This window comes from Pangasianodon hypophthalmus, chromosome 6 (assembly GCF_027358585.1).
Source record: "Pangasianodon hypophthalmus isolate fPanHyp1 chromosome 6, fPanHyp1.pri, whole genome shotgun sequence".
Classification (NCBI taxonomy): Eukaryota; Metazoa; Chordata; class Actinopteri; order Siluriformes; family Pangasiidae; genus Pangasianodon; species Pangasianodon hypophthalmus.
In genome coordinates this window covers 12,638,781-13,215,496 of record NC_069715.1, presented here as the reverse complement: position 1 = coordinate 13,215,496, position 576,716 = coordinate 12,638,781, and the positions used below count along the sequence as shown (strand labels likewise).

Here is a 576,716-nt window from a genome sequence, read left to right as displayed (position 1 = left end):
AATGGGAAGGTGTACAGGTATTCCTAATAAAGTGGCTTGTAACTGCATGTTATTACAGCATACCATTTATGTTTAAGCTTTTTCCCTGGACTGTTGGTAGGACATTGCGAGTTCAAATCCCAGTAACATCAAGCTGCCACTGTGGGGTCCTCGAGCAAGACAGTTAACTGTCATCTGCTCAGATCAACTGTAAGTCACTTTGGACAAAAAAGCATCTGCCAAAAGAATAAATGATGCTGATGAATGAAGCTTGATGTAGACTTACAGCAAGCTTCTGCAGCTTGCAAAACACTAAAAGCATGATTACTGAATGACATTCGGTGTCCTGCATTCAATATTCATTCTGTGCTGAGTCAGGTGACATACTCTCCACATTCACGCTTTTAGAAAAAGGCAGTGTACCTTTAACTTCTTTAAGGTTCAGCCATGGTCTTACACCCATTTACATACCTTAAATAAGTGTTAAAACTACACTACATTTATTTACAAAGGTAAAAGACATCTATCTCCGAGGTTACATACTCAGAGATACTCTTAAGTGTCACCCCAGTGACCAGTTTAGTACTTGTTTGGGACATTCATACTAAAATACTTGAGTGGATTGGACTGGTAAAAGTAAAGTCCAATCCTATAATGATCCAGTGCTTCAGATCAGTGTAAACTTAGTATATGGAACACTCAGTATTGTATCAGTGCACTCCTATATTTGGGTTTGGCTTGGTGTGAGGTGCTGCAGAAGAACGTCTCTCACAATAAGAAGTTAGGTGTTGAGTGCCACCCAAACAAACACTCACTCACCTGCCCAGAGCTCATAGTTGTGGCCTGTGGCAGTGACGTTCATGCTCAATAAGTTTATTAAACAATAAACAGCCATTGTCTCTTAGGAAATCCCTCCACATAAACAAAGACAGGCTGGCGCGGTCTCAGACGAGGGGCTGTGAACAGTGAAGAAGTCTCCAAAGAAGTGTGATTGCAGTATTAATCTGTCCTCCAGCGATACAAGCAAGCCACAAAGCCTACACAGAAAGGGCCTGTGTTGTAATGCCTAATCAAGTCTGTATCAAACTAAATAATGCCTTAGCGTGAAATCGGAAGCCAAAGTCAAAAAGCACTCCCCAGCTTGTACTACAGGATAAAGCAATTAAATCTCTCTCTCTCTCTCTCTCTCTCTCTCTGTCTTCCTGCCTTCACTTTTCTCTCTACCACTCTTACGGCCTAGCTCTGCTCCCATGCCCTGGTGCGTACGTGTGTTTCTGTGTGCGTGAGAGAGACACAGAGAGGAAGAGAATGACTCTCTCCTTCTCCTTTTTCGTTGATGGTGGGTATTGTCAGTAGTGCTTGGAGCACATCTATTTCTGGATGCTCCCTGAAGATGCAGCACTCCTGAGAGGCCGTCTTCCTCCTAGGTCAGTGGCGTTAAGTTAAGCTCGCCTCTCGGCCTATGAGGGGGTGTGAATGGGGTTGGGGAGGATATGTTGTTTTTCCAGGCCGCTTTGAAGCCTGTGCCATCGCCATCCCCCTGTCCCCCGTTCTGTCCTCGTTTGATGGCATCATAGTGGAGAGAACGCGATTATGGAACGCTCCCCAGCGAGCAGCGCGTTCAGCCCGTGTCACGCTCAGTGACAGCCACACACAGCCGACGAGATTTAATCGAGCCTGTTCACACTCGCCACTTTCTCTTCCCCACTTTATATCACCCTACCTTTATATCACCCCACCACTGCCACTCATTCTTTGTTTTTGTATCACTCCGTCCCTCTCCAGCTCTCCCACTTCTCTTCCTTCCTCTCTTTCGCTCTCTCGTGCCTTCTCTAGTGTGTTTTACGTACAAGCCGCAAGTATATTGGAAACATTTTTCCTTTCGTGTTTGACAGGTGAGATGTGCGGAAAACAAATTTCAGATCTGAGACTATCTTGACTGTATTGGCTCCTTTTGAACACAGCAGATCGATTATTGTCTGCTCTGTGTGAGTGTTTGTGTTATTATGTTTATTTGTGTGTTGCTTGGTAGGTACGTGTGAGCGTTGTGAGGGTTAGGAAGATATTTTCAAAAAGGAACATTTCAGATCAGCTTCTGTTAATAACTTATGTCACTTACAGTCACAATACTTGGCTGGTTGTCATTGCTGTGTTTTTTTTATATTAATATATATTAATTTGGATGAATTTGCATTCAGATGCTGCAGTGTGACTGTATATACAGTATATTATTGAGACTACATATATATATATATATATATATATATATATATATATATGTATTGTATTTTTGTAAGCATACTAGAGGTGGGCTATGTGGCAAATATCACATCACGTTTCTTGAAGGCATTTTTACAATACACAATATGATATAGGTTTATAACTGTTAATAATATTAATAATAATAATAATAATAGCATGTTCACTATTAAACAAATGTATAATTAATTTATTTTATAAAAATAAATAAAATATAAATATGTTTAACACTGAAAAAGAGATTTTTTTATTTTACAGTTTTAAAGATTAAGTACAAAATTATATTACATCACCTCAGAAAAGTGTATTGTGACAATTTATCACATTATCGACATTATATTGTCATGTCACCCAAGAGCATATACACACACATGTATTTTGTGAGATCTGTACACTGATTTTAAATGTTTAATATTTAGTTTTTTATATTGTATATCTAGAAACAAATTTGATTCTAATTTTAACTCATTTATATTGTATGTCTAGAAACTAATTTCAAATTTTAATTCACCAAACACACACACATACACACACACACACACACATGGACTTAATAGCTATGTTTAAATGCATCCTAATAATCCATTAATACTCATAGCTCAATTAGAATAAAAGCCCTCATGTACAAACCTTAATCACAATGGAGTAAACAAGGAATAAAACATGAAGGGGCGTGCACTTATAGAAAAATAATCAATGACATGGTGGTGTGATGTGTGGTGGTGTGGCCTGGCAGGAAATATAAGAAGAGGGAACAAATACATTTTTTAATTAAAGAATGACCCATCATACTATTTATTAGTTTATAGTTATTATTATAGTAATTTAATGTTGTGAACATCTGAGAGAAAAGTCACCAGCCTCTTTTTTCTTAATAATTAAAAGTTAATAAAACAAACTTCTGACCATTACAAAGAGCTGACAGTGGAGACTCCTTCCATTAATGTAAAAATGCCTCCTTATAGAAAAAAAAAATCACTATATCAGCAATTATACATTTTTCTTTATTAAATAACAGCACATTTTTTTAATCCTTTTATTATTAATCTTAGATTATGTGAACTCATACAATTCCCTGTGAATTAACTGTTACTATAGAGACAGTCATGTATTAAAATGTGCACAAAAATATCAAAAGATATTAATAGATATTAATATTTCAAAGTGGAATGATGGTGGACATAAATTCTTTCATTTTTTGTTCAACGAGGACACTGGGTGCATGATTTACTGGCACTGACTTAATTTACGACTTGGCTAGCATTCTAGGCTGACATTAGCAACTTATTGTACTCCTTATTCCCATGTTAAGATGCTACTGAATTAACATGGGCTGATGAAATTGCAATAAGACAAACACTAAGACAAGGCTACTACTACTACCATTACTACTGTGCTATAACTGTTGACACACTCTGGATGTGGTGGCCTGAGAGTGTAAATGTTTGCCTTGGTGTATGTTTGTGTATGTATCTGTGTGTGAGAGAGAGAGAGTCAGAGGAAGAGGGAGAGGTGACACTGCTGCTAGGGCTTTCCTCAGGAAAGGCCTGTTGGAGGCAGGAGCCAGAGCTGCCTCGCTCCACACCGCCAGGAATGTGCCATGTGTGCACCACGGGGGAGGAAGTGTGAGAGACAGAGAATGTGTGTACGGGGTTTTTTGTGTGTGTGTGTGTGTGAATGTGCACTGTCCCCACAAGTCCATGCACAGTAGACTTTAAAATGAGCTAAGTGTAGGTCTTCATGATTCAGAGACAGACAGTGTTCTAGTTTAACCATTGATTTTAGTTTTTATGGCTGCATTGTTGCATTGTTTGATATGGTATGCACCCGTTTTGTTTTTTAGTACTTTTATATCGTTATATGTTGTGCACTTTTCAATTTTATGACGTCGTTTATTTTTACGGCTTTATTTGTCCTCGTCTTTCTCCATAAATCCTCTGTTTGTATCAGACACAGAGAGAGATAGAGAGAGAGACATAGAGAAAGAGACGGAGAGAAAGCTCCATCCTTTTCTTTGATCATCTGTGTCTTCCCAAGAGCATAAATCTCTCTCTCTTGCTTTCTTCATCCACTTTTCCCTTCTTGTCCTTCATTCCTGAGCTCTGTCCATTTCACTTGCCAGGCTGCAATGTGAATGTGTGTGTAGAGACAGCAGCTGGAAGGCTCTGCAGGCATTTTGGAGTGCTCTTGTCCTCAGAAAAAGCAGAACTAGTGTGGCTGCACGCCGGACCTCATCCTTCTTTATTGTTTGCTTTCACTGAGTAAGCCTTGAGCTGCCCTCTCTCCAGCTCACTACTGTTTCTGGCCGCCGGCACTGGTTTGCCTTTTTAAGGCTGTTATTGTGAGGCGCAGGGTTTTTCAGCACTGATAAAAGTATTTGGTTAATCAGCTTCCCTTGCTGTCCCCTGCTCCAGGCTTTGAGGACAGGCCATTGACGTTGATGGCACTCTTTGGGAAGGGGGAAGGCTCGGGTTGGAAGATTGGCGTCGTTTTTGGGCAAACGGGGCGTGCAAGACACATGGATTGGGAGGAGGGGCGGAGCCTGGCAGAAGAGTCTTGTCCAGCAGGAAATGCCAGCATCACACTCCAGGGCTGGGTTTTAGAGCCTGATTGGGCGATGTTGCCCGTTTCAGTGATAAGAGCGCCATTAGAGCTTCTGCATGAAGACTTATCTTCTGCCATACGTCATTCCAGCTGTTATAGTGGATGGAGGAAATACTGAGACTGCAAGGTCAACAACAGTCAAACTAGGAATGGGAGGTGTAAATGGGACTACCAAAGTACCATTTATGTTACGGTTAAGCAAAAATACAAAGAAACTGATATATAGGATTTGTCTTAGAACATTATTTCTTGTACAACATTTGCCTGTGGGATTGTGGAGACCGACATTCACACTGTTTTTATGCTATAGGCGTTATTCCCTTGTGGATCCATCAAGTGGAAATTAGGCATCATGTTCAGCTGCCACACAGTAGAACAGAGCAGCTGCCGGTCTCTCCACATGACAAACAAATTTAACAAGAGCCTGCTTATAAATAAATGGCTTGGTGTGATTTATATGGAGCTTTAATAGGATATTAAGAACATTAACGTAATTGAAAAATTTTAAAGACTTTGTTTCTAAAAAAAAAAAAACCTTCATTTAAATTTCAGTTGTCATTTTGACATCACCCTTTCATATGTGTATAGTGTGATATATAGGTTACCAGTACCATCCAAAAAAAAATATATATATATATATATATATATATATATATATATATATATATATATATATATATATATTCCATGTACACTTTTGGTTGTATCTCCCTTACATAGCAAAGGAGAGAGAAAGAAATGGAGAAAGAAAAGGTGTGGAAGAGGAAGAGACCCTGCGTGACTGTGACTAAGTGGAGTGCAGAATTATATCATGTTCTAGCCAGCGGTAGCTGATGGGAAATAGGTGTGTGACTCTGCTGACACGCATGATGCAGTTCAATGCTACTGTGTGTCTGTGTGTGTTGCTGTAGTGGTGTTGCTCATACTGAAATGATTAACTGCACTAATGCATTTTCTGCATACAGACATGTAAATGAGAAAATCAGAATATCAGTGTCATATGTTCTGTGTGATTTGTTGCTTGAGCTAATGGCTTGGACATTGTGTGTGTGTGTGTGTGTGTGTGGAGAAGTGTGAAAACTCTGGGGTGTCAATAAGGGGAGAAAGGGTACACTAATAACACAAAGGTACAAGAGCAGCTCGCCATGGCTCAACAACAAATGTGAAGCCAGGGCTATCCATATCCCAGCTGAGTGTCTGTCACTTTCCCATCACATAACTCTACCTGTGAAAGTAGGAGAAGTTGTTGAGGTGGTGACTTAATAGACTCAAATAGTAAAATGCTATTTACTATTTTACTATTTAATGTTTTCACTTTCACTTAATGGCTACCCACACGCCCAAACACAGCCAAACCTGTCAATAACTGTTAGTGAAAAATACAGAGAAGGTTTGTGCGCAAACCTTACCACATTAAAAATTATACACACGAGTAGTGCATTTCCTAGGGCTGAATCCAAATGTGTTTCTGCACTATTTATGAGGGCACTAGGTAGAGTGTTATAATCTATGTAGTGAGGAAATGAAGTGAATAGGAAGCCATAAGTAGAAGATGGTGGATTTTACTTGTATCCCATGGAAGAAGTATAAGATCAGGCTAAATAGTGATAAGAAAAGGTTACTGTTGGGTAAATAAAAATAAATCAGAATTTAAATTGCTGTTTACAATTATTGAATTTATTATTATTACTGAGTTTATTGAATATATGAAAATGATTATCCTACTCCAATCCACCAAAAAATGACTTTTGTGCCTAGCCTACTACTGAACTTTTGTGCTGGTAAAGAAGCAATTCCAGCCAGGGACATGCACAGTTTCTGTGCGATTGTGTTTGATCAATCGATGGTCTACACTACTTTTAACTCAACCTGTGTGTCATGGCGTGGTTTGCATGGTACCTGGGCAAGAAGGGTAACCAAATTCAGCATAGGTGCTTGTGTGGTGGCAGAAATAGTACCCTTGTAGTGGATTATGGGTTAGAGAGTGCAACCAAGCCATGCTGCACTCTCCGGGTAAAAATGCGTGTCACCCCAAATTAGCGCAGAATTATCATCCAAATAATGGCATTATGGTATTGGCTTTATACTTGATCTAAGACATTTAGTTGAAATACCTACAGTGGTACACTGATTTAAATAAATATGAGCTAGGTATAATTAATCAAGTCTGCCTGAATTGCATAGGACCTCTCAGAGATGAGATTTAGGTGTATTTTAAGAATGGCAGCTGCCTTTGTGGTGTTCTGCAGATGTGAAGAGAAATGAACAAGAGCGGCATGACAAATATTCTTGTTTTCTGTGTGTGTGTGTGTGTGTGTGTGTGTGTGTGTGTGAGGGAGAGAGAGAGCTCAGGTAAGCAGGGCCTCTCTGCTCTGCAGTAAGATGGCGGTGTCTCTGGAGGCATGTGAGCTCGAGCGCCTGGAGACCCAGCCGTGCATGTTTCCGTCACTCTCCCTGCTATTAAAAGCCATTAAGCCATGCAGGACAAGTCAGACTTTTATCTTTTATTAATTACCTGGAAACGAAAAAGACTTTCCCCATCTCTCTTCCTCTCTTTTCTCCTTCTCTCTTTCTCTCTCTCTCTCTCTCTCCTTGGCAGGGCATGCATCATAGTAGAGTATCCATTAAAGCATCATTAACCCAGAAAGATGGCAGTGATGGACAGCGTGCTCGATCACTTCATCCCTGTTTTCTGAACATGCGCCGTGGCCCGCTCATTAGCCCAGCTCTTTCACAGCAGCCGCGTTTCACTATACATTGCTGTGGTTAAATGATAATTGCCTTTCCTTGTGTTTTACCAAGGGGTTCAGTAGAAGCATCAATCCATCCCGGTTTGAGTTAGAAGGCGACAGAGAAGCAGAGAAGCCTACTCAAGCGAGGACGTAACATGCCTGCTAATGATGTGTTGCTCTTTTATGTATTTTTAAAGACAGGCAAACTAACTGGACAAAGCTATGTGTGAGGTCAGTAGTCTATGAAATTATTTCCGACCTCTTTTACAGAGGCAAAACAAATCCACATCCTAAAAGGTCAGAGTTTTATGCATGGTGTGTGTGTGTGTGTGTGCGTGTCTGTGTGTGTAAGCACATGTGTAGCTGCAGGATCCACCAGGGTCCGGTATCGTGGAAGTAGACAGGCCCCAGATTGGGAAAGTGGCCGCAAAACCAGCTTTTTTTTGGACCCAGTGTGATGCGTTGTGGTTTTGTACCGACAAAATACACACACATGCAAAGAGTTTTGAACACCTAGACCTATTCAAATGCATGGGCTCAAGCATGCACAGGACACACACACACACACACACACACACACACACACATACACTGCTGCTAATGGCTTCCAGTGGGAGAGAGGGAGAGCAGGGTTTTATCCCTTAAGTGTAGAAGACTTAATCAGACAGAATGGCCCGGGGCCAGTAGCAGGCCTGTGTAGCACGGCCCTCCACACACACATTAGGTATTCTGAGACTGTTTCTCCTGCAGACGGTCTGCAGTGGAGTGGGGCCCAGGTGAGACAACCCCACTGAGCTCTCTCTCTCTCTCTCTCTCTCTCTCTCTCTCTCTCTCTCTCTTTGTCTTGCACTTTTCCAATCCCTTTGTGTTTTGCACAATTCTGTTTTTCTCTTCTCCTTTTTGATTCTTTCTATTTTATGCCTCAAACCTGTCCACACGTCTCTCCTCCTTACACTCCTTACACTGTCACTCTTTCCTTCCTTTATTTCTCGCTCAGTGTGTTTCTGTTTCGCTCTCTCAGGCTCTCCTCCCTCTCTCTTTCTCTCTCTCCCTCTCTAATGTCTGTGTTCCTTCTGATTGCCTGTCCCTTCCCTCACCATTTTTTGTCTTTTCGTCAAAAGATAATACGTACATGCTGCTCGATCTGACCTTCCATTGTGTTGTCATTAGAATTATGTCTGTATAATGCTCTCTCTCAGCTCCATCAATTAGGGCTTTTGTTCATTCATTCAGATTCAGATTCAGCGATGCTACACTGACACGACTGTTTAAATAACAATCACTCCCCTCTCTGCTCGGTGGTAGGCAAAGCCTGCCTTTGAAGCCGTACCTGCTGTGGATGAGTGTGTGGGGTCTCACTGTGACAGGCAGGCGGCTCGAGTGTGTCTGTGTGTGTGTGTGTGTGTGTGTGTGTGTGTGTGTGTGTGTGTGTGTGGGTGTGTGTGTGTGTGTGCGTGTGCATGCTCAATAGAGGCTCTCACACTGTTATGCACTTATAATCAAGTGCTTCTTTTTTTTTGGTCAAGAAATAACATCCCTTCCTTTTTTTTTTATCAGTATTAAATATTAATTCTCACAAGGCCTGTCACAATTATTATATATTTGCTTGTCTTACAAACAACTGTGAGTATGGTTTAATTGTATTTTCTTTTGTTTTATGCCACTAGCCCAGGAGTAATGAAATAATGAACAGCTATTGACATTAAACATTAAAAAAGTACATTAAATTTCTGTCCGTCTTTTAGGAAAAACTCTAAATGGAAAGCATGAGACAAATGATAACTTAGTATCTCTGTAAACTACTGGCTTATTATTCAGTTATTTATCTAAAAGCGTATTATTTAATTATGTATAATTATAAAAACTAGACTAAAAGTAATATGGAAAGATATTTAGTTATAAAAGTAAAAAAATGTTCCTGAGATTTATTACCGAAACACACAAGTGGTATCTGAGCAATAAACAACATAAAAATAGATAATTTATTTATGGTAAAAACAAGCCATTTATAAAAGTTTGTTAGATGTATCTTACTGTGACAAATACATAGTTAGAAACAAACAGAACAAAGCCTTTTATTGAGCATTAGGACTAAAAATATAATTTAATGTATATCAATAAACTACATACATTTATTTGGAAATATGATTGGGTATTCCAAAAGTCAATCGTGGCCAGCTTAAATAACGAAGGAATAAAACACAATCAGTGTTGATTAGTCTGTTTCTCATTGAGCTGCTACCACAGTCAAGTTATTTTCTTATAACCGCACGTCCCTGAAGTGGTGTATTCTTCTTATACAGCAGCAATTTGTCAATGAATGGAATTTTTAATTTATGAAAGTATGACATGTCATACATTTATAGTTATGTTTAATGTTGTGGAAAGTCCATGAGACAGGATCGTTTTTGCTATCACTTATGTTATAGCAGCTGTAAACAGTAGTCCCCTCACCAGCCACTCTCATTTGTTGTCTCTTGAAGTTAAAAAAAAAACACACACCTTGTCATGTTACAGAGAAATCAGAAAGCACAAAGTCCTTTGTCCTGAAAACTTTCCTGTAGCGGAAAATGTACTGACCGTTACAAAGTGCTGATACCTGAGGTTTCTTCCATAAATGTTAAATGAACGTCTCCTTACAGAAAGCTTCTCGTTTTTTTTTAAAAAAATCCATTTATTAGCTTTAGATTAAGTAGAGTGTCTGCCATAAAAGTCGATCGATAATATAAACCTGTAGTTTGGCTTGCAGCTGGCACTGATGTCAGAGTTACTGTTATAGAAAATTAATTAACACCTTCTGACTGATTGGAATAGAGAATTCAACAGCATTGTGATAGAATTGTAATTATAAGTGTAATACCTGTGACAGGCTTCTAGATGTTTTATTCGTGTTTACGTGCACGTGTGTTTATGTGTGTGTGTGTGTGTGTTTGAGGATGCTTATTCATTTCCCCTGTAAGCGTGTTATTTTTCTCGATAACCATCAGCCACTGTTAAATTAAAAACTCTGCTCTCGTTTTTAAAACAATTAAAGCCTATGTCATTCTGCCGCCGGCCGCCTACTGCTCTTGGCGGTGAAATGTAAAAGCTGTGTTTGGCGTGCCGTTTTTGGCACGCTCCTTTGATCCCTGCCCTCCTGCCACTCTCGGTGTCGCAGCGCTGATTGCATTGTTGCCGTCAGCTACACTGTTATATATTAGCCTGTGTGTGTGTGTTTGTGTGTGTGTGTGTGTGTGTGTGTGTGTGGGGATGCTGTAAATGGTAATGTCAGTGTTTAACACTGCTTAACAGAAATGCAAATAACACGGTATGCTTACTCCAACACAGCAGTAATTAACTGAGGAGGAATTTCTAATAATATAGAAATAAATTATGTCAAGGATGTGTGTATCTGTGAAGAAGACAGCCCTTGGGAAGAGAGTGGGTTTTTATTCCTACTTCATTTTAAATAATAGTTTAAAGAGAGAAGGAATGAGCACTGCCCATGCCTGCAATATTGTTAAATGCATGCTTGTTCCAACACTGCAAACTCTTTTTTGTCTCAACTACAACAGAGACACAGATACAATTACAATGAACCTTATTGATGGTTTGCTCATTACCAAGTAATAATCAAGTTAACAGAAGACAACAAACAAGTTGTTGCCGCCATTGTATCTCGAACAGCCCATACAAAATTGTAATGCAAAATTCATATATATTAAAATATACCGTACAATTATCATCCACTTTATTAGGAACACATGTATACCTGCAAACAGCCAATCATGTGGCAGTATGACAATGCAAAAAAATCATACAGATACAGGTCAAGAGCTTCAGGTAATGTTCATATCAAACATCAAAATGGGCAAAAAATGTGATCTTGGTGCCTTTGAGTGTGGCTTGGTTGTTGGTGCCAGATAGGCTGGTTTGATATCCTGGGATATGCATGCACAACAGTCTCTAGAGTTACACAGAATGGTGTGAAAAACGAAAAAACATCCAGTGAGCAGCAGTTCTACAGGTGGAAATGCCTTGATGTCAGAGTGGTTTGAGCTGACAGGAAGGTTACTGTAACTCAAATAACTACTTTTTACAACCGAGGTGAAATGAAAAGCATCTCAGAACACACAACCTATCAAACTTTGAGGCCGATGGGCTACAACAACAGAAGACCACGTTGGCCACCACTCCAATCAGCCAGGAACAGAAATCTGAGGCTACAGTAGGCACAGGCTTCAACCCAAACTGGACCAGGCGATGTTGTTGTTATTATTATTATTATTATTATTATTATTATTATTATTATTGTTGTGCTCTCGTCTTTAACGTTAGTTTATCGGTGTCCGTGGAGGCGTGAAGAGAAGCACACAACAAAGATAATCCGTTGCAGGAACTTTATATGTAAAGCATAACTTTACATCAGCGGGGTTTATGCTCTTGCCCAGTGCTGATGGGTTTGACTACAACCATCTGCACCGGAGCCTGCGAGCATACTGACACTAACATAAACAAACAGTGAACTAGTCCCCGTGTAATGACGTAACAGCATCTAAAAGGACAATACAGAACTCATTATTAGCACATATAAAATAACTATAACTCAACTCATATTTAATTAACTAACATTATAACATTATTATTGCCATATTCAAATACCAGGTATGTAATGACTGTAATGGTCAGCATGGGTCACAAGTAGCCATTTTGGATCTTGAAATGGATGCAGATTGTCAGTTTCTCACACACACACTACAGCTTTTACCTCCAGGTGCAGAAGAGTGCATTAAGGTTATCCAAGGTAAAGCTTCAAAAACATGTCGTAATCATTAGACTATGCGCCCCACTGTATTAAGTATTTACAAGCTGATGCTGATGGAGGAAGGAAACAGGGCTCACAAGAAGTCTTCAACACTCCCACTTGTAACAGGTATATTTAAACACTGCTTAACACAACAGTGCCCACCTGTAGTCCTGCACACACACACACACACACACACACACACACCCCTGATTCAGATACTTCATTATCAGGTTTAGTAGCTGTGTTAGTAGGAAGATAGCCAAACTGTGTGGACCACCATGCCTCCAGGATGATGGAGGTGGATCATAGTATCCTTGACGTAGAGATCATTATTGACTGGTGGAGAGTCGAGGAAATAATTAGCATGCACACACACACTCACACACACACTCCAGAGGACATACCAGACAAACCATGACAACCTGACAAACCACGTGGCTGGTACTTTAAGTAGTTGGCAACAATCGGTAATGCAGTATGATGCATTTTCACTTAGGTTGAATAGCCAAATCTTAAGCTAGACATCAGTGCAAATGAATGTCATTAATAATTGTCAAATTGACAGGATTCCTGCTATGCCATAGCCCGACTTTTTATTAACAGGAAATTTTCAAATAGCCACCTCTTTCTTTAGATCACTTTGTAAGTGGCAATTTATACACAGTGAGCGTGATGGCTGGGTAGCACACACAACCCCCCAGCCTTTCACCCGCTTTCTGGTTCACATTAACCATGCTTTGAACACATAGGACATTTCAGGGAATAAACATGAGAAATAGATAAATATATTCCTCCCGCTAATGAAGGAGAGTGATTCCCCACAGGACCATCAGGAAAATGCTCTTATTAGAAGAGTGTTTTTATCTCTTTCTAATGATGTTTTTTTTCCTTTATCTCTCTATATTTATGCCTTTATCTCCCTCCATTTATTGCATGGCTCTTAGTTAGTTTAGATCATTGCGTGAGGTCTCGATATCCTCTACAGTAGTGGTTCCCAAAGTGGAGTCCAGGGACCCCAAGAAGTCCATGAAGCATAGCCAGGGGGTCGGTGATTTATTTATTTATTTATTTATTTTTGGTACAGTGGTGGAGATCACAACCAAACATTACCTATATTTATTACTGAGTTCCTATAAATAATATCAACTTCAATCTAATGTGTTCTGTCAATGGGAAAGTCAGGAATGGAATTTGCTATGGCACAATATTAGTGTACACATCTGAATAATGAGCCTCATACTGTATGTGAACAGTGGGTTCGTGTTCATGTAGAATTTATTTTACAGCTAAAGGACTTCCTGGCTACAAAAAGTTTGAGAACCACTGTTCTAGAGGATCATTTTACTCATTCTTATTTACATTTAATTATTATCATTACCATCAATCATTATCATTGATTTGTTGATTTACTGATTCATTGATTGATTCATGATACTTGATTGATTCATATGAGAGGGAGGGAGAGGGAGGAGGGAGGGAGAGGGAGGAGGGAGGGAGGGAGGGAGAGAGACCACTTTAAGAGCCATCTATAGTGCTGCACTTCACATAAGGATCCTGTCCTATCTTGCTCTTTCGGTGTGCGTGTCTCTGTGTGTATAGTTGTAAGAAAAATGTAAGCATCTGGAAATAAAAGCTTATGCAGAATTTCAGCTCCAAATGCCAGTATTTCACTTATAAATGCCACAGTGAATATTTTAAGTGCTGTGTGGTTTCTTACTAAATATGTATGCCTGTGTGTGTTTGTGTGTGGTTTCTTACTAAATATGTATGCCTGTGTGTGTTTGTGTGTGTGCGTGTGTTTTGCTTGGCCTGGTGTCCAGTCTTAGTAGTGTGTAGGAGGCCGGGGTCTGCCATGGCCGCTGGCTGCATTGTGTTTAGTCAGGGAGTCAGGCTCAACTGTGTGTGGTGCTGTTGTTCTGTAGCCTGCAGGTAAACAGAGCCATGAGTGTGTGTGCATGTGTGTGTTTGAGGTGCAGGGCATTTGTCTAGCGTAACCCCCTACCTCCTCCACACTCCCACACTCCCTCTCTCTGTCTCTCTCTCTCTCTCTCTGCCTGACTACACTCCAATATCTCTCTTCTAATGAAGCGGTAAATAGGGGATGAGCGGAGCTTTGATTGGGGGTAATTTACCGTTTTTCTCTTCCTCTAGGAAGACACGTCTTCAGGAATTTAACGTCCAACTTGTTAGACATGGTTAAGGCTAAAGTGACCTTTCAGGGAGATCAGAATACTTGGGTTATATGAGACTCGCTTTCTTGGGTATTGTATCACTCGGGTATGTTGCACTCTGGTTTTCAGGTTTCATACACGTGAGTTATTTTCTCCTAGGGAATCAAACAGCCGCGAAATGCAACTGACATGCATTGTAAAGTGGTTTCTCAAATTCATCTTATTATATTTTATTACATACTGTGTATTATATAAATAATATAGTAACACATAGAAATGCAGCTGCTTTGGTAAGTCCAGTGTTCTTTCTTCATTTAAAAAAGTTAGCTAAATCTGGGTGTTTTTTTTGTTTTTTTTTTTGAGAATTTCACAATTTTAAAATATTGAGGCCTGCCCTTTTGTGCTCTGTTCACACCCTCAAACCACATATACCACATTGTCTAGGCTAGAAAGGGGAGGAGCTTTCTAGATTGACAGCAAGTAGAGATGAAGTCCTTGTCTTGCTGTCAGGGTCCCTGTCATTTGTGGTTTTAGTCACATTAATAGTCTGGGGTTACACAAACCAAAGTTTTTTTCTTCCAAGCTGCTGGATTGTGAAGAGAAAATTGTAAATTAGGTATTTATTTAATATGTCCAGCTTTAAGAAATTGGATATAATGTCTCATTCACTTCTTTGAAAGTACACTGTAATGACACTATATGACAGGTGCTAAAATTTGTCCCTGCTCTATGTGTGTGGCATGTGTTTCATGGATTATTGTAAGATAACAGCAGTAGCTTTGTAACATCTTTAAAAGAAAGATGAGCTTTAGTTAAATTTGGAAAAAGTACTGAGTTGTTTTGTCTGACTGACCATTTGGTTAACATTAACTAAAATCAAATGTCACGCAAAAAAGGCTTGTTGATGCTTTATTAAATTTCATCAGCTGTAATAGCAAGTTGAGAATTCCACACTATGATTAAGTAAGATTGATTTTAGTTTCAACCAAATGTTGAAAATAATCCATAAAAAAAAACATATTTATCCTTCTACCAAAAAAAATTGTGTTACATAAGTAATTCTGATTTGTTCCTGATGTGTTTCACTATAAAAGCCATTATTTGTGTAGGTGTGCTTTTTGATAAGTTTAAATGTAATAATTTTGTGCAGGCTGAAAAATAAAACAGCACAAAATTGCTTTTGATGGATTATAGAGATGAAAAACCAAATTCTGTTTTTTACTTGGCATTTGTGTGTAGCATGACCAATCAGAAATGAATGGCCCCACTCGTAAGTACCTTTAGTACCTGTTCATACCAGTGTTAAACAGGTGGCAAACAGTACATAACTGGAATCTTTGGTATTCTGATGGAAAAGCCAAAATGGTGCCAAAAGTTCCAGCATTTTGTGCAGTGGAAAATGCCCACAGTGTGAGACTTTACAGACTAAAGGGAGCATACCACAAAGCCAGGGGGAGGAAGGCCTAACCCAGCACAGCAGAGAACAAGAGAGTGAGCGTTAACCAGAAGAGCCAGCATGGTGCCTTTCCCGAAAAATACTCCAGCAAGGCGTCTGAGTCAACCAGGCCAGCAGAGCAGCTAGAGAAATATGGACTGTGATGCTTTTTGGGAGTACTGTGTGAAACACACACACACGCACACACACACACACACACACACACACACACACACACACACTACAGGAACATGCAGCCACCAAAACCAAAAGGAAGACTGTGAGTGCAGGAACTGAGTGCAATTTTAACATCATTAACAGAGTAGAAAAAGGAGGAGAAATGAACCAGAAGGAACAGAAAGAGAGGGATTTAGGATGTATAGTGCCAGCTTTAATGAGCTCAGAGGAGGTGTGCTGTTATTTCTGGGCCGAGGAACCTTGTGTGCGGTAACTGGCTGGTCCTTTTGGCCATGTGCAGTGGATTGGGGGCTGCAGCCTTCTGACAGAGCAAACATGGAGACCTGTTAGCCTTGGCTTCACACACACACACACACACACACACACACACACAGAGTGCAAACTTGGAGCTGAATTTGCACCGGCCGCCCTGCTGAGCGCAGACTGGGAGGCAGCAATGTACAAAGTCCAAGAAATATCCTCGGTCCTGCTCTGTGTGTGTGTGTGTGTGTGTGTGTGTGTGTGTGTGTCTGTGTGTGTAAGAGAGAGAGAGAGAGCAAAAGAAAGGGAAAGAGAGGGTCGGTGTCTGTGTGTAATTAAGGCTATGATAATGTGGAAGGAATGCAGCATAGCTAGCAGAGACAGTGCAGTTCCTGCTTGTGTTCCCTCCTCCCTCGATTCAATCAGAGCAGGAAGTGGTTTGCCATGATGTCTTGTGCCAGGAGGAGTACATCTAACCACAGTCTCCAATCTCTCCTCTCTTCTCCTCTCTCAGTTGTTTGAAAAAGCTAAATATATTGTGTTACATTACTCTGGGCATTATATTAATTATAATATAGGAAAGACTTTTTTTGTCTCTTTGATAATAAGTATCAAAACTCAATATATATCTAACTTTCTCTACCTCTTTTAATCTGTCCAGTCCTTTTCCTCAATCTCTCCTGTGCAAACTCCTCTCTTCATTTCTAGTGGCTAGTTTGATCTCTTAATGACTGTCTTCACCCCCCTGTGAAGATCATTAGTGATAGTCATCTTTTCTGCTTTTGCCCATAATCCTCAAAGTGGATCTCAAACACTCAATTGTGTGCCGAAGCCACTTTGCTTCTGCTGCTTGTATAGGACCAGAAATGACCTCAACGCACGTGTGTGTGTGTGTGTGTGTGTGTGCACTATTAAAGAAATACTCTTAATCTCTATCTTTCACATCTGTAATGGAGGTACAGTTATAGCAGAATGTTGCTCCATTTCTCTGTACTGAGAGAAGAACAATAAACATGTTTAATCTAACTAACTTAAAATGGAAGTCTAAGGGCAGGTTTTGAATCTATGCCAAGGTGCACTGAAGCTATTCTGGTAGCTTGTGGTGGCTAAACATTTTATTAAAACACTTTATATTACTTTTTTACTTTCATTTACCCCCTGTCTCTATATAATTTATACTTTTAGAAAGGGGCTACTTGTTCAGAAGGAAGCATTTGTAATTATGTGTTACTAGTGTTTAGATCTGATGGTACATGGACACCAAACACCCTCAGAATTACTTTTTACTGTATTGCTCCAGTCTTTGCAAACCACATACAGCTTGGATAAGACATTCTCTTATGTTTTTCTTATCCAAAGATGCTATTATTATGTTCGTGACAGGTATAGTGTTCAATTTATGTTACGTAGTTGCAGATTTTAAATATTTATTGACAGAATTCAGCAACTGCCCTTAGAAAGTGAGTTTCAAGTAACCAGGTTTTCTGTTCTTTTTTCACTACAGGGAAGCGGGTTGAGTTTCTTGCTTGTGGTAATCACACATGTCCTACAAATGCCGTGGATAGAGATTAAGTTGAAAAATGTTGGAGTATTCCTTTTAATTGTTTAATGCCTAGAATTAGTCATAACCTGTGTGTGCGAGTGCGCTGCCGTGCTCAAGGGCTGTAGGGGGTTTTCAGAAGGGAAAGGGGGGGGCGAGGTGTAAGTGCTCATTGTGTGCTGAGTTCGCCTGTATCCTGTTTGTGTGCCAGTGGGGCTTCCTTCCCCCCGCTATGCCCAGGAAAGCCTTCATCATCACTTTCCTCCTCTCATCTCCCTGCCGCTGTTACCTGTTTTTGCACCTCTGAAATTAGTACAGAAGGAAACAAACAAAGAACGCACGCATGCACGCATGCAGGCATTCAGAGGCACTCAATAAAAGCGTTTGATGTACATGATGCATTTAGATGCAGCACATTATATTAGGCATTATATGGCACCATTAACACGGTGCTCTACTGTAAACAGTGCTCTTTATCAGTGCATTACTTGGAAGTATAGTATGTGGTTCAGTTACAAACACAAACAATACCTAATCTCTTGCTCTCTCTCTCTTGCTCTCTTGCTCCGTAGCAGTGGAGGAGGCAGACTCGGCCGAATGTGCAGGAAGTTGGGATTCCTCGGCTCCAGCAGGTATGTTCCCCCTACCTTTGTGACAAGTAGCATGGTGCCTTCCAGCCAGTGCTCACACAAACACCTGCAATATGTCTCCTCTGACTTCTCTGCAACTCCCACAGTCACTCCAATCTCTAATATCAATTCCACATGGCCTGTACACTCAGAGGGAGGGAGGGAAGGGGGGAAGGAGATCAGGATAGAGAGGTGGAGAGAAGGATTTTCATAAGACACAGGAGAACAGTGACCAGGTGCACACTAGAGTGGAGGTTTTGTGGCTGCTTCCTGTCTTAGAGGTTTGTGAGCAGAATATGGCGGACGTATACATTCGTGACTTATGGGTTCCCTTCAGCTCAGTCTGGCTCTTTGGCAAAATCTCAATAGCCTGGTTTGAATTGTGCGTCGGTCTGAAGCTCGCATTTCTGTCTTTATCCCCAAATGAAAATGGAGCATGCTGAAAATACATGGCAGTATATTCTGCGTTGGCTTGGCGTATACTGAAACCGCGTTGCCATATATTCGATTTTTGTATGGGCCCCATGAGTCATGTGCTGTCTCTCACAGAGCAATAGATCCAAATGTCTTATAACTCATAAGAATGATAATAGGAAATGTGATCACAGTTATCCGATCACAGCCTGATAAGACCGCTAAGGCTGTTTTTCCACTGCACATTCAGAAACCAAACATTAACCAAGGGAGCGTAGTTCATTTCCCAAGAACTTGAGAGATGACTGGAATGGTCACAGTGATTACAGTAAAAGTGACTGTTTTCTGATTATATAACATCAGCAAATCAGCTGCATATAAACTTGATTTATGGAATGCGTATGCATATAAACTTGATTTATGGAATATTCAATGGTAATTGAAACATAATTATTAGTATTAGTATTACTATTACTATTAGTTGTAGTAGTAGTATTAAAATTTCATTAGCATTCATTCACTTTGGAGGTCTTAAGCTCATTTTACACAAGACCGCAGGAGCAGCAGTGTGCCTGACATACTAGTAATTAACGTGGCCTTTACATCGAACACTGGCAGCGCACAGAATGGCTAATCAAAATAAAAACAAGCATATACTTTCATGGCGTATTCATGGTTTTTATTTAGAAAAGCTATAAAATACAATATACTAATGCTATATATTGCAGTTTATGCCAGCACATGGGCAACATTGCAGTTTCTAGCCTACTGAAGTACGGTGTGCTCTGGCATTGGTTAAAATCCAATCTTCGGGGAACTGCCATGTTAGCATAGAACTGAAAATCTCAGAAGAAATTTAAGCTTTTAAAATTGGGTCATTGGTCAAAGAAGGTTGAGTGCATGTGCTGTTACACCTTGTGGTATAGCATATGTAAGTAATCATCAGTGAACATTGCGTTTAGCCCTGCCCCTGAGTACCAAGAACTCTCAATCTTGAACAGGTACGAAAACCCACACAACTGGCACTGGCTAATGGCAAGTTCCAGTACTTTGTGCAGCTGAAGAAAGAATCCTAATGATCTGCCTTTTTTTAGACAAAGTCTACTTGCCTCATGCATTTCTTCAGCTCCAATCACTCCTGACTCCTGAGCGTGGTCGGTGAAAGAGTCTATGCTGCGATTGCATCATGATTACAAGGTTAGCTCATGCAGCATTGATGCTGTACACCACATCAAACTGGTCTACGTGTGAGCGATCTCTCTAAAGTTGAACTCTTTGTGTTGGAAGGCTGTATTTGGAAACCACCAGCCAGCTGGAGAGAAAGAGTGTGTGTGTTTGTAGGAGTGTTTCTGAGTTTGGGAGATAGGGTGATAGCATATGTGGCTGTGTGTGTGAGTTAGGAAGGGCTGGTGAGCTCAGCAGGGAGAATGGAGTAGGAAAGAGAGGGCCCAAGGGGGGTGACAGGATGACGTGGGCCTCTCCTAAGCGGCCCTGGGGGAGTGTGGGGGGGCGGTGGGAGGGGTGCTGACTGCGGTCCTGTGTGGCTACAAAGCGCTGCGTGTGTGAGATCCAGCAGGAAGGGGAGTCCCTGAGCTCTCACTAAACAACCCAACCAAACCCCCCCCCCCCTTTTTGCTGTTCCTCTCTTCCTCCTAGTCTTCCATCGCTCCCTTGTTTTTGTCCCTGTCGTGCTCAAACTAGCTGTGTTTGGGAGTTTTTATCACCCCTCTTCTCCCTGTATGCGGAGGCAGGTCCTCTATTCTACGCACATTTCTCCTCAAGGTTCTGTCTTGTTTCTTTTCTCTTATTTTCTCTTGCTGTCTCTCCTTCCTTTGCCCCACTTGCGTTCCTGCTCTCCTGTGTTTGTTGTGTTTGTTTGTGCTGCTGTGCCGGGGCTCTAGGGGGCTGCTCGCCATTTCTTATTTAAAAAGATGGGGGAAAACACAAAAAAAAGTTTTCCTTCCCTTTATTCCCTGGGAGATGATGTCGACAAGGACACTGGCAGGCTTTTCCTGGTATTAAATTCAGTTACCCTGCTCTCTTGGAAAATGTGTGTTGAGTTTAGAAAGAGCAGTAGGGGGGGCCTGCATGCCCCAGGGGACCTGACTGAGGCCTTTTCCCGATGGTGGAGAGGACCGGAGGTGCGCCCCTCCACCTCAACCCTCCATCTCTCTATCTATCTCTCTTTCTCTCTCCATTCCATGCTCCCCGAGACAGAAAAACAAGCGTCCCTCCCAAACCCAGAGGGGAAGAGAAGGGAAGGAGAAAAAGCAGAATGTGAGCCAGGTCTCACACTGGAGACTCAGATCGAGGGAGAGACAGAGACAGCAGGGGGGTTGGGGGTGGAATCCGAGAGAAGAAGGGAGAGTTGAAGAGAGACGCAGAATGTTGAAAGATGTAACTTTGTCATTTTTTTTCTAAGGAGAGGGAATTGTTTTTAATAGTGCAATCAGAGCTGTGAAGTTAAACATTGCATTTTTCTTGCTTCGTGATGAAGTGCTAATGATGTGTTTTTTTACATACACACAAGCACACACGTATGCGTGAATCCTGGAGACTGTAGTTTGAGAGATTTTAATTTGTAAAACAAACCAAATGATTCACAAATCTTTGAGAAGAAAACCTCACATACACATGAACCCTGTCCGAGCCTGTACGTGTCCCTGACTATGATTCATGGTGGAAAAAGGCTGCTCATATCCCCATGTGCAGGCCAATAGGGGCTGTAATGGATCTGAATTGAATTATTTTATTCACTTCCTCTCGTTGTGATTGGCTCGCCAACAGAACTTCTGACACATCAGCCCTGGATTTTGCCTGCCTCTTTCTAACTGGGCGAGACATTGTAACCTCAGACACATTGTGAGCTTTGGATCACCTGTGTATTGCACATATATGGGCGCTGTGCTGGCGGGGTTTTATTTGGCAGTGGGGGTGCAGAGCCAAGACTATTTATGAACCCCTTAATGGCTCATACTGTCAAATCTAGCACATAATATAATGAGGAAAGGTTGTATCCCGGTTGTGTGTGTGTGTGTGTTCAAGGGGTGAATGTATAAGTGAGATATCAGTGAGTCTCGTGGCCATACACGCGCAGCGACTCTCTGGAGTGTGTGCTGAGCCTGAGCCAGGCAGCATCTGGGGAAGCTGAGCTCTGTTTTTATTCCTCCGAATTGAGGGAGGAGAGCGGAGAAGAAGGAGAGGAGAAATGATGACCCTCCTCTCTGCTCCACTACCGATTCAGTAATGCCCGTCTGCTCCCGGTGATGCAGTGGACAGTTTAGAAAAGAGGACACAGCCAAGAACTCCATTTCCCTCTATCTCTCTTTCTCTTTCTCTCTTTCTCTCATTTATCTCCCTTTTTTTCTCTCCATCTCCTTGCATGAACCTCTGGAGGTCCATAATATATTTTTAATTTCCCCAAGGCAGCCACAGGAAAACAGTTCTAATGTGTGAAGGGGAGGTGTGTGTCTGGTGTGCGTGTCTGTATGTACGTATCAGCGCTTGTGTGTGTGTGTGTGTGTGTGTGTGTGTGTATATGTAAGCCCGTCTTGTGTGTCTCATAAAGCCTTGGCCCGAAACAGGTGACGGCGTTGGGGAGCAGCTGTCATCCCATTCGTGTTGTGGATGTGCACGTGTGATTTCTAATTCCCTTCCTTCCATGACGCTCTCTTTCATCATCCCTCCTTTCTTCGCTCGGTCCCTGCGGGTCTGAGGGCACTGGGTGCTGGACCCTCGAGGGGGAGAGGCTGGTACACTGTATTTTCGGGGAGGTGGTGGAGGAGGATGGTGAGGGTCCCCAGGGGGCTGCGTTGTATTGTGGAAACATAGCAAGCGTAGGCCAGTAGAGCCACAGTGAGGCCTGCTTTAAATAGGTCCCTATGTTTACTGTGTTAGGGCCTGCGCTCCCCAGAGACACCACTACACACACACACACACACACACACACACACTCACTCACTCACTCACTCACACACTCACACACACACAGTCTGCCTGCACCTGCTCAAGCACTGGGCCATCAGGGGCCCTGTCCCATCTTTCCCTAGTGTGTAAATACCAATCTGAGCTTAACGGGATCATCAGGACTTTTTAGGGATGAAATACATGTAAACTGAGTGATAGTGCGGTGATTTATATATGGCTTATTTACCAGCATTGCTGTCAAGACTGTCTCAGTGGAGACCAAAACCTGGCCTTTTACCGGTCAAGACAATCACACAGTCTTGTGCGTTTGCTTGATTGCATTCAAAAAATCTTGTATGTATTATAGACAAACAGTCAACGTGGCTTTCGTAAGCAGGCTGCAGTGAAGAAGCACTAGTGAAGTCTAGGCCTAAGTCGATTTTTCAGCACGAGCAAAGAGTAGTATTAAGTCCAGCACCACAGTCTGACTCCACTATCTGACAGTTTGTTGTAGGAACAGTATGTCACCCTGAAAGTTATGTTTCCAGGTCACTCAAAAACTGATGGAATGCCATTCAAGGGTCATATTAAATACATAAATATGATACTGTTAATTAAGTAATCATATTGCTGAAAAAGTTTTTTTGTATAGAGGAGATCAGGAGAGACAGCCTTTTAATCATTAACAAAATATCACAGAAATATCAGGTTTTTGGATATATTGTTATTGTGCGTCAGCAAAAATCAATGACTTAAAAAATAGAAAACAAATAGTTGGTACAAAATCATATTTTGTTATCCAGTTAGGTTTATGGAATCTATGTTTTAAAAGGATGAATAATGCCCGTGTCACATGTATCACAATATTAGTATTACATCATCATCATCATATGACCCAACCGTAATACACTGATCAACACATTCCTTAAAGATGTTCATCTGAAAGGAATATAAGTGAGCTAAAGACTGTTGTTCAGTAGGCAAAAAAGCTGTTTCAGAGACAGAACAGGTAATGGATTCAGACAGCTGGGCTGTAGTTAAGTGATGAGATCAGACATCCCTAATCGAGCACGGAGAACTGCATCCATCTGACTCGTGTCCTCAAGGAAGAGAGGAATTCTTTGTGTCTGTAGTGTGCTAACACACTCTTACCCCAGCTGATCCATTTCACACTTGGCTCATGACTGAGCGTATGTGTGTGTGTGTGTGTGTGTGTGTGTGTGTGTGTGTGTGTGTGTATGAGGTGGAGTGTGTGTGTGTGTGTGTGTATGAGGTGGAGTTGAAAGGCAGCCTTGTAGTGTAGATGTTTTTGTAAGAGAAAAAAGAGCAGAGGTCTTGTTGAAGTTGGAGCTGATAGTTTTTCCAGTGTAGAACAGCACATTGATGGCTCTTCTGTTCAGAGCAATGCGTATAGGTGTTGTGTGTACACAGAGGGGATGTGTGTATGAGCATGTGTCTCATTGAATGTATCCCTGTGGGTGAATGACTCAAATGCATTTTAGATACTGTATATAAAACACCTATATTATTTTCTCTCTGTCTGTTTTCTGGGTTTGCCCAATAGGATTTCTCCCTTTCACAATGCTTTATATAAGGAATAAAGTGCAACAGGGTAATGACTGGGTGATGTAATGAACCCCAAAGTTGATTAATTTGCAAGTTTTAAAGTGCTTTATTTCTCTTATACCACAGCAGTTTTTTCAATGCTAACAATTATTAATATCTATTAAAGAATGACACGTATTTGTTTATCTGTTTATTGTCATATTTAATGTTGTAGAATGTCTGTGAAACAAAATAATTCCACTTATCAGTTAAGTAGCTAAAAACCATTTTTCCCTCACCAGCCTCTCTTTTTTCTCTTGAACTTGATAAAACGCTAAATTGAAGCTCGTCATTTTACTTCTTGCTAGTGTGAGAAAACTTAAAAGCACTGTCTTATCTCTGACTGTTATAAAGCTCTGACACTGGAGACTCCTTCCAAAAATGCTAAAATAAATCTTCTCAGACAAAAAAAAAGAACTTCACCAGATCAATAATTACATGTCTTTGTTGAGAATCCACCATATAAATCCTTGTGAATGGGTTCTTACTATACAAATGATGATGTATTAGGACACGCACATTCATATACACCTTGCAGCCAGATCAGCTCTAACCTTCTTACCAGTTAGAATTGAGAATTCAGCAGCGCTGCAGTATAAATTTTCATATGTATTGTGACTCCCACAGTGACTGAGCGGGTCAGGAATCAGATCGGATTAGACATCCACTGATGTATTTTATGCCATGTACTTGTATTACGTTGACATGACACAGTTCATGAACATTAAAGACACCAACATAAAGCATGCCACCATTAAATATCTGACATTCTGCATAACTTAGCAAAACATGCTTACAGCGAGTCTCTCAGTTACTGTGATGATGTCAGCATCACATCTGTGTTACAGAGATCAGCCGCTATACACTGCTCTGATATCAGTATCAGTTTGAAATAGGAAAAGTGGGATAGGAGCATTCCAACTACCTGAACATTTTCCCTTTTGTGTCATGCAATTCTCGTTTATCGCAGTGATGAATGTGCCATGTGCTTGTACACTACTCCACCACCGATGTTCAGTCATGGTCCTCACATTATCATTTTTGGGGATTTCTTTTCGTCGTTCCTCCCCTCAGTGTGGAGGATGCCTCTCAGAGTCCGTAAAGCCCAGCGTCGATCCGACGCTAATTATTTTTCTCTCTCACTACGGTGGCAGCGCTGCACCGTTAAAAAAAGGGGGGGGGGACATATCAACCTAACGAGGGGTAATTAGCAGGTCCCTGCAAGGCGGGGCTGTGCTCAGCTACACGACTGCTCTGTGGATTCTACTAATTCACTTCTCCTCATCTAATTACCCCACACAAACATGGCTGTTTGTCTTCCCTAAGAGAGAGCGAGAGCGAAAGAGAGGTGGTGTGTGTGTGTGTGTGTGTGTGTGTGTGTGTGTGTGTGTGTGTGTGGGTGGGTGGGTTGGGGTAACATTGATATCTAAACAGTTCCCTCTACGTACTAACATGACTTTGTGTAATCCAGATATATAAAAGCTTCATTAATATTTTTTTTCTGATAATAGTAAGACTCTAAAATAAAAAACATTCAAAGTAGTATAATGGTAATATAATGGACCTCCATTAATAATAATAATAAGCTGACATGCTATTTTGCGTGTATGTACCAGTAATCTGGTATGCTTTATTAAAGTGCCTAATTTAAAGAGAAAGAAAGCCAGAATTTCCAAAGACAAGACCCAATATTAGTTTAATACAATACACTCTTGTCCATCTGTTTTGGAACAGATGCCTCATATTAGCATTGGCTTTGGGTCTTTAGCTTTGCGTAAATCTTGTACACTGTGTTAATATATTGCACATAATGAATGTGCCCTCTGTTCAGAAAGGCTATAGCTGTATTTGTCTAGTTTGAGAGTGTTTGAGTGTGTCTTTACGTGTCCTGGGGCTGAGATGTCCATGGAGCAGCTGTAGATGATTCAATTATACGCTTTATTCAAGTGTAATGCAGTCGTTTGAGGTAAATTGCTAAATGAGGTTTAGCCGCATGGAAGTCTTAGCATTAATTTAGTTTAGATTGTATGGAGAACACCAGATAAAACTGCAGATTAAATGTGTTTCCTGTTTATAACAGACAGTTATGAGGAGTGTTCTGATCTGATATTGAAATATTGGCTCAGTATTGGATCAAATTTGGCATTTTCTGATCCAATCATTTGGCAAATTTTATTGACAAGACACAATTTCTTCACATGAACATGTGATATAGATTGTTTTAAAGCAGAAGCTTACAGAGAGCTGGCTTCATGTTGGATAAGTAATGTATTGTATGTAAAACAAAGATCACTGCATCCCTAATAATTACATAAACAATCTTAAATTAAACGTAGTCTTAAATTTGTATTTTAAAAAGATGTAGATTAAATGCATTGGAAAGAGTTCAAAACACATTGACGAATAAAAGTACTGCTACTGTAGTCATAATTCACTTAAAAGTAATGATGAAGAAAAAGTAAGAGTAAATAAGTCGTCTGGTGAACTGCTTGAGTAATTACTTAACAAATGAGTTTTTTACCTGTCTACAATTGACACAATCTGAAAATGTTCTTTTTCTATTCTGTTCCAGCTATGCTGAATTGAACAGCACCTTGATTATCAACAGTGTATAAAGAAAGGTAACATTAGGTGGCTAGCTAACTTAGCCAAATGTTGTTGGGGTTTATTAACTAGCTGGCTCATGTTAATTCATACACGGTTCTAGCTACATAGTTAACTATCTATCTAGTGTTACCTAGGCTGTAGGAGACAGTGAGATATATTTAAAACAACAGGCAATCTCTGCAGAACATCAAAGTGATATCATACATTTAGTACATACCATAAACTAGCTAGTCTAGCTCACTCAGCTAGTTAATGGCTGCCTGTCCATGTTTTTACAGGTTAGATATTAAGCTGTGAACTGTCGATATCTTCACAGGTTTTGGCGTGTCAGCATTTGCAGTTAATTGTCATGCTCTTTCCTTTGAACAATTTAAAACTGATCAATTGGGCTGGGGATGCTCATCTGTCTCCACTGTCTCAGACATTGCTGCTGCTTACTAAGTATTTGGCTCCTGAAGTGTAGACTTTCTGTAGAAAACTTTATTTTGATTGCACCCCGTAATGGCCTTATTTAAAATTTGCACATACTGTCTTTTAATTGTCTTACAGTGTTAAATGCATTGTTTTTTACTCTGTAACATGTAAAAAATAAATAAATAAAACATTCTGTAAAAAAAATTTAAAAATAAATGTAGCAAAGTTGAATTCTTCTTTCCCACCCTGGTGCAGGGTCCACATGCTTGAATGCTGCTCTCCACTTCTTTTGGTCCAGGGCGTCATCAGGGGCAACAGTCAGCACTTTCATCTTCTTTGATGCAGTCCATCCAGTGCTTTTGGGTCTCTCCAGGGTAGAATCGGAGAGTGCTATTGGTGATAGAGTGTTCGTCACTACATGTAACATGAGCCTTGGTGGACACTAACGGTGATGCCAAAAGGTGGGAAAATTTCAGCTGGGCCTCGAACCGCTCTTGTGACGTTGCAGTAAAGAAGTTGGACCCAACTCAGGTACACCTCTAGGACGCTGTAGGATTGTAGCGATAGGTACCCAGTCAAATGCCTTTTCTAAATCCAGAAATGCCACATGCAATGTATTATTCTACTCCCTATGCTTGTCCATCAGCAGCTGGGCAGCGTGACTGGCGTCGGTGGTTTGAAGTCCCTTGATGAAGCTGCGTTGGTTAGGCGTTAGGGTGACAATGCTTCGGAGGCGCCGGTTCAGCAAACACTCGAATATCTTCATCGCATGACATGATAGCTGGATTGGCCAGTAGTTGGTGCACTCACTGACATCCCCCTTGCCTATCGAGATTGGCTTGTTCATGCTGGTCGTCCAAGCGCGGGGAGGTTTGTTCTCGGCTATGACGCGGTTGACGAGTGCAGTTAGGAATGCTGCTCCACATTCTCCGAGAGTCTTCCAGATATCGGCCGGTATGTTGTTGGGCCTGGTCACGTTTCCAGCAAAATCTTATCACCACTGCGCAGTGCCAGCTGGTAACAGGGTATCTTCATGAACCTTGGCGAGCAGTGAGGGTCTCGTATCGTTCCGCCGATACGAAGCTTAAAATGTAGCGAAGTTGAAAATTTTATTTAAAAAAAAAAAAACTCAAGTAAAAGTAAAAATACTACATGTAAAAATAATACAAGTAATACATGTACTCAGTAACTGTAACTAGAGAATATGTAGTTTGTTACTTTACACCCCTAGTTAAATGTTTACACATCCCCTTTCAATTAATTACATATAAGTGTAATATTAATATAAGAGATATTTAATATTTACAACATTTAGTATTTTCTTTAAACCAGTGCAGGAAAACATGCATGTTTGTGTGTTGACGAGAGAGAGAGAGAGTGTGTGTGTGTGTGTGTGTGTGTGTGAAGGCTCCTGGCGCTGGGACGGGCTGTGACTCAGAGATAATGGCCCACTGCTGAGATAGGGCCAGGGGCTCCAGCTGGCTGAGGGAACCATGAGGTGATCTGTGGTAGGGTAGAGGGGCTCCTATGGGACCCCCACACTCTCATTAACACACCTCTCTCACTCGGGACGGCCAGCAGCACACACCCCACTGTAAATTACTGATTAAAACACACACAGACACAGAAATGTGGAGGTATGAGAGTGAATGTGTGGGTGCATGTGTGTCATTGTTCTTTCTGTTCTCTCTGTGCCTCGGTGTGTCATGTCAAGGTCATTTAGCTTACATGCTGATGTGGGCGACTTTCAACAGCAGCTTTGATAAAGGATAGTGTCAATCAAGGGCTTGGCAGCATGGCACACTGAAACATATCTGCTAAGCTGAGCGTGCTCCTCCTCCTCCTCCTCACATACACCCTGACTCTGTGTTTATTCCAAATCCAGGTATGCGTAGTGTGTGAGACTGTGTGGGTCTTTCCTCTGCTGCCATATGACACAGTGATGGAAAGGAGCAATCAGAGAGAGCCCACCATCCATACATCTCCTTCCCTTTTGCTTAATTAGCATTAAGCAAAATAACACAAGATAAGATAAGATAAGACTTTATTATCCCAGATGGGAAATTCCAGTATTACAGCAGCAGATGAGAGACAATAGATAATATAAGACACAGACAATAGACAATATAGCAGCAGAAAGGTGTTAAAACATAAAAGTAAAAATCAACAACTAAACAATTAAGGCTTACTCAGGCAGTTGCGTATGTAGGGCGGAATTTGCCATGTTTCAGGTACGTGTGATTCTGACGTTGAACTTAAGGCTTAGTCCACACTGATGTTCTTCTTCTTTTGGTCTGCATATTTGATTTGGCATAGTTATTATGCTTGATGCCATACAACCCTCCCCAGTTTTATCCAGGCTTGGGACCAGCACTGGGAGTGTGCTGCCGTGTGCAACCTCTGTGGCTGTGTTTGGTTCCCTGGCCGAGAATCGAACCCAAGCTGCTGCAGTGAGAGTGCCATGGCCTAACCACTAGTCCTCCAGGGGCCCAATGCTTAGTCCACACTAACTTTTTAAATTTTAAAAAGCTATGTCCAGCCACAATAAAACAGCGCTTCCGACAGTAGAAAACATATTTTTGAATCACATCTCTTAAAGACAAGAGATCTGAAAACATTGTTGTCTCGTTGTAATGTGAATAAAAGAAACTGCTGACATATGATAGTTATCTCCACAATTCCAAAATGGTGGAACCAATTGGAATGCTGTTTTATTATAATAATAATTTTTGTGGCCTTTCCAGTCACTAGCTGCATCTCCGAACAGCAGATACAGCATTTCTCACCAACCTAAGCTTCACACTTTCTGTTGCTGTACCTCTAGCAAAAAAAAAAAAAGTACTGGATCAAGTGCTATTTTACTGAATAAAGTACTGAATAATGATGCTTAAAGCTATATTGCTAAATTAAACCAAATTTGCACTGATGATTACACCTAGGACTATTCATGTAACACTATATTAGCAACACACTAGACTCATTTTGGATGTTTATTAGAATGCTTGCCATCTTCTCCTTTCGACAATATTATTGTCTTAGTCTTTCTTTTAAATTTTTTTTTAAATTGTCTCCTGCTTTTATGTTACATCAAACACCAAAGAAAAAATATTTGACAGCAAAGAAAAAAATGTCATCTGTCATGTTTCAGTCCACATTTTCTATCCCATAATTTCTGGCGGTTAAAAGCCAAGTGCTTGTGTTTAAAGGCAATGGTCTAGACGCTACTGAAAAACCCCATCTCATACAATTCTACAGAAGAAAATGATAACCTCTGTCAGAGGCATGAACTACACACAGGCAATTTCAATACTCTGAATAGGCCACCCAGAAAATCAACATAAGCAGTTGTGTAAACCTGAATATGAAGAACTTTACCCGCATAAATATTGACTTCTACCTTTTAAACTTAAGCCACCAACTCTGAATAGAGCCCTTTCTTAGAAGCAGCACTTAAGATGGTACCTATGTGTGAGCTTTAGTTTACGTCTTCCTTTTTAGTAAAATAGTAAGTACACATTTCTATGATCAAAGCAGATTATAATGCTGGACAGTGAATTGTGTGTTAGAGGTAAACTATGTGTGCATGCATGTAGGCAGATAACACGATGATACATTCAACAGAACGGGTGAAATGTGGGCTCTAAGAATTTATCAGCAGACATAAAGAGGTCTTGTTTATCTGAATGGCTCTCTAGAAATCATTTGTCTCCTCATATGACTCTGTCCTTGCTGGGACCTGATTTCATCTGGCTCTTCTGTGTCACCTCTGAGTTATATCTGAAAACTTGAAACTCTGAAAAATCTTGGCGAACCATGCTTATTACAAGCACATGATATATAATACGTAGATACGCATTCATTTCCTTGTTTAAACTTACACGATACATTTTACTTTCACCTGGTCTCTATAAAGTCTTTCACACAGATCCACACCGATATCATTTCAGCAGTTTCCTCTCCCTCCCACAGACTGAGGGGCAAGATGGTGTGTGTGTGTGTGTGTGTGTATGTGTGTGTTCATATCAAGGCCGCGGCTGGAGCTAGCGAGTGTGCAGCTGGGGTGCACGACACATGTATATCAATCCAGTGCACGCAGGGAGAGATAGAGATAGAGACAGATAGAAAAAGAGAGGGAGAGAGAGAGAGAGGGAGAGAGAAAGCTGTAATGGCAGTCTAAATGGAGTGTGTTGTGGAGACCCCCTCATGAGACCACCTCCCCCTCCGGAGAGGAGGAATGCTTACTGGAGAGGATGGGGGGATGACGGCAGGCAGGAAAATGGAGGTAAACCGGAGAATAGAAGAAGAGAGAACAGAGAGCAAGTAAGCAAGTGTAGCATTTACTGGAGGTGTGTATGGTTCAGAGCGATGTGCCAGGAGCTTTTATATCCTGCCTGCTGTCCTGCGGTGTGGAAGTCGTACGAGCCAGGCTCATTTCGAACGAAAAAGATGGAGGGAGGAGAGGAGGAGAGGTAAAGAGGGCCAGAGCAAGGTCCCATCTGGCTCCTCCCTTGTTGCCATGGTAGCAGGTTGTGCTGGCATGTGCCTCGGTTGGCAGTGCCCATACCTCTGGCATCAGGGTACCTGGGGGAACGATGGTGTGTGTATGTGTATGTGTGTGTGTGTGTGCGTGATTGAACAAGAAGAGGGATGGAGTGAAAATGAATTACAATCTATTTTCACCGAGATTAGAACCTCTCTTGGATGAAATAGTACAGTTAATGCACCTTTGTGTGTGTGTGTGTGTGTGTAGAGTGTAGAACAGCAGCTCAGGACCACTATCAGTGTAGTGTCAGTCAGGGGCCTCTCTCCTCCCTGTCCAGACGGCATTCTCACGACTGGACAGATGGCCATTCCACATACCCCCACCCCAAACACACACACACACACACACACACACACACACACACACCAAACGTACCTTCACCCCCACCGGATGGATGGAGGGAGAGAAACTAGAGCACCTCAAAACTCCCCTCACTCATAACACCTCTCCAGACCCCCACTCCACCTCTCACTCCCCCTCCCCTAGCAAAAGCAGTCCAAACTGGGCTGGAGACCAAAGTGAGCCACTGGGTCTGGTCCCGAACTCCAGGCTCCATTAGCGATTAGCGCCGTAGTGTAGAGCCGTGCCCGGGCAAATTAGAGCTGCTGATCACAGTGTGGCAAAGAGCAGGAATGGCCACCTCCTGCTTTTCCTCTGATTGCACAAGTCCAGGATGATTAGACAGGATGTTAAGCCCAGGGGAGCCGGAGAGCTGCCCTCCTCCCTTTCTCCATTCCTCCCTCCCTCTGCTCTTCTTTTCCCTCTACCCTCATGTTCCCTCACTTTATTTCTCATGTTATTCTTTAGTGCTCTCTCTCTCTCTCTCTCTCTCTCTCTCCCTCTTTCTCCTTTGCTTATTTTGGTCCACGTTCTTTCACTCATTTGATCAGTCTCTTTTTTTTGTTTCCCCCTTTCTCCTCTTCTTTACATCTCTCTATCCTTTTTCTTTTTGTTTTGCTCCTGTCTCTTCATGGTCTCCTGTGCAGTCCTTTCAGAGTGCAGCGTTTAATGTGATAATAAGGTGTGAAAATAGAGCCACAATGGCGGAAGGAGGATTGGGCTGGTGGATATCAGTGCCGTGAGCAAGTGTGTGGCACACAGGCCTGAATCGAAACTAGGAGCTCTGCAGTCTTCACTATTGCCACAATGCCACGTGTGACGTTATGCCATGATGTAGGAATGGACGATATGACAAAAATATCATGTCATGATCTTTCAAGACATTTCTGCAGTGTGTAGTATGTATCACGATATGTAGGACAGGAGTGGTATGTTTAAAAATAAACCATTACAAATTTTTATTTAATGTGCACAAAAATAAAAGAGGAGAAACATGTATCCTGTAAAGCTAAAATTTGTAAAACGTCAAATCAGATCTGCCTCAAGAGTTTGTAATTGCTATTAAAACAATTATAAAAGGTTTTCACAATACCCACAATATCTCAGAAAAGTGTATCGTGACATATCGTGACAATATTATCATCACGACAATATCGCCACAACAATGTTGTCGTAATATTGATATTATATCATCATATCACCCAGCCTTACCATGATGTGCCATACATTAGTGTTATGTGATCAGTCGCTGCTGTCATTTTATTCTATATTGTGTACTGTACCAACCAAAGGGATTAGTGGTTGGTTTTTGGCACCTGCTCAAGATTGGTACTAACCTGAACTAATAGTATTCTGATGCAGAGCTAGATGTGTACTGTGGCACTACAAACTACAAACACACTACAACGCAGGATGAAAAAATAAAGCATAAAAAAAAAACCAGTCTAGTTTGTTGGTGCTGTGATTTTTCATTTTTCAACCTTCGCAAACATTTAATTTCTTAAAACCTCTAATGCAGCAAGAACAGACAGAAATGCTTTTATTCATTTGTCATCAATAACGTAAAACAGTTTTGGCGGATATTGGCGCTGTGAGCAAGTGTGTGCTTGTTTTTTTTATTTTTTTTTTTATTTAAATTCAAGCCTATTTCAAGTCTATTTTTGCTTTAATTCTTTTTGGCAAGGTTTCAGTGGGATATACCTTCTCACACACTTGGAGATTTTTACCAACAAGAATTAGTGGTATTTTGGGAGCAGAGTTAGCTGATTGGTTATACATACTGTGGCACACCATAAACATTAATGCAGAATGAAAAATGCAGCATAAAAAAGTGTTTCAACTGACAAATTCAGTTATTCGTTCATTTTTGTGATCATCTGGGACGTGTTAGATTTGTTTCAGAAATGGGTTGAAAGTAAAATTAATTTCATCACAGTGTGGATCTTATCACTGAAAACTGAAAAACGTTTAGCCAGCAAGCCTTTTTATTCCAAATAACCGAGTAGTTTTTTCAATGATGGATTCATTCCTAGTGTTGTCACTGTTCCAGTTGTCTCTGAAGTTGGTGGAAAATGAACTTGAACACTGCATTCTGTTGCAGACCCCAAAGTCAGTGGTGCTAATGCAGTTCTGTCTTTTTGCTGTGTATTTGTGTGTATAGGTGCAGATGCAGCCGTGCCTGAACGAGACTCTGACGGGAAAGAGCGGGCCGGTGGTGAAGACGGCGAGCACAGCGTGACCAGCCACGACGAGCGAGCAGGAGAGGAGGATCTGGACGACGAGTCCATCTTCACCTGTGATAACTGCCAACAGGACTTCGAGTGCCTGGCTGACCTGACGGAGCACCGCACTAACCACTGTCCTGCAGGTACACACACATCTCCTCAGGTCCCCTGTGACCTTTTCTGATATCTAAGTTCTTAAAAATATAAGCCTGAAAAATGTAGCTGTTCTATTTATATTATAGCGAAATTGTTTACTGAAGTGGGGTTTGTTACAAGATGATTGAGATCACCATCAACTACTGTTAAACTTGTTATGGCTATAATTATTTAATTGTAGCTCTAAGCCTAATTGATTAGTGATATGAATTCAATGGGTTTGAAATTAACAGCCTAACATGCTTCTTAAAGGATATGTCAATAATTTAAAACAAAGAAAAATAAGGTCAACTTTAATCAAACTGCAATTAGCAATTACTAGTTAAAGTGCTATTAATATGATGGAATTGTCTCAAATCTACATTTTAATATGGTGTAGCAGGTTTGGGTTTGGATTCAGGAATTAAACGTCCTAGTGACTAAGATAAATAAATATCTTTACTTAATATATAGATTGCTGGATTGTATTCATAAAATAAATCTTTGCTGGGATTGGAATTGTGACTGTGGATTTTTTTTCTACCCTGGAAAGCATCCCCGGCAGCAAAAAAATTTCAAAACCTTTGCTACACAGCTTAAATTGCACATTGTTTTTTAGTTCTCAGTTTGACAACAAGCCTTTCTAAATTTGAAAAATGATTTACATTTTAGAAGCTACACCACAAAACCATTCAATCCTGATGTCAGTCAGTCTGTCCGACTGAGTATGTGTTTCATGAACTGTTCAGAGAGCGTGCCTCTCTCACATACTCTCACTACAGGGGCTGCCATGTTCATCTTAAGCCATTACAGTCAGTGAATGTAGTTGGTGTGTGTCTGCGCTCGAGCCTGCCGTCTCAGTCAGACTGCGTCTCCTATTCCAGCCTGACTCTTATCTCTCTCCACCATTTGTGTCAACATGTCAGTGTAATAGTTTGCAGTGGCTTCTCCTGTGTGTGTATGTGTGTGTGTCGTGTGTGATGTGCATGTGTGGAGTGGCTGCTCTCGGCTGCTCTGGAGTCAGTGGTGTCCCACAGGAGAGTGGTGTTTTAAAGCTAACACGCTGTACACAAACACAATGCCCGTTATTACAATCGTGGTAATTAATGAAACGCTGAAAGCGGCCCTGCAGGGGCATCTGCTTCCTCACAGATTAATCAAGGGCCTCTCCTTAACGAGGAGAAAGCATGCATGGTGGGGGTAAAACAGAGAGATGCAGAAAGAGAGAGAGAAAGAGAGAGCAAAGAGTGCAATTTGATGGCCTAGCAGCAAGATTTTTAAAAAAGAATCTTTTTTACCTTTTATATAAAACATTCAATCAGGCTTTGATTGAAAAGCCATTTAGTCACGGACATGACGTGAAAGCAGTCGTGTGGAGCGTTAGCGGCCCTGGCGAAGCCGCCGAATAGCGGGAATGTGTTTCTGGTGGGAAATAATATGGCGTGACACAGGCCTCCTCTCTTCCCCACCCCGTTTGCCTGTCTGGCGGTGGCGTAATGAAATCAAGGCCCTGAATATGAGACAAGCCGCCTGCTCCCCAGCCGTCAGCGAGCTACGTGTTGCTTAGCAGAGGGGGAAAAAGAAGGAGAGAAACAAAATGAAATGATAAAACAGAGCTTCCCATGGGGGGGAGTGCTGGAGATTGCGGAATAATCCAGAGCAGTGGCTAGGGGATCACATCTCTGCCTGCGTCGTTCTCCCCCCTCTCCTCTTCCCAAACAGATACACATGCGCGCACACATACACACACACATACACACAAGATTCAGGCTTTATTATTATTATTGAAAAGAGCGGTAAATTAAAAAACACTCACTGGCGAATCCTTTTACATTCTCTGCATACCACAGGGAGGCTGCCTAGTGAGGGAGAGCCGCACACTGAACCGCAACCGCATCAGATAGGGGACAAACACGCCATTTTGTGAGCGAGTGTTTGTGCGGATGAGATTGGAGGCCATTTTTGTCATATTTTATGAGGAGGGTCATGTTTTTGGCTCCCTTGGCACTATGGTGAGCCTGGCCAATAACACGCCACCAACATAAACTCCCTTTTGCTTTAGAATTATTATTGTGATCACTTGGCAGTCAGTGTGGTCATAGTCTCCAAAAGCAAACACACCACAAAATGAAATAAAATTCCTACCAATATTACATGAGCTATAGGATTATAGCTTGAAATCCCATAATGTGTGGGATACGTGATCCGTTTCTTCTATAGCTTCTTTCGCTATCACTTTTGTCAGTCTTCTTCTAGTCCTACTTTAATGTCTGAAACTATTTTATGACCATTTGGGCTCCCACTGCACTGAGAGCTTTAACCCTGACTAGTGCTCAGTTACTGCTCTCCACCATTTGCGCATGTGAGTGTGCGAGAGAGAGAGAGAGAGAGAGAGAGAGAGATTTACTAGACGCATGGACTGAATGTGAAATTTGATAGTGTGTAACGAATGGGATTCTGTTTGCCTCATTGCTATCTATGTGTTTACATCTGATGGAATTTAGCGTCTTTTTGTACACGTGTATGTGTCTGTACTTATTAAGAGTGTATATTTGTGTGATATAGTTGTGTGGGTGGGTGTAATACACGCACACGATTGTGTGTGTGTGTGTGTGTGTGCGCGTGCGTGTGCGTGCGTGCAGTGTGGGCCGAGTCTGGGGGGAATCTCTACAGGAGGAGGAATCTGGAGCACTGGTTCCCCAAGGAGTGCTTGGAAAAAAAACTCAGATCAAATGGAGAACATTCGCTGCTCCGCTCCAGTGCCCCAAGACCGGCCATGGTTGGGCTCCGGCTGTTAACCGCCCACTCTCTCCCTCTCTTTCTCTATCTCCCCCTCTCAGCATCTCTCAATTCCTCTGTGGCCATGTGCAGCTGACCCCTCTCCCCATCTGCCCCCTGCCCCCACCCTGCAGGCTGCCCAGGGCAGGAACTCAGGCCCTGTTAACCCCCAGGGGTCTGGAAGAGAGAAGGTCCAAGGTTATGCCATAGCGGCTCTGCTTACAGCCTTCTAGCGCCTCAACACTCAGACTGACTGCCTGTGTAGCTCATGATGGTACATCGTGTACTACACTGCCAGCCAAATCTTTTTGAACAGTTAGAGTTTTTTTTTTTTTCAATTTAAGACAGTTTTCCCAATATTGCAATTTAATATGGAAAAAATTAAACAGGATTCATATTCTAATGGGTCTCATTCATCTTCAACTTATTTGGATCAGGGGTCGCAATGGATCCCGAATGCACCCTTGATAGAATATCAGTCCATTGCAGAGCATCAGCACTTACAAATTCACACATTCATTCACACCTAGAGGTAATATAGACAATATAACATAGCCATTCCACCTACATGCATGTTTTTGGTAGGTGGGAGGAAACCAGAGAACCCGGAAGAAACCGTGCAGACACAGAGAGAACACGTGAAACTCCACACAGAAGATAATCCAAGCTCAGGATCGAGGCAGGGATTTTGGAGCTGTGAGGTGGCAATGTGAATAAAAAGTGCCAAATATTTCTTAAGTCACTTATACCTGTTTCTTACTTTTTATAATTATAGAGCATTGAACTTTTCTTGAAGTTGAACCAAAAATATTCACTTTTCAAAATTTGACTGGCAGTGTAGGTAAAGCAAATGTTTGTACACCCCTGACACAAAATGAAGAAGACAAAGAAATTTAAATTATTCCAACAAGATATTTTGTATATTAGATTTCATAATTCCCTCACAAATATTGTCAAATAGTGTTAAGATATTAATAGTGGAAAAAAACCCTAAAATATCAGTTCAAAAGTTTACGTCTACTGAATGTGACATAAATATTTGCTAAGACTTCAAATTTTATGCTTAGTATTTGCCTTTTAACAAACTCTCTTGTATCCTCTCAGTTGCAGCATCCGCATTGTTAAAACTGCCAATAACTGACCAACATCAGAAACCCTATAACACTATGTTGGAGTGTAAAAAACAATGATGAGTCAGCGCTCACTAATTATCTCCATTTTTCTCCATTGACAGCAAATCCATGAGCAAATTTGTTTGTCCTCCCTGTCCCACTGCAACACTTTTCTAGATTTAATTTCTGTTTTACCAGACACACACTAACGTGTCTAACAAAGTTCATTGACCTGCTTTCTGAATCTTATGTTTCACACTCTCAGCAGACACAGCAATTGACAGGGTGTGAAATACGTAATTGTGAAAAATAAAAGCCAGCTAAGGGTTATCTCAAATTCACACCAGATGCACCATGTAAGCTTGTATCTGCATCGTGTTGTGAGTTCTGTCAGTGCTACCGATGATGCAACTATATGTGTGACAAAGTCAGTGAAACTTGGGAGAAGGACACTTAAAGTTGGGATGGCAGTAATAAGAACACAGTATACTTAAAAGCATGACAGGGAATACATTGCAATACGTGTGGGTTTTTTTTTTTGCTAGTTACTTGTGAGTGTTTGTTACCTTAAAGACTCTGCACGAATAGAATACAGAAAGTGTGATTTGAATGCATTTTTATGGATTTTTATGCTATTGAATGTTGTTGTTCCTCTTTCGGCTGCTCCCGTTAGGGGTCGCCACAGCGGATCATTGGTCCCCGTATTTGATTTGGCACAGTTTTTACGCCTGATGTCCTTCCTGACGCAACCTTCCCCAGTTTTATCCAGGCTTGGGACCAGCACTGAGAGCGCACTGTTGCATGCTGGGGTTGGTTCCCTAGCCGAGAATCGAACCCGTTCCGAGTACTGTGGCCTAACCACTAGTCCTCCTAGGACCCAATGCTGCTATTGAATAATAATTGAAAACATTAGAGATGGCAGGTTATGTTTAAAAAACAACAACGAAAGGACACGTAAGACTCATGTAAGCTTCAGTGTGGATTGACTCTAGTTAAAATGGAAGTGTAGTGTCCTGGGCGACAATATAAATAGTCTTTGGGCTTTTGCTCATGTTTGCAGTCGGTTATGTATTTTGGCCTTCCTCAGGCACTGTATGATGCTTTACCCCATAAAATGGGCCCACCAACTGAAGGTCAAACTATGACTGATTGATTACTTTAGGTTCCTAATCTTCTTGACAATTACTATAATGTGTAAAGCCTTCCTAACCAATGGATGGCCTATATCATAGCATCTGTGTAACAGCTGGACTGCTCTCTTGTCCCTTGGTTTATCAGCAAACAACCTTTGAACTTTGCCCCCTTTGACTGTTGTCACCAGGTGACATGGTAAAAAAGGTGTGTGTGTGTGTGTGTGTGTGTGTGTGTGTGTGTGTATGTGTGTATACACTAGTCTCCATGTGAAATAAAGGTCACAAGTGTTGAGAGACTGAGGGAGGAAGTGAGCGAGAGAGATGGTGTGTACAGAAAGGGGAGGAGGAGAGAGAGGTGGATGTGTGTAAACGGGAGAGCTGTCAGTCAGGTGGAAGGCGGGCACTCTGCCTGTCAGATACAAATAGGAGGCGAGTGCTAATTAACCCGCCTTCACAAGACTGAAGGGAACAGCCAGATCTCTAGAGAGGGAGGGGGAGAGAGAGAGTGAGAGAGTGAAGGGATGGCTCAGTCAGCAAGAATAGCTCTCCGGCACTCTCTCTCTCTCTCTCTCTCTCTCTTTCACCTCATACACTCAGAGAGAGAGAGAGAAGTGAGAAAGAGAAACTGGAGCTCTCCTCTGTGCTGAGTTGCCATTCAGAACCACACTTGTCATAGCACACACTTTCACACATATTTGTTAAACAATTTTACATCCTATTAAGCTGATGGCAACACAGTATTTCTGTTTATTTCCTTTCTTATGTGCTAATCACAAGCCCTCAGGTTTTACAGCTGTGTGCCTGCTCATGTTTGAATGCTGTGTGTGTGTTTGGGTATCTATAAGTAACAGAGGGGAGTGTATTCTTGGCTGGGTCACTGCATAGTTCTTTCTCCCTTGGGTGCTTCCTCAAACTCACACACACACACACACAAAAGGTGGGTGATATGGCAAAAATATCATATCGCGATACCTGAACAGAATTTATAGAATAAAGTGATCAACATTTCATGTAAAGATTGATCTACAACACTCCAGAAATATCATTCCTGCCCTATTCTAAATCTGCTCACACAGTGTTAGACAGAAAAAGCATTATGGAAATGTTTGTGCTAATGTTCCTACCAATTAAAAATGGTACAGCAAAGCTGTTTTGAAATAGTATGTAAAATGTTCTTAGAAAAAACCCAAAAGTTCCTAGATAATGTTCTGCTAACCTAAACATTCTGCAAACCTAAAACATTCTGATAAGCTAAAAAAAAATAATAAAAATCTGCTAAACTAAAATGTCATGCTAACCTCAAACATTCTGCTAAACTAAAACATTCTGCTAAGATAATAAATGTCCTGCTAACCTAACACATTCTGCTAAGCTGAACTATTCTGATAAGCTAAAACATTCTGCTAAGCTAAAATGTCCTGCTAACCTGTTCTGTAATGCTCAAACATTCTGCTAAGCTAAAATGTCCCACTAACCTAAAACTTTCTGGTAAGATAAAATGTTCTGATAAGCTAAAACATTTCTTCTAAGCTAAAATGTCCTGCTAACTTCAAACCTTCTGCTAAGCTAAAACATTCTGCTAAGCTAAAATGTAAAATTGCTAGCTAGGTTATTGCTTAACAAGTGCATTCAGCTGAAGTATGACACTGTTATTTGGATCAATGTGATGGCTGTCGAGGGAAATATTCTAGCTAGTGCTTAGAAATCTTGACTAAATTGTGAGAAAATAGAGATAAAAATGAAACATCTGGTACAGTAGTAGATTTTAGCATCTAATCTCTTATTTGTTAGTGGTAGCAATAATGCTTACTAGTAATGATTTGCTCACTGGTACTGATACAGTAGCTATGCGATATCTCGGAAACATTTTGTTATGATTATCAGTATCATATCGTCCTATTGCCCAGAGTTAACACACGGACACACACACACACGCATACACATTCTCTTTCTTTTCTACACCGGATTTGGCCTCCTCATCACACTTCTGTCTGTACTTCTAATCCTCCCCACAACCCCCCACTGCTCCAAGAGCTCGTGCCTGTCGTCAGAGTGGCAGCTGAATCCTGGGAGGCCACGACTCTTATTAAAGCCACAGATCACTTTTCCTCCCTTCATCCATCTAGAGACAGTGTGAGAGAGAGTGAGGGTGAGAGAAAGAGGAGGAGAGATGAGGAGAGGAGAAAGAGCTGCAACTTGATCTAGCATCACAGAGAAAGAGAGCGGGAACCCTGGACGTATTGTTTCTGCTCAGACATTAGTGCTTTCTGTTGTCCTTTATAATGTGTGTGTTTGTGTGTGTGTGTGTGTGAGGGAGAGAGATCTGTAATTGTCATGTGTTTGTGTTTTAAGCAATTCATTAGGAAGTGTTTGTTATAGTTCTGCATCATGCATCATGTGAATATATTCAGTGCTGTGATTATTGTGTTAATGTGTCTGTGTTCAGGACTCAAGGGGAGCTGTGTGTGTGTGTGTGTGTGTGTGTGTGTGTGTGTGTGTTGGGGGGGGGGGGGGGGGGGGGGAGCAAGAGTGCATGTGTTTGCAGAAATGAGACTAAGCACGCTCTCTGAATGTGTCTGCCGCTTTGTGTGTTGGTCCTCCCATACGTCTCCTTTCTTTCTTTCTTTCTTTCTTTCTTTTTCTCCCTCGCTCGTTTTTCTCTCCTCTCTTGGAGCCGGAGGGTGGCCTGAAGATTCCTCCACTAAGCCCTTGGCACAGATACAAATGCAGTCACAGCTGGTTGTAAACTCAGGTTTTCCAGGGAGAGCAAAGAGCCTTGCCTCTGTAGGAGAGAGAGGGAGAGGGAGAGAGATTGAGGGGAAGGGTGGGGGGTGGTGGTGTTGGTGGGGGCGCGCAGCACAGCATGGAGGGAGAGAGAGAGAGGGATAGAAAGGGAGGGGGGAGACAGAGGAGGGTTGTTTCGGAGCACACTGGAAGTCATTTTTCATCACAGGGTTCATTTTTCACGATGAAGTTCTCTCCTGTCTCTCTCACTCCCTCTCTTACTGTCTCTTTCTGTTGTGGTCTCTGTCTCTTTCTTTTTCTTCTTTTGCTTTTCTTTCACTCTCTATATGCACGGTGACTCCTCTTTTCCTCACTTTACGTCTCTCCTTGTTTTTCTTTACCTCTCTCTCTTTTCTTTCTCCTCTCCTTTCCTCTCCTCTCTCTCTCTCTCTCTCTCTCTCTCTCTCACACCCAGCCCTAGTTTCCTGCCTGCGCTCCCCTGTTATGAAATATGGATGGCACCAGTTTGGGAAGCGTTGAGAGTCTCTCTGCCAGGGAGCGGGGCTCTGTCTCTGCAGAGACCCGGCTTGTGCATGCACCTAAACACTTCACTGAGCAATCTGTCAACATGTCAGCAACACATGTTTTGTTAAAAAAAAAAGTGAGGAAAAAAAAAGCGCTTCCAGAGGGAGTAATGGTTCCCACCAGGACTGAGAAAATGCTTTGAATTCAGCAGATTTCTATTGCGGAGAGACTCCCCTGGGGTGACTTTTTTTTTTTTTTTACAATGCCTGCATTTCAGAAATTTGAGCCAAAGACCCCTGGGGGCGTCCTTTCATAATGCCTGAAAATGTAGGGTTATATTGTGTGCAGTTCCCCATGGGGGCTTTATTAATACCTGAATTCTGAGGCACTGCAAATTACACAGGGACTCGGCGGGGGCCGCGCTCGCACCAGGAAGGGAGAAAAACTCTGTGGGGACGTTTTCTCTTCTCTTCTCTTCCTCTTTCCTCCCCTCCTCTTCTCTTCACTTCTTTCCACTTTTCTCCCCTTCTCTCCTCTCCTCTCTCACTCGCTTTTTTTATGCTTCATGCAAGAGTGGAATAGAAGAATTTGCCAAAGGACACAAAAAAGGAGTGTGTCTACGTGAGAGTGTGTGTGTTGGCGGCAGACTCCTTGTATTCATCTTGCCTGCTCAGAGGGAAAAATCAGCCGATTAAAAATGTAATTCCCCCCTCCCCTTTCTCTCTCTCTCTCTCTCTCTCTCTCTCTCTCTCACTCACTCACTCACTCTCTCTCTCTCTCTCACTCTCTACCACATGTGCTCTTGTGTTGAGCTTGCAGTCGTAAGAAGGGAGAGTAAATATTTGGGCTGTCTGTGTATACCCAGGAAAAAGCCGAAATCTGTTGGAATATCCACACACACTTTTTTGCGTAGTCTTCGGGAGGGGGAAAGAAAGCTACCACACTCATTTGTATTCATTGCCTTGAAGAAGGCTATGTGTATCTATGAATAAATGCCCTGATAATAAAAGTACACAATTACACATTTACTTTCCTATCTATATCTATATGCATAATTCATGCATGGCACAAGCTTTGGTCATATATCTTTATATCTGAGCATGAAACACTAGCATCACTATGTTATTTAGATAACAAAATCTTTTACCATCCTATCCCCAATTCTTTGCCACATAAAGCTTTGTACCTAATTCACTCACACCTCTGCATCAGACTGTGGCTCAGATAGAGGCCTAATTTATTATAGAAATTTGTGTTTTGAAACTGTCTGCTAGGGTTAATGTCTCCAGTCAATAGGCTCATTAAGTGATTGTGTGGGTGCAATGTTGTGTGTTTGTCCACTATTAAAAAGCCACCATTTGTTAGTTTTTGGCCAGGGCGCTATCTTTTGTCCGCTGTGTGGGCGGAGGAGGTCAGGTGATTCAGCAGTTCAATGGTAGCACCAGTAACGATGTAAAACTCAGTGGAGGCAGTGGAGGCTGCTGGTCAAATATAATCCATCAGCTCAGGCCAAAAAGTCCAAGCACGGGCCAATTTAATCATCTGCTCAGCGAAATGAGTGTTGTGTGACTGCAACTTGGTAACAAGTGCGGCTGAGAGTTCCTGGCAAAGAATACTCTAATTAGCATTGTCTGTTTAAATAGGCAGATTTGAAGATTAATATGACAGGAACTTATTTTGGATTGAATTACTAACAATAAGTGGGGCTTGTTAGTGTTATTAATTGGTCTAACAGGATAGACATAAAAAGTAGCAGAAAGTGTGGTAACAAGTGTGAGTGTGACCCTCTATTAGTCTGAGTGCTGACTGGTATGTGAGAATGTGACCTGAACGCCCGACGTGACCCCGGTGACCCTGGGTGTTGCAGAATAGAGCTGTCACCAGTCCCTTTATGAAAAGCAGCAATAATGAGGAACAGCGTGTTCCCTTGGATTCCTGTGCCCCTCTGACAGCTTCCCTTGATGCTCTCCTTCTCTTTCTTCCTCTTTCTGTGTCCTTCAATCTTTCTCAAGCTCCTGGAAGAGCAGAAAATTATGTACATACTGAAAACAGTGCATTTTGCTTTATTACTTACGCACCATAATTAGCACACCATAATTTGTGCAGGTGAAGCAGTACATAGCCAATAAAGGTATGACAAGATATGAGCCAGCTACTGAAAATATGAAATGTTTCAAGGAATATTTGATTAAAACCCTTTTAATATGTAAAAATAATGCGTCAGAGTGAACTTTGTGGAGGATTTGAGTAAGTCAGGCAAAGAAAAAAGGAAATTCCTGACTGCTAGAAGCTGAGATGCTGTGAAAGGAGCTTCTCTTATCTGCTCTCTTCTGAAAGATTTCTACTCACAGTCCAATATTGTGACTTGTATTCCCGTAATAATACAACTTTCTTTTCAAGATCCTATTCTTTTTAATCAGTCGCACTAAAACTCATAAAAAGCATTCAGGCTACAGACACCAAGGAAGGACACAGATTCAAAGAAATGAAGAGGAAAAAGAAAATAAATTTCACTGAAGCGCATGTGTGTGTGTGTGTGTGTGTGTGTGTGTGTGTGTGTGTCCAACACTCAATATTCGTCCTTTATTTTTTTTTTCTTTTCATTTTTTGACACCAAAATTTATTACCAATGCTAGACTCAGTGACAAATCTGTGCTCACACTCTTTCTGACACAAAGATGGGGTTGTTATGAAGATCATCTGACACAGTTATAAAATGCAATAAGACATTATTACACATGCAGAAAGAAGGAAATAAAATGAAAAACCTCAATTGGAAATGCATGAATGAATGAGTGAATGAATGAAACAGAGAATGAGAGCAAGAAAGCATCTAAGTTTGATTCTGATGCTTATTTATTCATTTTACAGAATTCAAAATGAATTACTTACCAGCCTAGTGCTTATTATTACTGTTAGTGTTATTATTTACATTTTTATTGTTATTCCTGCTATCATTAACAATAATACGATTTGTTGTGGATTGTAGTGGATAATGTTCTGGTAAGATATACACTGTCTCCAAACAGTGATTTTAATCATATAGATACGCCAGTTATGGAACTGATCAATACAGTAAAATTTGTGGCTCCCCACTTTAAGCTCAGATTAGATTGTAGACATCTTTGATGAATAAGAGCCAATATTCCCTCTCTCTAGTACTGCCCTATAGAGCCATACTCCCCCCTTAACCTGTCCTCCTTCTCTCTCTCTGTCTCTCTCTCTCTCTCTCTCTCCAGCTCTCCTGTGGTTTCTTTTCTCCCTCCATTTCTTTCCTTTCACTCCCTCCTTCCCTCCTGTCGAGCTTGGCCCATGCCTCCTGCTCTCTTTCATTCTCCCTCTCTCTCTCTCTCTCCCTCTCTCTCTCTCTTGCTCTCTCTAGCCCCTGCATTATGTGCGTGGCTCCTTGGTGTGTCCCTTCATCCCTCACTGGCTCCCTATAGCAGGCTACAGAGTGGGTGAGGGTAGAGCTGGGAGTGTGCAGGGATCAAGAAGGCCTAGCCATCAATATGCACTCCTGCTTTAACTGCTACAGTCAAATCATAGCAATGAGGTGAGCAGATAGAAGTCTCATTAAGTAAAAGTGCTGATACTTATGACAGTTACGTAGCTAAAAGCAAAGGTAATCATCTAAACAACTACTTAATAGTAAGAATGAGGAAGCACGTAGAGAAAAAGTACTCATGTAGCATGTCAGTTAAATTCAAGAACATCCAAACCACTTAGTGTCAACAAATGGAGATTCAGACTCATGCATATATATATACATATATATATATATATATATATATATATATATATATATATATATATATATATATGTTAACAAAACAAGCTTAAAAAAAAGCTTGCTAACAAAAGACGAACATGGAGGCCTCCATGGTTTTTCCCACTTTGTCGCACAGAGGTCTACAATGACGTAATTCCGATTTCCCACTTCTGAGTTAAGTCGAATGCAGCATTAGTCACCCATCAGAAAAGTTCAAAGTCATGCCCCAAAACACAGCCACACTGCCTGATACTAGGCTTTCTGAACCGGCAGGTAACGTAACTGACAGGCACTTAAAGATGCCTCCTTGTCCTGATTGGTGGATATTGGTGATCTACATATTTGTTTTTGTTTTTCGGGCACTAGAGACACTGGCATTTTCTCCTGAGCTGATGTTTCATTGAAGTTGCCAAAAATTACAAAAACACTGACATCAAAATCCCTGACCATATCTTTAAAGAGCTGAGAGTAAAGAAAATCTGGCTTTTGGTCTTTACAAAAGTCAGTCTAGTAAGGAAAAATGTATCCCCATTAAAAAAGCTGTTTAAAGAACTGTACCAGAGAAAGTGTAGGCAGCGAATGTGGCAAGTGATCAGGTGTGTTAACAAAACTCCATTTTACTGAAACAGCAGATACACAAACGCACATACTGGAACCGGTAGCCACCTTACATTTCTACTTTTTCACACTCAAGAGGCCTAGATCTCTCTCTCTCTCTCTCTCTCTCTCTCTAACACACACACACTCACACACACACTGCAGCAGAGGCAAAGGGCAGAGTGCCAGGGGGAGAGCTGTTATAATAGTTTTAACCCTGCGCTCAGGTGTGGCTTGCCTTTGTCAAGTGAAATGTCAGGGAAAAGCACTGCCCCTGGGACGCACACGCCGAGAAAAAGCGCGCAAGGCTGTCTGCCTCCACACTCTTTTCAAAGAGCCCTGCCATGCCTCCTTTACGTACACACACCCTCACACGCATACACACACACACACATATACACACACATATGAACATGCACTCCAGAGTCCATTAACCACACAAAAAGACCTACACACATCACCGTAATCACACTTGCTCTTATGCACACACCAGATTCACGCCCATACGACACGCACACACACACACACACACACACACACACACACACACACAATCAGTCGCCCTCACATAAACACTCTTACGCCTGTAGTGTGAAGTAGTTTCTCTGAGGGAGCTTGAGTCCTTTTTGTGCTGTTTAAAGTGGGATGCTTTGTGCAAGTATGTGTGTGTGCATGTGTGTCTACGAAGCTTTAATTTTGTCTATGTTAGCTTTCATTTACAGTAGGCAGTAAATAAGAGTGTGTGTGTGTGAGAGAGAGAGAGAGAGAGAGAGAGTGTGTGTATGTGTGTGTGAATGTGAATTCAGTTGTGCCATGGCCTATTTATTGTGTGCATAAAGAGTGACTGAAGGGAGCAGTGGGAGGTGATAGAGCAGTGCCACTAGTGTGTTTGTGTATATGTGTGTGTGTGTCAGAGAGAGAGAGAGCGAGAGAGAGAGAGAGAAAGAGAGTGCATATAAGAGAGAGCCTCTATTCTGTTCTGCATCTTCCCATGTGGAGGGCTCCCCTCAGGGACCTGGACCAGCCTCAGGCAGGCTCTCATACACCCATTACAGGCCACTCTTGCGCACACACACACACACACACACACGCACACACATGCACACATGTACACACAGTCTGACGTCAGTGATGTGACTGGTTGCTCCCCTGGGTGTCAGGAGCAGTCTTTGTTCCCCTCTCCCACTTCCTCTGCCTGTCCTTTGTCCCTAGAAATAGCTGTCCAGTGTAACTGCCTGATCGGAATCCTCTGCATCCTGGACGGGTCATGAGAGAAACCCGCCGAGACCAAAAGTGAGAAAAGTGAGAGAGGATGGATGGATAGATAAAGAGAGGAAGGATGTGAAATGAGCGGCAATATGGAGGAGAGAACGATAACTGGGGAACGGAATGGGTGTAGGTGAATGTGCATTGATTCGTCTGAGGCTGTGACACAGGAGCCTCCCTGGAGAGAGAGAAAGAGAGAGAAAAAGAGTGTGTGATGGGGGGTTGAGTGTTCAAAGTGGAAGGCCTGTGTATTGGGGTTAAAGATCTGGAGCATCCTTCTGCTGTTCTTCCGAGCTCCGATGTGCCACCGTGCCACCAGCCGGTGTGAAATATTTAAACCTGCTTTTCATTTGGGTGCAGACTGGAAAACACACTGAATAAGTCAGTAGACCCTTTTTTTGGTGGGGTGGCGGGGAATGTCCGACGACCTCTTCTTTAAACTCGCCTGTTGGAACACCCTCACCAAGTCTTTCCTTTCTCTTTCTCTTCTCTTGCTTTTCTTTCACTTTTATCATTTTGCGCCCCTGTCTCTCGTTCCTTCTTTTTGTGGCATTTAATGAGAGCGTCTCCATTGGAGCGCAGCGGAGCCATGGCGGCCCTGCTCTCTGACTGGCTGGTGGGAGCGCCCTACTCGAGTAATGAACTCCCCCGGGACATGGCACAGCAATGCAGGCCGCTTTCCATGCTCCATTCCCAGGGCGGCCTGGAACTGCTGCTGATGGAGGAGGGACTGAACGAGAGCGAGCAAGAGAGAGAGAGAGAGAGAGAGAGAGAGAGAGGGAGGCTCACCCCGCCTTCTGCTGCCAAAGTGTGCGGCCTGTGAGTGGGTAGATAAAGTGGGAAGGGGGTGTGGAGGAGAGGGACCAGGGGAGAGTGTGCATTCGTGTGTGTGTGTGTGTGTGTGTGTGTGTGTGTGGACAGGACTCTGACAGCTGCAGGGGCTCAGGGCTGACTGGTGTGTGCCTGATAAGGGGTCGGTGTGGATCGCAGACTCAAGGAGAGGACTAATAATCCACCAGCACACACACTGGCACTGTGTGAGAAAGTTAAGGAGAGCTAAGAGCAGAGGCAAGAGAGGCTGTGTGTGTGTGTGTGTGTGTGTGGTGTGTGTGTGTGTGTGTGTGTGATTGATTGAGAGAAACATTAGAGGGGCACACATCACCTTAGGCAAAGGGTTTGTCATCCATCCTGTCTTCTGCTCTTTTTTGGACTGGACACTCATTTAACACAATATACTGCTCTTTTGCAGCTGCTATAGTCAGTTTACATGATGTCCACTTTTTATGTAGCACCACATGAGTTGAGCCCTGATTTTCCAACCATATACAGAGTTTTGGGATCTGTCTGAGCAATGCTATTTACCTGGTCTGGGAGCAGAAGAAGATGCTTGACAAATTCCACCACATCCAAAATTATTGCCAATATAATTTGTAGTTCAAGCAAGTAGTAAAAACAGGAAAGAAACGTGTGAGTGGAAATCTCAAGGAAGGAAGTGAGAACAGAGAAAAAATATTGACCATTTGTGTGCCAAAATATATGCATAATTATGCGGTGTCTATAAGAATACAATAATGATGTGTTAATATGATTGTTAGAAATAAACAAATAAATAAGAAATAAAACCCATTGGGGTAGTGTGATGTCTTTACCATTTTAAAGTTGATTACTTTGCTATAACATCATGACCTGAAGACTTTCATTCCTCTTACACCACAGCAATTGACCAATGCTGAATTTTGATAAGAATGACACAAATCATAGATTCTATTCATTTATAGTTATGTTTAACATTGTGGATTGTCCACAAAACAAGTTAGTTCCTCTTATCACTTACATTTTAAGAGCAATAAATCATTGTGACTTGGAAAACATAAAGGAACACCATTAAATCTGATTGTTTCAAGGTGCTGACACTGGAGACTCCTTCCATAAATTTTAAATGGACATCTTACAGATAGCATCACGATATCAAAACATTTCACACGTTTAATGCGTTTATGCGGCGTGTGCAATACAATAACATATTAGAATGAGTGCATTGTAGCTGAACTACTGTCAGAGCTTCTGTTATAGAAATCAGAATTGAGAATTCAACAGCACTGTGGTATAAATACAATTACTTGTTGTAGTCGTTCTTCTTCTTTCAGCTGCTCCCATTAGGGGTCGCCACAGTGGATCATTGGTCCGCATATTTGATTTGGCACAGTTTTTATGCCGGATACCCTTCCTGATGCAACCCTCCCCAATTTTATCCAGGCTTGGGACCAGCACTGGGAGTGCACTGTCCTGTACAACCCCAGTGGCTGGGGTCGGTTCCCTGGCCTGGAATCGAACCCGGGCCGCGCCGAGGCCTAACCACTAGTCCTCCAGGGACCCGATATAAATACAATTAGTAAATAAATTTAAAAAATATATCTGCAGAATATATAGTCCTTGCTATAAGAATTTAATATATTCTTTCAATATACTTTTACTTTGTAGTTGTATAAATGAGTGCAACTTCTATACATTGCTCAGACAAATTTTTTGGCCTTTTGGCCAAACTTAATGCATAAGGCTATAGTGTGATTCCAAGATATTTAAAAAAAATTAAAATCATATACTGTCCACTAGGTGTAACACCACTTAAAAACACGGCACACTTTCCAACTGTAAAAGAAAACAGTAACTGCAAATTAAATAAGATTGTAAGTCCTAAAGTAAGGGTTGTTTTTCCCCTATGTAATAACACTCCATTGTATGATCTTAATTATTAATTTTTAGTAATACAGCATATTTAATAGCTTGAAACACTAGTAAGTAATAAAACACTTGGGGGTTTGATTTAATTTAATTTTTTTCATATTAATTTAATTTTGGGGCATGTGAGTGAGTGTGTGCTGCTACAAAAGCACGCCCTTCTTCAGTGACTATCTACACTGCATGTGTGTGTGTATGTGTGTGTGAACATGTGTATGTGTGTGTGTGTGTCAGACAAAAGGAAATGGGCTCAGATATAGTTTAGAAAGAAAGACGAGACAGACAGGTGTGTGTGTGTGTGTGTGTGTGTGTTTAACAGTAAAGTTGCATGTTCATAACATAATATAGATTCTTCTACTTTTCTATTCATGTGTAACCCACATATTGATTTAGAGAAAAAAGTTCTCCACTGGTCATTCCTACACATGGAATATTTTGTGTGCTGGAAGTGCTTTGCTTGTTCTGTGATTGTTCGTGTCTAATGGGAGAGTTTGGCGGCTGCTCTGCCATTAGAGAAGGGGCCACGGCGCTCTTGCTGCTCAGGGGCTCGGCCAGGGGGAGGGAGGAGAGGAGAGGCTTGAAAGCCACTGCACGTCCATATTTGAAACCATTTCCATTTTTCAGTTCTCCTGTGTTATTAAAAAGTAGAGGTGGGGTGGCGTTTGAAGTCGGGATGGGGCTGTACTTTTAGGCCGGTCCCTCTGCAATCCTTTTTTCTGCCGCCGAGGCCGAGCAGCTAGCAGCCACCATTGATCTGCTGCTCCTGCCATGCTTGCCCTCCACCACACTCTGCAGGAGAGCCCGATTATGTGGTGCTGCGCATGCCTGTGTGTCCTGGCATTTGTATTTTTGGGTTACATTCATGTATGTGCATATGTGAAGGTCCATGTGTGCTCTTGTGCTCTCGGTTTGTGTAGTTTCTGTTCTGTGTGTGTGAAGGTCAGCTCAGTTTCTCCTTCCCAGAGAACAGCCCCTGGGGCGATGCCAGAAGTTCCCAACAAAAGTTTTTTTAATTTCTGTCGGGCAGTCACAGTGGACAGCCATCCCCCTTTGGGCCAGCGGGAGAGCTCCCTGCGTGGGCTGGGGCCTTGCTGGCGGAGGGGGAGGGCCAGAATGGGATCTGGCAATGTTTGTACGGCCCGGTGGGGGTTTGGGTTCTGTGTGTGTGTGTGTGGTGTGTGAGACTAGTGCAAAGGCAACCCCAGGAGCCAATGGATTGGAGAAGTTTTCCACAGAGGCCCCGTCCTCGCCCTCTTTCGCCCCATGCTTTGGCGGATGTGGGCCGTAATTACTGGACCCCCTGGCCTCTCTCTTTCTCGCAGCCCCAGCCTTTGATCTGTTTCATGTTGAGCACATTTTTCCCCTGCTCGTTCTACCTTTGTCTCGTCCTCTGGTTCTTTTCTCAGCCGCTCCTTTCTTTCCTGGATGACCCCCCCACCTCTTCTTTGAACACAGACACTGTGCTTTCTTTAATACACAAAGAGACTGTACTTTTTTTCCACCCCCTCCATCCTCATTTAGTCTTAAAGTTTTTAAGAAGTTAGCTCCTTTTGTTGACGGCCATGTAAACTTTATACTGATTTTTTTGTCTTTGTTTTCCTGCCGTGGCCTTGACCTTGCAAAGTGGCATGCTTCTTTATCACCGCTCCAGTGTGCATGAGAGTGAAGGAGAAGCGCACAAAGCTAATGGCCGGCCACTCCTCAGGTTGTGCTGTTGTTTAGGATTGCTTCCTGAGTTTCAAAAAGTCCTTCTCGTTTGAACAGCAAAAGAAAAGACAGGGGAAAGAAGCAGCGCTTGTGTGCGTGCGTGTAGCAGAGCGACTCAGGGTGAGCCTAGGTGTTTGCTACAAAATAATAACGCAATTATGAAAACAGACCAAAGTGAGTAAGCGGCCCCCACCTGTTGTCGGTGGCGCTGCGTGTTGTTTAGCGCGCGTCCTGCGGGGCATTGATCCGTAGCCTCCCGCATGTGTGGGGGATTGGGGCCGCTTTTTGTTTGCGAGGTAATGGCATTGTTAGCATAATGCTCTGTTGATTTGCTATTCACAGTGGTTTGATACAGCTATTCTTTTGGGCTAATTGCCACACCACATAGCGCTCGGCGCTGTCGAAAGCTCACATCTGATGGCGCTATCAGGGCATGGATGTGATTAGCTTTTGTTAACAGAGACCTGGTGGCATTTTGTGGCAGGAAAAAGAAAAAAACAGTTATTTAAAAGAAATCTATGTCTGTGACCCTTTCCGTTCTTGATTTGTCGCATGTCCAGGTTGTTAGAAGAGGGTATAGGTGGCAAGAGCACACTAAGCTAATTATATATAGGATATAGGTTTAGAATATCTGGTGCAAAAACGTCTGATTACATAATGACTTTTGTATTGGCTTCACAAGTTACTCTGTAGTTCCTAATTCTGTTTGGGAAAAATGCATACAACACTACAACACTATATATAATATAATAAAAGAACCTCTCAGAGATATGATCTGAGGTCAGAATTGGGATGACAATTGGGATGGCAAGGCTTATTTCAAGGATGGCAGAATCGTGAGACTGACAAGTGAGCGTGTGAGTGTGAAGAAGAGAGAGAGAGAGATACAAACACACACTGTGCTTCATTAATAACAGTGATTAGCTGGCACTCTCAGTGTATCAGGAGATAGAGGGAGACAGGAATGAACGCTTCTGTAATAACAGCATTGAGGTGGAGCTCTTTCCATGTCCTTGAACCTCGGCTGGGTGCTGTGGTGTCCCCCCTGGGGAGTGCACTGTTTAATACCACAGTAATTATCCTCTGCTTTCTCAATACTGCCATCCTGGTGTCTCCTCCACCCCATACTGTGTGTGTGTCTTTATAGTGCGCATATACAATATTTTACTTAATCTTCTTAATATACTGTATGTGTGTCTGTGTCTTCACTATTCATATGTCTATTCTTTTAAGTGTGATGTGTGTATGTGAATGTTAGTGTGTCTCTCAGTGTATGTGTGGTTAAGCCTGCCATCAGGGCTTGTGTGTGTGTGTGTGTGTGTGTATGTGTGTGTGTCACTAATGGCAGGTCCAGGTGTTCTTCACAGCTCTAGACTCCCATGAGATGGCAGGGGCTCCCGGGGTGCCAGTCTGGGCAGAAGCTTCACGCCTCTGTCTGCCTGTGTAGGTCCTCTCCAGGGGCCCTATGTCTCCTTTGGGAAACAGTTGCAAACCCCTCATTCTTAACCCTTACCTCCATCACCTCATACCAGCTTGATTTGTTCTCCACCTGCCTATGTGACTTATGACTTAGTTACAGTGACAGAGAGAGAAAGAAGAACGAAGATGTAGTTCTCCTGATCTTACTGTAGGGGGCGTCCCAGACGGGACTTAACTCAGGCACATAAGATATGATCTGTGAATGCACTCTTAATTAAACAGTCTATAAATCACATCACCGCACATGAGCACGTGTGTTTACTTTCTGCATGGCCTGCTTCAGTCATGTGGGTTACTGTAAACTGTACTGGAGAGTCAGCACATTGAAAGCAAATGTTTATTTGAGAGTTGGACATGGACTAAACACTTGCGTAGAATGAGATGCTTATCATTATATGAGATGCTTATCATCTTTACATATGCCAACCTGAATAGATGTACACCTGATTAAATCAGTCAGTTTTATATCAACCAGCAGAATTAGTTTTCATGATGAAGGAGTAGAACAATTCTAAGAGTATTTAGTTGGACATTTAGTATACACCCCCAAAGTGCACAATCAGTTATCAATATTACTAGGAAAGTACAAATATGCAATTAAAATAATAGTAACACCAAATCAATTTCCTGTATAATTTCTTCGTGTGTCCCTTACGCCAAGAGAGACATGCAAAAAGCTCTAAAACACCGGTTCTGACTTCATTGGTTTTGTTTAACTAAATGGGCCATGTTACACCATTAATTGGCTATTAATGTGGCCGTTGCAAAGCCATAATGCACCTTTGTGTTACAGCATGTTTGTGTGGAATCACACTACACGCACACACACACACACATTTGAGTCAGTATGACACATTCTCTATTAGCTTCCCCCTGTAGTGTGGCAGCCTGCAGGCACACAGACTATTTTTAACAATGAGGTTTGGCTGATTGAGTTCAGAAAAATGAGAGATGGTCAGAGACAAGCGTGGCCATCTACCAAGCGAGCCAGGCTACAGACCACACACACACACACACACACACACACACACACACACACACACTCACACACACACACACACACACTTACCACTCATCAAGCAGTGTCAATTGGGAGTTGTCTCTGTTTTAACTAATTTATTTCTACTGCTCTTACTGCTAAAATAGTCCAGTTGTGCTGCAGTCTTGGCTTTTTTGCTCCTTTTTTCCTCACTGATACGTGTGTAATATTTTAAGATAAGCTATCGTCTGCATTTTTCTGTTTCTGTCTTATCGTGTTATTCCTTTTGTGACTTCATGTTCTGATTCTGAATTTTTCAAAAGTCTCCTTTTAAAATGGGATTTTTAACGTCTTAAACAAAAGTTAAAGGAATACTCTAGTATTTTTCCGCCTGTCTGCCATATCTATTGCATATAATCTATTACCACAGCAGATAATGTCCATATGTTTCCCTGTACGGAGAAAAAACACAAAAAACTTGAACAGAAACTTACTTATAACAGAAGTCTATGGGCAATTGCTCAGTTCAAATGTTTATGAGACACATTTTTTGGAGACAAGATTAGTCTGTTTTTACAACAAACTGATAAATTAAAGCTGTGTTAGTCTTTTCAGAGAGTACACAATGATTTCAGAGGGAAGAATTTGCGGTTATGCGTTAAGAATGAAATGCCTCAGAGTACGCCCGATACTGGAAAAGCACAAATTTTTTAACTGCTATACAATTACAAAATGGATATGTAACAGAAACTTTATACATAGAAACTGAAGAACCATTTAGGGTGCTGTATGGAACTTTTTTTTTTGTACAAATACACGTGAATGAATAAAACTGCATAAGAAAGGATTTGGTAAGACATTCTGTCATGTTTGTTGCAGTAATAGGTGTAGTTTTGAGTTCAGTTGGGCAGTTGTAAAATAATGCAATGAACATCTAAAACATGAATATTTTAAACATTTTCTGACAAAGAGCCTTTTGACTTTCATTTTAAGTGAGTTTTGAGTCAGTACAGGGAACCATTGTGGCATTCTGTGTTAAACATACACAATCAACAGATCTTCTGAGCAGGTGAAAAATGGTGGATTATTTCCTTAAACAAATCTCACACTCAGTAATCCTAGCAGTTAACATCAGAACATATTAACAGTTGTTTCTGTGTAGTTAATGTTAATTAAATGATCTTTGTCAGTTTACATATAGGAGCATTTTCATGTAACACAATGAAACCACATCTCACGCTTCCTCTAGCCGGCTGTGATTTGGTGTAAACGCAGTGGCCGAGGCTGTAGCTCAGTGTTTCAGTGTGTTTATGTGTGTGCTAGGAGGCCAGTTCAGGAGCAGACAAGCAGTGAGTGTTAATAGGGGGAGCAGGTGAGCCTTAACCTGATGCTTTACAGCTTCTTTTTGATCAAAGAGGGCCAAGTGGCAGACAAGACTGTGTGATCTCGGCGAAGAGCTTTTGCTCCAGAGTACACATACATCAGAGAGACTAGTGTATGCTACTCCGAGACTGCACAAAGACATGTTCAGTGCTGCATGTTCGCTCATTTCAGGGGCATGCACTCAGGCTAAGAGAGGTGAGGGTGGGGGTAAGTGAGGTTGTTGCTGCCCTGATTTCCTGCAAGGCTGGTACACAGCTGTTTCCCATTGACTCCCAGAGCAAACTCATAGAGGCACTCTAGCTAGAGAGACAGAGGCTCTCCATGAGAGAGTCATCAAAGGAATATAAGATAAGGGCAAACAAAAGACGGAGGACAGTTTGTGTCAGAAGGAGGGGGGGGACAAGTGAGATAGAGCACAGAAAAATGAGAAACAGCATGATGGAGTGAGTGAAGGAGATGCTGAGAAAGATGTGTGGTGGAAAGCGGGAGCAGATGCCAGATGTCTTGGCCTGCTGACGCTGGAGCAGCGGAGAGACTTGTTTTGGTACACTTCACATGTAATTAATGTGCAGCTGTTTAACGGTGCAGGCCCCCGCCGCTAACACACACCGTGCTGCATTGGAGTCAAACGCCTCTTAACCACTGCCAGTGCCCCTGTCGTCACGCAACCTCACCTCCTCTCTTCTCTGTCCTTCAGATATTCACTGTTAACTTGTTTTACATCTGTATATTGCTAATGCAGGTTCAATGTTTTTGGGAAGGAACAAGGTCCTCAGGGATGCACAAGCATATTTTTGGGGAGAACCAATAGCAACAACGTGTTTTTGTGTGCATTTGAGAAACGTAATCAAGAAATCAAGTTCCTGCTAATGGTGGAGATTAAATCTTTATTAAGATGTACTGATGCTCTCTTAACATGCTCCTGGTGTGGTCCTGTTTCCTACTTGTGAGTTTGTAATTACTAATTCTGTGTATTAACTGCATTGCACAAGCTAATGTTAGCGTTTTGGCTTGATCTATTTTGATATCCTTCCTAAAAATGTGCATAAGACAGCTAGCAGAAAATATGAGCCAGTGTCTATTGCCTAATTGGCAACAACTAAAAGCAGCAACAGCTAAAAGCAGTAGGAATGACCTACCATTGTAGTAGTAGTAAAGCTATCAGTACAGATAAAAAGTCAGACATTGAAAATTGTTTCCAAAGCTCATAAGTACTTGTAAGTACAACTTGAGAGGATGTTTATTTGCAACTTTTTAAGTATGCATGTTTACAATATTTCCAATGACACTTAAAGGCAGTATAAACCATCATGATGGTACTGAATTCTGCTTAAGGAAACCATTACAAATCAAAAAGTGTACTAAGGTAGTCAACGTCATCCTATACCGTGTCCTGATTCTGACTGCACCCAGCTGGGGGGTCTGTGAAGGGGAGTTGGGGGATTGTGGGGCCGATTTGATGTTGGCCCCATGTCCCCAGCTTCAGGCCTCCGGCCCCCTGCCCTTCACCTTCTGCCCTGGGAATGAAGCCGGCTGCCTGGACACTTTTGGGCGCCAACTGCTCCATATGGGCTGTGGGCAGCGTGTGTGTGTTTGTGTCCTCCAGGACTCAGGCCCCTGACAGACCGCCTGTTCTGTTTGTGTCTGAGAGTGGGTCTGTAGCTGAATATCCTCCACAGTTCTGAACCTTGACTGATTTCCTGTCCACTGACAGGAGGAGCATGTGAGGATTTGTGTGTTTTCACTTGGGGTCCTCTGGGAGAAGCACCCAACTGAGTCCACTGGGCCTCCTGACTAGAGTGTGTCAGCTTTATCAAGCAGGGATCATCACTGGACAGTAGTGTGTGTATTAGCACTGCTCCACCAAACAGCACGGTTCACCACAGCTCGGCAACAGATTAGAAGCCAGGGTAATCCATATACCAAACAAGTGTGTGTCCTATCACATGTTAAATTAGGAGGAGTTTCTCTGTAGATTATCGGGTGATGACTTGATACTATATGAAATTCAAAAAAGAAAAAAATTGTAAATGAAACTAGGCATTTCTCTTTTGATTTTTCTCATTTGCTACATTTCTCTCAAGTGAACTACTAAGCACAAGACATAGCTAGTTTGCTTTACTGGAAGCAGCTAAACACATATGGGACAATACTTTAATATTTAGTGAACATACAGATGAGCAAACTTTCACTTAATGGCAGCCCAAGCACACAAACACAACTAAGCATGATAATACTTTAATCCTTAGTGAAAATACAGAATTTTTTTTAAAAAGCAAAAAAAAAAGATGCTATGCATGTATGGCTGAAACACAAATTTGTGAGGGCACTAGACAGGGCATTTAGCTTCATTATGTTATATGTAGGGCACAGAATTAGAGAATAGGAAACCATTTGAGATTTAAAATGGTGAAGTAAAATGGTGCAATGGTGAAGCAATTCCAGCCAGAGATATTTATAAAGATGATTCTGTGCAAATGTGTTTGATCAATAAATGATCTGCACTATTTCTAGTTCCACTCATATGTCCCTGCTCAGCTTGCATGGTGCCTGAACAATAAGGGTAACCAAATTCAGCATGGGTACTTAAGAACAGCACGGCTCACGTGGCAGTGGAGATAGCAGCAACACGGAAGATTATGGGTAATTTGCAGAGCTGGTAGAAATGCACTGTATGTGTGTGTGTTTGCCCATTGCAGACTGTCTCCCTTGAGAAGCAAAGGGGCGCAGAACAGCATGATTGTGTCAGCATGGTGTCACAAGGGGACTAAAAGACTAAAAGAATATGTAGAACAGCATGGAGGAGCAAAACTGGAGTGAGTGGATTTTTAAGTGTGTGTGTGTGTGTGTGTGTGTGTGTGTGTGTGTGTGTGTATGTGTGTGAGATTTTCCAGTATTTTCGTATTTCAGTATCCTAGAACAGGTGTTTGGTCTCAGAGACCGCTCTCAAAGGACTGTTGACCATGCGGCCAATACCTGTGTGATGCGCCCTCCTGTCTCTCTCTCTGGGTCTCTTTTTCTTTATATATCACAGTGTCTCTCTGACTTTCAGGCCAGTTTTGTCCTCTGTCATGTTTGTTTGTGACTGTTCTGTTGCCTAGAGAAAAAGGAAGGAAGAAAGGAAGGAACGAGTGAATAAGTGAGACTTGCCTAAGGAGAAAGTTGAGAAAGAGTCAGAATATGGAGGTGTGGTAACAAACCAATGGGGTAGCAGAGGTTAAAACATAAAGCACATATAGGGCTGAGGGAAAAAAGAGAGAGAGCCAGAGAGAGAGAAAAGAGCCTCTTGAAAGTTGCTTTCCCCTGGCCGTTGCTCCAGGCTTGTCTGACTGGCATGCTGGGCGACCATGTGGGAGCTTGGGGTGGAAGTTGTTTTTCTGCCCCCTACAGTGCAGCTCTCCAGCCCGGGGCAGTGGGCAGAGGGCCAGGGGGAAGGGGCTGAGAGCCGAGCAGAGGCCTGCTGGGAAAGGTGGAGGTCTGGGCAGGGGGCCAGGCTCAAAGGTGGGGGTGAGGAGGGGCATTAAGGAATGTGACTAGGTGAAAGGAAGAGATGCAGATATTGAGTTTCCTGTTCATATAAAAGGCTGTGTCCGCATGACTTTGGCGCACATGGCTGCATGGTACAAAAGCCAGCTCTTAATTAGTATTAATGTTTATGTATCTATTATAATCTATTAATATTTATGTTAAAGTCATTGTCATGTCTGTGCCCAGAAAATTTTGTATTATAATTGTACCTGTACCTGATAATTCAAACAACATTGTCTTTTTCAGTGCTTTTGGTTTTAAACAGCAAAATGTACATATGCGTTTGAGGTGATTTAGTTTCTCTTTTTGCAACAACACACAGCATTTGCGTGGAGCAATTATTATGTGCAGATTGTTTATCTTACCGTAATTTTACTTTGACTAATAGGGCAGCATGCTATTTTGTTTCCTGGCTGGCTCTTTCCAAATTTTCCCTCATTTAAGAATGATTCAGATGTTTGCCATGGCCAAGCTAGCTCAAACACATTGATGCCAGACTAGACACATGGAAAGGGGTTGGTGTGCTGAGAGTTTAATCAGTGTAAAGGTGAGAGAGAGTGCTTTTCATTAAACAAAATTGTTTAATGAAATAAACAATTTCAAATGGTTAGAAATGCAGTTGTTATAATTCTGATAGACACCACAGTGCACTACATATGTACAAAACAACATCCACAGATGCAGACCAGCATGAGTACTCATTTTAAAGACAAAGTGCAGTAAGTTTAAGTTGCTAAACTTTAGTATATGACTAAACACGAGCAACATTTGGAGGCAATTAAACAGTGCACAGCAGCAGAGATTTAAAAAGTCAGCATACCTTATGTAGAATGTAGCACTCCAAGGTTTGTTTTGTTTTTTTAAAGAGATTCTCTTTTTTCTCTCAATCTCTGTATGCCGTTAACACTCACAGGTGTCAACCATAAATGACAGCAAATGTGATTTTACAAACATAAATAAACCAAAAGTATAAATTAAGCTCTACAATGAATATACACATGTATATACACACTCAAAATAATTCCTCTATCCTCATTTTATCAGTTACAGTTACAATACTGAAAGTAGAGAGTGCTGCACTATCCTAAACATAATGATCTTCTGTCATTAATGGGCCAGATAACAGAACTGATCTGACTAGAAGTGGATGTTTGCCTGTACTTCTCTAGCTAAAAGACTGGGCTCTTTCTGTGGATTATGATGATATGGCAATGTTGGTGCAGCCCATTTTAAAGAAAAATACACTTTGAAATTGTGAGACTTTTGCAATGGCTTGTGTATGTCAAGATAGTTTCAAACAGTTCATTGTTCTATAAGGAAAGCTGTTTTGTTTTTTTATTTTTTGTCAAAGGGTACAACTTCTGATTGTGTAAAAGCTGTAATGAACACACCAGCCAGTCTGGTATGCTCCAGAATGGGTTCTCCAGACTGGTTCTCATATTGGGTGAAACAGAGGGGATCCCTGCATTACTTTAAATTTCTTGATCTCCCTCACTTTCTTTCACTTTTCCCCCTTCTATTTTCCTTGCTTCTGATAAGGAGGAGAGAACAGACATCAGACTGGGCACATCTTCATTATAGCTTTTCACCATGTTTCCAGCTCTGCATGCCAGCACATCGGCCAGCCCATTAGCTAGTCCCGCATGGTCTTCTCTGGCCTGGGCTGATGGCGGCGTGGGGGTGTACACGAGGAGGGGGCGGTGCTCTCAAACCTCCATTATTGAGTCGGCCACCAATCAGGTGCTGCTGGTGGCTTCTTCTGTTATCATGTCCCCCAATTACTGGCTCCGGCTCAAGGCAGGGTGGCGAGCCTACCTCTGGACATCAGAGTGTGCGTCTGCTAGTCGTGTTCCCCAATCTTTTTCATTCGCTCCACCCTTTTGTCCTACGCCCCTTCTCTCCACCTGGGACAGACCAGCCAGGCGAAGACCAGCACCACTGGAAATGACACCAAGCCAGCTAGATAATTCAGTAATGAGTCACAACATGAAAGACGGTTTGCAGACAGATAGACGGAACAAGAGAGAAGGACTGACAGAGGGAGACAGAGGGAGGGAAAAAGAAAGAAACAGACAGAGAAAGAGAGAAGGAGACCATCCAGGCTGCAAAAAGGAAAGAGAGTGAGAGAGGGAGCAATGGAGAAGATTGAGGTTCTGTGCTTGTTCTTGGCTTTGGCTGTCTCCCTCCCTTTGCTCTTTCTGTTTCTTTTTGAATTCAACTTTTTATTGAAATTTCTTACCCTGTTTAGTGCTCCTGCCAAGTCCCCCGGCGGACGGATGACAAAAGCCCTCTAAAAGCCATGTGATCTTCCATTTTCCGACAGCCACACTTCTGAGGATTAAGGCTATTTAATGACTATAATCTCCCTCTTTCTCAAAAGTGATTTCTCACATTCTCCCGCAGTCAGAGGGATTGCATTAGCATTAATAGATTTATAATTCACCAGAATGACCACATGTGCCAGGAGTTTGTTCCCCCATCCTCCTCAGTCTCTATTATTCCTTCCTCATCTTGTTTCTTTCCCTCTTTTGCTTTCTTTTCTCCAGCTCTGTGCTTGAGCAAGTGTTCCTTTGTATCTCTTGCCCCATGGTAACGTGTATCTGTGCCACAGCAGGAAGGCTTACCTGTCAGTCAGTATGAACCCCCTCTTTTCCCCTCCACTCTCCTTCCTTCACTTCCACAGTGTCCAGATCAGAGGCTGTTCTGTCAGGGGCCACAGGCTTATTGTGTAGCTAAAGAATTCACCACAGTTAAGTCCCTCGTGGGCTTTTATTCTGGGCTCTTTCATTGGGGCGCCAAGGCTCTCTCTCTCCCATGTCACTGTGGTTTTAGGTTGTTTTGGGATGGCTCTTATATTGACATGGACACCAAAGACTGTGGGGCAGGGGACCATAGTGACTGGAGAAGAAGGCACAAGGGGTGTTTTACAGTGTAATCTGAGAGTGTGACCAAAACTATAAGAGAAGAGCTGGAGCACAAGTCAAAAATCTATGCTGCAGCTCCCCCCCCCCCCCCCCCCCCCCGAATTTAATACTCTATCACTGGCATTTCTCCACATTTCAAAAACTAGGTTTGTATTTTTTTCCTACCTTCACTTTGTTGTTTTGTATGAGATTCTAACTGTATGATTTTATATATTGATTTTTATAATGGTGAATGTGTCTCATAGCTATAGTCTGATACTAATATCTCTATTTTTAAAAATTTATAATTCATGAGTTTACAAATTTCTACTCATAAATCCCCACAGAGATATATTTGTTCTGCACAGCACCTACATTTTAAAGTGAATCGATTCATCACATGAATTTATTTTTCACAAATTCTGCTGCGCTCACCTTTGTGTGCATGGGGAGAGTCAGAGGAAGTGAAATCCTACTACTGCCATATGGAGTTACAATTATTCGCAGTTTGTACAATACAAGCTGACGTGAAGCACTTTTCTTTGTACGGTTTTGCTTATTTTCATTTCAAAGCTTGGGCAAAACTTGCAACATTGTTTTAGTGGTCTTTGGGGTATTACTGAACTCAAAGTGGGGAGGATGATGGAAGGGTTTTTTGGAGTTTTATCACTGATGAAACACACACATATTTAATTACAGACCCTTTAAAAATAACAGCCCACTCATCCACAAATCTTTTTGCTTTGGCAGTGACAAAAAGTTATATAGTTTATAACACATGTCAAAAATATGCAACAATGTCTAAAGAACCTCTTCTTTCCTCTGTCCTATGTGAAAAAAAGAATTACAGAGTATGAGCTGAGTCAATCACTATGCTCTTTTAATAACTAAGAATTGGAATGTTTAAAAAAGCATCCATTGTACGGTATATAAACTTGCTTTGTTTTAAATTTAAATAAAAAAATTGAGAAGAATTGCAACAGAATGCACTATTATTATTCCTACTGTATTCTATTTGAGCTGCCTTTCAGCAAAAATGCTACATAATTTATGCAGGCACTCAGATGTTTTTAACTGTTGTTGATTGAATAAAATTTGTGGCAGTGAACAAACATTAAATATGTCAAATCCAACCCGCCACACCCCACCCCCATTTTTGACTTTGTTCCAGTGTCTATGACTACGTTTATAGCTTGCAAGTTGAATGCTACCCTAGATCATCTCTGGAAGCATCTGGGGTTATGAAATGCCGGAGGTTTTTAGCAGCACATTAAGAGTGCACATTTTGAGAGCAAAATAATCCAAACAAACAGTCAGTGATAGAAAATTCTGTGTTTGTCTTTGCCACAGTAGGACTCTGCACACGCATCATCCCTGCTCAATAAGTCATGAGCTCTGTCCCTTGCTTTCCTTTGAAGGTCGCTAGTTGAGATGCTAAATAGACATTTTGACTGGGTCAGGCCCCATCAAATTTCACAAAATGATATGCAGTATATCTTTGTTTGTAGACATTTATACAAAATAATTTAACTGCAAAAAGATGTATATGCTAGGCCCTTGAGCAAGGCCCTTAACCCTCAACTGCTCAGTTGTATAAAATGAGATAAATGTAAGTCACTCTGGATAAGGGCGTCTGTCAAATGCCATAAATGTAAATGTTTATATTCAATTGTTTTATTTTGTACTCTCTAAAATTACTTGAATCTGTCTCCTGTAATCACATTTGAGAAGATTTAACCCAACACATATTCAAATCTGAATCAGAGGGACGACTGTTTTTGCAAATGGAGTATAAGAAAATACAAACTAGATTTCTGTCCTTATTTATCCATACCTCTGGGATGTGATTTATTTACTTATTTACCTCTGTGTAGATAGTGTTTTCTCCCTCATAATTTTTATTCTGTCTGTGTTTTGCATTGCAGATGGTGACGATGACCCAGGGCTCTCCTGGGTGGCGTCCTCTCCCTCCAGCAAAGACGTGGCATCGCCATCACAGATGCTAGGGGATGGCTGCTGCGATCTGGGCATGGGGGAGGAAGAAGGAGGCTCCGGCCTTCCTTATCCCTGCCAGTTCTGCGATAAGTCCTTCAGCCGTCTCAGCTACCTGAAGCGCCACGAACAGATTCACAGCGACAAGCTGCCCTTTAAGTGCACCTTCTGCAGTCGGCTGTTCAAACACAAGCGCAGCCGTGACCGTCATGTCAAGCTGCACACCGGTGACAAGAAGTACAGCTGCCAGGAGTGTGAGGCTGCCTTCTCACGTAGTGATCACCTTAAGATCCACCTGAAGACACATAGTTCCAGCAAGCCCTTTAAGTGCAGCATTTGCAAGCGTGGCTTCTCCTCCACATCTTCACTACAGAGCCACATGCAGGCTCATAGGAAAAACAAGGAACACATGGCAAAAAAAGACCAGGTCAAGCGTGATGGATCCACGGGTGATGCAGCTGACCAAGACCAGGACCTATACATGTGTGATTACTGTGAGGAGACTTTCAGCCAAACAGATGAGTTAGAGAAGCATGTACTAACACGCCACCCTCAGCTTTCAGACCGTGCTGAACTGCAGTGCATCCATTGTCCAGAGATTTTTTGTGATGAAGGCACCTTGCTCACACACATTGATCGAATACATGCCAACAAGAAACATAAGTGCCCCATGTGTGCAGAGCAATTTACATCTGTAGAAGATGTCTACTGCCACCTGGACAGCCACCGGCAACCTGACTCCAGCAACCACAGTGCCAGTCCTGATCCGGTTCTGGGCAGTGTAGCATCCATGAGCAGTGCCACTCCTGACTCCAGTGCCTCGCTTGAAAGAGGATCCACTCCAGATTCAACCCTCAAGCCTGCACAGGGCAGACGCAAATTAGTCCCATCCTCTGACCATGATGAGGGAGGCTGGTCAGGAAAGGTGACATATAGTTGCCCTTATTGCTCCAAGAGAGATTTCAACAGCCTTGCTGTTCTGGAGATTCACCTGAAGACTATTCATGCAGACAAACCTCAGCAAAGCCACACCTGTCAACTGTGTCTCGACACCCTGCCAACTCTGTACAATCTGAACGAGCATGTACGGAAAGCACATCGATCCAGTGGGGGCTCTGCATCCAACTTTCCCCTTCTGCAATTTAGTAATGTTTCTGCCTTTCACTGCAACTACTGCCCAGACATGTTTGCTGATATCAATAGCCTGCAAGAGCACATCCGTGTTTCTCACTGCTTGCCTAGTGGTGTGGTTGCTGGCTCTACCACTCTAGAGGGCAACCATGCCTTCTTCTGTAATCAGTGCTCCATGGGGTTCCTTACAGAATCATCCCTCACTGAACACATCCAGCAGACCCACTGCAACAATGCAGGTGGTGTGACCAAGATGGAGTCTCCTGTACTGCAGCCTTCACAGTCTTTCATGGAAGTGTATTCTTGCCCCTATTGTACCAATTCTCCCATCTTTGGATCCCTACTTAAGCTCACTAAACACATCAAGGAGAACCACAAGAACATCCCACTGGCCAACAACAAGCGCAAAGTCAAAGTGGCAGACCTGAGTCCTGCTTCTTCTGATGTGGAAATCTCCTCCCCGAAACGCCACAGAGTGGCTGGTGATTCTGCTCCTGCAGGTGCTAATGGGGACTATCCCTGCAACCAGTGTGACCTTCGCTTTACTAGCTTTGAAAGCTTCCAGGCCCACCTTAAATCCCACCTGGAACTACTGCTGAGGAGGCAGTCCTGTCCTCAGTGCAACAAAGAGGACTTTGACTCTCAGGAGTCCCTGCTGCAGCACTTGACCATACACTACACCACCACCTCCACACAGTATGTCTGTGAGAGCTGTGATAAACAGTTCTCTTCTGTTGATGATTTGCAAAAGCACTTGCTGGACATGCACACCTTTGTGCTGTACCACTGCACATTGTGTCAGGAAGTATTTGACTCCAAGGTCTCCATCCAAGTCCACCTGGCTGTCAAACACAGCAATGAGAAGAAAATGTACCGCTGCACGGCATGTGCATGGGACTTCCGCAAGGAGAGTGATCTGCAGATGCATGTGAAGCACAGTCACCTAAGTCAACCCACTGGGCCAGGTGTTGCCAGCAAAGCTCGCAAGTGTATATTCTGTGGGGAGAGTTTTGGTACAGAGGTCGAGCTCCAGTGCCACATCACCACCCACAGTAAAAAATTTAACTGTCGCATCTGTGGGAAGGCCTTCCATGCTATTGTCCTGCTGGAGCGACATCTCAGAGAGAAGCACTGCATGTTTGATGGAGGAAATGGCAATGGAAATGGAGGAAGTCAGAATGGAACTCCAAATGGGGTGAGTCAGAGCTCTAAGCGTGGAGGGGGAGGTTCAACTGCAGCGGCAGAACAGGCTGACTTGCAAAACATGCTACTAAAGGGAGGGGCTCAGGAAACTGCAAACAGCCATGAAGCCAGTGGAGGAGAGGAAGAACTAGATGCCTCAGAGCCAATGTATGCCTGTGACATTTGTGGTGCAGCATACACTATGGAGTCACTACTCCAAAATCATCGACTGCGTGATCACAATATAAGGCCTGGGGAGGATGACGCAGGGTCCCGCAAAAAGAAGGCTGACTTCATCAAGGGTAATCACAAGTGTAACGTCTGCTCGAGAACCTTCTTTTCTGAGAATGGCTTGAGAGAACATGCCCAAACTCACCGTGGGCCGGCCAAGCACTACATGTGCCCCATCTGTGGAGAACGCTTTCCCTCTCTACTCACACTCACAGAGCACAAAGTCACCCACAGCAAGAGCCTGGACACAGGCACCTGCCGCATCTGCAAGATGCCCCTCCAAAGTGAGGAGGAGTTTATTGAACACTGTCAGATGCATCCTGACCTGAGGAACTCCCTGACAGGTTTCCGCTGTGTGGTCTGCATGCAGACTGTTACTTCCACTTTGGAGCTGAAGATTCATGGCACATTCCACATGCAGAAGCTCTCCTCATCAGGTGGTAGTGGTGGGGGAGGAGGTTCGGCCTCATCATCACCCAACGGCCAGCTGCAGGCCCACAAGTTATATAAGTGTGCCCTCTGTCTGAAGGAGTTCAAGAACAAGCAAGAGCTGGTCAAGCTCGATGTCAATGGCCTGCCTTTTGGGCTGTGTGCTGGCTGCATGAACCGAGGCACTAATGGTCAGTCACCCAGTGGCGTTGTAACCCCTCAAGAGCCAGGAGAGAAAGGTGCTTCTGGACTACGCTGTCCTGAGTGTGCTGTGAAGTTTGAGACCTTGGAGGATCTGGAAAGCCATGTTCAGGTAGACCATCCTGAGATGAGCCCAGAAACCAGTGCGGCTAAAAAAGCAACAGAGGCCTCACCTGTTCCTAAAGTAAGTTTTAAAAATTGCTAAGTAGTAATTCTAGAGAACTTTTAAGTGGGCTATTACTTGGTCTACTATGTCTAAAGAATGTTAGATCTTTGATTGGTGTGTAGTTTTAGAGTGCTAGCAAAGATGTGTGAATTCATGACCATGAGCCCAAGAGGGTTTTGCCATCATCCAGCCTTTTGTACGACCCTTTCATTCTGCTAGATATTGATGATGAATTTCCAGGGTAACTCAGTCTTTGTCTTGGATCAGTATAAGAGATAGGAAAATTTTGATAGGATGATACAGGGAAAAACTGTGTGAAATTTTAAGTGTGATATATAAAATAACCTGTTCTAAGTTCCAATATCCTGTGTGCTGTCTTGCAGAAGAAAACATATCAATGCATCAAATGCCAAATGACCTTTGAAACAGAACGTGAGATCCAGATCCACGTGGCCAATCACATGATTGGTGAGTGAACACCCTCGTTTTGTCTGTATGTGTGTGTGTGTGTGTGCGTGAGTGTGAATGTGCATGCCTTGTTGTGAGTGCATGACTGCTCGCCAGGCTCTCCTCCTTCTCCTTTTGTAGCCCTGCCTAGCCCTCTCACTCCCTGCACACAGGTGTGAGACAGACAGGTGAAATGAACAGCTCTATTTCTGGATCGCAGATGTCGCTCTCGACAGCTGTTCCATTGTTTAACACTTGAGTGCGCAGCTGAGGCTGCGGCTGCAGGTCTGAGTGCTGTGGTAACTCTTCACCACACAGCCAAGGCTGGGACTGCAGGTCTCACTCCTTCTGCAAAGGCCAAAAAATTAGGTCAGCTGTTGTTTTTTCTCCTTCACTTCATCCCAGATATTATCTTGGATAATTACCAACAGTGTGTTCTGTAGTTTTTTCTGTTTTAAAAAAACGTGGGCTACAAATATGCTTTATCTAATTGACTGTATTGGAAATTATGGTACATTGAGAGGATATTATTATTTGCAAATTGTGCTCTGAGGGATATTATTTATTAAAAGGTGTACATATTTTATTTCAGGGGTCATGATTTAGTATCTACACCTACTGAATTGTCTACTACAGCTTGGTGGTAACCAAAGACAAGATTTAATAGGATTAGACACATGGTTAGGATTAAACAAAAGACGTGACATCAAAGCCACAAATAGTCTCTTTGCCTGTTCTAATTATGTTTTTCGAATGGTCCAACTATGTTGATGAGACATTAGGGTCATAATGTGCTGCGTCAGATTGTAGTTATTTTTACCAGGTGGATGACGTTTTCAAAGCCATGGCCCAGAGTGTGGTGGTTTAGCAATGCAGTGTTCCTTAGCATTTGCTTCCTCTGTTGGTTCTTTTATTCTTTAAGTAATAGTTGCTGCAGCAGCAGACTGTAGTGTAGATTAACGAGCAGGGCCTTTGAGGAATTTTTCAGCACAAATGGTACAACACACTGAGCCTTAGCGACTTCTCAGTACATGACAGTTCATTCTAAAGTGGAGCAACTGCATATAGGACTGATTATGATACCTAATTTTTCAGCTATTCAGCTCCCTAGACATAACTTTCCAGAAGTGACACCCTCTTAAACGCCTGACCTTCTTCATGTTCAATCAGTTCAACCATATAATCCATTCATGTATTGCCTAAGACCCAGCACTCTCCCTCTAAACCCAGACAGTCCAATATGTACTACACTGTAAGCACTCCCACCTCATTTTACCCTCTTCCACTGATCATGGTAAAGATAGAGGCCTATGTGGTTAAGAGGCAGGAGAATCACCTGCCTCTCCACTGCCATGAAGGGAATTTTGGCTTAATTAACATCATAATTGTCAGAAAAGCTAGAGGAGATTAATTATGGAATTGAGGCAGATTATTCTGAGTGCTCTTTTTTATTTTATTATTTTTTTCACCCCCTTCAAAGATTGATGATGTCATAACATAATAAAAGAGAGAGCAGTGTATTAACCTTTATCAGACATCGCTTTAGCTGGCAGAAAATTGCAGCGAGATCACAGAGGAGCTCTAAGTGCGGCATGCTCTCACTCTGCCATTCTCCTTTTTGCCAGAGATTACAAAACAATCATTAAAAAGCTACACTATCTGTCAGCTTTGATATATGACTTCTAAGGCTATAATATGGCTTTGATATTCCAGGCCCTCTTTTTCTCATCGAAGTCGTTAACACAACTGTGTCTGTACTTTTTCTGTATATATATATATATATATATATATATATATATATATATATATATATATATATATATATAGAGAGAGAGAGAGAGAGAGAGAGAGAGAGAAAGAGAGAGTATATTGTACTATTGCAAACAACATGCCAGAAGACAGTTTTGATGAGCTGCTAAAGATTGCAGAATGTGAGGCACTTTTTTCTGGAAATAAATTACATTAATGAAATGCTATATATGGATCTTATATGAATTGTATGACTTGTCATGGCACTAACCATCAAACATTCAGTATGCAAGTATGGGTTTGTTTAATCCCGTGCCTTTAAAATTTAACATATCTGTTGTTAATCTGTATTTTAATGCATTGTTCATCAGTATTAATAATTGGATTTGGCCCATTTTTTTTAGTTATCCTGACAGCACATGTCTTTTTCTCTGCTCATGTGGGTTTAGGTGTGTATGCACCTCTTTCCCATTCTTTTTCTTTGCCATTTCATCCCTGCCCATTTACACATTCTCAGCCTAAAATATAATTGACGTACACTGATAACACCCACGCACTCACACACAGGCTTTTTTTTTACCTTTCTTTCTTTGCATGTTTGCTGATACACCTTCCTGTGTCGCTCCATCGCAACCCCCCTCCCAAAAGTGTAGGTGTGATCATACCTCACCACCCTCCCACCCCCTCTACTTCTCCCTCCCTCGCTTTTCTTCGTCTCTGAATGATCATTACCGCAGAGATGACACCTCATCTCAATCAGTTTAACCAGTCAAACCTGCAACATCTGCTCCTTCTCTCTTCTTCATTCTTCCACCTGCGATCTCCCCACTGCTGTGCAGTCACGCAGCCTGTGTCATTTCCTTTGCCGTCACTCTGCTCCACTGGCAGACCCCCTTGAGTTTGGGATTCAAATGTACCAATCTCACAGTACAGCCTCCTCCTCCTAAAAAAATAGCTCATACAGTCACAAGAACTGAATAAGGCCTATAATGTTGTCTATACTATTTCTGTCAGTTTCAGTTATCTTGACTGCATGCTGTTTGAATAGGAGTTAATTGACTGGATTGATTGGGCTCATGTTTAAGGCTACCATGGTCTACTGGAATGGAAGGACAGGAGCGTTGAAAAAATTTTTTGTAAATAATCTGACCAGTGCAGATGGCAGGCACGATCATAGCACAACCTGAATAGTGGGGCAACTTGAAGGAATGGGAGTTTTTATTCCTTATGCTTGTTGAATGAACCAGCATGATTATTCATTCATCTTCACTAAACACTGATCAGGGTTATGGTTGTCCCAGCGCTTATCCCAGTATCACTGGGTTTGAAGCACCCTAGATAAGACATCAGTCCATCCCCAGCCCCATGCACACCCACATACACTATTAACATATTCACACCTTGGGGCAATTAAACATAGCCAATCTACCCACAGACATGTTTTGGAAGGTGGGAGGAAACCAGTGATTCCAGAGAAAACCACATGGACACAGGGAGAACATGCATATTATATATATGATATATTTTTTACTCCTCTGACATCATATGACTGGCTCAAGTAGCTTTCACAAGCTAATTATAATATTTCTTAAAGAAGCTTAACTCACTGAATTGATTTGCTGTTTAGTGTATTGTATTTAATGGAATCTTCCTCAATTTACAAAAATCTCTTTTGAATTGATTAAAAAAATAAAAATTAAAAAAACAGTGAATCAGGAGTTAGGTTGTTTCACTGTCAGCTCAAGGATTCACACGACAGGTACACAGTATGACGCATGCACGATTAGATTTGTTTGTATTAATTAGAATACAGCTACTACAGTACAAAGTTGATCCCGTGTCTCATCTCATTAACTTGTTAATTATGTCTCAATGAAGTGGACGAGAGTATTGGTGTGTCAGGTGTTTACTGATATGAGGTCAGTATGGGATTGCATTACGGAGGGGGTTCACAGTAATTCTAGCCATGGCTGGAGTGCCTTAAGGGAGGGTTATTTGCTCAAAACTAGACACTTCCCACTGTATAATTTAATCCTGATAGATTTCTATTTCCTCTCAAACAAAAACAGAGATGTTTTAAATCCATCACACATGCTGAGGATGTTGATGACTAAAAAAGATGAAAATATTCATCTCCTCTCAAGTCCTATCTTTAGCTCTCTCTCTCGCTCTCTCTCGCTCTCTCATTTGCCTTTATTAGTGAATTGAGACAACCTTTTCACCTGTTCTTCCAATGTCTTACTTTTTTTTCTTTTTGTTATTCTGTCATAATCCTTGAGAGTCCGGTTTAGGGCTTGTGTCAAGAAGGCTGCTGGGGTTGGGGTTGATCACCCCCTCAGTGTCATGCCACAAAGCCAGTGCCACTTATTATGCCATCTTGGCAAGAGATGCATATAATCATAGTAATAAGACTGATAATATTCCATCCTGTCCACCATCTCGCCCTAAATTATGGAAGGATCGGTTTGGACCCTCTCATTTCCCCCGTGAGTGACAGCAAGGCACTGCTCTGTATTATGATACCTGCTTTACTGAGGACCTGCAAGCTCCAGGAGGACAGCACAGGAAAAGAAGGGAATGGAATTGTGGGTACAGGTTTAAACAGAGATGAAATGAAGAATGAATGCCACACAAAAAAGAGAGTTCAGCTATAAATTTTCATGACATGACTGTTTGAGTGCTTGTTAAATATGGATCATTGTTTATAGTTTAAGCGAGGTTCAGTTGGTTTATATTTATTTAAATATAGCAGATCCCCACTGAGCTTCAAGGTTCTCTGCTAGGCTACCCCCACAAGGCGCGTGTGTGTGTGTGTGTGTGTGTGTAGACATCACAGACATGCCAGTGCTCAGGTTTTAATTTTAGCTTCCATTTAACGCTGCCCCCCTTGGTGCCTCCCCAAGCATTGTGGCGCACCCTGCTGGTGGGGGGGAGAAGCGTGCATCCACCAGTACACACACATACACACACTCATAGCCAAAAACATACACCCGCACTCACATGCTCTCACACCTGCAGGGGGCATCCCGAGGGTCTGCAGCTGCACAGCGGAAAACAATAAAGCCCGCAGAAAAAGGAGCTGTGTTCCTGAGAGACCCCCACACACAAAGACAGGGAGAGAGAGAGTGAGAGAGAAAGAGAGAGAGAGAGATTTTAAGTCAAGCAGCAAACAAAGCAACAAACAACACAGAGCAACTAAAACAATTCATGGAGGATCGGGGCCTACGCTGCTTCCTGTGCTCCGAATTTGACATGCACTTGACATTCCTTGTGATAAGGCGAGATGTTCTGGAGCGTTTCCGTTTTGCTAGGCAGCGCAGCCTCACTGCCTCTGCTCTTTGGTATGTTTGTTCGAGCGTTATAGTCTCCTCAGGGCTCTGCTGTTTTTCTCTAGTTTTCTTATTCTTTGAATGTGTGGGCAGAATGCTGAAATGTGTATGTGTGTGTGTGTGTGTGTGTGTATGTGTGGACAGAAGGAGAGAGGTTGGAGCAGCGGAAAGGGACTTACTCATTTCACCTCCCTCCCCATTCGCGCCCTCTCTCTCTCTCTCACACACACACACACACACACACACACATGCTCGCTCCATACCGCTGTTCTGTACGTCATGAGGAAAAGCATGCAGACACTAATGCCGCACTAATCACCAGCGCCCAGAACTCACAGCACGCCCACTCGCCTCTCAATCGCCCTTAATCAGCCAACACATTTCAATTAGCATATTGTGTTTAACCTCACTTTCATCTGCCTTTATTAGTGAATTGAGCTGTAGTCAGCCTCTTCACCCCCCTCTGTCCGTCTCTCTCTCTCTCTCTCTCTCTCTGCCCCTCTCTGATAGTGATCATCGTCTAATAGTCATCATTATTCCTCTCATTTGCCACCACACATACACAGCACAACTTACTGTTCACAAGTCCAAAACTTTTGCCAGTGCTTAAGAACTAGTGGGAAATTAGCTATTTAGAATTTCCGTAAAACTGCTTTGTGGCAATATCAATTGTTCTATGCAAATAAAATTATGTTGTTGAAACTGATTTTATTGCAGCATGATATTCACTCCAGCCAGGAGCTGTATTAAGTCCAGCACCACTAACAATTGTTAGTAACCACTGTATTTATGATAATATAAGTCTGGCACAGAGATAAAACTGTTTTAAGAAATTAAAAGTATATGTGTGGCCTGGTGGAAGCCACTTATATGATGCTTTCATTTAATCTTACATCATATTTCATTATTTACAGCATAAAATAGTAGTTACTTAGGTCCAGTTTGCAAGTTAGACATGTAGGGAGGGATTAATCCTGAAATTATAGCCATGTGATTTTCACACTCTATAGATTTAAGGTAAAACAAAGAATTTTGTGCAGAGGATAGAGTTTGCCCAGAACAAGGTTTTGTCTCAGTTATTAACTGTTTAGACTGTGGAATTAAAAATTCACATCTCCTGTGTAGAAAAATTAATTGTTAAAACACTATACAAATAACATTGAATTGAAAGTAATTTTGGTAGAATGATATCCACTCCAGCCAGGAGCAGTATTAAGCCAAGCTGACTAACAACCACTGATTTTTTTTTTTGGTGGGGTGGGGGGGGGGGGGGGGGGATAATGTACAGTAACTACACACAAAAAGTTTGGAGTACCGTTTGAGAGCAGCAATATATAGGACATTAAATAAATAAATATGATATCTTTAAATTATATAAATTGTCCACACTTTTCCTGCAAATTCCATATTAAGCAAATATGAAAGTATTTTTAAAAAAATCTGTGAATCTTCCCTGCTGTTGCTGCCACTTGAGGCAGTAGCTGCAGTATTTTTCACCCCTCTCTAGGCATCACACTTTCAGGCACTGTGGTGTACTACTATAGTGGGAAGCGCTATTTCATAGGCGGGCAGCCAATTAATTGGGATTTCACTAAACTGACACAAATTTGTAGAGATAACAAATTAATTAATAATACAATTAGGACTATTCATGAGGAATAGTATACTATTCTACAATTAAATATTTGTTTAAAATTGGAGGGGGGTATTTTCATTTCATTGTGCAAGTTTTACATTTTTTTTATTTTTAATGTCACTTCCTTTTATGCTACCTCATATTCTAATTGACAACATTTTTCACTTATTGAATATGATAGGATTCTTTAGTCCATGTCTTCTCAGTATAAAAAGGTGGGAGGTGGGGGTTGGAGGGACTGGGGGCTCCATTCAAAAACACCTGCTCCAAGAGTGCTGCTCAATTTGCACCTAGCATCCAGGCGTGAACTATCACGAAGGTAATTTTAATAATCTAAATGGGCCTACAAGAAAACTAGTTAAGTATGTTGCAGGTCAAGTGAATATTTGGAGTAGCTATACATATATCACCATACTTGCATAATCCATATGACATACCTACATGTTTAAACAATACACAGCATAGAGAATCACATTGAATTGAAGTATGTACAGTATGAGATACATCACCACCCTTCCTCACTTTCACAGTGAATGATCCTTCCCACCCACCCCATAATAATCCCCATGTCTGTACCATGTCCCCCATCTAACCCCCATATGATCATGGAGCTGCTGACTAACTGTCACCCTGCCTTCTCTTTCCACCCCTCCCTGCCTGTCGGATGTGCCTCAGGAGAGCCCGCCCAGCTGCCATCAGGTTTGTCGCCCATCTCTCTCCATAATCCCCCTCACAAACACACACACACTGCACAGAGTGCAGAGGAAGAACGTTTAACTAGTGGGTATAGAGTACAGAAAGCGATGCATGTCCAGATCACTCATAATTTTAAGAGAATGGCTGAGAAGTACATGAGCATCTCATTTCATTCATCCATGCACCTCCCATTTTCCACTTTATGTAAACGTTCATTCACCTCCTACGTGGTTGTTTTTTGCATGAGGCGGGGCTAGGGGCATGAGGGAACGCGCACATGTGCGCGCACACACACACACACACACACACACACATACACACACACATGCACACCTGAACAGAAGAACTCTCCGGAGATTGCAGCTAATGGCACATCTCACTCCTGACTCTTACTTATTCATCCCAATGAGCCCGATGCCTGAAGCATGAAGTGCACCAGTCGCCATGGCAACATCACACACCAGACTGCCATTTGACCCCGCAGTGATGTCACAGTGTATTTGTTCCAATATTGGTTATACCTCAATGATTATATAAATAATGAGACAGTGTGTAGAAGCTAAAGACCATGTCATGCGAAATTAGGTGTCTGTAAAATGACGAATTTCGAGGATTTGAGTTTTGAATAAATATAACGGATGTCTGCATTCTGCTAGCAAGCAGAGTATACACGGAGAAATCACTGACTGCTCCATGTGTAGCTGTCATTCATGTTTCTATCTGTGCAGAGGGAAAGAGACAAAAAAAATCCTGCACACACACACACACACACACACACACAGTCACACGCACATGCACACACATGCACGGCAGGTGATACGGACCTGGTGTGTCCTCCCTGTGTCAGTGAAGATTTAATGAGGCAGCACTCAAGAAGCTTTAGAAGTCAATGGATGTGGATAATGCGGATGATAGCTCACTCCGCTAAGTGCCTGTGTGAGTATCAGGAGGGCGTATGAGTGTGCGCGTGTGTTTGCTTCTAGCCTAGGGCCATGTGCGTGTGGTTATGTGCGACACCAGCCCTTTCCACTCCACACACACATATGCACACACACCTTTATTGAGCATACAGTAGTCTTTCAAATGCCATTAATATCAGTCACTGATGTCTCTGTTGTGTGAAGTGACATGCAAGTGAAGAAGTTTAAATTGCCTCAAACTCTTCACACTAGAGGACTGTGGGAAACAAGCGACTTGTAAGCGACTGACAGTTGATAGATAAGAAAAAGTGTGATTGAATTTATACAGTTTACATTTAACTTCACAACCTGGTTGGAACAGAGCTGCTCAGCTTTGCCTCTTATTCTCAAAAAAAAAGGAGGAGGGGGGGGGATTAATTTTTTAAAAGAAACATTTGACAGAAATTATTAAAATTGACTAAGAAGACCACACCTGTTAGCACTGGTAACAGTGAATGGAAGCTAGTACTGAGAGTTAGAATAATCTTTTTAGCTGTCACTAGAAAGCCTAGTGCATTTCATCAAGAACCTTGCACAGAAAGAATTTGTTTGACTGACATAGCATCTGACCAACCACAGACTTCTTTCCTGTAGTATGTTTGCAAACATGCGAGGATGTCTTGGTTGTGTTCTTCAAATGTCAAAGAAATCTCTGGAATAATAGATGTAATGTCACAAGCATTTATTAATCTGTATCTCTGCTCTGAAACACTGGTTGTGTCACAGCGTTCAAGTGTTTTCAACTTTTCAAACATTATGAAATGGTAAACGTGTAAAAAAAAAAAAAAAATAGCGCATGCTCCATGGGAAGAATCTTAGCAACCAATCGCAGAGAATAATCTGGAGTAAATTCTCAGACTAAAGTGGTACTGGGTGACTTGAGTGAACTGAGGATGAAAGATGGGAGTGGTCGAGGACAGGTGCTTTGTTTACGAATACAAAAATGGTTTTATGGCATTTTCAGAGCAGAGCAGGTCTAGTGGCTTGCTGGTGGTGTAGTGGTTTCCTCCATGTGCTAAATGTGTGACTGTGGGAACAGATGAGGAGCCCCACATGCACATACCACAACACCTGGAACTAGCCAAGTGGAACTTCCAAGGGGCCAGGCGCGGTTGCACTGGGGGCTATCATAGAGGCGGCATGCGGCTAGAGTGGATGGATGGAGCAAAAGGAGGGATAAAGGGATGGAGAGCAAAGGCAGTGAAGAGGCCATGATTTAGAGGAAAGGTTGGCTGAAGTCAGTTTCTCTTAATTATCAGCGCCTGTCAATCATCTATGTGTATATACACGTGTATATACGTATGTCTGTTCTTTACTCCTATACTCTTCATCCGGTTTTTCAACTCTTTCTTCTTCCTTTCTCTGAGTAGCCCCCGCAAAGGATGTCACGTTGAAAAGGGAGAAAGAGAGAGAGGTAGAAATGTTTTGCCCAAATGTTTGTTTGCAAGGCTGAGTGGCGTCTGATCCCCCCGAGAGCTCATTTTGCCACGTTTGCGCTTGATTTGCTTCTTATGCTGTTTATTAAAAGTAATTACAAGCTGTTTGGAGATCTATAAGAGAACAGCTCAGGGGGAGCCTCCTCCAAAAGGTGTGGGAACAGAATGGAAAATCAGCCACACTAGTGGCCAGTGCCGCTGAGACAGTGCAGATCTGTGTACAGGTGTGTCTGAGTTTGTCTGTGTGTGTGTGTGTGCGTGTGTGTGTGATGTGCATGAAAGGAGAGACCCACTAGATTGTGCATGAGACACATGTTTCTGCACAAGTGTGTTATTCCTGGTGTGTTTTGATTTGAAAGTGGCTCATTTTGCAGTCAGAGGGGTCTTAGTGGGCCGTTGTGCTGGTGTCCTGGCGCGAGAGTGTGTGTGTGTGTGTGTGGGTGTGTGTGGAGAACTCAGGTAGCTTTGGTAGGGGTGCACCTGCCCCTCTCTGTTCCCCATCCCAGGTCCGTCCAGGTGTGTCTGATGCAGCTGCTGTGCAGGGGAGGGTGGGACAACTGCACTAGCTGCTCAGGCTCTCCTCCCTCTGCCGAGCTCTGCGAGTTAATTGTTAAAAAGACAAACAAGCCTCCCGCCTTTGTGCCCATAATGAACGCGGGCCAGCCGCAATTAGCTCCTCGCTTAATTCGTTAAGTATTCTGAATTTATTTTCTCAAGCGACGCCAGCATCTGTCGCAGCTGGTGGAAGGAACTTACACCCATGTGACACTGTGTTAAGGGAGTGTGCATGTTGGTTTGGCACGATGGGTGCGATCTGATTACTAACCAACTCTGAGTATGGAAGCAACAAGAGGAGACAAAAAAAAAAAAGGAAGAGCACAAGTGTATGATCATGAAGATGCGGTAGTGCATAGTGGTGCATGGTATAAATGTGACAGTGGTAGTAATTTGTCAATTAGTACAGATTTTAAAATACTATTTCTAATGAAGTTGAAAATGACAAAGGCAACTGAAGCATTTGCAAACACAGCCATGTGATCAAAATGTAGTTGCAAAAGTGATCATAAATTAAGCATGAGTTTCAGATACGATGCAGTAAAACTGAGTGCATCTGGGTCTCTAACATCCACACAAAAAGAATAAATTGAAAAAAGAAACAGCCTCGTTTCTTAAACTGGCTCCTGCAAACATGATATTTGCAGGAAGAAAAAAAAAAATTTTTATGTCATTTTTGGGGATATATATTTATGGCTTCCTAGAAAGAGAATAGTTTTATGTGATATCTTAAGTTTGTAAAAGAGTCCACTTGACTAAAATTACAGTAAAAGCATGAAGTACTGAAATAATTCTGAACTACTCAAAGCAGCCTATTTGGCACCAGCAACGATGCCATGGTCAAAGTCACTGAGAACACTTTTTTTTTTTTTTACCCATTCTGATGTTTGATGTGAACATTAACTGAAGCTTTTGACCTGTATCTGTATACATATATTTCTATGAAAGTGGCCAGTGAGTGTAAGTTACTGTTTTGCTATATCTCTCAGCCCTAGTGGGGAGTGATACAAAGAGGAAAGGTCACCTGCAGTACAGTTGTGAATAAATGGTGTGTTTCTCTCCGGTTCTGTCCTGCAAATAAAGACCTCTAAACCCTACCTGATAATTAACATCAGCTGTGTAATGTGATTGTGCCTCTATGTGCATGTGTGTACGCACGCAAGTGTGAGTAGGAGGAACCTTTGCATGTCACAGTTCATCAGGCTCTGAAAGATGAGCAGAGAAAGCAGAAAGCGCTGTTGATGGAGGGCGGGAGCACAAGGGTGAAGGCCTATCTGCGTGTGTGTGTGTGTGTGTGTGTGTGTGTGTGTGTGTGTGTGGGTAGAGGGGGCCACCTGGGGACGATGTCTTCAAAGGCAGCACTCTGAGGAGTAGAGTGAGGTGCCTCCTTGACAGGAGCTTCTAGCTTTGATCCAAGAGAGAGGGAGCGCTCAGGGGTTAAAAGAGAGAAAGATGGAGTGAAAGAAGAATGAAAAAGGAATATGCCTGCAAAAGGAGAGAGACAATACTCTATCTAACCTGAGTTACGGTTGATCTAAAACACAGTTTTGCCCTTAAGCTACACACTGTGACACACTGTGGTTCTCTCAGACTTTACATTTGCTATGTTTAAAATGAAACATTAGCTTTGTGTGTATTGTTCAGATCCAACCTGTAAAACAAAAGCAAGGCTCATTTATTTTATTTCCCTCTGTCTAAGCTGTAGAGGGAAGTTTTGAATGTCACGCTTTCTGCCTTTGAAAGTAATTGCACATCTCCAATGAAACCTCCACCTGGAATGTGTATTATAAGTTCCTTGTCATGGTATAATTGCAGCCTGATTTCTACAACTTTCTTCCTATCTTAGATTTGGATGCAAATACCACCTTCTGGATTCTGATTGGTCATCCAAGGTTTCCCTTTAAACTTCGCAAACACTTTGGGAACTGAAGACAGATAGCAAGATAGAGAGGCGCAAGAGATATCACAGGGCCTCATGGAGATGGAGAGAGATCAGTAGGACAGAGCGGAATAAGGGAGATTTGCCAGGGAGCGAGGGATGAGACAAAGGGAGAGGAAGGAGAGCAGGAATGCTGGATCAGTGTTTTAGCTGTGGTGTAGAGGGAAAGACTAGAGAGAGAGAGAGAGAGACTGGTTGGCTGGACGGGGCGGGCACTGATGGGGTACGCTGACCTTCGGAGAAGGATAGAGCGAGCGATGGAGAGAGCTGAAGAGAGATGGAGAGAGGAGGATGAGGCAGGCTGACAGGGGCTCTCCTGGTTTTTGGCAGGCTCTCAGTCTGCGCGGCGAGCAGCTGGACTTCATTAGGCGCTGGTGTTAATTACTGGGACCGGGCTGCAGCCGCCCGCCTGCTCACACAAAACACTTGCCGTAATTCAGCCAGGGGTCACCTTGAAATCGATCATTTACCATGATGGAGACAGAGACAGTGGATGAGTGCATGAGTGAAAGTGAGAGACACAGACATTAGTGTAATGTATGTTTGCGGAATCAAGAGCTTGGAATATGCTTGTAAATAAGAGCTCTTTTCTCTGTTTGTCGAGGATCTGCGTGTCCAAACTCTGTTCTCAGACCCTCTGTTTGAAAGAAAATGGCCAAGAATACGACACAGAATAGTTTTTATAGATCTAGAAAAACTCTGTAATACCTGAGAGGACGCATGCTCACACACGCACCCACACATTCATGGTCATACATTAACTGTAAGCTGCTGTCACACAGCGCAACATATGGGTTTGTCTTGGCAACACAAGGGTAATTACAAGATACTGTATGAGGACAAAGAGAGACAAATGGGAAAGGCGAGAGGGCATCAGAGACATGGAGGGGTAATAGTTTGCTTTTCTTGTACGCTCCCCGTATACCAGAGGTGTACAATACACGCCTTTATTCCACCTTCTCCCAAAACAAATGTCTGCCACTCTCTGCTCCCTATAATACAAAGGTCTAATGCAATCTCCTACTTAATTCTCAGCCATGTCAGTTTTCCAGCCCTTCTCTCTTTTTTTTTCTCGTCTCGCTCTACTCTTTTTTTTTTCCCTGCCTCCTCCCTGAAGAAAATCAATGCATTCTGATTTGGTAATTTCCCATGGTGCCGAGCTCTGCGTTCCCTGTGCTGAGAGAGGTGACAAATCCGGTCATGGCGGTGCAAACCTCTGTCCCCCGCCCCACCCCACCCCACCCCACTCTCTCTTTCTCTGTCTTTCTCTTGCTTTCTCATTTTTCTTCTCCTTCTGTCTTCCTCTGCTTTTGTTTTGATTTCTCTCTCTCTCTCTCTCTCTCTCTCTCTCTCTCTCTCTGGGCGGCTGCGGCACTCACTTGAATTTGTTGGAATTTCGCAGCCCTTCCCGGCGCTCTGGTGAAAAACACTCATTTGTGACGGTGCCAAGCTGCTAATGGCGGATGGCGGGGTCTGTGCCGAATCCCACCTCCGCTCCCCTGCGCTCGTTATGGCCGCCACGGCACGCAGCGCACCCCTCCCCTACATCTGCCAAACTCAGCTGCGAGGGAGCGGCGTAATTATCCCGCCGGAGCCGCAGACGCCTCCATGCCGTCACAACTGGGGCTTCATTAGAGACCCGCAAGAGTGCCCCCACGTGTGTGTGTGTGTATGTGTGTGTGTGTGAAAGAGAGAATGTTTATTTGAGTACGTTAGTGGATGTCCTTCGTGCGCTTGTGCACTGAGACTAGTGGAGCGTGGATAGTTTTTCGCAGAGTTTTGTGTTGATCTGTTGAAGTGGGCAGTTGTGGGTTTTTTCTGTTTGCGTGTGTGGGTGTGTGTTTGATCCCGGTCTTTGCTAATATGCTAGTGATACACAATTAATGAGTGTGCGGCATGTGGGTGTGCACAGAGCTGATCAGCGACTCTCAGAGGTAATTTAACTTCTTAGAGCTGTAGACCCCTGTGCCAACACCACAACCCCCAGCCTTAGCCGAGCTTTTCCCACAGAGAGACAGCTTTACAGGACCTACATTCCCTCACCATAACACAAACATACAGGCAAACAATTTAGAGACACACAATCCATGAGACTGGTGATAAAGAGAAATATATGTAATAATATGAAATACATAGATGAAGTATATGAAATATACATACATGTATGTACTGTAACTCTCGGGATGTTAAAAACACACAAGACAGGCCCAGACAGAAACCAACAAAAACTGGAGCGGTCCAATAAAACTGGAGTAAAAGTGACTGCTGTATGAATTTGGTGTGCAAAGAAACAGATGAAATAGATTAACATTAAATTAACATTGTTATTTTAATTGGCCATTTGGTTAAACAGCTTGCACTAACTGCAACAAAATTCCCAGAGAAAAGATGTGTGGGTTCAAGTCAAAACCAAAAACAGAATGAAAAACAAAAACAAAAAATCTGCATTGTGACTAAATTATAATTATTTTTGTTTCAAATTCAAAATCTGTAATTTCAGAAACTGTAAGGGCAATATTATCACACTAAACTCCTCAGTGATCAGAAAATAACAGTGTTTCTATTCCTTTGTGCTGCATTTGCTCCTTAGTAATTAGGTTATGCTGGTACTGTTTTTAAGAATTTAAAACATAAGATGATGGATGAAAAATATAGCAGAAAACTGTTTCTTTTTTATGGCACAAACAGCACTGAAAAAATGCAGACAGTATTTTTGTTCTTTTTTGGAATAATTTGCAAAACGATATGCGTAATAGCTCAAGTAGTCTTGCTGGTAACAGATACCAAAAACTACACAACTAAACTTTTACTGATTAAAAAGTTGCTGATAAAAGCAAAGTTGCGGTTTTTCAGTGCCAAAAGATTAGTACATTCTGCTGTAGACAAAGTTTTTTGATGTGTGTGTGTGTGTGTGTGTGTGTGTATCTAACCTTTGGAAATCAAAATAATCTTAATAAACCACATCTGTAGAGTTTAGAGATGCTGTGTTTTGGACCTCAGCTGTGGATCATCACTTGCATAGGGAAGAACATTTGCATTAATCTTATACTTTATCAACCTTCTGCTGTTGTTGATAAACTGGCTTAAAATTTGAAATCTCATTGGCCCTCGTTCACATCATATTTAAACTGAAGTGACCTGATTTGGATGGTATGCGGGAATTATTCTGACATTCGACCAAATCTTAGTGTTCTTTCCTTCACTGTCTAATTCTGTCCTATCTTTCTTTTATTTTCTTGCATTTCTCTCTCCCACCCTGGCTGATGATCTCTGAGACTCTAATTGTAGCGCCGGTCTTTTTTTGATCTACCTGACACACAGTGATGGGGTAATTGCGGGGGTATGTGTGTGTGTGTGTATGTTGGAGAGGTGAGGCATGTCTGTGTGATGGAAGGAAGAAGGTTGAGAGTGAGACAGAGTGAGAGGTTATTACTGTCTCCCGCTGGCTCACGGTGATGCGGCGCTGTAGCGGCTGCATGCTGCTCGTCGTCTCCTGTGACTTCACTGTGTCATAGGTGCCACTCTTCCATATTATATATACAGCAGTGTATATAATTTAACACTGCCATCAGTTAGTCCAGCCAGTGTTAATAAAGTAAAGGTATTTGAAAGGGTGAGTGGTAATGCTATATTAAATAGTTGAACTTGGCCAGAGTCCTTTGTACAGTATTCTGTCCTCTTCCCCAAGTGCTTAGCTGACTGAGTTTTTGTGTGAGTGCTCAGATTTTCCATTCCCAACACACCAGGGACATCAGACCACCTTGCTGGAACCGCAGGCCCCCTCGGCGGAGGCCTCCACCCGTAGGAAAGCCAGACTTCCTCAGGTCCAGGCCAAAGCAAGCATCCCGTGCTTTTCCAGGCCAGGCCTTTCAGAGTTTGGCGAACATGACAGATTAGCCAGTGTTCATCTGAGGACAGAAAAGGCAGCCCTCCTTCCCCTCTAACCCCTCCTACACACAGTACGGCTAATGTAGGACACGTTAACACGATGAAAGATTAGATCTGAAGAGTATCCTTTCCTAGTAATTTAGCTCCTTTAGCATGAGCTAAGGCAAGTTTGTATAATCTAATTTAGCAGGAAGTATGCGGTTGACATGTTTTCGCTTCACAGTGACCTTTCACCAAAGGTTAAGCTTTGTGCTGACTTGTCCTGTTTCCAGCAGCAATTAATTTACTCCGCAGGCTTATTGACGCCAGTCTTCTGCCTTCCTCCTACTTTCTCTTGCTTACTCACTCAGTCTTTTCTTTTTTTCTTCTTTCTACCAGAGAGACTAAAGCTATTTGGAAAAAACATGTAGGGAAACAGACAGACAGAGAGAGGAAAGGTGGGAGAGGGGGTGTGCCCTGAGATGTTTTTTTTCTACATAAGTGTCAGTCATATTAAAAGCCGCTGACAGCCTTCGGTTCCAGACTAAACTTTGGACAAATAGCTCTCCGATCGATAGTTTCCCAACAGCAATATTTGGTATCAATGCGTGTCCTTCTCATTACACGATGAAGCAAGAGCCTCCCCGGGCTCTGAATAATTTATCCCCTCGACGTGAAGAAAATACCAAAGAAAGGAAGGCCACTAGCAGTCTCTCTCACTCACTCTCTCACTTTCCCTTTGGCCCAAAAGCAGACCTAGCTCTCTCATCCCTCTCTCCATCATTCTCCTTCCAGAACATGCTAAACCTTCGAACACTTTTCTCTCGATTTCTCACCACTTCAGCCATGCCTTCAACTACTTTTGCCTCTTTATCAGCTTTCTGTCTATTTCTTCATCTTCTGAAGTGATCCCTCTCTTCAGTGTAATTAGATTGATGGAATGTTAAAATAATGATGCATATCATGAAACTCTGAAAAAAGAGTATCTAAAGTATATACTACACAATGAACCCATTTGCTATTGTGCAAGCAATATTGCTCTCTCAGCCCTGCAGCTGGGTGGAGGTCAGCCATCTTGAGTGAGTTGCGGTCTGCATTAGCAGATGAGAAGATAATGGAGATCGGGAAGGATGGCTAATGAGCACAAACCTCTCAGGAGTAGACTGTCATCCTTTCCTTTTCATTCCAAAGTGATTGCTGAGAAAAGCAGCATCCTCACTCCGTCTTCCCTCACGCACCCGCCTGTTTCCTCCCGATCGTTGCTAAGTATTATAAATGTTATCTTAAACCAGGCAATCATCGTTCCCCCATAATAATAAACTTTTATTGCCATGTTCCTATTAGCGAGTTAATGTTGTCTGCTGATGGCGTGTAATTGTGCTCCTTCTCGGCTTCGCGAGTCCCGCGTTCCCTCATGCCCAATCAGCTACGCACGGGGAGAGGAAATAAATAGCCTAATGCTGTTTTAATTACCGAAAACATAAAGCACCGGGCCCACGCCTTCTCTCTCACTCTCTACCTGCCTGTAACTCACTACAGCAACAACTCCCCTTCTTTCCCACTCCCACCACTGACAGAACCCACTCTGGCCCATAGAACACCAAAGCTATGTTCTAGATAAGACTATATTCTTTCTATACAGGAGATGGTGTTCATAGGCTTTTAGTGTTCACACAATTATTTCCCTCTTTTTAGACTGAGTGTCCTAATGGAACTGTCAGGTTACCAAATCAGATTTATTTGTTCATTCTAGTCACACTTCTATCATATCTAAGTTGGTTGCTATGGTAATAATGCAAAATGGTGTGTATGCTACATAGTTCAACAGGGGCAAAATTTAGCTAATTATCTAACTACCAATGTGTTTTTTTAATTGAGTTGTATTTGTATAGTGATTTTAACAATAGACAATAGTCACAAAGCAGCTGTACAGCTTTACAGATGTAGATTTTGATCCCTAATGAACAAATCAGAGGTGACAGTTGCAAGGCAAAACTCCCTGAGACAATATGAGGAAGAAACCCTGACTCATACGAGTCTCAAACCAGACTCAAAAGAGAATCCATCCTCTTCTGGATGACACCAGATAGTGGAATTGTAGATTTCTCTATGGAGAATGTGCAGAATGTGTGAACGTTGAGTTATGGTGGTATTGGATATGCCAGAAAATCTGATTTATGCTTCCTGCCTGAACAGAACCATATGCAATAGTCATATATTCTGAGAAAATGTTATTCGACTTGTAATCCTCTAAATAATGTACTTTCAATTCTAGATAATTGCAGAGAACACATTGTTCAGCATCTGGCACTTGCCACATACACACACATACACACACTCAAACACACAGTACCAATTGGCTCTCAGCTTGCAGCTCTTTCTGCTAGACAGCATTGAATAATAAAGACATGCCACCACTTGCTCTCTCTCTCTCTCTCTCTCTCTCTCTCACACACACACACACACACACACACACACACAGACACAGACACAGACACACACACACACACACACACACACACACCACTTACTGGTCCACCTACAGCAGGCAGCACACGCGACGCACACTCAGGAACTATACTTCTGCTGCTTACTCTCTTAATCACACACTCCATACACCCACAGAGCTGCAGTGTTAAGAGGGAACAGAGTGTATTTGTGGCTCCCTCTCAGCCGCTGGAACAGACGCCACTGTTCTTATTTTAACCCGCACCTTCACACCTCCACTAGGGCCAACACGCTCCCTCGCTCCCTCAATCCCTCAGTCCCTTCTTCCCTCTTTTGCTCTCTCCCTCACTCCCCCCGCTAGACCTGACATTCCAGCAGATGTTAAGAGAACTCCTGCAGTAATTAATCTGATAACTGGGCTGTTTTATGTGTGTGTGTATACTGTAAAGAGGAAGTGGAGTTTTTCTTCTTCACTGCTTTTTCTTCTTTTCTTCACTTTTCATTCCAGGGTCCTTCCCTGTAGTGAATGTGATCTGTTTAATTCTTGCCTCTACAACATATGTGTTCAGGGAGTGTATGGTGGAGAGGAAGAGAAAGTGAACAAGAAAGTGGCAAAGGCATAAAGTGTATTACATTTTCACATGTAATGGACTTTTTCACATGAACAGTTGCTGTAGCAGTGGATTGAAGATGTGGGGTTTGTGGCCTGGGGTGTTTGCTGTCTGATTATAGAGTTTGAGTTCCACTTCCTGTGTCAGGTCCATCATCATCGATCCACTCTGTGTGTATAAACACACATTTACCATTTGTTTATGCTGATGGAGAAAGCAAATATAAATGCAGATAAATGTCAAGTGCATACATATGCTCAAACATGGGATCTTTCTGCTTTTAATTAAAAGAGAGAAACTAGTTTTCTCTCTAGTCAAAACAGAGAATCTTTGTCATTGTAATTGAAAGGCACTATATAAATTAAATGTTTTATTATTATTCTCCATCCATGTAGGTTAGTAGTTCATGGTCAGTGGCTATAATTTGGAGCTGCAGATTCAGGTAAAATCATCCACTGTATTGTAGATTCAGTTCAGTTCTTACTAGAGCACAAGCCTTTATAAGATATCAGATGCTAATATGGTATGACTAGATAAGGGTTAGTTAGAGTAAGTTAGAGTAGTTGTCACTACTGACCAGTCATTATGGAGAAGGGCAGTACATACTTTCAATATAAAAATTATAATTAGGTCCTTCAGAGGCGAGCAAAGGGGGGCAAAGATTTGAATAGTTAGAAATGAAAGTGCACCTTTGATACCCAAAACCTGGAGACTGAAATCTCCTGTAAAGCCACACACAGCAAACAAAAGAAAGCTGAATTCACAGCATGTTGGGAGATTTGATTCTCTCTGTCTGTGTGAAGCCCCAAAAGTCTCATCAAGACTTTAGCACCTTTCTGAAAGTAGAGTCTCTGCGACTCACGACACACAAACTGGAGTATGTATATGTGTCTGTGTGGTCCCCCTAACTGAGCCGTTGAAGTGGATGGGTGTTGTGCTAAAAAAAAGCCATGGGTCCAGGGGTGTGAAAATCGGTCCATCTCACTGTCAAGGACACCTTTAATTACAACAGCAGGGGGTTTTGTGTGTGTGTGTGTGTGTGTGTGTGTGTGTGCAGGGAAATAGAATGGTTTGCAGGACAGAAAAGACACTAAAGGTAGATTTTTTTAGGATTCGTTTTGCCTACATTTTGCATGTTTTATGTAATTCAAATATGTTGGATTATTTTTGTATCACTGTCATCCAGTGAAAAATCTGAGTAAATAGTGAAAAAAATAAAGTATGCGAAGAGGATTAATGATTGAATGACTGAATATCTCTTGCTGCGTCTCTCTGCCCAGTTACATACACACAGTAAGTCAACCGTGTCAGGATGTGAACTTATCAGCGCTCCTCGTTGCAGCTCTGACGAGGTGCTGACACACTCTTGGCCTCCGTTCACAAATCTAATGCCAGCATTAAGATACCTAACTGCTAATTAGCTGGATAAATGTGTATGTGTGTGTGTGTGTGTGTGTATTTGTGTGTGAGACCCCCAGGTTATTTGAGTAGACCAAAATAAAGAGAATGAGTTATACAAAATAAAGCACAGACAGCAGAGCCCTTGTGGTGTTGGTCATAAGACTATAATTAATTTATTAAAGATCAGGAAAGAAAGTAAACGTACTGTTACTGAATATAATAGAGCTTTCTATTATCCACAAACTACCATAAAATAAAATACATAGAACAAAATACTGGTGAAAATACAATCTACTTCATGTTTCATAGACATTAGAGAAATAAACAATGTATAAATAAAAGATTTTTGTAAAACATGCATGCACGTGTTTTATCCTCATCCTCAAGTCTCATCCATATTCAGACGCACACAGATAGCTATAGCATTAACTACATCATGTAGCATGAGAAGGTCTCCATAGGTGGACTTGATTGGATGCTAAACTGAATTGATTGGATGTTAAACTCAGCCCAATCGATTGATATTTAGTGTACAGTCATTGGCTGGATGAGAGAAGAAGAAACCTTTGAGGTCTAAATAAAAACATAAGGAGTACAAAGTAACCCTGATGTTAATCTACTGCATGTGCATGTGTTCTGTTCTTAAGAAGATGGTTTGAATTAACTACCTCAAGAGACAAGCTTTTCTCCATTCTCTCTCCATTCGCTTTGCCGCGTCAGTTCTTTAAAAATGTGCAAATGTATGCAAAGTATCCGGCAGAAAATCTGCTCTTTAGTTCGTCATTAGCGGAGGGTGACGCTACAAACAGCCTCAACAATACGGTGAAGCTGGAGGAAGAGAGAATCAAAGGAGCACGCGGGCTGTTTGACAGAAATAAACAGATCCACTGCTTGCCTGCTGCCTTGTTTTCTCAGCAGAGCAGCCGAATTAGCATGATAATCATTCCCATCGTTTACAAGGGCGAAATGTTTCAATTTAATGCTTTGCTTATGTTACAAGCCATGCACTTAATTAGACAGTAATGACTCCAGTGAGGCAAGAAAAGCGAAGGACAGAGGCAAGGAAGAGAGGAGAGAAGAGGAGAGAGATGAGAACTGAGGGCACTTCACATCTAAAAGCCTATCCACACTTGTACACTTCACCTGTCACACACACAGTTAAACACACGCACACACACACCTCATCCTGTAGCCATGGCAAATGTGCGACAAGTCTGAGTGCGATTCTGTGATTTCATGTCATTCTGACCTCAGGGCACAAATATGTCTCCCCGTTCTTTCTTTTTTCTATGTAATTCTCTCACTCCATGCCTCAGTCATTCACACATGGTCAAAATGTAAGCTGTGAAGAGGGCATGTTGACCCAGCTGCTTCTTTCTTATATTCTCTCTCCCTCTGTATCTCGCTCTCTCTATTTCATAAGTGTATATTACTGGTAAATTCCCAAAGTGGACTGGGGTGGACGTTGCCAGAGAAACTGTAGCTCTTTATCCCAGACACAGCCCCCCAACCCGAACTCTCCTCCATGCTCTAGTCCCTGAGGAGCGCAGAGCCAGTGTGGAGGAGGAGTGGCCCTGCAACAGAAAGCACCACTGTTACTGACTCCAGGGAACACAGACCAGAGTTGGGCCAGCAGGCTGTATACACACTTGGTTAAAGGAATACTCCAGCAACCTAACTCAATCAAATATGAGTAATATACAGTATGCGCAATTACCATAGGCAAGAATTTAGAAATGTTACACTGTACTAAAAAAAAAATCTTATTAATCTGTATGTTATTTATAATGGAAATCTAAGGGCAGTTGTCTATTTGAAATTGAAAACTGTCTATTAATGTTTAAAATATTATTATGATTAAAAACTACAGACTCTTAACAATGAAGGATGATACAGATATGAGAGAACGTCTCTCAAAACTGTTCTTGTATAGTTTTATCTAATTTCCAACACTGAAATAATACACTATAAAGTAATTCTGGTTACTGACACTTGAATGTTTTGTGGTGTCTTTGTGTGATCCAGCATAAACTGAGAAACATCGCTCTAGTCTTCCCTCTAAAAGGCAGTCTCATTGCTGAAGGAACAAGCTATGCACATTTAGAGCTTAATTAGCAAATACCTTTGACTGAAGAATCTATAAATTTCCATTTCATCTAAATGTTTATTGCAGGAGTTCAGAAACTGACTCAGTAAAGAGAAATATGTAAAAATATTTCCTTGTGGTACTCCACATATTCTGCAGTACACAGATGTGGTAGATAAAGATTAATGTGATATAAGCGGGAGTATTCCTTTAAGCTTCGAGGAAGGGTTGTAGCAGTAGCTGAGTCTGAACAGCTGAAATAGTTCTACTGTTAATGTTATATGATAGATATTGATGACAATTAAATGCATATTTAATAAGTGGAGCTTTATCCTGGTCTGGGTCGCATCTCGAGAGCACTCGGTGTGAGATGGGACTACACCCTGGATGGGATACCAGCTCATCTCAGGGCACCATACACACACATCCACACCTAGCATAGTGATTCTAGCTACTGACATATTTTTAGGAGGTTGGAGGAAACCGGAGATCTCCACTCAGACAGTAACCCGAGTTCAGGATCGAACCATGAAGTTGCCTGTTTAGGTGGAGCTTCAAACCTACTACAAGACCTGTAAGACATTCTTTTAAAAGAGCAAGCCGTTGATGTTGCTCCAAGTTTGTCACTTGGAGCTGTTCACTTTTCTGCCTTATTAAGTTTCAATAAGAAGTGGTAGTAGCCAAATTGTATGCAATTGTATTATTTAGAGTAGAGAATTAGAGGGACGTTGGACAACCCATGCCATCAGATTGGTCTGAGGAATTTCCTGAAGTCATCTGGATTTGTCCACACTATGATCTGGTTAAGATGCTGATGTCATGACTCCTTCTGCGGTGTCTGTGCATTTTTGTTAGTCTGGATGAGAGGCTGAGTTTTAGTGTTACGTTGTGTGTGTGTGTTTGCGTCCAAGATAGTTTAAAAGCCTAGTTGGGAGCAGTGCTGTTTGTCTCGGCTGTTGATCCCTCTCACGCTGCTTTGTGCAATGGCAGATAAATGCAGATCTTCTGTCACACACTAATTACAGCAGCTTAAGTGCTTTAACCACTGTTATCACAAACTGTTCCATTCTCTCAAAAACCCTCCCTCCCAACCTTCATCCCAGTGTGTGCGTCTGTATTATTGTGTGTATGTGTTTGTGCATTTCTACAGACCACGTCAGGCCCACACTGCTACACCTTGTGTGTGTGTGTGTGTGTGTGTGTGTGTGTGCAGAGGACAGACTTGTCTCTCCATGTGTGAGAGGAGAAGTGGAATGTGATAGCACTTGATGTTCTGTCGAACACATTTCACGGCGCATAATTTAAAAGTTTCCTCCTGTTATTGTCTCCTACAGATTCTGTCATCTCCCCCCTTCTCTCGCTCGCTCTCTCGTTCTCTCTGTGACAGCCCCCCGCTCCCTCAGACTTCCTGTGGTCTGCCTATTAGCGGCAGCCTCCGACTCGTCCATAATGCTTCATTTGCAATATGGATTTAATGTGTGATACAGAGGAGGTGTTGGTGGCCTGATGTCTCATTTCTCCATCTTTTGTCTCGCACACACACATTCTCTCTCTCCCTGGAGTGTAATTGGTTTGAGATCAGGGCCGAGTTAGTAACTTGGAGAAGAAAACTCGGTGAAAGCAGACACGCTGACAGTGTACAGCATTAGGCCGCTGTTGGTAAAGATTTGTGTGTGAATGTGTGTGTTTTTTTTTGGGGGGGAGGGCTGTGTATCCTGAGTGGAGGTGATTCTTAATGGGGTGGGGAGCGTGTGTTTATCAGCTCTCAGATCGCTGTTTATTGCCCAGTCATGTGGAACTAATTTACTAATTGAGTCTGAAGCTGGGAGAGACGTGGCAGGAGATTTGGCCAGGAAAGACTCCGAATCACCAACTCCCTCTGCAGCCGAGTGCAAGACAGAAACATAGGAACAGTTGTCCAGTCATGTGAAACTGAACTCTACCTCTCATGGTGCTCCAATAGCCGCCATTTTGAGAAACACAAACGCGCTACAGTGTTTTTTGGCATTTTATGTTCAGTATATCAAAGTCTCCCATTCCTTATTTTTTTTCCTTCTCCTTGCCACTGTTAGTGAGAAACTGAACTTGGAGCACTAATAAGGGGGTGATGAGTGAAGTAGTCACCACAGCTTAAACTCTGTAATAAAAAACAGAGGTAAAAACAGCATAAATCCATGATACATTATTTAATATGTATACAGTATAAGAAAGATCCACTACTTTGTCTCTCTACATGTGCTAGTGTCAAAGTTTCATAGTATTCAAAGTTTTATTCACACATTTTATCTAAATGACTCAGCTTTCACTTCATCTATGAATGGTAGATAGATAGATAGATAGATAGATAGATAGATAGATAGATAGATAGATAGAGAAGCACACAAATCCTAAATCCCAATTACTGTTCTGTTGTGCATGTAGTGCGCTATGTACGGTATAGTAGGTGCTATGACACTTTGCACACACTATATTGTGTTTTATGTATATGTATATATATAGGTTAACTTGTATATACTCATATATAAGTTTATATTATATAAGTAATATAAAAGTGATTTTGCAATAGTGATACTTTCTTTACCTAAGAAAACATTAAAATTTTTACCATCCATGGTTTGCACAACACAAAGCAGCATAAATATATAGGCTCTTTAATATTCAAATGCATTCAAAAACCTAATTTTAAAGTAATTATAATGTAGCCTTGAGTAGAGCTTTTCAAGTAATTTGACAGGCATCACACAAATGGACCCAAGCAGCATTATGTACAGTATTTCTGATCTTAACCAGGCGTAGGAGGTCTGGCTCACCTTATGAAAGCGAAGTGAAAGACATTAAAGTGAAAGAAAGACTTAGAGAGAAATGAGGAAGGAGACATGGACAAACTGAGCTGAAAAGGGTTAAAGCACATAAAGGCTGAGTGTGGCTTTGGATGATTCTGGGCGAGCTTACAGCAGCTGCGGAGCCCCGCTGGTAGATTAAAAGAGGCTGACGGCCGCGGCCTGAAGTACAGCCGAGCCCCCAGCGGGTGGAGACAGGGAGGGGCTCACGCAGCTGTCGCCCTCCACGTACATTCTCACCCTGCATTCACCCCACACGTACACTCTGAGGCAACACAAGGCTCTAATGGTCGACAGTGTACTAAAGCAAGGGAGTGTGTCAGGTTAGGGGCTCCTGAGCGCGATGGAACGGCGTTCTTCCAGAGATGAGCTGCTGAGGCAACTGCTGGAGCATCAGGAGCTCTTTTACAGGCTGCCAGGGTCGCAAACAGATGGAACTTATTTTTAATGCTGGAGTGTTAACATTAGCTGACAGTGAGAGTACCAGTGGTGTGGGATACAGAGCTACTGTTAGTACAGTCAGAAGAACTTTTTTCTTTCTTTCTTCCTTCTTTCCTCGGTTTCTTTTGTTCACACACTCATATGAGCAATGGTAATGCCACTGAGTGATGCAGAAGTGGAAAATGACAGATGCTGAACGCATCACATTCTGTCATGCTTAGTCATTTCACTTGCTTTTATGAGTGGAACATAAACATGCTCAGAAAACAGTTTCACTCTCACTCACACATATACAGGCAGTCACTGGAGGACAGAGGCATGCTGAAAAGGCTCGGGGCTCTGTGGTGAAGCTCTTAGGGAGTCTCTGTCACGCAGATGCCCTCACCCATGAGCATGGAACGATGACAGAACACACATCCACTTACAAACAAACCACACACACACACGCACATTCCTACAGCCAAAAAACCACAAATTGCAGTTCCATTTCAGCACAGTCATGTTAGTCATATTAGTCATTGTGTTATTGTTAAGTGTGTATTGGCTTGTAAGAGGTCTATGACTGGGAAGTCTAAATTTGTGGTGGGTTGAAGCCAATGCGGGTGTGTTGGTGTGTATATTGCTGTCGCTCCTGCACGTAAGAGCTCCACTCTATGTCCTCCTATATAAGACTTTTTTCTTCGATTTGTCCAACTTTACATCTTAGAGAAAAAGGGGAGGGGCTTCATCTAAATATGATGCGTTTATTTTGCTAAGGGAAGTTAAACTTAATAGGGAAGGGAAATTCTCTAATGGTGGGGAGAAGAGCACAAAATACGGAGAAATGAGAGAGAACAGGACAGAATGAGATGAGTGGAGGCTGCACAGGTGTGGGATGAGAGACAGATTGGATTGATAGCACTGGTTGCAGGTGTATTGTGCCCCTGCGCATTGCCCTGTTAGTGAAACTCAGATATGCTTCTGAAAGTATCATTAGGGTTGGATAATGAAAAGAAGGGCTCAGTTATTCTTTCTGGGCAAGTGTTATAAGCTGGATAAGTGGGTTTAGATAAAACCCTAACCAAATGAATTTAACTGGATTTAAAGTAATATTACACTGAATCAGGATGTTTGTCAGCCAGAATGTTCATTCCACCATTGTACCTGCTGTATTTTCACTACTGCTGATTTATGGTTTGGTAGAAGAGCACTTTACATCACCTTGTCTGAGACAAATTAGCATCTAGCATAGAATCATCTAAATTTTGTATTTCACAATGATTGTAATGATCAGTACTGTATAAATATTCATTGCAGATGAGGAGCAGCAGATATACGGCAACGTGAGCCTGCGGCATTTTGCTGATGTTCTCATTCAGCCAATAGGATCTGCAAACAAACTACATTTTCTGTCAAAGTTCTCCAGTGTTTATTAATAAATTCCCAAAATCCCTGCAGAGATAAACTGTAATTTAACAATATATATGACTGGATACATACATATATATATATTTTTTTTTTCCTTGTTTTCTTGTATGTAGTATTACCAATCTACCTAAAATGCTATCTATATACATATATATATATATATATATATATATATATATATATATATATATATATATATATATACATATATATATATATGTATGTATGTATGTATGTATATAGATAGCATTTTAGGTAGATTGGTAATACTACATACAAGAAAACAAGGAAAAAAGATTTCCCTGATGCTTCATTGGCCGTTCTCTGTCTGTCCGTTCTACTCCGTTCTACTCCGTTCACAGTCTGTCTGTCTGTCTGTCTCTCCTGTGTGCTGTTCTCCCTTCTTTCTCATTCCATGCTCCCTCCTTACCTCAGTGGGAGTGCAAATCCCTCTCTTTGGAGCAGCATGTAGAAGAGTAGGGGGGCTTAGATCTGACATCCCGCCTGGATTCCCTGGTTCTCTTTGTCTCTCGTTTCTAATCCATGCAGTAGGGTCTTTTCCCTTGTTCCATCTCTTTCAGTGGGAAATGAAGTGAAGGAGGGGCTAATTATTAGGACTTAGTCCTTTTTCTTTTTCTCTATCCCTCTGTTAATTTGGGTTCTGCTCTTTATCAGTTCCCATGCTTATCCATGACAAGAGAGAGTGAGATGGACAGAGTCTTTTCCTGAGAGGTCTTTGACGTACTTTTCTTTTGCAGTGTTGAACAAACTTCCTGAGAAAGTAGGCGGTTCTTGACAGAAAGTATCAGACTCTCTGAGGAAAACTAGAGGTCTGGTTTGTGGGGTGTAATATGGCCCAGCATCTCACAATTCTGATTATGCTATGCTTACTTAGTGCTTGCCCAGAGAGCTTTAACACACCAATCAGACGCTGAAGAACTAGCACTAACCAAGACTTGCTTGCCATGTTGGCTCAGATCTTGTGTGAATAGTTGCACTTAAAATCTAGCAGCTGGTATGGATGTACATTCTAGGCCTGCATGAAAGGAAATAATACCAGTCTGGATTAATAAGTCTATATTATGGAATACACTGTCCTGAAAATATTTTCTATTAAAACAGGACAGCACATACCAATATTGGTGTGTACTATTTAAATAATCCAGCCCCGCTACTGTTTCCACACATCTCTGAATCTGTTTAAACAACATGCTTGGCCATTTTCGTTGCTAAAATACAGCTATCTACAGCAGATAGTCAGAAGCTGAGAAATAATGAGTGCTGTTTTCTTGCTTTGCTCACATCCATTTCTTTTCTTCAGTGGCCTGTAATGCAAAACACATTAACAAACTAAAAACACCACAACAAATATGAAAGCAAAATCTGAAACACATCAATAGTCATAGCTATAAATGAACAGGGAAGGTCTTTACATAATTTGAACAAATATTGATATGTTTCTGATTTGGTTGCTGTGTTTTTGGTTTTGCAGTTGTGTTTTTGCTTTATTGATGTGTATTGAACTTATGGGCCACCACACTTTTTTCTTTGACTGATTCATTCAGCTGAATAGCCAATCACATAACTCTTTCTCCCGCCTGTGTCCAACATCAATTCAACAAGCTCAGCTGGTTTGTGCCAGTGGTGCAGGACATACCTCAAAATGGTGGTCGGCCACACACACTTGACAGCATCCAATGGCCTACAGTCAGTGGTATGTCAGGCCATTAATATAAATAAAATATTGCACCTGTTTTTCTGCTCATAGCTTCTACTATGAGTGTGTATGTTTGTGTGTGGGTTATAGGTGTGCCTGTGGTTATGCATTTGGCTTTGTGTATGCATGTGTGTGTGCTGTAGGCCTCATCAGCATGCAATAGGAGGTGTGTTGTTTGTGAAGGGCTGGGGGGATTAGAGAGACTTTACTGTCACTGTCCCCAGGAGAGCCAGCTGAGAGCACACTCTGACATGAGCATACAGGAGCCAGATTAGAGCCTAAACACACACACACGCACATGCACACGCACACGCACACGCACAGGCACAAACATACAAATTGTAGAAGTTATTATGCCGTGCACACCCCAGTGCATAACTAACCCACTCATACCGTCTACCTCACTTGTTTTGGATGCTGTAGTTCCTGTTTCTTATCAGTGCAATACCTTTATATTTACCTGTCTACACACATAGAAGACAGTGCAATATAGCACTAACAACAATAGCCCTCGTTGAATCAGCATGTTCTCTACATGCATGCATACATACTAAACATGCTTCTCAAACAAAACAATGCACACAGGCGCCAGATTGGAGCTAACCGTTCCCAAACACAAAAGGATAAACAGAGTTGAACAAAAAAATCCAAAATCCCACTTGCATGCATTAACACTCCCTCGCTCACACACCCAGTCCTGCGCTTCTGAGATGCACAGATTCCGTGCTGCTGCATTCCCCCACCCTGAGTGTGGTCCCAGATGCCCTAGTGATTGGCCCAGCATTGCACAGCAGACTGTGGTATTAGGAAGGAGGGGGAGAGTGCCAAGGGAGTGAGAGAGAGAGACTAGGAAAGACAAAAAGAAAGACAGTGAGTGGGAGAGCATAAAGATGACCTTAAAGTATCCATCCCTTACTGTGAGGAGCGCTGTCTTGCCTCAGACCCCCAGCAGCCCTTCTTTCTATCTCACATTATCACTATCTCTTTCCTTCTCTTCTCTTCTTTCCTCTCTCTCTATCTTTCTCTCTCCTCTCCACCTCTTCCCCCAGTGTTTGGACAGCTGTGGGTAAGGATAAGGTTACGGGTGGCGCTGGCACTTCCTCTGTGGTGGCAGAACGGTGTGTGTGGGTTTATGTGTAAGTGTGTGTTTGGATGCCATTTCCATCACGCCTGTACACGATAAAGTAATAATTATATCAGCTACCATATTTACTGATATATACAGCCATATACCAGTAGCTAATAGAGTAAACTGACTGAGGCTAATTTGAAATTGAAATTTCTATCCAATCGACCAAAGTGGATGATCCAGTAGATAATCTGTTGAATAGAAGAATATTCACCGGATAAACCTTTGAATTGGATCATCTATACAATTGCATACATTCTGTGCATTTGCAGCTACAAAAAACTGGTCCTGTGAGGAAATGTTATTGAGAATGGAGATGTCCAATTCAGAGTAGACTGTAGAGTGATTTGCAATATGAATAGTTCTTCTTGTCTTAGTAAATAAGGAATAGCACACAATGGACCATGCTGTTACATGAAAATAATTACCACCCTGAAGTAGATTATTTTAACATAACAGCATGGCCTCATTTGAAAATGAGTACAATCTTTCATTTTTTAATGAAAAATCATGCATCATGCATTTTAATTGTTTATAGTTACATTTAATGTTGTCGAAGTACCTGTCACCAGTTACTTTATACAAGCTATAAACAGTCACTCCCATCACCTACCTCTCCTTTTTTTTCTCTTTGTTGAAGTTAATAAGACAAAAAACTCAACTAGTCATGTTACCGAGAAACTGCAAAGCATAAACTCCTCTGTCCTGAAGACTCTCCTGTGTCGGGAAACTGACTGTTACAAAGCGCTGACACTCAAGACTCCTTCCATAAATGTTTAATAAACATCTCCTTATGGAAAACTTCACCATATCAAGGATTATACATTTTTCTTTGTCAGATAATGGCTTTGTGGATCATCATCCACACAAGTCTGTGTGAATGAGTTGTAACTATAGAAACGATAACTTTATTAGTAGTATTTAGAACTAGCACATTAAACACCATTACGTTACAGCCGACACTATTGTCCAGATCCTCCATGACCTTGAAGCAATAAGCAACCTGTTACACTCTGACAAGACTTCCAAGCTTCTTGTAACAATGTCACTATATGTTATATGCTATGGTAACAATGTCACTATATGCCACTTTTCACATGCACATACATTTGGTTTAGTTTGCATGTACATGTACAGTATATGCATATATGTCTATACAAAGTGCTGAGTTTAGGGCACATAAACATTCGGGCTCTGCACTCAGAACGACTTCAGTTGGAAAGATGAAACTCTTACAAGTAACTATAGCCAGTGTATCTAAAACACACTTGTGTTGGTTAATGCTCAGTTTGAACTTGCTCTGCAACACTAGACATACACCAAACAAAACGGTTCTTTAGGCGCTAGTAAAGTATGGCAGTAAAACTCACACACACTTTCTTCTTTCTTTCACTATTACATTTTGCCTCAAGTGTTCATCTTCTGTTTCCTCTTTTTCTACCCTTTTTTAGACAGTATTCAGTACGGTATGTTACAGATACACTAATTTTTTTGTTGTTGATGAGGAAACAAATGTGTACAGTATGTTGGATTTTGTGGCCTGGTGGTTGCCACAGGGTGCTTGGAGGATATTTGGGGAATTCAAGGCAGGAAGTTCAAGGGAGATGTATTAAAGGCATCTTAAAAGTCAAAGTCTCCAAGTCTCTCTCTCTCTTTCTCTTTCTCTCTCTCTCTCTCTGGTTTATTAAATCATTCCCTGCTGTAATGGGTTGCAGCTGGGGAGAGAACGTGCATTGCTCTAACACACATGGAACATACTCCCACCATCTAATCACCCTGTTTGTACTCAACACTCCTAATAGGAGGAAGAGAATGTGGGGAGGGGGTGAGTGTTTTACCATCATTAAGAGGTGAACTGGTTAGAATTTATCTCATTAAGGTGTGTGTGTGTGTGTGTGTGTGTGTGTGTGTGTGCATAATATTGTCTCCTCCATTTGCTAGATTACACTGTGTGCAGATGGAAAGCTGTTCCTCAGACAGAGGACTCTGAGAGACTTTGTTTACTAAGTGGCACACAATGTTCATACACGCACACACACACACACACGCACACACACACACACACACACATGCGGAAAACAGGCAGCAGCAACAACACAAAAGTTTCAAGTTTGCACAAACCGCTAATGCATTACAACTCTAAACATTTGCAGCATATTCAGTATGCATCTCACACATACACAGACTCACACACTCTCTCACAATGGGACTACGAATGCCTTTGCCACCACAGACACATCAGTGTGAGGCAGGCGGGTCGGCAGGCCCCCGGGAAGCCGCAGCATTGCTGTTTGATGTTGGCAGCTGATTAATGAGATGTGAGGAGTGAGCATTTGACGGGTGCTCTCTGGGCGCCTGTTTGAGGACCCCTCTGTGTGGTGTGTATGTGTGTGTGTGTGTGTGAGTGCATGATGTGGGTGGATGTGTGGTGAGGATGGAGTTAGCCCCCACTGGTTACCCTTGAACACTCTGTGGAGGCAGCCCAAGCTCCAGCAGCTCATCGGGGTGCTGTCACAATTAAAGCAGCGCAGCAGAGCTACTGCAGGAGAGAGAGCCTCCTCACCACACGCTAGCTCCCTCCAGAGACAGAGAGAGAGAGAAAGAGAGAGAGAGGGAGAGAGAGAGAGAGATGGGAAGGATAAGAAAAGATTAGGGGGGGATGACAGAGCAATGACAGAGAGTCGTGGATGGATGGTGGACCAAGAAAGAATAAGAAACAAGTGAAAAGGCAAGAGAGAGTAAGTGATAAAGGAAGAGCAAAAGAGGTAACAACCTGTTAGTGCCCTGACACCCAAACTGAGTGTTGACCATCAGACACCATCAAGTGGCAGACCGCTGCCACACATACTTCTCGCGGTTAACTTAGTCAGCACTTTTCAATGCAATTCAATTCCATTATATTTGTGTGAGTGACACCAGATTTGGCTCTTTACAGCACTGATTAATGTCTCTGACTGGCTATTCAGCCAAGCAAATCAGTGCAGGAAAAGAGAAACGCATGAGAGCAAAGCAAGCAAACAACACAGAGAGTATCTGATTTTTCAACTTTTGTTGTGTATCTGCTCACTATTTCTCAGTTTCTGCTTATCTGCTTCAGTGCACCTTGGCATAGATACTACAAGTCACTGGAACTGTACTGGAGGGATGAACACCATTCTTTTAAAAGAGGTTCCCTCAATTGGTGTGTTGATGATTTGATCGGTATCTACCACATTGCTCAAATAGATGTTCATTTGGGTTGCAGGTTGGCCATAGCATATGATTTACATCATGTCGTACTCATCAAACCGTTCAGTGAGCTCTCGTGCCCTGTCGATGGGGGCGGAGTTATCCTGGACAACACCACTCCCATCAGGATCAGAATGTATCATTAAAATAAAGACAATCAGTCAGGATAACGTGGACATAAACCATGCCAGCAAAACACACTCCATAGCATAACAGATCCAGCACATTTTACTTTATTGTGTCAGTCTAAATTTCTACAGCAAATTGTCCAAGCAGAATGTTTAACTTCTGAGCACACACTTTCAGCAGATTCACAGCGTAGTGAAAAAGCACGCACCCAGGTCACACAGTCACATGCTACTGTTCTAAGTAGTATGTAAGTAAGTAGCACATAGCTATAGGTACTGATACAGGTAAGTGGCACACTTTTTTCACACACTGTTCAGTGTAAGTAGTGTGTGCTTTGGAACACATCCATGTTTCCATGATACTGGGATTTCCAGTTTTCCCTTTTGTTTATGAATACAGATTACTGCCACCTCCTGGTATGAAGAGTAGCTGGTGTGCAGGGCTCTTAGAGGAGACAAATGAAGGAGACAAGACTGCCAGGGATTAAAGCTGTGAGCTGAGAAGAGAGATGAGAGTGGGGAGGGCAGAGTGGTAGAGAAGGATGGAAAAGATAGAGGGAGGAGTGGAAGAGTGAGTCAGAGGTCAGGAGCAGGTGAGAAGGAAGAGAACGAGGCTTCCTAAGCAGAGCTTGCGTGTGTATGTGTGTGTGTGTGTGTGTGTGTTTGTGTGAGTTTACTCTGTCTTTACTGCAGTTGTTAGCTGTCTGACGTAGCAGTGGCAGGTCTCTCACTGGGAGCAGCTCTTTAATTAGCTCCTGATGAGGACCTTCAGGAAAAAGAAGCAGGTGATTGGACTTCTTATCCAAATAATTACCCCAATTAAGTCATTAAGACCTTGGGCATAGCCGAGCTCGGCACTGGCTCCCCTGTGCCACAGCATCCCTGATCTGCATTGCCCTGTGTGCATGAGTGTACGTACATCTAGGCTTTTTGTTGTTCTGCATAGATACAGTGCGTTTATGCCTGCAGTCTTTGTAATGTGCCTTTGCATTATATCTTATTAAATATAACAAAGCGTTTTATCTTTGGAGCTAACTCTGTATCCTTATTCTTTGCACACACTCTCAAACACAAACAACAAAGAGGCAGGTTAATTTCCCTTAGCGTCTGGATGGCCGTGTGTGTGTGTGTGTGTGTGTGTGTGTGTGTGTGTGTGTGCGCGCGCGCCAGTGGTTCTCAAAGTGCTTACGTATGGGCGGCTCTTGGGTTTTGTAGAGGCAGCCTCTCACAGTCACAACCTCTCTGCTCCTCATACACTGTAACATTGTAGTCCTGTGTGTGTGTGTGTGTGTGTGTGTGTGTGTGTGTGTAGACATGATACCAAAAGCTGCACTACTACAATTCCATTGCCAGTTTTTTTGTAACACTGTTTCGGAATGATGTGTACATGTATGAGAATGGGACTAACAAAAAGTGCGAAAGAATAGAGAAGGATCTTTGTTGTGTTTTTTTATTCTTCTTTGTTTGACTGCTGAGGGTGTCCAGGTGTGTTTTAGCTTGCTGAGCATGGAAGCCCACATCTGGATCAGGCCAACGGCTCTCCATCCAGATGTGCTCTCACTCTAAAGAAGACCTTTTTTTACAATGAAGCAAAGGGGGGCATCAGCTGCCTGTCAGGTGTTTGCATAGACACAAACAGATGTTATTTTGATGAGAGAGAGAGAGAAGACAAAGGGGAAAAAACAACAATAGTGTTAGACGAGTTGAGAACTCAGACGTGACGATCAGAGAGGAAACGAGGCATACGGACAAAGTGCACACGCGCTTGGCCCTGAATTGTCTCCTCCATCTGGCCTGTGTGTATGTGAGCATCTGGGCATGTGTGTGTTGGCATGTGTGCGTGTGTGTATCGTACGTGCTTTAGGCCAATTTATCGCATGGTTCAAATTGTGAAATTAGGCACACCACTGATCCTCAGCTTATTAAGCATGTCAGATATTTTCATGTATTTTCAACAAAAATCACGCTGTGAATAAATATGATCTCAGTCCATTTTCAGATACAGTGTGAGAGAGAAATAGAAATAAAGGGTGGTAATTATATTAAAGTATTGGCACCTTGTCTCTCCATTATCTCAGTGGTAAAGAGGTAAAACCCTGAGCTTGCGCTGTATCCTCTGCTCAAATCTTTCTTTCCTCCCTGTTATAATGCATCTTGTATCTAGATTGCATCCTTATAAGGTTTTGATGACATGCATTTATCCTTGCAGTAAAATGTGTCTCTAGTTAGCCAGATTGAAATCCAATTGCTGTATTGTACATAATATGCAAAGCAGCACATAACACTTGACCACCAGCTGTTTCCAGATGTTTTATGCACAAGATGGGTGCTGTATCGTGATTTTGCATGGTGTTAAGGAAATTAATTTCTTTAAAGGCTCCGTAATTTATGATGTAATGTTTTGTAGGGGGTTTTGGTTGCCATGTATGGCTGATTGAGACAGCTGCACTTATAGTCATAGACTCTGTGAAGAGATTTGAACAATCAGATTCACTGTATATTTATATTTTTATGCTAATACAGATCAGCTAATGTCTAACGCAGATCTAGTTCTCATTTCAGTGTCTAATAAAGAGATGAGTCATAGCCAGTGACTCAGATGTTTGGACAGCTCATCTGAGCATCTGAGTTCATTCCAGCACCTGTGTAAAGAGAATTGTTTCATGTCCTTGTCTTTTGAGAGATGCTATAAGATCTGCTTTAAAGTGCACCTGCAATCAAAATTGGTGTTTGAGAGTTTTGGTTTTTTTTTTTTTTTGTACCTGTCCCTTAGTGTTATGGAAACCAATACAATACTATATCTGAAATATAGGAAATATTCTCATTGTAATTTTATAGTTCATCACTTCTGGGAAAACGATCAAAAATGTTTGATGATTCATGTCTAGGCAAAACTTTGTCCAATTAAATGCTCGGTAGAATCATATAGGTCCAGCTCCCAGGACTGTCTTGCTCTACAGTAGTAGCTCATTAGCCGCAAACATAGTTCTTCAGTGTGTTTTGGCTGTGCGTCTTCCTGCACTCTATTCCCGTTTCCTTAATTCCCTTTTGAGTTTATTCATTTTGAAGAGGGAGGAAATTATATGAGGTTGCACTTATGTGACAGACACTTTTCAGAGGTGTTTTACAAACTTGGGGCTCTTCAGCGCTAGAATATATCACTTCCACAGACTGAGTGAAAATGTGATTTTGTTTTTATACACCTTCGGGGCTTCTCCATCAGTAAGAACAAGTAAAAGGCTCATGTTAATCTCTTCGCTGTTCTCCATATTTAGCTAGCTCCTCAAGCTACTGTCAGGTTTGTTTAGATTTGGTGGGGGGTGTCATGTATCTCAAATGCTATTGGCTGTTTTGTAAGTCAGTCAAGCACTGCAAGATGACGTCACACATACGGAATCAAATCACAATCACAGCTGTGAAGCCATTTCATGTGGACTTTAAATCTGTTTTAAATGCGTCTTGGCCACATTAACACCTAATGTATAATTCCCAGATATAATGCTAATTCTCAAGATGCATAACAGAATGTAACCAGGAACAGGCTTATTTTTCTCTTGAGTAACACACACATACACACACACATGTGGAATATGTGCAAGCAGGTGACATTAGGGTCTTCAGACTGCAGTGGGGCTTTTCACTCTGAAGGCTAAACATACCCCCTACACCCCTATCTTCATGGAGAGGGGACAAGCAATGATGAAGAGAGACGAAAAACTGAAACGAAAACAAAGTTAAAATAAAAAGCGTCCTCTAAACACGACCGCTGACAGGCTTCCTTTGTTGTGAATGCATGCGCATTAATATTGATTTTTGTAACTCGGGTATGGCTCCCTCAGGGGGAGGTTTAGTGTCACTCCCTCAGGGGGAAGCTTCTCTGAACATGCCAACTTTGTCATCTTTAATAATCCCAGTGTCTGACACACTGATGTTAAAATTAGTATGGATTTTTTTTGTTCCTAATCTTCAAGTAGCCCAATGTAGGTATAGCAGAGAGAGAGAGAGAGAGAGAGAGAGAGAGTAGTGATGTAGGAGGAGCTAAGGAGAGATGGAAATTGTCAGAATGAGAGGTACAGTTTGAATGGGTCACCTGTGTCTTCTCTTCATCATGTCCTTATATTAAGTGCACTTAGATCCGGCTGACAGACTCGAGTAGTCTTGAGTGCTTTTACTGCTCTCTGCTTCTCTTAGCCATCAGAAAAGAATTCAAGATCTGTTTCAATTTCAGGTCTGTCCACATTAGCAGTGAGTCACAGCCCATATACAGTACTTAAATATACTTGAAATCATAAAGCTATGTATATTTAGCTACGTGTCTTTGTATTTGAGCGTGGTGTAAAGCTTCTAAGGCCTTTGGGGTGGGCTTTAAATAACCACTGAACCATTGAAGAGACCTTTGCAGGGTAAGAAGCTGAAGTACACTGGGTGATATTGGCTCAGAAACCCCAGATATGTGGATCAAGGTATGATGAGAGATTTGTGTTCAGAGGAAGTGGAATGCAGGCAGGCAGTCTTCTCCATCATCCTACAGGAGGATGGGGTCTCTTCTTTCTCTCATTCCCTATTCCCTAATCTGCAGATAGAAACTCGTTCCATTAAGTGACATCAAAGGCAGCGCCCTACACAGGGAATAACAGAGACATCAGAGACAGAGGCCCAGCTCACTTGGTAAAGAGGCTTAGCAAATGACAGTTGTCTCCACAATGCAGAATGAACCGTAGTACTTATCAGAAGATTTGGCCTTTTTTTTTTCCTTGTATGAATATTGCATAATAATGTTTCTGAAATCTTCAAGTTCAAGAATGTACAAATTTTGTATACATACTTACAAGCCATTTTTATACCTACTAGTGATGTAACCAAATATAAGTATATTATCGAGATTGAACAGATAATGTGTTCTAAACGGATACAAATACAGATACGATACTGAGGGTTTTTTTGAAATCTTGTCAGAAAGGTTCACAGGGTATCTGGTTGAGACTAGAGGTGTGCATCAGGACTGGAATCCCACAGGACGCAACAAAAATGTCATGCAAGCTGGAGGATTTTACTTTCATGCAGGCGCAAGCAAAGGTCACATATAAGGCTTGCTGGACAAATGAGACCAACATGCAGTGGTCCTTAGTAACTGCCTGGGCTGGGTCTCAGTGGATTAAATCAGGCTAGTTGGTAAATAGAACCAACTAAATTTATTAGAAAATATTGCAGGCAGGTACAACCAAAAAATAATAACCCAGCGAGTGGGGTTAAAAGCAATCCCGTGCATTAAACGTTCACTAGTTGCGACCAATTTGCGAACTCGAGTGATGAGGAATTGTTAGAGCCAGAATTCACAGACCATGCTGACAGTGCTGGCATGTCTACCTGTGTTTATTTTTTATGGTCTCAAGTGTTTCCATATTTAATTCCAAAAAACTAACACAACAACACAAAGAGCAAAAAAAAAAAAAACTCTTTGAGTTTAAAGCAGAATTCAGATATGAATATTTGGAGTACAGATTTGGAGAACAGATACTCACATTGCGATACACCCCTAATACCTACCATATATCTCACTAAGTGACTGTGTCCTATCGGTTGCTACCAGCCAGCCTTCCTCTACTCAATCAGTGGAAAGGGACTACCTTAGGATAGCTACTAAGCAGATATTATTTGAGTAGTGGTTCATTCTGCGCAGGTAGTCACTGTGTGTGGGCCTGGTGTCAGTGTACCAGATGTGGCAGTGTTGTTGGGTCTTGGGTGAGAGTCCACTTACCAAATATTTTCAGTCAACAGGGGCCTTGTGGTTAGAATTTGACACTGATGAAAGCTAGAAGACGATCAATACAGATTGGTCATGGAAAAACAATAGCTATAGTGTACATTTATACAACTGTACATTTACAAGGTTGGCCATAAGGAATGTGTTGATGTAAAGAGTGTATGTAGTATTTTGTTTTGCATCATAGGTTAATTGAAGTCCTAACTGGATGTGTATATGCATACATATGTGTGTGTGTATGTAATGCTGTCCAGCATGGAGGTCCAGAGGCAGGGCACAGCTGCATGCAGGGCAGGGGCAGGGACAGTCCAAACCCAGCAAGGTCACTCCTACTGTTACACAGAGTCGCTTTACTGCCAGAACAACCCCAACACACACCACCCAATCACTCTCTCACGCTTTCTCTCTCATTCTTGTTTTCTTTCTTCCTTTTTATTCTCTATTAAATCTGCAACATTTTTGTGCTCTTCCACTGTTTACCTATTCAGATCTTTCTCTCTCTTTCTCCCTCTCTTTCTCCCTCTCTCTCTCTCTCTCTCTCTCTCTCTCTCTCTCTCTCTGGAGGTACAGATGGACACATTTGCAGGTTAACTTGAACAGCTGGAGGTGCATTATTAGCATCCTGCTGCTTCCTCATAATTCCTTGTTTTTTTCCAGGCTTCCTTTGCAGGCAGATAATTCACAACCATGACCAAAGACATAGTTGGTGTCCTGATAGAAAGGAGACACAGGGACCTAAAGGAAAAACAGGCAGCAGGCAGGCACAGTCGACCCTGGCTATCATACAGAACAAAGTGGACCAAGCTGCAGTTTGCATTTCTGTGCAAACACATGAAATATACAACAGATGTAATTATGTGGATTTGTGCATTGCATCTGTGTTTGCACCAAGGGGGAGGACCGAAATGAATTCCCACGACTCCAGCTTGTCCTCATGGGCTGAGGCGACAATGAACTATTGTTGTGGAATTGCTTTCGAGCTGCATTTGGGAGATTGCGCATGGATAAAAAAGCCATACAATGCACCCAGGGGCATAAGATTAGGCACATACAGTATGTGTGTACACATATATACAGTACAAATAACCTCACACACACATACAGTACATACTGTAAATGTTTGGCTGTTTTTAGGACTACGCTCTCACTTTTATAGTGCTTTTGAACATACTTGTGTGTTTTTGTCAGTTGTCGTTTTTACAGACTCTCACATTCTCTAAAGGTTGTGCATCAGATTGTAGTGTGTTCAGATAGTTTTTGTGTGTGTGTGTGTGTGTGTGTGAAGTTGAGAGCCGGTCCAGGAGACATGCTGCTAAGGCCACACTGAGCACCAGTCCTCAAATTTGATAAGACTCCGTACAGACCAGGCCTGGCCAACAACACTGGCCCAAACACAGCTGACCGCTGACTAGAGCCATAATTACCCTCTCTACTGCAATTAACAATCTGGGGTTGTGTGTGAGAGAGACAGATAGATTGCCAGCGTTAAAATTTTGAGGTTGGCAATGGACTATCATGGTGATGACGGAAAGTTAGAAGGAAACTAGCAGGGCATGTCCGCATGTTTAACATCTCCGTGCTGCTGTACAATGACAGGTATGTGCTCCAGAATGGTTAATTGCTAAAAGGTTGACATGGAAACCTTCCTGATATGGATGTGCCATCTAGTGGATATAACGTTTAAATCAGATGTACAAAAGGTTCGCAGGAGAGCATGTGAACTACACCGCCCATGCCGGCACACTTATGTGCCCTTAGAGGCGTTTCCACCAATCACAGTCACACTCCAAAACTCAAAACTGAGAAACCCAAGAAAACGAGGAACACTAGAGAAACCAAGGCACAACGGTACTTCACGAATACGATGTTAAACACAGAAGGTTTAAATACACAAGCTAATGGAGGGGAAAGTAGACACAATAATGGAGACAGGAACAAAACACAAACTCAAACACAAACAAAGAACACATGACACTGTTGCCATGGCAGCCAAGACGTGACACATATACCGGTGTGTGTTTACTGCTGATTTTCCACACAAAAACATATGGCCAGGAATGTAAATTGCTTGGAAACTGCTTAACATTCCAGTGTGTAACTCGACTTTATGGGAAGAGTGTGTGGGGCATGTGTGTGTGTGTGTGCATGTGTGCATGTGTGTGTGAGATAGAGAGAGACATACAGATGCTGTGAATGTCAGACAGGTGGCTGAACAGAGGTGTACAAAGAAGTATATAGCGCCCAGGGAGGAAGTGCTGTTTATAAAGACTTTATCACATGGATGCTTCATTGGTGCACTGATTGATTTTATTTTGGCACTAAAAATAACATCCAGATTACAAAATGGCAAGTGTATATTGGAAAGTAAGGTCTATAGGTGTACATACAGATAGAGTGCATGTGAGCGCATGCAAATAAGTGACCCAGTGACTGACATTTCACTGGCCATCAAAAAGAGCAGTAACACACTGCCCTGCTTTTTTGACCATCACTGTTTGCACGGTCGTGGCAAGGTCAGTGTGTTGTATCGATGCCCAGCACTGAGCCTTCCTGCTCTGCTCCAGCCCTGCCTTTGGCTGATTTCTCCACTGCTTTGATTGCAGTGGGCTGCAGGCCACTGCCCGCCTCACAGTGTGCCATCTCTTTATCAGCCCACTTATCTGTGTGTGTGTGTGTGTGTGTGTGTGTGTGCGTGTGTGTGAGTGTGAGTGTGTGTGAGTGGAAATGAGACTGCTTCTGCTAGCACTGGGTGGCCAGCAGGCAGCCGTAGCCAGACCAGGCCGACTTGCTGGAGACCAGGACCCATAGATGTGTGCTGATTGGTGAAATACTGAAAAATGGGGAGGAGTTAATAGTACTGAAGGGACCTGATTTGAAAAAAAAAAACACTCTGTAAGTGGCTTTTTATGGGCAGATGAATAAAAGTGTGAGGAGGATGAGTGTTATTTTGGTGGTGCATTTGTGCTGCAGGAGCTCCTGCAGTGCTTTATGGGTAATGAAGTTCCCTGGAGAAGAACACTATAGTGTAACAGGGTTTAAACAGAGAAGTGAAGAGTAATTGCTTTGTTAAAGCACTGAAGGTCTCACATGATTCAGGACGTCTAATAGATAACGATTCGCGTCTGTGTACATAAACAGCTGCAGATGGTGTGAATCTAGTTCTACAGTCAAAAATAGACATCCAAGAAATTTTCCGATGCATGAGGCTTGGGGAGGTCAGAATAGTTAAAGAGGAAAAGGGAAAAAAAGAGGCTTCAGCGTGTGCCTTGGAAGGAGACTTTGTTTGTTTGCTTGTTTGCATGAAGGTCGGTTTTCTGCATGTTGGAGGGATCCAGCATCCCACTGTTATGTAATCTGATAGGAGATTCCAAGCTGGTCAGCTCCATATGCCGTCCGCCACTGCCAAAACTACCCGAAGCCGGAGACTCCATCCCGTTTGGCAGCCAGAGAGAGAGCTTGAGGGAGCAAACAAGAGAGAGCATTTCGGAAATATTTGCTGCAGATAATGGGAAACGTGCGAATTAGACCCGCAGCCAGGAGGGATGGAGAGAAGGGGAGATAGTGTGAGACAGGGAGGGTGAGTTAGCAAATTTACCTCTCATGCTTAAAGGCAGTGTGTGTTTTGTATGTTTTGTTGAGTCACTGAGGGCACCATATGTGATATCCATGTATAATATGTAGAGGGACTGTAGCTGGGTCATGAGGGGGCATGAGGGAAACTTGTGTATTAAGGAGATGGTGTAGATTGATTCACATTGTGCCGTTTTTGTGTGTGTGTGTGTGTGTGTGTGTGTCTAGCTCTTGGGATTGTCTCAGCACTGCAGTACTCTGTGTATTTATGTGTAAGTGCTAAGAAAGACAGGAAGAGGGAGTGAGTAAGAATCAGTAGCTCCTGAGACCCTTCCAGTTCTGCAGCAGTGCGTGCGTATCTGTGTGTGTGTGTGTATACACTCCTGCTTTGGCCCATATTGCCACCCCCACCGGCATGGGTCAAGCTCAGCACGCCGCCGCTTCTCCCTGCTCTCCCTCTCCGAGTTACCATGGCAACACACCTTGAGCTCGCCCCCTAGAGAAGCCCGGTTGCCTCCACCCCTTATTTCGCCCTGGCCCCCATCTCTCCTTTCTCCCCCCCTCCCGCTCGTTGCTCTCCCGCTCTCTCGCTCGCCATCCGGTCCATCAATCTGGGGCCGGAGCTGCAGGCCTTAGGGCCGGGGCGAGAGGGGCCGAACCCAGCGGGAACCACTGCTCCCATCCGCACAGCTCATTTATGTGCCAGAGCATGCTACAGGGGGTGGTGGGAGGAGAGAAAGAAACAGGGAGAGGGAGAGGGAGCAGGAAAGGAAGTGGAGGGAGATGGACAGGAAGAGGAACATAGTGTAGAGGAAGAGGAGAGTAAAGGACAATAGGCAGGAGATGAGGATGGGAGCTCAGTACAGACGTGTCCGTCTCGGGGGAAGAGTGCAGGCCAGAGCTCCACCTGGCTCCCTCTGGTCAATTAGCTGGAAGCACATTGGCCAAGGTTTAGCGGCAGCCACTGCAGTGTTTGTGCATGATGGAGGCATGCTTAGTTGGTGGAATAATTCACAAATACTGCCTTTTTTCACATCGCTACTGCACTCCTCTTCATGTTACTCCATAATAATCTGTCCATTGTGAGTGTGTTTACATACATTACTAATAATACAGTCATTATCCGAATTAATGTGATATTAAAGACATTATAACATTTCAAGAAAATCTGGATTTAACATTTTTTTTCTACCTAGATGCATGTGTTTGTGTGTGTGTATGCATGCATAACTAGGTAGAGCTCCAAAAAGGAAAGCAGCATGCATATTTCTACCATAAAAGACTCCCAACTAAATATTTGCCACTAAAGCAATGCTACGGAAAATTACAATTTTATGTCATGTCCTTTTTTTATGGTGAGTTTATTGGCAGGTTGCAATGCAACTGTAGGGCAAAGTGCACTTCAATAAATCATTTTAACAAATCAAGTACTCGACACAGAAAATGAGTGGGCACTCAAATTCCTGAGAAGGGGAGTATAATTAAAAAGAAATTCAATTATTGATAGAATCATGTGGATTTAGAGTTTGCCTGTTATCCGATTATTGAAGTGTATGTAAATGTCTTGAACAAATTCTTACCATGTACATATAAACATCACTGATATCATTTACATATATATATATATATATATATATATATATATAAAAGCATGGTGACCTCTATAAGTTATTTTTTGTCTTCTCTCTATGTCATCTTTAACAGAGCAGTCAGGGTCTCTTCTGTCTTGCTCTCCGTAATAATGCTGGGAGATTAAAGACGGCTTTAAAGGGTGTTTAAGGCGTTTAACATTTTCCTGCTGTTTCCTCAATCGAGCTGTGCCGTCTGTGCCCCGCCAACAATGTGACTCCAGTGGAGTCCTCTGACTCTGATTAGCTGATCGATCCATCAATCAGTTTATCCCTCCATCCCCTATGCCTTTACATGCACTGAATCTCCTGTTTGACAGAGGTTGTAATTGAATATGGTATGCTTCCAGCCAGGCATTTTACTTCCACACACCTGGAACGCTCTCTCCGTCTGCCTCCAAGAGAGGAAAAAGAGACTGTGAACTTTTTTAGCCATTTCTTTGGCAAGACTGCGTTTTTGGCAGCCTCTCCCTGTGTCTTCCATTAGGCTTCTCTTTTCTTCTTATGGCGTGATTCATTTTCCTACGTGCTTAGTTTGGTGTGTGTGTGTGTGTGTGTGTTTGGTCTTTAGCTATAGGATGGCTCCCCTCAGTACACTGCAGTCTCTCTCCCAAAGCAGTGCATGTCAGCTCCACTGATCAAATACTCTCCCTGACACCATGGGGTTGGTTGATGGTAACAAGCAATCCCTACGTGTGTCATACACACACACACACACACACACACACACACACACTGGAGTGGAGAGCTTAGTGTTAGAGCAGAGGCTAAAAAACAGATGATGGAGCATGTTGCACACTTGCTGATCAAACCACAGCAGGGCTCACAGAGAGGAGCAAGTTTTTTATCACACACACACACACACACACACACACACAGGCCCCCTAGCTACCATTACTTTTGGCTGGACAGCCCAATTATCCCTTTGTTTTCTGCTTTCTTTAGCAGAATTCCCTTCCTCTCCCCATATCCCTCTCATTTCCCCAATGTTCCTCTTTGGTGTCGTTGCACTCTCTTTCCTCTCTCTCTCACTCTCTCTCTCTCTCATTTAAAGCCTCTCATCCTGCTATACAACAATGGCTCATCCAAAATATCCTGTGAATGCCGTATTGCCACTGATTCCAACCCCCTTCTGCAAAGGGAATCATCTCTGAGTCCAACGTCTTTGAGGAGACACACCAAAGCTCTGTCCTTGCCAATCTATCTTAAAAAAACTCTAAACCCCACACCTAGCTGAGCTAACCTGCTTTCCCACCCCTCCCTGTCCTTTCAGACAGGATTAGAGCTCCCCTGCTCAGGCCTTTGAGACAGCGCTTAGATTAGAATCATCGGAGGTCATGTTTTTTGGACAGGAGTTTGGGAGGTCTGGGGGATGGCAGAGGTGGTTGATTGAAGAGTTTATTAACCCCACACACCCCTGGAGCTTGCTAGATTCCGTTATGGCTTCTGTGCCACCCCATATCTTCATGAAGGGAGGGGGGAATTGGCATGGGGGGTCTGGAGATGGGCAGGCTGATGCAGCGCGGCCGGCAGGAGGGCAGCGCTCAGGTCTGTGTGGCGTGTGGGTGATAAGAAGGGAGCGGAGGCACCCAGCAAGGACCCAACGCCCACCTTTCATCTGTCCTACTCTGGTTGGAGGCAGGGGGCCACTGATGTCACTCTGGCCAGCTTAAAATAGAGCTAAAGGCAGGGGGGAGGGCATGGCGCCCACGGTGCTGGGGGGTGGCAGGCAATTACCGGTCGGGAAAAAGACAGCACTGGGCAAAGGAGGACAGGAGAGGGAGGAGGAGGGACAGTGGGGATGGAATGGTCAGCCTGGACAGAGCAAAGTAAAGAGAGCAAGGCTGAATACACTACTTTTATCAATAAATATAAAGACATTGAGTTGTACATCATTTCTGATGTGCACAAATTAGAATTATTTAAATTAGAAGTGTGTGCGTGTGTGATTGTGTGTCTATTTCTTCCTTCTTTCCTGTCTTTTCTCCCTCTACCTCTTTTCTTTTTCTCTGTCTCGGCCTGACCCCACTGCTGCGTGTGTAACCTGTTGTATCATGGGCTCTTCTGTTTCAGAGGAAGGCATCAATCACGAGTGCAAGCTGTGTAACCAGATGTTTGACTCTCCAGCCAAACTCTTATGCCACCTGATTGAGCACAGCTTCGAGGGCATGGGCGGCACCTTCAAGTGCCCCGTCTGCTTCACAGGTAAGGGGGACTTGCCCATGGGGTCGAGGGCATAGGGTCAGGGGCAGAGAAGGCATGTGTAGGTGGGACGTCCGCGCACACATACACATGTTCAGAAATTACAGGGCGATCACTTACAGTGTCTGCCCACTCACTGATATGTGTGTGTAATTGCACTCATTCATGTACGTTAATGACGCATGATTGCATGCAGTTGCTCAGGTTCTGTGTGTATGGAAATGCAGACGTACTCTATTACATGCTCTCTTGCACATGCCCTAATTGTGTGCAATTAAACAGATGAGTTTGTTTTTAACCTACTCTTAATAACTACATTAATATTTGTATCCTCTCTACTGGCTGCTTGTTCTCTATTTTTTGTCTCTTTGTCTAGCTAATTAATTGAACTGAATTAACACATTATATTAATATGAGGCTGCGTGGATAAGCAGAAACACAGGTGTTTTTATCCATAACATGATGCGCTCTGTGTAGCAGAGTGAAGGCTCAGTTACACTTGCTTTGTGTCAGCAACATTTCAAAATTAAATTTCATTCAGTTAAAAGGAATTTTCTGTGATCAACAGTTTCAGACTTCCAGGACAAATAAATTTATGAGTCCAAGTTTGATGAACATTTGCATTGTTTGCTAATATCAAAACGGATAGCTGAATAGACAGCCCTTTGTATTACAACACAGCATTACAACACATCTAAAAATTTTATCAGTAAGCACGCATGAGGCATGAGATTTTGTATAATACTTCTCAACATGTCTAAAAATTAATCCATAAAGGAAACAGGCAGTCTGCTTTTACTGTTGTGTCTTTTTCTTTTTCATGGTTAGCTAGCTTGCTAGCAGCTAAATCGTTTAGATTAACAACAAGGTAGACTGCCAACAAACTCCTAACTAACAAAATCTGCATATACACTTGACTATGGACTTGATTTAAGATCTCATAGTTAATATAGAAAGTTGAATTGCTTTTAATCATTTTCCTCATTCTCACCATAACACCAATAGCCACAGCTAAAAATGCCAAGTCACGGCTAAATACCAAAATAGAATGAGTGGATAGGAGAATCTTCCAGTTGGGCCTTTTTCTCAAGGTACGAACTGGAAATTTCTAGACTGGCTGTGACTTTAGAACTGAATATTATCTCAGTGAAATAAAAAAATAAAATGACTGCACTTTACCATTCAGGGTATATTTCTCTATGGACATAATTCAGAAAGAAAATATTATGACAGGATCTTATGTGGAAGCAGAGGAATAATAAAGGTGTAATAAAGGTCAGCGTGGAGGAGTCAGGGTGTCCCGGGCAGTCCGTCTCTCCCGATGCACTCACAGTAAAGTTAATGAGTTCTGACCTCCCTGTTGAGATGTCTGGAGGGACTGGAGGCCTCCTGGGCAGAGCATGCCACTCTGGCTACCCCAGCGTAGCCTAGTGAAGAAGTGAGAGGAGTAGAGCAAGGAGAAGCTGAAATGATTCTGAGTATGATCATCATATTTATAGTACAAGTGTAACATAGCTGCTGTTGAAACAGATATCAGAGATCATTGTAATTGTGCCGTATGTAATGCAAATAGCTGAAAGTTGTTGACAGAACAAACCTAGGAGGACACTGGGCGTCCTTTAGGAATGTACAAACTGATTTTAAACAGATAAATCAGTGAAGTATGATGAATTATGTTTTCTGGACAATCAACACAATCATCAGCATATCTCGAAATGCCCAAATATGCATAAACAAAACAGAGTGTCATGCAGCCATACCGACGGATCAGCCATCACCCTTATCATCTTCACTGACAAATGAAAATCAGCCATATTATCACAGTCAAAGCAGACTTATTTCTGATTGTAAAGCTTGTTGATTTATAGGCGCTTCCAAATAACTGGCTTTTTTGTTGTTCTTCACTTACTTGAGACAAGAAGGCTTTAGTTGGAAGATGCCTTAAGAAATACTGTAGAAGGATTCTGTATCTTTTTATTTTTGGCAAATTGAATGGTCACTAACATTACACTATCAACCCCAAAACATGATCAGTAATGTTGTAGTTCAGAGCACCACACACCCACACACACACACACACACACACACACACACACACACACCTAAAAACTATGTTTTTCTGCTTTTTCAGATAAAGCGTTAAATAAAACTCACCTGGCGGAAAAGTCAAATCATTAAAGGAAATGACACGAGACTAGATAGATGTGGTTACTTTTGCACCTTGCCAGCTTTATCTGTGTGACCTTTGACCTGTGAATTCACAAACCTCATCTTTTGAACCAGTAGAAAAGGATATTTGTGGCAGAATTCCTTTGTTTTTCCTTTCTGCTTTCTAGGATTTTTTGCAAAGTTTAAGAGATGATGTAACAGTGTTAGAAGGGACAATAAAACTGATTTGGGAGGCATGACATGAGAATGCTCCCTGTGATGCTGATCCTGCTGGAGCATTTTGAGGCTCTCTGTTACTGCTCCGCATTTATACCAATGGCAATTTGAAAGGCTTAGTATTTGTGTTAAGGCTTGAAGGTCTTTAAGGTGAGCTGGTTACAGGTATGTGTGTGCACGTGGGAGAGAGTGTACACATTCGTGTGTGTGTGTGTGTGTGTGTTTAGCAGAGAGTATTAGCAGAGGTCAGAGAATAAAGGGCAGCTTTAGAGAGAAGTGATGTAATCCGCTCAGTCTCTCCAGGGCAGAGCCCTCTCTGTACGTGTGCTTTTAGCTAAACAGCTATATGTGTGCATATGTGTGTGTGTGTGTGTGTGTGTGTGTTGGATGTTATGTTCATGGACACTTTTGAAAGTCACTTTGAACCGCATGTCAGCTGACACTTGGGAATCAGAAATCATTATTTGAGCTTGTCAGCATTACGGACTGGTGTTACCGGCCTGAGTGTTCAACCACAGCTCTCTATTTTCTGCCATTTTAGCCTGACTTTGTTTTTTTTCTCCTTCTTTTCAAAGTTCACCACTGACCTGTTAAATACTCTTGAATTCCTTGTGCTTTTTTTATCTGGGTTTTTTCTCTCAAGCAGAGAGTCACTGTTTGTTTTTCCATTTCCTTCTCCCTGGTGTGTCATGTTGTCCAACAATTTGTCCTGCTCATTTTTGTCCTCTTGATCTCTCCTTTCTCATTTTTTGTCCAGCTCTCTACACCCACCCCCTCACACACATACAGTAGGTATGCAGGCCTTTAAAAAAAAAAAGTTTAACTCTATTCCTTTGTGGCTTATGAATAAGTAAGAGACTGCCTCTCCTCCAGGGAGTTTTAATAATTCATGTTTTCTACACACACATTGCAAGTTAGGTTTATTGAAATGGGAAAAAAATGGAAAAACAGGAACAGAACTGAAAATCCTGGGGAAAGGGGTGGGGGATGATTTATTGATAAATATCACAATTCCTTGAGGGCATAGTACAGTCTACATACAGTTTCCATCCCTCCACTCATTTCTTTATATCATCCCTCTTTCTCATATAGAGACAACGAAAGCTCTTTTTTCTCGGCCCATGTGTCTGCTTGCGTCATTTCCATGAGCTTTTGCGTTCTCTTGCATTAAAGGTCGGAGTCTGTGGTGTTCTCTCCTATGATTTGTCCTTGTCCACCAACTCAATCACCGTCTGACATCACTTTTCCTTGAGAGAGTGACTGAAATTTTTTAGACAATCATCTGATTCTGTTCTTCTTTTTGTCCATCCTCCAGTGTTCGTCCAGGCCAATAAGCTGCAGCAGCACATCTTTGCCGTGCACGGGCAGGAAGACAAGATCTACGATTGCTCACAGTGTCCGCAGAAGTTCTTCTTCCAGACTGAGCTGCAGGTTAGTCACTAACTCCTCTCCTAGTAAATAACCTCTGCACTCCAGTTTCCTCCTGTAAGTTGCTGTTCACTTGGGTCTGTGTGGACGACGGTTGTTTACACTGGACCTCAGACTGAGAGTCGTATCAGCCATCTGAGATGCAAATGTGAGACAAATCAGAGCTAATAGTAGATGTAAATGGGGAAACAAGGTGCATCCTCACGACAGCAACAATTAGGTCCAACATTTTGCAAATCAGTGAGACTCCTGCTGTGGACTCAGATATAAACATGTCACAAAACACACACAAAGATTTTTTATGTATGTTGTTTTAAATCTGATTAAAATTGGATTTCTGGAAATGTGAATGCGAACTGAGAGACTCCAAAAGCTTCAAATGAAATGCAAATATTTAAACAGACCATTTTTATCAGCGTACACAAGAAACTTGACATTTCTTGCCGTTCTTGTAATAGCTTTGTGAATCCACTAAATATCTGCTGCTGTAAATTAAATTTCTTTTTCATTTTTGCAAGGAGTTTTGCAAACATTTTGCAAATTTTGCACCCAATTTTAAATGACTAATTGATATTACAGAGATTTTTCATTTAATATTATGATAAAGGATTAAACAGGTTTAGAATTTTATAATGAAAAGAAAACATTGTTCTTCCTTTGTGAGCTCACACACTATGTGATGGCTGAAATGTCATTCATTGCGCAGCCCTGAGTGTGTCACTTATCAGTATTGATCAATGCAACATCATTTTGCACTTTAATCATTATACTGATCCAGTACAAATAACGTTATCTATAAAGTACTGGTATAGCATCATTAATGTTTTTAGACACACAGTCACAGATCCTATGCACAGAGTCCATTCGTTATAGTACAGCAAGACTTTTTGGTGTGTGTGTAGTGGGAGGGAGCTGTCATGGTGTAGAGCACATCCTAGACAGACAGCTCTATGCCCAACAGGTTTACGCTCAGGTGCACAGAGCAAGTGTTCAGCGTGGATTGTTGACAGGTCATCAGAAATGGGCTTGAGTTATTGTAACGTTATTCATGAGTTTTACAACACTCCTTTCCAGATCAGTCTCTCTCTCTCTCTCTCTCTCCCTCTCTCCCTCTGTCTGTCTCTGTTTCTGTGTCACAGAGGTTTTTGTCTGAGCTTCCTAATTGCGGTCATGCTGAGACTGAAACACACACCCAGTCTCTCTACATACACACATACACAGACACAGACACACAAACACACACACACATGCAGAAAGGCCCTAAAGACATTTTATGGCTACCAAACACACCAGGTGTCTCTTGTTACATAAGGTTTTAAGTACTTACATAAGTCATATGTACCTCATACATGCACTTACTTTATCTTATCTCATTCTGAGCTCTGCCAGTGAAATCATTTATAGAGCAGCAAAAAATATGATTGAAATGTTCAGAAAAGCAGTTTTCAAAAAAAAAGCCCCGATGCCAGTGGAAAAATGATTCTTGAGTAGTGCTCTCCTCCTGGCTCACCACCAAAGCTGCACCACTAAATGTTAAGGCAAAAAAATCTCATACACTTTATTATTATTAATAATAGTAATAAATCTAATCTAGCAGTACAATCAGTTACATGTCAAAACTTTTTCCCTCCCAGTGGTTCTCAAAGTGGGGTCCAGGGACCCCCCAGGAATCCGTGAAGCATAGCCAGGGGTTCATGATTTTTTATTAATTTAATTACAGTGGTGGTGTCACAACCCAACTTTATTAAAGTTATTATATTTACTAATAAGTTCTTATAGTTATTTGACTGGTCCCAGGAATTGAGTGGGTTTATTCCAAACCTAAGTCAAAAACATGTAGACTATAAATAATTATGAAACTATTAAACTATGTCGACTATGTAAGGGGTAAAGGAACTGCAAACTGTATTTAAAATAATTGAATTATTATTTGAATGGTCTATTAAATTAGTAAATTGTAAAAAATAATAATAATAATAATGTTAGATGTTATAGATGTTTCTTTCCCTCAAGATTTGGCATTCTTATATGTGTCATCTCAGTCTCCTCTGAGATACTTCGTTTCTGGTAGGTCATTAAATTGACAATGTCCTTGAACGTATGGTAAATTATTTGGGTGAAGTAATTTTTTAGTTTTTAGATTTCAGGTTTCTATAGATTTTATAGAATATTAATGCCCTTTTGTAATGTGTTTTACCCACAGAAAATAATTTATTAGTCCCCATCATTTAATAGTTGTGGATTTTGTGCAGAGTTCTGTACACTAGGTTGAGTCCCATCCTGCATAATAGATTTCTTTGACTCTTCTCTGTGCTGCTTATAGGTCAGACAGATTGAGGAGGGCAGGCTGGTGTATAACTCAGCTCTGTGAAGCTCCAGTGGGCAGCTGGGGTCAGCTCCATCCTGCCCTGGCCCATGTTGCATTCATCTTCCTGAGCTATGGGCCACCAGCCTGCACATTGCACACACTGGTGTGTGTATATGTGTGAGAGGGGAGGTGGAGTCAGTGTTGGTAGTTAGATGTGAGGTTAATAGCCTGTTCATGTCAATACATCTACCTTAATCTTTTTAGGGAGGCAATAGGAGGGGGTGTGACCTAAATCTCCCATAAGCCCCCATCCTCTCGGTCACCGCATGTAGCCCCACCCCCAGTCATGGAGTGACAGTGATGTAGAGCCGGCGGTGCTGGGCATATGGCCGGTCAGTCCATTTAGCAGCAGGAGGAGCGCTGGACCCTGTCGGTCACTGTCCACCTCGCCCTGAGGCTGGACGGCCAAGATATTCACTCCAGCCGATGGCCCAGTGGGTGCAGTCTCCCTCCTCTATCTTTTCTTCCATCCCTCTGTCCCCTTATGGCCCCCTATGTCCATGCCAGACCTGGAGCTCCAGGCCAACCAAGCGGGTGTGGGTGTGTCAGTAAGGAAGAGTCAGGTTCAAGTGCAGGCTTAGAGGTCTCTTTCTTACAATCTGGTTTTGTCAATGTACAATACTGACGTCACATCATTTCAGTATAAATAATCTACTTCTGTCAAGTACTAACCAATTACGACTCAGAGAATTAATTTATCCATAACATACATTCACTGGCCAAGTTAATAGGAACCCCTGCAGAAGACCACATCTGGTTCCACTCCTGTCAGCCAAGAACAGGAATCTAAGGCTGCAGTGAGCAAAGGCTCACTGAAACTAGAAAACTGCCAATTTGGAAAAAGACCAGGCAAGTTTATTCTTTAACTGTCCAGTTTCAACCTCTGATTCCTGTTCTGTTCTTGCCTATCAGGAGTGGAACCGGATGTAGTCCTCTGTTGTTGTAGTCCATCCGCCCATCTGTTCGACATGCTGTTCTTTCTGAAATGCTTTTCTGCTCACAGAGGTTGTAAAGAGTGGTTATTTGAGTTACTATAGACTTCCTGTCAGCTCATACCAGTCTGGCTTTCTCCTCTGACCTCTCTCATCAACAATGCTCAACTAGATGTGAATTAGACTGCTACAAATTATCATGCATCAAACACTGTATGATTAAGTAATAGATTAAGTAGTTAATACATTATGGAAAAAGTCACTGCACAAACTTAGATTTTAAAGCAAATAAGAAGAGCTGATTTGATTGGATATTGCAACAGCAGACCTCACTACACCTTCTGATAAGCCAATTCAGTTCTATTTTATTTGTATAGCACTTTTACAATGACATTATCACAAAGCAGCTTTACAGAATTCTGGGTGTAGATTTACAGTATATTATGATCCCTAAAGAGCAAGCCTGATATTATGTTCATTCTAATTAACCCCTGTATACAGTTACACCAGGTTTCCCCATGTACCTAAAAATTCAAAACATTTGTAATGGTTTAATTTTATACCTTATTTTTGTATGTGTGTGATGACTACATAAATAGGGTCCACCATATGGCTTTAGTTTGACTCTACCTCAGCTAACCAAAGTCTTACTGGGTATGTGTAGTAGGTGTGTGTGTGTGTGTGTGTGTGTGTGTGTATGTGTGTGTGTTAATGAGGCTGGATGGATGGAGGAACCTGGTCTGCATGCCCTAACCCTCTCAGGGCCGGCCTCCGTTAATCCTCCACCTTCCCATGAGCCTTTGCAGGACACTCACTGCATCATGCTGTCTCCCTCCTGCATTGCCCATTTCTCCCCTCTGCCTCTCACACACACACAACCACTAACAGTTTCTAACTCCGTTATTCTCCTTTTTCTGTCTTTCCCGTTCTTTTTGCCACACTCTCACCCATATATGAGCAGCCACATGTATATTTTAGCCTCACTCTACACTCTACTCTTCTCTCTCTCTCTCTCTCTCTCTCTCTCTCCCTCTCTCCCCCTCTCTCCCTCTCTCTCTCCCTCTCTCCCCTTGCCTCTCCCCTGTGCCCCATAAATAGTGCAGTCGTAAGCTGGTAAATAAGTGATGCTTTGCCCTGATCAGCGGAGCTAGACCCACTCTGCCAGATCCTAGCTCCTTTGCTGGAAACTTCAGAGACTTTCTTCACACTGTGCGTGTGTATATATGTGTGTGTGTGTATGAGGGAGAGTGTTTTCTTTCAGCTGTTGTTTTGTTTCTCTAGCTATCCTTCCTGACACATTCCATCCTGCCCCACGGTTGGCCCCTCCGTGGCCGCTGCTGTCATCTGCTGACAACCTGCCTTGTATTTACACACTGCTGCCTATACTGCGGCCCTCCAGGGGGCGCTGCAACTCCCCTGTGACCAACACCCTTGTGTGTGTGTGTGTGTGTGTGTGTGTGTGTGTGCGCGTGCAAATATACACTGTCTCTTTTAGCACTGCTAAATATTTAACCACAGTCAGCAGTTTGGGTGAGTGTGTGGTGTGTCTGTTGAAGTGTGTGTTCGTTGGGAATGGTCTTTGCGCTTGTTTGTTGATGCCTGCTCCTTCCCCTTGACAACCTGAGAGTGTTGAATATTTGAGGCCTGTGAGTTCTCTCACAATGAAAAGCAGACTGATGTAAGAATGTGTTGTGTATATGTGTGTGTGTGTGTGTGTGTGTGTGTGTAAGAGATGAATTCTCAAATGCCAATCTACACAGTGTATGTATACAGTACGTTTTTTAAAAACACTGTTGGAACTACTAATACTATTTGCGGTTTAAATACATTGCAGTTACTAGGTTTAAGTATCTGCAAATATCTTTACAACTTCATTAAATCCATTTTATATCAATTGATGTCCAGTACAAATCAACAACATGAACTCTTGCAGAAATGGTGTCATAATCTTCATCAGAATTTTGGGATTGGTTACAGTTGCAATTTACAGTTTTTAAAGACTGCACTGATAACATGACACTCATTACTGGAGCTCTGGAAGTCCTTATTCTGAGTCTGAGCTGTATCTAGCTAACTAACTGTGGTTTCTGAAACATACACTGACATTTACAAACACTGAAACCGAGCAAAATCCAGCAAAGTACAATGCAAAGCATAACTACCACTAATACAATATGCCATTGCCTCAAAATATGTCATTTGAACTCAAAATGTCAAGCCAAAGCAAAGACACTAGATAGTTATGAATTATGTTATTTATCACAGTGAGGTGTGTGCAGTCAGGTGTCACATTTAAGACGTAGATGACTTCATTATTATATGTTTTCATATTATCCAAATGAGCACATTCTTTCATTTTCAAATGTATATCCTTAGCAGTTCATTGCCAGAAATTGCAAAAGTATATCCCTAACAATTCATTGCAAGGAATTCTACATTCTACAATTTACTATTTTTAAATGAAAGCTTTTCTTCATAAAGAAATATGTATTACATAAATATTGTGATCCTCATTATCCCATACTATGATTTACATTAGCATCAAGTTATAGTGCGGCTCGGCTTGCTAATTATATATACCAAAGAGAGGGATCCACTCGTTTTAGCCTACCCCCCGCCCTAGTTTAACATAGAAGAGAAAACAATGCAGCTAATGGATTTTTTTACAGAACAGAATCTCAACAGAAATTTTACCAGAGCTGTTGAGATCAAACCCGTCCCCTTTTTCTGGATCCAAGTACGCAGTTACTACAATGAATACAGAATTCATTTCCTCTGTTGAGTACTCAGGTTGTCAAAATGACCCGGATGCCTGTCTCTTGCATGTTGCATGAGCAGAATTAGCTTAAATTTTTTATATGATTTAGGTTCATGATTGCTGTAAATATTGTTGAGTTTATGTTGCTGATATACACTTTTATTGTGCACGTGTGTGTGCGTGTGTGTGTGTGCGTGTGTGTGCGCATGTATGTGTGTGTGTGTGTGTGTGTGTGTGTGTGCGCGTGTGGCTGTCTGCCCATGTCCCAGCTGCCCTAGCTTGTGGAATGGCACAGTGTTTTATTAGAATGGGGATCTGGGGGGCTCTCTTCAGACCCCTAACCCCAACACACACACACACACACACACATATACACACATAAGCACACAAGCACACAGTCTCCCCAATCCCCCCTTCACTGTTGATTGGCTGGCTACTTGAGGTGTAACCTGGGGACTGCAATATAGGCAGCAGCTCCACTTTAAAGCTATGAGCATTGGGCTGAGAAGAGCACACACACCTCTAAACCCTCTACACCCCTCCTTCCCCACCACACATACACTCATACACCCATCCCTCAGCCTGTATCTGAGTAGAAACATCCACCACAAGCTTAACTGCAATGGAATAAACCACAAATAGGTCATGTAGAGGACTCCATAATTGGAGCATTCTTATAAACTGATAATGAAAGTAAATAAATGATATCACACTCATTACTGCAGTGATGTGATTATGCTGTTATGTTGTTTGTGTATGTTGTTTTCATGTTTCCTCTGCTTTGGTATGCAGACAGTGAGATCATGGCGTACAGGAGGTTAAGCAGTGTGTGCAAGAGGTTTGTCAGGGAGTGTGGGGAACACACACACAGACACACATACACACACACACATACAGTGGACCGCTGCTTGGCACTAGAGTAAGCCAGAGCAGGAGGGGACATGTTTAAGTTGTTTACTTGTTTTGTTGTTGTTTTGTTCCTGCGCTCTTGCTGAGCTGGAGACTCGGACGAGTTTGTGGCCTGGTGAATTCAAATCAAAACCGCTCGCCATGGGGCAGCACAAATCTTCGGAGAAAATCAAGACATTCGAATTCATTTTATTACAACATGGGACACTGGTTTGGGCTCTGTGTGTGTCTGCGCATGTGGATCTGCGTGGGGTTGTGTGCGTATAATGAATAGTGATGGAAGTATGCATCAGTTTGCAAATTCTCCACACTTTGCAAGATGTAGCTGTCTACGCAAGTAGACACACACACACACACCCTCTGCTTTGTTCACGGAGCACCCCTGCTCGAGACGATGATCTATAAGAGGGTTTGAGAAATGAAGGGATAGATGAAGCAGAGGGACGGAAAGACAGAGACGGAGGGAGAGCGAGAGTGAGATAGAGTGAACTTCAGCAGCTTGGCACACAGGGAGATGTGGCGTCTGCTCTAAATTGAATAATTTGAGGAGTGGTGTGAGAGAAGGAAAGGGAGGAGGAGAAAGAGAGAGGGAGGGAAGGAAGGAGAAGAGGGGAAAGGATCCATCGGGAACACCATAAACCTTGTCCTCATATCTGCCTCACAGTTCTTTAGCCCTTTACTTGCTGCTGCTGACACTGTTTTCCTCGTTCTATCTGTGACACACAGGAAACTGAGAGGAGACGGGGACAGACACAACATGAGAGAGGAAGGAGGGACAAAATAGACTCTGCTCTGGCAGAGTGTGTGTAGTCTGTGTTCCCCAGTTAGACATGACAGTTGAGCAGGGCTGTTCGGTGGTGCTACAGCTCTGCTCTGCGTGCTGTGTTGTTGTCACGCTTGCACATTGCCAGATTGGGGCAGTACCTGTCACGGCTTTGACAGTGACGTACGAGCATAAGCACTGTCCCCAAGAAGATGGCTATAAACAATGAGCACACACACACACACATTTGTCTTACTATCCTTGTGAGGCCCTGTGACTAACATAATTATTAATGCAGCTAATTATTAATGTCATGGCTACATACAAATCTAAACCTAACCTCAACCTCAGTAAACAAAAGGAAACCTGTGGGGAAAAAAGTCCCCACAAGGTCAAAACTGTCAGATATTCCTGTCCTTATGGGGACATTTGGTCCCCACCAACATATAAAAACATGCCCAAATATACACACACATCACACTATGTTGAAGTAAAGGTAGCTGTACATATTGAGATGATAGAAGGATAATGTATATGTAAAAATTCACTTTTTAGACTACATGGAGCTGTAGCAGCGCTGAGAAACTATGAAATGTGTACCTAGTGTAATTTCTTCAGTTCAGCAGCGACACTGAATTCTCCTTGTTCCTGCAAGCCGTTCTAAATCACAGCCTTTATCTCCATCGCTTTTTCTGCAGAGACACATTTAAATATTTTTCATGCAAACTCAATGTTCATCTCAAGTGAAGTCTGACAGTAAACTAACACTAGCTAGCAACTAAAACTAATGACTGCTCCCTCAACAACTTATACTTTCATGACAAGAATGAATTAGAGTAATGTAATGAATTATGACTTTCCTTCTCATATTTAAAACAGACATCAGGTTACAAACACGCTTCTCTCTTTGTTGAGCATATTGTTAGCTAACTAATTTATTGGTGTAAGATAGTGTTAGCATATACTCTGGAACTTCTTGCTGTGAAAGGCTAATAACGCATGAATACTGAGGGGTCTGTTTATAACTATTTATGATTAGTGGGTGATCTCAGCAAAAACAGGGTGTTAGAGGCAAAGAAAGACAATAGAATGATGTATTATTAAGTAAAATTAACTCTAGTTGTGTTTTATAGCCACTCGGGAATAATATGTTTTCATAAAATTCTTGAAAATAATACTATACTGCACCTTTAACAGTAGTGTTAGTAGTGTGTGTGCTGCTGAAGGTTGTGTAATGTGGTAGCGTAATGGCTTGTGTTGCATCGTGTTTGTGTGCTCAGGCTGCCTGTAGAGTTGAAGAACTCCATAATCACTCTGTACATTATGTGATAGTATGATCTCTAATGATCTCTCACACAGAGAGCACACACACGCAGGGGTCCTTCACACACTCACATTCATGCACACAGGTTGAGTTTTTGCACTTCTGATACACACTTCGTCTCTCGCACTTACTCACATGCACACAACACACAGAAAGGAGCCTTACACTTGTGTCCCCTACATTGCTTCTCACTCTTACACACATGTTCAGGAACATAGGCGTACAGACGACAAGGGATCTCACACCTTTCCACTCAACGACCAGCATCTGCCAGAATGTTCTTTGAAATCAATCTTTCTCTCTCTGTCTCTCATTCACTCTCTCTCTCTCTCTTTCGCTCTCTCTCTCATAGTTTAGGAATGTGTTATAGTCAAACTGGCCCGTTCCCTGGAGACAGGCTCGGGTATGTCGTATCCATGACACGGAAAGTGAGTGTGTGTACTCCGGTGCGTCTCTGAGCAGCAGAACGCAGTTAGCGTAGCGTAGCTTACCCTTAGCCTACCGCGGCGCTGTCACCCATGACATGGCCCGCCTGGGACCCTCAAGACTCAGCGCCCCACTGAGCTCAGGACCAGTACCACAACGGTGTGTGTGTGTGTGTGTGTGTGTTGAAAGAGAGAATCACAGGGAGGAATGTATATAGGTTTGCCCATGTGAATGAGAGCTGTAATGTAATGCTCCACAGGTGGCTCTACTATTTTAGAAAAAAAAGGATGCTCAAGGATTCTTGAGCATGTACTGTAAATAATTTTGCAGACTATATTGACATTTAAAGGGTTCTACTTGAAACCTTTTTTAAAAGGAAAATATTGTTTAAGGCTTCCTCAAGAGGGACAAAGCGAAGAATTTTTTATGGCTCTACTCAGAACCTTTTCCAAGAATGTATTTCCTATTTGTAAAATTGTATTTCCTATTTATAAACTCAAATGCACTGCTAGCATCAGCTAGTCATTATGTATGATCTGATTTGGTGCACTTATCTGGCCACAAGCTTCAGAATCTTAAAGGTGTGTGCTATCTGATTGGCCACAGTGACAATGAGATTTTCACAGCAAGATTTATTCACTGGGTTTGGATTGATAAACGATTGTGGCAGCGCATCTTGAAAAGTTATTAAGGTATGTATGAGTAAACGTAGCTGGCCGTTTGTAATGCCAGTTTTGTGTGAATTGCTTATGAAGCTAGTCTCCTCCTAATATACAGTATAGTATAGTGTAATATAGAATGGTATAGTATTATATGTATAGTATAGTATATATACTCATAATGTAACCAATGGTATATACATATATACATAATGTAACCAATGGTACGTCTATGACCATCAGTACCTACTAAAAGTAAGTTGTATTTAGAAAAATAATTACCTGACATTCATGCTAAACCAGTCCTTTCTTCTCCTGGAAAGCTGAAGTTTAATTTTAAAAAATCTGAAACCTGTGTATCAAAAGGGTGATTTGTGCAAGTTTTAGATGTGGAAATTGTAGGCAGCTTTATTCCATGTCTTTCCTCGAGTATGTGTTGACATTTAGGAACTACCTTATTAGTCACTAGGAAATACATTTCTTAAGGTAGATCCCTAAGCTACCTAATTTGTTCAGAATAATTGGATGATTAATGGCCTGAAAATGGGTTCTCAATAGAGAAGTGTGGGACAGAGGCACTGGCGTCTATATGTGCAGGTGTTTGATATTGTGTTAAGAAGCGTGTGTTTGAGGGCAGTGTGTGCCTGTGTGAGATGAGCCTGCTCGGCGGTAACCATGTGCAGCAGTAGGTCAGTTCCTTTGTGTCAAACAAGTCAGAGGCAGAAAAAATGATGTCTGATTTCACCTGTGTGATCTGATCCACTGTTATTTTTTGCAGACAAAAGGAATCGCGTAGCTACTCTGAGTGTTTGTGTGGCCGGCTAAATGGTGTTGAGATGTAGAGCAGAGCATATTAGTAGTATATGAGTGACTTGTGTGTGTGAATCCAGTTCTGGCATTATTAAGTGGCAGCAATAGGAGGAAGTTCCCTTGGGGTAGTGTGCAATGCGCAGGTTGTGGTGCACTGTAGTGAAACAGGACACTGCCGCAGAGAAAGGGAGAACAGGGACAGGGACATGGACAGGCCCTGGCTGGGTGCAGGCTTCCTGTGTAAGTGTTGGGTTATATGTTTATGTGTGTGTGTGTGTGTGTATGTATGAGAGAGAGAGAGAGAGAGAGAGAGAGAGAGAAAATGTGCGTGAAGTGAGGGAATCCAGGGGCAGGGCAGGGGGCCGTTTATTTGTAGCCCACTCCCAAGTGAGTTTCCTGTCTCTGGGAGGTGAGAGCTGAGAGCATATGAAGCTTTAAGACAGCCCATCTGTTAGTCTCCGGCCCTTGGAAGACTGTCAAGCGGGTCTAAAAATAAGCCACACTAAAGTGCACCAAGCGGCAAAGGTGATTTTTCATTTTGTGTTAAAAACGGAGCAGAGAGGGACAGGCCTGTGTCCTGAGAGCAAAGCTACACACACTGCTCTCTCCCCCACCTCCCTTCCCCTCTCTCCTGCCAGCCTTAGTGTTTCCTCTTCCTGTTCTGCCCAGTGCCCAATCCATAGGTATTAAGTGCTTCTTGAATCACAGAGAATGTATGTGTGTGTTTAAATATGTGTTAAAGGAAGATTATCCAGAGATTATCTACTGCGTTGTTGGGGCAGTCAATTAATGTGGCTAAACATATTTCTGTAGAATGTTTTTATAAACTTCCTTAAAAGGTTTTTGTAAATTAAGCTTGAAATCTGTATAATTCATAAATTCAGCAGTGAGAGTCCTTTTTGTGATTATGCGTTATGTTGTGTGGGTTTGATGGCCCACTGACACCACAAAACCTTCAGGAACCTGTAAGTAACCAGAATTACTGTATTATTTTTCCTGTATTTCCCCAGTGTTTGGAGCTTTGATATGACTTTCTTTAATGTCAGGCTCATCCTAAGCTAGGGGTATCTCATTTTAGGTAACATTCTAGGCCACATTACACCACTAAGTCTACTTAGTTTGGTTTAGTGGACTTAATTAGGATTATATGTCATGACACAAAATGCCATAATGTACATTTTTTGTGGGTAGGGGATTAATCAACATAGTTTGCTAAATTATTTACAAATAAAAATGTGTTAAATTTGTGGTTGCATATGTATTTCCCCCTGCTGCTATGAAATGCTATGAATTAGATCTTTTATAAAGGACATGGTTACAGTGTGAAAATTTTGGCTTACTAATGAAAAATTACGTATCATTAGCATATAATGTCAGTAGCTGATTTTAAGGCTCTGAGTTTGTTGCTCTATTTTGCCCTCTAGTGGAATAACAGAGACTAGCTTGTTTTTTTTTCCCCAGATATTTCAATTGAATTGCAGTAAAATCAAGAACCATTTTATTTAAGTACATGGACTCTAAATTTATTTGGTGGGCCAGATTAGAATGATCAAACGGGCCATTTGTATGACACCCCTCTTCTAAAACATTTATTGTTAGAGTTTTACGGTTGTAGTTTTAAATTTGTGCTATATAGTGTTATGCATGGTAAACATTTATGGATGGAACTGAACAACTGCCCTTAGACTTTGCATTATATCTGTGTTTTTGGTAAACAGGCTTTATGTTTTTTCTCAGTAAAGGGAAATGTGTAGTATTTCTTGTTTGTGGTATCTCACATATGCTACAGATACTGCAGATAAGGATTAGGTTATAGAAGGATGTTAGGTTAGTTAATAATGAATGCTAAGTAGTTTTCTAGTTTTTTCTTCTTATTATATGTGACTATTGATGGTCAAACAGTGTCTATAGTATATTATATGCCAGTGGTACATACAGTGTGTGTGTGTGTGTGTGTGTGTGTGTGTGTGTGTGTGTGTGTGTGTGTGTGTCATGTATGTGTTTATGTTCTGAGACACTCGTAACACAATGAAGTCCAGTGACAGTCCCAGTTTACTGACTGGACACTAACCACAGCTCCACTTTCTCCTCACACTATCATGACGGTGCATCCAGCATACTGGTAGCATTCTCTCTCTTTCTCCCTCTTTCTCTGTTTGAACAGAGCTAGCCAACACATTACAGTCTCAAAGATACCACACCATCCCCAGGGGGCACCACAGAGCCAGGAGCCGGGGGCCCTGCAGTATATACACACGCGCACAGAGGCCTGATTGAAAGTGACATGACAGCAGCTCCGGTCCGGCTGCGTGCACATGCTCATATGAGAAAAGAGGCAGTGTTGGGAAACGCAGATTTGATTTTCCTTTATCTCTCTTCCCCCCCTCTCCCTCACTCCGTCTCCCTCTCTTCTCGTCTCCCTCTCTCCTCCTCCCCCTGAGCGGGCGCAGCAGTCTGGCGGTCTCTGCATTAGTAATGGGACTGGGCCATATTTCCCAGGAGTGTGCAGCTCCGCAGGATTTAGCCTCTCTTTTATAACCAGTTTAGGAAAACAATGACAGCGTAGATATTGACTGAGCTCCGAAGGGCTGTTCTGCCAAGCGCGCAGCCACCCCCCAGTTCTTGCGATAAGCAGGGGGGAGAAAGCGAAGGCGGCTGTTCTACCTGATGCGTCTCCCCCCTGCTGGAGCGCAGCAGTGGCCACGCTGAGGACTCGGTGCAGGTGTAGTGTGGCTGTGTGCAGCCGTGCAGGACTGGGGAGATTCTTGTGAAGACACAGGCAGGTCGTATCTCAGGATTAAAGGGATATTCTGTTGTTTTTTCAGCTTAATATCTATGTACCATATCTGAGCGTATGGGCGATTACCTCAGGCAAGAGAAAAGCAGAGAAAGTTATTGGGGCAGTTGTTGAATAAACAGGATTTCTGTTGTTTCCTCAGTACAAGGAAACATATCGAAACTTTTGTTTAAGGTAATTGCTACAGATGAAAAAGAAATTATGGAATATTCCTTTAATACTATGCCTAGTGAAGGTGTTAAACCTGCTAGACTGTTGTATTGAAAGAACGATGCATTGAATGGTTTTGTTTAAACGGAAATGTGTTTATATATTTGTGTAGGATCGGAAATGTTTTAGGAGAGTAGTATAGTCCACTTTCCGTAATGTTTAACTACCCTTTCTCGCTCTTCCTCTCTCTCTTTCTGCCTCTCTGAGAATATATCAATTACAGCTGCATAGCACTGATGTCATACTGCGAGTCATTATCAAATTCAGAGACACACACTATTCTAGTGATCGATCGCCTGCGGCTTGATCAATACCGCTGCCCCCCGACAAGGCACTCGGATGAAGAGAGCAAACTGCGACCCGCCTGAAAACGTGTGTGTTCCAACACACTGATTAACTAATTTAAACAAGTGTTGCTGGCGCAATCGCCTCTCCATCAGCCGCAAAGCATGGACACAGGCAGGCATGAGGTTTGACATGGATATGTGTGTTGTCTGTTCGCATTTTTTAGACAGGGTCTAAAAATAGGTCTGTGTAGTATCTGTTTTAGATGATCATAAGTGTATGACTGTGTGTGTGTTGGTGCATAGTGTTAAGTGTGTGTAGTATCCGAGGCATATACATTCATGTCACTGTGTGTGTGTTTGTGTGTGTGTGTGTGTGTGTGGTTTGTTTGCTCAACTCCCTCCACTTGTACTGTGCAGTTTCCATCAGGCCACTGCAGTTGCGGTGTAACCCTGGGCTCCAGGGAGCCTCACTGCCTCTCAATCCCTCCTCCTGCAAATCAATAGAGCTCCACACAACCCACTGCACCTGGGGGAGAAACACACACACACACACACACACAGTCACGCTATGTGGATAAGATTCACACAGCCACATATACAGGAAAACATATAATAATTCCTCAGAATGTGATCATTACTCACAGTATGACACTCTTCTACTGCATCAAATAACTAGTGTTTCTCACACACACTTTGTATTGCATTGTATGTAGACGTATATAAGTATGCTCTTATACCACAATGTAGTATTCTTCTCCTCTGTTATTATCTTTCATCACTCCACAATCAAAACCTCTCTCTCATACACACAAACACACACACACACACACACACACACACATATCATTTACAATAACAGAATCCTATGACAAACTCACAGCAGTTCAGTTACAGTGGACCACTGCTGGAGTCTGGTTAGAAAGACAGGACTTGACAACAGGATGGTTTATTTTTTTGTGCAAGATGCTGCAGTCCTTCGTTTTTGTCTCCCCCTGCCCCTCGTCATTGCCCGTCGTGAGGGAACGCAGGCAGAGTTAGAAGCAACGCTGACCTCTGCTGCAAGGGGACGGTAATGCAGGCGAAGAGACGCGGCGCTAAAAAGTGGTTTGCTCTCATAATGGGGTCAGTGGCTCCCAGAGAGATGCGGCTCCTCGCTGGAGAGGGCCCCCTCCCTCCATCTTGTCCTCTCTTCTCTGCTCTCCTCTAAGTGGGAGGGGCAGAAGATCAGAAAGAAAGAAAGAAAGACAGACCAAGTGGCCTGAAACACTCATCAGTCTGAGGGTTAAGACCCAGTGGCTTGGCCCTCTCCTGAAACCACATGGCCCTTGTGCCAGCAGTCATTTACAAAAATATGTACCCTCAGATAAGAGCTACAAATGAGAATAAGTATTCATTGACAGAAAACCATGTTTAATCCTTCATGGTTTCATTTTTTCCACTGCTTTTTTGCTGGTTTATATTTCCTCATATTGCAGTGCAAAAACACAAATCTCTCTCTCAGAGAGATTAATCTTGTAAAGCAGCTTTGAGAGGGAAATGTGGATGAATGTCCATTCTTCGCTGGGAATTGGGTTTATGGTGCAGGCAGAAACACACAGCAGAAAGCAGCCAGAGAGAAACACACTGTCCACTGCACCCAGCATTTCCTACTCCTATTAGAGCTAAACCCTTTATGATCCAGTGATGAACTTATGCACAATTTTGAACAGAGCTTGTCCACTTTATGTGTTTTTGCTCATTTTGCCGTTTTTAATTAGCCTTGGCATGTGCATATTTTAATCGTAGTACAAACACAGTCCACCAGAGGTGTTTCATTGTGATTATAAATTTATATGCTGCACTCAAGGGCCCATAAAATGTGGGTCTCATAAGGTATTGAGATGATGCTTTAAAATATTCATAAATATGAATAAAAAAAAAGAGATCTGAATAAACAACGCTGTTTGTGCTTGCCATGGACGAGAGGAACTTTAAAGCAAATATTAAATAAATATAATATGAGAAATGTATAATATATATTGTGTTGTTTTCTTACCATTCTGAGAAATAGGAATAAAGAATGTGTGTGTATTTAAAGATACTTGATGTGTGACAAGCTTTGCATAATATGAAAGGCAAAAAAAAAAGAAAAGAGAGAGAAGAAAAGAAAGAAAGGCACACATGTGGCTAGAGAGCAGGTACTCCCTTATCAAAGAGGGGGTGCTGGCCCTAAGATGGACAGAGAAGCCTGGCGGGTGGCTAGAAAGAGAGATGGATGGAGGGAGGGGGTGGCGATGTGGGCACGTAGCTTATTATTTCTCTCCTCATGGGTTCTCTTCTCTTCCTGTGCAGAACCACACACTGAGCCAGCACGCGCAGTGAGCCCGAGCCCCGCAGGACTCCCGGTTCAGCCCGGAACCCCAACCCAGGCCCGGTGGGGGACGCCCATTTCAACATCACAGCCAATCAAAGTGTCATTTGCTACTCACATGTAAAACTCTAACGATTCCGCCACCAGGCGCAGCTATTACGAACGGTGGGGAACGAATATTAATGGGATATGCTATTAAAAAAAGAAAAGGAGAAGGGGGGGGAGGAGATGAAGGAGAAGAGAAAAAGGTATTCTACGTGCAGTATTTTTTATTGTCCCTGCTTCCCATTTGTGCATTTTAATTTTTTATTATTATTTTTTTTTGAACAAAAGAGAAAATGGAAAAAAGAAACTCCATCTGTCTATGATTTTAGTCTCTAGAAATGCTTCACTTACCATGTCCTCTGTTGCTTATTGTATACAACTTCATTGGTGCCATTTTTTTTTCCTTTAATGCATTTCTTTTTTTTTTCCCCTCTTGGTTTTCGTACCTTTTATTTCTTGCAGTAAATAGGTACTTGTGCTGTGTTGTGAATGCTTGCCAGTCGTAATATCTTTTTTTCTCCTTTCTATTATTATTGTTATATATTTTCTTTTTTTTCTAATTACAGTAAAAAAAGACAAAAAACATAAATTGACAAAAACATAATGGTTTTGATGGAATTTTGCAGTTCATGGGCCTTATGGTTGTTGTAAAAATGAATATCATTGATTTTCAGTTCAACTGGATGATGTCTGCTTTTTAAATGTGAATTAACCAGATTGCAATAAAACTAGTACAGTTGAAAATAAACAAATAAATGAATCATGAATAAAGGGAATACGTGCGTCTTGTGTGTCTTTTCACAAACCACAGAACAGATTTGACGCTGCAGCTCTGCAGTCTAATGCCTCAGCTGCTCTCTCCTCCAGGGTTTCTTCTGTTCTCCTCTCCAAGCTCCCAGTCTCTTCTGCTTTCTCTTTTCACACTTAGACATTTTAGAGTCTTATATAGTTCATGCTAAATAAAGAACATCTTATGTAGCACGAACAGACGAGCCGTCAAATATGTGGACTGTGTACACTGAGAATAACAGTCTAATTAATTAACAGTAAAGTATGAGAATTGCTGTAATATTGCGTACACCACTCACAGTGTATATTTAAAGAAGTATAATGTATATATGTGGGTATCAAATGTCTGAATTAGTGTGTAAGACAACGGAAAGTTTTATTATATTTTGGAGAGAGTTAAGTAGCTTTTAAAAGCCCTAAATGCATTTATAGGAGAATGAGGTTTTAATTCTCACACTCTTGCTTCTCTTCTTATTACAGTTGAAATAACATTTTGCACTCTATTAGGAAGTAGAAAGTATTATTAATTCATGTAGTCTACTGTTGTAATTTCAAAAATTTGTGGTAATCATTTTTACGACTGTACATGCCTATGGCTGAGAATGTTGGTTACACTTAACTAACATTTTTAATGCATTACAAACCATGAACTTCAGCATTAATACACCATAAGGAACACTGTAAAACACTTGTATTAATCAATATTTTTATAATAAATAAAAGAAATCAAGTAATCAACATGTGCATAAACCAATGTCCATACTATCAGTGATTAAAATTAAGTCCACAATAAACAGTATGAACCAACATCTTAATAAACATGTTGGTGGTTGTCAAATGGCAAAACTCAGAACTGAGTCTAAAAAGCAGTTTCCACTGTTTACACCTGGAGACCAGAGTGCTGTATGTTTCAGCACTTAGTTACATGCTATAATTAGATTTTTGCTCATTTATGTGGACTTTATGTTTGGTTATTGATTGAATAAACATTAGTCCAGGTGAATTTAGTATCCTGTTAACATGTAAACAAATGTCAATTAATACGGTTCAATTAATAAATTTCATACTTTGTTACTGTGAAAATGCAGCGCATTTATAAACTATATACATATTAATTTGTCTATTTTTTGAGTTGCTTATTTGTGTACATATTGTGTACATACATATATATATATATATATATATATATAAATAAAACATTTATTATTTTTTTTTTATCATTTATCATTTATTTATTTATTTATTTTTAAGCATGTGCAAAAAGGTCAAAGGCCCTTCACTTTATGTGGAGGAGATGCGAAAATTAGAGTTAGGGATCAATTTGTTTTACTGAGTAAAATAATCAGTGTAATTATTTACGAATTCAAAGTGTAAAACCGGAAAATTTAGCTTTGTGCTCATTAGTCAGGCTTCCTGTCTGAATCCATGTCAGGGATTCGGTTAAAAGTCAATTATACAGTGAATTGACCCCCCTTTTGTAAGTGCACTGTTAGATGGCTGCATTCTGACTGCAGATTTTTATAAATGATATTAAACCAGCTGCTTAAAACTACAGGAGGTATGGCTTGGGGATTTTCTTCCTCTCAGGTGGAAAAATGCTACTGCAGGCTACTTGTGGAAGAACATTTCATAATATGGGTTGGACGCAGATCTCAACTGGGCTCCGATACAAATTCCACAACAAGGATAAATCAGCTTATTAACATCTATCATTTACTAGCTTCTTTGCAAATTAGAGAACAAATGAATGATAGTGTAATAGTGAAATAGTGTAATATCAGACACTATCTGCTCTCTCCTGATAGGCTGTAGCTCCTGCCAGTCACAGTGTAGTCAAACTTCTTTGTGCCTGAATTTGGGGTGTGATGAGGTTTGACATATCTGAGCTGGCATATGATGTATAGATACAAATTTCTTTACAAATGTGACCCAACATACCTACAGAGTACTGACTGTGAATTATTATTATTATGATTATTATTATTATTATTATTATTATTATTATTATTATTATTATTATTACTCACAACAGCTCAGGAATAATATATAATAATGTATATTTTCTACTCACCATAATCCTATGCACTGCATCTTTAAGCATGCTTGTGATTAAAGCAGAAATTTGGTGTAATAGCAAAACCTTAAATAAAAGTTTCCCTCTGCACTTAAATCAGCTGCATTATATTACATTCACTTTCCAGATGAGATATGCTTCAGTGGAAAATATACATTTTTAAGATACATGATGTGACAAAATGTAAGGAAATGTAAGGAATGATCATACAGTTTGTTCCATATAGACCTAGAACTGAAAGATTTCTAACTTTCCTTCAGACCTAAAGGTAAAATTGTTTTGATTTGCTGAATGTTTTAATTGGTTTCAGTGTGCAGCAAAAAAAAATTTTTAAAAAAGCTCAGAACAGAATAAATAGGAATAATAATAATAATAAAAAAAAAGTCCCTGAAAAAAAAAAGGTCAAGTGATTCCTTAACCTGGTCTCATAATAAAAGGTATAATAAAAAGAGATGAGAGAATAAAAGACCATAAATTCTACTTCCTTTATATGTGCTCTATCTCATATTATATGATCTGACTAGAAATTGCACTGCACTTTATACACAGGGAAGCTTCAGTTGCTTTGAAAATATTGGTACACACGTTTTGATCACTTCAGAGAGAATTCATATGATTTTTCAAGATCAGATTCAAGAAAACCTGTTGAAAAATGTCCAAAAAAAAAAATAAAAAATCAACACAAGAATCCATGTGCTGTGTCTAATCTCTAATCATTTAATTTCACAGTTAGATTAGATTCAGGCTGGGGAGGTTTTAAATTTTATTGAATTTCATTGGTTTTTTTTGTTTTTTTTTTTACACAGTAAGCATTAATACTGAAATAATTCGAGTTAAAATGATGTGACGTTTAAGAGTCATATAGCCATGACGTCATCCGGTTTATTAATGACGATAAACATAAGGTCTGTGTATAATTTTGAGTAAAAGCATTCAGTTTTGATTTAGGTCGCTAAACTGTGGACTGTTTTATCACTGCGTGGTTGAAGGATGAAGCAGCAGACGCACTTTTCTCTCTAGTCGACTCTCTAAATCGATCTGTCTGATTCTTCACCGCTCACCTGCCTCATCACTGCGAGCGGCCGCCTCAGTAAGGCACCCTCAATATTTTACACACCGAAGTGAAAACGTCCACACTGTACTGCAAGGCAATTTAGGCACCGATATTAATATCGTCGGCAACTGTAAGTTATGAAAACACAAAAAGTTTCTTGCTTAAAATAAAAGTATGTATGCAAGCTTAGTAAACCTATAATAAACAATCGCCGTTTTCCACGTTTCTTACGAAATAATAACCTTTATGACTATCCGTAAGCGAAACATTGACCAGACCGTCAAGAGGAGGAAAACTTTTCCAAAATATTCACACAATTTGCTTACACACTAAGCAACGTTACGAGCCAGTTTTACACTCCGGCCTTTAGGCGTCTCCCGACTGTAAAAAGCCTGTAAAAGAAGAAACGTGATGAATTGCACATACGCGAGATCATTTATGTGACGGACCACTTGGTGCGTAGCTGTTTTAGTTCCGGGTGTGTGTAGCTCCGTTAGGCTAGCCACCGTTAGTGACTGTAGGTGTGTCACTGTACAGCAGCGCTACTTCCCACCGAGCGCATAGGTACAAAGTAGCCATTTATGCATCGTACCTGAGAAGAAGTTCCGTGACGAGGGAGAGAATGGCGGCAGCGTTACTGTCTGAGACAGAGATCCGGCACCGCTCTATGGCGGAAGAGGACCCGAACGGGAACGAGCACGGCGCGGCCGCCCGCAGTAGCGCACCCCGCTGGGGACCGCAGCACGCCGGGGCCCGCCAGCTCGCCCAGCTCTACTCCCCTGGTAAGACCCTGAACACACACACACACACACACACACACACTCACACACACTGGCACAAGAGGCAAGAGCTACTTCCCCACAGAGGGTGTTGCTAAAACCAAACGCCAACCAAATGTTAGCCATGTAAGGCCAATGTAGTGAAAACACCGAGCTGTTGCTAAGTTTTAGTTCAGTTGAACTGTATTTATTCAGCGCTTATAACAAGAATAATTGCAGAAAGCAGCTTTATAGGTTTATATTTATATCCCTAGTGAGCAAGTCAGAGATGATAGTGGTGAAAAAAACTCCCTGAGACAGCATGAGGTAGAAACTCTGAGAGAAACCAAACTCAAAAGGGAATGGCACTGGGCACTGGGGAGTGGGATAATAAATCATTACTGCTCTACAAGTAGTACTATAAAGACTAAAAGGGTGTTGAAATGATGTCCAGTATGAGCATGTTGTGAATGAGTCCTTGGATGAGCACAGGAAAGTCAGAGTTCTTATGTACAAGACTGCAGTATCCATCCATCCATCTGTCCATCCATCCAAGGTGAGTGTTGGGTAGAAACTGTTTTCAGGAAGTCTCCATGTGGAACCATCAACAATCTTCTGCTCTGAAGAACAAGAAACAAACAAGTACCAACTTCAGTGGAGGAATATTTTATGTCGCAAGTTCCTCTGGTATTGACTTTGCAATTAAATCAGCTGCTTTATGATAGCGGTGTAGTTGCAGGAGTTTATAATGTACCACACCTGTCACATTATTGCATATAATAAATTGGCACGGATCTGAACCTCATTTTCCAATGCAGTGTACAACTTGTCCGGTTCTTATGTTCTCACGAATAATATTTGTCACTCAACAACTTGTTGCTTCTTGCTTTTCCGAACATAGCAGGACTTGTGTTAAGTCTGTTCCGCTGTCCTGGAAAATGAGCAAAACGATTTAATCCATGTCTCAGATCTGAATCCACTTCAGGCTTAATGGAAAGCTTAGTTTTTGTGTCAGTGTCAGAGGGTTAGTGGTGGAAGATAAATGGCCAGAGTTGACTTTATTAGAGAGGACGGCTTTCACATTTCACAGTCGGCTCCTGTTACAGGCGTTGGAAGCCCTCCTGTTGTGGCCGGAGTGGGTGGCTGCTTTAAGCGCAGTTTAAAAAAGAAAAAAAAAAAAACACAAGATCTGTTCAATTTGGAATGCTATTAGGAGTGATAATGATCACTCCATTTTGAGACTGTTCATCTCCAGGCAGTGCAACCAGTACATCAGGCACGTGCTGCCACTGGCAGGCCCTGTTAATTATTTGGGAAAGTGTGGGGTGGGCTAGTGGAGGACTGCTTTGCAGGGTTAATAAGTTAATGTGGTAATGCGTGTCTCTGTTGATGAGAGCACTGGGGATGGATTTTGGATGAACGGAGTACTCCCTCCCCCCTGGATGTTTGAGATGGTTATTTATAGAAGTGATGCACTGTGTTGTTAACATGCCATGCACATTCAAACATGCTGTCCTTTTTTTCAGTTGTTCATCCATTTCTCCAAGCTGTAGTGTTGCCGGGGTTAATTAAGGATTCTTGTCTTGTCTTTTTTTTTTTTTTTTTTTTTTTTTTTTTTTTTTGTGGATTGTCCATTTCGGGTCTTAAAGGAAAAAATCCTCACTGAAACGCTTTAAATATGTTTATAATAAACCATATGTGATGTGTTTAGGGATTCTGGTATTAATTTTTTGGTTTCTGCTGTATTTTCAATAGTTTAGTGAGAAGTTAGTGCTGGTCTGGTGCACTAATGTCACATGGGGACTTTGTTAGTGCAGTTACAATGGAGTTTATTGGGAGAAAGCACTTCGGCAATCTCAAACAAACGTAAGGCATAACAATCAAGTTTCACTGTTAAGTCCAAAAAAATCAAAAGAGCAAGAGCTTCATCAATTCCAGCGACATTCAGCATCATGTTAATGAGAAAACCAACGCAGAAGTAGAGGAGACATCAAATGTTGGCCTCAAAGTCCCAGAATACAGTGCAGTGCAGAGACTCAGGCTGCGTTCAAGGCAAGGTTGCAACTAATTCCCTGCGTTCATCCAGTAAAAACCACCAAAAACGCCCTCTCAACTTGAAATTCCAACTCGTCAACTCAGGGTTGTCTTCTCAACTACCGGTTTGTTCCCTTTTTACGGAGTGAAGTCAAATTAACATGGGCGTGCACACTGTGAACAGTGTACAGTGCCCCTTCTCTACTTTTAAATTAGTTTATAGCAGTATTGGCCTCAGATCAGTTAATATACAGACACAGTACTTTGTTAAACTGTAACACTGACTGTGCTAATCTGTTTTCAGAAGGTAATCATCAACATTAGAGTTATCATTCATATACATTTAGCTGGGTAGCTTGTTACTAAGACTACTCGCTATTGTTTCCTGTTGTTGCTGTGCGGTAATTTCAGTTCAAAATGTTGCATTATTGTTTGAAATTCACTAGAACAGTACCAATAACCACTCAGGCCTGTAAAAGACACCCCTTCATGCAGACGTCCAATTTGCAAATTACCACTTACAAGGCACCACATATGCAGCATCAGCTAGTTGGCGATCTATGAGATGACGAGCACGATGGCACAGACAGCAGAGTTTACGTGAAGCTTTGGAACCTGATCTGTTTTGAACAGAGTGTACAAAAGAGGAGGTGAGATAGCTGGACAGACTAAAGGATTAAAGCGCTGCTGCATCTCTCTCTTTAGGAAGAGATGAAGCAAGGGTTAAAATCTACAGGCACCAGTATCAGCAGGCGGGCAAACAGTCTTATTATAAAGAATAATACGGAAGTCGTTCAGGATGGATTTTACCTTTAAGGCACCCTGCCTTGGATTTGAACCTTCCCATCTAAAGCATCACGGTTTTGTGTTACATTGATGTTAAAGTGTTAAACGTGGACGGTTCAGTTCTGATCCCAGTGCTTTGAGAGTTCTGGTCCTTGAGAAGAAGGGAGCAGCCTGGACCAGTGGACGTTATATCAGCAGGTACTTCAGAGGTGCCGAGTGTGTGTTACTCAGATGAGGAGGCTCGGGTGAGATGGGATTGATGAGGCTTTGGTCTGTTCTATGGCGTCTCCGCCTCATTACTGCTACCCCAGGAAAGTGGAACAGCTGGACGCCACTTCCCGCCATATGTCTGCATCTCATGCACCGTTGACTGCGCTTGCGCTTCTTTTCTTTTCTTTACTCCTCAAGGTCCTCAGACCGGGTGCTGGACGTTGCACATGTGGGCTCCTATGTATATCATTGTATCCATAGATCACACTCTGCTGGTGTAAAAAGGCCAGCATTCTTTACATTTCCTCCACATCCATGTTCAAGGCTGGCGAGCATAGACGTGTGCATCAGGATGATTCTGTGCGACTGACCAAAAAAGTTTTGGAATTATTTATTTCTTTATATTTTGTGAAACTGAGCTTACGACATTAATGTATATTTATAAACAGATCTAACTAATAGAGTGGGTGGGATTAGTCAAGAGGGTCTGCGGGAGAGAAAGGGAAGAATTTCTGTGGGAGGAACAACATTCTTGCGTGCACGGTTAGTTGAGTTCCATGTACAGATTTCTGCTTCCCCATAAGCAAGTAGCTGTATCAGACACTGATTTACTAATGCACGTGGAGCTCACGCTTATCAGTTGTTTAAACACTGCAGTGTTTGTTTATGGTGACTATCGTTGAGATAATACTACTGAATGTCAATATCGCACACAATAGTGTTAATCTACAGCTCTTATCACTTTGCTTGGAGAAATACTTTCTTTCTTTTGTTTGTGGTGAGTGGGAAGTCATTTTAAAGCTACAGGTGGCTGCAAATGTGTTTCCCAGTGCAGTAATCAGGCTTTCGCTAAATGAGTCATATGTTAAAGTCGTATATCAGGCTGAGTGACCCTCGGACAACGGGCCATTCTTAGCTGTGGTCAGTTGGTTGTGGCAGCGTCTGAATATAGTCTGTACTCAAGCCTGGTTTCAAACAGGCTTTCAGAAGGTTCAAAATCATTTTGTAAAAGTGACTATGAAGCAGAAATTTCCAAAACATGTAAACATGTATTTCTTGATTATTAGAGGACCTTTTCACTTTCCAGTGAACATATTAGACCTGTATCTTATGAAGTCAATGTTTATTTTTTTTTTTCTTTCTTTTTTTTTTGGAAGAGTAACTGCATATTTTAAAGTAGCTTGCCCAACACAGCTAAGACAATTTGATTCTGTGGCTCAATGAAAGGGAAAATCCTTGAGTCAACAAATAAAGAGTTTTTTGGAAATCTCATAAAGAAATGAACTGTTTGCCATTTGTTTACCAAAGAGGAAGTTCTTTGTTAAATGAACAGGATAGTGTGGGGTGTGTTCTTTTTGAGCAAATAACTTTTTGAGTTTGAGGTTTGTTTTAGAGCAGATTGAGAGTGTAGCATGTGTAGAGAGAAGAGGCTGGTGAGTAAAATCCACCATATCCTTCGATTTAAGTCGCATTCTATGTAACAGAAGTTCATGGCAAATATGAAGGCTGAAAACCTGAATACTACAAATTCCACTAACATTACATGACATTCCTTGCTTGCAAAGGTCTATACAAGTGACTAACGTGACAGAATGGCGAAAACAATTTCCTTTTAATGCTTAACCATTATCATAAATAAGACAATTTCTGCTTGTTTTGTTTAACAGTGTTGCTTCACATTATCACTTTTGACTAGCGCCATGGACTCTGAACAGATGAGATCTATTTTGAATTTGACCAGGGGAGAATAAACACACACTTCTGTCCATTTGTCTTTAAACCTTTTGTTTTTCGTCATGTCACTGGTTGCCTAATGAGTCAGGAGAGAGTAAATAAAATGAAAAATCTATGAAAATCTGTGAGAACTCTCTCCCTCCTGACCTAAAGTATCTATCTCTATAGCTAGTCTCTGGCTTGATGAGCTCCCTTTTGTTAAATAATTTACAGAAATGCATGTGATAGGCTGCAACAGAGGATTTGCTGCAGAAGCTGAATAGGTTTCATATGTTTATCAATTCTGCTACAGTATTTTATTTTATTTTTTTTCCCCAAGTACTTGGCTGGTTCACTGAAATACTTTTCTGACAATAATGTCTTAGGTATTGTGCATGAAAACTATATATTTTCTTCCTCATTCCTTTTACTCCTTTTACGTGTTTTCTACCTGCTCCCCTGCAAATAGCAATGTAAGTCCTGCTACTTTTCTGTAAAACCATGAATGTCCCATGAAGTCACAGGGTTTTGTTTGTTAATGTGGCCACAGGTTATGGAAAGTTTCCTCTTCACTGTAACTGCTGTTATTTGGTCTGCAAGCAGGAAGCTACAAGAAAAGAGGGAAAAGGCTGAACTTTTGTGGTTCTGTACTGAATTTCCGTTTCATGCGCTATGGGAATGGGCTCAAGTGTGTGTTATACTGAACATGACACCAGGCCTGTCATCTAAACCCAGTCTGATATTGAGTGTGGAAGTACTGCACTGCCGCAGGTGTAGATTTTTTTTTTTTAATCAAGAAATTAGGTAGATTTTTATGCATGAACGTGACAGTTGTTGCTTTGTGAAAAGCGGATTAAAAAGCTGCACAGGGAACAGTGTTCATATTTCAACTGTACAAAGTTAGGGTTGTCCAAATACTTTCTAGTTTATATGATACTTTCTAGCTATGTGATACAGATTTTAGTTATAGTCAGGTGTATGACCCATCAAGTTTGCCTTACTCAGTCAAGCATGTTTACCAGCTCAGGCACATTCTAATTCAGTGAGAGCTCAACTCTGCCCCCCTGTCAGCACCAGACCGAGGCCTCTTGCATCCCTTCCCCTTTCTGTTCTGCATGTGTGATGTAGACTCAGCCAAGGCTGCCTGAGCTGATGAATAATTTAACCCCCTTCTTTCATCCTGACCTGTGCAGCACACGTAGGCCGCCTCTGGATTCCTGACCCTAAGGTCAGTAGGTCTTGGGTTCAGGACCCAGCTGGGTGCATAGCTCACCTCCTGTACACCTGAGCTGACCGGGTGACTTGGGCAACCTTGGTCACTAGAGGTGGGCGATATTACAAAAATATCATATCACAATACTTTAAGCCATTTTTACAATGTCCTGTATCATGATATGACTCAAAAGTATTGGAATAGCAAGGCCAATTCTTTTGTTTTTGCTCTACACTGAAGCTATTTGGATTTGAGATCAAAAGATGAATATGAGACAATAGATCAGAAGTTCAGCTTTCATTTCCTGATATTTACATCGAGATGTGTTAAACAACTTAGAACATGGCATCTTTGGTGGTAGACCACTCAATTTTTAGATGAGCAAAAGGAACAGATTGTCTTAAAGTAAATAACATTTAATATTTGGTTACATATCCCTTGTTTCCAATAACTGCATCAAGCTGGCAACCCCCTGACATCACCAAGCTGTTGCATTCTTCTTTTGTGATACTTTTCAAGAAGCGGTATCATAGCTTCTTTCAGTTGTTGTTTTTCCATTCAGTCTTTTCTTCAGGAGGTGAAATGCGTGCTCAGTTGGATTAAGGTCTGGTGATTGACTTGGCCAGTCTAAAACCTTCCATTTTTTTGCCCTGATGAAATCCTTTGTTGTGTTGGGAGTGTGTTTTGGTTCATTGTCTCGCTGCATGATGAAATTCCTCCCAATTAGATTGGATGCATTTCTCTGTAAATGGGTAGACAGAATATTTCTGTAGACTTCTGAATTCACTCTGCTGCTACCATCATGAGTTACATCATCAATGAAGATTAGTGAGCCTTTTTCGGAAGCAGCCATACAGTGTACTTCCACCGTGCTTGACTGATGAGCTTGTATGTTTTGGATCATGAGCAGATCCTTTCTTTCTCCACACTTTGGTTTTTCCATCAGTTTGGTAGAGGATAATCTTGGTGCCAGAACTTTTGCGGTTCATCTCTGTATTTCTTTGCGAATTCCAATCTGGTCTTCCGATTCCGACTGCTAATGAGTGGTTTGCATCTTGTGGTAGGGCCTCTATATTTCTTCGAAAGGTGGGTTGTGATACCTTCGCCCCTGCCCTGAATAGGTTGCCAGTGATATCACTGACTGTTGTTTTTGGGGTTTTCTTTACAGCTCTCACAACGTTTCTGTCATCAGCTGCTGTTGTTTTACTTGGCCGACCTGTTCGGTGTCTGGATATTAGTATACCAGTGGTTTCTTTCTTTTTCAGGACATTCCATTTTGTTGTATTGGCTAGGCCCAATGCTTGTGCAGTGGCTCTGATCAGTTTTTCCTGTTTTCTCAACTTCAAAATGGCTTGTTTTTCTCCTGTAGACAGCTCTCTGGTCTTTATGTTGGTTTATCCTTTTTAACAACAAATGCTGTCTTCACAGGTGAAACCCTGGGCTCAAACCAAGACTAGACATTCAGAGCTATTAATTGTTTAAACTATCAATCTAACAGGGCACACCTGGGCAACAAGAAACACTTGTCAGTCACATGTTCCAATATTTCTGACTTGAAAAATTGGTGGGTTCAAACAAAAGGTGCCGTGTTATATGTTGTTTAACACATCTAGATCAGGAAATGAAAGCTGAACTTCTGATCTATCGTCCCATGTTCATATTTTGATCTGAAATCCAAATTTCTTCAGAATATAGCAAAAAACTTTAGAATTGTTTTTTCCCAATACTTTCGGAGGGGACTATATAGGTTTGCTAACAACCTGCCAGCAAACAGTAATGTTACAGAAAAAACTCAGGTTTATTTAATGTCTATAAAAATAAATTACTTAACATTGAAAAAGAGGTGAATTAAAAATGTAAATGTAAGACTTTGTAAATCAGACTTTGAAAACAAAGGCGATTATACACACACACCAGGGAAGCCAAATACATTAAGATTTCAAACCTATGCACATCATTACTCATTCATTTAAAGTCACAAGCACATCAGTCAGGATATCAATCTGTACGTACTTGCAAGAGTTTGTGTTCATAAAAAAAGATCCAATATACACAAGTGCACGCACACACAGACAAGCCAAGACAGCTAAACACATTAGGCCCGAAACCACACGCTCTGTTATTAATATTAGATGGAGCGCTGTATTCGCTTTTCCAGGAACTTCAGGTGACTTTGTGACAGTTGGGGATGGTGGCTGTAGGAAACCTGTATAATTACTATTATCTGAATTTCATTTCTGAGCTTTTTACTCCCTGTGCGTTCTTCAATCAACTCTGTATTTAGTACCAAGTTCTCAGTGAAGTGGCCCCACTGTGATTTTTTTTTAATATTTAAAAATCCACTCCACCGTTCATTTTTAATCACACATTCCCATCACATCACATTATCTCAGATACAAACTCGATTCCGATGGTCAGAAATTCTGCTCTTTAAAAGAGGAAAACAAGCTGGAGGCACAGTCAAAGGAATGCACGTTTGACTAAAAGACACACTGTCACTGCTGAGAGTTTTATCTGCGTCTTGGGAGCACCAGTTACTTTCTAGCCAGTAGATCATGGCCTTCATTAGGGTCAGTCACTTCATTAATGAAAAATTTTGTACAACAAATTCAAATAAAATTTTTTTTTTATTTGTGACGTTTAGTATGAATATGTTAGCCTTAAGGTTATCTATTGTCTAGTGTGCTCCAAATATGTATGCAAGGTATATGCATAAGGTATACACATTCAAAATTTACAGTCTGTCTCTACCACCAATACAGATCAACATATTTGATGACATCATTTTGCACTTCAACTTCTCATTAGATTTTCTGTCCAGTGAAATGCTCTCTAGCATCTAAAGTGTCCCGCCCCTAACATTATTAATATCACCTTGCCGAAGTTGTTGCTGTTGAGCAAGGTAAATGATATCAGCTTAGCCCAGGCTGTGAGATAAGCTAAACACTATTGGCTATTTAAAAAGGGGGAGGTGCCACTAGATATCTCCCGCCTTGACTTTTCGTTTCAGTGGACATTACGTCAACACATTGAATAATGCTGCATGTTTCAAGGCACTTCATTTTAAATAGAAAACCAATGGAACTTTTAGTTCTTTTTCAGCAACCGGTGAGAGAGCTGAAACAATCCTCATTTTAGCTTCAGAATTAGAAATTTATTAAAAATAATTTTTTTTAAAAATCATGTAAAAAATGTCAATTTTGTCCAGTTCTAGACTTGGAGGATGTTAAAAAAGCACTAATCTCTGTGAGGTTGAATCACACATAATTGCACGTGTTTATTAAATCCCAATTGACCGTGTAGCTGGTTAAACTTACCATGTCACGGAAACAAGATTTATTCAAGGTATGTTCATATTTTATTCATTATTTTTGGTCAGTGGTGTTAAACTTTTTGTGACTACATACACCGTCGGCTTTATTAGCAACACCTTTACACCTGCTTGTTCATGCAATTTCCAATCAGCAGGAAGCTGCGGCTGCGGTGGACAGGAAGCTGCGGCTGCAGTGGACAGGAAGCTGCGGCTGCAGTGGACAGGAAGCTGGGGCTGCAGTGGACAGGAAGCTGCGGCTGCAGTGGACAGGAAGCTGCGGCTGCAGTGGACAGGAAGCTGCGGCTGCAGTGGGCACAGGTTCACTGAAACTGGTCAGTTGAAGAAGGAAAAGACCAGGCGATGTTTCTCTTCAACTTCAGTGAGCTTGAGGCCACTGTAGCCTCAGATTCCTGTTTTTGGCTGACAGGAGTCGAACCTGATGTGCTCTTCTGTTGTAGTCCATTCACCATAGGTTTTGACATGTTGTGCATTCTGAGATGCTTTTCTGCTCACCACAAATGTTAAGAGTGGTAATTTGAGTTACTGTCGCCTTCGTGTCTACTCGGACCACTCTTGCCATTCTCCTCTGAGCTCTCTCATCAACAAGGGGTTTCCATCTTTAGAACTGCTGCTCGCTGGACATTTTTGTTTTTCCACCCCCATTTTGTATAAACTCTAGAGAATGTTAGGTGAAAATCCAAGGAGATCAGCAGTATCTGAAATGCTCAAACCAGCTTCTCTGGCAACAACAATCATGCCAACATTAACTGAAGCTCTTGATCTGTATGTGCATGATTGTATGCACTGTGCTGCTGCCACATGATGGGCTGAATGAATAATTGGATGAATGAGCAGGTATACAGGGGTTAATGAAGGTTAATGAAGATGAATGAATGAATGCTTCATATTTTCAATTTGGATTGATTGGACACATTTTTTTGTAAAAATACAGTCTTAGTTTACTTATGGTCAGTGTCATTAAATGAGTATTCTCCAGTTTATGTTCTTTTTCCTGCTTATGAAAATGCTTATAAAAGTGACACTAACATTTACTGGCATTGATATTTTTTTTTAAAGTGTTTATTTATTTGTTTGTTTGGTTGAATTCTCCTGCATTGCTCCCAGTGTTACTGCTGTATGCTCCAGATCCACCATGACCCTGATCATGACAAAGTGGTCACTGAAAATGAATGAATGGATGAATGAATATTTGTTTTTCTGGGTGTTTGTCTGTGTTTATGGTGTGTGATGCAGTATGCTTAACTGGAACAGCAAACACTTGTATTAACTCCACCTCAAGTACTCTGAATGCAAACAAAAAAAAGGAAAAGAAAGAAAAAGCACATTTAAAAAAAGCACGTTTTCTGGTTGTGATTATTTTTTGTACAGTGGAAAAATGGTTTGATTTGCACTTCAACTCGATCCATGTCTCTGTTTCTCCCAGAGTATGTTCTCTGTGGTAAGATGACAGTTGTGCAGTGTTGAGTCCTGTGCACACTGCACACTACGACAAACCCTGCCATTTTTCTGGAATCTTGTCATTGAGACTGTCTTTCCACACAGACCAGGCTCCCTTTTGTTTAGAAGATCAGGTAACATTCAAAATTTATACAGCAGACACACACCATGTCTGTGCGTACGTCCCAGGTTGAGTTGTCCACTGAGATCAGATGAAAGCATCAGGGCATGTGACTGATCCATTTGTGTTAATCAGGGGAATTCTTACTTCCCTCCCTTTTTTGTGAATCTCTCTCTCTCTCTCTCTCTCCTCTCTCTCTCTCTCTCTCTCACACTCACACTCTCACACTCACACTCACACACACACACACACACACACACTTCAGCATCTCTTCCTGACCCACTTTCTCTGTGTCCCCACCCAAGTCCCATCTGAAGACAGGCCTAATGAGATCTGGCCAGGGGAAATGCATGTGTCTGTCTTTTCCACAAATGCTTCACGTTTTCTGCACCCCAATCCACAGCATTTCTTTTTGCCCACATGTAGATGTCCTGCCATTTCCAAGGAGGTGAAGTGGTGAGAGAACGGCTCATTTATGGCATGTTGGCAGGCTTGAAGGCTGCTATTCTGGGCCTTTGAGGCGCCTATTGTTCCACCTCTCCGGAGGAGGTAAGAGCTGCTCTTTCAGAGGCACGGCTGTGCCGAGAACGCGGGCCACCAGCACTCCATCAGGAGAAAGGCGTCCTTTGTTGGCTCGGGACAGAGACAGTGCCAGACACACATCTCGACACTGTTCAAAGAACACCTCCCTTTTCACACTCGTTGACTTCTGCTGGCGTGACAGCTGAGAAACTCACAGCACACGCCCAAAGCAGGACGGCACTACACAAGCTCAAAGATTGTTTTATTCTTTTGGCAAGCAGGTGCAATTTTTCAGAATTTAAAATAATCTACAGGTACAGAAAGGAGTGTAGTTGTAAATCAGAATTTCTTCAGTATGTATTTAACCCAAGTGTATGTAATTTATAAAACAAAGTTCAACACTTATCTACTCGGGCAAAGACAATTTGTGTTTATTGTCAATCAGAGCAATTGCTTTCAAGACCAAAAGCTACAAGCCTTAAACGTCTTTACTGCAAACTACAGTCTCACATGACAGCACAATAAAACATGACATTTCTTGTTAAACATCTAGGCTTACTTTTTCAGGGCTTACTGAATCCAGTGGATCCACTGGGCTGTTAAGGTTAACACTGACATGATACTCACTCTGTATATCACTAGTAAGTATCACTATGTGGGTGTAACTGTTTGGATCGTTCTCGGGAAGGGAAACACATGAAAAGTATTTACAGAAGTACATAGCACAGTTTCAAGTGAGATATTAAGCAACAGAACCTCACACCCACAATGGCTTGTTACCTAGCTCAATAAATTCCTTCACATTGGTCATATTTCCTTAAGCTTTCGTCCGCTACTGTCAAGTGTAGTCACTGGCTTACTGCTGGTCTTGTGCTAGCCATTTTCACTGGTTCTGAAAGCTTTCGATACTTACTATGCTCAATTGCATGATGTATTCTTAAATGTTGTATTGTATTAGTGGTGTTTAATATTCATCGCTACAAACTTTTTAATGTTGGTTCTGCAAACTTTTCAAATAGCCTTGGCTTGGTTTCAGAGAGATGTTTTCCATTTTCCCTTCAGTGCACATAGCAAAATTTGACTCACCCTTTATGTTATTGTTTGACTCGCTGTATTGGCCAGATTGCTGATCACATGTTAGGCCATAGCCGATCAACCATTCCATCCCTTTTTCCCAGCAAATTTTTTTTTTTTGCCAGTTACCACCCACTAGCTAGCTCTTCCCTATCACACAATAGCTGGAATAGTCTCACTATATGTGAAAGGTTGGTTCCTTTAACAGAAGAGACATAAGGGAGTCTTTTTTTTTTTCTCAGTATGCATCGGATGAAGGAGGAGGCCATGTTTCAATCTGCTGTAGAAGGCTGCAGATGTTAAGTGGGTGAGAGAGTGAGCAGGAACACCATTAGCATTTACAGGGTGTTGTTTGGCACTCAAGCCACCCCTCTGTGTCGAATCAGGCATTGTTGATTAATTTCAGCCTATTAGCACCCCCCTCCTCCTCATCCTCCTGCCTCACTTCACCCCTCCCAGGTTAATTCCCCATGCCAGCGAGCAGCGAAGGGGGCCATGGGTGTGAGCGATCGTCGCAGGGGTTTGCTGGCGAGCACATCGTTGTCAGGAGTGTATTAATGAGCGTGAGGCTCAGCTCCCGCGGCCAGGGCCATGGCGGCGATGCCGTCTCTGCTGAGGCCTGGCCTAGTTTCTGCCCTCGCCGGGGAGCACAAGGATCCAACGACTGATGCTGATCACCTGACAGCGGCCCCCACTGCTGCACATGTTCATGTGTTTGTGTGTGCGTGTATGCAGGAGACGGATGGCAAGTGCGAGCGCGGCTAAATGGCTCTCTCGTTTCGTTTTTCTGTCTCTGAATAATTTGCCGCGTGGCAGAGGAGGGTGTCATGGATAGTGTTGAATCTCATCAGCTCTTTTTCTTGGAGTAGTCCCCCCGTGAGCATCGATTGGCCAAACTGAACAGATGTGATATTGTGCTTGGGCAGTCTGCAGGGTGTTTTAGAATAATAATAATGATGCTTGGGTGGGAAACTTGAGAACTTTTCTTTTTAAACGACAGATGCCCTTTACATTTAATAGAAATCACAAAATTACATTCAAATAAAGTCTTGCAAGTAAATTGGATATAAAATCTATCAGTTAAACCTCCTATACCCAGAGACACTACTGAAACATCAGAATTTACACAGCTAACTTTATTTAGCTAACTAGTTGTCGAGCATATCCTAGCTACACTATATGGCCAAAAGTATGTGGACACCTGACCTTCACACCCATATGTACTTGTTGAAAATCCCGTTCAAGATTTAGTCCCTTTTTGCTGTTATATTAACCTCCACTTTTCTCGGAAGGCTTTCTACTAGATTTTGGAGCGTGGCTGTGAGGATTTGCTCATTCACCCACAAAAGCATTAGTGAGGTCAGGCACTGATGTCGGGTGAGGATGCCTGGGACACAGTTGGCGTTCCAGTGCATCCCAAAGGTGTTCAGTGGGGTTGAGGTCAGGGCTTTCTGTAGGACACTTGAGTTCTTCCACTCCAATCTTGGCAAACCATGGATGTCACTTTGTGCACAGGAGTATTGTCATGCTGGATCAGGTTTCAGTGAAGGGAAATTGTAATGCTACAGCATACAAAAACACTGTACAATTGTGTGTGTTCCAACATTGTGGCAACAGTTTGGGGCAGAACCACATATGGGTGTGATGGTCAGGTGTCCGCATATTTTGGCCATATAAGTGTATATTCTCATGGGCATCACGAACTTCTCATTAACTTATTTATTTATACTTGGTTATTCCTGATTGCTGTTTTTGGTGTCAGTGTCACATTGTGTGCATGTGGATGAGCTGTTATCTGAGGTGGTGATGATGTGCTACAGATGCTGACACGACTGTCACTGATAGGCTGCATGAATCTGGACTAGAAAGAAACCAGGCAAAGCTTTACTTCTTCATAACATTTTGTGCTCTTTTCTTTGGACCGTTGGTGGTGCTGCTGTGCTTCATTCCACAAAAGTCCAAAATAACCCACATTAAGACATTATTTTAACAAAAAATAATCTGATGTGGATGCCAAAAAAATCACAAAACCTTTTTTTCTTTGAAAGAGATAAGTGGCTTATCTCTGCTGGCCCATTTATACCATCCGCCCCTAGTCAGGTGTAATTTGTCCACTTCTCCAGAACAGACTTTTCAGGCCATGCACATGTCTGACATGACTTAACTGTAATTATGGTGGCATGAACCACTAGAATTGTCAAGTTGAACCCTTTAAATTCCACGATAATCTGTGAAACCAGTATAGCTCTAATAAAAATGGAAGTGTTCCATTTTCTCTGTGTAAAATAGCTCTGTGTAAAAATAGATTTTCAAGCTTTGATGATTATGCTTGCTAATGGTAAGAATGTTTGTTTGTTTTTTTTCTTCTCCTGTAAAACAGCCATTTTGGTGATATGAGGTCTCCTTTAGGACAAAGACATGATGCAAACCTTGTTGGACCTTTTTTGTGCTCCCCCTTACAGCGATAACGGAGAGGGTGTAGTTGTGTACAGAGTGAAACATGGACTGAGATTTGTGAAGATGCCTATGTCAGCTTTGCGCTCCCTAGCTAACTCACACTTGGTTTCTTCTCAGCTCAGTACTGATCAAGGTTTGTTTCACTTTTTAGCATAAGGAGGACACACAGCAGCACCATCAGCTCAGTCAGGGTCAGCTGAGATGAGCGTTTACTCAGGTGTCAGGTGTTCGTCTGAAACAGGTGCTACATGGAAGACTATTAACATGTAATAACTGCACACAGTGAGGGACACCTGCTTCAGTATTGGGTTCTAAAGGCTTATGGGAAACATTGTTCTAAGGTGATCGTAGATGTTGTGTGGTCAAGTGTGTGTGTGTGTACTGATATGTTAAGTGTGTGTAATAGCTGTAGCCTGGTCTATGGGTTGGGTGCTCAGTGTAAGCCAGCTCGCTGAAATTCTATAAATAACAGTCATCAATATCCTCTTCTCAACCTGCTCGAGCTCTGCGTCCTCTCATGGCGGAGTCTCTAATGGCATTAAATTTTCAGAAGAGCTGACTCCACTGTGCCACTTTAGAAGAGAGAGAAGACGAAAGAAAGAGTGGTGAGAGAAGAAAAAATAGTTTTCTGTCATTAATGACTGAATATGCAAACTAATGAAAATGCAGAAGGTGTGCAGGATGAAGAGATGGGGTTGATGTCTGGTGGCCAGGGCTGGACAGAGTGAATAATGTAGTAGCACTTTAATCATTCTCTCTCTCTCTCTCTCTCTCTCTCTCTCTCTCAAATGGGCAATATCAGGTGCACAATTCCGCCAAGGTTATTGAACCTTTTAAGATACTAAAGAGAGTTCTGGAACCGTCCAGAGCAAGAACTACCGTATATGGTACCTAGACGGGTTGTTGGTTTGCATTTCCATCACACTGAAATGAATGTTACTGTGACATCAAATAACCGAGGTGATGTAGCAGCTAGCATAAGCACAGCAGCATGGTGAATCGGCGTGTTACGGTTTGTTCATGGTAGGATAAACTAGTCTACAAATCACTGTTTTAGTGTATTGACCATTTAAAAACACACGAGCCAGTGGTGAAAATAAAAGTTTCAAGTTTATTAATTTATATAGCACCTTAAAAGCAGCGAGTGCTGACCAAGGTGCTGCAAAGCCAAAACATCAGAAATATCAACTAACAAAAGCATTAAAACAGAGAAAATTTAAAATCATTAAATAATACAATGCAAAACATCACCAAACAAAAAACAAACAGAAACAAAGTGTTTTCAAGTTATGCAAAAGCCTGAGAAAAAAGATATGTTTTAAGAGATGATTTAAAAGAAGATAATGTAGAGGATGATCTGATGGATAAAGGCAAAGAGTTCCAGAGCATAGGACCCAGAACTGAAAAGGCCCTGTTCTGTTTAGATTTTAAACGAGATTTTGGGAGAATCAGTAACTTCTGAGAGGATGATCTAAGCGTTCTCACAAGAGAATAAAAATGGAGAAAGATCTGAAATGTAAATAGGGGCAAGACCATGAAGCGCTTTAAATACAAAAGCTAGAACCTTAAAATCAACTCTGAATTTAACAGGTAACCAGTGAAGTGAAACTAACAAAGGGGTAATATGATCTCTCTTTTTTGTCCCTGTCAAAAAGCGAGCAGCAGCATTCTGTACTAATTGTAAACGCGATAGTGAAGACTGGTTAATTCCAGCTTAAAGAGCGTTACAGTAATCCAGCCTGGTTGAAATGAATGCATGAATAACAACCTCTAAATCATTAAAACTTTTCAGCTTGTGAAGCCCCTTAAGCTGCAAAAAACTGCCTCTGACTACAGAGTTAATTTGTTTGTCAAATTTTAATTCAGGATCAAAAATAACTCTCAGGTTTTTAACCTTTTCACGGATGTTTTCTTCAAAAGGGCTCAGAGTAGGTCTTAAAAGGAAAAATGTATGCTTTATGAATTCTTTGTATAAAACTTATACTTATAAATTAGTTGTATAAAACTGTCTTTGCACATCCTTGTATATACAATCATCTTCATAAATATTTGGCAAACTTTTGTTTTTAGCTGTCTATGACAATGTATTGGTGATGAACAATTAAATAATGAGCAGAATTTTAATTTGAGCGTACGTCCAAATTGGGTAATTGGTGTAGAAATCATTACAGCACTTTTTATATATGGACAAACCTGCTCCCTTTATTAAGCGACCAAAAGTAATTGGATAAACTAACATAATCATAAATTACATTCTTATATTTAATATTTGGTTGCAAATCATTTGCAGTCAATGATTGTATGTTGTTTGGAACACACAGACATCACTAGATGCTGGGTTTCTTCCATGGTGATGCAGCTGTCTTCAGTTCCTGCTTGTTCTTGGTTCTTTTGCCTTCTTTTTCTTGTGAAAGGCATGCTCTGTTGGATTTAGGTCGGGAGAATGACCTGGCCACTGCAGAACCTTCCACTTCTTTGCGTTAAAAATCATGGGTTGATTTGGAAATATTCTTTGGGTCATTGTCTGTCTGCACTATGAGACACCATCCAATGGGTTTTGAAGCATTTGACTGAATCTGAGCAGATAATATGGTCTTATACTCCTTAGAATTCATCCTGTTGTTTGTCAGCAGTCACATCATCAGTAAAAACAAGGGAACCAGTTCCATTGGCAGCCATACGTACCCACACCATGAGATGGATCATGAGAAGTGCCTTCCTTCCCTTGTCTAAATTCTCTTCTTCCCATCTTTCTGGCATAAGTTGAACTTTGTCTTATCTGTCCCTAAGATGATGTTCCAGAACTGTACAGACTTTTTAGATTTTTTTTTTAAAGCAAACTCTAATCTGGTCTTCTTGTTTTTGAGGCTTACCAGTAGTTTACATCTTGTGGTAAACCCTTTGTATTTACTCTGTTGAAGGCTCTTCCTGATTGTTGATTTTGACACAGATATGCCTACCCTGCTGGATGGTGTTCTCGATCTGGCGAAATGTTTTGAATGGGTTTTTTCTTCACCAGTGAAAGAATTCTTCTGTCATCTACCCCACTTTTTTTCTGTGGTCTTTTGGGCCTTTTGGTATTCCTGAGCTCACCAGTACTTTCTTTATTTTTAGGAATGACCACACCTAAAGTTTTTGCTATCTCTCTGATGAGTTTGCTTTGGTTTTTCAGCCTAATGATTGCTTGCTTCGCTCAGCTCTTTGAACTTCATATTAAGAGTTAACAGCAACAGATGTCACATTTGCAAAAAACGCTCTTATCTGCTTACTTGTAGGTGAAATAATGGGGGAATAACACGTGGCCATGGAACAGCTGAGCAGCCAATTGTCTAATTACTTTTGGTCCTTTAAGGGGGGGTGGGTGGAGGAATGATAGCCAACGTGCATGATAAAGTTATGAGAAACATGTTAGGATTGGCAGCGGAGGTAGCCAAAGAGTTTCAGGTCAGTTCTTCCAGGTTTTCTGAAAAGGTCCTGGTGATGGAGTTATATTTATGGTGGTCTGGCTCTGCCGTGGTCTTCCAGTCTGAACCCATGCATTTAATGCTAGCAAATATCATGATAAATCAGCTTCACTTTACAACATGTCCTGATGTGGCCAACTACTTTCAGCCACTCACCAAGTTCTGACTGATGTTTGCTGCCATCTGGAACTCAGATGATGATAACCTACATTTCACAGTGACACTGCCACTACACATTACTTTTGATTTCTGTTAAATTATTAGTACAGTTACAAATAATGGGCATGTAAATTATAATTAAACTGCATAATTTTAGTAATTTTTTTTTTTTTTTTAACCAATCACTACCATGTCCATATGTGCTTTGTCTTTCCATAGTATATGCTCTAATGGGAACTGTACGTGTGCTATTTTATAGGAAAAAGGCTACAGGAGTGGGTCTGTGTAATCTTGTGCCTCTCGCTCTTCGCTGTCAACTTCTTCTTCCTCCTCATCAACTTCTCCGGAGTGCCCATCTACAGAATCATCTTTGGCATTGGTAAGCTGCTAGCCCTGTATTTATCTTGGCATTGTGTGTAATAATTGAGCGATACAGTTTACAGTCTGAACATGTTAAATGCCTTAATCATCTAGATTAGTCCAAATGTGTTGCATCTTTCAAGACGCTTATATTTACATGAATTTAGTATTGCATAATGTCTTTAGTTACACTTGTTCGTAGATGCTTTTTTTAAAAAAAAAAGAAAAGTGCAGTTTTGATCATAAACATCCAGTATTTTAATGAACTGAACAAAATCAACATATAAATTCATATCAAGTACATTTTCATGGCTATTTTGTCAAATAGCCAAAGGTTTGGGCACAATGATTTTTTTTTTTTTTTTAATGAATTAACAGGCTTTTTTTTTCACTCAGTTCACATTTTCAAAACCTTTTACACAATTAGCACAACTGTGCTCTATGTGGACCAAACTGTGAAATGTTTTCTCACTTCTTTGACACATAAATACATACAGATATTAACAGATATAAATGATTTCAATAAATTTAAACAATTACTTAACTCAAGCTCCACAACTGTTTTTTGTTTTTTTTTCTTCAATTAAAACTGTAGCCTAAACCATTAAAATTGTAGTGGGTAAAGGAACAAAGAGCAAATGTTACAGTGGATGTTCTGGGCTAGAGGGATTTTAACATCACTGTGTATACAGAAATATTATCCAGCTGCTGCAGTATAAATCCTGAACCGGGCCACTGTGCTGTATTACTGCCTGATTTCATTATTAGTATTTCCTCATGAGAGAATGAAACTGCCCAATCCTGGGTCTTCATACATGTGTCCTTAAGTCACCTTTGGATTTTTACCCCACTTTTTTCCAATTTGATCATTTGCCAATTCCCACTCCACCCTAGCTATGTGACATAAGACACTGACCGCTTTATTAGGAACATTATCCAATCATGTGGCAGTAGCACAGTGCATAAAATCATGTAGATATATGTCAAGAGCTTCAGGTAATGTTCAAATCCAACATCCGAATGGGGAAAAATGTGATCTCAGTGCCTTGTTGGTGGCATTTGGAGCTGGTTTCAGAAACACAATGTCGCAAAAACAAACAACCAAAAAAATCAACCAGTGAGAGGCATTTCTGGGGGCAGAGATCCCTTTTTGAAGAGAGATGTGGGAGGTGAATGGCCAAGCTGACAAGATGTCCATGGTAACTCAAATAACCACTCTTTACATCCATGGTGAGCAGAAAAGCATTTCAGAACGCACAACACATCAAACCTTGAGGCAGGTGGGCTACAACGGCAGAAGACTACATCATGTTCCACAGCCAAGAACAGGAATTTGAGGCTACCGTGGGGCTCACTGAAACTTTGCAGGTGAAGAATGGATAAGCATTGCATTTCTACCTGCAGAAATGCCACTCGCTGGGTGTTTTTTGTTTTTTGTTTTTTGCACCACTTTTTGTAAACCAAAGAGACTGTTGTGTGTGATCCCAGGAGATCAGCAGTTTCTGAAATGCATTGTGCTGCTGCCACATGATTGGCCGAATAATTGCATGAATGTGCAGGTGTACAGTGTTCCTAATGGCGAGTGAGTCTAAACCGATCAGCCATAACATTAAAACCACCTGCCTAATATTGTGTGGTTCTCACTTGTGCCCCCAAAACAGCTCTCCTGTCGAGTCATGGACACCACAAGACCTCTGAAGGGGTGCTGTGGTGTCTGGCACCAAGATATTAGCAGCAGATCCTTTAAGTCCTGTAAGTTGCGAGTTGGGGCCTCCATGGATCTGTCTTGTTTGTCCAGCACGTCCCACAGATGCTCAATCAGATTGAGATCTGGGGAATTCGCAGGCCAAGTCAGCACCTTGAACTCTTTGTCATGTTCCTCCATTCCTGAGCAATTTTTACAGTGTGGCAGGCCACTGCCATTAGGGAATACTGTTGCCATGAAGAGGTGTACTTGGTCTGCAACAATGTTTATATAGGTGGTACATGTCAAAGTAACAGCCACATGAATGCCAGGATGCAGGGTTTCCCAGCAGAACATTGCCCAGAGCTGTGTACAGCTGTATAATTGCTATATAAAGTCCAGGTTTTGGTAAACCAACATGGTGCCTTGTGGTTATTTTTAACTGAAGATTTTTCTGTCATTATCAACAGCACAATAAGTGTGGGTGTTTTAAATTTATTTTCTGTTTGAAAGCTTCTTGGTAAGACCTTTGTAGTTTTTCAGTTAAATTTAATTGCACAGAAAAGGCAAAGTACTAAATTTTTTTTTTTTTTAAAGTGACAGTTCTGGCGTAGTCATTTTTCTACATCACTAGATTTCAGCATAATACAGCCCTCTTTCAATTTGAGTTTGACCTTGACATAAGAACACACCGTTTAGTTCAGTAGGATTGAGGTTCTATAATAACTCCTGTCTGTTTTCCTTTCTCGTGGCTCAGTGGCCGGTATCGTGACTGCAGACTTTGCCTCTGGAGTCGTGCATTGGGGAGCTGACACCTGGGGCTCTGTGGACATCCCCATCATTGGGAAGGTGAGCGTGTGATACAGAAATGACTCTCTGAGAGGCTAAAACTGTTCTACTACTGAGCCTTGTAAGATTTGTAATGGAAATAATTGCTAAAGCTTCAGTACTTTACATTACTTTGATTTCTGGTAGTTTGGTTATGGCTTTTTGAATTATTATTGACACTAAATGAGAGTATAGCATGTGGCCTGCAAGTTTCAATATGGCATACACCATTGGCTGCACAAGTGTTCCCTGCACAGGAGCAATTACACTCGGCATGCAGCAAACGTGCCCAGTGTGAAAACTACCCAAGTAGTGAAGGGTTCACTAAGTTGTGCAAAGATAATAATAGCACCATCTATAGCAATGTGTTTTTTTTTTTTTTTTGGTTTTTTTTTTTTTTATATATAAAATTTCCTCTCTTTAAATTTCCTTTATTTAAAAGAACCATTGTTTGCTGTAGATGGTGCTGTTACTATTTTTGTGCATCTACATTTTACGAAGTCTATTCTATTAAATAAAACTTTATAAATAAAATATTTACGTAATTTTTCAACTGCATTATGTAAGAACAAAAAAATTGAAATCGTAATCGCGAATCAATCATAAAGTTGAAAAAGTTTTATATATTTATTTATTTAGCACTATCGCCCAGCCCTACATGCAACCTATAATGCGTGTCGGTCGATTCGGAGCTATCAGTCACTTCACAAGTGCAGATGATTTGTGAAGAATGCGATTATGTGACAAGCGTGCTCTCTGGTGTTCAGTGCGATTGCTTTAGATGCATAATTAATAGAACACTGATTTCACAATGTGAATCACACATTTTTACATCGCGATGTATCACTACCCCCCTACCATATAGTGTTGTTTTGGTGCACATTAGATGTGGACAAATCCTAATAATCCTAATAAAAAGCTCCGTAGTGCTGCCAAGTCCCATGTTTTGGTTGCTCAGAAACTGACTGCGCTAAAAACTGGTAGCTAATGTAATATAATAACATGGTGAGAGAGTGAGTTAAATGCTTTAATACAGTAAGGGAAACAAAGAAGTTAACAATTATTATTCTCTTCTAATGTAGCACATCATGTTTTTGAACCTCGGCAAACAGTCAGCAAGCTTTTATCCAATGTTTCAGCTATCAGATTTGGTGTTCTGGCCTCATAATATGTAAAAGCTAATATTCAAGTATGGCTAGCGTCTTTATTTTCTCAACATGTTTAACCTCAAAGTGGCAATGTGTAGTAAGAAAGAGTTATATGATGGCTTAAATATAATGACATGTCAAATGAGAAAACCTTTGTATTGTCAACAAGTCAATAAAAAGTAGGATTTTTTAATGGTTGTTAAACCTACCAGGCAACTATGAATAAAAACCCTGAAATATGCTCGTCTCAGGCTACTGATTTGTCCACTTCTGTTAAAGTTAAACGTGATTTGCGATTTAAAATAGAGCTTCTAAGTAGCGGGCATTAATATTTAACAAACAGTTCAGCAAACATGGTTTTGCTTTTGAATCTCCTGTAACATATTGTAATTTAATGGCACTTTCCAGAGCCATATCACAATTATAAGCAGGTTTCTCTGATTACCCTGCAGTCTGGCACAGACATGCTCACTCATTACATATACAGTGTGGGCTCTTAGCATATTAGTGTGTTTGATTTTAACAAATGACCCTGTTTAATTTTTCATATCAGCCTTTGCTTTATTGGTCTGTTGTGGTTTACTAGGCTTATGCCCGGATAAAGGAAAATGCCACATCCTCCCAGGGGGGTGTCCTCCATTCCTGTTTCTTGGAGCTCCAAGTTGTAACCTCCACAACTCTCGCACACACGCATGCTGTACCCAGTGGGGGGCGGGAATACCCAGGAGAGTCAGATTAATGCAGACCATAGTTGCCCAATCAGAGAAAAGGTCACCCTCTGCCTGGCCAATTAAAAAGTGTCTGGCCCCTGCTTTTTGTACTGGACAGGTAGGAGTGATGAATTTGGGCAAGCGTTTGTATTTCTGGTGACAGAGGGCAGTGTGTCGCAGATGGAGGTGGGGAGTGGCATTAGGGCATGCTTATTCCCTGTCGTGCATGTAGTATAGCTCCCAGACCCCATTCCCCAGCGTTGCTTATTACTTTGGATAATTTTGTGCATTAGCAAAGCTCAAGTACATTAATGAGCATACACAGAGTTAGCCAGTTTGGGAATTTCTAGTGATTTTTGTAGCCAACTCCTCAAGCATTTAAAAACCAAGTAATCAACTACCCGGTATGTAAAGTAAACAGTATAACATGTTAGCGTTATTTAACTTTCCTTAACAACATCAATTTAAAAGAAAATCAAACATTTTCCTTTTTTATAAGTGGCAAAAACTAGACAGCTTATTTAATAAATTGAATAACCAAGTGTAGGTGATGTAGTGTTATGATAATTTGAAAAATAAATATTAACTCCCACTGACGGAACATACATTAACAGTAGTGCAACACTGTGCAGTCATATTTCATATTAAATATCACAGACACATATTAAATATCACAAGTGAAATTGTCTCTTTTTTTTTTTTTTTTTTTTTTTTTTTTTTTAAAACAAAAACACAGCGACAAGACCACAAATTTAGCATAAAACTTGTATTTATTTATTTACCCACAGTATTTTTTTCTCCTAGTTGCTTGTATTTAGTTCTCCTTTACATTTCTTACGTTACCTGGAATCCGTGCAAAATCTGCCATTTTTTATTTAGGATCTATATCAAATCTATATTTTCCTATTCACTATATACAGTATGCTCACTACATAGGGTACAACAGAAAGGCACTATATAACCTATGTAGTGCACTACATGCCCGATAGTACGCCATTAGAGATTTACAGTAAAGTAGTGAGTTTTGTTAAGATGAACGTTTTGGCACACTTTTAACCGTCAGCGTCATGGTGTGGTGTTTTACATGCTGGGGATAGTGCAGCGGTGCCCAGCAGTTATCCTGTTAGTTTGGAGTCTGATTTCCCTGCTCCAACAAACCTAAGCATGGGTTAGGGCTTTCATTAACTAAAATTGTTCACATGAGGTGAATTGTCATTAAAAACAGAAGGGAAGTGGATGTAGAAGAGACTTGGATGTAAGCACTGATGCATTTAGATAGAAACCCAAGCCACACGGATAGATATCTAACTCGGGATATGTTGTAATGTACACAAATTACTAAAAGTTTAATGCCGTATTTGTTTAATGCCACTGTCTGTAGCTTTATGGCTGAATTTTTTAAAAAAAAAAAACATGGTCATAGGGACCCAGTGTCTGGGAATCTGAGGACAAGGCATCTTTGTGTCCTGGAGAGCAGGCCATCTGAACAGTGTGTCCAGCAGCACCCCTGTGGCCCGGGTCAGCGAGTCTGCGCTCCCCGCGCTTTCATCAGCATCCGTCTGTGCTGCTAAACGGCTCGATCTGCCAAGCCATGGCTAAAGGGAGGAAAGGAGAATGGCTTTCTTGTGGCTCTGCAGCCACCGTGGATCCTTCCACTGACAAGGATAATTAGGACCCGCCACCTGGGAGTGAGCAGACTTCAAAAAGAACAGGGGAATTTATGGCCCCTTCAGCGCACAGCAAACTAAGACCCTTTAACGGGCACATTAAAGGCGACACTCAGCGGACGGCTATATACAGCTTTCTGACCGTGCGTTCAAACCAAAAAAGCATCAACTTGAGGGAGAGTTGCTAATGAGCATGATTAAACAGGCTCTTAAGAGTGACGAGGAAGAGAGGGAGAGGCGGACAAAATGAAACGGATTGCTCCAGTGGGTGTCGGGTTAAAAGTAAGGGGGGGCCAGGCTCCCATCAGCCACTGCGTTGCCAGGGCAATCCGGTGATGGAAGTCATGATTAGGCAGAAGGCGGCCAAGGCGAGGCAGGGTGTTAAACGGTGCGGGATTAGCGGCGGCGAAGCGCCAGGTGGCCATGGTGTGCTGGAGAGTCCACACACACACACATGCGCCTGGAGCTTATCACACGTTTAATCTCGCGTACGGGCTGAGGATGAGCAGAAGGAGAGGGAATATAATTGTCGAAATATCAGCAGATATTCCCCCCTATCCCTGCACTCCAGCAGAGTTCAGCCGTGCGGCCTCAGATACATCCATGATTGAGTTCGGGCCACATGATAATGACGTTCCCTCCCCTGCTTCTCGCCTCTGAAGCGCCGTAGCACTGCAGCACCAAACGATTCCTTCTTTTTGTGTGGCTAAATAAATTACTTTCATGCTTGTGTGTGTTTTTTTCCTTCTTTTTTGCACATGCACTACTTTCCCGTGCTGTCTTTCATTTGTTGTGCCCCGTGCAGCCCCGGCCATGAGTGACATGAGCTGCTGAGCGTCAGCTTTTTCATGCTGCAGGATGGCAGCGGTGGGGAAGTGCTGCTTTATGCTCGGTTATCTCACAGCTCCAGAACTTGTGAACTCCTGCCTCCCACCCCTGCTTTCATTAGGCTCTATCGGTCAGCATCAACCCTCCTACACCCTCCTTTCTCCTCTGACATGCAGGAGCCCTCATGCTTCAGAGCTGTTTGTTAAGGCTGACATTCTTTGTATTTTTTCTTTCATTTTCAAAACTTCCAACTCGTTCTTGAACTATACCCCTTTTGATTTTGCTGTAATATGGCATGGCACAGTTTAAACCAGACTCCCAAGGAAGCGCATCAGTGGAAACTTTGCGTGACCACCAATTTATTTAGCCAGTCATTATGGTGTGTATGATGTGTTTATCTGGCTGTGTATTATAGAAAGGTAATTTCTCTTATTCTCTCTTTTGCTTTTTCTTTTTGTCTTCCTTTTATCTCCCTGTCTCTGTGTCACACCATGCATGCAGGCGTTTATCCGTCCATTCCGGGAGCACCACATCGACCCTACGGCCATCACGCGGCACGACTTCATTGAGACTAATGGGGATAACTGCATGATCACCATCCTGCCTCTCGCCCACATGGCCTACAAGTTCCTGTCCTACACACCAGGTGCAAAGACACAGACAAACACACACTTTCAATGTAGTCAGTTGCATATTATTCAAACAAAAATGTGCTTAAAAGCAGTTTGTAGTATTCAGTATGCAACACAAACGTTTCTGATTTCCAAGTATGCAGCCAGAGCTACTGCATCCCACAATGCACCATGGTTGTTTCTTTTTCAAAACACAAGCTGGGTTTAAGCTAGGGTTATACTGCGGGGTGTTTTCATCTGAATGCTGGAGGAAACTGAAAAAACCTACGTTAACTCATTTATTTCCTATGTGAACAAATTAGTACAATCCTTATCAATGGCTGAACAACTTAGTCAGCTTGCGGGTTTTTTGTTTGTTTGTTTGTTTTTTTTGTTGTTCATTGTTTAAGACTCTAGACTAACTTTTTTTCAGAACTATCCTGGAACTCTTAGCTGTCCCAAAGTGAAAATTGGGACATTTTTTTTTTTTTTTTTTTTTTTGTTACATTTCTTTTGTTTACATGACTGATATATTTATTTGTCTATTTAATTTCTTGTACTGCCGTAATATCAAATGATTTTGGATTATCTTTACAATATATTTTATACAGTTATGAATGGTAAAAGCATCATAATTAGTATTGATTTCTCCATGCTTGTGATTTACCATTTAAAAAAAAAAATTGCGATTAACAATGTAATCATCCACAGCAAAAAAAAAAAAAAGACAGAAAAAAGAAAGCATTCCCATCATTTTTTGGTTTAAGGAGAGCAGGGGAGGGTGTAATAATATTACCAGCTGTGCATTCAGGAACTGGTAACCAGTATTGTGCCGAATCCTTCATGTGCAAAAAAAAAAAATATGTATTTAATCTCTTCTTAATTATTAGCATCATAATCACTTTTTTTAAAGATTTAGATTTGACTCTACATTGTAGGCCTATTTAATCTTTTTAGATCAACTTTTTTCTCTTTTGGACAAAAAACCAAAAGATCATTTGACTCTTTTCCACCTACATATTTCAGTGACATCCTTAATAAATATAGTTAACTAATTATATTTGTCCACTGTTATCTATTTCAAATGAATGAATTCAAAACTTTCTCCATTTACCGTGACAGAAAGCGAGAACGCCCCGCGAGTCGAGAGAGTCATGAGATGGGGAAGGGGGCGGGGCTTCCAGACGGTGTCATTTAATATCAGAGAATTCAAAACACCTGCGCAAATCAATCCAGATCTTCAACTGTCTCATCTCCCGTTTTATTGGGGAGGAAAAGACAGCTCTTTTGGCACGTTTTGTGTGATAACTCATACTAGTGTACTCACCAAACTAAATTGTGAAGGTCCTATTTAAAATGTATAACGGTGGTTAAGTCTGATAATATAATTGTTATATATCACTGGATATCACGGCAGTGTAATATCACATATAGACAATAAAATTGTTGTATCACACAAACTTCATTTAAATCATGATGTTTAAACCAAAGTGCTAGATGGAGGCACAAACTGAGCCAGAGACAGAGCTATAGAAATGCAGAGTGTTCTGAAACAAAAACACAAAAAATATTTTAAACTAGTTATTTATATGAATATCTAATCCTTTATTTCACTTTGGCTCATTGTTTTCCCCACTCTGTTGATTTGATGTGGGTAAGGTTTGTGTACCTTTTTCCATTGTCATATTTCTGACCAATGAATGAAAGAGTTTCAGTCCTGCACAGTGTGGCTAACACACCTAAGGCTAAGTTCAGTTCATTCAGACTCAGCAAATGGACTGCAAGGTGTGAACTCCTCGCCCTTTATCTGGTAGAGAGGGAGTGTTCAGTGTCATGCTCAGTGTAGCATCTAACAGTAGCTTTTCTGCGGGGATATTTTTGGGAGGCTCAGCCCTGGCCTGCATGTTTAAGCATTGTGTAACAATGGAGTTGATGGTGTGTTCACTCAGTAGCCTCAGTTTTCAGCTTGATCATGTGAAGGTCAGTTTGAAATCAGACTGGCGCACTAATGGAAATACACTTTATTAAAAAGCAAGACTGCATTTTATTTTCTTTTGCATAAAATTAAATCTCCACCCTATGTGGATCTCCCTGTCACAGATGCCCTTGCCGAGTCCTACCCCTGGGACTGTTTTGTGTTTGCGCTTGCTGTCTTTGTGACGATGACCAATCAGATCCACAAGTGGTCACACTCCTACTTCGGCCTGCCACGATGGGTCACTCTGCTGCAGGACTGCCACCTAGTGCTGCCCCGCAAGCACCATCGTATCCACCATGTGTCCCCTCATGAGACCTACTACTGCATTACTACAGGTAAACACACACACTTTAGAGTTTTACATCCTCTGTTCATATTCTACATGTTAATTGCATGTGATCTTTAGAATGTTCTCTCCAAGCAGGTTATTACAGTAGAAAAAGTCTTAAGGTCGTGCACATTGTACACATGGTAGCATTTAGACTGGTGATGTTATGAGGTGTTGAGGTCAAATCCAAGAACTGTAAGCTGCTGGGCCCTTGAGCGAGGCCCTTCGTTGTGTACAATGAAACATAGTTGAATAGAATTGTGCCTGGATTGTAATATGCTTCATATATAGAACACACTAATGAAAAGCTGAAAATACTGTTAGTCTTCTGTTTCTTTTTCAAAATTGTAACGTGACCTTGGGATTGATAAAGGTGCATTATAAATTAATAATATTAATAATAAAAATAATAATCATCCTCATCATTACTGTAAGTATGTGTTAAACATAATTATTTCAAGCAGAAGGGTTTGTGGATGGGGGTGTGTCCCTTTTTCAGATGATAAGATACATATCTTGATACACTACATGGCCAAAAGTTTGTGGACATCTTACCATCACACCCATATGTGCTTGTTGAACATCCCATTCCAGATTTAGTCTCCCTTTGCTGTTATATTAACCTCCACTCTTCTGGGAAGGCTTTCTACTAGATTTTGGAGTGTGGTTGTGGGGATTTGTGCTCATTCAGTCACAGCAGCATTAGTGAGGTCGGGCGCTGATGTTGGGCGAGGAGGCCTGGCATGCAGTCACTGTCACAGCTAAGGTCAAGGCTCTCTGCAGACCACTCGAGTTCTTCTACTCAAACCTTGGCAAACCATGTCTTCATGGACCTCGCTTTGTGCACAGGATCATTGTCATGCTGGAAAAGGTTTGGGCCTCTTAGTTCCAGTGAAGGGAAATTGTAATGCTACAGCATATAAAGATGTTATTGACAATTGTGTGCTTCCAGCTTTGTGGCAACAGTGTGATGATCAGGTGTCCCAAACTTTTGGCCATGTAGTATACATATTATACGACGCAGTTAAGCACAGATACAATTCAATTCAGGTCCGATCCATTTATTAAATTTTACAATGTATTAACATATCCTAGTTTTTGTTCAGTAAGGAACAACAATTTCAAAACACTTCTTCACTGTCTTTTTGTTTGATAATTACTACATTAGGTATCTGTAGTATGTTGATCCTCTCTTCTTCATTTTTTCCATACAGTGCAGGGATGAACATTTCACTGCCGACTCGACATTGTGTATCTAGCTTCCAGCGTAGATCGTGTCTGAATCCAAACATGGTCTGTAGTGTTACAGGGGTGTGTGTCCTTGCAAATTACTTGATTCCTTTCATTATTGCCTTTAATAGGCTAGAAGTGTGGGGTAGTGAGCTCTGAAAGAAGCTGTTACCAATAGCGTTACCTGTTGCGAGTTTAGCTGCAGGCTTCCCCTTGGGTAACATCAGCACCCCGTGCCGTCTTCATAGCAAGTGTATTGTTTGCGCATCACCAAGTCTTTTGTCAAGACTTCCTGCTGAGCTTTTTCGATTCAAAATAGTTCCAAAGTTTCGATTAAACACTTAAGACTTTCTCTCTTACACACAAACGAGGGAGTGTGCATCAATTTTCAATGGAAGTATCGCTTTTTAACCTTTTTCCTTTCCAGGTCGAACCATATCAAGGTTTGCAAACCAATGTGGCCAGATCAGGGACTCCTGGACCAATTTTCTAATATGAAATCTTTTTTCTCTACACTTTTCTTTTGTGGATTGTGTCATGTAATTTAATTGCAGCACCAATATTATATAGCCCCAGCCCTCCATCGTAGTACGCTTTTCTGAAATATCATATCCATCATCACTGTTATAAGTGGTGAACACTTCAGCAATTCCTCTGTTATTAATACATTTCTTAGTTAAAAAGTATTAACTTGTTAATAGGTTAATGGATGGTAAAATATAAAACATCCCTTTTACCATTTGTTTGATTGATTGACCTCTCTATTGGATGCTTTATTGTTGTGTTTTGTTTTTTTTTAAAAAAAATCATAAAGTTTCATACTTTCTAATACTATTTTGCTGACACTAGGAAAGCCTCAGCAAAACTAAATATCATGGTAAATATTTTTGCTATATTGCCCGCCCATGTGTAAGTCCATATTTTCCTTTTTTGTTGTAAATTAGAAATATTAAATTTCTTTGGAATTACAAGCATTACCCTGTAATAGCTGGAACGCTCAGTATGCAGTGTGTGTGTGTCTCTGAGAGAGCTGAGTGGGGATGCTTGTGCGTCACCTTGTGCCCCTGTGGACAACAGATGTGAGTGCGGGGGTGGAGCGTGCGCGCGCGTGTGTGTTTGAGAGAGACCGGGAAAGCAGGTCCTCCTGTCACCGTCTCCCTATTCCGAGATTGTTGAGGAGGCATGATGAAGAGGAAAGGGGAGGTCTTTCTCAAACAATCATTTATCCCCTGTACCAGTCTCTGTTTCTTTTTTGTTTGTTTTTTTTTTTTACTATCACCCCTATTTCTCTCTCTTTCTCCCTCTCATTCACTATCTCTCTCTCTCTCTCTCTCTGTCTCGTTCTATGGGAAGTCTCTCAGCGTGGCTGGGGCTCCTCCACCCTCTCCACCAGGTCTCCGGGGCCCCCAGCTTGCCTTTGTATGTGCAACTGGCTGACAATCTCCATGTATATTTAATGCTAACCTGCTGTCAGTGCTAACAAACAGGCCTGCATGGAGAGAGACAGATTGAAAGGAGGGAGACAAAGAGGAGTAATCAAACAACAAGATGCGCTACACTGGTCTCCTCTTACACAGAGAGGACCACTGCAGAGACCACACACACACACACACAGCTAGCAAGGGACATGACATAGGATATGTGTACATGGAGTGGGATGTTTAGGTTAGTGCAAATCAGGGGTTAACATGGATTCATCATGCATGCTTGATCTGTGGAGGGAAGTGCGTGTGCGTGCGTGCGTGTATATATATATGTATGTATGTATATATATATATATATATATATATATGTGTATGTGTATGTGTATATATATATATATATATAATATAAAATGTGTGTGTTAGAATGTGAGATCTTCAAAGTTGTGTCTGAAGGGGTGAAATAGGATTTATCTATGAGAATGTGAATAATAACAATAACAATAATAAATGAGAGGGTGTGATTTTATTGCAGGTGAGGTTGTTCTTAGGAAGAGACCCAAACCAGAGATGATATCAATATAGTGTTTAATAAATTAAATTAATTATTAATAATATTCGCAATAAACAATTACTCCACCATGCAGTGTAGTCTGTGGACTGTAAGCTGTGGTTGCTAAGCAACATAAAGGGCAAAGATTAGGGTATCTGTGGCTTAAGTGTAACAGTTTTATTTTTTTAGACCTGTCACATTAATACAGAATTCAATTACTATAATGTGTTCACAGGTTATGTGTATATTGAGGACTCGAAATTCAAATATATGGCTTCGAAAGTGGCTTAGATAATTCGATTTCAGAACTGAAACTACCAATTTACTTCAGTTTTATTAGTGTTAATGTTAGACTAGTGTCAGAATTTTGTGTTAATCCATAGTTTTCACACAGTATACACAGTATGAGGGCTGCTGGTGGTAAGGGATGTGGTACATTGTGTATTATAAATCTCTTCTCCTCTGTCTGATCTGGGATTTTCTGCTGTCCAGTGAGTGTGGGTGATGTGGTGCTTCCACACTTTTGCCTGATCCTTGCTTCCCTTCCTGCCTGCCATTTTCTTTGTCTTGCTTTATTTCTCTTTTCTTTACTAAGACTCAGACATTCTAAACATAGCATTTGTCCTTTTTTTTTTTCCACCAAAAGGAAACCAGTGTAGCTCCCTACAAAAATGTTTTAAAACGTTTCAGGGAAGTGGCAGACTGAGTATATTGTTCTTACTGACATAAGCTGGTGTCATTTATTTGTATCGGTTGTAAAACAGTAGGCTAAAGCTTTCATCATAATTATGTCACAAAGTTCAATACAGTAACTCGACGCACCTCCAGAAATGGCTTTAAGTTGGGAAACTTGAAGAAAATGGCCATGACACATAGCAAGGTGTGTTTACAGCAGCAACAGTACAGATTCAATTTCAGCACTTTTATACACTTATTTAACCTTTTTTTTTTTTTTTTTTTTTTTAAATCAAAGGTTCTTTGTATAGTTAAGGGTTCTTCACATTCTTAGACCCCTGTTTGATAGGGAAACAACTCTGTTGAACAGTTCTACATTAAACATTTCCCACAGACAAACCAAAAGAGCCCCAACACCAGGTTTATACTTGAAGTGTGGCCACACACATATTAAAAGCCGTCCACTAGGAGGCAGGTCAGAGCTGAAACATACCTCTCCAGCATCAGAATACTTTCTTTGACTAGTTCCACAGATGTTGCACAACAAGGTAAACAGTTTAGGAGGCTGTGATATCTTGAGAAAATGGCAGAAATAGCATCAGTGGTGCCAGCATAGACATATCAGGATATTAAACCATTTTATTGTGTAAAATGGTGTGTGTGTCTTTCTTGTCTTGAGCAATGGCTGCCACACACGTGTTATTCAGCATGTTACTTCATATACTGCTCCTGCTATATACACTGGTACTGCACCACGCACACACGTCACATAGAAAGCACAATACATGCGGATGCCATCTTGCCCATACATAGTTAAAAGAAGTCTGACTCCAGCCCAAGGGTTCTAGATATAACCTCTTTTCAGAGAGTGATGTTTCTGAAGAAAGTCTTTATAACAACAAAAACAGAAAGTAGATTATTTTTAGATTGTATAATCACTTTTTTTTTTTTTTTTTTTTACATTTGATAACTTATTTCCTGTTATTTCCTAACAGTGCATATTAGAGGCATATTAAAGACTTAAAAAAAAAAAAAAAAATGTATCTCATTCCTCCCTGCTCCCGAAAGAATTCTGACCAATCCTGCACACTCCTGCAGTTATTATTTTTGTTTGTGAACATTATCATATTGTTTTAAAAATGAAATAAGTTGGCTCTTTTTCCAAAAACATAAACAGATTAGTCATTTAAACCACAGCGACCCTGGCCAGGACAAAGCAGTTACTGAAGATGAGTGAATGAACGAGCACCACACCGCATCTACTACACTCCCATGTTAATCAAAGTGGTGTTTTTTTTTTTTTGTCGTGCAGGATTTGATTCTGATCGCTTGCTCCTGCCCAAATAAAACTAAATACCACCCACTTCCAGGATTTTTTGGGGGGGTCCTATGGGAACCCCGTCCTGAACAGCCTGCTAGATGTTCTAGTTCCCAGAAACGTTTGTTTGTCAGCCTTACACTGAGAAATAAATTTACCTTACAGGTATGGTTCTTCTAGGATACACAAAAATGTCTCATCTTCTCATTTTTGCATGAATCTCTCTCTCTCTCTCTCAGGCTGGCTGAACTACCCTCTGGACCAGATAGGCTTCTGGAGGAGGATAGAGTGGTTGGTCGAAAAGCTAACAGGACAGAAGCCACGCTGTGATGACATGGCCTGGGCCAAAAAGACAGAGTGAGATGATAACGGGACTGCAGCACCCTCATCCCTCGCTCCTCTCCTCCTCTGAGCTGAGGGGGAGCCTCTTGGAGGGAGAAAAGCAGAATATGGGCCTTACCTCTGACCCCTAATCCACCCTTAATCCCCCCCTTTCTCTCCATCACTATAGCACAGAAAATTTCCGCTGCTGAGGCCTTCACCTGTCTCTAAAGTCTGCAACACACAAGCCGTCTCTGACTCCTCCATGTCTCATCTGATGGTTTTCATTCACACTCCCTCACACACACAGCAGAAAGAGAAAGCTGAATTTAAGGCATGTGTCTAGCAGCACAGCAGTAAAAACATTAGTGATGAGTAATAGTTGATTAGTAATAGTGAATAATTTTGTACTAATTTTCCCTCTGCTTGTCGTAGTGGCTTTCTCATATTGTTCATCCTCTGGAGGTTGGGCTCTCCAGGGGCCAGGAAATAGATATATTTTTTATTGTATTTGCTTGCCATCTGATTTGGGGTCAATCAAGAAATGGTTTTCTATATCAGCACTCCATTTGTCCAGACAGACAGCTTAAACGATGTTCTGCTTTTCTTTAGATGTTACATGTCCTCCATTTTTGTCTGAAGACGATGTCTGTGAGTAAAAATGGAGGGAAGCGAGTTTTGTTGGTCAGTCATGTAATCTGTGCTTTGGTGAATGTTTCCATGTCTATACATACCACAGGCCAGATTGCAGATTTTAGATTGCAGGACATGAGCACTTAAGACCTCTGAACGAGGACGCCTGATTCGTTTTTGGACTAGCTGTAGCAGTCCAACTAATATTTATTTAAAAAAAAAAAAAACATACTGAATCTTGCAAGCTTGCACTTGGTTTTGGTCTGTGAATTCACAGCGGCACTGCTGAGACAGAACCAGAACAGCGGAAGAGCTGTTTCAATTATCCTTAATTCTGCACACATGATCATAACTGACTCTTGAATCCATGAAGCAGAACAAGGTGTAAGCTTCATGTCGGTTGGTACCAGGCTAATGCTGACTAATCCTACTGTATTTAAAAACACTCCCGGCGTTTCCACCTAATCTCTATCCACCGCATATGTAGCATTATGCACTTGCAACGGATGGGAACTTCAGTGCGTTTTCCTGTACTGAGATGATGTAAAACTCATTCACACTTTAATTCTGTGAAGAAATGTATAAAATATATGACTAAAAGTAAAACTGTTACATTTTAACAATAAACTTCTTTAACTTTAAGCTGTTCTTATCCAAGAAGCAATATATTAAAGTCCTTCCGATTTCTTATGCTTTTCTGAAGGTTGTGCAAGGAATCTGATTTTCTGTTCTTCATGCAATACATATGCGATAGACATACATTAGGTTACTGGAGGTTTTTTTTTTTTTTTTAAACAATTGTGGCTTAGACAAGGATTAGAAAAGTTTAAATATATTAGCATGCTTTATTTGGGGAAAACTTCACAAATGAACTTCACACTGTATTTAACCAACAATATTTATTAAAATGAATTGGGGATATATATATATATATATATATTCCTACCTTCACCCTTGTCCAAACACTGGCTTGACGTTATGTTTGACTGTAAACCACAGGTAGATGGTGAGACTAAGAAAACAGCCATAGCACATCTATACACTCATCTTTTATTATTACAGCTGCACTAGTTGTGTTTGTTCCTTCTCTCTATGGCTTTATAATGTTTCTATTTTTTACTAAGCAATCAGCCTTGTATTTATTCGTACTGTCCATCTTGCAGCTAATGCTTGCTGCTAGTCTGCCTTAAATCAACGTTTTTATTAGCTGTTTGATTTAATAAAGATCTAGTAAGTTACATTTTATATTTTGTGGGCTTTTTCATTGCTTGTTTCTAATTCTCTGTACTTTTTCCTATCAGAACTTTTCCTGAATTTAAGAATGAGTCATTAAGAATAATTGCGACTTCATTTATAACAAAGAATAATGAAAGCAATAACAGGAAAGCTGCAATATTCTGAGATGTGCGTAGCAATGAGTCATGGCCCCCTGTTATTTATTTCACAGGTGACTGATTAGAGCTTTTTATAGGGGTGCAATTTTGGTTTATAAGTGTGTTACTTAATTTAAGGGCTGCTTAAACCTGCTCTCTTAAGTAGATGTATGACTGAGGACCTCTTGGCTCCCTCCAGTGGATAGATAAGGCATTAATCCATAGTTTGTCTGGCTTTAGTTTCAAAAAACCTTTAAAATTAAATTGACATGAATTGAAGTAAGATTTAAGTTTTGGACATTGTTGGATGAGACATTAGGACAGTCATGGAACAGTGTCCATTTTAAGGATTCCTGTTGCTGGAGGATAGAGAGCAAGAGCCCTTAAAAAAAATTAGGTCACTGTCCGTGTCCTTCATGTGCAGTAGGAGCTCCATGTGGATGATTTTGCACCTTATCATTCATTCTCTCCCTCTTTCCTTGGCCACACTGCTGAGTACACACAAGTACACTTATTCTAATTGCTCTCCCAGAATGCATTAGTGCAAAGAGACAGAACAGAGGTGTCCAGCAAGGCAGGCAAGTGTCCAGGAAGAAAATGAGTTCACCTTCAGAGACACCGGCAAAGGACATGAAAGGGGCAAACACATTTGTAGCTCTCTCCTGGTTGTGTTCAGTTGACTGCTGGTATTTCACATACAATCACCAGCCGCTGGTAAAAATGTGAAGGCCTGTACCCCAGGTCATTTATGCACTTATCCTATCCGACTGATGGTGGGTAAGAGGGATGTTTGTGGCATCTCCCATAAAAAAAAAAAAATTTTAAAAATCGAATAAAGCTAGGAAAATAAAGCTAGGAAAGCCATTCCTTGCTGTGCTTGTGCTGATTTTTGCCATATATATCATGCTTTTTTTGTTTGTTTTTTTTTTTTTGATGATATAGCATTATATTTTAAGTCTGAAGATTCTTGAAGACCCACTGAAGACTCTTGGATAGGGGTTGTTGATTAATAGATAGGAGTTGGTGAGACAGTGGCTGCCGAAACTTTGTCTCTAATGGAGAAATGAGAGAGATGGGAATATATAGAACATTAATTAAGAAGGTGGAGCTTCAGGCTTGGTCTTTATCCCAAACATCAGTTATTTCCTAAGTCCATTTTGTGAGTACAGATCACACACTCAGGTAAATGACATGGAGTGACTGTGGAACACTCTGAGAACCTGTGCTGAAGATCTGCTCAGTTTCTTCATTGCTCCAGACTGCCAGGCCCCCCAGAGAACTCCCAAGTTAAATTCATGCATACTGTTTCGTGTGAGTCTTTCCAAGGTCCTGTATCATGGACTGGATGTAGCTGTAGTGTGCCTAACAGATAAGCTCCTGTGATCTCAAAGTGTGATCTGAAACTCCTTGGAAGATGCATGAAGGGATCCATTTTAAGACTGTCGATGTTAATCCTAGCAAAATAGACTTGTAGGATGTGGAAGGGTGAGAATTTGTTAGAATTATTACTTGTGTTAGAATTATTCTGATTCTCAGTTCAAGCCACTAAAGGACAGCAAGGATGATGAATATGACTCCCATAGATGCAAGGTTTGCCTGACTCAAGAGGGTGATTTTGAAGAGAGACAGCTCCAGAGTGGAAAGAGAAACAAAACTTGATTTGTTTGAGAGCTCTGTGTTTTAGGTGACATCATGTGACATCATAGTCAAATGAGGCTGGTTAAGTGATGTTGAGAAGAAAGGGCGAGTGGACTTGTCCAAGTGAGGAAGAAGAGATACTTTTATAGTGTTTCATATAACTGAATTATCCAGTAGAGATCCTAAAGATGAAACTTGCTTAACTTCAGGTGAGCAAGCCTGAGGTGACAGAAGCAAGGAAGAACTCTTGGATGGAGATAGGAGGAAGAAGCAAAATAGTTGTCGCTGCAGAACCAAAAGTCCAGGGGGTGGAGTTGGACATGATCCAAGTCCTCCTATAAACCTATCCCCGTAACCCTAACCTACGAGACACTGCAGAACATGGAACAGCACACATGCTTATCCAGACTGAAACTCAGCAAGTTGTCACCACCTCCTGGACTATTGATTCTGCAGTGAGGGGTACTTGTAAGAAACCTTGGGAAGAATCAAGGCTCAGCAGACAGAGCCTATCCTCCTCTGTCTGACACTTGTCAATTAGTTTAGCTGGGAAGATGGGATCAGTAGCGCTTTAGAAGTATGGCTTCTCTGAGTGGGTAAAGAGAGAGGCTGTTCAAGCTGCACAGTCTAAGATGAACCTGGTGCTTAATAGTGGGCTTCTAGATCATGAGCCTGTAGACTTTAGAGAGTTGCTGCAGAAGGATCAGGGTGTAGACTTCAGGAGCAGTGTGTTTGACTACTTTGAAGATGGGATGGGATGTGTGAAGGAAGGGTTGGGATAAAACAGGGAGAGTGTTGGGATGAGTGAAGAGGGAAAAGATGTGTGAAGGAGGGGTTGGGGTAAATGAGGGAAGGGTTGTGTGAGTTGTTGGGATGCGTGAAGAGGGAAGGGATGTATAGGAGGGATTGGGATGAATAGGAGAGGCTGGGATGAAGTGGACAGAGAAACACGATGAGGCTGCTGCTCTTTGTCGGCGATCCTTTAGAAAGACCGAGAGGAAATGGGGATTTATAGGAGGTACTCTAGGAAAAGGGTGGAGCTTCAAGCATGTACAGTAATGACACTGGCATGTAAAGAAGATGTAGTTACTGCATACATGCAAGAGCAAACGAAGAATGCAAGGAGCTGAAACCTTTTAATGAAACATGGCATGATTGTGCCAGGAACAAAAAATGCCAACATATAATACATAAAATTTACAAGATTGAAAACAAAAATATACATAAGACAACATGAACAGTCTTAAAGTAACAGCAAGAATATGCTGATTTGTTCCTATGTGGGTGAACTAGCTTATTTTTTTCAGACATCCTGAGTCATCATAGCGGGAAGTGTCGCAAAGCCTGTGCTGCAGGTCCTGGCAGGAAGAAAAGGAAGGAAAAAAGGCAACTTTACTATCTTAGCTCATGACTTATTCTCTCCTTACTCACATTTATTCCAGCATGAGGAAAGATTTACAAATTACAAAAGCAATGCTTTGTCTTTATGGGTTTAAAAAGACTGATCTTAAGGCAGACCTGCTGGATTTCTCATGCGTAGGTTCCTGAGTAAGGGTGGGGGTGCTCCGAGTCCACTTGGGCCATTCTGCAATGGTGCACCATGAGGTGGTGTTCCACGTATATGGAAGCCATGGGGTCCATTATGAGGACCATGAGGCCTTGGTGGATGTGTGCCATGTGAAGCTGGTGATCCTCTTGGTACTGTGGGACCCCTTAATGGTTGTGGATTTTGAGAGGCAGAAGAATTATGAGGAGCTGGAGGACCATGGAGAGGTGGAGGACCATATAGTGGTGGACGAGTCTCAGAGGCAGAGGGACCACGTGGTGGTGGATGGCCATGAGAGGCAGAGGGAGCTTGAGTTCCAGTCAGACCATGGGGTGGTGGTGGATCATGAGGTGGAGGACCCTGAGGAGATCTTTGAAGAATGTTCAGTGAGAGAAGAGGAGGAGGCTTGGTTTTGGGATAGGAGTCTAGAGCATAAAAGAAAAGTGATCCGGCTTTAAAAATAATTTAATTTCCAAAAACTACAGACATGGACAAATTTGTTGGTACCTTTCCACAAAAAAAGAAGAACCCACAAATTTCTCTGAAATAACAGGAAACTCACAAAAGTAATCCATCATCATTGTTTATTCCATATTTAATAAAAATCAGACTTTGCTTTTGATTTTTGATTCAACAGAATATTTTAAATGATAAAACAAATGAAAATGGCATGGACAAAAATGAAACATGTAGTTTCATTTACTTTAGAGTATCTGTAGCTCTCAATGAGAATTCTGCACCTGTCAACAGGAAGTTTGTCCCACTCTTCCTGAGCAAACTGCTCTAGCTGTCTCAGGTTTGAAGTGTGCCTTGTCCAGACTACATGTTTCAGCTCCACAGATTCCATAGATGTTTGATAAGATTCAGATCAGGGCTCATAGAAGGCCACTTCAGAATAGTCCAGTGTTTTGTTCTTAGCCATTCTTGGATGCTTTTGCTGTGGGTTTTGGGTCTTTATCATGTTGGAGGACTCACGATCTGCGACTGAGACAGAGCTTTCTGAGACTGGGCAGTTTCACTCCAGAATGCCTAGATAGTCTTGAGATTTCATTGTGCCCTCCACAGATTCAAGGCACCCCGTGCCAGATGCAACAAAGTAGACGCAAAACATAACCGAGCCTCCTCCAAGTTTCATTGTAGGTATGGTGTTCTTTTCTTTGAAAGCTTAATTTTTGGTCAGTGAACATAGAGCTGTTGTGACTTCCCAAAAAGCTCCAGTTTTGTCTCATCTAAACAGTGGACATTCTCCCAAAAGCATTGTGGCTTGTCAAAATAAAATTCCGGTCTGGCTTTTTTATGTTTTTCTTTCAACAGTAGAGTCCTCCTGAGTCTTCTTCCATTGAGCCCACTGTCGCTCAAAATGTGACGGATGGTGCGATCAGACACTGATGTACCTTGACCTTGGAATTCAGCTTGTATCTCTTTGGAAGTTTTCCGTGGCTCTTTGTCTATCTTTTGCACTATCCTTCTGTTCAATCTGGGGATGATTTTCCTCCTGTGACCACATCCAGGGAGATTGGCTACAGTCCCATAGACCTTAAACTTCTTAATAATATTTCTAACTGCAGTCACAGGAACATCAAGCTGCTTGGAGATGTTCTTATAGCCTATGCCTTTAACATGCTTGTCTGTAATTTTCTTTCTGATCTCCTCAGACAACAATCTCCTTTGCCTTCTCTGGTCCATGTTGGTCATACAGCACACACGATGATAAACAGCAGAGTGACTACTTTTCATTTACTTTTCATTTAAATAGGCTGAATGACTGATTTCAAGATTGAAGGCATGTGTGATACTAATTAAAGAAAACAGTTAGCTTGAACTATGGCTATAATCTGAATATTTATAATCTTTTCTATGGGTACCAACAAATCTGTCCAGGCCATTTTAGAATATCTTTGTAGAATAAGCAATAATTTATCTCTTTTCACACTTTCTTTGCTTTACTCTGTGACATACCAAAGGCATGCAACTATACATGAGACAATTGCTTTTAATTGAATCACTTTTCAGGGGAAATGAAGCATTGTTTCAATGCACTGTAAGGGTACCAACAATTTTGTCCACATCTGTAAATACATAGAAAGTGCCAAAACATGGAAGGGATCTCCTGAAATGTTGTTTCCGCACTGACTGCTTCCTCTGCATTTCTTCAGATATCCAGATGGGCTACTTTATTTATATAACAGTTAGCTAACCAGACTTTTTGTGAAAGATATTAGAAGTATTGAAAAATGAGTTGGAAACTCAAATCATGTTCCCATCACCAGAAGTATGCCTGTAATTGTTTCAGGCATCTTTAAATTAAGTATAAAACCAAACAAAGCACGAAGTAATATTATTAAAAAGGAGTTTCCATTAGGGATTAGAGTTGCTGTTTCTGTCACTGACACACAAATGGCATTATAATTGCTCATTATGTTGTTATCTATACTATGTGGCCAAAAGTTTGTGGACACCTGACCATAATGTGCTTGCTGAACATCTCATTCCAGATTTAGCCCTTCCATTGCTGTTATAATAACCTCCACTCTTCCGGGAAGGTTTTCCACTACATTTTAAAGTGTGGTTGTGGGGATTTGCCCATTCACAAGAGTGAGATCAGGCACTGATTTTGGGTGAGGAGGCCTGGGATGCAGTCTGCATTCCAGTTCATCCCAAAGGTGTTCAGTGGGGTTGAGGTCAGGGCTTTGTGCAGGCCACTTGAGTTCTTCCACTGCAGCCTTGGCAAACCATTGACATGCTGGAACAGGTTTGGGCCTCTTAGTTCCAGTGAAGGGAAATTGTAATGCAAATGAAGACGTTATAGACAATTGTGCGCTTCCAACTTTGTGGCAACAGTTTGAGGAAAGCCCACATATGGGTGTGATGGTCAGGTGTCCACAAACCTTTGGACATATTGTGCACATAGTGCACGTATAAAGGGAATAGAAAGCCATTTTGGATTTGGCCCTACTGTGTGAATCATTCATAGGAGGAAACTAGTTTTTAGAATCACTACTGCCACCAAAAACTATAGAATAGTTGAACTTGGCATTATGCTTGCCTTCTAAATCATCTTAGTTCCCTGGACATTTTCAGCCCATTGTTAAATGTGTGTATATACTGTATATGTTATATATAATGAATTTGTTTATAAGTAAATGAATAAATAACCTGGTGCGCTCATTGGATGCCCATGAGCTGGCTTAGCTATGCCAGTGGAAGGCGTTGGGTGCTCATTGAATGGGGGGACAGGACCAACAGGTATAGAGAGAAGGGGTGGAGGATTCCCCAGACCTGCAGGGAGACTGTTCGTTGTCTCAGTAGCCACTTTACCATCTACTTCAGCAGAGGTTGCTGAAAGAAAAAGAAGAAAAAAAAAAACAATTATGTCCAGCTCAGTCATATTTTCTGGAAACTGACAACACTAAAATAATGATGTTGTTTGTATATATGTGTGTATGTGTGTATACACAAAGTTTCCTGAACTGAAAAATGATTCGCTTTTGCTAGTATTGCAGCTACAAGTTATAGGTTGCCCCCAGTAGTGGAAAGGGAGTAAACTGCATTTAAAGATTAAATACTGACTTTGGCACAGGGGCATCATGAACATTTTGACAGTCGGTATCTCATTACAAACTGATTATGCTTAAGCTCATTTTATTATGGCACGTAGCTATCCAACAACGTGGATAGAAACAACTAGCTGTGTGTGCTTTCCCCACACAATGAATACCAGGCTTTGGAATTCATTGTGTGGGGAAAGCACACACAGCTAGCTACGTATTAGACTTTAGGCAGATTTACTGTTCGTTAAATATGACCTTGATATAATTTTTTGCAGTAATCCTACAGAAGATTAAAAAGTAAATAAAAACTGCCTATAAAGCATGTTATAATTTTGTCCAAAACCTCCATTTCCGTCATTTTAATCTGCCAGAATTCGGCCACAGCAACACCCACATGGTTTTCTCCAGACTGCCACATAAACAGGGTCCTCCAATGTCACTTAAGGTTACCAAAAGCTTTCAGATGCACACATGCACCAAAAGAGACAACAGAACATACAGGATACACACACAACAACTCAGGATCCATTATTTATCAACTCAACTCTAGCGTACACTGTGTCGCTGTGTTCAGCAGGAGATCTCCATGCGTACTCACCTTGCAGATGGTCCTGGCGGTTGTGTACATACGCAGCTATGGAGTCCAGTTCCTCTGGGTACAGGTGTAGGCCCTCAGCCATGAGGAGGAGCAGGTGGCGCGTGGCAGAGGGCACAGCGTGGCGCTCCAGCTTGGCCCGCTCCAGGTAGTCATCAGATAGCTCAGAAGCCCTTGCTGCTGCCTCCGCAGGGTCACACTGTCGCCAGGCACTGCTCGCACGCCCATACTCCACCATCACCAAGTCCAAAGCCTGCTCTCTGGGCATGTTGCGGTGAACTGTGGGAGTGAAATGAAAACTCAGTCACAAAATGGGGAAGGCTGCATATATGGTGCACAGTGAGAGTTATTGCGGTTTATGCAGAATGAGAGCAGTAGCTCAGTGCCAGCATCGGGCACACAGCCTTTAATAATAGCATTTATTTCAGGATGGGTTAAGTTATTAGTATGTAAGCGTTGATAATATTTCTCATTTTTTATTTAATTTTTTTGCTAATTTGTTAGCAGCAATTTCCATATTAAATCAGGTTTTATATCTATATTTACCCATGTAACCAGAAATATTTGAATACTGAGTGTTTATTTTAATTAATTATTGTAATTCATTTTAATTTCCTTAACGCATGAAAGTCTTCAGTAATAAAGTGGTGGCTTTAGATGGAACAGTTAAATACTAATAGTTCAAATAAAATTAAGTTAATTAAGTTATTTAATACTACACATTGTTCCACAGAGATGGTATACAGTATAACAAAATTCAATCTGCAAATGAGCACTTTAACAAGAGGAGCCAAGTGGGTTGCAATAAAGATATTTTTAAACAATATTTCGCTTTCTGCATAACTGCCTTACTGTACGGGTGGGCATCAATTTGCAGTAGAAATTACATTTAAAACAAATTGTGCTTTCACTTTTGTCAGTTCATGTTGGTGATCAAGGACAAAAGAGGTGAAAGTGTGAAATGTGAGAGGTAACCTGAACTTTTAAGAACCAAAAAAGTAGTACAAGCCACTGCTTCCATAAAAATATCCAATAAGAAGCATGCAAACACTTTGTGTTAATCTAACTGTGCATTTTTTTTTAAATAAATCTTTTATTAATTTTTTAAAATTAAAAATACTATAGCTGAGTGTAGCATTTAGTTCTTATTGTACCTTGGAAAAGATTTAGATAGAAAGTGCAAAAACTTTTTTTTTTTCCCCTATTCCGCATCTTCTAGTTTAGGTTTAATACATGCACCATGCTTGTACACTTTCATTTGGAAATGCTTTATTTGTGTTGTGCATGTGTATAATACATACACACAGTATATTGAACATTACACTTAATAGGAACAGATGTACACCTGCTCATTAATACAATTATCCAATTAGCCAATCATGTGGCAGCATAAATATAATACATAAAATAATTCATATACAGGTCAAGAGCTTTAGCTAATGTTCACATCAAACATGAGAATGGGGTTAGTCTTCATGACACTGACCATGGCATGGTTGTTGGTGCCAATATTGAGTATTTCAGAAACTGTTGATCTGCAATTTTCATGTTTAAAAAAAAACTTTTTTTAATAAAAAAAGTATCTACTTTTACACAGAAAGAAACAGCAAGAGACAGCAAGAAAAAACAAATATGAGTGTCACTTCTGTGACCGAAAGCACGTTGTTCATGAGACAAGCCAGAGGAGAACGGCAAGTTGACAAGAAGTCTATGGTAACTCAGAAAACCACTCTTTACAACCGTGGTGAGCAGAAAAGCATATCAGAATGCAGAAACACACCGAACCTTGAGAAGAATGGGCTACAACACATCAGGTTCCACTTCGGTCAGCCAAGAACAGGAATCTGAGGCTACAGTGGGCAAATGTTCAGCTAAACTCAACAGCTGAAGATCGGAGAAAACTGATTGTATGCACTGCAATGCTGTCAAATGTCTGATTAAATAACTGCATGAATGAGCAGGTGTACAGGTGTTCATATTAGGGGTTGATGAGTGTATATGTAAAATGCGTTTAACCCCACAAATTTTTTTTAAGCTGGATCTGACCGAGGACATACCGGCTGATCATAGGGATGCCTACCTCTAAACCAATGTATTTTCATATGTAAGTTTTGACTAGTTATTTTGCTGTTGCTGCGAGGGGAAACTTACTTTTGAGGGACTCTGAAAATATGATTACTGTGCACGAGGAGAGAGCTACATTAGTCTGTTCGACGAGAATACATAAGGGGGAACCATCGGAGCGGACGTCTTTCAGGGCCCGGGTCAAGCCTGACTCCGCCTGCAGGTAAAGCATTTCCACCACGAGGCCACGCTCCTGCAAACAGTGGCCTAATGATTTTGCGTAATCCCTTTGAAAGAAGAAGAAGAGAGCTTGTTATTGACCTCGAGACAGAGGAGAATGGAGAACCGTGTGCGAGAGGATGCAGCATGGTGTTACTTGGAATGTATTATTATGAAAGGTTACAAATCAAGTCAGCCATGCAGCTTAACAATAACACTAAAATGTAGGTGCAGCTATCATTTTAACATGGCTCGTTTCTGTTCAACTGTAAAGCTGAATTTATCAAGGAAACTATTTGTAATAGTATATTTTTGAAGTGAAGTGACGTGTAGGCAAGTATGGTGACCCATACTCGGAATTTGTGCTCTGCATTTAACCCATCCAACTGCACACACACACATCTGAGCGCTTCAGATCTTTATGTCATCCATGAGAACTACTGGGAGTCTCAGCAGGTCGAATATAATAAGAAAGTGAACTACACATAGCAGTCCAGAGGTTTCAGATACAAAGAAAGAGCCACCACAGAAACGATTTGATAATTTAATGGATTAAGTGCAGCTTTGACAATTAGTGATTTTGTTTATATAAGTACTCTAATGTGTTTAACTGCTGTTAATTTCTCATCTTTCTTATTTGCTGGATGAATTCATAACTGTAGAGACACATTTCAGTGGAAAAGAAACACCTAAGTAGTGAATAAACAAGATGCTAAAATTTTTTACATAAGAGAAATAGCATCATTATGATTATTATGACTGTTTATTTAACCAGTTGCTGACTATCAGTTCTAGGATGCATTACATTGAAGCCCTGAGAAAATCAAAAAACATTATTTTTTTTTCCATGTGCATGAACTGATCATGAAATTGTACATATTAAACTCCTTACTGACCTTGCATGCTTGCATGCATTATGCAATACATTATTTTTGCTGTTAATCTGGGCCCATTATTACCATATATATATATATATATATATATATATATATATATATATATATATATATATATATATATATATATATATATATATATATATATATACACACACACACACACACATTTACACTGGACATCAATTCAAGGGGTTGATTAACCTTTTCCTATCTTCATAATATGTGTATAGATTATATTTCCCCTGCGCTGTGCCTCTTTCTGAGCTGAAATATGTATTACACCAGTATTACTTTTAAAATGACAAACTGCTTTATATTTTTAAATATTTTAATATTTTAAATATTAAATATTAATATTAATATTTGATTGTCATAGGAACACCAAAGGTGAATGTTTCTCATTTCGAAACAACTATACATTCATCAGTCAGTTTAAGTTTCAAATTTGCATATAATATAATATAATATAATATAATATAATATAATATAATATAATAAATTATATAACCTAAAATGAGCGTTTACTATTATTTTTACAGATTTCAGTACTACATATTATGCCGGAACCACATTTTCAGATTTTTTTTTTCTTTCTTTTTAAACTCAGGCTGTGATATAACATTGTACAAGCAGACAAAATCTCAATTCAGTGATGAAGCACATGCACACCAGGAGGTTCACAAAAAAAAAATAAATGTTGCAATCGATAGGACATTACAAAAATATTATACAAGTTAAGATATTAATAAGATATCAAAATCCATTTCATAGTGTGCGAAGTACTCACAACTTCTGGTTGTTTAAAGAGAGCACGACACAGTCAGCAGGCTGCTTGGCTCCATCTCCATGGAAATGTTGATAAAATCGCTGGTACAGGGCACTGCGCTTGTCTCCATCCTTCAGGGAGACAACTGATAGAAAAACAATGCAAATACTTCACAATAAACGGGTATATAACTCCACACAGTGCAAATGAAGGACATATCTTAGAAAGGTTGTTCCAGGTTCTACATGCACGTGGACTACTGATACTGTAAACACTCTGAGAAACTTTAAAAAGACAGTAATTACAATCGACATGGTTTAAGAACGTATACCTCATAATAATTACCATTTGGCTCATGAGGTGAAGGTTCATATGGTTTATAGTCTGTAGGGTCAGAGTAATCATCACTCTTTTCCAAATTTTCGAAGCTGAAAACAAAGATGAACATAAGTTAAGGTAAAATTCAGGGCTTTAATGGAAGCCTTACTTTAAAGTGAATGTCATTTCCAAGGACTGCTGTAATATTGGAATATCTACATCAGACTCAACACAAGTCATCTTTAATATGGTTGTACCTTTCCGATTCATGGTGTGTGTCTTTTCTTTCCTCCCAAACAGGATATGGCTGACTCTGGAAAGGTCGAAAAGGTTTCGCTCCACTAAGACAAGTTAAAGAAAAGGTAAATTTCAACGTCAGAAACAATAAAATGTACAACCTGCTGACATAGGTTTAAATTACACCTAGAAATTACTCAGCCCTCAAAAACCTAATTATTAATTAGCTGATGCATTTCTTTTTTTAAATCTTTTTAAGAATTCTATTGACATTAACCTGCACAAATGTTTAACTATTGTAAATTTCAGTGGAAAATCACCTAACAAAGAAACAAAGATGAAAATTCAAAGCAACTTGCTAGAATGTTAAATCTGTTTTTGTGAACACAATTCACATGTACACAATGTTTACTACACTTTTTGCAGTCTGAATACCAAATCATTGCCTACTTGTGATTTAGCATCTTATACCTTACATAACTCACTTTTATAAGGTGTATGGATCTGTTTCTGAATCTTACACGATGAGCAGGTGTTAAATGGTATCTCTTTCAAAACCCATGGTTCCCAAATTGGGCTCTGTGAAACATAACAGTTTTATAAACATAACAGTTCTTATAGTGATCAGCTGTTTTGGCTGAACACTTCAATTGAATGGGTTTAATCCAAACCTCAGTATCTCAAAAACAAGTAGCCTCGTGTCCTGGGCATGTCCCAGACTCTCAAACCTTTGGTCAGTTATATTCAAAACTCTGTCAGATGCATCTGATGTTGAGATACAGCCCAACATTCAAATGGCCATTTTGGTGTTCCAGGAAATGGAACCTCAATGACTAATAAAAACAAAAAAAGACGGCTTTGCATCTCTCATAGCCCTGAGAAGAATTTTATTAGACTGGAAATAAACATATCCACCTAACGCCTCCCAGTGGTTCAGTGACCTCTTGCTGTTGCTCAATTTAGAGAAGTTTAAATATTCAATTAGGTCTAGCAAAAAAAATTTTCATACAACTTAGGACCCCATGTTATTATATTTTATATAAGATTCAGATTAAGATAACAAAATTTAACGAAAAAAAAAAAACAAGGGAATGGAAGGGGAGTCATAGTATTCTTGTGACTCCCAGGCTGATTTCCGTTAACTGAAATGTGTGTCAATGTCTACAGTATCACATCCCCTCCTTTCTTTCTTCATTCATTTAATTATTTCTCTATTGATTTAATTTTTTATTTGTTTGTTTCTTTGTTTATATTTATTTCTTTATTTATTTTTATGACTATTTCTATTTATGACTATATCTATTCCTCTCCTCAATACTGTTGTTCAAAAATATATATACACAGTACTGTGCAAAAGATGCCTTCAAAAATAATGACATTAAATGTTGCTACATTTTTAAAAAAAATACTATAAAGAGCAGTAAACAGTAATAAATAAAAAACTCATTATTTGGTGTGATGACCCTTTGCTTAAAAAAAAAAATTAGTAGTCTCAGGTACAATTTGTGCAGTTTTATAAGGAAATGAGCTGTAAGTGTTACTGAGCATCTTCAGAAGCAGCCACAGTTCTTCTGGAGACTTTGACTGTTACACTTGTTTCTTATTTTTACAGCAAAACTCAGCAGCCCTCTTTACGCTTTTGTCTGAAAAGTGGTTTCTTATGTAATCTGCTGCTTTCTTTACTGACATACAAACATTATTTTGAATTTAATTTTGTACTGGAAAACTAATGTTTGGAAATCTAAAATGCTTTTGTATCACTCTTTCCCTCTAAATCTATCTAACACACACACACACACACATATATATATACAGATAAACAGATATATACAGAGAGAGAGAGAGAGAGAGAGAGAGAGAGAGAGAGAGAGAGAGAGATATTGTGCCCTGCAATGGGTTGGCACCCCGTGACCCTGTGTAGGATAAGCGGATATATATATATATATATATATATATATATATATATATATATATATATATATATATATAAGCCTAATATTTAAATGGTTGGACTATGCTCATAGACTAAATGTGTAGTGAGAGGGTCTGTGCAATGTACTTGTACATATGTCAGTTAACAGGGGTGCAGGATGTTGTGCAAGATGTGAGCAGGCTGTTGCATAGGGTCTTGTACAGGGTCTTGTGCAGGGTACTGTGCAGGGTGTGTGCAGGCTGGTGTGCAGGCTGTTGCATAGGGTCTTGTACAGGGTCTTGTGCAGGGTACTGTGCAGGGTGTGTGCAGGCTGGTGTGCAGGGTCGTGAGCAGGCTGTTGTGCAGGGTACTGTGCAGGCTGTTGTGCAGGCTGGTGTGCATGGTACTGTGCATGGTACTGTGCAGGCTGTTGTGCAGGGTCGTGAGCAGGCTGTTGTGCAGGGTCGTGTGCAGGCTGTTGTGCAGGGTGTGAAGGTGTGAGCTGGTGGTAAGTACCCGCGGGAGAGGTGCCCCAGCCTCCGCCTGCTCCTCACACTCCGCGCCCACGACGACATCGACGCCCGGCTACCGGTTTAACACTACAGGAGGAAAATAAAAGCTTCCTTCTTAGAAATTATACACTGTTATATACTGGAAACCACACCATGACAACAGTACCAGTTAGTTATTGTCACTATACATCCTAATAACTAACCATGCAGTTACAAAACGCTCTGTAGCTGGCTATTAAAATAAGCAAATAACATTACACAGTTCATTTACCTGACTAAATGTTATGTGGCTAACCTAGCTACAGTTAGCTAAATAGATAGCAAGCTAGCTCAGAGAACTAGTCAAATATATGGCTGTTTAGGTTAGCTAACAGTAAGCTCCATCTTGGTCGCTTGTTTAATGTTTAACACAGAAAATTCAAATTTTGTAAGGAATTATATTAGCTAATGCGAGGTGAAGGTTCCAGTAGTAAACCTAGCTTGCTAGCTAACGTCGAGATGCTGGTTAAAGTAGCATACCTGATGTGAATGGCTTGCAGTTCTGCTAGTAATAGCAAAATAAACAGCTTCTGAACTTTAGCAGGAATCAGGAAAATTAGCTAAAACTCAATGCAAAGTTTAAATAAATCAATCACTAGGTTGTTTTCCCAGCTATAAGGCAATTCTTCCTCGGTAGAATTTGCTGAGGGAGTTTGTGGAAGCGTACAGCGCCGCCTGCTGTACAGCGAGGACAAATACTGAATATACCATCTCCTAATGGAGCATCTTGCACTTTCCTCTTTTCAATTCAGAGTCCATCACTCCATCCATCCATCTTATTTAACCACTTTATCCTGGTCAGGGTCGGCTGATCAGGAGCCTATCCTGGGAACACTGGCTGTAAGGTAGGAACACATCCTGGATGGGACACCAGTCCATCACAGCCCTTTAACTATTCCGAAATTAAAACCTGATTGTAAATTTTCCAAAGGCATGTTTCTACCCAGACTCTCACTCAATTTCAGTAACTATTTTATCCTGGTCAGGGTTATGGTGGATCCGGAGCCTATCCCAGGATTAGAATCCAGCCAAATGAGTGGAAGTAAATATTCCATGTCGATTTAAATTCTATTGCAAATGTAGTTTTAGCATAAAAATATACAGATTGGAGAATATTAACTGAAACCCTTAGAAACCCATAGATATTTTACAGCAAACAATTATGCAACACGTAAATCTGACGTTTATTACAAACATCACAGTTCAGAAAAAAGAATTATTCTGAATGAAGTCTTTTACAATCTTTGGGAGCTGCTGTGATTTCAGCCTCATTAACTGCTTCTGAAAGTTAATATGTTGCTCTCCATATCCATAACAGAGATATGTGCATCTTCCTTACACAACAAAAGGAAAACAAGGCAAATGACTGTATCAACTGTTGAACCAACTGCTGAACAGCACTGCACCCTGAATTTGTGTGGTTGCAAGTCAAAGGTTAATCTCTGCAATTTTTTGAATTGTTTAGCTTTTGATACTAAATAGTATTTTCATTGTATACAACAAAAATCTGCATAATCAGACTTAAAATCACAGCTTTTCAATTTTTTCAAGGTTTCCATCCTGTTGACAATGGAAGGGGCTCATCCCACAATTGTTTCAATTACAGCAAAGAGAGAGCGAACGATCCGAGAAAATATTATGTTCGCTCTGTGTCTCAGGGAGTTGCATCAATTGGGAAAAAGAGGTTAAGGAACTGCTGTCTGTGTGGTTGAGTTTTAAACGTAAGAGTCACAGATACATACGACACATCTGAACACAGAGATATGCAGGCACCTTTGATTAGTGCCTTTGGGGAGCGAGTCCTAGGCAGATTCTTGTGTACACAATGCATGTACAGCTAGACATGCATTAATTGTCATGTTCCTGGAAATGATACTTTGACCTTCTGAGAAACCGATCAACCTCCCGAGTTTTCCTCTCTGACTGGGGGTGACCATCTTAGAGTCCACATGTTCCTTCCTATTCCTTCTTCTCGTCCTCCATTCTTTTCCCTCTTTCATGCCTCGGGAGAAAGCTTCCAGCTCTCCTTCCGCACAACATTTTGAGCTGCAGCATCCCATCCTGAAACAGCCTCACGATTCTATTGGTCAGTCTGGATCTCTTGGACAGAACTTGGATGGGATGTAAGCTAGGGGGAGTGTCCGTGTCTTGGCTTTGTGAGTTGGTGTCAGGACACGTGTGAAATGAGTCTGACTCGTGTCTGAATGTCCTGACGACACAGCGGGCACGTATCCAGCTGTAAGGCACACTCCATGCAAATCCCACTATGGAGACACACACACAGTCATCCAGAAATTTTAAATATGCAAGTGATTCATGACTGCATCCTAAGCAATGTTATCAACTGTTAAAAGAATAGTTTTGGCAAACTGAAATATTCCCCCTTTAGCCAAACATTGTCAAGTCATTTTTGGTGTCTGAAGTTTGCTTTAGGAAGTGTATACTTTGACTATTTATCTTTAAACACTTCGTTTTTGTCGTTGATTTTATGATTAAATGAGCTTTCATCGGTTTACTAATCATTCCAAAGAGGGCAAATTAAATGAAAAATCTATAAAAGTCTGTGAAAACACCCCTTTCTGAACTGATGTCTCTGGATCTGTGTCTAATCTCTGGCCACATGAGCTCCCTTCAGCTAAATAATTTACATAAATGCATGTTAATTAATGAGCAGCAACAGAGGATCTGCTACAGATGCTGTGCTGGTTGATGTATGGAACACTAGATTTGCTGAAATATGGCCATTTTTTTTCTGTCATACGTTTATCTGGGTTTGCATCTAGACCACGGTCTGCCTGTTGACGACCCATGCTTTACACTGATAGATGGTGTAGACAAATTGTATACAATACACAATTTGTACACAAATACAATTAGTAATTGTATATATTCATGTGTACAAGGTAGGCATACCTAATAATGTGGCCAGTGAATGTGTGTATACAGTCTTCAAACAACTGTACCCCCTTAACACAAAAGCTGTATCTCCACAGTGGTCTGCTCTGTACCTGTGTGCACATGGTCTCAGCTCTGTATCTGCCATTTGGTCACAGCAGAGGGTGCAGCAGTTGTCTCTGATGCTCACTTGCCTCAAAAGGGCTAGGCGTCTGTGTCTGAGACAAAGTTACAGAGAAAAGAAAGACAATCTTATTGACGGAGTAACACGAGATGGCTATGGCTGTGGCCTACTTTCAAATAACAGCTTCAAACTGCAAACGGCGTCAGACAGCTAAATGTACCTGGGCAGGATTATCTTCTCATCAGATGCAAGCGAGGCAAATTCATTAAAGGTGCTGAACTTTACAGATGGGGGGTGGCGGAATGGCTTGGCCCCAAAGTTGAACTCACACTGTTGATAGGACATGAAACTGGCTGCTGCAAAGAAGCCAGACCTGAAAAAGAGGAAACACACAGAGGGAATCTGAGAATGAGGATCAACAGAACACAAAAACACATACTGTGTTAAAAGAACTCATTCATTAATATATAAAACACACTGCTTTATTCAGACAGCAGGGTTCTTGCTGACCTTTGCTTTCTTTAGAAGAGAAGATCGAACATAAGTCTTGGTTACTTACGTGGCAGAGGAGAAGACCTGCTTTTCAGGAGGAAGTTGGTGTCCATTCAGGTAGAAAATCATCTGTTTCTTGCTGAGATCCAGTAAGAATCCTATGGCATCACCTGCAGAACAAAAACACTCATTATCCTGTCCACTGAAGGCTTTTAAAGTGTTGGACACTCTTTTAATGTGCCTAGTCAGTAATTTTCTCACCAGCAGTATAGCATTAATTGTTAGAGAGGACAATCAAGTAAAGCTTTAACAATGAGGAACTACATTCTGAACTGTTCAGCTGTTTATTAAATCTGACAGTTCTACTAGTGAATGTACAATATAACATTGTTTCACGTACACTTCCCAAGAAACATTAACTGGTGAGGTAGTGGCATAGTACTGACCTTCTTTCCAGCAGGGGTGGGAGTGAGGTTTACTGCGTGCATTGTACCAAATTAGCTGCCTGCAGCCGTCATATGCACATGAGTACTCGTCATCTCCAATCCCATAGCCCTCCTGTAACACACACACAGGCATGGTAAAATGTGGGTAAAATATCAACAGTAGTTAAATCTCCTGACTAACACACACATAAAAAAACGATCAGATTAACTCACTGTTTCTCATCCAAATTATCTAACAGGTATCTGCAAATGTATTTTATTGAGATACGGTTATGTGAATGAGGCAGGAACATACATGGTTGAGGAACTTGCTATCCTTGGTGGCCCAGCCGATCTGCATGACCCCCGAAGTGATCACCGTGACCTCATAGTACCAAACACCAGAGTCCACGCAGAATGTACAGCGCACGCTCTCGAATGACGATGCGTCACATCGTGCCTGGGGGAAATGTGAACAGTCATGAACATTTGTGAATTGCAGGAAGTTTATTTAAAGACATCACTCCTATTGCTTATTGCTCACCTCCAGTCCACTGGGAGAGATCTTGAGATATTCACTGACATCATTGCTGTTGAGCATGGCGTTGATGTTGTTCAGGTTCACCTTCTCATAAGTGAAATGCCGACCATCTTTTAGAACTGTGGCAACAGACAATAATATTTGGTTACATTAGTTATCAGACTGCTGCTCTTTCACAGGTCTACACTTTACAGTGCACACCGTGAATAAACAATTTCACTGTCAGTTTTAGTCCATTAACACCGATACTGTTTAGGTTTCCTGTTTGTCTAAAAAAAAAAGTCACAGTGAAAATAAATTACTGTGAAGTGAAAATTAAGATCTTTAAAGTAAGGAGAAATTTAATTGTACAAGGCTACACTGCAAATTTCACCACAATCAGTTAAAAAAAAAAAATGGACGGTTAATATTTTTGTTTTTCAGTAGTATAACACATTAGATTAAAAAATAGACTGTCAGTTAATTTTAGAGTGTTGAGGTGTATACTGTGTAAATCCATTTTTTCTTTACAGATAGTGGGTGGCATTTTTCTCAGGAGTCTTTTGCTGTTGTTTTTCATCACTGACCAAAGACTGTGCAGCCTGGAGGACCACAGTAAAGCAAAAATAGCAGCAATATGAGTTCTGATTCAGTATATGGTAAGCAACCAAATGCCTCCAAATTTGCTAACGACTGCAGGCACAACAAAATGACAATTACATAATTCCATTGGCTTATTCAATACAAATGTAATACCCTCAAGCTTATTCGTTCAAGCTTCTACAATTACACCAGTGATTCTCAAACTTTTTTGGTCATGCCCCCCTTTACACCTATAAAAAAAATCTGGTGCCCCCCTAAACCAAATAATTTCACTAAAAATCAGGAAACTTGAATGATTTTGTAAAACAGAAATTGAAATTTTTAACAATTTTGAAATTACAACTGTGTTGCTTTTGAAACAAGATCAGGTGCACATAGGGCATGAAGTGCGCAACAAACTGTCCTTGGTACTGTCAGTGGCCTCGTCAACTTGAAGCGCAAAGCATTTCCCTTTTATCAATGAGCTGAGTCATTCACAATATCAAAAATTCATCTTGATATGGTGTCATTAGACACTGGAATAGTCTTTAATTTTGTGACACTCACCTCATCAAGCATAAATGACACCCTATCTATGGCAGCGGAAAGAATCAACTCTTCTGCAATTGTGTGTGATTTCATACATTGTGCAATGCGATATGCAATTTTGTACGAACCCAGTTGCGCTTTCACTGTTGCTGAAGTGGCTTTTACAAAATGACTTTGCTGCTCATGATATTGATCAAGTTTTCTTTTAAAAAACTCAAGCGGATGTATTGTCTCAATGAGTCTTCTTAATTTGGTGGGTTTCATGCTGTCTGCTGCCAGCGTTTTAAGACATGGGACACACATAGGTCTCTCCTCCTCACCAACAATATTAACAGTGAAGCCGAGAGCAAGATATGCCTCATCATATTTTCTGCATTTAGCTTTTGAATGACCAGCACCTGACTGGGAATGTCTGTGTGATCTCATCTACGGCTTTTCTCTTCCCTTTCACAAACCGATTCATCTTCCATGCTACGTCCGTTGACTGTTTTCTGTTTTGTTTTGTTTTTTATCTCCTGTGCCCCCCCTGCAGTACCTGCGCGCCCCACACTTTGGTTCACTCAATGCAAATATAATACCCTCAATTTAAATCTTTAGAGTCATTTCCCATCACTTACACTTGTATGTTCATTGTACATCACTGAAAAATGAACTGGATAACCACATAAAGTAGTGCACATAGGTTTAATGCTCGAGCTGCTTGGATGAAAGCTGAAGCACTTACAGAGGTTGTCCAGGCTCCACTGTGCGCAGAAGCCGACTTGGCGTTTCAGGTAGTCTGAGTGATCTGCCCAGGACTCCAGGACTGCTAGCCGATCGCCAATACATGATTCTGACACAGTCAGTTTGTTCTCACCTGAAATCACAAGAAAAATTACCCAGGACAATTCTTCACAGATAAAGTCTCAAGTGTGATACTACAGAAAACAGAAAAGGCAGTAAAAAAAAAAGACTTACTGGTCTGGGAGAATTTCTCCAGAGCAATGAGAGCAAACAGCATTACAGTAGGGTGGGCTTCAGAACTCTGAAGATATAAAATGAACACAGTAAACCAAAAAAAGCATAGCATATAGGTGAACTGAAGAATTGCACCAAAGTGAGTGCCCTGTGAACCATATTGGCACTATTTGTAGATGGTTGTCATATAAAAAGCGCCTCTCACCAGGCTCTCTAGTAAATACTCCAGGGTTCCTGGGCTGAGGAGTGCAATGCTAGCAGGACCTACAAGAGAAGAACAACAAATCAACCAAGTTGTCCAAGTACCATTCAGCTACCAAAGTGAAATAAAATCAGACTTTTCTTGACTTTGAACCACTGGACAGCAAGACAAGGGCACACATCCCAGGGTACATGCACTCTGAGTGTGTGTGTGTGTATTTAGAGGGCTCTGTCAGCACACTGCCCTAAGTCTCTGAAGGAGGCTGCAGCATGCATGTTCATAGCCAGCACAGAACTTTTACACAGCTCTTTCCCTGCAGTTTTGAAATGTTAGTTAACGCGTAGCATCAGTGAACAGCATAGTAAATGAATGTGCATCAACCTATTCCATATGGACACGTATGAGTGGGTGGTGTACTGGCATAAATGAGACACCAGTCAACCAGTAGTCAGTTTCTATTGTCATTGGCAGCCTGGGAAAAACCCTTCACAAGGTGAAAAACTCCTGTCGGCTATATATAGGGCCAAAAACAACATGATTTCCTGAACTGAAATCTGTTAAAACCTGTTGCTCTTTTGCATGCATCTGAATCACAAGTAAAGTCATAGCGTGGTAAACCTGGTTAATCCCAAAAGTGCAAAGGGAAAAAACTGAATTTAAAGATTCATTTCTGACTACAGCACAGGAGTACTGCAGACATTTTGAGAACTGGCATCTGATTACAAACTGAATTGTTTAGACTTATGTCCATTTCGCTATGGCACGTAACTATCCAAAATTTGATCAAAGCCTGATATTCACAGTGTGAGGAAATCACACTTAACAAGGTTTCCGACATCAGGCTGACTGCTTACCGAACATGATCTACTGTATGCAGTAAGCCTTGTCAAGCCTGCTAATTTCCAAAATATCAAAAAATAACATCTCCACACTGTTTCGGTGAAATATAGTTATGGTTTCTTATAACTATAGTACACTATATGTCCAGACGTTTGTGGAAACATGACCTGACATGACATCATACACATATTTGTTTCCTGAAGATCCCACTTCAGATTTAGGTTTTATGTCTCATAACTCCTCACGACAATATAAAATAAAGAGCTATAAAGCAAATAACTGGTTGGGGCTAATTTATATGGACCTTTGAGAAGAATATTCAGAACATGGATCTGAACAAGCACAGCAGCTCGTGATTTTTCACAGTTTGTACCCATGTCTACATTTAAAAATTGTGTGATATTTGAAGTTTGTACATTACTCCAGCAAGTTCATTAAATTTAGGTTACATTTTCACAAAAATGTCAACAATGTCAAGTATACCATTACCATCCAAAATTGTTTGGCAAATACTGTTATACAGAGTTCACTGCACCATCACATACACGGATGCTCAAGGTTTATGTATAAGAACAGTTTACCAGCCAGTTTCTCAGCTAGGCAGCCCAGCACTGCAGTGGTGTTGCGGTGCTTGGCGGGGATGAGAGCGTCCTGGTGAGCCACAGCACCACTCAGACTCAACATGTCAGACAGCTTCTGCAGCGCGTCCTGCAAAAAGGTACGAAGGACCATGTTACAGCAGGGTAAAAACAATGTGCTCACATAAGAGGTCATATTTAAGGGGCTTTTTCCACCACACAAGTTTTGAGACTTTTTGCACCATAAAATGGATCTGTGCTTTTCAGCCAGTGGTCCAGTACCAAAGAATCCACTTCAAAAATTAACAAAAATGTGGTTTTTGGCACTTGCTCATTGATACCCACTGGAATTAATGGTACTCAGTGAATGGAGTACTAGCACTCTTCACTGCTGACTGGCTGTGCATACAATGTGACACACAATTTAAAAGACACAATTAAATAAACTGTATATACACTTAAAGAAAAAGTGTTGTTTGTGCCATCAAAAGCAACACCGTGAAAAAATGTAAAAACCCAAAACAGTGTTTTTACAGAACAAACACAACATAAACAAACAAATACTTCCATTTTGGTCACGTGGGGTGAAACGTTACAGTTCTTTGATAATGATCTTAGAACACTATTTTCCTTTTGAAGATAACAGTGACTTACTGTGATTGCTTCAAGTTGGTAGAAAATTAACTATATCTAGAACGATATCTAAGTCCCAGTGGTTTCTGTTTCTTGTTTTTAAATGTGCAGTGGAAAAGACCCCAATTTAAAAAAAAGTACTGTATATAATAATAGCCCACAGTAGGAAAGAACTTCAGAGATAGACTGCACAGCAAAGAAAGTTGCTACCGTATCTAAATCAGCTGAAGGTTATCCACTGTGGCATAGTTAATGTAGTATAGTGTTAAATTACTGTTATATTTACTGTTATATTATATTTAAGGACCTGTGCTGTAGAACGAACATCACGACTCACTTGTGCATTTTTACCTACCACCTGCTGACTATTGTGGTGTTGATGGATGTGTAAGAAGCGTTCATACTCACTTTGGTGGGCAGAGGGCATTCGTCCAGGAGCAGGGTGATCACAGCCGGGCCCAACGGGTCATCCAGAGGAATCACTCGGATCAAAGACTGCACCACCTCTAGCCACCCGTCATCTGCAAAGAAACAAAGGGAATTTTGTCTAGTTTGATTCACCCAAATACAAAAAGGTTTGTCTTTTTCTAAGACATGCCTAGGAAATGTCGCTCATGTAGTCCTTCATAATGGCCAACAATGATGTGTCATTATCTCCAAAAATAAAATATGAATCATTAAACTGATTCAACTGTGCAAAATGCTAAATCACTTCCACTTCAGCTGCTTTTCACACCAGCTATGCTAATTAACATAGCAACATGTTCTGTTCTAAAAGTGAAATTATTAGGACAGTCCCCACGCTCAACTGCCCACAGAAGCAGCAGTCAAATGATGACAAATTTATATTTAAAGTTCCAGCTAGAGCATTTGGAGCTTGGGAATGTAACGTCGTTATAGCATTGTTGCACTGCCTTGTCGAATGACTCTAAGTAGGAGTGGATGGAGGTTTCTGGTCCCTCATCTATCCATCTTGTCTAACTCTGTCTGTCTGTGCCTCTCTTTCTGCCTCTGCCTCTCTCTATTTTTTTGGTATTATCCTTTCACATATCATTTCTGTAAAGTGGAAACAGGAATAATGGGTTTTACGGTAACTACCTGGCCGTCTTATCTGTTTTAGTCAAGATGTAGATACTTAAGTTTACAAATACAATTTCTTTCTTTCTATTCTAGGAAACATATTTCATGTACACCAATTAATAAAAAAAAGTGTGCAAATAAATGTTCTAGTGTCCACATCTTAAATAAAACAGACCAGTGGCAGATTCGTCCCCAAGCACCTGCTGGTTACCATAAAACCTTAGTTTCCACCCTGATGGGCCAGATGGCACTGTTCGAACGCTGACTGACACAGGAGATTTAAACCTTTTCTTCGTTCAGAATTTTCAGATGGAAATGTGTGTAAATGTTGGTAAGTCTGACTCTACCTCTTTACATTTGTGTACCTTACAGCTATCGCAGCACATTTTGCCTCTAAAGACATCTTCATATTCATTGCTGATAAATATATTTAAGATTCCCTATAGCATCATCAATTGCCTCAAACCAACTTTCAGGAGTAATATTGTGTGCTGTTCAAGCTGTAATGGACTCCTCTACCAATCTGACCAGACACCCTACGTCACCACAGACAAATCACGTCAGCCCCCAATGCAACAGATGCCTGTATAAATGAAGTCAACAGAAACGGAATCCCTGACAACCGGACACAAGGGGGAGTGCGGAACCTGGCAGAAAGGACACAGCTGTCAAGAGCATCTCGGACCCTGCCAAATTCTGCCCCACTATTAGATCAATTGAGTTCCTGAAAACCTGCTAAATAGTGAGCCCAAGAGAGCTTTGCGTATGTTCCATAATCACAGAGGGAAAGAACACAAGCCATTACCAAGATAAATTATGAAAATAATAATTTAAAATCTCCTCTATAAACTAATACTAGGCACAGATTAAGAAAAAAGAACCAGTACAAACTAAATACTGAGCAATAAATACAAAGCACACAGGCTAAATACACACCGCATACTTCGGTCTAAAATCAGCGGCCTAAAGGACCTATGAGTGCAGCTGAGTCACAAATCATCATCAAATAAATCTAGTTCTGCCACGATTACAGTAGCAAAGGCCAAGGCTGAGAATAACAGTTAGCTCTAAACAGTTTTCACAGTTACATAATAATTATTTAATCAGTGATTGAACACATCACAGGTTGGAAACAGTTCACAAATGAATATATCACACCAAACAAAGCCCTGAAAATGTGTGAAGGCGGGCAAGTGATGGAGAAAAAGTCCTGCTACACTGGATTTCTTACTCACCAGTTTCAGCCATCTCGTGCAATGTTATCATGGAGTAAGGGGGCTCCTGGTCACTGAAACAAGGAAAAAAAAAACAGAAGCATGAAACATAAAATAATCTGAAATAAACAATCATAAAATGAAAGTTAACAAAATAGCGCATTGTGCTTTAGTCATTCTCTGAACTGTCATCCACTGTAAACTTCTACAAAATAAGCATCCTATTAGTTCTTAGTTGCAAACAAAACCTGAAATCCTAATGATGTAACAGGTGTGTGTGAAGCAGCATGATGGATGGCTAGTGAAGAAGAGGTAGTGAGCCCCAGCTCTGGTTGTTTTGGCTGCAGGATGTCCCCATTCATCTCCCTGATTGCTCGTGGAATGGTAAATCTGTGTGGTGACAGCGGAGCTCCCTCAGGGGAAGCCCTCTGGGACACCAGCACCACCACACAAGACTCCAATAAGAGAAAGGAGCTCTACTGTTCAGCGTAGTATAATATTGGTTGGGTTGTTATCCATCCCATAAATCAGAAGACTGTGTAAGTAAAGACCATATCTTAGTGCCTGCATCTTAGCTAGAAAATGAGCCAAAAGAGCAGCTGATGGGAGGAGGAAGAGCGAGCGAGCGAGAAGGCAAATCCCCTATGGCTTTTAGGCACAGCGACTCTGCTCAATACTAGAGTAATGATGATAGGATGTGAGGGCTGAGGTTGCTGATTCACAGCCAGTAAATATCACTGCCCGCTGTCCATTTCTCGGCTCTTTACTAAAAGCAGCAGTGCGTGTACATTTCAAGTAGAATCATGCAAGCACGTCGCTTATGTACAGAAATGTTTTAGGACAGCAGAGACAAATTTCTAATAGCACAAACATAGCATCTAATCTGATATCTGCCTAAATGATAATCTCCAATCCTAACCTTTTAACAAACCAAAACGAATCCGCTTCTTAAGTGAACATTCCCCGTGTTGGCGTATGGATATCTGTGTAGGCTGTCCAAGTGGAAAGGTGAGAAAATATACATAGAGGGAAAAAACATGCTGACATGCTGCCAGCGCATTACAGCAAGCATAAAGGGCAGCTCATGTTGACTCACTGTCTAGTCTTTGGCAATAAATTAAAATAAAAAGCGAATAAATGAATAAATAAATAATGTCTTCCTCATTAAAGTTAACATTGAGAGTGTACTGCCAGTTTCCATGTGCTCTGTGAGCTGAGGAACTAAAAGCTGCTTTTGGCATTATCGCGGAACACTGATATACACGCACTACATCCTGAGAATGACAGCATCATTTTGTTTTGTCAGACTGGAAAAGAAGCAAAAAAAAAGTGTAGTTTAACATGCAAGAGTGGGTGGATGATATGGACAAAAATACCATACTGCCCTATCAAAATATCGTTATAATATTTTACACTGCAATAGCAATATGCCTTAAAAAAAAAGATTATGTAATATACTGAACCTGTGGCCACAAGTTATTATACGAGGTAACCCGTGTCACAGGTTAATTATCAACTTGCATTAATTTCACCAAATTTCACAAAATAGCTGTTATTTACACTTTTTTTTTTTTCGCATCACACCAACTTATCATCCTACCCACAGGAACCTTATCTGCAATCTCTGAGACAGCACAACTCACAAACAGCTAATATGAGCCCATACTTCGGGTTTCACAAGGTTGTACCTCTCAGTATGTTTTCACTTCCTGTAGTAAAACTGAAAACTGCTCACTTGTCAACAAGAGTCCTGATAACAGCCAGTGTATCCAGCACCAGACCGTCGACGTTCTGCTTTTTCCGGCGGGGCTCGTGAGGGCCGCGGCCTCGCCTGGGTGGTCGGACAGGGTCCCTGGGCCGGCTGCCCCTAGCTTCGGGGGGTTCAGAGTTCTCCACTCGCCTGAGCTGCCTCCGAGGCGCCACTCCCTCCTCCACGTCACTGTCCTCTCTGCACACGCAGCTGTTTCCCATGGTTCCACGACCCACGAGGCTCCGCCACAACTGGACAGATCGAAGCTGTTCAACAGTCAGCTGCAGAACCCGTGCAAGGCTCCTGCTGGCACAGAATGCAATCCAGGTGGCTACTATCATATCACTTGGGGAGGCGCCTCAGGACGGGCTGCGTGGGGACGTCTATCATCGTGCTACTGCAGATCGTCAGCAGCCGAGTAGAAAGAAGCCACGGAGTTAGAGCTGCATTCAACAAGCATCCTACAGCAGGGAGTGCTTCACTCCTGCGGAGAGAAAAAACAGCAATGATAAGAGTGTACCTCCAACTGAGAAAGCTGGAACGAGATCAACTTGCCCCACAACATAGCAGTCCAGATTAATCAACAATAAGGACCATAAATACTTTCTATTTACAGGGACTATGTCTTTGTTGTTTTGCTGATTTTTTTTTAAAGGACTTATTACAATAATACATGAGTGATTATTATAATAGCACCATCAGTGATACACCCAAGTACAGGATGAGTCCTCTGCTCTAAGGCTTAGCTAAGTAGGTTTGTTACAGTGTCAAAATTAGTCACGATGTATGATAGAGAGTTTCTGTTTTTCAAAATTACAGATTAAAATTCCCAGTAGTTCTTATCCCTTTCTTGTCTGTCTACAACTCCCCAAAGTGTTTGCAACCTCCTCTCTCTGGACTCTCCCTCATCACACTACAGCAACACGCAGTTCTCTGGGCAGGGGATGAGGCGGCACTGAAAACCCTTCGCATGTGAAATCCAGTAGTGTTGCAAACACGTTACATTGCTACCTCTGCTGCCACTCCTAGCATGTTCACAACAAACACAAACAAACACACTGAACAACATGACACTGCTGACCAGAACGAAAGGAAACAAGGGTCTGTTTTGGCATACTGCCATGCTAGTTAGGTTGTTTTTTTTTGTTTGTTTGTTTGTTTGTTTGTTTGTTTTTGGTTAAGAGAAAAGCATGTTGCTGACATCATAAATACTGATAAAATATAATATATAATAAATACTGACCTAACAGTATATAAACAGTATATAAACAAGAATATGCAGAAACACTGGTGTGTTTTTGTTTTCGTTTTAATAGACGATTAAATTCTGAAACCGTGATATTTTTAGATTAGTTATCGAACCGTAACACCCCTTTTTTTGGCCTCGTAATACATGAAGCAATATATTCAAAAGTAGCCACTTTAAAACTGCAGCACAGAAATTCAGCCCAGAAGAAACAGCTGCTTCTGAACAAACAGCATTTCAGAGGTTTTAGAAAAGATTCAAGAGACCCTCTCAGTGCCTTGCCTGAATTACACAACAAACTAGCTAACTAAATAAAGCTGGGCAACTGATAAAACATCTCAGTTAACTTAGCTAGCTTAGCTTAGGTACCTGCCTAAACTAGCCGCTCCACCTAGCTATGAATAACAGCTGACTAATAGCTTTTGAGCTAACTGTATCGCACTGTATACATAGCTAGCAAACTAGCTACTTAGCCACCTTCTTCAACAAATAACTTTATATTCACGTTAGCTAGATAGCTAGTAAGCTATCCCAAATCCCTATAAAGGCAAAATAACTACAGGAGCTTCAAACAAACCAAAAAAGGATACGAACAGTAAACGATAAGCCAGAAGTTGAGTCTGAACAAAACACGTCACTTACCGGATAATAAGAAGCAAGCAGCTGTGCTGTGCAGTGCGCTCGCGGACTGGGCCTAAACCCGACTCATACAGGAAGTAGTGGATCACTGCGGCTAACGCTAGCTGGTTTACCGTTAGCACAATGCTCAGGAAGAGACCAAAAAAACGCTAACGTATCTTCTATTGCACAGGAAAGCAATCAGTACTCAAACGTGGTCGATAAACAGACAGAATATATTTCTTCTCTCCCTGGGAACATGCTCATCCAGAAAACGCCAGCTAGCTAACCGCGCTCTTGTTAGGAAACATAATTCGTGTTTCTGTTTCTGTCATAAATGTGAGGAGGCTCATTCAGTCACCCGCACACAGGAGCAGGCACAGCCAGGGTTGCCAGGTGTGCAAGAATGCTGCCGCCTTTCCACACAAGACCAATGCTCGAGCAAACGAGCTCAAAATACTCCCACACTAAAAATGTGCTGGGATATTTTTATATAACGTCATATAATAGTGTTCTATTTTTAACAAAACAGCATTAAAAGCGTCGTTCCTGCAACCAGGTTTTTTTTTTTTTTTTACATGCTGATACATCCATCCATTTTCTGTACTGCTTATCCTACACAGGGCCACAGGGAGCCTGGAGCCTATCCCAGAGGACTTGGGGGATACCCTGGACAGGGTGCCAACCCACTGCAGAGCACACACACACACACCTGACAATTTAGAGATTCCATTTAGCCTACAACATGTCTTTGGACTGGGGGAGGAAACCCCTGAAGCACTGGGAGAACATGCAAACTCCATGCAAACAGGGCAGAGGTGGGAATTGAACCCCCAACCCCACAGGTGTGAGGCAACAGTGCTAACCACTAAGCCACCATGCCCCCATGCTAATATGTACTAAATAAATAAATCACTGACAAGTTTATGTGTGTATAGGAAGTGTGTTTGTTATGACTTTTGAGGTAGTTCTGTAAAACGCTACCTGCAGGTCCTCCTCAGAGGTTTGTGTGAACGAATTTGGAGGAGATAGTTATTACAACGAGGTGTGTGTTCAAGTCATTTTGGTTTAAAAAAGAAAAGAAAGAAAAAAGGACAGCATTAGAAAACTTCTTTTGTTTTTATTCATTTTTTGTATTATTAATGACAAGAAGTTTTATTAGCCTTACTGAAAATAAATAAAAAACAGATCAGTCATCGTACAAAAGTATCTCTTGAATCTTACTGTCTGCTATAGATATCACATTCGTATTAGCGGCCACATTGACTTTTTGTTATTGACATGCCCCATTTCCAAAAGTCGGGACTCATAGTAAAATACAAGTTCCAGAGTTGTACTGCTGACATTATAATGTTGCTCAAGTGTGTCCACCTCTAAATTACAATATTTCTGATAGGACTTGAAGGCAGCAAAAGACTTGGGCATAACTGAATGTAATATTGTGATTGACTAAACTTGTAACTCTGAATTTCTGACCTCTGACTAGGAAAAAACAAAGAAAACAGCCCCTCAATTTGGATTTCCTACTCAGAAAGTTGGGAAGGTGTCCTCAACCCCAAGTTCAGTATATTTCATCATGTCAACAAAAATGAGTTTATAGTAGTATTTAATTTAGATGAATAAAACTGGACACAGTTAAATCTATAACATGAACCATACAGTTTGCTGCTGTGAGAAAGTAAATACATAATACTTATAATACTCATAAACTCATGATTACTAATATTAGCTTGCTAGGTTGTTGCTAACAAAACACATGCTTTATTGGAGGTGTCTTTGTTTTTCCCATTTGGTAGTTTGAATACACCAAGCTTGGAATTGATGTAATTCTGAGTTTAGTCATCCCACCCAGGGAGGTAGATCAGAACACAGCAGATCCATCATCACGGGGGACAACCCTCAATCAAACTACGGTGGTCAAACAGGTACACCTACGCATCATTTGCAACGCATCAGATAAGTTAATATTTCCCTTATTTTGTAAAATGCCTTGGTCTGCTGTGTTTTCCCGGTACGGGTTTGCATGCTCAATGAAGCATTTCTCATATGTAGACATTTCTGGCAATTAGTTAGATACATTCATGCAAGTTTGCTTAAGTTGGGCAGACAAAAAAGAAAAGAAAAAAAGATAAAGGGAAGAAGGATAGGTACTCAAGGAAGTGATCAGAAAGTTTTTAAAGCAATATTGAATATCACATTACAACCAGCTATAGTTTGCTTATACTACAGCTATTTACAGTTCACAGGTTGTGTGTGTGTGTGTGTGTGTGTGTAGATACAGCTGTGATCCCTTTTTAAATGCCTAGGTTATATGCATGACAGGCCTGATTCAGAATTAGCAGTTTCTCTAGAAAACGGTGAACCTGGCAACACTGAGATTCATCACAACACGTGACGTCATCACATATTTCTTAGACAACGCTATGGAGCTCCGCCCAGCTGCAGCCCAGTGTTACAGCTGTGTGTGTGTGTGTGTGTGTGTGTAGATACAGCTGTGATCCAAAGCCCCTCCTAACAACCTCACACAAATATTATAACCACTCTCTCACCATATAAAATTATGAGAATAACCTGTGAAAGCAATAGTTGTGTGTGGAGTCATGACAAACTGCACTCCCTCTGATATGGCCAAGGTTTACATTTTAATAATTATCTGAGGTATTTTTCTATCCATTGTTAATATTGTTGCTATGTTGCTTTAGTTACTGCCTTCCATTACTTATGATTCTTCTCATTTTGTACGTTTTGTTTGTTTTCCTTATATTCCGTTTCGACCCCAGGGAAGAAAGCGGTTCAGTTTCCTCCCTCAGCCCAAAAACATGCTAGCAGATGGATTAGCTACTCTAACATACCTCTTTTATTATATACTCTGAGGGGATATAAGTATTCAGACACACTGTTTTTGTTATTTAATACTTCCAGTGCATATACACACATAATGTCTTTTGACTTTGTATTTAAAAAATATAAACAAAAAATGTATGTATTCTTAAGCTTAAACAAAGGTATGTTTAAAAAAAAACTAATTGATAGGGGAAAAGGTATTCATATACTATGTTAAAAATATATATAAGTAAAGCTTACATAAAAGTAAATCAGGTTGTAGATATAAATGCTGTAAAAATGTTTTGTTTTTTTGCAGACTGCATCTGGGATCATTATTAAAGTCATTAAAAGGTTTCACACAACACGTAGCAATCATGTTGAAGGTGAAGTTCTCAGTGACAATGCACTCTCATACTAATGATAAGGAAGATAAGAGAGAAGCCGGCAGTCACTTGAAAAGAGTTGCAGGACGACCTGAAAGCAGCAGGAACACAGTTACACAGAGAATAATAAACAATGAACTGCACCACAATCATCTCCATTCCTACACCCCATGCAAAACTCCTCTGCTAAAAAAAAAGAAGCACAGAGATGCATGTATAAAAGCATTTCACAATTCCAAACTGATTTGGAACAATATACTCTGGTCAGACGAAACAAAAATAGAACTCTTTAGGAATAATTTAGCTCATCATGTTTGGAGAAAGAAGGATTATGAATATGATTCCAAGAACACCATATCCACAGTGAAGTACAGAGCTGAGAGTATCATGATATGGGGCTGTTTTTCCGCTAACAGTACTAGCGCATTAGGGACAGTGGTTAAGGCTCTGGGTTGCTGATCAGAAGGTCCGGGGTTCAAGCCCCAGCACTACCAAGCTGCCACTGTTGGGCCCTTGAACAAGGCCCTTAACCCTCCTCACTGTATAAGTAAAGTAAAAATCAAATTATGGTTGACAGTTATACTGACTGAATTAAGATTTTTTTTGTAATAAAGTGTTTAAAGCGGTCTAAAAAGGTGCCAAATGTAGCCAAAAGGTCTCTGCACTTGACAATAAAGTTTATACTTGACAAATGACTTTGTGTGAGCGTGCAGAAGCAGCAGCAATGCAAGCGGCATTGTTTACGTACTCGTCTGCGTATTTTATATACATATGGAGGATTAAAAGTGACATCTTCTAGATGGCATGTCAGACTGTAAGGTTTAGTGATTTCAGGCACAGTAACGTTAAACACACTGATGAGCTCTGTCTTGCTTTAAAACTTTCCACCGTTGGTGTGATCGTTGTCATGATCTGCATCTCAAATCGAAAACTCTGACCTTACATTCTGTATTTACTAATCTAGAAAATCCAGGAGACTGCTACGCACTACAGATGCTTCGTCATATATTTTAATGCTGGAGGCATTTTCTGATAAAGTCACAGTAATCTGTCCATGCATTTTCTGTACCACTTCATACTACACAGGGTCACGGGCAGGGAGCCTGGAGCCTATCCCAGGAGGACTCAACTGGGGGGCACAAGGCAGGGGACACCCCGGGTGAGGATGCCAACCCATCGCAGGGCACAGTCGCACACACACACATGCTACAGACAATTTGGAAATGACAATCAGCTGCATATCTTTGGACTGAGGGAGGAAACCCCTGAAACACAGGGAGATGCAAACTCCATGCAGGAATCAAACCCCCAGCCGTGTAGATGCAAGGCAACAGTGCTAGCCTCTAAGCCACCACACCACAGTAACAGAAAAATCACCTGCAGTGTTATTTTACACAGACCCCTAAATACTGGCTAATTTACACTATTAAAATATGCCACCTATAGTTTCCTGCTAGAGACGTTTTCTGTCACAGTAATAAACCAGACACAATACTTGCTGTACTGTTTTAAGACCCATAAATGCGCGCTACTGTAGGACACCTTGATAAATTAGGACGTTGGAATCGTTGGAACACCGGAACTAAAATCAATTTCAGATTAAAACTACATTTCCCAAGACTCGTTTCCCCCTTTCATAGGAATTACATTTGTTGAGCAGTGGTGTAACACGGACACATTTACAGTGGCACAAGAGCGGGTGGTAAATAGCTACATTTTGTCTCTATTCCTGTCTTTGCGTAAAGAATTTAAGTGAATTTATTTCTGAAACTTACAGAGCAGCTTTTGAAGTCATTTAGCAAGTGTAATTCAGTTCAGGAATTAATCTGTTTCCGTGTTGTGTGTTTATATCTGCGCGTGAACTCTTCATGCAGAGTTAGCAAAGCAGTGCTAGCTAGCGTGCATGCATGTAAAGACTCTGAGAACATCATGGAATTGTACTAGACATAAGCTAGATATATTAGATATAAGCTGCTTTTCCTCATCGAAATGCGATATAATATAACATAGTGTATGTTTTTTTACACTGAGAGTTGGTTGTGCTCTTGAATTTCGCCTTACTGGCCTTCACTTCCTCGCACTAGCTCAGTGGAGACTCATTTACATAACATTATCTCAGTGCACTTGCTATTTTGGAAGTGTTGTTGTCTTCTTTGGTCAGTTAAGATTTTATTAATTAAATGTATAATCTGTTACTGAGGCTTTACTGAGTGTTATTGGATCAAACTAGTATAATGTTGTTTAACCTATGAAGTCAGTTACTGAATAATAGATTGACTTTGAGGCCCATTTGATCCCTTGGCATTTACCCATACCTCAGTGAGTTTAAATTATAATTAGGGCTTAGGGATATTTTCATGTTTCATTATGTATAATTAGCTGTGCATTATAGATACATGTAGATTTACACCACAGCACGTTTGAACTGTCTGTTCTGATTGGGCTGAAGGTGTTGATTAATTTCCTGGAACAGCAGCTCTGACAATAACACCAGCTGCACTGGTTTATATTAATGTGCTCCTTCTAATACTTTAGCAGTAAGGACTCATTCACAGTTCTAAGACTAATAATTAAAAGATCAGGAAAAAGTTTTTATTAAAAAAAAGATGTATAATTTTTTTCATAGCAACATTTTCTTTAAAGAGACATTTAGCATTTATGGAATGAGTCTGGAGTGTCAGAGATTGATTGATTGCCATGAGAGAAGCTTCAGGACAGAGGTCTTTGTGCCTTTTGCTTTCACACTAATATGACAAGCTGCATTTTTTATTCACTTGAAGACAAAGGAAAAAGAGTCTGATATGGGAGCAACTGTTTATAGCTGTTTAATGTAATTGATAATAAGTTGTCTTGCATATGTTCCACAACATTAAATGTAACTATACATGGTTAAAAGTACATGTAATTAAAGGGAAATTATCAACTTCAGGGTGGTGTGTATATATATATATATATATATATATATATATATATATATATATATATATATATATATTTTTTTTTTTTTTTATACATACACACTCTGCTCAAAGGGAACACTTAAATCACACATTGGATCTTGATGAACGAAATATTCAAGTTGAAAATTTGTACTTATATACATTGTGTAATTTATTGAGAACAAAATGATGTCACAATGGTCAGTGGAAGCCAAAGTCATCAGCACTTTGAGGGCTGGATTCAAAATCACATCAAAAATCAAAGTAAAAAATTGAAATTACAGGCTGATACAACTTGCATGAATTTCATCACGGCAACTCATAATGAAATTCAGTAGTGCGTATGGCCCCTGTATGCACTCCCAACAACATCTGGGCATGCTCCTGATGAGATGGCGGATGGTGTCCTGGGGGATCTCCTCCCAGACCTGGATCAGGGCATCAGTGAGCTCCTGGAGTCTGTGGTGCTACTTGGCGGCTTTGGATGCTCCGATACACAACATCCTAGAGGACCTCAATTGGATTCAGGTCTGGGGAACGTGAGGGTCAGTCAATGGCATCAGTGCCTTCATCATCCAGAAACTGCCTACACACTCTGGCCACATGAGGCCTGGCATTGTCATGCACCAGGAAGAATCCAGAGCCCACTGCGTCAGCGCAAGGTCTGACAATGGCTCCGTAAGGGTACCGTTGGCTAGCACATGGAGGTCTGTGCGACCCTACAAGCTTATTCCTCGCCAAACCATCACTGACCCACCGCCAAACCGGTCATGCTAGATGATGTTGCAGGCAGCATAACGTTCCCCTTTACACATACGCTCAGTGTGAACCTGCTCTCATCCATGAAGAGAACTGGGTGCCAGTGGCAGACCTGCCAGGTCTGGTGTTCTCTGGCAAATGCCAATTGAGCTGCACGGTGCTGGGCTGTGAGCACAAGTCCCACTACAGGACATCAGGCCCTCATGCCACTCTCAAGGAGTCTGTTTCTGACAGTTTGGTCAGAAACATGCACACCAGTAGCCTGCTGGAGGTCATTTTGTAGGGCTCTGGCAGTGCTCCTCCTGCTCCTCCACACACAGATGCCGATCCTGCTGCTGGGTTGTTGCCCTTCTACAGCCCTGTCCAGCTCTCCTCGTGTAACGGCCCGTCTCCCGGTATCTCCTCCATGCTCTTGAAACTGTGCTGGGAGGGAGACACATCAAACCTCCTTGCGATGGCATGTATGGATGTGGCATCCTGGAGGAGCTGGACTACCTGTGCAACCTGATTGGGCTGCAGGCACTGCCTCATGCTACAAGTAGTGAAAAGGACCCTAACAAAACACAAAACTAGAGACAAATCAGTCAGCAAGGATAAAGAGAGAGCAACTGTCTGTGGCCACCACCTGCAAAACCATTTCCTTTTTGGGGGTTGTCTTGCTGTTGCCTCTCCAACGCACCTGTTTTCACTTTCATTTGCACCAAAGCAGGTGAAACTGATTCACAATCACTTACGCTTCCTAACAGGACAGATTGATATCCCTGAAGTTTAATTGACTTGGTGTTATACTGTAATGATTAAGTGTTCCCCTTTTTTTTTCTTTTTTTTTTTTAAGAGCAGTGTATGTGTGAGATATATATATATTTATATACACACACACACATACATATCTATATACACTGAATGTGTGTGTGTACACACGCACTGTATACATGCTGCACACAGACCCGCATCACACATCCCCGTCATTGATTATTTTCCTATAATGCCACATCTGGTTGTGTGTTTTTCCTCACATGTTCTCTATAACTTTCTTTTCAGGCAGTCAGCTCTAATATTATTGTCCCTGATCTGAAATCAGCCACAAGAGGGAACTGTTTACCTTCTGTTTTCTCTATTCCAATGTAAGCTGGCTTTCTGCAAACTCACATTACTGAAAGAAGAAGAAAACAAAACAATAAAACACAGTGCTGTAATATTTTTGCAGAAAAAAGGCTGGTTCTGTAATAAGTGTAGTATAGATTGTGGAAATGTTTATCCTGGTCAGATTTGCATCACTCAGTTCAACACATGAGTTAATGGCCAGATTTAGGAGTGTTATCAGTGTGCTCTGGGCTCTGCTACTGATGTGCAGCTCTAACCATGATGAGTAATACCACCTCTTCCAATACGAACAAACCAGGCTGTTGATCTGATTTATGATAATGATATTAGCAAACGATTCTGTTGTCAGTGTGTTCTGTCAGTGTGTTCTGTCTTTTTCAGCTCTGATGCACAGAATCTGGTATCGATGACTTCATGAGCTAGATCCAGTTTTCCACTCGTTAAAGCTGATCACACTGAGGTATATTCTCACAGCTGGATTGTAGTAGACCTAAATGCGGTCAGAGTTCATGTAATAAGTAGGAATTATTCATTTTTACTAATATGAAGTTTTTTTGTTTTTTTTTAAAGCACTGCCATGGCGGATGGTGTGGACCTGAGCCGAAAGTTTGTTTCAGAATCAGAGATAGAGGAGAGGAGAAAAAAACGACAAGAGGAATGGGAGAAAGTTCGCAAGCCTGATGATCCTGAAGGTAAGTAAAGAAAATACACTTTCAAGTGTGAATCAAACTCTGGTGCAGTTCATTTGGGTTCATTTGGTTGATGTGACTGTGATAGTGGCACTGTGCTGCCCAAAACAATTGCTCTGTTTGAGGACGTTTTCACGCATGGACCAAATACTTGAGTCCACACCCTTGTTTGGGGGCGGGGCTAATAATCACAAGTTTGTTCTCACATAGAGTTCCTTCCGTACTGTGGATGGATTGTGCAATTCCATACATCACTTTTGTGTATGCAAGTTTGCAAATTGGTAGGCATTAGATTCATCTATTTGCTGTTTTTTTAATTATTTCCCTTTGTTACCAAAACTCAAGCGATGACGAACGATGCTTTTTGGATGCATGGCAGGAATACCTGCACATGAGGAGCTGTTCTTGTATAAGCAGCTTTTTAGCCATGTAGGATGGTATGAGATGTACATTTCTCATGATGCTCTCAGTGCAAGAACTCCAGTCCTATGAAAGTCTGGTTTTCTACATCAGTAAGGCATTCTGTCTCCACTGATCATAACAACCCTTTCTTTGCCATCACAAAACTTGAAATAGGAAGTAATGTGACAGTTTGAACCCATCATGTTACTTGTCATTATGCAGCGTAGAGAACGGATAGCTTCCACACCTGAATGCAGCTAACGCTACAATCAGGTGGACATGAGCTCCAGATCACCATTTTCAAGAGGACCAGGGATCGGTTCACATTTCACCAAATGTACTGAAAACCCTGAGAGCTAGGGTCTCGTATTCTTCCTAGCTAACTCTAGTGCACTTCAGTTGCCATGAGAACACAGTTCTTTCCTGATTAGATTCAATATCAGGTGAACCAAACCTGCCTTGTTTTAGAGGTTGCAAGCAGCGTTTTTTGATATACGAGCTGCTAAACTGACATGTAGTGTCAAAGGACAGAGGTGAAGTGTGAAGTCTGAGCTGAAGAAAACAAAAAGAAATCCTGGTGATAATAGACAAAAATGCTGTTGTTTGAGTTATTTATATTTATATTATAATATTATATTATTTATATTATTATCTACCATCAGCTCTGTGAATGATGAATGAAAGAGTTTTTCTGGTGTGTTTTCAGCCCTGTTCCTTCCCACATGCACCTTAGCTTTTTTTTTTTCAGCTTACATTTAAACCACTCAAATTAATTTCAGATCAATTTCACAGTTTGACTCGGACTAGGCTGATGGGTGAGAAAGCAACATAACCAGAATGACAGCATTAAAATGTGACTCAGTGGCATCAGCTTTTCCTCAAATGCATCTTTGTGTGTTTTTCTGTGTGTGTCTGTGTGTTTATTTGCATATTCCTGAAGAGGTCCCTGAGGAAGAGTATGACCCTCGATCCCTGTTCGAGAGGCTACAAGAGCAGAAGGACAAGAAGCAGGAGGAATATGAGGAACAATTCAAATTCAGTAAGGCCTCAGTCCACTCTCCTCTCATGTTTTCGCCGCACCGTGGTCCGTGCCTCTGAGCCGTCTCTGCAGATCCATATCTGTGCCCATTTAGGGTCAAAGCTCGTGTGTACATGTGTCGGTGAGAGATGTTCATGAGTCATTCTTGCAGGCACTGACAGGAGATGGGCATGCTCTCGGCTTCATCCTCTCTTACTTCTCTGTATCCCTGGAGACGGACCCGTCCTCAGTCTCCCTGGCGACCAGCGGCTCCTTCCTTTGCTCTCAATGCTGAGTTAATTTAAGGGCAGATTGCTTGATCCATGTAATAACTGCACAAGGCATCTATTGGTCATTTTAAAAAAGGCCATGCTAGCGAGGATCAACTTGCATTTTGAAAGCGGTTTCTGACACTTAAGAATATATCTGTGAGTCTCAGGAGACCCAACTGTGCTGATTTCTCTCCACAGAGAACATGGTAAAAGGCTTGGATGAGGACGAGGCCCACTTTCTGGATGAAGTGTCGCGGCAACAGTGTCTTGTAGAGAAGCAGAGGAGAGACGAGGAGAAACAGGAGCTTCAGGAATATAGGATATCCTTTCACTTTTGTAGCACACACACACTCAGTCACACAACTTTTGAAAGATTGCTAGACTTCTGAGTCTGCTTGCTTCCTACTTTGTTAAACTGATGATAGAGACAGCTGTCAAGACACAGCAGCTGTCAGGTCATAGGAAGACCTCTTGCACCTTGTTAGTGCTACTACTTTTATACCACGCAGCTGAAAACACTGTGTCTGGGTTGAAAAGAAATGAGAACGAAGTTGGCAAACGGTTGGATAATTGCGTTTAGGAAGACTTGTTTTAATTAGGTCCCAGCAGTGTTAGTCTTAATATTGCACTGTAGGCTGTTTACATTCATTTGTGTGTAGAGAAACTGTAACCCAGTTTAAATAGAAAGCATAAAATTTCCTAATTAAATAAAATGGTGCGCTTAGTAACACTAGTGAAGTCTAATTTTTGGATGTTTTTATGCCTCTGCTATTAAATTATGCCAGCTAGGAATGTCCCTGGTTCGTGGGAAAGTGCTGTAGTCTGTGTTATTTCATAATTCTGGGTGGGGTTTGACCTCGCAGCTGTATCAAAGACTTGATGTGGAAGTATTTTACCAACAGTGCATTCCTGTGCCGAGGAAACAAAACAGCAATGTCCCTTTAACAGAATGTTAACTGGCACACGCTGATGTATTCAAAGCTCCCTGCACTTCAAACCCAGGATCTAGCAGGTCTTAGAGTATGTAGGTATTGTTTTTTTTTAATGAAACAAGGGGTACAATTGCTCATTCTTTCCCGCTGCCAGTCAGATATGTGTGTAGCGCAGGTTGGAGGACGCGTTGTCGTGGCAACGGAGCCGTTCGTTGGACTTGCAGTACTTATGACGTGTAATTGCACAGCGGAGAGCTGTGAACTTCTGTTCCTCGGTGTAATATAACAACATGGCCTAATTTAACCGTCTTAGCCTCCAGGGGTAGCAGTTTTTCTTAGCCATGTTTTCAGGGCATTTTTTTTTTTTTTTTTTAAGAAGTCGGTCAGAGGGGATGTGGATTAGATTTCTATGGTAGTTGAAAGAAAAAAAAAAAAAAGGTGTGGTCTACTTTGTCATCTTTTTTTCAATTATGTGCCTGAGGTATGGAGTGGCATTTAACTGAAATGGCATTTACATAGGTTTAGTCAGATATTAGGGGTTTAAAGCATCTGTGTTGACCCAAAAAAAAAAGTTTTGTGCAAGAGCAAAGTGTTTTCAAATACAGTTTTAGCCAAAATATATTTTTCAAAGACAGTGGAAAAATGTAATGCTGGATGTAAGTCTGAAACTGGTAGAAAATGATTGTAAGCTACTTGTTGGGCATTTCATAATGCAGCTTGTGCTGCGTTCTCTTAATCTGCCTTGTGGCTGCGAGTGCACACATTCACAGACGACACAGAGACACTTCCAAACCCACATAATGGGCCTAAATATTTAGTATGGTATTATACGGTTTGAGATGTGATACATGTTTGTCTGTCATCTTGCTAAACATACCATTCCCAAACCAAGGAAAACAAAATAAAAAAGCAGCTAATTCCATTCCTTTTACATGGCTGTATGTAGGCATATTAGAATAAAAATAGTAGGTTTGGAAAGCTATTAGACCTGGCAGCTGAGTTTGTCTTGATAAGGACATGTCCACACACTGTAGAGGTTGTTATTACCAAAGCAAGTCCAAAAGCAGTGTTACACATGGTCAGTAAAACTGCACAGACATGCTGGCTGGCTGAATGCCCATTCCTTGTCTGGGTTAGGTCGCTAAGCAGTGTTTCTCTCATTCTGACATAGTTAGAGTACTTTTTTGTCCCCTCAATTAATAATCATGTTTATTGTTTATTCAAAAAAAAAAAAGAAAAGAAAAGATCTTACACATTATGGCGTTATTTGATCTTTTAAAGCGTTTTTCCATTGTCATCATCTTAGGCTGATGTTACTGGAAAACTTAAGTGTAAAAACTCCCCATGACAGCTCAGTTTATAGGGTTAGTATTAGGGTTAGCCCTAACCTTAACCCAAAGATGTATAAAACAGTACATCTTTTGATATTTATAGTGACTGTAGCCAGAATGCAGTAACAGACTAATGACTAATTATAAAGGTTCGTGAAAATAACCAGTGTTTCTGTGGCTATTTGATAAGCTCAAAGACTGGGTATATATGTGATATCCCCTCTCTGAAAACTGGTCCAGAGTGCACCTGTAGCTCTCCTTAACTCCCAATCTCACAGTGCTTTGAAGAAACTGGTGTCCAGTGAGAGTCAAAAGAAGGAGCCAGAGAAAAAGGCTGCACCTAAACCACCAGAGCAGAAGACGAGCCATCTGTCTCAGGCGCACCTACTGGCTGGTGCAGTCAAGCGCCGCAGGTGAGGAGGAGGGATTTATGGGAACTGGGAGCAGCGGAGAAAAGAATCTACATTCCTGACAACCTTTGGAGTACTTTTTTTTTTTTTTTTTTGTCATTTTGTCAGAGCTTATCTGAAATAACTTGTCTACATTCATAAATAGGCCTGCTATCATCTTTAAATATCGGAACAAAGCAGAAAATTGCATCTCTCGCCCATAAAAGCCACTTAACCTTTTTTTAGGCCCTAATTAATTTTGCTCTGATTTCCATGACTCACACTGACTGCTTTACATTCTGACATTCTCTTTGCTGGAGCCTCACGGAGCTGAGTGGGAAATTAAAACAGGGATTAAGCAGTGTTTTGTGTTTGGCTGCAGTTCCTCTCAGTCATCAGAGAGCAGTAAGAAGCAGAAGGTGGAGGAGACGACGACAGCAGCAGCAGCAGAAACAACCGGCAACGGCAGTCAGACAGGTGGGCAGAGGACTGGACACTTTGGGGCTCAATGACTAATACGTGAACAAACTTTATTCATTGAATGTTTAAGATTTTACCTTCTAGTTTTGGTCACCTAACATAACACATTTCCTAAACATTCTGTCTAAATAGTGGCTTGTTGATTATAGGAAAAGGGCATACTTTATTCACATTCTTAAACTTATTTATTTTCTTAGTAGTTACTTTCAAACGGGTACTCCTCTGCATAACATTTTTTCTGTATCTCAATTCTACAATGCTATATCATGTAAGACCTTAAGTCGTGAGTATCTGCTGTAAATAGCAACCTATCTGGAATAGAACTGTGGTTTCGAGAGGCTATTTAAAATATCCATTCTTTATTACAAAAAAACCTGAGTCCTTCTGATGAAATGATATTACCTCTGTATTTTATTTACTCAAGATTTTTCTTTACTCAGTTTTACTGCCGTTCTGTCTGAGGCAGCATACATTTACATGCATTACTGTAATAATATTAACTAAATGTTTAAGTAACTGAAATTCAAATAGAATTTTTATATTGTCCTATTAGATTTTAGAGGTATTAAGGAAGCACAACATGGCGTGGAGAGTGTTTATTTCCACATATGTCTGTATCAGAACAGGAAACAGGGGAGCAGAAACCGGTGCCCAGGGCAGGAGTAACACGAGGGGGCATGCTCCACCGACCCTCTGCAGCCATGTGTGTGGGCATCCTGCCAGGGCTCGGGGCCTACTCGGGCAGCAGCGACTCGGAGTCGAGCAGTGACAGCGAAGGTAGCGTGGAAGGAACCACCTCTCCCATAAAGTGTCACAGACTCTTCAGATAGACACACTGACGAGCCACACGGTCATCCAATTTTAATTCTCCCTTATTACCACTTGGCTCCTCCCCTGTTTTTGCCGTTTTAGCTGGTTGGATCACAGTTGCTTGATCTCTTATGACACTATAAGCTCAGTAATTTGCCGTGTCTCAGTTCTGAAATCTGCAGTTGTGGATGTGCACATTTTGCTTTTAATAAGTCTTTTTCTTTATATGGCTTAATACTAATTAAAGGCTGCTTTAACAGTAATTGGCACTGTGGTCATTGATGTGTTGTGCATTGAAATGTGACTCCTCCCCCATCATCCCCGTATTACATTCTATACAGTTTAAATCCCTGCACCTAAACCTGACGACGACACCCTACGCGCCTCCGTGGCTTCTACCGTGCTGCTGACCCAGGGGACGACGACTGACGTCTGTGGATCGAAGAGAAGGCTGCTTTATGTCACTTAATCAGATATCTTCAGTACCACCATATGAGAGAAGCAGACTGTTATGAGCAGTGCTGGTTGGAAGATGTGGAAAAAATGTCTTCCAGAAGGTTGTCTTTTTTTTTTTTAAATGCTGCAGTGCTAAAAATGCTGGATATTTTATGAACTGTTCCCTATAAGGATATGAATGTGTGTGAAAGCTGGATGGGACATTAAAGCCAAAGGGAAAAAAAAATAAAAGCTCTTTGTCATGTGTTTTTTTTCCCTCATGGAGTTTAAAATGAATGTCACTTTAATCAAGTACATTTAATCATAATAATTTAAACCTCACTAATTGCAGACACAAGCTCCGCATACTCCATTAAATATTCTATAACAATAGTTTGCAGGTTAAAAACCTCTTTAAGGATGCACATATAACATGTGGACACGTTTCACTGCTAGCAACACCTCAAGTGAAATTTATTGACCTGAGTACTGTAACAAAAAAGACTGACCAAACTGTATAAAAGCAAAAAACATCACCTTGACCATGGTACTATACAACTGACAAATTACAAAGCACTACAGAAAAGATTACAAATATGAAAGATAATATCTCTTAAAACATATAATATACATTCAAAGGTTCTCAGCCCCTCTATGAATATTTAGCAGGGGTTCCTCATCTCTAGTTCTCAGTGCCTTTTGAGTTTGAAGGTTCTCTTTTTCCAACACACTCTGCTTGGTTATGAGCTGCTCCCGTTTGTCTGAGGATTGGAGTTGAGAACCCCTGCATTAGAGGAGTTAGTGTCTGACACACACACAACCTTACATTGCATCTTGTTTTAGAACTTGGCATATGTAAAACCAATAAATAAAAACATTTATTTATTAAAAACAATTATTTATAGAAAGGCATGCGCTTTGTCCATCAGAATGGTCAAGGATTTTTTTTTTTTTTTTTTTTTTTGTAAACAGTAAGTAGATTTTGGCAACATGCAGTGTGAACTCCACGCTTCAAACTTTCACTCCGGCATCGTGTTTCTAGGCGACAGGTTCCTCTGTTTGAAATACTGGGTAACCTGTTGAGGCAGCTCGGCCAATACTGATTTGGCTAAAGTTTCCTTCGGAGCCTGTGAGAAAAGCAAACACAAACATACAGTGCAGTCAGCTGATGCCATGCCAGAAATAAGGATTGCTCATTATCTTCCTGAAGCAGTGATCACCCTATCACTGAGGCAGATGCACTGATTGGGTAATGAAGTGGTGAATGCGCTCAGTACTTGAAATGAATTTCAATTTGTAGCAAAGAATGCCTCAGGGAGCATTGTGTGCGCTCTCTCACACTGTTGTGGAAGTCACATGTTCTGTAAAACACCCACTCCCACTCCCACACAAAGCTCTGGAGCTGATCCAGAACACCGAGCCACCACACGCAGCCTCATAGCGCCCACTGTATTGATTAAATGAGTAAGCTAAAACCTTGAGGTCAAATTACATGCTGTAATATTGACAGCGTAACACCATAGCGCAGCGACCTGTGACCTGTCTCAGCAACAATAATGTAGCTCTGTGCATAAAAGCTGTGTGCGAAAATGTGTCCTTACATAACAGTACCAGGGATGGAAGAGCTTGTTGAGACCAATACAGAGAGAAATTTCACCAGAAAAAGAGACTGAATACTCACATTGCGGAAGTCCCTGAATGGGACAAACTGCACTATGTCCCTGACCGCCTCTTCTCCAGTGTAGGAACGTAATACGCTGCTGTCTCCATCCAGAAACTCCATTGCTGCAAAGTCGGCATTGCCCACTCCAATAATAATGATGGACATAGGCAGTTTGGCAGCTTGTACTATCGCGTGGCGCGTCTCGTCCATGTCACTGATCACGCCATCGGTAATAATCAGCAACGTGAAGTATTGCTGCAGTTCACAGAAAGAAGAGAGCAATGTGGCATGAGATAAATAAAGGTATAAAAGGTCCACTTATGGCAGTAGACAATAAATAAATAAAAAATTGTCATAATGTTTACAATAAACAATTTATGCAAAACTACCGTAAAGGAATATATTACTACTTATGTGTTTAAAAGTACAGTACTCCACAGTACAATTTTCTGATTAAAAAAATAATAATAATAATACAATATGTATGGTTTATGGATATTCTTATGCTTGTGTGTTATTAGAGCATGTATGGTTAGTATGCCTCACAGTCCTAGGCAGTGAAATCCACCACATGATTCTTCTACATGGTCATGAAGCCAGCCAACTGCATCTTTTCCAACTGCTGCTCATGCTACTTCATGAGGAAGCTTAACACACTTAGAGGAAAGTGCTATCTACCCTCTTCCACATACATGAGATCACAGACACCCAATGACTGGCACCCAGTCACTGTGATTGACAGGCATGAGAGAGCAGGGCCATGTTTTCACACACCCACACACACAAATATCATGGCTAAATTTAATAATATACATTTAACATTGCCATTTATATTTATATATTTATTTAGAATTAGATTTATTATTTCCAAATTAATTTACTACTACTACTACTACTACTACTAGTAATAATAATAATAATAATAATAATAATAATAATTTATATAAATATATTGTTTGCATTAAAAAGTAATGTGAAAAATTTACACTGAAACCTACATTTTTCTTTAATATTTATATTTAAAATTTACATGTATAATTTATATTATTTATATAAATTATATAATAATTAACTGTCATACACTAATATAGTGATGTATTTTTGTCAGACTGACAAAGTGGCTGAGCCAAAGGTTTTTCTGAACGACTTCCCATTGTTAAAACTCTGGAGTTACTCTGCTGGTGGTCTGTACCATAGTGTACATTAACAATCTGTCAGTAATCTCTGGCATAAGTGCTGCTATTTAGCAAGCTGTTGACAATAAAATCATTTAGGACACCACACAGAGACAAGAGTCAATTTAGCTGAGGATGTGTCATTGCTGGTGTCTTTGCTTAATGATTTACTGTAATATCCTTTACAGAAAGCTTGAAACTGGATATTTGCAGTATACAGGGCTTACTGGCATCTCATTCTTGATTTTTCATTAATTTAGCTTGCTTGGTGTAGCTTATAAATGTAGATCTGACATTACTTTTTGTATCTTTTTGTCATTTCATTGTGGTACAACTGCTGCACTGTTCTGACAGAAATGTAAATGATTTAGTTCGCCCATGTTTGAAGCACTGCACAGTGTAATGCAGTACCTCTGAGACGATTGCATTTCATTCTGACACAAATTCAAAATTTCTTCTTTAAAGGCAAATCCAAGCAGAATGTTCTTTATTCACTAAGGTTGCATAGAAATAAATGCAAATTTGAGCACATGGAATGGCATGCAAACAAATCTGCATCTGATTCATGAAACCAAATCAGAATCAAAACAAGATTTGAGCTCAAATATGGACACAAATATTTCTCCCTAATTTAGAAATCAATTCCCACCTACTAGCCAGCTCTCACCTATCACATGAAAGCTGTCAACCAGGGAGAGTGAGGGCTAACACATGCTTCCTCTGTGACATGCAAAGCCAGCCAACACCATCTTTTCAAACTGCTGCATCACAGGGCAGCGTAACACACTCCGAGGAAAGCACCATGTGCCCTCTTCCGCATACAAGAGTTCACAGATGCCCATGATTGGCCAGCATTACTGTGCTTAACAAGGGAGAGTGTACACCAACATCTCCCACCCAGAGAGCACAACCAGTCTTGCTTCCTTGGCTCCCAACAGATGGGTGTGGCATCATCACGATTTGAACTCGCAATTTCATTTGACTCTCATTTACATATCTTATGCATACAGCACCAATTTACCATTAGATACATTTAATTTATACAAAATACCCCAAATTTATGCAGGTGTTGCAATAGTGCTGGAGTAAAGAGTAAGCATTCAGCAGGTTATTAAAATCTGAGGAAAGAACTATATATGGAAAGGGGAAAAAACACATTACAATGAAGCTGAGTTAAGTGACTTATATTTATGGCTAAGTTTTTATTCATTACACAGCATAAAAAGGTTAGACTTAGCTGAAGTAAGACGTAATTAAAGCTTTTATTTCTAAAAATATACTAGCCAAGTTTCGATCCTGAACAACAGACAAATTCTGAAAAGTAGACTACCAAAGTGAATGAAATCATGTCTGGTGTGTTTATATAACCTCAGAAAATGTGTGATAAATAGCCCATCTGCCCAAAACCCCACATCTAAGGCAGCTGTTGGTGGCGTCTCTTGTGTGCAAATGCTGGTTACTCAACCGAAGGACTAATGAGCTGTTGAACATCCACATCGGAGCATTTTGATTCACATGACACTAAACTGCATTTATTATATTTTAGTACGAGGTTCCTGTGCGAGCAACTGTTCTAGTTGTCTGCTATTTATATTACTACTTATACGTGCTATAAATACTGATGATAATGATTTTGATTATTTAACTCTAAATGAAGCATTTTTCAGGCTGTTAAAATGTTATGAAACGTATACACACCTTGACCAAAGACGAAACTTCTGAATAAAGAAACTGTCAGTGGAATTTGTGTATACTTGTTTTACCATTAGACTTGACCATGTGAAACTTTGATCAATTAAACATGACAATAAGTTTTCCACATAGTAAAAACTTCATGTTTCTCACTGAATGTCAAACAATCCATCAGGAGGAGGCTAGTAATAACACTGATGTGCAACAGACAAATTAGTGTGCTTTCACACTTTTTCACATTTTTTTTCACAGAAAAAGTGCTAACTGGAACACCTTTTGTGCTAAAATGGGGGAAAAAAGTGGCTCACGTGACACACACTGTAACCATAACAACGCTCTTATCAGTCCTAGTTAGTATCAGCTAACTAACCAGTCTAATCTAGATTAGATATAATAGTAAGAATAATAATTATTAGTAGTAGTGTTAGTTGCAATAGCAGTAGAAGTAGAAACAGTAGTTGCAGTAATAAGGATTAAATAAAGATGGGTTTAACTCTGGTGATGAGGAGGTTATTTGCAAGCTGATTAGTTAGCGAATACAAGCTAGAACCAGTAAGAGTGTTGTTATGGTTACAGTGTGCACGTCTTGTAAGCTGCTTTTTTATATCAGCACAAAAGGTGCTCTGGCCATTGCTTTTTTCCAAGTGTAAAAGCACCCTTACACACATGTCCCTTACACACACACACTGTCCTTCATGCAGTCTCACAAGAAAATGTTCTCCATTTTCTTGTAATTCTGTCACTTTTCTGACTCTTTCACTAAAATGACAGGAAGTGAATGTATATATACATTGGTATGAATGTCAGATGTGGATTATAGGGAATGTAATATTAATATATCTGCTTTCTGAATAGTGCTATATTTGTTTTGTTTTGTTTTGTTTGGACAATTTTTCCTTCTGACGTACCACTTCTAAGCTCTATGGCAAAGCCTTGTGTGCTTTAACAGTGAAATGACACATGGAAGGTACATGAAATACCACCATTTATGGGACAGCACTTAAAAGACTGTTCTAAGTGACAGGAAATATTTCTTTTCCATCTAAATTTTAATAAGAATGATATACAATGTGATTTATGATTGTGTGTTTGTCTTTAACACTTTAATATATAATGTTTGTATGACTGACTGCCTGACTACCTGTTGTTGAAATGTACCTCTACCTCTATAAGAGGCCTCGCAAAGCACAAAGTAAACTCATATATCAGAACTAAATTCAGCCGAATACCAGAACCTTGCAAACCTTTAGGCACTAGCTGTTTGTCCAAGCAGATGCTGAATCCAATTAAAATTACAAGCTAAATTGGTAATCACAACATTCAATCCAGCACCATAACCCTGCTTTAAAAAAGTTATAAGATATGAAAGTGTGTGGGGAGGCACATGATGAAACATCCCATACTCACACACCAGCAGGCAGAGCGTGAGGGAGGGTGTAAGTGCTAGAGGGGACTTTACACTGTCACTTTTTCCTCCTCCTGCTGCTTTCCACAGTAGCGCTTCCTCGACACTTTGATTTAGCACAGAGCTTTGTCTCTGCTCAGCATGCTGGGATAATGAATCTGTTTTCCAGCTGTACAACTGCTGCTGCTGCACTGACATACTGGATTTGCTCATCAGTGTCCTGGAGCACTACAACAGCAAGGGCCCTGAAATACAGCCCTACACCACCCACGCAGAAATGTCACGACAGATCGTACTCCTCTATCAACTTGGACAGTTGCCTAAAATTAAAGGATCCAGTGGGGCAAATGGGATGAGAACCTTGTACACTGTCTAATGAAATGTAATGTTTTGTTGCCTCATTCTATGGCTGGCATTATCATTATTCTAAAAATGAAAGGAAATGACCTCTTTTTTATCACAACAAAGTGGCTAAATAAAAGGCTGTCTTGTGCAATGCAGTGCAATGTGGTCATGTGGGGGAAAAAACAGCAGAAAGGGCCAAGGCCATGCTTCCCTGCCCTTAGGGAATAATGTGATGCTGGGAAGTGGTGAGCAACAGATCCCACAGGCACCGATTCAAGCTTCCCTACTGTCCTCAGGACACAACATAAATAGGCAAGCAGCTTTCCTGCTCCACGCGTACTTGTCATAGGTGTGACATGCTCTGGGCATGCTGTGGACATGTCCCCAGCACTCAGAGGCATAGCTGGGGGGTGAATTTTGGGTTTGAATCCCCTGACATATTGTATTACAGTTCCAAATGGTTATTTTTGAATGGATAACATAACATAACATAACACATATAGTGCAAATGTTTATATACATGTCAAATAACATTGTTCTGCACAGTAATTGCACTGTAATGATGCATGTAAAAGGTCAACAAAGTCATCATTACAAATGCATCACTTAATTTGTTTAATACATTGGCTACCAGCTGTTATAGTGCGAAACAGAATTACCTGGTAAACAGGACTAATCAGTATTTTTTTTGTTTCTGATTGAAAGCTACTAGCCGCTAGCTATGCTGAACAATCAGCAACTCAGTGTCTTGACTTTAATAAAAAATTTCTACCCAAATGTTTTCATAGTTTTTCTGTATCCCTTCCCGTATCCATGGAAACATCGCTCTCTGAGCTGAGGGATATCGAGGTGATGGCCGACGAAATACTAGAGGTTTTACTGCAGGAGGAGAAAAAGGTCTGGTTTTATGAGCTGAAATTTTAGAAGCTGAAATGAATTGTTGTTAGTTTCATTGTGCAGCTCACATGGAGATTTCTTTCAACATAATGAATTCCTGGCTATGCCACTGCCACCGCTTTTTGAAAGTGCACTTCATTAAAAATCTTTTACATATGCTGTCAGGAGAAGCCTAATCTGAAAGAATTGTAGAAAAATAACACTTAATTCATAACAACAAAATAACCTATGATATATTTTTAAATATAAAATGAGGCTTATATCAGTTGTATGTGTGATTATAATAGCCAATTTAATCGACCTGCATGATCGAGTTCCTTGGTTTACTTTCTTTTTCCTTTTAACAGCATCTAGTGAAGACAGTACGTAGGTGATGAAAACCATATCACCATTTAAATTTAAAAAGATTCCAAAGCATCAATTATTCAGTGATTGTGGGACATTTTTAAACACTATAAGCAGTGGCAGCTGGTGGTTTTTAAAATAGGGGAAGCACAGGAGTTTGTTATTGAAGTATATATCTATATATGTGTGTGTTTTCTGGCCTTGTGTTTAATTCTCAGTCTCTCCTCATAAGTAAGAGCATCAAAAGCCTTTTCAAAATCAGGTCGAAAAAATTAGTATTGTCTGTCATGTCACACTATAAAGCAGATAGACCGCTACCTAGCTAGCTACAATTCAAGGAACACAAATAATCAAACATAACTTTATACGTAAAAGTTATTTACAATATTTACCAACTACAAAAGATAAAATAACAAGCTATACTACTTGTGTAAATCTGTTATGGATTAGGCTACTGACCACTACTGCAGCTCTGAGCCCTCTGCAAGTCTGACTGGTACTGATATGTTTAGGTTTGAGATATCAGTCACGATCATTAAGGTTTCAGTGATTGGCAGTTACGAGAGATCTCCTAACCATGATATGGAGAAGCCATGCGTTCAGGCGGGACAAGCGAAGAGCACCAATAAATGTTTAGATGCAAAACCCACCCACTCCCATTCACCCCCAAAGATGCACGGTGTCCAAGCATGATGTATTAAAAGCCTGTTGTCCAATGAGCATTAATCTTTCCACCCATTAAAGCCTATAGAAGCCAAGGTTCAATTTGTTTCTATCGGAGATGTGTCATGGGCTTCAAAGGACATTTTCATGCAGGCTGTGCTGTCCACCGAAAACAGTTTACATTAAACAAGCAAACAGCATGATATTGCGGTGATATATTTGATAATTCGATGTGCTAAAATATTGAATTTCACCAAGAGTGATGAGGAATATAGACACATTTTTTAAATTTAATATAGAAACAGTTCATTGCCACATTTAAAAAAAAAAATTTAGGGGAAGTCAAGCATCCTCTGTACTCTTTAGAAATGTAAGAAATTACCTGTGACTAGAAGCATATCTTTTCTGTGAGACATGATAAATAAGAACTAAAAAAACATTTCAGAAACAATTTCCATTCGCTTTTGGACCTAGTTTATCATCTATCATGCAAGTGATCATTCCAAGTGATTTACACGACCACTCTCCCACCCATGTTTCTGCCCACTATGGTCTCTGAGCTGCAGCATGACTACCAGCATCTTTGTCCCCTTTCAAAACATATAGAAGCATAAATGTAGAGGACAAAAACATACACTACATCTATGCATGCATAATACAAACTGAAAGCAGACATACAGAGGACCATTCACACAAGCACACACAAAGTGAACTTCCTGCCCCCCCACCCCTATGCCCTACTGCGGCTTCTCTGAACTCCAGGCCTTTAATGTGCAAGAAACACGCTCATTAGTGTCTCATTATCTCAGTTCCACTACGATATACGCACTGAGGAAGACAGAGTGTACAGATGCATGCAGTTAAAGGTTTGGCTCAGTCAAAGTCAGTGCTCAGGAATGAGACTGTGTAATATTTAATGCAATGCTAAAAATGAATCACTGTGTAATACCAGGTGTTGGGAAAGAACCTGTAATATATCACGTAAGGAAACTCGTCTGATAAATCCTAATCTGACTTGCTAAAGACAGAACTATAACCTAAAAGCATTTTTAGATCACAGATATGGTGAGATAATCCTTTCAATTACAGTGTATTATATAATACCAATGTATTACAGTCCAGTAACAATTTATACAGTCTGGTGAAAATTATGTTAAAATATCATTTGTCTGTTTCCTGCTTTTGTTTACTTCACTACAAAAATTACAGCACTATTCGCCTTCTGTTGGGGACAATTCATATCTATCTCGCTCTTGCTTGCTCTCTCCATTTTTATCTCTTGTAGGTGGCAGGGTACAATTAGGGACAAAAAGCTCCAAGGCCCTCTTGAAGGAGGTTAAATGATAACTATTATGTCCTCCTACCAAGCAAAAACACACTGGTTACAGTGTATGTGTTTGTCTCTGTGTTTAGACAGTGAGAGGCCATCTTATATTATATACACACTTGGGAATTGCTGTTGCTGACCCAATGTATGCATGCAAAATCATGTGTCCACTGCATATTCTGGAAATAACACTTTTAATGTGCTTTGAAATTTTCAGAATGACACTCCAGCTGTTTGTGTCTTACTGGCCAGAATTATTATTTCATGTTGACCTGTACTGATCAGTATTGGACAGTTGATTACATTCCCTCATTCCGATCTCTCTATACTAACTGCTGTGTGAGTGGCTCAGTATTCAGAAACATAATCAGAACCCTCACACCGTCTACCTGTATTCTTGCTGTAATAAAAAATACACCCCTGTCTCGGCTCGTATAAGGCAGCCAAAGCGACTGGCCAGCAAACAAAGCAACCCGAGGGCTCTGCCTCATTAGTCATTAAAACCCACTAACGGTGGAGAAAAAGAGAGAACATTTGTTCACTGAATCAGCCACTATAAATATCTTTAATTGAAAAGGAAATTTAATGGCTGTTTTCAGCTGGGCTGATAATAAGACCAGGAGAAACTGTGAGCGCTGTGTCTGTTCAAAGTGGCTCAGCAGACTTTGAACTGACAACCCCAGACGCATTTTGTGGGATTTCTTGCAAAGCAATTAGGAGCTGCCGATCTAGGGCTTGGTTCTGGAGTAAGACAGCAAACACAACCACATTTAGTAGGAAGGGAGGAGCTGATTTTGTATATTTTGTACAGTTTGATCTGTACTCCAGCATACTGGGCTTGAAATAAAACAAAACTGCATTAATGCATCAACAAGTTGAGACCTTGGAATTATAAAGTTCTACCTGACAATTCTGTGATTTAAAGATCATGATTTACAAAAGGGTTTGAGGTCAAATCGGACACACTAGGTGTAAAATGTCTCATATGTTCAGTGGTATGTAAATACTATATTTATAACATTAACTTCATAGTTATTCTTTATAGTTTTATCAGTCGATTAACACATCAGATATACAAAAATTACACACACTAAAAGCTAGCAATAGTCTCGCTCTCCTTACCAGCTTTTAACTGCATAAATTACAGAAAAACACACCAAACACCTGTTAGCCACCAACTGACCTATGTTAGCATGCTAGCTAAAACAGGTTGGAGAATAAAATACAAATGTATTTGCAGATAAAATACACAGAATAAAGCAAGCAGAAACCACTACTGACACACCCCCAATGAGGATAAATTGGCTATCATTCACTAGCTTCCCACCAAATTACAGAACAAACAGATGCCTATTCCTATTCAGCAGGAAAAAGCTAAAACTCCATCACCAATGAATTCATTTGCTTCTTATCCTATTTAGTTGGTTTACATTCTCATGCTCTCCAACTCTCTGTCACTTGTGATTGGCTGTGGTTCCTGTCAGTCACCATGTAGCCAGAGTTCTTTCAGTTGGGACATGATGATGGTTAAGGTTAATTTCCCACTAGTTGCGACTCGACACACCTGAATATTTACAATATTATCAGGGCTACTCACAGCAACTCAGGGACATCATATTATAACAGTATTTTTTATGTTATAACATTCTCATTCTTTTTTTTTTTTCACACAAATACCCAGTGCACTGTAGCTTTAACTGAACCATATAAGAATCAGTTTCTTTTAAAAAATAGTCCTCTATTTCAATTTGAAGTCTGTGACCCAAAAATATCACAAGATTCTGGATATTGTCTCCATCTATGCTTAGGCAGGACTGTACTACAAACCATTTTTAGTTCCTAGTTATCTTATCTTTAACAAGTGAAATGCAAGTATTAGACTTGGTTACTCAAGAGCAAACCATTTTTAGCTCTGGCCCAACTCCACAGCTACCTTTGCAGCATGAATCAGTTTATAGCTTGTCTACAAGACAAAAGATACATCTACTAAGTCTTGAGGCATTTGGTTGGATCTTAACAGTTGAGATGCTTATGTACGTTTCAGAATTCATCCTGCTGCTATCTGCAGTCCTAAGGACAAGTGAGTCAATTCCAGTGCCAGTCATATATGCTCACGCCACCATGTTTCACAGATGGGGATGTATACTTTGCATCTTGAGCTGTTTTCTCTTTTTCTCGTTTTGCTCATGCCAATATTTTTGTCCTATGGTCATGCTGAATTATGATCCTTATTGTAGTCTTTGACATGTTTACCAATATATAGGGGTGACCTGTTTTTCTGTTTTTGAATGTAGTCTTCAGTCATCAGTGTCATGTCAACGCTGCAATCAGTGTTGAACGCCATTTCCCGGAAACACGCCACAGCCGAAAAATATGGCTGCCACAGACTACAGCACCCAGCCACGTTACACATTGACACATTCACGTTCACCTGATTTCCGATACAGCACACGTGGTTTCAATCATCCACACACCCTATAAATAGAGGCTTTGAACTTTCGCTCATTGCGAAGTATCTGCTCAGCTCTGTTCTACAACTGACGCACCAAGCCTTCTTGCCTGTGTTTATGCTCCTGGTTTTTGTTTCCTTGTTTATGTGATTTCGTCTCTGCCTTGGATATCATGTTTGTAATCACCAGACCTTCTGCCTGTTTCTGACAATGATTAAGCTACGTGGGTTTTTTTTTTTTTTTTGGATCTGTCTGCTATTTGCCATCTTTAATAAAAGCATTACCAGCAACTGCAGCAGTTTCTGCCACCTGACAGTCAGCTACTGTTGTCTACCAAGTTGTTTTTTGCTAAGCTCAGGAGTACATTCTTGTTTCCTAACAACATGCCAGACAGTTGATTATAACAGACCTCGTGCTTTTGCCATGTCTCGGATTAAATCCTTCTCAGGCTTACTCTGGGATATTTTCTTGACAATGAAACATCTTTGGTCTTCATGTTGAAAAAATGCCACAAAATGCCATATCTAGAATAAATAATTACTAAATAATAAAAGAAATAAATAATAAAAAATATTTAGGTATCTAATTCATGAACTACAAAAATAGATAGGACTTTGCTAAATTATGAATGGTGTTAAAAAATTATAAATGGCCAAGAAACCACTGAGGAGCTGTTGTACAATTACTTTTACTCTTTTACAATAAATGTAGAAAATGCCCTACGATTTCAAGTACAATGTAATGAGGTACAAAGGACAACACTTCAAATGCAAAGCACTGTCACATTAGAACCATATGGTGCACTAGTTTAAGCAAAGATTTCAAAACAAGACTACAAGAAATATTAGCAAGACAGCTTAATAAGACTGTCAAAGAGCCCATTCTTTAGAATGGATACTTAAACCCTCTAGTAAAGCTGAAGCTGACAGTGCACACATTCACTCTGAGCCCGCACAGCAAGCCGAGTTTGACCGGTGAAAAGCTGATGGTCTAGCTGGATCAACAGAGCCACATTGTTTTCATTAGGCTAGGCTCTGCTCTCGAAGTTTGGTTACACATTTCTGCACATGTCGCAGTCACCTAGCACACTGCCCACTTTTCACAGACCCACTTGGCAGAGCTTGGAGTAACACAAAGAGAAACACTGTTCCACCAGCAGAGGCGGGTGGAAACTGTTTCTGAAGGGATTTACAGAAGGTGGGTGTGGATCCATTGCAGTTTCTGCTCATGTTCTGAAAAAGGCAGGAATTCTGCAGCCAAGACAAGATACGTAATAGGATTCCATAAAAATAATTAAGTTTTTAACCATTGAAGAACATTTAAATATTTATATCACACACATCTTTTGACTCACTATAAGAGTCCTTTCATGCAAGTGAAGGAGTAATCGTTAATGTCTTGTGCTCATAATAATGATTAAACTGCCAGTGCCAAATTAAGTCCATTCTATTTTTAAGCTGAAATAAATGAGGTCTCATTGTACCAATCTAGTCAAAAGTAATGGTAATAATAAATTATACAGCAATAGTAGCAACTCGTACAGAAGCATTTCTGTACCATGTAGCTGTTTCTGTAAGAATGTTGCAAAATGTTGCTCTCACCGCTGCTGTGTCCTGTTGCAGGGCCTGTGAGGCGAAGCGCGCCACATGGTTGATTATGGGGGCGAAGTTAGTTGGTCCATAAAAGCGGATGTGAGGTAAACAGGCGGAATACGCCTGAACAATGCCCTCAACACCTGCACACAACAAAAACCATTACCCCTCATTACATCTACATAAAGAAGATTATAGTATGAAGAATTCACCAGTTCTCATGTCCTGATCTGAGGCATACATTTGTACCAAAAAGTGATAGTGTACCAGAAGGAAAGGATTGTCTCACCTGTGCAAAATGGATTGGTAGGGTCAAAGTTGATAGCAAATTCATGGGACACCTGTAATATTAGCAGACAAAGACCAACACTTTTATAACAGCATAAACACTTTAAGAGCCCTTAAGGCCCAGTGTATACTGATTAGGATGAAGCATGATTATAATACTCCAATTCTCCATTTAGACTAGATGGCTTCCAACATCCTTCCATTTTTAAAACAATTTATTTCCTCCTTACATTGTGGGATGAACCAGTGTATTTTTTTTCTCTCATCTAGAACTCTTCTCTTTAAAAAAAGAAAACACAACACATGCCTCTATTTCTCTCTTCACTTTCTCTCTCTCGCTTGTCTTTTTCATCACTCCAGTGCCATGGCAACCCAGATGGGATGACAGTTGCATAATCACTGGGATATGCATGTATTACACATTTTGTTCATCTCTCCATTTCTGCCATTTCTGAATTCAAATCAAGCTTCCCCAATCTTGCCTGCCATTCAATTTTCTCTCGCTCACCTTAATTCCATCTCAGAACTGGTGCCAACATCCAAACACATTTTCACTCACAAATTCACTCTCACATGAGTAAAAAAAAACACACACACACACATACACTCAGATACTTTCTCACCTTCCAGTCAGGCGGGAGTTGAGCACCAAATCCGAGTGCAGGAAACATTTTATCTCTGTGGACAGAAAACAGTGACCATATGTCTACCAACACCAACAATGTCTAAATACTGAACAATTGACAATGCTCATGGAAACTCAGTGAAACACTTCTTGGAATGAATAAAATGACTTTGTGTGGCACAGGCACTTACGAGTCATAGTCCTGTATGATCTGTCCCACGGCCCAGATGGCAGAGAGATACTCATTGCTGCCCATCGGGTTGATGTAGTGTAGTGAGGACGGCTCCCTGGGGTTCCCATTTGAAGCTGTGAAGTCAATGCCAACCTTTTGGTACACACATGCATACAAATATTTATTAAAAATATCTCAAATTAGCCATAATCAAGGAAGTTAATTCATGAACATTAAATGTATTACATGCACACTGGGAGCTTATCCTACATTAAAATTATTACTATTGTGTATTAGACACATTAGGCAACAATGCATTATCAGCCTGACTGGACTGGATAACTGCACACACACACACACACACACACACACACATGGCAATGCTGTGTGAACCTCCTTTTGTTGGAGCTGGATCAAATGGTCTCAGCCACAGGCGGTGTTGTCTTTGTTAAAGGAGGTTTATAAGTGAGCGCTGCTCAAGCTGAGCTCTGACAACTCTGTCCTCAGGCAGTGTTTATCAACCCACTGTGAGTCGAGTGCAAACCCGAGCCGTCACGATCCACACTACACACCTACTTACTGTACCAACATCAGCATCACGCCAGCGGCTCTACAGCTAGCCTGTCAGGTGAAGAGGAGAGGAGGGGAGGAGAGTAAAGATGAGAGAGGAACAAAGAGATGGTGAGACAAAGAGAAATTGATGGAGAGAAAGGGATAGATAGATAGATAGATAGATAGATAGATAGATAGATAGCTTTTGGCTTCCATAATTCATTTAATATGATATTGTTTTTTTTTTTTGTATATGGGGCATTAAATTACAAGCTCCACATTTTATTCACCTGTTTATTTGTACTGTATTTAACTGTTTTATATGTAGCATTTAAAATATGAAGCCTCCATTAATAAAGGATAAATTAACAACTACTGAGCAGTCATCTTTTAAGGAATGTAGGCCTATAATATATAAAAAAATGATAAAGTGCAATAAATCCATTTTAGAGTAACTGCGATAAATAAGCGAATAATCCTGACTACCAATTTAGACGCTAATGTTTGGCCACACAGGGTGTAAGAAAGAGACATAGAGAGAGATGGTAATAGAGAGTGACACAATGAGGGTGCCATTTCATGTGCTGGCCTGCGGGTGAACAGGTCATAGTTGGTCCTCCAAGTTCATGCAAAGCAGCAGTGACATTATGGGCTGCAGTGTGATAGTCACACATCTCTGACACCTTCCTTTCACTGTACGAGACACATTTTGGTCACACGAAACATAATACAGGGAATACAAACTACAGGGAATAAGTGCAAATGTTTAGGCATGGTCAGAAATTGGACATTTGATTTTAGTTGCACTTTAGAAACTTCAAAAATTTCCTTGATGATCTGGATTAAGAGTGAGGTTTCTCTACACAAATTCTGTTCCACCAAGGCCTTGGAGAATGCTATTTCATTTACTGTGTATATGGCTGTAATGTCAATAAAACTCTCAGACTTAATTTAATCTAATCGAAATACTTTCTGAGACATTTTTAGGAAAAAAGTATAGTTGGTGGATGTTACATGTGAACATTCGGGTGGATGTTTGCTAAAAGTGGTTTGAAGCTCAAAATCCAGAACCACTTCATGCCAGAAGGGAAGCTTTCTGAACAGACAGGTCTGTCAGATGTTGTTGGTCCAGACTATTCATTTTTTTTTTGTACCATTTACAGAGTTTACACCACATAGAGTTTCTTTTCTAAGCAGATATTTTACTAACAGCTGCCAAAATAATTACAGTAAAGACACATGATATTTGTGCTAAACATCACCACTTTACTATGTCTGTGTCTCAGTCCGTTTTCTCATTACGTCATCTACAATACTTGTTTATCACTAATTCTGTGAAAATCTTTTTATTGTTAACAATTCTAACTATAAAGATTAATAAGTATCTGGTTGTCTAATAATCTGATGCACTTCAGCTTCTCTACAGGCCACTGCCTTGCAGTCCATCATGCAGTGATGATCTTTTTTTTCCATCACCTACACGCAATGCCCACGTAAATAGATGTTCTGTTCCTGCTCCCACGGTCTGCTTGGCTACTGCTGAACCTGTGACCTTTGCGCTTCTAGTGCTACTGAAAGTGCTGGTTAACAGCTCACAGACCAAGCTTCATGCACTCTTCTAATGTTAAAGCAAGCAGAATATGCTTGCACTTTTGGAGCCCGCCTGCTAACCCTGCTAACACCCTCCATTATATCCAGCATAAGACTAACAGGCCCTTCATGGCACAGAGAAAGATTAGTCTATTTTCATTTGAACTGCCTTTTTCTTTCTTTCTTTCTTTCTTTCTTTCTTAATTTCTTTCCTTCCTTCCTTCCTTCCTTCCCTTTTCCTTCCCCTTTCCTTATCCCTCCCTCCCTTCCTTCCCCTTTCCTTCTCCCTCCCTTCCTTCTCCCTTCTTCCCTCCCTTCCTTTCCTTTCCTTCATTTTCCTTTCTTCCTTCCCTTCCTTCTCTGACCAAGGAGCAGATTAGGAGAACTCAGGAGAAGGAATTTCATTTTAACATATGTATGCCTACATCCCTGACTTATTAAAGGAGAAAAAGAGGAAGAAGCAGCTAGAGAAATCATGAATACATGTTACATGTTTTTCTACACCCAATACCTTTTTTTTTAAAAAAGAATGTGGCAAAGCAACAAAAACAAAAGGAATCTTATCACAGTTCTTGTCCAGCGCAGCCTTGGAAGCACAGCCAAGAATGCTCGTAATCATGAGCAGAACATCAGTCCATCTGTGGCGTACTTGAGCTTTTAAAGGTTACACATGAAGAAGGTAGAGCAAAACAGCTTTCCTCAGACCTTCCTGTAGCTCTCTGTATCTCTCTCCTGTCAGGGCCCTTTCAGTGCCATCACTATAGCAACCCGTGCCTTTCACTCACTTTCTGTGTCATTTAACCGAGTTACATAAAGGACCATGAGCAGAGGCTCTTCACTCAGACACCGCACAGAAAGAAGGCAGAGGAGTTTCACCCTCCACCACGCACCAATCAAAGAGCAGAGATGCATATGGCATCAGAAGCATTAAAAATAATAATAAAACCTCTCTTTTAGAAGTAAACATGGTCTCAGTCAGAACAGAATATGAAATAAAGTAATACAGTGATGTCAAGCTCTCTAATGCACCAGAGTGGTCATGGATTAAGACATCTAATATTAACCATTTAATTCATCTTATAAATATACATTTGTCTCATATTATGTATTTGTCTATTTATGTATACAACCCATTAAACACTTAGCTCATTACTCACTTACTGTCTATGATTGTAGACAGAAAATGTACTTAAACTAACAGGAAAGATCAATGTCACTGGAGTTTAAGGAGTTAACTGCAATGAAGAAAGCTCATTATGCAAAGCTTATAAGACCCTATTTTAGAGATACAGCCTGAAATGAGGATCCTTTCTACCTCCAGTAACTATATCAGTATATTCCTTCTTCTTTTCTGTACCAGTGTAATTCATCTTTTTTGAACCTGCTCTGCACTGTCCCCTTTCTGGGTGTCTAGCTTTAATTTTTTTTTTTTTTTGCAGTCCATTACTTCTGTAGCTATCTGCCCTTTACCCATAACTAGGCTGTCTGGTGTTCTGCCCATAGGTCTATCATTACCAACCTATTTTGTTGACCTGGTGGCTTTTTTTGCCATTCTTGGCAAGACATCTCGTCCTAGTTTACTGGAAGTGCCCACATCCTCCCTCACATACTCAAGGCATAAAAGATGGCTTATCTTTTCGCCCTGACCTGAGCGTCGCCCTGACCTGAGCGTCGCCCTGACCTGCACCAACATGCAATAGGATTTATCACTTTAGCACATCCTTTACTTGTTGGTCTGACTTTTTGTCTATATTTATTTATTTATTTATTTTTAATTTTTTTTATTATTATTATTTTATTTCTCTTTTCTCTGTACATCCCTATGTTGTTTTAAGCATATGTTGTGTACAAAATGGCATAAGTAAATCATAAAAAAATAACTCAGTAAGGTTCATCTTATAATACTTCGCCTGTCCTGCTTCCCCTTGTTTGGTTCATTAATTTTAATTAACGATGCAGCAATACCAATATTGGTATCAGGTATTGGTGTGATACCGTGATACTCATAAAAATGCTCTGATACCAACAACGATACCACATGAAGTTGACTGACTGTAAGTTGGCACATTAATGAACACACAATACAAAATGACAGTGATCTGGACATACACTATACCGCATGATGTAAAGTGCATGTAAGTTGGCACACTAATGAACAGACGATACAAAATGACAGCGATTTGGACATTATATACTTTTGGACATTACACTATATGTCCAAAAGTATGGGGACACCTGAAAATCATGTGTTTTTTGAAAATCCTATTCCAGATTTAGTCCCCCCTTTGAGGTTACAGTAACCTCCACTCTTCTGGGAAGGTTTTCCACTAGATTTTGGAGTGCAGCTGTGGGGATTTGTGTTCATTCAGACACAAGAGCATCAGTTTGGGCACTGATTTTGAGCGAGGAGGTGCTGAAGGTGCTGTGAACTCTGCACACACAGAGGTATTCATGAGCATGGAGCAGTGAAGCCAGCATGCAGAGAAACTGTCCCACGTGAGAACACTTCTGTTCTGCGAGCACTGAGACATGTCTTTTTGCCAGTCCACACGCAGGACGTCTATGGACTCTATTAAAAATACTGCTTAAATGCCATAAATTCTTAAACATAAAATCTTAAACATAAAACTCAGGATGTTCACTGCTAGGAACATACACCAACAACCAACATAAGCAGAGCTAAATAAAATGTTCCATGATGCAACTCTTAGCCCTGGTAGGCTACTTATTTCTGACACAGTATGGGTATGATGTCAGTATGTATATTAAAAGAGGAACGAGTAGGTTCCAAGTAATGCATACTGTACATACATGCAATATTACTACATTGTACTGTATTGTGTGACATCTCCCTTTAAAAATAAAGAATTTACAAAATCTGACAGAGAAGGAACTGAATTTATGCTTTACTAAACAGGAAACCAGGGCAAACTTACAGTGAACATAAGCTGACAGCCGCCCAGGATGTAATCCAAGAATGAGTAATCCCTCGTAATCTGAGGAGCATCAAACAAGCACACGGTCAGTCACACACTTCTCCATAAAGCATCCTTGTGAGGAGAGCAACACAAGAGCAAATAAATAGAGACGCTTTTATCATGTAGCCCCCTGTATGTGTGCACATGTGTCAGGGTCATACAAGCTGAACTGCTGATTACTGCAAATAATTGAGTCATTTTACCACTTAGCTGGGCGCATGGACAGGAGCAATTCTGCTCACTACTGATGGCTCAGGAGTAACAGGTGCCTTGTGCTGATATTAATACTATGTGTTATTTACCAGGGGATTTAGAGCCATTAAATTAATCTCTGCCTACAGCACTACAAAGCCCTAATGAGAGCTAGCATAAATAAAGAAAGAAAAGAAAATAAGCAGACCTGTAAGGTGTATGATAAATTCTTTAATGTTTGTATGTAATGTCAAAGCAGCTTTGTACTGCACTTATTTTAACTGCTTAATTCTAGAGCTGGTGAACTGGTACATGGGAGTGATGGTGCTTCTTCACCTTGCAGGACTTCAGAATGATGATTCCAGAGTTCTTGTAGTTCTTTTTCTTCTTCTGTTTCTTCGGATTGATGCATTCAAACTCCACCTGCAGCAGTGGAAACAGAGTCGAACATGTGATGAATACTCACAAGAGCAAACCTCAGAGACACATGCAAATGTTTCTCATGTTTAAAAGTAGATAAAGCCTGTGTCATTCAGTCAGATTCCCTTCAGGAGGCTTGTGCTAACTGCTGTCTTTGGGCTACATTTGTGTGAGTGATGAATATCTATTATAACTCTTGACTGGAAAAGGTTCATTGTCAGGGTCCCCTGTGTCAAGTCATGGTAGTGCAGTGCTGAGATTAGGAAGGAATAAATCATAACAGGACATGCTTTTATAGAAAATTAATCACAAAGCAGAAGACCAAAAGTGATTAATTTCCACCCCAAAAGTGATGATTTTCCAATAACAGCACATCCCAAAGTGCTTTATTCCTCTTAAACACAGCAATTTTCCAACAATTATACTTTTCTATTAATTAAAGTATGACATCATATTTTTTTCCATTGACAATTATGCTTCTGGAATAGCCATGAAACAAGTTCAATTCAGTTTTATTTGTATAGCGCTTTAACAATGGACATTGTCACAAAACAGCTTTACAGAAATAAGTAACAGGAAGTAACAAGTTACTTCCTGTTATAACTTATAACTTACTACCTCCTCTTGAAGTTAATAAGACAAAAAAAAATGCAGCTTGTCAAAGCTTAAAGTCCTTCAGAAAAATGAAAATTACAGCTTTATCTCTGGACATTACAAAGAGCTGACACTGGAGACTCCTTCCTTCCGTCTCCTCAAAGAAAACTTCACCATACAACTTCACCAACAGCTGATATGGTTGATATGATAATGAACTATTACAAACTTTTATGTGGCACGTCTGCCATACAAGTCCCTGTGTAAGTTGTTACTATAGGAAGTATAATAGATTAATATAAACCTTGCAGCTAGAGCTATTGTCACAGTCGTGCTGTTATAGAAAAGTAATCAACACCTTCTGACCAATTAGAATTGAGAAATGAACATTGCTGTGGTATAATTATAATAATGATAGCCTGTGGAAAATTGTTTCAGGGCAAAAAAGGGGTGCTGGTATAGATAGGAAAGGTGTTTTGAGTTCGGTCTTGAAAGAGGACAAAGCAGTCATTGTGTGAAATACTATTCCAAAGTCTAGTGTTAATATCACTGAAGATAAGATTAGATCCATTTCAGAAATAATGTGAACCCTAAACATACTGCAGGTGCCTGTGAACAAGCAAAGGGCAAGCTATGGTTGTGGGTTCCGCCTACGGTTGTTTCCTGTAAGAACACACACTCTCACTTGTGACAGGCAACACACAATGCTCGTTCCTGCAAACAAGGCAGCAGTTAAACAAGAGCGATTTACATCTCCAAAAAAAGAAGCTGTTACTCTCGCCATCTCTCTCTCTCTCTCTTGCTCTAATTTCTGCTTTCATTCTTTCCTATCTCTCCCACTTAGTCTGTCACACCCTCCACATTTGAGTGCATCTCTGCTCATTCGCTCTTTCTTTCAGCTTCATTATGCCAGATAATGAAGCACAGGCACTGTTCCCACAATGTGCAAAGGAATGAGTGCAACAAACCCATGAGAAATGATATTTTCATCTCTGTACATGTGCATTATGAAAGTAATGACTCCAGTGTGAGGGAAATGAATTGGTGGTGGAAGCTTTAACAGGACGTGTGCCTCAAGTTCCTACCTCAAGTTCAAGGTAAGCCAATACATGCATAGACTTTTTCAATGCAATACCAGAATTTAAGACCAAAATACTGAAACACAGTTATGACACACTAAATATTAAAACACTAAATAGAATAAACAAGTAGTAAGGCTTAGAGAAAGTAGAAAACACCTTAAAAAGCAGCATAATATTATGAAAAGGCCATAAGAGTAATCATTTGACACACATTTTTAACAAGAAAGTGTAACTATTTTCCAACCATATTAGTTGAATTTACATTAAATTTACATTTCCCTTTTTTGGACAGATCTCTCTATATGTTAGTTAATTACATAATTATTGGCACTCTTCATTAAATCAAATATATAAAATAAATAACATCTAATGAAGGATATTTTGTGCCTTACAATTTTACAAAACAACATATAAATGTTTGTGGCAAAATACTGATTTCAAAATTATATGCAGAGGAGCGCATGGTCAAAAAGTTTATATCTGGTCTCATCTTACCACAACACATAATTCCAAGTTCACTTACAATGACATTTCACAAACAGCTTGTTTTTGTAATTAAAATTAATCAAATAAATCTCATTTTAACAATATTTTTTGTTAGTGAAAAGGAAAGTATCTTCAACTGTTGTAGGAGAAATTTTAATTTGTGAGTATGATGTTTATTTCTATACAATATTTCCCCCCATCAGCCTAAATGATGCCTATAATTTACAGATGATTGTAGCATAAAAGCAGGTAATGTTAACCTATGAATATCTGCCTTACATGATGTGCCCAAAGTGATGCTGTGTTATGTATGATATGATTTAAAAAACAACCACAAAATAAACAAATAAATAAATAAATAAAAATAAATAAAAAACGACACTAGCATATTGGTTGTCCTAAAACTTAACTAAAAAATTAAGTCTGAAATTAAATGTAATATGTTATACTTCTTAAATTTATTACTTAAAGCCTTTCATTTGTACAGTTTTAATTCCAGGCACATAAAGAGTTTTTTAGAGATCCACAGCAAGCCCTGTTTGTGGATAATTCTGAGAAAGCGTGTCACGCTTTAAGCCCAGCTCACCTCTACTGCGTTCTGTGCTTCACTCATCTTGGTGACTGTGGTCAGAAATTCTCCAATGAAGTCGTGGCCTCCATCGTTATCATAGTCATAGCATACCACCTGAGAAAACAAACACTTCCTCAAAGCCGAGGCTCAGATGTGCTCAAGACTGAACTAGTCCACTGGAATATAGTAAAAGTTGAAAATCTTGAAAGGTGGGGTAGCACAAAAAAAAGCTAAAGGGGTGTGTGAAAATATCTAAAATAATATATCACAATATTATTGTCCAACATTTTACACAATAAATATATACGTAATGTACACTTGCTATGGAAATGTGTTCTCTGCAGGACAAACTTTTTTTTCATGTGAGTTTTTCATTGGCATGGACTTTTCTTAATCTAAGACCTTTCTCATTTGACAGTTAACTTTGGTTGTTACTGCATCCATACACCTTACACACCTTAATCTCCACAGTAGTGACACTGACATGGTACTGTGTGTAGTGCTGGTATGAGAACAATAGGCTATAGTCAGTAATTCTATATCTACAAATTGATCTGGAAAGCAGTTTTACCTGAAAAATGTGTAAATACAATGAGGATTTCATAATGAATTGGTATTTTTCTCCAAATTTAATGCTAGCAAGAGAGCTCAGATTATATTTGGCCATAATATCTGAGCTAAACTTTCTAGTTTAAACTAAGTCTACAGACAATGAATTCAGTGATTCAATATTCAATGAATGATGACACTTCTGGAAAGCAGCATAAATTTTGGATGTGATGGCAATCATTGTAGCTATGTGCACTAATGAATTATTATTAGTTCAGTATTATTACCAGTATTACAGTATGTCATGCTTAGCCAATGGTCTTAATAAAAGCAAGGTACAGTCAGGATAGATTTTTTGCCATGACTTTAACGGGGCACTTCTGTATTTTACTGGGTCTGGTGGCATGTCTGCGAAAGACAAAAGAGTGAACTGAGCTGACATAGTTAGTGGGGAATGACAGGAGTCTTTGGTAGGGTGTTGTGGATAGAGCTTAATTAGCAAAGTTAGCACAGAAAAAGTGTAACCTAATGTATAAAATGTAACCCTAACCCAGGATATAGCCAGTCACACCCACCAGTAAGAAAACACCAGCATAACTGAGAAAGGTCCATTTCTGGGCAACATTTTAGGGCAAAGAATGTTTTGAGAATTAGTTTGCCAATGGCAAAAAAACAGGGCAGTTTTTTTAATGGTTCACATGTTTCTACCAGCATCTCATTTTTACCACAAGTCCAGGTTATAATTTACACAAAGATAAGACCTACTTTGATGTTTCTGTCCACATCACCATTGCAGAGAGAAATCAGTGGCACAGTGAACGGCTTCCATACAGGGTCCAGAGTGTTCTTAATCACCTGCCACACAGCAGATACACAAACACACTTTATGGCAGAACTATAAGATATTAATAGACAGCCACTATGTACTGTAACTAACTATAGTCTAATGTAATGAGCACTACCAAAGAGTTTGGAGTTTGGATTAAATGGACTGAATAAATACTTTTTTCATTGTTTGCTTTGGCAGTGTGATAAAGGTTGAAATTGTAAATAGTGAAGTTAATGTCCATGTATAAATTTATTTCTATTTTTTTGTTATTCCCTGTGTATTTTGTATTGATGCACTTGCCTAAACAAGAACTTAGATGCCAATAAGTGCTCTGCCTATTTGGGAACTTTATTTCTTAAAAAAAAACTTTTTGGAGAAAAACCTCCTGGTGGTTCTGGATGAAGCTGGCTGAGAAGTGTGCAAAGCTTCATCAGGAACACTGTTAAGAATTTAAACTATAAAACAGTTTTAACTCTGTGACGAGCAGGAGGGAGGGGCCAGACTGTGAGGACGCATGCCTGGCACTCAGTTGGCTAATCAGTGGGAGACAGGGATAAAGGAGAGGCTGAAGACGCTGAGGGAGAGAGAGAGATGCATGCGTGTTTTGCGTTTTATGTTATATTTATGTTACGTTTACGATTAAACATTACGTTTAAGTTCACTCGGTTCCTGCCTCCTCCCTGCCCATCGTTGAGATTTGTTACAAACTCGTTTAACACTCTTCATGGTCACTGCATATTTCCATAGGTGTTATTTCGTAGGGATAATTGTCTTCATTGTAAGGGAATAAATACAGAGTTAATGGTGTATATTACCTCTGTTCTGTGGACCAACATCCATTTTCCATCCTCGCCTTGTTTGTGGAACTCCAAGTAAGGGTCTGATTTACCGAAGAAATCCTGGAATCCGGAGTAGAAATACCCATCAGTATAATTAATAACATCATTTCAGTTTAACCAACACTACAAAAAAGAGATTTATATATATATGATTTGTCTTACTTTTTTATCCAGCTTTCTCCCACACATGGAAAGGGTGATTATTCTGTTGTCTGATAACTCCTGGGCTGTTATCTAGAATAAAAGCACAAATCTAATGTGATGCTCTTAAATGTACAAATTGCTGGTACAATAAGCTGGTGACTTTATAATGTTATCAGAGGAGGTCTTGAGGTCTTACTGTGATGGCTCCCTTTCCCGCTGGTTTGCCATTGGCCAGGATAAGAGGCCGATGAAGTTTCTTATTGGACACAATCTGTACGGTGAAAGACAGGCTAGTTAAATAAGCTCAGAAGAAGATGGATAAAGAGCTCTTTAATCAGCCAAAGGTCACCATAGAGGCTGTGATTGCAAAGAGAGTTAGCAAGATCAATGCAGGCTCATTAGCTAATGTTTACGGAAAGCATGGTGTGCAGAGATGGCTGGATCTATTTGTGCATGATGCATCATGATGATAACTGACTGAAAATGTTTTGTATTTTTGTAACTCTATGTCCTGTTAAATTCAACTTTTTACAATGTTTGGCTATTTTAAATTTTTATTTTGCTTGTTAAGGCAGGATATATTTAGGCCACTATCTGAACATTGCCAGTAAGGATTAACACCTGCCAGTAGCTTTAAATATCAGTAAATATATGATAAATAACAGGCAGTGGATGGCGCAGGTGTAAAGCGGTAATGCAGTACCACTCCCAGCGTGCAGATGAACTCTCCCAGAAAGTCGTGCTCATACAGCTGGCTGCTGCACTTGTCCTCATCAAACATGGCAAACTTCAGCTTCTGGACCTCCTCAAAGTGGTAGTCCACCTGGAACTTCACTCCAAACACAGGGTTCAGATTGTTCACCGCTGTCTCTGTACGGCCCAGCTGCAGCCACACAAACACACACACACACACACACACACACACACACACACACAAACACACACGTGAAACAGAGTTACTTAGCTCGTCTCCTGAAAACAATTACATCAGCATTTTGGAGAACTTATCCTTGTGGATAAGATAACTGCGCTTCAGACAATCAGTATTTGTGGGGATATGATTGCTATTGATCAGAGCATTCTCTCGGCTGCATTTTGTTATGGCTCTGTGGTGCAGAGTAGCATGCTTTCAGAGAAAAAGAGAAGACAGCCCACATTTCTGAGGTAAGGCAAATGTGTATAGCTGATGTAATATGGAGTGATTAAAGGTCATTAGACATTTAAGGAATGTTAGAGAGAGATAGAGAAATAGAGAGAGAAAGGAAGGAAGGGGGGAGGGACAGAGGAGGACAGATAGAGGGAATGAGACAGAGAGCGAAAAGACAGTCACAGTTCAACTATTTATTGAACAAATGCTTGCCAACAGTCCAAAGCAATATGGAAACACACAAACATGCTCAAACACAAATGCATATGTGTATACACCCAAGCAGACCCCTAGATGGGACTGAACATATGGGCTGAGATGTGATGCTGTGTGTACAGTTCTAAAGAAAAACATATTTGCTTGCCACCCCACACTGTGTGTGTGTGTGTGTGTGTGTGTGTGCGTGCATGTGTGTGCATGCTTCTCTTCCTTCTGAAACCAGCCAAGCCCATGACAGCTTTTTCAGTGGCTATAAAGAATAGCTGCTCTGATTTCATTAACATGTATTATCATTCTTCTGCCTATATTTGACACACAAGTAAAGTCAACTCCAGAGTTACTGGCACCCTTCAAGAGACTTCCAATCTAACAAGTGGAGATTGGAAAACAAGAAAATGTCTAATCTAACAATTGCAGAAAGCCCCTTTCCACTAAGAAATTCTTATCACCAAATTTTGTACAGGTTTTTTCCCCTTAAATTGTGTCTGTTTTTAGAATTTTTCCTTCAACTATGTCCTGTTTCCTTGTGTTTGTGTGTGTGTAAAATCCCTTTGTAATCCATTACAGTAGTGAAACAGATTTCCTGTTGTAGTAACTATTTAAAAGAATGAAAATGAATAGTATGACATCTGAACAGTGTTTATCATGAGATTGAGGTGAAAACCTTGTTCATGTGTGAAAATAAAGCAAAGCTACATTTCTGTGGGAGATCTAAGTGTCAGTTAGTGTTTGTGCGTCATGGACATACACTCACACGCGCACACACACACACACACACACACACACAAACAGAGAAAGAGAGAGCTGTTTTATTGATCCACGGACCCCTTGGCAAAAGAAGAATTTAAGAATTTATTACTACCTATTTCTACTAGCCTAATTCTTCCCCTTGTTTCTTCCCCTAACCCTTACCCACCACACTCCCTCTTTATCTCTCTCTCTGCATCTCTGCTTAAAAAGCATAAGCCTTTTGTTTCCCATGTTGTTGCCATGACTACGGCGGGCTGAGAAACATTGATTTCATGTGCAGGCTTGCACTATTGACTGTTAGTGGAGGTCCACTCCAAATCACAAGCACACACGCTTTCTAACACACATTATGGCCCCTGGAGCACCTGCTCCTTGTTAAAGTGTTTCTCTCAGACTTACTGACTAACTGTAATGTGCCACAAACATTTACTGGTTTGGCTTGATGTCTCTCTTCCTTTTGTCTGCCCTCACATATTACTGTTCTCTTCCCTCACACAACCATCACCGCTTCTATTCACCCTCTCTAAAACCGCTATTCTTTCTACACTCTCCATTCTATCCATTGTTCTCCTTCTCATATCAGTTTTGTTCCAGTTTTTATCCCTCTCTTGCTACCATCTCTTTTGTGCTCCCCATTATGTCCATCACACTGTGTATTGAAAAGGATTTCGGATACTTTCACATTTAAACTTAATCTCTGCCCTGGCCCCTAAACTTCTCATCAGTACTACTGAAGGACAGAGGGGACGTGTCAGAGCTGTCGCACCTCCACCCAGTTACTGTCCACCTCGTGGAAGAGCACGCAGAATGGGTCAGACTTAGAGGCAACGTCGCGGTCCAGCAGGTTCGAGCAGCACACGGAGAGCTCCACCTTGGTGACACAGTGCTGAGGGCCAATGGCAGGGCCGGCGTTGGGCCCTGAGCCCATTGTGTATGCCATGCAAGCTGGAGTGCCTCCTCTCCCACAGCCTAAACACACGCACACACACACAATAAGGGAAAGTAATTACTACACATAAATTACACAAGAGTAGTAAATCAAGTTTGTCAAATTGCTTTCATTAAATTTGTTGGAATTTTTACCTAACTGCAAACTGTTTTGTACAGATTTTATAATTAACAGCAATAGTCTTCATAATGTTTAAATAATAGTTCATTATCACAGATGGTTTCAGTTCAGAAACTCCACAGCTAATGTTTAATGGTAACTGCAGTTACCACTTTTGACAGTCAAAATTGGCAGACTGTGATCCAGATGCAGATCCTGCAAAGTATTTCAGTCGACCAAACCAAGAATTGGAAAAAAAAATGCTGGAGAAGAACTGACACATGTATGACATAAACAGGAACCAGCTCAGCTTTTCCAAAGCAGTTCTTCTGTTAGGCTTATTCAGTCCCAAGCATTTATGTCAACTGTGTAACTGAAGGCATTAAATAGGAAAAGGGGTAGTTTTCCCAGATTGTGAAATTCTATGGTGCTAGTCAAAAGTGATAATGTGAAGCACTACCACAAAACAAAACATACCCACTTCAAATAGTCTTACTTATATCTATAAACTAATTATTAATAAATAAGGATTTAAAAGGAACTGTTGTCACTATTCTCTTGGTAGTTGCTTATCTGGAACTTTTTGTAGGCAAAGAATTTTATTTAAATGGACCTTTACAAATTTTAGTTGAACAAGTTGATCATGATTTAAAGTAACAGAATGCAAGTTTGGGATTAAGAGACCTGTTTGATAGCATTATGTAACCGCAAGCAAGGGCTGTGCTGCTCCCAACAGTCAACACTCCCTGGTGAAGAATGGAAAGTTCATACACATTTAAGGAGTATTTGCAGGCTCCCAAGTAACACAACCATGAAGCGTTTGCCCAAAGGCTCTAAGAGAGCATAATACCTTCTCTGGATGGGAAGATAGTATTCTTCTCTGCACTGTTAATCAGAACTATGCTAGTTATTAGTGGGTGGCTGTGAACCTATATGGAAGAAGGGTGCAGTTACAGACGTCATAACACAGAAGTATCAAGAGCATAAAAACTTTATTGTGCACATCAACATGACTCTCACTGTTACCAATACTAGGTGTAAAATTTAACCTAAAGTTAGCTGTGAGAACGTCTGCTCAATCCGAACGCTGAAGTACACACAGCCCATAGTAGATAGCTGGTCAGTTAATGTTAGATAAGTAGCATAAATCACAGAGAAGGAAACAAAAGCAGAATGGAAAACAAAATACACCTTTAGCAAAAAAGCACTTAGATTAATTCACAGGCTAAACCATTTGTGTACTAATTGGCTCACATTAGCTAGCTGGCTAGCTAAAGCACTGACCAAAATACAAGGAAAAACAAATAAAAGCAAGCAGGAACTTTACTTCACTCACACTAAACAGACACAACCAAGCTTGAGGACCAAAAACCAGACAAACAAATCAAACACACAATGCTAACTGACTGATTAGCCAGCTAGATAAAACAACTTCACAACAATGTGAATATGGTTTCATTGGTATTTGTATGTCCACTGACTTACTTAATTTTTAACAAAACAGTTACTTACTACAGCTTTAACCACACTGTATATGACTAAACTGACCGACCAAATCTCTCTCTCTCTCTCTCTCTCTCTCTCTCTCTGTCACTCACACACATGCATGCATATCTGCACAGACACAGATAGCAAGAAAGAAGAAGAACGTCACGGCAGAACATGAGGAACACAGCAAGAGCTCCTGTTGCTAAGAGACTGATGTACCAATGGCTTTTCTCTCTGTGTTAGTGTCACTAACCACAAATAGGCTATGACCATCGTACACAGAGAATACAAATACAGCTGATTAATATTTATGTTACATCCAGTTACTTCATGTTACATCTCACACCTGTGCCAAATTACATTTAGGCAAAAAAAAAAAAAAAGATTATCCAACCATGTTAAGCATCACAGCTATTGAAAGAAAGAATTTTAACAAAGCCCTGATACTGAGGTCATACCAACTAGAAAAAATGAGTACAACGTTTAGCTGCCATAGCGACCTACATAATATGATGGTTCGAACTTTGAGGCCACTGACCGCATAGCAAAAATAGGAAACCACAAGGGTGGAAAGAAGGAACCAGAAACCAGAGCACAAGATAAATATCTATAATACATGATTGCCTAGAACTGTTATATTTTATTGTATTTACTAAAACTTCCAACATGTTAAGAAACTTTGTTAAGAAAGTGCTAAAACATGTTAGTCATTCATTTCAGGTATGCTGTACCTGAGGAGCTGAGCTGCCATCCACAGCATATAGCCTGAGTTCATATTGCTTTAATGTCCCTGTGGTGTCTGGCTTATATGTTTCATCCAAATCAATTTCATCCAAAACCAAAATGGTAAGGGTTAAGGCCTTTGCTCAAGAGAACAGCAGAGGTTTTCTGGCAGTCCTAGTTTCTAATCAGTAGTCCAGAACTGTAACCACTGAGCATCTGGACTACGATCTTGCAAAGCAGGTCAGGTATGAAGCTTGAAGAAGGGCCAAATTAATTAACATGGAAGCGTATCAGAAGTGGTGTAGTGCATGTGCAGTGCTGTGTGACACATTTACTGCATTCATTCGTTCATCTTAAGGATCTGCTTTGTTCTGTCAGGGTCATTGTGGTTTCTGTTGCACATTTCACTCTGGACCAAACTTCTGAAGGAGCAAATGGATCATGACTCTACACTGAGCCACCATAGATCATTTTAATTGAGTTTTGATTCACTGATTTATGAAAAACAATTTATCTCTCACCACATAGCAGGAATGGATGCTATGGTTAACAGTTGCTAAGTATTTAGAGTGGCTGAGTATTTAAATGGTTACTAGCTGTTAAGTATTTTAGAGACTATTAGCTAGCTACTGAATTGGAGACAATAGCAGTATTTATGTACATCAGGGACTGCACAGAATATAATTTGTTTGGCATTATTGCCATATTAGCCTTTAAAATACTGATATTCTGGACAGCTGAAATATGCAAATGAGCCCTCTAAGCAACCTACAAATTTTATTATGTTCCATAAGAATTGTGAAAAAAATATATTGGGTATTCTAAATAAGTTTACTTAAATCTTAACACTGACAAGGCCCAAGAAAAGACTTTGTTCAAATTCAGTGCAATAACACTGACAGGCCACAGCTTCAATGGCATGTTTTAATGTATTGCAAGGCATACGACAATCACACTGTGCCACAATATAATCATAATATGCTGTTTTTGTTCACATTGTGACACCAAAATGTGCAATGTCACCAAACATGTTTTCTTGAAGGCCATTAGTTGCTAAATTGAACGGGGATACATTTCATTTCTGCAGAGACAATAAGCATATAGAGAAAACAATTTATTGATCTCTATAGCAGGAGCTGGGATTAGAAGCAGACAGATGAAGCAGAAAGACAGAATAAAATTGTGAAATACCCTGAACATTGCAAATCTATTAATATATATATACAGAAATGCACAAAACCAAGATGTGTATATGTGCAGATATCTAGGTATCTTTAGTACAGATAGCAGATCAGTGTTGTGGGATGACAAAACTGAATATAACTGATCATCAAAGCAGAGATGCAGTCCACACATAGGCAGATGGATGGATGACTAAACAGACTCAGCTTAGTGAAGCTAAATACACTGATAGTCAGAGAAAAGAAAGCCCCACAATTGTTGTTTGATGAACGACATTTGCTTCCTTCACTGTGCCTGAGATTTTAACGTGATTTAGTTTTAGTATGAGCAGGAACTACCAAAGCAAGACTATAATGCTAACTGAGCTAACAAAAATGCTTATTGGTAATGTTTTTCTTGTACGCTGCTCACTGATCTGCATGACTTTACTGATGTGCGGGTGCTGGATGCCATGATGTGTACACACCCACACAAAAACACACATACGTTTATGAGGACCTTCCACTGACATAATTATAATGCAGCTAATTAATGCTATGCCTACACCTGAACCTAACCCTTAACTTAATTTCAGTAACCAAAAGAAACCTTTAGGCTGTTTTAGTTGTTTAAAAAAAAAGAAAGAACGAAAGAACGAAAGAAAGAAAGAAAGAAAGAAAGGAAAAGACAAGCAGTTTTCCTTTCTCTCGGGGACCGGAGAAAGGTCAAAACTGTTAGATTTTCCTATCCATGTGTGGAAAAACGTGTATTCACACAAACACTGAGACAGAAGCACGATGGAATTTCTGATAAGAACAGCATTTCCTAAATGAACAACAGATGTTATCCCCATTGCTCAAAAATGCAATATGTTCTAAATTTTTTGTCTCTCCAATTCTATAAATTCTGCTCAGGTCCATGTTTATATCCAAACTCAGTTTTTATGTCTCAGATCCGAGATCCTGTCAATGTTCTTCTCATGTGTGAAATCATTAGACCCTACCTTCACATGTAACTTTTATAGAGTTTTTTTTTGTTAGTTTCACCACAACACCTGCATGACTTTAAAGTTTAAAAACTAAAAGGAATTACTGGTACAGATGAAAAACAAAGCTTTTAGAAATCTATTCTAGATTTTAAAAATCCACATTTAAATCCACTTCAGGAGGCAGAACCGAGAGCAAAACTCACCCAAACATCCCATACCGCCATCCGATAAGTGAGTTACACACCTTAAGTTTCTCCCCAACTAAGCAGTGTCTTTATATAGGCTTCTAATGTTAAGTATGGTTCTCAGGATAATCATACATCTCCCATGCCTTACTTTAGGCAGTGATGTAATGGAATATTCATCTCTAAATCCCAGTCTCCAGACACAACACAAAGCTTTAGGAAAACTCACAAACATGCCCACACACACACACACACACACACACACAAAGCTAAAGTCCACCCATCTGTGGTCAGAGTGGAAACTCTGGCTCATGCTTTTCGAAAAACATCACTTACACACTTACATTACCATCAACTCCATGCTTACTCACCTGTCTGCCTACTGAATTACCAGAAATCTCAAACTCATTCTCTACCTGGTCTAGTGCTTACTAAATGCATATAGAAGTACTCCAAACTCATTCAACAAGTAAAATGAATTTGATTACCAATGATATTTTCTATTTTCAGGTTTTTCAGATTTCAGGAGAACCATTAATAGGGATAGGTTGTTTTGCTGGACACTATCCCTGGCATGCAGGCATCATGCAGTCAAACATAAATGCTAGTCCTCTCTAATGTCACAACACTGCAATATTTATCTATGTCGTTGGAAATCTGTGGATTTCTAGTTTATTGCTTTTACAGTTGTATGATGAAGCTTACCTATTGGGTAACAACGCATTAGAAAATGATGAGAATGAGAAATGAGGGTGGGAGTGAAGATTAAAGTGTGTGAATAGGTGTATAATCCTAGACTAATTACATATAACTCCATATAACTATGCACAGCAATTCAGTTCCAGTAGTTCACCCAGCTGATTCACTAGGCCTCTCTGTCTTATTACAGTAAAGAAAACCTGCAAACAAAAAACATTAATAATTTAGGCCTGACAGTTCTGCTGGCAATGATGCCCACAATTCTAGGAAATACTGCACTGCACTCAGACACTGCTCATCTTCCCTGCTGAGTGAAGCAATGGGGAAATTTACAAACAAATAGGTCATTTAAAGTAGCTGCAATCAATGATGTCCATCATGCTAACTTCCACCACAGCCCCCCAAAGGCAGGCGTGATGAAAGAAATCTTGCCATCTGACTACTGTTCATACTGCATGGCTCAGTCTGTCTAGAAAATTGCATTACACTGTATGATACCTCACAATGCAGGTTCAGACAGTGCATGAACGTCCAAAGTTAAATGCCAACGATGACAGTAGTCACTTCAATATCATTGAAAAAGTTGACAAGCAGGCAACGCTGAGTCTGTGCAGTTTTATGGATGAAAGGATGAACAGAGGGTGAACAGAGGATGCTGCTGCCACTGTTCAGGTAGTGCTGCATTCATTATATGTGTTTTGTGATCTTTTTTCCTCTCAGTAATAAGTGTGGAAAAGAGGTGGCTGGCTGGCTTCATGTGTCTCAGTGGAAGCACATGTTAGCCATCGCCCTCCCTGGTTGGTAGCTGTCTTGTGATAGAGGAGAGCTGGCTAGGAATCCGCAAGTGACTGCAAAATTGTGCCAAAACTGTATTAGAGTAAGCCTGGCTTAAATCCCATGTCTTTCATCAGCACTTTCAGAACGCAGGGTAGTAAACTGTACCTTTCCTTGACACTTATCTTTTGTGCTTTTAATATGTACAGTACCTTTCACCTGGAAACTTGGATATATTGTGCTTTCAAAGAAGGATTTAAAGTACATAACTGGACTGCAATTACTTTTTAGATTAAAGCTTTAAAGTTACACTATATTCAACTTAATTTAAAAGATACGTACTAATATTACAAGAGGTGTACACTTGACGGTACCACCTCAGCAACAAGCAAAGGTACAGTTCAGTATCCCTTTTTTCTGAGAGTGTACACCTCTTTCTAAAGCCCCTCCATCCAAACACATGTACAGTGTATGGGTAACATCATGTAGCATCACCACAGTAGTGCAGACGTTTGTTCCACACCTACAGCTACACGCTTATCTACAGATCAAAAAACTTACCACTTCGTACACTGATTAAATTAGCAGAATCAGATTTAAAGTGAGCTCAGCATCAGATTTGAAGGCCTTTGAATCTTTCCAGTCTACCCAGATCTGAAAAGCCACCCTGGTGCTCAGTCATGTCTTCCCACTTGCTTTGTCCTGTTTCCTTTCTGAATGCTTTCTTTTCCACAGCACTTGCCTCAGGCAGTTTTGCAGTGTGAGTGGTTGTTACCAGTTGCAGAAACAGAACCTTTAGTTGAATGTCAGCCATCCAGGCCACTGCTACAAACAGATATATTAACAACAACAACAAATCTAGGCTTGGTTCCTACTGCATTAGTTAGCATTTGGCTTTCTGTTCATTTATACCCCACCATTTTATGGACTGCTTGGGCATTTTTTAAATAATTATCGAACAGGAAACACTACTTTCTTGCAAAGAGGTTTCTTATCTGATGTTAAATATACAAAATGCTGGACAGTCACAGCCATTTATTTGTCTCAACACATCTACATTTTGTAATTATCTTTTGTATTACCTAGCAAGTTGTAAAGACTCTATATAGACAGTGTTCTTTAAAATGTTTACAGCAGCTTTAATTTCTGCAAGGTATGATCCAAAATCAATAGATCATGTCGTTCACTTCTGAAATATTCCCCTAAACTACCAGCTTCTGCTTTCTCTCAACTGCTTTTGCAGAAATCATGACTTCCCACAAGGCTTGGTAATCAATGTCACATCACACTCCATTGTGGGATCCACTAATGATTTGTTGAACAATGTTCTCAGTTAGACAAAAAAATAGCATTATGGGAATATAATGTTTCAACAACTAAAAAGCTGTAGCAGCATTGTAGAAATGTTAACATAAAGTTGCAAAACCTTACGTAAAAATGTTTTCAGAATTCCCAGAACACCTGACAAAACTTTTTGAAACCAAATTTCTAGTCAAGTGGATTTTTACTGTCATTCTTCTAGATTGCTTATTCTAGAGCATTGTCTTCATGAGCTATTTGTAAACATTCAGCATTTGCATTAAAAAAGACTTTATAGGAATTAAACTGTTCATTAACAATATTGATCCCTATGACCTACCAAGCAATGGTGGACTAATGGTCCAGTAATGCTACCTCCTCCCCTATTTTGATTTTGTGTGTAGCTGGAGAACTTATTCCTTAAGCTATTTAAGTAAATAGAAGCTCGTATGCAATTTACAAATGGACAGGTACAGAACTTAGATTTACATGCTGGCACACTGTGACAGAACCATCATTTAAACAAGTTCAGAAACATGACGTTAGTAAGACAAAAAGACTATGGAGAAACCACAAAGAACTCTGTCCTGAAGCCTTTCCCATGTCAGAAAGATTAAAGGAACAGCTTTGCCTCAGAAAAGCACTGGCACTGGACACTCATTCGCATGTATCCTCACAGAAAACTTCACCATATCAACAGTTACACATATTTTAATCTGTTTATGTGGAGTATCCACCATACAAGTTCCTGTGTAATTTATTACTATAGAAAAAAAAACATATTAGAAGAAGCAGATTAATATGAACATGTGATTTGCCTTGCAGCCGGCACTTCTGTTCAAACTGTTCTGTTATAGAAGCTTAATCAACACATTTTGACCAGTCAGAATCGAGAATCCAATAGTGCTATGTCCTATAAATGATCACATCAAAACAGTATAGTGAATTTCCCACAAGTCATTGCAGAGTGCCATTACATTCCCTAGCCCTGTTACACATACCATATGTAGTGCACATACACAGAAAGCCATTTGGGATTTAGGCCACTACTGAGACTATCTCCACTGCAGTTAAAGTATCTTTAAACACATATTGTAATGAATAAAAGGAACATGCAAGATTTTCTACACCTAATCATTGTAATAGTCATGCTTCAGTATCAGGCTTCTGTGTGAAAGAAAACACACTGTATGGACTTTGGTTCTGCAGACCCCACTTTAACAGCTTTTCATGTCCACATTGCTGAGACATGCCACTGTGATAATTGCTTTTTTCCCCCTTCAAAATGAAGTCCACTTGATTTTAAAGCAAACACTTGAAGTATTCATGATGGAGGCTACTTGAATATATCCAGTCCATCCTGACAGCCTGTTTGACTCCATCAGAGCTTCTCAAATCCTAATAGCTATGTTCCTACTCATTTAAAGTTTTCACTGCTCGTTATAGACCTGATAAAGCTCACGAAGGGTCTTGGTCATTAGCTGATGAGCATGTCTATATGATACAAGGAAAATGTTAAGGGCACAATTTAATGCAAAAACACAACTTTAGTAACTTCTGTGGACACCTTACTATTACACCATATGTGGGTTTTTCCCCAAACTGTTGCCACAAAAGCACACAATTGTATAGGATGTTTTTTTTAATGCTGTAGCATTACAATTCCCCTTCACTGGAATTAAGGGGCTCAAACCTGTTCCAGGTTAGTGGAAGAACTCGAGTGGCCTGCACAGAGCCCTGACCTCAACCTCACTGAAAACCTTTGGAATGAATTGTAATGTCAACTGCACCCCAGGCCTCCTCGCCTGACATCAGTGCCTGACCACACTAAGGCTCTAATGGCTGAATGAGCACAAGTCTCCACAGCCACGCTCCAAAATTTAGTGGAAAACCTTCTGAGGAGAGTGAAGGTGATTATAGCATCAAAGGAGGACTAAATCTGGAACGGGATGTTCAAAAAGCACAACTGGGTGTGATGGTCAGGTGTCCACAAAGGTGAAAGTGGAGTCCGGGGACCACTCAGGGGTCCATGAAGCACAGCCATGGCGTTTGTGATTTTTTAAAATTTATTTATTTATTTATTTTTACTTTATTACATAAATGGAAATCACAAGCCACTATTATCATAAGTCATTATTATTATATTTATGTTTGTATAGTTATTAGCCTTTTTAACTGGTTCTTTCAACTAGTGTAATCCAAATCCTCAATAACTCAGAAACATGTCAGCTTATAAATAATGTGAAGTAAGACCTAATTTGTTCTGCTGTCAGGAGTTTCAGGAATAAAATGCTTCAATAAATAGCCAAAATCATTTTGCACACATGTACACATTTAAATAATGAACCTAATATTTAAATGGTTGTATTATGTTGGCAGGGGGTCCATCAAATTTATATTACAGTTAAAGGGGTTCCTAGCTGCAAAAGTTTGAGAACCTCCAATCTGAAACACCACCACCAATCATTTACACCGACAAACACCCTTTGGCCACTTCAGACAATTCTTTCTTTCCAGTTATGCAATCTTTCTGTTGTTGTTATATTGTTTTCATGCACAAAGCATACAGCTGAGGCTAAATGCAGTTCTGCATCGTAAGGTGTCACATCCTGTTAACAGATCTTTACTCCTAGACAATATGCAAACATATTGTAATAAGAAACTATTATTTAATGTTTAATTTGAGGCATCGCAACATATTTTCTATTTTCGTGAAGCTTATTTGTCTTGGATGAATGAGTAAATGCAAACTTTCCTTCTAAAACATCAACATTGGCACTTGCACAGTGTGCCAGTGTGTCTCTGGCTTGAATGTGCATGTTATTTAGAGCTATATTGGACTTTAAATGGACACACAGATATTTGGATCCAGTTTTCACTGGAGAACCCTAAAATGTAAGTAAATATGCATTAAATATTTCATGCATTTAGACTATAGTTATAACTATATAATGTAGTGTTTGCACTGCCACAATGTACTGAATTATTACTTATTCAATTAAATATTTTTTGTACAAAGTGTCATTATTCTGCTGGAATGCACTGTCTACACATGTTGATATGCACCTGTGCAGTGTTGGATACAAAGCATTAAATTAACTAAAAGTTGTATTAAATAGGATTATACTCTATTCATTATTCGCTGGTGTGTACATTTCTGTGAGAAGACACTTATCCATCCATCCCTCCATTTTCTGTACCACTTATCCTACACAGGAAGCTTGGAGCCTATCCTAGGGAACTTGGGGCACATGGCAGAGGGCACATCACACACACACACACACACCAGACAATTTAGAGATGCCAATCAGCCTTCAATGCATGTCTTTGGACTGGGGGAGGAAACCCAGGAGTACCTAAAATAAACCGCCAAAGCACAAGGAGGACATGCAAGCTCCATACACACAGGGCAGAGGTGGGATTCGAACCCCCAACAAATGTTCGTACTACTAAGCCACCTTGCCTCCTCTGTGAGCAAATCTTTAATAAATTAAAATAAAAATAAAAAAACACCAAAGTGCCAGAACCCTGATAAAAACTAGGTCTTACGCACAGAGTGTTTTTTGTGAAATTACAGATGTGGACAGAGAGGCTACTTTCAGTTCCAGATGTTGGTACCTACCTGAGTACATAGCTGGCCAGTTTGCTGGTTTGTTTTTCATCGCAGGCTACATAAGTGTATATAGCCTAACTATTTCACTCGGATGCGATTTAACTCCTTGCCTCAATGCCAACGCCTTACACACTGAATAAGGCTACATACTGCGCTTCTGAATGAGCAAACAGCCATCACTCACCGCTTAAAGCTCACTCCTCACGCGCTGCCTACTTTCCTTCCGAGACTTCTCTCTTTCTTCTCTGGCCGAGGTGTCTCGCTCTAGCGCGCTCTTTCAGCGGTGCTGCTGAGATTGAGAGGTGTCCGGGTACAGGGATGTGGCAGCCCGCACTGACGGACTCAAGTTCCGTTAAAGCAGATGGGTTATTTACAGCGCCGCGCGCTTCTTCCTCCCCATTGAGGGCTGCTGCAAGCTGCAAGCAGGAGTTCAGCGGTTCACACGTTTCTGCCAACTCCTCTAGCACAGTGCTGCACACAGGGCTCCCTCTCTCACACGTTCACTCATACACACACTCACTCACACACTCACTCACACACACACACACCCTTCCTGACACTATTTCTATCAAAGAAAATACTACTGTACACAGCTTATTGACTGTAACCAGAGGACTGAGGGGAAAATGTTACACATGAACCTCCCTGCTGAAAAAAACAATAGAACAATAGAAACCCTCACAGAATTTGTAACGCTTTTAATGGTTATAATGGGAATTGTATTGGTTTGAATGGAAGCTCTAATGGTCCCTGTGGGTCTCTACTGGTAATTTCTTGCCTTCTATTGGTGGCATGTTATGTCTAATGGATACCATTAATAAGGACCAGTAATGGCAGGGGTGAACTTACCACTAGGCAAAGGTAGGCAACCGCTTGGGCCCCCAGAAGCCAGGGCCCCTCTAAAAATGCAAATGATATACATTTTAATTATTAATGCTAAATAATGTATGCTGAAAATTTAAATATTGATGTTAAAACACTGAAAAAGAGCCCCATTCCTATACTTTGCCGACAACCCCCAAATCACTCAGTCCACCCCTGAGTAATGGTAATGGTAATGCTTTTAATTGTTAGCTGATGTTTGTAATGGTATTTGTAGTGAAAACCATTAGAATTTCTGTGATTCTTTTTTCAGAAGGAATGAATCACCTGTTGAGACAACAAGTCTGTTTATTATAATATTATATAATATTTTTGTAAAATAGATTGTTATAATGTAGTCTACTGTGTGTGTGTGTGTGTGTGTGTGTGTGTGTTAAATGTCACTGTGTGAATGAGCTGAATTCTTGTACCTGTCATGTGCTCTTATGGTTCTTTCACACATCATAAATCCTCTTCCTCTGAATCAAGCCTGAAGAATAGCGATTATTCCCGTCATTATGGTAATTATTGTCACCCCGACTCGCATCCTGTCCATCATTAATTAAATTAGTCACGCTGACAAATGAGGACCTGAAATGTTTAGCTCCAGAAGCGTAACGTGTGAAACATGCTGTGTGTCGTGGCTGTACTGCCATCTAGCGGTGGAATTTAAATCAGCGCTGCTGGTGTGAAGGGTCTTGCGTTATTGATTAATATGGCTCTTAATCAGTCGTTTACAGCACTGTGTTTATGTAATGGAGAGTCTGTCCATTACATAAACATAATTACAACTATTCCATTACAAATACTGAAACTCTTTAAAATTCGTAGGAAGCACTAGAAGGACGTAAACAAGAAAAGCTGTTGTCGAATCTGCGGTGATAAACAGTGAAGTCAAGTCAACCTTTATTTATAGAGCTCATTTAAAACAACGGAAGTTGACCCAAAGAGCTTTGCAAGTCGATCAAACAAATAAGCAATAACGAAGTTATGTTACATATATAGTAAGAATAATAATAATGTTTAATAAATACCTTTAAATACATCAAGTATTTACCTATTTCAACCTATTAAAAACCTATTCAAAAGAATTCTAAAGAATAAAAATACATTTTAAACAAAGATTTAAAAGTGGCTATTGAAGAAGCTGACCTCACATGGAAAGGAAGACTGTTCCAGAGTTTAGGACCTACCACAGAAAAAGCATGATCGCCTTTGGTTTTATAGTGACAACAAGGAACTCTCAAAAGAAGCTGATCAGAAGACCTGAGCGCTCTAGTGGGCAAGTAAGGATGAAGAAGATCACTGATATATTGGGGCGCGAAACTAGAAAGTGCCTTGTAGACATAAAGCAGAATTTTAAAATCAACCCTGAATACATTTTCAGGAAGCCAATGTAGAGATGCTAATACCAGGGTAATGTGATCCCTCTTTCTTGACCCTGTTAAAAGCCTAGCTACCATGATGAGATTAATGAGTGAATTACAATTTCCAGGTCTTTGCTGGATGTTTAACTTTAGTGACCGATCTCAGATGGAAAATGCTGCCATTAACAATAGCACTGATTTGCTTATTGAAATGTACTGATGAATCTAAAATCACTCCAATACTTCTAACATGATCTTATACATTCGATGACAGAGGACCTAACTTGGCAACCAGTCCAGGTAAGGAGGACATGGAGGAACCTAAAAATCAGAACTTCGGTTTTGCTTTCATTTAATGGTAAGAAATTGTTTGCGAGGCAATGTTTAATATATTTGAAACATTTTATGACATTATCAATTGAACACTTATTGTCTAAGCTCACTGGGAAATAAAACTGAGAATTGTCTGCATGACAATGATAAGATATGCTATATTTCTGAAAAATGAAGCTCAGAGGAAGCACACGCAAGGAAAATAGTAAGGGTCCTAAAATCGATCCTTGAGGCACAACACGAGGCAAACCACTGAAGGGCCATTCCCTGGATGCCAACCAAACACTTGTGACGATTGAGAAGTTGGTGTTATGGTGTATAGCGTCAAAAGTGGCACTGAGATCTTATAAAACTAAGACCACATTTGAGCCAGAATCCATGGAGAACAAAATATCATTGATGACCTTCAACAAAGCAGATTAGATGCTGTGCAAAGGTCTGAAACCAAACTGAATTGTATCTAGAATGTTAAATGCATTTAGATAGAGCTGCGAATAGACAACTCTCTCCAGAATCTTGGACATAAAAGGCACTTTGGTATTGCCAAATCCAAAAAAGATTTTTTTAAACAAAAGATATAGAATTGCATGTTTAAAATTGCTTGGAACACCTCCATTCGCTAAAGAGCTATTGATTATAGATGCCACACTGGAGCTAATAGTTGTAAAAACATCTTTGGAAAGACGTGGAGAAAGAATATTCAGCTTATAACTGGAACATTTCATCTTGGAGACAACATCTGCCAACTGTGCTGATGAAACTGGCTCAAAGTGAGTCACAGAGCTAGATGGGGAAGATATTAATGGTTGATCAAATTGTGAGGGTACAATAGCACCTTTGATCTGCTCAGTTTTTCGAGTAAAAAAGTTAAAAAATTTCTCAGAGGTCTCTTGGGCAGCATCCACAAAAGCATCTCTCCTACACTTTAAAACAGAGTTGATTGTATGAAACAATACTTTTGGTCAATTTGCATTATAAGCAATTACTTTAGACAAAAACCTAGCTTTCATTTCCTTTACTGCACTTTGATAGTTTGTTATGCATACCTTTAAGATGTCGAAAGAGACCTGAAGCTTGTCTTTTTTCCACTTTCGCTCCGCTTTTGTACACTCTTGTCTAAGAGTGTGGGTGACGTCATTTAGCCAAGGCTGTGCAACACCCTTAACTCTCCTTGGGTTAAGCAGAGCAACATTATCAAGAGCGACAGTACAACATTATCAAGAGTGACAGTACAAGAGTTATTGAAAGTTTCAACCAGTGAATCAACGTCTACTCTAGCTGAGACATCATTTATAAAAAGTGATAGATAAAATTCTGAGCAAAGATTGGCAGAAGATGAATGAATAGACCGGGAGGAACATACAGGCTGAGAAAGAGTAAAGAGGTCAGGATATACAGACTCAAACGCAATCGAGTAGTGGTCAGAAATGCCATCATCTAAGACCTCTAAATTAGATACAGAAATACCACAAAATAGCACTAGATCTAATGTATGACCCATAAACAGACTACAGAGCAGAGAACATTCAGACCACTGATTTTGCAACATTAAAGCCTTACTCTAAAACTGAAACATATGCATTAATGAATGTGCATTAATGAAAAACATGTGCATTAATGAAAAACATTTACACAATTTAGACCCTTTACTCGGTAACCAGTCTTAAGTATTTCTGGCTATAAGCTTAGCATGCCTGGATTTGGGGATCTTCTCCCATTCCTGTCTGCAGAACCTCTCAAGCTCTGTTAGGTTGGATGAGGATTGCTGAAGCACATTTTCAGCTGTCTCCAGATATGTTCAACTGGGGTACAGGTTCTGGCTGGGCCACTCAAGGCTGGGGCAAATTCACAGATTTGTCCCAAAGTACTGAGAACCCAAGCACTCTTCAGCAGGTTTCTTGCCTCTGAACATAGATTTGTGCCTTTTTCCCACAATCTTGACAAGCGGTAACATGATGCTGCCACCATTATGTGCTTTACTGTGTTCAAATGATGCTTGCGCTACCATTTAACACAGATTTTTTGTTGTTGCCGTGCATTTGGAAAACTCAGCCCAGATTTTTTTTTTTTATTCCACTGTGGCAATTAAAAAAGAGTAGGAAAGAGGAAGATAAAATGACCGGATATTAGGAAACGTACTATATCAGTGATTGGCTAAATACCTGTTCCCTTTGCAAAACTCGACTGAGTCCATTTTTAAAGCTAGAACTTTGTTGGACTGCTGTATTACAAAAGCACTATCCACTCCAGTCAAAGTAAAACTGCAGCAAATCCATGTACAGTGGGGTCCAAAAGTCTGAGACCACTAGTGTAAATGCTTATGTTTGGCATTCTTTTTCCATTTAATGCAAAGGTTTTCATTGCAAATGATATTATCAGCCACAACCTCAGTGAAAAGTAGAATCTTAGAAATATTTACACAATTTTCAGAATTACTTAGTATTTGCTATGTCCCTTTTTGCTTTAATGACAGTGTGCACTCGACCTGGCATGGACTCCACAAGTTTGTGTAAAAACTGATGATCCATGTTAGATCAAATCTATTGGCGTGTCGTCTGAACACATTCTTCAATGGAAGGGATAAGCCTCATGCAAAATCTGACCTTTTGTACAAAACAGTTAACATGATCAGTATCACAAATTTGCTTACATTTAAACAGTGATCTGTAAATTGAGCAATATCTTTTAACACATTTAGCACATTTAATTTTTTTTTGTTTGAGAATTTTCAGAATTCTAAAACTTTCTGTTTATTTCTAGTTTTATATTTTTAAAAATCCCAGATTTTCAATGCGGTCTCAGACTTTTGGAACTTTTGGTTCAGATGACATTTGCCCACTAAAGCATGCAAAGCGAGCTTATTGCCAAATCATACAGTTCTCCCACTCTTTTTGTTGAAGTAATCGCTAACAAAAAGGCAGTTTTTAGTGACACACATTTCAGTTTGGCATAGGGAGGGATCTTAAGGGACTCCAGCAAAAGGAATTGTGGGGAATCATGGTGGATAAAAGCTCCATGTCTTTTTCAGAGCCCGAAGATAAATGCCATGAAATGCTCGTAATGGCCACCACATACACCTTTAGGCTAGATGGGGACATGCAGTTGTCTAGCATTCCATGAAAAGAAGATAAGAATCAGGCAGTACACCAGATCTAGAAAATGAGGTGTACTCCATTTGCAGAACAGCTTACATCTAAGGGAATACAAGGCTCCTGTACTACGGGCTCTGGAATTCATGAGTGTTTACTGGACTGGTAGGTAACAATCTTCAGTCCCAGACAAACACACTGGCACAGGTGACCTAGCTGGAGCGCCAAATCTTTCTGTCCATTTGGGATAGCATATTTGCTTGAGCCACCAGGGTATATATTTTGACAACTAGCAAAATTAGCAGAGGGGACCAAAATCTTGCCAGCCATCTTGGGGCCACAATATAACTCTCTAGCATAGTTGCCGAATGATATGGGAGGTGGGTAGACACAGAAGGGCATACAGTGGGTGGCAAGGCCTCAGTGGATTGTCCACAGTTGGCAATGAGTTGACTTGGCAATGAGTGTAGTGAAAAAATAAAGCAATAAGAGCGGGGATGGATTCTCATTCTTTCAGTGCTTTATTGACAAGCGTATATACATATAGACACATCAACCTTCATCAAATATAAACACATCAATTTCTGTGGGGAAATGTATATCAAAGTATGCTCCAAATGTGATCATTAACATAATGATTTCCCTCTAGAGTAGCTATACAGAATACAGCATCACATTTCGGGTTTCTATTTTGGCACTTCAAAGTTTTACTTTACTTAATTGTCTTCACTCAACTGGGCTATGGTTACTTACTGGTCATTTCATAAAGCTAGTTGATCGATTATTTATGTAGTTCTTTGACCTATCTAGGTACAGAATCAATGTGCAGAGATCAGCCCTCAGAGTTACTAAAAATTTACTCACTAAAATGCAGTCCTTAGTGGTATCATGTACCATTCAATTATACAATCACTGTCCAGTAATGTTTAATTTTACAGTGCAATTCCTAAAATATTTTAATAAGTATATACAGAAATAAATACGAGATCTGCAGGAGAACACAACAAGGAGAAATCTAGGATGGGTTCATGGAAGGACACTATGAAGAGTTAGGCTTCTGATTTGGGTGATCATTTATAAGCTGCCTTTATTAGTGCAGGAAATCTGATTATCTCACAGCCAATCTGCATGTTCACAGTTATATGGGATATTAAAAATATGACAATGAGTATGAAAGACTGGAAGTTTAAGAAGTTAACAGGCGTCATACAGTAAATGCTGTCTAAGCATAATCTGCGGTTTCTGTGTGACAGCTAGAAGCCTATTGTGGTTAGCATACTATGTGTTCTAAAAAAATGACACTTGGAACAGTACATGACTGGTCATTATTGTCTCTGAACATGCAGGCATGGCTCTGTAATGGGTTGTTCACACTCTGTTAAGGTGCAAATATGTATTGTTTACATCGCTTCCATAGACCTCGGAATCCCAGACAAGAAGATAAACTGTGTTGTGGTGTAGTTATTGGTATAGTGAGGTAATGTGTTCTCCAAATGAATGTAAACAAAAGACCTCCATATTCTAATTAATACAGAAAGCAATAAATATAAATATAAACATCTAATAAAAATCTAATAAAGACATATTATCCTAATGAAGTGTGCTTCATATTAGGTTGATGAGAAATTCAGCCTCTTGTCCTTAAAAATCGGGTCATCCTTTTTAATGGGATTCCTCCAAAGCCTTTTAAAACAGAGATCACACTGATTAAAATTAATTCAAAGAGAGATCATATGTATTAGTTGATACATGTGATACAGACTAGTCATGTTTTACTTCAAATTACCTGATTACTTCAATCCAAGGACAAAAGTGCAAACATGTAGCAAGGGCCTTGGCTCCTGAAGTGTTGATATTATTGGCCTCCAGACTACAAAAAAAAAGGATATATCATCTGTGTACTGCTCGATAATAGATCCTGATATGCAAGTGCTATACCCCCAGTCTAATGAACTAAACACTTACTCAAGCCTTTTCAGTTTACTGCATTGTGGCAGAACTTCAGCCAGTTTCAGAACCACATCATTTTCGCATTTATTCCATGACAAGCTGAACAAAAACATACAACACAACAGGACAGAACAGTAAATTTGAGTTATGGTGAAAACTGGAATTCAATTGAGATTATAAACCATTGTCAGACATACCTGATGTCTTCTATAGAGGTGCAGTGTTTGAGGCAAGATGCAACAGTGACCAAGTCTGAGGTTCCAATGGAGGTTAAGCTGCAAGACAAGGATTTATACAAACCTATAAGCTAACTAAATAACTGGCATGCTTTAAAGCCTGGACATGCTGGGGTATAAAAATTTTTTCAACAGGTCAACAAACTACATGAATTGTGAAATCTTTTATTTTCTTTATGAATGCATATAGGAAAGAGGACATGGCATCTTACTGCAGCTTTTTCAGTGCTTTCATGCTGACCAGACCCTCACAGAGACTTGAACACCCTTCTGAACCTAGCTGGTTCTCAGATAGACTTTGAGAAAACAGAGAGGAAATGGAGAGATTAGAAAACACAATTATGCAGCCATTAGAACAAACTTGAACATTTGAGTAATACTATTATACACTTACGATACACTTAGTATACTAAATGAGAATAAAAAGGGGATCAGTTGAAACTGCCACAGGTGGACTCCAATCAAAATGCAGAAACATGTCAAAGATGATCCAGAGAAATGGGATGCACCTGAGCTCCACTTCAAGTGTCAAGAAACATTAAAAGGTTTGTTCTATTCCATACACTTTGTTCCTAAGTCAATATTAAACTTTCTTAGATGAAGATGTTCTGACTTACTCCAATTCAGAGAGCTCTGAGAGGGATGGAAGAACCTGACCCAGCATAGCTGCGAAACTGTGACCAAGGTTGTTCCTGGAAAGCCTGAACGTAAAGAATATATAGTTCACCAACAGAGTTGCAGCTTTTATCTGATTCTAGCCTACTATACACAGCATTGTGGGTAACATACTGCTATATGGATCATAGATTATTTTTGCAAATACCATGTGAAAACTATGTGAAATAGTGTGTGAGAAGGTGACTGTGTTGATTTTTTAATTTTACTGTATTTGTTGCAGTGCTCTGCAGTGGGACAGTGCTTTCACCAACATCTCTCCAGCACGGTCACTCACACGGTTCTCTGACAGACTACAACACAGAGAGAGAAGTGATCACTGAGGATGCTTTCTGAATAAAACAACCAGTCTTTGACAATAACTTATACCTTGGAAATTGTTAGAAAAAGGAAGGTACTGCATTTTGGATAGGAAAAACCCAAGGTCAGTGTAGTAGTGAAAACACTGAGTGCCTAGTTTTATCATTTCCCCTGGAGATCATTATATCATCACCACTACATATTTCTCAGAGAACAAATATAAAAAAAAGCTTTGAATTATGAGTCCATGAAAGTCATTCTAAATGCCTACTTACTTTATTTTTCTCAGTCTGGTCCATTTAGGGATGTGTTTCACAAGCTCCTCAATCCCTCCATCACCCATCCTCAACCCAATCAACCTAGTAAAAAATAAAGCATGTATAAGCTTGTAGGACATTTTCATATTTGGCCTGAAACCAAAGATCTCTTATCCAAATCTATACAGTATGTTACCTTGGCATAAATGTACAAAATTGGAGACACTGGAGTAGAAACATTGCTTTGTTATTCTAATGTATCATTTACTGAATTAGTATAGCTTTATTTTTTGCTCAGCATTCATAATACTTAAGGTAAAGCCTTTCAGTCAAATCTGCTTAAACAGAACAAAAAAATCAGTGTGTCATGATTTGTAGTCACATGTTTTAAGTGAAGGTAGCATGGTGGTGCAGTGGGTAGCATTGCCAAGGTCCATGGTTTGATCCTGAGCTCTGATTACTGTCTGTGTGGAGTTACTGTGCATAGCTACCTGGTAGGTGTGGTGGCTGCTCTAAATTGCCCCTATGTGTGAAAGAATGTGTGAATGTGTGCATTCTTAGTGCCCTGTGATGGACTGGCAGAATATATTCCTGCCATGTGCCCAGTGTTCCACATTCACCATGACTCTGACCAAGATAAAGTGGTTACAGAAGATGAATGAACAATGTCTTCGCTCTGTCTCAGATCTGGAAGGCATGTAATCTCGTCTGCAGATTACTGCATCTCTTCCTGTGCCAGTGTGAAATTTGGAAGGAAAGAAAGTTTGTGAAAAAGAAAGTAAAGTGACAAGTTTATACCAATCACAGGCTGCAAAAAAATGACATATTACCAGGTGAAATTACACTCACTGAGCACTTTATTAGGAACACTTTTACACCTTTTACTCACCTACTCAGCACTGCAATGCATAAAATCATGCAGATACAGGCCAACGGCTTCAAGTTATGTTCACTTCAACCATCAGAATGGGGAAAAAAATGTGATCTCAGTGATTCTGACCATGGCATGATTGTTGGGGCCAGATGGGCTGGTTTGAGTATTTCTATAACTGCTGATCTCCTGGGATTTTAATGCACAACAGTCTCTAGAGTTTACTCAGAATGGTGCAATAAAGAAAAAACATCTCAGTGAGTAGCAAGGGCTCACCAAAACTGGACAGTTGAAGACTGGAAAAACTGTTGAATCTCGATTTTTGCTGAGGCACACAGATGGTAGGGTCAGAATTTGGTTCCAACAGCATGAATCCATGGATCCAACCTGCCTTGTGTCAACAGTCCAGGCTGGTGGAGGTGGTGTAATGGTGTGGGGAATGTTTTCTTGGCACACTTTGGGCCCCTTAATACCAATCAATCATCGCTTGAATGCCACAGCCTATTTCAGTATTGTTGCTGATTATGTGGATCCCTTCATGGCACAATTTACCCATGTTCTAATGGCTACTTCCAGCATGATAATGCACCATGTCACAAAGCAAAAATCATCTCAAACTGGTTTCATGAACATGACAATGAGTTCAGGAAAACCTCAGTGGCCTTCCCAGTCACTGGATCTGAATCCAACAGAACACCATTGGGATGTGGTAGAACAGGAGATTCACATGAATGTGCACCTGAAAAATGTGCAGGAATTGTGTGATGCAATCACATCAACATGGACCACAATTTCAAAGGAATGTTTCCGACATCTTGTGGAATCCATGTCATGAAGAATTGAGGCTGTTTTGAGAGCAAAGGGAGATCCTACCCAGTATTAGTATAGTAATTCTAATAAAGTGTTGGCGAGTGTATCTTGAATATAGTTAAATGTATCTAGTATTTTCTATTAAAAGAATATAGTAAACCAAATATAAGATTATTAAACCTATTTCTGCACATTTTCTACTAACTGCAAGCTTTACATTTTTCATGATTGTACATAGACATAGCAAAATGTGAATAAACAGGGAAAAGTAATTTAAACTTACTCTATCTCTTCTAGCTCAATTAACGTGTGCAGACTAGCCAGCAGACACAGAAGCTCACTGCCGTCCTTTGAGGTCATCTTGGACGTGATACTGGGGAGCAACGTACATGTAGGGTTTTTGTGTTAAATGTGAAACTGATTAGTGGATTCAAAAAAAAAAAAAAAAAAAAAAAAAGTCTACCTACCTGAGCTTTTTAAGCGATGTCATGGCCTGAAGGCCTTGTGCAAAGCAAGCTATGCTTTCTTCATCCAGTTCTAAAGAGTCCAGCCTTTGGAGAGAGATTACACCATGGTGAACACCTCTAACACTCATGAAGCAAGATTAGCTATGAGTTTAGACCTTAACTTTCTTTACTACTATTTTATTTCTGTTGTACAGACCCATTGTTACAGACAAAACATGCAGACACTGTAGTATACTGCCATATGGGGTAATTGCTTGTGTGTGTTGCAGTAGAATACAACAGATTATACTAGATAATGCAACATTGCCTACAACAATCTAGAACTGTTCATTCCCAAGTATTCCCAAGATGTAGAGGGCACTTACCGAATTTCTTCCAGAAAGTGGCACTGGACCAGACCACGGACCAAATCACGCCCTCCTGTTGCTGTGCAATCCAAGCACTGTGAGAGGCTAGATTGAACAAGGACACATAGTGTCACTAATGCGAAACACCACTTTTACATAAGATTTGGCCCTGACCTTTGGTTCAGATGTCTTAAATGATTATAAGATTGGATTGGATGGTCAATAATTGCCAGGGTCTGGTTTAACATATGAATTATGGTCTCTTTTGAGGTATACAGGAGAGCAAGAAGGGGAGACCATGCTTGCATAACTGAGAGGATGAGCTATAAAGATGCTTGGGTTATTAAAAAAAATTGAACAGCAATCAAGTAAGCTGGAGAGCCATCGAAACATATAAAAGAGGCAGTCTATACATTCAACTCTACAATTAATGGTCTAGGGTCCTTGAGGTATATAAAGAGTGCAAATCAGAGGTGAAGTCATGGTCACATTGAAATTCTTCATTAAGTCATTTCTAATGCTATCTAGCTATTTTTTGTCATGTGCTAGGTTTTTACAATGCAACCTCTCCTTTACTTATCTAATTAAATATCCAACATCAGTTTTTTTTTCATCAATTTAAATTCTTCTGTAAACAAACATTTACTGTGTGGTCTAACTCATCAAGTTTGTTTATTTATTCAACTTCAGTAACCACCTTATTCTACCGTTCTGTGTACAAGACTTGCATTTACAAATTAGCTAGATAAGCAATATATATGACATGAGAAAACCCTTTAGATAAAGATAAAAAAAAAAAAAAGATGAACAATCTGCATGTCAGCTCAGAACAAGTCAAGTCTTTCCTCATGGCATTATTTGAAATCCCACAAATCTTTTGAGAAAGTCAACCAATATAAAACAATGCCAGAAAGTACCGCTGAAGATTATGAGTCACTTCTTACCTGAGTGAACGCATTCTTGTCAAACCCTGAAGGGCATTCCCTAGTACTGCAGCTCCACTGTCTTTGATTACATGATGCGACAAGCTAGGAGATATTTGAAACATTTTAGAAACCACTGTAAAATATAAATACGCATTTGGCATTGGTGAGATGGAAGTCATTTTGAATGTATACCAGAAAATGACAAATTCATGAACTGTGCATAAAATAGGCATGTGAGAGCTATACCTCAGCCGTTCCAGGTGCTTTTGTGTATGCCGTAATGCAAATATTACTGCTTCGTCTTCTGTTTCTCCTTTGGAGTTAAGACTGTGGAAAAATATAAAAGTCATAAAAACATGACACACTTAACACAAAAGTCCTAATAAAGCTATTAGTATAATGTTACAGACTATAAAGTTGAACAATCAGTAAGCAGCAATTTATGACATGCTTACTTAAACTGGAGCAAATTTACAAATTCGAATCATTTGTCACCTGAGGATCTTGAGATTCTCCAGCAAGGGAAGAACTGAAGAGAGAAACGCTGCACCATCTGCACCCATCGTCAGCTGTGAGAAACTTGAAAAACAAATATAAAGTATTTATTACACAGACAGTGTGCAGAACTTAGTCTACAGTTAGGGCTTTCTGTAATTAACGTACTGTAACTCCCGCAGAGAGGGACACTTTTGGACAGTAGATTGCAGTGAGGATAAGTGTTGCCCCTCAACTTCACAGTCATCAAAGCTGAGGGAAGGAGAAGGACAATACACGCAATATGTTAACAGGGCATGAATATATTCACTAATGGCCCATAATAAAGTATTATGACCAAAGGGCCTCATAAAACACAACAAAAGCAGTTGTTGCTAGGTCCATAGTTTTCACAGGTTGATTTTTTTTCATCTGTAGTTTGGCATATATTAGATACATTTATCATACAGAACTGGTAACCTTCATAATTATCTACATAAAAATATAAAACAACTCACCTTATAGAGTGCACAGCAGACACGAAAGGATTCCCATTCACATTAGGGACTCTAAAGTGAAAAGTGCAGCATTTAATGTTATTGTAAAATGCTTACTCGGTTATGAAGAAATAATCAGAAGCAGGTATGGATTTTAGGGTGGTAACTCATCACACCATCCTGTCATGCATTATAATCTTATAACAGCATGCCCCATTGTGTTTTATTCCTTACTTATTCAACACTTTTAGAAGTAGAAGCTTTGAGACTTACGTGGCAGAAGTGAGGCTTTCAATAGAAAGGTTCAGCCATGTTTTTTCAACTCTGTAAGAACATATGATTTATTTCATTAGGTAAAATATAGCTGAAAAAAAAAAGAATAATTTTGTATCTGTTACATACCAGTAGATAACCTAAAGACAACAGCAACAACTCTCACTCCAAAAGACTGAATAGAATTTACTGAGTCATATAGTCAAATCATAGCTGATTCATATAGCAAATAATTAGGACCTCAAAAGGGAAAGTGCATAATTGTAATTAAAAAAAGCAATTCTGGATCATTAGACCTGCATGACAAAATAACCATGGTTATACACTCACTGGCCACTAATAGGAACACCTGCTCATTCATGAAATCATCCAGTCAGCCAGTCACTTGTCTCCAGCGCATTGCATAAAATCATGCAGACGCAGGTCTTCTAACAATTTTTTTTTCTCTTGCCACAAACTATATTATGTCATTTATATCATTATGTAGGTCTATTTAAAGACCTGTGAATGCGTGAAATTACTTCGCCGCAGTTTGCAGCCTGTAACTGAATAATTTGATATGACGTGTAATGTGTGAGGGCGGTGATTTAGCTCTCTACATATCTAGTGTCAATAATTGCTGCTGTTTTTAAAATGCTGAGTATGACTCTAGTTCTCATTAAAAAAAGAAAATGAAATGAATGCCTTAAACCAGAGGGTTGTAGGGACTGCAAAAGTATGCTTCTTGACAAAAGACTTTAAACCCCACCTCTGTATGGTACTGTGGCGTTAGTTAATGCATGTGTGTATAATTGTATACGGGTGTAGCCCATATGCTGAAGATTACATGGGCAATAAAGAATTCAAAGCAACTGGTGTAACTTCATGTACTGTAATTTATATTTTAAATGATATTTTTGGAGTATTCATTTACATTAATGTACATTTCTATATCTCATTTTTTTTGTTGCGAAATTGGGCAGAGGCACACCTGATCTCCTTTATGTATGGATTCAATTGCAGGCAGCATGCCACAAGGCCAACTGCAACTTCCCCTTTAATCCATGGCTCCATTATCCTAAGAGACAAATAACAATAGCAGCACTGATCATGTGGTATACATTTAAATAAGATGGCGAGCCTGCCCTGCTTCCTCGTACTCACCGAATTGTTCTGGGATTAGAATCCCTACACAACTCAGTAACCAAATGCTTAATCGCCTCAGCATTGAAAGAATTGTTTCTTAGCCTGAAAAGAACAACAAAAAACACTATATATGTTAAAATGTAGCTTAACATGAAATATGTATATAAGAAATAATTGTGTGAGTGTTTGTACATGTGTGCTTGAGGTTCTTACTCTAAAGTTTGGACTGATTTCAGCGTAGCCAAACTGTTCAGTAGAAAGTACAGATATTGACTTTGCACAGTGCATGATGATAACCTAGAGGAGAGAAGTACAAATCATCCCACTGAACAACACAGACATCACTCCATACTAATCCACTTTATTTATTTTCATTTAAAGAGTGTACTAATGTGTACTAAAATGCAGTAATAACTGAATAAATCATCTCACTCTAGTTTAAGCTTGGGACAACTGGTGAGTATTTTCACAAGACTTTGCAAATGGCTTGACTCAAAACAGCAATGCCTCAGACTGCAGCATGTGAACAAGAAAGAAAGAGAAAAGGGACAGAAACAGAAACAAAAAAATTAAATAAGTAAGTAAATGTGATCAGGCATCAAATCACTTTTAAAGCATTTTCACTTTCCATTTCATTAGAATTACAGTGAGCAAAACTGACATGTTGAGGTTATATCTACCTGAAAGTTTTGTCTGTAAAATTCTTCTGAACAAAGCGAATCAGAGCTTGCTGCTCCTCCTTTCCGAGACTAAGAAGAATTTCTTTTATTATTAACACATAGTATAAATATCAATTTGATGAAGAATTCAGAAGCAGTTATTAAACACTGAGAGCTCCTCAGACTCTTGTCAGCTACTAGTGCTTGAACAGCAACTGAGAATGAACTTCTCACAAGTGAATGAACTTATTAAGAGAGCTTTACCTCACTTCCACAGCAGCCACCCTTTCACATGTGTTCATTAGGTTCAGCAGGTAGAGCGCCCCTACTTCGGTTAGACTGTTATCGTTGAGGCTGTGGAAAAATAGTCAGTCATTACCTCACTGGAAAAATGTATAAGAAGCAACTTCTGGTCTGATTTTGGTCTGGCTAAGTTAGTACTGACAATTTTTTATATAATGGACATTTTTTATATAATAGATAGGATGCCCAGCAATGTTTAATGTTTTGCACAGTCTTTTGAATGCATGTATTGCAGTGGAACTGGTGTAAAATCACTGTGTCATCTTTATAGCTTCATAATGCTATGAAAGTTGTTGGTGGTAATGAAGTAGGGGCTTCCATGGGCATCTAATAGAGCTTTTCAACTGAGCAGTGTTACAGGGCTTGCTCACAATCCAAACCCAAAACTAGAGTCGTGTCTGAATTCTGTTCCTATTCACCATATAGTTCACTATTTGTGGTGCAGCACAAATAGGAGCATATATAAATCTAATTATAAAATGCTGCTTAATGACCACTAAAGTCTGAAGGTACTTGTCAGTGGTCAAGTGAAAATACAGTGAAGTTTAAGTACAAACTTTATCAGCTTGTTATATGTTAAAATATAAAGTAATAATACACATGCATATTCGGCACTAGACAGGGTGTACAGCTACATTATGTTATATTCTGCTATGCAGGGTGCAAACAAAGTCAATCAGAAGACATGTGGGGTTTGGCTGAACTTGAAGATGTATTTCATGGGTAAGAAAAGCAAAAGAAGGGTGAGCATGTGTGGCACGGCTCAAATGATGGTGGCAAACGGAAACAATGTGAATTAATTTTTGCTGAGCCGAGATGCTGCACCATCCTGTGGCAAAACAGTTTCAGAATGCTTAACATGTTTGTGTATTCAGCCATAGACTACAGACTGGCAGAGCTAACCACAGCAACAGTTCAGCCATGTATTAAACAATCTGTGAGACAAACATTGCCTTTTACCTCACTGAGCTGGAGATCTGAAGTTTGGGCATTAATTGAACAAAGGTCTTCACATCCTCGTCTTTAAGGAAGTTACTAGACAGACTACATCAGGAAAGAAATATAAACCATTATTATGTTTTTATCATGAAAGAGAGGTTTAATGGGAATCAATTACTGATAGCTGACAGACTTTGAACTGGAAAATACCTACTCCAGATCAGACAGATGATGACAATTCTCCAGTATACCACACAGCTTTGCCAGACTGGCACTGCTCAGATTATATTGGTTAAACCTGTTGATTAAAAAGTGAAACAACACCATGCTATTCAGCTCTTATGACACCAAGCATGACTAAAGTTTCAGTTTCTTCCTTTTTTTTTTTCGAAGGACTCACTTGCATGTTGCGGCTTCTGATTTGACTTGGAGGAACTTGACGAATGCTTCTCCCAGTGGTCTGTGAACAGAAGCAACATGACAGTATAATGAAACTCCACTTACAAGTCACAGTTAGAGTGACCATATTTTGGTTTTCAAAAAATGTGTATGTGTGTGGGTGGGAGGAATAGTTGATAAATGACTCCAAAATCATGCAACTATGTTAATAAGCTTCAATACATAAGCAATTAGTCTTAACAAATGCCTCAATAACCTATATGGCCTAATAATCTCCTTTCAATTCAACTAATGTCTCTATAAAATAAATAAAAAGCAAAAAAAAAAATGTTTAACCACTTTTTACATAACATTTTTTCTTTTAATGGCCATAGAATTAAATAAAATTTTAAAAAATTAAAATAAATAAGAAAATAGTCATTATAAATTAGTCATTAGACACTTTTTTCTCTTGATGTTCCCAGGTAGGATATACTTCCCGAGGTATGAAAGTCTTAGCAAAACATGTTTAACATTGTATTGTACAGAGGCCTCTTCATGTGATTGATTTCCTTTCTCCACTGGCTTTACTCTAAACTCTAAACTCTACATTTGCATTGTGTGAGAGAATAGCAAAGAAAATTTGTGCAATCTTCAGCAGTTCTGAATGAAACTCAATGCTTTCGGCCCTTTCAGAATTTTTTTTTTCTGTAATTCTGTGTATTTACATTTGACTTTGGGCTTTTTTTAGGCTGTGGTCAGGTGCCTCTTTCAACAAAGCATCTGCTTTCCTGCTTGTTGTTGTGGTTGTGCAGTGCTTCCTACACAGACACCCTGAATCATGTAATGATTGAGAGACAGTTTTACCAGTGGTTACATGGAAGGCTTGAACATAATCTAATTGTGACAGACGAGAAAGCGGAACATAAAGAGATGGGTTAAAGCAATGAAAATATGTACACAGAATGTGTGGAGAGTGTAGAAGCAAATTTCGACATGAAAGCAGAGCAAATATATCAATTTAGAAATCCTGGCCAGACACATTTTTAGATCCCAAAAAGAGGAAATGTCTAGGACAAAGAGGGCGTATGGTCACCCTAATGTAGATGCAGATATAGTTTACTCTTATATAAGTTACCTGAGTTCCACAGAGGAAGTGCGCTGGCAGTCAGAAAGCAGTTGGACCAATAACAAAGCACTGTCTGTTGACATCTTGATGTGACTTAAACTAGAAGAGATAACAAAGCAATCTTAAAATGACAATACAGCAATTGTGTAGTTTTTTTCTAATCAAATTGAATACAAATACTTACTTTAGTAGACTGAGAGATGACATGTCCGGAAGGAACCTTAGTAGCTTCTCGATAGACTCATCCGTTAATGTTCCACAGGAGAAACTGCAACAGAAAACAATAAGGAGAAATTTAAAATAAAAAGTGAAATGTGACTGTGTCATATTTAGACATCCTGGGAATTGACAGTGAACTTACTCCAGGTCTAGCTGATCTGGGCACTTTATCAGATTCTTACACAGCTTGTTCATGTCAGTAGGGCTTATATCACATTGCGTTAAGCTGAAATGTTGAAAGGTAAATACATAAAGCTTTTCAAAATCACCATTTGTTGTGCAAGTCATTAATAATATGTAGCACAGACTAATCCATAATGCATCAGTGATCTACCTGAGTTTCTTGTGCAGAATATCATGCCCATCTGGGGTTAACTGGTTTATTGCATCACTGCAGAAAACAACGTACTGTTATGAATCATATACTTCACTCTGCAAAACGTCAAAGCAAACATTTGCGAAGCAAAACAGCTTTTGCAGTACCTTCTGCTACAGCTAAATGTCAAGACCAGTTTCTTGTTTCCATTGTGGCTAGGAACAAACAGAATGTCATTATTAATTTTAAACCATAATATCACTCATTATAATAAGAGATCCATTATTGTAATCACTGTTACCTAGCTTCTATCTCAGTCAGGTCTTTGAGAGTACAGAGATAAGTTGAGAGAAGCACGACCCCATCCATATCCACTTCATTGTCACTGACACTGCATTTAAGGGCAACAATTCACAATCACATTTATATAAATAAAATGACAGCATCACAAATGGGACTCAAACAGATGAAGCTCACATAAGCAAATGGAATCTACAATAATTTATAACGCACTTGATTTCCTGAATGGTGTCAAGAGTAGGCAGATTTTCGAGTAGCTTCTTTAGACCTTGGTTACCCAGTGAGTTCTGCGACAAACTAAAAGAAAAAAACATCAATTAAAAAAACTAGGCCAAGAAACACATGAGCTAAAATGGCTCTGACAGTCTACTTTCACCACGTAGAAAGTTTCAAGATGAACGTAGTGAAGTTTTAGATGTGATAAAAAGAAAATTAGACCGTGAAACTAAGTTCAAAGCCCTACTGTGTGGTGTATAATAAGGCTTACTTTAGGACAGTGAGAGAGGAGCCTTTGAGCATATTGCACAGGTTGATCACATTCCTCCATTTGAGATTCCAGTCGTTCAAGCTAAAAACACACAATTAAGGGGAAAAAGTGTCATGTTTATACTTGCTAACAAACATATTTTTACTTCCAGCACTAAAAATTTACTGTATCAAGTAAAAGCATAAGTATCTAGCTTGGTACAAAAATGCAAAAAACAAACTGCACATAATGTTACAATTAGTTTTAACTGTTAACAAAATTTGGGCTATTTTTACGTTTGCAGGTATGAGTATAACTAAGTTGAAAATCAAGAGCTGCTGTAAATCTTTTCAGGGTGTAGCATTCCAAATTCATGTTAGGGCTATTTTTTATTCCAAAAGTTCTCATTTAAACAGGAAATAATTTAATAATTTAATGATTGTGAAGTCAGGGTCAGAGTCACCCATCTCTGTATAAAATGTATAAAACTATTTCACATACATTAGCTCTTTTGATTCTTCAGCGTTCTTTAGGTCATCTGTGCTTGCACTGCTAATGAGAAGAAAGAAGCAGGATATAAACAGGGTTGCTGCAGAGTTTTTAAAATCAAATTCAGTGCTTTTTAATACCTTTTTAAGACCCGGTCAAATGAAAATGAATACCATATTGACACCAGAACAAACCCAAATAAATTTAGATATGTAGGCTGGCCTGTAAACACCGTTCACATGGTTTTGACACGTTATACTTTATATAACTCAGAATACGTTCTAACATTTTGAAGTTCCCCAAAAGTGAAAAAGAAGAAAATCACATTTAATTCAAGCTTCATTCAAGTTCCACTCAAAAAGATGACCCTTTTTGAGGAATAAGAAATTAATATCCAGTAACTGCTATTTCAGACAAAATATGACCATATATTTTGTTGATTTTTGCACCATCAATGAATATATTTCCCAAAGAAGCCACATTCAGATAGAGCGCTGTATATTGCCATGTAACACACCGACTGACTGACAGCTTGTAGCAAGTGTAGTAATAGTTTCAATGTAATGAACTATTGCTAGAATTGAAATTTTATGTGGCGAACACAGACAAGAAGAGTGTGGTCATGTGGTGTGTTTTCTTCTATTGTTTCTGTTTTATTTTGTTACAAAATTGTTTATTAATGATACTATTACTTTTTTAATTACTTTTTAAAATATACAATTGCTATTTTTTTTTTAAATAAAGTAGGACCGATAGTACTCAGATACATAGTAGGTTCCTTTACTCATTGCACTGCATGTGAAGTGTCAATTTATCAACAAATTAATCTTTAATCGTATTATACATTTTTAATGGCCTTCTACATTTACTAAACATAATTCTCCAATGGTAGTTACTACTCACTTTGGGGTGTTCGGGGAGAACAGAACATTGATTTCCTTTTTTTTTGCACTGTAAGCAAAGAGAGGAGCATCCATCAGGAACATAGCAATGTGTTATTAAAAAGAATGAACTCTGTTGCAACACTATACTATAGATTCCTAAGAATATCATATTTGTTAATTTTATTTTTGTTAACATTGGAATTTTTTTATGTGATTATAAGTATTAAAAAAAAAACCAAGAGATCCTACTTTGCATAGACTTTCTTAATGTTCAGAAAAGCTGCCATTTTTTCAATGAGTATAAATATTCCTTTTCTGGAAATGTTGTTCTTCCCCAGCCTAATAACAAGATTCACAACAGACAACAATTAGTCGATAAAATAAAAAAAATTATAGTAACTATAGCATATCAGTAAATATTCACATACAGCAAAGTTCTATAAGTGGACTCAAGGATGTAAAGTCACCTATGATTTACTGCCCTCTAGACTAATTAAAAATAAATGAAATCCAACAAGTAAAAACACTTACATGATAGACGTGAGTTTAGCCAGTTTGGGAATCATCTCTGTGATCTTTCTTACACTCTCATCTGATAGGTAGTTATCACTGACACTGACATAACACACATTCCAGTTAATTCAGTTTAAGTAATCTTTTCACAATCACTCAATAATCAGAATTCTCCTGTTGATTTACACTCAAGTAAATGTCTAAGCATCAAACTCTCATTAAACCTGCACTATTCTCTAAGCTGTACTGCATATTAAGAGCACGGTCTCTTACTTGAGATTTGTGATTTGCGGGCAGCACTCCAAAGCCTTGAAAAGTTTAGCAGCTCCGATATTAGTGAGACCACCACCGATAAAGCTGTGGATGGAGTAATGATGTGAAAGGCACAATGCACACTGAGCTGCTCAACACCATGAAATATGAGGAAACAAAAGTACTGGTTAGACCAGGAGACTCACTCTAACTGCTTCAGGCTCTGGAGTTTGGGCAGAATACCAGACAAAGCCTCTGCAAACTTGTCATCATATTTACGGCTACGAAAACTGAAATAAAATAGTTTAATATGTGTTCAATATTATCTATTCAGGCAATAAACACATTTAGTTTGTGTTATATGTTATATGTACATTTAAAAAAGTGAGAAAAGAATTCTACTGGAAATTGCCTAATCCTGCCAATTTTTTAAAAATAGAAACGTTCTATTTAAAGCACTACAATTTTCACTACATTTTCTCCATTATAAATCATAATTCAGCTTTTTTTTGATTATTGCTATTTTTGTAATGCACTGAAATTGCTCTAAGGAGAACACTAAGCCTTTGTAGGAAATGTAGTGCATAGTGTCTCTTATACTCTTTGTACCAACAACATATCATATATTTTATCAAATTACATAGAAGACATCGTTTAGTATAAAAAATATAAATATGAAATCTTCAGGAACGCCCTCTGTCCCAAAACACCCGCAGTCGAATATTTCTAAATACAGCTATACATTTATACTGTAGCCAGCTCTAAGGCATTATTTCTCACACAAAAAAAGGAAATTTGTGCACTTCCTTTTTGTGCTTTCTTTCTCAGCCAAAATGCTAGTAAGGCTAATAATAAAGGAAAGCAGAGATGGTGCTTGAGGTCACGTGGCAGAATTTTTTTTGTACACTTTTCAAGCAGAAATGGTGCTTGTGGTCATGTAGCCGAATTTTTGTACACTTTTCAAGTTTATTATTCAAGCAATATTTGTAAAGCCCACTTTCTATCCAATACACAGTATATACACTCATTGACCACTACATTAGGCAGCGCAATGCCTACAATCATGCAGATACAGGTCAAGAGCTTCACTTAATGTCTCTGACCATGGCATGGTTGTTGGTGCCAGACGGGATGGTTTGAGTTTTTAAGAAATTACTGATCTCCTGGGATTTTCATGCACAACATTCTTAGAGTTTATACAGAATGATGTGAAAACTTAAAACATCCACTGAGAGGCAGTTCTGAGGGCAGAAACGCCTTCTTGATGGAAAATGCCTATGTGAGAGGTCAGAGGAGAATGGCCAGACTGGTTTAAGCTAAGCTGACTACGGTAACTACTACTTAAATAACTACTCTTTACAACCATGGTGAGCAGAAAAGTATCTCAGAATGCACAACACATCGAATCTTGAGGTGGATGGGCTACAACAGCAGAAGACCTCATCAGTTTCCACTCATGTCCATCAAGAACTGGAATCTGAGGCTACAGTGGTCACAGGTTCACCCAAACTGCAAACTGAACAGTTGAAGATTGGAAAAGCATCACCTAGTCTTTTTCCAGTCTTACCTGCCCAGTTTCGCTATACTTTTCCCCACTGTGGTTATGAGTGTATATAGGTTCACACATAATTGCATAAGTGCCATGATATCCTCCACCTCCTTCAGTGGACTCACTGCTCTGCCCTCGCTTAGACTTACAGTTTAATATAGTTATGCCATTACCTAACTGTAACACTTCAGCAAATGTGAAAGATTATTATCTCTTTGGTTAATATTCTTTTATGCAGATAATTTAAACTTTAAACAGGCATATATTTATTCATTTATACAATGTGACTTGATGCCAATCAATATGACACTGAAGTGTGAAGATTTCTTTTAAAGCAACTTTATACTGTCACTGAATAGTGTTTAAGATTTTATTTTGAGTAAACTGAAGAAAATATTTTAAAATTGCTTCTAATTTTAGGGATTTTATGTTGCTAGTTTAAAATGTATCATAATATAAATCTAATCACAGCGAACATGCAAAGACCCCTACTGTGTTGTAATGGATATATAAGAATTTTGAACTCACATGAGAGTTTCCAGGTTCTTGCAGTTGGGAATGATGTTTAAACACTCTGGTTCAATGGAACAGGCACCAAAGTCCAGACATACCATCTGATTTGCAGATGAAGTTACAAATGCCAAGGCATCAATGTCCACAGGGTTGAGTCTTATATTCCGCAGCTCAAACCGATCTCTTGACCCAACAGCTCTGGCCAAATCAATGTTTTGTGTTTCATGGGCACAACGGCAGAGCTCAATAATCTTGGGACCTGTTTGACGACCACTAACCACAAAGCGCTGCAAAATCTTAAGTACGGCATCTTGTCGCTGTAGCACAATAGTTCTGGCATTCTCACTGCCTTCCAGCAGGACGAGATTTAAAGTGCAGGCTTCTGCAGCAAGCCCACACACATACAGGTGAAGGGAGTCTGTGAACACAGTTTTTGGATCAGTCTTAGCAGTCCATCGGCTTTTCAAGTTAAGCTTCTTCTTGAGCTGTGCCTCTGTGATATCGGGGTTCGTCATAAGATGCAAAGCAGCCATGAACTCTTGCATGGTTAGGTGCGTAAAGGCACAGCCCAGACTTCGCGATCCATCTGCACAAGTAAGATCCACACGGGACAGAATTCCAGCATTGGCACCAAAGTTCATTAGCTCTGGAGACAGTTCATTTGCCGAGAATACTATACGGCTGTTCTCCAGGCCGTCCATTGCAAGCTTACTCAATATAGCAATTTGATCCCTATACCTCTGAAGTAATGGTGTATGGTTATCAGAAGATCCACAACCCTGGCAACGACTAATAAAAGCAGAAAGGATGTGGAGGTAGATTTGGGTCAAGGAAGTAGGTAGTTGAGTGCCAGGTTGCCGAGACATATCACTGGAGAGGAAATGATCTAAGCAGACACAGCAAACATGACATAATCCTGGAACATGGGACATGGAGAGCAGATGATGGTTGTCCATCAGCAAGTTAACTGCTCTTTCTTTAATTTCACTTCCCTTTTCATGGAAGTAGTCCTCAGTGTATTCCTTCACACGTTGTTGATTGAACCCAAGCAGCTCTGCTACAAAATAACCAGAACTTCCAAATAGGTCAAAAACATCCCGTGGCCTACAAGTGACCAGCACTGTGCACCCGGGCAGGATCTTGGAGCTACATAGTGCAGAGAGGAGATCAGCCAATGGCAGCTGCTGGGTAGGGTTTACAGAGTCAACAAGCTCTTTTGGGTCTGTAAATCTTGCCCCAAACTCATCATATCCATCAAATATAAAGCAAATTTTCTCAGGGTTGGTAAGAACGTAACTGAGCACTGCTTCACTTTGCTCATTGTCTTCCTCAGGAGGAAGAAAGAAACGAAACAACAGCTCTTTCAGAGACAATGGCTGTGAAACAAGGTTGAGCTGGCGGAACTCCAGCAGGAACAGTAGCTTGATAGAGGGGTAAGAGCCCTGAGCCCAGTGGTGGCTTAGGCAATGCATCAGCAGGGTTTTACCGGAACCAGCCTGACCTGATAGCATTACCACTCTGCCTGTTTTCTTCAACAGAGCCTCAACTGACTCTTTATGCTCTGATGAAACCTCTTCCCCTTCCTGAGTTTTTGCTGGTCTGTCTCTCACCCTTGCATATTTCTGTGTCCTCCAACACAGCCATGTCTTGTCTAGGCAAACCTTTTTCTTCACATCTTTTGTCACCTTCTCAAATTTCTTTTGCAGAAAACTCTTAACAGCATTTGTGTAATTCTGCACCTGGTCTGGATAAAAAGTAATATTTTACTATGCTTTGCACATATTAATTTGAGAGAATAAATATGATTTTCAGGAAATTGTACTATGGATTACGATGAAGGTTGTATAATAAGGCAAATGTGAAAAGTACCTAGACATGCACGTTTTGCATTAGGTGATTGAGGGGAATTTTCAATATCTGGCAGATGAGTGTTGTTCACCAACGCTCCTTCACATCATGTGCAAAGAGACATAAAGCAGATAGTTAGGTAAATTCCAACTTCAAACTGAACTGCAATATCATAATTAATTAACCCACCACACTGTCACATTTCTTTGTTCTACCGTTCTTTCACTTTCGCTTTGTTTTGACATTTTGTCAAATGACCTTGGACCATAACCGAAAAAAGATATCTTTTCATACACTTCCATCATTACATTTTATATCATATAGCATTTCAAACAGAATATGTTTATATACAGCCTATAGATTTGTTCTATGTTCAAAATAATCACATTATATGTTTACTATATGCTTAGTTACACCGACCCAAATGCAACACTTGTATGTGTTAAATTAGTTAGGCCACAACTCTAGGTTATTTGTATCACATAAACCATAGACGGAAGCTTGTTACACCGACTAGTAGGTAAGAGACAAGGTATATGAAACATAACTTACCAGTTGAAGATCCTGCTACGCTTAAAATCCGTATCTCCAGTTCTAAGGGAATGTCCTCACAGAATGCCCAAATAGTGTCCAGGAAATGGCGGCATATCTGTTGGTTTGAAGTTTTGAAGTAATCCACAACACCTGAGATAGATTCCCTGAGGTTGGGCGAGTGCTGTAGCTGCTCTCGAGTCCGTGATTCCACCAAGGCATAGATCTGCTGTAGAACATTATTTCGCTGCTTACACAAAATGTCCACTATTGCAGTGGCCTCCTGGGCCACCACAACCCGAACGTCCTCCTCCAGGTCCAGCTCCTCCATCTTCATCCATCTGCTGTGGGAAAACTGCTCATTTTAATACATAATACAAATTGAATATAATTTTTTCATCCTTATATGTAATGTGTGCAGAAATATTAATTACAGGAATGTTTATAACAAAGGAAAAACTGACTAGTCGAGTCTGAAATGCCAGGAAAGTTTGGTGTGAGGTGGTATGGTATGGTATGGTATGGGTTGTAAAATTACATATGGGGTCATTTTGTTGTTTACATGTAAACAACAAAATGACCCCATATGTAATTTTACAAGAGAGTTTGAAATTGCTTTAATGAATTGGGGGCAGTGAAATAAACTAATTATTATAGACTGAGGAAAGAGCCTTGAAAGAAACTGCATTTAGTACATTTTAGCACAGGAGCTATCAAGTCTACACATTTTAGCCTTATATGGTGAAATGAGTGAAGTCGGCTAAGGCGTTTTATCCGTGCGCGAGCTGTAAATTTGGACCAAAGTTAGCGCAGGGAGCCTTTTGTTAGAGACACTAACAGCGAACTGCGTAGTTACTCTACTGAAATGAGCATGCTACAGCACAAATGTGCAGTAACACGCAGAAACGTCGTGGTCTGAAATCATTAAGGCGAAACTGTTCAAATCGTTACACTAAAAGTCTATTTGTGGATACTTCATATTCGGCGTACTTACCTCAGATAACCTGGTATCCTGTTAACCTGATCTATGGCATCGCACTGGCGTGATGGTGAAGTGAAAGTGAAAGTTAACAACGCTTGCGGTTTGGAGGATTCAGGAAAAATAATTCTCTCCTCGATGACTATGAATTTAAAATGTCCACTGTAAGTTAAGCAAGTATGTATTTTAGAATGGTGCCCAACACATATAACCTAATGTAGCTAAATGAAGCTAAGTTATTATCGTAAACTGCTATCCTGTGCTATCCTTGATTCTGGGGAAATGGTGTGGAGAGGAGGTGTGGTAGGAGCAGTCCAGCGCTTGATAAAGAATTTATGTAACACTGTTGATAAAGAAATTGTGTTTTATACATAGACTTATTTCCACAAATCAGACAGGCGCTTGCATATATATAATGATTTTTTAAATGTATTTTAAATTCATTTCTTGTCCGTATCAGTATCCGCGGTGTTTCATCCAAGCGCCTAAGTTCAAATGAGGACAAGGTTGCCAGGTTTCATTCTCTTTCCTGTATACATCAACCCCAAAAACCACAGAAACAGCAACAACAACAGACCTGAAACTAATCTGGTATTAAAAAGGTATTAAGAAGGAGAAAATTCGTGGGAAAGAGGTTGTTATCTGCAATCCGCCTTTTTGTCATCGCCTCACATTATACACTCCTCACATTATAACCCTCCTTCCCTTCTCCCAGTCTTTGCAGTGTATCAGCATACGTCATTACTTGCTTTAACACAACACTGATCTTGGCAGCCCAAAAACACCATCCAAAGAAAATAAGCATGGGAACAATCTGAGGCTTCACTATACTGACGCACTCTGTATAAAAAGACATATATAACAAATGTACTGTAAACTTATGTTCACTGACTTTGCGTATCAAGCTATCTAAAATACACTATATGGCCAAAGGTTTGTGGACACCTGACCATCACACCCATATGTGCCTGTTGAAAATCCCATTTCAGATTTAGTGTGCTTTGTACATATATTCACCTCTGAAACACAAGGTTCTGCAAAGCCAGTAAATACATTTGCCTACTAACTGGAGAAGTGAAGCAAATTGGCTTTCAGTAGCACGCTTTGGTGTAAAAACTGCGATCCTGGCAACCCTGAGGCTTCGTTTCCGTAAAAGTCGTTATGTGATGCCATGGTTTAAACACAACAGAGTAACCATGTGGTAAACTTCAAACAGTGTATGTGGGTGTGTGTGGATAGGCAGTTAGGGTTATGGTTAGGCTGAAGTGCAGTGGGACATCAGGTAAACTGGAAGAGCTAAATTTTGCAGTAGTTTTTCTGGCCTGATAAGTGTTACTAAACCATTGCTTGATAGAAATAACATGCTGTATTCAGTATGACATAATATAAAGGGGTGTGTAGTCAGCAGCAAACAGGAAGTTGAGCCCAAAAGTTTTGACGCAGGAAAAGTGATGTTTTGGCTATTTTTTTCATAATGTTATAAAATTGTCATGACTAATATATACCACATATTTATGATGCAAATACTGTATATATATTAAATGTACCACTGTAACAAAATAATCAGAATCGTAGTTCAATTCATGTACAGATGTTCATTATTTAATCGTTGATTACATTTTATTTGTTTATTAATGAATGACACACCATAATTTAACCATTTATACTTACATTTAATATTGTGGAATACCCAAGAAACAAGTTACTTCCAGTTATCACTGACATTATAGTAACTATCAGTAACAGTCAGATGTTTACCAGACTTTTAATAAAGTTAATAAACCAAAATAAATGCAGCTTGTCATGTTACTGAGAAACCATAAAACACATAAGTCATAAAACATAAACATAAAAGTCCTTGGTCCTGAAGCCATTCCCATGCTGGAAAACGTAAGTAAACGGCTTTACCTCTTTTACAATGATAAATGTTAAATGAATGTCTCCAAGTAGCATCATATCAATGATTATACATTTTTAGGGCACTTTCGTCCATTAGTTGTGCTCTGTAACCGGAACAACCTGAAATTTTTTTTTTTTTTCATGCTATTTCAGCCAAAGATCGCACATTATTCATACGATCTTTGTCAGATTTTCAAATACATATTTTAAATATTGTTGATCCTTTTCTGGTATATGGACCTCTGCCATTTCAAGTAAATAGGAGCCTGGTCATACCCTGGAGCATTGCCAAGATGGCCACCAAGTCAGCAGACTTTACTAGAAGGATGTTTGTGTTATACAGCTTGACGGTATAAATGTTATTGAATTATTAGACGTTTAACTGAAGGAGCAATAGAGAAAATTCCCCCCTGTAGAGCATCATGTCAAGAACAGTAAAGTTTCTATTTTTCTGGAAACTCCTGGAACGTTTACTTTACAAGTTAACACTTGCTATGACATCCACAGATAAGGAAAGGATGTTTTTACTGGTATTTAAAAGTAATCATACAGTATGCTACTACAAAATTCATACTACAAAAATGCTATTTCAAACTAAAAATATGTATATACAAATGTAAATATACTTGTGCCAACACCTTGTGATTATATGTGTGTCTTTAAGCAAATGCATGACAGAATATGGGATACTAGACTGCAGTTACGCCAGAGTCTTCCTGAGGAACTCCACCAGTAGATGCTGTGGGAAACCAAAGTCCATCTGCACCAAGACATAACCCTGCATGGAGAAAGAGAGGACATGATGATTATCTGAAACCACATGGGCATGTATTGTGAGCACCAGCAGCTCCTGATGATTTTGGAGGGGAAGGATGACTTTAACAATGACATAGCCTCAAACAAAATTAAATTGAGAGGACATCACACTTGGCTTATGCTATAGGCTACTATCTAGTGAATTTTTAATGTAACCCCATAATAGCCAGTTGAGACTCGACAACATACAGTCTAGCAGCTCGTTTCGAGAAGTTTTAGATGTACCTTTGTTCAACTGTCTTCACTACAGCCGGTGTGGTTCTTATAACTCAGTCGTTATATGGGAAACAAGGTGATTGTGGTGCACCCACATTTCCAATGTACAGACATAATCCACTCCATAGTCCCCGTTTCCTTCTCCCAATTTTTGCATATATCTAATTTATTTGGTTCATCATATATACTGTCTTCATTAGATTCATTTCCAAATGTTTGCTATAAACCAAGATCTTGTTGGCCACGGAGTATTTTTAAACTAGCACAATCTGGCAGCCCCTTTAACTATTCAGACCGCAGGTCTTCCCTGAGCATGGGGCAGTGTGATTCCTGCCCCAATGGACTTCTATTAGTGCTTGTTGCGGTTCCCAATTTTTTTTTTTTTTGTGATCAACTTTTTATTGTCTTTTACATATAACATAACATCATGACATCCATTCAAAGCAAAGCATAACAAAACAAAAAAAAACAACAGACATATAATCAATAATTTAAAGAGTCCAGTCAAAAAGGAGAGAGAAAGGGAGGGAAAAAAGAAAATAAATAAAATAAAATCATTGATCGAAAAACATTGCCAAGCATCAATAGTACTAGGTTTGGCCTTATTAATTCGTGCTGTTGTACATTCACAAGTCACTATTTTCAGGAGGCTATGGATCCATTATGTTTTTCCACACATGTGCGGTGTAAACCAGTTCTGTATTATTGTCTTCTTCGCAGCCGTAAAACCAGCAAACAATATTCTCTTTTGTATTAAGCTTATACAGAGACCAGAATCATCATTAAGAAGACATAAACTTGGGTTAGCAAAGTAATCAATTTGTAGTAAGGAGGATAAAACCAGGTTTACATGTGTCCATAGCTTAATGACGATAGGACACTCCCAAAACATATGAAGAAAAGTACCTGATGATGCAGTATTACATATATGGCAGTTAAAATTTGGTTGTAATTTCATTTTGAATCTTTTGTAAGGAGTTATGTATGCTCCATGAATGACTTTGAAGTGAATAAGACGATGAGCCAAGTTATTAGAAGTTAAGCTGAGGTTAGACCACACTTTCTCCCAGTCAACAGATAAATTAAGGTCAGATAATTCCCGACTGCAGATAGATTTGATAGAAGAGGTTTTGTAATGCAATCAATAATTATATTATATATTAAGGAAACAGATGGCCGACCAGAAGATGGTGCAATCCAACCCGCATAGGATAAAAGGAAATGGGAGATGCCCAAGGAACTCCATACGCTTTGAGAGCAGAACATAATTGAAAAAAAGACAAAAAATGCGGATGCTGGTAAACAAAACTTAGTTCTTAATGTCTGAAATGAACAGAGGCCCTGGTTATCATATATATCACCGCACGTGTTTATGCCTAAAGAAGACCAAGAGGGCTGGACAAATGGATGATTTCTGCATAAAAATTAAAATTGTGCCATAAAGGTGTACTGTTACAAAATTTGAAGGGTCCTCCTATCAGATGTTCAACCGTTTTCCAGATTTTAACAGAATTATCCACAACCGGACCAAATTTATAATTATCACCTTTTTTCCTGTGCCAGTAAATAAAATATCTTGGAGTCTATTTGGTTTAACCTTGTCAGCTTCAATCAGTCTCCATGAAACTTTAGATTGAGGATCAACCCTATTATGAAGAGCCTTAAGTTGAAATGACCAGTAATACAATTCAAAATTTGGTACAGCCAGTCCTCCTGCGCGTATAGGATGTTGTAATGTGGTAAGTTTGATTCTGGGGCATTTATCATTCCAGATAAAATGAGATAGTATGGAGTTGATCTCCTTAAAGTAACCTGGAGGGGGAGAAAGTGGAATCATAGAGAAAAGAAAGTTAAACCGAGGTAACAAATTCTTCTTAACTGTAGAGATTCTTCCTTGAAGAGAGACTTTAAGTTTATTCCATCTTTGAATGTCATTTTTAATCTTAACTAGAATACTATTAAAGTTGTCTCTGGCAATCTTATGGATGTTGCGGTTCCCAATTTTGACAACTATGTACAATAATAACTCTGTGGAAGCTAAGTGGGGCAGTGAACGCAACATCTAGAAAGGTGAGCAAATCAATCTAACTTCAGTTTGAATTTGTCACATAGCAACATTGTATTAATTGGTCACTCAAAACAGTTGGTTTCTCAAAAGAGTATTTGTTCAGAGCTTACATGGTCAGAGGGTTGCTGTTATTAAGCTCCAGTAACTAAACCAGTTCTAAACAAGAGATTAGACACTCACATTATAAGGTATTACTTCAGGATTGATGATGTCAAACAGATTGAGCCCCTGCTGGTCCATCAAGGCTGTTATTGCTGCCTCTAGGTCTAAGAAGAGAAAATATGCCAGATTGATAAAATATTACATACTTTCATAAATGTACACACAGAAACACACTAGACTTACAGGATATGACTTTGGGGATCCCAATCTTCTCAACAGCCTCCTGAAGATAATCACTTAATCTCGTCTCCATCTTAAAACACAAGAAGAGAATTAACGGTGTTGACAGAGACAGAAGCATAATCAAAAAAAAAAAACATAATAAAATTAACTCTGGTTTGCAGCCCGGTCCTTACCTCTGAAACATCTGAGCTGGAAATGTTTGATGTAGATATACTACAAGCCACAGAAGGAAATATGTCAGAATTGAGTAAACTGGGAATAAAAGCGCAGGGCTTTACAGGAAGTGCCATACTTACTGCACTGGTGTGGCCTTCAGGATGACTTTCTTTTCAGCATAAGAGGCTCTCACACAGACTTCCACCTCCTACTGGGACACAAACCATGCTGTTAAAGATAGCATATTATAAATATTAACTTTTAAGTATGGGATAATGTAAATAAATATACCACAATGCTGGTGAATTCTCAAATCTGATTGATGTTGATTAATTTTCCATAACAGCAGCTCTAACAGTAGTGCTGGTTGTTATTCAAATAATAAATGTATATTAATACACTCGTTCTAATACATTATCATTTCTTTAGTTAAAGGTCATTCACAGTGACATGTATGGCAGATGCTCCACATCATCTAAGACTAAAAAGCACAATCTGTCATTCATTAATAAATAAAAAAAATTGCAGTAGTTGGTAAATTGTTGTGATATAAGTGGACACATTTTAAAACATGACGTTATAGGAAGATAATCCACTTTGGGATGGTAACGTATTACACCATCCTTCCTTGGAATGAAGTGTGCAGTGCTAGCTTTTAAACTAATGACTGGAAGGTTGTGAGTTCAGATACCACTACTGGATCTACTCTAAGCTTGGATCGTATAGGGTCTCACTTTTAATTATCTTTGGATAAAAGTGTGGGCTAAATAAATATGTATAATTTGATGAAGCATTGCAAATTTTGGCAGTGTACAAACAGTGCAGGCTTTTGTTTTAAGTGCTGATGACTGACCGTCTCAAAGTAAAGTGCAGGGCTGTCCTGCTTTGCAGAAGAGAGCTCCACTGCAGCCACCGCTCTGACAAATGAGCCTTGCGGCGTTGTCCAGAAACGAGGCACTGATGCACTCCATGCTCTTAACAACGGTTCCTTGGAGAATAGCCACTAATGGATGCAGTCACAAACATACACACACTTCTGTGATGTGTTATCATTTCACAATAATTAAAAATAAGAATAATAAATAATAAGTAAATGGCAAAAGAAGAAGTTTGGGCATTCATTAAAAAGATAGAAATCATAGAAGTATGAAAACAATAAGAAGAAGAACATGGCTGATTTTACAATTCTATTGAGAAACCAAAGGTCTCATGTTAAAATTACAGTGTTAATGCGACTTGATTATGAGAATGTTAATGAAGTTGGCTCCACACTGCAAAATCTGCATTTACAGGTTAAATGTGATTACCAAATATAAAGAGGTTACCCAAAATGAGGGTTAACAGGTTGGACTCATAACACAAACTCACAAATAGGCTAAAAACAAGGCAGATAGAATTTTTTTTTTAGTTTTAGAGCTCTTAATGAGGTAAGCATACATGCAACGAACAACTCGCACATAGCAGGCTTACCACTCTACAGCTATACATTTACATGAGTCTACAGATATACAAGCACAATGAGTAACAAATCATTAACTAAAGTGCACTGTGGAAGTTACAGTACCTTGTTCACTAAATTAGGTCTGTCTGTGGCTAGCTGAATCTGGAACATGTCCTGCAATCAAAAATATCAACTCAAGTAACTCTCTGTGAGAGTCACAACTAGGGTGGATATGGAAGGTGGAAATTACAGAAGGTCCCATCTAACAACAGAAATGTTTATGCAATCCAATGTAATCTTTATACAATGTTTATGTTGTTACTTCAATTGTAATATTGTTTTAACAAGCTTTTAGCCTAGTTTCATTTGTTTACGTGGAATGATAATATACAGTGAGCTCTGTTCTGGAGATGTTTTTGAAGAATCGTCCATCGTAGTATGCTGCCGTCATTAGAGGGTCAAGGGTATCATCAGAGAGCCAAAAGTACAGGCTGCGGTTCTCTGAAATCTGATCTGGTTTAAACACAGAGTCTTTGATCTCTGAGGTGCTATTATAGGTCACCAGACCCTGGTAAAAAGAGAACCAGAATACTGTAGTTATTTAACTGTGACAGAATACTCAGCATACTTTAAAAAAAAAAGAAAAGGCATAAATTAAGTGCTACCTTGTGGTATGACTCTATGAAATTAGAAGTGATAACAGGGGAAGAGGTTATTCCGACATCCACAGAGATGCTTCCATCACTCAAAAACTGCTCTGCTCATACAAAAGATATATCTACATTAAACTCTAAATTACACAGCTACACAGCATCCTAATGGCAACTGTTTTCCAAACCCTACCTGCTGTATCCTGAATAAAATCTGCCAGGATATTTGCCACCTTGTTGATTTCCTTACAGATCTGTAATTCACATAAATTAATTAGCAAGGCTTTTTGTAAATACATTTGTGTGCATTTTTAATTATGTGTTCCTTCAAGAGGACACCAGTGTGCAGAGTTGTGCAATAAAATCACTCACTTGCCCCTTTACAACCAGCTTTACTGTGATAGTGATGAAATTAGTGAACACTTTCTTCAGCCAGTTAGGTCTGCAAAAAAAGCCAAATCAGTCTTAAACACTCCATACTTCACCTTTGGTTTAATTTAATCAAAATCAGAAATGTTCTTTTAAAAGCCAGTTGAATGGACTACAGGAGGAGGCAGGGGGATGGTCATGCCCCTTTAGACATCGGTGGGGCTGCTGTGGAAAGTGTCAGGAGTATCATGTTTCTCTGTGTGCACCTCACCGATGACCTGACCTGGTCCCTTCACATAAAGACAGTGGTGAAATCTGCTTTCAGCCATTCTACTTCCTGCAGAGGCTCAGAAAGTTTGGTTCCCCCAACATTTTGACCAAGTTCTACAAATGCACCATAGAGAGCATCGTGACTGGGTGCATGACTGTCTGGTTTGGCTAAACTCATTATTGGCAACAAACTCCCAGCCTTACAGGACATCTTCCATACGCTATGTCTGAGGAAGGCACACAAAATCACCACAGATCACAATCGTCGCAGCATTCATTCCAGAGCCAGCAAGTTGAAGAACACTTTCTACCTGCAGGCCATCAGGATCCTGAATAAACTGTAATCCAGGCATCACTCCTTCTCCCACTCTTTCACTCATGTCTCCACTACCTCCCACACACTGGTCATCTCACTGAAAGCTCACAGACACTCATGGACAATCTCTGCACATGTTTCTGTCACTTTGAGGCATGTTGCAGTATTTAAAAGGGCACTATTACCACTTTATCATCACTAAGGACACAGTCCAGTCTCTGTGCAATATATTGATCATATTTAATTACACGCTACGTATACTACTACATCTAATATATTGTAATATCTTTTTAATGCTACTTTGTACTGCTGCTTATTATACTCTCCCATGTCTATAGATGACTGCTCAGACACTACACACTGCACACAGCTACTATTTATTTTACTATCTTATGCACGCTTTGGATACTGGTTACATACTGTGACTGCACATATTCCAGTGTCTACAGCTGGGATCTGCACTTTACCTACATACTTACTAGGCATATATACCAGTTTCCTAATATATATCTGCGCATTTCGTATGCATATTGTATTTGTAAATAATTTTTCTTCTTCTCCTTCCCCCTTATCTTCTTGTGTATATTTTTTGTATTGCACAGCTGTAGCGTACCCGAGCCTCACAACAAGCATTTCAACGTACAACTGTCCCTGACATTTTGTGCACATGACAAATAAACTTGAAACTAAAAACTGAAAGGAATTAGAGACTTCAGTAACTTCAGGGACACAGCATTCAGTGAAACAGTGATCAGTACATTTTAAAGAAAATGCTCCTGGTAGCAGTATCTTGCACTTTCTCACTTTCCTTTGATTTGAGACATTCATTCAGTCAGTCAGTCAGTCAGTCATTCATTAATCCTCAGTCAGGTTTACACAGTCAGGGTTACACAGTCAGGGTTTCAGTGGATCTGGAGGCTATCCCAGGAACACTGGCCAAGAGACAGGAATATACCCTGAGTGGGACCCATGCACACGCATTCACACCTAGGGTTAATTTAGCGTAGTGAATCCATCTACTGACATGTTTTTGGAGCGAACGGGGAGAAAACCCACACAGACATGGGAAGAACATGCACAACTCCACACAGACAGTAACCTGTCTGATTGAGACAACACCATCTTATTAAGGAAATGGCTACTTCTACCCAAACATAGTAAGAAAGAGTTCTAAATCCTAATTACATATGGTGTACCATCATTTTGTCCCAACTTGAAGATTTTCCTTTATTCAAAGAAGTGGCTTTACGGTTCATCATTATTTTGATGTACCATAATGCCATTTACAACTGTGGCCTTCTGAATGTAGCACTTATATTTTGGCTGTTCAGAAATTTGCCTTCAGCAAATTCTGGAAGTCATCTTATGATCTCTGCAGTGACAAATTCTTCAAAAATACTCAAGTATTCAAAAGAGTATTCAAAATTCTCCTCCGGACATGTGTGGATTGTTTTTTTGTGTGGATTGAATTTGCACACTCACTCTCGGTCACCTTGCAGTAGGAGTTGCAGCTTGTGGAAGGTGAGGTAGCAGTCAGAAGTGTCTGCAGCTACTCTGCCTTTCCCACAATCTGAAACACACACAAAACACACCTTCATCATCACACACATCAGTCAAGGCCAGAGACAAGGATTTGCACAGCTTACACCGTTTTCTATGAAGGGTGAGCATCATGCTGGACATGCTATTACAGTTAACCATTAGACAGAGACGAAATGAAAAAGTCATAATACTCACATAGCTTAGAATTGATGACTAAATCAATTTGGGACTCAACTTCAAAATCAAGTGACTGGCCTACTGAGAAGCTGTATGAGAGGAAAATGCTATCATTATTTAAGTATATTTGATCATTTGCAGAGTATATCAAGACACTGATAGTGTAAATTGAAATGTTTATTGCTCAAGTATATTGCTTACATGTAAAATAAGGCACAGAATATACAAAAATCATATAATGACTATGTAGCCACTAACTGGATGAATTTGCATAGCATTAACTAAAATTGCCATGCCATAATTTGTTGTAGATGGTACTTTATAATACTCCATGATGTTTAGTCATAGTGTATTTTAAGGGACAGTATTATTAAATTTAATAAATGAAAGCACTGTTAAAAGAACTCTGATCTAGCCTCACACATATAATAATACATGGAATTACTCACAGAGTGCTCCCGTATCCATATGTAATGGTTCCCTTAAAAACAACAGATACATTGGAGATAGTGATGCCAATGCCTTCATTCTCCCGCAGCTCAAATTCACTATTCCCAATTGTCAGATTGTGGATCTCCAGACTAGATATGAGGAAACCATAGAGAACCAGAGAATGGACAAAAGCCTTTTACAATTACAATTGTTGACTTCTGTAAATATAAATATGTAAAAATGTGTATGTATATACAGTATATAGGCACAGATTATATCTTAGTCTACCTACTTGTGTAATCCGTAATTCAGTTTGCCCATGAATAACATTGACTTCTCCCCCTGAATACTGGGATATTTGGCATGCTGGAATGCAGCCTGGATTACTTCTGTGGTTTTTTCATTTACTGTAGAGTTCAAACAGGTTATCATTTCACAGTAATTCTTAGAAACTTCAAAAAACAAGCTGGGACTTTTACAAAAGGACACAGAAGTAATAAAAGGACGAAAAATCGCAGTTTGAACTAACACAAATGTCATTCTACAGAGAGACTCACAAGATCTCACAATCCTGTTAGGGCCTTATTGCTACTCCATAATAAAAGAACCATTCTGTTGCTAGTGAAAGCAAATATGTACTGCAAGACCCATTTATACAGGAGAACACACGCACAAAAAAAATTTAACTCACAGACGACAGCAGCAGGGTATGTGAGCCTACACACAATGCCGGTAAATCTGTAGGCTGATTCAGGATCCACACACGAGTGTCCCACTCCGATCAGACTAAAGAGCAGGAGCAGTCCTACACCTGACACCACTGCGTTCCTCTTCATCTCTGGAATGTTCACGAATACAGGTCCTGCTCTGTTCTTCTTCTGTAAATGATACTGGGTTTCTTTGTCTCGTGCTTTAAAATCTCAAGGCAGTTAGGGAAAATATAGGAGGGATGGGGCACCCTGAGAGTGTGTGTGTGTGTATGTGTGTGTATGGTTGGAGGAGGAGCACTATGGTCTTTGCCTGGCTCCAAAACAAGCAGGAGGACAGAGGAGAACTGACGCTTTCGTCCAGAGTCCACTACAATTAGTTAAACTGGGGGTTACAGAGGGTCAGTAAAAAAATTAGGGGACTGTTGCTGTACAGAACATTCTCCAGGATAGGACAAGACACCAGGCGGGACAATGAAGGGGAGGAGGATGAGGATTTCTGGAGGTAGCCCTTAGGGGAGTTTAGGGGAATTACATTAAACTCTATCACTATGTAAGCAAAGCGAAAGCACAGAGTATTTGTGTGCACATGTGCAAAAAAAGCACCAGAAAAAACCAGCTGTTGCTCCATAAGTTTGCGTTCTGATGGTTTATCAGCAGCGGGCAGGCCGGTATGCTTATGTCTGAAGTTCAAAGAACAAATGAACCACAAAACAGAAAGTTTATGCCACACAAACACAATGCATTGGCACTGTGTCACCATGACAATGCCTGTGTGGCATGCTGTTCAGCAACTTGTAATCCTTATCACAAAGAAGCCACTTGTTTTATTTAAAGGAATTTATTTCGCTTCTTTATACAAAGTTTTACAGCATGTTTCAATCGCATTAGCGAAGCTGATTCTTTTTGAAGAATAAAATGAGAAAACACAAACTGCTAAATACCAGATCAAAACATTTTATTATTTAAATGTATTAATTCTTTCATGAAAGAAGTGATACCTGTTTGCTTTTAGGTGCCTGCTCATTTACTTTACATGCCAATGCACAAAGGTTTAAATAAGAGCTACTTATTCATGCAGGATTCAAATTGAGGTTTGTCCTACTTTGTTTGTGCCAGAAGTCGTGAACAAACATTTCCGGGGCTGTTAATGTTTTATCCATATGATTGCTATTATTTATGTATATTGTTTTAACTCAGAACATCATACATAATCATACAGAAGCGTGAGATAAACCTGAACATAAGTCATTCCCAACACACAGACCAGTACAACTAAAATTTATCATAATGTCAAAGTGCCAAACACAAGCCCTTATAAAAGGCAGCTGTACACAAAGAATCTATTAATAACCTTCAATGTCAGTCATGTTTGATGAGATAAGCTATGTTCCACTCATGGTTTCAATCTCTGGATCATTCCAGGAAAATGAAGCCCTGATGACATAAGCACTGTGCAGGGTGGTCAGATGACAGACCAATGCTGGCAGGGAGAAAATGTAAAGTGCTGTGCAGAAACTGTACAGAAACATTTACAAGTTGATTCAGCACTTATTTACACTATATACACACTATTTGGCTGAAGGAAGAGATGAAGTTTTTGGTCACATTGCCAAATAGCTTGAAAGTGCTCAATGGGCAAACCTGGAGCTTCACTAAGCAGAGTAAAATCTAATCCAGGAAACACAGACCACATGTTTACAAAAAAAAAAGTCCTGGAGCAAACTGACTAAGAGGAAGCGGCGTTCTCCTTCATGGTTGGTGCTACTTTTGACTTTACCAGTCCGACCAGGTTTTTGCTGGACTCAGTTAGCCATAGCTTGAGGACCTTCAGGGACGAGGGAGGCAAAGAAAGCTTTGAAGAAAACCCAGGCTGTCCAGAGAATAGAGGGTCGAACTGGAGACACAGGAACTGCAGTCATGGGGGGTGGAACATCAGCTTCTCCATCTGTCTCACCATCCTCCAATTCAGCAGGGGGCACAATCTGTAAAAAGACAGAAGGCAAATCATCTCACCAACATGTCTCAAACACATATGGTAATACATACATATGTGCAGAAATGTTTACGTGTCACTCTTTTTGTCTAAACTAATAGAAGCTGCTAAGGTAAAGCATATTATACAGAATGTAATGCGTATTAACAATCCCTCACCAGCTCTTGTCTGTCCTGGTTCTGATTCTGCTGGTTCTGAATGACCTCTGGCGCTGGATGGTTTGGAGGTTGAGCCTGAGCTCTTCGTCTGAATGGGAACCAGCCCGCAGTGTGCCTGCATAGAGGAGAAGACAGCAGTCAGGACTACATCCAGAAAATAGCAGACCTACCCATTCAGTGACCTCACTGCCTGTTATAAGATATTTTCCATGCTAAAATAGTCTACCATGCATGCATCTACCATCTCCACTGCACTATTCTCAGCTGAAGGACATCAGAAAACTGAAAACATCAAAGCTATAAAATAGCATTACGATTGGCTCTGTTAAACAAATAAAACACTGTTATATTTTAAATTTTTCATTGCCAGCTTTGCTCAGTCTTGGCACTCTCACTCAACTTCATGATGCAACTGGATGCTTTTCCACCAGTCTTGAACAACTTCCCACATGTACAGATGGATGACAAACGAAAGGAAAAAAACTACACAAAGTGTTTTAGTAAGGTTTTGGGCCATCACGAGCCACCAGAACAACTTTGATGCACCTTGGCACAGATTCTACAAGTCTCTGGAACTGTACTGGAGTGATGAACACTGTTCTTCCAGAAGATATTCCCTCTACTGGTGTTTTGATGACATTAATGGAGAACGCTGGCTAACATGTCACTCCAAAATTTTGTTCAACTGGGTCGAGATCTGGTGATTTACAGTGACCCTCTAAGAAGACAAGTGGACCCAAAACAAACCACAGCATACCAGCGCCACCTCTGTCACTAGCCTGTATGTACTGAGCACTTGTTTGCAACTTCTCTGACTTTCTAAATAAAACCTACTTCAGAAGCATTAAACATATATTTAATTCTTAATCATTTCTCTATTTACATTTGTATAAGAAACACATTTCAACGCCTCAATGTTAAATTGTCTTTAAGATAATGAAAAACATACATTCACTGTGTCCAAATTTTTTTTTTTACTGTTACTAAACAGCTATGTGCTTTAAATAAACCCTGTCACTACTGTGTTTACACCACAAGGGTCATGTTTACAGACTGAGCTTCACTAACCAGGTTTACCATGGCCTCAGGGCAGAGAATGAGCACTGTGGAAAAGCTTTCTATCAAAACTTTATCTGCATCAATGCAGAACCAGAAGAAGTTTATCTGAAAACTAAGAAAGGGAAGGATTCCCAGGTTCTGTGCTCCCTCAAACAGCACTTAGCATGAGACACACTGAATGGACGATCACCCACAGAGCATAAAGACCAGTGAGAGAGGGAAAGAGGTCCTGCATATGCTGTTTGCCAAAGGTCTCATACTCTTGTGTGTAGGCGAACGTTAAGTCAAAGTCCAAATGTACAAAAATGATCAGTGTATAAGAGAAAGCACAAAGAAGATCTCTTTCTGCATTATAAACACACATTTCTCATTCCCACAGGCTCTCTGCTCACTTGCCTCTATCCAGCCTGATAAAACTGCCTAATCACTAGTGTCCTGGAAAGTGAGCTCTCAGTTTTATACGGTGCAAACCTCATAAATTACATAGCATAGTTAATAATATTGACAAAAAAATGGGAGCTTGCTGACCAAAAATGGGACATTAACGCCTAGAGTGAAAGAATGAGTGGCATTAATCATGCAGACTGTGTGCAGCAATGAACACAAAATGTGATATCGTTCAGTAACTCACAAACATGAAGTCCCTATTTTTACTTTTTTGCTTGTCTACTCCCACCTTTCCCCCAGTTTTTTTTTTTTTGCTTGTCTACCCGTGCTTCTGGTCAACAATTGGTTTTCAGTAACCAAGTTGTAGTTATAAAATACTACAGAGAGAAAAATATTACCGTATGTACTGTTGGCGAAAGGTAGTGACTTGATAATGACTTATGTAGCCACTGCTCTACTCTTAATGTACATAATCTACTGCAGGTAAAATAAGTACCCACAGAAGATATATCTGTCTGCATTTTTATAAATAGGCTATATTAATAGTATTATTATAATCAACAGAGTTGTAGTAAATATGAGAAAATAACTTTGGAGATGCCCACTGTACTGTGATAGGCTTGAGAGTTAATATTTCATGATTAAATAACAAAGCAGGTAATGGTAGCTTACTACTACTACATGCTTAGAGCATGTGTGGAAAACATGCTTATTTAATACAGTACAAATTTCCATGCACAGCATTTTACTGGCTTAGTGTCTTAGTGTATGATTTAATAGACTGCGAGTAATCCATGTGAAAAAAAATGACAGACACACTCACAGGTACATAAGGAGCAGGCTGCTCATCACTAGGATGAAGCGACTCAGGTTGGAATAGAAGTAAACTATGCTCAGGAACACAGCGAAGCGAGAGGCGGTGTAAACCCAATCCAACCAATCTCTTTCCACATCCTCCTCATCCTCCATTACTGGTCCGCCCTGAGCATTCATGCGCATGTTCTGATTGGCTCCGTCTGGGTTGATAAAAGCAGGGTCTGGGACATTCTGATTGGCTGGCAGGTTGTCAATGGGAGCCTGATTGGGAAGGCCGGCAGGTACAGCGGCTTGTTGCGGAGTGACAGGTAGCGCAGTAGGAGGTGTCACAGGAACAGAGGCAGCAGCTGCAAGAGCTGCTTGGCTGGAAAGTAAATAGCAAACGTTTAATTTTCAAGCAGATGGAAACACAAACTAGCGTAAAGCTAAGATAATAGTGGAAAGTAAGATAATACTTACTACTGCATATAGTACTGACGAGCGTACATATGCTGCAGCCAAAGGAGTTGCTGTGGGCTGTAAAGTGAGTATGTAGGGAAAGCTGGATGGGTCACTGTTGCTGGTCTTGGCCTAGTTACAGAAACATACATTTGTACACTTATCTTCAGTTACATCATTTTCATCAGAGTTGAAACTCAACTTGGGTAGATACTAAAGTATGTAAGTTCTTTCTTGTTCTCATCTTTTAGTACATTCTTCCCTCTCAGATCCTGTACCAACCACTGAGTTTCATTATCTTGATCTGATTGACCAGACAGGAAACAGCATGTACTCACGCGGATGTGCTCGTGCCAGCGCCTGTGGCAGGCCATGCAGCAGTGGGCGCAGCAGGGGCAGGGTGACCGCGCTGTCTGAGACCGGCAGCAGAGGACACAGTAGGCGCAGATGGTGCTGGAGAGGCGGTGGCTGGCGACGGCTGCTGCTCTGCTGGTTTGACCTGCGTCACAAGCGACACGCATGGTTGATTTGTTTACGAGAAAATCAGGATGCACAAAAAAGAGGAAACTCACTAGTACTGAAACTCTGAAATATAAAAATAACTGCTGTGGGTTTTTAAGAAGATGCAAAGTTGTGCTTTCTGGTGGATCATAATGAGCACAGCTGTGTGAGTTTGTTCCAGGCCACCCACTGAGCTAGCACTACTTTCTCCAGACAGTCTCTAGTTCTCACTGATGCACAGCGTGCTGTGAGGCTGAGGGAAAAATAACATGATGGTGCAATGGCACTGTCAGCAGTGAGAAGCCCGAGACAGAACCTTCTGGAAGTGTCAGAAATACTTCATAGAAAAACTTGTAGCTCCCGTGTTATTATGCATTCATATAAAAATATGCACATATTTTGTGTTATACTATTTTGTCATAGGCTTATATGCATTGTGCATGGGTGTAAAGTGGCCACTGAGGCATACCTTAGGTCTGGCTCCCTGCTGAAAATCGGGCTGGGGTTTAAGCGCACACACAAGGTGAAGAGTGGGTACTGCATCTGCCTGTAAAGACAGGAGCATGAAGTTATAACACAGTTATGGCCTTTCAGATACCATGATACCCTTCAACATAAGCTGAAAAGTGCTGCTGAATTGTGTTTGTGTCTAGGTGCAGAAACATGACATGATATACTGACCATGATTAGTTGAAATTAACGCACCCTAGTCTCCATTAGAAGTGGACACAAGATAAACTTGTCAGAATTTCTTAAACGTGTCAAAAGAACAGTAACTCAAAAATTACTTCTGAAGTGCTTTCAAAGTTTGATCTCTTACAAGCCTTGCCTTTCAAACTGCAACAGTAGCAATGCAGAAACTAAACAGAGATCAGCTCTGTTCTGGGATTTATTTTAGATTGAACGCTATGAATGACCATTCTGAATGCACTAGACCACAAACCTTTGGTAGTCATTTACATGACCATACAATTTTCTGATGTATTGCATGCATCAGCAAAAATTTCTGCAGCACTAACTTGTACAAGTAGCTGACTGCATATTAAAAGTCATTTTTGCACCAAACCGTTCTCTTTTTTTAAATGTTTTATTAATATTGTATATATTGTTTATGATTGTTTACATTTTGAATCTTTTATATTCACCATTTTAGGATTTCAACTCAAAAAGAAATATTATATAAATAATAGCCATTTCTGTGTTTCTCTGTTCAATTGTTTATTTATAAAGATGTTAAATACATGCTAAATAAAAATGCCACTGACATCATAGGTTATTGCAGATTTTTTTTTAAGTGGGGCATATAATCTAATCATAAGAAATGTCTTCATATATTGTGATATATTTTTGCCATCTCGCCCACAGCTAGAATAACATTAAATACGATATATTTTGATATATTAAAGATGATTTGCTATTTAATATATTTTTGTATAGAATGAGTATATGGTACTGTGTAAAAGTCAGAGCCCTTTTGTTTTCAATCATATTACAAATAAAATAGTGACAGATTTCATGTTTTTTTTTTTCTGGTGAAGACCATAATGCAATTTTCTGTTAAACACATTTTCTCATCATCATCATTGTTATTGTTCATAAATCACACTACTGTCTTCACCAATCTGTCAATATTTTATCTGTAATACTGAACTTGAATGTTGACCTGCATAAATACTTACTGCATGGCTGTTTGTTTGAAAATGGATTTAATGTGCTGTACAGCTTCTCATCGTTATAGTTTTCATTACTGCCAACAAATAATTATCAATAAGTACTGAATGGCCGCTTGACTGAAAACAAAAGGGTAAGCTCTGACATTTGCACAGTACTGTACTTGGCTATTTATACACGCACTGAATATTTGACTGTGTTTGTACGTGTGTTTGTATACAAAGTTTGTGTTATACAATTATACAATGCATACAAACACATTTAAATATTCTGTGCATTGTGTGTTTCTGTGCATTATGTGTTTATGGCACTATATTGCATAGCATAGTGTAACTTTTCAAAACAACAATAACAACAAAAAGCAAATAACAGCCCCTTTACCTTCCTAAAAACATCTCTGATGTGCAGGTTGTCTGTGAGCAGTTTGCCTGAGTAGATGAGTCTCTGGTCTTTTTCAGCCTGTTCAGAAGGAAGAAAGCCACAAGTGTCAAATGTAATAAACAAATGAGGAAAGAAAATTCCCCTAGAGAAAGCAACAGCTCTTCTGACGCCACTCTTGGGCATGTTTCATAAGAAAGTTCTGGGGAAAAAACAAAGCCAACTCGCCACCTAGCTATGTAAATGAAGGACAGGTGTTTTATCTAAATACGCCTAGCGCTGCCCTGTGTGTGTGTGTGTGTGTGTGTGTGTGTGTGTGTGTATTAGCTACATTAGCTAGTAGCGGAAGAACGTCTCTAGTAGTGCAGAGGAATGCCAAGGAATGTGTTTAGCCAGCTAGCTAGCTAGTGAGAAGTTAATAATAATCATGATTTGACTTATACGCCGTGTTTATACACCAAAAACCAATAAAACACGATTAAGCGAAATTAACAGTGTACAGTAATGACACTTGATAAGCTGTGGTAATGGTAGCTAGCTAACAGAGAGCCGATATCAGCTCGCTAATTATCTAGCAGCAGAGCTAGCTTCCGTTGGTTATAAACACGTTAATAAGATCACCATAAATTAACGACTCACCGGTTTAGATGGATAAAAGCTCGCCAAATGAGTTTTCAGGTCCTTCACTGTCCAGCTGATGTTCACACCTTCGATTGTCTGATCACTATGCAGTTGATTCGGCGTTTTAATCACGACTGAAATCGTCTCCTTTTCCGAGACCTGGGAATCCATTTTCTTTGTCTCTCTCTCTGTGTCTCTCTCTCGCGCAACACTAACGTTACTTTCAGAGCTCAAATTCACAAAGGTAATTAAACGTACGAAAAAAGTTACGACAATGTCCGCGTTTCTAAACAGCACCGGATGTGAGGAAGTCCTCCAGCTGCTCGGGGATTAAAGAGAAGCAGTGCCCGAGCCTTCACTAGAACTTTGGAGCAGCTGACAGCTCGTGAGATATGCTGGGTGTGTGTTTCCAAAACACACTGTGGCTGAAGGTGATTGGCTGAAAGGCGCTCGTGCACAGACGTGGAGCCTATGCGGAAGCCCCACGCACTGCGCAGACGCAGTCTGGCTGTTTCACTCGGAAAGTTCCGCTTCACGATAAACCCTCGAGTTGCATCACTTCATGATTAAAGAAAATGTCTGCTTGAGACAGGTGTCAACTTATCCGTTTATTTAGTTATAATTAAAAAATAACAATAAACATTACTCAATAAGACTGATAGACTTAAATAATGACATGTTTATATAATCTCAATCAGCAGAAAGTCTGGTTACATAATCAGTTTAGTTATTAGCTGTGGGAAAAAGAATGATGCTTAACCCTTGAGAAAAATCCAGCATGATCTGACCAACTACCAGCTGAGCTGCTCAAGCTGATAGATCATCAATGCCAGCTGCTAGGTTTTCCAACTGATCAAGAAAATGTGAGATTTTCTAATTGCCATACTGTTGTTTTCATTCATTCATTCAGTCATTCATCTTCAGTAACTCTTTTATCCTGGTCAGGGTCGCTGTGGATCCACAGCAGGAATACACTCTTCTGGATGGGGTGCCAGTCCTTCATAGGGCACCGTTCATCATGCATCGTACACTTCACACTTATACTGTATCATCTCATCAAGCACAAGGAGGTAGGACACTGAAAGTGTTTCCCTATTCTGAAAGGGCTCTGCACTGTACACTACACTTTAATGTCTTTCTACACTCTCAATAATAATGGTATCACCTGTTTTCCTTGTCACTCAGGTGGCACCATCAAGGGTACTTTTTGTATCTTTTGTATCTTTTGTACCATGTACCTTTAAAAATGATTTAAGATACATAATTGGACCCTAAGGACCACTATTCACTCATTAGTTAATTCATCCTTTAATTAATTGTTTTCCCTGGTTAGGGTCACAGTGGATTTGGAGACTATCCTAAGAATATTGGGTGAGGTGCCATCGTAGGGATTCATGCACACAAACATTCACACACCTAGGGGCAATTTAGAGTAGCCAGTCCACATGGAATGTTTTTGGGAGGTGGGAGGAAACTGGAGAACATGGAATAAACCCATGCAGACACAAGAAGAACATGCAAAACTCCACACAGACAGTAACTCAAACTCACAATCAAACCTGTGAGGTTGCAATGCTACCTGGGTAACACTGTGCCACCTACTGTTGTGTTATTTTCTTAAAAATAACTTGTCTATGCTGTAGCATTAGTAGTGGTAATTCAGAAACTGTTTCCTTGCCAGCTGGCTAACCTGATCTGCCAGCTTGACCAGCTCGACCTGTGTTTTAGCTGCTGGTAGCTGGTCAGACCAAGCTGGATTTTTCAGCAGGGAAATTAGTTAAAGGAAATAGTTAAAACTAACCTAGGAGATAGGCTACCTTTAATCTGTTTGCATTGATTAACATTTTACAAAACATAAGTATAGTTAAAGACAGTAAGTTCAAAAAATGTTACAGATAATAAAGTTCTAAACAAAACTATACGGCTCAAACAGACTTTACATGAATCAGTCATAGAATGACAAACATGTTAACTCAAAAATCCAAGGCTAGATTCAAGTGCTACATGCATACTAAGTCTTATTTTACACCTTTCTAGGATTGAAGGGCACAGGTGCCATACACTTCATAGCTCATGCTGATAATCTTTCTTTGGTGTTTGATCACTGGCAATAGAAGGTGAGTACACTCTCCTGGTTGCCTCTGACAAGCAGCACTGGAGGTCGCAGGTCACGTGATAAGGTTTCCAGCCAAGCCATGTAAAGAGCACTAGGACATGCTCCTCTCCGGCCTATGGGCATGGTTCTGTCAAGCAAAAAGCCAACAACTCTTTAAGTAACAATAACATCTGACATATGACTGCGAAAATAGAGCTAAAACATAATTTGACATGTACTTACACAATAATCAAAGCTGCATCCCTTGAATAGTCTTGTAGGACTTCATTAAGGCGGATCTGTCTAAAGGACTAAAAAGAAATGTACAGAAATATTAAGTATGAACAAGCAAAACAAAAATTAATTGTGCAATAATACTAACTAGTCTATGGAGTTAGTTGCTGCAAATTCAAATACTACATGTACAAATAGTATTTATATGTAAGTCTACTACAGATTCTATGCATCTGTTTACCTATTAACATCAATTTGGGAGTTTACCTTTGCTGTATTTTTCTCCATCTCTTCATCAGACACTATCCATGGGCAGTCACTGGTGGGCTGCCCAGCTCTTTCCTCATTCTTTTGGATAGCATGTACCCTATAAGGTGCTAGAAGGTCCTCAAACTTCTTAACACTGTTAAATGGGTGAAATGTGTTCAGGAGGAAAGAAATGGTGCACAAACCTCACTTGATAACTAAAATACCCATTATGTTTAATAAATCATAGGTTAAAACTGAGAGTTGAATAATAAAAGTCAGAAATACTGTTCAGGTTGTGGTTTCTCATTGATGTCGGGAAGAACATGGATCTCATGAAATCCAAGGCGAAACTTGCTGATGAGAGCTGTAAGCCTAGAGAGTACAGAGACAATACGCTGACTCAGCAATCTAAAGATCTGCATCTGTATTCCACACTTAAAAACAGTGTATTCACCATAATGAGCAAAACAAAAACAGATTGATGTCTTTTTGTCTAAATTTACCTGTATTCATGTTGGAACCTGCTAACATTCACTTTGTGGGGCAATTTAGCATAGTCAGCACACCTACATAGCCAATTTAGCATAGCCAGTACATCTTACATAGCAACTTAGCATAGTCAGTAAACCTGTGTAGCCAATTTAGCATAGCCAGTACACCTACGTAGCCAATTTAGCATAGCCAGTACACCTATGTAGCCAATTTAGCATAGCAGGTACACCTATATAGCCAATTTAGCATAGCCAATACACCTACATAGCCAATTTAGCATAGCCAGTACACCTACGTAGCCAATTTAGCATAGCCAGTACATCTTACATAGCAACTTAGCATAGTCAGTAAACCTATGTAGCCAATTTAGCATAGCCAGTACACCTATGTAGCCAATTTAGCATAGCCAGTACACCTACGTAGCCAATTTTGCAGAGCCAGTATACCTACTGGTATTGTTTTGAACAGTGAGAGGAAACCCATGCAGAGAGAGGAAGAAGCATGCTAAACTCCACACAGACAGTAACCCAGCTTAGGATCGATCCAATTTGAGAAAACGCAATGTAAAGTAAGACTTAAAAATAACACAATTAGGGAGGAATTATGTCGAAATATATGCATAGATACGTACATCGTTCATTTAATCTATATGTGTATTTATGAATAATATGTATTTGTGTTTGTGCATTATACATTGTGCTTCTTATTCACAATGATAAATGAACAGAATTTGACATTTAACTGTTAAACAGGATATTATGATTGTAGCTCAACTTACTCCTGTTTTTGTTCCTCAACATGCTGAATTTCTCCTCCAACGAACACTCTTACTTTACACCTGCCCCAGCGCTTCTTGCGCTTCAGAAGGTAGGGCAACAATAGAGTCAGACCTGTCAACACACAGCATTAGCCACTGTTGCATCATGTACATACATTCCACTGACATTGCTGTGCAGTGCAGTGTGAATTCTGCCACAAATCTGTATCCAAATGGATGATTTTGTAAGAATTTCTTTTATATGCTTGGCTCTATATTCACCTCCATCATCAAACAGCCAATACACATCAATGGTCTTCTTTTCCTGTTTGGACTGAAAGACAGTGGTGGGTTGAGGCATAGCCAGCAGTGATTCTGGGTCCACTGCAAGAAAGGAAGCAATGTTTCATAAATATCAGCATAGTCCAAGCATAAAATATTTAACTTTCAAAAACACTACATCTAATGGTGTTAAGCTTCATTTGATAAAACCTATATGATATTGTTCATTTTTTAATAATGGGCCTCAATTATTAATCTTTTAGTAAATTTGTCTGTAAATGTTTGCGTAAGCCAAATGGAACTAAAAAATTTCTGCTGGATTTACAAAAGTTCCAGAAAGGCTGATTTTCTTCACACTCATGTGCGATCATCTGTAAAATGCAAAGCGTTTTCCTGACACAGCTCATTTGCATGTAGTGATGCGCACAAAACATCAAGTTCAAGTGAAAAAACAGCTGGGAGCACGAAGTGAACAATGAGGGTAAAGCCTGAAAGCCAGAAGAGGAAGTTACTTTGACTTATTTCTATGCAAATGAAAGTATTTATTAACATGTAATATTAATAATAATAATATGCAAGCACTAAATCTACCATCAGCTAAGGTATTTGTTTATGGTTTACAGCTATACAAAGACAGACCGGCCCATCCCGCGTTTATACAGTGTCATTTTTTATCATAATTAAATGATTTTTTATTTGTCTTAATTTATGTGTTTGTGTTGGCTTTCTTTCTTTCTTTTTTATATTCTTTAATTAATGCCAATGATATAAAATGACTGGGGTTCATAAAATATTCTTAATGGTATTCTTAGTTTCTGACCTAGTGAACTAGCATGAGGATGTGTTTTTGATAGAGACTACAAGGCACTTCTATAAGTCGCTCTGGATAAGGGCGTCTGCTAAATGCTGTAAACGCGATAAAAATAAGCAATTTAAATCAACAGTATATTCCATATAAAAAAGTGCAGTAATCCATGCAAATTATGTGATTTTAAGTTGATCAAGTCAAGGTTTATATTAGTTAGTCATCTTACATGTAAATTCACACACACAGGAGCATGAGTAGGATACGAACGGTTTTCTGAATTTACAGGATTTTCACGAAGACCAAATTTCTTGTGTAATACAAACAATTTATGAATAAATCCATTCGTATCCAGCTAAATGAGATCCACTGTTTTTTTAATTGTGCAATATTTTGCCATGGACTCGTGAGTAATATATTTTATTTTTGCTCATTTAATTTTCTCCAAATGAGTTCTACTTGCAAGTATATTCTACTGAGTTTCTCAAAAGAGCAGCAGGTCAAAAAGGTAGACCTTTCAGTGTTTATATGTATAGTTGTTATCCACCCCAACTGCACTCAACATTGACACCAGAATGTTTTGATGCATACGTGTGTTGATAGTAGGTCTTGCATCAAGCCCTGGCTCTGCAGCTGCTTCAAATCCTTGGTTTACTGCAGTAAAATTAAGATCATGGTAAGGATCACAATCGTCTATTTCAAATAAATTTAAAAAATGATTTTTTATATATTTATATAAAAAAAGATCATTACCATGTGCTTGCATCTGATGAGATAAATCAAGACCTTCTTTCATCCGAAGGACACATACACCATATTGCAGGTCAAATGAATCACTAAGAAATAGATTCCATATTGATACTTCATTGCCACAAGGAATTTAATTTAAAAGCTGTTAATTTTCTGTGCTGATGAAATGAAGACTTACTGTAAAATGCCTATGTAATTATCAATAATAGTTGGTGGACATTTGCGCCAGTTCTTCTTAAATCCCATTACCAAGACATTAGGTCGAATCCGACCCAGACCTGCACCCTACAGAGACACATCAGAATCAACCAGAGAGGAATGACACCAGTAAACATCACAGGACATCAGTTAGACATCGAAAAAACAAATGATCAACCAGGGAACTGAACAGGAAATATACGGAATTAATATGTTTTAAAAAATGTTTCTTAAACATGCAGTGCCTGGGTAAGTATTCACCCCCTTATTCGTCCCCTACAAGTATTCATCCCCTCAAATAATGCTAACTGGTTGCACTAGATCTAATTTGGGGTTTCAGAGGAAATTATCTTTCTTCTCACCTCAAAGTTATGAGCTAATTTGTATAGATTCATGACATCTAATCTGAATTAAGTCCATTTCAGTTTCAGGTTGTAACACTACAAAATGTGGCAAGGGTCGAAGGGAGTGAATATTTATATGCAAGGCACAGTACTTGTGCATAGATGCGGTGGATGAATGACCTGCAGCAACATCTGTGCTCCAGTGCGCAGGTCACCAGCAACTACTCCATGATAGAAAGATTTGATGCCTCGCTTGTTGAGCCATTTCACATGACTGCTGCTGTTGGCGGTATCCACAGCGTCGGGTGATGGGCCTCCCTGTGAAGCAGACATAACTCTGATGATAAATTTCATATCATGTTAGTGGCTATGGGGACATAGCCATGCTCACTGTCTAAATTATAAAGACCAAATTGACTTACTATAATGACATTCCCACACATCATCAGACTCTGGTTTTTGGTGAAGGTACCTACAAAGTCCACCAGAGCTGGCCGCAAACTGGGAGGCCCAGTAAGAACCAGACACTGTGGCCTGAGAGAAGAAAAAACAGGAGGTGAAGACTGAGTCAAGGAGGGGAATAATAAGAGAGGGATCAAGAAACACAAGAAAGAGAACAGAGAATGGATACATGCAAGAGAATGGAATTTGTTTTATATATATATATATCCTGATTAATATATATATATCCTGATTAATCCTGATTAATTGTTAATGTTGTTGATGTGGTAGTAGATGTGTATATTTGCCTCATTGAATATGGAATACCTATAATTCTTTATGTGCTCATCCACATGGTTGAGACCCACACAGTGGGACAGTGCCAGGTTATATGAGCCTGCTTGCACGGAGGAACCCCAATTTACAGCTATGACAGAAAAAGAAAACAATATTATGAAATTATGCCTCTGTAGTGTGATTACAAAAAATACATACTGTATAAAATTTAAGCAACTGGTACATAATGCATTGTATTTTTATCATGGGTTGGAATGCACAGTTGCCTTACAGGGCTTCTTGTAGAGCACATATCCCAATAGGAAGAGCACTATCCCAATGGCAATGAGAGCAGCCCACCAGGTGAGCAAGAACATGATGACCACTGACACCACAGCACCCACCAGAGACGCCCACTTACTGTAGAACCGAAATGACGGACGCCAACCTGTACACACAGATGGGAAATAACACATGCTGGCCATGCAATTGTTGAGTTCATTATTAATCTTAATATTAATTAATTAACTCAACCAATTAATGTTACTATATACATAACTGCATTGAATGTAGCTGCAGCTATTATCCACAAGATTTCGTACTAGTCTCATTCTTTACACAGCTTATTATATGTAAATAAATGGAATTGAAGATGCAAAGTTTCTGTTCTCACCTGGAGAGTTGGTGATGGAGGCATGGAAACAGCTGAAGTTGATGAGGGCATAGGAGCACAGGAAAAAGTTGGAGATGATAGGAGCAATAGTGTTCAGCTCAGCTGAAATGTATTTTGGATGGGAAATATCAGTATATCTTAACTATTTATTAGATTGTAGTGCATCAGAAGTTAGTGCAGCAGCGGCTTGTGACCATATATTTTGGTGGGGCAGGACTACATAGCCTCAAACAAAATTAAGCCGAAAGGCTATCAAACTTGATTTATGCCATAAGCTACTATCTAGTGAATTTTTAGAGTAAACCTTTATTTAGAGTAAATATATATATATATATATATATATATATATATATATATATATATATATATATATATATATATATCTTACATTAAAAATAGTTCAGTGCAGCATAGACACACTGTATGCACTTACACTTTGCCTTTGTTTTTATTCCAATTATTTGCATTAAAACAAAATCTTGGTGGCCATGGAGTATTTTTAAACTAGCCCAATTTGGCAGAAAAACCTAAACCTCTAAACCGCTTCTCCTCAACCCAAAATGGTACACCTACCAAAACTGAGCACTGGGCAGAGTGATTCCTGCCCCAATGGGTCTCTGTTAGCACTAGTTGCAGTTCCTGTTTTTGACCACTAGGTGCAATAATAACTGTATGGCGCTAAATGGGGCAGTGGGCATGCTGCTCCATGATTGCGCAACATATAGGAAGGGAGGGTGAAGGTGAAGAGAGGTGACAAAATCAGTGGAACAATGGCTTATATCTGTCATATAGCAAATTTTTAAAAATCATTGTTCATTCAAAAGAGACAACAGAATTTAAAATGTATGGAGTTGTAAATGAGGACTTAAATGAAGGTTAATGTTTGTTGAACAGCTGATAGAAGTATATGGTAGGTCTCTGCCCCACAAGCACCTATGGACGTTCCGCTAATTAACTATTGCTTCTGAAATATTTTAGTATTTCTGCCTACCAATGAGAATGAAGCATACAGCAATGATATAGGTTAAGAGGTAGCTTCTGTACGGCTCATCGTTCTTTCCATACCCCTTTCCAAAAAAACCAATCCCTGGATACAAGTTGTCCTTGCAAAGACACTAGAACAAAACAGATAAAAATTTTGCTACATTCATCATTCGAGCCCACTGATGAGATAAGACATCACATTTACACTTGGAACTACACACAGAGCAAAAGCAGCTCTGACTGAAAAGTCACCTGAAATACTTTGGGGGCTGAAACCAGGCAAGCCAGAGCTGAGGACAAAGTAGCCCCAAATATACCAGCTGCAATCAGGGGTGCAAATCCAGACACCATACTCATAGTCTAAAGTGAGAAAAGAGAGTCATTACTATTGAGGTATTAACAAATATACCTAAATATCTTCAATTAAAATCAGTTTTGTTATATCCACTTGAACTTTAAAGATTAAATATAAGTTATATATATATAACTTATGGGTACCTGGTAATAATTGCTAAGGCCATAAGTGCAGGTCTTGTTGGTAATGCAGTCGCTGAAGTTCCAGCCGTATTTACAGGCAGTCCCCATGCAGTCCACAACATCAGACCCAGTGATTAGAAGAGTGTCATTGAGATTACCAGAAGCATCACGCACTACACATGAGCCTGATACAGAAAAAAAACTTTATTTAAAAATGCTGACAATCAGGAAATATTTTCATTCATTCCTTCATCTTCAGCTTTATCCTGATCTGGGTCACACTGGATCTGCAGCCTATCCTGGGAACACTGGCTCGAAGAGGGAATACATCCTGGATGGAGTGCCAGGCCACCATGCACATGGAATGACAGAGCACCATGCACACACACATATACACACTGGTTTCCTCTAACCCACTAGCATGTTTTTGGGCAGGGGGAGGAAGCCAGAGAGGCCAGAGGGAACCCACGCAGACACTTGGAGAGCATGCAAAACTCCACACAGAAGTAACCCAAGCTCAGGCTCAACCCTGGAGCCGTGAGTCAGGAACACTAGCCACTGTGTCACCATATCACTCCAGGCGAAATCTTGATGTATTTAAAACAACAAATAGTACAATAGTGGGTATGATTTTCCAAAATATATGCTGCTGCCACTTACCAATTGTAGCAGAGATGATGAGATAAGATATGGTGGTCCAGAAAATGGCTAGCATTGTGCCACGGGGTATAGCCACATTGGGGTCCTATGAAGATATGTGTATGTGTGTGTGTGTGTGTGGATGTGTTAGAATATGGAAGCACATACAGAAAAACAATTGAAATAGGAACACATATGTGCATCAAAGGAATTTCATGAGATTTATGCAGCATAAAGGAGTGTATAACTTTTGAACAATGAATTAATGGGTGCCTGAAATAGCTAAACTTGCCTTCAGGTCTCCAGAGATATTGGCTCCTGCAAGAATGCCTGTGGCTGAGGGAAAGAAGATGGAGAACATGCCAAAGAAGCTGCCTCCTGGCCCACGCCAGCTGGGCACAAAGTTTTCTGCAAAAATATCCGCTGGTAGGCACAAAGAAAAGCACACTGTGAGACACATGCACTTACATACTGTATGTAATTTGATGAGAGGAGGCATATGATCCACAATCATGCCACACTCTGACCTCTGTAGCTGAAGAAGCCTTTAGCTTGCTTCTGAGGAGTGGCAGGGATGATGGTACCGACAATGTAGTTTGCGAAGGAAACCATGATAACGAAGAAGAACAAAACCTGCGCCTGATGGATTGATTAACAATGCAGTTTGCTCAGGTCAGGCTGGTTAATTCAAAAGCTAAGTAAATATAATATAAACAAAATGCTCTTTGATTCTGACACAGACCTTAGACTCCCACTCCATACCAGCTAAAGAAATTGCTAGCAGACAGGTGACAGTGATTACACCAATGATGCGGATGTCATTAAGGGGGTCTACCATGCTTGTACCATTCTCCTAACATTGGATAAAAGAAGGACAGTTTAACACAAACATTGTTCCAAAAGGAATAGGAAACTCGGTGTGAAAGTGATTGGATGTTTTACGCCCACCTGCATTAGTGCTTGTACAGTCTCAGCAAAGCCTACGGTGTGCATAGCTACAGCCACTGCATTAGCGAATGCAAAGATCAGTCCAATGGAACCTCCTAGCTCTGGACCCAAACTGCGTGAGATCAGGAAATAAGTGCCACCTGTGGAAGAATTAAGGTGAGAATTATGAACGTTTCTGGAGAGGTTTGTAATGTGTTGGCATGTAATGGAGATGTGCTGAGTAAAATGAGTAAAAGCCCTGCCTCCTTTGACTTTGCCATTGGTAGCGATGGCAGAAGTAGAGAGGCCAGTGATCCCAGTGATGCAGGAGGAAAGCAGGATAATAATCCAAGTCAAACCTTAGGAACAAGAAAAACTCCATTTATATTAAACCAAGTTGCCAACATAAGTGTCCCTAATGGAACAGACCAGAATATCTTTTGAAATACAGTATAAAAGATTTAAAGATTAAAAGATCTAAATATTACGACAAATCTGGGGCTGCATTCATAAAACATTCATATTACTTCATGGATTTAATATTACATGGTAATGATACAGGTAAATAAATTAAGGTGACATACAAATCAAGATTTATGAATCCTGAGAGTGTCCTGAAGATAAACAATGTGGTAAAAAATATGTGGACACCTGATCATCACATCTATTTTTGCCTCAAATTTGGAAGCACACAATTGTCACAATTATTTGAGTGGCTAGAGTCCTGACCTCAATCCCACTAAACACCTTTGAGGTGAATTGGAACCCAGAGTGTGCATCAGGTCTCCTCACTTGTCATTAATGCCCAACCTCATTAATTCTTTTGTAGCTGAATGGGCAAATGCTCCAAAGGCATGCTACAAAATATAGTAGAAATCCCTCTCAGAAGAGTGGAGGCTGTTATAACAGCAAAGGGTGGACCAACTCAGTGTTAATGCCCATGGTTTTGGAATGGACATATATGGTCGTGATGGTCAGGTGTCCACATACTTACATACCATATAGTGTATATACATTTGCAGCCTACAAAGTATGTGTAGAAACCTATATTTGCTCCCATAAACCAGGACAGTGGTGCATGCTTTTTCCCTCTTGCACTTAGTCAGGTCATTTTGATATATTAATCTAACTCTAATTCTGAAAATGTTAAGGAAAAGGTTATGAAAAAAGTCTGACTGTATAAGAATATTTGAAAGTTATGATTATGATTATGATTTGCAATTAAACAAAAAGGATTTAGGAGCATCATTTGGAAGTTTCATAAATCATTCATAGTGCTTGCACATACAAATCACATTTCCAAATGAAGGGCCTGAACTTTAACCTGATACTCATACAACCATAGCACCCATTTGCTTACAAAACTGCTCTTGAGTCAGGGTTGCTGGAATAAAGAAAGGCTGATGTACCAATTCCAGCTTGAGATGTGATCCAGGGAAGCCTCAGGTACAGAATCACTCCCCAGATGTTGAGCATACAACGAACCTGCAGAACAAAGTCACAGATGGTCCAAGTTACAAGACAACTGTTAAGAGTCAGGTTCTGTTCCTGTACAAGCAAACCTTGAGTCCGTGAAGGCTGTTTTCACCATTTATGTACATGTACAATAATTGATTTGATGGAAATGTGTCCAAAAAGCTAATGATAATCCAATTTACGATTGTAGTCTAATCATCCAATGTTGCAATTTTTTCCAACCCCAGTGCTCAGCACGAGGATCTCATATAATATAGTACTCACAGTGATATTCTTACATGATTTTTATTAGGAATATTCTACACTGTGTAGATGAGCTTCAACTGCCCCTTACCATGACCCCCTGTACCCATCCAAAGCGAGTGGGCTCTGGAGGAGGTTCTGCTGGCTCTTCATCAGGGCTCTCTTTGTTACCACTCGTCTCCTCATACAGAGGAGGTGGAGAAATATCATCCTACAAGATTAAATCATTTTAAAATTACCTTATATAAATACTATTACTATTTAATACTATTTCTCATATTGAAGCTTACATGAAATCACACTGTTAACAAATTCATACTTTATGATTTAAAGAACTGAATCTACATTATTCATTATTATTCACACCATGAATCTAGTGAAATCTAATCCAGTACCACCTACCTCATTGTTGGAGTGTAGCTGAAAGAGAGAGGGCCTTAATTTTTTAGTTCTCCCAAAAACCTCTGTGTTGGCATAAAAGTCATAACTAGGTGGAGAGTCTAGTGTATCATATCCAGACAGCACAGCAGAACCACGCGAGGTCACTCCATTCAGGTCATAACCACCGTTTTCCTCTATAGTGTACCGACGGTTGTCTCCACCATTTTGTGCTTGAGAGACAGAGTATTGGCCTCTGAATGAAGTGAGGTTGATCACCTCATTATTACGTAGCGTGTCCTCCATGAGTGAGTGAAAGCCAGTGTGAGCGGAGGACTGGTGGACGGGTTATATTGCACCTGAACCGGAAATGCTCTTGGTTTTTGCTCTTGGACTATATAAACATAGGGTCATTTGACATTTTTTGTAATGGTCAGTAATTCTTAAGAGCTGCCCCAGGGTCTTTGGCTTGCACTTGAGCTTGTTAACATGATCACAACACAGTGATTGAGATCGAAAGCAGGATAACCTTCCCAAAGGCTCTGAAGGACACTTTTGCTTCCTCAAATTTTGACCAATTCTCCTATTATGTTGACTGTCTATGGAACTCTGGTTATTTCCAAAACCAGTCATAAAAATGAGGATGTACAGTATATGCAAATTTAATAATGACTGATAGATAGATAGATAGATAGATAGATAGATAGATAGATAGATAGGTAGATAGACTTTATTGATCCTGTAAGGGAAATTCTTGTGTTACAGCAGCATGGTCAGTAGCAAGATACAACACGTACACACACAAAATATAAAATATAAAATACAATAAGTTAAAATTAAATGTAGTAGTACAGATATGGAACACAGTTGTAGATTTAACCAGATTTACATCAGTATTTACATAAGTACACTTGTGAAAACTGGTAGTGAATAATGATGAATATGAAGAACCTTGAGAATGTAGAATATAATGACAGCTTTCTAAATGACAGCTTTCTTGTAGTAGTGTAATGTGAAAGTGTTATCATCTGTCACACATAGGTGAGCTGTTGTACAATGTTATTGACTGGAGAATAAGAGGAGTCTATATGCAAAGTCTATAAAAGCAAACTCATTCTACTCATTATGCACTAACTTTAAATACCAAACCAATTCAAACACTGAACAGATTTGTAGCATTTCAGTTCCTCCTTGATGACCTTCTCTTCAGCTAGTCATGTAATGCCGTGTAAAACATTACGACAAATCATTAGCGTTTCAGCTGAATGACTTTTGCCTAAGGCACTGAATAATCATTCTTTCAGTTCCTCATTAACTTACATACTCAAGTCCACAAATACATGTGACCCAAGGTGCAGCTCTAGGTTAAGTAATTATTTCTACAGAAATTGCTCTGGAAGGCTCACTGCTGGGTTCTTCACTGTGCAATTAGAGCAGATCCCACAAATCTGTCCACAGGTGCTCCCCTGTTGGCTGCCTTCCTTTCAGCTTTCTGATTAATTTTCTATAATTAGCCATACAAGAGAGTTAACATGGGAGAGTTCTGCTAAGTGGTCACTTTAGAGCAGTTGTAGTTGTTAGGGTGCCTGTTTCCAAGCAGGCCTGTTTCCATGTAAAACCAATAATGCAGTTTGTTTTTCAAAGAAAGAAGTTCACATATGTATATGTAAGATGAGTGCATCGAAAACCAAATATAGGACACAATTTTTCAATGGATTTGACAACATTTTTATTTCAACTTTTATAAAACAGATCTTGAATCCATATGAAAATGGCAGCAGCCGGAGGTTATGTTCTTCATCATGATGTTGGCAGCAGTGTGGGGCCACCCTGGTGTTGTGAAATAGCCGGGTTATCGCGGACGTGTGGCATCGGCCTGATTCACAACACCAGCTGCAGCACACACACCTCATCCTCACATCTGCTTCTTGCTTGAATCTTCCCGGTTTCAGATACTGTCATACTGAGAATCTCAACAGATCATGACACTTGCTTTCTCATGCAGATAGTATGTTTAAAAAATATTTTTAATGGCCATATAATGGCCATGTCCATGTGGTTTATAATGTTTGGCTATAGTACTAAACACTGTACTGCAATAACAAAGTGATGAACAGTAAATTAACTACAGCAGCTCCAGATGCTAACAAAATCCAGAACAAAGCTGCATTTCTTTCATAACGCTCCATCTGTTGAGACAATCACATACTAAACAACTTCACTTCCTCCTTAGACAACTCAGTGTACAACTTAAAGCAACAGTAAAGTCAGTCTTTTCTACAAATGGCTTGTGGTCAACTAGCATGGCTGGGAAACTGGCACTGGTGGTCTCTTACAAATCAGTCTCAATATAAACTAGTAATATTCTATAGAAATATGATTAATAATATTCTATAGAATATTCTATAGAAATGGTTATGGTTATCTGGACAGTTATTTATCATATTAGACTATGGTTGGATGAACATTTAAACAAAACTGCATGAGGCATTACTGGGATAAATGATATGAATCAAATGGGTTTAAAATTACACAAAACATAAAAGGTAAAAAAGCAGAACTTAAATGAAACAAGGTGGTGAGAAAGAGCGAAACCAAAACACAAAGTAAACTGAAATTTGTTTTTTATTTTTCAAAATTATGAAAAAGAATACAAATATAAATTCACACGACGAGGTATGATGCATGAAGAAACAGAATTGATGGGGGTGGGGAGTTGGAGGTTTATGAGAGAAAGAGAAACTGTGGGGACAATCTCTCTCTTTCTCTCAGTTCATCAGGACTTCCATCTGTACCAGCCTGGCATTGGTGTCCCCAGCCATGCGGTATGGGATCATCCCAGCAAAAGTGATCAGCGCCCGGGCCTGGCTGCGCAGTATCTGTGCATGTAAATGTGGAAGACACACTGCATTATAGAGGAGCATTAAAGTAATATTTCACTAGCAGTCTGCATTTCACTTATATGCATAGTGCTCTGGGAAAACCCATCAGATGCCGCTGAGCCTGAATTCTCAAAAACAGCAAAAATTATGAAAGATCCCAAGCCAAATAAATAACTAAACCAAAAACATAAATATATTTTACCAAAACAACATAAGGTTCAAGTTAATTTCTAACTTTGCCTTGGATGTTGGCTGCAAAAATCACATCTGGTAAATACAATCAGTCGCCTAAAGATGTCTAAAAGCCTGCTAGTTCAGCGTGCTTCTCTTACACAGTAAATATCACACGTTAATAAAGTTTTTGGATAGTTACACACCATAGTAAAACAGACATTATCCTAATCAATTCAGTTTGTAATCTGAGAAGAATGCTTACACACACTGTATGATGACAGTGGACAAATTTTTAAAATGGCTAAATGACCTAAGACCAAAATAAATGAGACCGATGAGACAGACTGACATGGATAGTGCTGATAATCAAAGTGATAACTCTTTTCCCATTATAAAATGCAATGATGTTTTTCAGTAAGTACATTAGGTTATAAATGTAGAGGGAAGTGAGGCATCTTTAGGCAGAATGTGAAGGGGTTTTCCAGGCTGTCTCACACCTCTTTTTAGCACTGTCTTAATATAATTAGGTCATAATATATTTTCAAAAATATTTCAAAAGACATATTATGTTTCTCTTTTTGACATATTATAATTCTGTTTTTCCCCACCGAGTCTCGGTCTTCCAATGTGCGCTGCTGTCTGCCAGGAGTTCCCGCTGTTGCCCCTTTCAGGCGCTTGTACTGTGTGAACAGAATGTTCATAGTGGCAAGAAGCACCTCGGATAAATTGTGTCTGACCTGTGCGGAGTAATAATGAGCATTATGAGCATCAGGACCTGTGATATATTATTAAAATGACAGCTGATTTCCATGCAAAAGATTAGTAGAGTGTGCTGATAATGAGGACTCTTACCTCATCGCTGAAGTTCCTGAACGCTGCTACCCTCTCCTCTACTTGGTCTTGGCTCAGAGGAACCAGCTTTAGCCTCTCCATTACCTGACACACACAAACACACACACAAACGGAGAATGTTATAAAAGTGCTGTAAGTGGCACATTGAGCACTTCTGAAAACAGACTCTATCTTAACTCACGTCGTATGCACGGTCGATGTGGCCGGTGTGGTATTCATCAAAGAAGGTCATGAGGTCCAGGAGCAAGTAAAAGGTATGATCCACAGACTTCTCTCCAGCTATACCATTAGTGCGGTACCTATAGCCACAACATCATCACAATAGCATCCCCTATTCAAGTCTCTCTAAAGAATGAGCAACATTTCCAATGAATGAGTCCAGCGAGACGGAGGCTTAAAGAAAAAATCCACCTTGAACGACTTGCATATTAATCTTCAGAATTAACGTGATCTTCGGTAGTGGTCAACATTTATTTTGGAATGATTCATTTTGGTTAATGGTTTCCTATATATGTATATATATATATATATATATATATATATATATATATATATATATATATATATTCCTATGTGCAACCTATATGCATTCTGGACCTTTGAGTCATTTGTGAACATTTGTTGTCTCCACTACTTCCATGTTGGATTTCTCATTTAATACGACTTTGAACGTCGCTGGAAAATGGTAAGGAAAGAATTTTCTGTTTTGTTTTTCAGAGTTAACAGCAAAACTTGATTCTGAGATTGGTGAAGTTTTTTTCTCCTATTAAACACTATTGAACTGAACCAGCAATGTCCCTCTGTGACATCAGCATGGCAGACTATCACTAACTTCTCACAGGAATAATGAAAACACAGTGCCAACCAACAAAATAGCACATCACAAAAATTTCAATATAAACACATTTAATGTGTCTCATGGTGGAGTTTTCCTTTAAGTATGTGATAAGTCAGAGTTTTAAAGGTTCATTGAGAGGAGAAACATACCGTTCAGCGATACCCAGCGCCATGTTCTTGAGTCTCTCTTTGTTTGACTGTGGCGCATTGACCTGGGCAATTACTGGACTCAGCAACTTATTCATCAATTCCAGCACTTTATCAGGGTTCTATCAGTAGCAAGCAAAAAGATATAGAAATGCGATTTGTTCTTATACACATGCTGATACAAGTGCAATTCCTGTGTCATGGTTTCACTAACCTTTCCTAACTCATAGAGTTTGACAGCTTCCTCAAACAGGCCCTTGTTCTCGGCCTCTGAGGCCACTTTGGTGATGATGGCTCGCGTGTCTCCGGCAAACTTGTCAATCACGCCAGGCTGAAAGGATTCACACAATCCCTTTTTAGAGACGGGCAGCATTTCAGGACGCACGCTTGTATTTTTAAAATGTTGTCCACGAAAAGAACAAAGGCAACATTGTATTTCATGAGTGCTGAAACAATAGAACATTTTTACAGCCTGTGTAGAGCTGAATGGGTACAATAATGAATGAGCATGAGTACAATGAGCTGAAATAAAGCTCCCGGAGAAGCTTTGAATAGAGGCATGATTGCCGAAAATGTTCTTCTAGCCGACCTGCAAGTTACATAACGCTACATACGCTATATAAGGCAGAGCACAGAACCTAGAGGCATACCTTTCTGCTTCCGTCTTTTTCTAGCCTTCCCAGAAGCATGTCAAACTATAAAAGGAAAAGGCAGGTTAAGGATTCAGAGAAGTTGTGCAATACAGAACAAATTGTCTGTGATTTCTGAGGCATAGCCCCACCCTACCTCACGACTCTCAATGACCAGCTCACTGACGCAGCGCATGAACATGTTCTCTCCTTGGTTGTCTTTCTCATTCCTGAAAAATACACACGGTCTTGATTATAAAACGTGAGGACATGATGATAAAATGGCCAACCAAGTGGTCTCCAGAAACACTGGGCCAGGTTGCAAACATCAAGGTGTGTGAAAAAGGCTTAATTATTCCTGGAAAGAGTCAAGAGTCAGAGCGCACTCTGAGTGCACCCATAAAGTCCCTCATGAATTATTCATCCTTTCCTAGAGAAAGAGAGCAATTCCTGCACTCAAGGTGAAATGACTTCTAGTTAAACCGATCGCTTTTCAGGAGAAAACACTCAAATCAAACATTTATCTAAGGTCAGGTTCATGTACGTACCGCAGGAAGTAGAAGTACTGCAGAGCCTCACGTGGGTCTGTGGCCTCAAATTTACGAGTGTAGAGCATGAGGAGGCGGATGAAGTTTAGTCGCCGTACCATGGGGGGATCTCCTGGTTCCTGACTCACTGAGAGAACAAAGAGGATCATCAATGAACACTCAATAATACAGCAAATATAAAGTTATTAATACAAAGCACGTGTTTTTTCCTCATGACTTTTATTCCATTGTTCTTGAAATGATTGAAGAATCATCATGCAAAATAAGCCACACTTCCAACCAAAAGTCCATTTATACCATCTATCAGTTACAGGACATAAAACTATATTTATACACTCCCAATATTTATATATGGCCCATAGATTAGGTCTAATAACAATAATAGTAATGCTATTAGTATTAAAATTATTATTATTAACTTGTACAGAAATAAGGCAATAACAATGTGGAAAATTTACCTAAATAAATTAGTTTAAAACATTGCACTGCACTGCATACCTTTCACTAAAAAAATAAATATTTGTACTTCATCTGGCAATGTAGCTAAAGACATTTGCTTTTTTCAGTAATCTTCCCTAAAACCATCTCACAAAGTCTGCTTGGAAAACCACACCTCCAAATACTCTGGGATATTTGTAAATGATGGTGGTGTGCTAATCATTATTTTTAAATAATTTAAAGCCGGGATCAAGCTTATACATTTTAAATACAATAAACTTTTGATCTTATCATAAACATATGTACTTATATGAATGTACAGAACACACAATACCAAATATACAGTGCTATAGTATTGGAACAAATCTGACACCAGCATACATAGCTGTGCGCTCTGTCCTGATGATTTGAGTAGCAGTTTAAGTTCGTAGAGGGCGAGGGCCACATGCACGGCGTGACTGCGCAGACGCTCCACACGGAAGAGGAATGCTATCGCCGCCTCGAACTGCGCAGTCAGGAAAAGCACCTGGAAGTAAAGGAACGGCTGCTGACTGGCTGAGAAATGAGACTCGCCTGTGGAGAACAAGTACAACAGCAATTAGTACTGCAATATGTTGAGAACGTTTTTGGAAAAGTATTGATACACAACCTACAATGATGTTGCACAAATTTGCAGACTGGAAACATTTAATGAATTAGACCATTTACTCTGGTTTAGTGAAAAGTGCATCAAGAGCATATGCTGTAAAAGAATGTATGATACTGCAACATTGCCCAAGTACCCTGACATTTTAAAGATTTATCTAATATTAATTAAAAAGTGCAAGTTATCCAGACACAAGTTATAAGTTATCACTGCGCATCAGTGAAGAAAATATATTTCAAATGCTCCAGTACTTGTACAGCACACACATACAATATTATTTATATATATATATATATATATATATATATATATATATATATATATATATATATATATATATATATATATATATATATATATATGCGCAAATCCAACAAGATGAACATGTTCAACTTAAAGAAATATAAATGCTCCTTAAAGCAAGTAATGAGTTCCACAAAAATCTTCCATGGCTGTAAAGCTCTTAAAGAGGCTGCTTTGTTTCCATTCATATGAGCTGAAATAATCCCCTCTCATTTAGGCTGCGATTCGAGCTGCCGTTTATAAAAAGAGCAGTGAAAAGAGCTGCAGCTGGAAGCGGAGCGGCCCTTATCAGCACAAGTGTTTAATGCGGCCTAGTGGTGGGGCATCGTGAGAGATAAGCTTGACTCATCAGGCAGGTGGGGAAAATATAGTGCAGCCTTTTAAAATGCAGCAAGAGGAAGTTTTAAGTCAAAGAGAGGAGAGAGAGCTTATCTAGGACAGGCTAACTGCTGGAGAATAAATTTCCTCCTCCTGAATCGCTTCCTTTAAAAGGGTGTGAATCAAAGCATCAGCCGGTGATGTATTGCCTCGACGCCTTGTTTTGACCCGAGCGTCTAATGTTTAGAGAGTGCTTTATGAACTCAGTTGGCCTGAAGAGTTATGGAAATGTACATGATAAATTGCAGTATGATGAAAATCTGGGGAAGCTGAATCGTGGGCCTGCATCTCACCATAGTCCTCCAGGAGCTGTTTCTGTAACTGGGCCAGAGTGAGTCTGTCCTGTGGAGCGCTGCTTCCATCTTCATCAAAACACACCTGGTTCAGCTACAGGACACAGGACAGAGCAGATGCACTGCTTAACATTTACAATAATATCCAGTATCCAGTAATAATAATAGTTATTATTATTATTATTATTATTATTATTATTATTATAAAAATTAAAATAACTTCTTCCATTTCATTTTTTGGTATTTACAAACATTAAATAACAACTAAAATAAATATAAAAGAATGAAAAGAAATGAATAGTTAAATAATAATAAATAATTAACTATATAAAATGCTCAAATAAATAGTCTTTCAATAGTTATTTAAAAAAAAAACCATGATATTAAAAGCTAAAGTAAAAAATAGATTTATGGAGCATAAAACAAAAGACTGTTTCACCAGTTTTTTTTTGTGTTTAACTACTGCACAAGTCATTTTACATGCTCTTACTGCTGCTCAGGTCTATTGGCAGAGTTTACACCATCGATACGACTGAACAATAGAGTTTGATTTTGTATTGTTTAATATTTACTGTAAGGTTTGTTTAATGTATAGTCTATTATTTGTGTTTATTGTATTTACTGGCTTTGCATTGTCTTATCCTCTTTTCTGACATTGCTGCATGTTTCAGTGTAGCACCATGATTGTGTGGGAGCTATATTTTTTCCTAACACTACATCTGTCTGTGATGAAAGGAATGACAATAAAGCCTACAAAGCCTTCTTGAAGGCAGCACTTGATATTAAAACTTCTATCTAGAACATAATCTATATATATATTCAGAAGCCATGCTAGAGGATGAGCTGGAGTTTTACCTTGAGCCACAGATAGTCTTCTGTTTTATCAGCCACCTCTCCGTGGTTGTCGGCGATGTCACACTTGCCGATGAGGCAGTAGACGGCACGCTTGTATGGATCGGCACTATTGCGCAACACGCGCCGGTAATGCAGTCGCACTTTATTTTCCGTAGCTGGCGCCAGGCTGTTACAACATCAGACAATACCTGTTAACTCTTTTTGCTTAAACATTACGTTGGTGTACACACAGTAAAAGAAGAGGGACACTGCTTTGAATGTGTGCCGTGTTTCTAGGTGATCTCACCGCCGGTCGGGGCTGTTCATATACTCCTGGAACCAGGTCTTAAAGTCTCCCAGCTGGTGCTGCGCTCGGTTCACCACCTGCATGGCTGCAGCCAGGTCTCCACATCGCAGGCAGTAATAGATCAGAGCCCACACTGGGTGGCCCTCCACCTCACCATCCTGCTCCCACACACAAACACATACAGAAAGCTTGTCTTTCAGTCTTCTTGTGTTTGCTTGCATACTTTTCAGCAACATGTCTGAACTAAGAGGCTTATTTGCTCATGCTGGGAAAATCAGTCACTTTGTTATCTACGATATACACAAGCACAAACTGGTGTGTGAGGTGTAGGGTTGTGCTGTAGTGATGGTACAGTACCTGCATGCCTGGCAGCGGACCGGGAAGTTTGATGTTGAGGAAGCTGTGCACAAGCTGATAAGTGCCAGGCACTCCACCTAACTGAGCCTGGTGCAGGTTCCCGAACACAGTCACCATGGTGTATTTCTTATAGCTGTGAAAAGAGGTCATGATGTACCAGTTACAGTTTATCTTAGCACAATGTATTGAAATGTTTAGAGCAGTGGCATTCAAAAGATTTTTTAGGCCAGGCCCCTCATACAAACGTCCACATGCTGTATACCCATAATGAGCATTACTGCTCTCTAATAATGCAAAGTATAAGCACATAAAGCAATATACATGACTGAGGATTTATCATTTTTTTACATTGAAACATGAAAGAAAAAAAGAAAAAAAAAAAATCAAACTCTCAAACTCAAAAACTCTTTTTATATACAAGGTTTCTTTCCTGAAAATGGCTGCATTGTGCTCTTAAATAAGTAACAGGACTGAAGGTAACAGTTTTTTGCATTGAATTAGCAAATACAAAAAATGTATCTAACACAATTAGTACCCAGGCTAATGGCAGGAGGACATGCTAATGATGTACTTAAAATAAATGTTTTAAAATTAATAATCATTTGGGTAGCACTCCTTTCAAAGTGATGTTGTCAGTCAAAAATACAATATCATTGAAAATAAAGAAAAAAAGAATAAAAGAACTTGAATTTCTTCTTCCCACGATCTTCAGCAAATTTGGACGATGCAGCTTCCTGTGGAACATGTGACTTTCATTTGATAGGGGTGAATGTGCTCAGCTTACAGTGCTGACTGAACTAAAACGTACATTTTTTTGTAACCTGTATCAGACAGCTCATGGAAAAGGATATTACAAGCCTGAGATATTAAATGGATTAATGAAAAATAAAAAGATTTTATGAAGTATTTTAATGATTATATGTCAAGGTAAAGTGTAGATATCGAGGGCTGGGACAACATATGTTGCTGTGAAGGACACTTTACTTTGTTTAAAATGTCTTTTACTTGTACTTTACTTATATATTTTAAACAGAATATCAGTGAGATACAAATGACGCAAACACATCGCACATTAGTGCAAATCCCGCTTCTAAATAAGTGAAAATTTCATGACTTGGGTGTTTTTCACTCTACAGCCAAAAAGCGCATGTGCGTGGTCTGCCCATAATTTTCTCGTAGCTCTATAATAAATGCGGAAACACAACACAGGCCTATTTTATACATTGTTAAAGCCATCTATGCATAAAAAGATGTGCTTATGTAATTTTAATACATCATGAAAGTTTAAATATTTTACCAAAATGCACAACTGAAAATCCATAAGTCTGAGTACCACTGACAACTTTTTCCCCCTTTTTTTTCCCCCTCACACTCTGTTCTCCTCTCCACTCTCTAACCTGTTCTCCAGGAAAGTCAGGGCCTGTCGAACAAAAGCCATCTGCATCTCCACAGAGACACGACTCTTCAGTGTGTCTTTGGCTGGCACAAGCAGCACGTCTGTCATCTGCTTCACCATCAGCCACATGTCAGATACATTCTATACACACACACACACACACACACACACACACACACACACACACACACACACACACGGAGTATTAAACACTCTGACAACTATAAAAACACATAAATCATCATAACACGAATGAACACAAAACTGTCTTTTAAAATCAGTTTAAAAAATAAATAAATAATCAGCAGCTATGACTGGCACTCACCTTATCGTCCAGACTGTCAGCTACCGATGCACACAAGTCCCCCAGATTGGGCTGAATGTGTCCGTTTACAATCTTCTCATTGAAAACGTAGATCTGATGGTGAGAGAAAAGAGCTCACACACATACTTATGGAAGGTCACATGCCAGTTTGGGCTATGACCTTGCAGTAAAGTAATGGACGATAAAAAACAGGATGAAGATAATGAAAATGTTTAGAAGGTCATTGAAAAAAAAGACAAAGATGAGAAACAGGACCCCGCAGGCGATGTGGCGGCACATGGCGACTGCAGGAAATAAAGTGACCAAAAAAAACTGATGAGACAGAAAACAAAGAGGCAGAGAGGGAAAGAGATATCGCTTTTGTGCAGGGACAGAGAGATTACCCACAATGCCCCTAGCCAGCCAATCAATCTTTTGGATCAATCAGCATGCTGGGCTTGCATTTCATGACCTGATTGAGCCTAGTCAAATAGTATGAGCAGACAGTGGAGGACAGCTTACGTGGACACATCCGCTTAAATTAACGTCTCAGTGTACGATTGAAATGTTCAGTTCAGTGGAAATAACAGCTATGTGGGTAAGGAATAAAACACAACAAGGCATTTTGTTATAAGAAAATCAACGACTATGTGGTGTGATGTGACCCACCTCGAAACTATTAATAACAGCCCATCCTGAAGTGTTTTATTCCTCTCATATAATGGAAACTAGTGTTTACAATGTTTTACTTATTAAACAATGGCATGCTGTACATTTTATCCATTTATAGTTACATTAAATGTTGTGGAACTTCCACGAAACGAGTTATATCCTGTTATCACTTACGTTCTAACAGCTACAAATAGTCGTTCCCTCACTGGCCTATCTTTTCTCTTGTGAAGTTAATAAGCCAAAAAGGAGATCGAAACCCCAAAGCCCTCCATCCTGAGAACTTTCTTGTATCAAAAAACCTAAAGTTACAGCTTTACCACTGACTGTTACAAATCTCTGACACTGGAGACTCCTTCCAAAAATGCTAAATAAACATCTCTTTACAGAAAACTTCACCGTATCAACAATTACATGTGTTTTTAATCTGTTTATGTGGAGCGCCCACCATTCAAGTTTTAATAGAGGAAAAAATAACATATTAGAATGAGTGCATTAATATAAACCTGTGATTTGAATTTCATCAGGAACTATTGCCAGAGTCGTGCTATTATAGAAAATTAAGCTATGGTATAAATATATGTAAATATTGTGCATATGCAGTGTGCTCACCTGTCGCCCATAAGCCACCTCCACACTGTCCAGAGCGCTGCGTCCAGGAGCTCCCACTTCACTTATAAAGCTCGGCTGTGTGGAGGAAATAGAGAGAGAAAAAAAAAAACATTAGATGGTCTGTTTAATTTCTTCGTATGTAGACTTCTGCACCAGAGACAACACTGCTGCGTATTTGAGGCTGTGCATGTACTCATGTACAAAGAGGGTATGAGAAGTGCAGGAGCTGCGTTATCTCTCTCTCTCTCTCTCTCTAATATGTTTTCATGTAAAAATAAATGATCAATGCAGCATGAAATCCACTGTGGAGAACATAACCTATGCTTGAGCGCACATCATTCAACAGCACTCGTGTGCACACAAAAATATGCCTTAGGCCAAACAAGAAATTTACTTCTTCAAAAGAGTGACAATTTGTCTGGATGAATCACTCATCTCAAAGTATGAAAGGATTATACAAGAAGTGTATTGTTTAAGGAGGAACAGACTGAGAGCATCGGGGATGCTCCCAGCACAGGAAGTGAACAGCAGGCCATACATGGAAAATTTAACTGCTAATTAATAATTAAATTGGTAGAAAAACACAAGCACACATGCAAACACGCACGCACACACAGCCTCAAAGGAAAATGAAACAGGGCAACATCTTGAACGTTCTGGTAGATAGAAGTGTGTATCCATATATATGTGTGTGTGTATATATTGTGATGGAAATTTAACATGATTTAACAAACATTAATAATGCAGGCCAGACTTTATCCAGGTCAAAGCAAGGGTATAATTGAAATACATTATTTTGTCCACTTTGGGAATCCCTAATGGCAGCCATTTTAGGAGTCTATGGGTGTGGCCGAAACATAAAATATGCTGCATTCACAAGCAGCACGTCCAAATCAAATGCCAGCACTGAAGACTGCCTTCTGAGATACTTTATTCTGGCCGGTTTTTGAAGGCAACACACATGTATCCTTCAGTATCCTACACATCTCATAACCCTCGTGTCAGTTAACAGCTAGTCGTCAAAACAGCCATCATCAAATGGTGTCAGAAAACATCAGGAACAGGGAGCATTTTGTAGACGTTACATATTTGTCTTTTTTTTTAAATATTATTTTAAATTTTATTTCTGACCAGCAGTAGCTGTTGTATGCTACTATTTGAATATTTGTTCTATTTTCCCCAATGGTACTTTATTCTGTCTGGTCTAACCATAAGAGTGTGTAGGTGTCGTAGCTACATGGTCACCGTACGCTGATTTCGAAGGGTGTCTAAAACCATTTCCTTACTGATCTTGTGCCAACTGTCAAAACGCCACCTTTTAATGGCATTAATATATAGGACAGAGAGCCAGCAAGGGATCAAGTTACCTGCGTTCTGCTTCGGACACACCCAACTTACAATCTTAAAAACTTACAAACGCTGTATGTATGTAGTAAATAACATGGTCATAACAGCATAGCAAGGAGTATTATAAATGAAAACAGTTAATGAAATCTGCTGCTTATATTATACAATAGAAATACACCCAAGGAAAAAGAGCAGCTCCAATAAGAAAATTAACTACTTAATTACATGCATTTATTTAAGCCTTTTCCCAGAAACATGAGGGACTTTTAACCAGGGACTTTTAGGAAATGCATGATGAAAACTAGAACATCAGATCTTAAACAATCAAATTAGGATTTTTTTCATTCTTGAGTATTTAGTTACTGACAAACATGACTAGTAGTCAAACAGTAAGTTTTGACAGCTGTAGAAGGTAGCACATTAGAATTCAAATGTTCTTCACAGCATCGCTCGCAGACACAGTAGAAATCCAGCAAGAGCTGTGCGTGGAACTGTTATTTTAATCCCACTCCCGCCCACACCCGAAGGAATCCAGGCCACACTCAGCAGAAGACTAAGGATATACGCTATATGGTCAAAAGTATGTGGACACCTGACCACCACACACATATGTGGTTCTTCCCCAAACTGTTGCCACAATTGTATAGACAACTGTATTGTCTTTGTATGCTGTAGCATTACAATTTCCCTTCACTGGAAGTAAGAGGCCCAAACCTGCTCCAGCATGGCAATGCCCCTGTACACAAAGCGAGGTCCATGAAGACATGGTTTGCCAAGGTTGGAGTAGAAGAACTCCAGTGGTCTGAACAGAGCCCTGAGAAAGTTCTCAGAGTTGAGAAATACTGGAATGCTCACTGCAGCCCAGGCCTCCTCGCCTAACATCACTAATGCTCTTTTGGGTGAATGAGCACAAATCCCCACAGCCACGTTCCAAAATCTAGTGGAAAGCCTTCCCAGAAGAAAGAAGGTTATTATAACAGCAAAGGGGGACTAAATCTGGAAAGGGTTGTTCAAAAAGCACATATTAGTGTGATTGTCAGGTGTCCACAAACTTTTGGCCATACAGTGTAATACCTAGCCATGTGTGGGTAGATATACAACGTGACCTAAATGTACTTGCTGAATGAATCCTATTTCCAGCACATTTTATTACAAATTCAATGCCATGACTGTGTGCAAAAGCTATAAGCAGTTTGAAATTAACATTTTACCAATGACTATGTGTTTGACTGTCTGAGCACTGGTGCGTGTGTGCGTGTTTATAGACCTCCACATCCTGGCTGAAGTCCAGTGCATCCTCGCCTGCTCCCAGCAGGGTGTGCAGCACTCTCTGCTTCACCTGCTCCCACTGCACCAACATGGACTCACGATGATATTCCTCCGCCAGCAGGAAAGTCTGAGAGAGATGGAGAACACAAGTGAAGGAGAAGGAGAATGAGAAAGACTAAAAAGCTCTATTGAATAAATAGGTTAACCACCATGAGATGCATTAAAAATAGCCGGCAGAGGGAGATGGGAGCAGCCTGGACCTGTGTGTGTTTACAGTGCACTAAATACTGACAGCCGTGGCCTTGCAACGATCACCATTTCCTCCATTCAGGCCAGAGAAAGAGAAACTGAGAAAGCTCAGCAATGTGCTCTCCTGTCTAATGGAAGTGTGCCACTAACTGGGTCTGCCTTCACGCCTGCTACAGATTTAGCATACACCCTGATTGAATAGACCTTTTTGTCTATTTCACGCAATCCCGAAGGACCAACGTGTGGTAATTGCGAGCGCTCTAATTAAAACGGCTTCTGAACTGCAAAGAAAATCTTTTATGGAACAGAGTGTGTTGGGGTTGGGGGGGGGCGTTGGTTCTGCAAGGTGACATGTTACCACCAACTTGAGGAAAAGCTCTGGAGCTCCAAAGATGCATGGAGTCTCTATGCTGCAGGATTTAATTAGCTAGTTTTAACCAAAATGCAGTCCGGTGTAAGTGTGAAAATGGAACAAAAAAAAAAAAAAAAGAAAGCTTGAGCTATTTTGAATCACTCTCATTGTTATAACATGTTAAGAAAGAAACCAGCTTTGCTAAAATTACTTCATGCTTACAGCAAATAAATGTCTAAACTTTGACTTTTTTTTTTTTGCACCAAATGCTTCTCTATTACTGACAGGTAACACAGATCTCTTACCCTTCCCAAATCAGAGGGTTTACTAGATGAAGTGGGGAGATGAAGGAGATATTGACCCAGCAGTAGTCTGCCCTCTGATTGAGTGAGAGATAATGGCTGGCGGGTGCCTCCTATTTTTACCCCACTGATAGCTGCTGAGAAGTTAATGCAATGTAGAAGAGACTGGCTATGACCTCAAGCCTTCTCTAGATTAAAGTAAGATGTAATTTCTGTGTGATGCTGCAACTTAGTGATGCCGAACCCTTTTTTGCGTGGTAGGATAGGACAGACATTATAAACGCAAATAAAAACAAATGCAGATTAAAATGTGTGGAGATAGATAAACTGACTGAAGGCGAAGTGAAGTCGGAGACTTACCCTGCGGCGAGACTCCTCAATAGCGGACAGCAGTGCATTGTCTCTCTCATTCTTCAGAAAGCCCTGGAAAAACAGACACGGCCTGGAGGTTAAATGTGCTGCAACCTACTTTTCCCCTCTCAGCTTTCAGAGCACACGCCCTCTCCCTTTGTCTCTCTCTCGCTCCTTCCTTCCTTGATCATCTACATCTTCCAAGGCACAACGACGTCAAAGACAAAGAATTGGCGTCGTTATCAAAATCACCGTTTAAAAAAATTAGCTTGCAATCAACTCGCTAATTCGCCACACTGTAATTCCATTCTTCCAACGTGGTGGCGCCAGACTAGCTTCGGTCGCTTCACGAGAGCTTCGGTTTCAGTCTAGAAGGTTCTGGAAGTGCTGGGCACTTTCGACAACCCACTTTTACACGCATTCATGTATGACGAGCCACCCACAGCGTGTCTAATTGATATTTGCAAGAGCTTTACCAAAAGCTTGATTAGGGAGATGCCTTTTTTTTGCAACCTGTCAACCAATTCCATCTGCTCTGATAAACATGATAAAGGTTATTACATAAACATCTTACAGTTTTAAGATGATACAGGATGCTTATTCTCAAGCGTTTGAGTGGGGGACATCATGTCTATCAACACACCATACGTTAAAATATTCTTACCTTATTAGTTTATTTTTGAGTAAAAAAGGGAGCCAGAGTAATGAGTGGAACTCACAATTGTTGCAAGCTATGCCAGAGGGACTCAATGATATCCGAATACAGGAAGAAGATCTTTGAAACTCGACTGTAAAGATTTGTCAGGAAACAACTGCCTGTATAATGAATCCCCTGACGCAGGCACTGAACATACATCCTCACTCGCTCATTTCAGTGAAACCCTGTCTGCTGTGACTGGAGACAGGAAAGGACACTTTGCAGACGAAACGAGCACATTCACTCTCAGTGCAGAGCTGCACACTGGCACCGAACAGCCATCTGCAGCACACACATGCACAGTGGGGGTTGGGGGTAGCAGGGTACACATATCTGAGGGGAAGTTGGCAGTGGTCAGCTTGGAGGTTAGGATAAAGAGCATCAGAATGCAGCTGGGTGGGGCTGAAGGATGAAGCGTTTCAAAAACAGCGACACCGTGCGGCAGTGGAAGCCTTCAGGAAGCCCGTAGACGCCCACTACATTTTCTCGCATGAGGCTTTTAGTACAAGATACTACCTATAGTCTCATGATGTCTCACTCTGTCGTCTGAGTCATACTGACATACGGAATAATGTCTTCTTACAAAACACCACACCCTTCTTTAATCGCATTATCGCTTCCTTTACTGTATTCTCAGCTGTCCCAGAAGTACTTCCCCTTACACTTTTTCGACCTCACCATACGACCATTAGCGTCTGTATGAACTCGTCTATTCATTCTCCATCCTGCGACCCTTCAGGAAGCTTATCTCGCCCTGCCCCCTCACCACCCTCTGACATCTCTAGCCTACCCCAATACCCCTTCGCCCCTCCCCCCCAGGCTCACCAACTCAACCACACCTTTGATTGACAGCTGCAAATGAGGACTGATTTACTGTGACCTGGGATACGGACGATTGGAGCTCATGCGATGGGTGGAGGCGGAGCTTGCAATATTTAACAGTGTGTACATTTCTCAATCATTCTATTCTAAAACAAGAGCCATGAAACTCCCTGCTGATTTTTGGCCAGTCATTTCTTGCTCAGTCATCGTGGCCTTATCCTCCACCTGACCACAAGAGACTCTAGCGCCACCCGCTGTCCATAAGGGTCCCCCACTAATGAACAGGATTCATATACTCTAAATGTCTGCAATTTTTTTTTCTTTTTTTTTTTTAAACACATTGAGGCTTTGGTCATACTTTAGAGATGTAAAAGGCCTATTTGGATATCTCATATCTCTTTTGCTGGTTTTATAAATCAATGATAATAGTATCAGGAGTCACTGAGCCATGAATTTTCAGCAGGTATGGCTTGTGTAGATTTGTGCATTTGTCAAAATGTGCATTATCTGATGATGAGGGAATTTTGTGTGGCACACAAAGAGAGCAGTTCCCACCCAGACAGCCATGCACTCGTATAGGGAATTGCACGTAGGTGGGGAAAGAGGACATAGTAACCACTATAAGACACTACGCAGATTTTCTGGAATGTTCAGAATAATCCACATCTTAGACATGCTACACATTTAGATCTCTAACATTCGGTCCGGTTAGAATCATGCACATTAACAGAGCTGGAGTTCTACAAATCCAATTTAGTATGTGTGGACTATGTGTCGTTCCTATGCACCGCAGTACATACAAATTGCATAGACACTGCCACCCTTTAACTTATATATTTAAGTAAAGACACTGTCACACATGCAGCAAAAAAAAATTGGTCAGCAAACATATTCACAGACAGCTCAATGGAAAAAAGTCGAAGATATAATCCATCCATGCAATCATGCTATTTATCGCTGCTGTTTCATTTAATGAGGAAGAGCCCCCTTCTCCTGCCATTAGCACTTCGAAACAATGACCAAGACAGGAACCCCACCCTAATGCCACCACTTCCTGTGTGGCCATCCAGCCTTCATCATTATCATCATCCTTCTCATTATTACCATCATTATCAATACTAACCTATCATTACAAGACACAAAGTTAAAGGTGTGGAATCTACATGATGCGAGTGCTTTGATTCCGAATCGTATGTGCTCGTACTGAACTCGTGCAAGTGTGCAAGCATGTATGGATGTGTAGGAGATACTTACTCACGCCGTGCCTCAGCCTGTCAGTGTAGGTGCATATAGCCAGGAGCAGTGCGTGGCTGCACCCAACACATTCTTTCCTCTTCCCTAGCTTCAGGAAGTTGGTCAGCGCCATTCTGGGGCGTTTTCTGACCTCGCTCGCTGCCGGCACACACTCTAGTCTGCCACGAGCGCCTTCCCACCCCGTGCCAGCCCATTGGTCTGAACCCAGATATGTGCCACGAGCAGGGCTCCTGTGGGCTGCTTTATTGTCGGAGGAGGACCATACCAAGTCTGCGCACAGACGAGGGGGGGACACCAAGGAGGAGTGATAATTCAGCCTGAAACATCTACCGCTCTCCATCACCCATCTACCCCTCCCTCTTCCCTCCAGCATCCTTGCCATCCTCCTCTTTCAGTCTCACTCATTTCTTCCTTTTTTATACATCTCTGCATCCTCCTCTCCCCCCCCCACAACTCCCCCTCTCTTAGCGCAACGCAATTATGGTAATGGATTTTTTTTTCCCTCCCCTCTCCTGATGGCTTCCGACATCCTGTCCAGAAATTGGGCTAATAATCCTCTTAAGAGTCATGTTTAGTTAATGAGAAGAGTGCAGTGGCTTTGGAGCGGCTGGCCAGGCCAGGCACGAGCGAATGTACAGCTATTTCACCCTCATGAGCTAGAGCAGCTGCATCTTTCACAGTGTGTAAACAGACAACAGGGGCTGCTCTCAGAGACAGAAAGAAAGAGAAGCAGAAAGCAGGAGTGTAGGAAAAGAGTCACGCATTTCACGATTCTGCCATCTTGATGCCATAGCGAGAAGTCTTTCCATACATCCCACTCCTCGCTCAAATACTGCTACGTGCTCATTCCGCGCTGCACAACCTCCACTCTTCTCCTTTACAGAGAAAAGCAAATCGCTATAGGCCTTACATTCTTCTTTCTCTCTCTACAGTATCAGACAATGGCGATGCATAATCACATTCATACAGATCTCAGCCTAATTCACAGCTCTTCCCTGATCCCAAAATAATAAATAAGTTTTACACTGAATTTACCAGAACACACACACACACACACACACACAGTTGTGCTCACACATACACACATGCAGGGAGATATAACCGGCTACGCCTTATCAACAGTGTATGCTTTCTTTGTCTTCAAACGAGCAGCTCTGCAGCCTTAGAGAGAGCAGCACAAAGAACAATAACTTAACATAAACGCAGCACACAATAGCTGTATAGCTGTCTGACATCCTTAACCCCCAACACACACACACACACACACACACACACACACACACACACACACACACAGCATGGCATCTGTATAGAGAGTCATATTCATTATACTTCATAGATAAGAGACTTTCAAATGACTCTATATTAAAAATGATTAAGTTATTATGAGAGAGACATCAAATCAAAGCATGATAAGTACTGGTGGATCAAAGAAACACAGTCTACCCTGGGAAAAAAAATAAAATCTGACACTGACACAGCCAGAGAGTGAGGGAGAGAGAGCAAGCTTTACTGCCAGATGCTAAGTGCACTTCCAGTAAGAGGCACACTCTGGCAGGCCCCACCACAGAAATATCTAGGCTAAGAAGGGAGGGAGGGAGATACAGACTTGGATGAGGGAGGGAGCACACTGAGCCTTCAGGATGTGATACGAAAACATAGGGGGATCAATAGGCTAATGTGATGAGTCGACAAAACCAGTCTCTATCATACTGCATCGATAAAATGCACGCCTAGGATGACCCTTAGCAAAAATCAACACATTTACAATGAACATGTAGCCTATGACTGACAAACGGCTGTTATCCTGCCTGAAATAATAGGACAAGATCCTATGGGACACACGAAAATGAGTCTCAGAACTAAGCAGTTAGCAGGACACGAAAAGCATATAAGACACAGGAAGGCAGACATCTTCGTTGCTGCATTGAAATACAGATGAAATATTCCCTTTTGAAATCTTTCATCCCATATTTAAAGATGCAATAGTTTTTTTTTTTTATGACTAGTGCAAATAATCCGGAAAATATGTAGAACATAATAAGTAGTTGTTCAAGCAGTGGCATTAAACCAAATGTATGGATAATGTGGATGCTAAAACTCGTTTTCTCAAAAACTGGGTTTCGGTCCAGAGTGCTTGGCTGTTACATAGGCCTCCTGTCTTTTTATAGACACTCCCCAAATGCCCAGTCACTCCACCCGCATCTCAGTCTGTTCAAAAAGAAAAAATTGGTGTAATCCAGCAAGCGCCCAGTGCAGCCAGATACTTTTACTGTGAGCAAAATTAAACTTAATAAAAGGAATGTAGTAAAATTAAGATAAATACTGTTACCTGTATTTATTTACTGTTATTTACTGTTACTGTCTCAATCTGTTTCCAAGATTGAGAAATTTATTACTAACAAAGGAGATGAAGTTGGACATAGACTTAGTGATAGCTACATAAAGGCAGTGGAATAGACAGTGTATGTAACACCAGCTAGCTAGCTAACTCATGAGAACTCATTACAAAGAAAAGCAGAACAGCTAAGGCACTCTTGAGCATTTTTGCAGCAGCTAATCAGTATGAGCTGAATTCCATGTGTTTACAGTGTTGGCAGTTGGAAGAATGGCCTAGCAGGCAAAACTATAGTGTGAAATACTAACATGATTACCCATCTAGTGGAGTCTTTTCAATGATTCGTGTACATGGAGGAGAATGAGGGCATGGTGAAGGAGAAAAAAAAGTTCAGACATTGTTGTATTTCTTAACACCTAGAGCTCAAATCTTGACTAATTCTGACATTCAAGCTTTGTGAATACATTTAAAATGAGTGAGGTTCATGGAATTTCCTAGAATTCTTATGATGTACTCCATGAGCTGTGACCAAAACCTACACCAGATGATTTAATGCTCTCTGTTCAGTCACCATTGTGTCATTCTGTGACTCAGTTTCCAAGTATTGGGCCCAATATCTAAACTCTGTACATATCACGCCACATGAATCTGTTGTTCCTTCTAAGATAAGCATGCAGTGGCCATTTAGAAATAAAAGCCAAGAAGGCATAATGCATCTACATATATCAGGAAGGAGTTGTAAAGGCAAATTTTCCATCCATCTGTCGGACTAGTCAGTCTGTAGCCTTAAAGAGAAGAGCTCATATCCCACACTGACGTATTCGGTATAATTATGTTAAAAAAAAAAAAAAAAAAAAAAACACCACTGGCCTGAGACAGGATACAACAATTAAATGTGATTAATATATCAATGTAAGGCTTTAACTGTCATTAAGTTCCTCATGTTCTCTATGAGCATGTTCAAAAGATCATCAACACGGCAGCAAATACTACGCCCTTGTGCTGTGTCCAATAACGCCCTCTGGTGCACACACAGTAGATTAGAGGAGCACTGAGTAAAGGACAGGCAGAGGATCTACACCATAGAAGCCACAAAACCACCCGAACCCCCAACCCCCCCCCCAAAAAAAAGATTCAGTATCAAAAGTGATTTAAATTATTGTGATATTTGGAGGAAATGGACTGTGTAGCAGATGTATAACTGGCACATTAACAACTAAGAAAAATAACAACGAGCTCCTCAGACAAAAAAAAAAAAAAAAAATCACATCCACCAATATCAGCACCTTATTGTACAACTGCAGGAACATTACTCAGCATAAAACTGAATTGTCATTTATTGGTCAGACTTAACACAACACTGACACGCTTACGCACCACGATGACCACTGCAGGGTGTACAGGGATAAATCTGTGCGTCATTTGTCTGATAAGAATGATGGAACACTGAGTCACTGTGACGGACTTGCGAAATCATTGGACCTCAGTTCCACAGAAAATGTGTGGGATTATTTGGAAGTGAAGATGAAACAGCAAAACGGGCACCACGGACTCTCGCTGAATTGCACACACAGTCAGTGGAAGAGTGAGTCAAAACTGACAGGCATCTTTACCTCAACTAAAGAACTTGAGACATGAGGAAAGAAATGACACACGCACCTACTTTGGTATTTTCTTGTATTTTACACCACCAATAAGACACCGCTATTGGTGGTGAGTTTATTATTTCGCTAAAACAGTATGCTCCAAAGTGTTTTAGTCCTCTAATATAAGAGTAAAAAGTTATTTATTAAACACACAACACACCATATATTTTTATCAGTTTTAATTAGAATTATGGGACAGGAAAGTTAGTTCCTGTTATCACTTACTTATAGCAGCTACAAACGGTCATTCCCGCACCAGCCTGTCTTTTTTTTTTCCCCTTCTTAATATTTGTTTATTCTGTGCAAACTCTACACTGGTGTGTGTGAAAATCAGTGACTCTGTACAGTACATGGGTGGATGACATAACAGGGATTCAACAGTGAAGCCAAAATGTCTGAGGCCCTCTAGTGGTTGGCTGCAGTACAATTTTTAACTCCATCTATTCCCAGGTTAGTCAGTGGAACCAGTAGCAAAATTAAATTTTAAATTATCTCCACAAATTATTTTCAGGAATAGTGGTCTGTTGTTTTTACAAGCTCATCTGACCTAGATATCTCCCCCAGTATTTTCCTTAGGATAAATGAGTTTTACAGTTATTTGGTGATAAATAGAAGGGTGTGGATGAGGTGATTGACAGGTTTGGACATGAGAGGCGAGCCTCATTAATATGCAAGCACTTTCCAACACGCAGCACTGTCCTGAAGCTCTGGACAGTTCTTTAACTTGGCTGCTGTAAACTCTACTAACAGCAGGGAGTTCTTTTCAGTTTTTCTGGTATGTTGCTCATTTTGATTTCTACGCTAGTTGTACTGATACTGATAAGAGTAAACAAAGAGTGAGCAAACAAAGTCATGGCATAAACCAAGGTAGCTAACACTACCTAAATTTTCAATTGACTGAATGCTGTTAGCAAACACTCAGAGCAACTTGGTAAGTTTAGGCAGTCGCTCCTTTTTAAATGTACTCCACAGACACAAGACATATCAGCGCACTTCTCGGTGAATGGGTAGTTGCAAAGAATAGGTGCTGAGTGTAAATGTTGATTCTGTTTACTAGTATACTGTCAGCTAGCAAATGGTAGCTCAGAGTCATGATTTAAAGCTCTAAAATCTTTTCCTGACAATTGTAAAATCAATATACCTGAGAAAATTATATGACTTCAATTTAGCACTTTACGTGTTAATTAATAACGCTGTACTTGCTGTTTTGAGTTAGCCAGTGCACTTCAGGTTAAGTTGGACTTCAGGTAATATCAGGGTGCTCGCTCATGTACCATGTCCATCACTAATATGGGCAGACGAGAGGTGGACCCACCTTCTGTCCAACCTTATCTACTGTGCATGTTATGGCTTTGAGCTCTCTGACTTTAGCTCCAATTTTCACAAGTTAGTGACTCCAAATTTGATTCAGAAAAGGTTTCCAAACCACACAATGGGAGTGAATGGCACCATGCTCTCCACTCATATATACACGTGAAAATCTCCTGGATCAGCAGTTTCTGAAACACTCAAAACAGCCCATCTGACACCAACAACAATGTGATGGTTGCAGTCACCCAGATCACATTTTTCCCCCATTCTAATGTTTGATGTCAACTGAAACTCTTGACCTGTATCTGCATAAATATATACATTGCACTGCTGCTACATAATTGCTGTTTAGATAAGTGCATGTATGAACAGGTGTATAGGTGTTCCTAATAAATTGGCTAGTGAGTGTATAGTTGACAAATATTTGCTACAATACTGGGCATTGACTTTAGATATGCTTCTCAGCAAAGACAGTTTGATAATTGCTCGTGTTGGTAGGTTGTGATATATGGCGACAGAAGGTTGTGTGTAGTGGAAGTGACAACACCACAACAAAAACGTCACAAGAAATGTAGTGCTTGATTCAGAGCCTCCAAGCGTCTTGGTTTTTTTTCTGTGAATTACTGTTTATTAACAGTTTTCTTCACAGCCAAGTTGTGTTGTAGCAAGTTATTTTATGATAAAGCTTTAGTCTGCAGGCATGTGACATTGTTGTCCTAACCGACGGTGTTTTGTGTTCTAGTTTATCAGTTCAGCGTGTATCACCATAATAATACAGGCATACAATGGGTTACTGACAGCTTAGTCACTTTTTCATTCAGCCTACTTAAAATTCTAAGGCAGCTGGTTTTCCTTGATGATGAGAATGCTACGATTTGTGCCATTTCAATGAGCTGCTGATACAGTGTTCTATTTTTTGACTGATTACTTGATTGGATTTTTCCCTATTTTCCTTATTTCGACCTGCTGCTCATGGTGCATCATAAGGTGGAGTAACTTCCCTCTTTCGCATACATGAGTTCACAGAAGCCTGCAACTGACTTGTATCACTCTGACTGACAGGGAAAAAAGTAATTGCACCCCTACCAACCAGAGGATATGGGGAATTTCTAGGACTCCCAGCCAGGGGTGGCTGTGGCATCTTCATGATTCCGGCGCATGATCTCCCGAAAATAGAGCAAACGCTTTTATGTTGTGCTACTTGGGAGCTACTACAGCCTTTTATGATGTATATATTTATTGATGTATCCTGGAAAAATAGTAGTTCTGCAGTGGCTGAGACTGGGTGCATTTAATAACATTATTCTACTAAGCACATTTATTATGCTTATTAAATATTGTACATACTTAATCCTCTGTTTAGTTACAGGCTCATTGTTATGTGTGTACACAGATATAATCCAATAATCTCCAATAATCAATAATCAATAATCTCTCCATATCAGTCATTAGAGGTATTAGAATCGTCTGACACCCAGGCTCTCAATCAAGACCCAAAGCTTACACAAGACTTCTTATAATCTGAACATTTACAATATTACAATACCTCACCTCGTATTTGCCTCACCTGTATGTCTGCATCTTTCACTGGTTCCAGTGGCTCGAAGGTCGTGGCTGCACTCAGGCTCTCCAGGCGCTGGGAGATGTGAAAGATGTCCAGTCCTCTGGAGCCCAGGAGAATCGAGCTGGTGAGAAAAAAAAAGATATAGGAGGTATATTAATACCTGATTCCATCAAAGCCAGGGCTATTTCAAGTCACTGTAGCGAGTTAAATGGTTATATAGTAGCGGTTTTTGGGTTTACTGATGTGCTTCAAACATTCAGGATGTTAATGCATCCCTACGAAATGTGAAATGACTCTCATTATTTTATCATTTACATGAAATTACAGGATATGCAGTTTTCCTGAAATGTTAATATTGTCGTAGTTAAAGGTTTTATTACACAGTATATCAACAGTTTTTCAAACTCCACTGATTGTTTAACACAATTACCAATATGCACAACGTACTTCCTGTAGGTTTAAAAAAAAAAAACAGATTAAACAGATTAAACAGCACTTCTGATATCTAATAGTTGCACAGAGGGGAAAAAGAAATTGATGCTAACTGATAAATATAATTCATACAATATGTCAGGCAGATAGCATCTATTAGGAAAAAAGTATTGCAGCTGAATAATGTCTCCTTTATATATAATCATCATCACCTGGTCTCCAAATTGGCTCAAAATACACTCTAATTATGATAATAATGATCAATTTTTTTTATTTTTTTTTTAGTAAAAAAGAAAAAAAAAAAGAAAAAAGAAAAAAAAAAAAGAGTAGGTGGATCACTTAGTACCTGCAGAAAGATTAATACCAGATTAAGTATATAACTGCTAAAATTACAGTTAACCTGCACAGGCCCATGTTCTGTGTATTTATTGTCCTGCACCCGTCTCACACTACACTTTATGTAGTCTTGCGTACTGTTATGTGTTGCACCATGGTCCTGGAGAGACAACATTTTGTTCCAGTGTATACAAGCTATATAGAGGAATGACAGTAAAAACCCACTTGACTTGAATAATAAGCTCTCTAATGCAGTTCAGCTACAACACAGGGAACTTAAACCAGCTCCAAAATGATTACTTTAAGTACTGAATGTTATTAAGTCTACTTTAGAAAGCTGATTGAAAAACAAGACTTTTCCACTAGATTTAACATATTTCAAAACAACTTTAGGAATTTAGCAATTGCATGACTTTTAAAGTTGACAATAAGCATCAGTTAGGTAAACCATACCATTAAAAAGAAAGCAAAACTGCAACATGGCCACGCAGAATTTTTGCACTCAGTGCTCATCTTAATTATGACTGCATGCATCTTATATACAGAATGTGGAACTGGTTTGTAGAAATTAACTTTGGAGTAAAATCTTCCAGAGTGACAAATGCTTATGGCCAAATTAAAAGGAAGGGAAAAAAATCCTCAAAAACATATTCTATAACTGGTAAAAATTACTGTCATGTGGTATTAAAATAATAATAATAATAATAATGCTGAACGGATGCACACTCACGCTTTGACATCAGCCCGTGAGTCCTGTGAGGTCCGGTGTGAGGGTGCGAGACCGCAGCCTCTCTCCAGCTTGCTGATCTCCTGAAGATTGCGCTCGACGTGGGGCAACTCGGACACGGCCTCGGTCTCAGCTGCCAGCTGCTCGGCCTGCTGCAGCAGTTCCCCAAGCCCTCGGCATCCATGTCCAAGCACCTGACACACACAAAAATTACAGTGCTTATAAGCATGTTTACCCCTTCACAGTCGTACTTTTCACACTCTAAGTAATAATAACTAGTATAACTGCAGAGAGCTTTACTCTCTAGTACAGTGTTAGTACAATTTAGTACCATGGCAGTACTATATAGCCTGAATCTTAAATGACTCTCTATTATGCATAGGGCAATAAGAACAATTCTCAAACTGGATACGAACAAATTTATTCTTCTGTACAAGTTTTGATGCGTAAATTCTCATCTGCAGGAGCATTTTACACAAGAAATTTGGTATTCATGAAAATACAGTTATTATCCTATATACCACAATGTATAAATCTGTCAGGAATTTTTATGAAAACATGAAAAAGGCTATGAAAACATTGATAAATGAGACCCACTGTCACTAAGTATTTTATGATTTATGTAAAAGCCATACTCACTAGGGCTGAGCGATATGACAATAGCTTCAGTATTTGTGTAACAGTTACAATCTCTGACCTAAAGCAGCTGATTAGATGTTTTTATCCAACCTTTAAGCTGAAAAACATTAATTTTTTTTTTTCCATCTTCTAAATTGATTACCTTAATTTTTATGTTAAATGTGTCTTCACAGATGTTAAATAAAAATATTAAATCCTGTTTTTTACGTCTTAAAAGCAGCACTACTTTTTTAAATGTTTTGTTATCAAACCAATATATTTTTTATTTTATTTTTACATAGGCTCACTGCACATTCTTACACACACCCTGCCACTTTACTTATGCCTCCTGTACATTTTCATACACACACTACCACAACTGCTCATCGCACATTTCTAAGATACAGTTTTAAACCTGCCAAACTGCAATATATTTCAGACAGTTAATCTGTACAGCAATCTCAGTCTGTAAATAACTTGGAGAACTATTTATATGTATATTTTTCCTTCTTATTGGTGGTATATTGTGAGTTTATTGGGAACTGTTAAGTCTTAGTCGTCCTTGTTGCTCTTGTGTTGTGGCTGGTGTGACACCAGACTTCTCCTTGGGGATCAATAATGTACTCTCTCTGCTACTACTCTATATCATGATACATATCGTGTATCATAGAAATACCTTCAAGTATCGTAATACGGTATTTTTGTCATATCGCCCACCTCTAATAGTCAAGTGATGCACTTTTGTAACAGTGAGCAGCTGTGGCGCGGTGTCTGTATCTAATTGCTTACGACAGTCTGTACATATATTACAAGAGAAGTTGAAATTACACAGGGAGCCCCTTGCTCTTCTTCAGGCTTAGTGAACTAACTGACTACTAACACATCTAGTCGGGCTAAATAACATCAGCTAGCTACACGGCTACGTTACTTGGCTAATGTAGATGTTATGGAAACGGATTTATTTATAATATTGTCATAAACCATGGAAAGAAAACTGAAAAAAAAGATGTAATACCTATCCACATAACTGAATGTATGAATGAACAGGCGGCTCATTAGCTAACTACAAACACACAGGCTAGCTGAGCAGTTAGCCAGCAGGAGTCCAGCACGTTTCCTATCAGCAGGAACACACCAGCGTCCTGAACAAATAACTCACTCTGAGTCTGAACAGAGCCTCATGGCGGATCAATTCACTTACCGCTTTATTTCCAAAAGCCGGACAACTGCGATGGAACGCTCAAAGTAGGTGTTTTGACAGTTTATAACAAGAAGCACCGCATTCACATTACTCCAGTTTCACTCCCGGGTTCTGCACACCGCCGGCGCTGATTGGCTCATTCACCCCGGGGCCCTCACGTGGCCACGCTTTCAAAATAACTTTATTTAAAAACCGAGCGCAGACACCACTTCACTAGGAGAGAACCTAGAACGCAGTCGGGTTCATAGCAATTTGGACAGCGACACAATTTTCTTAATTTTGTCATTTCTCGTAATGAAGCAATCAAGATGTGATTGAAATGTAGACTTTCAGCTTTAATTCATGCGGTTTAGCAAAAAATATTGCATTAACCATTTAGGAATTACAGTCCCTCCATTTTCACAGGTTCAAAAGTAACTGGACAAACTAACATTATCATAAATATTAGGATTATTTTTAATACTTGGAAGCAAATCCTTTGCCGTTAGTGACTGCCTGAAGTCTGGAACATATGGATATCACCAAAGTCTGAGTTTCCTCCCTGGAGATGCTTTGTCAGGCCTTTACTGCAGCCGCCTTCACTTGCTGCTTGTTTGTGGGTCTTTCTGCCTTCAGTTTTGTCTTCAGTAAATGAAATGCATGCTCTATTGAGTTTAGGTCATCAGACATTTAAGAACATTTAATTTCTATGCCTTAAGAAGCTCTTGGCCCTTTTACAGTATGTTTTACATCATCAGATTTTCAGCATTTGAGTGAATCTGTGCAGAAAGTATAGCTCTATACACTTCAGTGACCCAGTTCCATTGGCAACCACACACACACACACACACACACCCATATACCTTAATAGGAACACCTGTACACCTGCTCATTTACACAGGTATCCAATCAGTCAATCATGTGGCAGCAGCACAATGCATAAAATCATGCAGATATGGGTCAAGAGCTTCAGTTAAGTTCACATCAAACATCATAATGGGGAAAAGTGTGATCTCTGTGACTTTAACAATGGCGTGGTTGTTGGTGACAGATAGGCTGGTTTGAATAATTCAGATACTGCTGATCTCCTGGGATTTTCACACACACCAGTCTCTAGAGTTCATGCATAGCTACATTTGAAGGGATAAATTATACTTTTTACAGTATGGACTATTATACTAGGATAATTATAAGATATAATAAAAAAGAAAAAAAAAAACTTGTCCATATTCCAGTCACCTAATGACACATCAGTCCATTAAATTAGATGCAAGATTTTTTAGACCTAAAAAATTACAATCCCAATAATAAAGATATTAAACTGCACCATAAAATCAGACACTTATTCTCTAGGCTGCTTTTAACCTATCATTTTTAGCTGAATTTTCAAACCTCTTTGCAGCAAACATTGAAAGCCTGAATGTTTTGTTGTTTTTTTTTTTTTTTGGCAAATACCTCTTTATGTTTATGCCTAAATGCAGTTTGGTCAAGCTGTGGACTAAATGGAACGCACTCATGAAGATTGTGAGCGTAGGTTTTAAAAGAATCTCAACACTGTTGCAAATTGCTTAGAGCAGAGGTGTCCAGTTTATCACGAAAGGGCTGGTGTGGGTGCAGGATTTCATTCCTGCTGAGCAGAAGCCACATCTGAGTCTACTGAAAAGCCAAGATCAGCTGATTAAACAGGTGGAATCAGGTGTGACTCCTGCTTGATTAGAATTAAAACCTGCACTAGCGTTTTGTGGAGGAGATTGGACACCCCTGGCTCAGAGCATTGCTTTTACGCCTGGTGTTGTGCAGAAAGTTTAAAAAAAAATATATGTATAAAAAAATTTATTTGCTCACTCATACTATAAGACAAGCAATAGTTCTTCTGTAGCTGTAAAATTAACACAACTCTGAGACCATGAAAAGGTAGGATGTACAATGAAGGATAAGAAATCACTGTGCAAGTGATTCTGATTTAATTCAACCTTTATTATCCACAAAGTTTGTAAGAAAAGGTTACATTTTATATATTATATTATCATTTGACACCAAGGCTTCTAACTCTTCAAATGTGCTTTAATAACAAAAAGGTCTTACACAAATACCATACAGTTGACATGAGGGGAAAAAAAAAAAAAAAAAATCCCAACACCATTAAATTCAAAAGCAACAAGTTTGACAAAAACACCACTACCAAGGACAGGTACCCCTGATTCTGTTTATTGGAATTTACACATAAAGAAACCTCAGGGAAGGCTACATGCTACAGGCAGTAAAAAAAAGACAAATTCCCATGGTGGTAAGAGCGTTGGAGTCTTCACTGACAGCACTTGGAATCGCACTGATTATCCTTGCACACGCATCCAGAGGCACACTTACTGCAGCTAGAGGGGCAGCAAGAGCAGCAGCCTGGGGAGAAAAAGAGCTACTTGTGAGCATTTGGAGAGTCAGGCAATAAAGCAAGTTTTCCTTCATGGAGAAATGCAAGAAAAGCTTACTTTTTTTGCAGGATGTACACTTGCAGTTTGTGCACTTGCAGGATGCACCGCAGGTGCAGGTTCCAGCTGAAGAAAGGCAAAGAGAGAGAGAACGCAGTACCGTTAGTGAGGGATTTATTTACCCACTCAAGACACAGCTAAAGGAGGAAAAACATTACAACCTCTGCTGCTACTTACTCTTGGAGCACTCGCAGGGATCCATTATCGTCTTCAAAAGAAGAAATGCTCGTTAAGAGTCTTGGAATTTGGCAGAAGTAGCTCTTCTCGTGGCTGGAGGTTGACTGTGTTGTGGGAATGAGCTGTGGTGAATTTATAACACGCTCATGTGGGCAAGACGAGCGCAAAAGCAGCGGCTCCTCCTCCAAACACACTGCACACGGCGTCCCGCTCATTGACTGACACAATTACGCCATCTAGACTGGGTGCAAACCCTCAGACAATCACTACACACGCCTTCCCCACATCAACACCATGTTTATCTCATTCCACACACACACTGCTCTTTCTAAAATCTTTCTTGGTTTCCCTCAAAAAGCGCCATGGTGTGTGTGTGTGTGTGTGTGTGTGTGAGAGAGAGAGAGAGAGAGAGAGAGACTGAGACTGAGTTTGACTGAAACGCTTTTGGTTCATTTGCTTTAAAAAACTTAGTTTTTCGTGCAATTTGGAAGTCCAATATTTGGAAGAAGTCCGTGATTAATGATAAAAGGATTTGCTTAAGTCACTCGTTGCACACGGCACTTCCTAACGCACGAGACCAAGCACTTTTCCCAATTTTGTTTATTAAACAAAAAAAAAAAACTTTTCACATTCAATCTCCAATAAACTAGAATCATAATCACAGATTGCGTATTTATTTTTAGAAAGAAAATAAATACTTTTTAAAAATACATTTAAGAAGTCCAATATTTCAGCAAGTTTTTGATTAACGTTCAAATGTAAAAAGAAATAGATAAAATAGGTTTTGATAAAATATTATTGGTTAAGCTTGATTCTTAATTTTTTAATTCAAAGATTAAAAATATATTTAAATAATTTTAAATAATTTCTTAAAGCGATTCATTTTAGTTGATCTTTGTAACTACAGTTAATTTCAGTTATATGTTTTTCCTTGGTCACTCTGAACACTTCATTAATGCACGAATATAAACAATTCATTATTTAAATGTCACAGGAAAGAGTTTTTTTTTTTCTTATCTCATTCTGCTTAATTCCATTTAATCTCCAGTAAACTGCGCCTTTTGAGAAAGAGACGATTTTATTTATTATTTATTTTTCTTTTTTAGGAATATTTAAAGAAGCCTGTATTATGTTTAAATGTAAAAGTAAACAGATCAAGAGATGATTTTTGTACAAACTTAATTCACAGACAAAATATACATTTAAGTAATATAAATGTAATTTTGAAAGAATTTCCCTCCTAATTAGAATTTATTTTCAGTGCTTTGCACATGGCACTTCCGCTCACTGCCACGCGCGCTGTGTGCACGCGGCCGAATCCCAGCGCGCGACCACACAACACACAAAATAAGAGTTTTGCACTCAGTCATGGTGATAAAGGGGGTTTTGAAAATTAGCATGAGGAAGGGGAACCGAGTGCAAAGTCTTCTCAAGTGAGGCCACTGTTTCCCAAAAATAGCTCACGGTAGAGCTGAGTGCTACAACCGAGTGAAAGCTCTGGTATTTTCTACCAGAATTCCTGTTAAACTACACGAGCAGACTTACTAAACGGCGCTTGATAAGTCTGTTGTAAAAGCCTGGATGCTAGCTGTATAATTTAGATACAGTATGTCCCACACAAGCTGTAGCGTATCAGAAAAGTATCCGCATTCATATTTATATTTAAATAGTTTTATAACAGATATGAGTGATAGTAAACATAATATCCCATATGAGCTCCAGTCTTTCCCAGGATCTTCCTGCGTCAGAAATCCTGCGCATGCGAGGAAGAACTAGGATGCTCTGCTTAGCATGCTAGTCAGGAACATAACTAAGTACGAATCTTTTCTGTCAGCAAATAAAGAGTTTGGGTAAGCTGTTAAGATGTTTTGCTGTTAAATCTAGCGCCACACATGAGTATAAAATAATTATATTATAACCATTCCAACTGGTTAACCAGGTTAAGAGCAGGTATCTAGCTCTAACTCGCCCCAGCAGTCAAACACTGCATTTTCCAATATATTCTGAAGGCATGTAGCAAGACATGTCTGTTGTTGTTGTTCTTTTTAACGGGAGTAAATAACTAAGATTAATATAGCGCCCCCTACCCTCCTATGATTTACCTCTCCCAAGTTCTTTTAGGGTGGAGCACCGGGTTCAGGTAATGGGTCTCTCGACAAAAAAAATATTAAAATACTACTCCTCTCTAGTATTTAATTTACTTCTGAGCTAAGCTGTTGTTTACCTTTGTTTGAGATGTAAACTCTAACAATCTGATACAGTAAATTATCCTTCTGTGTTACAGGAACAGATGAACACTATAGTCAGACCAGTGTTAAAAAATCTCACTACTCAAGGTAAGTACAAAAAAATGAAATATAAAGTGTATAGGAGATAACTAGATGAAAATGAATTCACTGTTTGTAACGATGTCACATGAAACAATAAAAAGAGCTGTTTACCAGCTGGGGTCTCTGTGTGAATTATTTAAAGTACAAATCAATATGGATGTCAATCAGTGTCCGAGTTTTTTCAAGAATTGTACCAGGGTGTAGCCCAACACACACTATACGATTAATCTACAGTCAGGTCCAGACGTATTTGGACAATGACAGAGTTTTTGTGATTTTGCTTTTATACACCACCACAATGAATTTGAAATAAAACAATCAAGATGTGATCGAAGTGTAGACTTTCAGCTTTATTTTAAGAGGTTCCACAAAAATATGGCATTTACCCTTTAGGAATTACAGCCATTTTCAACAAAGTACCTCCATTTTCAGGGGCTCAAAGGTATTTGGACAAAGTGACATAATTGTAAATATAACCATAATTTTAATACTTGGATGAAAGTCCTTTGCAGTCAATGAGTGCCTGAAGTCTGGAGCCATGTTCTCAAAACTAAAATTCTGAGTTTCCTCCCTGGAGATGCTTTGCCAGGCCTTCACTGCAGCCACCTTCAGTTGCTGCTTGTTTGTGGGTCTTTCTGCCTTCAGTCTTGTCTTCAGTAAATGAAAAGCATGCTCTATTGGGTTGAGATCAGGTGACTGACTTGGCCATTGAAGAATATTCCATTTCTTTGCCTTCAAAAAGTCTTGAGATTCGCAGTATGTTTAGGGTCATTATCCACCTGCACTGTGAAGCCGCGTCCTATTAGTTTTGTAGCATTTGGCTGAATGTGAGCAGAGACTATAGCCCTATACGCCTCAGAAATCATCTTGCTACTTCTGTCAACAGTCACATCAATAAACACCAGTGAGCCCGTTCCATTGGCAGCCATACATGCCCATGCCATAACACTCCCTCCACCATGTTTGACACATGATGTGGTATACTTTGGATCATGAGCTGTTCCTTTCTTTCGCCATACTTTTCTCTTCCCATCGTTCTGGTAAAAGTTAATCTTGGTTTCATCAGTCCAAAGAATCTTATTCCAGAACATGGAAGGCTTTTTTAGATGTTTCTGACAAAGTCTAATCTGGTTTTCCTGTTCTTGAATGTTACCAGTGGTTTGTACCTTGGTGTAAACCCTCTGTATTTACATTCTTGAAGGCGTCTCTTGATTGTAGATTTTGACAATGATACTCCTACTTTCTCCAGAGTATTCTTGACTTCTGTTGATGTTGTGAAGGGATTTTTCTTCACCAAGGAAAGGATTCTGCGATCATCCACTTTACTTTTCTTCTGTGGTCTTCCAGGCCTTTTGGTGTTGCTGAGCTCGCCAGTGCATTCCTTCTTTTTAAGAATGTACCAAATTGTTGATTTGGCCACTCTTAAAGTTTTTTCTATCTCTCTGATAGGTCTCTTTTGTTTTTTCAGCCTAATGATGGCCTCCTTCACTTGCATTGCCAACTGAATACCTGATATCAACTCAAGACCTTTTATCTGCTTCATTTGTCTTGAAGTAATGAGGGAATGGACCACACCTGGTCAATTAATTTCTTGTCAGTCAATTGTCCAAATACCTTTGAGCCCCTGAAAATGGAAGTACTTTGCTTAAAATGGCTGTAATTCCTAAATGGTAAATGCCATATTTTTGTGGAACCTCTTAAAATAAAGCTGAAAGTCTACACTTCGATCACATCTTGATTGTTTAATATATATATATATATATATATATATATATATATATATATATATATATATACACACACACACACACACACCTCAAAAAATTGAGGGAACACTTAATTCACACATTGGATCTCGCTGAACGAAATACTCACAACTGCCACTAGAGGACATCAGGCCCTCATGCCACCCTCATGGAGTCTGTTTCTGACAGTTTGATCAGAAACATGCACACCAATAGCCTTCTGGAGGTCATTTTGTAGGGCTCTGGCAGTGCTCCTCCTATTCCTCCACACACAAAGGAGCAGATACTGGTCCTGCTGCTGGGTTGTTGCCCTTCTACAGCCCTGTCCAGCTCTCCTCGTGTAATGGCCCGCCTCCCGGTATCTCCTCCATGCTCTTGAAACTGTGATGGGAGACACACCAAACCTCCTTGCGATGGCACGTATGGATGTGCCATCCTGGAGGAGCTGGACTACCTGTGCAACCTGACTGGGCTGCAGGCACTGGGCTGCAGACACTATATATATTAGATAGATAGACATAGATATATATAAAGTGTGCAAATAAATATACAATGTCTGTTCAGTAGACACAACATTTATTGTGGATAAAGAAGCTGAAGGTGTTTGAGTGACAGTAGTTCACTGTTGTACAGTGAGGGGAAATAAGCATTCAGACACTTCTGTTTTTGTTATATAGTGCATATGGTAGATCCACTTCAAACTTACACACAATGTCTTTTGACTTATAAATATAAACAAAATGTATGTATTCATAAGCATAAACAAAGATACATTTAGAAAAAGAAATTGATAGGGAAAAAGTATTTGGACACCACAAACATTACCGACATTAGTACTTTTGTTGTAAAGCTGTTGGCAGTTACAGTTTTGAGATGTCTAGTAAGAAGATGTAAGAAGTAATTAACTTTTTGCAGCATTGTGGTTCAGTCTTGGCCTATTACTCTTGGCAAATTATCTTCACTTCCCCAAGGTCCTGCTGATGGACTTGCAATTTCAAAATCCTCCATAGGTTTTCACTGGGATTCAGGTCATTGAATTATTGCCAAAGATTTCTAATTTTGTTTCATCTGACCAGAGTATATTGTTCCAAAACAGTTTGGATTTGTGAAATGCTTTTATACATGCATCTCTGTGCTTCTTTTTTTTTTAACAGAGGAGTTTTGCATGGGGTGTAGGAATGGAGATGATTGTGGTGCAGTTCATTGCTTATTATTCTCTGTGTAACTGTGTTCCTGCTGCTTTCAGGTCGTCCTGCAACTCTTTTCAAGTGACTGCCGACTTCTCTATTATCTTCCTTATCATTAGTATGAAAGTGCATTGGTGCACCTGTCCAGGACAATTAGTTGTGGTTCCATGAACTTTCCACCTGCATATTATAAAAATAAATGTATTGACAGGAATGTTTAAGGTTTTTGCTGTGGTTCTGTAGCTTCTTCCACTCAGATGTTTAAGTATGTTTTCCCTGAGAACTCTATGGAGCTCCTTCGACTTCACCATGATTGCTATGTGTTGTATGAAATTTTCCCAACCAATGGCAACATCTTTTATAATGACACCAGGTGCACTTTGCATAAGAACATCTTTTTGCGGTACTCATATCTATAACTTTTTTAAAAAAAAAAATTTTTATGCAACCTTTACATATACAGATTTTTAATATAGTGTCTGAATACTTTTCTTCCTATCAGTTTTTTTTTAACACATCTTTTTAATGCTTATGAATACATACTTTTTGTTCACATTTTGAAGTGGATATATACAATAGAAGTATATTAAATAACAAAAACAAAAGTGTCCGAATATTTATTTCCCCTCACAGTAGGCTGTTCCAGGTGCCTCAGAAGGGGAAACTCAGATGGGTGTCATTTCTGCCAACACTCAGCTCCAGAGTGTACGAGCAGCGACTGAGAGCCAGAGTGCCCAGGTAGAGTTCAGCATATCTACACTCAATGGTAGGATCAACTACCAGTCACCTCAAACACCTCGAATTACCCTGTAATTGATTGCCTGATTTTTGCTGAGGGCATTTTTGAGGGGGAGAGTCATGTGGTGCACCCTAGTGCTCAGACCCTGTCTGGCTGCATCTGTGTTCCCATAATTCCTCCTAAAGACATTCCAGTAGATCTGCACATTAAGGCCTTTGTGAGTGGAAGGACAAGGTACGTTTTTCTCCTGTTGATATCCGTATCAGTATGTAGTCAGTTTGGGAACCTAAATGGTAAAATTGAAAAGTCTAAATGGTAAATGATTAAACTAGACCAACTGTGTTTTTTTTCCAAGCAAACAGCACTGAAAAAGCAGCAGGGGTCATAGTGGAATGACAAATATATTTGTCTAATTTTAATATTTCCATTCTTGTACTCCAAAACAAAATATTCCTAAACTGGTAAGGGCAAAACAGAGACCTGTAAATATAATTCATTTTATGTATATGTATGTAGATCTAATACAATTAAATGGCAGGTGTCCAAAGCTTTTAGCCTTGACAGTTGTGTTTGTATTGTTGATAGGAAAATAGGCACTGCTTTTGGAAAAAAAGAAATTTCTCCAAATAGGATGAACATTGCAGTAACATCAGTAACAGTCACTGATGAGTTATTAATGACATTGTTGCTTGAATAACTAATGCAATTTCTCTGCTTTGACAACAGAGAGGGTTGTGCGTCACTCTAGAAAAGAATAATGCCAGACTGTATTCACTGAATTGCCATCGCATTTAACAGTAGCAAACCTGTCAAGGAATTATCCTCTGGATGAACACAGCAAAGGAAATGATGGAATTCCACCATTCTACATACTTTCAAGAAAACTGTCTAAGTGATGTGTATCAGACATCATTAAACCACTTATAGGCACATATATTATTCCTCTATTAATCTGTTTATTCTGTTTGCAAGGAGGACTGAGCACAAACAAAAGCTAACGTATATGTGGAGCACTGCACATTTAACAGGCCATTTTCATTTAATTATTAACCACTGATGCAGCACAGAGCTCATAAATTGATGCATTACATTAAAGCAAGATGTGATGTTGATCCAAATTATTTTGGGAGAGCTTCATCTATGTTTTGAGCTACATAGAAGAAGAAAATGTTGTTAACTGATAACAGAGATTCCCATTTTAATAAATGTTTGTGCTGACTTTGGAAGAGTTAATGTTGCAGTATTTTTTTTGCTTCTTATGTCCCCTCCCTTTAGTACACAGTTTCACGTGTTTGAGATAACTTGTCAGCTGCCCCGCTTCTCCATGTACGACCTTCATGTTGATCCCCCATCAACCCAAAATGTAGGAGTCTAATGTCATCTCTTATTCAATATATGAGTTTATTCCCTCAGTTTATCTTCAGGCTATCATTCATAGCTTGTAAGATGTATGCCTATTATCTATGACTTGGGTATATGCTGTTTCTCTCAGACTCTGTTTTGTTTTGTTCTTTTTTTAATGTCCTGTTTTGCTTATTAGTCTACAATATATAGTGTGTAGAAGCTTATTACGCTTGTTAATCTGAAGCTTGTAAAACACTTTGTGAATAGATTTTACTACCCTTGTATTTCTAACCAAATTGCATTTTCATTTACAAAATTTAGATGCACTTATCTAGAGCGACTTAGAGAAGTGCTTTGTAGTGTCGAACAAAGACATATCCTCATGTTGGTGCAGGTACATCAGTGTCTAAGAAGACCATTAAGGTAAAACTCCTGTTAGAGAGGAGTTAATATAACGAGAACTTGGTACAGCAAGCAAATCAGAGCACCCTCTGTGTTCAGTTAAATGCTCACTGAATAAGTGGCTCTTTAGTCTTTTTTTGAAGAAGTACTTGAAGAAGTAGCCAAGTACTCAGAGGTCAGTACAGCCAGGGGAAGTTTATTCCACAGCACTGCGTGGAGAAGGACTCCTGTCTATTAGCATGCACTCCAGTGGTGAGGTGTGTGTTATCAAATATATGCTTTATCAACAACTTAAATGTGGACTATTGTGCTACAAGACAGAAAACTTGAAAACTAACCCTAAACCTGAGAACTAATACTATTTTTTCGAATGGCTATTGCTGTTTCAGATAACACTAAATACAGATGACATTGACCTGGCAGGAAATCTGGTCCAATCACTGGCTACTTTTTTGGCCATTGAAGAATTTGCTTTAATAAGAAAAGGTCCTGCGGAGCTTCTAGTCACTCTCACAGAGGTCATTAATAGTGTATTTTACTACCTGTTTTGAAAGTTTTTTAATCACTGAATAATATTTATGCTTTTATCCTTTTAGTGTAAATGGTGTGTGAAATTTTGTGTGGTGACTGTGTTGGTGCTGCTGCCACCACCCTGGCTCACTGACGTCACATATGTACTTTTGATGGGTTAAAATTACATGCATGGCTAACTACATTGATAGATAGGAAATAAAAAGACAATAAACTGCAACATGATAATTATTACTTATGATAAGACACTTATTCTGTAGGATGCTTTTATCCTATCATTTTTTTTAGCTTCACCATTTTCACACCCATTTGTAGCAGTCATTGGAGACCTGAATTTTTTTTTAAGCTTCTTAACAAGCTGGGATATGTGAAAAACTGCATTTCATTGGCTCTGTACTTGTACTCTGCACAATGACTATAAAGTTGAATCTTAATCTTATGTTTGGATAGCCTAAATGCAGCTTGGTCCTCTCTCAAGCTGTGGACTAAATGGAACGCACTCATGAGGTGGGTGAGCGTAGGATTTAGAAGAATCTCAACACTGTTGCGAATTGCTTAGAACATTGCGCTTGTGCAGAATGTCAAAAATATGTATTTGCTCTCTCCCAGTACAAGACAAGAAATAACTCCTATGTAGAGGTCAAATTTAACATCAAAAGGTAGGATGTACAATGGAGAATAAGAACAGACATATGGTTATAAAGAAGTCTGATACTGCAAATGATTCTGATTTAATTCAACTTTTATTATCCACAAAGTTTGTAAGAAAAAGGTTACATTTTATGCATATTATCATTTGACACCAAGGCTTCTAACTCTTCAGATGTGTTTTAATAAGAAAAGAAAGTCTTACACAAATACCAGAAAGTTGAAATATCACAAATATAATCTCCCCTCCCCCCAATTAAAGTCAAAAGCAACAAGTTTGACAAAAACACCACTACCAAGGACAGGTACCCCTGATTCTGTTTATTGGAATTTACACATAAAGAAACCTCAGGGAAGGCTACATGCTACAGGCAGTAAAAAAAAGACAAATTCCCATGGTGGTAAGAGCGTTGGAGTCTTCACTGACAGCACTTGGAATCGCACTGATTATCCTTGCACACGCATCCAGAGGCACACTTACTGCAGCTAGAGGGGCAGCAAGAGCAGCAGCCTGGGGAGAAAAAGAGCTACTTGTGAGCATTTGGAGAGTCAGGCAATAAAGCAAGTTTTCCTTCATGGAGAAATGCAAGAAAAGCTTACTTTTTTTGCAGGATGTACACTTGCAGTTTGTGCACTTGCAGGATGCACCGCAGGTGCAGGTTCCAGCTGAAGAAAGGCAAAGAGAGAGAGAACGCAGTACCGTTAGTGAGGGATTTATTTACCCACTCAAGACACAGCTAAAGGAGGAAAAACATTACAACCTCTGCTGCTACTTACTCTTGGAGCACTCGCAGGGATCCATTATCGTCTTCAAAAGAAGAAATGCTCGTTAAGAGTCTTGGAATTTGGCAGAAGTAGCTCTTCTCGTGGCTGGAGGTTGACTGTGTTGTGTGAATGAGCTGTGGTGAATTTATAACACGCTCATGTGGGCAAGACGAGCGCAAAAGCAGCGGCTCCTCCTCCAAACACACTGCACACGGCGTCCCGCTCATTGACTGACACAATTACGCCATCTAGACTGGGTGCAAACCCTCAGACAATCACTACACACGCCTTCCCCACATCAACACCATGTTTATCTCATTCCACACACACACTGCTCTTTCTAAAATCTTTCTTGGTTTCCCTCAAAAAGCGCCATGGTGTGTGTGTGTGTGTGTGTGTGTGTGAGAGAGAGAGAGAGAGAGAGAGACTGAGACTGAGTTTGACTGAAACGCTTTTGGTTCATTTGCTTTAAAAAACTTAGTTTTTCGTGCAATTTGGAAGTCCAATATTTGGAAGAGGTCCGTGATTAATGATAAAAGGATTTGCTTAAGTCACTCGTTGCACACGGCACTTCCTAACGCACGAGACCAAGCACTTTTCCCAATTTTGTTTATTAAACAAAAAAAAAAACTTTTCACATTCAATCTCCAATAAACTAGAATCATAACAATCACAGATGCGTCTTTTTTTTTTTTTTTTTAGAAAGAAAATAAATACTATATATATATATATATATATATATATATATATATATATATATATATATATATATATATGTATATATATATAAACATAATATAATATAATATTTAAAAATATTTAGGAAGTCAAATATTTGAACAAGTCTGTGATTAATGTTCAAATGTAAAAAGAAATACATAAAAAGTTTTGATATATATAATTATATATATGAAATATAATTGGTTAAGCTTAATTCTTAATTTATTTAAACTTAAATCAAAGATTAAAAATATATTTAAATGATTTAAATATATTTTTTAATCTTTTAAAAATATATTTAAATGATTTAAATTAATTTCTGAAAGCGATTCATTTTAATTGATCTTTGTAACTACAGTTAATTTCAGTTATATGTTTTTCCTTGGTCACTCACTGAACACTTCATTAATGCACGAATAAACTTCAATAAACCACAAACCCTTTATTATTTAATTGCCACAGAAAGGATTTTTTAAAATCTCATTCTGCTTAATCCCATTTAATCTCCAGTAAACCAGAATGATAAAGGCTGTGCATTTTTGAGAAAGAGACGATTTTATTTATTATTTATTTTTCTTTTTTAGGAATATTTAAAGAAGCCTGTGTTGTGTTTAAATGTAAAAGTAAACAGATCAAGAGATGATTTTTTTACAAACTTAAGTCACAGAAAAAATATACATTTAAGTAATATAAATGTAATTTTGAAAGAATTTCCCTCCTAATTGGAATTTATTTTCAGTGCTTTGCACATGGCACTTCCGCTCACTGCCACGCGCGCTGTGTGCACGCGGCCGAATCCCAGCGCGCGACCACACAACACACAAAATAAGAGTTTTGCACTCAGTCATGGTGATAAAAGGGGTTTTGAAAATTAGCATGAGGAAGGGGAACCGAGTGCAAAGTCTTCTCAAGTGAGGCCACTGTTTCCCAAAAATAGCTCACGGTAGAGCTGAGTGCTACAACCGAGTGAAAGCTCTGGTATTTTCTACCAGAATTCCTGTTAAACTACACGAGCAGACTTACTAAACGGCGCTTGATAAGTCTGTTGTAAAAGCCTGGATGCTAGCTGTATAATTTAGATACAGTATGTCCCACACAAGCTGTAGCGTATCAGAAAAGCATCCGCGTTCATATTTATATTTAAATAGTTTTATAACAGATATGAGTGATAGTAAACATAATATCCCATATGAGCTCCAGTCTTTCCCAGGATCTTCCTGCGTCAGAAATCCTGCGCATGCGAGGAAGAACTAGGATGCTCTGCTTAGCATGCTAGTCAGGAACATAACTAAGTACGAATCTTTTCTGTCAGCAAATAAAGAGTTTGGGTAAGCTGTTAAGATGTTTTGCTGTTAAATCTAGCGCCACACATGAGTATAAAATAATTATATTATAACCATTCCAACTGGTTAGCCATCTTTAGTTAGCAGCTTGACGTGCTGGCTAGTTAGTTAGCCAAGTTAAGCGCAGATATCTAGTTCTAACTCGCCTCAGCAGTCAGGCAGTGCATTTTCCAATATATTCTGAAGGTATGTACAAAGAAATGTTTGTTGTTGTTGCTGTTGTTTGTAATGGCGGTAAATATTAGTTATCAAGCACACTAGCAAAAGTAGGTTGATAAAAGCCTTCCCAAGCGGGCGGTGTTGCTAGGCAACCGCAGGTTAGCAGGCGACAGACACACGCTAAGCTGTTTATTTCATTAGAAAGACAGGAGGATTTATACACCTAGCATTATTGTGCTTTAGCATGACTTTTACTCCAATTTATTATACACTCAGCTTTATTTACTCCAAATTACTGGATAATTCTACATCACATTTGACCTGTTTTAGACTCTAGCCTGCACAGAGTTGATTTTGCACAGAACTGTGCCATCATGTTGGTCCCCATCTTCACCCTAAAGCTGAACCATAAGATTAACCCACGGATGGTTACTGTGGGAAAATTTGATGGCGTTCATCCATGTTTGACTGCAGCAACGCAAGCAGGCAAGGTAAGAGTACCGTGAATATTTGAAGAGAATTCTCTTATTAAAAGCCCACATCTAAATCCCTGTCAAACTGGCTAGGTATTCATCCACAACCCTCACACTCGAGGGAAAAGGCTAACAGCTCATCGGCTGAGTCAGAGCACCCAAGACTCCGACATCACCTTGCTTAATATTAACCAGGCAGTAAGCTGTCTTGCAGCTGGTACTTTGGGTCCCACCACGACAGGTGACACACTCCTGGTGGGCTCCCAAACCAACCTGCTAGCTTATGATGTACATGACAATGCTGACATATTCTACAGGGAGGTGAGTGGAATTCATATAATAGCCTTACATTTTTAATTGTTGAATGAGATTAAATGAACTTTTAGTCTTGAATGCATAGTTGAACTATAATATTAAAAATAGCGATCTATAAACTATTCCATGAAAACTCTCTCTGGTGTCAATTATGTGTTTCAGGTGACAGATGGGGCCAATGCCATTGTTTTGGGGAAGCTAGGGAGCATCCAGTCTCCCCTCGCCATCATTGGAGGAAACTGCGCTCTTCAGGGCTTTGACTATGAGGGAAATGATCAGTTCTGGACAGTAAGACAGTCTGCATAGCATTTTTTTTTCTTTCAATGCATTCAAAGATGTTCTAAAGGGAATTAAGATTATTAAAGTATGTTTTTGTGTCTGTAAGGTGACCGGTGATAATGTGAGATCAATGGCGCTGTGTGATTTCACTGGTGATGGGAAGAATGAGGTAATGTTTGGCTATACTCTTGAGATAAAATGTGTGATTGTTTACACAGTAGGGTGGCACTGTGGGTAGCCACCTCGCAGGTCCCCGAGTTTCTCCTCATCTTGGGCTACTGTTTGTGTCTGTTATGTTGTCCACATGTCCATGTTTCTTCCAGGTTCTTTATTTTCTTTCAGCCTCCCAAAAATCATGCTGGTAAGTGGATTGGTTATGCTAAAGCCACTGGTCCACAGATAGGCTCCGGGCCCAACAAGACCCTGATCTAGATAAAGTAGTTACAGAACATGAATGAATAGTTGTTTACACACAACCCAGTTAAACTAGATGCTGCAATGTGTTTTTAATGTAAAATTCATATTCATGTTTACCATTCATTTGATATGGGCGTGTCAGATCTGTTCAGTCGTGTTTTATCATCATAATCTTATGTTACATGTAGAGCTACACATAAATAGTAAAATAGGCTAACAAAAAAGTGATAGCTGAACTAATGTAATAACATACACCAATCAGGTTACATAGTTATGTGTAAACATTTTGTCAATGTTAACAAATACCTCATGTTCCTGAATTCATCATGCTTCATGCGTCCGCTGCTGTGTGTAGTGCAGCAGCATTTGGAATGGGTAGCTTGCACTCTAGTTACAGCATTGATGCGTGTTGCACCACCGTGATGTGCATTACACAAACATACATTCCAAATGAAACCTTTTTTTTTTTTTTTTTTTTTTTGCGAACGACAATAAGGAAATTTTTTTTTTCTGGTTGTTGAACCTGCTTGTCCTCTAGGCAACAATGAATTAAAACCTAATAGCCCGGAAGCCAAATCTGCTTGTGCTGGGCTTCTGGGCTACTCATTTATCCACTCTGATGTATTTGGTAATTATACTATAAACTATACATTATACATTGATTATAATTTACTGAAAAATCTAGGTTTGTCTTAGGAATATACAGTCACTGAAACAGAAGCAAAATTACCTAGATATAAGCAAAATGTTTATTTGTCTTCACATGCGTCTGACAGTGTTTGAAAATACATGTGTGGTATATATATCTCTATGTGTCCCACAAGCTGCATTTTCTTATTTGCAGCTTCTTGTGGGATCAGAAGATTTTGACATCAGGGTATTTAAAGAAGATGAGCTGGTCTCTGAGATGGCAGAGAATGAGGTAACTGTGAAAATAAATATTTGATTGCTGATTGTAGCGTTGTGGGTTAATAGAATCTTGTAAAAATCCTAACTGCAAGTTTATTGGTGACTTCCTATTCCTCTCAGACTGTAACATCACTGTGTCACATGCACGGCAGCAGGTTTGGCTATGCTTTGGCCAATGGAACAGTGGGAGTGTATGACCGCACCGCCCGCTACTGGAGAATCAAAGTACTGTTTTTCTGTAATGTAGTTAAAACATTTTAATTCACTATTCAGTGCAAACAACTTGTTACCGTTATGAGGGATTTTTTAAAAAAGGTCAATAATGATACTAGCCTGTCTTCTCTTTTCATAGTCAAAAAATCATGCAATGAGCATCCATGCTTTTGACCTCAATGGTGATGGAGTTGTAGAACTCATAACTGGCTGGTCTAATGGGAAGGTGAGACTGTTGCATGACCTAACACTTGCATTTGACTTAATTACTTCATCACTCTTTGCTTCTTTATGAGATATCCTTTCTGATGATTGTCTAGATTGACGCTCGTAGTGACCGAACTGGTGAAGTGATCTTCAAGGACAACTTTTCTTCATCGGTGGCTGGTGTGGTAGAAGGAGACTATCGCATGGATGGACAGATCCAGCTTATTTGCACCTCTGTAGAGGGAGAAGGTGATACAGCAAATACAAAGTGTATTATATTGAGTAGTATATGTTAAAATAATGTGAATGAAAGTAATGTATAGCTTGACACTATACGACTTTACATCTTTTAAACTGGACCTATTTGTCATCCTGGAACTATTCCTGTATGAATACATTCACTACATGTCATTAAAAGATCAGTAGTCCAAACCTTGCAAAGTTGTTAACATGGGGGAAATCTGTGTAGAAGATGCCAGAGTGATACAGTGTACACAGACATGCGGAAAACATACTACCCTAAAAATCAAAATCTCCACTGCATTGCCCTTAAGTCGACTAATTAAAAAAAAAAAAAAAAAACCTGAGGATTTCCTTTTAAGGACTAAAAGCTGACTTCATTTTCATCAGTGCGTTGCAGTAGTGCCACAGTGAAATGCAATCACTAGTGCAATCACAGCCCTGAGCCATACTTGGGGTGTGGTTGTAATCAGAGAAGGGCATGAAAGCATAATTTTTCATTCCTATATAATTTGGCCATCAAATATTAAATACTATTTGACTCAGTAGAGCACTGTTTTAAAAGGGAAGCCCAGACATCCTTGGGTTTAAGGTAAGGCTATGGTTAAAGTCTGTTGGAGGGGATGCTTTATTTCATTCGTTCTTTCAGATTATGCATGATTCAGTCATGTATGCAGCAAAACAAAAAATATTTCAAACTCATTTTTTTTGAGCAGTCTTCAACAGTCTTTGACATTCACAGCATTTAAATATCTCACCACAGTTTAAAATGTCATCTCTTAAACACCCTGTCCATGTGATATCTGTGACATTAAAAATACTGCTACACAGCTGTAATATGTATAACAAACATGTGAATATCTTACTTTTAACTATTACTATCCCTGAGGGGTCACATGGTCAGATATGCTGACTACTATAGTAGTGGCATCTGAATGAAGCAGATTACTGTGTTTCATCATCTACTTATCTTCACTTGCCTATTGTCTTATAGTGCGTGGCTACCTTCCGGCCAGTAAGGAGATGAAGGGGAATCTTATGGATACAAGCGTGGAACAAGACCTGGTTAGAGAGTTGAGTCAGCGCAAACAGAACCTGTTACTGGAGCTACGGAACTATGAAGAAAATAACAAGGTCCAGTTATATATACATGTGCAAATAAATAATACAATGTCTGTTCAGTAGACACAACATGTATTGTGGATAAAGAAGCTGAAGGTGTTTGAGTGACAGTAGTTCATTGTGGTACAGTGAGGGGAAATAAGCATTCAGACACTTTTGTATTTGTCAATAACATACTTCTAGTGCATACAATGTATCCACTTCAGACTTACACACATAATGTCTTTTGACTTACAAATATGAACAAACAGTATGTATTCATAAGCATAAACAAAGATATGTTTAGAAAAAGAAATTGATAAAGAAAAAGTATTTGGACGCCACAAATTACCAATAATAGTACTTTGTTGCAAAGATGTTGGCAATTACAGTTTCGAGATGTCTGCGGTAAGAAGTAATTAACTTTTTGCAGCATTGTGGTTCAATTTTGGCCCATTACTCTTGGCAAATTATCTTCAGTTCCCCAAGGTCACAAGAGTCCTGCTGATGGACTTGCAATTTCAAAATCCTCCATAGATTTTCACTGTGATTCAGGTCATTAGATGAACCATGCAAGCGCCTTCACCTTCTTCTTTTTAGAAATCTTCTCCCCGGATTCAGCTTCTTTAATGAGATTAAATTCTCTTCTAATATATCCTGGTAGATCGTCCCATTCATGACTCGTTCAATGACATGTAATGTGCTAGTACTGTTAGCAGAAAAACAGCCCCATATCATGATACTCTCAGCTCTCTACTTCACTGTGGATATGGTGTTCTTGGAATCATATTCATAATCCTTCTTTCTCCAAACATGATGAGCTAAATTATTGCCAAAGAGTTCTATTTTTCTTTCATCTGACCAGAGTATATTGTTCCAAATCAGTTCAGATTTGTCAGAATGCTTTTATACATGCATCTCTGTGCTTCTTTTTTTTTTTAACAGGAGTTTTGCATGGGGTGTAGGAATGGAGATGATTGTGGTGCAGTTCATTGTTTATTATTCTCTGTGTAACTGTGTTCCAGGTGCTTTCAGGTCGTCCTGCAACTCTTTTCAAGTGACTGCCGGCTTCTCTCTTATCTTCCTTATCATTAGTATGAAAGTGCATTGGTGCACCTGTCCAGGACAGTTAGTTGTGGTTCCATGAACTTTCCACCTGAATATTATCTAAATAATTGTACTGACAGTGATGTTTAAGGTTTTTGCTGTGGTTCTGTAGCTTCTTCCACTCAGATGTTTAAGTATGTTTTCCCTGAGAACTCTATGGTGCTCCTTCAACTTCACCATGATTGCTATGTGTTGTATGAAATTTTCCCAACCAATGGGATCATCTTTTATAATGACCCCAGATGCACTTTGCATAAGAACTTTTTTTGCGGCTTTTATATCTAGAACTTGATTTATTTTTATGTAACCTTTTACATATGTAGATTTTAATACTTGAATACTTTTCTTCCTATCAGTTTTGTTTATAAACACATCTTTTTAATGCTTATGAATACATACATACTTTTTTGTTCACATTTTGAAGTGGATATATACAATGGAAGTATATTAAATAACAGAAACAAAAGTCCAAATATTTATTTAACCCTCACTGTAGGCTGTTCCAGGTGCCTCAGAAGGGGAAACTCAGATGGGTGTCATTCCTGCCAACACTCAGCTCCAGACGGCCTTGAGTGTACGAGCAGCGACTGAGAGCCAAAGAGCCCACATAGAGCTCAGCATATCTACACCCAATGGTAAAATCAACTACCAGTCACCTCAAACACCTCAAAAGAGCCTGTAACTGCATAACAGACTAACAATTTAGACAATCCATTTATAACTCTCACTTCCTGCACTGACGCCTTCTGAATTACAATTTCACTAGTTCCCACATGTTTTTGTCTATGCTCTTGCTTTCTCTCTTCCTTTAGAGACCATCATTCGTGCTGTGCTGATTTTTGCTGAGGGCATTTTTGAGGGGGAGAGTCATGTGGTGCACCCTAGTGCTCAGACCCTGTCTGGCTGCATCTGTGTTCCCATAATTCCTCCTAAAGACATTCCAGTAGATCTGCACATTAAGGCCTTTGTGGGTGGAAAGACAAGGTACGTTTTTCTCCTGTTGATATCCGTATCAGTATGTAGTCAGTTTGGGAACCTAAATGGTAAAATTGAAAAGTCTAAATGGTAAATGATTAAACTAGACCAACTGTGTTTTCCCAAACAAACAGCACTGAAAAAGCAGCAGGGGTCAAAGTGGAATGACAAATATATTTGTTTAATTTTAATATTTACATTATTATATTATTCTTGTACTCCAAAACAAAATATTCCTAAACTGGTAAGGGCAAAACAGAGACCTGTAAATATATTTCCTTTTACATCTATGTAGATAGGCCTAATACAATTATGGCAGGTGTCCAGAGCTGTTAGACTAGACAGTTGTGTTTGTATTGTTGATAGGAAAATAGTCACTGTCAAAAGGGCATTGGAATTTTACTGCTTTTGATAAAAAAAGAAAGAAAGAAAAAAACAGGAAATTTCTTCAAATAGGATGAACATTGCAGTAACATCAGTAACAGTCACTGATGAGTTATTAATGACATTGTTGCTTGAATAACTAATGCAATTTCTCTGCTTTGACAACAGAGAGGGTTGTGCGTCACTCTAGAAAAGAATAATGCCAGACTGTATTCACTGAATTGCCATCGCATTTAACAGTAGCAAACCTGTCAAGGAATTATCCTCTGGATGAACACAACAAAGGAAATGATGGAATTCCACCATTCTACATACTTTCAAGAAAACTGTCTAAGTGATGTGTATCAGACATCATTAAACCACTTATAGGCACATATATTATTCCTCTATTAATCTGTTTATTCTGTTTGCAAGGAGGACTGAGCACAAACAAAAGCTAACGTATGTGTGGAGCACTGCACATTTAACAGGCCATTTTCATTTAATTATTAACCACTGATGCAGCACAGAGCTCATAAATTGATGCATTACATTAAAGCAAGATGTGATGTTGATCCAGATTATTTTGGGAGAGCTTCATCTATGTTTTGAGCTACACAGAAGAAAAAATGTTGTTAACTGGTAACAGAGATTAACAGGGTCTCACCATTTTAATGAATGTTTGTGCTGAATTTGGAAGAGTTAATGTTGCAGTATTTTTTTGCTTCTTATGTCCCCTCCCTTTAGTACACAGTTTCACGTGTTTGAGATAACTCGTCAGCTGCCCCGCTTCTCCATGTACGACCTTCATGTTGATCCCTCAACCCCCCAGCCAAAGGGAAGAGTTACATTCAGTATCAACGACAGGCCACAAAGGGTAAGGTAAACATACAATACTCGCTGATACAAACACAACCATCAGTGAACCATCAGTGAGTTCTTTTCTTCTGATGTCTTTATAATGCTGACACGTTCAGATTTGAACTCCCATCTTGGTTTAGTGTTTATGTACCACTGCACTGAGGCAAATTTGTTATAATGTAAAGTCTGTCCACTTGGCAGTTATTTCCAGTCATACAGTTCCAGGGTCTTATCTATTTGAATTGGGAGAGAACCATCAACCCAGAATGGATTGACCTCTTAAACATGTATTCCAAGTCACTGTTAAAATCTGACAAATGCGGCGTAGGTAATTTTAGGTGTTTTGCTCCAAAACCAAAGCATAATTTTTCACGTTGTGATTATGCAAGAACTTTTCCCCATAACAAGCAACACATGCATGACAATGCACACTTTATTTACAGCTGTTTCTAGAGTAACAGTGATTGTCTGCCCAGTGAGCAGGCTGAATCCCAAATGGCTTCCTGCTCCCTACATACAATCACCGAGCACTTTATTAGGAACACCATACTAATACTAGGTAGGGCCTCAGTGGGATCCATGGGATGTGCAAATTACAGAGTGTATCAAGGATGATGAAACCCATTAGTTTGAGAAATGTTCTAGTCATCTTAATATTTTTTATTGTGTTAGGAAATATATAATGCGTTCAAAGACCCTACATGTCGGGAAGTCATATCTACTTGTTTAAAATGTAAATTCAACTCTGGCACAATTTGTGTCCTTGTATATCAGCTTCCTGTAAACAAAAGCAACACTGAATACACCTGAGCTGATGGTCTCAAAGGACTCTGAAAGAACATGGTCAAAAGGCGTCTTACCATTAGAAGAGGAACACATTAAAAAATTAATATCTGGTGTAGCCTGATGAACTTCCTAAACAGTGATCGCAGTTTCGTTTTCATTCATTAAACAAATCAGCGCTGCACTGTGCAGCTTCCATATGCTATTCTGCCTTTAATTGAGATTAATATTATTTAGCTGTTTTTCAATGCAGTAGGAGTGTAATGTCATTTTCAAAATGTGAGTTTATCCTCTCAGTTTATCTTCAGGCTATCATTTTTAGCTTGTAAGAGGTATGCCTATTATCTATGACTTGTGTTTTGTTTTGTTTTTTAAATCTCCTGTTTTGCCTATTAGTCTACAATAAATAGTGCATAGACCTGTTTAGGCTTATTAATCTGAAGATTATAAAACATTTTGTGAATAGTTTCTAGTACCCTTGTATTTCTAGGACGATTCTAAGGGCCCTGGTCACACAGGGGGCCCAGCAGAACCCCATACTTTGACGTATGATTTTGGTATTTAAATTGCCTCTTCACAGAAAATAGAAATTCTCTCAGTTACTCACTCCGATGTTTATCCACTGGAAGTTGTAACAATATTTCCATGCAATCAAACAATAGTAATGGAGCAGCACTCATAAAAAGATGAAAAATCACCAAGCAACAATAAAACTGCTCTAGTGATGTATATTCAAGGTTTCCGCAGCATTGGAACAGTTTTCTGTGAAGAATCGATCGAAATTTACGCTGTAGTCATGTAAATCTGCTTTAATTATCACGGGTGAGTTTATGAAATAAGTGATAACGTCTGATTTGTGAGTGAATCGTTTGAGTTGGTTCGTTTCAATGAATTGGAGAAACCCACTGATAAAACTAGTCTGAATGATTCATTCACGAATAGAACTGTTTTTTCTCGAGTTCAGTGATCCTGTCGCTGTTTGTGTGTACTGGTGTGTGAAACTTATAACTCCCTCGGTGAATAACAATAATAATAATAATAATAATAATAATAATACATTTCCTTGTTCTTGTATAAGCTATTCCTTTACCTATGGGGCCTTGGGGCCTGGAGTACAAATTAGCCAGGGGGCCCAGAAACCCTAGCAGCGCCCCTGATCTAGAGCGACTTACAGAAGTGCTTCGCAGTGTCAAACAAAGACGTTTTGTCACGTTGGTGCAAATACGTCAGAGTCTAAGAAGACCATTATGTTAAAGCTCCTGTTAGAGAGAAGTTAGTATAAGAAGAAGTTGGTACAGCAGCCAAATCAGAGCACATGCCATGTTCAGTTAAATACTCAGTGAATAAGTGGGTCTTTAGTCTTTGTTTGAAGATAGCCAAGCACTCAGATGTCTGTACAGCCAGGGGAAGTTCATTCCACCACTTGGGTGCCAAGTCAGAGAAGTCATGATGCATATCTTCCTTGTACCTTGAGAGATTGTGGGTCTAGTGCAGCCATGGTAAATTACTGTAATTTGATAGATAACATTTATTAGGTATAGTGTTGTTTGGTATGATAGCGCCCTCTGGTGGTACTTCTAGGGAGTCTCAGTGGAATTCAAACGCTAGCTTCTTTGTGAGGAGTGTGGGATTAGTTTTTGCTAAGTTGAAAATTCCCTTTTGATTTAACTGTGTATGCTTACCATTGCTAATGCAGACTCTGTATCTTTATTCAGGTTGTCATGTGGCTGAACCAGAACTTTCTACTACCTGAAGGCATTAACAACCCGAACGTGACATTTACAGCACTGCGTGGAGAAGGACTGCTGTCTATTAGCATGCGCTCCAGTGGCGAGGTGTGTGTTACCAAATACGTGCGTTATCAACAACTTAAATGTGGACTATGGTGTTACAAGACAGAAAACTTGAGAACTAACCCTAAGCCTGAGAACTAATACTATTTTTTTCTAAATTGGTCTCTATTGCTCTTTCAGATAACACTAAATACAGATGACATTGACCTGGCAGGAGATCTGGTCCAATCACTGGCTACTTTTCTGGCCATTGAAGATTTGCAGGCAGAGGCTGATTTTCCTGCCTACTTTGAGGAGCTTCGAGTCACTCTTACAGAGGTCAGTAATAGTGTATTTTGCTACCTGTTTTGAATGTTTTTATCCTTTTAGTATAAATGGTGTGTGAAATTTTGTGTGGTGACTGTGGTGGTGCTGCTGCCACACTGGCTCACCGATGTCACATATATACTTTTGAGGGGTTAAAATGACCTGCATATAAAGATATAAAAAGTCTACACACCCCTGTTAAAATTGGTAAGTTTTGTGATGAAAAAAAAATTAAACCAAGATAAATCATGTCAGAACTTTTTCCACCCTCATTGTGAAATTACAATGTATAAAAATTAAATGAAAAACAATCAGAAACATTTTAGGGAAAAAAATAGGAAAAATTAAAAAGTTACAATAGCCTTGCTGCACACTTTTTATAATTGTGGATGTGACTGTGTTCAGAATGAACCAATCACATTCAATCTCATGTGCAAAAGTAATTATCATACATCTGTTATCAATGAAATTATTCTTATTATCCCCAAATAAAGATCAGCTGTTTTTGTAGGATTTTCTTGACATCTTTTGAGTTCATCTGACTGCTGAAGCCATGGTCCACAAAGAGCTTACAAAGCCTGTACAGGATCTCACTGTCGAAACAAATCGATCTGGGGAGGGGTACAAAATAATTTCCAAAATGTTATATGTATCATCAACAAGCAGAAAAAACTGTGGAGCACCACAGTGATATTACCAAGACCAGGACATCCCTCCAAAATTTACAAAAGGATAAGAAAAAACTTACCAGGGAGGCTGCCAAGAGACCAACCGCAACATTAAAGGAGCTGCAGGAATATCTGAAAAGTACTGATTACCCTCTGCATGTGACAATATTGTCTTGTATTCTTCACATGTCTGGGCTATGGGGTAGGGTGGCTAGACAAAAGCCCTTTCTCACAAAAAACATCCAAATCACCCCAAACCATGTGTCAAAATGTGTTCTGGTCTGATGAGACCAATTCCAAAACGTATAATAATTCCATAATTCCGGAAGATATGTTTGGTGCAAAAAAAAAAAAAAAAAAAAAAAAGCACATCACCCAAAGAACACCATATGCACGGTGAAGCATGGTGGTGGTGGCATCATGCTTTAGGGCTGCTTTTCTTCAGCCAGAACTGGGACTTTTTTCAAGGTGGAGGGAATCATGAATAGCTGTAAATACTGGTCGATTTTAGTGCAAAACTTTCAGGTGTCTGCTAGCAAGCTGAAGATGAAAAGGAATTTCAACTTTCAGTATGACAGTGACCCAAAGTATACATCCAACTCAACAAAGGATTGGCTTAACCAAAAGAATATCAGTGTTTTTTAATGGTGTAGCCGGAGCCTAGACCTGAATCCAGATTTAGAACGTTTATGCTAGAAAGAGTGGGAAAATATTGCCAAGTCAAGATGTGCCACTCTGACAGACTCTTACCCAAAAAGACTGAGTGGTGTAATAAAATCAAAAGGTAATAGTTTAGGGGTGTGCACACTTATGCAACTAGGTTATTGTAAGTTTTGTAGTTAATGTTGTGGAATGTCAAGGATGTTAAATATAGCTGGTTATTGGGTTCCTGTGTGACACAAGAGGAGAATTTTTGACCTATTGTGGGGAAATTTGCAAGTATGAGTCTCAACAATACCGTGGCTGGGAGTGCAAGAGAGTAAAATTGGCTGTGCTTTCTGGGTGGGCGAACATAAAGATGGTGTGTCTAGCAGTAAACCAAGTGATTCTCACTGGAATATATAAACAAATAGCTAAATGGCTGAATGCTGTCATGCTATAAGCTTAATTATTAAATAAATGTATTTGAACATACATAGCATGAACTACATATTCAAGATAGCTAGCTAGTTGATCACATGGATGAGATCCTGAAGCATCTTTTTGTAGGGATTATATTAGGAGGGACCAGTAAAATGGGAGGGACCACTATAGTCACCGCAAAGAACATGTAAGTTATACTGAACAGCTATGCTAATATGCATTACTGGTAGGTGGATGAGTTCCACTCTGTGCATCAGAAGTTGACAGCAGCCATGGCTGATCACTCCAGCCACATCAGGAACATGCTGGTGCAGGCGGAAGATGCCAGGCTCATGGGAGACTTGTAAGTGTCTTCACTCACTCATACACCTTTGTAATATTGTAAATATGTCTGCTCTCATGTCTCATTCTGTCTCCCTGTCTTGCACATAAATCCACCACAGCAAGACCATGAAGAAGCGTTACATTGAGCTATACGACCTCAACCGAGATCTGATCAATGAATATAAAATCCGCTCCAACAATCACAATGCTCTGTTGACCCGCCTTAAGGCTGTGAACCAAGCCATTCAGAGAGCTGGCAGGCTGAGAGGTAGGTACAGAACTCAAAATGGTTTATGGTGGATCTCTTTCTATAAACACAGCAGCAGGTATAACACTGGCTGATTATGTATTATACCTGAATTCTCGGATCTGATTAGTCAGAAGGTATTTTCCTATAACAGCAGGTCTGACAGTAGCTCCAGCTGTAATTCAAATGATATGTCAGTACTTTGATGACTTTGCATTTCTGGTTTCTCAGTAACATGACAAACAAACATGTTTGTTTGAAATGAGAATATGTTTAAATATAGCCTTTCTTTTTTCTCTCTCTCTTTTTCTCATAGTGGGAAAACCAAAGAACCAGGTCATCACTGCCTGCAGGGAAGCCATCAAAAACAACAACATAAACGCCCTTTTTAAGATCATGCGAGCAGGGACTGCTTCCTCCTGAGGAAGCCCTTTGGTGGTCGTCACCCATATTATCTACAGGTTGGAGCTCTGGCTACAAGCTCAGCCCTCGACGGGGACAGAAACACCATGCTGCATAGAGAGAGTCTTGAAACCTCAGCTCTTACTGATAAGGTCGTGGAAAATCATGCAGGAGAGAATATCTATTCCAGGCCTGCTTCCTCATTGTGGCAGCAGTTGTATGTAGAGGAGTAGTTGGGTCTTGTGACAGTGGCAGCTGAAAAGAACTTTTATGTTCAACAAAAAGTGGAATGTATGAAGAAAACTTTTTATAGGTGTATATAGGCACTTCTTATTGTGTATAAGTAAAAATGAATTTGATTAAATTATTGAAAAAATCTCTTGGTACACCTCTGTCTAGGTGTTATAACTGCTGTGACGCTGTAGATCACTGAACGCATTTTGGTGTTTGATATGTTCAACATGCAGTTGAGCGAAGACGTTTGCATCTGCTTAGGACCAATCTAGTGCATAATAACAAACAGCAACATGAAATATGAAAGTATACCTGAAATCACTATAACTGAAAAACTAAACCGGAAATGACATTGCATGTCATATTTTAACAGTTTATCTATACAGTTTAAAATTTTTTTATATATTTTAATAGCACTACTTACTAAACATTTCTTACTAATTACTTAAGGATTAAGGATTACTTAAATAATGCATAAGAATACAGTGGGTGGGTTTTTTCTTTTTAAAAAACACTGGAAGGAATCACTGGCTGCAATGTATTGTAGACCAATTAAGTTAAAAAGAAATCAGTCAGTACCGATGAAAAAAACGAGTACACTGGTTTACTTTTTACCAGATTTCATTCACATTATCACCAACTACGCCTATTGATGCGCCCGAAATATTTCTGGTTGATAGCCATTTTTATTTGCAAACTGATATGGCCCCAGTGAGATAGTGGTAACCTGGTGGTACTGAACTATATTTTTTCTCCGTAAGATAGCAGTGTTTTTTCCTGTAGTCTATAAAACAAGAGTTACAGACATTCTGTTGCTGCACAGTTTGGCTGCAAAACATCACTTTTCCTTCCGATGGCGTATTCAGTGATGATTGGTTCTGAGGCACTTATTTTACCAGATGTATTAAAATACATTTTTATAGCAAGTGTAAATAAAATGTAAAACAAAGAGTACGGCAGATAAGAGTTAAAAAGTTCAATAGAGAGAATTCGTATAATCTGAAATTTTTCTGCTAAAAAACTTTTGGTCCATCAAGAGAAAAAAAGACAATGAGTAAAAAGTCAAAGGTGATCCAATTTGACCTTTCAGCCAAGGTGATTTAAAAATATATATATATATAAATAAATTTAAAAAATCTTACAATAATAATAAACTAATAGTGAAAGATTAAAGATTTGATAATACAGTATCACTTGCTTCTCAGTCAGACAGCATGTGAGTAAAACTGATGATTGTGTGGGAGGATAAGGAGTCTTTAGGGAGGAAATGTGGCAATGAGACATCCTCCCTGTAGGTATACAATGATGTAAGATGTGGTAAAAAATCATTTTTATGTGGTTTTAATCCTCAGTGCCCAATGGCCCATGTTTCAGTTTTGGTGATGTCTATGAACAAAATGTTCAATGGCAGTGGGTATGTACCAGTGTGTCACAAAGTGTTGATCACATGATGAGTAAGACTCCCAAGGCCAAAGTGGGGGCAACCTAAGGCAGGAGGGCACCACCACTGGTCACCCCTCCGACATGGGGGTGTGATTTTATTAAATGGAGTGAAGATGACCTTTTTTATGCAAAAAAGCATCAAAGAGGGGACCTGTAAAAATTAGTCTTATCCTTCTGTAAATGTTCATGATCATGATCTCGCCTTAGTAAACTCAAATCCATGTCTAGCAGATGCCCTTTGTGATACAGCCAGAGAAAAAGCACAGCTTCTTGTTTTTGCTTTTAATTTTGATGTCGTCCAGCTCAGTTTGCACACAAACATTTTCTGTCATTTAACTGGGCTTGTTTGGGTGCATGCGCTGTAATTAAAACAAACTGGCTGTGTCTCATGCTCAGTAGTTCATACTGTGAAGGACCCATGGAAGTGTCAGAATTTTAATGTCAAATTCTATATGTCTACTTTCTTCTTAAAATGTGTCAAAGGATGTCATATACCTATTGCATTTATTGAAGTAGCATTTCTTGAAGTACTTCATGAGGGATTTTGAGGTCAGTTTTTGGATCATAGTCCTGTCATAGAAGCCAGCCTCTTTTCAGCTTCAGTTTTTGACTGACTGTGTTGTATTTGCTTCCAGAATTTGCTGATATTTACTGGAACATATTCTTCCACCTACCTGTGCAATTTTTCCTGTGTCCCTGGCTACTGCACAACCCATACGCATAGTAGATCCACCTCTAATTTATTAGTTGGCAAGGTGTTCTTATCATCAACTGCTGCTCCTTTTATCTCCAAACAAACCTTTGGTGATTGCAGCTAAAGAGTTTCTTTTTTTACTTCATCAGGCCACGTCACTTCTAAAATGCCCCTGGCTTATCTAGATATTGTTTTGCATACATCAGATGTTCACTTTTGTGGTGGGCTCACAGATAAGGTTTCCTTCTGATGACTCTCCCATGCAGATCATGTTTGTGTAAGTAACATTGCAGAATAGAACTTAGAGTTTAGCCAAAACTGTGTTGGCTAAATTTTCCTGCAGGTCTTTACTGTCTTATGGGGGATTTGCTTTGCCTTTCTGCACTGTAACTTTCAGTCTATCTCATTGGAGTTGCAACTTACAAGAAAGCTGAAGTGCCCCCCTACATGAGACATTAAACACTTGGGGGAATTTTCCAGCTCTTGCTTGCTGCTGAATGTAGAATATATGTTAGTATGCTAGTGTATTGTCTTGCGAAAATAGTGTGATTAAGAGAAGCATTAAAAAAAAAAAAAAAAAAAGCTCTCTTAGTCTCCACAGTTTCAGTGGAGGGAGTGTGGGTTTCATTAAGTTTAAATGTTTATTATACCTCAAGTAATATAAGTGATATTTTACAACGAGTAGCCTATTTCATTCTGCAGTCTGTTGAATGTATTGTTCGATACGCTGATGTGTTGAATCGACTGTCTGATATCAAACGAAACGATATGTTGTTTTCAGAAAATCGAACTTGTTTAAATTTGCTTACAAGTTCTTTTTTTATTTACAAATAAGGAAAAGAATCAGAAGTTGCTTATAAATTTTGTATGTGCAATTTCTGATAATAAAAATGACAATGGGTTGTTTTTCATTTTTCCTGCCTGGATTCTGAAACTACAATGAAATAACTATTTATTTATTTATTTATTTATTTATTTATTTAAAATTTCTGTTACTGACACAAAAACATGACCAAAAGGCACACGGGCCACACCCACGTTTCACAGTTAGATTTCTTGTAATTCTTTTGATTTGTAAAATTTAGGTGCGTTTTTCTTTTTCTTTTGTAATTTAAAAGAAAAAAAAATCAGCAAACTTTTGCAAACTGTACTCGAGTGTAACTAGCGCGCGCTCTGCGTGCTGTGCTGGCATCTGGCGGTCACGTGAACACTTCAGCTTCTTAAAGGGGTCGCCTGCTCTTAAAAAAAAAAAAAAAAAAAAAAAAAAAAGCTCGTCATTCCAGGGACAGCGCGATGCAAGAAGCGTCGAGGCTCTTCTGATTTTATTTATTTTATTTATTTTTGTATCGAACAAGTATTTTAATACGCACCCTGATGTTAGGAATTGCTCTTGTTGAGTTTTAATCTGTCTTTGGTGAGAAAGCAATACTTGGTAAGCTTTTTTCTTACTATTAGATTTACACAGAAAACTTTTCATAACAGTTTGGAATAGACTGTGTGGTCATTTTGATAATAACGTTAGAAAAGCTGAAGAAAAGTTTATACTATGTAGAGCATTTGGGTATGGAGCTTCACATGTTAGGACTGTAACCCGACTTGTGGCACAAGAGATTTCTTTGCAAGAAGGATATTTTACATCTGGACATCTTCAACCAAGGCAGCCCAAGAGGAAATTGCTGTTGTGTTATTCACGCACAAGTGCCAAACTAAACTAAAAAAAAAATCAATGCACAATTCAGCCAATGGAACATGAAGCACATACTTCTTTTACTTCAAAAAAAAAAAAAAAAAAAAAAATTAGTAAACTTCATTGCTCATGTCTGTCACGCCCCCTGTATTTCCTGGCTCCTGGGCATAATAACGGAGCAAGGAATGTTAATGTAAACAGTCATATAAGCTGTTTATCAGGTAAACAACTTTTAAAATCTTCCAACAACGACCATAATGAATCCTGTGAAGTCTATAGGGATGCTCTTTTTGCTGTTTCAAGACTAACTGTGTTTATATGTTGATATCAAAGTTTGTGAGATGCAAAAGGTTCTTTGGCAAGAGTGATATTTTGATTCTAAAACAGATAAGGGCAGTGTACAGTTTTAACACATTTAACACATTTTCCCCTAAACAAAAAAGTAGGATATGTTTTCCTTAAGTCAGCACTGTCCCAATTAAGCCTGCCCTGGACAAGAGTCTGTTCTTCAGCAATAATTTATACATACATACATATATCAGTGAAGAAATTGAATATTTGTGTGTATACAGTACATAGTATCTATTTAGTGCAAAATACTTAAAAATAGTATTATTTTTAATAGCATTAACGAATGATTTTTGCTCACTTTCATGAACGGTGGCAATAATTCTGGGCTGCCTCTTATATCTGATTCACTCAACTCTTATGTGTATCTAATGTAATACTGTATTTCTGTTTTTAGGAACTGCCTTTGACATGGGACATGACAATGTGTGTTAAAAAAATTAACATTTAATACCGACTGTCTTTGACTGGCATACTCAGAATTGACGGTTGTAGTTTCTCAGATTATTTTCCTTATAACACAGAGAAAAGCCTTCCCAGTTGGAAAAAATCAAGCTCACACTCAAGGAGGGGATAAATCGTGCTCCAAATGGAGTCTGGTTGCATTGGAATCATTGGCAATGAGGAAATTGTGACAGTATGATGAATCTGCAGATTCCATGCTTAGTGAGCAAGCTAAAAAACGAGGCTCGTTAAACCCTGGGTTTGAGTGTTTGACACAATGAGGAGAATCCGCATGAAGGGAGATGTCCTCTGCACCCTCATCTTGCTGGTACTAATCTGTATACTGTGGTATGCCCATCAGAGTTTAACACCTATCTGGGAGACGGTGCGTATCGAACATGGCTCTAGCAGCTCTCGAGCACTTCTTGGAGCACCAACAAAAGGAATCTCGTTACCCTCTCAAACGTCTAATTTACTTCATTGTGATCATGAGCCTACACTCCAGACTCAAACCAAATCTAAACCACAGACTAAATTAAAAGCTCCAAAAAGCCAAGTTAAATCAAAGAAAAAAGATGGAAGGAAAAAGCCTACAGCAAAAACCATTACTGTACCCACGCTTCCTCAGTTTGACTTTGAGGATTACCTTCTCAAGAAGGACCAGCGGGAGTTCAAGATGCTCATTGACCAGCCAGAGAAATGTAAAGGACCTAAAGGTGCACCGTATTTGCTGATTGCCATAAAATCAGTAGCTGTAGACTTTGACAAGCGACAGGTTGTGCGACACACCTGGGGCAGCGAAGGTGTAGTCCAGAACGGAATGAACATCATGACCGTTTTTCTTCTTGGAGTACCCCAGAATGTTACGGCGCTTCCCTTGTGGGACAAGTTGTTGGCGTACGAGAGCCACATGTTCAAGGACATTCTGCTCTGGGACTTTGAGGACACGTTCTTTAATCTGACACTTAAAGAAACTCACTTCCTCCAGTGGGTCAACTCAAGCTGTTCAAATGTGAAGTTCATTTTCAAGGGTGATGCGGATGTCTTTGTGAACGTTGAGAACATTCTGGAAATGCTTGGCAGTAGACAGGCTGGCGAGGATCTTTTTGTCGGAGACATCATCTTCCATGCAAAACCAATTCGCAGACGTAACAGTAAATATTTTGTGCCTGAATTTATATATGGCCAGGGGATCTATCCTTCATATGCAGGAGGTGGAGGTTTTGTCATGTCAGGCCACACTGCACTTAGGCTGCATGTGGCCTGCAAGGAAGTGGAACTCTTCCCCATAGATGACGTTTTCCTGGGAATGTGTCTGCTCAGGATCGGTCTCAAGCCAAGCCGTCATGAAGGCTTCCGTACCTTTGGAATTGTGCGTCCATCGGCGGCGCCACACCTGCAGGTGTTTGACCCATGTTTCTACAGAGAGTTGATGGTGGTGCACAGCCTGAACGTGCCACAGATCTGGCTTATGTGGAACCTCCTACATGACCCCAGCGTACGCTGTCATACTAATCAAGCTCATACGGCGGAACCCTTTAAGTGGATAAAAAACGCACCTGAACAGGCTAAACCCGAGGATCCTGGTAAAGCTGACTATGACATGCAAGTGTTTGTGAAGCACTGAGAAGTGTACACTGTGAAATGTAGATAAAGACTGAAGACTTGAATGTAAAAGGTTTGTTATTGACAGTTTCAGCCTGGAGATAATATATCTAAACACACACTGTTTGTGATTGAGCATGAATCACAATGTCCCAGTGTTTGAAAAGTAATTTTTTCCATGGCTACTGATGGCACTGTTATAATCTATAAAAGCAAACTGTGGAGGCCAAGGACATTGTGAATAATATTTTCTAGGGACAGTAAAACCCAGGGGAACAAATTCCACTGGCTAATCATAATGACAGGAATGTGGAATACTGTAGATACTCAAATTGTACGACTTATCACAATTACTCTAACTAAGCATGGTTCTAGACTTCACATCGTTTTAGCTTTTACAGTTAACTTTGTTGGGACCATCTGCTGGTTTTTGTTTGGTAAGAGCTAGTTGGCATTAAATAAAGTTACTAAAGTTACTAAAGTCTGAGGGTGGAAATGCTGTTAATGCCAGAGCACTGAAGGTGAACAAGCACTGTGTAAGATTTTTTCCCCCATTTTTCCTTAAAAAAAAAGAAAACAACCCAAACACCACAATTGTGCCCATATTTATTACATCCAGTCTTCAAATATTATTCTTGCTGAACACACTGTAACAATGTTTAATGAACAAAATTTAATGCAGTTTATAAAATTCCAAATGTCATGCTTTCAGTAGACTAGACGAGAGAAAAACTAGTCACAGCATTTTTGCATGGGTTCAAAGGCCTGGTCAAGCTTATAGCTGGCCCTTTCAATGAATTCTTCACCACAGCTAGAATTATTGCTTTAAAAACAAATGAACAAGAAAAACAACAACAGAATATATGCCTGATAAATACCAAATTTCTAAGTGTTACTTGCGAAATACAAAACACCACATGGCAATGAATCATGATTCACAATGTTTAATTAGGAATCCCATTTCCAGAAATGGGCCAAATATACTGAATCCACAAAAAATAATCACTTTGGAGGATGGGGGTGAAAACGTACAACATGTCAGGAATACAATACATAGCATTTATATGTGCATTACACTGAACAGAAGTTTCTTCTCTGAATCATTCCAATGCAACATTAGCATAAAGTCAAAAACAGGAAATAAGCAAGAATGTTGATGAAAATGAAGCATTCACTTGCTCCCGGCATTAAAAAAGATCCACCTGAGATTGGGCAGGCAATCAGCCCATCAAACTACTCTCTCCTAACATCTTCTAAACGGTACAACTGAGTGGTTGTGTTGCTTCTTTTCAGAATTTCCTGGATGAACTTCTGAACTTGAGACTCCAGTTGTGCATGTAAAAAAATACCCTTGTATGAATGTAAAAGCTATTCATAAGAACTTCAAATAGATTCTATGAAAGTGCGTGTTTTGTTCTGTAGAAACATCACAACCATCAGAGTGAATGTTGAAGAGCTGAACGAGCTGCTGGGAATAATCTGGTGCAACGAATGTAAAAACGTGTCATTATGGGTAAACAAAATTTCCATGGTTGTACCAAAGTACTTAACTTTAATTTGTGACTTGATTTCGTCAGCCCTTTATGACAATTTTACTTTCATACATACTCATTAAAGTTTTTTTTTTTTTTTTTGTGCAAGACGGCTGTAACAGACAGTCCACCGGATTTAGAGTTTAGCTGTACATGCTCAATCATACACAAAGCAGTTTAAATAAATTTCATTAACACTCAAGTCAAGCTTGGCGAGAGATGACAGCGTTAATAGCAGTTCCGACTTTTACTTTTTTTTTTTCTTTAATGTGGAACTTGCTGTAAGCAAGGGTTAAAACTGAGAACATGAACCACAACCTTCCTTCACAACTTGTGTAAATGCACAGGAGACCAATCAATGCCCACATACGCCTGCATCACATACTGCAGAAGCCTGAGCTGCAAAGATTTGTTCAGTGGAGGCTGACAGTCCTGCTACAGAAGAAAACATCATCACACATTTCTATCTAGAAGCATTTGACACTGTGGGGCTCAGCTTTAATTTTTAAAACAACAGTCCTAGAGAATGAGACTACAGCACAGTTTCTGACTTCCCTCATTAAACACATGCCTTCTCTAAACCTTGTAATGAAACAATGAGGTGAATCAGGTGTGTTTTATTTAGCAAGGGAACCAACAAGAAGTGCTAAACGACTGGACTTATTTAGACGAACATAAAATACTAGAAAATCCTCCTGCAGTCCTGCAAGCACTGCAGTCATCTCACATCATCTCCCAACGGTGGTCAACCATGGGCTGCTGCTACAGTGTCCATCTGAACCACCACGGTTTGAAAACTCAGAACTCTTTCAGTTTGAAAGGACAATATGAAGCATATTTGACAAGAGATTTCCAGAGTTCAAACTGATCTGAACCCACATGGTACCATGAGCTTAAAAGGACAAGACTTTAAGAATACACTATTTACAGATCTGTACATAAACGGACACAGCAGCAGAGTGCCGTGGAAAACCTCATGTCTGTCTGGTACAGAAACACCAGCAGACCTCTCTGTAGACCAGAAACCAAAACATAGAGCAACACAGGATATCTAGTACTAAAATACTTTTAAATAAGAGTACAAGAGTAAATAATTATAATAAGGATTTCTGGGAAGTAACCAAAACAAAAAGTTTTTAACTTTCTGGTAAATTAAGATGATCCGTCTATGATTCTTCCTTCTTTGGCTAATATTTTGGCAATTTTGAGATAGTTGAAAAAGATTTATGAGACCAAATCCACAAACAGGGTGAAAGGGAGTGTAGAGAAAGTGGGGGGAAAAGTGTGTGAGATCCAGAAAGTCCAGAGGGCTGCATTACGAGCTTGAAAATCAGTGTTTCCTCTGCCTTAATCTACTCTCACATAATCTCTGCCTCCCACACTCAATAATCCCAACAGTCCTCAGTGGAAAGAAGTCAATAAGTCAGTTGTCAAGTAAATATGATAGTTTGATAAATATGTTTAGTGCAAATGTTAAAAATCAATGCTTTACCTTAAAACAACACTCAGAGATGATAGACAACGAACCTAATGCTAAGCTGAAGATTGCACTGCACAGCTTTGCAAAGGGAGAAGACCCGTGCTGTGTACTTAACCTGCGTACATGTGTTTGAAAGGGAGAAACTCATGTGCCAAGAAAACATTCACAGCACTGACACACCATCACTGCGCAACTAATTTGTGCTTGTAATAACGTACATCATACAGTCCTAACTTAAAAAAAAAACAATCCATAAAGCAACACTTTATTCATGCAGTGGATGCCAGTGTGCCATGTATTTATCTGTACTGGCTGTGTGTGCCGTTACTGCTGTACTGAAATGAACCGAATGTGTGTCTAAAGAGTGTGTAATGTGCAGTAAAGCAACCAGTGATGAAATGCATGTCACATCCACCCTGTGGTGTCTGTGCCTTATGTAGGACAAATTTAGAAATATAAACCCATAACAGCTTCTCTAAGCCTGTTAATGTATGCACAATGCTTATTAATGTAAGAGATAAAATGTGTGTGTGTGTGTGTGTGTGTGTGTGTGTGTGTGTGTGTGTGTAAATGCTTCACTGTGCTATGCTGACACAGACAGAGGAGGAAGGGAGAGGAAGAAGCAATGCAGTCAGTTGTGTGTGTTTCTATAAAGGGGGTCAGGGAAGGACACCGATCCTGGTGTGCAGCTGAAGGATGAAGGAGGATGGCTGGGGAACTCCCAGCACGTGGCTCTCTAGCTTGTGTGATGGCAGCAGTGAGGGAAGGCACACTGCGCTGGTGGGCCCTACAGGGCAGGACGGGAATCTCAGTGAGCACTCGTCTCGGCACGTGGAAGGCTGGCAGGGCGAGGGGCTCCATACAGGGTCACTGATGCTATGTGGTTATTCTGCATCACCTGAAAGCATAGTGACAGAGGCGACATGTTTTGGTGTGTTATCAAGTACTTCACTGTGTGCGCTGAAATACCTGAAAGGTCTACACTCACCAGCTGCTTTAAGAATGCCACCTGTACACCTGCTGATCCAAGCATGTGTCAGCAGTGCAATGCATAAAATCATGCAGATACAGGTCACGAGCTTCAGTTAATGTCAGACTTCAGAATGGGGAAAAACTGTTGATCTCTTGGAATTTTCATGTGCAACAGTCTTGGGTTTACACAGAATGATACAAAACAAACTGAGTGGCAGTTCTGCTTTTCTGCTCACCATGGTTATGAAGAGTGCTTATCTGAGTTACTGTAGACTTCCTGCCAGCTCAAACCAGTCTAACCATTCTCCTCATTTCCATCCACAGAACTGCTGCTCAGTGGATGTTTTTGCAGCATTCTGTGAAAACTTTAAAGACTGCTGTGTGTTAAAATCCCAGTAGATCAGCAGTTTATTAAATATTCTGGCACTTGTCCTATATCTGTATGAATGTATGCATTATGCTGCTGCCACATGACTGGCTGATTGTATAACTGCATGAATGAGCAGGTGTTCCTATTAAAGTGGCTGGTGAGTGTATAGGCTAATTGAAACACAAGTCAAAGTCCCACATACAGTAGCATGACTCACATACCTCGAAGATCATCCTCTGCAGCCCGTAGCAGAATGTCGATCCAAAGGGATTGGTGTTATTAGCGGATGATGACCTGCAGAAAAGTGGATCATTAGTTTAGTAAATAAAACGTGTCAAATTGTAAGTCTTCCATGGTTTTTACCAACAACTTGAAAGAATACTTCAGTGTTGCTACAGCCTAAATTCTCCATCCACCAAATATACAGTATCTGTGCTGAAAAATGAATGAAAAAAAAATCCTATTTACTGAAAACTCACTGATAAACCAAAGGCAGGTATTGAATTAAACGTTTAAAATATGCAACTAAACAATATGAATTCAAAACTACAATACTGAAGATGAATGAACCTCATTCATTCACATTTATAACTGCTTTATCCTGGTCAGGATCAAGGTGGCTCTGGAGCCTAGTCCGGAGTTATTGGGTGTGAGGGAGAAATATATCCTGAATGGGATGCCAGTCCATCGCAGGTCACTGTGCACACGCACATTCACACACTTGTTCACACCAGGGGCAATTCAGCATAGCCAATACATATACATGCATGGTTTTGGGAGGTGGGAGGATACCAGAGAACCCAGAGTAAACCCGGGGAGGATATGCAGAACTCCACACAGACAGTAACCCTGGAGCAACGAAGCAGCAACACTAAGCCACTGTGCCACCCACAAGAGAGGCATAAGAGAATTTTATCAAAGCTGTTCTTAAGTAGTTTGATCAAATTCCAGCTGCAAAAAGAGGCATTTATGTGATTAGGTGTCTGCATTAATAACAAATTAATACTTTAAAAAAAGTATTCCCATTTCTTAATGGACTGATGACACGAATTTAGAGCAAATACCCACAAATAACTTGAACTGAAATAACTGAAAAATTAATTTTTAAGTCATTTTTAAGTCAGCTTCATGTACACAGGTTTGCTGTTCTTTTGCTGAGGAAAAAAACATGTCAAAATTCTTTTCCATGGTAAGCACACATACATTACAAAAAAGTGTTGGTTTTATGTTGATTGGGAAACAAAAATTACTGCACAGATTCCAATCACAATGAATCACAATGACATTTTTCCAAATTCATAGTTGTGTCTCTTACCTATGAAGCACCACTGGTTTCTCCATAGGGTGTCCCAATAACTCCTGGATCTGATCCCACTGAGTGGGAAGAAATACATTTAGCACAGTTACCACAAAACTTTGGACACTGACTCATTTTGCATAAATTCACACATTTACAATTTAATTTAATTTGAATGTATTTATTTATTTCTGTAAAGCTGCTTTGTGACAATGTCCACTGTTAAAAGTGCTATACAAATAAAATTGAATTGAATTGAATTCTATTACAGAGGTGTAAGTTATGTGCAGTCACCTTGCTGTAGGAGGTGAGGATACAATCTTCCTCCTGAGCATCAGTTCCATCTGAAAAACACGAAGGCTTCTAAGACAAGGCAGAGCCTCTAGCTATTTTTGACTGTGTATTCAGGGAGACATGAAATTACTTTCAGGAGTAAAGGTGGACAAGCCTGACAGACATTATCACCCACCTTTTTTAATGATGAGCGGAATCTTAAAATCACATCGATGGTACCTAAAATCGGGAAGGGAGTGAAATTTAGGACATCAAATTCAATAAAGTACTTGATATAAATTGGAACGAATATTAGAGTAACTGTACCACAACTCATGCAAAGTTCTATAAAGCTCCATAGAAATTGAAACTAGTGTACATGAATGCATGCAGAGGCTCAGGTATCTACAGAAATGTGATATTTCATGAGGAAAAACATTCAGAAACCTATTCAGAGTCAATTCCCTCCGCATTTCTGCTCCGCACTACTAAAGTAGTCATTTTTAAAAAAAAATTTTTTTTTTTAAACATCCCTCGTCTGAGGAAATGATCATTCCAACCATGTTCTCTGTGCACTGCTAAACAGAGCTAAACAAAGGCAGCACGAGACTCACATGTTGAAATTGTAATGGCCGGGGTAATTGGTGTGAAGAACAAACTTCTTCACCAGGTGGGTCGTGGAGTCAAACAGTATGTCCTGAGGGGGAAAACAGGAAAAGAGTTATTTGTATAAATATGGAAGTAAACTTGATGCTGCTTGCAATTTCTTTATATGATCCAAAATTAATGTTATCAAGGGCTCCACTAGATTGCAAAGGATTCACAAAGCTACAGTTAAATCTGGGCATCATTTTGGGGTGTGATATTTAGTAGTAGTAGTAGGTCAAGGAAATTTGTCTCATTTGTCTGATGAATGGTGGGAAATTCCCAGGCGTGAGTGTGTATGTGTTTTTGGACACCGGGGGAATTTCCCACCATTCAGTCACCGTACTACAACCAGATGTTCTAAAGCTGTGGTTTCCAGTGTAGGATCAGTGACATATTAAATCTACATCGACTGCTATTAAACTGGTTATAGTTATTCTAGTTAAGCCTAATTGACTCGTCACTGGTATGAGCTGCAGAAAAACAGCTGCTTTCCTACTATAGGCACTTACCACTCCCAGGGTGAAGTAGTTGAAGAAGTAGTCATTACACTTGGATGGGACTTGCTTGTGTGGAGAAGGAGAATGGATCTTCATCTAAAAGATGACATGAGGGTTTTATACATCTCTAAGACATTTACATTAGCAGCGTCTAGCAGACGCCCTTACCCAGAGCAACTTATAGAAGTATTTGTAGACAATATCAAAAACAACATCATGCAAGTACAAAATGAAAGTAAACACACAAGAACAGGAATATATATATATATATATATATATATATACACACACACACACATACATATATATATATATACATATACATATATATATATATATATATATATATACATATATATATATATATATATATATATATATATATATATATATATATATATATATAATGTATGTATGTATGTGTGTGTGTGTGTGTGTGCTAGAGACATGTTAATTCAAGTGCTTGGTGAAAAGTCCAGTAATAAGGAAATACCTTGACAATTACAAGAGACTCTGTGAAGCTGTAAGCCTTTAGACATGGGGCAAGTGCAGTAATCTACCTTTCAGTGAGCATGGGTAAAGTGCTGAAACCAATCAGATGCTTTTCAGCAAGCATTCTGAAACTATGAGCTTATTGCAGTGTCAGTACCTTGTCCTCAGACTTGTAGAAAACCTTATGTGGGGAGCCCAGAGCACTCAGAACATCCTGACACGAATCACCAAAGTAAATGTTCCTTTCCAGCACCCGCACTTTCGCATCAGCCAACACTCCTGGACCGCAGCCTGGGAAAAAAAAAAAAACACACACAGACACACGACTATGTGATGATCAGTGTCAATGCTTGCTTTGGAACATGGCTTCCCTCGGCTGACTGGAAGATGAGAAATGCTACATACTTTTCTTGCAAATTATGTAAAGAGTAAAACAAATACTGGGAGTGCTGTTCTGGGAAAATAATCAAAGAGGTGGTGTGATGAAGTCCAAAGTGAAGACACTCTGAAGTTGATTATTTTCCTATAACTGCATGTTCTGGAGTGCTTTATGCCTCTTATAATTTTCCAATGAGCGACACTTGTTACTTTTTAACCAGTTATAGTTATGTTAATGTTGTGAAATGTCTGCGAAGGTAGTTACTCTTATTACATTATAATAACTATACAGTAACTACAGTCATATCCTCAATAGTCTTTCTTCTCTCTCTTGATGTTAATAAGAGAAATAAACACATGTTTCTGAGAATCCAAAAAGTACAAAGTTCTCTATCCTGAAGATTTTCAGGTAGTGGAAATCTTACTGACTTACTACCACAAAACACTGACAACCAAGACTTAAATATGTCCTTGCAGACATATTTTTTTCTTTGTTAAATGACAAGTTTTCCAAATTTGTTAATTATTAGCCTTAAATTATGCAGCATTAAATTATTAGCCTTATACCTGTGATTGAAATGACAGCCAGCACTACTCTCAGAGCCGAGCGGTTATAGAAAATGAATCTAATGAAACCTTTCTGCTTCAACACCAATCAGACTCAAGAATTCAACAGCGCTGTGATATAATTACATTTAAATAATTAAGAGAAGGGAATGCTGCAGCTCTATGTTAAATCATTAAAGTAAGATCTTGAGATGAGCAAAACAGACTAATATCATCCCAAACCTGCAGTGAGGATGCGCAGTTTGAGACCCAGAGGCCCTGTTCCATCCCTCAGAACATCCACACACTCTGCATACACATTACCAAGGAAACAGGCCAAGGGCATCCCAGGAGCCCTGAGAGTGATAGAAAGAGAGAGAGAGAGAGAGAGAGAGAGAGAGAGAATGAGTGCAATATAGAGACTGTGCATAAGGAAAGTAGTTTTGGAGTCATTTAAGCACTTGAATGCAAACGGTATTTTAAATCCTATTCTCAATTCTACAGCTAATGTGTTGTAAAAAGAATGCATTAGCATTGATCATTAAATTAGCTGCATGTCTAGGGAGCATATCCAACACTTCTCTTTGCACTTACACTGAACAAGATTACATTTTAGACACTCTGGCAAATGTGCGTAGCTTAAAGTCATTTATCTCTTTTTAAGATTGAAAATAACCCAGAGAATTTGTGCCAATTATGCTTCAGGACGCAACTACATGAAGTCAGTATTCAGGAAGGTTTCGTTTTCTAAAAAGCACATGAAACTTAATGATGTAACTAATGATACAGTGATAGAAAATAGTTCAAATTTTAAATAAACAATGCATGTAATGATACTTTGAGCATACATGTAGTGGGGCGTTACACATTATCACATTTATTATCACGTTTCAAGCTTGAGACTTTGTAAGCAACTTTTTTTTTCCTGCAGAACACAGGTTTCAAAATTATTGGCACACCCCATGGAGTGGAAGTTGAGTGGTCTGCACAGAGCCCTGACCTCAACCCCACTGAACACCTTTGGGACACTGACTGCACTCCAGATCTTCCTGACTGACTTCAGCACTTGACCTCACTAATGCTCTTGTGGCTGAATGGGCAAATCCCCACAGCCAAAGCCTTCCCAGAAGAGTGGAGGTCATTATAACAGCAAAAGGGGGACTAAATCTGGAATGGGATGTTCAAAAAGCACATACGAGTGTGATGGGCATGTGTCCACATACTTTTAGCCATATAGTGTAGTTGGTTAAGATTTTCCTGGAGAGAATAACAGCAGTGTAATGTTGAACAATGCTAGAGACACTTGTAGGGGGATCTTGGTCCAGTCTTTCATGCAGAACATATTAAGCTGCTTTATGTTAAGTCTGTGTATACGACTTCAGTCTTTAATTCAGATCACAGGTTTTCAGAACACAGAACTTGTTATCATTGTTAAAAATTCCATTTACAGCCCACTCTTAACTTCCTGGCAGAGGCAACCAGGTATTTTTCCTACCACACATCCTCCTCCAGCCTCAAATTCCTCCCATTAAGGAAAGCTGCAGTGAGACCAAGCCTTGCGTTAAGTTAAGCTGTCTAGGCCAAACAACTTAGACCTTTGAAACTTTATTATTAAGGCCCTGATTCTGCCTAATAGGATTTATAGCTGATTATGTATTTTTAAATCCATTAGTTTCGCAGGTCAACTTACATCTGACTCTTCTGTTGAAAACCCTTTGGTTTTCCCCATGGTGATAAATGATAAAGAAAATTTACAAGTGTGCAAGTGCATATTTAGGTCTTCAGAAACAGGACAATGGCAAATGCAGCAACAGGGCTCCTGGCATTTGACAGCGTTTTTTTTTTTTTTTTTTTTTTTTTAAACTTGAATTTCAAGGATATTCAAGGATGATAATTTACATTTTTAGGGCTGCCAATTGTTTCTGCCTATAAACACATTTTGTTGGAAAACACTATTATGAAAAATATTGCTTATGAGAACTTTTTTGTGTTATAAAAAGTAAGTAGTTTGAATGTGCTAGTTTTGAATAATTCTGCCTAATCTCTTTCAGAGATTTTCTGCCTCAAAGATTTTGTGTTCTGAGATTATGATTTGATTCACATGCTAGGCATGTGTACACACACCCGAACACAAACACACAGCTCTTACTTGGTTTCTTGAAGGTTGTTTCCAGTGTAAATATACATCCTCTTCACTGTAGCCCCATGAGGAATCTGCAGGGAGGCCAAGCCATGGGCAAAGTTAGGCTGCCAAGGTAAAATAACTTGGAATGGATTGGCATGCGGGTGTAGGTGTGGCTTTAGCATGCAAAAAAAACTTTCATATGGACTCTTGAACATAAAAATACTTGTTTATATTATATAAATCATTTATAATGGCTAAGGATGATGGGAAGAAACTAACAGTTCCTTTAGAAGGGTGTTTTAGGGTGTTGTAGAAGTTCTGCTGTAGAATCATGAAAATTCGTCATTCTTCTATAGCAAAGTGAAGCACTGGAGCGTTTTGCTATTTTTAAAACTCACTAGATGGCAGCTTCTCAAAATATCTGGTTCTCAGTCTTTCAGAATTTTACCACAGGGCTGTTAAATTCTTTGAATCTGATCAGTCAGAAGCTGTTGATTCATCTCCTATAACAGTTCAGCTCTGATGGTGAGGGATGTAATTAAAATGACAGGTTTATATTAATAAAACATATTTCTTTCAAATACATTATTGTTTCTATAGTAACAGCTCAATCACAGGGCTTGTACAGCAGATACTCACCATCTAAAGCTAATAATGAAGCTTTCTGCAAGGAGATCTTTATTTAACATTTATGGAAGGATTCTTCAGAGTTAAAAAAAAAAAAAGAAGCTAGTGAGGGAATGATTATAGCTGCTATAATGCAACTGATAAGAAGAATTAACTTGTTTCACAGACATTCCTCAACATTAAATGTAACTATAAATTGGTTTTAAAAAAATCATGAAGTGTTATTCATTTAAAAATAAAAATTGGTAAATGTTGAGAAATTAATGTGGTATAAGACAACTAAAACACTTTGGGACATGCTGTGAAAATAATCAACTTCGGGTTGGTAACAAGCATCAGACCACCATGTCATTGATTACTTTCCTATAACAGCATGTCCAGTCAGGTTTTATTGCTTACATACAGTATATTTTAGTTTCTCCTGAGATTAGCCAGTTGACAGTTGTGATGCAATTTCTGAAATATGATGGAAGAATCTTGAAAACGATTAAAGCTTTATGATGTGCGGCAATACACTGGGGAAAAGCACATGCAATGCGGACAGACAGCTTACCTCGTATTTTGGGGCTTCGCTCCATGAGTCTAACTGAAAGGAGAATGAGAGACCTCGGAAGTTCAGATGGAAGAGCTGTTCTGCAGCATTGTACACTGGGTAAGAAAGGACAAATATTTAATTACCATGAGGAATTCTTGGAAAGGTCAATGCACATGCCTCCCTAAATAGACATTTAAACATGTTGTACACTTGCAGTCCATACAATATCAGCCAATATGGCAGTATTTCTTCTAGTGTGGGAACAGAGAGACTGTACGCCGTACCTCCTGGATGAGTAGCGCCAAAGGACTGGTCAATCTGCTCTATGGTAGGTGCTATTGCCTGAGAGTTAAAATGTACTCCACTGTAAGATAAGGAAGAAGAGATTATGTTTGTTCTGTGCAATACATGAACAATGTGCATACTTCTAACCCTATTAGTTTTTCCCCCCAGCAGGTGGTGCTGTAGCTCTGAGCCAATGACATGCCAATTAATTTTTTTTTCTCCCAAAAGTCTTTCAAACAAAGGCCAAGATGCGATTTTCTGGTCAGTACATGTCCTGACAAGTCTTGATAATAGTATGTGACCCAGTTTTCACTGTTATTTTATCCTGCATTTTCTCCTGTAGTGGACCAAACGTTAGAATATATACTATATACCTGAAAATATACATGTATATTACTTACCAGTATTTCAGTTTCACCTTGCTCAAGTCATACACTTCAATAACCTGCAAATAATAATGCTTGACTCAGTGGACACAGGCTCACGTAAATGCGTAACAAAATGTGAACAGATAACAGAACAGACAGAACACAAAACACAACTAAAAAACTGTTTAAAGCAAATTTTAATTAAAAAAAATTAGCAAAGCTATTTCTCAGTTTCTGTAAACGCACGCACACACACACACATACATACACACACATACACACACACAACCTTCAGTCTCTGATTGCAGGCATCAAACAGCAGTTTAATTCCATCCTGAGTCAAGTTGAGTATGAGGTCGTGACTGAGTGGCATCTGTAAGGAAGAGAAACATGTTCAAGGAACAAGATCTAGCATTAGTTTGCCTTTATTAGTGTTTCCCCCCCCTTTTACAAACTAATGATGATTTGTCAGTCCTTACTTGTTCGCTGTAGAGCACCTGGACATTCTTGATAATTCGGCAGTGCTTCTGCAAGATGGAAATGGCCTGGGCCAATGGCATTCCTTTAAGAAATAAAAACAATCCTTTTCATTAAAGTAACTAATGCCTTCTAAATATGAATATGAATATTAACATGGCCAGTTTGTATCAACTTTTTTTTTTTTTTTTAAATGTATCCTTTAGCCAAAGGACAAGGGGGGGAAGAAAAGAGAAAAATCAATTTCCAAACAGTATACAAGCTCACTGCAGTGTGAGATAGTGTGAGATGAAATGACTCAATCTTTATTTACATTTATTCATTCGGCAGATGCTTTTTTATTTCCCCTCCAAAGCAATTTACAATGAACACAGCTGAGCAGCTGATGATAAAGATCTTGTGAAGGACTCAACCCTGGCAGCTGGGTGGTGAGGATTTGAACTCACAACCTTCTGATCAGTTGCACAAAGCCTTAAAAACCAGTTCCCAAGCTGCTTTTAGTCTGAATCTTACCTAATGCGAATTCCCATTGTTCATTTCCCAAAGAGCGCTCAGGAACCACCTCCAGATCCAGCATTGGGTTTTCAGAGGGCTTCTCGGACTGGGCCAGAGCTGGACCTTTCCTCTCTCCCACACTACAGACTAAAACTGCTGTTACACAAGCGTCAGCTTCTCCTGCACCTCTCCCACAGGCCACATCAACATCAACCTCACACTGTTTATGGCTTTCAAATCTGTACACACGATTCAGTAGCCGAATAAACCCTGAAGCGGTTTAACAGTTTAACGCGATCCTATTCCTTAATTAATTAATTAATTAGTGTCTGCATATTTATAAATATCAGCATGAAAATACTAGCTAATGGATACAAGCACACTTGCTTAGAAACACGTTTAAAATGACACAAAGAGGCATAAATACATAAAATTTTTAAATAGGATGAACGGTTACAGGTTGTTTTTTCCTCTAACTAAAAATCAATCAGTCCAGCGGTTAAAGAGAAATGTTTATAATGCACACAGCCACTGTGAAGCACTCGAGCACTGCCAACATCACACACACTCACACACACTCTCACACACACTCACACACACACTCACACACACACTCTCACACAGATTGTGCAACCTAGTCGCCCTCCTGAACTGCAAAACACGCTCTTTTATTGTATTCACTACTCACTGGTGTACTAATTCAGCACACGGCTAACAGCTAATAAACCAAGCTAGTCAGTTTAGCTACCTTTCCTCTCAGGCTCAGACCACTGTAGTTAAATTAACTAACGGTTTCAACACAAACACGTCAACACACACTTACACACATACACACACAGTGACTCGCCTAGCCTTGTTTTCTTTCTTCACTCAGGTTCAACAGCTAGCGAATTTCAAAACACTGACACCACACTCTTCATAACGCCTCAGTTCTCTCCACCTTCCTCGAATTCAGTCGTAATTCTTAAACCTGCGCTTCTGCTTAAGTCTCACTTATGTTTATCTTTAGCGCGACACAATTAAAAAAAAAAAGCCCTGCACAGTTCCAACGGCAACTTCCATCAAAAACACCTCGATCAGCTGATATTTCAACTTCCGGTGTGAAGAGTCGCAGCACTTCCGAAACCGCAGGCGTCTTTCTAGTTGTCAAAGTAACAGTCCTGTGACGAATAAGAATAAGCTGTTGATGTTTTAGTGTAATAAAAAGCACTTGGAAAAGTATTTATCAATTTTTAAACTAACATTTAACTCCATGTAATATCCTTCCTTTTTTATGGATTGTAGTAACTCTTTGCCGTACTACTAATTTGAAAGGTTTCAGGGTGACACCTTTCTAAGTGTAAATCCACAGCATTTAGCCTTCCACATACAATTTACTGCAGGGTTTAGCTTACTGCCTAAGTTAACTTGCTGTCCTGGAGGAGACACACTTCTGATCTTCTAAACACACTTCTAAAAATGTCCACCAGATGGTAGCATACACAGCGATACTGACACACACACACACACACACACACACGATCAAACAAAGAAGGTAGGCAGGGGAAAAGTTAAATAAAGGATAAAATTAGAAATAAATTAAGTAATACACACACACACACACGTAGTACTATGCAAAAGTTTTAAGCACCCTATTTTTTTAGTACAAACTTTGTTATAGATTTTTATTGTATGACTTCTACATTATTGATTCAGTACAAAAACATTTTAGATTCCAGACATTAGTTTTCCAGCACAAAATTAAATGTAACAGAAAAATGTTTGTATGTCAGTAAAGAAAGCAAGAAAGAGTTTTGCTTCAAAAATAAGAAGCAAGTGTGACAGTCAAAGTCTCCAGAAGAACTGTGGCTGGTTCTGCAAGATGCTCAGTAACACTTACAGCTCATTTCCTTATAAAACTGCACATATTGTACCTGAGACTACTATTTTTTTTTAAGTGAAGGATCACCACACAAAATAATGACTTTGCTTCATTTATTACTGTTTAATGCTCTTTAAATTATTTTTTTTTAAAAATGTAGAAACATTTAATTTAATTATTTTTTGAAGGCATCTTTGCTCTACAGCATTTCTTTGCATGTGCCTAAGACTTTTGCACAGTACTGTATGTGTGTGTGCCACAATGTGCCAAACTGTTGCCACAATGTGGGAAGCACATAATTGTATAGAATGTCTTTATATGGTGTAGCATTACAGTTTCCCTTCACTGAAACTAAGAGGCCCAAACCTGTTCCAGCATGACAGTGACCCTATGCAAGTGAGTTCTATGAAGATATAGTTTGCCAAGGTTGGAGTAGAAGATCTCAAGTGGCCTGCACAAAGCCCTGAACTGTAAATGCACACCAGGCCTCCTCAACCGACATCAGACATTAGTGCCTATCCTCATTAATGCTCTTGTGACTGAATGAACACAAATTCCCACTCCAAAATCTAGTGGAAAACCTTCCCAGAAGAGTGGAGGTTAATATAACAGCAAAGGGGGACTAAATCTGGAATGGGATGTTCAACAAGCACATATGGGTGTGATGGTAAGGTGTCCACAAAATTTGAATCATATAGTGTATATTCAATATCCATTTACATTCAGATAAATGATTAATATCTTGAATATTTAATATTGAAGATTCTGTACTATTTCTAGGTCTCTGTTTAAATGTAAGCAAATTTGTGATACTGACCATGTTAACTGCTTTGTACAAAAGGTCAGATTTTCCTCATGCCTAGCCAGCCTGAGTGCACACTGTCATTAAAAGCAAAAAGGGAACATACCCAATACTAAGAGACTCTGACATTCATGTGACTATTTTGAAGATTCTACTTTTCACTCAACTTGTTTTCAGTAATATGATTTGTAATGAAAATTGTATTAAATGAGAAAAGGCTGCAAAATAGAAGCACTCACTAGTGGTCTCAGATTCTCAGACCCCACTGTAGATGGATAGATAGATAGATAGATAGATAGATAGATAGATAGATAGATGCAAAGATAAATACAGACGAGTATATGTAAAACTCTACAGTATGTGCAGTCTGCAAAGTATTTAAGAGTAAACTTTAATAACTGCTATAGATTTAATCATAGCAGTAACAATAAAATTTAACACAAAAACCTCTTTGCTTCAGTCTGCATACTATAACCTGTTTCATTAACTATATAACTTCTTTTGAGGGATGTTTTCCTATTCAACTATGATCAAATATGAACTGTAATCTGACCATAAAACTATTAAAACCAAATTCAAATTCAACTGCCTTGTAGTACAATTTTATAGCAACTTCAGCAAACAAGTAGCTGACATATGGTGATTTTTCTACTGATGTAAGCAAGATTTCCTTTTCAGACATTCACACGTGTAATACCTGTCATCAAAAACAGAGGAATCATACACCAGCACTGAAACAATAAAAACATTAGCTTAGTTAGCCTGAATTATAGCTTATAAATGATTTCATTAGTGAATGTGGTCCACTGAGTTGCCCTAAATTATGTCTAATGGACATGACAAATGTGAAATTATTGAAATTACTCTAACTTTATACATTTGCAGAAATATGAAAATGAAAGAGAAATGAATCCTAGTTAACGTGTGTCTTTAGGCAATTTAGTGTGCCTTTAACTGTCTCTGACTTTCTCTCTTAAAGTCCTCTTTGACATTACATATTTGTGGCGTGTCAGAAAAAAGGCAGGCCTATTGTACAGTTTCCTTAAACAAGAGCCATCTGTACCCCCGATGGTTCAACATCCTCCTTAAGGTCCCATTTTATTCAAATTATTTAATGTAGACTAAAAGAGTGGTCCTTAAATGATTCCATGGGATACCACTCCAGTGACAAGCATTTCCACCCTGAAAGATACTGAGCGTGTGGGATTAGCTGTGCAAGACATGAGGCAAAATGGAAAAATCATCTGAAGGGGGAAGAATAACTGATTGATCTCAGACAGAAGAATATGCTCAATGCCCACACATTGAGACACACTGCAGTTGGGTCTGGCCTGTCCAAAACTTTATGAATCACTGTCTGTGGATGGAAAAGTCAAACTCAGGCAAACTTCTAAGTTTATCCATTGAAACCTCCAAACACGTAATGTAATCACGGGCCAGCTGTGTGCACTTGTAAAGTTGTTATAATCCCCCTTGCTCCTATAAACAGGAAAATACATAATATAAAGCATCATGTGCACATTCACAAAAATATAGTTTACTCCAGTATCCTGCCAAGTTCTCCTTTTTTGGAAATGACTGCCATTTGACTTGTTTGTTCAAATTATTGACTTTTTATTATTGGTATTTTTGTAAAAATGTAGATCTAGAGATACTGCCTGTATCACATGAATCACCACTGATAAGAGTTACACTGATTTAGCTGAAATCTGCACTACTCTGGTGATATTCAAGTAAAAGTGGTCTAACACCTAATTCAATTTATTATGCAATATTTTTCAATACATGACCAACAGATATGAAATGAGTTGAAGCAGGAGTTTAATCTGTAACAGTCTTGTAGGTGAAAATGATGGGCTTTTGGTGTTAGAGAAATACTCCACGTCTAATGATGGAGCTGACAAGGTTTTTTACAAAAAGAGCAGAATTGTTTAAGTTGTTTTGCTTTACATGCTTTGTTTTCTTTTCGAGCAGACCAGAGAAAGCCGGAGTGAGGGCTCTGTCGTGTTTGCTTGTTCTCTCTGTGTGAGCAACTCTCAGCGTCGAGGGGTGGACGTGATCTTTCAAACATCAGATCAGCGCGTTTATGTATTGGGTGCCCGGAAATTTTTTCCAAATAAACACAGCTTGATTCGACTTGGGTGGGCAGACTTATCAACAGACTAATTCTATAAACAAATGAGGGAATAAACCAAGCTCACCATTGGCTGGTGGGTCGGGGACACGCGGGAAGAGAGAAGGCAGAGAGACGGAGAGACGGGGCTTTTGGGGCAATGAAATTTTAATTAATGTGGGTGGGCTGAGAGAAACACAACGACTGTTTATCATAGACAATTTATTTTCCAGCGCTAAGTCAACATAAAGCAGCAAACGTGCAACAATTAACATTGCTGGACTGGTGCAGGAGAGCCAGACTGACTGAGTGACTCTCAGGCCTCGGCGCAGCATCTCTATGGACCGCGGCTCGAGGAGATCTGAACCGGTGCGCATTTAACGGGACTCAACATGAACCTGTACCACAGCCGGGTAGCGCAGGGACCAGCGGCTCTCAGCCTCACCAACTCGTCCCTCATCTATCTGTATGGTGGAGAGGTGGGAGGCGTGATACCGGCGCTGGGACTCGCCTCAGCCCGACAGGAGCCTCCCCAGAAGCCTCCGTACAGCTACATCGCGCTCATCGCCATGGCCATCAAGAGCGCACCAGGCAAACGCGCCACGCTGAGCGGCATCTACCAGTTCATTATGGACCGCTTTCCGTTTTATCACGACAACAAGCAGGGCTGGCAGAACTCCATCCGACACAACCTGTCACTCAACGACTGCTTCATCAAGGTGCCCAGGGAGAAAGGGCGCCCGGGCAAGGGCAGCTACTGGACTCTAGACCCCAAGTGTCTGGACATGTTTGAGAACGGCAACTACAGGAGGAGGAAAAGGAAGTCCAAACTGCAGGAGACGAGCGAAGCTAAACCGAGCCACAAACGAAGCCGGGGTCCGAGTCCTCTGGCTCCGGGAAGCACCAAACTTTCCGCAGGGACGCACTTAGTGAAAGACGGGACCCTGAGTAGTGAAAAGGCGCTGGCGGAAATGGTAATTCAGCACAAAGACCAAGAGCATCCACCTCGAGGACATCTGAGCAACCCGCCGCCCAGCTCCCTGAAACACTGTCGTGGCGCACATCCGGCCAGCGCGCGTGCCCGCTCCCCAGCCGAGGAGCACAGCGCGTCTCCGCCGAAGCCCACACACCAGTCAGAACTGCACTCTCCACAGGTGCGCCAAATGCACACTGGGAATTCGACGGGCGCTGAAAGCACCGCCGGCACTCCGGCTCTGGGTTCCGCGCAACTTCGCGACGCTCTTCCAAAGCGAGACACCAAAGACCTAACGGACGGCAAGAAGACTTCGGACAAATCGAAAGAATTTAGCATAGACAGCATTTTAGCGAAAAAGGTGAACCGGCTCCAGCGTAGGTGCAGCTGCGGAGGCTCCGAGTCTGCGTGTCTGGAAACGCGTCACCGCGCGCTCGCGTCAGCGCTACTTCCGGCTGCGCACGCGCCGCACCTCTATCCCCGAGCCTACCCGCTGTGCTCCTATATGTCCCTGGCGTGGCCCGAAACCCTGCTCCAGTACTGCGAGAAGAGTGGTGAGAAATTAGTCTGATGACTGATATATCGATACCGGGACACGTTACTGAGGCAGCAAACTCAAATCTATAGCAGTTGTTCTAAACTCCAGTAGCAGGGAATCACTGCAGTGCACAGACTCAAGCTTTCTCAACTACCAACACACCTGATCCAGCTGATGAAGGCTGCTGAAGAAGCTCTGATAGCATACACAGATCTGTTTTAATAACTGGATATGGTAAAATCCCCAGCGTTGAATAAAATCTGTTGTTAAAAAGTCTTAGAACTCATAAAGTATTACATTTACATAAATTAACAGACAATGAACTAACATGCACACTTATGAATTAGGATCTACAGTGTTTCATTAACTCTTACACTGTTCATCTGGGTCCAAGTTGATCATCTTCCAATAACTGAATGTTATTGGATGTTCTGAAGTGTTTTATAGCGCTTATACCACAGCAATTAGCCAAGAATTACAATTTATAATTGATTAAGGAAGGACACTTCATACTTTTAACCTTTTATAGTTACATGTAATTGTGTGGAACATTAGTTCCTGCTATGCTAGACCAGTTATAAACAGTCACTCCCTCACCAGCCTCTATTTTTTTTCTCTCTCTCTCTTGAAAACAAAAAAAAAATGCAGCTGTGAGGCAGTGTTATGGAGAAACCAGAAAGACTTTCCCATGGCAGAAAACTTGCTGACTGTTACAACACACTGACACGCAAGACTCCTTCTATAAATGCTAAATAAATGTCTTTATATAATATACCTATATATATATCCTTGCTAAATAACAACACACACTTAAATCAGTTTATTATCAGCCTTAGATTATGTGGTTCCTGAGTTATTATGTGAATGAGTTATTAATATAGAAACAATAATATAATAATACAGTATGACTTTTGACACTATTGTCAAAGCCATGCTGTTATAGAAAATTAATCAACACCTTCTGACCAATCAGAATTGAGAATTCTGTGGCAGTGCTGCAGTATAAGACACAATAACCACTTTAGGGCTTATTTCAATAACTTTAATAACTGCCATGACATTATTATTATTATTATTATTATTATTATTATTATTATTATTATTATTGTTGTTGTTGTTGTTGTTGTTTGGCACAACTTGGGTGGCCCACTTCAAAGGTTCACATAAGGCTGACAGTAGTTAACTCGGTTGATGTATTACCCATAGAGAGCTGCGCCATGCAAACCCTCATGGATGTTGCTGTTTTAATGTAAATATTTATTTGAGCTCTGATTTTATTACGTTCCTTTCAGTGCTTGTAAAAAGAATACAAGATAAATTACAAATTGTATCATGTTGTTGCTTTTCTTCGCTCCTTAAGTACCTCATGGATGCAAATAGCTGGGAACATTTTTGAGGAAAAACATAACAGGAGTAAATGAGTTGAATGTTTGTGGAACAAAATCTGAGATTCAATAAATAATACATATTGTATAAATAAAATATTTTTTACACAATAGCTGTTTATGTGTAATCTCTGTTAGTAATTTTTTTTTTAAAGATCTTTTATCCCCACCTGTTTTTTTTTCTACACTGTGAAAATGCTCCAAAATAGTCTTTTCATTTTAATATGAATTTAACAATATTTTAATAGGAATTTAACAGTAGTTCTTGTCTGTATGTCTGTGCATTTACAGCTGACAATACACTGCTAGACATAACTAGAGAATTTGAATAAAATATAAAAATTTCCTCTGTTTGAAACCATAAAAATAGCTATTAGTTTAAGGATTTTCATTGTAAATGCATTTACAGAAGTAAAGGCTTATGCCAATTATACAATTATTTGTTTTCTCCAAGTAACCTTTAGCATTTTTCAGTAGAATGTTTTATGATGTTGACATTTTATTTGCAAGGACATTTTTTTGTCTCAAACTACTTGGGCTTAAAATGAGATACCCTTAACCTAAAGTAGCACTTGGGCCTGAATACAGAAGTTGACAGTTGTTTCACAGAGAATTTCTTGTCTAGATTTATCTTTAGGGCCAAATCTAATCTTAGTCTGAAGAACCAGCCCATTGGGTACCCACTTTATCCCATGCCACTATATATAGCCATGAGTCTGATTCAGCTGCACGGCCTCTCTCTGCAGCTTTACAGAGTGCAAATCAGGAATGCGCGTGGAAATAAATAAACTTCCCCACATTTGAGCAGGGGGACTCACATTCACAAGCATTTCCTGTGTATAGGATTCTTTTGGTCAGACGTGTATATAGAGCGACATCCACCCGAAGGCTGGGAGTGAGCGAGAGGCAGAGGCTCTCATCTATCCCCTTGCACAGATGTGCTGTTAAGATCAAGCATGCGGGAACATTCCCTGATCTCTCAGCCTGAATCTTTAAAGCCAGTTATGAAATGACAAAGACAGTCACTAAATCGACTCAGTGTCAACATTCACACCCAGAGAGCTCTTACTTGCATGCCCTGACAAGAAATTAAATTACGCCAATATAAATAATTAACCATAAACTTCAGATTCTTTGGTATTGAAGTGTAATACATTTCATTGTAGTGTCATTGTGGTAAAGTGCTTCACATCCAAAATAACCCACAACACCTCATGACTTTCATTACTTCATTTTTCTATAGTGCAATAGCATAATTTTTTGTACTTCTGTAACAAAATACATATCCATGAATGACATCTTTTTCCTCATTGACTACTCAGACACTACAGGAACATCATATTTAGGGTTTTAGATGGCTGAACTTGGTTTCATTAAATGATCCCTTATAGAAAAATCACATACTTTTCATATATGATCATACAGTTTAACATGAGGTTATGTGAATAATGTGTGATCATGTGTGAAAAATGTGAAAAAGCATTTTAATGCATGTGAGCACATGTGAACAATATGTGATCACGTGAAAAAGTTATTCATGTAAGAAAAATCACATCTGAAAAATAAATGACATGCTCTACATGCAAAAAATGTGTGAAACGTGAAGCGTCTAAAGACCACATGTAAATTTCACATGTGAATGGTGACTTTTCTCTAAGAGGATTGGATGCAGGTATTATTGTCAGAAAAAAAGGTAGTGTAAAGGTACAAGACTAATCCTTAAAATTTATGTATTGACCTTAAATTAGTTCTAAAAAATACGTTTGAAAAAAATAATGTGACAAACTTTGTATCTTGAAGTTAGAACGTAGTACCTTTTTGGGGGAATATGGTTAAACAATATTGTCTATGAATCATACAGTGATAAAATACATTTATATTAAGTGAATAATGCTCAAAATGAGACCACTGCTACATCTCATGTGTATAATATTTGAGCTGGTAATATGTATCTGCATATTTGTAGAACTGGAAAAATGCTAAATGTGGCACTTATGTAAACATTCCTATGTGACAGGACACTCTACCCAAAAGCCCAACAGCTTCCCTATTTCTAGCACAAAGTGTTCTTATCTGGTCTTTTCTTGGAATGAAAATTCCTTTGCAAAAGTACTGTACCAGTTTTGTTCCATTACCCAAGCAGTAATCCAATAATATGTACTGCAAAAAATGATATCTTGGCAAGTAAAACTATCTGGAATATAAGCAAATTCAATTAATATCTCTCTTTATTAGAGTGTTTTAAAACAAATATAAGATTATTAACTCTATTTCTAGATATTCTAACTCATTTCATGCTTGAAATTGTCTTATTCTATCGGCAGATAATTTTGCTTATTTAAACTGTTTATCTAGAAAGAAGCAAAATGACCTGCCAAAAGAAGAAGACAATTTTAAGCTTGAAATAAGTGCATATGCCTGGAAATAGGCTTAATGGTCTTATATTTGTTGTATAATAATCTCATAACGAGAAATATTAGGTGCATTTTTGGAATTTTGTGATTTAAAAGTAAAACAAAGCCTTCTATACCTGCACACCATCTACCATTCAGAAGATTGAATATTTATAAGCTTGTTTATAAAGACCATAATAGTAATAAGTATGAGCTGATCTGCCTCATGTTATTGAAATGCCCCTCTTCCTACTACAGATATGATTAAGTATTATGAATAACACTGCATTTGTGTGAATGATTATCACATGCTATCTTTAACAGTTACACCAAAACAGTGATTGAGCCTTGCCCAAGCCTTTCTTCTGTGGCCACAAGTATGATATCACATACAGCAAAAAAAGCAAAAGGTTTTTCTTGACAGCTCAGAGTTTATGGGCCACAGATTAGAGGGAAACCTCAAAGAATAACATTTTCAGTTTGGGTTTATTCTTTCACCAGCTTCATATTAAAATAAACATAGAAAAGAAAGATGATCCTCCAAAGTGTTTAAAGTGTAAAATATCTGCATGTAGGTTTCAGAGAGCGTCATCCCCTCATCCTCATTTATTTTTGATGAGAAACAGAGCACTTTCTCTCTCTGCAGTCATAACCACAAATGCTCCATTGGGAGAGCTGTCAAAGACAAGCAGGTTTTTTTCTTGCTATAGAGTAGCTGATAGACAATCAGAATAGGATGCTTTATTCCTGAAGATTGGAGGAGCATTTTGATAACAATAAACAAAAGCGACTGCATAACGTGCAACCATTTGACTTAGATTAAAATAAATAAGTCAAATGGTTGCATGTTATGCAGTCGCTTTTGTTTATTGTTATCAGAATGTTTTTCTAATTTTTCTCATCAAATTTTTGACTTTCTCATACCCTCATAACCACGATTAGAGAAATAATGCCAAGCCACAGGTGAAAGCGAAGACCTTAGAGCAAGAGTTCTCAAACTTTTTGAAGCCAGGGACCCCTTTAACTATAATCAGGGTGTAAGCTATGCCACCATCTGTATCTGTTTAGTGCTCCAAATATCCGTATCTGTATTTGGATTTAAACCAAAGTGGGCATGGCCTAAACCTGAAAACCTAGAAAACACTGAACAAGACTCAGAGGTAGAAATGCCAGCACTGACAGCATGGTCTGGAGATTCTGGCTCTGGCAGTACAGCTACCTCAGCTCCAGTTCAAAATTGCTCTCAACTTGAAATGAGATAGGACTTTTTTTTTGTATCTGCCTGCAGGATATTCTAATGAATTTAGCTGGCTCTATTTTTCAATACATAAGCAAAGTAGTAGCCTAATTTAAATCACCACAGCCCTGCAGTTACTAAAGATGCATCATGCAGCACTGTCATGTTAATGAATGAGGTCTTTGTTTGTCCTGTGAGCTTCACAGCTGACCACAGGCTCATGCCCACACTAAACTTTCAACCTCCCACTCACTGGCTTTTTTGTTGTCTTGCTTGTTATAAGTCCCAATGGGACCTAGTCTCAACCATTCTGGCAATCTTACTTAAAAAATACCCTGTGTTTGTGTCTGTATAGAGCACATTATCTGTTCATTCCAAATAATTTATTTGCATTTGGTTACATCCCCAAACTGTAAAATAAACTCCACTGATGTCCTCAGCACAGATTTGTTTTAACATAATCTGAATGTTGAAGTATTAGGATTATTATTCTTATTATTACATTTTGGTTATTTATTGGAGCCATAGAGCTTATTATTCCTGAACTTTCCACCAATAGAACACATCAGGTCCGAGTTGACCTTTATTTATAGGCGACTTGTTTTTGAGGATTGGAGGTTTAGATCGAACAGTCAATCAGAACACACACACACACACAAAAAAAAAACATAAACAGCTTAGATAATAGTGGGTTGTGATTTCCAACAACTAGAGTATATTTCACACTTCTTACCACACTTGGACGTTCTCACATACTCAAGTCTTGTCAATGTTAGTTAACTTTAAGTTGCGAAGACCTGATTAATCTATCGAGGTGAAATTAAAAGGAAGAAATAAAGGGCCAACTGTTTGAAGTGTCTTTACCTTCATTTCATCTGCAATCACTGCTCCAGTCAGCATTAAATCATATTTTTTTAAGTGCAGTGCCTTCAAAAGGGGTTTAATCTTGCTGTTTGTTATATATTTTCACTCTCTACATAAACAGACCTCAGTTGTCCAAATATGTGCTCAGTGCAGCGGGTGGGCTGGGCTGTGATGAAGATTGATGAGATTGCTGTGAGGAACATTCACTGCTAATCCGGTTACACTTCCTGGCACACTGTTTTATACATCATTATCTGAGTGGGGAGAACAGAACAGTAAAAAATTACATAAGATATAGTACATTCGTGTGAGACGTTGAAGGAAAACCAACATAAAGGCCATGATGAGCTTCCAGAACAGCTTTAATGTGCCTTGACACACCTTGTACAAGTCTCTGGAACTGTACTGGAAGGATGAACTCCATTCTTTGAAAAGATATTCCTTCAACTGGTGTTTTGATGATGGCAGTGGAGAGTGCTCTCTTACACATCAATCTAAATTCTCTCAATGGTGTACAACCGAGCTGAGATCTGGTGACCGAAAAAAAAAACAATAGCATATCGGTCATAGCATATGATTCATCCTCATCAAACCATTCAATAAGCCTTTGTGCCCAATGGACAATGTCATTCTGGATGAGACTACTCCTATTAGTATAGAAATGTTTCATCATATTATAGAGATGACCCAAACCATGCTAGCAAAACATTTATGTTTTCCAGTACAAAGAAGATCTTTGTTACAGCACACAAACCTGCATAAACCTAAAATGTAGCAATCAAGCTGAGGATATAATTCGAAGGCACATCTGTTGCCCTATTTCTATTACTTTCCACAAACACATACAAATGTAATTGCAGTAACATTATACGGTGTTGGAAGAGTAATAATATTTCTTTAGTTCACTTATAAGTCACTTTCAGAAAATTGTTTTTACAGCTCCCAGAGAAAAATGCTCACAGAAATTATTAATATTATTATATTTACATGGCTCACTTCAGGACCGACTCATGGCCATGCATAAGCACAGGCACATACAACAGCAGCCACACACATAGAACTGTACTATTTCCAGGCACTGAGACACATTCAAAAGAGTCAGGTATCCGCATCCTTGATGAATCACTTAAAATGGTGGAACCATATATTGAAAAGCTCTTTTGTCACCAGGAACTCTCTGCAGATTGAATGTTTACATACCTTATAAAATTTCATGCCTGGAAAGCTGTAACATGAGGTTAGCACAATAAATATCCATCCCACTCACACATATGGTTCCTAGATCACACTGTGAAAATTAAAAATAACAGCTAAAAACAAAGAGCTCTTTAGAAATAAACTTTCAAGTTTTCAAGTGTTGTTGCATGGGCCAAACTGATTCTTACACAAATAACTATGGTATTTGGTACTTTAGTGAATTTTGCACTCGCTGGATTGGAAACGCCCATCTTTGGATCAGCTAAGCAAGCCAAAAGAGCTCTCTAAGAGCTGTTTAACAAGCATTTTGAATTTTTATTTGTATTTACCACATTTGACCACATATAGTCAGTGTTTAAAATATTAACATTAACAATTTACCAGGTTATATAAATACCATATCTGCTCAGACCCAGTGGTTTAGTTGTGGTGGAGAAAGTTGTGTGAGGAAAATGTATGATGAAATTCAGACTGTAACAAGATTTACTATAAAATTTAAACTGAAGCCATATTAGATTTATGTTATTAGTACATATTCAGTAATAGTTAGGTCATTAGTTGACCAAAGTGCAGCTGCTACTCAGTTTGGTTTAAAATCGGTTTGCTGTTTGTTTCCTGGCTCGCTTCCAAACGCACTGGGTCATTGGCCTTGAGGCAACTGTGACACCCTTATTGCATCACGTTTATCTAAAAGCTGACCACCCATGAACTGAGCAACTTTTTACTGTGTCTATTATCTGTCCATCCTTATTACAGGCTGAATTAATGCTCTTCTTTCATTGCTATTATGTGTTGTAAAGCATCCTTTGTAAATTAATAATGAGTGCTTTATGTAGTGCAAGAAATGATCTGGGGGTTGCACTTGCTGTGTGTCAGTGACCCATGCAGACAGGTCATGGCAAGGTGAAGGCTATCAGGAGCCATTTGTGCAACTTGCGCCGGGTCAAAGTCTGTCTGGCTTGCTGTGAATTTCAGCAGAGCATTGAGTATTGAGGAAACGGATGGTTCAAGTTTAGAGCAGTTCTTCTCTTTGAGGATGCTGTGTACATATAAGTGGACAAAAAACACAAAAGTTACAACATATTGTTGGGATTATTTGTAAATACAAATACTGAACACATTTTGGAACTGTCTTGTTAGCTTAAAGTGATTATATCCATTGTGAAATGGCATTAAAAAGCAAGACCTTGTGTGTTTGTGTGTTGCCCCTGTCAGAGACCACCCAGATGACTGACTCACTCTTATTATGCACTTAATATAACTCAAACTACGCCTTTCTAACAGAAATTCCCTTCCCAAGTCAAACAATGCTTTTATATATCACGTTGCCTAGATGAAGAAATAGAAGTGTTTCACTTCAATGCTTACTAGACTGAGATACTAATTAGAAATAAACACATTGAATAAACATGCTAAGGAGAGTGGTGAGCTAGGTGAAAGTGCAGGATGTGATTAGTGTGTGGTGATACATGAGAAAAGAAGCATTTGCTCAGCTCCAGGTCTGGCACTAATTAGCAGTGTTGGAGTTCTTGCTGTGTGACACCAGGCTTTGGCGCTTCACAGCTCATGACTGTGTGTCCAATCAGTGCAGGCCAGTGTGACTGCTGTTTGTTTACTTTCTCAGTCAGCCGTGGCAGCCATTTGGCAGCTCCCTCAACCAACGAATCTTAAGCGCTCCCACATTGAGCAGTCTCGGCCTGGTCACACTCACCAGCACATGAAAACACATGTTCACAAAATGACACATACACATACAGGATTGATAAAGGAATATCTGGTGAGGAACCATGGATCAGCCATGATGGAGGAACTACTAGGTGTGAAAAATGTTAAATGTAATAAGTGTAATTATTTCTAATTCCACCCCAAAGAGGATGGGTTCCCTTTTCAGTCTGGTTCCTCTTAAAGTTTCTTCCTCATGTTATCTCAGGAAGCTTTTCCTTGCCACTGTTGCCTTTGGCTTGCTTTGTAGAGATCTAGATCTACATCTGGATTTCTGTAAAACTGTTTTGTGGCAGTGTCTATTGTTAAAGGTGCTATACGAATAAAACTGAATTGAACTGAATTAGATGAAATATGGCGTTTTGATTGTAATAAAGCTCACTACACATCAGGTTAGACATCTTTTATTATAAACACATAATAAACACATAATAGACATGGTATAACAGGTACATTCCAGCAGGGAATATGAGGGCTGTAAAGCAAAGCACTCACAGTACATTAAGGACATGTACACGATTTGCTAAGCACATATTTTTCCAACAAAATGGATGTGCTACATCCCTTAAATATCCGGGTGCACCATGTGACAACATATACATATCCTATAAATTAACATCTTACAATCCAGTGATCCCTTTTTTGAACCAGCCATTGTGTTTCAATGCAAACTGCAATATTCTGTGATAAAAGCTCTATATTTACAAACTATATATACACGCCTTACCTTATCCTCATGCAAAGAGACTTCAGTAGTTGCATAAATCTTTCTAAAACACCAGGCTTGTTTAACATTCTCCTCCACTGCTCAGCAGCTAATATGGAGTAACACGACCACCCTCTATTGACTGGACATGAAACTACACTACAGCAATGCTCAATTCACCATGAATACACATGCACACTGAACACAGGACAGCACAGCACAACACAACACCACAACAGCCGTTACACAGCACTACAGCTTGCGTTGATCTATCACTAAACAATTAGAACAACTCTATAAACACAGCAAACACAGACTTGGAGTGCACATAGATTACAAACAAATGCAAAACTGCCTAAAACATCTTATACAACCACACACTAAATGTGGTGGGGGGACTAAAATATGTAAAACTGGAGGTTTACATTTCCAACATTTAACAAGGACAAATCACAGGGGGAAAATCTGTTAAAGGCACTTTGGACAGACTGGAGTTTTAAAGTTCACTCTGGAGGCTCGCGCACCACATGGATAATACAGGGAGTACGTAATACTGTTTTGCACATGAAAGATATGGGGCTCACATTTCTAGAAAAAAAAAATTGCACTATAAACAGCATGGAAATGCTGAGTCTGGGACAACAGATTTTTTTTAATGGAAGGTTGTTTAAGCATAATTCAAACTTGACATGTCTCACACACACACCATCAAACCCACTCACATATTATCATACACTCTCTTACACACTATCATGCTGTCTCACACACACTATCAATCATACCTTCTCTCACACACCATCATAACTCTCTAACACACATTATCATATTCTCACGTGCACACTATCAAACCTCTTAAGCACACTATCACACCGTCACACTGCCACACTGTATAAGAGATTTGATAGTGTGCACATGAGAATCTGATAACGTGTTCGAGAGCATGATAGAGTGTGTCACATGCCAAGTTTGAATTACAGTCTAAATGCCCTGTCATACATTTCTTTATGCTGTTGCCATATGAAGAGTGAGAGTTGGAAAACAAAATTTGAAAGACTAATAGAATGGGGGGTGAAGGGTGACAGTTCACCAGTTCCCCCAGCTCAATAAAGATACTTTCAGCATTAGCTTAGTTGAATAGGTAACTGAGTATATTATATACAGTTATTGGATGACACTGAACCACTGAGAGTATAGCTGATCTGTCAGGTACTGATATGCATTTTAAACTTAGCATTTGTGTGACGCTGCAGCATAGCAGATGTACACAGAGTTATAGTGAGCAGCACTGGAATAAGTGCAATGTCCTTACCAACTCATAGATATGTTAACTTCAGGTGCTGGACTTTTGAAAATTTTTCAAATAAAAGTGGGTTGTACCAGTGCTCGACAGGATAAATGAGCAAGGCTGGAGTGAGCTTCCACCTGGGGCTGAACGGTGTTATATATTAGGGAACCGAACAGTAGGACAGAACAGGAGGATAGTGGAGTCATCTGTAGCTGCCATTCACTCCACAGCCATCTGTTCAATATGATCACTCAGCAACTTGTATTGTTCTAAAATGGGCAAAGAGAAAAAAGAACAAACAAACATTTATTCTTACTTTATGCCCAAGTCTCACCCTTTCTTCAGAGGATAATCCTACCTATATACTGTAGACTTGTACATAAGAAATGCTGCTGTAAGCATTAACACTTTCTTGTTCACATCCAAGGACTTCTAGTCACAATGTGCTCATACTGAACATCCTTTCAACATACTTAGTACTGTTTGACTCTGTTGTACACAGTTGTAGAAGAGTAATGATTTATAATCCCACTATCCGGTGTCGTCCGGAGTCTGTTTCCTCTCAAGATTTCCACCTCAATTTGTCTAAAGGAGTTTTTCCTCACTACTGTCACCTCTGGCTTGTTCATTAGACATCTATATCGACATCCATATTTCTGTAAAAGCTACTTTGCGACAATATCTATTGTTAAAAGTGCTACAGAAATAAAACTGAATTGACTTAAAGAAGCCATAGAAAGTGACCAAGTTATCGTTTTACAATGAATGATCATTTCACCAAAAAGTTAGTGGAATGCTGCCAGAATTGCATGGAAAAAGTACAGGAAATGTGTGTGTGTGTGTGTGTGTCCCTCACCTTCATTCAAATTTCCAATAATAGCCTGCTTCTTGAGGAAATCATTGCAGAGTTTCTTACTCAATCCAAAGGCGAGCATATTATGGGTGAAGGTCCTACAAGCACACATACACATGCAACAGTAAGAATGAACAAATGTAACACTAACTTGCAGAGTCAAAAAACACATTACCTCATTAACAAATATTTTTATTTTGATGCAAAAAACAAAACAAAAAAAAAACAGCCTGTAAAATTTGCACCATTCATCTCAACCCCTATCTGATTCTTATCCAAAATGCAACTGGATGATATCACTCACCCTAGCTGTCCAAAGGTGATGTTTTCTTCTATCCTGGAGCTGTCATCTTTCTCTTCCTGGGTCATATGACACCACTTTTCCCTAAGGAGGTTGAAGGCAGAGGTCAAAGCTCAAGGTTGGAGGTCATTCTCAGTTTCAGTGGTTTTATGGAAGCCAACAAAGGGGGAAATCACAGCCAGGGTATACCACTGCCAAGATCTTTTTCTCTTTTAGTGCATTTTAAATCATACTTCTTTTGTTAGGATTAATTCCATAGCAAGGTGTAATGAGCAAAAATAAATCATGAGCAATGAAAAACATTGCGACAGGCCAGACAAATGACACAATAATGTAGCCTGATGTTAACACCCATGCAAACATAGTGGAGCAGAGCTTATCATTTAATCCAATTTTAGTGTTTAGCAGTGCTTTGTGGTTAGATTAGGTCAGGGTTAACCATTAACCAACATACAGTAAAATGTATTTAGCAAAAGGAAAATAAGCATAATTCCTCTAACATTTCATCCAAAATACCTTAGAAAACTTAGTCCTGGATGCTGGTTATGTAATAGCAATCAAACCTTTACTCCTCAAAGTATATCTTCTTATGAACGTAAGAGCTAAAAAAACATGTTAGTTAGCTGTTAAACTGGACTTAGAGACAATAGAGTGATCATAAATCATTTTAGAACAATTTCTAAACTACTGCCTTTGGTGATAATACTCCCAATTTGCTGATCTGACTCCAACATGCATCTGTTCCACTAAATTTTAGATTTGGCCTAAGAAAGTTAGGATTTCTAGGTTTAGGGGTTATTGTCTACAAAATGAGAGGACACCCAGCATGCAGACCTGCAAAGTATGCAGCAAGCATGCAACGACAAGTGAGTGCATGATCCACATAAAATGCACACAGGAAAAGCAGAGGCCAGAGACAAAAGCCCAGACACTACTATCCAGAAACCATGGCCTCAGGATCCAAAGAGTTTTTGAGCACAGAATATACAAAATATGGTTAAATAGGATCCATGCTAACAGCATGAGGACATTTTAGAGACTTACATATTTTTTTTAATTACTAATTTGCTTTCAAATTATGATGTACTATCAGAAAGACACTCATCAGTCACTATCATTTCAAAAAAAGAATGAAAAAACATCTTTCAGGAAATGCAGATGATGCGACTTCCTGTTGAACATCTTTCATAGGGGGGAACATTTTCAGGTAACAATGTTGAGTGAATGCTGTAGAACTAAAACGTGGATTTTTCATAACCTGCAATTGACGACTCATTGAAAAGTATGTTTGAAGCCTGAGCTGTAGTGGATTCACATATTAATGCAGAAATAATAAGATCGAAGAAATAAGAGGTTTTAATATCAAGCTGAAGTGTAGTTACAGTGGACTGGGACAGGCAAAACACTGTTTTTCTAAACTGATGTTGAGGTTTTATTTTTGTTAATATATTTGTAAATGTAATATGTTAGTCAGACCCCCCCAATAAAAGCACACTTTAGTGCACTGAAGTCAGAATATAAATACTAAAGACTCAAAAAAATTATATACGAGACAAGATGATATCTTATTTCTGATAGCAATCTGGAAACACTATGTCTTAAACCAGTAAGCAGTGTGCTTTTTTTTGTTGCCATTTTTGGTTTTTCTCTGTTATCAGTACAGTGCACAACTTCCTGCCACCCTCACACTCCAAACTCTAATAAAAGTATGATGACTCAGTTGTTTTCTCTGCAAATGTCTCAGTATTATTCTATTACACACCATAAATATGTAAGATAGAGCCTCTTGCTTTACACAAGGTCCAGACATCCAAAGCTTCCCCTATACCCTTTTCCTGACACCTTCCCTTGCTCTTTGCTGCAGCCTCACTGCTATCTTGCTCTTGTTTTTATTTCTCTGGGGCCTTTTTCTGTCTAGTGGTGTCCGGTACAGCAGACAGAATGAACGACAGACCTCTCGTCTTTCTCCTCCTCAGCTGTCCGCCTGTGTGAGGCAGCAAGGCACATGGAGATAAAGAGTTAAAGTTGCATGCAGGAAGAGAGAGAGGGAAAGAGAGGCTGTTGAGCAGATATGTGCAGCAGTGTCTACTACAGGGACAGAGTGAGCTCAGAGAGCAAGGCAAGAATCAGACATTACTGAATGCAAGTGTGAAGAATAGAACACACACACACACACACACACACACTTCTCTCACGCAGACCCAGGTAGCAAAATCCTCATCAAACTTTAACAAAGCAGCAGTGCAAATTCATGACTGTAGTCTTTAACACTTGTTCACAAACATCACATGATCTGAAATGTTTATAGAGACACACCCAGGTATTACACACCTCGTGGCAATTCCAGTTCTGAAGCAACATGTTAATCCTTTCATTATGAATGAGGTGTGTAAGAAAAATACTAAAGTAGTAACAGTAATGCAGCTCCTCATACCTGGTACATGAAAATCCTGCCACACTTTTGTATATTTAGCCATCCAAGGCAGAAGCAGACTGAAAATTTTATTCAAAGGACATGGTATTTTTTTTTTTTTTTTTGTATTTTTAAACAGATACTCTCACCTCGTGGTGGGGGACCTCTTGTTCCTCTCACAGTGCACAGCATCGAAAAATGCAGCATTCCAAAATCTTAATGTTTGCCTTTGAACAGAGAAGACCATCATTAACTGTGTGAAGGATGAGGATCATCATTCCTGTGATCAGAGTTAGTAAGGAATAACTCAATGACAGACTGGTGTGAAGTGATCCAACATGAAATGGAGTTAGTGTTACCAACCCGAAGCTGGTTATTTTCATATAACAGCACTTCCTGAAGTGTTTTATTTGTCTTATACCACAGCAATTTATTTGTCTTATACCACAGCAATTTATTTGTCTTATACCACAGCAATTTTTCCATTTTTTAAATTTATTAATGAAGTACATTTTATATATTTACAATTACATTTAATGCCCACAAAACAAGTTAGTTCCTGTTATCGCTTACATTATAGCAGCTATAAACAGTCGTTCCCTCACCAGGTTCTATTTTTTCTCTAAGACAAAAAAAAATCGTTTATCTTGAAGACTTTTACATGAAGAAAAACTGTTGTAAAGAGCTGATCCGTGCTGGCCCTACTGTCAGAGAATATTAATCAACACCTTCTGATCAATCCGATTTAAGAATTCAACAGCACATTGGTATAAAAGTTGATAACAGTCAGCAGTGAAGTAGTTCCATTTCTTGGTGTGTATCAAACATGACTATTGAAACAAAACCTCATGAGCATTCTTGGATCAAATGATAGACACAAAATGAACTCCTCAGATACTGGCTGTGCAGCTTTAAAATACCTGAAACAACAAATAAACCACGTACCAGATTGGTTGCTGTTTAAGGTGTGTGTACAAGTATATCTTCTCTCCTTTTTTCTTGTCTGGGGATGCTGTAGCAGATGACAACACACATTAATCGACATTTACGCACACTCATCATTAGCAGAACAGTGTTGAAGGAGTCTCCGAAATATGCAGGCATGAGGAGCGCTCAGTGACAGCAAGGATGTGTTTACAGTACAGTAATGGACTGCTCAATAGCAGACAGTTTAAAAGACCGCGCAATCAAGAAAGAAATTCAGCATTGAGGGAGCTGTCCATCAAGATTCACCACAGGCTAAAACGCACATGGAGAAATCTGTGTGTGTAATACGTGTTATGGGTGTAAAAGAAACATGCACATGCATTAAGGCAAATGTATACCAAAAGTGTTACTGTGGTGTTGTTTTGGTTGTCTGTCTCACATGCATCTGCATATAACAGATATGATTCCAAATAACTTTCTAATCCTTCCACACCTGCTTCATACCAAACGCTGTCTATCCTGTTCCTTGTTTTCTTTTAACACACCACACATTTTTTTATTTCACTTGCACAACTTCATAAGACTCTATTCATATAACACCTCCCTAGTTAACTTTATTTAAATGAATAATGTACAGCATTATGAATGTGCTGCCTATAGCTGCAGGGGTGGACAAATCAGTAGCCCGGGTATCTGGGACAAGCAGATGTTGTGTCCGGGCTCTTAGTTGAACAGAGGTAGACTGGGTAAATGGACTCCATCCATCCATTTTCTGTACCGCTTATTCTACGGGGAACAAGGCAGGGGACACCCCAGATGGGGTGCCAATCCATCGCAGGGCAGAATCGCACATACCCATTCCCACTACGGACAATTTGGAAATGCCAATCAGCCTACAACGCATGTCTTTGGACTGGGGGAGGAAACCGGAGTACCCGGAGGAAACCCCCAAAGCATGGACAGAACATGCAAATTCTGTGCACACAGGGTGGAGACGGGATTCGGAACCCCAAACCCAGAGGTGCGAGGCTGCAGTGCTAGCCAGAAGTGGACTCAACATCTAGAAAAAAACAACCTACTTCTTATTGACTTTAGCAAAACAAATGTTTTCCTTTAGAATATAGGCTATGTTTAAACATATTGCAGTTCACTGTGGCGCAACGCACTACACACGCTGGCTGAGGTGCGATTTAACTGACAGTTGAACGATTTTTACTAGGCAGATCAATTAGCGGGACAGTAGATGTTATAAGAACCAGGAACACGCAGATATATTGAAATTCTAACCTCAAGGGCCCAACAGTGGCAGCGATGAGGCTTGAACCCCCAACCTTCAGATCAGTAACCTAGAGCCTTAACCGCTGAGCCACCACTGCCACGTTAAATTCACCTGTTAGTGAACCGCTGAGCCACCACTGCCCTGCTATCTCATGTCATATATTTAAGCAAACTGTGCTGTAAATACAGGTGGCCCGACGTTGGCCCAACACGTGTCACTTACGCCTCGCGCCTGGTGTGAATTCTAAGTAGAAGACGTAGACTTAGAACTGAACATAGATGAAACCATCTCATGACTTCATCAGTGCTGGTGCTCCAGATTTCCTTATCATAAGCAAATAAAAAAATCAATATAAATGATTTACCTGGTGATTTAGGCTTGCCTTCTGTTGGACTCTCGGCCTCTCTGTGGACAAAACAGGGGACAAAATAGGAAGTCTGAAAAAGACCAGATCTATAGTAGTTGTACGTGAACCAGGGTCCATTAGTCATGACCCATTTAAGTGATAGATAATGATTTGAATATGCAGCCATTTTCATAGGCCTTAGTAAATGAAGGTAATGACTGAGCAAGATTGCAGCTCCTCACTCATTCTTTCGGGCAGCCGGGCCTCTGAGCTTGCTCTCCAGGCCTCCGAAGAAACTCTTCATATCTGTCTTAGTCGTCGTATTTTTCAACAATCTCTCAGCAACGTCTTTCTTGCCTGAGAGCCAGACCTTGCTGCTGCGCAGGTATGAGTCAAAACCTGCACTTGGCTTCTCCAGGAGCTCTGTAGGTGACAGCTGTATCTTCCCTGGGAGAAGGAGGATTAACATACCATATGTGACCATATGTGTACACACAAGTAATCACAAAACAAAATTTTGATATGCCAAAACAACTCATTTCCTTTGTGTGGCATTTGAAAAAATAATGGTCAAATCATGCCATTGTTATTTAACGCAATGAGAGGAGCTAAAGCCCTTAAATAAAGTGACTGGAAAAGGGCTATTAGATGTCTTAACTTAGTATTTAAAAAAGCAGTAAGTCCAGAAATTTAGTTTAATAGGGTGAGTCAACAGAAAACTTTATTTTTTTGCACTTTTTATTGCAAATACTAGGTGTATAATATTCCCACATAATCTCCATTTTCTTCACTGCAAGTGTTCCAGGATTTAACGAGTGTCTGGTCTTCTCTTGAAAAAAATTGATTCAGTTCTAATTTGTGTCGCAATTTTGAAGTTTTCAATTGATTCACCCTCACATTAAATTAAAATAACATACATGCCCATTCAAGAACACTTGCTTTCTTCCATGTCTTACCGATATAATAGTACGTGAAGCACATGGTCATTAAGTGCTTGGCAGGGCTGTAATCATCCATCTGGTAGCATCTGACAGTCAGTCAAAACAGAGGTCAGTTGAAGGTCATGGTAGTAATGCAAAATCAAATTCAACCCACGCACATACTGTACGTATGCAAATATTGACTCTGGAGGAAAGCTTCAGGAAATGAACTTGTGGAATGAGTGCCAAAAAAGCTGCATGACTGTTTGTCCAAATAAAACACAAATAAACCCAGCATCCACTCCGTTTGATCACCAGACTCCAATTTAGGACAAACTAACCAAGAGCTAACAGTAATATCATTCATTCTCAAGTATCAAACTACACAAAGATACATACAGAGTCTGCTAGCATTGTTAGAGAAGCCTGGGCCAGAGCACTGATTATTGTCCCTGGCATTTCAAAATAATTACATGGTTCACTTCCATAAGTAATGCTTGTCAAGGGTTAAAATGGGGGGATTTCGGTAATGAGGAAAAGAATACAAAAGACTGACTTGGGAAATGATATGTTCTTGCAATCTCTTTGCAATATTGGCTCTTACAATGTGGTTCATATACTCAGTTTGAGAGGAGAGAATGTGGTGTTACCAAATGTTTATTGAGCCACACAACCAGCAGCTTGTCCCCAGAATCTCAGCCAAGTTGCACAGATTTACTGAGATTTACTGGAATTTTTTGCAACTTACTCAAACAGGACGACTGCAAAAGACTGAACCAGTCGGTAGAAGGTCTGCTCACTTACACACTTTGAGTTGCAGCGCTGCAAGAAACCAAATAACTTCATTATACTCATGGATCCCATTTATTAGTAGGTCATATCATATATCATTCAGCTGCACTGAGGCCAACAACTTGCTTTTAACTGGGACGTGCATGGCAAGCTCTGAAGTAACTAACATTGTATGTTTGTGTGGACTCTGTTGGACCTAGTTTACTTGTTAAGAGCTACACAAGTGCTCTAATGTACTGGGTGTATATACTAAGCATAAACTTTTAGACCCGGATTGAAGAGCTTTGCTCCCTCTCACACCTGCACACTGACGTATTTTGCAAACCACTCCCTGGCTTTGCCGTTTTCTCCACTACACAACTCGCCGAAGCGTGCTTTCTCCTCCTGGTCAAAGTCCTCCCTGAGTCACAGACAGAGAGAAAACAGAGAGACGGATCAGCCAGTATGTTACTTAACAAATATATATATATATTTATATATATATAAAATGTATGTATGTATGTATATATATAAGTATAAAAAACTTATATTGCTAACAAAGGCCTTATTGTTCTCCAGAGAGGATGGGTGATGGCAGGTTCATTGAAAAAGATACAAATCAATATCTTTCATTGTTTGGTCCATTTCCCCCCCCCCATATCTTAAGAGCAGATTTAATTATACAAGTCATTCATGCTGAAATCCATCTTATTTTTTTTCACAATCAGTGGCTGACAATCACATGACCACAATTTTATACTGTACAACGTAGCTGCACACTTTATTCCTCCAGGTTCTGAGTGCACAGTTCTGATCTAGAAACCATTTCATCAAATTATTCCCATCCATACTGCTTTCAAATGGAAACAGACTCAAGATAAGACCTTATATTTTTTACTTGGGATAAATATATGCAGTCTACAAAATCAGGCCATCAACAATACCGCCTCACCTTCCATAAAACAACTTCTCCACATAGGCTTTCATGAATTCCCTCCGTTCCGCTACATCGGCATCCTCAGCACTGTGATTGGATGATGAAGATGAGCGGCGGGAGCTGGAAGTGTGGGAAGGTGAATCAGTGACATCGTTCTCACTGTCTGCAGACTCTGTGGCATCGCTGTCTTCAGCACCTTCCTCTCTTCCATATGCAGCTGGTCTTGGGGCCATTGGCTTTGGGAGCTCACACACAGACTCTGGGATGAGAGGCTCGGCTGATAACAAGTCAGGAGGACCAATGGCAGAGGGTGCTGTCACTTCTGTGCTGGAAGGCATGTCAAAGTCTATGAGGTTCTCCACTGCAGGCCCCTCCATAGTGATACAAGAGGGCAATACAGTCTGAATTGGCTGCTTTGGTGACACGAACAATACCTCTTCTACCTGGTTCCCCACCCAGCAACTGAACCTGAGAAAGCAAGAGTGGCAAGCTCATTATATAATCATGCAGAGGGCCAGATTTAAAATAATACATTAATACTTCTTTTCCTTTTTTCCCACAAATTGGCATTGTTTTCACGGGGTGACTAACACATTACACAATGCTGAGCATGTTTGCAAACCAAGCCTCTTAATAGGGTGTCTCAATATGAAATTTTGAAAGGCCATTGCAAAAGCCATGAGTTATTATGTCTGTGGTACATAAAACCAGACTGTAGGGTTTCTACCACTGTGTTGGTTATATTGACCAAACCCATTTTCCAGATTAAATGATGCTTTCGATCACTCTTTAAGTGCACTAATGCTGTTCCACAGCCACAACACGCTGTCTAAGAGGATATGAATAGCATAGACAGTTTCTTCATTTTGTCCAGGAGAACTATCTACTTCCTGTAGAACTGCTGTGAACACCTAATATGAAACATGTGTGTGGCAACCTGGGATAACCCTTCACATACAGTGAAATTTTGACATTTCATTTTCTACTATATATATATATATATATATATATATATATATATATATATATATATATATATATATATACACAGTACTGTGCAAAAGTCTTAGGCACATGCAAATAAATTCTGTAAGGCAAAAACACAGAATTAGTTAGAAAAAACAGAATTAGTTGTTTCTACATAAATAATATACTATAAATAACAATAAACAGTAATAAAGTGAAAAAATTCAAGATTTGGTGTGACAACCCTTTACTTTTTAAAAATGCCTCAGTAGCCTCAGGTACACTGTGCAGTTTTATAAGGAAATTGGCTGCTAGGAAATTGCCAGCCAAACACATCTTTTAGAAGCGCTACACAGGGCAGCATAACACACTAGGAGGTAAGTGCTATCTACCCTCTTCCACATACCTGAGCTCACAGAGGCTCATGACTGGCTAGTATCACTGTGATTAACATGAGAGAGAGAGAGTATGCCATCCCTTCCACCCTGAGAGCACGGCCAGTTTTGCTCCTTTGAGCAAAGATTAAAAGCAAGATTAAATGGTAATGAATATTTCACCATTTTGGTGAAATATATTTATGGTTTCTTAAAACCCATAAATAAAAAAAAAAAAATTTTGGCCAATTGTTTGTGCTTTTTGGCTGTTTGCCAGAATTCAGACAGAGTGACATCTGGGTTTTTCCAGACTGTCTCACTTATGATTACAGCATCTTGTTCAGGGTCATACAGTGTTGATCATATATTGATCAAACTGCTGTGCATCTATTCATTCTTGTCCAAAAGAATTTGCTAATTATACATAAAAACAATCTTAAGACCTGCTGAACAATAATCATATCTCTCTAAGCTTCAGAGTGGAGTCATGAATAGCACGCCCCTTAGACTGTCTAGGCAACTGAGGATGGCACTGGGACTGTACGGTTATGTAATGCAGTACTGCAGAAGCGTGACTTGGCTCATGCCCATACACACAAACACAAAGTGACCAAAGAAAAGGTCTCAGGGCAAAAGCAGCTAATACGGTGTCAGCTTTCGTTTGTGTTAATTACTCATGACGTTGAACCTCACACTGCCCTTTCTTCTGTAAAAGCAGAAAGTCGGACCGCATCTATAGAAAACACCCTTCAGTAACCCCCGATCCTTCATCTCCATCCCAGATTCTCTCTATCCTCTGTCCATCAACACCTCCATGTGTCCACCCCATGGCTACCAGCCCTCGAGATGAGAGGCTAGAGAGTAGGAGCGGTTGTGTGTGTGCCAGATCTGTGGGTTCTAAGCCAAAAAAAAAAGATCAAAGGGGGAAGGTAGATGGAGGGTGAGCAGCAGAGCGAGACAGGGAGAATAGATGGGTACAGAGAGAACGAGAGACAAAATAGCCTCAGGTGATGGGAGGAGGGGTAAATTGGTTGTGTACTCAGCAGCAAGCAAGGTCAGAATGTTCAAAAGGCTTTGAAAAGAAGGGATTTTCAAAAATGCTGCTTTCTGCATTGCCAAGCTGATTGCAGATTAGACTTTAACATTTCAAATTCATCTCACAAACAAATTATATAAAAATATATAAGCTTAGCATAAAGACTAAAAGTGTACTAATGCTGATCAAACAAGATCTAGTTCATATTTAAGTATAACAAAAAAAAAAGTTATGCCCTGCTTGTAACTTCTCTATGGTTTTGAGCAATAATAGAACATTTGCTTACCACAGAGAGGTTTATATGACAGTGATACATGTGTACTGTTATGCAACATGTTCATTCACTTCCCTTGAGGAAATCCAACTCATTTCATCACTTCCATCATCATCAGAGTGTCAATAAAAGCAAGACATTTCAGCCAGTCTGCTTTTTGAATATTGCGCTATGCAGAGTAACTGCCTAAATGGATTTTCTTTGCCATTACCCTTATGCTGGGTGATGTGTGTGTGTCGAATGGGAGGTTAATACTGAATTCCTTTTGTAACAGAAAGCTTTGCATCAGTGACTTGAAACTGTATAGGCTGAGGAAAGAAATCTACTGTTGGTTAAGAATGAAAGGAGTCCGAAGCATTCCACCAAATCTGAGATGGCTGTTGTCCAGCATTGCTGCTCCATTTTGTCCTCCAATTCCTCCTGCAGTCCAAATGGATTTAAGCTATTGTCCTTATGCAGGGTGGAAAAATACTGGGCATAGCAAAGGCAATCTGGCACCACTTACTAATTGTGTTATCATAATAAGACTGTATTTAATCTCTGATTAGACTTAATATAAATTGTACATTTAAAAATTACAGCCCCTTCCCCTGTGGTAAGCCGTTTTGGACTGTGCGATTACAGCTGTCCTATAAGATTGTATAAGATGATCCCAGTAAATTTGTTTTCTGAATTTTTATACCAGACTGTGCAATAACATGTGTTCTCCATGTCAAGATATACAAGGAAGAGTCTCTAATGATAGACCTGTGTTTAAAAAAAATCACTACATTCTGCTTATGTCATCAATCGGCATGATCTGGGCTCGGGCTGAAAGTGGGGTCGCATAAACAGAAACATTCCTCAAAGTGAGACTGAGGTAATAAGGATATATTTTCTGTCCATTAGCATGTCCATTCATGTTTCACCATTGCTACCACCATGTCTGTAGACCCCAGTCCTGTCCTATTACTGGTGGATTTTGTTTTTAACGAGTGTTGTAGCAGCGATAATACTGAGATTTTAATTTGAAAAAATTTCAAGCTGCCAGAACTTCTTGTTCGCTGTCTTTGGTCACAATGGCACTAAATCACCTGCTGGTAGAAAAAAATTCTTTGGTCATGATTTAAGATCAGTGTTTTTAGAACGCATAATGTGATATATTCACCAGCAGGTGATTTAGCGCCATTTAACGGATTTTGTCTGCAGCAACAAAATCAGGCCGACAATTATGCAGTGTGAAGCTGGCTGTAAAACAAGACATATTCTCTTTAGTCTCAGGGTTGAAGAGTGTTTTTCAATGCATTTTTACTCTCCACCACAGGTGTATGCTTTACAGTGTGTGCTGACAGTTCCTTAAATTAGTAAAAATACATTCTTTTGCTGAAAAACTCATTAAAAAGGATCATTTGATGCCATAAAGCTGTGAAGAGCAAATGTGCCTCTATTCTTATTTTAAGACTGAAGCCAACCTTCATGTTTAGTGTATCTTTCACTCATGATTTATCAAACTACGGCCTTGAAATAGAAAGCACTGTAGCAACAGGGCTTCGTGATAAGTCTAAACACTACAGCAGCTGGGCACACAGAGCAGCAACCCGAGGACAAGATGTAAGATAAACGAAAAAAGGATTAAATTTGGGACGGAAGTTCAGTGAGTATGTTGGCTAGAATTGTTAAACAATGCACTTCAACACTTCCTGCACTGATGGTGAAATTAGTCACGTAATTCCCAAACAGGAAAAGAAGATGACTCTGAAAATGGGTAGAGGAAGGGATTTTCTCCCTCAGGTGTTTTGAGGTCAATTACTCTCCTACTCAGTGAAAACCTGGTAAATGTTTTTTACAAGCTCAACTAGTTTAATTAGTTCAGAAATACCATCTGGGCCAGGCTTAAACCTACATTTTTAACCAACATATTCATTAACGTAGCCTGGAGAATTATAGCTTTCTAGAACAAATGTAGAGAAAAGATGTAGCACAATTAGCACCTAATTTGTGGAGTCGTGGTGGATCCTGAGTCTATCCTGGGAACACTGGGTGCAAGGCAGAGACACACACTGAATGGGACGCCCATAAGTATAAGTATGAATGTATGTGTGTGTGTGTGTGTGTGTGTGTGTGTGTGTGTGTGTGTGCATTTTGCCCTGCTTTGGACTGGCCAGAGTGTACAACCAGAGTGTATTCTTACCCCATGCCCAGTGTTCCCAGGATAGGCTCCAGATCCACCGTGATTCTGCCCAGGATAAAGCAGTTACTGAAACCGAGTGAGCGAGTGATTTCGCAAACTAAATTTGACTAGTTGAATCAGAACGCTGGAATGGACAACACAAATGCATTATTATTTGAATATCTGAAAACAGAATTATTGAATCCGATTTCATTAACACTAAAAAAAAATCAATAAAGATGCCTCATATTTAAAAAAAAAAAAAAAAAAGGTGAATGAAATGAAAGTACTTTTTTCAAAGAAGCTAATACAAAACATAAATACAGATGTGTGCTTCAGTGGCATTCAGTGGTAAGAGCACTGAAGTTCAATTCAAATTCAATGGTTTTTATTAGCAATTCAAAGCTAAATGTCTCTTTTTGCTTCCATATAAAGAGTGGACGGAAGTGATTAGGACCCGCCCAGAATGCTGGGAAGCTCCGCCCATCTTTCAATGTACAGTATAAAACACCTCAGCTCAGCTCCAGTCGAGTAAGCGTTCCAAAGCAGGTGAGGCTCTGCGTAGTAATGACAACAAAATAGAAACTATTAATAAAAGAAATGAACTGTGGCATTAACTGTGGCATAACTGCGTGGATGCACTGACCAGTGTGTTAAAGGCGAAATACTTTATGGTCTGGAAGTAAAAAGTCATTTGAGCTGCGGATGTTCCCTCACTCGCCTGCGCATTACTGCTAGCTAAAACTAAAGCTCCCTCCCACAGCGCACTGTAAACAACACACTCTACGTATATGCAGTTATCAAAGGGCATTAACATGCAACCTACAGCCAGACACGTAGCACTTATAGCTAGCAAGAGAGGATACAGGTTTGTGTGCAAGGCAAAGCTGTGGTTCATCAGGAAGATAAGTTACAGCATGAACATCCTGGTCGTGTTCAGAGAGAGATCAGATCAGCGCCAGAGGCAGCTGTCACACTAATTCTCAACACTCAGCAGAGGAAACTAACATGTAGTCTGATGCCACATAAAACAACAACTACAACAAAACACACACACAAGCAGAATATATGCTATTGTGTAAGCAGTGCAGTGCGCTTTCCCACGAAGCTGGAACTTACCCGAGAATTCAGGTGAAGCTGCGTTTCGTCTTCACGGCAGCGTTCTACGATTGCCTTAGCAGTCAAGGCGCGCGCATGCGCACTAAGGCCGATAGGACGGGAATCCGATGACGCTAGGAAATCACGTGACGCTCTTGCACACTGAACATTTGTTTACCTCGACGTTTGAGGAAGGTGTTTCCCCACCATTCTGTCCCGTTATTTCTCTCTAACCCCTTTAACACCAGCAGATAAACTGGGGAAAGCCAATGTTGAAAATGTCTTATAATAACCTAAATTGTACAGTACTGTTCTCATATCGTTGCCAATAACTCCCAGACACAAACACATAAACCTACTTATATGCAGCAATGAGTAATTCCAGTAAGCATAACTAGGCATGATGTTATAGAAAAATAATAAACGACTGAGTGGTAAGCATCACACTGGATTATTTTCCTATAACAGCACGAAACAAAGTGTTTTATTCCTCGCACACCACAACCATCTGCCAGCTATTACATCCATCCATCCATTTCTGTTTCTCTTATCCTACACAGGGTCATGGGGAGCCTGGAGCATATCCCAGGGGACTCAGGGCACAAGGGCGACAGGGTGCCAGCCCATCGCAGGGCACAATCGCACACACACATATACACACACACACACAGTCATTCACACACTACGGCCAATTTAGAGATCAGACTACAATGCATGTCTTTGGACTGAGAGAGGAAACCGGAGTACCCAGAGGAAACCCCTGAAGGAAAGTGAGAACATGGAAACTCCGTACACACACACACGCAGGGACAGGATTCAAACCCCCAACAGGATTCAAGCCACTGTCCCCACCCCCCATTGCATGTTTTTATTTATTAAAGAATGATGTCTTATTTTTATTTGCTTATAATTACATTTAATGTTGTGGAACATTAAGTCCTTAGACTTTCCTGGTGGCAGAGATAAAGCAACAGCTGACACTATAGACTCCTGCTATAAATGTTAAATAAATGTCTCCTTACAGAAAACTTCACCATATCAATGATTTTACATTTTTCTTTCTTAAATAGCAATACAATTTATTCCATTAATTGATAGGATTAGATTATGTAGAGAATCCACAATTCAAGTTCCTGTGAATTAGCCATTACTATAATAACAGTATTACGCATTGCATTAATATAAACCTGTGAATTGCCTTTCATCTGGCACTACTGTCAGAGCCATGCTGTTGAAGAAATTTAATAAAGACCTGACCAATCAGATTCAAGAATTCAACAGTGTTGTGGTATAGCTACAGTTACATAATCAGAAAGAAAAACAAAGACACATATGCAGGCTTCCAGAAACATATAATATGACACAACTATTAGAAAACAAGCATTTGTTGGTAGTAATAATAGTAATGATACATTTTATTTGGATTGTGCTTTTCAAGTCCCAAAGCACTACAGCATTTAAAAAGTAGTTATAGTAGAGAAGTGCTTCTCAGGCTGTGCGCAGTGAAGCAAGCTTCTGAGGCAGCTCCACAGTCAAGAAGTGCAGCCTGTCCTGTTTGAGTCCTTGTCCCTCTGTTTGTTTCAATCCCAGTTTCAAATACTTCTTAGAGGTGTCATGGAGGGGCCAGTTTACCAGACCAGGTCCGTTTGGTGAGCTATGGGTCAAATAAATGAGGTTATCTGAGATGATCTGAATTCAGAAAGTGGACTATTTCTGTATGTATTAGGCACAGAAATAAGAGGAAATTATATAACCCATTAGTTAGTATTCTACAGTTAATAGTCTATTCTTCACATTATTATGTTACTTTAGCATAACTGACGATGAAAGGCCATCTAGTTTCAACACACTACACTAAACTGGTTTCTCTGTTAATTTGAATTAAAAACAACTATACATAATAGATATATTAAATGATATCAAACAAACAATTTTAGATTGTAAAATTACAGTTTCAGGAAGTTTTAGTTCCTGGAGCATAAACAGTTCTAGTTTTCTGGGTGTTCTTAAATTATTTTAATGTAGCATTAAAAATAAATAAATGATACAGGTCTAATATATTTTTTTTTATTGTTAGTAATGTTAAAACAAATATTTCATAATATTCATTGTTTACTCTAACGGGAAACATTATATAAGCTACCCTTTAAGAACACTTAAAGAACTTTACTTTAGTTACCTTACAGCCTACCTCTGCATCAAATACATTAGTTAACATTCTGATAATGTTCTATGATAGCTGTCAGCACTCTGTGGTTAGGTGACCTGAACTACAATGTGTGTGCTCTGTATGCCTCACCCTGTGCGAACAAAGTTGGCCCAATATCCCATTAAGGTTTTACACAGCTGATTTTCTTCCTCAGTTATTGTGCCTGTTGATGAAACAGTGAATCATTATTATCATAATTACTATGAAGTCATTATCATAATTCACTATCATCATTATAATTACTATTCATCACATGCAAAGATGTGAGCTTTCCAATTACAAATGACATTAAAATGACATTCAGTTACTTTGTTTCTAAGATTATATTGTATAGGCATTATTTTTATTGTCACCAGTTTACGACTGAGGTCAATTACATGTGTACCTATCACTTTGACATGGCCGTTCCAAAAGCAGGCTCCAAACACAAAGCCGACATCATCTGCATGATCAGCCTTCACAAAGCTGGGTCTGCTGTCTTTAAAAACATTGGGACGATGCTGAAATTCATACATGTACACGTTTGCTCCAGCATCTGGTAGAAAACAAGAAACACGATCAGAGAGGGCAAACTTACTGTCTCCGGCTTCATCAAGCTGTAGGCTTGGAAAGCTTTTTAAATAATCTCACCTCTATGATATCCAGCCATTTTTATTACAGGGAACACCATGAAAAGATCCCCTATCATTTGAGTAAACTCATCTCTTATGTCCTCTGGAGACTGAGCATGCTTTAGGTATTCATCAATTATTAAATCATTGGCTCCAGAGACCTAGAAAACATTTTTTATTAAAAAAAAAAAAAAAAATTAAAAAGCTGAAGATTCTGCACAAGGGGTAGTTAAGTAAAGTAAAAGTAACTTTGCAGATTATTCAGATGTTTCAGTGTAACAGTGGTATCACATCACTGGCACTGTATGCCACTGAAAGTTATGAGACTTGTGTCCAGCAGAGGGAGATATTTTCTAATAAACTGTATTTGGCCCAAATTCATGTTTAGAAAAGGGATTGAGCAGGACATTACTCCATCTGGGAAAAACAGGTTTGTGACTAGAGTCACTGCCTCTCTGTTCATCCCTTTTTCCCACCCTGCAGGGGCAAAAGTCTGAAACAGACAAATGCAGAAACTAATGACAACAGTACAACCACTTGCAACTGCAACAACAAAGAATGCCAGCAGTAACCATAATTCACTGTATGCTTTTTATTATTTAGTTACTCACCAGAGGGAGGATCCATCCAAATTCATGGTTTGTCACACCTAAAAGCACTGGGACTTTCTCAAAATCCTTGTTCTTCAAAACTTCCTCTGCTACATCTGTCAGAAATTCCCCATCCACTGTGGCTCCGAGGAAGATTTTTTGCTATAGGAAATCAGTTGGCACAATTATTATTATTATTATTATTATTATTATTATTATTATTATGAACAATGTAGAACTCATTCATTCATTCACACTTGCTTTCATTCACGAATGTTAGAGTAACCAGTCCACCTAATAACTGTCCAACTGTCAAATTATAATTAGAGAAAATATTTAAAAATACTGTGATCTCACCTTTTTGCTTGCCTTTATGATATCCTCTTCCGTCTTTTCTCTTAAACACTTGACCAGCAGCTCTGAGGAGCTGCTATCACACTCTGTGACATTTGCTACCATCTAAACACACAGTTTTACACCAGATGCTGATAAGTATACATCACAAATGTAATCAAATGTAATACTGTTATGGCCATAAAACTAATGATTGCCATGTGATGTTCTATAAATGCAGTGCTTGGAAATCAATCCCACACACTGTTATTCAAATTTTAATTTTACACATACTAGTAATATTAATAGAGAGGTACCTGATTTACTTTACTGGGAATTTGCAGGTCAGACTAAAATAAATACAAACCTTGGCAAAGGTCGTGGGGTCTTTTGTTGAGTAATGTCCCAGAGCTGCTGTCCCACTCTGAAAGATGGCTCGGTGAAACAGCCCTCTGGCAAGTGGGGAAAGGGTCTGGAAAAGGTAAAATCCTTAGAAATTGGGAATGTATGCATCATGTCTTATTGTACCATTAATTAAGTAATTCGTGTTACACATATGGATTATATACATTTTGGAAACACTCATTATTAAGTATTTCCCAAATTATGCTGAAATCAGTATTAGGCCACAGTAATAAACAACGTGCACTGATTCATTCATTCGTTCATTTATTTGCTCATTTGTCTGTTTGTTCGTTCGTTCGTTCATTCATTCATTCATTCATTCATTCATCCATCCATCTTCAGTACCTGTTTTATCCTGGTCAGGGACCTCCCCAGATGGGACACCAGTCCAGCACAGGGCACCATACACACACATACACACACACACACACACACACATATTCGCCCACCCATTCACAGCTAGGGGCAAATTAGAGTAGCCAGTCTGCCTACCCGCATGTTTTTTCGACAGTGGGAGAAACCCACGGGAGCAAAATGAGAACATGCAAAATTCTGCACAGGCAGTAACCTGAGCTCAGGATCTAACTGGGAACCCTTGAGCTTTGAGACAGTGCAAATGTAGTGATATCTTAAATTGTACATACCAGCATGGAGCTACTGATTGCCCCTGCAGATTCCCCAGCAATAGTGACTGACTGAGGATCTCCACCAAAGCTCTCAATGTTCTGCTGCACCCACTGCAGTGCTGCAATCTGGTCCAGAAAGCCCCAGTTGCCTTGGGCATGTTTATCTCCAGTGCTGAGACATACAACATACTTATAAAATACCATCCTGTACTCCTGTAAAGAGTGGTTATTTGAGTTACTGTGGCCTTTTTGATGTGAACATTAACTGAAGCTCTTGACCTGTATCTGCTTTTATGGAATGCGCTGATGCCACACACTGAGTTGATAATTGCAATAAATGATCAGGTGTACTAATGAACTGGTCAGTGAGTGTATATTCCCATTGTGAGTAATATTGGTGAAACATTATAGGTGAAATAGCTAATATGCCATGTATCTCACCTGAAGAAGCCCAGTATGCCTAGCCTATACTGAATGATGACAACAACTATGTTTTCATAGGCTGCCAGTACTGATCCATCATACTCCATGGCTCCACCCGTACACAGGCCCCCTCCATGGATCCAGAACATGACCTGAGTTTACACACAGTTAGAGCTGTTAGAAGTTTCACTTTCATTGATAATTTTGAGGATTTGTCAGCTGGTAATATACACTATATGGCCAAAAGTATGTGGACACCTGACCATCACACCCATATCTACTTTTTGAACAAAGCATTACAAACCATGGACATCAATATGGAATTGGTCCCCCTTTGCTGTTATAATAACAGCTTTTTGGAGAAAATTCAGCCACAAGAGCATTAGAATGGTCAGGTACAGATGTTGGGTGAGGTGGCCTGGTACACAATCAGCATTCCAGTTCATCCTAAAGGTCTTCAGTGGGGTTGAGGTCAGGGCTCTGTGCAGGCCACTTGAGTTCTTCCACTCCAACCTCGGCAAACCATGTGTTTATGAACTTAGCTTTATGCACAGGGTCATTGTCATGCTGGAACAGGTTTGGTCCTCTAGTTCCCATCAAGGGAAATCTTAATGTTACAGCATACAAAGAAATTCTAGACAATTGTTTGCTTCCAACTTTGTGGGAACAGTTTGGGGAAGGCCCACATATGGTCAGGTGCCCATATAGTGTATCTCTATAAAATAGTTTCTTGTATTTAGACTTATAAAATAATAAAAAGCAGTTCTTCTAATTGATTTGCTGGATTTGTTTCCTGGAAAAGAGCTGTGTTTCCATTTGGGTTTAAACACTTTGAGAAGCTAATCTGAACATTTCATACTTCAAAGGTTAATGAAAACAACTTCTCTGTCATGTGTCCTTTATTAATATACATTGTATATTAATGTATACCGTGGGTTCTTTGAGAATCATGCTGTAAAGCAAATTTCATAAATTACTCAGAGAGGTGTGGATATTCTATAAAGATACTTCTATTTCTTGACTGACTAACACTGCCGAGCTGAGATTGGTGAAGAGACTGCTTCTGAATATTTACTTCCAGCCTTACTTCCACTGAAGTTTTGGCTGAACAAGAGTGCAAAGGGCAAAGTTACAGGCACAGTCAACAACATTTATTTACTGTGCAGGTACGGTACACGTCAGTTACTCTCATTGATCACTAATGGAAAACTGATTTAAAGAGAGAATGAGTGTATTTACTGTAGTATGAGTGATTACTGTACTCACAGGTAATTTTTCTGATGCTGAGCGTTGAGAGGGAGTGTACACATTTAGGTAAAGACAGTCCTCCGAGACAGAAGGGGGAGTGAAATTTAAGGCCATAATTTTTGACACAGATTTAATGACATCTGGGTCCTGAAGACACCTTCCATGTTAAGATAGGAGAGAAAAAATGACAAGAATAAAGACAAAAATCAATTGAAAGAGTTTCCAAACTGGGTGAAGATATGGGTTGTAGTGGTTGTAGGAGTTCAAATCATGTTAGTTTTTCTTCTGAGTAAACAAGAAAAGTAGAGTAATTTTATTCCAAAGCACTGCAGCACAAAGCATATGGCATGAGCACCTCTTTGAGCATTTGCTTTTCAGAAACTAGGTTAGATAAAGTACCGCAAATGAACATGGCTCCTTTTAAATCACGTGTATAATGAAGTATTATGAATGAAAACACTTACAGAGATTCAGAAAATGTGGTGCTATATGATATATGGAGTTGGTTTTTAAAGAACATTGGCTTTCTATGGAAATACCAACGCATATACGGTATATCATAAAAGAGAAAAATGTCTTATAGGATAGCGATAAGAAGGGTGGATCACACTCACATATTAGAGTGCTGTGTGCCATCTCTCACCCCCTCCCAGGGTTCAACAGGTTGGGGTGCCGCCAGACGGAGAGGACCCACGGGTGGCTGAGCAAAAGGAATGGACAGATACTGTTCCACTACTTTATCTGAGCCTTTCACTGTTACATACTTGCCACGAATGCTGCCATGCTTCAGAATGATCACAGGGTCAGAATCTGCACACAGCAAGGAGGGGATTAATCATTTAAAAGGCTTAAGAATGGATTCTGCATACCAAAGGATACTTAGGTAAGAGCTAAAAAAATGTTACACTAGATTTAATTTGTACAGTATCCTAGAGGTAAGTTGCATGAGGCACATGTTTGGTGTTTTAAAGTACTCCTTTGTTAATTCTCATTATGCTACTGATAAAAAATAACATTAAATAACTGACAAATAATTTTCAGATTAAAATTTCTTCAATTTCTTAAACATCAACAAGAAGTGCTAATTCCTCTAATATTGCACCATTTTCTGTTCCTACAAACAATACAGCAAGCAATAGAAATACAGCCATTATTTCCTATTTCCTACATAAGTTCTTGCCTGTCTGAGTTGGTGCTGTCCAAACAGAGGCAACGGTCAAGCACAGAATGAGCAGGACTCCCATCATTGCAGCTCCACAGGGAAAGCCTGGGAGAAACAGAGTGCTCCGACCCATAAATAGTACCCACATACACGCCCACTCAGGCTCACATATTCATGTAGCCATGAACTCATACGCACAAGCAAGTGAACTTACACACCTACATCCACACATATGTACCAGACCATGTGCCCTTTAATCTGGTCCTCCCCCATTGAAACTGTGTATACAGTGAATGCACTCTCCCTTAAAGCAAGCAAAGTGAAATGTAATCAATATTTACTACCAGTCAAAAGTTGGGGGATATTTTAGTGAGCATACATCTTTCATACATCTTAAAGATTTTTTAATAAAGGCTTATGGAACAAATTTGTCAAAGTCTAAAGTCTAAAGTCTTAATACCATGTTGCTGTATCATCTAGGATACTCTTTTGGGTCTGAATTGTGTTTTAAGTACCAAAGATGAACTGACACTGGTATTAGATGGAAAATCACAGAAAGCTGCAGGTATGAAAGTGACAGATATGGAAAACGGCATTTCAGAAAGAAAAGAGGTTTATATAATTGTACTTCAGCTACAATTAATTCTTTTCTCCTTCTTAAAATAAAGTGCATAATAAAACAATAAATATGAAGGGCTCTAGTCTTTAGTTTTTATTGTCTAAATATGCAACAAAATGTATTTTTCATAAAAGGTATCATTTTGTAATTCAAATGTACTTACTTTCCCATGAATTTAGCACTTATTTCACAATCTTGTCTACTATACATTAATCTTTATCTTTCATAGCAAGCTAGAGCCATCATAGTGAACTAGAGATACACCAATCCAAAATAAAGATACACAAGTATTAATAAAGTAAATATCAACACAAGTTAATATTTTCTCTAGTGCTCATTTAAGTATTTATTTAAGAGCTAGTTCTTCACACTTTGTTTGAAAACATCCAGTGATTCACAGCCAGGGGAAATTCATTTCACCTCCATAACCATTACACTCTGAGGTATGGCTGCCTATGTGCCAAGTACAGATGTTCTGACAACTTGCTGATGTAAGGTTTGCATCTGACATGCACAAGTAATTCTTCTACTTAAAAGTAATTTTCTAGCTAGCATTGGAGTGGCTTCTCCCACTGGCAAAGGCCAGTCACTTTGCTATGAATGTAGGTACATGGCCTGGGAAATGAGAAGGCAGTCTGGTTTCCACATGAAAGCAGATGTGGCTGACACAGTCCACAATTTTAGGAGCATGCAAAGTGAATCTGCAAAGTCTGCCCTGCTTAGTTGTACTGCACTTTGGACCTGTGGCCAAAGGAGCCCTAGAGAGGAGAGTACAAGCTTCAAAATCTCGCAGTCAATAGAACAAAGTAGACGGGACACACAAGTTACCAAATAGTAGATTTAGTCTGAATACAGTGGTAGTGCCTGCCTGACAGCGAGATTGTGAACAGACTGTTGGCAGGGTAGGAGGATTCCTTAATGATGTTGTGGGCCTTGCTGAGACAGCGTGTGGCGTACATAGCCTCAATTGACGAATTCAATTCTCTGACATGCTCTGAAGGCCCACAGAAGCTGTCGATTTATGGCAAGGGCTTCTGGTGGGATACTTCATGGGCAAAAACATCACCGATTAGGCCACAACATGTTGCAGGGGTACATACTCCAGTTCCACTGTTGGCCCCCAACCTTTTGGGGGCTCAAGTCCTCACCAATTTCAGACCTTGAAAAAGTTGATGATCTGAGCCAAGTTTGTTTCCTCTTGGGCAGAGGCATGATTGAAACTAGGACAGCAGCTTCTCTCCTATTCTAGATCAGAGATGACTGAATTGACTCCTGAAAGTCCTCCCATTTCACATGAGAAGGTTGGTAGTCAGTGGATCTACACAATGCATACTTCCATAGACATTCACGCACTATGGTGTGTGGCAGACATTACAACGCTTGCCAGCAAAATGCAAGTGGCCAGCTACATCCAATTCTGGCTCCTATTGAGGATGCTGATATTGTTGGCTGCAGCCATAGCAGTGATTCCGCTGGTCCTGTTGGAACTAAGGGACTTTCAGAGATGGGTCATCAGCCTGTGGATCGACCCCAGGCTGATTTAAAAGAGATGCATTTTGTTTCAGCAATAGAGGGTTGGACTTGTTCATGTACATCCTTTCTCATGAAAGGGGTATACCTAGGGTCACCAGGGGCACCCTCCATCACGAGATGGGGAGCAGTGTGGTATCACAGGGGCACAGGGGAAGTATGAACCCTCAATATGAAGTCAGTACACCTCAACCCTTTAGAACTGATGGTGGCTTGGCTGGTCCTTAGGTTCTTCCTACCTGTTCTGAGACAAGGTTATGCCCTGATCTGTTTGGACAGCATAGATCATCAAGGTGGAACAAGGTTGAAAAATGCTCTCTGACTTACACAGGAGCTCCTCGAGTGGGCTCAAGCAACTTGCCTCCTGGATCGGCACAATGGGGCAGCGGACATGCTGTCAAGGCAGTGCATATTCTCAGGAAAGTGATTTCTATTGCTCTTGCTAGAGGTTGGGACAACCTGACAACTACTTCACTGGGAAGACTTACCAACATAGATAAATGGAGACATATGGCACCCCCAGCCAGGCTATCTGCACATGTGGGTTAGGCCACTTGATGAGGCGGGCAGCTCGATGACTGCAATTTCGCAGTCCAAGTAATGATATTGACCTCCAGAGCAAAAGGTCCCTGCCTCTCTCAGTCTATACTGCCCTGTTATCCCCCTGCAAACTATACTGTTATACTGTGTTATTTCTGCACTCCTAGTCATTACTGTTACGTCAACTCCAAGCACTACTGCTACTACTGGTTGCCCACTAGTTCTACAACTTTTTGCACATTTACTGTTCAGCTAATTTTACACTGATTCAACATTAATTGCACATCTCATTCACACATACACTATATTACCAAAAGTATTCGGTCACCTGCCTTGACTCACATATGAACTTAAGTGCCATCCCATTCCTAACCCATAGGGTTCAATATGATGTCGGTCCACCTTTTGCAGCTATTACAGCTTCAACTCTTCTGGGAAGGCTGTCCACAAGGTTGAGGAGTGTGTTTATAGGAATTTTTGACCATTCTTCCAAAAGCGCATTGGTGAGGTCACACACTGATGTTGGTCGAGAAGGCCTGGCTCTCAGTCTCCGCTCTAATTCATCCCAAAGGTGTTCTGTCGGGTTCAGGTCAGGACTCTGTGCAGGCCAGTCAAATTCATCCACACCAGACTCTGTCATCCATGTCTTTATGGACCTTGCTTTGTGCACTGGTGCACAGTCATGTTGGAAGAGGAAGGGGCCCGCTCCAAACTGTTCCCACAAGGTTGGGAGCATGGAATTGTCCAAAATGTTTTGGTATCCTGAAGCATTCAAAGTTCCTTTCACTGGAACTAAGGAGCCAAGCCCAACTCCTGAAAAACAACCCCACACCATAATTCCTCCTCCACCAAATTTCACACTCGGCACAATGCAGTCCGAAATGTACCGTTCTCCTGGCAACCTCCAAACCCAGACTCGTCCATCAGATTGCCAGATGGAAAAGCGTGATTCATCACTCCAGAGAACGCGTCTCCACTGCTCTAGAGTCCAGTGGCGGCGTGCTTTACACCACTGCATCCGACGCTTTGCATTGCACTTGGTGATGTGTGGCTTGGATGCAGCTGCTCGGCCATGGAAACCCATTCCATGAAGCTCTCTGCGTACTGTACTTGGGCTAATCTGAAGGTCACATGAAGTTTGGAGCTCTGTAGCAATTGACTGTGAAGAAAGTCGATGACCTCTTTGCACTATGCGCTTCAGCATCCGCTGACCCCTCTCTGTCAGTTTACGTGGCCTACCACTTCGTGGCTTAGTTGCTGTTGTTCCCAAACTCTTCCATTTTGTTATGATAAAGCAGACAGTTGACTGTGGAATATTTCGGACGATGAAATTTCACAACTGGATTTGTTGCACAGGTGGCATCCTATGACAGTTCCACGCTGGAATTCACTGCGCTCCTGAGAGCGGCCCATTCTTTCACAAATGTTTGTAAAAACAGTCTGCATGCCTAAGTGCTTGATTTTATACACCTGTGGCCAGGCCAAGTGATTAGGACACCTTATTCTGATCATTTGGATGAGTGACCGAATACTTTTGGTAATATAGTGTATGTTATCTTTTTGTCCTGTCTTTTGCTTTGTTTAATGTATTGTTTATTGTTTACTGTTGAGCGGTACAGAACCAAATTACCACAAACACTGTTTTGTGGCAATAAAAGACTCTTGTAGAGACCCCAGTATGAGGGATTTGTATGCTCTCAGAACTGTTCCAAAAATGGTGTGCATCCCATTGATTGGACCTGAGCACTGCCCAGTGCCTACAGTACTAGCCTTTTTTGCATCTATGCCATTTTGGCTTAGCAATAAGGGTTGGAGAACTAAGAGCCTTGGAGATAGGCATACCCTGCATGATCTGGTGGCCAGATGATTCTGGAGTGACAGTGTGGTCAAACCCAGGATTTCTGCCTGTTATTTTACCCAAATTTGTGAAAAAGGTATTCTACGAAGGTCAATCAGTGGAACATTCCCTACTGAATCTGGTACATGCCTTACAGTACTACTAAAAGCAGCTTTTCATTCTGCATAGCAGTTATTCCTCTGTTGCCTTGCAAAGACCAGGGGTGCTCCACTGTCTAGGCAGAGATTGGCCTACTGGGTGACTGAGGTCATCCTCACAGCCTACTGAAGCTCGGATGAAAGTTTACCTTTCAGCAGCATTTGATCTTAGCCACAAAGCCAAAGTATTTTGCACCTGCTCAAAAACAAAAAGGTAAATGCTATTCAGTGACCCACTCACATAAATCCCAAACAAAAAATGATATTGGCCACAAATAGCAAGGCACGCTATGAAGTATATACTATGAAGTAAAAAACTTAAATACTTAAGTAAGATACTATTAACAATATGCAAACAGTACCCCATTTTACCTCACCTTGTTGCAAGTGTCTTCAATTTGAAGTATGGAAGAGTAAAACAGTATACTACGAAACTTATTTGTTTTACAATGTCACATCAAATGATATTTTGACTGTAAATTTTAATGTCCAATACGTAATACATTAAAATTTTATTTATGCATTTATGGTATAACTCAGCGTAGGGTCACTGGAGGACTAGTGGTTAGGCCACAGCTCTCTCACTGCTGTGGCCTGGGCTCAATTCCTGGCCAGGGAACCAACCCCAGCCACTGGGGTTGCCGCGCAACAGTGTGCTCTCAGTGCCGGTCCCAAGCCTGGATACAATTGGGAGGATTACGTCAGGAAGGGCATCCGGCATAAAAATTGTGCCAAATCAAATATGCGGACCAATGATACGCTGTGGCGACCCCTAATGGGAGCAGCCGAAAGAGGATCAACAACAACAACATGGTATAAATCAGTGTATGTTCTGTGAAAAAAATATATATGTCTCTAGGAAGGACCCCAGATTGCCAGCTTGCTCTCCTGTGACAATGGTGCTGTGCAAGGTTATGGCAACTGACACTTTACAGTGAAGAAGAATGAAAAACTTCTATAAAATATTAAGGTCAAAATGTCTAAACATATACCTAAAATGCTACTTATATGACTCATAATTATGTATTTATATTAGCAGTAGCAAAGAACACACTGTACAGTCATTAGGAAACCGGCCATTTTCAGAAAAAAAATGCTTCCTACATTTTGATGAAATATGCTCATTAAGTGTACTGAGTAGTACAAGAAATTGAGTGGTGACTTGCAGCAGAAGGAGAGGAGCTAAAATTCAAGAATTTCCCTCATGGGATCAATAAAGTATATCTATCTATCTATCTATCTAAAACAGGGAGAATATTTTTAAAGTCAGTCTACACATTGTGCCATTGTGCTAGAACAATGTGGATTAAATGATTAATTAGTAAATAGTAATTTATTTTATTTGCACTATCTAGATAGTCTTATTATTGTCTTGCTGACTAGGTAGATCAAAAACCAAGCACAGTGTACAAATTCGTTTGTAGATGAATAAAGTAATTACAACTGTGTTGTATAGATGGATTTTTTTTTTTACTGCATATAACTTAATTGGAACAGAGTAAAACAAATGTTGCATTTGGAGATGGAATTTTGCTGCTCCTGTTTCCACTTCTAAACAGTCACATTTGCCATTTCCCCCCTGAATTGAAAAGGAAACTACATCAAATTACATTGGAAACTCTGCTCCTGCCTACACTTATGCCAACTTCATGTGAGTCAAAGGGGTGGTCATGACCCTTGAAGGAGTAATCTGGATAAAAATGAAATTTGCTCACCTTTACCCTGTTCAAAAAGTAGTTGTAGTAGTGGACGTGTTTGGAGGCCAGATTTGTCTCTTCAGTTGTGTACTGGAGCTTACTTTAACCTTAGAGGCAGACTGCCTTCTAGTGGCATCCTGGAGTCTGTGTACAGTATTAATTAATGATCACACACACACACACATACAGTGATTGAAAATGCAATTTAAAATCTGAACTCTCATTTACATAAGTATTCAGGCCCCTGGCTAATGCACTTCAAATTGAGCTCAGAAGCATTGCTTGCATTATCTTCAGATGTTTCTAGAATTTGATTGCAATCCACTTGTGGCAAATTTAATTGATTGGACATGATTTAGAAAGACACACATGTGTGTATAAGGTCCTACAATTCACAGTGTACATCAGAACAAAAACCAAACCATTAGTGAGGTGACCAAGAGCCCAATGGACACTCTAACTCTAACTCTAAATTCTCCATTAATTAGATCTTTATGGTAGAGTGGCTCTCCTGAGTCACTCTATCCACTCCTGAGTGTTTGAGGTGAACTCCAAGCACTGGGTCTGGTGAAAATCAGGTTCTGCTCATCACCTGGGTAATATCAACCATATAGTAAGGCAGCATGCTATGGGGGTGCTTCTCAGTGGCAGGAACAGGGAGACCGGTCAGACTTGAGGGAAGGATGAATGCAGCCAAATGCAGAGAGGTCCTTGAAAAAACCTGCCCCAGAGTGCACACAACTAAAGACTGAGGTGAAGGTTCACCTTTCAGCAGAATAATGACCCAAAGTATTCAGCCAAGTCCAAGCTGGAGAGCCTTCTGGACAAGTCTCTGAATGTCTTCGAGTGGCCCAGCCAAAGCCCAGAAACCCATAGAATATCTGCGGAGAGACCTGAAGATGGCAGTTCACAGATGCTAGCCAACCAATCTAATCGATTCTGAGAGGATCAGAATTTTTTTTCTTCTAAAAACTCCTTTTCCTTTTGTCATTATGAATTATTGTGTGTAGATTAATGGCAAAAATGTCAGTTTAATACATTTTAAATCAAATCTATAATACAAAAAATTAAGTAAAAGATTAATAATTAAGAAAGAGCATTAATTACCACTCATACCCTGCACCAAAACTGAACAGTTTAATTTGGAGTCTCATGGAATGAAATACTGAAAAGGTGTGTCAAGCTTATGTTTACCATATAAATTTGGAAAAAAAGAGATCTTACTTAGCCGATTCTTACTCAAGTACTCTGTGTGCTCTGTGAAGTGCATCAACAACCAAGTAAATATTGCAAAATAAAACTGAGTAACTATGAGATTAATAATATAGAGTTCATCAAATGTTCACTTCAAAATGCTTTACTGTTCTACTTTTGTTCTTCAAGTTCATTCTACAAGAATTTTGCAAAGCCATTGCATTTTTGAGATACGACATGAAGGATATTAAAGGATGGGTATAGGTATTTATGCCTTGGTCACTAGATGGAAGCAGTGAGCCTGTATTTATACCTACAGGGCATGCTGAATGCACCAGCTAGGGGCACACGTTCTATGGCCAGGGTCTAGTACAGTTTGGTGATTTATCTTCTTTAAAAATGTACCTTGCACATTTAAGCACCTGCTTGAACACATTTAGGAAGAGCATGTCATTGCATCTATCAGGTATGTTGGCACAGGTTCCCAGCCTTGGCTATCTAGTTTTAGATAATAAAATTGTTATTATTATTATCATTAGTAGTAGTAGTAGTAGTAGTAGCAGTAGTAGTAATATCATCATCATCATCATCATCATCATCATCAATTCATTCATCTCCAGTAACCACTTTAACCTGATCAGGGTCACAGAGAATCCAGAGCCAGTTCTGGCAACACTGGGTGCAAGGTGGAAGAAAGCACACACATTCATACACATTCACACTTTCATTCACATCTAATAGCAATTTAATGTATCCAATCCGCCTACCTGCGTGTTTTGGATAGCGGGAGGAAACCGGACAAACTGGAGGAAATCCACACAAACACAGGGAGTACATGCGAAAATCCACACAGACAGTAACCTGCCTACTATCACAGAAACTCAGATCATCATCATCATCATCATTATTATTATTATTATTATTATTATTATTATTATTATTAAATATAGGGGGTACTCCATGACAGGGGTTGATTGTCATGGAAACAGGGAAATTTCCATGATTAGGGAAACAGACACACTAACTAAACTTTGTAGATGACTGATTCTATCTGTAGATATTATTATTATTATTACTATTATTATTATTGTTTTTATTATTATTGTTGTTGTTGTTGTTGTTTGTTTGTTGATTCTTTATATTAAAGAACATCTTTAAAGAAAAACATCTTGGAAATGATTACACTGAAAAAATAGCTTTACTAAGCAACTTATTAACTTTCTTAGGCTATTAAGTAGCCTTACTATGCGTGTGACTTTGTGAGAGAGAATTTAAACGAGAGAATTTACCATTTTCACTAAATATTATGTCAGAACTACATGCGGCGTACTGGAATGACACACTGTTTAGTAGGATAGTATGGATTTTTAGACTTAGCCGATGTTCGAAAAGGCGTGCGTGTATACTTGTATACTTCACCACTACACACTCTATATACTACATGTACACTTCTTTCTTTGCGTTTGCTTGTGGGCGCGAGCGTAAGCCAGCAGCATGCGGCGTGACGTCAGAAGCGAGAGGCGTTCCCGGGGGCGTGGCTCCGCAGAGTCCGCTCCACTGTGTCATGTGGCTGTGGAGCTATAGCCCCATTGAGAAGTGCTCAAGTGTTGGAAGCGCGGCGAGCGAGTAGATATTAACACAGGAAAAAAAAAAAAAAAAGCTTTGTTTTTTATTTTCCAGTAGCGACATATTTAACATTTCGGTTGCAGTAGAAATATCGGGCAACGGTGAAACGGAGAAAGAGTTAAAGAGCGCTCGTCTCGGGAAGACGTCGAGGAGCAAGCAGGCGCTCCCACGGCCACAGGTAGCTAGCTCTCCCGGCTGAGAAGCTCCAAGTGCGGGTCATGCGGGTGGATCCGGACGCAGGGCGAGTCGAGTCCCAGTGCTGCTAGTTCTCCGAGAAGCCGATCATCAGTTCGCCTCCGCCGGCGGGGACCGAGGAAGAGCCATGTCCCGAAGGAAGCAGAGTAAGCCCCGTCAGATCAAACGTAAGCTCAAAAGTTTCAATCAGTCTCCGGCGGATACCGTCTAAACACTTAGATAAACACAGAAACCTATTAAGAACAGACTAATAGAGAATAGATTTTCAGGGTAGTGCAGCGCACGGTTTCCGAGCTGCATGACCGTTTCTTGGAAACTACAGTACTACACCTTTTCGTGTTAATCCTGGTTCAACACACCTGACTCAACTCATTACCAAGCCATTATGTTTACCAAACACACAGAATGTGTAATGTGTTGTAGGTGGAACAGGATAACAATAATAATAATAATAATAATATTTCGAGTGTAGTTCAGTGACGCTGTCCGCGTGAGGAAAGCTGCGCGAGCTGGAGTTTATTTCATCACGCGCTGCTTAGCATAAAAACAAAACACACTCATATAAACAAGAGGTAGTTAACAGAGCAGGGCACCAGAAATGAACTGTAAAGTACAACAACAGCAACAACAAAAGAAAAGACACGTCAGATAAAGTCGACTAGCACACTTTGTGATCTGATTTGTTAGTTCCGATCAGCATTGTGGACAAAACATTGAGCGAAAACACTTGTGAGTGTGATAATGCTGTGTCTCCGGCTGCAGTGTAACCGTGGTTTCCTGTTTTAATTCTCCTGAGGAAACGTCACTGTTCTGTGAAAAAAGCCGATGCGACTTCAGATAAGCCGCGATCCGATCTCAGGAGAGATAAGGATTAAAATTGGATCTTTTTTTTTTTTTTTTAATTATTATTTGTTTTCTGTCTGTGGCTGGCACTGCATTCTCCCTCCGGCCTTTTTCACTTCTCTTCCCACAGATGGGCCGTTTGATAGCAGATAGGCGGCTGATCTCTCTGGCTGATAGTGGATTACCACTGGATCTTTTTTCCATACCACCCCCCCCCCCTTTTTTTTTTTTAAAACTCTGTAGTGCTCAGGCACCATTAGTAAGCAGACCTCTTCATGCATCCTTACACTCTTATAAATATAGAACCCTTAAGGGTTCTTTGGTTGTGGCATAAGGGTTCTATGTAGAACCCTACAACAGAGGGTTTCTCTATCAACAAGAGTTCCATGTAGATCCCTGTAGAAAGCTAAGACCCCTTAAATATCCGAAGAACCCATAAGGAACACTTGAAGAACCTTTTTTCTCCCAGAAGTGTACAGTTGATTGGCTTGTGGCTGACAAGTTCTTCCTGTTTATAAATACACCGAGGGTTATCACAATTCTCTGATCTTTCGAGTTGATACAATTATGCTATAAAAATAAAATGTAGTGCCACAGCACCACCCTGCCCCCCTTCTCTTTCTCTCTCTCTCGCTCTGAATCTGTCACCCTCTCTAAAGCAGTGCTGAAAAGTGTTTTTGCTTTGGTGCCAGATGCTGTTTCAGTTCCTCGTCCAGAAGAGATGCTTCGGCGAGATAAGCACGGTAGCAATATCTTGGAGGTTGAGTTTGAAAGGGCCCACTCAAAAATAAATATTAATGTGAGTCAAAGGCAGAAAGCAACTCTTGAAAAGGAAAGAAAAATGTCTTGATAAAGCACCATTAGCATATACCAGTGAGCGTAAAGGGCGGTAGCGGAGTTTGGTTAAGCAACTGTGAAGCTGCATTTCTGGGCAGTCATGCCAATAGCCTGTAGCTGTGCACTTGATTGAGATGTTTATGTCTTAATCGTTCCAAAGCTATCTACTTTTTAAACAAATCACCATTTGATGAAAAAAAAAACCACTTGTGGCCTGTGACATTAGAAAATAATAACAAGCTTCAGGGTCTACGTTGTAAAAAAAAATAAAATAAGTTTTAGGGTCTAAATGAACCACTAGAATATGATCAAGTGTTATTGTTATACGTTAATAATATACAGTGACAACTGGACAGAAAGGAGAATTGTGTCCCAGAATGATCCTTACCTCAAATTTTGAACCAATCTAATGATAATTTCACCTCTGCATTGTTTCACCCATAACATTGTTAGACAGCCGTGAAGTGATGTTGGAGGTAGATTGGATAAGGCAGCTCTATCTGTTTTCCTGATGGTAGGTGAGATGGTGGCAGTTACAGCAAACAGCAGTGAGCTGAAAAGTTCAGAGCAAAGAACAGCTTTAGAGCATCTTTAGCACATTCATGATCATGCTCTTTAATCACACCATCACAACAATCTTTCACAGATCAAAATGCAAAACATCTGGGCCTTTTGTTGTGACTTCTCCTAGGGCGATTTTACTACGTGAGCCTCCAGCTAAAGTATCTTGTACGGTGGAAGTTAGAGGAAATATTTGTGTGTCTTTTGTGCGTCATCCTCCCAATGGTGAAGATCGCTCTGATAGATTACCCATCCCTCCCCGATCTGGAGATTAGCGTGCAGCCCAGTAGGATCCCAGGCCTTGTTATTTTGACAGTTGAGATGGGAGACGAGATAGGCGAGGCGGCGATCTCTGCGCTGATAGTGCCAGCGTGAGACAGATGGAAGCGATTGTAGAGCTGGAATTGGCATTTTAATTACATTGGGCTGCCGCTTTCTCATCTTTGTCATGTTAGTGTTGTTGTTTGGGACTAGCTGGGTGTATCTGAAGATAAGTTTAAAAAAGAGAGAGAGAGAGCGAGAGAGGAGCAGATAAGAGTAGAATAGGATTGCAGACCTGATAAGCAGTAGGGGAGAGAGGCAGGAATCCAGAAATGATAGATGGATGTATTCTGGGTTTTTAAAGCACCTCCCACAGTGAGATTGTGAGTGCTGATAAGGCAGCCGTGCAGATGGGTGCCGAGATAAGAGTGCAGAGATGGTGGAGAGATAGCAGCCGCTCTGCACAGGGTGACATTATTCAAGCAGCATGCATTATGCATTGACGTCAGTTGCTGGAGCGCGTTTGAGTTGAGCAGTGACCACCCGATGGTCAGACATGGCACTCGTTCAAGTGACCACCTTTCCATTGATGCCGATCGAGTCACTCTTTTGAAATCATGGACGCGCGATTGTATCTGCAGTTCCTGTTTTTGCTGAAAACTGCTGTCAGGTTCAGCTTCACGGGGTCACTTGACACGAGGGTTAATCTAATATCCTGCTTAAAACATCGTGCTGAATGAAAGAAAATGAGATCTTTTAAACACAAACACACATAGATAAAAGCAGCAAAGGGTGCTTGCACAATCACACGTTTGTTCACTTTCACATACACATTAACTCACGTGCACATACGTGCACGTACACACACTCACAGCATAGCTCTTTGGTGGCTTTTGCCTGATGTATGTGTTTTTTTTCCTTCTTTGTTCTGCTTTTAGCTCGATGTGAACTTTTGATAAGCCCTGGGGCCTGATCTCTGGCGCAGATAGAGATTGCCAAGTGCGATAAGAGTTGTTATCAGGCCAGAGCAGGCAGGAGTTAAGACTCTGCTGCAATAACAAAGCGACACGTAGCAGCAGCAGGGCGCTGGACCCTGGCAATCAGTTCCAGCCCTAATGTGATTAATGTTGTTGTATAATTAGATGATAGGTGTGAATGCATTTCTCCCCTTCCTTCTCTCTTCCCGCTCCCACCCTCCTCCCTCTTCCCGCCCCCATGTTTTTCTCCTAACAACCATCATAGTCGATTAATTTAATTAAAACTAATTCCACATATTACTCACAGTAGATCCTGTATAAGATAGCATTGAGATGTGGGGGATTTTTTTGTTCCTTTATGATTATCTGTGAAGAGCTTTTTTGGTATAAACTTTGGTAAAAATAAAAAAATAAACTCTGCCATAAAGAAATAAAAAAGTAAAGGAAAACATGGTGTAAGCATATTCGTGGCTCTGATGCTAATTCATCGTTAGATTCTGTGTGATAATGGTTTCTTACATCTGTAAAAGGTCATACAAAGTGTGAAAAACAATGTCTCAAAAGTGAATACACGTGCTATTAATTCTTTCATTTAGAACTAGGGATGTATTTATGTGGAATAAGCAATAATTAGCTTATAAATTTTTTGCAATGTGGAAGGAAGAAAATGATTTCTAATAATGTTACTTGTGTTTTATTTTCTCTTGAAAGTATTTTTTTGATAGATAACGATCATCCTTTTCTTTATCTATCAACTGTTTAGTGATCTGTTGCATGTGCAGATGTTCCACACTGCTGCACATGGCTTTTACAACACTGTTCATGGTTGCTATAGAAAAAAAAATTATTAAAATGGAAGCAATTAGGAATTGTCATCTTGAGTCATATACATTGCATTGTACTTTGTTTATGGTCTTAATAGGAAAGAGATTTGAATTGTCTCAATGAGTCACCTTTAAGATGGAAAGACAATCAGATTTTGTTGTCAGGATCTTTTATCATTCACTCTGCAGCTTTTATGGATCTAGGGATAGAGTTAAAGCTGTTCGAGTTTTAAGCCTAATTCCAATAAGTTTAAATGAGTATGTTAATATGGTTAGCTTCACTTTGTGTTTCACTATAACTGACAGAGTGATGAATTTCTGGTTGTTCCGTGTATTGAGTGTGCAGATTTGCTTCTTTGTTTTGATTGGGCGAGCTGCCTGGCTCTCGGTGATGATTGGCTGTGTCTTTTGCTTGTACGTGTTGACCAAGCAGTCACATTAAGCTGCCTGTGGATTCATATTTACTGCTTAGGAAGTGGCCGGATGTTGGCCTGGTGGCAGAAGCATAGCTGTGTGCTGTGTGGTGTTAAGAGTTATTGCTTCTTCCTGCTCTTTACACAATGTGAATTATGAGGAGCAACACACAAAGATAGACACACTCTATTCCACTTTTACAGCACCCTTAATTCTATTCCACTGTTACAGCACACTGTTTTTTTGGTTTTTTTTAGAAGACCTCTAGAGCAAAGAGTGGAAGTGGATTTTCCTTCCAACCAAACATTACACAAATAATTTAATATCTGTAAATAGCATCAGTGTTTTTTAGATGTCATGTTTTCTTGGTTTTCATTAAAAAAAAAATACAGTAGAATAAAATAAATAATATTCACAAAAGCAATCACATGCACATCCCAACTTTTTTTCCCGAATGCACAGACAGCTGTCATCTTCACTTGCATTTTAAATGATAGCACTATAGTAATACACATGCAATGCACACTGGGTAAATAATGTCACCCTAGACTGTGACATACAGTTTTAATGTGTCCAGTACCACTTGCCTGGATGTTACACTAGACAATGTATTAATATTCTGAAAGAGAGACAGAAACTTTCAGCTCAGTTTGTAATGCAAGCGATGTTGCGGGAGTGGTTGGGCATGAAATATTGATGCACTGCCAAGGTGCTTATAGCCCCACCTTTGCACGTTTTAAAGCATGGGGAAAAAGAAAACCCACAGGGACAGTGAGAGTAACGATGAGCTGCCCCTATCACATGGAATCACATGGAGCAGAGAGATTTCGCGTAGTGTTTTTGATTAGTGCAGATAGTGTAATGTTTGGAGCAGAGTTTCCATAGCAGGAGGGATCTGTTTTGATGAACGCTGGCTAATGGAGTTGATTTAACGTGCTGATTATAATGGGAGTTTGTTGGAGTTAATCAGCTAGTCTTTATGGAGAATGGAGATATGATAATGTGTGCATGTGGAGGAGCCATGTTTGATGAGATCATGGTTAACACAGTTGACAAGATTGGCTGATTTCCATGCATGGATTGATGTTATGTTCTTATATTTGATGTGCTTTAATTAGCACGGTTGAGCAAGTGGAGAATCTGTTCTCGTGTAGGATTGTACATGGACAGGATGATTGGTTAGTGCTGCTGTTTGAATGAATATCATGATTTTATGTAGAGTTTACTTGAAATGGAGGGGGTGTTCTTTGAAGCGGTGCGTCATTCTTATAATTAAATAATAACATTTAATGTTGGTAGTTTACTTCAGTTGGCAGGACATTGGATATTAACGCATAATTGGGGGAGTTCTGGTTCTTTTGCATTACAGGTAGAGTCTGAAGGCCGTGTGGTTAACGGTTTGTGTGTGTGCAGTCTATCAGTTCATGGATGGTGTATCACTGTTATGACAACCCCCCCAGCACATGCGATAAGAGGCCATTTTCTCCTACTGTGCTCAGCTCTCCATTCCAGGTGTAAAAAGGCCTTCTGTGGACAAACAGGTCCAATGACCTGCTTTTATAGCCGGAGAGCGCGGCTGTAAAACTCAGTCAAGAGTGCTAGCTGGGTTTGCTATATCACCCCGGCTCCATCAGAGGAGGTGTGTGCGTTTTCAAAATGCCCACATTGTGTAGTGTGTTTCAAGCTGGATACAAATATATTTATTTGTAAATTGTTCATAGAGACAAGAAAAGTGGTATTCATGAAAATGAATTATTTTGGAAACACATTTCTATCTTACGAGCTTCTGAGTCTGTGTAAATTTACATCAGGAGAATCAATATAATATAAATGTAATATAAAGGTAAACATTAACTGATCAGGTTCAAGTCATATAACTGCCATGATTTCCTGCAAATTAATAAATAGATTACACTGTCAAGTTTAAATCACTAATTTACTTTCAGCTGCACACACAAATTTTGTGAACATTTTGTGACTGAAAGAAAGCAGTCCAAAACAAACCTGTTCAGACCAACCGTTTGTGTATGACAAAAGAAATGGCACCCTATAACAAGAGGAAGAGTTGGTCTGTCCCTGTGTTAGCTGACATACTGCAATGGCTGAGTTGCATTATTAGAAAATTTAGTGCATGGCATGCTTAGGAGATGCTCTTGCACTGTGTAAGCATCATTTTGTCGCTAAATGTAAAATTGCTGTGGCATCAACATGCTTGGTAATTTATATGTAATTGGAATTTATCGATTGCCATTTATATGCATGTGGTGTTTAAAGGAAACTTTTGGCAGTAATTGTTCATTTTGGTTTGGCAAACTGGAGACACTGGAGGTCTTTCTGGACACTTGTGTATTTGTTTTCGTCTTTACACTTGGGCCTTGACTGAAGCGGGCCTGGCTGGGTGCTCTGGTGGGCAGAGAGCTCTGGACTGGGTATAGAGGAAGAGAAGAGAGGAGAGATAAGCACAGCAGGGCAACTGGGATAAAGGCCTGAGAAAGAGGAGAGGTTAGACTGCCTCCAGGGAGCTCCCCTTAACAGAGGTGGTCTAGACTAGAATGTCTCCTCTTTCTGCTCTCACACACTGCACTTGATCGAGCCAAAAAGTGGCTGCCCACCTTCCTCTGTCACTCCGTCCCCGGGCTTAGATGTGTGTAGAGTGAGTCAGTTCATGCCGTTGTTGTGGAGTTAAGAGTGATCTCATCTTTGGGTTTGATTAGCTCTTGTGTAAACCATATGAGCAATGTGTTACTGATAGCCTGTCTGTGATAGTCTCCAGAATAGGTCGGTTTAGGTTTGTGTAAAAAAGAGGTAAAGTCACAGTCATATCCAGATGATGTGACAGTGTCATGACGAGATGGTGCCAGTGCTAATTCAGAAATTGTCCTGTAATGGTATATGGGAAAGAAAGTATCAAAATTGCCAGAATCTTACTATCTCATTCTTACATCTCATTTAGTTTGATTATTGCTTATCTATGTTAAAAATGCTCAACTATACAAACTACATACTGTGGTAATATTTGTACGATTCTTTTCCAAGCCCTAGTTTGTGCTGCACAAGCCAAACCTTACCACTGAAATATCACCAGCTAAAGCAGGCCAGGAGTCCACTCTCATGTAGGGGTTATTGGATGAGTCAGAATAAGTTAACCCATTTTAGCCCAGATTTTTCTTGGCTGTGTGAAGACATGAACTTTACTCATTGAACAGACAAATAACACAAATAATAAGCTTTATTCTTGGGCAAAAACACAGTTAAAAGCAGCATCATTTGATCAACTAGAACCAATTTAATAAAAAAACATACTGTAACTTTTCTTCAGTGTGCAAACAAACAATAGTGGAGCAAAGATAATAAAACATGGGCTAATAGCATTAATTTCTACAAATGTAACTTTTCATTTTGTAACATTTGGAAAAATAATGTGAAAAAATTAATGCAACATGGTTAATTGTGATTATTAACCACCAGTTAAGCATCTATAGTGAGCTACTGTGTTTTCCCATAAGTCACAACTGTGCCAGTTTACACTTCCCTTGTTTATGACATAAATGTGACAGGACGGTTTTTAAAACTATCCATAATAGACATGTTCAAATTCATATTTTGCCAACACCAACCGATAGTATCTGTATTACAAAATGTTTCCTGTGTGCACATCATTTTCACATGACCAGAGAGCAATTTCTCCACCCACATAAAAAATGTTCATCGGAAATCAAGATGACCTATAATTTAAGTTACAGTTTGCCTATAACGTAAAACACACACAAAAAGAACTCTTTCGGTGCTCTAAAACTTGGGTGTAAATAATTTTATATTAATTACCTATTTTATTTACATGTATTATTTGTATTATTACATGTAGATTTATGTCTTGATTCTTTAGCATTTGAATATTTAACTTTTCTATAACAATCTATAAACAAATCTATAAATACAGTATTATGCAATACATGCTGGCCTACTTTAGGTTTTCCAAATCAGTCAAATATCGCAGTTGACCAAAGGTCACCTGTCATTTTCTTATCAATTAAAAGATTAAATCACAAAAAGAAACAGCGTGTACAGATTAAAGATGCTAATGATTAGATTATCGCTCTCGATAACTGTTGGAATATTGATGGCAGCGTTTTTATTTGGTGTAGACTTTGGCCTTTTTGACCCTCTTGGTCTCTTGCCCAGTTTGTATGTTGCATTACTTTCACCAAGGAATAACAGATTGTGGACACTCCTCAGACTTTCACGCTACATGCCTGACTCCCATCCTCTGCCTTCATCTCTCACTCAATACCCTACTCTACTCTCCCATTATTTGTCTGTCCTTCTTTCCATTGCTCCACTGCTCTACCTTTCTATCTCAGACTATATCGCTCTCTTTCTCCCCCATTCCTCACTCATGCTCCCGCACACCTCTGTGCCGACCCCTTGCTTTGCGTATCTCTGTCCCACTCTTTCCCCCTTCACCCTCTATCCCTCTGTCTCCAGTCAGACCTCTAGCCTCACTGAAGCAGGTCTTGGCGTATGATAATGTGGAAAGTTGAACTGGCCCCATTACAGCTTGGCTGATGGCAGCGCCGATAAGGCTCTTGATAATGGGTGCAGATAGAGCTGACACAGCGGTCCAATAGCCAGCCCTCTCTCCCCCATTATCATTCCTGCCCACCGATGGGCTCCCAGCGCACTATCTGCTCTCCATTTCCACTCCTGCGACAGATAAGAATGGAAATACTGACTTCATAGCTGACTGATTAAAGTGTCTGCCTTTCTTGATAATACATAGATAAATTATGTTTTTTTTCTCTCTCTCTGTCTCTCTCTCTTTCTCTCCCTCCCTCTCTCTCTCTCTTCTCCCCCTTACTCCCTGTTCCACTGTCGAGAAAGGGCAGGAGAAGAGGCGAGGGGGGGGGCAGGGAGGAAAAATCTCTCCTCTGTTAATTTCTCTTTCTTTGTAGGTTTATTTGAGAGGGAATGGAGGGTAAGAGAGATAGCAAGCGAGGGAATTTGAGTGAGCTCGGGATACGGGCCCATTAATAAGAAAGTTTGTGAGGGCTGTGTGAGCGCTTGAGGTGAGTCGGGGAAGAACGACTCTATTCGATTGCCTCTCGGGGACTATTACATTTGGAATCATGTCGACTAATACACAACAAAGTGCTATCACTTTATCTGCATAAACACGTTTGTGCATAAACAACCCCCCCCCCCCCCCCCACACACACACACACACACACCCCGCCTTCTCAGTGAATGCCAGAGCTCATCCTGACTGGTTGATTCCAATTTCAGCCAGACTGAATATTAGGGCAGAGATGACTACGTTGAAGAAGAGACACTGACTTCTGGGTTCCTCCAGCAACTGAAGGAAGCAGTAATGCGCAAGGGTAGCCCTATCGGAGCACTGATGACCTCCCATCTACAGTTACACACTTTTCCAGGGTGCTTTTTATCGCTGATCGCTCCACTAAGATACCACAATGATCTCACTGATGAAGCTGTTGCGTTTACAGTAAAGCCCGCTGTCTGTCTCTCTTTCTGTATGTCTTTCTCTCTGTGTCCTCTCGTTCTCTTTCCTCTACGCCATAAACTTCCTTCAGTGGAGATTTTCCCTCTGTGCTTCACCTTCCTGGATCAGTGCGTTGATGTCAGCAGTCCTATCAGGGGCTTCCTTTAGTAGCTCTCGCTATATCATGTGTTTTATGAGTTGAGCCGTACGACTTGTGCTATCTGTCATTTCCTCGTATCCTGAGCTAGAAAAAACAACAGCATGACCCTGTAACTTTGGCACCCGCCTTTCAACTTATTGTGACTTACCTATAACAGAGAAATTCCATGTCTCTGTCAGTTTTATGGCCTGACTGTCTATCTGTCTGTCTATCTGCCTGTCTGTGTGACTGTGTGTCACTTCTCTGCTTACATAGAGAGCTGCCTGCTGGAACAACGCACTATTTGTTCAGGGCAGTGTAACTGACCTTGATAGATTAGAGAGCACCTTTTTTTTCTCTCTGGGGCCATATGAGTGTGAGACAGAAAAGATAAGTTTGTGCATGAATTCCTTTTTTTCCCCTGTAAATTCTTTCTCATTTGATACATGGTTTTCTTTCAGTGGGAAAGTGTGTGTCTGTGTATTTTCTGTTTTTACATTCTGTTTTTTTTTAATCCCTCTTTTTCTCCCCATTAGACTCGCAAACCACATTTACCTAAAACTCTCTCCACACACTGAATTATACACATTAGCGTGCCTAAGGCAAATTTCAGACCAAAAGCTTGACTTTATTTTTAAGGGCAGTAGACCTTTTTCAGTTAGGCCACAAAGAACGGGGAGTGGAGGCGAAAAAAAAAAAAAACTGAAAGCATGATAAAAAGCCTAGATAAGGGAATGACTGTGTTGTGTAGGAGTTGATATCAATGTTATCTATCTCTTTTTCACTCTCCTAGCCCTTCTGTTGTTTTTTTACTCCTTATCTCGCTCCACCAAAATGCCAGGAACAAAAAGGGAGAAAGAAAGAAATTACCGCACGGATTATTCATGGGGCCCACTGATAAAATGTTGACATGAAAATTAAGAAGAATATATGGAGCAGCTTGGTCGTTCTGTGGTAATTGTTCACTAGCCTTTATTTTTAGGGCTGAGTGCAGCAGGGTGAAATCCATGTGCAGCTTATTCTTCTTTCTCTGTTAGAGGTTGAATGATTCGAACGGAGTTAACCCTTTCTCCTCCTCCTTTCTCCTCTTGTGTCAGACAAGCATTTTTTTTTTATTTCCACCCTTACCCTTGTGACACATACAGACACACACTGGTCCATAGCTGCTGGAATCTGATAAGCTCAACCTCAATCTGACAAATAAAGAGCCCCAAACGCAGTGGACAGGCATGTGTTGCTAGGTTGATAGGCTTCGGTTGCCGCCGACAACAGCATTTCTTCAGGATGTTGGAATTCCTGAGAGTTGAACAAAAAAACTGAGAGGAAGATGGAAGGAACAGTCACAAGTATGACCCTATTTTGTATAGTAATCGCAGTTTCACCTGCCATTCATTCATTCATTCATTCATTCGTTCATTCATTCATTCATTCATATTTTATTGTGCATTAATCATTCTGCAGAAATGCTGGTGTTGTCTATTCGTACTCACATTTATTCCTGTGATCTATTTATGATCTAACACTTTTGGACAGATGTACATAACTACACACAACTCACCTTTTAACTGGACATTTTACTTAAGCAATATTGCACAAGCAAGAATGCAGTATACTGAATATCGGCATGGTATGGTAATCACATCCGTGCCGATATTTACTATAACCGCACAATTGCGAGTGTGATATTGCTTTTATACAACAGTTCTACATGTAAACAAGAAATTAATATTGAGTAAGTGACATTTCGGACACAATATAGTCAAGTGTTCTGTTTATTTTTGCTCCACTAGTGGAAATAGATCCAGAAGAAGCCACACTCACTTTATAGCACATCGTCTATGTGGCTAGCTAACTCATATTTTAAGCCAAAAGTTTTATTCCTGAACAGTATCGTTTGCCATGTCCACTGACGATGTTGGTAACTCTACTGTAGTAACAGTTTCGATCTAGGAAGTGGAATTTTACTTAGCGAGCACAGACGAGCGGAGTGATACACCCAGTGAAACGTCCCAGTACAGTTACAGGAAATATAGGCACTCTTGAACTGCCAATCAAATTAGTGGACTGGAACTAATTGTTGTATAGTACACTTTTAACCAGACATTATAACTGGTTAATACAAAATGTTGTTACATTACCTTTAAACATATTTTATACTATAATATTTCAGCATCTTTCCTAAACTATCGTTTTTCATTGTGGTATTTTATTTGATCTAAGAGCAGGAGATTGTAGTCATTACATAACTGAAGATTGAAAACTAAATGAAACTACAGATTGTAAAATGTTTTATAATTTTTTTTGGGCAATGCTGCAATCACAGAATTTTCACCTCTTTGCTTTAGTTTAATCCACCCTCTGTGTGTTCTTGGCGCTCTCTGTGTTGTTGGGCCAGCCAGTGGCCTTTGTACAGAGGCCTCGTGTTTCACACTTGACCCTGTTTTCAGCTGCTACTCCATCCCTGTGCCCAACAGCAGCCTCAAGTTTCCTCTGCTCTTTGGGCCTTAGACTCTCTGTGTGTATGCGAGTTTATGCAACGCGCATGAATATAGCCACAATATCTTCATTATGTGCCCCCATTTCTTGTGTTATCTCTTTTAATTCAGAGAAAGCCCACTGTTAGTATGAAATTAATGTACGTACATTGTAAACGTGCGGTATGTAATGGAGTATTCATTAGACTGTAGGCGCACATTCATCCTGCGTGTTCATAATTTCACTTTTGTGCCTCTCTCTATCTCATTTGAATTTATAATACTCTCTGCTTTCAGTTTCCCTGTTTGGATCAAGATTAAATATCCCAAATATGCCCATTCTTAATTTAGGAGGGTTTTTATGGTGAGATTTATTAGCTCAACCCCAAAGCATTATGTGCTCATATGAGGTTCCGTTGTATTATTAAGTCAGATGGTGAACTAAAGAAATATTTATATAATTGCTGGGAAAACTGTCATATTAAACCGGTCAGACTACTAGCGCCCATTATGATAAGAATCTCCTCTGAATATCCTTTACATACCCACACACACATGCGCTTGCACACACTCTTGGCTCCTTTTGCCCTTTCCTCTTTGTACTCTGTGCCTCTTGTCCCCTCCCTCTATCTGCGGTGAGCCTTGTCTGAGTATTAGTATTAGAGGCAGCAGTGTCCCCTGAAGTAAAACAATCTGCTGTAATCTATCAGTGTGTTATCAGCCCTATCTGAGAGCCAGAGCGAGCCGGGCCGGGGCCATGGCGCCGTGCTCCGCAGCTGATAAAGTTTCAGAGTTCAGCGATGATGAATGTTAAGAAACTGCACCCTCGTTAGAGAGGATGTGGACTCGGCAAGCCCGACAGAGGGAGGGGGCCGCACACACACGCACAACAAACCAGAGTGGGAAAAGAGCCTGTACTGTTACAGGCCACCAAGCGCAAGGTCAGGACCCTGTTCTTTTACACACATCCTCACCTTCACACTCTGTGTAGCCACATTTCAGGAACCGTTTAACCGTTTCTGAAAATCCTGGCTTTTAACATTGGCATGTGTATCATGCTCCTTCATCTGTCCTGTGCGTTCCACTTAGCATGTAGCATGGCTCCTATCAGCTGCCCAAATCTATTAGGCCTTGTGTCATGCCTCAAAGTCCCCTGATGACGATGCATTCGATAAGAGAGTTGTTCTGAAAAGTGTACAGTGCCAATAGCGATAAAGCATCAATTTCTTATCAGATATTAAGTGCTGAGTTCACATTTTGGAGTAATGGATGTTTTTTTTTCCCGCAGATTTTTGTTATGTAATATAAAAGATTGATTTGTGTTAACGTGAGGCTACTTCACTGTGATGCTGTCATCAGTTTTTTTTAATCACCTAAGCAATCACATCTGTTTGATCTCATACAACAGACAAAGATAGAGGATGATTATATACCAGTTAAAGCCTAAACAATGATGCCTAAGTTCTTGAATGTATAACAGCAGTTTAATGTAACACACGGCCCAGGATGCTTTTTTTTAATGGAAGTGTGGAACATTTAATAGGATCTGATAGACAGCCGTCTCCAGGCTGAGGGGATGGAAGGGGGACCATGAGCTCATCAAGAGAGCCAAAGTATTCTAAAAGAATAATTTGTCAATAATTGGCCGTGTCGGTCTCGTTAAACGTTTGATAATGCCGAGGTTCTTTAGGACCAGCGCTGTGAATATCTCAAATTGAAGCGGCAGGCAGCATATGGCAGCAGATCTCAACACTCGATAGCACCATTAAGCTCTTGAGAAGTATTTTAGCTGAATTCACACAAAAATAGATAGATAAATAAATAATGAAAAAGAAAAAAGTGGAACTGTCAGAGAAGTGATACAGACTATAAAAACCATTTGGGTTGAGCGATAAAAGATTATCATCTTTTTTTCTGTCCCCTTATTGCCTACTCAGCCATGACTGTGGCTAATTTGCTTACTCAGGCAATAGTATGAACTTATTGTGTGTGTGTGTGTGTGTGTGTGTGTGTGTGTGTGTGTCACATGTGACTCTGCGAAAGAGTGTTTGTCACAGCATTCTAACATATCTTCAGGCTATAGATTTTTGTTTGAGAGCGTGCAGAAAAAGGTAATTGTCCGTGTGAGTGATTATCTTTTATTAGGGTATGTGTGTAGGTCCGTCACGGACAAATTTAAAATGACTCGCAGATGTACAGGATCCATTATCTTCTCACAGAAGTTGAGGAATTTCTTTGCACAGATATGGTGGAAAGGCCTATCTCAGATATATCTTGAGACAGCTAACCTTCATCAGATTGTCCGAATGCTTCGTGGCAGCCGCATTCCTCAGCTTTGATTGGCCAGTGGTTACAGTCAGGAGAACGCTGTCAGAGACTCACAGTTCACTAGATAAGAGCCTGATGGAAACCATTTGGGGGAAGGAATGCACTCCTTGTGGTGTTTGATATGCTTTTAATAATGTAATTAGCATTAACAGTAATTCTTGACTTTTTTTTTTTTTTTTTTGCATTTATAATGATTACATTAGTGAATCTAGAGTCACCATGCCACAGGTGAGCTGGACATCAGGCTGCCCTGGAAGTGCAGGGATGCTGTTTGATTCAGTGTGGCTTTGCCCACACTGACCTTTCAGTCAACTGGGCACTGTTTGCATGCCTTTCTGTTCTTTCCTTTTTATGCAAATTCCCTCCAAGAGGTTCCCCAGAGAGGCCTCCTGGAAACAAGTATATACGATCTACCACGATCTATACAAACTGCCAGCAATATGGTAGTTTTATGTTTAAAAAAATATATTTTTTGACACTTTATATAATGGCTAAAAAATGAATCAATTTTTATTTTTTTATATTTAAAAATTACATTTGTGTTTATAATAAAATAACAATGAAAATGATACAAAAAATTTAAAATCTGTAAAAACTGTAACATTTTACCATTTTAAAATTTAAGTACAAAATTTTAACATCACCTCAGCTTCCAGTCAGTTTGTATTTATTTAAATTATTTAAAAATATTAACAAATTTAATTAAAAGGGACCATTATATCTCAGAAAAGTGTATTGCATACACATAATTTATCATAGTACTGGTACTGTATAGTCATATCACCCAGCTCCTCTGAATATAGTTGTTGAATCATTTGCGCATTTTGTTTTAAAAGAAGTGTAAATGTGGTGGAAGGGTAGTTCTGAGGTTTTGTTTACAATGCATGATTAGTGTTGACTGATGAGTGTCTCAAAATGAATAGGAACAGTTGACTTTGATTGTTTCTATAATCAACTCATAAAGACTCATCAGCAAACATGTAATGATTACATTGACAGCTAATTTCCTAAGCACAGTGGTTTTGCACGAGGTATGAGTTTCATTCATGTGATGTGGTCCCCCATACTTCATAAACTTCCACTTCCATATTCTTATTATTTAGTACTTCCACATGAAGCTTGGTATTGTCATTCCGAGCATGTTTTCCTCTTCTTTAAATGGGGCTTTATCATTAATAACCACAGCGCTGATAAGTCCTTAAGGTAAATGATGAGAATGCTGTGATGGTGGGCAAAGGCCTAGCAGAAGGATAGCAGGATATCGTTAATGTTCTCTTTCCTTTAAAAGTGCGTCTCAGGGAAAAAGAAGGAAAGAAGCGAGACATCTATCGCTCTCACCCCCTGCTTTTATTTCCTTTTAGCTCATCTTAAATTTCCATTATTCACTGCAAAAACCAAGCCAAGTCTATTCACACCTCCCCTCCCTGACACCGAGGCGCCCCTCCTCCCTCTGGCTCGCTCGCACACACACACACACACACACACACACACACACACACGCCTGTGCATACACACGTTCACATCAACCAAACCCCATTATTAATCATCCCTATCAGTTTCTCACATCTCCCTGTTATTTGCTATTTAATCACTAAAATAATATCAAGGAGGGGGGAGAGGGCCCGTTACCATGACGACCAAATGGAAAAGGTCAGGGTGAGTTTATCTTATCAGCAATACCGAATGGTTACTAATTACAGATAGGTACTACCAGCTCTCAGTCCACTGGGCCCTGCCTTAAAACACTATCAGCAATCCACACCGGCCCCGATATTAAAATTATCTCCAGTCACACACACACACAGACACACACACACACACACACACACACACACACACACACCTCACCCTGCCACACAGATCTTCAGAAAAGATGGGCCTCAACACCCTCTGAAATATTCCCATAATTCTAGTTTTATTATTTAGAAATAAACACTAATGTAAATCCTTTATTTGTACTTTTATTAGTACTTATGTCTAATGGTCATTCTATTTTTTAGTTATGCATAAATAATATTTGATGTGTTAGTGTATTTAAAAGAGTAAAAATAAATACCAACTCCCTGTAGAATAGTGTGAGTGCGAGTGTGAGTGAAATGATTTCTTGCTATATATACAGCAGTTGATGATATGGAGGAACTCATTAAGCCCAACCATTGACCTTAGACAGAAGTGAATCTTTTCTCTAGTTCACTAACTGGTATTTTACAATGAGTTCTCATTAATGCTTCCTCACCTTTATTCATGGTAATGACAAACCGGTGGTAATTAGATTTAGTGGGGCTATGTAGATAACGCCGCTAATTAATGGTAGGTGTTTGTGTACGTGCATTGGCACACATAATGCAAAAAAACGTACAGAACAACTCAGATTTTCTCCAGTTGTTCTTTGTGTGTGTTTTTTTATAAACAGAAATGGATTTTCCATTTTATATATATATATATGTGTGTGTGTGTGTGTGTGTGTGTGTGTGTGTGTGTGTGTGTGTGTGTGTGTAAGCAAACAGCCATGTGTTTGTGTGTAGATCTTAAGAGCGCTTGTGTTTCCTTGCGCTCCTCCATTTATCATCTTTGACATTTGGCTGTGCTCGTTCTATCTGCTCCACATCTGAAAAGAACACATTTTTCCCATCAGAAATCCCATAGTGACTTTTGCGTTCGAGTGCTGGTGATACTTCCTTCCGTAAGCGGCATCTCCACATGCATCTTTGCTTGGCTGCGTTCCTTCTTCTTCTCTCTCACTCGCTTTTCTTCCTCCCCTCTCTCTCTCTCTCTCTCTCTCTGTCTATGAACATGCATGTTATCAGAGTACTAGGGGCTCCACTGATGCCCTGCCTCTTGAAAATACCCCCTTTCTTTCCCGCTGCCAGCCACGCAGTGGGTTATATTTAACAAGCCCCCTCTATCTGCCCTACATCCCCTCTCTGCATGCTCGACACTTATCGCTGCCACACTCGCACCATCTCCGGCTTTTTTTTTGTTGAGCTCATGTGACATGAGTGATAGATAACATTTCAACTGCCGTTCGTATGTTTATCCCTCTCCCTTACCTCTTCTGTTTTTCCCGTTTCCCCTGCTGTCTCTTTCACTGTACCTCTTTTATCTCTTGTTCATTTCATTCTTTGTGCATTTTTTTCCTGTCTGTGCGCAGTAAAAACTTGTGTCTACTAGAGAGTGTATAATGATACAAAAGAGAAAAAATGAGAAATAAAAAAATAGAATAAAATAGAGAACAAAATAGAAATAATGCTTTTGAGCTTTCAAGTAGGCATAATTTAGAAGTGTTTCCACTTATTTCAGGTGAAGTAGCTGTGACGTTTCTTTTTTTTTTTTTTTACTGTACTTGTATTAAATATTTATGATAGTTATCATGATAATTGCCAAACACTTTCATCACAGTTTATGATATTATCGTGAAATCATATTTGTTGGAACCATTTGTACTAGGGATGCAGAATTAGTCTGCCATTTTAGCAGGTTTTTCCTTTCCCCTAAATTAATTTTTTTAGCACAAACTGTACTTTCGCAATGTAATTTTGTCATAACTCATTTAGTGCATTTTAAAGCTGTTTTCTGGTATCTTTTTAAATGTTTTCTAGTTTCGTAAAAAGAGACGAAAAAAATAGACAAGTGCTTTGAATGAATTCACTTTTTACTGACAACATGCAGTCAGAGTGTGTTTTTTACATCCAAAATGAAGCTTGCAGCTAAATTTATTAAAGAACTATATATAGTTTGTTCCTCAGTTTTTTTTTTAATCAGTTGCAGGCTTTTATTTTGAAGCATGCATGCATGCCTCTACAAACTTGGCTCATCAGCAGTGCAGATCTGTATGTAGAGGGTCACTGCTTTGAGATTGAGAATGTTTTTTAAAGCAGTGGTGACGGATTTTATGTCGACAACATTGCTGTTGATTAACAAGAGGTCTTATTGTTTTAGAGACTGAATAACGAGACTGTGGGTCTCAGTTAAAGTAAAGATGTGGGTTTGCGTCTTGTTCTGAATAAATTATAGTAGTAAATCTTAATAATAATAAACCCTGTTCAGTTCTGAGGCCTGTGTGGAATTTGAACACAGGAGTGGGCTTGCTTATTCATATAGTTTAACCACCTGTTTAGTTTTCATAGAATGGTATATATTTAGCCATGCATAATATTATTAAGAAGTGGTTTTTACATATTCAAAGATTTAATGTGTAAATATAACGTAAATATAAGACTTATAATTGGAAATGTAATGATTTGATGATTTAGAGAGATGCAAAGATTTAAAAGGCAATGATTGAAATGAATAGAGTTAACAATGATAATTTGATTATTATTGATTATAATTTATTATAAATCGATTATTATCTATTATAATTGTCATTGAAAAGGACAGATAACTAGTGTGTCAAAATAATTCTGATTATTAAACTGATAATAGTCCTTCTCTCTGTCATCATCATTTGTGAATTAATGGTAGGCCTCCTGCAGTTTCTGATCAAAGTTGGTCACATATTGATCGGAGGCTACTAAATTGTATCATATCGTATCATAGCAGATTCACTGGTATCATCAAATACCGAATTGTTGCCTTATGAAACAAAAGTGTATTGTATCGTATCTAAGTCAGTGGTTTAGTCAAATATCAAATTCTTGCCTTAAAAATGGAAATTGTATTGTGTGGAAGCCTGAGGTTTACACCCCTACTTATAATATACAGTTTAAAGTAAAAGCTGTTTCCTGTTGATTTAAAATGTTAATGTGATAAAGTTGATTAATATTTTAGCTATTCTCACACAGCCCTATTTAATAATTTTTAGTTAATAAATTTTTTTTCTAGAGGATTCTGGACCCTTGTTAAGTGCTGGAACACTTACATCGAATGAAATGAAGATTATGTAGAAAAATGATCGACTTTTGTGATACTTATTTGCAATAAACACTGCAACATAAAAAAATTAAGGTTTTGATTTGACTCACCCTCATAGTATAAAGAGAGCAAATCTGCAGCATTCAGGCAAAATAGACACTGTATGCTATAGATAGATGACTTTGTGATTGATGTTTGGACTCAGGGACTGATTGCCCCACACACTGTGTGTGTGTGTGTGTGTGTGTGTAACCTCTTACATGGGGCTGGCAGCTCTGCAGTAGCTCTGTGTGTTGTCTCTGTTTTTATGTTCTTTTTATGGTGATTAAGTCATAACAATTATACGAGAGTCATAAAGGACCACATCCGTTTTCACAGACCAGAGAGATGAGACTGCCTCTCTCTCTCCCTCTCACTCATACACACACACACACACACACGAACATACAGTGGTTCAAGACTGTATGGTTAAATAAGTGCTACACTCAGCAAAGGAATATGACATAGGGTCAATAACCTTGCTTTTTTCACCATTAACTGTCATTGTAACATTAAATGTAATTTATTCTGTTTTAGTGTTTAATGGGATATGGGGCTAGTTTTTTTTTTTCTTTTTTAAACGTATTCACGTCACGTTGTCCCACAGTGGAAGTCATATATACTGTCTAGGCTGTGTGTTTAGGTCTGTAATGTTCTATCTCTTCTTGGGAGGATGCTAGCCTAAACATTGCTCTCAGTGTGCAGCGGAGTGGCCTCCAGCCTCCTCGTTGTGTGAATGTGACCTAGTTGTGCGCTGGGTGACATGTTCTGCTTGCCGCGGCTGTTTAGTCTATGGCTTAGGCCACTGCAGCTGAGAATTGTGCTTGTGTGTGTGTGTGTGTGTGTGTGTGTGTGTGTGTGTGTGTGAGTAGGTGGTGTGAGTAGGAGGGTGGATTCTCTCTAGACCTGTAGACAAGTAAAGCCTGGGGCTGATGGTCAGGAAGTGGATGAATGCCAGAGGCTGTGTGTGTGTGTGTGTGTGTGTGTGTGTGGATGTGCATTGAGGAGCAGCGAGACAAGGAGAGCAGGAAGCACCTGGAATGAAGGAGCAACCTGGATCTCCTTTTCACGGTTAGATCACAGAGACAGACAAAAGGATGAGAGTCTTGTCCTCTGCATACCAGCCCAATCTTTCTCTCCTCCTCCAGCATCCTCCCAGTATCACTCAGAGGGAAGATGCACGGGAGAACACACTCATCCTCCCCTGAGCATTTCAGCCTTGCTGCTTCGCTGACCCTGCCCATTCCAGCTGACTCAAACTGAACTCAGTGTAACTTTCTCTCAAACATACACACACACACACACACACACACACACACACACACACACAAGTACTCACACATAGATATCTATACATTATGGCTGTCAACATTCTTTAAAACTGAAATTATTACACTGCATTCAAGTGAGATTATAAAGTTTTACTGCTACAGAATGAGAACATTAGATGTGGTGCTACACTGTGTTGGTTTTACATAAACCACAGGAGGTCAAAATAGTGATGGTTTCTTAAGCACTTAAAATCAGGAAGCAGGGTCAGAATTTTTTTATTAGCATAAACATTTCTGATCTGGTCTTCATGCAGGAATATTTTTTATTTTGTCCCCCACCGAATCCCAAATGGTTATAGGGTATAATAATGGATAATAGTGGAAAGTACTAGTTCGGGTATAACTTTGTTCTTTATATAAATGTTTTTATAAAATTGATAAATTATTTATTCAAATATACTGTAAATGACACATTTAGTTAAAAAAAACAGCACATTCAATATAATTACGTTAGGTGACTAAAACTATAGCATGAAATTTTGATGAGATTTTTTTTGCCTTATTAACATTTAGTGAAATTTCTTCTCACATGGTAGAACTGATATTTGTGGTACACGGGATATTAATTTATAGATACTCATTACTCCATTTGACGTTGCTTCTGTAATGTATGAAGTTAGCAATGCAGTATAAAAGAATGTGTGTGAACATTGCCTCGGGCTTATCCAAGGACATTTCATATCTGTCAAGTCGGCGGTTTGATAACAGATGCAACAATGTCTCTGAGAGCTCCTTCAGCAGTACACTGTGATATGAGAGGTGACATGAAATCTTGCTGCATTTGATGGCATTAATATGTTTTGGGGGAATTTTTCAAATCTTTCCTATCAGCCTTCCAATCTTTTCTTTAGGGCTTGTGAACTGAGCAGAAATCAGTGAAGCACGAATCGATAGCCCACGCATCTGTGTGGGTTGTGAATGAGTGTTTGTGTGAATAGGTTGTGACCTCTGAGTAACCCCACGCTGTTGGTTAATGTGACGCTCATTAGAAGTCAGTTAGATGCAGCTGGTGGCAGCTGTTGTCCCTCCTCTACTGTAGACCAAAGGCTCATAGCTGTTTACCGCCTCTCCATGTCCAAAAATGAATTATGCTATCGGTCAGTTGAACTGCAACAACTCGATAATCACACACACTGTGTGTGTTTTACACCATGGCCATGGATTTTTTTTTTTTAAATGGACAGGTCTTCTTAAAGTAAGTGCATAAGTTAGCATTATGTGTATCCCGCTCTTACGTTTTGTTACCGGTGTATTTACGATATGATCCTCATCCTAATTGCACTAGTGTCAGGGTTTTTTTTTTTTTTTTTTTTTTTTTGAGCAGAATGTAGTTGTGGGTAGTTGAATTGCCAGGCTGCCTGAGCTAAGACCCTGCTGTGGAAGCCAGGCATGCAGACAAGAGCCAGGCGATAAGCAGCCTGATAAATGATAGAAAATAGCAGCAGATTTGAACTTTCCCACCATCCCAAGATACACAGGGAGGGTGGGGTGGGGAAGGGGGGAGCGGCTGAATCAAATACTTATTTCATCCTTCACTATCTGCCCCAGACCCCACCCCTCCTACCCTCCAACAAACTGCAAGGCCATTCAGAGAGTATAGACGCAGATGTGCAAACCTTAACTCCCTCATACTTGCACAACACACAATACACTCGCAGGTGAATGCACGTCAAGGCATTTCACGTGTTAACATGGGAATTAACATAGACCTTATGAAGTTCTTATTCAGCACTGATGACATAAGTTTCCATCAGCCTTTTATCATCTAATCTGTGTGTAATATATACTCACTGTCCACTTTATTAGGAACCTCTGTATACCTGCACATTCATGCTATTATCAAAGAAATGGGTACCAATCTTCAGCTGTCTGGTTTTGGTGAGCCAGTGCACACTGTAGCCTCAGATTCCAGTTCTTGGCTGACAGGAGTGCAACCCGATGTTGTAGCCCATCCGCCTCAAGGTTTGATATGTGCATTTTGAGATGCTTTTCTGCGCACACCGGTTGTATTTGAATTACTGTAGCCTTCCCGTCAGCTCCGAACCAGTCTGGTCATTCACCTCGCTCATCAACAAGGCATTTCCGCCTGCAGCAGTGCCGCTTGCTGTTTTTTTTTTTTTTTTGCACCATTCTGTATAAACACTAGATGCTGCTGTATGTGAAAATCCCAGGAGATCAGCAGTTTCTGAATTACTCAAACCAGCTCGTCTGACAAAAGCCATGCCAATGAGATCACATTTTTTCTCCATTCTGATGTAGTTTGTTTCTCAAGTAATGAGGGGTAGCAAAAATATATCACAATATTTAAAGACATTTTCATGATGCGGGATATACACTGTGCCAGCAGAACGGTAGTTCAACATTTAAAAACCCTCCTTGATACTTTTATTTCGTGTTTATAATAGTAGATTTAACACAGAAAAGAAGGGACAATGAAATATTCAGTACAGATAGTACAAAAGTATATATTACAGTGTAATCTGCTACTTGTTACTATGAGTACCAGTGCACACAATCACTTGATGTAATGATGAGACTCATGATCTCAGAAAAAAACAGTACTGATTTATTTTTATTTTTAATTAATTTTTAAATCACCCATCCCAGATTTTCAGCCTTGCTCTTTTCAGTCTAATTTATAAACTCTTAGATCATTTATTGTGTTCTCATCTGCAGTGCACTATATTAACATTAACATTAACACATGCATGGTTTGATATGTGGACCATTTAGTAATCTCTTTCTGAAGTGAAAGACTAAGAGCACTCACGTTCAATAGTTGAAGGTGAGATAAGAGGACATGTATACTATTCCATGGTGGAAAAGTGAAAAAAAAATCTGACTGTCCATGCAGATGCGCTGGAGTTGGTGACCTGACCATGACTTCTGGAGAGTTCACGAGGTTGAATGGTGTACCATAATGCATATTCTGCCTGGGGAAATGTCTGGCCTGTTCTAGCTGTTCTCATATTTGCTACATTTGATTAAAATGTGTTTTTCAAACTACTTACTGACATGGATTATTCATAGCCATAAATGGCATTTATTTCTTTCGAGAAGAAGTATGGATGGTTACAGATTAGATCAAATAGATTTTGCCATATCATGGCTTTTTTGCGAATCAGCAAATCAACTCAGTTTTAATTAAAAATGCATTTTCAGCGCAGTCATGAGAGTGTGCGCTCATCTGGAACATGGGCTAATTAATACCTATGCATTAAATGTGAGTCAGATCTGAATACTAAGTATATACTGATTTGTTTACGTGCTTTACCCAACCAGTTACTGTTGCTGTAGACTATGTTTCAGCACCCACCTCACCTCACATCAGCCAGGTGAAGGAGCTCTGAAGCCTGAAATAAAACCCTGCTCTGACTGATGGCCCCTGGGGATTGATTGAGTGCCACCACTCCAGTCCAGGGTGGCATATATACATTTTCTAAAGACATAAAGGGAGAATAATAGAATTCTAGAATTCTGCGTATTTGCATGCCGATGGACGAGAGCAGGGGTTGTCAACTGGCTGGCTGTTGCTCAGATGCATACCAGCAAAGTATTTTAGTACTGTGGCAGATCTGATAAAGCTATGAAAATAACTGTCTGTAGTTCTAAGAATTTCAAAACATGAACAATCACATGCAAGGTGAGGGAAGATTTCTAAGACTTTTATGCATTTCCCAGTTTATTTACCATCTCTAGTCTGATTATGGAATTGATGACATGGCTTGTTTAGAAAGGGTGTCATCGAAAACAACATATAAAGACAACTGGATAGAGGAGTGTGAAATTCTAATTTGAAATAGACGTGTCTCATTTGTTCAGAGTCCGAGGTGCTACTCAAAAGTCGTAACATGAAGCACCACTTACAAATAAAATAAAACTTCTTCTAATTGTGTTATTTCTATCCATTAACTAATTAATGGTTAAGCATTTAACAGTGACAGTTGTCATCATTCAGTCATGTTAGTTGCTTATCTGGACCTTTGCAAAAAAGGAATTTTATGTAACAAAATTTACAATTTTTTTTTTTCAATTTTTCCTGATCTTGTAGAAAAAACAAGCAGCCAGTCTTTCGACATGTTTCATCCAGGCTGAGCTCTCTGCTAGAGGAGGGGGATGTGATGGATTGCCGTGAGGAGTTCTGCTGATCTGTGTTTGCAGGGCTAGTTTTTCTCTCTCAGGGTTGTGAGAAATACCCCCGTACAGGACAATACATCTCACCAGCGGTCCTGGCCAGCTTGTAGTCATGTGATATCACTACCTGCAATCTCACCTGCCCTCTGTGCACACAAAGAACAATTTCCAGAGTTGGGGGGCATCAGATTTCTTCCATGCAAGTGAAAATATTATCTCTGTTTTTTTTTCCTTCTCTCTTTTCTCAGTCTGTCTCCCATCCCATCATCTCTCCTGGCTGGGCTCTTATCAGAAAGATGGCTCCTGCTCATTAAGGAGTTAATTTTCTCCCCCCTATCTCTGATTAGTATAGTGAACCTAAAGCACTGTGAATTCTTTAAATTTTCCTTCCCTGTTATCAAAAAGAGAAAACGGGAGAATAGGGGATATTTAATCGTTTAAGTAGTCTTTCTGGGGAACTGGTGCTTTTCTGGTTTTTTTTTTTTTCCTTCCCCTCACTTCCCTCCCCAGCAATGTAAAGAAATCCTGCTGAAGCTGCCCAGCTCAGTCATGTCGTTTTTAAAGCGTGGAAAAAAAACCCAACTTGATGAAATTCCACTATCAGCTCCGAACCAATATGCAAAATATCTCGCTGGAAATCAAATAGCTATTATGTTTTCATTTCCACGTTGGCGTATTTGCTTAATGAAGAGGAGACAGATCAGACCGGCAGAGAGAGTCTGCAGCAGCCGATAACCGCGAACGGCTTGCAGCTATCCGCAAAGAATGACGCTCCGAGTCAGAGAGAGAAAGTGAGAGAGGGAGGGTGAGAGATAGACAGTGAATGAGGGAAGGCGTAAAAGAGGAAGACTAAGAGATGGAGCAGAAGAGAAAGACTAAAACTAAAACGCATAGACTTGAGGCCGGAAAGGGTGAATAGATGAAGGAGTTGAAGGATGGATTTAAACGTGTCTTACGTCTTTGTGGGGTCCTGGACACAGGCTCTTATTTGACGTCCTGCTGTCCAATCCACAGTGAGAATCACGTGGGCCTTTTTGAAGTGATCTAATGCCTCGAGCATATGAATATCTTCACGTCATATATAATAACCATTATATCATTATCATAAAAAATATCATCCAACACTTGTCTGTGCGATTTAAACGAGAGAAGAAAGCAGTCTATGTTTTGATTGTGTTTACCTCCTTGTGATCTTAGTATCTATTTCTTGGATGTGTTTTTTGTACCTTTATGCTTTTGTTATAAATGATTTGTATGGGGAAAAAAACATAGATGCATGTTATTTTTAAAATAAAGTGACTTTGGTATGAATATTTGATTGGTATATTTTTTATGAATAATGATTTTTTTTTCTTTTCTAATTCCAATCTAATAATTTACAAGAAGTCATTTTTTCAGTGTTATCTAAAGTTGGTAAAGAAGCTTGAAATTAAGCCTAAAACTCACCCTAACCCTTTACTGTCTAGATGGTTTCTCAGCAGGACTGGTGGAAATTGACATACATGGTGTAGAATCACTGCTGCTTCACTGTAGAGTTTAATTCTAACCATTTCTAATGTGGAGTTGTACTAGTAAACTGTCTTGCCATATAGCATTGTTGCATAATTGTCCTGCAAAAACTATGTTGTCTGTTGTGTGTTGGCATCTCAGGCAGCTCAAATCAGATTTTTTTCCCCCATTTTGAATGGGAAAGATTTTATTTATTTTTTTTTTTTTTGCAGTATGAATGGCAGACACATGAAATCTGATTCAAGCCACATTCACAAGTAAAATTTCAGGATTTCAGGATATGTGACTCAGTTCTTCCTGGTCAGATGAGATTTAAATCTCATGATAGATTTTATGTATACAAAAAAAAAAAGAGAATCTCACATAACCGTAGTGTTAGCAGTGAAGGCAACACCAAAAACGGCACACACCACATGACTACATTCCCGTTATGTAAAGCATGATGTGCAATATCTGTCTATTACAGTAAATGTCTATTACAATAAATTTCAGTATCTGAACAATATTTGTATTTTTATGTTATGTACGTTCAAGGGTATAAAAATTATATTCTAACATTTAAGATCTTATGTCCTTCTGTCGCTTTACTTTGTAATGTTCACCTGCTTCTTACTACATAGATGCAACTTGCACTGTTACTATGACAACCAATGTGGATATGGTTAGTAAATGTACGAACTAATGCACAAACAGAGAAGTTGGGTTTAGTAACTTGTAATTTCCAATGCAGACACTCAGATTTCCTTTGTTGTCTGTACATAGCCTAAAATCTTAATTCTGCTGTAATTTTGCTCATTGCCATTCAGATGTGCAATAAAAGTAATTTGGCTTGTATTTGAACAGTGTTCTGGCTTCACTGGAGCAGGGCAAGGCAAGGCAGTCTATTCTGATATTACTATATCAGGTTGAGATCAAGGCTAAGGTTCACTGCAGATTTGATGAAACGTCATCGTCATAACGTCAGTCAGACTTGATCATAGTGATCTTTAGCCAAAGCCTCAGCATCAGCAGCACACTGTACCTATGTATATATGTGTGTGTGCTGTGGTTCGTCCACGCTGCCTTCAGCTACTGACAAGCTAAAGTGCACCAATCCTGAGGCTCACAGCTTATCTGCAGCTCCAGTGACTCTGCTGACACGTGGCATGGCCGGCCAGGTCTGTGTCCCACAACTCCAGCAGCTCATCAATCATTTCAGCATGTTTTCTCAATCTCGCCCTGCCATGATCAATAACTCCACTGCACCTGCTCATTTGTTGCCTGATCGCGCTTCTCATTCTGGTCTTTCAGAACAATGTTCAGTTAAGGATATTATGTTAGAGGCGCTGATTCTTGATTCAAATGTTTTGGTTCCTGGGTAATGTTGTATCTAGGGATATTGTGATTGCTTACATGCAGATGGTACGGTGATTAAAATAACTAACCGTTTTAATGTCACTGATTCGAATCAGTTGGGTCATGAACAACAATGACCCACTCTTCCTCTCACCACATCTTTCACAATGCTCTTTCTCCAATTACCTGATACAAGTGGAGTCATCAGCTTGTGGACTGTTTTGTAATATGGTGATTAGTGTGAGAGTGCGCGTGTGTGTGAGTTTAATCAGTCTCAGGTTTGATGTGTTGTCTCAGTATTTAATCGCTGCTGTTAAGCACACAGGTTTGATGTGGACGAGGCCAGTTAATAAAGCGATATCTTCTCTGCCTTCATCAGCTAAGCCACTTTGTTCTGTCTGTTCGAGTGGCAGTTAGGACTCAAAGTCCTCTGTGGGTATGTGTATGAGTATGCATGTGTGTAAGACTGCCTCTCATTACTGCCATTATCTATTTCTACATTCTCTCACATATTACATATTCAGCATCACATCACATTCAGCTTTACTGAAGGTCAAAATGCTGAGCAGTGCATAATCTTTTGCCCCAGATCCAGCTGAAAGTGTATATCATAAAATGATTTCATTCTCTCATAGAATGAGAACCAGAACATAGCATGTTCATGCTATGTAGAGTAGATATTGATCGGTATGTGCAATCATGCAGTCAAGTTTTTTTTGTTAACCACTAAATGCACATTAAATCAAACTAAAATTCACATTATTACCAATTTGGCCGTGTCTATGTCAATTTAGCAAAATAATACATGCACCACTCAAGTAATGTGCAGGCACACATTATAAGTGAATACTAAAATAAGTCAATTTGTAACTTTCATGAAGTTAAACTAGGCTCAGATATTGTAATGTAGTGTAATGAGTGTAAAGTAATGAAATTTAGGAGTTTAAAGTATGGTTTAGGAATGAGCTAATACAAATGATTGCATGAAATCAGGTTAATAACTCTTAATATGAATGTAGCATCATGCCTCAAACTAAGAAAATATCCATCCACCCGTCCATCCATCCGTTTTCTAAGTCTAAGAAAATATCAGTAGAATGAAAGGAAAAAAGTGGATTCAAAATGTCCACTATTAGGCAAATAGTGTACAATTGATGGACATTTTAAACAATGACAATCCTGCCAAGAAGTGGATAGCCTCAGAAAATCTAACGTAGAGATCAATAAACCTCCATAGCTGCCTGTGGATAAATGGTGCATACATTTACTTTAACATCTGCTATTAACTGAATGGCATCTAGGTTATACAAGGGTAACCAGGAAGAAGCTAGATGACCAAAATAGGCATCAAAATGACAAAAAATAATAATTTGCTCACAGTAAAAGACAAACAAACAAACAAAAAAACATTACAACCTACTACCAACAAAACTTCATTCCTGTTACTTATGGTGGATGTGGGAGTGTCATCATATGGAGCTGTTTGTTTTAGTGTACCCCTGGACAACTAGATCACTGACAGAATGAGATCATTGACATCATTGACAAAAACATTTAAATAATTCCGATAAGGAATGACTTTATAAAATGAAGAATGTTTGTGTCTGAGAATGGCCAAGTCACAGTCGTGAAATTACTAATAGTGGAATGCGCTAACAGGATCAGATGAGTGTTCATACAAGACTTCATGCAAGACTTCCAAGGCTTTCTTCAAATTCCTTCTGCAATTTTCTGTAAATGGAAATGGTGAAGGGAAATCCCGCTCCCATCGTAATGTGTAATTATTAGTTATAGCAGGCTATGGGAATTTATTGCTATAGATTTACAGAACACATGTGAACACATTTCTTATTTGTTTTAATATCATAGTTCAAATCATTTTTTATGAGGGAAGTCTTTATTCATTCTATGTTTTCATTACACACTTAGGGTCATGTCTATAATAACTAAAAATATCACCACTTTGAAGGCTTCACAGACTTTCGAGCACTGGATGACAAAATCAGTTTATCAGCAAAATCAATATCGTCCATGCACACGTTCATTTGAATCATTTATTACTTCCAGTAACTAGTGGTGCACATATGACCATTTGGTGATGCAAGAGTATTCGTGTAATTTTCCCATGAAATGATAACAGCGCATGAATACGCCTGGTGGAATTGCTTTGAGATGACTGAATATCACTTTTTGTCCCTTGGACCAATTCTCCTTGGTTTTAATTGACCACAAACAAATTACACTTGGTGGTGAATGCATGCAGTAATATCCTCTTCGCTGGCCTGCTGGGAGAGATATGGATTGGTCTGTTCATGAAAGGAAGAAAAGGAGGAGAGCAAAAACTTTCTGCACCATTTGATGTCTGAAAGCAGTGATGCAGCGATTTAACCAGAGCACTAATGAGAAAGAAAATCATAATTCAAACTTACATTTAAACACAAAATATAATTGGACTTTTTTTAAACAGAGAAGCTCTTTTGTACAATTATGATTAAAGGAAAATTAATTGTATGAAAATGTCTTCGCAGATATAGAAAATTAGATTGACCAAGGCTCGGGCTGCGTTCTAAAAATATTGCATATGGGATCGATCTTTTTCCTTTCCTCCTTTCTCCCTTCATTATTAAGGTCCAAATCTAACTATGTTAATTTTATCTGAAATTACAGTGAACCATGCAGGCGTGGAAGTCGGAATTAGCCTAAAGATGTTTCATTTACAAAGACAGAAACACTTTGTCAGAGAGCGATTGTTTGGAAGCATTATCTCCACCACGTTTTAATTGCTTTGGAAGTGAAATTAACAGAATTAGAAAAATTGCCTTTGCCTTTTTCTACAAGGCTCTTTATTCATGGGTATTGTTGCGTGCTTTGTATAGATTATAGGCCTCTTTGTTTGAGGAGTGTAAATATATACGCCTCCAGTCACGGCTTTAGCTCTGAACAATCCCGTGTTCGATTGACGTAATGAAAATTAATTTACAAACACTGTCAAAATTAGACATTTTTCCGAAACACTGGGTGTCTGCACAGCTCTTTATACAATAATAATAATAATAATAATAATAATGTGGAGGATTTTTATATTTATGGACTGATTTCTGCTCTCCAGTGTCCACAGTTTCTTAGATCTGAGCTGAGGGATGAATTAATATGCAGTCAGGGGAGTAATGTGATATGTATAATGGAATAAAACATTCTTCTCTAGTTAGGGAATGTGTTTTCTTCACAATTAGACTAAAGTAACAAAATTACAATTTAAATAAACATTTTTTTTATTAATCTATACAAAGGAAAATCAACTCATTTTGTATTTTTATTATTTATTTGATTTCAGTTGACAGTATCAATAATAAAAAAGTTAGGAAAAGGTATTATCATCATTGCCAGCTGTAATAATGACACTTGTGAATTAATCATTTCTAAGTGTCTGTTATAACATATACATCTATTTAGCTGGTGTTCATAAGCTGTGGGATTTCCATCCAATTAAACCTTTAAGGGAATTGGGGTTGGAACCTAATCAGGGCTTTCCTCCTATAATGAATCGCAATATAATCTTATATTTATAGCCTACCCTCGGTGCTCTATAATCATTAACACCAGCTATTTGTGTAACTTAAATCTCTTAGTGCACAGACTGACTTCCTGCTTTAACATGATATACATGTATTAATGATATAGTGGTAGAGTTGCACTTCTATTATAATTTCTATGGCCGTTATCTATATAAACAACTTGTAGACCTTAATTTTTATTAGATAATTACTATACTATAAGCCAAGTGTTTCTGATGCTATTTACACTCATTCTGTATCTCTCTGTCTGTAGGTTCTATTGGGGATCTTGATGGTGGAGAAGACAATCCACCTGATGATGTCAGTCTCTCAGGGGAAGAGGCTGGGGCCTCGGACCAGGATGACTCGGCGGAGTGCGATGAGTCCAGTCCCTCCTTTGCGCCTCTTTATAATGAAGGTAAAAAGACCATTATCGAATCAAATGATTTTGCCCTCATCGCCTCAATTATTCTAAAATGATCCTTTGCTTTGAAGCCTTAGCTTTCCGTGTCCACGTGGAGTGAGTTGTGTAATGAAAAAAGTAGCAGCTGACGGCAATCGGACCTGCCCTCTCGTCAGCCTCATTAAACCTGCCCATGTGGTATCTGTATGTCTGACTGGGATCGATTTAAGATCGTAACCACTGGAGTCTGTTTTAATGAGAGCATTCGCACCAGTGCATTAGGAACAGCTAGTGAGAATGTGACACTACGGATTAGTTTATTTGTAGAAAAGGTGTAGAAAGGGCAGTTTGTTGTCTGGTGTGATAGTATATCTATGATCTGGTTCTTTCTTTTTATGACCCTTGTTGTGCAAACTGTAGTAGAAGGAATTTATATTCAGCGACAGTAAAAGGTATGAAGATACAGTGTGCTATACAGTATATTTAAAAATTGAATGTTTTGATATTTGTAATATAGGAATTTGTGGGAATTTTTGCAATAATTTCTGTTTTATTTCCTTCACAATCCAATCAACATTTGGAATAAAGCGTATGAGAGCCAGATACTCTGTGTATCCTGCCTGCCCCTGTTCACTTCCCATTCTATTTTGTTTTTCTTAATTCAGACAATACATTCATAGATAAAATGCTGTTTCTCTTTTTAAACTGGAAAATTCCTGTTTTGTGCAATTTTGTGTTGCAGTGATAAGAGCTTGTTTGTTGGCTGTTTCTGATAAATGCATGGAAACTTTGTCAGGTGCTAATCAGCATTAGATTAGAGATTATTCTCATGTGTGAGCGTATGTGTCTGTACTTTATTTAAATTTTTTTTTTTTAGGAATATATGAGTAATGCAGTCACCCTGAGAGGACCTTATGTATTTACATGAGATGACTGTGGCAGAAGGACATTTATAATTTAAAACTGAACTTTTGTATATTTGTATCATGTGTGTGAGCATCTACATATTTCATCCTTGGTTTTGTGCTTTGTAGCTACAGAAAGAAAAAAGGCCACGTCACCATATTCTGCATCTCTCTCTATATCTCTCTCTATCTCTCACTTTTTGAGCTCCTCTGTTGCCCGGTGCTGCTATTATCAGGCTTCTGTAAATCAGCCGTGTTTGACGAACCTGCTCTTTCAACCTGCGATCAATACCAGGTCTTTATCAGGCCAGCACTGGCTAATAAAGGCCAGCTCTCTTATCCACCATCTGGGAGAGAAAGACACAGGCGATAACCACTTGATAACCGCCTCAGAAAAACATTCAACCAGTCACAGGATACATAGTGCAGCTCAGCCCCCCACTGGCCACCTGTACACCATCTATTAACAGCATATCTATGATAATGATAGCGTAGTACATAGGACAGAGAAACTCTGGAAAGGAATAGGGACTGGCTGAATTACTGGGGTGGCCCCATTGCTGCAAAGAGCAGAGATGATGATGATGGTTCTTTGTCCACATTAGCACAGAGGTGGTAAAGCCAAAGTGAACACGTTCAGGTCAATGCGAGGTTAAAGCATTCCTGGAATTCTTGGTCTTGCAAACAATTCATATATACATGTTTCTATAAAAAGCTGTTTACTCCAGTGTTTTTCAACCAAATTTGTAACCAACACATCTGTAGCACAGACAAGAGACTGAACCTGATCCTCTGTACTGAGAAAAGAAATGATTATTCCAAACTCACTTTGCTTTATTCTTATGTCCAGGAGCAGCTGTTGAGTTCTGTCAATAAACATTTCAAATATGTGACTACTGTATATCATACAAATTAAGACCCACAAGCATTACACTCTAAAAATAAAGGTTGTAGAATAAGATAAGAGAATGTCTTACCAAGGCTGTTTCTGTTGCAACATTGGAGCAATACGCATAACCACAGATTCATCCATCTGAAGAAGTAGTCCCAGCACTGAAAGGATATATTATACTGGTTTAGAGCTTAATTTACAAATATCTTTGATGAATCCATGAAAGTTTTTTCTACAGGAATAGGTTTTTCACATAGGCATTGATCGATGCCAACAACAGCTGCCCTTAGACTTAAATGATAAATTGAGTACTGAGTAAATAAGTTTTTTGCTTTTTCAGTACAGAGAAATGTTAATTCTTGTTCAGTGGGTAAAGATTAGGTTTGCTCTAAGACTCAAGCCAAGCATAGCTCAGCATATGAGGGCAGCAGAAGGCCACACACACACACACACACACACACACACACACACACACACACACACACACACACACACACACCATACACGCTTGAGCCATATGTGCTCCTTTGAGAAGAGCTTAACCCTGTCTTCTTGTACTAAATTGTTTCAACTGTAACTAAAGAAGAGCAGATTTATGAGAAATGAGTGAGGATTGAGACTGGGGAGCAGTACTGAAGCTAGCTGGGTGACTTTGCCCTCCAGGTGTGACAGAGGAAGTTGCTCTTATCAGATGTATGTATGTGGTTCGGTTTTGTGTGTGTGTGTGTGTGTGTGTGTGTGTGTGTGTGTGTTGGAAAGAGCAGAATGGGTTGAGGTGCAGGGCTGGTGCCAGCGAAGGCCCCCCTTTTCCCGATACCTGCCGTCTCCGCTCTGATGATATGGGAGATAATATTGATAATATTAAATGCAATAACTGTGGCTCCAGCTCCACTATCCCAGCTGAGCACTGCAGGATAAAATCAATGTGCCATTCAGTGTGATTTATAGCTGAAAATAATGGTACTGTTTAGGTTGGGAGGGGGCAAGTCATAAGCACGTGAGGCACAGAGCGTGTGTTTGTACATGTATATGTGTATATGAAAGTAGTCTAGGTAAGCATGGTTTCTGGGGGAGTGTGCATGTGTGTTTGAGAGAGATTTATTTGACAATGCAGATCTAATCTCTCTACTATTACATTAATAATAGCAGTCACGCATGTTGACGTTTATGGCTGGTATCGATCGGTGGCTATCGCTGCTTTATCGCTGTGGGAATGCGAGGGTAAACGCGGCCTTTGTGCATGTGGATAAGCTTATTTCAGGGTGGGGTGATTAGGTTGGGGGCTTGAGGAAGAAAAAGGGATAGTGAGAAGGAAAAGAGAATGACAGCCCTCTGTCAGTGCTCTGGAAGTATCGTTATTCTCACAGTTGTCACAGTGATACTTCAGTGTGTGTGGGATAGACACAAAGAGAGACCCTGAGAATCCTATCAGTAAGGTGATCATTTTGATCAGAGGAACTCACTAATCACCTCCATCAGTGACTGAGAGATGGGCACTGATGACAAGGATTTGCCTTAATGAAAGGGAGACACACATTACCTTTAAGGAAGGCTTTTCACTTGGCAAATCAAAAGAACCTGGGTGTGTGGGGAGGCATCGGGTTACTGTTGTATGAGGACTTTTATTTAAACTGTCTTTGATCATCAGACAGGAGCCGCCACACACGTAAAGCACCTCTGTGTAGTTGAACATACCCTTAGAATAAATTGGCCATTAGTAGAAAGTCATTTAGAAATGTTGTAAACTCTTTGTTTCCAACAGAGCCCAGAACACACGAGTCTCCAGACACACCAGACATTGATGAGGAAGATGAGAAAGGCTGGAAACCCAGTGATGAGGAAGAGCAGCAGATGGAAGAGGAGGAGGAGGAGGAGGAGGAAGTAGAGCCAAACTGGAATGGCCCAGGTCAGTGTCGCCACTCGTTTACTTAGAACTGTCTGTCTTTTATTGCCTGATGAATGATGACTGACTCACTGTCTACAGTCTCTTGTGTACAGCAGTCATTGTGTGCACTCTCCTGAATGCCCTGATGTCATAGGTGGGGAGTTGTAAAGTAATAACTCCTTTTCAGTATGTTTATTATTTGAACAGTGGTTGAACTGTCAAGTTCTGGCATACCTTATTATCGACTATGAGAAGCTGTAAGTAAAATAGCTCAAACCCATTACCTTTGAGCTTATAAAAACCTAGTCAGTTGAACTTATAAAAAAAAAGTAGTCAGTTCCAGTTGCCCCACAGGACATATATTGCCACCCCCACCCCGCCCCAACACAAACAGGCTTGCCAATTCTCTGTCAATAATTCTGGCCAAGTCATCCTATTTGCCCAGGGCTTTTATTGCCTGTTATTAACTGGCTAATAAAATAGAATAAATCAGAACCACATGAAAATAGGAGTCTTTCTCTCTTTTTTTTTTTTTTGGTGTTTTCCATTTCACCCCTCACACACAGCCCCCCACTGCAATTCCCACAGTTTGAATACCTCTGCCCTAGGCTAATACATGTTCATGGATTAAAGATCTCCATCACCACGATGGACTTCTGCCATATCAGTCGTATAGTGGCTCTATTTGAGATTTTCACATAATGCATGGAACATTTCACTGCTGCATTTTAAAACCCTTATTTCTTTAGTCGGGTTTTCAGTGCACTTTGGAAAAGCCCGCTCACAGTGTCAGATAATGTTTATATGTTTTCAATGTTTGCAAGATGCTCTAAAAATGAATTTCCACATGGCAGTAGAGCAGTGTCTGTATAAATGTTTCTTCCCAGTCTTCAGGAGTCTTCTTGTCTCTTCAAGAAAGCTTAAACATGCCCAAAAAAAACCATAGTCAGGAAGAATATGTTAATAAATACAGAGTTGTGGTATATGGCTTTAGTGATGTGTTGAACGTGGAGCAAAGTTTTCTGACTTGCTGTATATACTCAGTTGGAAGTATGGCGCTAACATGGTGCTGTGTCGTGCTGGTATGAGGGTTTTTTAACAGTCCAACCAAAAATCTTCCCATCAGCGGTAGTGCTGACATTAATCAAGGGTGTGTATTGGTTAAGACAAACTGTGGAAGGAAAAAGATATATACAGGGTGTCCCAAAAGTCTCCATACATAGGAGAAATTAACACTTTTTAAGCAAAATGGAACTTTATTTACAAAACATCCGCATCTGAAGTTCCATCGCAACCTTGCGACAGATTCCTGATCCAACCCTGAGAATGATTACAATACGTTCTTCTTTTGTCGAAGGCATTCTTAAAGGCTATCTGAAAAAAAATATATAATGTATACTAAGTATGAAAAATTTTGGAAGACATTCTGCTAAAAAAAGTGTTAATTTCAGCTATGTATGGAGGCTTTTGGGACACCCTGTAGTGTAAATCTCTAACTGTACTCCTACAAGGTAGACTAATAAGCATGTGTGTTTAATGAGGTGGCTAGTGTGTACATCAACGCCGTGCAGCGCTGTGTGTGTGTGTGTGTGTGTGTGTTTGTTTGTTCCTAGGGGACCTCCTCCTTTCCTAGTTTCAGATTTTTTTAACGCATGCCTGTAAACGGAATCTTGAAGTAATACAAACTTTAATCAGTACTTGTTCACTAAGCTCTATTGTGTTTTAGATGAACAGAATGATGACTATTCAGTCTTAACAGCCCACTGTGTAACAAAATACAGTATACTGAATAGTACTACTGTTATAAGGTATGGAATCAGACTCATTTTGTTCAGTAGAACAGAATAATATAATCTGGATATCCAAATGTATTTCAGTTGTTATATTTTAAGCATTTTATGAAAACTGTATATTTTTACATAATACACAATTTACTATAGATATCTGTGTATAGTGATTTTTAATATGAGGCATACTAAATATAATTTTTTTTCCTAACCCCATTTATATATAGCTTTCTCTGAAGCTTCCTATGAAGTTGCATGTGTTAAGCACTGAAAGACTTTGGAATCATCGTTTTCTGTGTCCTTGATCAGACTAACACTGTGGTAATAACTGGAAGTATTTAATTTCATTAGCAAGTGATGAATTAGGTCCCCTAATATTTAAGGTTATTTTTACTGCAGAATGGAAAATTGTATTTTTTAATTCTTTGTGATGAGGATGTTTTTATTATCACGGAGTTGCAGCCTGACTGTTACAGTAATTGGAACATTATTAATTGCTGTGTGGTTGCTACTTGATGGCCATGCTGATGATTGGAGTGTGATAGGTTTTTTTCTTCTTCTTCTTCACAAACTAACTGCCGAGAGAGAGAGAGAGAGAGAGTGGGAGAGGGAGAGAAGGGGAGAAGGAGAGAGATAGCCCTTCTATCAGTACTAGAGCAGACACTGCCTTTATCAGGAGCACGATTGGCAAAAGGGAAACTTTGACCGGTCTGAATTTTTCTCTTATCGTCACAACCCCCCCCCACAACACCAGTCTCTCCATCACTACAAACACCCCCCTCCCCATGCAAGCATGCACTCCTTCCTTCTTGTCTTTTTTCTGCTTCCTTGAATGTCAGGATCGGAGTGGCAGCAGGAGTCACGCTCACTCATATGTTGGTTTGTTCTCTATCAGTCTTTTTCTTACAAACCACAGAAAGTGGAACAGATAGAAATGTGGAATTTTATCAAATTATGTTAGCACACATAGATGTGGTCTGGTTTTGAGGGATGTGTAAGAAACGCCCCAGCCCTGTGCCATGGCGTCACTTCCTGTTGGATTGCTGCTTTAAATTGACCTCAGAGGTCAAGGAGCTGAGTGGAGCTCTAGTGCTCTCCACTGTACTCCTGCTTTATCCTATCATTTCCTGCCAAACTCTTTTCAATACAATTACGCTAATTCACAAGTTATTTGTTTCAATTTCAAATTTATAATGACTTCTCTGGTTCATCAGTTTGAATATTCATTCATTCAGTCAGTCAGTCAGTCAACTTTAGTAACAAGCTTTGTCCTGGTGAAAGTAGTGTTGGATCTGGAGCCTATCCCAGGAAGACTGGGTGTGAAGCAGGAATACACCCTGGATGGGACACCTGTCCATCACAGGGCACCATGAACATACACTTTAAAATACTTAACTCCTACCTAGGGGGGCAATTTTGTGTAGTCAAGCCGCATGTTTTTCTTGAAGGTGGAAGGAAACCAGAGAACCCAGAGAAAAAAACACACAGGCACAAGAAAATACCTAATGTGTGTGTTTTTTTTTTCTTCTGCAGGTCAATAGTTCTAAAAACATTTGTAAAAGAAAAAAAAAACTAATTAGTAATCTGGGGCTCTATTAACCCTGTGACTTCAGATTTATCTGGGTGAATTTTGACCTGTGAATTCATGAGCCTTATGAGCCAACAGAAAACCAGACGACAGGACTGTAGTCTCTTTGGTTGGTTAAAAAAAAAATGAAAGAGCTGCTGATTATTAAGCAGCGTTCACACTGGACTTTTGCCTCCTTATTTTCTTATGGCTGCTTGGCACATATGTGGGGAAAACCGTGCTGCTGATGGTTGCAACTTGATGGTATCATGGAATCAGTTAGTCTACATGCTACAAAAATAAGTTTGGGTGGATGTGAGTAAGAGAAATTTAAACGGGTTAACAGTATGTAAAAAGTTGGATTGTGCTTTTTTGTGTGTTTTTAGTTTAAAAAAAAAAGTATTTTGCATTTCAGTAGCAACAAATAGGTCATTCAGTAATAAAAGTTCAGGGTAAGATATATTGTGTGTCTCCATTTTCTTTCAGTGTATATGGTATCATAATTGTTCCTGTTTGCACATAAAAGGTTTTTTTTTTTTTTTGATATTCTCTTTTATATTGCACTATAAATGTTGTACTTAGCTATTTCAGATTTGGCCCGAGTAAGACAGCTTCTGTTGCAAGAAATTGTAAAGCAAAACCTCTTTATTACAGTAGTCATTCCAAACATGGGTGTAATGACGTGTGAAAGTTGGATTGGCAATAAACAGTTGTCATAGAAACAAATCATGTAATTTCAGTTAGCTTTTACAAGGATTCAATCATTAAAGTCCCCATGAAATGGCTTCAGAGCCATGATTTGATTCTGTATCAAACAGGAAGTCAAAGTGACTGTGTGTTGATGTACTTGACTGATTTACACAACAGCCAATAGCATTACTCCACGCCCCTGCCGTGAAAATGAATTCCAGCCACATACGGAGTACAGAGTTTAGCGAAAGACTTTTTTTTCAACTGTGGAGGATTTCTCACTGCCACCTTCACTTATACCTTTCAACTTTAACACAAAGGATAACCTAGACAATGAGGTGCCATGTGTTTCTGGTTATGCTGTACACGTTTGAGTCGAGGTCGACTGTCAGCAGGGCTGATGGTGACGGACAGCTGCAGGGTCATCACTGGGAGACATCTGATGTGTCTGAATGGTAGATAAAATAATATCACTTACTGATGGAGAAGTAATAACAGTTTATAAGGAAGTTCTCTGTCAGACTGGCATTGAAAAGCCCCAAAATGAAACACTCCTGGTGGTGGATTTTTTGGAAAAGGGAACAGTGTGTGGAAATAAACACAGTCAAAAATGCACTGATGAACCACGTTTGCTGCTAACATGCTGCTACCGTAGAGCAAATCCTGCCTCTAGGAGGTGGGACATATACATTCTAAAGAGCATTTAATTGGATGAATACAAGACTAGTACAGGCTGAATCATCAAAACATAAATAAATAAATAAATCATTTTCCTGGTAGTGATGAACTATAAAATTAAAGCAAGACTATCTCCAAAACTACTATTTTTAATTTAGTATTTTTACTTTTTTAGTATTTTTAATATTATTATTATTATTTTTTTATTTCAGGGTCACTTTAAATTTGTGTTGCATGCGTCTATTGTTGCAGTGTAAATAAAAGTAATGCCATTATATTAGTTGATGCTAGTACATAAGCTAATGTTCTAAACAGTAACAAGTAAAGAGTGCCTTCTGTCTTCTGCTAACATATTAAGAAAACCAAAATTTATAATAGAAGTTAAGCCACCATTAGTGTTATCCTAAAGCTAGGACAATGTCTAGAGGCTTATGGTGAGTTAGGGTGCTTCTGTAATCCTCTTTTCCTATCTGGAGTCAAGATAAGGAAAAAAAAAATCATAGAAATTGTTATTCTGTAATAGTTATTGTCCGTGAATGAGATCCTAACTGCAGGTGTCATAGTTACTAAACAGATAAGATAGGATCTTACAGTTAGGACGTTCCTGTAATACAGCCCCAGAGGTATAACTGATCAACCTCTACTGTTTGCTTAACAGTTTTTCTACACTTATTTCTGTTTCTTTCCTGTTAATACAATAATAATGCCTTTAAAGGATATTGTACGTATCATGTGATATGTTACTGTATTACAATATTAGCAAGGAGCAAACACAGTGGTTATCATCAATTATCCAGTTCTGAAAAGGTGAAATTTTAATCAGTAGTGCTGCTGATGGTTTATGAGTTTGGTTAACTGCTGCTGTATCTTTGTAGTAATGCCATATATAGGGTGGAGTCATATGAAATGGAATGATAGGTGGTGGCTAGGCTCAAGTGGCAGAATGAGTTGATAGGGCGGAGCGGCGTTTTTAATCTATAACGTGTCCTGCTGCATGATATGCAAAATAAATTATGAAGAAAATATTATCTTCAGAATGACCTTGCTGGCTGGAGGGTTTGATATTTTCCTCTGTGCTTAAAATTCTTGATATGCAAATGACCATCAGAGTAATCCCTTCTAGCTGCCTGCCTGTCACTCTGGTCTCCTGCGCTCTCTCTCTCTCTCTCTCTCTCTCTCTCTGTCTCTGTCAGTCTTTTTGTCTGTCTGTCAATATGTCTGTCTCTCTTTCTCTGACAGTCTCTCCCCCTGTCTGTCTTTCACTATCTGTCTCTCTGTCTGTCTCTCTTTGTTTGTTTGTCTCTCTCTGGCTGCCTCTCTCTCTGTCTCACTGTCAGTCTCTCTCTCTCTCTCTCTCTCTCTGTCTGTCTGTCTGTCTCACAACATTAAGCCACACACACACACACACACACACACTTTCTTATCCAGCCCGCTATTTAAATTACAGCATAAACCATGTTAATGGTAGCTATAATAATGATTATTCCTATTTACCGAGTGCTGGTTTTGATCATATTTAATTCTATTGGATCGAGGGAAGCTGTATATGCGTATTATCAATGGCATTTTAACGCTGATAAATTATTTGGCCGAGTTGGCATTAATGAGTGGTCTGGAAGCGGCCTGATAGGTGCCGAGGTGCAGTCCAGGTTTTCCACTGTCAGCAGACACGCCGGCAAATCTGCATAGGCTTCCTGAAGAGTCCTGAGCTCTGGCAAATTGAAAACATATCAGGACAGTGCAGAGCGACGGGGAGGGGAGGGGAGGGGAGAGGGGGAGCAAAAAGAGAAGGAAAAAAGAGCGATCTGAGAAATGGAAATTATTAAACCAAATTTTTATGTCAGTTGTTGCTATATGTAAGGTCTGTGGTATTGTCTGTTTTTCCTCACATTTTTTGCAGTAAACATATAAATATCATGTAGATGAGCTGGCAAATCATTTGCCACTTAAAAAAAATGAGAGGTCTTGTATGGAAACAGTAAAGTGATTAGTGATTTATTTGTGATTAATTTGAGCAAGTAAAAGCAGCTGAAAATATCTGTTTTGGAAATTTGCTAATCATTTTTGCTTTTAATTTAGACCATGAGTAGTAATGACATGCCGGCAAGTGTTTAATGAACATATTCGGATCATTCTCAGAGAGACAATAGGGAGAGTAGTGTGTAGCCTTTATCTCGCTCAGTCTAAAACACTCGACTGAGAAAGCAGAATGCGCTGGAGTGTCATTTAGTCTTCCTCCTGTCTCTATTGTTTCTCAGTAGAAACGCTGCGCTTCAGATCTCTACACTGCACTGTGTGGATACAATGTCCAATCCTGCTCCACATTTCAAAGCCAAATCACACACCTCTTACATCAGCTTATTTCAGTCTGCCATCATTTTCAGCACAAGGACATGAGTGGCAAAGATCTTTTACATGTGTTTGCAGCTGTTTGACTTTCTGTGGAGCTGCAGGTTTTGCACTGCTTTTGTTCATGGAAGGAGCAGAACAATAAGTCTTTTAACTGTGTCTTTTTGTGAATAAGACATAATTATCCGTAGCTTTTTTTTTTTACATCTAAAATGTGATTAACAGTATCAGTTTTCCCATCAGAGCAGAGGCCACTAGAATTCTTTAGTTTTCTTTGGTTCTGCTGAAAGAGAGGGTGAGAATGATGCTAACACAGTCTTTTGTGAGACGCCGTGTGGCATGTCAGAGATCGTTTGAGGTGGGTGGGGAAAAAGAGTAAAAACAAAAAAAAAACAAGTGCATATGAGTTCACAGTACTTTTTTTCTGTATGTCGCTGTTTCTTAATGGTTGTGTGGGTGAGAATATGTCTTGGTAGTAGAAACATGTCTCTAAAATGACAGAACCAGTGTTCCATGGAGGCCTGTGGGAAGTTTTATGGTTTTCAGTTAGTTGTCAGGTTTATCATCTCCTTCTCTTCAATCTGTCTTTATTTCTTCCTGAGAGGTGGCTGTGGTTGCGCGGTGGTATAAGGGGCTCAGACGGAGCTGTTATCTGGGCTTGAACAGAGGCGGCTCAACGTCAGACCGTTAACCCCCGTCCCTTTTTCCCCTGCTCCTCCTGCAAACACACACACACACACACCACACAACACACCATACCACACATGCCGTCCCTAACCCAAAAGCTGGCAGCACTGCTGTCTCACCTCACAGCCCAGGTCAATCTGTAATCTCTCTCTCTCTTTCTCTCTCTCTCTCTCTCTCTTTCTCTTTTCTGTTCTCCTCTTTTCCCTCTCCTTCAGCTTATAAATGAAGGACTGTTGTCTTGGACACACTATTTAGACTAGCGATTATACTATAATGTACTGTTACGTTGTTAAAAACGGTTTATTTATGTGAGCTTGAATAGAAATGTCTGTGTGAGAGCTTTGTGTGACTAAAATGAAACTTTCCATGCAACTGAACAATACTTCTAAGAAACTTCAGTGTGTTACTTTTTGTTTTGTAATTGCAATTTTAAACTAAATGCACTTTTAAACTTAATTGCCCAGTCCAGAAATTCTCATAAGAAGAAGAATATTATAAAAGACATGAATCCACCACAGCGCACACTTTTGTTAGCAAGAGTTTGTTTTTAAGTTGGTATCTGTACTACATGCATGTCTAGCTTTCAATTATAGTTGAATAGTAAATTAGTTATGGATACTAACTGTAAGCCAGAATATGAGTTATGATTTAATGATTTGTATTTTTACTTTCATTGATTTAATGATTTTAATGATTATTTCTAGATCATTTAGTATGATTTGTTAATCATTACATATGGGTGACAGATCATTCTTTATTCCTATGTAGCTTCAGACTGTGGTTATACAGTTTTAAAGTTCCCAAAGGAACCCTTAAAGTTCCTATGAAATAGTTTCTTAGCTTTGATTTGATTCGGTATGTTGATGTATTTACTGATGGCGAAGACTTGACCGTATAAATACAGAATCACATTCTCACTCAGTCTGAGGAAGTGACACATACCAGCACTGAAGAGACCCAATTTGGTAAAACACAACCTCACGCAAACCACAACCTCATGCAAATTCCACTCTTTGCAAAACGAATGCACTCCAGCCATTTATTGTTCCTCAGACAAATGATGTTTAGAAAAGCGAATAGTGCATGGGATGACGCACAGCCAAAAAAATGTACAACAAAGCATGTTTACTGCTAACAAGCTACTACTGTAGAGCAAGAACTGCCTTTGTGGGTGGGATGAATCTAGAGCGCCTTTAATTGGAACATTGAGACTAGTTATGAGTTTTCATATATTCCATCCATTCTCTGTACCGCTTATCCTACAGAAGGTCGCGGGTGAGCCTGGAGCCTATGTGCCATGTGATGGACCCTGGACGGGGTGCCGCTCCATCACATGGCATAATTGCACACACACTCACGCAACCATTCATACACCACGGACAATTTGGAACCACCACTCAGCCTACAGTGCATGTCTTTGGACTGGGGGAGGAAACCGGAGTACCCGGGGGAACCCTCTGAAGCACAAGGAGAACATGCAAACTCCATGCACACAGTGCGGGAGGCAGGATTCAAACTCTCAACTCTGGAGGTGCGAGGGAACAGTGCTAAACTCTAAGCCACCATGGCCCCCTTTATTTTTCAAACTTTATATATATCTATATATATATATATATATATATATATATATATATATATATATATATATATATATATACACACACACACACACACACACACACACACACACACATACATATATATATATATATATATATACATACATACATACATACATACATACATATATATATATATATATATATATATATATATATATATATATATATATATATATATATATATATATATATATATATATTTTTTTTTTTTTTTTTTTTTCATATATAGTTTTCAACTATATTTGATTGCTTTCCTGGAAGTGATGAACTATAAAATTACTATACTATATCTATATACTATATTGCTATAATATATCTCCAAACTACTTTTTAACATATATATTTTTTCAGATATACTATCATATTGGTGTCCGTAACAGGGACAGGTACAAAAAGCTCTGAAACACCTATTTTGATTTTTTTTGGTTATCTCTCAGAGTAGAATCCTTTTAGGAAGCTTAAAACTCTTATTTATCCAATGAAACCTTAATGGACCTGAGAGTTTGTTTGTTTGTTTGTTTGTTTTGGAGTGTTGCTTGCTATAAACAGTGGCAATTTTACAATACATCTGTACGTAGTGGAAATGTGTTTGTTATTTTTGATTCAAGCATAACCCTCATGGTATGGGTACTATTATGGCTGATTTTTAATTTTTTCCACAATTTTGCGGTGATGAATTGTTTGAGTAAATCATTATTTACTTTTTTTGGCGTCTGTTCCACACACACCTGCATTATAGTGTAAATGCGGTTGGTTGTGGGATGAAAGTTGTTGAAAGTAAAGTGTAACGACAATTTAATATATGTCACAGGAAACGCCTTGAGAGTTTGCTGTGAGTTGATTTGTGTGTTTGAAAAGCTTGCCTTGTGTGTATGTCTTATCCATGTACAGTATATACATCGTTCACACAATGATTGAAAAGTTAGGAAACATGCCCTTATCCCCTTACTCTTATCCCCAGCTCCTGCTCTGGTGTCGTGCTGATGATTGAGAGGTGTGGTGTGTAATCTAGAGCGGCGTTTATCACACCGCCTACACCATGTGACCTGGATACTGCCACTTCGATCGCCATCCTATCAGATGCCTAAGCCTTTCTGCCACTTCCTGTCCTTTCCTGCTCCATGTTTCAGTTTGGCTTTGCTCCTTCCAGCCTTCTATCTCTCCTCCACCAACTTCCCATTCTGCTCTGTGTGTGCGTGTGTGTGTGTGTGTGTGTGTGTGTGTGTATGTGTATACACACTCAACAGACACAGCAATCAGTCTTAATGTATCTGGCAAGCAGGAGAACATGGTCATGAGGAGTTGGGATATATGTGTGGTGTATGTGCATATACAGAAGAATTTTTTTTTTCATGATGGAAGTGTGTTGGGGTAGGCAGTCAAGGGGTCTTAAGCATAATGCTCTTGGGCAGAATACTTTTGGGGGAAAAAGGATTGATGGCTAAATACTTTATACACTCTTCTAAATATGCAGTATTAATAATGTATTCTGTTACACTACATAAGGAAGTTATCTGTAATGCATTTAGAACATTCTGACACATGAAAAACAACTGTGCTATATCATCATTTTATCATTTTACTGTAGACACCTGGTGTAACTGGTTGGAAGTTTTCATTATGTTACACTTACAGGTGATGAATATGGTAATTACATTTTACTCTTTGCAAAAGTTTGAAAAATTAAAAATCCACAGAGGGCACAGTATACTGTATGCTAATATGACACTGCATATGCTTCTCTAAGATGGCATTTTTGAGCACTGATGGCAGTGGGGCTGGATACCGAAACCAATCTAGCACAAAGAGACATTAAAACATCTGGTTTTGAAGCAAAACAAACTCTTAAAACCAAATTTTCAAGTTGTTCAGTAAGATCTGTTCAGTTTTCAAGCTGTTTAGTTTGAAAGCTCTCTGCTTCTGTCATTAATTGCAAATACACCCCACCCCCACCCCTTTTTCTTCTGCTAAAATGTACGCTGTATGAATAAAGTATGTTTTGTCAGAAAATTGGAGGCACATGATTGTCTAGAATGTCTTTGTATGCTGTTTCATTATAATTTCCCTTCACTGGAACTAAGAGGCCCAAACCTGTTTGAGCATGACAATACCCCTGAGCTCAAAGTGAGGCCCATGGTTTGCCAAGGTTGGAGTGAAAGAACTTAAGTGGTCTGCACAGAGCCCTGACCTCAACCCCATTTTGGGATGAGCTGGAACGCAGACTGCACCCCCAGGCCTCCTCACCCAACATCAGTGCCTGACCTCACTAATGCTCTGGTGCCTGAATGAGCAGATCCCCACAGCGACACTCCAGAATCTAGTGGAAAGCCTTCCCAGAAGAGTGGGAGAGAAGAGTATTATGTATATATCAAACTCCATGTTAATGCCATGCCTTTGGAATAGGATGTTCAACAAGCACATATTTAGGTGTCATGGTCAGGTGTCCACATACTTTTGGCCATATAATGTAATTATTTACCTGCATTAATGGCCCTTTTTTCTGGTTAATAACCTCTACTCCACTAGCAAAAAGCCAACTTAACTCGCAACATTAGAATACTGATCTTGCTTCCTTGACAAATTTTCTTTTCTAGTGCACAACGCAAATGAAAGTATGGGTGTGGTGATTTTAATATAGTTAAACACACGTTGGTGGTGTTTCTTTTAAAGATTTCATTTTTTAATTTGAGAGAATTTAAAAAGCAACCGTATTCTGAACAGCACCTTTTGAAACGTATTGTGCACTGACTACAGACACTTTGAATTTTGTATTCTGAATACACAACACCATTACTTGAATTCCTTTACAACCCTGATACTAACCGATCAATGATTTTGATGAACCAACACTCAGGATCTTCAACACCACAGTAATATATTGTAGGTGTATTATTGTATTATTTTTCTTTATTTTAAAGGGATGTCACACAAACCTGAAGTTTGAATTAGTCTCTCCTCAAATGCGCAGTGTGCTTTTATCTTGAAAAAATATGTCAGTAACAGAGTCGCTACTCAGTGAAGATGTGATACTTTAAAAGCTTTTTAAAGAGCAAGAAAAATAGGAAACACTGTTTTGCTCCTGTTGTTCCATGATGTCTCTCTTTGTCAGCCACTTCTGTAGATTACTCATCTAAAAAGCATTTTTAATTAGTGACAGTGTTGTATCTGTATTTTTCTGTTAATTATAAAACCAAGAGCTGTAGCATAGTCTCAGTGATACTTTCTCATTTTTTCTATAAAATCTAAATTCACTTGACACTATCATTAAAACGACCTATTTAAAGCCAGAAGGAGTCGCTAAAGTAGACACGAAATAATTATTGAATTAATTATCAAAGTCACATACCGTACAATTAATTTTGTGCTTTTGCCGGAGTCTTTTTTCCCCTGCCTATGCACCGAGAATGTCAAGAAACATTTTCTAATTAATTTATGTGTGATAATCAGTAGGAGTTTCTGGAAGGTCTCCACTTTCGATTTATGAGAGGGTAACAGTGGTAGAGGCCAGGGAGAGTGAGGCTTAGTGTGCACACACACACACACACACACACACACACACAAGCACACACACACTGGCAATGCTTGCACACATATGCAGGTTAACAATCAGACCTACGTAATTACATATATGTGAAGTTCCACACCCATCTTTTCTGAAGGATATTTAACCTGTCAGTTATTTTGTTTCTCATGCTACTGATGCAGCATTTCAGCATGATAAAAGAAACGCATTAAGCTAAATGAAAAACACAGCTTAATGAGCATGCATAAAATAAGACAACATGTTTAACAATGAAAGGCTTCTTGCAGAATCAGTCATCTTTTTTTGATATGCTGAGAGAAAATGTGTTTTGGCTTTATTATTTTCAGCTTCACTATTTTTAGAGAGCCTATATGTGCCAGTCTGAAAAGAGTCAGTAGCACAAAGATCAATTATGGTTGGTGATGTGAAATGTTTTCAAATGGATCACAGAGCGGAATTTACATTAATATCATGTTATTTAGTTTAAAAAAATGACCATTACCTATATTATTAAGCAATATTTTTTAGACAAAACTATCATGTATTTCTTGAATCATGACTTAGCATGATGTGAATGTAACATTTGTTTTCCTCAAAGTTGTCTACTAGCTTTTCAGCATACACAGATGGAGCAGAGAGGAGTAGAGACAATCATTAGAAATGTCTACAGTAATACTGTGTGTGCTGAATACTGTAATATACAGGGTGACCGAAATGTCAGGAACCAACGGGAACATGTTGAGCAAATATGTCGATCCGAATATGTTGAGCCAAATCAGCAAAAACATGATACAGCGGCTGAGAAAATGCATAGAGCATTAAAGTGAACATATCAGAACAATAGTTTCTGAATTTTCATATGCACTGTGTTGTAGAATAATTTATCAGGAGTGCAACTGGAACCTTCTTCAGCCAGGTTATCTGACTGCATGAATAGCTTCTTCTAGCTATCTGACATACAGTTTAACAATTCAAATAAAAACCAAAGGAAAACAGGTGTAATAACTAGCAAACATAATTTATAAAATATATAAAAGTAATAATATCATTTAGTGATTTTTCTTCTGCATCTGAATGGAATTTTTTTGTGCAAGGAAGCCAACGCACACCAAGCACATTTCTTCTTCCAAGTGGCGAGCATGATCATGAGATTTTCTCATAAATCGTTTTCCAAAAGTCACGGCGTGTCACAACGTTCCATAAAGTCCCAGAGCTGCTCAAAATCAAAAAGTGAGCTAAATTCTTTGTTAATGGGGTCTCCATATATTGCCATAATTTTGCCAAACCCTTTGATGAGTATGTGACTCATGTCGCCCCCTGTTGGTAACAGTTACTCAACATTTCAGTAAGACCAGGGAAGATAATCTAGTAAAATGTTTTGCTCATCGCAGATTGAGAGGCTGTCCATCTTCCTTCCACTTCATAGTTACTTTCTTTTCTCTCTCTATTCCATTTTGAACATGCAGATTGCAGAATTGTTATTTGTTTCTTAAAGTCACCTCACCATTGCACTATTTCTGCTTTTCATTTTTGTCTCGAGTTTATCATTTTTCCCGCTCACATATTGGCTCTTCTGCATGTTTGGCATGTGCTCTTTTCCAGGCCTTGTGCTGGGCTGATAAAGGTTCAGAAGTACAGTTAAGAGAAATTAGTTGTGTAAACAGTAGTAAATGTCAATGATAAAGTTCTGTTGAAGCTCATCTGCGTGGCAACGCAGGTGTCTTATCTCTCTCTGGCAATAGACGGCAAAATGGAAATGATGCCATGATGGTGAGTGTGCAGTGCATATCCCAGAAATTTGTATCTTTTTAAACTGAATGTTTTGACTCTGCTTACGCCTGAATTGTGTGTGTGTGTGTTTGTGTGTGTGTGTGTGTGTGTGTGTGTCTGTGTGTCTGTGTGTGTGTCTGTGTGTGTGTTGGGGGGGGTGGGTCGCTCTGAGAGAGTAAGAGGGTGAAATCGGATTGTTGGCTAATCTGAAATATAAAATAGCTCCAGATGCCTTTCGAATTAACATATCATTTTTGAACTTTACTTTTGAATGTAAAATGCTTTAGATTTTTTTGGATTTATTCTTAGACTTATTGAGGACGAATATACAAGCACACACACTTCCACACACAGTGGATAAAAAGTGTTGGGTTTGTTGCTGAGCAGAGGTTAAACCCCACCTATTAGTGTGGGGTCGGAGTGCGTCTCAGATAAAGATTTCCTGTTGTACTTTGTCAAAAAATCAATGGCTGCACACTGATCCGCTCATTTGATATCAACAATAGTCTTTTTAAAAATCAATTAGTCGTGATAGGGAAGATCATGTAGCTGGAGGAGTGCAGAGACTGCACCAGTGAGGCAGAGTTGTTCAAGCATGCTCTTTAATGTAGTCAATATTTCCTCTTAAACATATAGTCCAAGTGTGACAATGTTGAGTTGTTATATATAGGTTTAGTGATGCAGAGGATAATGAATAATTCTTCGCTTCTCTTGTTGAGCAGTCATGCTGCTGAGGCTTTACAGTGGATTTGATTTCACCTCCAGGCTCCCCACAATGCTGACCGTATGATTTTAGCTCTTTTCAATCACTATTAAGTAGCTCATGATCAGAAGCCGAGCTGAGTTTCTTTCACCAGGTTCCTGTAGGTAAAAAAAAAATAACAGTTGAAAAGATCAGCTGTAGATAAAGTGCAGATTTGAGAAGCTTTGCTCTATGAAATAAGTTTGTGTGTATGTTTATGCATGATTATCAAATTCCTTTAAAAACTAACTTTGAATTGTTTTTAGTTAAAAGCTCTATTATTTAAGTGGATTCAAATATTAATGAGCCTATAATATCACAAACTACAGAAGGTGAGGACTATGAGTGGGCAATATACAGTAGGATTTCTATTTCTCTATAAATTGAAATGTTATTTACTCACAATAATGTTTTTTATTGCTGATATTTAGCTTGAGTTAACATTTCTCACACTACATGAGAAAAACTAGGAATCCTTGTCCTCCAACACAGAATCTGAATTGCTTTCTACTCACTGTGGGCCATAAATACTGAAATCGTGTACATCAGTATTCAGACCTGAGACCGCTCCAGACTTACACGCTGTGTGAACATTTGCACATGAGTTGCACAGGGCGGACTTTGCTGAAAACTTGTCTTGGTTATGAGACACACTGACCTTGAACTTAAGCCCATTTTTCTTGTGCGACCTTGACTCAAGTGAGGAGTAGTAAGTCCAGTGCAACTGTCTGACAGATTGTTGTAATTACATATGTCACATTAAAATTCATGTTTTGGGGTGTTGTACATAAAAAAAACTGTTGAATGTTATTTGATGGCAATATTAAATACATAAATATGACACTATTCATTGATTAATCGTATTGTCCCTTGGAAGCCCAGGAAATATTATAAATCCTCTCCACTCCTCTCCTCACTTCACCTCTCCTCTCTTCACCTTTCTTCTCCTCTCTTTGCCTCTCCTCTTCTCTCCTGCCTTCTCCTCTCTTTGCCTCTCTTCCTCTCCTCTTCTCTCTCCTCCTCTTCTCTCTTCACCTACCCTCTTCTCTACTTGCCTCTCCTCTTCTCTTCTCTCCTCTCTTCACCTCTTCTCTTCTCTACTTGCCTCTCCTCTTCTCTTCTCTCTTTGCCTCCCCTCTCTTCTCTACTTGCCTCTCCTCTTCTCTTCTCTCTTTCTCCCCTCTCTAAGATGACTCGAAGTTTACAGGAATTCTCTCAGATGTGGGCATTGGGGGAAGTTTTATGCTCTGCAGATGCAGAAGAGTTAAGCTTTAACTTCTAATTTTTCTATTATGTTTTATACACATGTGGTCTTTTCACTTTTGCTCTTTAAGTTGGGAAGAATCTAAATGAGCATTAAATGGAAAATTTAAAAGTCAAAGTCTCTTTGCCTCTCCTCTTCTCTTCTCTCCTCTCTTTGCCTCTCCTCTCTTTGCCTCTCCTCTTCTCTCTTCGCCTCCCCTCTTCTCTCCTCTCTTTGCCTCTCCTCTCTTTGCCTCTCCTCTTCTCTCTTCGCCTCCCCTCTTCTCTCCTCTCTTTGCCTCTCCTCTCTTTGCCTCTCCTCTTCTCTCTTCGCCTCCCCTCTTCTCTTCTCTCTTTGCCTCTCCTCTCTTCGCCTCCTCTCCTCTTCTCTGTTCACCTCTCCTCTCTTCACCTCTCCTCTCTTTGCCTCTCCTCTTCTCTTCTCTCCTCTCTTTGCCTCCCCTCTCTTTGCTTCTAAGATGACTCGAAGTTTACAGGAATTCTCTCAGATGTGGGCATTGGGGGAAGTTTTATGCAGAAGAGTTAAGCTTTAACTTCTAATTTTTCTATTATGTTTTGTACACATGTGGTCTTTTCACTTTTGCTCTCTAAGTTTGTAAGAATCTAAATGAGCATTAAATGGAAAATCTAAAAGTCAAAGTCTCTTCGCATCTCCTCTTCTTTTCTCTCCTCTCTTCACCTCTCCTCTCTTTGCCTCTCCTCTCTTTGCCTTTCCTCTTCTCTCTTCGCCTCTCCTCTCTTCTCTGGAGGTGGCCAACATCATTACTTATTTCATTAATGATGGAGCGGTTGTTTTATAGCAGTCAAGCCGGCCAGGTGCTTGGACTATTGATAAGGGTTTGTGTGGACACTACCAGCGTGGAGCAGTATTGATAAGAGCTGTGTGGACTCATTGCTATTGATAAGGCCAGCATGCAGTTTTTGGGCATTGGTCACACAATCACATCGATAAGGCTGGCGAGGTTATTGCAGGGCGTTGCTAAGGCTGGACGCAGGGCCGATATCAGAGGACTTGGCATTGTGTGGGAGATCGGTGAGGTCGTGATGATAAGGACATCGGGTCTTTAGAAGTGAGGTGTTAAGGTCATTAGCCAGAATGAGATGTTAGTTTGGTGTTCTGGTGATTCAAATTCAAAAGTAAATATCCTTTGTAAATGTCTTTAGTAGTTCTTTAATAGGTTCTCCACTCACTGGAACTAATAGAACTAAATTTCCAAAGAACCAACTTGCTATATAGAAAGTTAACTTGTTTTATACAAAAAAAAAGGCTTTTCAAAGCTGTTTTGCACTGCATGTGGATGACAGGGTCATGTGAGGGATCGGCTCTGGCACTGATGCTAAGATTAGGGAGCCCTGATAGACCTCCTCGATTTCTGGGCTGCTGGGGTGATAGCAAGCTTGGACACTGGACTTTAGACTGTTGATAACAGCACAATCTCTGATGGCTAATGACAAGCCTGGTTAATGACCAACCTGCTTTAGCATGGCCGATCTGACCTATTCATATCTCTGTCATTCAATAATGCTATGTGGATAGAGTTCTTCACTTCTTCACATCTGTCTTTCTCCCTTACTCTCTATGTCCCAGTGTGTCCTAACCAGGTCTCTGTTGCATAGATTTCATCCCTCTTTGCTTCCATCTTTGTTGATTTCTCTGTCTCTCCATGTCCCCTCCCTTTCTCCCTCCCAATTTCTCCAGGTTTTGGCTGTGGGAAAACCATTTTATCAGCATTTGTCTGTTGTTCTCTGGTGGGGATAGATACAGGGAAGATAGATGAGTGTTTTGACATGGAGAGTGTTAGACAAATACTCTTATCATCCTCTGCACTTTAGGCTGACCCCTGAAAGTGAGACTGAACCATGGAGAGACCTGCAGAGGTGTGTGTGTATGTGTGTGTGTATGTGTGTGTGTATGTATGGTGTGTGAGTTGGGGGTTACCATAGAAGAACCGCTAGGTAGGATTAATTGGATGAAATAAGGTAGGATTAATTGGTTGCACCACTCATGCTTTGTGGAACTGGCCATGCAAAAGTATTACATTAACTGAGAAAACACAGCCTGGGCATTGTCACAGTGTGTAATTGGGCTTACTGGTAGCTTGACTGTTCTTTAACCATGTGTGTGACTGATCTTGTATGTGGGAGTTTCTAAGAATTGTTATATCTCTGTGTGGAGCTCTTGTCTGTTCCTGTGTTAGGCTTGCATCTGTGAATCAGCAAAGCCTTGACTCCTATCCCTGTTTTGCACTTATCTGTCACAGGAAGTACAAAAGTTCTTTTTGTTTTGGCCCATTTTTCCAAGTGCACTCTTGATTCTTACTTAACACCAAGCTCCACCTAGTGGTCCAGACAGCAGTCGAAGCTATTCTCGAAGAGTTCCTCAGCAAAGATGATTTCTGGGAAAATATCACAGAACAGAAAACATTACTGTAGTTAAACAAATAGAAATGATTTAAACAAGTATACATTATATAAATACATCAAAACATTAAACTGTATGATATAATTGTAATAATACCTTCTAAAGAGCTAGAAAAAGCATTTGAAATAAGAAAGAAAATTTGGCAGATGATCACTGCAATACTCCTGATACACTTCTGACCTCTTGTTCAGAAAGACTGTTCAGAAGAAGGATGTCCAAATAAAAAATTATCGTCCGGGTCACTTGGAAATGGAAACAACAAAATGGACAATCACAGATTTGTTAGCATACCATACTGTACTGCACTTACTTGAGCACTGTGAGCAGAGGTGAGCTCGGGGTAATAAACCCTTGTTTTTAGATTTTGTGAAACAGCAAACAGAGTAAAGCTCTGGCACAATATTTGGAAGTAAAAGAAAATAATAGCATGGGATGATGATAATGATGATGATGATGATGATGGAGTTTTGGACTTTTTTATTACTTCATTCTTGGTAATTGACTGTGTATTAGCTCATTAAAGCAAGTTGTGTTCATTTGGTATTTTAAAGGCCTTACTGTTTATCATGTGTCTTTATGGCGAAAGTATCAGAAGATACTCTGAACAGTTACACAACATGAAATTAAGTCCACTTGTTTAATAATATTTAATTATTTATAAATAAGCCCCTGTGAGTCAACACCCAGTAGTTAGTTAGAGCTTTACTTTGCTTACTCTTACCCTTTGGTTTCTGTCTCTTTTCCCCCCCATTTTCTCCCCAATTTGGTCATCTGCCAATTCCCTACGCACCAACCAGCTCTCCCCTATTATACGACAGCTAATAACCATGGAGGGTGAAGGCTAACATGTGCTTTCTCTGAAACGCATCAAGTTAAACGCATCTTTTCAAACCGCTGCTCATGCTGTGTCACAGGGCAGTGTAACACCCTCAGAGGATTTTTGCATTTTGCCCTCTTTTGCATACATGAGCTCACAGACACCTGCAATTGGCTAGTGTCACTGTGATTGACAAGTGAGGGAGAGTATTCCATCCCTCCCATCCAGAGAGCATGGCCAATTTTGCTCCCTTGTTTCTCGGCCGTGGATGGCTGTGGCATCATCGCAACTTGCAATCTCCCGAGGATTAGGGTACATGCTTTTCTGTTGCGTCACTTGGGAACACCAGCTTTGCCTTCTCTTTAGGGGTCTGTGTTAGGGTGCACAAGTATGTCGATCGTATTTGTAATTCTGCTGTTATTTCCCCTGTGTTTTTCTCTGTGTGTGTAAACAGATGATTTGAAGCTGTGTGATGGACCAGAGGACTCTAAGGTTCTGGCTCGCAAGGACCTGTTGGTGGACACAGTCTGGGGACCTTTCTCTGGAAGAATCCAATCAGATGAAAATGCAAATGGAGTGTCCAATCAGGTATGTGGGCTGGGTCACAAAATCAAGTTTTTGGGTAAATTTTTGGAAAAGTTTGGGTATTTGTAAAAAATATTTCTAACACGAAGAGCAGCGTTAGTGCTTGTTTGTCTCTTTGCATGATTTCCACATTACTAATGTTCATGTGACCGAGCACAGTGTGTTTGTGTTTGGCAAGCCTGCTGTCATGTGCTGGAAATCCATCCAGTCATGTGATGCTAAGAGTTTTCTTCTGTCTGGCCAAATAGTTGAACACTGTAGAGATAACACACTGTAGACATTCCCTCTTTCATCATTCACACATATAAAAATATTAACACAGATTCAGGCTTAAGAGATGACAGATAAAGATAGTAAAGTACATATTAATGTGTGAATTATAAAATACCCTTTGCATAAATGTGTAAAATATGTGAAACAATTATCAATTAAACAATTGGGAGAGTCATAATTCACTCTATCCTATTAAGCAAGGAAAGAGAATAGCTGCATATGGGTATATGCAAATGGGGGGTTTTGATGTCTTGTCAAATGAACTTGCCTCCTCTTTTTCTCTGAACCGTGCGGGTTTGTTGGCTGAACCCTGTGTGTGATTGGCTGCTTCATCTCTCCCCCCCCAGACGGACGCTCCTCTTTTATCTCAGCATGGCGCCATCCTCCTGGACAACAAACCTCAATGATTGATTTCGCCTTGATAGTCTCTCATTTCTAAGATTTCATTTATTATCAGGATTTCTAGGGCCGCACCCACCCCCTCCTTCCCGCCACCTTTCCTTCACCACCTCCTCCTCCTCTTAATCTCTTTCTCATTCCCTCCCTCCCTTCCTCAAACCTTGTTATCGAAGCAGGGCTTTGTTGATGATTTTCAGTTTGGAACTTTCGCATTCGTATTCTATCACATCGGCTCTCCCTCTCACACGGCACTATCTGCGAGCCGAAGGAGTGTGTATCTGCACGAGATAACGGCCGGAGAATCGCACATTCCTGCTTCACTCGCTGTCCCTCCATATCCTCCTACTTGGCTGTCTGAGGCTTAGGCTGAAGGGGTCACCGAGGGTCAGGGCCAGTTCTTCTGAGCCAAGGCGCTCACTCAGACTCAAACCATACACACGCAGTCTGAGAAATTAAGCCGAACACAAGCAATGATAATGCACACAATGAAATCATACACTCTTTTCTGTTTCTTTTTCTAATGTTAAAAGCATGTTGGATTCGTTATTGCATTATCGCAAAATATAGCACAGCCTTCACCGAACCGTATACTGTAAGGCTGATGGTGTAGCAAGACATGAATAATTGGACAGTTAAAGCTGCCATCTCTGATCAGGTTTGAAGCAGCTCTAATGTGGGGGGAAGTGTTTGGCTTTGTTGCAGCTTCAGCACCAGTGTAAGGTTCAGTCCTGACCTGGCATTGCTGCCAAACCTGTGTGCTTTACACTCACTCTACAAATTTGCCTTTCCTATGCCCTGCTCTGATAAGCTTCATACTGCCTGTCCAAATAACACTAGAAGTGAGTACTTGCTGTACCAGTCCCATAAATGCACACACTTAACAGTAGGTGGCAAAATGGCATCAGGAGTGAAAGGGTCAATGCAGGGAATTACTTGTTTGGGCTTGACCAAAGCTAATAAAAGAAGTTTCTTCTCCTCCAATGAAATCTTATTTAACTAACAGCAATTAATCATGGAAATGTTTGCGTTAACATACTGTATGTATCTATAGACAAATTAAGAAATTGCATTCCTACAAAGAAGAAATCAGTACTGCTCTTTGAAACAGTTCAAACCTTATTTCAGTAATATAAAATTCTTGATTAATATTTCTAATACCCAGTCATAAACCAATGTGATAAACAAACAGCTTTGAATTATTTTAGCAGTTTCTCTCAAAACAGCAGAGAAAACAAAGCAAGAGAACCCAGTGCCTATTTTGCCCAATTTTTTTTAAATATTGAAAACTTTTGTCAAACTATGTTTTCTTTTTTTATCGTGTTGTTGAGAATCCATGCAAGTATTAATTTCAGACCAAAAATAATGTGTTTATGTGTATGTGTTTATGTGTTTATGGCTAAAATGTCAGGGGGGCAGATGGCCAATATACTGTGGCCCCTCCTGTTCCAGCATCAGTGTACACAGCTGATATCAGCTTGATGATTATTTAATTTATTTTAATGCTCAAATGTGCCTTATAATTAGGATTTTTTTGTTCTTGTTTTTTTGTTCTTGTTTCTATCCTGATCGAGTGTGTGGATGTTGGGATCTTGGCTATTGTAGTTCTTAGGAAGCCAGTTTCCTAGATGTAGTTATCTTCGCTGAGGATTAAGTTTCAGCAGCCAGTGCTACATGTAAAATCTTATATTTGCATCTCCTCAGAGAGTACTATAAATAATTGATATATTTAAATAATATATTAGACTCATCAGTTGGCCATATACTGATATACTGCTGATGTATGTTAATTTTTTTCTGACTTGATTTTGAATGTGAGACAAGGGTAACAGACATGTACCCTAACCTAACCTTGCAGAGAGAAAGCCTGGAGATGCCTGCAGACTGAACACACACCAGCCATCACTGTAGAAGCTCCTGGCCCAGACAGACATAAAAAAAAATATCCATGAGAGATGAGCAACATCAGTGTACAGGTCGCTCGTTGCTGTGCTTGCTGTTTTGCAAAAAAATAAATGCTGCCCAAAGGCACTTTGGTGACGAGTGCGGAGTTCAAAGTCTTATCACGCGCCGAGCGTCTTTTCATCATGTTTTAGAAACAAGCGTCTCCCTTAATCCTCCAATAATCTCTCTAGGACGACTTCTCTGATAAGCAGTGCCACCCACCAATCTTCAGCACTTTTTGGGGGCTCTGCACGTTCCTCAACAACCTGCACCCCACGAAGGGTATGTGAAGGCAAGGTGCCTTCACTCTCTCCGCCTCTCTCTCGCTGTCTTGCGCTCATTCTGATAGGGTTTGTTTACCATGCATTCTATCACACTAGTCTATCTACATCAGCCAGTATCTGAGTGTCTCAGAGAGTCACCCCTCAGTGCCCAAGCTTTTTGCTGAAAGTGATGCATGAATACCTTCAATTATAGTTTCTCTCAATTATCCGTTCAGTGATCAAGGGAAAAGCATGCAAGGCTGCATCCGGTTGGAAAAGCATGTGTGGTGTTAAGAGGGCATCCTGAAGAGTGTACCTACAATCAGTCTACTACTCCAGTAGCAGGATAATAGGGATGATGCAGCTTAGCACAAAGAATGGGGAGAGAGAAAGTGGAGGAATGGTAAGTGGTGGAAAGTGAAAGGCTGAAAAAAAAAAAACTCCCAGAGGATAAATGATAGCAAAATCACAAGGAAAAGTGCCTGGAGGAGGAAGGAGGAGAGAGGAGGGGCTTCTTATGTGTCGAATAGTTGATGATCTGACTGTGCTATGCCTGAAGTCTGTCAGGAAAGGAAGAGGGAGAGAGAGAGAGAGAGAGAGAGAGAGAGAGAGAGAGGAGGGGAGATGAGGGAAAACCTCTGAACCTCATCTCCGGCAGTTTAGGAGCCTGCTTTCCAAGAGTGCCTCATTTTCTAGTCTCTTATCTCATCCGTTTTAAGTATCAACAGTTTTATATTTTTATATCGTTTGCATGGAGCTGATCAAAGTTTTTGTTTTCTTGGAGAGATAAGTGATGGGTGTTCAGAGGCACGAGTGTGTGTTTGTAGGCTCAAGCGTATGTGTGTTATGAACACATATGGTTACATTTAATGTATGTATATGTGGGAAAGTAATAGAGAAAGGGAGATGGGAGGAAAGTGTGTGTGTGTGTGTGTGTGAGGCGGATGAGAGAAGCTTTCTGATTATTATCTTCCTTCCTTTTCTTCTCTGTATTTTTGGAGGATTCACACACTGACCTCTTTGTTTGGGACAGTATGCACCCTTCTCCACCCCCCTGCTGGGAAAGAAACCATTTCCTGTAGCGGAGAGATAGAGAGAGGGGCAGACAGAGGGAGAGTGGAGGCTGAGAGAAAGGGGGGTGAGAAAGGGATGTGCAGAGAGATACAGGATAGGAATAGATAGTGAGAAGGAGATGGAGACAAAGAGTGTGTCGGTGCATAAAAAGAGGGCTAGGAATAGATGAGGAGTGGATTAAATGAAGAGATAAAGTGCCAGAGCATAGAAAGATTTAGAAAAAGAGAAGAAGAGAAAGGACAATGAGCCGGGTCTTGATTATTCACCTCCTCCGTCTGTCCAAAGTGAGGTCTGAAAAGACATGGCTGTGAATGTTGTACTTGGTCAGAATCCTTATTTCAAAAACCATAAAGACTATCATTATTACTGTTTTTACTATTGTCACAAAAGATACCAGAATAAATTTCAGAGCTTAAATACAAATTTTGACACATTTTTCAAATGTAAATCCATCGCAAACATTCTAGTGGACTTATACACACAATTATACTTATATGTAATTGTGTGTTGGAGGTCTAAATTTAAAAACTCTTGTGTGAAGACAACTTGAAGATTTTTCCTAAGTTTTTTCCTTCATTTGTTCAGTCACCAACTTTCCAATCCAAACCAAACTGGCTTGACTACAGGTTAGAGATGTTACGCATTAGGAGAGAAGATGGATTTTTTTTAGGTCCATTTCTCTGGGTGGATAGAGAAATGAACTCAGCCCTGAATCATTTGCATTAAACTTCTATCTGTGTAAGGTTGTTTTTGGGAGTGATACGAGAGTGGGTGGTGTGTGCATGGCTCGAGGCTGTGTGTGCATATGTATTTGCTTGTGTTTGCATGTTTTTATATCTTGGTGGGGATATTTTGCTGTGGAGAAATATATATTTATGCTTATTTATTAATTCATTTTTAATGAAAAATTGCAGCTTTTATTTAAAAAAAAAAAAAACTGTAAGAGCCAAAAAGGTTTCTTTTTGGTTACTGAGGTTAAGGTTAGGGTTAGATTTAGGTGTAGACATAGCATAAATTAGTTGAAAGGATAGTAAGACAAACGTGTGTGTGTGTGTGTGTGTGTGTGTGTGTGGTGGGAAGGTGCATCTCTTTTCCTCATGATATGTGTGTGTATGTGTGTGTGTATGTATGTATTGGGGGGGTTGCTGTTTAATATCAGACCAAATAATTAGATTGGCTATCGTCTGGGTGGCAGCAGTGCAGGAATCAAGCAGATTAAAGCTGGGATTAATATTCATGAGGCAGAGGGACTCGGACAAGGGGGCTTAGACTGCACCTCAAAGAGTCGCATAGAAGAGCTTAGAGCGGAGCTCTGAGAGAGAGAGAGAGAGAGAGAGAGAGAGGATAATAACAATTATTACTGTCACTATTCATTTCTGTTTCTTATTACTCTGTATGGATGCTTGTTGATATAAATAAATGTGTTCTATTTAAAAGCTTATTGAATTGAATTAAGAGCGAGAACAAAGAGCAGGGAGAAATAGAAGGGAAAATGTGTAAAAGAGTAACTGAGCAAAAGTGAAAAGAGCATGTGGGATAGTAAAAGACACCTAACACTTAACCTTAACACCTAACTAATTTTAAACTAATTTGCATCGTCATACTTCCCTTCCTTATAGTAACTTTGCTCTAAGGCTCTTGCCTTCGTTAGTGTAAGAATGATTGGCTGATCAGCTTAATTACATGCTTTTTCATGAAAAACACCTTTCCCCTTACAAATACAATAAAAATTTTACAAACAATGATTTACACCAATGCAGGTGCTGGGTATCCAGGTTGTAGCATTAAGAACCATCTAGTATTGGGTATTCTCTTTGGCAGAATAGACATAATTAGATAGTTCACTGTCCTGCAGTGTCATCATTGTTAAGATGACTTCTGCTTCTGTAGCATATGTGTAATTATCATTGTTACCCTGAACTGAGAAAAGAACTGAAAGCATGTTTACTCTAAACTTACTTATAATGGAAGTCTGAAGGCACTTGTTGGAAAAGAAGCAGAAAGTATTTGTGGTGTTACCAGTGTTGCGTGAGTGGATACCAAACATTCAAGAAAGTGTAAGCAAGGATTATGTTTTATTGGGTGGCTCTGTTGTAGTTTTGATATCAAGTTTTATATATTCACAATTTTGAAAAGTTAGTTATTGATTGAATTCAACAACTGCCCTTAGAGTCTTGTTGTTTTGCCATAGTCCTCACACATGATCTGAAGTATTGGAGAAAGTGATGGCTTCCTTTGCAATCGTATAGTAAACTTTCCTGTATTGTGGGAGCGAGTGTCTGAGAGAAAGAAGGAAAGCTTGTGAATGAACGTGTTTAATCTGTGAACAGGTGTGGCCATGCGTGTTGAGTCAGAAGGGGTGGCTGAGCACACTGCCCTCTCTTTTTGTGCAGCCCAAAGTCGAGTCGTGTTAAATGAGTCTGAAACAAATTAGCAGAAGCACGCAGCACTTATGGCACAGACGGCTCCGGCATTGGGTTTCAAATTAAAACAAAAGGAGCCCTATCTCCTTATCAGCACTAGTTCCCCATGAAATACAATACGGACCATATCTTCAGGCAAGAACAGACAGATTTAGAAAGAAACCCTTCAGCTGTCCTCCATGGCTGGCTGTCTCATCTCACTGCCCTGACGCTTGGTTCCTTTCATCCTTGGGTTCTATGCTGAAGAGATGTCTTTCATATTCTCTAGTCTTTAATGTTTGGTAGGATGACAAGGATATGTGGACCGATGCATCCGCATGAGCAGCTGCTAAGCTGGTTTTATGCAATGCAAAAAAGTGAGTGTAAAGCTCCTGATACTGTCACAGGCCTTATGGAGCTACTGCCATCTAGTGTAAATGCATCAGTAGCAGGGCCACTAGTGGCTTGAAGCACAGATTTGGTACCAAGATTTTAAATATTTTTTTTTAGCCACTCTCCTAGGATGGAGATCCCTGACATTAAACCCTGCTGCCATTATGCCTGTGATGTTTCATGTAACTTATTAACAGAAGCTTGCAAAGGGCAGGTTCAATTACTGAGAGAATGTCAGCATCAGGACAGGATTGGGTATAGTGATTAAAGATTCAGAACATTTATCAGTATAGATGTACATATATGGAGCTCTAAGGATGGATAGGGACCTGACTCTTGGTAACAATATTTAAATCACATAAATCATTCATATATAAATCATATAAATGAGTTAACCTGGACATCCTTTTTTTCTCTTGGTTTGGTGTATTCAAGTCAGTAATTCTGTGTACGTACATGCATGTGCATGTGTAGCTTTCTTTGTGTGTGAGTGTGTCCATACCTATATGTATTATGGTAAGACTGTGGGAATGACAGACAGAATGTTTGCAGAGCTCAAGACAAAGAGCACACTGTGTGTAACAGACCAGGTGTGTTAATTCTAATACTCCCAAGTATCCAGAGGTATATTACTTGTGTATATGCACACTCTCATGCACACACAGCTTTGCATATTCAGGTCAGGTCATAAGATAAATTATAGTGAATTGGAGCCATTAGAGTCATGACATATCTCCTTTCTTAACCCTTCTGCTGCTCTCTCTGGGGTCATTTCATTTCTTTGTGGTTCTGTATTTCTTCCTTTTTGTCTCCACTGGCCCTGTCTATTGCCGTTCCCCTGAGCCCCACTGTAATTGTCCCTGTTATGAGATCTTCCTCTAAAGGAGTTCACAGGATATATTGTATAGACCTACTGTGGTCTATGGCCCTCAACCTCACCATTTGATCAGACTTCTCTTTTGAAAGTAAACAGATTTGACTGCTATTTTATTAATGAGAATCTGTGCATATCTGTAGTTTAGCTAAACTTACAGTATTTTAAATGAGTTGACAGAGCACTTTAATTTTCCTCAAGTCTGTTATTATGGTTCCAAAGACTAATATTCATTATTTCTATCAATGATTCTTTGTCTGTATGTTCTTGTATGAAGAGTCTCGTGTGTGAGGATGTGGACTGTTGGCTCTCAAGAATCCCTGTAACCTCCTGTTCCTCAGAAGCAAACTGCATCATTTATAGTGAAGGTACTATAGCACTCACTCCACACAAACACCTCAGCACACCCCTTTATACTGAATGTAATGGCTCAAGCACCATCATTATGGGTCCTAAGAGTCAGTAATCATTATAAAAACATTTATAGTTTGATGAAGATATTTCTGACACCATGACTCAGCGTACCAGGTGTAAAAAAGTACTTTTATGACAATGATAGTAAACTGTCAAACTAGATCTGGGTAATTAGTGTTTTTATCTGTTAAAGGTCCATACCTTCCTCCTAGTCAACCCCAACCGCTTTTTAAATTTGAGTTTCAGCTTGGGTTTAGATGTTGCCTTCAGATTGCCTGTAGCACCTGACTGTTATGTTTTCAGGTGATGGTCTGTACTGTAAGCTCACTCAGGAGCTATCAAGTGGAGACGCTTTAGTGGCCATCCTTTCCTGGACCAGTGCAGAGCAGAAGGCTGCAACCCAAACTCAAAACCCCCCAGTGAAGGAGGAGCCAGTATACCCAGCAACCCTGCCTTCTGATATCCAGCTCCTCCCACAGCAGGCTGGCATGGCTGCCATTTTGGCAACTGCAGTTGTTAACAGTGAGTCACTATTATCTTACTCACAAGTGAATGTTCTCCTTTTTTGATGTGTGTGTGTGTGTGTGTGTGTGTGTTAACACAATATTAAGTTCAGTAATTAGGATAGAATTAGGACAGATAGCATCAGGCCTGGGTTTGCAAACAAATAAACTGAGGCAGCATCCATTAAGTTTCAACATTAAACTTACCATTTAGTCATGCCAACACTAGGTGGCAGTATTGTTTCAGCTGAGACAAGAGAGACTTGTGCTGGTGAGACACTGGCAGTTCACTGGGAATAGTGTACAGCTATCTCTATCTCACACACTGTCTCTGTCTTTCTTTTTCTCTTTCCCTCTCTCTGTCTATCTTTCTGCCTTGCATTCTGCTATGGGCTGCTGAGCTGTGCGAGGTGTGGGAGTGGACACATCCGTGCTGTGATGAGTGCATAATTAATCTCAGTAAATCAAGCCAAAGGTTAAAACGTGATCAGCTTTATTTTTCAGTCGTGTAGCATTAGCCATGTAGTAAAGAGACAGGTAATTATGGGGTGCTACGATCGTTATCAAATATACTCTGTTTAGCATGCCTTGACACTCGATCTGTACAATTATACACACATCTTCTCAATCCTGTTGCCTTGGAGATTGTCAGTTTGCTTGATCTGTTTTAATGTGTCATACATTGTATGCGACTTAGTGTAGCCCACAGTTATGATGCATTGAAACCGATTGTGTCATTAGTTAATATTCAGATATAAATAAAACCTGCACAATTCACTACCAGTAGAAAAAGTGTAACCCCCTGTGTGTTTTTATTGTAAAGCTGCAAAAAGCCATTTTTACAGAAACGATTTCTGTTTTCTTTTTAGATTAAAGTACTACTAAATACATGGATATCATGCTACAGATAAACACAGAAATAAAGTTTGATTTAATGATTCCATGATATTACTTAATTTGTGAGTATGTTTTTCTCAGAGGATATCTTCCCATGCAAAGACTGCGGGATCTGGTACAGAAGTGAGAGGAACCTGCAAGCTCATCTCATGTACTACTGTGCCAGCCGGCAGAAGCAAAAGGCCACGGCTTCCCCTCCACAGGACAAGCCCAAAGACTCCTACCCTAACGAGAGGGTGTGCCCATTCCCCCAGTGCAACAAGAGTTGTCCTAGTGCGAGCTCACTGGAGATCCACATGAGGACACACAGTGGTGAGTCTTACCCCTCTCTCTCTCTCTTTTTCTCACAGCTTGTCTCTTATTGTCCTACTATTTCTCACACCTCCCTTTCTCTATTACTCTCTCACTGGCCATCTCTCAGTCCATCTTTCAGTCTTTTCTGATTATTATTCATGAATAATGCATTTTGTGCACTGCCAATTTAACAGCTCACTAAGTGCTTTACATTTACCATTTTCTAGTTTCAAAATGTGTAAGCAAAACACAATGCATACTATTTGCCTAACACTATATGGATGTATATGTGTCTGTACTCCAGGTGAACGTCCATTTGTCTGTTTGATCTGCTTGTCCGCATTCACTACCAAGGCCAACTGTGAGCGCCATTTAAAGGTGCACACTGACACTCTAAATGGTGTGTGCCATGGCTGTGGGTTCATCTCTACAACTCGAGACATCCTCTACAGCCATCTGGTCACTAGCCACATGGTGTGCCAGCCTGGTTCTCGCAGTGAAGGCTATTCCCCCAAACTTCCAGGGGCCACAGGTAGGCATCACATCTGGGCTTAGCTAATTCATATGAGTCTTAGCCTTTACTAAAATGTAGTCTGACACTGATTACAGACCAGAGTGAGCCAGTCTAGAATTCATTTTCTGACTTAAATCTGCTTTGTCTCCCACACTACATAAATGTTCTTCCTTTTTGCCTTCTTCTGTTCAACAGGCCTGAGTCCTGGAGACTCTGGAATATTGCTGAAGTGTCAAGTGTGTGGATTTTCAGCAGACACCCCTGCTTTGCTCCAACAGCATGTCCATACCCACCTGGAGGTCAGGGTTCCTGTTGAAAGGAGCCACACACCTCGCCAAGGTAGCCCTGTGACCTCAGAGCACTCAGAGTCTCAGGACAAAGAGCTATCAGCCAGCATGCCCAGACCAGACTCTTCCAGCCCTGGGGCCAACGGTGGAGCAGCCACCTCCCGTGGCTGTAGTTCTCCAGAGCAGCTGAAGATCAAGGAAGAGCCACAGTCTGAGTCAGAGAGTGAAACAAGGGACGAAGAGCGGGATGGTAATCATAGTGCAAATGCAACGGAGCCAAGCTCTCCCCATCCTACCTCTCCTAAAAGTCCCTCAGTCATTGCAGTGAAGGCAGAGCCGGCCAGTCCCACTCCAGGCTCTAGCCCTGTTCACTTGGGAGCAGGGGGATCAGTGTTACCTGGTGGAGCTTTGTTTCTGCCCCCTTACCTCTTCAGCCCCGAGGCTGCCATTATGCCCCAGGCATCTGAAATCCTGGCCAAAATGTCTGAGATGGTTCATAGTAGGCTGAAGAGTGGGCAGGTCCCAGCATCTGCACAAGGCTTCTACTCTCCAGGGTCTCCTGCTGGTGTCCTCAAGGGGGCAACATGCTTTGAGTGTGACATCACCTTCAATAACATCAACAACTATTATGCCCACAAGAGATTGTACTGCTCCAGCAGACACCAGCAAGGGGAGGGTTCAGGCCTGGTAATGGATGATCCAGTAACTGCAGCACCCCATTCAGGTAATGATACCTCTCCACAAGCAGGACCAGGCAATTCTACAACATCAGCTTCCCCGAGTTACACTGACTCTGTAGCAGCTGCCTCAATTTCAGACACCAAGCCAACTGAAGTGAAGAGTGAGACTCCAGGACTGAAAGACTCTGCATGCTCATCTTCCTCAGAGGGTGAGGGCGGTGGAGGGGGTAGGATAAGTGAGGGAAGCCAAAGCCCTGCAGAAATCAGTGGATCAGCTGAAGACCTGGATGAAGATCCCACTCGCACTTTCTGCCAGGCCTGCAATATCAGATTCAGCAGACATGAGAACTACATTGTCCATAAGAGATTTTACTGTGCCTCACGTCACGACCCTTCCAACCAGCGCCTCTTGTCAGGCAAGGTTGCCTTTGTGCCACAGCCCATTCGTACACGGAAACGCAAAAAGATGTATGAAATCCATATGGCACGGAATGAGGCCCTGGCCAGTGCTGCTGCCCATCCTGCTCTACCAGGCATGCAAGTGAAACAAGAGTGTGCCAGTGCCCACTCTGGGCCAACTGTGGCCACAGTTGCCAGCTCTGCTCGCAGTTCTAGTCCAGAGGGTGATGGCCCCATTGACCTTAGCAAAAAGCCCTGCTTGAGGGAGAGCTCAAGAGGAAATAATATTTCAACTTTGCCCCTCACGGATTACCACAAATGTACAGCCTGCAGTATCAGCTTCAACAGCATTGAGAATTACTTGGCCCACAAAACTTACTACTGCCCTGCCACCGCCTTGCAGCCCCAAACCCGGGAGCAGCTGCATCGGCTTAAGAGACCCGCTTCCACTTCCCCTAAGAACCGAGTTCCTGATCTGCAACCTGACACCAAAAGCCACCAAACTGGAAAGCCCACAGTGGTCCCTCACACCTCTGTCTTACCCAGTCTGGAGTCTACCTCTCATACTTTGCCTGGGGTGAAGACCCCCAGCACTCCTCCTGTGATTTGTCCTTACTGCCCTCCTAATCGGGCAGTGACCTCTGATCTGGTGGAGCATTTCAGGACGGCTCATGGGCTGGTCCTAACCACACAGCAGCAGTCTGAGGTCCAGCCACCCAATGTTAGTCCCAGCAACAGCCTCAGTCCTCGCAATGGAGCTCCACTAACCCCTCCTAAACCAGGCCTCAGGCCCCAGAGGGATGGTATAAATGGCCGGACCAGGAGGGATGCTGCCTCTCCCTCCTCTCCCCTGCTCAATGGAAGCCCTATAGCACAAAATCCTATTGGGGCTGGCTCTCCTAAAGCAGCCCCCCCTGCCCTCTCACCCACAGGCTCAATTCCTTTGACTGTGTCACCTGTGTCTGACACCTTGAAAGAGTTGGGGTCACAAGGACATTCCACCACTCAGTTGGTTCTCCCGGAGAAAGCTGTAAGCCACATAGCCCCAACCACGCCCAAGGCAGTCCTTGCAACAGCATTACAAAATGGTAATACTCGCTACTGTCGGCTGTGCAACATCAAATTCAGCAGCCTGTCCACCTTCATTGCACACAAAAAGTACTACTGCTCCTCCCACAGTGCTGAACATGTCAAGTGAGTCTACCCTCCCCACCATTACCCTCAACTCTGCAAGTGCCAAGTGTCACATGTGCAAGTGGCTTTGTACTGCACGATCTCAACATTGTATGAAAGTGGGACTGTTACTATCCAGGAGCTGAGGTTGCAATGCCAACCCTGCTGTTTCTGCTGTTGTTACTATGGTAACTTATTGCTTATTATGGGTCACGTTTATATTACACTAAATAATGAGACATGCTACCTGTGCACATAAATGTGCCCAATTGACCTATAACTATCCTTATAACGGCCCGCCACAGAGTTTAACCCATGTATTATATCTGCTGATGGGACACTAGATCCCACATTTATTCCTATTAATTCACTCTTTTACTTTTGCTTTAATCACTCATGTGCTTGAAGATGATGTTAATTTTTTTCAATTTTTTTGGTGGCATCATGCATCAGGTCCCAGACCGATTGTAGTTTTCCTGAGCCAATTAATAGTTATTAATTTGGGGAAAGTCTGTCCCCTAGTGTAATTGTATAACTCAAGTCTCTTAATTTCATGATGTACTACAATATTTTTGTCCATACACTGAATCATCTTTTATAAGAAAAAAGAAAAACAGAGTAGCTCACTAGATACTGGTTGTGTGAAGTTACCGGCTCCAGATGGAAGATTTGAAGAAGGGAAAATATGAACTTATGTGTCCTTTAAGTCTTTACTTTCACAGAATACTACCTACTGTCTTTTTATGAAAAAGATTTATATTTTTGTTTCTATGTGTATATATATATTTTTTTCATACTGTTGATAGAAACCATTTCAAGGGTAGTGTATTGTATGTTCTTAGTTCTTAGGTATGTGTCTAGTCATGGTAATTTCTGGGACACTGAGTACTCCTGTTTTCACAGTTGTCAGCATTGCATTTACAGTATCTGACTGGTAAGTGTTGGAATAGTGCATCCTGAGTGCACTATATTCTTTCTCAGTATTGGCTCATTGCTCTGGGTCAGAGGTGAGGTGGTGGAGAACACCAGTCCATTATGAATCTTCATGAAGGTTTTGTTTAAGAGAGATGGGATGAGGATGTCTGGTCAGTACTCCTTCTCCGTCTAACTCAATCACTCCACAAATGCTCACATTCACAGCCCTGTCGACCTGCTGATAAACTGTTGTCTGTACTGTACTTTGGTATGGACACTCTCTACACTCACTGACAAATCTTGAATGGTGTGTGACTATAGGTTGCTGTTGTTTCCATTTTTAATCAAGCAATGAAGTTTAGCATATTAAATATATACTTCAGAGGGTTCTAGCAAAATAAAAATTTACTTTAAAGATTTACTTTAATCTCTCTTGCAAGTTGTTGAGTCACACTGGTATCCCAGTGCATCCCCACAATTCCCTCTCTGACTCACTGTTCATCTTTAGGAGTATGTAATTTGAAAGTTGCAGCATAGTGCAATCTTTACCCCTTGAACAAGCTACTTTGCAAAGCCTAATTTGACGACACAATTGAGTATGTCTGAAACAGCTAGCAAGTGGACTTCCTTTCCGTTACTAGAGCCGTTTCTGGTGTTACAAAGACCACAGGCTGCTCTAGAGAGAGAGCAGGTGTGATTTCTCTGTGCAGTGGTTTTGAATTGGTGCTACACCAGTTGTACGCCGCACACAACTGTTTATTATTCTGTTGTTTTGCCTTTGCTAACTATAACATACTCATGACCAGTGCTGAAGGCCCATTTTAACCTATCTGGTTCCCGTTTTTATTGCACTGTGTTGTATAAAAATGCTGAATGTTTTACTTTAAGAAGCTTTTTTTGTATTGTATTTAAGTTTTACAGCACTTTTCCTTGTCCAAACCTACGCCTGAAGGACTGATGAAAACATTTGAATTAACAAAGTTAATTAAGGTATTTTGTGTATAATTACAAATGTTGTTGGAAAAATGATTATGAATGTCATACCTTTTTCTTTTATATTTGCAGTCTCTATGAAATGTTCCACTACACATTTGTCCAAACTATGCATGGGAAAAAAATAAACAGTCCTGGAGGAAATTTTAAGTGCAAAGCTCTGCCCACCTGTACTTAATTCAGTCTGCATAGTGATTCTACAGTTTATTCAGTCAGAAACATTAGATCCTCATTTAAACATAAATTCTTCCCACCAGAAATTACCTAATGTGATTAGACTGAATTGTTTTGTCGTTTTTGCCTTCTTGGGTTTATTTGTACTGAAAGTATTTTCTTGATTTATTATGGCATAGTGGACTCTGGGGCAAGTGTGACCAGGAGTCTATCACTGTTTGAGGAACTTTTCCACCTACTTTTGCATTTTTTTTCTTTCTCTAATTTTTCTAACCAAAGCTTGACTGGGTCTTTGTCAAAGAAATGTGGTGATTACAGTGGATTCAGAGTCCTACAAAAACACAAATACTTTCACTGTGTGGACATTTTGCTTTACTAAATGAGCTTGTTTTGTTCACAATTAAGTTATTGCGTATTTCTATCAGCCTTCAAGTCTTCGTTACTCAATCATCTCCCTCAATGCCAGTGTTTTGTCAGTGCACCCTCTGGGCTCTGACTGCAATTATCAGAATAAAAGCTATTTTTTTTTTACTTCTTAAGGCTTCAAGGCCATTCAGCTGTGCAAATTAATAACACAGTTGGATGTCTGTACCTGTGGATTGTTTTTCAGGATAAGTTCACTTGATAGATTTCTCTAAAGGTAAGAAAAATCTGTGGTCAATATGACTTAATGGTTTTTTGTTTGTTTTTTTCTTACCATCTCACAGTAATTCAAGGCCACATGCTTTCACTGCTGAAAGGTCTTGGAATGCAGTGATCTATGTTGCGCTGAAGCTGTTTTTTGACTCTGTAAAAAAGTGTTTATTTTTTGAATATTGATCACTTTAAAATAATAAAAACGTGTAGTTGTAACTTTGTGTGCCAAAAATGAATAACATGCTTGTGTTAACATTTTGAGACCAATCCGCTTCTCAGGATTGTTGGTTATGCATGATTCAGACGAGAGGGACAGATAATGTCCTGTTGATGGAATTAAAGTCCAAAGTGAAAAGCCTTGGTAATGGACAAGGTGCATACATTATGCAGTTCAAGCAGACATAATGTAGCCTAAGATAAATTTGATTCAGATTATATATAATCAGTTGAAAGCCACACATTGCTCAAATTCAGACCTTTTAGGCAAGTGTCATTTAGTTTCTTGCATTTTTGTAGATTTTAGCACACTTTAAATATTAAATATTCAGGTGTCAAAGAAAAAGTACACAAACTGAAATATGCCATCCATATTTCAGCCACCACAGTTTACAGGTCAGGGACGAAGCCAACAAAGCATAATATTAAGTATTTTTTATCTGAAACATCAATGGGAAGAGCTTTTTTGTGGTTTGAAATATTTACCATATTTGGTAAATCCCTGTACATCATCAGAACACACAGACTTGTAAAATAAATAAATAAATAGAAGAAATTAGGTAGATTTTTGTTGATTTCAGGATGGTTTACATAATAAAAATTGACAAAAGATTTCTGCTCTCTGTGGTCACACTTTAAAATCAGACATTAAGCTCACTGGCCACTTTAATAGGAACACCTGTACCCATACACATTCATGCAATTATTCAATCAGCCAATCATGTGGCAGCAGCTTAATGCCTAAAATCATGCAGATACAGCAGATCAAGAGCTTCAGTTAATGTTCACATCAACATAGGGGAAAATGTTATTTCAGTGACAGTAACATGTTTGTCAGTGCCAGACGGGCTGGTTTGAGTTTTTCAGAACCTGCTGCTCTCTTTTTTGCTGGAGTTTTTAATATTACCTTGGTCTTGTAGCCTATTGGTCAAGTTCAAAAAGGTATGGCCATTTTTTGCTTATTGAATATGATTGTCTTATTGTCTGCATCCTCTAACTTGTATTGAGAAACAGGCAAGTAAATGGAATGTTGCCAGAAAATATATAATATAGTGGTATTACTGTTGCTGCAACATTTATATAACATAAAAAAAAGGCTTGGTTGTATTTCAAGGTATGAATGTATTTGAGCACCAAGTTCATAATTTTTAACAGCTTTTTGCTGATACTGCTTTTAATCTTGTGTGGTACAATATGTGTGTTCACATATACATATAGAGTCCCCTCCAAAAATATTGGAAAGGCAAGGCCAATTCTTTTGTTTTTGCTATACACTAAAGATATTTGGGTTTGAGATCAAAAGATGAATGAGACATCAGAATTTCAGCTTTCATTTCCTGATGTCTACATGTATATATGTTAAACAACTTGGCACAACATGGCACATTTTGTTTGAACCACCCATTTTTAAAGTGATCAGAGATACCGGAACATGTGACTGACAGGGTGTTTCTTGTTACCCAGGTGTGCCCTGTTAGACTGTTTAAACAGTTAATAGCTCTGGGTGTCTACTATTGTGTTAAGCCCTAGGTTTTGCCTGTGAAGATTGCATTTGTTGTTAAAAAGGATAAACCAACATGAAGACCAGAGAGCTGTCTATGGGAGAAAAACAAGCCATTTTGAAACTGAGAAAAGAGAGAAAATCGATCAGAGCCTTTGCACAAGCATTGGGCATAGCCAATACAATAATATATTTGGAATATTACAATACAATACAATATTTGGAATGTCTTGAAATAGAAAGAAACCAAAATGAGCTACAAAAGTTCTAGAAACCAAGATTAATCTCTAATGACTAATCCAAAGTGAAGGAAAGGCTAAAGTGTGATGAAAGAAAGGATCTGCTCATGATCCAAAACATATAGGTCAACCAATAAGCTTAACTAATAAGCTCATTGGTTAAGCAAGGTGGAGGTAGTGTCATGACTTGAGCTTGCAAGACTGCTTCGGGAATAGGCTCACTAATTTTTATTGATGATGTAAGTCATGATGGTAGCAGCATGAATTCAGAAGTATACAGCAACATTCTGCCTGGCAATTTACAGAGAAATGCATCGAGGAATTTCATCATACAGCAAGACAATGACCCAAAACACACTGCCAACACAACAAAGGACTTCATCAGAGGAAAAAAATAGAAGGTTTTAGACCCAATTGAGCATGCATTTCACCTCCTGAAGAGGAGACTGAAAGGAGAACCACCAAAAAAAAAAAAAAAAAAAAAAAACAACTGAAAGAAGCTGTTGTACAAGCCTGAAAAAGCATCACAAAAGAAGAATGCAACAGTTTGGTGATGTCAGTGGGTTGCTGGTTTGTTGCAATTATTGCAAGAAAGGGATATACAACCAAATATTAAGCATAATTTAGGTTAATTTACTTTAAGACTATCTGTTCCTATACTTTTGCTCACCTAAAAAAATTGGGTGGTCTGCCACTAAAGGTGCCATTTTTACATGTTTAATGCATCTAGATGTAAATATCAGGAAATGAAGCTAAAATTCTGATCTATTGTCTCATATACACCTTTTGATCTCAAACCCAAATGTCTTCAGTGTATAGCAAATACAAAAGAATTGGCCTTGCCATTCCAATACTGTTCCATTTCGGAGGGGACTGTAAATATATGGATGAATAGCATAGATGAGGTGAAAAGATCACTACTGAACAGCATTTGTGATGGTAGCTTACAGGAATTTATGCTGCATTATAATGTGTGTGGAGCAAGTATTTGCACAGAGAAAAGCATATCAATTGCACATTTGGAGAAAGACCCAATGTTGAACTGAGTGACCCTTTTCTGTCCTCATTATAGCTGGAGTGCTTTGAGGAGCATTTTTGATACTGATTGCTGAGAGTGAGAACACTTCAGTACTGTAAAGGTGCAAAGGGAATGCGAGAGAAAAGGCCTGGAGGGCGGCGGAGTGCTGCTGGTTATTAGTTCCTGATGGTGATGTTCACCAAGCTTCGGCTTCTCTGGAGTAACTCCAGTCAGCTCCTTAGTAACAAAGCAATGATGATGAGCAGTGCTTGTTTGCAGTGCAGCTCATTGTTCTTTATTTTATGTCCCTCTAAACATTTTGCAACATTCTCTCAATTCTTCCATGGCTCATCTTCATGGTCAGAACCTTAAAATGTCACCAAGCTACAGGTCATTCATATGAGCAAAGGCAGATTCCAAGAGCCTTGAGCAATGGTCAAAAGTTTTGCTACCTATCAAGAAAGAGATTACAGAATACTGTACATCATTTTACCAAGCTCTCTGTGAGTTTACCTTACAAGTACATTGGATGGCTGAGGAATGTGTCAGTCGTCATTCAGGCACCACTCTGTCCCTTCAAAAATTTACTGACACTAGCCACTTATGGGTGTCTGTAAGCTTGTGTATGTGGAAGAGGGTAGATTGTGCTTCCCTCTGAGTGTGTTACACTGCCCTGTGAAGCATCATGAGCAGGAGTTCGAAAAGATGTGGTTGGCTGGTTTCACGTGTCTCTGAGGAAGCACTTGTTAGCCTTCACCCTCCCTGATCAGTAGCTGTCGTAAGATAAGGGAGAGCTGGCTTGTGGTGGGAAATTGGTGGGAGAGTGGGTACAGAGAGTTTATTCTGCGTTTTGAATATACGCTTGTTACCATACCGCATTACCACGTGATGTGCAAACCTGTTTGTATTTGCAATGAAGAGGAGAAGTTTCAGGAGTCTGGCAAATCTAATCATATGTTGTGAAAAGCACTCAATGTATGCATAAAGTGGGCAACACACAAATGTTAAAAAATGAGGTAAAATTATATTTTACATATTGATTTTATTTAAATAGCATAGTGGTAGAAGTTAGCTCGGTTAAAATATGTTTGTGTAGAATGTTTCATACAGAATATTCAAGTGAAAGTTTCTATGCAATGTATGCTTGTGCCAGAATCTTGATATTCACTGTATAGAAGGTGCTGCAGATAAGTTGCATGCAAAAAAAAAATATTCTGTAAGCCTGGGATGGCCACACACAATTTAACATCAAATGAGATATACCTAGTTTTATTTCAAAATAATGAGTAGGATTATGTAGCCTTATCTCTCGGTTGAGGTCTCTTCTCTCACCTTCTCTTGCCTAGACAAATTCTCTGCACTCAGATAACATACTCACGATGCCAACATGTGCTCAAATAAGCTGTCACTCCTGCTGCTTGCAGTGAAGGCTGTTGTGCAGTCTGTATGAGGAAACGGTGGAGTTTGTTGTTACTTCAAATGCCTACCTGGTCATTTTTAATGATGGACTTCTGGTTTCTGTCAGCCTCCAGTTCAGCACAGTCATATGGTCCTTAAATGGCCTTTCTCACAGGTACTGATGGCTCATATGCTGGAGGTGGGAGTAGAGCAAAGAAATCTTTTTCACAAAGCATTTTCAACTTCAACTAAACTCAGGTAGACATGGAAAAAAGCACATTGAAATGTTCAACCTTGCCAGTTTGCTGCATCTTTTTAGTTTGTGTGTTTTAGGTTGGGGCTTGAGTCACCATGTTCCTTCCTCAAGTGTCCTCATTAGTGAATGTGCACAGTCCACATTGGCTCGTATGTACAGTGAAGATTTCTTTGGCTTTGCTTCTGTCACACCAATATCAGGACCTTCAGAAAATTCAGGGCACTGCAATACAGCAGACAAGCTCACAATATATAATGATAGGCAACTCTGTCCATTACAGGGTGCATTCAAAAGTATATTCAAGTGCCAAGGTCCAACACTGAAATCGGTGAGTAATATCCTGTCTATTTTCTCCTCTTATTAAATTCTTTAGTTATTATTATGTGCTGAAGCTTTTCCCTGTGCATCCTGAGAGCAGCATGTGGAGTGGTTGAATCAATGTGACCTTGTAATGCTGGTCAAAATGTGTTCTTATAAACAGATGTTGTTTAAATAATAATTTGTTTAAAAAAATTAAAATAATTTTTTGACAGCATCAGGCTGGAAATTTTATTTTAGCATTATTTATATTTTTATTTATTTTATTTATCAGGCTTCAATGACTCAGTGATTTAGACTTAAAGAATTTCAGCCAGTTCAGTTTAACTCCACACAGAAGCAAAGTAATGTAGGTACAGAACAATGATGGCTCAACACTAAATGACCTCTACATTTGCTCATTGACCTTTGCCACTTCAATAGCTAGTGAGGCACAGTGCTTTTTTAGCAGTACCAATTTCTCTCAGCAATAGAGAGGTTAACCTCCATATTCATGAAATAGAAGAGTGCTGTTAAGACGTGCACACTTGATAAATCATGGTGGGAGACCAAAGTAGAATAGACAGATCCAAATATACACCAATCAGCTATAACATTAAAACCACCTGCCTAATATTGTACAGGTCCCCCTTGTGCTGCCAAAAACATCTCTGACCCATCAAAATAACGACTCCACAAGACCTCTGAAGGTGTGCTGTGGTATCTGGCACCAAGACATTAGCAGCAGATCCTTTAAGTTCTATAAGTTGTGAAGTGGGGCCTCCATGGATTGGACTTATTTGTCCAGCAAACCCCACAGATGCTTGATCAGATTGAGATCTGGGGAATTTGGAGGCCAAGTCAACACTTTGTCATGTTCCTCAAACCATTCCTGAACAATTTTTGCAGTGTGACAGGGCGCATTATCCTGCCGAAAGTGGTCACTGCCATTAGGGAATACCGTTGCCATGAAGAGGTATACCTGGTCTGCAACAATGTTTAGGTAGGTGGCAGGTGTCAAAGTAACATCCACATGAATGCCAGGACTCAAGCTTTCCCAGCAGAACATTGCCCAGAGCATCACACTGCCTCCGCCGACTTGTTTCTTCCCATAGTACGTCCTGGTGCCATCTCTTCACCAGATAAGCAAAGCACATGCACCCAGCCGTCCATATGATGTAAAAGAAAACATGATTCATCAGACCAGGCCACTATCTTCCATTGCTCCCTGATCCAGGTCTGATGCTCACATGCCCAGTGTAGGCTCTTTCTGTGGTGGAGAGTGGTCAGCATGGACACACTGACCAGTCTGCAGCTACACAGCCCCATATGCAGCAAGCTGCAATGCACTGTGTGTTCTGACACCTTTCTATCATAGCCAGCATTAACTTTTTCAGCAATTTGTGCTACAGTAGCTCTTCTGTGGGATTGGACCAGACGGACTAGCCTTCGCTCCCCACACACATCAGTGAGCCTTGGGCACCCATGACCCTGTTGCTGGTTCACCGGTTGTCCTTCCTTGGGCCACTTTTAGTAGATACTAACTACTGCATACTGGGAACACCCCAAAAGACCTGCCATTTTGGAGATGTTCTGACCCAGTCGTCTAGCCATCACAATTTGGTCCTTGTCAAAGTCACTCAGATCCTTACACTTGCCCATTTTTCCTGCTTCCAACACATCAACTTCGAGAACTGACTGTTCGCTTGCTTCTTAATATATCCCTTCTTAAGTGCCATTGTAATGAGATAATCAATGTTATTCACTTCACTTGTCATTGGTTTTAATGGTTGAGTTTAGATGGCTAGGATAAGGCTATATTACATAAGGTTATATTTCTTTTGGTGGGATAGACTCAGATATATTGGTCTGTAATTCCTTTTTTCTTTTATGTACATTTTATTTTCAGCAAATAAGTTTACCCACAATTCAAGCAAAAAGATATATATAACATTGTGGTAAAATTTTTATTTTTGTGTTATTGGCCTCCACTTAGACACTGAACACACTTTATCACATTTACAGATACACTATATGACCAAAAGTTTGTGGACACCTGACCACGACACTCATATGTGCTTTTTGAACATGTGCAGGTCACTTGAGTTCTTCCTCTCCAACCTTGGCAAACCATGTCTTCATGAACCTTGCTTTGTGCACAGGAGCATTGTCATGCTGGAACAGGTTTGAGCCCCTTAGTTCCAGTGAAGGGAAATTATAATGCTACAGCACACAAAGACATTCTTATATATAGTTGTGTGGCATCAGTTAGGGGAAGGATCAAACATGGGTGTGATGGTCAAGTGTCCACAAACCTTTGGCCATATAGTGTATTTGGCAAGGTTTATTCTCTCCTAATACCCAGTGTTTCCAGCATACTCTCCACATCCTCCGTAACCATGACCAGGACAAAGTGCTTACTGAAGATGAATAAATGATTTTTGGAAGATGAATTAGTACTGAAAAGTTGATTAGTACATTAGTTTCTTGATGACAGGTCAGACTATATATGATGAGTACACACACAATGAAAGTAATAAAGCATAGTAAAATCTGAAAAATGAAACACATTTATTAAATTTCTCAAGTTTGTGAGTGTTGAGTTAGTATATTTTATTTTAATGAATTCCAGTATATTAAGGGCATGTTTAGCATGGTGAGGTCAAGTAAGCAGCTTCACATATACAAAATCTGTCAGCTACTCTGCCTCAGCATTTGATTTCCTGCCATATCAGAGGAAAAAGCTGTTATTGTGATGTCAGTAGAGATGGTAGAATGGAGATGGTCTGCTATGAAAAACACTGGAGTGGTATGTGTTGTGAGAGTAACAGATTTATGAGATGTAAGACTTGTTGAGCTACCAATCCATACAATGCCAATGTTATAATGTTTGTTTACCCAGAAGGGAAGAAATGGAATAGGGCTTCATCTTGTCTTCTGAGTAATTATTTGCTCAATTGCATGTGTATATGTGTGCATGTGTGTGTGATCACCTTACTTGTAAGTACTATTTGATTCAAGAAAATAATTTTATGAGAAAAGGGTATAACTACCCTTTGGTAATTTCTACTATTTTGATCATGTCTTCTCACATTGAAATTGAATGAGCATTGCATCCTTTTATTTTAAAAAAAAAAGTACATGTAACATATACAGATGGGTGACAAATTAAAGGTTAACCCAGCTATGTTATGGTGGGTGTTCTGTTGGCATGGTCTTGGTCCATTTGTCCCCTTAGAGCAGTGGTTCCCAAAGTAGGGTCTATGAATCATATTTGACTGATGCCTTGAATGGAATGGGTTTACATCAAAATAACCTTAAGAACTCAAAAATTAGTCAACTTGGACCTAATGTGTTCTGTCAGTAGACAGTTCAGGACAATGCTCCATTGTACATATTTAAATAATGTTTGTTAAATCTGTAATGAGGGGTCCTTGGAATTTATTTTACAGTTAAAGTGAACCCCTACCTTAGAGGAATGTGTTACTGCAAGTTATTGTGACTGATTACCCTGTATCCTATGATGAAACATTTCTATCCTTCACATGCACCAGCTCCGACCTCAGTTGAATGCCTATGGGAGATTTTGGACAGAGATGTTAGACAGCTCTCTCCACAACCTTCAATACAGTCCACAAAGGTTTCATGGAAGCAGAAAGCTGCAATGCATTACTTTAATTGTTTAAACATGGGTGAATATGTATAGAGAAACTGTACTTAAGTAAAAGTAGAAGTAAGGAGGCAAAAGTCTACTTGAGTTAAAGTCAAAAAGTATCCACATTTTAAACATACTCAAGTATTCAAGAGTTTAAAAAATAGGATTAATTAGATCACTAAAACAATCAGTCACAAGGAAAATGTCCTGCTAACTCAGACAAACCTAGAATTTGGGTACTTTGAAGGTCAAAATGAAAATGTAAAAAATATGTTTTTTTTCCTCTTGGAAAGTAGGAGTACAAATATTCAATTTCAATAATACTTGAGCAAATTACAAATCTTAAAGTACAATACACAAGTATTATCCGCCCTGGTTTTGAAACATCTACATATTTGTAAGGTGTTCAATAAAATGTAGGATTTTGGCACTGATGAAACTTGATTGCATTCCCAGTTCTTCAAATACTACAGATAAGGTCAGTCTTAACTCTAATAAACTCTCATTTTCAAGGTTAATTTTTGAGAGCATAGGTTGCTGGGGCAACTGATCTTGATTTAGTTTAGTCCTTCGGTCTGGAGTGGAAAAATACAGATTTTTGTGAATAATTGTCAGGCTAAATCGCATACTGTGCATCCTGGAACTGACCGCAGCAGTAATTTACAAAAGCTGAAAACAGGCCAACTAGACCTGGGTAACAAGCAACAGGTGACAATAATGAATTACCATGGTAGCAGGGAAAGGAGAATAGGAACTGTTACAATAAGGATGTTTTGGTGGACATAATACTTTTTAAAGGCATTTGTCTTCTTTTTCAGTTGATCATCTTTTCAGTTGATTTAAATGTCAAGCACCTTTCCCATGCCGAGGTTCACAAGAAATACAACAGAAAAACAAAACAAAACAAAAACAACAGAAATATGGAATGGATTTACAGAGACCTTCAGAAGATGTTGCCATGATTGAATGTCAATTACCTAGCCAGTCATGAAGCTTAATTTACCAATTTTATGTAAATTAGGCCAAAGGTGAACCATGAAGGATTCACAGGGAAAAGTATATGATTGTAGAGTTGTCAAACACTTAGCCAATCTCAGTCATCTGCCATGCTCATGTTCATGAAGTGAAGAGGGGTGAAGTAGAGTTAAGATGAGTCAAAAACCGAAGAGCTAAATTCTTATTAACTTTGGCTATTTCCAGCAAGCTAAAGTTAGCATACTCTAGCTAGCTAGAAAGTTACCTAAATAGTTATCCTGGCCATATACTAAGCATCGAGTGTTTAACATATGCATTTTTTTCAATCGGAAAAGTATTCTGGGTGCATCACCTTTGTCCTAACTTATATAAATCTCTTGGGGTTTTTTTTAGACTCAAATTTTAAGATTTGTATTAAGGGTTTTAATTAACCATAACCCATAATTTTAAAGGCAAGTCTTCAAGTTCAAAACAAAGAAAAAACATACAAAGCAAAAAATACTTCTTTCTTAAATTCAAATTCAAAATAAGAATAAATATAGAAAATTCATATTCAACTACTTTTGTCTGCTTCCAAGCTCCATAACCGGTCACAGTTAAGAGGTTGATCCAGCAACAAATGCCACTGCATAGTCAAAGGACAAGTACAGAGCAGTGGAGCACACAGTCTTAAAAGTCACATGGCAAAAGTGGTCAGGTGCTGTATTCAATTCATGTTCTGTATACACTCATGCTGCTGCTGCTCAGAAGATCAAGGCCAGAAGAATTCTGCCACTTAAGCGCTGGTGTGTAGGAGGTCTGCGTCAACTAGCAACCAGCGAACAAACACCATCAGCACTACAAAAAGAGATACAAAGTATACTCTTAACCAAAACAGAAACATTGAATAAGAACATAAAAATCAGGTACTCTCGCTATTTATCTGTATTCATTTAAAGGTTATGTACTGTCATTTTAATTGGCTGTGTCACAAGCTGGATCAAACTCTAGGGGCACCACGAAATCACATGAGTCCTCTATGTTCCCATCTCCAACTTGGGGAAGGACATCATTAGTCAGGGCTCATTAAGCATGCCAGGTATTTTTGTCTCAGATGATGGAGCAATTAGCACAGTTCATCATTGCACATGTGACCTGTGTTGGTGCGAGTGCATCCTGTCTGATCCAGAGGCTAACAATGAGTTTTATAAATGGAAAAGTATCTCGATTCACTCCCCCTTGGCTCCTCATTTACATTTAATGAGGACTGGAAGAGATGTTACACACATTATTAGATTTTGGTGAAATAGCGAAAGACGTTACAAGAACTGCATTTCCATAAGCTGGTATGAAATAATGAACACAGTTTTGTTAGCCAGGCTTTTTAAGCTCTTTAAATGGAAATAGTGTTTGAAGCTTGTGAATGGGAACAGAGGATCTCAACCTCCAAAACGTAGCATTACCCAAGTGTTAGGAGTTTAACATTGTACCTCAGAATGCCAAATGAGGCCACACTATAAATCACATTACTTTATGACATTAAGTTATATCACATAAATGATTTAATTGTGTTTTTTTAGCTTAACAAGAAAAAGAAAAGATTTCACGCTTTTATTATAGATCAGGCTGCTATGTGACATCTTCAATAACACTAATGTTAACATAGCAATATCTTATTATTATATTATATGTGGACGTCATTTTGCTAAACTTGGACCTTTGTTTAGCACCCAGCCTTCATCTCGGTCCACCAAAACGTTTGAGCAGCCCTGCTGAAGCTTGCTGTCACCATGGTAACCCAGGAAATTAGAGGAAAAAGGAGAAATACCTGTGCACTATTTTTATAGCCAGGGTTTGGGAGATACAATGGAAGACTTACTTTGAGCTGCTTGATTGGAAAATTATCAGACTAAAGCACGTCCAGCTAAATAAGACCTCAGCGTCTGTGCATCACGTTGAGGTCACACTGCAGTCGCTAATACTGCACCTAATACTGCACATCATCATATGCACACACATTTTCTCATGTGGAAGAAATAAATAATGTTAGAAGGAGGCTGTAACACATACACAAAGTCTGTCTGTGGTTAATGTAAAATTCTCTTCTCTGTCTCATTTCCTCTCTCTGTCTTATCTTAGTACTTCATGCTTGTTGCAGTGTCCAGAGATAAATGTTCCAAAAAAAATAACATTATGTAGGTGATTACATGCACACACCAATACATGTACACACACACACAGCTAAACCACAAAGCTGAGTTTGTTTTACACGGTATATGCAGTCTGTATGCAAATGAGGCAGATATTGTCTCTCAGCTAATGAAAAAGTGTTTGTTCCTGGACAGATGACAGATTCCCATCTGGTAACACTTTACTATAAGGTCCACAAATAAGCATTTATTAACTTAACTAATGCTTTCAGAATGCTGAATTATCAGGGAATAATGTATATAATGTATAATATATTCATATATGAATAACTATTAAAAATGGTAATAGTTAATTATTAACATTTTGTTAACTCATTCCTTCAAATATGCTTAATAATATACCACAGAGATTAAAGTGTTCTTTGTAATAAGACGTGAGTATTTTTTATTTTTTTTTTCAAAACAACAGACATTGCATTCTGTGCCAGTTGGTTGGTGATATTCTGAAAGTATTTTAGGAACTTTTTAAGAAATGTACAATTATTTGTGTCTTTGTCTAATTAAATATGCATAAATCTGACTACTTCAAAAAAAAATCTAGTCTTTTGATGTCAGAATTTTTTTTTTATTTCACTGTGACAGTGCTCTCATCTTATAATCCAACAAACATTTACAGAAAACAAGCAGCCTTTGGAGGCAAAAAAAAAAAAAAAGTTAAACTTATGTGCAATAATAATAATAATAATAATAATAATAATAATAATAATAATAAATATCAGGAAATGAAAGCTGAAATTCTAATCTAATGTCTCATACTCATCTTTTGATCTCAAACACAAATGTCTTCAGTGTATAGCAAAAACAAAAGAATTGGACTTGCTGTTCCAATACTTTTGAAGGGGACTGTAGATTGAAATCTCATTCAGGGTGTATTCCTACTCCATGCCCAGTATTCTCTGACCAGGATAAAGTGCTTACTGAAGATGAATATTGATAAGCACACCAGTAGAGATCATGGCAATATAGTAACTCTAATTGAATGTGTATTGTGTTCACTTAGTTAAAAATTCTGCATGTCAGACTACATTTGCACTCATTCTGTGTAGTGAAGCTTTGTTTTATGCTTTAAAGTATCCATAAAAAAGAGAAGGACATGTGAATATTCTGCCTGTGATCACAAAGAAAGCATCTTGCAAAGCAGAAACTTTTATGACTGCTCTGCTTAGGAGAAGAACTAAAACCCTGTAAAATTATTCAATATCAAGCACACAACACATAAAGTCACTGGCAACTGAAGAAGTTAGATGTGACAGAACTCTCAGCTGCTTACCACACAAGTGAGACATGACCGATCAGACGAGACGGGCAGAAAGCTGCAGTGATAGTCAAATATAGAGACACATTATGATGGCATGTCTATAGAATCTGTGTCTATATTCAGATTTAAACTCTTTTTTTTAAATCATGAACCCTACCACTCTGTCCACTAGAAGGTTCATAATTGGTCTCAATTTGAGATGTGCAACTAGTGGGCTAATTTGAAGCACCATACCATGACCCTGACCAGGCAGTTACTAAGGATGAATGAGTGAACCTTAAGTGTGTTGCACAGTAATTCATATTCATGTTAATGAATGTGATCTTTCTTTTTCCTGCAAGCTTCGTATCTGAAACCAACATGAAAATAAAAACCTGCTGGCAGAAATGTTTGTTGCACACCTAAGTCCCTTGTTGCACACCTCTAGTCTCAACCAGATGTCATGTGAACCTTTCAGGCAAGCTTTCTAAAAAACAAAAAAATAATAATAAAATGCATATTTCTGTTCATGCTAAATAATGTATTTGTAATCAGCTATATCCCTATTTTTCAGTCATATCCTATGGGGTAACAAAAATAAGACGTTGTGAATGAAAATAAAAATCCATTGATGGGGAGGGTCAGTGAACTTTCACATGAGGTAAATTCCAAAAAGCCTGTCACTAGGGCCCAATGAAAAATGATTCATTTTAATCTGCTTTGTGCCACCTCTTTTTTTTCGTTTCTTTCCATTATACTGTTAATTAGACAATCCACGGACAGGCTGCAGATATCTCAGTCTTAAGGCTCAGTGTAAAATGCTATAAGATACTAGACATGATTGTGAATTAATTAACACATCCAAACTGAAAGTGTAGAGTGAAAAAAGGTCAAATTTTGCATTAATTATAGTGGCAATATTCACTGAGAAATGCCTGCTGTGTTGTTAAAAGGAATTTAAAAATGCAGTGAGATGCTAGCTGGTTTTCATCATAATGTACCAATATTAAGGTCACAGTCTGATTTAGTCAGCATTTCATCGATTTTGAACAAGGACCAGATTTGTCCACAGATGAGTGATGCTGCATTGAATCTTTTAACACTGCAAAGTATTATTAAGACTGGATCAGTTTTCAGTGACTCAGTAACAGCCCTCTGTTATTTCACTGCCATCTGATTAACTACAGATCCACCCTGACCTGCTGCCAGCAGAAACAGTCTTACATCTGACCTGGGGTCACTATGGACAAATATAACCAACAGAGAGTGAGAGGAAGATGAGGAGGACATCTGTTACTTTCGCTAGCCAAGATTGTTATCTCCACACTCACAGATTAGCTGAGCTTCTGTTAAGGATCTCTCTCTCTCTCTCTTCCTGGGAACAGAAAAAACTGGGGCTGAACAACACTGCACTCACTGTTTACAGCGCCATTTTTCTTCAGACGCAAAGTTTTCCATTAGTAAAACTGGTGAGCAAGTGCTGACGCTCACCTTTGTGGTTTATTAACACTTCATTTTTTGCCATCGAATCCCACATATCACTGAAGCAGTCAAGTAAGCATTGACACAGGAGAATGCACTGTATAAGGCACTGTTTGATTTACTGGAGCTGCAGAAAAAGAATTAAATTCAGCTTTCTGCTGGAGTAGCACACACACACACACACACACACTCAACTAAGTACCTGTCAACAGTCACCCTGTAGAGTTAAACATCCAGCGCTGTAGCATGTTCTATTTGCCACCCACCCAGACTTTAAAAATACCAGCATGTCGTTCCTGGTTGGATTTCTCAGGTATTGACACACAGAACACACATAGCTCGAGTTGCCCTGACACGTCACCTTACTGTCATGGCAACTCTTTCACATTTCAACAATGTGCGTAAAATTCAGCAAAAAAATAAATAAATAAAAAGTAAACATTCAGAACATCAGAACATTCAATGTCCATTTTATTTACATATACACCATATCCTCCTGTGTAAATTTAAAGTGGAGGACCTTTTTCTTGTTCAACTGCACACTTCATCAATCACTGGATGACTGAGACTGGATCAGACTGATCTATGGAGGATCTAAAACAATTCTGTCACATTTAACTATAAGGTCCACAAATAAGCTATAGGCTACTATTACTTACGTAATGCCCTCATGATGATTAATTAATATATGCACTGAATTCTAGCACATCAGGATATAATGCAAGGTATACATTAACAGCCAAATGAGTCATATATGAATAGCTATTAATAATGGTAGTAGTTAATTATTAATATCTTGTTAACTTATTATGTTAATATTATGACTTTCAGTATTAATAAAGATTATTTACATTATGAAGGATGTGTTTGGAAAACAATGCAGATTAACCCAAATTATAATACCCTTTTGTAGTTTTGTTTTCAGGCACCTCCAATCATAAATGAAACACTAGCACAGGATAACATAAATGCAAATGAAATATAGATATTGATCAAATTTACACCTGTGCTATGAAACATAAAACTATAAAATCATACACAATCTATACACAATTCTAAACTAGGCCATAACAACTACTCTTATTAGCATATGCCTTATTCCTTACCATTGGCTAAATCTCCCGCAAGATCATCAACCATCATTTTTTTTACTCACTTATTACAAAACTGACTCAAGCCAGCTCCTGGTTAGATCATTTCACTGCTTCTACAGCCTGCCTTTGTTCAGTGTGGCTTTAATACATATTTATCCTTTAATTCACATTTAGGATGAGAGTCATTACAGGAGAACAGAATGGGCTGGGAAATAAGAGGACTCAATAGAAATTACTCATTGACCTGTGTCATGTTGACCTGCAATACTTCATTCTGCAATGCCAGTCATAATCACTAAAATAACAAGAATGGAGATGTTAAACTGCTCAGAGAACAGAAGCATGCCTCATTTTGCCCAAGCAATATGTTTTAAAGGCTGACTGCTCTATGTTTATAGGCTCCAATAATAACCCACAGATTAGAGTGACTGAGGTCAAAATGTCTGTTTCTCTTCAGGTCTCAGCTTCACTCATTGACATTGAACAGTAAAACTGCAGTGTAGGGTTGATGCAGAAGAAAGGTTTTCTCAGTTATACACTCATCATCCACTTTATTAGGAACACCTGCACGCCTGGACATTCATGCAGTTATCCAATCAGCCAGTCATGTGGCAGCAGCGTGATGCATAAAATCATGCAGATACAGGTCAAGAGCTTCAGTTAATGCTCACATCAAACATCAGAATAGGGAAAAAATGTGATCTCAATGAATTTAACCATGGCATGGATGTTGGTACCAGATGGGCTGGTTTGAGTATTTCTGCTGATCTCCTGGGATTTTCACACACAACAGTCTCTACATAGTTGTTGTTGTTCCTCTTCCGGCTTCTCCCGTTAGGGGTCGCCATAGCAGATCATTGGTCCGCATATTTGATTTGATTCAACTGTCCCGTTTGGGTGAGCCTGTGCCCATGATAGCCTCAGATTCCTGTCCTTGGCAGACAGGAGTGGAACCTGATGGGGTCTTCTGCTGTTGTAGCCCATCCACCCCAAGGCTCGATGTTTGGTGCTTTTCTGCTCACCATGGTTGTAAAGAGTGATTATTTGAGTTATTATATCCTTCCTGACAGCTCAAACTAATCTGGCCATTTTCCTCTGACCTCACTTCAAAAAGGCATTTCCAACCACAGAACTGTCGCTCACACAATGTTTTCTGTTTTTCACACAATTCTGTGTAAAATCTAGAGACTTTTGTGTGTGAATGTCCCAGGAGATCACCAGTTTCTGAAATACTCAAACAAGCCCTTCTGGTACCAACAGCCGCACCACAATAAAAGTCATAGCTGTGGGCAGTTATAGACCTTTGCAATGATATGTAGTATAGTAACATATATACATTCATTCATCTTCTGTAAGCCAGGGGCGTGAGGCAGAAACACACCCTGGATGCATTGCCAGTCCATCACAAGGCACAAGGCACAAACAAATACACACACTTGTTTAAACCTAGGAGCAGTTTAGAGAGGAGAACCTGGAGGAAATTCATATGGAAACTGGGAGAACTTGTGAAACTTCACACAATTTTAGTGAACTCCTCCTACTTTCGCAGGTACTGGTACATGATAGGAAACAGAAACAGGTACTCAAGCAGGATATGAATAGTTCTGGGTCTGCACTATTAACAGTATCATGCCATACTGAACTCTGTGGTGGAAAATAGCTAAATTATTCTTGCAGACCTGATTGCTTTCTGTGAGGACTGGATGAGTTTGCCAGCTTTTGTGTCTCTTTCTTTGGGTCATGGTGTCTTGGGGAAGCTTGTTTTCTGTGCCATGGGTTTTTGGCTAGGTGTGTGACTTTTCACTTCTCTGATTGCTTGTGTGTGGTTATTTTTCACAACCATTGTCACCTCCAAGATAAGGGAACAATGGGAACCCTGTAGCTTGCTTTTCCTTTTCTAACCACAGGTAATCCCCTCCTTCGTCCCTCTCCACCCATTGATCAGCAGGCTGTCTTTGTCCTTCCCTGCTCTCTCAGCTTGGAGAGGCACTGCTGATGCTTTGTCTCTTCTCATTTCACTCAGAGCAGCTCGATACATAAATCAATCTCCTCTCAATTCTTTCAAATATACAGATTTTTGCTCTGCTGTTTTGAGCGTCTTTTAGCGGAGCATGACGCAGTCTACCTGGTGGGGGATCTGCTGAAAGAGGAATGACAAGGATGGAAGGCAGAATGAAAGCATACAGCTCAGGAAAATGGAGGATAAAAACAGCTCTAATTGTAGCCTGGTGTAAATGTGAAGTACTTACAATGAAAGTGCCTTTTAGCACACATATGTGGGCTGTTATAAGTTGTTTACAAGCAATAACATACTGTACACACTCATCATTTGATTTATGTTATTATTCTCTGTTAAATATCAAATATGAGCCAAGATTCTTTACACAGTTTAAGTAAAGAATAGTAGAATTTTCTTTAAACAATAATTTTACACAACAGTTATTTATTTTAACTGACCTTTATCTGTTTTCAACTATTCAGCTTAATGCAATTGAATGATTACAAGATACATATTGGTGAAATGCATGCCGCTAAGTATGATTTTAAAACACAATATTTTCTAAACTGCAGATTAAGAGAGTGGTATGGTGGAACAGCAGGTAGCGTTGCCATCTCAAAGCTCTGTGTGGGTTTACTCTGGGTTCTCCACTTTCCTCCCACCTCTCAGAAACATATGGGTAGGTGAATAAGAGGCTCTAAATTGCCCATAGATGTAAATAAGTGTGTGTATGTGTGTGCATGTTCTCTGTGTGCACTGCACTGACATCCCATTCAGGGTGTATTCCCACCTCACTGCCAATGTTCCCAGGATGGACTCCGGATCAACCCTGACTGGGATAAAGTGGTTACTGAAGATGAATGAATGCATTAATGAATGCATCTAAAGAAGTTACTAATGCTGTGCATATTTGAGAGGCCATTAGTCATACAAATACATGCATAAAAGCAGAGCTGAAATAGGCCGTTCAGCTATGTGGAGTAATTTTAACATTTATTTGAAATTTAAAAATTAAACATTTGTCATGCAATGAGCAGTTTTCAGTATTCATATATTAATACCTGAAAGCCTGTGAAGAATTTGATGTCCATATTAAAGAAGTAGTACAAAAAGAGAATGTTTTCGCTGAATATCAGTAGAATTCTTCAATTTTGTTAGTGAAGGGTTATGTGGCTAGAAAACATTTCTGTCAGTAAAAGAGTGATAAAGGAAAAAGGCTGAAAAGGCTCTGAAATACATGACATAAAAGATGCAACTGCTTTTACTGTTTGGGCATATAACCATGAAAAAAACTGGGTCTTTTTCATATTGCAGATTAATACTTATTCTACATTAATGCACCCTAAATATACACCTTTCAGCATTGGCTCGCTAACGCACGCATCTGAGATGAGGAGGCAAGGTCAAATGCTTCATATAATTATCTCCTAACAGCTATTTCTCCCCTAGCGTGCTCTTAAACAGCAGGCCTGTCATTAAGGAAACAGGTTGTTCTATATTTTTCTTACTCTCTCTTTCTCTCCCATGCTCTTTTTAATGTCACTACATTTCTTTCACACTTAATTTCACCTCGAATGTGTCAGGTCCATAAAAACCTTGCCTAGAGTGGTTCAGATGCTCTGTGTTGCATCCGTGTGAACTATGCAGTTAACGTGTTTACTCTTGTGCGTCGCATCCAGTGAGTGTGACGAGAAAAATCGAGCATGACCTAGATAATTGGGTAAGCCTTTCTGATAGGTGTTAATTTAATTACAGGGTAATTAAAGATTAGTCTGAATGAGACTGAGGCTGGTTCCCCTGCAGCAACTGATGACTGCAAGAACTGCCATGCAAACTTCTTTCCACCATACTGTAATTCACAATGATTTGAAACATTCAAGGGATGTCTTGAGGAATGGCATTGCATAAAACACTAATATGTGTAGTTAGACAATCTAATGTACATAAAACTGCTCTCTGGTTATTTCTCTCTTGCAATTGTTATTTCTTATTTCTTAAGAAAGACAGACATCATCAAGAGCATGAAAGGAGGAGAAAAAAACGGATAAGATGAAAGAATGAAAGAGAAAAGGCCAGAGGAAAAAGGCAAAGAAATGAAGAGAGGAGAGTAAAAGAAAATTACACTAGGTGTCACTTATCTGCAATTGCATACAGCTGGATCAGGCTCATCTCGTCCTGTGCCTGTTGCCAGTCATTCTCTTTGGATGATATTTCTGCAGTGTGACACTGAAAAATAAAAATATTTTCCTCTGGATTAATTCTGCTCCTCTTTTTCTATGAAATTGGTTCTAACATTCTGTTAGATGAACAATTTAGTGAACATCTTAGTGTGAACTCCAGTCCTGTTGTGAAGGATCAGGCACTTCAAAAGGGCAAAAATTCCAAAAGTAGGCACAGTTTACAGTCTGCTTTGTAGATGTTCATGCATTCAAAGACTTTCTTTATCCATCATGAGTCATCAATTATAGTTCTTTCTGACAGTTTCCTAAACACGGATTAATCTCAGTCGTTGAATAATTTGCAATACCAATTACAATTTTTAAAAAATGGAATCATTTTACTCTATGATTAAAAACAGTTTCTATGGATGGTTAATGGTTCTTGCTTTCCAAAAGTATTCTACCTACAACCCTATATGACAGGATAAACCTTTGTTGCACAGAGGGACAAACCAAAGAACACTTTATAGTGATAGACAGAAGCTTTTTTTAAGGTGTAACAGTGGACCTAATATGAGCCTAATATGAGCTTGCTAAACAATGGCCACAGTGGTAAAGGTATTCGTCCAGCATAGACAGGACTTATTTTTACTTGGCAGGAAGCACTGTTTGTGAAAATACTTCTATGTTTAATTCATAAATCCAGGTTGGCATACAGTATGCACCCATTACAATAGTGTCATGGAACACTGCCCTATCTGCTAGCAGCTCAGGAGACCCTCTGCAATCCGACACAATACCCCTACTGTGAATTATTTTTATAACAATGTTTATATCTTTCCCAGTGGACTTGCTGCTTATTCTTCAACTTATTTATTCATACTCTTATTAATATTAATATTATATTACAACCATATTAATAACTGCATTGTGAATTGGCATAAGCACTGCTTTATTTTTAGTCTTTTTGTTTTGGTCATCAATATGAATATTAAGGACTAGGGCTGTAGGACTCAAGTCTGGTCTCAGGATGGTTTCTGTATTGACTTGGACCTGTCTCTGACTTACTGGCATTTATACTTGCACTTGTCTCGGTCTTGGGCATGGGTTTGGCTAAATATTATCTTTGTCTTGGTCATGTTGACTTTTCTGTTTGCACACACAAAGTTTGACAAGAACATAACCAAATGGCGCAATGCATGAATGAAGTAGAGAGAGCTAGTATAACTGGTTCAAATTCAACTAATTATTTAAGGATGGGTATTGACATTGGCTGCTAAAAAAAGCTTGTTTCATGATGGCAGGGCAAGAAACTATGTAATCCTCAACAAACAAGCAAAATTTTGGCACAATTGCATATTCGTTTCCTTCTCAAAAGTAAAATCTTGCACTCCAAAAGGATTTGATGGGTTTCAGTCTTGATCTTGACTCAGTCTTGCTTTCATTTGTATTTGATTTTGACTTGGCCTTGACCCCCTTAAGCCTTGGTCTAGACTGTATCCTGGCTAGTGCTGGTCTGGGGCTTGTCTTGTGTTTGACAATAGTGTCCTTGACTACAGTCCTATTGAGGACCGTTTAATGATTATAGGCTGTATTCTTGTTTACTATTCCCACTATTCTACTATTCTTGTAAATATAAATCTTTTTGAAAATTATGAAGACATATGAAGGATAAGACTGACAAGAACTGACAAGAAATCCACTTTTCTCAGTTAAGTCGATTGTGCTTACTACCAATCAACAAGAACTTCATGAATTAAATTACATTTACTATAAAATGCAAAAAATTTTAAAATGCAGTGTTATTACAGATAAAAGCTTCTTGATTTAAAAAGACCAACTCAAACCAATTTTTTTTGTAATGGGGTAAAAACACAGGAGGCTCCCTCTTTAAAGCCGAGATTAGCCCACTGGGTCGTGGCTGTCATCACCAGTCCTGCCTTTATCATCACATCCCCAGCTCCTAGAGACACATGCCACTCTATAAGGAGCATCTCCTCTTCATGGGCCTTAGTTAGACATGTGCCACCCCAGGAAATCTATGCTGTGCTACCTTGGCATCAACATGCACTTTCTCGAGATTCTACGGTTCTTCTTCTAAGGTAAACATCGCCCCTTTGTGTTGTCATCATCTTTGCATCTCTGAGGACCATTCAGGGAAGTCTTGCAATTGTTGGTTACACGTTGAAGGCGTTACACACTGCCCCAATAGTTAGGTAGTTTGAAACAGAATTCTAGTTATGAATAACTGGTTCTATGGTTCTAGCGAATGGTTGAATGATGGCAATAATACTGCATCCTACATCAGTACGTGACTTGTTGGAAGATCTCACCATGCGTGCACAGTAGGGGTGTAAAACTTCCACAAGATATGAAATAATATTGATTCATATATCACTAATGCTCCAGCGTGACCACCTGTTTTGATGTTTCCAAACCAGCACTATGTCTGGTCTCAGAGTGGTCTCTGTGATATTTTTTTGGGAATTGGAGCTGCTTCCTGAGGTCCACCCTCATTTGCTAGTCATGTGCTCTTCCAATGAGCCCTGTCACTGGTTTCTGGCACTGCAGATGTCAGCAATTGACTTCAGCATCTGGCCATGCTGCCAGTGGTAGCAATGCTCACTGAGTGCTTTGGGACAGCAGCTGAGAATGTACTCCACTGTTCCTCTTCTGAGGCACAAAGGACAAGCTGGTGAGTCAGCCTTTCCCTAGCTGAAGGGAGGCTAGCTGAGGTTGGATAGTCTAGGTAGGACATTATAGATGGTCTGGATTAGGAACTTGATGCAGAGGGACCAGATCTCAATTGGGCCAGGAGATCTTCCAATCTGATCTAATGCCTGTTTCCATCTCAACTGTCTGGCTTGCATGCAGCTCCCTGACCCTGGCTACATACTGCATAATACCATATACTGTGTGTATATATATATATATATATATATATATATATATATATATATATATATATATATATATAAAATTTAGGTAGGACATCATAGATGGTGCACATTATGAAAAACAACATGCAAAATAATAGAAGGTGCTGGATCAAGTGCTATTTCCTAAGCTGCTGAATAATGAGGAAGCCACATTGTTAAATTAAACCAAATTTGCCATGATTAATATGATCATTATAATTAGGACTGTTCATGCCGCAATATGTTTGCAATATAATAGACTCTGTTGGTTATTTCAAATTTCTTCTCATTCATATGGAATAATGTTAGTCTATTTTTAATTGTTCAATTTTAAATTGTGTCTTGCTTTTACATTAAATCATATTGCATTTGACAGCAAAGGGGGAAATGAAGAAAAAAAAGAATTTCCTTATTCATTCCACATTTTCTATCCCTGATTTTTTTCTGGATTAAAAACAAAAGTGCTTGTTTCAGTGGTCTAGATACTATTGAAAAACTCTGTCTCCACTGCCTATACTCAAGAAAAATCTGGCAACTTCAAAGACATGAACTTCACACAAGTAATTTGCATGACCTGAATGGTGCACCCAGAAAAAAATGATTTAAACACTTGCATAACCTGTCTCTGAATATGCATAAGTTTCCCACTTAATTTTTGGACTTAAGTCACCAAAGACTCTCTCTATCACTCTAAATATGGCCCACTGTGCATAACTTTCTTTCACATTATACCTTCTGTATGATGTCATACATAATGACATGGGTTTAAATTATTATTTTTTTCTTCATTTGTTTGCATTAAACATTAAATTCTATGTAAAAAGTAACATGCCTCTTGAGTAGTCTTTTAATTTTTGTAGAGTGTTGGGTTTGACACTGTGAGTAATCACTGATTATGTAAATGCTGGCCTGACAGAATGCAGGGTACATGAAATGTAAGAGCCAAAAAAAATGCAATTTAGCACATGTACAACTTTCTCACTCTTATTACTATGTGTAAATTAACCTATTAATTATATAATAATTAAAATAAGTTAATTTAAAATAAGTTAATTAACAATTAGGTTTTTCACTCGCCCTGCCTCTGTTCATTATGAGGAATAACTAGCAGAAATCTGATTACTGTAGTACTGTAGTAACTCGTGTTGACTTGGTTTGACTTCAGATTACTGAAGTGCATGTAAATGTGTAAAAATCTGATTTCCTGCAGTTATCATATTATTTTGTACATATAAAACATGTTATTCTGTCATATGTTATTTGGCAGTCAACTCTCAATAAAGTATGTCTCCTAAACAGAGGTAAGAAATATCTGACAAAAGCACACAAAGGAGTAGACTTCTCGGACGGTGATGGGCATGAGCTACTGCCGTACTGCTCTTGAAAGTGACATATCACAAATGTTTCCACTCTCACTAATGTATCCACATCTCACCACTGCAGTAATATCAGCACAGCCAAGGAAATTCAATAAAAAAAAATCTCCCAAAGGGCCCATGCTGCCTTTGGCCAGTTTAAAAGCATGTGAGATGTTGTCATCAAAGACTAGAGTGCATGTTGTGTAAAAGCATTTCTCATGTGTAAAAGCCTCTCACCATTACTCACAGAAACCTGAACGGTATACTCACAAAGGTGAAGCTTGAAACAGTCAAGTAAGTGTGCCATGACAAGACAGATATAAATGTGTTTCATGAAGCAAACAATTTCAGATATTATGTATATTCAGATCATTATGTATGTTGCAGACCTACTTTAAATGGACATTTAATATATACTGCAAATTCATAAATTCGTGCATAGAAATTGTTTTTTTTTTTTGCTTTTTTTTAGCAGAACGTCTCATCTTTTAGCATCAGTGATTGCTAATTGCCATTCAGCTATTTTGTTTTGGTAACAGCCAGCCTGGTGACACATCACTTTACAACAAGCAATCTTCTGAATAATTTAAGTTAAATCAACACAATCTTAATTGTATGAATTGTATAATAGATAGAGATATCCTTTTGCATTATAAGTTCTGCACATCATCTGTAAGACAAACAAAAAAATTAGTGCTCATCAAATATCTACACAACAGAAAGTGGTCTGAAAAAAATGTTTTTGTGCCTCCGTTAAATCCTCCCACAGAGAGTGATCTCTAATCCCAGCAATGGGAATGAAATCACTTGAGATGGAACAGTATGGAAGGCTATGACCATTGTGTGTCCAACTAACTGATACAAATAAAAGACACCAGAACAAGACAGCAAAAAAGCACCTTTCAGGAACTCTCTTGTATTCTATTGCCATAGCTGACAATTGGTCCTTCGGCTTGTGACAACAATTGGAGCCATACTATGTTTATGCTGTGGTAGTCTGCAGTGAATGTACACTCCATTTTACAAATTATATAACGCACACATACGCATGGTAATAGTATTTATTTGCATTTTGCATGCCAGTACTAATTGGATGGATTCTTTTTTATTCTGCTCACCCTTTTGTTTCCCCACTGCCAATTACTCACTGACTCAAACACTCCAGGCAGACATCTCTGCATCTGTCATTCATGACTAAAGCCTCCGTGTCTGCCACTGCAATGCGAAACACCTGCACCACTCTCGCATTTATCAACCTGCACTGAGATCAGAACAGAGAAGATGGAGAAGAGTCATCACAACTACTTCACCAGGACAGAAACATATAAATGTATTAAGCACAAAGCTTGAGACACTAAACTTCAAGGGATTTCATGGAATTATTACATGTCAGGATGGTTAAGACATTGTACATTTGCAAATCAAAAAAGGAATCTTTTTTCAGCAGAGGACATCTGTTGTGTTTTTTTTTAGTCATCCCAGGACTCTTATTCAGAACATGCTCATGCTGAACAACCTTTCAACACACTTGAATAATGTCTGACGTGTGATACATGGTGTCCCAAAAGTCTCCATACATAGGAGAAATACTTTTTAGCAAAATGTCTTCCAAAATATTTCATACTTAGTTTATATTATACTGTTTTTCAGATAGCATTTAACAAGCCTTTGACAAAAGAAGAACGTATTGAAATCATTCTCATGGCTGGATCGGGAAGCTGTCACAAAGTTGTGGTGGACTTTAACTGGAAACATGGCAAGCACATCACACATGACACTGCTCCCAAACTTGTTAACAAATTCAAAAAGACTGGAAGCGTTGCGGACCAACCGAGAAGTGGACGTCCATGAACATCCACTGACAAAGGCACAACCGATGTGGTACTGGCATACATAGTCCCCTATGTACAGAGACTTTTAGGACACTCTATAGTATACAGCTGTAGAAAAGTAATGATTTATAAGTTCACTATCCAGTGTCACCCAGAAGAGCTCTCTTTTGAGTCTGTTTCCTTTTAAGATTTCTTCCACATGTCATCTCAGGGACATTTTCCTTTCTACTGTCACCTCTGGCTTGCTCATTAGGGTTTATATACTGATTTCTGTAAAGCTGCTTTTCAATTCAATTCAATTCAATTTTATTTGTATAGCGCTTTTAACAATGAACATTGTCTCAAAGCAGCTTTACAGAACATAAGAAACAAAAAGCATGCAAACAGAAACAAAAACATGCAAACAGTCCTAGATGTTAGACAAAATTATCCCTAGTGAGCAAGCCTGAGGCGACTGAGGCGACTGTGGCAAGGAAAAACTCCCTTAGATGATATGAGGAAGAAACCTTGAGAGGAACCAGACTCAAAAGGGAACCCATCCTCATCTGGGTGACACTGGAGAGTGTGATATGAACAATGTCCTTTCTGTATTTATTTATAGTCATGTAGAATTTTATGTGTATATTATTATTATTTTATGTGCTTTTGTGATGTCTACTGTAAAAAGTGACATACAAATAAAATTGAATTGAAGTGAATAGAAGTAATGGATTGGGATGTTCTCTATTCATCTCTTAAGAATGCCGAGAGCTCAAAGGCAAGTATCAGAGTTATCCCGTATTAAATGGTGTCAAATTTTCACGCTCATTTTCTCACAGCTGATAATGTCAATATCACCCAAAGCTGTACCATAAGCCTTCACATAGATTCAGAGATTGGGTGATTGACTATAATATAACTACATATAACTGTTTGCCTTAAAGAATTATTTTACACAATCAAAAAACAGAATGGTGGCTGTGATTGCCCCAGGGCGTGAATGAGTGCGTGAATCTGTGTTTTGTAAGTAATGAATAAATGAATATGGAGTGGCTAGTCTAGTGAGAACTGGTCGACTCTCTGGAAACCAGGAATATTCTATATCATATAAAATGTACATAACTGCTGATTTAAATTCAGCTTGAAATTATTTCAGAAAATGTATTTCCTCTTGGAAATTAGGGGTTAAGGAATAAGGAATTCACTCAGCTGGCAAAATAATTCCCCTACTTCATTAAGGTGATTCACTGCTGCTTTGCTCTATAGGTTTACAATTTAATGTGAATATAGTCTTACTAAAATACCCCAAAACTCTGAACCACAGAGATTAAGATTTGATTTTTAGGTTTGTAGGCAGAATGTAGTTCCATGACCTCTTTGTTACACTGCACTGTTATTGTATTATTTGACTCAAAAGTCCATATAGGAACTGCTCCTTTGTGTATGTATGCATTTCCTAATTTATCATATAATGCTTTGGTCAGTGCTGTAAAGTGCCAACCCCAGTCTGGTAAGAATGGGGCCAGAACTCATCACATCTGTGTGACTGTCCCTGGTGCAGTGAAAAAGAGAAATCTCAAAAGAGAAATCGTGCTCTTCTGAGTTACACCAAGAAAATGGACATATAAATCATTACTCGTCTACAACTGCATACCATAATGTCAAACATTACTTAATTTGTTGAAAGGATGTTCAGCATGAGCATGGTGTCAATAAGAGTCCTGGGATGAGCACAGTGAGTGGACAGGGTTGGCTGAAAGCCATCTCTGTACTGTGAAACTACCCAAGGTTTGGCTATTGTGGATGAAAGTGCTTTATAGACATTAAGAGAAAACCACTTCATATACAAATATATAGTTTTCTCTTTATGTCTATAAAGCACTTCCATCCACAATGGCCAACCTTGGGTCCTTTCACATTACAGAGATGGCTCTCAGCCAACCCTGTCCACTTGCCAATGTGCCAACACTTTATTTTCAGTCTCTGCACAACTCAATTACAACTGCCCACAATAGTTATTGTAAATCAGATAGCTCAATCAATATGACAAGACCAGGGAGGGCAGTTCAGAGCACTGACCAATGCATGTGTAATTTTACTCTCAGTTTGCAATTCAAGTGCTCAGATCAAAAGAGGAGATCACAATCTCAAGTGTGGCTGAGCTTTGTTAATGATAGCTATATTTTTACCATTAATACCTCTTAAGTGAATTTAGGCTGGATAAATGCAGTGGAGGGCCCATGTACTTTTCTATTATTGCATGGGATGTTCAGAACATTTACTGTCCACTCCTGACAAGGCAACATCCTTGATCATACAAACAAGATAACCTTCTAAACGACATGAAGTTTATGGAGCACCAAATGTAAAAAAGTTTGCACTTTTGTAGCTGACTTTTTTAATACTTAGAGCAGTTCTGATACATTTAGATACTTTACATTTAGCTGTTCATGTAAAATTGCAATGTTACATTTCAGTGCACTTTTTTACTATGCATAGTGTCATTATTCCTGAATTTTTTTAAACTAATGAGTGTCACAACTGTCCCAAGTCTCTCTCCCAGTGCAGCATGCCCACAGCACATAAATCATGACACATTCATTTATCTTAACAAGATCAATATGGGTAGTCAGTCACCTGAGGTCATCAGTACAACTGATTAGAAATAAACTAACATTTCCATAATTGAGGCTAATTTGGCCTTTAGCGTGTGCATAATGTCAGGACAGATGAGAGATAGTCACTTCCACATACTGCACAAGTTATTTTTTAAATACATAATCAATCAATACTGGCTCGAGGAACATTCCTTTACACTTTCTCGCAATGGCAGACTCATTCACACACATACAGGCAGTATATAAGCAGCAGGTAATGGTATGATTAATGCAGTGCCAAAATTAAGCTGCTTTGTTGGGCGCCCTGTGGAGAGTGGAAATGCCTAATGATATGACATTTCCAGCCTTGTCACTCTTGCAGAATGAAGGGAGTTGTTATGCTATGCTTCAGGGATGAATGAAAACAGCCGGTGAAACCCTACACCTATGCTGTACTAATATGCATTTATGAAACCCACAGACTGTATTAATTTGGTGACATCATTTTAGTTTTAACTGATGGATGATGTCAGTTTTTAAGACTGATGGCCATGTTAATACTCCATCTCTTTAGACTTGTTCCTTCCCTTCTTGTTTATTCTATCAGTCAGAGTTGATTATTTCATCTACAACATGGTTGGTAGAAAACTTATCTCTACAGCCTGATCTCCTGCCTGGTCCTGCACCTTATGTCTTTTTGAGAAGATAAATGTAATATTACAGAGAGCAAGGATTTTAGAAGAGCCTAGCGCATGTGCCTATTCATGTTCATAGATATGTTTTTTCATAAAATGGGTGAAAGAAAAATCGTGGAGCTTCTTTAGAGGTCTGTAGAGCATCTTGTGAGCATAGAGGATATAGAGATATGCTTTGCCTTATCCTTGGTGTTTTCTCTAGGTGTTCTGCACAGTGTTTTGCTAACTTATTGACTTTGTTGCTAGCTTTGACCATGTTTTAGACCTCTTTAAAGACTTTATTTTTAAAAAGATCCTAGTGAAAAATATAGAAAAGCTTTTCAAGCAGAGGTTAACAACTGTTCTACACTTGATACAGTTCTCCGTTCACATCACAGCTTCTGGTTGTATGAGTTAAGATGGTTGGTTCAGTCAACTCACCTCCAGTGCGAGTTCTGCTCAAACAAGTCTATGTTCCCAATGACTAATTGCTGATCAGCATTTTTCCCAATGACTAATTGCTGATAAGTATTGTTCCTAATGACCAATTTCTGATCACCACTGTGCCCAAGGACTAAAACTATGCTGTATCATTACTGCTTGCCAATGACCAATCATTAATTAGCATGGTTTTTCCCACCTGTGCACTTTTTTGTTCTTCATTTTAAGCTCTCTTCTTGGCAATATTTACAAGTAATTAAAGCAAGCTGTAATCATTGTCTCCATGTCTGTCTCCCAACTACCTACTACCATGGTTTATTTTTCTCTGCTTTCCAGATAGTAATTGTAGTACTTTGTAAATATGGGAATAGTTGGTATGACTCTATTTTGTAAATACATAAATAGCTCATTTGTGGTGTCATGACCAGTCTTCTGTTTTTTATAAGAAATAATAATGATTCTATTCTATTCTATTCTATTCTATTCTATTCTATTCTATTCTTTGTGTCTTCAGAAAGTCTTCCTTCTTTGTATAACATGCTTTAATATGCAAATTATCATGATGATTCAATGAATATGCAGACTAGTCCATGATGTCTTCAGGCAATTTGTAGCAAACTTTTTGAACATTAACTACTTTCTCCTGAACCAAGTCAGCAACACTGGTTCTGCAGTATCTGTCACCTCATGTGTTTTGGAATCGCAAATGCGGAAAAAGACAGTAAACTACATAGTATATATTATTATTGTCAGTAAAAGTGTGTGGGCCTTCGCAGAAGGTAGAACTAATACTCAAAATTAAGTCTAATCCTTGCTATGGTCCAGTGTTCTCAGAATAGGCTCCAGATTTGCCATGGCGCTTATAAGGATAAAGCAGTTAGTGAAGATGAATAAATAAATGACATCTGAAGTCTGACTGTATAATTTTCCCACACCTTCACACAGCATAGTCATAACTCACACAAGCAGCAGTCTTAGTTGAAGAATTAAATACAGGCTCACTCAATATAACATACCTTTTAGTCAGTGAGAGTGGTTATCCACAATCTGTCAACGACATAATATACAAACACTGTGATATACAGTCATGCAGTGCTTATTGAAATATGGGCTTGTTTGATTTTGTTTTTCTGTTCTGATAGTTATCTCTTTGTTAAAGACTTGGAGAACAAGGGAGGAGTAATCAGGTTTATTTATGATGGTTTATCTCCTTGCATCTCTCTTGTAGGTGTGTGTCTCTTTCCTACTGTTCTGGGTCAATATGTACAGAGGTGCATGGGCAGTGGGGCTCAGGCCTTGCAGTGCAGCATGCCTAATGGAATTGATATGCAAAGAAGCTCGTAATTACAGAAGACCACAAGGACCACTAGACAGCCAAATATCCACCCTGTACTACCCCTAATACAATGTCAATACCACTGAGGAAAAGTGTGAAAATAGAAGTACTCACTCTTATTTGGAGAGCTTTAGATACTGACCAAGTGTTAATATGTGTAACCCAGAGGCAGTATACAGAAAAAAACAGAGGAAAATCTACTTTTTGAGGACGCTCCAGTCTTTTAATCTATGCAGCAAGGTGTCACACGTTCTACCAGTCTGTGTGAAAGCGCTGTCTTTTATGCACTGAGGCAGAGGCAGGAAGGCAGGAGATTCCAGCAGACTGAACAAATTACAAAGGTTGGACAAATCAAACCCTGACTCCCTGAAATTGGTTGTTCAGGAAAGGATTCTGGTTAAACTGCTGCTCATCAATAGTTTAGGACAGACTATCTCTCAACCTGTCCATGCAGTGCCTAAAAGTGTTCACTTTTATCTTTCAATCAATCTATTTATTTATCTATCAGATAAAACATCAGCTGCCACTCCTCAAATTTTGGCTTTCGACTCTGAGTAGCCTCAATCTAGAGTTATCACATGATATTCAATAATAAAGCAACAATTAAATAATAAGGCAATCATATGTGACCTGTTTAACATGTAAGGAATAGAACACAACAAGTATGTGCTGTTAAAGGAAAACAATCAGTGATAGGGTGGTGTGTGGTGGAATTCAACAGCAATTTGTTGTAAAGCAGTAATAATATTATAATAACTCCATAAATGGGTTCAGCTTGTGGTAAAGGGAGTACAATTTATTTTATAAATGAAAATTGTCAATAACAGACTAATTAAGATCTTTAAATATCTACAGGTTTTCTTTATAAATCATTATCATAATTGACATATTAAAAATAGATAAAGGATGTAAAAACAGATTAATTACATCCTTTTTCCAAATATCAAAACATTAGAGGAATGCACAAGAATAAAGTGAAAGTAGAATAGAATATTCTAATGAAGAATGCATCTAATAACATTCCCTATTTTGTCATTTTGCTGTAATGAAGAGTGATCCCCTGTTTCCCTTTTTCATTTATAGCAATTTTAACTAAAATGCCTCCTGAGGTTCTGGTAACACGTGTTTAAATAGCATCGCTGAAGCGAAAAGTTCTCTAGACTAATTCAGCTAAAGTGTTCAGGCTTCTGTTTGCTTATATGTGGGAGGAAAGTTAACACTTGTGCAATATTTTTTACTTTGGGCCCATTAGAGATGTGGAAAGGGGGCAGTTTGATAAAAGCAGTGAATACTTCTGTTAGGATTTTTTTTAGGACTCTGTGTCATAACAGGTGGACACAGTCATAAGCAGACAAGATCAAAACCAAAAATGTGCACAACACAACAAAAACAAGGAATCCTTAATTAGAATAAATAAAATTATATATGAAGAGCCACCAAATTAAACCAGACATTTGGTTGGATTTTAAAAATATCTTTGATATTATTCACTCTCTAATACCTCCAAAGCTCCACTACTTGTATGCAATAGCATTAAATGCATAGATTGTCACACTCCTAAAGGGATTGTTATTTTTACTTCATGTTAAAAAATTTTTATTGAGCAGTGCTTGTTGGTGGTGGACTTGCACTTATTTTCATTATTCTGTTTAAAAATGTGCCCTTCTTGCGGCTTTGTCTGATCATTCTCAGTTTTTCCCAACCAAATTAAAGACTTACCACACACTTCGATATAAGCAGTAGACATCAGTGTTAGCCAACTAAGAGTTCATTTCACTTGTTAATGAGCATTTGTTTTCAGAAGTATAAAAAAAGCCCTCTTGTAATTTGACATGCCATGAAAGCTTAGAGGGATTATCATATCTTTCTCATCCTCCATGAAAAATGAGAACAAAAAAATTAAATGGAGCAGAAAATTAAAGCACTGGAAATCATACACTGCTGAACTAATTTGAAGACACGACAAACAGATGTATCTAATATGAACTAAGTTAAATATTTCTCACAGCCAGAACGTGAACTGCAGGTGTGAAAGAGGTGTGAAAATCACACAGACCATGTGTCTATATTCAACCGCAAGAATACACCGTTCTCTGACCCTTTCTCAATCTAAATGAGCTACGATCAAGAAAATTAATATGCAAAAATGAAATGCATAAGACAGAGTAAATTGTAAACAAATGTTAAACAATGGCAATTTTCTTCTCCTCAAGCAACATATGACAGGTAACCACGTTATCGAAAAGAATTTGAAAGAAAAAATTATTTATATTGGGATATTACAATTGATTCACTTCAAACTAATAAACCTTTTAGCACATTTTGCAATGATTTTTGTTCTTGTCAGTCTGCTAATCCTCATGCTTTGATAAGTAAAGGACAATCAGTACTATGGGGAAATAAATTTTACATTGCTGTGAAGGTCATTAAAATTTAAAAGAATGCATCAGGACTTGATCAGTACCTCACACAAACCAGTTTTCTTTCAATCACTTTATTTGTCAAACGTTAAATTAGATTTGTCTTTTGATATTGCATTGATTTCATTTTAATCCCTACAGAATTTCCCCACATTCCTCTAAGTACAAGAATATATGTACCTCTAGGTATACATGAGTTTTATGCCCAAAGGTTAATCCATTATTTCAGAACCTGTAGCCTGATTTTTCTTAATGCAAGATGACTGGCTATAGACAGTAGTCAATATCAAAAAATGATGTTTTAAAGATGCACTGAAAACAATTACAATTACAATTACATTTATATCTACATTTCATTTGGCAATCTACAATTGGCACTTTAGACACTTTAAAGCACTCCCAGATGCAGGACTGAGAAATAAGTAAATTAATACAGTTTACAAATGTATTTTTTGGTTAGGTGCATGATTAGTGTTCATTTAACTGATTACTGATGTGATGGATCTTCACTGTGCTGTGAACACATTAAAGGATTTAGTTATTCTGACATCAAGGGAAATTGGATGGCTAGGACAGTGCAGAGTCTTAACGTTTGTATGATGAAGGATGGCTGGGCAAGCCAAGCCATTGCCAAAGCCAAACCACTTATGGCTCATCAGCATAAGTCATAGGATATTACAAGATATTAGACTACATCATAAGGGGCTGTAATCAGAGTTTCGCACATGTACTCAGGAGGTAAACCCAAAATTGCATATGTCAGTATTCAGACCTTAGACCTAACTACGGACTTACCTAGTGATGGAATGTTGAGAGCTGATTCGCATATATAAGCGCTCTCTCTCTCTCTCTCTCTCTCTCTCTCTCTCTCTCTCTCTCTATATATATATATATATATATATATATATATATATATATATATATATATATATATAAAATTTAAATGCTTCCATGGAAACCTCTTTTCAACATCTGAGCTGTTTGTTTGTGTGAATGGTAAGACGTGTGTTTGACTGAGATGTGTTTATGAGCCAAGATGTCAGGAAAGATTCACTGCACTGCTGCTTGGTGAAGATGTATATAGTCAAGCGGAGGCAATAAATGGAAATGAAACACAGACACAACAGGCACAGTAAAATTAATCCAGGTATGCCTACAGAATCTGTCAATGTATCTGTAGCTGCTTGCTGATTTTAAAATTATTATATATTTTATAATTATTATCTATAGAGCACTGTGCAAATGGCATATGCAAAGAAATGCTGTAAAGCAAAGATGCCTTCAAAAATAATGAAATTAAATGTTTTTACCTATAAAATACTAGAAAGAACAGTAAACAATAATGAACTAAACAAAGTCAAAATTTGGCGTTATAACACTTTGCTTTTTTTTTTTTCATCACTAGTCTCAGGAAATTAGGAAATTAGCTGGAAATTAGTTTCAAGGAAATTAGCTGGTAAGTCTTACTGAGCATCTAGGAGAATCTGCCACAGTTTTTCTGGAGACTTTGACTGTCACACTTGCTTCTTTTTTGCATGCAAAACCCAACAGCCTTCATCTTGTGCTTTATCTGATGAGTGGCGTGTTACGTATTGTGTTGCATTCTTTACTAACATACAAACATTTATCTATAACATTTAATTTTTTTTATTGGAAAAGTAATGTTTGGAAATATAAACTGTTTTTCTACTGACTCAGTAATGCAGAAGTGATAAAACAAACATCTATAACAAAGTTTGTACTAAAAAAAAACTGTACTGTACTGTATACAATTAGAGATAATTCAGGTATATTGGGACATCAGGTATATTGGGACAGTTTAATTTAGCAAACTTATGTAAGTAGCACTGCTTGACAGAAATAAAATAACTTAATTCATGTGACATCATAAGATGGTCTACTTTAACACAATAAGCATAAAATAGCAAAACAAAAGTGGAGGGATATAATAAATGCATAATGAATGCATGAAACATCATTTTATGTGCATTAAATTGTGTTTTTATGTAGGATCTTAAGAAGCGGGGTGTAAGGTAGACTGGGAAATATGGAATATTATATAGGCCTACTACTGAATATGCAGAAGTTTTTACTCAGTGTTCTGTGTTCATATAATTTTAGAGATTGATGTTGATGTTTATTTAAATTTGTTTTTTGATGTTTTTTTTTTTATTTTTTATTTTTTTAATCTGTTCATACTGAATTTTAGAAATCATTGGTTTTGAGTTTGGAGAATACTGAATATTTTCTAAACTAGCACGAATATTGATGCCATAAATAAGTATGCTACAAATAAATAATTTTTAAAGCATCCAAAAGATGAGTAATGTAAAAGTCCTAAAACAATGAAAATTTGTTTCCCAAGCATACTGTCCCAATTTATCAAACATCATTAACAACATTCAGTCAATCTAGACAAAAGGGTAAGTCAGGCTTCTTCAGAATATGATGTAAATATTTCTTCACATCTAGATAGTGAACACCTTGGGGATTTCAGGAGTATATAATGTGTTGGAGTATTTGTTGTGGTAATGTTATTTTGTTAATTATAATGTAGAATAAGATTTCATGAAACATTTTCAGCTTTTTAGGCAAAGAATAATCACTGGTCAAAAGATTTCAAACTTTGTTTTGTTTAGAAAAGATAGCAATGAGCCATTTGGGAGCCAAACCAGTCAGCTCTTATTCGTGAGCGGAGCCAAATGATCTGACTCACTGAAAAGAGGCAGAAAAAAGCCATTTTCCTGAAAAGAGCCATTTTCCATGTCTTAGTTATGGATGATTCTGAGCTTGTACTTTCATGTGCAGTATTGGCTAGAGCTTGCAGCAAGATTAAGTCCTGCGGTAATATCTGACAGATTATTGTAACCACAATATGTCACCCTGAAATTCATGTTTTGCATTGTAAATACACTCAGAATCTATAGAATCCCATACAAGGGCAATATAAAATACCCTGGATCAAATGTTGATTGTCTCCATTCCATATTGGAGCCTGATTTGAGTGCCTTCAAGAATATGTAATCAAGTATAAATGTATGCTGCTCTATGTGTAACAATAAAATGGATTTAAGTAGAGGTTGTTTGCTTCAGTCTCTCCCAGCCCATATTTTGGGTGAATCAAGTCAAATATATAGAGGCATGTACATAGATTTATGTCAAGATATAAGTATAAGCCTGAAAGCTAGAGACACTTAATTCTCTTTTATCATACGCTTAAGTGGCAGTCTTTTTAAGGCACTCCTCTCTCTGTGTAGTTTTAAAAACAGAAAATAATACATTCGGCAGCTATCCTGGATCACAACCTCCTCTTAATCTGAGAGGCTGTCTTCATGCCTTACATTCTGGCCTCTAAGTGCCAATGATAAAAGGCTTGACTCCAAAGCATCTGACATCAGCAGGATCAGGTGAACTAATGTCATCAGAGTAAAGAGAAGAGACTGTACTGAAACGGGAACTCTTCTAGCTTTATCTGTCCATCTTCTCCATTTGGCCATACAGCTCTCTAACCTCAGAAAAGAGAAGTTTTTTTTTTTAAATGCTGTTTTCAACTTCTGAATATGACTTTCAGCAGTGACTCATAATTATGTGATTCAGGCATGGAACCAACAAAGAAGGGAACAAAGGGACAAAAATGATTAAGATCAAAGCCAGCATAACGGATATGTGTTATTAAGTTTTTAATATGGAATGCTCAGAGGGTCAGAAGCATGTGGTGGCAGACAGCTGGCGTGCCCGTGAGCCTCATCTCATTGAACGACACCTCAGATTTGTGATGGCTTATCAGTGGTGGGATTAGTCCCACCGCACCTGATTGGAAATCCATTCAGGGGTGCCTTATCTTCCGTGCCTACAACCCTCCAGTCTAATCGTGCAAAAGTGAAGTGAAACAGAATGTAGCCTTAGCAACCAGCTGCCAGGCCACACAACAACACATACATTCATTCCAGCTGTATTCAGCCATATTATATTTCTATTTTTACATTCAGCTACATATAACAACAAATAACCTCACAGATAACAAGATCAAGAGGACAGTCACTGCTGGTTTGCAGTTTCTTCTTATTGCATAGGGATTTAGGGATGTTTGCTTCTCAAAGTTCAAAAATTGGGTGGATATTCTTGTAATAAACCAACGGTTCAGATTTATCAAGGCTGTGAATGAGTTATTTATGTCCTTTGAAAAGCTGGTGTAATTTTCAGTGCAGACATGGCATTAATGGATACAGGGATTATAGGAAAAGCAATCAAAATCTTAGCAATTATAAGTGTAGACCACAACAAGGAAAAGACTATAATAATTGAATAATGTAGCCTGACTTGTGGATAAAAGAAACACTGAAGGTACAGGGAAGGGGGAATAAACAGTTGAGGTAAGGGCAGTGTTGTAGGCTGATTGGCATTTCCAAATTGTGTGTGGTGTGTGAGTGTGTGCGATTGTGCCCTGCTGGCACCCCACCTTGTGCACCAAGTCCCCTGGGATAGGCTCCAGTTGTAGGATAAGCGGTACAGAGAATGGATGGATAAGGTTCATATTAGGGTCTCTGGCAGTCATGTATGGGTGGCCCTCTTAATTAAAAGTCCTTTACCTACTGCCTGTCCCCAGAAAAGCCAAAGGCAGGAGAGGAAGGGATTTGAAACCATACACAGGGTAGATAAGTGATGAAGGTGGCTCATGGGTATTAACGGTCAATGACTGATGAAATTATTTTCACATTATTATGAATGTTTGAGTTAGAAGAAAAAACTATTTGGAGCCCCCAATCAAATTCCAATCTTCGGCATGACCCTTAGTGAACACAGCCCTTTAATAGAAAAATACATTGTTTATAGTTATGTGTAATGGCTATTATAATAAAAGTAGGCTTTATATGGATTTATGTGGAGCCAGAATGTTTCGATTATTTTTTTTCTCTTTTATCTCAGCAGTTATATGTAATTTTGAGCCATATTCAGTCAATGATTTATTGTATGTCAGTATTTGCATGGGGAAGGAAATGGTGGAGGTTTTTTTTTTCAACTGTCAGTGAAATTCAGTGTAACATAAAAGCAAGGGTATATTTAAAAAACAAAAAAGGAAGACTAATACAATATGTTAATGAGAAGCAAACATTCAAATAGACAGTTAAAAAGAGTACTTACTGAGGTCTGAATACTGATGCGTGCAGTTGCAGTGTTGACTCTTCACTACTTAACTCAAGTCTGAATACAGCCCTGTAAGATTAACCCATTCAGCTAAGTAAAATATATACATTTAGATTTTAATACAAGAGTAAATTATTAAAATTCATTGACGTAATGCAATCAGGGAATTCTAATTGCTTACTTTCAGGGTAAAAAAAATATAGTTATTATACCCACTACTGAATTTTTTTCAGGGATGTTAGATTGTGTCATGTGTTTTGTATGAACATATCTATTCAGAATAAAATGAACCACCTGTAGAACTCCTCAACATAGTCCAACACACCCTCAAAACAAGAAATCACTATCAGTTTCTAGTAAATGCAGATCAATTATTACCCATCTCTATATTTTTCATTGAACATTTCGAATAAAAATAAATGAACTCATTAAAATTTTGCATGTATGCATCTATTCAGCTTTATTCTTCATATACTGAAGGTCAGCAAAGGGAACACAACAACAACAACAATAATAATAATAATAATAATAATAATAATAATTTCTGAATGTAAAAATAAACGCAGGCTGAGCTGCTCACAGAACTCACACATACATCAAGCTCTGATTACAGTAGGTTAACATTAAGAACTTAGCAAATATCAAGTGGATTAAAAAAAGCTATTACAAGCAGCACACCAAAGGTGTTATATCTTCCCTCATGGGTTTTCTGTGGTGACAACAAATTCACTTTAGCTAATACGGTTCCTCAGCAAAGCCATGCATTTTCTCCAGCCTTAAAAGAAAACAATTTGTTTTTCCATCCCTGTCGCCAATGCAATTAAAATCAGAAAAAACAGTGTGTGGCGAAGACATCAGCATAACACACTTTCCACTTTAGCACTCTGAAATGAGCCTCTTTACACTGGTACTGGCTTCATTCACTGCTTATCAAATGAAATGTGACAGTACAGAAATAATAGCTCAAGCACTAAAGCGGTGACGAGCAGAATGGTGGTGGCTCTTCTAACAAGATGCCTGATGAGATAAATGAAAATTCCGACTTCCAGGCAGAGCTCTAAGTGTGGCACAGCTAAAATTAGTTTAATAAGCCACAAAACCAGCCACAAACAATTTCAAGATCTTATCATAATCTTTCCTTTTAAGGAACAGCACAAGAGAAGCATAAACTACAGGCTGTACAATAAAGCAATTACAACAGGGAACAGATTGCTTTTGTAAAAGAACTACTTAAAACGCACATTAAGCATGATGGTTTTTAAGTCATTATAGCGTCATAAAATTGCCATTTATGACTGAAAATCATATTTATGACTGTTTTCTACATAAATGTGAAACATTTAAATAAATATTTTGGCACTGGGTACACAAAAAAGTGCTTGCAAATCTTTTCAATATCAGCACGCATCAGGATAACATTCATTTTGTTAACGGACACAAAAAAGGATATACTTCTTCATTTGTTTCACCAGAAAGCATCAGTTGTCCTAAAGTGTTCTATGTACTTGATATAAATAAATGGATAAGTAGATGAGTCTGTAAATTGATATCTGATTCTCCCTCTTTTTGGTCTAATCTGCATCCATTCCTCAAAAGCCACCCAACTCACCCCACCCTCTGGGCATGATGGCAGATGAAACAGTTGTAAACCATCACTCTTCCTAAAGCACAGGCTTTTATGTGGAACATATTTTGATGCATTACAAGTCAGTTCCCCTGGCCAGGCTCTCTGGTCCTTCTCTGGCACATTGCCAGCCTCTAAATGCCTCCTGTTGGCTGAATGGATAACACAGACGTATGTTAGTGCTGCCCCGATGCTCTGGGCCATGTTATCAGATAAAAGCGCCTTGTAGCAGTTGCTGTACGACCCTCTCTGATCTTTCAGAAGTAGGTTATGTACTCACTTAGCCGGATTCATTACATTCATTACAGGAAGAGCTGGCAAGTTGTTTTAATGTAACATGGATGAAGAGAACACATCAAAACTTCAGAACCTTCGGTGCCAATGCAGAGAGGAAGGTGTTGCTGGAGAGTACCCTGCCCAATAAGACTGATGCAGAGAGAGTGTCCAAGTCTTTGCAATCCATAGCAGACTGTCTCATTAGCAGGTGCCAAGACATACAGCTCTTTTGGATCCTGTCTGAAATTGACATTAATCTTGAGTTTGTTTTTTTTGCTCTCCTTTTAACCACAAGCTTTTTTTTTTTTTTTCAAATCAGGGCAATAAACTATACAACTCCAACCCCTACATGATTTCCCTTGAAGATCTTTAAGAATGAAACATTAGGGGGGATTACAATGTGCTGTGGCTCAATTCCTTAGCATTTTGCTCAACAAGGCCAAGTGCAGGCTTCATCTCATCAGAGGTTGGCACAGCTTTCTCTGCATTAGAATGGGTAATGTCTGGAGTTGTGTCATTGTTAACATTATTACAATTTTCCATATCTTTTCTAATATCAGTGCATTGGCTATCAATCTTTTTCTCCAAGCCAGGACCATTATCTTCTTTTTTAATTCCTTTTCTTTCAGTTACTATGGCAAGGTTTGTAATACTGCCTGGATCCTTGACTGTGTCAGTTTCACCTGTCTTTTCTTGTAGCGTATCCATGCCATTATTGTCAATGCCAGTATCTTCTGTAGTGTCTTTCTTTTCACCCAGGGGGCTTTCCATGCTTGGTTCCTGGTTGGCAGTGCCGCAGCTGATTCTCTTGACAGTTTCCTTGGTGCCATTGCTGACGTGAGTGCTTCGAGGGTCTCTAGCTACAGTGTAGCCGGTCTGGAGTGAAGACAAACTGCGCTGGTGACTGGCTGGCTGCTGGCACCGGTACAGGCCACGGAATGCAGAGCGGAACTTCTGAGACATTAGGTTGTACACTACAGGATTGATAGCGCTGTTGGCGTATATGCATGTCCTGCAGAAGAGCAAGAACCAGGCGTCCAGGTATGGCGTGCTGACAAAGGAGTTGATTAGCACCAGGGTTCTGTATGGCATCCACAGCAGGGCAAAAAGGACCACCACCACAGCAAGCATCTTGGTGACCTGAGGAGAGTCAAGATGACAATATGGGTATGTTGATGATGACTCTGAGACTCTATGTGACCCAGAAAACAGTGGGCAGTGGCAAGAGTGGTTTGTAATAGAGCTTTTAAGAGTAATTCACCACAGTCTGTACAGCTGATCACATTTAGACCATTAAGTGCTTTAGCTATGTATAACTGCACCACCCAGGGTGAGAATACAAAAAATAAGTGCAATGTGCCCTTCTCTTTGTGATTATGCCCACTGTGAGGACCTTGGTGGATTTTCAAAGTGGCAATTTTAAAGATGTATTGTAAGCTATTTGAAATTTCTTAGCACAAAAGTTTAAATGTGGGTTACCAAGGAGGATAATAAACATTTAATTCTCCTTCCTGCATTACCCAACGGTTTCTTATTCCTGAAAATTGATTCTGTTTTTTTGCTCTTAGCAACTCCCAGGGATTGAAGCTCTGCTTGTTGCCAAGTGTGTCCGGAGAACTGAGCACAACTAAGTCGCTCAGCTTTTTATTGTGTCAGTTTGTTTACATACGCTTTTGGGTCTATTTTATGAACACACTGACCACTCTCTGTCTAATCCACCAGACAGAAAAAATCGGAAGAATACCTTTCAGTAGATGTACCTGAGAGCAGCCACAAAGCTCAACAGCTAACAAAGACTGCAAACAGTGGCAGATAATCACACAGCTCACATACTGCTACATTTACAGAGCCCATTCATTCCAATCAGCCAATTATGTGGCAGTAGCACAGTGCAAAATATCATGCAGATACAGGTCAAGAGCTTCTGAGAAAGCCTCAGGTGTTCTATTAAAGTGTGAGTTTAGCTCATTAGGTTAAATATCCAGTTAATTTGGGGGGGAAAAAATAAAGCATTTCATATGATGCTCTAGACAACTCAGCACTTGGTAGTAATATTAACTTGAAAACCTGGTGTATACCATAGCAGTGTTACACAGTGAAGGTTGTAAAAGTAATAATTACACTGTTCACTGAACAGAGTTATCTGACCCTTAGATAAAATACATGGTCTAACCTGGCTTAAGTTTTAATGAAAGCCAGCCTGAATAATGTCGTGATGCAACCCTATGTCAACAACAATACTCAACATGATACCAAAAGTCACAAAATGACAGCTGTTATACGCAGTTGTTAAAGGGCTTCTGAAGGTGTCATGTAACCTTATTAGGCAGATTCTATGACTGGGGTGTCATTTCATTGATATTACAAGTGCATTTTTATAAATACAAATATCCCAGACATTTTAAACATAGGTTGTTGTGAAGGATGATTTACCTATGTACCTGATTCACACAAATAACTTAAAAGATATATACAGCATTAACAGGTTATGAGAAATGTACATTTTAATGCCCCACAACATTCACTCAACCTTGTTACCTGAAGACATTCACCTTTATGAAATGTTTGGAAAAATCCACATACTCAACTGGATGTTGCATTGTTTGAATTTTCGGAAGATTCCTGAAGAAATTTTTAACTCTGTTTTTTTTTTCTTCATTTTCAGGGATACTGTGATATTGGCTGACAAGGTCACACTGAACATTCAACAATGCTCCCCAAATAATACAGTATATTGAAAGTAATTTATTAATTAACAAAATAAGTTTTAAGTAAATCATTAGAATGTCCTTAATGTCCTCATGCCATTAGTATGGATGTTAGTTAACCACATTTAACTACATTTTGTGTATATGCTAATTCTATGCTCAACCATGTGTCATGAGGCAGTTGCAGACACAAGTGCAGGTAAACAGCAGCTTTACTGTAGACACTGGCAGACAATTAAGCAAACAGGTAGAGGTAAACAAACGGGCAGAGGTCAGGCAGAGGTCAGGCAATGAGGAAACAGCATAAACTAGGCAAGACTAAGGCAAACATGAACACCAAACAAGATCAGTAACCTGGAAGAATATCACGATACAAAGACTTGGTAATGACTGGAGAGAATCACAGATGGTATACCTCGCAAAGTGAGTGTGGGTTGGAAGTCCTTATATACTGGGTAGAAATTGTTAACAGGTGTGTGTGATTAGTATGATGGCAAACTTGAATGCGACAGTCTCTGTTGTTGCTGGGTATTGTAGTCCATAGCGGCCATGTTTTGTAGGCCGTGTTGTACTCTGAGTAGTTTTGTTGGCTGCAAAGTGCTACCTCCGGGAGCAGGATTCTTTCTATGTCTCCCCCAGGACATAGACCTGGGCAGTTGGTGTGGCGTGCATGGAATTCTTGGCATAGCACGGGGTCAAGTACGTTGTGGGCTAGAATCCAGCTCCTTTCCTCAGGTCCGTAGCCCTCCCACTCAATAAGCTATTGCAGCTTACCATCCCTCCGGCGTGAGTCTAGAATTTCTTTGACTGTGTAAGCTGGCTCACCTTCGATGTCGAGGGATGCAGGTGGTGTGGTAGGGGTTGTGTTACGTGATGGGACCTGGTGTTACAGGTTTTAGGCATGAGACATGAAACGATGGGGCTAGGCGGCTGTGATGTGGCAGGTCCAGTCTGTACAGTTTGTAAATGACTTCATTTATACACTTTAGGATCTTGAACATGCCGATAGAGCAATGTGTAACACATGGTTGAAAATTAATTCCGCCATTTTGAATATAAACGGCAGGCCAGGTAGGGTAATCAGGCGTAAGGACTTGGAGAAACGGTCGATGATAACCATGATTACTGTATTGTTCTGTGAAGGGGAAGATCAGTGATGAAGTCAATAGCCAGATACAACCATGGTCTCGGAGGTGTGAGTAGCAGAAGGAGTTTCTCAGCATGTAGGGTACGATGTACTTTGGCTTGAGCACAGGTGGCGCATGAGGAGATAAGCTTGTCGATATCTCGGAGCATATGGGGCCACCAATATTTGCCTTGGAGGAGTTGGCGGGTTCAGCGAGTGCTGGGGTTAATCTTGCCGCGGAGAGGAGCAGGCATGTATCTTTTCCCTGCTGGGCAGGACATGGGCGTTTTCACCTCCATGGTGCTTTCTACTTCTCGGTCAACGTTCCATGTGATGGCCCACACAAAGCGTGAATGAGGCAGAATTCATTCATCAGAGGTTTCTTTGGACGGAGCTGGGTACAGCCGTGGGAGAAAGTCTGCCTTGACATTCTTTGATCCAGGTCGATATGAGATAGTAAAATTTAACCTGTTGAAGAACAGGGCCCAGTGAGCTTGACGTGAGTTTAACCTTTGTGTTGATGTACTCAAGGTTCTTGTGGTCAGTGAAAATTATAAAGGGGTGATTAGCTCCCTCCAACCAGTGTCACCATTCTTCCAGCACAAGCTTCACTGCGAGAAGCTCCTGGTTGTGCTACTCTGGTGTTAGCGTCCAAAAAGAAGGCCACTGGATATGGAGCTTGGGCTTCTCCCCAAGCCGCTGCGACAGGACGGCCCCCACCCTGTTGGCGGCGTCCACCTCCACTATGAAAGGCTTTGAAGGATCACATAGCACATCATTAATCAAGCATTGGAATACTGCCGGTGTTGAAGATAGCCCATACGACATTATGCAGTATTCAAAGTGACCAGAGGTGGTGCTAAAGGCCGTCTTCCATTCCTCCCCTTTCCAGATCCATACCAGGTTGTATATGCTCCTCAGATCCAGTTTCATGAAAATTTTTGCTTCCCGTAGCTGTTGGAGTGCAGAGGGGACTAAGGGCAGAGGGTAACGGCACTTCACTGTGACTTGGTTGAGCCCTCGATAATTGATACATGGTCTTAGGCTGACCCCTTTCGTCTCCACAAAAAAAGAAGCCTGCAGATGCCAGTGATGTTGAGGGATGAATGTATTCCTGCTGCAGAGCTTCCTCAATGTACTCATTCATGGCCTGAGGTCCTTTGGCTGACAAGGGGTAGATGTGGGTACAAGGTGGTGTGGTTCCGACCAGGAGCTTGATGGCACAGTCATAGGGCTATTGAGGTGGTAATCCACTGGCCTTGGCCTTGTTGAAAACTTCTTTGAACTCATTATAATCTGCGGGAATTTCCACTTGGGATTAAGTCTCAGGGCTGTCTATAGTTGTGGAGGCAATGTAGACTGAAGGAACTTGGAGGCACTTCCCATGACAGTGTACTGACCAGCATGTGGTCTCCTTTTCCATCCATGAAATCTGTGGGTCATGGGTTTGCATCCAGGGGAATCGAAGTACTATAGGGAACTTTGTAACTGTAATGGGTAGGGAGATCCTTTCCTGGTGCAAAGTGCTGACATGGAGGGTTATGGGTTCAGTGCAGTTGGTGATGGAACCACCCCCAATGGGGCCGCCATCTACTGCTTGTATGTGGAGAGAAAGGTGCAGTGGTTGTAGGGGTATCTGAAGCTTCTCAGCGAGGGTGCTGTCTATGAAGTTTTCAGCAGCACCAGTGTCAATCAGTGCTGAAACATGACAGCCATTCTCTGAGTGCATGATCTGAACAGGGAGTACAAAATTCTGGTGAGAGAAGAACTTGGAGTGACTCACTGTGTGGGAGTGAGATGTGGAGGTGGCTTGCTCATGATCCTGCTGTGGTGCCTGGATCAGCTGCTTAGAGGGGCAGTGTACTACTTGGTGCTGAGGACTGCCACAATAATAGCACAATTTCTCCTTCTGATGCCTTTGGTGTTCCACAAGGGTTAAATTGGCTTGACCAAGTTGCATGGGTTCTGTGGGGTGGATTTAGGGAACTGGAATGGACATGGCTTTGATTCCTCCTTGATACTGCAGCTTGATGTCAAGAGGGATGGACATGTTGGAAGGGAATCAAGCTTGGTCATCCCAGCAGGCCATCTCTGTGAGGATGTCAGCCCTTGATGATACACTGCCTTGAGAGCTGGTTTATTCCAGCCGGCTAATGTGAGGAAGTTTAAGGTGAATTCAGCTGCATTTTGGTTCCCCTGCTTGAGGCTGAGGAGTTCCTTGCTGCTCTCCTTGCCCTCTGGAGAGTGTTCAAAAACCCTCTGGGAGAGCTGGAGGAAGTGCTCTTATGAAGCCATGTGCTCGCCCTCTCGGGACCAAACCGTGATCGCCCATGCGAGCACTTTGTCAGTCAGCAGGTTGACGAACTGGGCAATCTTGGTGCACCTGGACATTCCCTCTTTGCCAGAGAGGTAGAGTAAACAGAGTGAGCAGGAAGCCCTTGCAACCTGCAGGATCACCAGCCTATTTCTCTGGGTGTGTAATAAGGGCAGAAGCGGGTAGTGTTTTCGCTGACGAGGCAGCTGGCGGAGATGTGGAGCTGCACCAGCTGAGCACAGAGCATGGCTATCTGCTGTTGCTGTTCTTCGATGATGCAGCCATATGCCTCTAACGTCTGATGCCACTCTAGGGCACCTTAGTTGGCAAAGTATTCTCTCACAAGGCAGTTGCAGACACAAGTGCAGGTAAACAGCAGCTTTATTGTAGACACTGACAGACAATTCCAAAACATTAAACAAGATCATGGTAAACAAACAGGCAGAAGTCAGGCGATAAGCAAACATCATAAACTATGCAAGACTAAGGCGAACGTGAACACCAAACAAGATCAGTAACCAGGAAGACTATCACAATACAAAGGCTTGATAACGACTGGAGAGAATCGCAAAGCGTACTTTGCAAAGTGAGTGTGGGTTGGAAGTCCTTATACTGTGGGTAGTAATTGTGAACAGGTGTGTGATTAGTAAGATAACTCTAACAGTAAGTTAGAGTAAGTAACTCTAACAGTCTCAACAGTCTCTGCTGCTGCTGGGTGTTGTAGTCCGTAGTGGCCATGTTTGTAGGCCGCATTGTAGTCTGGGTAGTGTATTTGGACGCCATTTCCAGTGTTGAAATAACACATTATTTTCAACCCTGGCACCTATTTAACACCAAAAAAATGAGACTGGTGCCTGAGATAGGTTTGTGAATGGTTTTCTTAGATATAATGTTGAAATGCTACAAAAAAGAGAGTTTAATTTTTAAGAGATACAAGGGACAACAATCATGGAATCATTTGTGAACACTATCTGTAAGTAAAGTGAAATTTTATAATTTTTTTGTAATCCTGAGCCTGAGAAGTGAATTATTTCATCATTCACACTGAAAGTTGGTTTCTGAATTGGCAGGCATATATATATACATAAGTATTCCACATTGCAAGGTGAAAGAGTTTATGGCCAAGGGAGAAAGAAAGTAAGAAAGAGAGAGAGGTTGAGTGAGTGAGTGAGAGAAAGTGAGGGAGTGAGGGAGAAAGAGAGTAGCACATTGTCATACAGCCTGTGGCTTTGTGGCCATGGTGACAGTGAGTAGACGGGCAGTGTATAGCCTCAGGGAGAGGGCTGTAATAGAATCACCATCAGACTCAACTGTTCTCTCTTTTTAGTTTACCGTTTTCACCAAAGAATGAAGCCTTCTCCTGCCCTCTTATTTTCCTTTGTTTTTCTGAATAACACACACTTTCAGCTGAATTGCTTTTATTGTCAGATCTCTGCCTCCCTTTTTTCTAGGTCTCACTGCATTAAATTAAGTAAAAAAAATACCCTGGAGTATGTCAAACAAACACTACAAATCTCTCGACTGACGTGAATAAAATGGATCTTGCAAGGCTAATTGCTATTTGTCATCCTACACCACAGACAGACTGACAACTGGTGAGACCTTCGATGGTCGTGACAAATTCTCAGCACATTTTAATTGAAGCGGCATGAGACTGGGAGGAGCTCCATTAATTATCACAGTGCCAGATAATGAGTATGACTAGCAGTGACATTTACAAATACCTTTGGTTACTGTGATTCCTCATCAGCCAGAATCAAGGTCTTAACACGGCACAAACAAAGCAGCCTGCTGCTTACAATTAAGTTAAATAAAGGGGAGCTGCTGCCTTAACACTAGTATTATCTGATTCACAGCACAGATAACTTCCCTCAAATCTAGTGATTACACCCATCCACTGGAGCTCTGTGAACATCCTGAAGCTTACTGAACTTTGTGAAATGTTGAGATAATTGTGCAATGAAAGTAGCTGGAGATGTGGAGGAAAAGTGGGGAGAACAAAGAAATGGGGGGGAGAACTTATTCCTGAGCTGTGAGAGCAGAATCATCAGCAGCATTAAGCGTACTTCACTGAGCACCACAAATCATATTATGCAAATCTTCTTCTCAAGTGGAGCCCTCTTTAATCTATGATCTATGCCACACACCAGCGAGTAAGTGCACACACACACTTACACGCCCAAGTAAGTACAAAACTGTCATATGGGCTCACCCACCCACACAAGATCAGTGGAAGTTCTAGTAACTCTTCATTTTCGTAACAGACTGACAGCTGGTCTGAAATTCACCTCTGGTTCTGCAGCGGCATTAAAGACTATAGAGAATAGGACCAGTGTGTTTGTGGAGCAGGTTGTAAGAACCAGAAAGGGCCAAATGTCCTAATAATGATACAATACTGTCAAATGTCATCACAATCACATGATACTCACAAAAAAACCTTTGTTTACAAATAACGTTTGTTTGAAATTTTGTAACTTGTATTTGTAAAACTAAAAGGACCAAAATATTCCTTTTGGTTAGTAAGGTAAGGGTTGGGATTAGGTGTACGCTTGGTTACACTTAGTCCTCACAAAGATAGAAAAACCAACACATTTGTACAGTTTGTGTCTGTGGGTGAGCTGTTCTTCTTTGAGAAAATGGCTGCAAAGCCAACAAAATATAATATGGACAATTGAAGAGATAAATAACTGGAACATATAGCATCTTTGTTTCTGTTGTTAGAATGACAATAATCAGCATGTTAAATGAAACACTGCATCTGTATTGTATGCACAATTACTAATGGACAATAATTGCTACCTGTTACTATGAACTAAGAAAAGAACAGAAAACTTGTTTACTTGGAACTCAATTATAAATGAAGTCTAATGGCAGGTGTTGGAGTAATCAATAAATGTTTATGTGAATCACATATTTTGTAGAACACCTTAAATGAGAGGTTTTGTCCAAGGTATTTGTAAATTAATCTGTAAATCATCTCAATGACTTGGACTTTCAGAAAGGGGGCTACTTTGTGGATTTCATTTATGGCTATGCATCAAGGATACTACAAACAGTATTCAATATTGCAGTATTGCTTTTAACTGAAAATTGGATAGAACTACATAAGAACAGCTTTGTAAATTATAATCTCATGTCTGGCTCCTCTTATTAGTTTGTAATGGCTGTCATTTTAAACTTGAGATATACAGTACAATAATGTATGGCAAATTTTAACACCTGCCCTTAGGCTTCCATTACAAGTGAGTATTCCATTCGCTTTCTCAATAGTTTCTCAAAATTTTTCATGCTGTGAATAGAGATTAAGTGCAAAACTAACAAAGTAGTCAGTCCTGTTGGAGTAAAAGAAGACAGCTTAGGTTCATCCTGAACTCGCCTTGCATGGACATCCTGTTGCGCATTTGTATAAAGGGAAACTGAATAAATGTCAGGCCAAGAGAAATCAAGGCATACAACACTGTGGGTACAATCCTACATAATGATGGGGAAAAACCCGTTATATATAACAGATGGATCTGGAACCCAGGGTCATCTCCAGGGCTGAATATAAATATTTTGGTTTGCAGTTTAACAATCTTTCTCTCTTACTTTGCACTTGTGCTCATCCTCCTTTTCTGTCATGCTTCTCCTCTAAACATAATTTTTAATTAAATCTATGGGCAAATAAAAAGTTACTGCTGACTGGGTCTCGGAATGCAGGTTTTTCCACAGAGCAGGCTACATTCTGTCATTACATTTTCAGGATGTTGCTGTTTCCATGTTGAATTTAGAAACTGATGTAGGCAAACGTGGGAGGTAAAAAAAAAAAAAAAAAAAGTGCTTCTGAAACTAATGAGGTCTGGACCTCAGTATCCTCATAGCTGGCTCTTGGCCAACTCCTCCTACAATAAGATCTCCACTACACTTGTGTATGTTGCATTCATATGACTATTAGATAATTCATTTCCTATTAGCATTTATCCATAGCAAGCATCTATGCCCAATTATCTGTGTACAACCTCAGTGAGTGTCTTTGAAAACATTTTCTAAAGGAATATGTAGAGTCATTCAATTACTGAGTGGTCAGAAAAATACAGGGAGAACTCAAGTATTCAGTCTCTAAGGCCACACAGAAAATGTCTTAGTTTTTAGAGTAGTAATGAGAGTGATAAATTAAGATTTATATGAAAACTTTTCTAAAGCATTTTACAGACATTTGTTGCCAAGGAATATACTAACAGGCATTCCCCTTCATCCCCTGCACTTGGTGATATTTAAACTACCCCCATGTTTTGTCATAAAAAAGCTGGGTGTGTGACAGGCTGCTACAGGTGACAAGTGTTGTCCTGTGTTTGCCCTTTAGGAGTCCTTCAGGGTAGAGGCAAGTACAAGACAAAGAACTCTCTTAATGACTTTAGTACAGCTAGAGATATCACAGTATGAAATTTTGGCAGCTGATTGTCATAAACATAATTGTGATTCATGTCTAAATTATATCTTTTGTTGTTTATGCCACTTTTATACTATAGTACATAAAATGTATACCAAATATAAATTTAAAATTACATAAATGTATGAAATAAATTTATGCAATAAAAAAATAAATTTATTAATATTTAATATTTTCATAAACATTATATATATATATATATATATATATATATATATATATATATATATATATATATATATATATATACACTATTTTTCCTATGAGAGTATTAGTATATTGATGCTAAGAATTATACTATAACAATAAAATATTCTGTTGTAAACTATGTAAATGCATATAGCACAATTTTGAACTGAGAATTGAAGTCACATTTACCTTTTACATTTATTTATAAGAAAACATTATAGAATCAAATATTCTATATATATATATACAAATATTCCTGATCAGCTCAAATAGATGGAATTAGGTGATTAAGTACTATTTGTGACGTCTCAGTACAACACATGGCATTTTACCATGAGAATAACACTAAAGTGCAAAACAAATTAACAAACTAAAAATACAGCCACTTATCCAAAAATGCAACAACACATACACAAATACAAACACAATGCCAAATCCAAAAATATTGAGAATATAAATCTGAGAACACAAATACACGCTTGTCATTGACTGGGTATTCTGTGCATTAGTAGTACTTAGTATAATTAGAAATTATGAATCAATGACAAGCATGTTCATTGAGGTTCACTATTTTTGTACTCAATTTTGTCTTTCTGGTTTGCTGTTGTGACTTCAGATTTGCTTTTCTGATTTTGAATTTGTTTTCTGTTCTCTGATTTACATCTGTTTTTCCAGAAAGTGTTGTTTTTTTACTATGAATCAATACATCAGTGGTTCAGTGAAACACACACACACATACACACACAAACAGACTCAGCTCAAGTGTGACAGATTAACTGGATAAGTGTCTAGATGTAAAAGAGACACACACACCTGCTTCCGAGATGAGAGTGTACTTTTTGGTCGTCCTTGGCGACCTCCTTTGCTTGCATCTGCAGGTTCTTTGCAGCTTCTCCTGAGGGTGGGGGCTGTGATGGTGCCTGAATCCGGTGGGTGGGACAGTGGGTTCAGGTAGAGGATTCGTGCAATGAGGCCATACAGGACAATAGCTAGCAGCAGTGGGATGACATAAAAAATGGTGAAATCGATGAGGTAGATGGGCAGGTAGAGGTCTCGGGAGACGCGATAGCCACACTGGACGCGTCCATCGCTGTTCACTTGGATGTCCACCAAGAAGAGCCAAAGCATGCAGTAGATGCAGGTGAAGGCCCACACCCCTGCAATGATGCGCTTGGCCCTGGAGACTGTACACACCGTATGAGCCCTCATTGGGTGACAGATGGCTATGTATCTGAGAAAGGAAGAGAGAACAAGATGAGAATAACAATTAAGTTACAGTTGACTTATTACAGCACATTTGTTTGCCTGGATAAATTCACGCATGTAAAACTGAATAAAGAGAATGTATTAAACCTCATTATCTGTCCAGCTCTGACCTTACACTGAATCAAGCTAATAACTCAAGACCTGTCCAAGCTGAATAAATACCACAGCAGATCTGATTAACTGTGACATTTGCAAGGACAAAAGAGCTCTAGACCTTTGATGGCATATGTGTTTTATTTTAGTTTAGTGTAAGCATTATATCTTAGTGATCACAGTGCTTTCATTGGCACTAAAGTGTCTCCCTACCTTTCCACTGTGAAGGCTGTGATGGAGCAGGAGGATACATTGATGCCCAGGTACTGGAGATAGGTAATGCCCAGACAGCCGGCTTGCCCATACACCCAGGTGGCCATCAGGCTCTCGGAGATGTTGGGCAGCCCAGCCGCCACCAGCACCGTGAGGTCAGCCACAGCGAGGCTCACCAGATAGCAGTTGGTGGGTGTTCGCATGTGTCGGGTGGTAAGGACCACCAGGACCACCATGATGTTGCCGACAATTCCCACACCACATACCAGAACCACCAGAAACACAGACACGGTCTTATACTCCACTGATTTGGACACAGAGTCTCCCTGGCCCAGCAGAGAGATGTTGGATACGGAGCTACTGTCCATCTTGGAGCTCATGTTTTCCGCCATGTTTTCTTGGAGCTTGTGTGAGTGTGTATGTGTTAGTGGGTGTGTATTGGGGAATAGAATGAATTTTTAGTATGATGCAAAAATGAAATGTGAATGGGAATGTGAAATAAAATATAGCAGGTAGGGAGAAAAAGGTGTGAATAGTGTGGAAGAGAATTAAAGCATAGGTTTGTTTATGTGCCTGTGTTTACTGTGTTAAGCATTCTTCCATTAGTCTTGGTTAAATAGCCATATTTCCATTAGTGGCATCACATTTAATTTCTTGTACGCCTTTTTTGCTGTTTAATGCAATTGTCCGTCCAATCAATCCCCCTGAAAATAGAGATTTTAATAGTCAGTGGACAAAATGCCAATCTCCAATACTTTTAAGAGGATTTCACAGCCTTGTGTTAATTGCTCAATAACTGTGCATGTCCATCTCCTCTGGCACAAGTAGATAAATCCTGTATAACTGTTCTGGCTCGCAGCAGTCTGAAACAGCACTGATTAAAAGAGTAAAAAGTCTCTCTCTCTCTCTCTCTCTCTCTCTCTCTCACTCTCTCTCTCTCTCTCCCTCACTCTCTCCCTTCCCTCAATAACTCCTTTTTTTAAATTCTGTATATACACAGTAAGTTCCTGTAGAAATGGCACAGTCTAGGAGTGCAGAACGAAAAAATGTCAAAATCATAAACTCACCACCATAATATAGCTGCAGAAACCAAGCACAGTTGTTTCAAACTATTTGTACCCTTCTACAGCAGTGTGTAGTTCAGAAGATCAGATGTTCCTATAAAGCCCTGGGAAGCAAAAGGGCTGAAAACTATGCTAACAAAATTTACACTGACCTTATATTAAAAAAAAAGAAAGAAAACAAACCTAATTTGGACTTGTTCATGTGCACTGGCGGCTTGTCATCTGTTGCTCCTCTCAGCTGCCTCTGTCTTGCCTTATCTCTTGTATGAAAAATATCAGCTAATAAAAAGCCGTGGATGTGTGTAGATTAACCTTCAGTCCTGTGTTCTGTTACAATACTGCAAGACTATGGGTGCAGTTATTTTTGACATATTTCTCTGCACTAATTAATACTTACCTAATTATTGATACGCTTTTGAAGAAAGGGATATGTCAGCGAAAAAAAAACAGTTCATTAACACTTCAGATTATTTTTAGATATAAACAGTTACACTAGCATTTGTTATTAAATCCCAGATGTTAAATGCACTCATTATGCTAGCAACTGTCCTGAGAAGAGCAATTTCTTACTGTGCAGCGAGTACAAGCTTGATTCAGAGATTGAAATTGATGGTGAGGACCGAGCGTGTTGATGAGAGACTGTGATATGAATTAACCTGTCAATCACTCAGCTGAGCTCTCCTCAGTGTGTGTAACCCTTGAGATCTCTCTCTCTCTCTCTCTCTCTCTCTCACTTCCGGTGTGATTGTTGGGGGTGAGCGTGTGGACTGAGTGGTGTGAGTGCGTTTGGATTCTGTGAGTGAATCTTTTTTCTCTTTTCTTGGCTTTTCTCTTTGTTAGTTGTTTTTGTGTGTTTTTGGTTTACGGTGCAGTTGTTTTGGGCCGCGTGCTGCCTGTTTTCTCGGGAGCATGCCGGCCCCGCGCTCGCAGTGTTTGAGTTCACTGACCCGGCGTCATGGAGTGAAAGTGGCGTCCGGGGTTAGTGTAGAGAAATGCTGCCTGGCAGTGGGTGATGTTGTTGGGCATGAAAACATATTGTCTGCCTCCAGGATGAATAACGCTACGGTTATATTTCTCAGCACTACTGAAAAGGCTAACGAACTAGTTGAGACAGGGATTGTTATTGATGATTTTTTTACCTTTGTGCTTCCACTTTCTGCACCATCAAAGAAAGTCACATTGTCCAATGTACCACCGTTTTTAAGTGATGAGGTATTAGTTAAAGCTTTGTCTCGTTACGGTAAACTGGTTTCTCCTATTAAAAAGATCCCCATCAGTAGCGAATCGCCTTTCCTGAAGCATGTTGTCTCGTTTAGGCGCTTTGTTTACATGATTATGAATGACGATGCTGAGTTAGATGTGTCCTTGCACTTTCGGGTTGATGAGTATGATTACATTATTTACGTAACAACTGATAAAATGAAATGTTTTAATTGTGGGCAATCTGGTCATTTAATCCGTGCTTGTCCCGCAAAAAACTCAAACGACCCGTCAGCTGATGGTGACGTTGCCGCTGTCGGAAGTGACGTGGTAGTTAACGCTGAACCCGATGAAGCAGGACCGTCAGACGAGGCCCCGGGTGTATCAGGGATAGGAGTAGTGAAGGATAAGAATGATGATGCTTTACCTGTGATCACACCAACTGATGCTAAAGAATTAGCACCTAAAAACACAGTTTCTGGTGTAGAAGTGTCTAATGCTCAGGCGGAGATAGCCGTTACTGAGACAGATATCCTTTTAAACGATGCTTTCCACAATGACTTGCAATCTACTGTGAGAAATGTACATGATGACAGTCGAATGGAAACAGAGCAGGCAGATTTTAAAGTCCCATTAAAAAGAAAGAAGTCTGGTAAAGCTCCGATTGTTAGACATGCAAAGAAAGCAGATATAACCGAGCCAAGTGATCAGGATGAAACGGAAAGTGACAGTGAGTTTTCTGATTCGAGTGTTAGTCTTTCTCAGAGTGACTTTTCTGGACGTCATTATGAGGTAGATGACATTAAACTGTTCCTCAGAGCTACGAAGAATAAGAGAGGAGTGCGCATTAACGAATACTTTCCTGACATAAAGCAGTTTGTTGAGAAAACAAGGTGCTTCATGATGGAGGGCTCCTTTACAAATAAAGAGGTTTATCGATTGAAAAAGATATTGAGCAAACTTAACTCTGAGCTCAGTAATGAGGACAGTGAGAAAGCCTAATGCCACGTATTGTAATAGAATGTTCCTGTGGGCAGGGATTTTTTTCTTTTCCTTAAGTATGTGTCATGTTAATGTTGCTACCCTGAATCTGAATGGTGCTAGAGATATGCACAAAAGAGCTTCATTATTTGAAGTAATTTATCAGAAAAAAATTGATGTCACTCTGTTACAGGAAACACACACTGATGTTAATAATGCTGCTGATTGGGCAGTAGAATGGAATGGGATTGCTGTTCTAAGTCACAATACTTCACTGAGTGGTGGAGTTGCTATTCTTTTTGCTAAGAGTTTCAGCCCACGCTCTTATCAGATTGAAGAGGTTATTAAAGGGAGACTTTTGAAAGTAAGAGCCTCTTTTGAAAATGTTGTATTTGTTTTTATTTGTGTATATACACCAACTTCAGCTGTTGAAAGAATGCTATTTCTAAATACTTTGTGCTCTGTTTTACAAAATGTTGGTGTTGATGAATATTTATTTTTGGGTGGTGATTTTAATTGCACAGAGTCCAACTTGGATAGAAATCACATTGAACCCCATTTACCTTCACGTCAACGTCTTGTTCAGCTAACAAAAACACATGAATTAATTGATATTTGGAGACAGCTTAATGGAGAACAAAGACAATACACTTGGACCCATGTTCGTGATAACACGATTTCATTGGCAAGACTGGATAGGTTTTATGTTTTTAAACATCATGGTAGTATTGTTCAGAGTTGTGTTATTATCCCATCATGTCTTTCAGATCATAGTATGGTGCAGTGTTGTATCTTTTTAAACTCTATTAAGCCAAAGAGTGCTTATTGGCATCTAAATACCACCTTATTGGATGATAAGTGTTTTAAAGAAAGTTTTAAAAATTTCTGGGATGTTTTTAAAACTACAAAGAATTCTTTTAGAACACTGCAGCAATGGTGGGATTTTGGGAAAGTTCAGATAAAACAGTTTTGTCAACAATACTCCCAGAATATCACTAGAGAGATAACCCTGACTTTGAACACCTTAGAGACTGATATTTTAAAATTGCAAGAATTGGCTCACTTGCCTGGGAATCAAAGTAATGTGGAGTCTCTTATAAAAAACAAGAAAACTCAGTTGTCTGATCTACTAGGGGTTAAAACACAGGGTGCTCTGGTCAGGTCACGTTTTTTAAGTGTAAATGAGATGGATGTACCCTCAAGGTTTTTTTTCAGTTTGGAAAGAAAAAATGGACAGAACAGGGTTATTCATGCTTTACGTTCTGAATCTGGGGTATTGCTGACTGACCCCAAAGACATTCGTAAGAGAGCAGTCACTTTTTACGAGTCTTTATATAAAAATGAACTGAGTCCAGATTATAGGCATGATAGTGATTTCTTTGACAACCTTCCTCAAGTGTCAGAGGAAGTTAACGCAAAGATTTCAGGTGCCTTGACCATGGGGGAACTCTGGAAGGCCCTCCAAGGTATGGAGCTGGGAAAAGCACCAGGGATGGATGGCCTGCCAGTCGACGTCTATAAGTCATTTTGGTCAGAGCTTGGAGAAGACTTGCTGGAGGTACTGAATGACAGTTTAGCCGGAGGGCTATTGCCGTTGAGCTGCCGCAGAGCAGTCTTGACTCTCCTACCCAAGAAGGGTGACCTGACGGACATCAAGTGCTGGCGGCCGGTCTCCCTCCTGTGCAGTGACTACAAGCTGCTCTCTAAGGTTTTAGCTAATCGGTTGGCAGAGGTTATGGACAAGGTCATACATCCTGACCAGACATACTGTGTCCCTGGTAGGTCAATCTTTGATAATGTTTCCCTGATTAGAGATCTTCTCGATGTCTCTAAGGTGCTAAATCTAGATTGTGGTTTAATATCATTGGATCAAGAGAAAGCCTTTGATCGTGTTGAACATGTTTATTTATGGAGAGTTTTGAAAGCCTTTGGTTTTTGTAAAAAATTTATAGATCAGGTGAAAGTTCTCTATAGTGATGTTCAGAGCATTCTCAAGGTCAATGGTGGTTTGTGTGCTCCTTTTGGAGCCTGTAGAGGTATCAGACAGGGGTGTTCACTTTCTGGTATGCTTTATTCTTTGGCCATAGAGCCTTTGTTACAACAAATAAGAATGAAACTTCATGGTATATCTTTGCCAAACTGTGATGGCAATTTCTTATTATCAGCGTATGCTGATGATATAGTAGTTATGATCAGTAAGCAAAATGATGTACAGGTTTTATCTGAATTGCTTGGAAAATTTAAAGTTTTATCTTCTGCTAATATAAATTGGAATAAAAGTGAAGCACTACTGATAGGAAGCTGGAAAAGTGGAAAACCGAAACTTCCTGCTGGTTTACATTGGGGAAAAGAAGGTTTTAAATATTTGGGGGTCTTTTTAGGCAATGACACAACAGTGCAGAAAAACTGGGAAGGTTTAATAGAAAAAGTCAAAGGACGCCTAGAAAAATGGAAGTCTTTGTCCCCAAAATTGTCATACAGAGGACGCATTTTAGTTATTAATAATTTGGTGGCATCTTCCTTATGGCATAAGTTTGCCTGTGTAGATCCTCCTTTGCAGCTGCTATCAAAAATCCAGGCTACCCTGGTGGACTTCTTTTGGGATAAATTACATTGGGTCTCACAAAATGTTCTGTTCTTGCCCAAGGAGGAAGGTGGTCAAGGACTAATTCATCTCCAGAGCAGAATTGCAACCTTTCGTCTGCAGTTTGTGCAAAGACTGTTGGATGGACCATCACGTTTTAGCTGGCGTGCTGTTTCATGCCTGATTTTACGTAGTTTTGCAGGTTTGGGGCTGGACAAAGCACTTTTTTTGATGGATCCCCTAAAACTGGACACCTCCACGTTGCCAATTTTTTACAAGAACATTTTTAAAGTTTGGAGTCTCTTTGCTGTTCAACGACCAGAAAAATCACATTCTCTTCATTGGTTACTGGAGGAGCCTTTAATCTGTGGCTCCCGGTTGGACCTAACAGACAGTTCCTTTTTCCCTGGACTTAGTAGGTTGCTGATTGAACACAACATTATTACTCTGAGTCAGCTACTGAACACTGTAGGGCCGGATTTCAAGAACAAAGCAGCATTAGCTCAACATTTGGGAATCAGGTCTATTCGTCTGGTTACCCAGTTGCTCATGAAATGGAAAGCGGCGTTTAAGACAACTGAAATGGACTTGCTAGCAGAGTATTGTGCTGGTTCCCGAGTTCCTGATCCTAAAGACTCTTTTCCTTGTCTACTACTGTCTGTAAATGTTGAAGGGATTACATCTCCTTTCATTGAAAATGTTACATCTCTGTGTAAAGACTTCTTTTTAAGTACTGGTAAATCTTTGTACAGGTCTTGTGTTTTGGTTTT

The 576,716-nt window shown here is 39.7% G+C and overlaps 21 protein-coding genes across 39 annotated transcripts in view; 7 read left to right on the top strand and 14 right to left on the bottom strand.

Annotated features, from left to right (window-relative positions):
* The window catches only part of znf423 (zinc finger protein 423), a 149,083-nt gene extending 11,928 nt beyond the window's left edge, over window positions 1–137,155 (top strand). Inside the window, exons 2-9 of one of the 3 annotated variants that reach the window (XM_026927149.3) lie at window positions 18,520–18,576; window positions 34,563–34,769; window positions 65,309–68,733; window positions 69,099–69,183; window positions 76,552–76,575; window positions 115,800–115,931; window positions 119,629–119,744; window positions 136,316–137,155. In XM_026927149.3, coding sequence (XP_026782950.1) covers window positions 18,520–18,576; window positions 34,563–34,769; window positions 65,309–68,733; window positions 69,099–69,183; window positions 76,552–76,575; window positions 115,800–115,931; window positions 119,629–119,744; window positions 136,316–136,345 — 4,076 coding nt within the window. In that variant the 3' untranslated portion in view covers window positions 136,346–137,155. Of the gene's footprint in view, window positions 1–18,516; window positions 18,577–34,562; window positions 34,770–65,308; window positions 68,734–69,098; window positions 69,184–76,551; window positions 76,576–115,799; window positions 115,932–119,628; window positions 119,745–136,315 lie in introns of all 3 variants that reach the window. The other 2 variants (XM_026927148.3, XM_026927150.3) reach the window with 2 other exon arrangements.
* Window positions 137,156–140,566: 3,411 nt separating this feature from the next.
* On the top strand, window positions 140,567–176,659 carry si:ch211-212o1.2 (uncharacterized protein LOC492735 homolog). Of its 2 annotated transcripts, none has more exons than XM_034305410.2 (6): window positions 140,567–141,078; window positions 159,838–159,957; window positions 162,380–162,471; window positions 167,305–167,449; window positions 169,515–169,727; window positions 171,378–172,691. In XM_034305410.2, exons 1-6 carry the CDS (start codon window positions 140,919–140,921, stop codon window positions 171,446–171,448), a joined length of 801 nt encoding a protein of 266 aa, XP_034161301.1. In that variant the 5' UTR covers window positions 140,567–140,918; the 3' UTR covers window positions 171,449–172,691. The 2 variants fall into 2 exon arrangements, with proteins under 2 accessions (XP_034161301.1, XP_026783195.1); XM_026927394.3 differs by lacking the exon at window positions 171,378–172,691 and adding an exon at window positions 175,157–176,659 and having other exon boundaries at window positions 140,573–141,078.
* A 417-nt stretch (window positions 176,660–177,076) lies between these two features.
* On the bottom strand, window positions 177,077–192,544 carry si:ch211-216l23.2 (uncharacterized protein LOC565061 homolog). Of its 2 annotated transcripts, none has more exons than XM_026927393.3 (10): window positions 192,021–192,544; window positions 191,506–191,588; window positions 189,098–189,181; window positions 188,868–188,950; window positions 188,544–188,667; window positions 186,726–186,925; window positions 184,578–184,853; window positions 183,585–183,767; window positions 180,401–180,853; window positions 177,077–180,240 (listed from the first exon to the last, which is right to left on the bottom strand). In XM_026927393.3, exons 2-10 carry the CDS (start codon window positions 191,562–191,564, stop codon window positions 180,203–180,205), a joined length of 1,500 nt encoding a protein of 499 aa, XP_026783194.3. In that variant the 5' UTR covers window positions 191,565–191,588; window positions 192,021–192,544; the 3' UTR covers window positions 177,077–180,202. The 2 variants fall into 2 exon arrangements, with proteins under 2 accessions (XP_026783194.3, XP_034161299.2); XM_034305408.2 differs by having other exon boundaries at window positions 183,708–183,767.
* A 156-nt stretch (window positions 192,545–192,700) lies between these two features.
* Window positions 192,701–206,643, bottom strand: rspry1 (ring finger and SPRY domain containing 1). Its single transcript, XM_026927391.3, has 15 exons — window positions 206,270–206,643; window positions 204,367–204,865; window positions 202,653–202,705; window positions 200,746–200,858; window positions 199,708–199,834; window positions 198,290–198,348; window positions 198,085–198,151; window positions 197,852–197,983; window positions 196,021–196,136; window positions 195,793–195,936; window positions 195,498–195,609; window positions 195,119–195,221; window positions 194,780–194,932; window positions 194,549–194,653; window positions 192,701–193,804 (listed from the first exon to the last, which is right to left on the bottom strand). Exons 2-15 carry the CDS (start codon window positions 204,720–204,722, stop codon window positions 193,708–193,710), a joined length of 1,737 nt encoding a protein of 578 aa, XP_026783192.1. The 5' UTR covers window positions 204,723–204,865; window positions 206,270–206,643; the 3' UTR covers window positions 192,701–193,707.
* A 4,398-nt stretch (window positions 206,644–211,041) lies between these two features.
* Window positions 211,042–221,270, top strand: psme3ip1 (proteasome activator subunit 3 interacting protein 1). Of its 4 annotated transcripts, none has more exons than XM_053234909.1 (10): window positions 211,042–211,156; window positions 214,194–214,276; window positions 214,638–214,716; window positions 214,827–214,948; window positions 216,288–216,386; window positions 216,836–216,958; window positions 219,178–219,313; window positions 219,672–219,766; window positions 220,396–220,546; window positions 220,921–221,269. In XM_053234909.1, exons 4-9 carry the CDS (start codon window positions 214,834–214,836, stop codon window positions 220,536–220,538), a joined length of 711 nt encoding a protein of 236 aa, XP_053090884.1. In that variant the 5' UTR covers window positions 211,042–211,156; window positions 214,194–214,276; window positions 214,638–214,716; window positions 214,827–214,833; the 3' UTR covers window positions 220,539–220,546; window positions 220,921–221,269. The 4 variants fall into 4 exon arrangements, with proteins under 4 accessions (XP_053090884.1, XP_053090881.1, XP_053090883.1 ...); XM_053234908.1 differs by having other exon boundaries at window positions 211,047–211,156; window positions 220,391–220,546; window positions 220,921–221,267; XM_053234906.1 differs by having other exon boundaries at window positions 211,044–211,156; window positions 220,391–221,270.
* A 188-nt stretch (window positions 221,271–221,458) lies between these two features.
* On the bottom strand, window positions 221,459–261,088 carry cpne2 (copine II). Of its 3 annotated transcripts, none has more exons than XM_026927407.3 (16): window positions 260,758–261,088; window positions 249,362–249,564; window positions 247,183–247,362; window positions 246,676–246,750; window positions 246,498–246,569; window positions 246,312–246,395; window positions 245,433–245,522; window positions 244,134–244,232; window positions 241,302–241,388; window positions 240,732–240,791; window positions 235,673–235,806; window positions 235,480–235,534; window positions 234,858–234,909; window positions 234,578–234,711; window positions 222,696–222,932; window positions 221,459–222,141 (listed from the first exon to the last, which is right to left on the bottom strand). In XM_026927407.3, the coding sequence occupies exons 2-16, from the start codon at window positions 249,533–249,535 to the stop codon at window positions 222,034–222,036; spliced, it is 1,641 nt and encodes a 546-aa protein (XP_026783208.1). In that variant the 5' UTR covers window positions 249,536–249,564; window positions 260,758–261,088; the 3' UTR covers window positions 221,459–222,033. The 3 variants fall into 3 exon arrangements, with proteins under 3 accessions (XP_026783208.1, XP_034161287.1, XP_034161288.1); XM_034305396.2 differs by lacking the exon at window positions 260,758–261,088 and adding an exon at window positions 260,583–260,718; XM_034305397.2 differs by lacking the exon at window positions 260,758–261,088 and adding an exon at window positions 254,207–254,308.
* A 5,637-nt stretch (window positions 261,089–266,725) lies between these two features.
* nlrc5 (NLR family, CARD domain containing 5) lies at window positions 266,726–288,396 on the bottom strand. 2 transcript variants are annotated; one of them, XM_026927462.3, is made up of 44 exons: window positions 287,714–288,396; window positions 286,741–287,063; window positions 286,210–286,287; window positions 284,356–286,084; window positions 282,485–282,568; window positions 282,300–282,383; window positions 282,045–282,128; window positions 281,763–281,852; window positions 281,533–281,580; window positions 280,642–280,692; window positions 280,162–280,242; window positions 279,888–279,971; window positions 279,676–279,765; window positions 279,542–279,589; window positions 279,393–279,449; window positions 279,201–279,284; window positions 279,024–279,107; window positions 278,849–278,938; window positions 277,733–277,792; window positions 277,547–277,630; window positions 277,354–277,437; window positions 276,355–276,444; window positions 276,112–276,180; window positions 275,864–275,944; window positions 275,645–275,728; window positions 275,450–275,533; window positions 275,277–275,363; window positions 274,307–274,357; window positions 274,055–274,105; window positions 273,726–273,809; window positions 273,558–273,641; window positions 273,309–273,389; window positions 273,081–273,164; window positions 272,155–272,241; window positions 271,790–271,873; window positions 271,606–271,695; window positions 269,660–269,743; window positions 269,294–269,377; window positions 269,027–269,110; window positions 268,622–268,705; window positions 268,371–268,448; window positions 268,189–268,272; window positions 268,010–268,093; window positions 266,726–267,906 (listed from the first exon to the last, which is right to left on the bottom strand). In XM_026927462.3, the coding sequence occupies exons 2-44, from the start codon at window positions 287,054–287,056 to the stop codon at window positions 267,834–267,836; spliced, it is 5,256 nt and encodes a 1,751-aa protein (XP_026783263.3). In that variant the 5' UTR covers window positions 287,057–287,063; window positions 287,714–288,396; the 3' UTR covers window positions 266,726–267,833. The 2 variants fall into 2 exon arrangements, with proteins under 2 accessions (XP_026783263.3, XP_026783264.3); XM_026927463.3 differs by having other exon boundaries at window positions 280,642–280,689.
* Window positions 288,397–289,273: 877 nt separating this feature from the next.
* Window positions 289,274–299,411, bottom strand: cetp (cholesteryl ester transfer protein, plasma). Of its 2 annotated transcripts, none has more exons than XM_026926981.3 (16): window positions 299,087–299,407; window positions 298,688–298,802; window positions 298,413–298,544; window positions 297,982–298,052; window positions 297,727–297,814; window positions 295,662–295,731; window positions 295,483–295,543; window positions 295,305–295,396; window positions 295,031–295,207; window positions 294,763–294,813; window positions 294,052–294,201; window positions 293,339–293,406; window positions 293,216–293,255; window positions 293,043–293,112; window positions 292,878–292,963; window positions 289,274–290,375 (listed from the first exon to the last, which is right to left on the bottom strand). In XM_026926981.3, the coding sequence occupies exons 1-16, from the start codon at window positions 299,229–299,231 to the stop codon at window positions 290,298–290,300; spliced, it is 1,494 nt and encodes a 497-aa protein (XP_026782782.1). In that variant the 5' UTR covers window positions 299,232–299,407; the 3' UTR covers window positions 289,274–290,297. The 2 variants fall into 2 exon arrangements, with proteins under 2 accessions (XP_026782782.1, XP_053090680.1); XM_053234705.1 differs by lacking the exon at window positions 289,274–290,375 and adding an exon at window positions 290,423–292,441 and having other exon boundaries at window positions 299,087–299,411.
* Window positions 299,412–300,045: 634 nt separating this feature from the next.
* Window positions 300,046–307,495, bottom strand: herpud1 (homocysteine-inducible, endoplasmic reticulum stress-inducible, ubiquitin-like domain member 1). The gene is made up of 8 exons (XM_026927070.3): window positions 307,146–307,495; window positions 306,510–306,587; window positions 304,927–305,004; window positions 304,295–304,455; window positions 303,978–304,088; window positions 303,526–303,882; window positions 301,257–301,371; window positions 300,046–301,087 (listed from the first exon to the last, which is right to left on the bottom strand). The coding sequence occupies exons 1-8, from the start codon at window positions 307,296–307,298 to the stop codon at window positions 300,908–300,910; spliced, it is 1,233 nt and encodes a 410-aa protein (XP_026782871.3). The 5' UTR covers window positions 307,299–307,495; the 3' UTR covers window positions 300,046–300,907.
* Window positions 307,496–307,722: 227 nt separating this feature from the next.
* slc12a3 (solute carrier family 12 member 3) lies at window positions 307,723–320,231 on the bottom strand. Its single transcript, XM_026927069.3, has 26 exons — window positions 319,872–320,231; window positions 319,561–319,680; window positions 319,160–319,235; window positions 318,014–318,109; window positions 317,772–317,911; window positions 317,566–317,676; window positions 317,351–317,462; window positions 317,116–317,246; window positions 316,845–316,929; window positions 316,206–316,369; window positions 315,960–316,067; window positions 315,715–315,838; window positions 314,724–314,825; window positions 314,343–314,498; window positions 314,102–314,201; window positions 313,756–313,867; window positions 313,514–313,651; window positions 312,970–313,076; window positions 312,795–312,877; window positions 312,633–312,695; window positions 311,237–311,338; window positions 310,976–311,087; window positions 309,991–310,077; window positions 309,724–309,859; window positions 309,466–309,533; window positions 307,723–309,370 (listed from the first exon to the last, which is right to left on the bottom strand). Exons 1-26 carry the CDS (start codon window positions 320,151–320,153, stop codon window positions 309,229–309,231), a joined length of 3,057 nt encoding a protein of 1,018 aa, XP_026782870.3. The 5' UTR covers window positions 320,154–320,231; the 3' UTR covers window positions 307,723–309,228.
* A 2,223-nt stretch (window positions 320,232–322,454) lies between these two features.
* Window positions 322,455–348,952, bottom strand: nup93 (nucleoporin 93). The gene is made up of 23 exons (XM_034305518.2): window positions 348,949–348,952; window positions 348,745–348,863; window positions 347,454–347,644; window positions 345,959–346,076; window positions 336,333–336,395; window positions 335,068–335,196; window positions 332,454–332,528; window positions 331,194–331,286; window positions 330,870–331,009; window positions 329,473–329,605; window positions 329,116–329,273; window positions 328,830–328,995; window positions 327,975–328,068; window positions 326,736–326,927; window positions 325,917–326,043; window positions 325,526–325,598; window positions 325,390–325,434; window positions 324,954–325,070; window positions 324,743–324,861; window positions 323,937–324,054; window positions 323,756–323,839; window positions 323,512–323,640; window positions 322,455–322,726 (listed from the first exon to the last, which is right to left on the bottom strand). Exons 1-23 carry the CDS (start codon window positions 348,950–348,952, stop codon window positions 322,616–322,618), a joined length of 2,598 nt encoding a protein of 865 aa, XP_034161409.2. The 3' UTR covers window positions 322,455–322,615.
* Window positions 348,953–351,204: 2,252 nt separating this feature from the next.
* Window positions 351,205–352,070, bottom strand: LOC128318512 (metallothionein). Its single transcript, XM_053234706.1, has 3 exons — window positions 351,912–352,070; window positions 351,735–351,800; window positions 351,205–351,645 (listed from the first exon to the last, which is right to left on the bottom strand). Exons 1-3 carry the CDS (start codon window positions 351,934–351,936, stop codon window positions 351,554–351,556), a joined length of 183 nt encoding a protein of 60 aa, XP_053090681.1. The 5' UTR covers window positions 351,937–352,070; the 3' UTR covers window positions 351,205–351,553.
* Window positions 352,071–360,913: 8,843 nt separating this feature from the next.
* On the bottom strand, window positions 360,914–361,773 carry mt2 (metallothionein 2). Its single transcript, XM_053234647.1, has 3 exons — window positions 361,615–361,773; window positions 361,438–361,503; window positions 360,914–361,348 (listed from the first exon to the last, which is right to left on the bottom strand). Exons 1-3 carry the CDS (start codon window positions 361,637–361,639, stop codon window positions 361,257–361,259), a joined length of 183 nt encoding a protein of 60 aa, XP_053090622.1. The 5' UTR covers window positions 361,640–361,773; the 3' UTR covers window positions 360,914–361,256.
* A 1,388-nt stretch (window positions 361,774–363,161) lies between these two features.
* On the top strand, window positions 363,162–380,167 carry bbs2 (Bardet-Biedl syndrome 2). 3 transcript variants are annotated; one of them, XM_034305442.2, is made up of 18 exons: window positions 363,162–363,614; window positions 364,155–364,315; window positions 364,391–364,618; window positions 364,775–364,900; window positions 364,998–365,060; window positions 366,153–366,230; window positions 366,338–366,442; window positions 366,570–366,656; window positions 366,751–366,886; window positions 367,872–368,011; window positions 369,582–369,720; window positions 369,898–370,069; window positions 371,171–371,300; window positions 373,783–373,902; window positions 374,041–374,178; window positions 376,148–376,260; window positions 376,361–376,509; window positions 376,805–380,167. In XM_034305442.2, the coding sequence occupies exons 2-18, from the start codon at window positions 364,199–364,201 to the stop codon at window positions 376,909–376,911; spliced, it is 2,148 nt and encodes a 715-aa protein (XP_034161333.2). In that variant the 5' UTR covers window positions 363,162–363,614; window positions 364,155–364,198; the 3' UTR covers window positions 376,912–380,167. The 3 variants fall into 3 exon arrangements, with proteins under 3 accessions (XP_034161333.2, XP_034161332.2, XP_026783424.3); XM_034305441.2 differs by having other exon boundaries at window positions 363,162–363,650; XM_026927623.3 differs by having other exon boundaries at window positions 363,162–363,851.
* A 370-nt stretch (window positions 380,168–380,537) lies between these two features.
* b3gnt9 (UDP-GlcNAc:betaGal beta-1,3-N-acetylglucosaminyltransferase 9) lies at window positions 380,538–383,999 on the top strand. The gene is made up of 2 exons (XM_026927265.3): window positions 380,538–380,693; window positions 381,694–383,999. Exon 2 carries the CDS (start codon window positions 382,018–382,020, stop codon window positions 383,365–383,367), a length of 1,350 nt encoding a protein of 449 aa, XP_026783066.1. The 5' UTR covers window positions 380,538–380,693; window positions 381,694–382,017; the 3' UTR covers window positions 383,368–383,999.
* A 274-nt stretch (window positions 384,000–384,273) lies between these two features.
* phaf1 (phagosome assembly factor 1) lies at window positions 384,274–397,854 on the bottom strand. 2 transcript variants are annotated; one of them, XM_026927267.3, is made up of 16 exons: window positions 396,761–397,854; window positions 396,250–396,332; window positions 396,060–396,143; window positions 395,804–395,847; window positions 395,402–395,481; window positions 395,136–395,230; window positions 393,980–394,077; window positions 392,074–392,186; window positions 391,064–391,197; window positions 390,427–390,510; window positions 389,884–389,966; window positions 389,466–389,509; window positions 389,291–389,340; window positions 389,015–389,073; window positions 387,921–387,993; window positions 384,274–387,255 (listed from the first exon to the last, which is right to left on the bottom strand). In XM_026927267.3, exons 1-16 carry the CDS (start codon window positions 396,822–396,824, stop codon window positions 387,166–387,168), a joined length of 1,278 nt encoding a protein of 425 aa, XP_026783068.3. In that variant the 5' UTR covers window positions 396,825–397,854; the 3' UTR covers window positions 384,274–387,165. The 2 variants fall into 2 exon arrangements, with proteins under 2 accessions (XP_026783068.3, XP_026783069.3); XM_026927268.3 differs by having other exon boundaries at window positions 393,980–394,044; window positions 396,761–397,852.
* A 3,833-nt stretch (window positions 397,855–401,687) lies between these two features.
* Window positions 401,688–404,488, top strand: foxl1 (forkhead box L1). Its single transcript, XM_026927470.3, has one exon. It carries the CDS (start codon window positions 401,911–401,913, stop codon window positions 403,060–403,062), a length of 1,152 nt encoding a protein of 383 aa, XP_026783271.1. The 5' UTR covers window positions 401,688–401,910; the 3' UTR covers window positions 403,063–404,488.
* A 7,727-nt stretch (window positions 404,489–412,215) lies between these two features.
* On the bottom strand, window positions 412,216–428,614 carry kiaa0513 (KIAA0513 ortholog). Of its 4 annotated transcripts, XM_026927223.3 has the most exons (13): window positions 428,484–428,614; window positions 422,581–423,033; window positions 421,950–422,049; window positions 421,606–421,679; window positions 420,894–420,964; window positions 420,180–420,384; window positions 419,956–419,996; window positions 418,331–418,397; window positions 417,535–417,612; window positions 416,927–416,956; window positions 414,976–415,056; window positions 414,675–414,769; window positions 412,216–414,087 (listed from the first exon to the last, which is right to left on the bottom strand). In XM_026927223.3, the coding sequence occupies exons 2-13, from the start codon at window positions 422,940–422,942 to the stop codon at window positions 414,038–414,040; spliced, it is 1,254 nt and encodes a 417-aa protein (XP_026783024.2). In that variant the 5' UTR covers window positions 422,943–423,033; window positions 428,484–428,614; the 3' UTR covers window positions 412,216–414,037. The 4 variants fall into 4 exon arrangements, 2 of the variants coding, with proteins under 2 accessions (XP_026783024.2, XP_026783025.2); XM_026927224.3 differs by lacking the exon at window positions 416,927–416,956; XR_008301915.1 differs by lacking the exon at window positions 412,216–414,087 and having other exon boundaries at window positions 415,489–416,956.
* A 1,183-nt stretch (window positions 428,615–429,797) lies between these two features.
* On the bottom strand, window positions 429,798–436,291 carry ces3 (carboxylesterase 3). Its single transcript, XM_026927040.3, has 13 exons — window positions 436,088–436,291; window positions 435,522–435,717; window positions 434,926–435,064; window positions 433,678–433,811; window positions 433,255–433,408; window positions 432,573–432,677; window positions 432,230–432,331; window positions 431,894–432,034; window positions 431,695–431,775; window positions 431,302–431,443; window positions 431,057–431,206; window positions 430,762–430,834; window positions 429,798–430,116 (listed from the first exon to the last, which is right to left on the bottom strand). Exons 1-13 carry the CDS (start codon window positions 436,215–436,217, stop codon window positions 429,951–429,953), a joined length of 1,713 nt encoding a protein of 570 aa, XP_026782841.3. The 5' UTR covers window positions 436,218–436,291; the 3' UTR covers window positions 429,798–429,950.
* An 8,908-nt stretch (window positions 436,292–445,199) lies between these two features.
* On the top strand, window positions 445,200–519,910 carry zfpm1 (zinc finger protein, FOG family member 1). 2 transcript variants are annotated; one of them, XM_053234761.1, is made up of 9 exons: window positions 445,200–445,611; window positions 477,654–477,797; window positions 481,342–481,485; window positions 501,836–501,969; window positions 509,863–509,953; window positions 510,303–510,521; window positions 511,481–511,711; window positions 511,998–512,225; window positions 512,403–519,910. In XM_053234761.1, exons 1-9 carry the CDS (start codon window positions 445,593–445,595, stop codon window positions 514,769–514,771), a joined length of 3,579 nt encoding a protein of 1,192 aa, XP_053090736.1. In that variant the 5' UTR covers window positions 445,200–445,592; the 3' UTR covers window positions 514,772–519,910. The 2 variants fall into 2 exon arrangements, with proteins under 2 accessions (XP_053090736.1, XP_026782952.2); XM_026927151.3 differs by having other exon boundaries at window positions 445,201–445,632.
* A 36,516-nt stretch (window positions 519,911–556,426) lies between these two features.
* Window positions 556,427–576,716, bottom strand: part of trhr2 (thyrotropin releasing hormone receptor 2) — a 21,926-nt gene continuing 1,636 nt past the window's right edge. Inside the window, exons 2-4 of the mRNA XM_026927652.3 lie at window positions 570,118–570,821; window positions 569,359–569,776; window positions 556,427–558,919 (exon numbers count right to left, since the gene is read on the bottom strand). Coding sequence (XP_026783453.1) covers window positions 558,173–558,919; window positions 569,359–569,776; window positions 570,118–570,509 — 1,557 coding nt within the window. The 5' untranslated portion in view covers window positions 570,510–570,821 and the 3' untranslated portion in view covers window positions 556,427–558,172. The remainder of the gene's footprint in view (window positions 558,920–569,358; window positions 569,777–570,117; window positions 570,822–576,716) is intronic.

Coding starts and splice junctions, on each gene's coding strand:
- si:ch211-212o1.2 (XM_026927394.3), top strand. CDS start 140,919: ATGGCGGCAGCGTTACTGTCTGAGACAGAGATCCGGCACCGCTCTATG. Junction 159,958..162,379: donor CAGAATCATCTTTGGCATTG/GTAAGCTGCTAG, acceptor CTCGTGGCTCAG/TGGCCGGTATCGTGACTGCA. Junction 169,728..175,156: donor CTACTACTGCATTACTACAG/GTAAACACACAC, acceptor TCTCTCTCTCAG/GCTGGCTGAACTACCCTCTG.
- si:ch211-216l23.2 (XM_026927393.3), bottom strand. CDS start 191,564: ATGTCGTCGTGGGCGCGGAGTGTGAGGAGCAGGCGGAGGCTGGGGCAC. Junction 188,668..188,867: donor TTCACCTCATGAGCCAAATG/GTAATTATTATG, acceptor TTTTTCTATCAG/TTGTCTCCCTGAAGGATGGA. Junction 180,854..183,584: donor GCATCCAATGAGCGCACCAG/GTTATTTATTCA, acceptor TTTATGCTCTAG/ACTCCTATCCCAAAACCAAG.
- rspry1 (XM_026927391.3), bottom strand. CDS start 204,722: ATGATAGTAGCCACCTGGATTGCATTCTGTGCCAGCAGGAGCCTTGCA. Junction 198,349..199,707: donor CCTAGCTGAGAAACTGGCTG/GTAAACTGTTCT, acceptor CTTCTCTTGTAG/GTCCTGCTAGCATTGCACTC. Junction 198,152..198,289: donor AGTATTTACTAGAGAGCCTG/GTGAGAGGCGCT, acceptor TTATATCTTCAG/AGTTCTGAAGCCCACCCTAC.
- psme3ip1 (XM_053234906.1), top strand. CDS start 214,834: ATGGCGGATGGTGTGGACCTGAGCCGAAAGTTTGTTTCAGAATCAGAG. Junction 216,959..219,177: donor GGAGCTTCAGGAATATAGGA/TATCCTTTCACT, acceptor CCCAATCTCACA/GTGCTTTGAAGAAACTGGTG. Junction 219,767..220,390: donor CGGCAACGGCAGTCAGACAG/GTGGGCAGAGGA, acceptor TGTCTGTATCAG/AACAGGAAACAGGGGAGCAG.
- cpne2 (XM_034305396.2), bottom strand. CDS start 260,622: ATGAAAAACAAACCAGCAAACTGGCCAGCTATGTACTCAG. Junction 245,523..246,311: donor TGTTGGTCCACAGAACAGAG/GTAATATACACC, acceptor GCTGTGTGGCAG/GTGATTAAGAACACTCTGGA. Junction 234,712..234,857: donor TACCAATCCATTTTGCACAG/GTGAGACAATCC, acceptor TGTTGTGTGCAG/GTGTTGAGGGCATTGTTCAG.
- nlrc5 (XM_026927462.3), bottom strand. CDS start 287,056: ATGAAGATGGAGGAGCTGGACCTGGAGGAGGACGTTCGGGTTGTGGTG. Junction 276,181..276,354: donor GTGGCTGCTGTGGAAGTGAG/GTAAAGCTCTCT, acceptor AATTCTTCTTAG/TCTCGGAAAGGAGGAGCAGC. Junction 275,364..275,449: donor TCTAATCCCAGAACAATTCG/GTGAGTACGAGG, acceptor TTTGTCTCTTAG/GATAATGGAGCCATGGATTA.
- cetp (XM_053234705.1), bottom strand. CDS start 299,231: ATGAAGAGGAACGCAGTGGTGTCAGGTGTAGGACTGCTCCTGCTCTTT. Junction 295,208..295,304: donor TCATAGAGTCATACCACAAG/GTAGCACTTAAT, acceptor TCTTTTTACCAG/GGTCTGGTGACCTATAATAG. Junction 292,964..293,042: donor GATCCCCAAAGTCATATCCT/GTAAGTCTAGTG, acceptor TTCTCTTCTTAG/ACCTAGAGGCAGCAATAACA.
- herpud1 (XM_026927070.3), bottom strand. CDS start 307,298: ATGGATTCCCAGGTCTCGGAAAAGGAGACGATTTCAGTCGTGATTAAA. Junction 305,005..306,509: donor TCAGAGATGTTTTTAGGAAG/GTAAAGGGGCTG, acceptor CTGTCTTTACAG/GCAGATGCAGTACCCACTCT. Junction 301,372..303,525: donor AGCCTGCTCCTTATGTACCT/GTGAGTGTGTCT, acceptor TCCTCTATGCAG/GCACACTGCGGGCTGGTTCC.
- slc12a3 (XM_026927069.3), bottom strand. CDS start 320,153: ATGGAGGACACGCTACGTAATAATGAGGTGATCAACCTCACTTCATTC. Junction 313,868..314,101: donor GAGCACATAAAGAATTATAG/GTATTCCATATT, acceptor TTCTTCTCTCAG/GCCACAGTGTCTGGTTCTTA. Junction 309,534..309,723: donor TGGAGAAAAATACAGCAAAG/GTAAACTCCCAA, acceptor ATTTCTTTTTAG/TCCTTTAGACAGATCCGCCT.
- nup93 (XM_034305518.2), bottom strand. Junction 325,435..325,525: donor TGGTCATTGAGAGTCGTGAG/GTAGGGTGGGGC, acceptor TTCCTTTTATAG/TTTGACATGCTTCTGGGAAG. Junction 323,641..323,755: donor TCAGGAACTTCAGCGATGAG/GTAAGAGTCCTC, acceptor TACTCCGCACAG/GTCAGACACAATTTATCCGA.
- LOC128318512 (XM_053234706.1), bottom strand. CDS start 351,936: ATGGATCCCTGCGAGTGCTCCAAGA. Junction 351,801..351,911: donor TCCCTGCGAGTGCTCCAAGA/GTAAGTAGCAGC, acceptor GCCTTTCTTCAG/CTGGAACCTGCACCTGCGGT. Junction 351,646..351,734: donor GTGTACATCCTGCAAAAAAA/GTAAGCTTTTCT, acceptor TTTTCTCCCCAG/GCTGCTGCTCTTGCTGCCCC.
- mt2 (XM_053234647.1), bottom strand. CDS start 361,639: ATGGATCCCTGCGAGTGCTCCAAGA. Junction 361,504..361,614: donor TCCCTGCGAGTGCTCCAAGA/GTAAGTAGCAGC, acceptor GCCTTTCTTCAG/CTGGAACCTGCACCTGCGGT. Junction 361,349..361,437: donor GTGTACATCCTGCAAAAAAA/GTAAGCTTTTCT, acceptor TTTTCTCCCCAG/GCTGCTGCTCTTGCTGCCCC.
- bbs2 (XM_034305442.2), top strand. CDS start 364,199: ATGTTGGTCCCCATCTTCACCCTAAAGCTGAACCATAAGATTAACCCA. Junction 364,316..364,390: donor CAGCAACGCAAGCAGGCAAG/GTAAGAGTACCG, acceptor CAAACTGGCTAG/GTATTCATCCACAACCCTCA. Junction 366,231..366,337: donor CTGAGATGGCAGAGAATGAG/GTAACTGTGAAA, acceptor TATTCCTCTCAG/ACTGTAACATCACTGTGTCA.
- b3gnt9 (XM_026927265.3), top strand. CDS start 382,018: ATGAGGAGAATCCGCATGAAGGGAGATGTCCTCTGCACCCTCATCTTG.
- phaf1 (XM_026927267.3), bottom strand. CDS start 396,824: ATGCTGGATCTGGAGGTGGTTCCTGAGCGCTCTTTGGGAAATGAACAA. Junction 395,482..395,803: donor AAGGTGAAACTGAAATACTG/GTAAGTAATATA, acceptor CTTATCTTACAG/TGGAGTACATTTTAACTCTC. Junction 389,510..389,883: donor GGCCATTACAATTTCAACAT/GTGAGTCTCGTG, acceptor TCCCGATTTTAG/GTACCATCGATGTGATTTTA.
- foxl1 (XM_026927470.3), top strand. CDS start 401,911: ATGAACCTGTACCACAGCCGGGTAGCGCAGGGACCAGCGGCTCTCAGC.
- kiaa0513 (XM_026927223.3), bottom strand. CDS start 422,942: ATGGAGGGGCCTGCAGTGGAGAACCTCATAGACTTTGACATGCCTTCC. Junction 419,997..420,179: donor CCGGCTGCCCGAAAGAATGA/GTGAGGAGCTGC, acceptor TTTTGTCCACAG/AGAGGCCGAGAGTCCAACAG. Junction 416,957..417,534: donor AAGAGGTCCCCCACCACGAG/GTGAGAGTATCT, acceptor TGCCTCACACAG/GCGGACAGCTGAGGAGGAGA.
- ces3 (XM_026927040.3), bottom strand. CDS start 436,217: ATGTGGGTACTATTTATGGGTCGGAGCACTCTGTTTCTCCCAGGCTTT. Junction 433,812..434,925: donor CAGCATCAGAAAAATTACCT/GTGAGTACAGTA, acceptor GTGTAAACTCAG/GTCATGTTCTGGATCCATGG. Junction 431,207..431,301: donor AATGGCTGGATATCATAGAG/GTGAGATTATTT, acceptor GTTTTCTACCAG/ATGCTGGAGCAAACGTGTAC.
- zfpm1 (XM_026927151.3), top strand. CDS start 445,593: ATGTCCCGAAGGAAGCAGAGTAAGCCCCGTCAGATCAAAC. Junction 481,486..501,835: donor GCCAAACTGGAATGGCCCAG/GTCAGTGTCGCC, acceptor GTGTGTAAACAG/ATGATTTGAAGCTGTGTGAT. Junction 512,226..512,402: donor CAAACTTCCAGGGGCCACAG/GTAGGCATCACA, acceptor TCTGTTCAACAG/GCCTGAGTCCTGGAGACTCT.